This window comes from Mobula hypostoma, chromosome 1 (assembly GCF_963921235.1).
Source record: "Mobula hypostoma chromosome 1, sMobHyp1.1, whole genome shotgun sequence".
Lineage (NCBI taxonomy): Eukaryota > Metazoa > Chordata > Chondrichthyes > Myliobatiformes > Myliobatidae > Mobula > Mobula hypostoma.
The window spans coordinates 218,869,575-219,446,290 of NC_086097.1; the positions used below are offsets into that span (position 1 = coordinate 218,869,575).

General features: G+C 41.8%; 1 protein-coding gene and 1 pseudogene across 2 annotated transcripts; both read left to right on the forward strand.

Annotated features, from left to right (window-relative positions):
• Positions 1–2,290: 2,290 nt before the first annotated feature.
• Positions 2,291–358,609, forward strand: c1h8orf34 (chromosome 1 C8orf34 homolog). 2 transcript variants are annotated; one of them, XM_063042009.1, is made up of 14 exons: positions 2,291–2,592; positions 59,910–60,048; positions 62,069–62,197; positions 63,100–63,228; positions 69,888–69,916; positions 93,756–93,913; positions 97,980–98,146; positions 249,890–250,025; positions 270,836–270,927; positions 279,306–279,379; positions 304,750–304,870; positions 314,944–315,422; positions 333,003–333,096; positions 358,476–358,609. In XM_063042009.1, the coding sequence occupies exons 1-14, from the start codon at positions 2,527–2,529 to the stop codon at positions 358,481–358,483; spliced, it is 1,821 nt and encodes a 606-aa protein (XP_062898079.1). In that variant the 5' UTR covers positions 2,291–2,526; the 3' UTR covers positions 358,484–358,609. The 2 variants fall into 2 exon arrangements, with proteins under 2 accessions (XP_062898079.1, XP_062898080.1); XM_063042010.1 differs by having other exon boundaries at positions 249,890–250,016.
• On the forward strand, positions 218,125–218,528 carry LOC134343304 (sin3 histone deacetylase corepressor complex component SDS3-like; annotated as a pseudogene).
• Positions 358,610–576,716: the final 218,107 nt, after the last annotated feature.

Here is a 576,716-nt window from a genome sequence, read left to right on the forward strand (position 1 = left end):
TTTGTCCCACCCTTTCCTTGATCTTGAATCCACAGCCTTCATCATCATCTGTGTGCAAGCTCGTGAAGTAACACCTTGTCTTTTGAAACACAAAAAAAACACTCCTCTCTCTACAAACATTACTATTACTCAATGTTTTCATCACTATTTTGCTGTATGTGTGAACTTGTTCTGAACATTGACTGCTACTATTCTCTCATGATAACAATGTAGAAAGTCATTAATTGGCTTGAAAGTGCTTTCTGCTGTCCCGAGGTCATTCAAAACGTAATACAAATGCAATTTTGGTTTTGGTATTTCACAGCTATTTGCCATAAAATGGATTTCAGTCAACGCAGACTCCATTTTCCTCTGGCAATTATTGATGAAGTGTAGTATGATTTGTTCTCATTCGGCTCTGGTCGCTGAAAATTGAAATTTGTCTTCGGACTGCTAATGCCATTTTCCTGGTACAAAGTCATGCTGCTCCAAACTATATGTGCCACAGGCCAGCCTGTAACAGAAAATGCCCTCCCCACCAGTGAGTACATCTACAAGAGCATGGATGCAGGAAAGCAGCATCCATCATTAAGGGCTCCTGTCATCCAGGCCCTGCCGTCTTCTCACTGGAAGAGATCTCCTTCATGAAGAAGAGGATATGAGTGCCTGAGGTCCAACACCACTAGGTTCAGGAGCAGTTACTACCCTTCAACTATCAGGCTCCAGCGTTCGATAGCTTCACTCAGTTCAGCACTGAACTACTTCCACAAACTATGGAGTCACATTCAAGGACTCCACAACTAATGATCTTGATATATATATATACACACACACACACACACACACACACACATGTATTTCTTTGTTCTATGGTAAATGCCTGCAAGAAAATGAATCTCAGTGTATGGTGACATTTATTGTACATAATTTAATAATACATTTACTTTGAATTTTGAAATAAAGATGGATATTCCTGTTTTCATGTTTGATAGAGTGTTATACCCATGTGCAATAACGAAGCAGTAAAAAACATTTGATACACAAAAAAATGTTAATATTGAGGTGTGATCCACCTGTGTTGCTATCCATCTACACAAATATAACATAATGCTAACTCTTAAGGGAGTTTATTTTATTTTAGAGATGCAGTGGCAAAACAGGCCCTACCGGCCCACTGAGCCACGCCGCCCAGCAAACCACCGATTTAACCCTAGCCTAATCACAACCTTCTAATCTAAACCGTCCCTTTTAATCGTTACGTTTTTGGACTGTGGGAAGAAATTGGAGCAGAAGATGCCAGAATTGAACTCTGACGGCCCGAGCATAAAAGCGTCGTGCTCAGCGCTAAGTTGCTCTGGCCCTGTGTATGATATATCTTCAGTGTTCTGCAACTTTAATGAAAAAAGTTCTTATATTCCATGGACTATTTTAGGAGTCAGCTCAAAACATGCTTAGTTGTGGGAAACACACGCGACTGCAAATGTTGAAACCAGGCAAAAAACACAGAATTCTGGAGCAAGTCGAGCAGCATCGGGGTGTGGAGGTGACGGGAGACGGAATAATCAACCACCTGCTCGTCTCCCTTCCCCTCCCGATTCATTCCGTCCATCGTCTCTCACCCGTCCTCTGCCGCCTATCATCCAGCGGCCCCTGCCTCATGGCGCGTCCTCTCTTGGCACTAGTCATCTTCCCTCTCCACTCTCAGTCCTGAGGCAGGGTCTCGACAATTCCTTCCCCCTCCCCACCACCACCAGCGATGCTATTCAACCTGCTGAGTTGTTCCAGCAGATTGATTTTTTTATTGATACTCAGTTGTTTTAAAATACATCAACCTGTTAAAACCACACTACAGTCAACGTCAGAAATCTTCAGAGAGTCCTCTGGTTCCTCAACTTTATATTAATGTCTTAAATCATATCCACTGAAATAAATGCCCTCGATGATCTATAGACGGGCAACGCATCGTAATTAAACTATATGATTCATTTAATTCCCTTTCGACCAATTTACATCAACAACTCTAAAAAGTAAGGAAGCTGCATTGGCCCGCGACCGGGGCGAGAACTGAGCAATTTGCATTGCAGTACGGAGGCGGAGCCTTGATGCTGGTGGATCTCTCCCGGTTTGGGAGGGAGGCAACGAGGAGGGGTCGGCTCTTCAAGCGCCATTGAGACAGCCGGCCGATGGACAAAGCGGGCGGCCAATGGGCGAGCCGATCCGAATTCCACACTGGAATAACCCAACGTCGCTAGGGAGCAACCTGGAGACGCAACGCTTTGTGTTGACCGGGAAACAGCGAGCAACAATTTGAGCCTGGGTGCCAGTGCAGCTCCCTCCGGCTTCCACAACTTCAGCACGGCGATGCTATCAGAAAAAGTGCATTATCGGCAAGTTACACGCGGGAAACACTAGACTTTTCATTTTTATTTATTTTTTTTAAAGAAGTTGCCGATCTCAATTATTTTCAAACAATTTTGAATGTTGTAACATCAACAAAACAATTTCCCATCTCGGTGTTTGTTGCTCGAAGACAGGAGGATATTCTTGATGGCGTCTCAGCAGTCTAGAATTCAATCCTACCTGGAAAAGAACAGGATTGGCCCCCTGTTTGAGGTAATGTAAAAATAACGATAAAATATTTAACGGTGGGTGTAAAACGACAGCACACGGGGATCGGAAGAAAGTGGTCGTCGAAAACTAGAGTTAACCGTGATGTCATCAATGTATACTATGCATAAAACTATTGAGCATAACATTTCTAGTTGCTGTAGACAAGTGAATATTTATAACGCGAGACACTTGATAATCTATAATTAAGTCAGAAAAGGTCCAGTCGCTCACCGAAAGCGGCTCCAACTCCACACCACTAAATACGGTATGGGGGGGGGGGGGTAGTGGTGGTGAGGGATGCCTGTTTCAGAAATCTTACAGTGCATCTTGGTCATAGCTCTTTGCAGATTCGGCAATATTTACATGGTGTTGCCCGGAGGAAGGTGTAGTAGTCTAGTTCATTATTTCTGTCCAGCATAAGTTGCCATATAGAGCTCCTTAGGGTAGCAGAGGAAATTAAAACAAAATTACATCTTACTGCCGAGGCGTTGTAAATTGTCATTTTATCTAAGAAGCAGATACGTCAGTGCTCAGAAGAGATTCCGAAGACAATTATATACAAGAATTTTGCTTTTGTAAAGCAACGTAGAGAGCATATGAAAATAAATGCTCTCTTCGGCACTTTCACCGTGTGTTATCATTTGCATGTCGCTGTGTTCTTAGTTTGTGTTTTGATGTTTTCGATGGTTCAGAAGCCTTCTTGGTTACTGACAGTGTAACGCCCTCGGCAGCCTACAGCAAATTCTTTTTTTTTCATAAAAGGGAAATTTCTGAAGCAAGCGGATTGTGCACCTGAGTCCAGCATAAGTGGCGAAGTCCCTTCGGCTAAAAGGGAATCAGTTCTTTGCATGTGAGAGCGCGCAAGCGTGTTTCAGTAATAGCGATAATCAGGATTTGTGATTCATGAAACAATTCATTGATAAAGGAACACTGCCTTATGAAATCAACATGAATATTTTAGCTACGTTTGTACATTTAGAATTGATGATGTTCAGACATATCGTTAAGCATTGGCGCGCAAATCCAACCGGTGAAATGAGGACACCCCCTGATTCTCCTTTCCCAAACAAGAAAATAAACATTGTTAAGCATTTTTGAACGAAACCATTGTCCATTTATCTCAGTTTTTATTCGGTGGACATTCCAATTATCAGCTAATTGCAGTAAGTCGGTAGGCAATAATGCAAGAGTTAATGCTAAGTACGTGGTGTGTAATTAAACTCTATCTCAATTTTCAATTTCCACAATTAAAATACTGAGGCTAAAATATCACATACGGAAAACAATGCAGATTTAAAAAGATTAATTTTTCATGATGGTCATGGTCTCCCTTTCTCCCCCTAGGCTTTCCGAATTGTATCTTTTTAACAGCTGCCAATAGATGTACCCGTAAATACGAGCAATTAAAATTTTTTAGTACAAGTGTCCCGCGATAAATTTCCATCTCTTGGACCTCCAAAAGAACAGAATGGGACAATTTTGCCACTGGATCCTTTTTTTTTCATTATTCAAGGGGATGCAAGTTTAATCTGAAAAATATGATTTATTTTGTCCACATTGTTTAATGCTTTTTGATTAAAAAATAAACTATCGATTTTCCTTTAAAGAAAAATAATTTTATTTGCAGAACTTCATGTATGATCGTTAAGCATAAATTTGTTTCATAACTTAATTCCAGAAAGGCCGAGATTTTTTTTTACCATGTGCCCCTCTTCTATCTACTCTGAATGTATCCTGGTCATTTAAAAAAATATATTGTACTCACTTTTCCCACTCATCTCTCCCATCAATATAGAATCATAGAAATGCGTAGTCCAGAAGTGAGCCCTTGCAATCTATGCTGGCTGTGGTGCTTATCTAGGCTAATTCCATTTGTCCATATTAGGCCAATATCCCTCAGTGCCTTTCCTATCTACATACCTGTCTTTTAAACACCTTTTAAACATTGTAATTCATCTGTCATTTCTTTCTCCATAAACTGTACCCTTCCTGCAACTTGCCATCCTGCCTATCTTTGCAAACAACAGGAATTCTGCAGATGCTGGAAATTCAAGCAACATACATCAAAGTTGCTGGTGAACGCAGCAGGCCAAGCAGCATCTATAGGAAGAGGTGCAGTCGACGTTTCAGGCCGAGACCCTTCGTCAGGACTAACTGCTTCAGTTAGTCCTGACGAAGGGTCTCGGCCTGAAACGTCGACTGCACCTCTTCCTATAGATGCTGCTTGGCCTGCTGCGTTCACCAGCAACTTTGATGTATGCTGCCTATCTTTGTGTCATCTGCTAATTCGGCCAATGCCCATTCATTTCCTTCCTTCTGGTTATCAATGTACACCATGAACAATTCCACTCCTAGCAGTGGTCTCTGTGATACTCACTGGTCATTGGTTGCCAGCCTGAAATGACCCCTTGTCTCTACATGTCAGAATTGAAGATGGTAATCTAGGTTCTCTAGAATTTGGTATAACTCTACCTTACATAAGAACATAAGAAATAGGAGCAGGAGTAGGCCATTTGGCTAGTTGAGCCTGCTCTGCCTTTCAATGGCTGATCTGACCATGGACTCATCTCCACCTACCTGCTATTCCCCTACTATGTAAAGATCTATCTAACATTGTCTTAAATATACTTACTGCGATAGCCTCCGTTGCTTCATTTGGCAGAAAATTCCGCAGATTCACCACCCTTTGGGAAAAGCCATCCTAAATTTACTTCCCTGAATTTCGAGGCTATGTCCCCTAGTTCTAGTCTCACCCACCAGTGGAAACAACTTTCCTGCCTCTATCTTTTCTATCCCTTTCATAATTTTATGTTTCTGTAAGATCTCCTCTCATTATTCTGAATTCCAGCGAGTAAGTCCCAGGCAACTCAATCTCTCCTCATAGTCCAACCCCGTCAACTCTGGAATCAACCTGGTGAACCTCCCCTGCATCACCTCCAAAGCCAGTGTATCCTTCCTCAAGTAAGGAGGCCAGAATTGCACGCAGTACTCCAGGTGCAGCCTCACCAGTACCCTGTACAATTGCAGCATAACTTCTCCGCTCTTAAATTCAATCGCTTTGGCAATGAAGGCCAACATTCCATTTGCCGTCTCGATAGCCTGCTGCACCTGCAAACCAACCTTTTGTGATTCATGCACAAGCACTCCTTCTGCACAGCTGCATGCTACAAGCTTTTACCATTTAAATAATAATCTGATCTTCCATTTTTCCCTCAAAGTGGATGACCTCACATTTACTAACATTATATTCCATCTGCCAGACACTTGCCCACTCACTTAACCTATCTGTATCTCTCTGGAGACCCTCTGCACGATTTATTTTTCCACTCAATTTAGTGTCATCAGCTACTTAGATACATTACACTTGATCCCCTCTTCCAGATCGTTAATGTAAATCATGAACAGTTGTGGGCCCAGCACCAGCTCCTGTTGCACACTGCTCACCACTGATTGCCAACCAGAGAAATAACCACCTTTTTCCCTGTTATTTTGTGTATTGGCCCTCTTGGTATTAAAGCTAGCATTCTGCATGGGAGTGTGAATTATTGAGGTCCTGACCTTGTTTGAAGGACAACATCAGCCACATCCTCCCAACTAAAGAATCTGTCTATTCCCTCATTCTGTGCTCTGTTGCTCTAATTTGTCTTCGATTCCAAGAATCTCAATTCTAGTTAAAAGTATCTTGTGAGAGATGTTATCAAACCTTCTTGGATTATATAAATAACATCTATTAGTTATTTCTCTATTTGGCCCATTAATCAGCTCTTCAAAGATTTCAATCAGTTTCATTAGGAATGACTGACTCTTTCCAATTCTAAGTTGACTCCCTCTAATCATCTGGTCACTCCATCTTTAATTGCATATTCTTGCAATTTCCTGAAAATATTGCAAATTTGGACTGCTAGACTGCTGCCATCAATATTTGTTTGTACTAATCAACAAGCTCAAAAACATGGGTTGCTGCACCTGCGTCCGCAACTGGATCTTTGACTTCCTTACTGCAAGACCACAGTCAAAGCAGATTGGAAAGAACATCTCCTTGCTGACAGTGAACACGGGTGCACCTCGAGGATGTTTGCTTAGCCCACTGTTTACAGCCATGACTGTGGCTAGCCACAGCTCAAATGGCAATGATGAATTTGATGATTTCATAACTATTGTTGGCGGAATTTCACATGATGATGGAGGAAGTGTACAGGAGTGAGATAGATCAGCTGGTTGAGTGGGGTCACAATAAAAACCTTGCACTCTATGTCGGTAAGATCAGGGAAATGATTGTGGACTGTAGGAAGGGGAAGTCAAGGAAACACACACTTGTTTTTATTGAGGGATCAACAGTGGACCAGCTGAGCAGTTTCAAGCTCCTGAGTGTCAACACCACTGAAAATCTATCCTCTGTCCAACATACTGATGCAATTACAAAGCAGGCATGACAGTGGCTATGTTTCATAAGAAGTTTGAAGACACTTGATATGTCACCCTGAAAGACTCCTGCCAGTTCCTACAGATGTTCTGTGGAGAGCATTTTAGCTGGTTGCATCACTGCCTGGTATGGATGGGCTACCTCACAGGGTCAGAAAAAGCTGCAGAAAGTTACTAACTCGGCCAGCTACATCGTGGGTACTAGCCTCCTTAACAATGAGGACATCTTCTAAAGGTGATGTCTCAATAAGGCAGTATCCATCAGTAAGGACCCCCATCACCCAGGACATGCCCTCTTCTCATTGCTACCATCAAAGAGGAGGTACAGGAGCCTGAAGACACACACTCAGCATTTTAGGAACAGCTTCTTCCCCCCCACCATCATGTACACTATCTCGTTATTTTTTGCTGTCTTTTTGCTCTACATATTTAGTTCTTTATTCTTGTGTATTGTACTGTTGCCACAAAAAATCGAATTTCACAACATGTTGCCAGTAATATTGAACCCGAATCTGATTCTTGTCTGAAAACTTCATTAAATCATTAACTTTAAATTTTGCTTAAACTTGTTTGTTACAGCTCAACTGAGTTCAATCTCACTGCTTTGATGTGGACATGTACTCCAGAGAAATGCATTCCAAACATTATACTCTTTTTGAAATGAAAGGCTCATTAGGACACCATCCTGTCCTCTGGTGGATCAGTCAGATTTGAAAGTCTTGTATCTCCTCTTATCTTCGATATTGAAAATTGAATATCTTGCTTTCTGACAGCCAGTTCATTCACTCTTAATTGTGCTTTTAGGAGGAAAATTCTAAAACACAAGAATATCTGCAGATGCTGGAAACCTAAGCAATACATGCAAAATTCTGGAGGAGCTTAGCAGGCCAGGCAGCATCCATTGTAAAAAGTAAACAGTCAACCTTCAGGGCCGAGACCCTTCATCAGGACTTCAGGACATCTAGTCCCGATGAAGGGTCTCGGCCCGAAACACCGACTGTTTACTCTTTTCCATAGATGCTGCCTGGCCTGCTGAATTCCTCCAGCATTTTGTGTGGTTTGCTATCATTCTGCTATAGCTACCTTTATTTATTGTTTCTATAAAACATAGGATACTACATTACCACCACACACTGTGTGATGGTCTGTCATAGCTCTATCTTTGCTAATATGCTGGAAGTTCTTCCATAACGTTACCTGAGTTTATACTCTCGGCACTTGTGCTCAATGTCGTGATGAATGCTGTAAGAGAATTTAGCAGCAGGGTGATCCGAAAGCCAACACTAACTTTATTAAACAGACTTGCTATCTGATGTCAGTGCTTACATTGGAATTCGTCATTGGGTGCCATATCCAGCACTGATATTAGTTGGTAGCAGAATCTCCCAACCCACTGCTGTGCTGCCAGCTGGCCTGTACTGCACCGGTTGACTATGTGCCAGCACAAAACTTGGCAAACTGTCCAGTTCTCAAGCTTGGAAAACTCTGCACTGAGTCTGCAGTAGATTAAACCTGGCACATAAACAGCAGGCATTTCCAAGCAAATAGGAGAAATCAGTTGCTTTGAAGATGGCAAGTGGAGTACTTTGGTTTATTTAAAAAAGTTAGCTTAAATATTTTAATTGGTTTTAAGTTAATATATTTATGATTTATTTTAATATAAACAACAATTCTACCATTTTAAGTTTTATTTTTAAGTAACTGGTTTTAAATGATAGTTACGGCAAAATGGTATTTAAACACCACACTGCCATAATTGACTGTCAATAATTAATAACTTGACAGTGGGTTATGTTAATATAGTATTTAAGTTACTGGAATGTAAACGGAATTTTCAGTAAGTCGGGCAGCATCTGCAGAGAGAGAAGAATAGAGTTAATGTTGTGGTGAATGAACTTTCAGACGAAAGGTCATTGATCTGAAATGTTAAGAGAAATTCTCTCTTCACAGGAGCTAGTCTATCTGCCTCATGCTTCCAGCATGGTCTCCTTCTATTTTAGAGTTTTTGCAGCTGTAGGATTCAGCTTTTTGTTTAAATTACTGAACCAGCAGACGGAGTTCTGGACCATTAATCCAGTGGTCCGTATTGGAATCCTGCCATTGTAGCTTTGGAGGTGAAATAATTACATAAATCAGGAACTATAAGACCAAAAGAAATAGGAGCAGAATTAAGCCATTTGGCCCATCGAGCCACGGCTGATTTATTATCCTCCTCAATCTCATTCTCCTGCCTTCTCCCTTTAATCTTTGACTCTCTGATTAATCAAGAACCTATCAACTTTTGTTTTAAATATACTCAATTACCTGGCCTTCACAGCCATCCATGGCAATGAATTCCACAGATTCACCACCTTCTGGCTAAAGAAATTCCTAGATTTGGTGACTGTAACAATGAAACTAACCATAGAGTATCACAGTGTCGTTGAGGGAATGGCATCATTACCCTGTCTAGCCTATATGTGACTTCAGATCTACCAGTGTGATTGACTCTTAACTGCTTCTGTGATTTTAAAAACAACAAATGCCAGCATAAGTAGCAATGACCCCATGTCATTTCTGTATATTAAATATTTCAGTAACATTTGAGTAATATTGTAGATATATTGTTTGATTAAGCATTGTTTGTTTACATAATTCAGTATGGGTTATGTGTAAAAGTATGTGAATGGCATACGTCATTATGCCACCACATCATATATGAGCACCTCACTAAAGTAAAATGAAGTAGACACATCTATCCCCGGCTCCTGTGTTTTTCTTTCATTTGGCTTTTGGAGAAAGGAAAGGTAACAGTGGCGACGATGAAGTTTTAAAACTAAATCAAGGCAATGACCTACCTATTGAAACGTAGGACATTTCTGTTTCTTCAGAAATGGAGAGAGATGGTTGAGTTAAAGAAAAGCGTAGCACGTTTCTTCAGAAGAAGAGAGAGACTGTCAAGTTTTTAAAAAGCCAGAAAATAGACAAAATTTATGGTTTCATAAACAGTGAATACTGGGTGATGATAATAATAACATTTTTAAAAAAGAGCAGAAATAGCTAGCTACATTGGAAAGAGATATGTGTTAACAGGTAACTGGATGATGTGGACTGAACACATTGAGCAGTATGTTGAAGCAAACGAAATAACCAATGCAAAGTGACTGCCAGTGTTACTGAGGGCGGTAGGTGGGAAAACATACAGTTTGCTTAGAAATTTACCATTTCCAATCAAGCCAGCTGAAATGAACTTTGCTGATATCGTAAATGTACTGCAGGAACATTTAGAACTGAAAACATTGTTGATTGCAGAATGCTTTAGGTTTCATAAGTGGAATTAAAACAAAGGGGAATCCATTTCAGCATACATGGCTACATTGAAGAGATTATCTGAGCTTTGTCAGTTCGGTGATAGGTTTAATGATGTGCTGAGAGATCGTTTAGTTTGTGGAATCTTACAAGAAAACATTCAAAACCAGCTCCTAACTAAAACAAAATTGCAATTTCTGAACAGAAATCTGCCTGGTTGAACAAATTGTGTTACCATTGTGGCAGGGGCTCACAGACCAATGCAGGGTTAAAGGAGCAACTTGCAGAAAGTGCAACAAAGAAGGACACAAGGAGCATGTTGGGCAGACAAAAATAAATGGACTGCACAGGAAAGAGAAAAAGATTAAAAAGTCAAGTTGCTGTTTCAAAAAGAGTGCTAATCTGAATAATCTGATAATGATGAGAGTGGTTCAGGACTAGGCAGCCTTGAGATTTACAATGTGTAAACTAACAATAGACAAGCAATAATAAACATGAGAAATTCTGCAGATGCTTGAAATCCAAAGCAACACATACGAAATGCCGGAGGAACTCAGCAGGCCAGGCAGTATCTGTAGAAATGAATAAACTGTCGACATTTCAGGCTAAGACCCTTCCTCAGGACTGAAAAGGAAGGAGGAAGATGCCAAAACAAGAAGATGGGGGTGGGGGGGGGGGCGGAATTGAAGGAGGCTAGCCAGAAGGTGATAGGAGAAGACAAGTAGGTGGGAAAGGTGATGAGCTGGAGAAGAAGGAATCTGATAGGAGAGATAAGAGGACCAAAGGAGAAAGGGAAAGAGGAGGGGACCCAGGTGGAAGTGATAGTCAGATATGAAGAGGTAAAAGGCTGACTGGGGAATACAAGAAGAGGGGAAGGGAAGGGAACATTTATTTTACTGGAAGGAGAAATCGATGTTCATGTCATAAGTTTGGAGACTACAAAGACAGAATGTGAAGTGATGCTCCTTCACCCTGAAGGTGGCCTTGTCTTTGCACAAGAGGAGGCCATGGACCAACATGTCAGAACAGGAATGGGTATTGGAATTAAAATGTTTGGCTACCAGGAAGTTCTGCTTTTGGTGGATAGAGCAGCGGTTCTTGATGAAGCAGTTCCTCAATTTATGATGGGTTTTGCCAATGTAGAGGTAGCCACATTGGGAGTACCAAACAAAATAGACGACCCCTGCAGATTAGCATGTGAAGTGTTGTTTGGGGGCTTGAGTGGAGACAAGGGAAGAGGTGAATGGACAGGTGTAGCACTTGGGTCGCTTGCAGGAATAAGTGCAGGGAGGGAATTTAGTGGGGTGGAACAAATGGACAAGGGAATTGTGGCGGGAGTGATCCCTGTGGAAAGTTGAGGGTGTTGGTAAAGATATGTTTAGTGGTAGGATCCCTTTGAAGATGGCGGAAGTTGAAGAGGATGATGTGTTGGATGTGGAGGCTCATGGGATAGTAGGTAAGGATAAGAGGACCTCTATCACTGTTAAGGTGGCAGGAAGATGGAGTGAGCGCAGATGTTTGGGAAATTGAGGAGATACTGGTGAGGGCAGCATCAATAATGGAGGAAGGGAAACCCCATTCTTTGAAGAACGGAGACACCTCTGATGTCGTGGACAGGAAAATCGCATCCTGAGAACAAAAAATAGATCAATATCTTCTGCCCAGGACAGAGGATATCTTTGTAAATCTTTCTGGAGAGAAACACTTCAACAAAGTAGACTTAGCTGCGGCCTGCCTACAGATGGAGATGAAAGAACAATCCGGAGTGTTTCTCACTATAAACACTGACAAAGGTGTTTATTGCTATCATTGGCTTATTTTTGGAGTAGCATCTGCCCCTGCACTCTGGCAGAAAGCTATGGACCAGGTGCTGCATGGCTGCCCACGCACTCGGTATTATTTGGGTGACATCATTGTTACCTGTAAAAATGACAAGGAACATCTCCAAAATCATAAGACAGTGTTAAAAAGATTAGAAGATTATGGTCTCAGAGTATGATACAACGTGTGAATTCTTCAAACTAAGCGTCACTCACTGTGGTCACACCATTGATCAAAAAATTTACATAAGTGTGCTGAGAAAATTGAAGCAGTGATGGATGCCCCAAGACTCAAAAGACGTGTCACAGTTGTGGTCCTTTTTAGTATTTGTCAATTACTATAACAGGTTTCAGCCAAACCTAGCCACTTGCTACATCCCTTGAACTCATTACTACAGATCAGGCAATGATCTGAAATGGCAATAAATAAAACAGTGTAGCTGACTTTCCAAAAAACAAAGGAAATGGTGATGTCAGACACAGTATTCATGCATTATGATCCACATCATCCCGTGAATCTTGCCTGTGACATCTCGCCTTATGGTATACTGTAGGTGCGGTCATATCACAAGTTATGGGTCATGGAAGTGAACGCCCCATAGCCTTTGCATCATGTTCCCTTGCCGCTGCAGAGCAAAATTGTGCACAGATTGACAGAAAGGCTTTGAGTCTGGTTTGAGATGTAAGACATATCAATCAATACCTGTCTGGGAGAGAGTTTACCCTCGGTACTGATCATCAACCCCTAGTGTCCATTTTAAATCCATAGAAGGGTGTTCCACTAACAGCAGCAGCACTAGTGCTGAGATGGGCTCTGTTTCTTGGAGGACACAATTAAAACATCGAATTCAAGAGGACAACTAATCATGGAAATGCTGATGGATTGCCCTCTTTACCCTTGGAAAAGGAAATACCTGAAAAATTTACAAAAGAGGACACTCTTCTTGACATATTTTCCCTAATGCAAGTTGAAAGTCCCAATGTTACGATGGAGGTGATCCAAAGGGAAACCAGAGAAGACCCAGAATGTCTCAGATCTACATGGTAACTTAAAATGGCTGGAATATGCAGCAGGAATTTGAATTCCCCCATTTTTATCAGTGTTGGGATGAACTTGACCTTGATGGAGGTTGCCTTATGTGGGGATTGAGAGTTGTTGTACCATTAAAGCTGAGAGTTAAAGCATTGGAGAAGCTACATGCTAGTCATCTGGGCATGGTCAAAATGAAAGTGTTGGCTTGAAGTCTGGTGGCCTGGGATAGATCAGCAGTTTGAGTAGATGCCAAGAGTATCACCTTCATGGGCACAAATTTCTCGGTAGTAGTGGATGAAGCTACAAAGTAGCCAAAAGTGTTCTCAATAGCCTCCACTACAGCCTCACACACTGTTGAATTATTGAGAAGGCTGTTCTCATGGACTGGTGTTCCAGAACACTTAGTCAGCAACAATGAACCATAGTTTGTTGTGGAAGTGTTTAAGGCATTCCTGAAAGTCAATGGAATAAGACATAGTACATCTGCACCATACCACCCAGCCTCAAATGGCTTGACAGAAACATTTGTCCAGAGTCTAAAGAAGGCACTGCAAACAATGCCAGCAGAACACATTAAACTGACACTGAATCAGAAGCTTGCCAATTTTCTGCTTGCATAATCGTAATGCAGCACACTCCACAACCACCAGCTCACCAGCTATTCTGTTCCTGTTTCATCCCTTGTGCTCGTGCTTGGATCTCCTCAAACCCAATTTCGGAAGAAATGTGCAGTGCAAACGGCTGAGACAGATTTAAGGCTTCTCAGGCAAAGAGGTTCAATGTTTCACTCTGCACAAGCAGTCCTGGTGAGGGTCTGCAGAGGTGATCAAAAGTGGTTTCTTGGAAAGATTAAGGATGTAACTGGACCACTATCCTACATAGTGGAGAATGCTTCTGAAGTCATCTGGGTGAGCTGAGGGCAGCAGAGCCAATTGTCAGAGAAGAAAGGTGTCCAGAGCTTTCTGAGGCACTTCCTGCAGTCCCAGAGTCAACTCCTTCAGCCACCACAGAGGAGGCACCAGAACTTGAGATTGTTTCACAGCCACAAATCTCTCCTGTCAAGCAAAATGAACCGCTTTGTCAGGAAAGAGTAAGAAATCCTCCACAGTGATTGAATATTTAGGCCTAAATGGAACAATTTAGAATTTGCTAGGCTGTAGATATCTATATAGTAGTTGCATTACATTGTGTACTGTGACTAGGGACATATTTAAGTTGAGGTACATTCTATATTTTGTTGGAATTTATATCTAAGCAGGGAAGAGTGTAGTGTGTTTAATGTTTTGGTAATATTTGAGTAATATTGTAAATATATTGCTGATGAAGTGTCCTTTGTTTACATAATTCATTATGGGTTACATGTAAAAGTATGTGAATGGTGTGCGTCATTATGCCATCATGTCATATATGAGCACCTCACTAAAATAAAATGAAATAGACGTGTTTATCCCCGGCTCCTGTGTTTTTCATTCGATTAGTTTTTGGAGGTACAAAACATAACAGTCATGCACAAATTAATTTCAAACAGCTAGAGAGTCAGAAGGTGTGTTCTCACCATCTGTCAGTGTCACCACTGTCCTATAAGTGCAGTTGGCTTTGGCACAGAGACACACATGTTGCTGTGTTCTGCCATGCCAATAGGTCGGGTGCAGGGTTCCCAGTGGAAGATTTTGTCTGAGCCATCATGGAAGATGGGCTATGACTCAAGGGAAGGTATCTTACCATCTCAGGATACTCTACCCCAATATATTTTCTTTTCAGAGGAGCTTTTGAAAAAGGCAGTTTGCTTGGTGGGTAGTATGTTATTATGTGTGCAAAGTAAAGAACTTGCGTACCTAGTGGTCAGTGTGAGGGGTTCACCTGGCACCAGATGCTACGATGGTGACCAGGTTTCATGTGCACAGGGTTGAGCAGCAGTTCAGTAATAACTGTACTCACTGGAATTCAGAAGGATGAGGGGGGATCTCACTGAAACTTTTCAAATGTTGAAAGGCCTAGACAGAGTAGATGTGGAAAGGGTGTTTCCCATGGTGGGAGAGTCTAGGTTGGTGAACTTGTGGAATTTGTTGCCATATGCAGCTGTGGAGGCCAGGTCGTTGGGTGTATTTAAGGCAGAGATTGATAGGTTCTTGACTGGACATGGCATCAAAGATTACAGGGAGAAGGCCAGGAACTGGCATTGAGGAGGAGAGAAAAAAAGAATCCGCCATGATTGAATGGAGGAGCAGACTTGATGGCCTGATTGTGCTCCTATGTCTTATGGTCTTATGGTAATTGGTAAAGATGCTTTGGACATCTATAACAGTTTTCAAATTGAAAAGACAGCTTTTATGTTGGACACTCTGATGACAAGATTTGAGGAATATTTTGTCCCAAGTGAAAAGATCACGTTTGAGAGATTTTTTTTCCCCTGTGACCAGATACAAGGAGTTAGCTTTGACATACTGAGTAAGTCCTGTGAAAATGGAGATTTGAGAAACTCACTAGTTAGAGATAGAATAGTTTGTGGAATTCAAGATAATGGGCTCGGAGAAAGACTGCAGTGTGAAAAAATTTGATGCTGGAAATGGATGTGAATATATGTAGGGCAGCAGAGACCACATGGGTACAAGCTAAGGAGCTGCACAGGGCAGACATAACAGTGCATGCTGTGAAAACAGAGGAGCAGTGTGCAAGATGTTGGCCCAAGCAAAGCAAAGAGAAAGGGTCAAACAGCAAATGTAGAGATAGTCATATTCCAAAGATGTGTCCTGCTTATGGAAAGTCCTGCAATAATTGTGGGAAGAAGAATCATTTTGCAAAGTGTTGCAAAGCTGGGGCTACCGAGAGAAAGGTGCACACAGTTGATGAGGAAATGGAGGAAGTGCTTGTGGATTCTCTACAGGTCACTGGTGCTGGTAAAATAAGATGGGTCATTCCAGTGACTGTGAATGAGACATAATTCCATTCAAGCTTGACACCAAAGCCCAGATGAATTTGTTACCCATGGGCGATTAAAAGATTCTCACAGTAAAGAGCAAGATTTACCAAGTGAAGTTAAACTTGACAAGCTACACTATTTCTACTTAAAGACGGACAAGGATAAGCAAGCGTGGAATGGATGAATGTCATACAGAAAACTGAAGAACCACCAGATTGGGTGAACTCACTGGTTATTGTGCAAAAAAAAAATGGAGCATTATGGACATGTCTAGACCCAAGAGATCTCAATATTGTCACCAAGAGAGAACATTACAAACTGTCAACACGGGAGCAGACCATGTCCTGGTTTGCAGCTGCCAAGTGGTTAAGCAAGCTCAACATGTCATCTGGGTTTTGGCAGATGAAGCTTGATGAAGCAAGTTCAAGTCTCTAATTTTAACACACCACAGGGAAGATATCACTTTCTCTGGCTACCGTATGGGATTCTGTCTGCACCAGAGGTCTTCCATTAAACCATCCACATGACCTTTGAGGTCATACCTGGTGTTGAGACCAGGGATGAACATAATGTGTGACTGAGACAAGTTCTTGATGTGACATGGAATGTCATTTTGAAATTAAGTAAAGAGAAATGTGAATTTGGTGTTAAGACAAAATCCTGACGAAGGATCTTGGCCTGAAACGTCGGCTGTACCTCTTCCTAGAGATGCTGCCTGGCCTGCTGCGTTCACCAGCAACTTTGATGTGTGTTGCTTGGTATTAAGACAATTATCTTCATAGGGGATGTCATATCTGAAGAGGGAGTGAAGATTGAACCAAGAAAGGAGTCAGCTATTGAAAACATGGAGAGGTCCGAAAACAAAGAACAAGTGAGATGTTTGGATTTGGTCTCACAAGTAAAAAAGGTGGTTCTAGATGCTGAAAAGAGTCTTAACTGAAGAGCCTGTGCTGAAGATTTATGATCTGGAGAATTGTACTAAGATTTTGGCTGATGCATTTTGGTATGGCCTTGGAGCAGTACTGCAGCAACATGATGACATGGCAACCTGTGGCCTATGCATCAAGGGTTTTAACAAGTGCAGAAGCCAACTATGTTCAGATAGTGAAAGAGCTTCTCGCTAGCACATAAACATGTAAAAGATTCCTCACTACGTATACGGACAAGCTTTTGAAGTCGAGACAGACCATACACCACTGGACTGAATGACTGTCCCATGAGGATACAGTGCATGTTGATAAGGCTGCAGAAATATGATGTGAAGATGGCCTACACACCGGGAAAATTTTTTTCATTCCTGATGCGCTGTTGAACAGTTGACGAGAAAGAAAAGATTGACTAAGAGATTGATGAAGATATACAAGCCTATGTAGACATTTTTGTCATCTCCCTTCCAGTAGCTCCTGATAGAACAGAGCAGATTAGGAAAGCAGCGGGGTCAGATGAAACAATGAAGGAACCCAAAGATGCAATGCAGAAAGGATGGCCAGCAGCTAAAAATAACTGTCCAATGTGTATTTGAGATTATTGGGCATGTAGAGCTGAACTGTCAGTAGTGAAAGATATGGTCTTCAAAAGAATGCAGGTTTGTGATCCCTGTGTTGCTACGCAAGGAAGTGCTCCAAAGATACACAAAGGGTATGTTGGTGAGGAAAAATATAAACATTGAGCTCATGAAGTGATGTACTGGCCAAGAATGAACCAAGACATCAGCCAGACCATTGCTTCATGTGAAATATGCCTGACCTACAAACCACAGTAGCAAGCAGAACTGCGTACACCACACCCTTTACCCAACAGGCCGTACTTCAGAATTGGGGTGGATTTGTTTGAACGTAATGGGAAGAGTCACATTGTTGAAACAGACTACTTTTCTAATTACCCAGAGGTTTCAACACTGCAATCAACATCCAGCAAAATGGTCATCATCTTCTTAAAAACTGTGTTTGCAAGGCATGGAGTTCCATGTGAGGTAGTATCAGACAATGGTCCACAATTTTCTAGTGGTGAATTTGAGTCCTTTGCCAGTGATTGGGAGTTTTGACATATAACTACAAGTCCACATCACCCAAAATCTAATCGCCTAGCAGCATTCAGTCAAAGTAACGAAGGGCCTCATGAAGAAAGTGCAAGATGGACAAGAGGATTTCTACAGACATCTAATGATTTACAGAAGTACACCACTGCAGAATGGCTTTTTACCAGCCCAAATACTGATGGATCGATGTATACGCGTTAACTTTCCAATAGGCAAAAACCTGTTGACACCTAAAGGAGCACACAAGGTCAAATCAGCTACAGTGAAAGGGAAAGAAAAACAGATGCAAGACTGCTAAAAGCCTACCAGTCCTAAAACCTGGAGATCAATTGTGAGTCCGGGATCACGAGTCCGGCAGATGGTCCATGCAAGGATATGTGCAAGAGGAAGTAGCTCCACATTCCTACCTGATCCAGGCAGAGTGAGGGCCACCTCAGAGAAGGATCTGTATGGATCTATGACCACACGCTCCAACCTATAGCTGTGATGTGTCACCTGTCAGTACATTGAAGGGGCCAGCATATGAAAGAAATGAACATATTGATCAGAATTCTCAGAAAGAAATCAATATTAACACAGCAAATGCAAGCAATACACCAGTAGAAACAATAGCAGGACATAACGTACCACTAAACCACCTCAGAGAGTGATTGACAGTTGATGAGTGGATAAGGGACTGTAATTGCTCATTACAATTGAAGTTGAAATGTTGAGTAGTTGAAAATTGGAGATGGACTACGGAATATAGATAATTTTGTTGGAAAGAATTATTGTTCCTTGCAGGTTTATGAGGACATACTATTGTGTGTTGTTTCTCTTCCAAGGGGTGAAGTTGTGTTAATATATGTCATTATTAAAGAACTTCAGTTTCCAGTGGTCAATGCAAGGGGTTCACCTGTAACTGAAAGCCATAATGTTGACCGGGTTGTGTAGTAGTAGAGTAATAAAATTGTTGCTGTTCCTTTTTGCTCCTTGTGGTGCATTGGGAAGAATTTTTTTTACCATTTCCTTAGTACTTATCTTTTTTATGAGGCCGAGCTGCTATCTCAGTACTCAACCTAGCATGGATGGGAAGTGTGGACAGAGCCGAGGGGATTCGAACCCGGGGCCATTGGCCTTGAAGTCCCCGATGATGCCACTACACCATCAGCCAGCTAATTCAGAAATAAACCCACGCCAAGTTTGTCTACATATCAGGTAGTATCTGGGATGATTTCCCCTACCTGCTTCTTTGTCCTGGACACACAGAAGTTTTCAGTGATGGTAGACAGTGACTTTTCAGCTGACCTGATATTTTGCTCTAGTTTTTGCATATTGTTAAAGGATGCTGCACCAAACCTGATAATAATGGCTGATGTGAGGATGCTGTCCATGATGGCTGTGTAGAATTGTACCAATATATTCTTGGGATGTTGGAGTTTTACCAATCGCCACAATTAATACATCCTTTGTTGAGCTTTTTTGTTAGTGAAGTAGATGCAGTTCTCTCACATGAGGTCTTGCAAAATAACGATGTCCAAGACGGGAAACAATCATTTGGGAAAATGTTGGTGTTGAGGATCAGCCATGGTGGAACAGACCCAATAGGCTGTAAAGGCTGATCCTCTAACAATTTCATTTGCTCTTTTCACATAACAATGTCAGGCAGAGACCATAAAAGGGATTTAGACAAACACGTGAACAGGCAGGAGATGGATCGCTATAGACCATATACAAACAGATGGGATGAATATAAATTGGTATTATGAGTAGCACAAACATCATGCACCTAAGGCCCTGTTTCTTTGCTGTAATGCTCTGTGTTCTATATCTATGTTTTTGTCATAGAAGATTGACATATTAAAGAACCCAAGTACTGATTTGAAAAATAGGCTTTTTTTTTCAGTCCCAATTCATTATTTGTGCTGACAAAATGCTGACATGCTTACATGCACTAACAAACAGTGAACACAAACAGAGTACTTACTTATTTTCACTGGCTCGGCATTACCAGGTAATATTATTTGGATACGCCAATGGCCCAGATCAGAATGTCTCACCAATCAGAGGGATATACAAAGTTAAGTTGTTTCAAGGGATTATTTCGCTTGATTTATTTTTACATGTAAATATCACAGAAATTGTTCCCTTACTGTGAAGAAATTAGAAAGATGAATAAACTGAAAGCCATAATGTTGGTTAACACACGTGGGACATATTGCTTCAGTTAAAACCAAATACAGAGCATTTTCATTATTAAGAAATGATTCTACTGTGCCTTTACTTTTCCCAGCTTTAAGCTCATAAGTGAACAATTACTTCCTTTAAATGATGTAGTGGGGGGATGGTTCTAATCAATGCTGGAGAGAACTCTGAAGCAATACAAAAAGCCATTAATAAATTTGGTTTGTAGTAGGAAATGAATTTTAAAGTAGATTTGAAGGAAATGTTACATTTTGTGGGTGGAATGAGGAGAGCACATAGACTCTGGAAACTAATTCTAGATTGATTAGAGGGTGAAAGCATCCAGGGAATTCAGAAACACAGGTGTCCCCCTCTTTTCGAATGTTCGCTTTACGAAACCTCACTGTTACGAAAGACCTACATTAGTACCCTGTTTTCGCTTTCAGGAAGGTGTTTTCACTGTTACGAAAAAAATTCAGCGCGCGATAAAAAGCAGCGCGCGCCCCGAGCAGCTGCTCTCCCCGGATTCGTAACGGCATTCTCGCCAGCATTGCTTTAACACGAGCCTGTGAGCAGTCGTTTGCAAGATGAGTTCTATGGTGTCAAAAAGCCTGAAAGAGCTCGTAAGGGTGTTACACTTAGCGTAGATCTAGACATAATTAAGCGTTTCGATCGTGGTGAGCGAAGCAAGGACAAAGTGAGTTTGGCTTGTGGAAGCTGACGAAGATGATGTTGAAGAAGTTTTGGCATCCTATGACCAAGAACTGATAGATGAAGAGCTGATGCAATTGGAAGAGGAAAGGATATCAATCGAAACTGAGTGAGTAATGATAAAGTACGACTTTAATTTTGAAAGGGAACGTAGATTTAAGGGATATTTGCAAGATTCTTTGAGTCCTTACAAAGAACTGTATGATAGAAAAATGCACGAGGCTCAGCAGTCAAGCAAGCCTTCCACATCAGCCACAGCAGACGATGAACCTCGACCTTCAACATCGAGGCAGGCAGTCATAGGAGAAGATGAAATGCCTGCTCTAATGGAAACAGACGACGAGATGACACCCCAGTGTCCCACCACCCCAACACCCAGGCCACAGACAGATACTGTACCGATTCGTGGAGAATGCAGCAGTAGCCGGGAGGCACACAGCACATCTTTAAGAAAAAAGCCGAAATAAACATGCTAATTAATTAGGTGCCGCCCCACACGTAATTGTCGGCCCAGATCAGAGGCGTATCGGTTGGTGGTCCGAAGGGTGGGGGCCACTGCACCACCCAACCTGCGATGACTCAGCCTAACACACCATCATCAGTGTGCTCTGTGCTGTCCCGATTCCGGTAAGTGATACTACACTGTACATACATTATTTCTACCTTATATCGGCTGTGTATTTTTACATGTTATTTGGTATGATTTGGCAGCTTCATAGCTTAAAGGTTACTGGAGAGCGCTTGCGCCGTGTTTTTGCCAGCAGCGCTTGCGTGAGATTTTCTGCCGACGGCACACGTGAGATTTTCGCTACGGAGGACAGTTCAGTAATGATTGTGGAAAAGTATTTCTACTTTATATAGGCTGTGTATTTATCATATCATTCCTGCTTTTACTATATGTTACTGTTATTTTAGGTTTTATGTGTTATTTGGCATGATTTGGTAGGTTATTCTTGGGTCTGGGAACGCTCACAAAATTTTCCCCTATAAATAAATGGTAATTGCTTCTTCGCTTTACGACATTTCGGCTTATGAACCGTTTCATAGGAACGCTCTACCTTCGGATGGCAGGGGAAACCTGTACAAGAGATTCTGCAGATGCTGGAAATACAGAGTAATACACCAGTTCTGACGAAAGGTCTCAACCCAAAAGGTCTCGACTGTTTGTTACTTTCCATGGATGCTGCCTGATCTGCTCAGTTCATTCAGCATTTTGTGTGTGTGACTCCAGGGAATTCAGATACACTTTGCATATCAAACCCGTAAAATTGCAAGAAAGCACTGAGTTCATTTGCCAGAAGAAAGTGAAAAGCAAAGAATTTATGTTAAGTTTGGTAAGACGACACTTTGAGCACAGGTTTCAGTTTCATCATTTTTTTATAAAATTTACTGGAGAAAGAGAAAAAATGATTCACAAGGTTGATTTCCAGCTGTTTGTGTTGTAAATTACATGTAAAATGTCAAGAAAGCACAAGATAAAATTTGTAGCAAAAAAAAACAGTGTGCGTCAGGCAGTATCTGTGGAAACAGAAAGGTGGTTGATTCTTTAGCTCAAGACCTTGCATCAGGACTGAAATGAGTTAGCCAATATAAAAAGATGATAGGGAGGGATAAAGAAGGCACTTGCAGGTGATAGGTTGAACCAGGTGAGGAGGGTGAAGGAGAGGTATGATTGGTAGATGGAGACAATTGGGAGAGGGGAAAATGAGCTTTGACCAGTGGACAATCCAGACATCAGAAATTTTGAGAGTAGGGGACTTCAATCAGTTCCACTGCCCGAGGATAAAAGGCAGCAGTGAAAAAGAGCTTTGACCAGCGACCAATCAGCATTTGGGATTGATTAGCAAGAGAATATTGAAGGAAGGTAGGAGCATGCAGCAGCCATTGTCGGAGCGTCTTCTGTCTGAGTGGATCTTGTGGCTTTAGCTCTTCAAGGCTTCAGTCAGAGAAAGCGAGGAAAAGTAAAGATCAAGTTTTTTTCATTCTCTTCCTTATATCTGCTCAGCTAGGAAAACAGGGATGACAAGCAAGATAGTTGAACGCTCCTCTTGTGGGATGTGGGAAGGCAGGGAGGCCTCCAGTGTCCCTGATGACTACAACTGTGAGAAGTGCATCCTGCTGCAGCTTCTAACAAACCACGTTAAGGATTTGGAGCTGGTACTGGATGAACTCCTGATTGTTTGGGACGCTGAAGGGGTGATAGATAGGACATATAGAGAGGTGGTTACACCCAAGGTGCAGGACACAGGAAACTGTGTGACAGTCAGGAAGAGGAAGGGGGTTAAGGAGCTGGTGCAGAGTACCCCTGTGGCCACCCCCCTCAACAACAGTTTGGATACTGTTGAGGGGGATAACCAAACAGAGGAAAGTTGTAATGGTCAAGTCTCTGGCACTGAGTCTGCCTCTGTGACTCAGAAGGGAAGGGAGAAGAAGAGACATGCTGTGGTGATAGGGGATTTGACAGGGGAATGGGCTGGAGGTTCTGTGGATGAGAACAAGATTCCTGAATGGTATGTTGCCTCCCGGATGCCAGAGTCTGAGATCCCGAGTATGGAGTCCTCAGTATTCTTAATTAGGAGGGTGAGCAGCCAGAAGACGTGGTCCATGTAGGTACGAAGCATATGGGTAGGACAAGTGAGAAGGTTCTGCACAGGGAGTTCAGGGAGTTAGGTGCTAAGTTAAAGGCCAGGACCTCCAGAGTTGTGATCTCAGGATTGCTACCCATGCCACGTGCTTGTGATGTGAGAACCAGGAAGATTATACAGTTTAATACGTGGCTAAAGAGTTAGCGTAGGAGGAAGTGCATAAAAATTTTGGATCATTGGGGTCTCTTCCAGGGAAGGTGGGGCGTGTACAGAAGGGACAGTTTGCACCTGAACTGGAAGGGGACTAATATCTTAGCAGAAGGTTTGTTAATGTTGCACGGTGGGGTTTAAACTAGAGTTGCAGGGGGATGGGAACCAGAGTGCCAGAACAGTTCGTGGAGAGGTGTGGAGGCAGATGCTGGTAAAACCTCATACAAAGTTTGGAATCAGAAGGTTGAATGTGGTGTGACTAGTGTCCTGAGCTGCCTATCTTTCAATGCAAGAAGTACGTAGGAAAGGTATGAAAGAATTGTGCTGAAGATGAGGTAGCTGGTTTACAAACAGAGGCAATGTGTAGTGAGGAGAGGCAGTTGATAGGGTAAAATTGGGGTCAACAGGATGAGTTGGAGTGTATTAGGTGGACAAAATTGTAAAGGTTACGTACAGAACTGAGGGTATTTTATTTGGATGCACGCAGTATATGGATTAAGGTAGATGAACTTGCAGCACAGTTGCGGATTGGAAGGTACAATGTTGTAGGCATCACTGAATCATGGCTGAAAAAAGATTATAGCTGGAAGCTTAATGTTCAAGGATACACATTGTATTGGAAGAACAGACAGCAAGGTGGGGGTAGCGTTGCTCTGCTGGTAAAAAATGAAATCAAATCATTAGAAAGAAGTGATATTAGGTCAGAAGGTGTTGAATCATTGTAAGGAATTGCAAAGGTAAAAAGACCATGATAGGAGATGTATACAGACCCCCAAACAGCAGTAAGGATGTGGCCTACAAATTGCAATGGGAAATGGAAAATGCATGCCCAAATGGGCAATATTGCAATAGTACAGGAGGATTTCAATGTGCAGGTAGATTGGAAAAATCAGGTTGGTGCTGGATTCCAAAAGCAGGAACTTCTAGAGTGCCTCTACGAGATGTCCTTTTAGAGCAGCTTGTGGTTGAGCCCACTAGAGGATCAGCTGTTCTGGATTGGAAGCTGTGCAATGAACCAGAATTGAATAGAGAGCTTAAGGAAAAAGAGCCCTTTGGGGAAAGTAGTCATAATATGATAGAATTCACCCTAAAATTTGAGAAGGAGAAGCTGAGGTCATATGTATCAGTATTACAAAGGTCTTATGGTCTGAAGGGAATTACAGAGGCATGAGACCATAAGACATAGGAGCAGAATTAGGCCATTTGGCTTATTGAATCTACTCTACCATTCAATCATGGCTGATCTCTTTTTCCTCTCCTCAGCCCCACTCCTAGGCCTTCTCCCCGTAATCTTTGATGCCATGTCCAATCACGAACCTATCATTCTCTGTCTTAAATATACCCAAAGACCTGGCCTTCACAGCTGCCTGTTGTAACAAATTTCACAAATTCACCACCCTCTGGCTAAAGAAATTTCTCTGCATTTATGTTTTAAATGGACACCCCTCTATCCTGAAGCTATGCCCTCTTGTCTTATGGGAAACATCCTTTCCACATCTACTCTGTCTAGGCCTTTCAACATTCAAAAGGTTTCAATGAGAATACCCCTCATCCTTCTAAACACCAGCGAGTACAGACCCAGAGCCATCAAACATTCCTCGTATGATAACTTTCCTTCCCAGAATCATCCTTGTGAACCTCCTCTCAACCCTCTCCAATGCCAGCACATCTTAGATGAAGAGCCTAAAATTGTTCACAATACTTAAGGTGAGGCCTCACCAGTGCCTTCAGCATTACATCCCTGCTCTTGTATTCTCGACCTCTTAATATGAATGCTAACATTGCATTTGCCTTCCTCACCACTGACTCAACCTGCAAATTAACCTTAATGGTGTTCTGCACAAGGACTCCCAAGTCCCTTTGCATCTCAGATCTTTGGATTTTCTCCCCATTTAGAAACTAGACTGCACATTTATTTCTTCTACCAAAGTGCATGACCATGTATTTTCCAACATTGTATTTCATTTGCCATTTTCTTGCCCATTCTCCTAATCTGGACATTCAGTTCCTAACTACAACCATCCTTCAGCCATGATACAGTGATGGCCACAACATCATACTTGACAATCTGTAATAGTGCAACAAGATCATTCACCTTATTTCTTTTATTCTGTGCATTGAGATATAACACTCTGAGTTCTGTATTTGCTACCCTTTTTGATTCTACATCCCTAATGTACTGATATTCAGACTGCTGGCTGCAATTTTGTCCAATCATCTGTCTGCCCTTCCTAACAATCTGACTGGAAGCTACCTTCACTTTTTCACTATCCATCCTATCCTGAGTCCCTTCACTCCAGTTCCCAAACCCCTGCTAAATTAGTTTAAACCCTCCCCTACAGCTGGAACAAACCAGCCCATGAGAATATTGGTCCCCCTTGGGTTAAGGTGCAATCTGCCACTTTTGTACAGGTCATATCTTCCCCAGGAGAGATCCCAATGATCAAAGAACATGAAGCCTTGCCCCCTGCACCAGCTTCTCAGCCATGCCTTCACTGGCACGTGGCACAAGTAATTATACAGAAATTATTACCCTGGAGCTCCTGCTTCTCAAGATTCTGCCCAGTTCTCTAAATTCTCTCTTCAGGACCTCTTTGCTTTTCCTTCCAATGTCATTGGTACCAATAAGTACCAAGACATCTGGCTGCTCTCCCTCCCCCCCAAATGCTGTGGACACAAACTGAGACGTCCCTTCCTGTGAGGTGACATACCATTCGGATGTCCTGTTCATGTCCACAGAACGTCTTGCCTGTTTTTCTGACTATTGAGTCCTCTATCACCACTACTCCCCTCTTTTCCTTCTTTCCCTTCTGCACCACGGACCTATGCTCAGTGCCAATAACCTGTTTTCCATGGTCAGTAACCTGGTCACAGTATCCAAAAGGGTATACTTATTATTGAGGAAAATGGCCACAGGGTGCTCTGCACTGACTACCTATCCACATTTCCATTTCTCTCGACAGTCACCCAGCTGCTCGTCTCACGCAACTTAGAGGTGACAACTTCTTTGTAACTCTGATTGATTATTGAGAGAGGAGCTGGCCAGAATTGATTGGAAAAGAACACTGGCAGGGATGACAGCAGAGCGGTATTGGTGGAATTTTGGGAAGCAATTCAGAAAGTACAGGATATATACATCTCAAAGAAGAAGAAGTATTCTAAAGGCAAGATGACACAACCATGGCTAACCAGAGGTGTGAAAGCCAACATAAAAGCCAGAGAGAGGGCATGTATTACAGCAAAAATTAGTGGTAAGTTAGAAGATTGGGAATCTTTTAAAAATCAACTGAAGGCAACTGAAAGGTCATTCAGAAGTTGAAGATCAAATACAAAAGTAAGCTAGCCAATAATATTAAAAAGGATATCAAAAAAAATTCTTCAGATACATGAAGTGTTAAAGAGAGGGGAGAGTGGATATTGGACTGTTGGAAAGCGATGCTGAAGAGGTAATATTTGGGGACAATGAAATGGTGGATGAACTGAATATGTTTTTTGCGTAAGTCTTCATGGTGGAAAACAGTAGCAGTATGGTGGAAGTTCCTGGTGTCATGGGTTATGAAGTGTGTGAGGTTACCATATCTAGAGAGAAGATTCTTGGGAAACAGAAAGGTTTAAAGGTAGATAAGTCACCTGGACCAGATGGTGTACACGACAGATTTCTGAAAGAGGTGGCTGAAGAGATCGTGGAGGCATTAGTAATGATCTTTCAAGAACCACTAAATTCTGAATGCTTCTGGAAGACTGGACAATTGCAAATGTCACTCCACTCTTCAATAAGGAGAGAGGCAGAAGAAAGGAAACTGTAGGCCAGTTAGTCTGACCTCAGTGGTTGGGAAGATGTTGGAGTCAATTATTAAGGATGAGGTCTCAGGGTACTTGGAGGCAAATTATAAAGCAGGCCGTTGTCAGCATGGTTTCCTCAAGGGAAAATCTTGCCTGACAAATATGTTGGAATTCTTTGAAGAAATAAGAAGCAGGATAGACAAAGGAGAATTGGTTGATGTTGTGTACTTGGATTTTCAGAAGGCCTTTGACAAGGTGGCCAAACATGAGGCTGCTTAAAAAGCCCATGGTATTATAGGAAACATTCTAGCATGGATAAAGCAATGGCTGATTGTAGGAGGAAACAAGTGGGAATAAAAAGAGTCTTTTCTGGCTGGCAGCCAGTAAATGGTGGTGTTCCATAAGGGGCTGTGAGGCGACTGATTATTTTTAAGTTATCTGTCAATGGTTTGGATGATGGAATTAATGGCTTTGTTCCAAACGTTACAGACAATATGAAGATAGGTGGAGGGACAGGTAGTTTTGAGGAATTAGGGAGGCTACAAAGGGACTGAATCGGATTAGGAGAATGGGCAAAGAAATTGCAGAGGGAATACAGTGTTGGGAAGTGTATGGTTATGCACTTTGATAGAAGAAGTGAAAGGGTTGACTATTTTCTAAATGGAGAGAAAATACAAAAAACGGAGGTGGGAGTCGTTGTGCAGGATTCTCTAAAGGTTAATTTGCAAGTTAATGTTCTGTTCTCCCTTCAGAGAAATGGGAGAGCATTTTGGAGATAGTGATCACAATTCTATCCCCTTTACCATAGCATTGAAGAGGGATAGGAACAGACAAGTTATGAAAGTGTTTAATTGTAGTAAAGGGAAGTATGAAGCTATCAGCCATAAATTGGGAACAAATGCTGTCAGGGAAATGTACGGCAGAAGTGTGGTAAATGTTAGATTAGATTATAAGGACACGCAGTCCTCTTTTATTGTCATTTAGTAATGCATGCATTAAGAAATGATACAATATTCCTCCGGTGTGATATCACAGAAACACAGGACAGACCAAGACTGAAAAACTAACAAAAACCACATAATTATAACATATAGTTATAACGGTGCAACAATACCATCACCTGATGAAGAACAGGCCATGGCACAGTAAAAAAAGTTCAAAATCTCTCAAAAGTCCCACATCTCACGCAGACGGGAGAAGGAAGAAAACTCTCCCTGCCATGCCCAACCACAGTCCGACTCTGAGTTGTCCGAAAACTTTGAGCTCTGATCAGCCCTCCAACACTGAGTACCGAGCGCCATCTCTGCCGAATGCTTCGACCTCAGCCTCGGTCGCCAGCAGCAGGCAAAGCCGGAGATTTTGCAGCCTTCCGTCCGGAGATGCTTGATCGCACAGCAGCGAACCGGGCATTTCAGAAATTTCTCCAGATGTTCGTCTGTGCCTTCTCACGTCTGTCTCCATCAAATCAGAATTGTGCACGGTACCCTATTTAACAAATATGATATCATTTCACTGGAGAGCTGCGTACGCTGCGTCACGCCCCCATCTTCTCCTCCCGCCAGTGTTGCTTGGTGTTCTGCATAGGTACATTCCAGTGAGACAGAGAAAGGATTGTTGAGTACAGGAACCGTAGTGTACAAAAGCTGTTGAAAGTATAGTCAAGAAGAAAAGAAAAGCTTACGAAAGGTTCAAAAAACTAGGTAACGAGATCTAGAAGATTATAAGACTAGCAGGAACAAGCTTAAGAATGAAATTAGGAGAGCCAGAAGGGGCCATGAGAAAGTCTTGGTGAGCAGGATTAAGGAAAATCTCAAGGCATTCTACAAGTATGTGAAAAGCAAGAGGTTAAGACGTGAGGGAATAGGACCAATCAAGGTGATAGTGGAAAAGTGTGTATAGAACCAGAGGAGATAGCAGAGATACTTAATGAATACTTTGCTTCAGTATTCACTACGGAAAAGGATCTTGGTGATCGTAGGGATGACTTACAGTGGATTGAAAAGCTTGAGCATATAGACATTAAGAAAGAGGATGTGCTGGAGCTTTTGGAAAGCATCAAGTTGGGTAAGTCTCGGGGACTAGATGAGATGTACCCCAGGCTACTGTGGGAGGCAAGGGAGGAGATTGCTGAGCCTCTGGCAATGATCTTTGCATTATAAATGGGGATGGGAGAAGTTCCGGAAGATTGGAGGGTTGCAGATGTTGTTCCCTTATTCAAGAAAGGGAGTAGAGATAGCCAGGAAATTATAGACCAGTGAGCCTTACGTCAGTGGTTGGTAAGTTGATGGAGAAGATCCTGAGAGGCAGAATTCATTAACATTTGGAGAGGCATAGTAGTCAACATGGCTTTGTCAAAGGCAGGTCGTGCCTTATGAGCCTGATTGAATTTTTTGAAGATGTGACTGAATACATTGATGAAGTAGATGTAGTGTATACGGATTTCAGCAACGCATTTGATCAGGTACCCTAAGCAAGGCTTATTGAGAAAGTAAGGAGGCATGGGATCCAAGGGGACAATGCTTTGTGGATCCAGAACTGGCTTGCTCACAGAAGGCAAAGAGTGGCTGTAAATGGGTCATATTCTGCATGGAGGTCGGTGACCAGTGGTGTGCCTCAGGGATCTATTCTAGGACCCCTTCTGTTCGTGTGAGGTGGTTCATTTTGGTAGGTCAAATATGATGACAGAATATGTATTAATGATAAGACTCTTGGCAGTGTAGATATTCAGAGGGATCTTGGGGTCAGAGTCCATAGGACACTCAAAGCTGCTGAAGAGGTTGACTCTGTGGTTAGGAAGGCATACAGTATATTGACCTTCATCAACCGTGAGTCTGAGTTTAAGAGCCGAGAGGTAATGTTACAGCTATATAGAACCCTGGTCAGACCCACTTGGAGTACTGTGCTCAGTTCTGGTCACCTCACTACAGGAAAGATGTGGAAACTATAGAAATGGTGCAGAGAAGATCTGCAAAGATATTGCCTGGATTGGGGAGCATGCCTTTGGAAATATGTTGAGTGAACTCAGCCTTTTCTCCTTGGAGCAACGGAGGATGAGAGGTGACCTGATGGAGGTGTATAAGATGATGAGAGGCATTGATCGTGTGGCTAGTCAGAGGCTTTTTCCCAGGGCTGAAATGGGTAACACGAGAGGGTACAGTTTTAAGGTGCTTGGAAGTAGGTACAGAGAAGATGTCAGGGGCAAGTTTTTTTTACGCAGAGGGTGGTGAGTGCATGGAATGGGCTGCCGGTGATTGTGGTGGAGGCAGATACAATAGGGTCTTTTGAGAGACTCCTGGATAGATACATGGAGCTTAGAAAAATAGAAGGCTATGGGTAACCTTAGGTAATTTCTAAGTAAGTACATGTTCAGCACAGCATTGTGGGCCGAAGGGCCTGTATTGCGCTGTAGGTTTTCTATGTTTCTGTTAAGACTGTGAGGCTGGCTGGTGGTGTAGTGGCATCAGTGCCGGACTTCGGAGCGAAGGCTCCCGAGTTTGAATCCAGCCAGCTCCCTTGCACGCTTTCCATCTGTGCTGGGTTGAGCGTCAAGCTCGCAACTCGGCCTCGTAAAAATAAGAAAGCCTGCTAAAAAAAAATGTCGTCACGACATCGTCCCGATGACTCCACATGGAGTTAAGGGCTTCCTAAGTAAAATGTTAAGACTATGGCGAGGAAGGCAAATGCAATGTTAGCATTCATTTGAAGAGCTGCCTAGCCTGCTGAGTTCCTCCAGCATTTTGTGAGTATTGCTTGGATTTCAAGCATCTGCAGATTTTCTTTTGTTTATTCATTTCAAGTGGACTACAATTGGCAAGGATATAATGTTCAGTGTTTATAAGGCACTGGTGAGGCCTCACTTGGAGTATTGTGACCAACTTTGGGCCCTTTATCGTAGAAAGGATGTGATGAAACTGGGGAGGGTTCAAAGGAGGTTCACCAAAATGATTCAGGGATTGAATGGCTTGTCATATGAAGAGCGGTTGATAGCCAGAATTCAAAAGAATGAGGGGTGACCTCATTGAAATCTATTAAATGGTAAAAGGCCTTGTTGAGTGAATGTGGGCAGGATGTTGTGGGGAGTCTAAGACCTGAGGGCACAGTCTCAGAATAGAGTGTGTCCTTTTAGAACAGAGGTGAGGAGGAATTTCTTTGACCAGAGGGTGGTCAATCTGTGGAGTTCTTTGCCAAATGTGGCCGTGGAGGCCAAGTGTTATGTATATTTAAGGAGGAGGATGATAGATTGTTGATTGGTTGGGGCATGAAAAGATACAGGGAGAAGGCAGGAGATTGTGACTGAGAGGACCATTGGATCAGCCATGATGAAATGGCAAAGTAGACATGATGGGCCAAATGGCCTAATTCTGCTCCTATATCTTATGGTCTAGTGGGAAGTGGTGGAGTTGGGAAACAGTTGTTGGTGGGTGAAGGCCATTGGTAGAAAGAGAAGAAACAAACAAGTAAATTGAGCCGGATTGTGAATGGAGTGGGTCACAGCAGAGGCAGAGGCTCATACGTGATAAGTGGAAGCTGAAGGCAGAGGAGAGAGGAATGACGGGCAAATGGAGTCAGTTGTGGTAGGGTATAGGAAACCAGTAGATCGTGTGTGGGTCATAGGTTGACAAAACTAGTTGGGGAATGGAAAAAATGGGATGATGAGGGCTGGAGGAGCAGGTCCATAGCGAGAACAGGGGAAGAGCAGAAGAAGAGAGAGAAAATACAGCAGGTAATTCAATATTCATAGCTTTGGGTTGTAGATTATCTGGGTTGGAATGTGGGGTGTTGTTCTAGCTTGTGTTTGGCTTTTACCTGACAGACTGAGCACAGGCCTTCTGCAAAACATTCACCCAGTCTGCAGTTGGCCTTACCAAAGTTAAGGAGGCCACATCAGGAACACTGAGTGCTGTAGATGAGGTTGGAGAAGGTCCGTGTGAACTTTTCCCTCAATTGGAAGGGCTATTTAGGGCCCTGGAGTATGGTGAGGAAGAAGAGTAGCGTAGGGGAACATATTCAAAAGTTGTTTCTGAGAGGCTGTTATACATGAATGGTGAAAAGTTGGAGAGCAAATCAGAAAATCTGAGAGAAATTTAATATCAGTACTTAATAAAATGCTGAAGCGTAAGGACACATACTTGCCTCATTTGTGTTCTGGATTATAAGAAAGCATATGAAGAAAAGAGAAGTTTGAAAGGACATTTTGCTTCAACATCATAATCAACTTGTTTCATCGATATCCAGGGTTCCTGGTACCTGTTGTCCTTAAAATATAATGGCACTGAACTCTTGTTATTTCATTTTTGAAAGTTTCCACTGTTAAGATGTAGACTTAAGGCCAACTTATACTTCTGCGTCAAATCTACGCCGTAGATATGGCGTCGCCGCGTACCCTATGCACGCCTGACGCACGCCTCCCCAAAAATGTAACTACGTGTCACAGCGACGCAGACCGCAACAACTGTGATTGGTCCACCTGGTAGCATCGCATTTCCTCCTACGTTGCAATAGCTTCCCATTGGCCGACTGAAGGGCAGGGAAGGAACCCTGGCTGCAATGCTTTCCGTAAAGCTTTACAGACCTCCGAAATTATGGAGGACCCTGTGCTTGATGCCAGTTTGTAGCTAGCTGCTATAGCCTGTTGACTTCCACCTGAAGCTAAAACTCGAATGGTGATTGCCGGTCTCTGAGTATACTGTGCGTACACTGATGCAAAATAAATGGTTGGAGACGATGAACCAAATCGTCAAATCCACCTGCCGACATCCGAAAATATTTGAAATGCATTTCCTCGTCCATGTCTCTCAGTGGCCAGACAAGCACAGAAAATTCACCCTCTTTCAGTTTCAGTCGCCATTGTTTGAAATTCAACACAGTGGCATAGAAACCCCACCGCCAACTAACGTTTTGGCAGTGAATTGCAGACCGACGCAGACACCAATACACAAGTATAAATACTCACAATGGCATAGGCCACTTGCGTAGGTTACGGCATAGGCTACTATGCAGAAGTATAAATCAGCCTTTACCTGCAAGTAGATGTTCCCACACTATCTTTGTCAGGTTCTATTTCACGGAAATAGTCTTGCCCCCAATTTAAGACCTTCATTCTTGGTCAATCCCATTTTTCTTTGCATTACCTCTTTGAAATATGCAGAATCTGCATCTCCAAAATACTCCCTCAATGATACTTCATCCATTTGACCCCTAAGACAAGGTCAAGTCATGCTCCTCCACTCATTGGATCATCAACATACTGTGTCAAAAAGCTCTCCAGGGATATACCTCAAAATATCCACCCCCTGAACCTTTAATGCATGCGTAATCCCAGTTATAACTTGGGAAATTGAGTTCCTTAGTGCTTTAATCTTGTTATTATACCTCTCTGCTACTTGCCAACATATATGTTGCTCTATCTCCTAACAGTCTACAATTTACCTCCAGCAAACAGATAACAGCCTTTTCGTTTCTAATCTCTACCCACATGGCCTCATTTGAGTCTTCTAGAACATATACCACACTGCACCCCTTACTGAAGTAATGCATTCTTTTACTAACAGTGCAATCCCACTTCTTCTTCTGCATTCCCTGCATTTTGTCTGAAAATTCTTAACATAAGATACCAAGTTGTCAGTCCTGCCTATCTTTGAACCACATTTCAGTGATGGTAACAATAATGTGTTAATTAAACCTTTGAGCTCATCTAGCTTACTAGTGAGATTCAGTATCTTAAAATAGATGCAGTTTAGCTTTGTGTTCTCCACATGTGCATTAACCCTTCTGATTGGTCTATTAGGCCTAATGGCCTTTTCTCATCGAGATGTATGCACCTCCCCATCTAAACCTCAACAATGAACCCCTTTTCCCCTGTCAATTCAGTTTAAACCTTCTCAATAGCACCAGAAAACTTCTCCACTGGATTGTTGATCTTGTTCTGATTTAGGTGCAACTCAATCCACTTGGACAGGTTCCACCTTCCACAGAAATGGTCCTGATGATTCAGGAACCTAAAGTTAGTCCTTTGCATCATTCCTTAGCCTTCTTCTGACATCCTCTTCTATCCCTATGCTTACCAGTTCATGGTAGCAAAAGCAATGCAGAAGTTAGTCCCTTTGAGGTCCTGATCTTTAAATGGCCAGTTAGCTGTCTAACCACATGTTGCAGAACCTCTTCCCTTCCCTTCCCTTCCCATTGCAATTAGTGTTAATGACAGTAAAATCTTTTGGTATGTCCTGTAGCCTCAGTGCGACATGCTTTATCCTGGGAGCAGGGAGGTTGTACTGTGTTGGGCCTCATTGTGATGGTGCAGGAGCCGTAGACAGGTTGGAGTGTGAACAGATGAGGAAATAAAATAGCAATCCAAAGTGTACAATCACTGCTGAGCTCTGAATGCAAGTTCTCTGTAAAGCATTAATCCAATTCTTCAATGTAGAAGAGACCACATTATTAACACTGAAAGCAGTATGCTTGGTTTGGTGGTTTCCAAGATGACTCATCAGGTGAAAAGTGGCTGAAATAGTGGGCTAGTGTGTAGTTTGTGATGTGTTGGTGTTCCACCTGCTTCTTCAGGCTTCCATGTACTCCCAATACATGGTCTCAAATGCTTTTCCACTTCCACTTTGAATGGTCATGGGATAGAGCTTTCCAGAAGTCAGTAGGAATGCTGCACTTCGTAAGAAAGCTTTGATCACATCCTTGATTCTTTTTCTCTGTTCACCCAGTAACTGTTGCCCCAGACTGAGCTTGGAATTGAGCATTTTAGGATTCTGGTGTTGGGCATGTGGACAATGTAGCCAGTGTTGTTCATGGCTAAGGATATTAATATTGGTCATTTTGGCAAATTTGGACAATTTTATAGAGATGGCATTGATGGAAAATTTCCAATGTTTGGAGATGCTTGCTGTAGGATAATCAATGAATCAGCAGTGTATAGGAGGGGAGGATTAGCCTTTAGAGATATGATTGCGTTGCTATATTCCCAAATATCTCCACTGCATATTTAACTAAATCCAAATCAGTAAGACCAGAAGACAGAGTAGCAGAATTAGGCCATTCAACCCAACGAGTCTGCTCCCCCATTCCATCATGGCTAATCCCGGATCTCGCTCAACCCCATACACCTGCCTTCTCACCATATCCTTTGATGCCCTGACTGACCAGGAAACTATCAACTTCTGCCTTAACTATACCCACAGACTTGGCTTCCGCCGCAGTCTGAGGCAGGGTATTCCACAGATTCACTACTCTCTGGCGAAAAGAAATTCCTCCTTACCTCTGTTCTAAAAGGTCGCCTTTTAATTTTGAGTTTGTGTCCTCTAGTTCTGGATACCCCCAACAGAGGAAACATCCTCTCCATATCCACCCTATCTGGTCCTTTCAACATTTGGTAGGTTTCAAAGAGATCCCCCTGCATTCTCTAAATTCCAGCGAGTATAGGCCCAAAGCTGCCAAACACTCCTATATGTTAACCCCTTCTTTCCCGGAATCATCCTTGTGAACCTCCTCTGTTCTCCCTCTAATGATAACACATCCTTCTAAGAGATGGGGCCCAAAACTGTTGACAATACACCAAGTGCAACCTGACTAGTGCCTTATAAAGTCTCAGCACTATCTCCTTGCTTTTATATTCTATTTGCCTTGAAATAAATGCCAACATTACATTTGCCTTCTTTACCACAGACTCACCTGTAAATAAACCTTCTGGCAGTCTTGCATGAAGACTCCTAAGTCCCTCTGCACCTCTTATGTTTGAACCTTCTCCCCATTTAGATAACACTTCTATTTTGTTCTTTTTACCAAAATGCGTTATTATACATTTCCCAGCACTGTATTCCATCTGCCACTTTATTGCCCATTCTTCCAATTTGTCTAAGTCCTGCTGCCATCGCATTGCTTCCTCAGCACTACCTACCCCTCCACTTATCTTTGTATCATCCGCAAACTTTGCCATGAAGCCATCAATTCTATTATGTAAATCATTGACAAACAATGTGAAAAATAGCGGTCCCAATACCATCCCCTGAGGAACACCACTAGTCACTGGCAGCCAACCAGAAAAGGGCCCTCTATTCCCACTCACTGCCTCTTGCCTGTCAGCCATTCCTCTATCTATGCCAGTATCTTTCCTGTGATGCCATAGGATTCTATCTTGTTAAGCAGCCTCATGTGGCACCTTATCAAATGCCTTCTGAAAATCCAAGGAAACGACATCTAGTGTCTTTCCTTTGTCCACCCTGCTTGTTACTTCCTTGAAGAACTCTAACAGATTTGTCAGGCAAGATTTTCCTCAACAGAAACCATATTGACTTTGACTTATTTTATCATTAGTCTCCAAGTACCCCGAAACCTTATTCTTAATAATAAACTCCAACACTCTCCCAACCGCTGAGGTTAGGCTAACTGGCCTATAATTTCCTTTCCTTTGTCTTCCTCCCTTCTTAAAGGGCGTAGTGACATTTACAATTTTCCAGTCCACCGGAACCATGCCAGAATCAAGTGATTCTTGAAAGATCATAGCTAATGCCTCTGCAATCTCTTCTTCAGAACTCTGGGATGTAGTCCATCTGGTTCAGGTGACTTAGCCACCTGCAGACCTTTCAGTCTGCCTAGCACTTTGTACTTTGTAATAGCAATGGCCCTCACTCCTGCTCCCTGACACTCATGGACCTCTGGCACACTGCTAGTGTCTTCCACAGTGAAGACTGATACAAAATACCCATTAAATTTATCTGCCGTTTCCTTCCCCTCCATTACTACCTCACCAGTATTATTTTCCAGTGGTCCAATAGCAACTCTCAACTCCTTTTACTCTTCATGTAACTGAAAAAAACTTTTAGTATCCCGCTTTATATTATTGGCTAGATTGCCCTCATATTTCATCTTTTCCCTTCTTATAGCTTTTTTAGTTGTCTTTTGTTGGATTTTAAAAGCTTCCTAATCATCCAACTTCCCACTCACTTTTGCTACCTTATATACCCTTTCCATAGCTTTTATGCAGTCCTTAACTTCCTTTGTCAGCCACAGTGGCCTACCCCTGCCATTTGAAAACAACTTCTTCTGTGGGACATATCTATCCTATTGAACTATTTCCAGAAACTTCAGCCATCTCTGCTCTGCCGTCATCCCCACCAGTATCCTCTTCCAATCCACCTGAGCAAGCTCCTCTCTCATGCCTGTGTAATTCTCTTTATTCCATTGCAATACTAATACACGTGACTTGTGCTTCTCCCTCTCAAATTGCAGTATGAATTCAGTCATATTATGATAACTGCCTCCTAAGGGTTCTTTTATATTAAGCTCCATAATAAGATCTGGGTTATTACACAATACCCAGTCTAAGATAACCTTTCCCTGTGTAGGCTCAAGCATAAGCTGCTCCAAAAATAAACCAAATCTTGGCATTCAACAAATTTCCTCTCTTGCAATCGGACACCAACTTGATTTTCCCAATACCCTCACATATTGAAGTCCCCTATTACAATTGTGACGTTACCCTTATTACAAGCCTTTTCCCTTTGGAATCTCAACCAGACATCCTGCAGCTCCAATTCTCTTACACGATGTCTAAGGTGCTGCATCTCGATGCACCTGGTGCAGATGTGGCCATTGGAGAGGCTGGTAGTTTCCCGGAAATCCCATATCTGATATCCAGAACAGAACACTGGCTCTGCAGACATACCCCCTAATATGGTGAATTTAGCAAGTTAATGAAAATAATCAATTCCAGGATGATCCTAAGAACTTTTAAAACTTCAAGTTGTTGCTATTATCTCATGTCTAATGGTAGTGTAGTGGTTAGCACAATGCTCTACAGTACGGGTGACCTGGGTTCAGTTCCTGCCGCTGCCTCGAAGGAATTGTACATTCTCCCTGTGTCTGTGTGGGTTTCCTCTGGGTGCTTTGGTTTCTTCCCACAGTGCAAAGATAGGTTGATTGGTCATTATAAATTGTCCCGTGATTAGGCTCGGTTTAAATCGAGGTTGGCTGGTTGGGCGCAGCTCGAAGGGCTGGAAAAGCTTGCTCCATACTGTATCTCAATAAATAAACAAAAACTTGGCTTATTAATAGTTCTTTGCTCATTTATGACCCATTAGGTGTATTGCAATTTGAAAAAGGTTTTTTTAAAAAAGTTATTGAGATTTCCTGTTCCTTTGAACAATGTTGTAGAAACCTTGAGATTAAATTTTGCTGCAATTTCCATAGTTTCTAAATCACATTGCTAATGGGGTAATGGCATAGAAGCCATCTCCCAGAATGAATGCTGGGAATAAAGTCACTTATCTTAGCACAGCAAATAATGGGTGGTTAAAACGTAAGAGATCAATTTTCATCATCAGATGTATAGAAAATCGGCAGGAGCTCAGTGGGATGGGATTACTGCAACTGAAGGTTTGAATTAGCCGAATAATTTCATGAGCTGTACCTTGGATTGACATTTCTGCATTACCAGTTACAACATAGGCTACTGTTGTCACATAATCTTGCATAGATAGTCACAAACACTGCTGGTGAAATAAAAGTTGAAAATACCGGAAACATTCAGCAGGTCAGATGGCCTAAGTGGAAAGCAAAATTAGCTGATGTTTTTAGTACAGGTCCCTTCATTAGAACTGCCTGTGAAGTTTTTTTGTGATTATTGAATAGTTCAGTGTTGTGATGATGAGGGTGTCGAGCAACATTTGACAGCATTATGGCCTATATTTTGTAAATCTTATACTCTCTTCAGTTTCCCAAGATATCTTTTGTGGAAGTTAGAGTGACTGGATTATAACTGATCAACTATATTTCTTTGTCAGGTTGGAATGAGCCAGAGGCAAAAAATTACATTGACCTTTCTTGCAGCAGGCAATTTGATGTTTGCTTAGCTTTGGGGGATTGCTCCAGTGTGTATCTCTCTTGGTGTCTCAGTGGAAGACTGAAGCCTCTACATACATTATTCTTTAATTCAGTACAGGACAATTGATCAGACTGTATGCTTGTTTGGAAGAATAGAAACTGAATTAACTGATTTCTTCATGGGCCACCAAAAATATTACTATTTCTCATCTCTTCAAAAATAACACCGTGGGATTGCTGGATAGACTCTGGAAGAGAAAGAGGCTCAGCTTTTTGGAAGTAACCCTGGTTGTCTGTTGAACAATTGGAAACCCCACTGAATTCCAACTTTATTGCATTCTGTTGACAACTCACTTGCTGAAGCTAACAATGAATTTAAACTCACTTCCAATGGTGGAACTTCTTGAATTCAACATTACCAGTTAATTGGCTTTGTGTTTTCTACTATCTGTTCATAAGTTGAGCAATTGTGGCATCAGAACGATTCTATCAATGTTACTTTCATGTTTTAAAAAGTAGTTTTATGCATCTGGATATATGTCCTCATAAGGGGCAATTTTTGACGTAAATTTTTTGAGCGTCCACTTAAACCAGCAGAAATAGTCTATACTGACAGCCATTCACAAACCACCAAAACAGGTCAATGGTGGATGCCACCTCCCTAGCCCTACACTCATCTCTGGAGCACCTGAATAGCAAAGATACCTCTACTTTACTACTGCTTAGTAACAACAGCTCAGTCTCCAATAGCATAATTAAAAGCAAACATATCTCCAAGTTCCTTGACGTGGAACTTCCTGAGCATCAGACCACAATCAGTATGGATAGACAGCAACACCTCCACCATGATTATTCTCAACACTGGTGCTTGATGAGGCTGCCTCCTCTACTCTTTATGTTACTGTACACTCATGATCGTGTGGCCAGATTCTGCTCTAACTCCATCTGCAAGTTTGCAAAGGTTGCCACTTCAATGGGCCTGATTTCAAATAATGATAAGATGGAATGCAGAAAGGAGATAGAGACCCTACTGGCATGGTGATAGGTCAACAGTTCTCTCAATGACTTCAAGAAGGGTGGTAGTGTTCATATGCCTGTTTACATCAACGGTGCGGAGGTGAGAGATTTGGGAGTTTCAAGCCCTGAGGAGTGAAGATCACTTGTCCTAGTCCAACCATGTAACCACATAGCCAAGGAAGCTCATCAGCACCTTTACTTTCTCAAGAGGCCTGCCACCGGTGACCCACACCGATGTTTATAGATGCAGCATAGAAATCATCCCACCCAGATACATCGTGGCTTGGTATGCCAACTGCTTTACTTGAGTGTAAAAAAAACTACCGAGAGTTGTGGACACCACTCAGCACATCGCAAAAAATAGCCCCTCCTCCACACTACTCATTGCCTCAGTAAGGCACCAACATCACCAAAGATACTCTGGACATTCTCTCATCTTCCTCCCTCCCATTGGGAAGAAAATACAACAACTGGAAGCTCGTATCATCAGGCTTAAGAACAGCTTCTATCCCACTATCATAATTCTATTAAATGGACTCCTTGCTTGATAAAGTAGAATAAGGTAGCTGCTGTCTTTTCTTTTTTAGCTGCCTCAATATGTCAATAGGTCCTCAGAGATCTTGACACCCAGAAACCTGATATTTCTCATTCTCTCCACTTTTGATCCCTTTGTGAGGATTGATTTGTGTTCCCGCATCTTATCCTCAGAAGTCCACAATCAGCTGTTAGGTCTTGCTGACGTTGAGTGCAAGGTTGTTGCTGCGACACCACTCAACTAACTGGTATACAGTATCTCATTCCTGTACGCCATTTTGTCACCATCTGAAATCCTGCCAGCAATGGTTGTATCATTAGCAGATTTATAGATGTTGTTTGAGCTATGCCTAGCCACATAGTCATGGGTATAGAGAGTAGAGTAGTGGGCTAAGCACAGTGGAGCACCAGTGTTAATTGTCAGCGAAGTAGGGATGTTATCTCTAATCCACACAAATTGTGGTCTTCTAGTTAGGAAGTTGAGGATCCAGTTGCAGAGGGATGTACAGAGGCCCAGGTTCTGTAGCTTTTTGATCATGACTGTAGGGATGATGATGTGAAATGCTGAGCTATTATTAAAATGCTGAGTTATCTCACTAGTCAGAAATAAAAAAAATGATTTTAATACATTTTTATTGAGTAGTTCAGTTGACATTAAGTTATAGCATCAGATACTTGAAGGAGCTGTTAGTTCGAAGTAAATTTATTATGAAAGTACATATACAATATTGAGATTCATTTCCTTGTGGGCAATCACAGTAAGTACACAAAACACAATAGAATCAATGGAAGACTGCATGCAACAAGATGGACAAGCAACCTATGTGTAAAAGGCAAACAGACTGCAAATACAAAATGAAAGAAAAAAGAAATAATAATAATAAATAACCAATCAATAAATACCAAGAACATGAGATGAAAAGTCCTTGAAACTCAGTTCATAGGTTATGGGAAAAGTTCAGTGATGGGACAAGTGAAGCTGAGTGAAGTGATCCCCTTTGATTCTGATCCTTTAACTCTTGATCCTGATGATTGAGGAATAATAACTGTTCCTGAACCTGGTTCCTGATGACAGCAGCGAGATGTCCTGTATGATGTGGGTCCTTGATGATGGATGCTGTTTTCCTGCGACGGCATTCCATGTAGATGTGCTCAGTGGTGGGAAGGGCTTCACCTGTGATGGACTGGGCTGTATCCACTACTTTTAGTAGGCTTTTCCATTCATTGGTCAATAAATGAAAAATTAATGTAATGGGCATAATTCATCAATATTTTAGAATTTTGGTGCCTGAATTTTCATAATTTACAATAGGTGAGTGAAGTATTTTCCATTAATTGTCATTTCTATTAATATATATGAATAATTAATTTTACTTCCAGCTTTCATTCCCACATCAATGCATTCACTTGAAAAACCTAATCCACTAATAAGGCATGGGAAGCAAGAATCAAATGTGGTTTACATGGTTGGACCAGGGTGGTCTATTGGTGATGGTATCTGACACTCTGCTTGTAACTGAGGTAAATGCAGTAATCCTCACCACATTTGAGCAGTGCTTGGATGTGTGGAGCAAAAAGAGAAAATGCTGGAAACACTTTGTAAGTGAAGAACCATCTATAGAAATCTCTTGCAACAGATGCTGGCTGACCTTCTGAGTGATTATAACATATTCTGTTTTTATTTCAATTCTCCAGCATCTGCAGGTTTTGTTTTTAATTTTTAGTCATTTGAGAGTTGTATTTTCAGTGCTGTGATCTACAAAGCTATAGGTCAATTGCTAGAAAATGAGGTTAGATTGCGTAGCTCCTTTTGAACTGGCAGAGACATGATGGGGCCAAATGATCTCTTTCTCTATCAGAGAGTTTCCTTGATTAACACTTAACTTTGTTTCCCCTTGTACTGTAACCAGAGGTGATCAATAAAAGGCTAACAATGGTAGAGACTTGAGTTGGTATGCCTTAAGGGCACTTCAAAGTTCAAAGAATATTTATTATCAAAGTGCATTTATATCACCATATACAACCCTGAGATTTGTTTTCTTGCAGGCATGCTCAGTAATCCAAGAAACGTAAGACCACACCCAACAGGACAAACAACCAATGTGCAAAAGACAACAACTGCAAATGCGAAGAGAAAAAGGAGAAAATAATAATAAATAGATAAGCAATAAATATTGAGAGCATGAGATGCAGGGTCCTTAAAAGTGATTCCATAGTTCAGTGATGGAGCGAGTGAAGTTATCACCACTGCTTCAACAGCCTGATGGTTGAGGGGTAATAACTGTTCCTGAACCTGGTGGTGAGGGTCCTGAGGCTCCTGTACCTTCTTCCTGATGGCAGTGAGAAGAGAGCATGGCCTGGGTGGTGGGAGTCCTTTTTGGTGAGTGCTGCTTTCTTGGAAGAGTGCTCCATGTAGATGTGCACAATGGTGGGGAGGGTTCTACCTGTGATGGACTGGGCTGATCCATTACTTTTTGTGGGATCTTCTGTTCTAGGGCATTGGTGTTGCCATTCCAGGCTGCAATGTAATCAGTCTATATACTCTCTACCACACATCTATAGAAATTCATCAAAGTTTTAGATGTCAGACTGAGCCTTTGCGAACTTTTAAAGAAGTAGAAGTACTGCTGTGCTTTTTTCATAATTCGACTTTCAGCCTGGGCCCAGGACAGCTCTTTTGAAATAATAACACTGGGGAATTTAAAGCTGCTGACCCTCTCCACCTCCGGTCCCCTGATGAGAACTGGTTCATGGATCTCCTGTTTCCTTCTCCTGAAATCAATAATCAGCTCCTTGCTCTTGCTGTCGTTGAGTCAGAAGCTTTTGTTATGGCACCACTCAGCCAGGTTTTCAATCTCTGTCCTATCTGCTGATTTGATTCAGTCCAAATTGCCACTCTTCTCTGAGCAATTTGCAGACTTTTTGCTTTATGACTCTGCCGGACAAGGAGTCACGTTTGGCTTCAGATGTGAATTTCTGTTAAACCAGTATATTTGTCAAGACTAGGTTTTGCTGCTGGGTCCTCTTTGCTTCCTGAAAAGAAGTACTTAATGTTGTTCTCTGATCATTTTCTCAAACATCCAAAGGCGTTTATAAAGGAAACTTTTGAGACTCCTTTCAGCACTCTCATGTGAAAATCCAGCTTCTGCACCACTCTGCTGATAACTAGTTTCAGCAAATTGTCTGAAAAATTTGTGTACCAAAGACAGCATCTTCTTTTAAGGAAGAATTATCAGGACCTGTCTAATGGTGTGTATGAGTGATTTCCTCAAGAAAAGAAAATGAATATGTTATGTAGGTCTATTCCAGCAAAATCAAGTCATTGAAAGTTAATGTTATAAAAAGACAGAAAACGGTGACTGATGTTCACACCACCTACTGCATTGCAGTAGCTTTTCTATAATCTGCCTAAAATACGGCAAAAAAATACAATTTTTAAGTTAATTTTCAAACAGTTTTGATCTCCATTTCCAGAGATACAGGAAGACTTATATTTCTGAAGCATTGCCGTGCAAAACAAAACGGAAAATCACCAGTGCTGAGGTGACCAACCCTAAAGCCCAGTAAAAGACTCGAACAAATTAACCCATTAGCATCCCTTCTGATCAACAGTCCCTCCAGGCGGTTCTCCCGCTGCAGTAGATTGTAAGTCAGAGAGAGAAACCGGTCTTCATGAGAAATCAAATTATTTGTAGCCTGCAGGCTGGAGATTCAGTGAATAGCTTTGGATTACCAAGACTGTTTCATACTCTATTTCTTTTATTGTCTCAGGATTTAATGGGTCTTATTTTTCCTCTCTCCTTTGTCATTTACAATGTGTTTTAATAAATGGTGTTTATATATATCCCATAAGCAAGCTACTTTTCAGGAGTGCTCAGGTATAGAAAATGATGCAACCGTCTGGGTTTTTCCATACATACATGCACACACACACACACACACACACACACACACACACACACACACACACACACACAAAGAGTGTGCAAGTGCATATTGATCTAACCAAACTGAATAGAGATTGAAAATGGTGAAGTTCAATGCCAACATATTGCACAGGACACTTTATCTGTATGAAAACTACATTGATTGGAGATTTGATATAGCATAATAAATCAATCATTGCTGTATTCAATCACATCATGTGACAACTTCAGTAGTAAACAGACTTTAAAATGCTCCTTTCCATGCTGGTGGCAAAGAAACATAATCCATAAAAATTACCAATTTATCAAACTGTCAAATATAGATGATGCATTTTCGCAGTTGGATTGTCTTCAAATATCGCATTGGTGAAGATAAATATATAAGTGTGTTGCATTCGGGGCAATAGAAATGTAGACCTGAGTTGCAGTGAGGTAACATTACTAATACATCAGTAAGCGTGTTGGTGAATATAAGACTGGTGTTATATTTGAATGCAAATAACGTACAGAGCAAAGTAGTCGAGCTTATTGCACAGTTAGAAATTAATGGGTACGACATTATGGTTGTCTCAGAGCTATGGCTGAAAGAAGTTCACTTCTGGGACCTAAATATCCAAAGATACACATCCTATTGAAAAGACTGATAGGTGGGCATAGGGTGGTTCTGTTGGTTAAAAAAAAAGGAAATCAAATCCTTAGTAAGAAGTGACATGGATCAGAAGATGTAGAATCCTTGTGGGTAGAGTTAGGAAACAGTCAGGGTAAAAAGACCCTGACGGGAGTTACATACAGGCCTCTGATCAGTGGCCAGGATATGGGATATAAATTACAATGGGAAATAGAAAAGGCATGTAAAAAGAGCAGTGTTACAATAATCATGGGGGATTTCAATATGCAGGGATATTGGGAAAATTAGGTTGGTGCTGGATCCCAAGAGAATTTGTAGAATGCCTATGAGATGGCTTTGTAGAGTAGATCGTGGTTGAACCCTGTTGGGTAAAGGCATTTCTGGATTTGGTCCTCCCACCACCCCACTAGGAATAGGGTTCCCCTGGTTCTCACCTACCACCCCACCAGCCTCCGGGTCCAACATACTATTCTCCGTAACTTCCGCCACCTCCAACGGGATCCCACCACTAAGCATATCTTTCCCTCCCCCCCTCTCTCTGCATTCCGCAGGGATCGCTCCCTACACAACTCCCTTGTCCATTCGTCCCCCCCATCCCTCCCCACTGATCTCCCTCCTGGCACTTATCCGTGTAAGCGGAACAAGTGCTACACATGCCCTTACACTTCCTCCCTTACCACCATTCAGGGCCCCAAACAGTCCTTCCAGGTGAGGCATCACTTCACCTGTGAGTCGACTGGGGTGATATACTGCGTCCGGTGCTCCCGATGTGGCCTTTTATATATTGGTGAGACCCGACGCAGACTGGGAGACCGCTTTGCTGAACATCTACGCTCTGTCCGCCAGAGAAAGCAGGATCTCCCAGTGGCCACACATTTTAATTCCACATCCCATTCCCATTCTGACATGTCTATCCACGGCCTCCTCTACTGTAAAGATGAAGCCACACTCAGGTTGGAGGAACAACACCTTATATTCCGTATGGGTAGCCTCCAACCTGATGGCATGAACATTGACTTCTCTAACTTCCGCTAGGCCCCACCTCCCCCTCGTACCCCATCTGTTACTCTTTTTTATGCACACATTCTTTCTCTCACTCTCCTTTTTCTCCCTCTGTCCCTCTGAATATACCTCTTGCCCATCCTCTGGGTCACCCCCCCCTCCGTCTTTCTTCCCGGACCTCCTGTCCCATGATCCTCTCGTATCCCCTTCTGCCTATCACCTGTCCAGCTCTCGGCTCCATCCCTCCCCCTCCTGTCTTCTCCTATCATTTTGCATCTCCCCCTCCCCCTCCAGCTTTCAAATCCCTTACTCACTCTTCCTTCAGTTAGTCCTGACGAAGGGTCTCGGCCTGAAACGTCGACTGCACCTCTTCCTAGAGATGCTGCCTGGCCTGTTGCGTTCACCAGCAACTTTGATGTGTGTTTCTGGATTTGGTGTTGGGATGTTCTGAAAGGGCCACAATAGTTACTGAATAGATACTTTTCTTTCTGAGATCATTGCCACTGTATAAATCTGTTACATATGATGTAATCTCACAGTCGGTAGTATATACCTTACGTTGCAGAAATACCAGGATTGGTGGTGGTTCTCAAAGATGAGAAATAACTTAATGATATGGTTGTAACACGCGCAAAATACTTGAGGAACCTCACAGGTCAGGCAGCATCTATGGAAAAGAGTAAACAGTCGACATTGCGGGTTGAGACCCTTCATTGGGACTGCTGCCTGACCTGCTGAGTCCCTCTAGCATTTTGTGTGAGTTGCTTAGATTTCCAACATCTGCAGATTTTCTCTTGTTTGATAATGATATGGTTATTGAGTTAGTGTAATAAGGTCAAGTAAACAGAGTAGATGGCATGTAATAATTTGTGGACCAACTGTTGTTTACTGATGTCACATATTGACATACAATACACACACTCACACTCACCCTCACACACTCACTCTTATTCCGCTATTAAAAAAGATCATGGCTAATATGATTCTAAGCTTTGTCAACTTTACACCCTTGCTTTTCAAGTATCTATTTCAGCTTCAGAATCACAATTGCAATAAAAATGGTAGAGGTATGTTCGTGGTCTTCTGCTGCTGTAGCCCGTCCATTTCAAGGTTCAATGTGTTGTTCAGAGATGCTCTTCTGCAACAGTGTGGTTACTTGAGTTACTATCACCTCCCAGCGTGGCCATTCTCCTCTGACCTCGCTCATTAACGAGATGTTTTCAGGCTCAGTACTGCCTCTCGCTGGATGCTTTTTGTTTTTCACATGACTCTCTATAAACCCTAGAGCAGCCTTTCTCAACCTTTTTGCCCTGGAGGAACCCTTGATATAATTTTCAGGTCTCAGGGAATCCCTGCATAAAAATTATTATATCTCCAGCTCACAGTACGTTAGCATGATCAGTAAAGTCTAGATATAATAATCAAAAATACAATTGTCAAGACTCTTTTGAGTAGAGAATGGATTTTTAGCAACCTTTCTTGAAAAAAAACATAGTTTAGCTTAGCTTACCTTTCTTGAAATTAATCTCTTTCTTTCCTCTTTCATAAATCTTTAAAAAGTCATTAGGCAAACATAATAAATTTCTGTTAAATAACTGGTTTAAGCCAAAATGGGATTTAATTTTTCTAAAGGTAGGCTCAGTAGATTTAATTTAAATGAATGTTGTCAATTGATTTTAATTGATGCTATTTACAACATGAACATGTATTGACAATGTTGAATTGTAAAGTTACTAAAAGCCATAAGCCAAAGCAAAATGAATAAAAATATAGCCTAAGACACAATTTTATACAAGAGTTTTGGAAAAAAAATTCTTACTGGTGACATGATCAGGTTCAATTATAGGCCTAGCATGTGAAACCTGTACTTGTTTATTTGCTGCACAAATACTCAATTCTGGGTCAAACTTGAGATAAGCAATCACAGATTTCAGTTTGAACTGAAATGAGATGATTTCTATCCTTGCTCTTAATGCTTGTTAAACAAGAAAAAGCTTGCTCACACATGTAAGAAGTTGAAAACTGCAGCAAAGTGTTCATTGCTTTCCTATGAGTGGCAGGATACTCTTCTTTTACAGAAATCCAGAACTTCTCCGGGGCAGGTCAGTAAATCTTATCTTGAGTGCACGATCAGACCGCAGCTCTTCACTCAAGGTCTAAGTTCTCAGGCTGAGCAGAAGATTCAGAGAAACGGTCCCTCACCCAGTCATACACTTGTGTTGAAAGGGAGGAAAAATACTGTTCAATTTTGTTCTGCAGTTCTTCCAGGTGGTTTCAATAAGACTCTGATATCCTTCCTCACTCTCAAGCCCAAGCAGCAGTGGAAACAGTTCAAGATTTCCTTTTGCAACATGATTTTTCCAAAGATTCAGTTTACTTTTAAATTCAAGAATCTTGTCACTTGAAGTGAAAGCATTTTCTCCAGGGCCTTGCAGGAGCTTGTTCAACTAGTACATACGATGAAAAATGCCTGCTAAGTAGGCTAGTTTCTGCAGCCTTTCTTCATCTTCAAAGCACTCAGCAAAGTTTGGCCGACTATTTTCCTGAAAGTACTCCTGCAATTCACCTTTCAGCTTAAACACTCTGTTGAGAACTCTTCCTCTGCTAAGCCACCAGATTTCTGTATGTAGCAGGCGATTGGTGTGTTCTTTGTCCAAGTTTTCACACATATTTTAAAACATTCTCGAGTGAACTGGTCATTGTTTAACAAAGTTAACTATTTTTGTAGCATCATCCAGAACATTTTTCATTTCATCTTCAAGAGTTTTTGACCTCAGCACCTCTCTGTGAAGAAAGCAGTGTGTTGTGACGTCAGGATTTGATTTTTTTACAAGAGAAACGAAACCTCTCGTGGAGCCAACGACTGATCGGGCACTGTCTGTACCAATGCCAACGCCGTTCCTCCAAGACAGACCTTTTATTTTCAGATATGAAGACAAAGTAATAAATATATCTTGCCCTTTGCTTGTTTCAGGCAGCACTCTGCAACAGAAAATACTTTCTTGAATTTCACTATCATTTACAAATCTTACAAATGCTACAACATGACATTTATTGGTGAAGTCTATTGACTCATCAATCTAGATAGGGAAGCTGATGTTTTTCAGTTTATCACACAAATCCTCTTCAGCATCATGTGACATGTCATCAATACTTTGACTTATCGTACTCTTTGAGAGTAAAACCTTTTCAGTTTGTCGTACTGCATCTTGTGGCATTATTAGGTTCTCACCAACTGTGTGACTTCTCTTTTTCTGGGTAATAAGTGCTGCTACTAAATAACTGAACTTCCTTTTACTGACTGTGACTTTACCAGCAAAAGCTTTACTCTGTTTTGAGATTCCAATAGCTGTTTAAAATAATTAGCACTTTTACGTGTCATATAGCTGTGATTTGTAGTTAAGTGTCTTTTTAGTTTTGCTGGAGCCATTGCTGCATTTGTAAGTTGTTTGCCACAGACTAGGCACAATGGAATAGGACAACTTGGATCACCAGTCCATTTAAAACCCATTGATAAGTAGCTTTCATTGTAAAGACGGACTTTTTTGTGTTCATTGTTGCACTAGTGCAGTGAAATGACTCAGAAGATTATAATTCTTCATCATTAACCTCATCAGAATTGTCTGTAGGCCTAGGCCTAGAATCTTCCCCTTCAAACATTGCCATATTGGACTTTCTGATATGTCTGTAAAACACAGGGATTAATAAAGTACCCGGTGTGTATTTTACACAGGGAGAGGCTGACGTCACAGACCAAGCTGGGTGAGTCCATTCAATGCTGGGAAAACACATTTCACACTCCTCATCTGCCTACCGTCCTCCCTTCAGACTCAACCAAATAAATACAGTTCTACTGTGCATTGCCACACTGGGCTGAGAGATCTCTAACAGTATTGCTAATGGCACTGCTCGGCCACTGCTCACCACTGTGAGTGCTAGCATCGCGAGTTGCACTAAGTTCAAAAGACGACGGTTTTTTTTAAAATCATGATCTTTCACGGAACCCCTAGTGACCTCTTGTGGAACCCTGGTTGAGAAACCCTGCTCTAGATACTGTTGTGAATGAAAACCTCAGGAGATCAGCAGCTTCTGAGATACACAGAGCACTCTGTCTGGCACTAACATTCATTCCACGGTTCAAGTCACTTAAATCAGATTTCTTCCCCATTCTGATGTTTGGTCTGAACCTCTTGACTGTACCTGCATGCTTTTATCCATGGAGGTGTACCTAATAAAGGGGTATAAATTTCTTGAAACACATCTTTAAAAGAGGATAGCTTACAAATTCGATCATGTAGTTCTGCTTTTTTCAATGTAGTAATATTGAAAATCAAGTTAATTATAACTATTTCCATGTTGTTTTGTGTTTCCTTGTCCAAATAGCATTGTCAAATGGTAGTATTCCCTGTTCAATGATCCCTTCTTTCAGATTTTAACATAATATACTTAGAAATTAATTTCCTCAAATCCAAGCCAAAAGGTGCTTCAAAGTTGAATATTGGTACAGGTGTCCCCTGCTTTTCAAATGTTCACTTTACGAAACTTCACTGTTACGAAAGACCTACATTAGTTACCTGTTTTCGCTAATGGGAGGTGTTTTCACTGTTACGATAAAAGGCAGTGCGTGCCCCGAGCAGCCAAGCTCCTCCCCCGGAACTGCATTCTAGCCGGCATTGCTTAAACACGTGCCTGTGAGCAGCCGTTAGCAAGATGAGTTCTAAGGTACCGGAAAAGCCTAAAAGAGCTCGTAAGGGTGTTACACTTAGCGTAAAACTAGATATAATTAAGCATTTCGATCGTGGTGAATGAAGTAAGGGCAAAGTGAGTTTGGGTTGTGGAAGTCGACGGAGATGATGTTGAAGAGGTTTTGGCATCCCATGACCAAGAACTGATAGATGAAGAGCTGATGCAATTGGAAGAGGAGAGGATAACAATGGAAACCGAATGCAGTAGCGAACGGTCCGAAAGTGAAGTCGTCCAGGAACTGAACGTGAAGCAGCTGTGTGAGATTTTCGCTGCAATGATTGCAGAAAAGTACGACTTTAATTTTGAAAGGGTACGTTGGCTTAGGGCATATTTGCAGGATGGTTTGAGTGCTTACAAAGAGCTGTATGATAGAAAAATGTGCGAGGCTAAGCAGTCGAGCATAGTGTCATTTTTCAAGCCTTCCACCTCAGCCACAGCAGACGACAAACCTCGATCTTCGACATCGAGGCAGGCAGACATAGAAGAAGATGGCCTGCCTGCCCTGATGGAAACAGATGACGATGAGATGACACCCCAGTGTCCCACCACTTCAACCTCCAGGCCGCAGACCGATACTGATCTGCGAAGCGTGCAGTGGTGCAGCGGTAGCTGGGACGCACCCAGCACATCTTTAAGAAAAAAGCTGAAATAAACAAGTAATTAATTAGGTGCCGCCCGGCACATAATTAATTAGCTTGTTTATTTCGGCTTTTTTCTTAAAGATGTGCTGGGTGCATCCCAGCTACCACTGCATTCTCCGCGGATCGGTATCGGTTCGCTGCTCGGAAGTTGGGGACCACTGCACCACCCCAACCTCTGACGACTCAGCCTAACACACGATCATCAGTGTGCTCGGCGCTGTCTTCCCGATTCCGGTAAGTGATACTGCACTGTACGTACATTATTTCTACTTTATATAGGCTGTGTATTTTTATGCGTTATTTGGTATGATTTGGCAGCTTCATAGCTTAAAGGTTACTGGAGAGAATGTTTCTGCCGAGAGCGCTTGCGTGAGATTTTTGTTACGGAGAACAGTGCGGCAATGATTGTAGAAAAGTGTTTCTACTTTATATAGGCTGTGTATTTATCATATCATTCCTGCTTTTACTATATGTTACTGTTATTTTAGGTCTTATGTGTTATTTGGCATGATTTGGTAGGTTATTTTTTGGGTCTGCGAACGCTCACAAATTTTTCCCATATAAATAAATGGTAATTGCTTCTTCACTTTACGAAATTCCGGCTTACGAACCATTTCATAGGAACGCTCTACCTTCGGATGGCGGGGGAAACCTGTATAATTCTGAGAGCACAGCAACATTGCACACATATCTGGGTGTTTTTATTACCCACTATGAAACTTGGTGTCTGAATTCTCAGTAAGAATTTTGTTTGTCTGAGCAAACCTGTTGTTCTGATATACTTTCTGATATTCCCAATCCTGAATGATGTCACCAGTAGCACAAAACTAAAAATACATTATCATGAGATTTTCAACCTCAATATTTTGAAAAGTCCTTAAGGCTCTTATAGCCAGGGGTTTAAAAGGAGCTTGTCCCCACTACCTATTAAATGATCCCAATGGCATGTGTCTCGAACAGCTTCTGACAACCAAGTCCAGTTCCTGACCTTCATGTGCAGCTTAGCTACTAAGCCTTGCAGAACCATTTCTACTGACAAAAGGTCAATTACTGGCTCCTTCAAACCAGTCGATCCGGGCAGATGGGGCTCATTGTTCATGGTTGACAGCTCATCTAGGAGAAGAAGAACTCTGATCACAAACCTCTGCTGCCCTGTGTCTATACCCACTCATGGGTAAAGATTCAGGTGTAAACCCCGAGGAAATATCCGGAGCTGGATCCCTCAGACAGTTCTATATTGAGTTCAACACCGGCTGGCAATTCCTGTGACACTGCTGATGCCAAACTGTATTGGTCTGTCCTGTTTTTTTTTTAGATTCATCAGCTGTGTGGAGAGGGGTAGCTACATTGGCAACAGTTTGCTGTCCATATCGTACTGCCCTGGCTTGCGTATCACTTAGACAGCTGGGACAAAACATTAATGGTTGACCCCAACCTATGGAAGTGGCTCAAGTTTGAAAAGTCACACATCTTATTTACTCATTGTAATGGGTTGGGTTGATCAGACACAAAACACCCAAACCAATTCGGGTGTCCAGGAAATGGGTATATGCGTACAATTACAACATAGTAACAAGCCTAATTTATTATTATAACACAGAAAGACCATAAGACATAGGTGCAGAATTAGACCATTTGGCCAGTCGAGTCTGTTCTGCCATTCAGTCATGGCTGATCTTTATTGTCCCTCCTCAGCCCCACTACCCAGCCTTCATCCCGTAACCTTTGATGCTGTGACCAATCAAGAACCTACCAATGTCCACCTGAAGTACACCTAACAACCTGGCCTCTACAGCTGTCTGCAGTAACAAATTCCACAAATTCACCATCTTCTGTCTTAAGAAATTTCTCCACATCTCTGTTTTAAATGGATGTCCCTTTCTCCTGAGGCTGTGCCCTCTTGTCCTGGACTTCCCCCACCACGGGAAACATCCTTTCCACATCTACTCTGTCTAGGCCTTGCAACATTCGAAATGTTTCGTTGTGATCCCCCCTCATCCTTATAAATTCCACACTAAATGCTACATAGTAAGTCAGAAAGATTTCCATAAGGATTTCAGGGCTCACAACTCTCAGCTGGCACTTGATTGTCGCTGTTGTCGGGTGAACTGCGAATTCCACCTCCACCCTGCGTCTGTTCTAGGTAACTGTCGATTGTGATCCTAGGTCTAGATGAAGTCCCAGGAACTGAGTGAGAGGTGCCTCAGTAAATAGTGCTTCCTTCCACAGGCATTGAGAGACGTGCAGAGACAGATACATTCTTTGGACTTTTGTTCTCATGCCACTAGTGCCTGAAGCTAAGAATCCAGAGGCCATTAACATACCTGTAGTGTAAAAATATAACCACTATTAATGAATATTTAACATATCTACAATGTTTAACGTGTACAGGTACCTAACATGCTACAGGCTCACAAAGAGATAGAGTGTCACTTACAATTGTTCAGACTTTAATATTTTGACAAAATTAATACACCACAACACTCACAGACAGCCAAGTTTTAAGTAACTCTGATTACCCTGAAACTATGTTGTTTAAAAAGCCAACACTAAATCCACTTGTGTCAGGATCATTCTCAGGTGCTACTGCTGATCTCTGTCACATCTCACAGTTTACTACTCATTGCTATATTAAGGAGATTTACTAAACTCAATACTTAAGGAGAGAATTCGTCTCATTTTCATTTTGTCCACAATAAGAAGCACAGCAGGCTGGATATTTGTTTGCATTCATTTCAGACATTTGTTCCATTGCCCAAATGTCTGAATAAAGATCTTTCTGGTTACCTCCTCCTGTGACCATTCCCATTTCAATTGGAAAAAGAATGTACTTCCTGCAAGTCCAATCACAAACAAAAGAAAATCTGCAGATGCTGGAAAATCGAGCAGCACACATAAAATGCTGGAGGAACTCAGCAGGCCAGGCAGCATCTGTGGAAAAGAGTACAGTTGATGTTTTGGGCCGAGACCGTTCATCAGTCCTGCTGGAGGGTCTCGGCCCGAAACGTCAACTGTCCACTCTTTTCTATAGATGCTGCCTGGCCTTCTGAGTTCCTCTAGCATTTTGTGTGTGTTGCTTGCCTCCTAGAAATACTATATTTCAGCAGCTTGTTGTGAATCCCAACACTCACTTGTTGCTGGCAAGTGTTGTACTGTTGGATCTTTAAAAAACTGACTGCAGAAATCATGCCTATGTGGATAAGTGCAAAATGTGCAAAATATTGATAAGAAGCATAGTGTTCTGTGGACAATATCATTTTAGCACAGTATTACGTTGGAAAACCATATTGCAGTGCGTGAACCTTGCAACTGAAGATCTCAATGATTTTGCAACTTTAATAAACAGCATTTGGCTGATAATGTTTTAATGTTTAAGGTGTAAGGTACTCCTTCCCTCCACTAGCCTGCAGGTCCCCCTTGGACAAGGTGTAGCACCTGTTTAGTCCCCTGAACAGGGTCACGAAAAGCCATGGGAGCAGGTGATGGATGGTCATATGAGCAGCTGGTGCATATCACAAGTCCTGGTTATGTGATCACTGACAGAAGGCAGACAATCTCTGAAGAGTATTGATAATGGCTGGGATCACCTGTCTTGCAAAGATACTGCCCAGAAGAAGGCAAAGATACTGCCCAGAAGAACAATCCTTGTCATGGATATACCATGATAGCCCACGTCATACGACACGTCACATAGTGAATGAACTTTGAACTAGGACCTCATTAAGAATGGCCTCACTGATTACTTTGCATCCCTCAGAATTCTCTTAACTAATCACACCACTCAAACCACTAATCACATTTGGGCTCAGACCCCAAATGCTGATGAACCTTTCTCATCTTCCCTTCCCCCACCCTGACACCTGATTACCATAGTGGCTCAAATCACTATAGGACATAGAAACAGAATTAGACCATTCAGCCCATCGAGTCTGCTCTGTCATTTCATCATGGCTGATCCTGGATCCCACTCAATCCCATACATCTGCCTTCTCACCATAACCTTTGATGTCGTGACCAATCAGGAAATGATCGATTTTCGCTTTAAATATACTATGGTCTTGGCTCTCAACATTTGGCAGGTTTCAAAGAGATCCCCTTGCATTCTTCAAAATCCCAGTGAAGACAGGCCCAAAGCTGTCAAGCACTCCTCATATGCTAACCCCTCCATTCCCAGAATCATCCTTGTGCACCTTCTCTGGATGCTCTCCAAAGACAACCCATTTAGACGGAGACGTAATGTGAAGATTTTTACTCGTCATGTATATGAAGGATATAAGTAATAAAGTCAATTTAATTCAATTCAATTCCTTTCTGAGATATGGGGCCCAAAACTGTTGACAATTCTCAAATGTGGCCTGACTAGTGTCTTATAAAGCCTCAGCGTTATCTCCTTGTTTTTATATTCTATTCCCCTTGAAATGAAAGCTGACATTGAATTTGCCTTCTTTACCACAAACTCAATCTGTGAATTACCCTTCTGCGAGTCCTGCACAAGGACTCCCAAGTCCCTTTGCATCTCTGATGTTTGAATTTTCTCTCCATTTAGCTAATAGTCTGCACTTTTGTTCCTTTACCCAAATGCGTTATCATACATTTCCCAACACTGTATTCCATCTGCCACTTTTTCGCCTATTCATTCAATTTGTCTAAATCCTTCGGCAATTGCATTGCTTCCTCAGCATCACCTACCCCTCCACCTATCCTCGTATGATCTGCAGACTTTGCAAATCATCAGTTCCGTTATCTAAATCATTAACAAACAATGTGAAAGCAGCGGTCCCAAAACTGACTCCTGAGGAACACCGCTAGTCATTGGCAGCCGACCAGAACAGGTTCCCTTTATTCCCACTCGCTGTCTCCTGCCTGTCAGCCATTCCTCTATCCATGCCAGTATCTTTCTTCTAATGCCATAGAATTTTATCTTGTTAAGCAGCCTCATGTATGGCACCTTATCAAATGATTTCTGAAAATCCAAGTAAATGACATTCACTGCTTCTCCTTTGTCCACCCTGCTTGTTACTTCCTTGAAGACTCTAACAGATTTGTCAGGCAAGATTTCCCTCAACAGAAACCATGCTGATTTATTTTATCATTCGTCTCCAAGTACCCGGAAACCATAATGATGGACTCCAGCACTTTCCCAACCACTGAGATTAGGCTAACAGGCCTATAATTTCCTTTCTTTTGCCTTCCTTTTTTCTAGTCTACTGGAACCATGCCAGAATCCAGTGATTCTTGAAAGATCATTAACAATGCCTCTGCTATCTCTTCACCAACCTCTTTCAGAACTCTGGGATATAGTCCATCTGGTCCAGCTGACTTATCCATCTTAAGACCTTTCAATTTGCCAAGCACTTTTTCCTTTGTGATACCACTAGCACTCTCTCCTTCTCCCTGACACTCATGGACCTCTGACTCACTGCTAGTGTCTTCTGCAATGGAGACAGGTGCAAAGTACTTATTAAGTTCGTCTGCTATTTCTTTGTCCCCCATAACAACCTCACCAGCATCATTTCCCATGGTCCAATATCAACTGTCACCTCCCTTTTACTCTTTGTATAACTGAAAAACTTTTAGTATCCTGCTTTATATTATTGGCTGGTTTACTCTCATATTTCATCTTCTCACTTCTTATAGATTTTTTATTTGCCTTTTGTTGGATTTTACCACTCTGACTCAGACCATTCTGATGACGACGGCTCCGCTAGATGGCAACTCTCTTTTACGGAGACTGGGTTTTTCAATCTCCACTCCAGACCTGCGCGGGAACGCTTTTACTGCATGCGTTCCACTGTCCAACCAAAGACACCTGCTGAAAACTGGCTGCTTTTTCAAGCTCCGTTCCAGACTTGCGTGGGAATGCTTCTACTGCGTCTGTGCCACTGTCCAGTCAGAAACCTCTCTTTCTGCCGGGTGCTAATCTCTGGCCACCCAATCTTTTGTTCTCAAGGCCACAATTAATCTCTGAAATGATCAGCAAAAACTTTTGTTTCTTTTGGATTTGTAGTGATTGGTGCATTAATCACTACATTAATCGCCACTCACCTGGGTGAGTGCAACTCCATCAACACTCAAGAAGCTTTACACCATCCAGTACAAGGCGGCACACTTGATTGGTATCCCTTCCACAAGCATCCAATCCCTCCACCATCAAAAAAGCAGCAGTGTGTACAATCTACAGGATGCACTGCGACAACACACCGAAGTTCCTAAGGTAGCACCTTCCAGTCCCATGACCACTACCATCTAGAAGGACGAGAACAGCAGATACCTGGGAACAGCACCACTGGGAAATCTCCCTCTAATTCACTCACCATCCTGACTTGGAAGCATATCGCTGTTCCTTCATTGTCGCTGGGTCATAATCATGGAATTCCCTCCCTAACAGCACTGTGGATGTAGCTATACCTCAGGGACTGCAGCGGTTCAAGAAGGCTGCTCATCACCACCTTCTCACTGGCATCTAGGGATGGGCAATAAATACTGGCATAGCTGGTAATGCCCACAACCCGTTAATTAATAATTTTAAAAATATATTAATTTTAATAGTTTTGAATATTTGTTCATGTTTATAAATGTCAAATTGTAAGTGTGCATTGCTGTTGTAGATCCTTGATTTCAATAGAAACATCCAGCTGACGTTTTCCAGAAGGGTTCACTTCTACTAAAGTTAGTAATCTTAAACAACCATGTTTCAATTGCCGATGATCTATAGTTGCGGAATTCACATGTATACGGCCATATTTGCATTTTGCTGTCTTCTCAAGTTCTTTTCAGTAAAGAATTTGCAGGTGAGCTCCATGATTAAATCTCTTAATGAGGTATTTTAGGGAGTTTCCTTTGGTAATTTGTCCCACCCAATAGGTAACTCTTAGTTTCCCTGAGACCTTCATTATTTTAATAATTATTAGCCATTAAGTTCCACCATGGGTTCTACTTTGAAAATATATGAAAGGCAGTTCTTTCTGGTATTTTATTTGGTAATTTTTTCTTCAATATTTTTTATGGCATTTTCCTTCTTAAGTCATTCTCCATGAGCTGTCTATTGCAGGTAAAAAAAGAACTTTAAAAATCACAGAGCCTCTTTTGCAGGTCGTGCACAGCCATATATAACTGTTACTGAGGATGTTTTATCCCTTAATTGTGATGTACCTTATTTGTTCTCTATAAAGTTGAATCATATTCTGGAATGGGGTTGTGGGGGGTGGGGGGCAATGCTACTGCACAGAATTGAATAGAGTGTAAAAAAAAAATGCATAGATTTGTTTTGCCTGTGTTCTCCTCCCCCACCCTCACTCCCCAACCTTCTCCCAATTGCTATAATGCAATAGAATCAGTACTGAATGTGAAAATTAGTTTTCCTTCCATTACTGGATTATGAGTACAGTTGAGAGAGAAGTGTGTGTGGGTGAGGGGTGTGGAGTTTTCTGGCAGGACGATGAGGTTTGAGTCAGGATGTTTGAGGTGAAAGTGGGAATGTTGCTGGATCAGGAGAGTTGGGGATTAAAGGCTACTGAGTACAAGTAAAAAAAATAAAAACATAGTCCCCACAAGTGCAGGACTCATGGTCATAGATCAATAAAGATTCTTCTGAAGGTTCACTTCTGTGTGAGTGGCTAAGCCACTCAGTGGACATTGGGGTTGGAATGACATGAAAACACAGATAGCGTGCTTCCTAGCAACAGGGAATTAACTCAATGACTGGCCTGATTCGGTCCATTTTAACATAATTCTAATACTGAAAATTAGTGATTCTGCTAGTCTTTTTGTTTGACTCTGTCTAATCCAAAGTGGATTTTCAGCTGTTCTGTTCACAAAAGTGTATAGCTTCCATGGTGGAATAAAATGATCCATGTCTCTTCATCCATAAGGCCATTGTAGCAACCTTGTGCTGGTGAAGCTTCCTGGATGTGAATGCTGCTGGGTTTTATAGAAGAGCAAACATTTGTATTTCATAAAATAGAAATGTACAGATCAAACAGTAATAAGACAGGATTTCTAATACTGTCTCTGTTTTTATTGCTTAGGAAATGATGACAAAACTAATAACGGAGACACCCGACAAGCCAATTCCATTTTTAATAAGCCACCTGCAAAATAAACAAGGAAGTCCCAACCAGCTCCAAAGAAGATTTTCAGGCTCAGCTGCACTCTGGGCTGAAACTGGTAATGACACAAACCGTTTTCTGTACATCCTTCAAACATTAACTGCTAGAATAGTACTGGATATTTTCCTTTCCGCAACTGCAAAATCTGTCAGGTTTATCCTTTACAACACGGGGGGTATTTTGTCAAATTATGTGAAATATTGTGAAATTCCAGACTAACAAGTACTGTTGAGTCCTGATGAAGGGTCTCGGCCTGAAACATTGACTGTTTACTCTTTTCAATAGATGCTGCCTGGCCTGGTGAATTCTTCCAGCATTACGTGTGTGTTACTTGGATTTCCATCATCTGCAGATTTTCTTGGCTTTGTACAAGTGCTGTTTGTACAGGCTAGTAACTTGAGATGGTTGGTCTTGAATGGTCTGTGCATTCTTTTAGTGCTTGTATAAAGTTCTAATGGGAGATAGAGACAATTATTTACTCTGGTCACCTTGCACATATCTATCAGGATAGAAAGAGATCCCAATGGTTCCATCTTCTGCCCTACCAACAGCTGCATGGAGCTGGTATACTGGATGAATTGTCTGACCATTAAGGCTGCACCTGATAACTGATAAGCACAAGAAATTCTACAGATGCTGGAAAGCCGAAGCAACACACATTAATGTTGGGGAACTCAGCAGGTCAGGCAAATGAACAAATAATCGATGTTTCAGGCTGAGACCGTTCTTCAGGACTGATTACTGATTAGTAGTTGATTTATTATTGACGAATAAACTCTTCTTGGGCTTCCAGCCTGGTACAGTTATCAATTTTAACCAAAGTTTTGATGACAAGCTCTGCCATCGTTGGTTGAAATCGACACCTGTACCTGGCTGGAAGCCCAAGAAGCGTTTGCTCGCTATATACGCCAGGAAAGCATTAGATCCTTTCTTCTTTTTGATTTACTATTCTTACATGTACTGAGATATAGTGAAAATCTTTGTGTTGCATGCTATTATAGAAAAAAAACATAAGTACAAAGGGAAAAGTAATAACAAAATGCAGAATGTAGGGTTACAGTTACAGAGAAGGTGCAGTGCAGGTAGATAATAAGGCTGATTTTGAATAACTAAGTGTAGGTAGAACATGGGACTGAAACATGGTGTACCATTTTTTGGGAAAGCTTTATAATCTTCATTATTTTTCTGTTTCTTTTTAAATGCTTTTTTTTATCTGTTACTTAAAGGGAAGCATTTAAAGAAGCAATGAATTTCTGAAGCTGGCAGCTGACAGACTAGCTTGTGGAGTGAGAATCCTAATAGGAATCGACATTACATACTTAATAGCTTTTGAACTTTGTAAATTGGTCAGGGTTAGGTCAATTTTAGATTAGATTAGATTATGAGGACAGGCAGTCCTCTTTTATTGTCATTTAGTAGTGCATGCATTAAGAAATGATACAATATTCCTCCAGTGTGATATCACAAAAACACAGGACAGACCAAGACTGAAAAACTAACAAAACCACATAATTATAACATATAGTTACAACAGTACAACAATACCATAACTTGATGAAGAACAGTCCATGGCACAGTAAAAAAGTTCAAAGTTTCTTGAAAGTCCCACATCTCACACAGACGGGAGAAGGAAGAAAACTCTCCCTGCCATGCCTGACCACAGTCCGACTCTGAGTCGTCCGAAAACTTCGAGCTCTGATCAGCCGTCCGGCACCAAGTACTGAGCACCATCTCTATCCGAATGCTTCACCCTCAGCCTCGGTCATCAGCAGCAGGCAAAGCCAGGGATTTTAGGGCCTACCCTCCAGAGATTCTCGATCGCACAGTAACAACAGCAGCAAATGGATGGTTACCACAAAAGGGAAAATCAAATGCTTTTTGAAATTACACAACTAAAGAAAGAAATTTTATTGTGACAGAAATGCAATTTCCCACAGTTTGGAGATCCTATCAGGTCTGTGAGCTATTTTAAGAATTACTCGGGTATTATGTGAATATTAAAAGATTTTTTATTTAATAAGAACATTTAATTTAGCTGGTTGTCAGTTTCTTCTTGCTAATTTAATGTTCTTTTTCAGGTAAAAAAGGGATGCAGCGAGATTGTAGAGGTTATGAAAAACCATGGCTTACAAATGCTAAAAAGCCAAAAAAGTCGAAAAGTGACCTTGTAATGTCCAACATATCACCATCACCAGAATCAAAATCCTGTAAGCAAGTTTTCACTTAATTGCTTTTCTTTGCAGTTAATTTCCAAGGTTACAGTGGTTAGTAGTGAGTTGCTGTTATTATCAAATTTATTTCACATGAATGCTCTATATTTTGTGATTATGACAGTTATGTACAGTACTGGAAAACAGAAAACAAATAAAGCTATATTTACTGAAATTTGGAGGGGAAAGAACAGGAATGCTGGAGGGAATCAGTCAGTCAAGCAGCATCTATGGAAAGAGGGACATGTCTATGTAGCTAACCTGAAACATTGACTGATTTCTCTTGCATAAATACTGTTCGGCTGGCTGACACCTTCCAGCAATTTGGTTCTTATTGAAAAATAGAACTGTCTTCTGAGTTCTTTTTTTAAGGGAAGTTCTTTACTTGCAGTATTCCATAATGATTTGAAGGTAGAATTAGCTTAAAATCACAGACGGTTCTGCTGATGATACTGATGGGGATCCAAATGTATCTTGTTGTTCAAACTCAAAATAGAATTATATAGTTGATGTTTGAAAACTAGGTCAAGTGACACATTAGTAAATTTTATAATAAATGATATTCCACAGGATAGTATTTCAAATGAAAAGAATAAATGCATGCAGAAAAGCAATGCACATATCCTTATAAATCAAATATTAGTTTAACTTTTAGACAATGTTCTTGGGACAAATATTTACAAGCTTTGTGCAACTGTGTACAACTAGATATAATTAAGTTGAAAATCTATCTTGCTATGCAGAGTTGTTGTTAGTGATCTTGCATTATTCTAATGAATTAGTTATTCCAATAATGTCATGCCAGGTTCTTCTATTAAGGAGAAAGTATAATAACTGTGAGGGAGAATCAGTGAGGGTAAACTGCTGACTTTTTCTCACAGTTTCCTTAATCCTTGCAGTACCAAGGTCAATGGAACATGCGGCTTGGGATTGGCAAAGAAAACCGGAAAGCCACAACTTTGATGAACTGAATCACATCCTTCAGGAAAGCAAGAAGCTGGGCAAAGCCTTGGAAAACCTCTCACGCAGTGGGTATTTCTTATTGGTAATTAACATAGCAATATAAACTTAATCCTTTTTAAGTGGAGATTGCAATTACCCTATTTTTGTCCTACAAGACTGCTGGATATAAAATACTTCTAAATTGAATTTGCATTTATTGTGGTGCACAGGTGTTAAATACTCATGGACTCATAGAGAGATACAACATGGAAATTGCTTTTTGACCTACTGAATCCAAGGGGACCCTCAACCACCCATTGTTGAGCCTAAATTGTTCCCATTTTGTATTCTCTCCTCACACCTGTCAGCTTCCCCCAGATTCTGTCTCACACCCACACACTAGAGGCAATTTGCAGTTGGCAATTAACCTTCCAGTCTGCATACTGAAACTTACTTTATTTCTATAGGTATGCATAAGTGGAAAGAAGTAAAGATGTGAAAATATGTTTACATGATCCTTGAATGGAGCACAGAACTCCAGGTTCAAATTAATCTGATACTATTCTAGAGAGGGATATCAAAGATATTTACTCAAGCACTTTTTACTTTTGCTCCCCTTCTCCATTTCACATGCTTTCCTTTAAGATACACCATTTTCCCCTCAGAAATGACAGTTCTTAATCTTGAAATTTAGGAAGCACAAGTCATCGTTGGCTAACAAACTATCCATTGTCCATCAGGAACTGGACAAGTGATTGCTATTTTTTGCATTAATTATGTTTAAATTTCTTCTAAATGTTAATTGCAGTCAGCTGCTATGTGGCTGTGTATGTTAAACTTAGAGCAGGTTGATACAGCTAAATAGAAAATAATTCAACTTTTACATAGGGCAAAAAATATCTCCATTATACCCAGAATGGTGTTAGAAGCCTTGGGTAAAAATCTGATCCTATATCCTGTTATTTCCAAGTACCAGCATCACAGCACACCTTCTGTCTTTGTCTCTATTTATGCCTTCGTTTTTTAAACCATTTTCGGATTTTTTCCCTAAGGGTCTGATCAACAGAGCATCAACTAGATCTTCTGAGTTTATTTTACTCTTGCTACTGATCACTAATCTCCTGAGAGATGTTAATTTTATACTTGTGTCCTGAAATTCTGCATCCACAGTTTTGCTAACCTGTTTAAGTCGGAAAATCAAGCAGATTGGCTATCCCAGCATGCACTGCTGCAGTGTTGCAGTAATTTGGATTGTATTTAATGGGCCAGATAAACTGGATCTTTTGTGTTTTCTTAGTTTAAAAATAGTATTGAGTTTGTTACTTACATCAAGCACTTGGAATATTGGTTCTCTTCCATATTTTTATGGCTTAATACTTCAACAATTACTTCAAGAATATATTTGACATACATACCAGTACAAACACTCGAGAAATCTCTTCAAATCACTAATGTCAGGGTAGTCAATATAATTGGCATTATATATTATTTCTAGCATAGTAGCGGAAAATCTTGATTATCTTTACCACGATGTTTATTTCAATAAAAACCTCCACTCAAAACGGCACTTTGAAGCTGCCAGCAGTGAGCTCTATCCCTTATGTCAAACCACTGGTGGATCGCAGTGCAGAAGTAATCATCTGGAATAAAAATACCAGAGTTTGAAAAGGTCAGAATGTAATGGGATCACAATTGATCACTTCATTAAAAACATTGTGTTTGACGGATAAACCATCTCACTTCTTCAATGATCACTTACTATTACTCCTGTAGATAGTTTAATTTACTCATTTTATAAATGCAAAACACATGCAGTAATTGCTAACTTGAGAGACATACAAAGGAGGTTACTGTGTTGTAGAGTTTTCACTGTCATGTCAGAGTACAAACAATGAACTGTTTCCAGTGTTGGTGGCATAAAGAACATTTGAATTAGGTCTCCAAACAATTACGAAAATTGCCAACAAATCTGTTTTTGCATCAATGTGCAGAGTTTAGAGATTTCTGAAGTTAGAAGTTAATTTTGGAGTATACAGTTCATCAGAGTTAAAACCCCTGTTGCAAGTTCACTTGTCAGGCACAGGATGTATTTCAATGACTTTAGCGCCAATGGGCTATCATATCATTGATTTTGTGATCTCATCTTCATCATTTTGGGGAAGGAAGTAAAGACCAAGTCTCTTTGCTGATTGGAAGAGATATTTATCTCAACTATGCAAATACAAGGAAATCTGCAGATGCTGGAAATTCAAGCAAAACACATCAAAGTTGCTGGTGAACGCAGCCAGGCAGCATCTCTAGGAAGAGGTACAGTCAACGTTTCGGGCCGAGACCCTTCGTCAGGACTAACTGAAAGAAGAGCTCGTAAGAGATTTGAAAGTGGGAGGGGGAGATCCAAAATGATAGGAGAAGACAGGAGGGGGAGGGATGGAGCCAAGAGCGGGACAGTTGACTTTTTGAACGTGTCCGATACAAGCTGTTGGTCTAGCCCTGTTTTGTTCTTAGTTCTTGGGGTTTTTTCTTCTACGTTCCAAGGAATAAAGTCCTAACCTATTTAATCTTTCCTTATAACTCAGGTGCTCCAGTCTCAGCAACATCTTTGTAAATTTTCTCAGCACTCTTTCCACCTTGTTTACATCTTTCCTGTAGTTAGATGACCAAGATTGCACAAAATGCTCCAAAATAGGCTTTACCAACATATTATTCAACTTCAACATAACATCCCTTCTCCTGTACTCAATACTTTGATTTACGAAGGCGAATGTGCCTTTGAATTTCTTAAATCTAATTGCAACTGGGGTCTCAGAACATATACAAAGAACACAAGAAAATAAGAACAGGATTAGGTGATTGGGTCCCTTGAGACTGTCCCACAATATGATGGATTGCCTCCAGTGTTACTATATCCATTTTTACATGAGTGTACCAAAATTGTGCCCAGTATTCCATGTGTGGCCTTCCGGATACCTTATACAACTTTAATAAAGCCTCCCTATTCTTAAGCTCTAACCCCTTTTCAATAGAGGCTAACATGCTGTTTGTATTATTTACTTGTTGGGCCTGCCTACAAACATTTTGTGATCCAAGCATGAGAACACCTAGGTCCTGATGAAGGGTCTCGGCCTGAAATGTTGTCTAGAGATCCCTTCCTAGAGATGTTGCCCGGCCTGCTGCGTTCACCAGCAACTTTTATGTGTGTTGCTTGAGGACCTAGGTCCCTCATTTGCAATCTTTCTTCATTTAGATTATACTCTACCTTTTGAATCCTTTCACTGAAGAGTTTGACCTCACTTTTCCCCACATTGTCAGATTTTCATCCATCACTTAGTCTATCTACATTTTGTTGCAGAATCACTATGCTGCATGCTGACATCACTACACAACCTTCTGTATTTTTTTTATATGTTATTGGCAAACTTGGAAATCTTATAGTTCATGGGGAAATTGCTTAGAAACCGGAATTGACTTAACAGTTACAGATATTAATTATCGTAAAGTGTATATGTTTGAATTAGTTACTCACACAATCAATCACGGTTCACAATAGAGGTGTTAAAGTCATTTGAAACTTCAAGCAGACAGCCAATGATATCTTGAAGTTAGTAAAGACAATAGAGCCCTAGATGTTAGGTATTGTTTCACATCTTTCTATTATCTCATCTGTCACCAGCATTCCCTATTGTGTAAAGGGAAGACCTTTTTGGAAAATGTCTCACTAGAAGAGACCTCAATATAGCGGTACAGCGCGGTACAGCACAGTACAGGTACTTTGGCCCACAATGTTGTGGCAACCTTTGAACCTGCACCAAGATCAATTGAATCCTTCCCTCCCACACAAATCTCCATTTTTCTTTCATTCATGTGTCTATCGAAGAGTCTCTTAAATGTCCCCTATGTATCTGCCTCTACCACCAGTTCTGGCAGGGTGTTCCACACACCTACAACTCTGTGTAGTTAAAAAAAAAACCTACCTCTGACATCCTCCCTATACTTCACTCAAAACACTTTGAAGCCAAGTCTCTTGTATTAGCCTTTTCCGCCCTGGGAAAAAATCTCTCTTTGTCCGCTTGACCTTTGTCTCTTATCACTTTGTGCACCTCTATCAAGTGACTTCACATCCTCTTCTCTCCCAAGAGAGAAGCCTGAGATTATACTTAGATATATCTAGACTTTCTGTTCAGTGGACTGATAGAATTTCTTAGGGTAAAGTGTGATGAACTCCCTTGCATGACTGACACATGCCACAGTGTATGATTGCATAGTCTTAAGTTGGTACAATCCAGTGAAGTTGTTAGAAAGAGGAAAGGTGGCCCTGCTACTTAAGTCACAATGTTCTGGTCTCCTCCTGATCTGATTTTGATTTTTGTTTTTGTTTTCTCATCTTCCTCGTTAACCATTGCCTTGTTGCCTCCCTGAGGTGTTAATACCTTCATGGTTGAATTTATTGACTATTTATCTATTAAGATAAAATTAGAAACCTAAACAAAGGTGTAAGTGTGTCTATTTATTTCTGAAGTTGAGCTTCTATTAATTTCAAAAATTTCACCAGACACAGTTGTTTTCTGCACACCAAAAAGCATTAATAACTCCTGAAATATCCACTTCACCAGGAAGATGGAAGATTTTCAGCCATAGCATCTCCATTACTTAGTTTGGATTATCCTCCTTTGTTTGATCTGCTCCTCGGACTTCTTGTACTCCCTCTTCATTGCTTTGTTGTAAACCCATCATAAGTATTTGTGGCTTTTTCTCTCTGTCTTCCAGCGATAAAGTTATAAACAGTAAGATGCAGTCATTTCTCCATGACTTTAGCAATAATATCATTGCAACATCTTCCATCATAAACAGGCATTACTACAGACTAAAATTTCTTTAATTTCATTAGTTATCACAGAAACCCTACTAAAACTTTGTAACAAACGATACACATTGGGATTTTTTTTAGCACTAATTTCAATTTAGATGGGTGAATGTCTACCACCCATCTAAATTGATACATCCATAATATCAATGAAGATGCTTGGCTGCTGCAGTTCCTGAACGTAACTCATTATCGTATTATGACAGAATTTTCTCTGCTTCATTTTCTTGATCTGAATTCAATCCAGTTATATTTGATACATACCATGTGAAAATTAACCTGCATAGAAAAATGAAACAAGTCTGACTTTATTAACAATGTATCTTACATGGTAATCTTTCAGATAAATGAATCCTATCACAGCAGTTTTAAAACCATTAAAGCATATTTAAAGTAGATTGAAGGAAAAATAAGTTCATTTGATTCCAGTTTTTTAAACTTTATTTCAACTGTTGCAACTCATTTAAAAAAATAAAGACTACATGCAAGTCCCTCAATCATTTAGAGTCTGCATTAGTTCTTTCTTGTAAGATTGAACTCCTTTGGAGCATTGTATTTGTAACAGTAGAATCCTGGAATCATAGAAGTGTGGGAGGGAGAGAAGCCAGAATATGTTGAAATGCAACATATCAATGTGTATGTCTCGTCCCTATTTTGAAAGTTCTTGCAGAATTACAATTAAATATAATTAGCTGATATTGTTAGTCACAACAGACTTAAAATGATAATAGTGGCTGTCAGTTCTGCCTGAAGGATTCGCAAGCTTCAAGACAAGTAGAAATCTTTCTCCCTTGATGAATCCCCAGAAGAACAGCAAAAATTCTCTTCTACATCTTTGGTAGGTTGTGGGATTACCTCACTTGTCCTGTTTTCCTGCTTGCACAGGTAATAACATCAATGCTATCCAAGTTCTCAAGGATTTGTTTAATATAAAGACAGAATTTTATAGATCCTTGCAAATGCAATGTAAACCTTTTGTCAAAGGGGTTGAATCAGCATACAGGAGGAAGACTGAAAACTTGGCTGAGTGATGTAATAACAACTTCTCACTCAATATCAATAAGACCAAAAAACTGATTGTAGACTTCAGGAGAGGGATAACAGAGGTCCATGAGCCAGTAATCATCAGAAGATCAGAGATGGAGAGGGTCAGTAACTTTACATTCCTGGGTCAGAGGACCTGACCTGGACTCATCATATAAATATTATTGCAAAGAAAGCACGACAGTGCCATGACTTCCTCAGGAGTCTGAGAAGTTTTGGCGTGCCATCGAAAACCTTGGCAAACTTCTATAGATGTGTGGTGGAAAGCTGACTGGCTGCAGTACTGCTTGGTTTGAGAACACCAATGCCTTTGAGCAGAAAATTCCTATAAAAGATAGTGGATTCAGCCCAGTACATCATGGGTAGAACCACTGAGCACATCTACATGAAATATTGCCGTAGAAAAGAAGCATCCATCGTCACCACCCAGGCCATGCTTTTTCCTCACTGCTGCCTTAGAAGGTACAGGAGGAGCCTCAGGACTTGCACCACCAGGTTCAAAAACAGTTACTACCCCTCAACCACCAGGCTCTTGAACAAAAGGGGATAGCGACACTCATTTAAGGACTCTTAAATTGTTATTTTATGCTCGTTATTTATTGCTATTTATTTTTATCTACATTTGCACAGTTTGTTTACAGTTAACAGTTCCTGATGTTTACAGTTTACAGTTACTGATCTGTGGATTTGCTAATTATGACTGTAGAAAAAGAAGCTCAGGGTTGTATGTGGTGACATGTATGTACTCTGATAATAAATTTTACTTTAAACTTTGAACCTTGAAAAGGTAAAACCTACAAAATTACTAGAATTCTAATTATTTTAATTTTTCCTGTCCAGGTATTGGTGCTCCGGATGAATTTGATCAGGTAAATCCTTTTCCCCTCTTCCTTTACTTACAGTATATATCATATTGTGTGTCTCCATGTGTGAAACTTTCCTGTTTTCGCTTATGTTATCTACACACATATGTGGCAGCAATTTTTAATAATAGTAACCAAATATTGTAATGAAATTCATGTTCAGTTCATGCTGTAGATGCTGCACTCTGCCTGAGAAACTCGTTGCTAATAAATATTGCGGAAGGCAACCAGTGCAAACTGCAGAATTGAATCTTTAACCTGGGAACAGTATCATGACTGAACGACCTGCACGTCTTTATGAAAAGATGGATTGTATTTGCAGAAGGAGCTGCAGGTGATACTTAATAGAATCTGACCTTGGAAACACTTATGAATGAAGCCGTGTGGAAGAAAGGGAGGTGCACCATTTTCTGAAACTCCTTTGGAGGCGTTGGTGGAAGAGGAAGTGATCTTCTATCTCAAGGAACTTGGGAATCCTTCAGCCAAATACTTCAAATACAATGATAGGAGACACTTGTTGCAGTGGAAGAGGAAGCCCTGAGGACCTAGATGCATTGCCAAAAGTTGGGTGGCCTTGTATGAATGGCAGGGTGAATATATCTTGAAATGCCATAATCAGTTGAGTGAACTACTAATTTTAGTCACTATTTCATGTACTTGAATCTTGTTATTTACCCATCTATCTCTATCAATCAGAATCTTTAAACATCCCTCATAGATTTACCTCAGACTTGCAGAGTCAGCATTTACTTCATGCCTGATAGATGTATTTGGCAGAGACTGCCACATATTCAACCACCACCCAGATCTTACTGTCTGACATGGACTGAATCATTTCCTACATTCTCCCAGGACATGTTGAATATAATTTGTGACGAGGACAATAAACCAGCAGGGGGCCAATATGGTAAGATAGCTCTGCGCACATGGAAGATGTGGTGTTTGTCAGTATTGCTTCAAGTTAAGGTATGTTCATCTTCTCCCACCTCAGTTACGATCATAAGAAATAAAAACAGAAGTAGATTATTTTGCCCATCAGTCTTGCTTTGCCTATATATGAGGATCAGATAAAATCAGAATCGACTTTGTTATCACTGTCTAATAAGATGTGAAATTATTATGGGTGACCTTCTCCCTCAAACATAATTTCTTTACTTTTGTCTCTTTATTATTCAGAAATCTATGGAACTCTTTTGAAGCTAATTTGTGACTGAGCCTCTACATCCCTTTGAAGTTGAGTCTTTTGAGTGAGGCATTTTTACTAAAAGTCTTGCCCCCTTATTTTGAGACGATGACCACCTCCCCCTCAGTTTGGACCCCCTCACTTCGGGAACCATGCTTCTGGTGTCTACTGTTTACAATTTTGTATGTTTCAGTGTCGACTCTCATTAGCCTGACATCGATGGTGGGGAAAATGCTAGAGTCAGTTATCAAAGATGCGATAACAGCACACTTGGAAAGCAGTGAAATCATCGGACAAAGTCAGCATGGATTTGTGAAAGGAAAATCATGTCTGACATACCTCAGAATTTTTTGAGGATGTAACTAGTAGAGTGGATAGGGGAGAACCAGTGGATGTGGTATATTTGGATTTTCAAAAGGCTTTTGACAAGGTCCCACACAGGAGATTAGTGTGCAAACTTAAAGCACACGGTATTGGGGGTATGGTATTGATGTGGATAGAGAATTGGTTGGCAGACAGGAAGCAAACAGTGGGAATAAACGGGACCTTTTCAGAATGGCAGGCAGTGACTAGTCGGGTACCGCAAGGCTCAGTGCTGGGACACCAGTTGTTTACAATATATATTAATGACTTAGACGAGGGAATTAAATACAGCACCTCCAAGTCTGCAGATGACACGAAGCTGGGTGGCAGTGTTAGCTGTGAGGAGGATGCTAAGAGGATGCAGGGTGACTTGGATAGGTTAGGTGAGTGGGCAAATTCATGGCAGATGCAATTTAATGTGGATAAATGTGAGGTTATCCACTTTGGTGGGAAAAGCAGGAAAACAGATTATTATCTGAATGGTGGCCGATTAGGAAAAGGGGAGGTGCAACGAGACCTGGGTGTCATTATATACCAGTCATTGAAAGTGGGCATGTAGGTACAGCAGGCGGTGAAAAAGGCAAATGGTATGCTGGCATTCATAGCAAGAGGATTCGAGTACAAGAGCAGGGAGGTACTACTGCAGTTGTACAAAGCCTTGGTGAGACCACACCTGGAGTATTGTGTGCAGTTTTGGTCCCCTAATCTGAGGAAATACATTCTTGCCATAGAGGGAGTACAAAGAAGGTTCACCAGATTGGTTCCTGGGATGGCAGGACTCATATGATGAAAGACTGGACCGACTAGGCTTATACTCTCTGGAATTTAGAAGATTGAGGGAGGATCTTATTGAAACGTATAAAATTCTAAAGGGATTGGACAGGCTAGATGCAGGAAGATTATTCCTGATGTTGCGGAAGTCCAGAATGAGGGGTCACAGTTTAAGGATAAAGGGGAAGCCTTTTAGGACCGAGATGAGGAAAAACTTCTTCACACAGAGAGTGGTGAATCTGTGGAATTCTCTGCCACAGGAAACAGTTGAAGCCAGTTCATTGGCTATATTTAAGAGGGAGTTAGATATGGCCCTTGTGGCTAAAGGGATCAGGGGGTATGGAGAGAAGGCAGGTACAGGGTTCTGAGTTGGATGATCAGCCATGATCATACTGAGTGGCAGTGCAGGCTCGAAGGGCTGAATGGCCTACTCCTGCACCTATTTTCTATGTTTCTATGTTTTTCCAAATTTTAGCAGCAGAGACCTGACCTCCTCAACCTCTCGTCAGTTGACAGATACATCATTTCCAAGCACCACTCTGATGATTTATTTCTGTTCTCTCTCATAGCAAGTACATCCTTTTTTTTGAGGTACGGGGACCAAATTTGTGTGCATTTCTTGCACCAAGGCTCTATGTAAGGCTGGTTTACTCTAATACTCAAATCCTTTAGCAATAAGAACTGACACATATTTGCCTCTGTTGCCTGTTGTAACTGCACATTAGTTTTCAGTATCTTGCATGCAAGATATCTAAGTCCATTTAAGCACTAGCATTTTTAATCTCTCGCCACTTAAAAAAAAAATCACAGCATTTCTTTTTCTTTGACTGAAGTGGGTTTCCTCACAAGTCATCAACAAATTTGGTCCCCTCTGCCAAATTGTCAGAATATATTGTGTCGTGTTGGTAGCTCATCAGCATTTTCTGAGATATCCCACTGGTCATAGTCACCAACTTGCATCATCTCCATCTTAGAGGCAACATCTCTCAACTGCATGCATCAAACTGCAGCACATGGAAAACACATGCATATACTCCAAGACTTCATTGACTGTTTCACTGAGGCATAGAGGATGACCTTTGCCCTTAACATCTGTAAAGAAAAGGCCTTTTACAAAACTGCTTCTTCTGTACAACGAGGCTTCCAGACAATAAAAGTCTATAATGATATCCTGGAAAATGTGAACCATATCTTGATACACCCCTCAGTGAGGCGACCAAGATGTTGAAGTTCACCAATGCCAGAACATTGAGGACGTTTGGCATCCTGTATTGGCTAATCCAGAATTTGAGGCCTGGAGTTTGAGTCCTCATCCAGTGACCTCAGTCATCATTGGCAGGTATTGGGTCGATACCCATGATTGAAGCCCAAAGGTTGATAGGAAGTCCAGATTGAAGCCCAGAGGTCAATTGGAAGTCCAGGAATCAAGGTCTGATAGCCTGAGCCCCAAGTCTGTGAATCTCTGCGAATCTACTAGGGAGGTCAGTGGCCCAATGTCTGCGAATCCACGAATCCACTGGAGGCCAGAGGCCGAAGAGAATGACCTACTCTGAGGTTAGAGGATGTGTATGTAGGGGGGTGGGAGGGAGGAATGGAACTTGTTTTGTTGTTATTGCTTTGTCACTTGGTACGTTCAGTTTTGTTGTGTTCTGTGTCATTCTGCCAGCTATGGTGGGGATGCTATATTGGTGCCAGAAAGTGTGGAGACACTTGCAGGCTGGCCCCAGCAAATTCTTGGATGTGTTGGGTGTTGACACAAATGACACATTTCACTGTATGTTTTAATATACATGTGATTAATAAACCTGAATCTGAATGGCCCCGGTGTGCCTGTACATCCTTCAGCTGTCAGAGGAACAGAAAGTAACAAAGATTGTTGTATAGGATCCCAGTATATGGACCTAAATAGAAGCTCTGTAAACAGTAGTATGTTTTGATAAAAAGGCTTGCCAGAATGTTGCAAGAAGTTTGTTTTTCCAGAGCCACCTCTCAATGAAGAAATTGATGAATCAGCTTCAGATTTTGCACGTCGGAGCCAAGGAATACTTTAAGAGCCATGCACAGAGTAAAGATAGATCTGAGTAAGAATCCAACTTTGCCTGTCCTGGTGAGGTTCCCCTTTCCTATTCCCAGATCCATGGAAGAATTCATCCGACCTCTTACATTTGTTCAGCAGAATAAATTACCACGGTATACAACAACTTCCCTGGGGAAGACAACCGGTTTCTGATATTCATTTATTTCATGCACACCTCCAACACATCATTTTGGCATTTGGTATTCATCAAGTACAAGTTATCCCCTCTTTTTCAATAGATTCAACCTCCTTTTTAATATTACATACTATCACTTATTTCATTTCCCCCAACAAATGAGTTAACTCTTGAGAACATGAGTAATGTCGGAGGCTCATCCTGGATATAATGTGGAAGAATCACATAAAGGGAGGATTCCTCCCAAAGAATTCATCAGGTAAGCAAAATGAACAGCTTGTATACCACCTCCCTAATATATGTAATATATTACCTAGTAATAACATTTTATTTACTCTGGAGGCATATGTTTTGTGCAGTATGACACTATAAGGGACTAATAAAATATTTATTGTTCTGAGATTGCTGTGACTCATTACACATCCACCAGCACACAGAGTTGTTGAGATTCATAGTCTTTTATTTTGCAATAAAATAATACCAATGTGGATTGAGCAGTACTTTGGTAAATTCTAATGTTTCTTATAGCAATATTTTCTTTGAATAAGAAACTCAGGACTAATAACACTAGTGACTACACTGAGTGCCCTCCTCTTCTCCCTATACACCCCTGACTGTGTTGCCACGCACAGCTCCAGTCTGTTGATCAAATTTGCAGATGACACAACATTGATAGGCCTTATTTGCAACAATGATAAGACAGCCTCCAAAGGAAAAGTCAGTGCCCTGACACAGTGGTGCCAGGAAAACAACCTCTCCCTCAATGCCAAAAAAACGAAGGAGTTGATCGTGGATTACAGGAGGAATGGAGACAGGCTGGCCCCTATGCTCTGTAGTTGAGAGGGTGAGTAGTTTCAAGTTCCTCGGTGTTCACATCACTGAGGATCTCAGCTGGACTGTAGGTACCAGCTGTATGGTGAAAAAAGCACAATAGCACCTCTTGCACCTCAGACAGCCAAAGATGTTTGGCATGAGAGCATCCTGATTGGCTGTGTCACCGCCTGGTATGGGAACTGTACTATCCTTAATTGCAGGGCATCGCAGAGAGTGGTGCAGACAGCCCAGTGCATCTGTGGATGTGAACTTTCCTCTGTTCAGGACATTTACAGCATCAGGTGCGTAAAAAGGGGCCTGGAGGGTCATCAGGGACTCCAGCCACCCTAACCGCAAACTGTTTCAGCTGCTTCCATCTGGCAAACAGTACCACAGCACTAGGCCTAGACCAACAGGCTATGGGAGAGATTCTTTCACCAGGCCATCAGATTTATCAATATATCATTGATCTGGTTGCATATCTGACTATACATTGTATCTGATTGTGTATCTGTCTGACGAAGGGTCTCGGCCTGAAACGTCGACTGCACCTCTTCCTACAGATGCTGCCTGGCCTGCTGCGTTCACCAGCAACTTTGATGTGTGTTGCTTGAATTTCCAGCATCTGCAGAATTCCTGTTGTTTATGTATACATTCTTAGTGTCTGGGCAATACCTTCCCACATTTCCCTTCCTTATTGTTGTATATAGCTTGCTGCTGCTGTAGACATGAGCTGTTTCATTCACTGAAAAATGCAGATGAAATTTAATTGTTAACAAACATCCTTCCCTCTGATGGAAATAACATCATCGACAAAGCAGATGAAAATGGATGTGAAGATGGTGTGAGGGAAATAAACATGAGGCACAAGTTCAGCCGTAATCTTATTTAATGGTGCCAACAACTCAAAGGGCTGGATGATCCAATTCTAGTGATTAATGGTAACACAAACTTTTAAAGAGATACAGACTCCTTTTCTGAAAGCCATTAGTAGCTGATTTTTCTAATCATTGTGATCTTTCTAAACATTCAAAATAGAAAATACAATTAATTTCATCTATGTGTTTCAGTAGTATTGGGTTAACACATCCTGGTGACACATAGGGAGATAGCATAGTCGACCACAATTACTCTCCCTCCCGCAACGCTGACAAAGCGCTCCTCCAGCTGCCATTTGGAAAGCCGGATCACTCCTCTGTCTTGCTGCTGCCAAAATACAGGCAGAAGCTGAAATAAGATGCGGCCATAGTTAAAACCGTCCTCTGTTGGTCCAACCAATCGATCTCCATGCTACAGGACTGCTTTGATGATGTCAATTGGAATGTTTTTCATAATGAGGATGTCTCCAAATTCACGGATGGGGTCATGAGTTTCATCAGGAAGTGCATCGAGGATGTTGTCTCCCAGAAATCGTTCAGGGACAATCCAAACCAGAAATGATGGATTAACAGTTCCGTGCGAGCAGCACTTATCATGAGACACAGAGCTTACGTTGCCGGTGACCTACAGGAACTCAAGGAATGCAGCTACAATCTGCACAAAGTCATCAAGGCAGTGAAATGACAATACAGGGATAAGATACAGACGCAACTCTCCACCGATTAACAGACACAGCTTATGGCAAGGTTGACACACCATCGCAGACTTCAAAGCCAAATGCAGTGAAGTTTCCAATATCACTGCCTCTCTCCCAGATGAGCTAAATCTTTTGTACACTGGATTTGATGTTTCCAACACAGAGCCCCTGAGGAGAGCCAGTGATGTGACCTCTGAGGCTGAAGTACACAGGTGTTTCCAATGACTGGACAGTTGCAAGGCTGCGGGACCGGACGGCATCCCAGGGCGAGTACTCAGGATGTACACAGCACAACTGGCAGGTGCGTTTACAGACATTTTTAATCTCTCCCTCTCACAGTGTAGAGTGCCCTCTTGCTTCAAAACATCCACCATTGTTCCTGTACCTAAAATGACCAAGGTAACATGTCTGAATGACTGGGATCCTGTCACACTCAGTTCAATAATAAGCAAATGCTTTGAGAGGCTGGTCAAGGATTACATCTGCAGCTTGCTCCCACCCACACTGGACCCCCTACAGATGACGCAACAGCCACTGCTCTACACACCGTCCTTACACATCTGGAGAAGAAGGATGCTTATGTGAGAATGCTGTTCTTGGACTACAATTCAGCATTCAACACCATAATTCCCTCCGGGCTCGACAAGAAGCTCAGAGACCTCAGCCTTCACCCTGCCTTGTAGAGCTGGATCCTGGACTTCCTGTCAGATTGGCAGCAGGAGGTAAGGGTGGGCTCCCTCACCTCTGCCCCTCTGATCCTCAACACAGATGCCCATCAGGGCTATGACCTAAGCCTCCTCCTTTACTTTCTGTGTACTCATGACTGTGTCGCCACCCACAGCTCCAATCTGCCAATTAAATTTGCTGATGACACTACACTGATTGGCCTAATCTCAAATAATAATGAGGCAGCCTACAGAGAAGAGGTCATCACCCTGACACGGCATTGTCAAGAAAACAACCTCTCCCTCATTGTCGCAAAAACAAAGGAGCTGATTGTGGACTACAGGAGGAATGGAGACAAGCTAGCCTCTATTGACATCAGTAGATCTGGGGTTGAGAGGATGAACTGCTTTAAGTTCCTCGGCATACACATCTCTGAGGATATTACGTGGTCTGTACGTACTGGCCGTGTGGTAAGAAAAACACAACAGTGCCTCTTTCACCTCAGTCGGTTGAAGAAGTTTGGTATTTTGTTCCCAAATTCTAAGGACTTTCTGCAGGGGCACAATTGAGAGCATCCTGATTGGCTGCATCACTGCCTGGTATGGAAACTGTACTTCCCTCAATCACAGGACTCTGCAGAGAGTGGTGTGGACAGCCCGGCGCATCTGTAGATATGAACTTTCCACTATTCAGGACATTTACAAGGACAAGTGTGTAAAAAGGGCCCAAAGGATAATTGAGTCACCCCAACCACAAACTGTTCAAGCTGCTACCATCCGGGAAACAGTACCGCAGCATAGAAGCCAGGATCAACAGGCTCTGGGACAGCTTCTTCCACCAGGCCATCATGCTGATACAACTATATTTCTATGTTAAATTGACTGTCCGGTTGTACATACTATTTATTATTAATTACTATAAAATGCACATTGTACATTTAGATGAGATGTAATGTAAAGATTTTTACTCCTCATGTATTTGAAGGATATAAGTAATAAAGTCAATTGAATTCAACTCATTGTTAGTACTGAAATATTTGCATGACTGACTTCTGGATAAACTCAACTTTCCTGGACCCCTTAACATCTGTTCCATAGTGCTTGCTGTTGCAGTGGTGGGCAGGTTCAAACAACACTCACCTCAGAACAAGTATGAAAAATATCAAAATTGAGCAACTGACTTGACACTACAGAACTGCCGAACACTCTGAATATATATGGCATCCACTCAGAAAATTTGCAAATCCATTACAGACTATTAAATCAACAAAACACATAAAATACAACCATTAAAAAATTAAAAATTCCCAAACACTCAAGCAATTAAAAAAAACCTAAAAATTTCTAATGTTTTGCCAAATTTCTTCACAGCAGGCCACCCCAATTTGAGGTAATGGTGAATTAGTCCTTACTCAGGTCCTTTATAGTGAATCCACAACAACGATGGACAAGTGCTAGTAAAAGTGATTGGTTCTTTATAGTTCATACAGGCACAGCAAATTGAACAGATTGTTTGCTTATTGTGTAATTCCGACTATAATGCTGACCTGTCCTGGACCCATCATATAAATATAATTGTAAAGAAAGCACGACAGCGCCTCTACTTCCTCAGGAGTCTGCGGAGATTCAGCATCTCATCAAAAACCTCGATGGACTTCTGTAGACGTTTAGTGGAAAATGTATTGACTGGCTGCATTACAGCCTAGTATGGAAACACCAATGCCTTTGAATGGAAAATTCTACAAAAGTTAATGAATTCAGCCCAGTACATCACAGGTAAAGCCCTCCAAACCAATGAGCACATCTACATGAAATGTTGCCTTAGAAAAGCAGCATCCATCATCAAACACCCTCACCACCGAGGCCATGCTCTTTTCTCACTGCTGCCATCAGGTAGAAGGTACAAGTGCCTCAGGACTCGCACCACCAGGTTCAAGAACAGTAACTACCCCTCAACCATCAGGCTCTTGAACAAAAGGGGATAACTACACTCATTCTATTTCTGGTGTTCCCACAACCAAATATCTCTCTTTAAGGACTCTTTATTTTGTTATTTCATGCTCTTTGTATTTATTATTATTTATTTATATTTGTAGTTGCACAGTTTTTTTGTTCATTGATCCTGTTTACAGTTGCTGTTCTATAGATTTGATGAGTAAGCCTGCAGGAAAAAAATTCTTGGGATTATATGTGGTGACACGTATGCACTCTGATAATACATTTTACTTTGAACTTTGTACTTCGATTCACTTGGTTAGAGAAAGGAAAATGTATTCTTTCTGGTGGTACCTACTAGTAGTGCCCAGATGGACTGGCGGAATGAGGTTAGGTGTCAGGTTGGTACCCTGGACAAAATAGCATTCATACATTTACGAACACTCTTCAGTGAAATTACACTTCTTCTCAAATGCAAAATGGCTATAATCAATGGGACAAACAATATCTTACATGACTGAGACCATGATGCACTGTAGATTTTCATCTGTGTGTTTATAGCTTTTGGCTTACTTGGCATATGTGACCACATAGTACTTTCCTGTGATGATTATGTCTTATTGGCCAGCTGTCACAGCCCTCCCTAACTTTGCAGGTATACTCTCTTCCCACCCCCCATCCAAAAGCCCCAAACCCAATCTTAGCGTCCCTCACCAGAGAAACCTCCCTTGAATCCGTTCACCACCATTGGATGCCACACCTTTTTTCCTATCTCTTATCTTCAACAGTAACCCAACAGAGTTCTTTTACACAGAGAACAGGAAAGCATAATACAGAAAAAGTATGAATCATGTGAACCAGGGCATTACACACATATGACTGGAGTACCACGTCTACTGAACACTCATCTGCCTCACTATGTCAGATTGCTGAACAGATGTCATTCCTAGATGAATCAAAGTTTCCTCCAGGTAAGCACTGAGAGAAACAAAGCCAGTGTCCTTGGCCCTGCTACAGCTTTTTCCTAGTTATCAATCCCGTTTTCCTTCCAGGCCATTGCCTTGGACAGGAATGGACTGTATACGACCGCAGCATCCAATTTGAAGTTGAGCTGAGCTTTGTTCTTGCATCCCCTGGACTAATGTGGTTGCCTGAAAATCCAGCTGTAACAGTTGTTGTCTCTGCTCTTGCCTCAGCTCATTGACTGCTGAGGTCCTTTGCTCCTTTCATTCTCAACCAGCACAATGTGCTCATCTTCCAGCCTTTCCATCTTCTAGTTTTATACTTTAAACCTTATCCAAAATGCTGCCATGTATCTTTTATGTAGAAATATTTCTTACTTGGCTATTATTCTGAACCACATTAACTCCAATCCATCAGTCCAATTAAAAAGAAAATCCATGTTTTTAGTTCAATGCATGAGTTGCTATTCTTTATTTCTGTAACCTTATTGATTCCTATGAGAATGACACTTTCTAGCAATACTGACCCCAGTGAGTTCTCCACTACTTTCTCCCGCTAGTCTATAAACTATAATATTTCCCTCTAAGCCTGTTTCTTTTTCTCTCCAGCTTTTAAGAGGTCTCTAATGGGCTGTTCATAAGTGTATTATCTTCCCTTGGTTTAGTGTCAGTTTTTGTTTGATTCACATTGTTGTGCTGTGCATTAGGACATTTGATCAGTTAAGTAGAAAGTATTAATACAAGATGCCATGATGTTGCTGCTCATAAAGTCAGTTCAGCTTTATAATGGTCTGATACTTCGTCATATCTTTAGAAGCTGAATAATCTAGAATATTCAATGAAATTTTGAATTGTGATGAAGCTAAATTCTGAAATACAAAGTAAAGATTAACTCGAAGGGATCATTGTGATTTTCTGAGGAGTCTATTTCCAATGGAGAATACTTCCTGTAGCGGCCAATTCTAACCAAAACAATTGCTGCTGCCTGTAATCCCACAGATTTGTTATACTTGCGTGACATACCCTCTGTTCCAATAATGATTGGTCCAAAGTCGAAGATATGTATTCGATCCTTTTTAGCAATTAGCAAATGTATAAACTTGAAGCGATGAAACTTAAGTGCAGCCAAGTGTAAATTAAGGCTACATCCACACTAGACTAGATAAATCCATAACTGAAGCTTTTTCTCTTCGTTTTGACCCTCCGTCCACACTGAAACGGCATTTTCCTCCCCCGAGAATGGAGATTTTCTAAAACGCCCTCCAGAGTGTGAAAATTTGAAAACGCTGATTGTGCAAAGCAGTGTGGATGGGGAAACGGATATTTTTAAAAACACTGTCATGACGTGCCGGAACAAATGGCGGCAACGCGGCATTTCATTGTTTTCTTGAACGCAACCCCCCACACAACCTAACAGAACAGATGGCAACGAGACTGAAGCCAGAAGAGTTAGAAATGTACTCACCAAATACTTTGACCCATAGTTACTGAATAAATAAGTATACTCACTTTGCCCTGTTTTCTGTCCTTGCTTGTATGAAGGTGGTTTACCTATTTATGCAAGTACTTCTCTGACAATAGATGTGTAACAGCCTAATGTAACATTGTATGGAAATACAAGATAACACTGATGCAGTCATGTTTTATACATTTAACAAGGTGCTTTATTAATGCAACAGAGTTAGTCAGTTTTTCAATGTTCGTCATCAGCTGGGTCATACTGTCCATGAACTCCCTGTCAGTTGCCTCCATATGCTCCAGTGTTTGTTTTTTTTTAGTTTTAAGTTCTCCTGCGCGAGAGCCAACAGCAATTCCTTTTAAGTTTTTCTAGTCTGTAACTGGACAAACGCGCACCAAGTATACCGTTTCCTCTTCGCTTGTTTTCTGTGTGTCCTGCGCATGCCCAGTAGGAGGAGATTCACTCAAATATCCGTCTAATATGGACAGAGATATTTTTAAAAATGCCTGGTGTGGACGCCTATCATTTTTACGCAAAACTGGCGTTTTTAAAATTATCCGGTCTAGTGTGGACGTAGCTTAAGTGTAATTGAGCGGTCAGCAAAAGATATCCGTAGGTCCCCAGCTCCAAACTGAAACTGCCTTGAATGAAGCATGAATACAGAACTTATTCCCTTCACTTTTACCACAGCCCTCACTCGTATGACTAGTTATGCGCAACACAGAATACACTGTAGATAGAGAACAGATGTATGGCTCCTACACGTCACAGTTAGAGTATAACATTGTGAGTGGATAAATACAATTCAAATTGCTGTTGATATTATCATCATAACTATAATGGTTACAATTTACTTAAATGTAATGGCTACAAATTACACGTAGTGGGTTAACTTCACAGACAAGCAACTCACACAAAATGCTGGAGGAACTCAGCAGGTCAGGCGGCATCTATGGAAAAAGGTACAGTCGATGTTTCGGGCTGAGATCTTCATCAGGACGGGGGATACTAGACCACAGATCTAGTTTTGAGTCTAGGTAGATAGTACTAATGATCTTATTGAAGGCTTAATTTACTGGTTTATTTTAAAATAGATGAATGGAACGTGTCAAGGATTTCAGGTAAATCATCATTGTAGTGTAATTATATGTTGTGTAATTTTCATCAATTTATGCTGTGCATGTGCTTTATTTTCTATCTAATATGATTGTTTGTTATAGAACAACTTCCCCTTGCCAATTTGCCACGTTGTTAGATCTGTCCTTAGGCTCTATGGATTTAATAATTAAATTATATCGATGGTTCAGCTCAGGATATGATAATAACTTCACATTGTGCGAAGGATTGCTTGTGTGAGTGTTACCCTGTATATAAATTATTGCTTTGTGAGAAAGTTCTCTTTGATTATTGATTGCTATTTTTATGTTCATTGTGCCCAATGGTATTCCAATAATCTCCATCAGCAGGAGCTGTGACCAGCGAAAGAAATAAGTTTGAACTTTAATTGTTTATAAATTACAACAAGATCTTTAGTAGCAACAGTCTCTGCAAAGTACTGTTAAAACTTGCACTTTTAGTGGCTATTTTTACAACCTTCAAAAGATTCCCTTGTTTTTTGGGAATAATCAGACAGCAACTAACTGAGCAACTAACCATTGCAGCTGAAGGATATGAAATATCTAGTTTGTAAACAAGATTCATAAAGCCATTTTGCTACTTGCCTCTTACTTGCCAGAAAAATCCTGGACAATACTAATGTTCCAGGACATTTATGACCCTTAATTCAGGTTGGATGAGGTCAAATTGGAACTGAAGGGGCTAATTTTCAAGGTTGGAGATGGGGTTAAGTGTATTGTTTAGGTGGTTAGGTGACTATCACTCACATGTTAAGCCATGTGACTGGGATCAGGCATAGAATGACTAATCTCCATATCAGCGTGGCAGGTGGTGGTGCTGATTTTGCTGCTGGAGTCTCATAGCTCCAGTTGTCCAGGTTCAATTCTGAGCTCGGGTACTCTCTAAATAAAAATTTCATGTTCTTCACTATAACTGTGTTGGTCGTCTCATGGTGCTGCAGTTCCCTCTCTGGTGTGAGGTAGATCCTGAGGGGGAGATTAAAATGGAATTGATGGTCAGTATAGAACTGGAGGCCTGCTTCTGTCCTCTAAGGAAGTATAGCTTGGTGAAGTAATGTGAAAGTGGGAGTTTGGAGATGGCTTCAGTAGCTGAGAGATAGGCAGGTGCTGCAGATGATTTAACAATCTAAGGGATCATGGAAGAATGATGTGGGGATTGTTATTTAAGTGCAACCCTTCAGAGAATTTGAATTTGAGATTTGTTTATTCAGCCTCAGAGAGGAAGGGAATGAGCACAACCCACAAAGTTGTTGATAAAAACCAGAGAAAATCTACTGGTGCTGGAAATCCAAGCAACACGCACGCAATGCTAGAGGAACTCAGCAGGCCAGGCGGCTTTGGAAAAGAGTACAGTCAACGTTTTGGGCTGAGACCCTTCATCAGGACTGGAGAAAAAAAGATGAGGAGTCAGAGTTGTCAGAGTTGTTGATAAAATCCACAGGATCACTCAGCAAGAAACTATAATGGCTAATGTAGGAGTAAAGGAATAATATATTTTTGTAGAATCACATTCTTTTCAGAGGTTGTTTTTAAGACAGAGTGTAGAATTGAGTAAAAAAAAAATTCTTGTGTCAAGAAGGCTAAAGTAACATTTTCTTTTATATTTTGGAAAGCCCTGAAAAATGGGAAAGCAGAGAGAGTTAGAATTCTATGCACATACATGCAGATAATTTTTAAATATGAGTTTACAAAAATTTCCTAGCATGATGGTCTTTAATATAAGAAAAGAAACAAAGGATGGTTATGGGAAAGTTTTCCTAAAGCCCAATTTGAAGAATGCATTCACTCCTCATTTCTCACTGCTCTACACTTGGCAACAGAGGGGACAGAAGACCAACATAAGTTAAATTATCTTCAGTTGTGTAGACCAGTCTTTCTCTCACTATTATTTTTATCATATTCAAGAATTCAGTCATTTAGATGAGGTGCTTCAATTGAAAAGAGAGACTGGATAGTTTGTTTTCGTGGAGCAGAGAATGCTGAGGGTAACTGGAGAGAGGTCTTTAAAATTGAGGAGTATAGACGGGGTAGATAGCAACATCTTTTTCCATAGTAGGAGTGTTTAGTCAAGAAGGGAATAGATTTAAGGTGACAGATGAAAAGTTTAGAGAGGATCTGAAGAGGTGATGGAGGCTGGTGCACCCAACATGTACGAAGCATTTACTTGTCAAGGCATAGAAGGTTGTAGACCTAATCTGGGTAAATAGAATTCATCCTGATAAGTGCAAGATGGGATGTAGGCATGGTGGACAGAAGGCCATGTTTCCGTACAATCTGACTGTAACAATCCAGAGAAGACCAACCGAGGGCTGATCTAATTAAGATGTTTGAAAAGTTTTAAATAATTTGAGGTGATAGAAAAATTTGATGTGATAGACAGAAAACATTTCCTCCAGTGGGAAGTCCAGAACCAGGGGATTCATCTTTAACTCTTGTTGGTCCTATTCTTTCTGAGTATTTTGACCAATATCCCTTTAAGAGTGTTTCACCAGGTAGTTTACACTGTTAAGGCAAACAAAAGGCATAGAGTCATAGAGTCTTAGAGAAGTACAGCACAGAAACAGGCTTTTCGGCCCATCTAGTCCATGCTTAAACCATTTAACCCACCTACTCTCTTTGACCTGCACTGAGACCATAGCCTTCCATATCCCTACTATCAATGAACCTGTCCAAACCTCTCTTAAACATTGAAATTGAGCTCACATGTACCACTTGTGCTGGCAGCTCATTCCATGCTCTCATGACCCTCTGAATGACAAAGTTTCCCTTCATGCTCTCCTTAAACTTCTCATCTTTCACCCTTAAGCCATGACTTCTGACTGTAGTCCCACCCAACCTCAGTGGAAGAAGCCTACTTACATTTACCTTATCTATACCCCTCATAATTTTGTATATCTCTATCAAATTTCCTCTCAATCTTCTACATTCTAAAGAATTTTAAGAACTCTGACCTATTCAATCTTTCCTTATAACTCAGGTCCTCCAGAATTGGCAACATCCTTGTAAACTTTCTCTGCACTCTTTCAACCTTGTTTGTATCTTTCCTGTAGGTAGGTAACCAAATACTCGATACCCCAAATTAGGCCTCACTAATGTCTTATATAACTTCAACATAACATCTCGTCTTCTGTACTCAATACATTGATTTATGAAGGCCATTGTGCCAAAAGCTTTCTTTATGACCAGTTGAGTAACTACTTTGGTTCTGTCTTCACTAAGGAGGAAATAAATAATCTTCCGGAAATAGTAGGGGACTGAGGGTCCAGTGAGATGGAGGAACTGAGGGAAATACATGTTAGTAGGGAAGTGGTGTTAGGTAAATTGAAGGGATTAAAGGCAGATAAATCCCCAGGGCCAGATGGTCTGCATCCCAGAGTGCTTAAGGAAGTAGCCCAAGAAATAGTGGATGCATTAGTGACAATTTTTCAAAACTCTTTAGATTCTGGACTAGTTCCTGAGGATTGGAGGGTGGTTAATGTAACCCTGCTTTTTAAAAAAGGAAGGAGAGAGAAACCAGGGAATTATAGACTGGTTAGCCTAACATCAGTGGTGGGGAAAATGCTAGAGTCAGTTATCAAATATGTGATAACAGCACATTTGGAAAGCAGTGAAATCATCGGACAAAGTCAGCATGGATTTGTGAAAGGAAAATCATGTCTGATGAATCTCATAGAATTTTTTGAGGATGTAACTAGTAGAGTGGATAGGGGAGAACCCGTGGATGTGGTATATTTGGATTTTCAAGAGGCTTTTGACAAGGTCCCACACAGGAGATTAGTGTGCAAACTTAAAGCACATGGTATTGGGGGTATAGTATTGATGTGGATAGAGAATTGGTTGGCAGACAGGAAGCAAAGAGTGGGAATAAACAGGACCTTTTCAGAATGGCAAGCAGTGACTAGTGGGGTACCGCAAGGCTCAGTTTTGGGACCCCAGTTGTTTACAATATATGTTAGTGACTTAAACAAGGGAATTAAATGCAGCAACTCCAAGTTTGCAGATGACACGAAGCTGGGTGGCAGTATTAGCTGTGAGGAGGATGCTAAGAGGATGCAGGGTGACTTGGATAGGTTAAGTGAGTGGGCAAATTCATGGCAGATGCAATTTAATGTGGATAAATGTGAGGTTATCCACCTTGGTGGGAAAAACAGGAAAACAGATTATTATCTGAATGGTGGCCGATTAGGAAAAGGGGAGGTGCAACGAGACCTGGGTGTCATTATATACCAGTCATTGAAAGTGGGCATGTAGGTACAGCAGGCGGTGAAAAAGGCGAATGGTATGCTGGCATTCATAGCAAGAGGATTCGAGTACAAGAGCAGGGAGGTACTACTGCAGTTGTACAAGGCCTTGGTGAGACCACACCTGGAGTACTGTGTGCAGTTTTGGTCCCCTAATCTGAGGAAAGACATTCTTGCCATAGAGGGAGTACAAAAAAGGTTCACCAGATTGATTCCTGGGATGGCAGGACTTTCATATGATGAAAGACTGGATCGACTAGGCTTATACTCGCTGGAATTTAGAAGATTGAGGGGGAATCATATTGAAACGTATAAAATCCTAAAGGGATTGGACAGGCTACATGCAGGAAGGTTGTTCCCAATGTTGGGGAAGTCCAGAACAAGGGGTCACATTTTAAGGATAAAGGGGAAGCCTTTTAGGACCAAGATGAGGAAAAACTTCTTCACACAGAGAGTGGTGAATCTGTGGAATTCTCTGCCACAGGAAACAGTTGAGGCTAGTTCACTGGCTATATTTAAGAGGGAGTTAGATATGGCCCTTGTGGCTGAAGGGATCAGGGGTTATGGAGAGAATGCAGGTACAGGGTTCTGAGTTGGATGATCAGCCATGATCATACCGAATAGTGGTGCAGGCTTGAACGGCTGAATGGCCTACCCCTGCACCTATTTTCCATGTTTCCATGTTTCTATGACCCTATCTACCTGTGACACCACTTTCAATGAATTATGGACCTGTATTCCCAGATCCCTTTGTTCAACCACACTCCACAGAGCCCTACCATTCACTGTATAAGACCTACACTGGTTGCACCTACCAAAGTGCAAAACCTTGCATTTGGCTGCATTGAATTACATCCATCTGCCAGTTTTTTAGCCCATTGTTCCAGCACAGCTGATGAAAATCCCTCTGAAAGCCATGATAGCCCACCTCGCTGTCCACTATACCCTCAATCTTGCTGTTATGCACCAATTTGCTGATCCAGTTAACCACTTTATCATCCAGATGATTGATATAGATGACAAACAACAATGGACCCAGCACCAAATCCTGCAGCACCACACTAGTCACAGGCCTACAGTCAGAAAGGCAACCGTCTGTCACACCCTCTGGCGTCTCCCACAAAGCCAGTGTCTAATCCAGTTTACTACCTCATCCTGAAGCAACTGAACCTTCTTGACCAGCCTCCTTTGGGGACCTTGTCAAATGCCTTGACTTCCATGTCCACAACAAACACTGTTTTGCCTTTGCAAACAACAGGAATTCTGCAGATGCTGGAAATTCAAGCAACACGCATCAAAGTTGCTGGTGAACGCAGCAGGCCAGGCAGCATTTCTAGGAAGAGGTACAGTCGACGTTTCAGGCCGAGACCCTTCGTCCTGACGAAGGGTCTTGGCCTGAAACGTCGATTGTACCTCTTCCTAGAGATGCTGCCTGGCCTGCTGCGTTCACCAGCAACTTTGATGTGTGTTACTGTTTTGCCTTCATCCACTTTCCTGGTAACTTTCTCAAAAAACTCTACAAAAACTTTATATATGATGGATCCCAATGCAAATGAGTTTTATTCAAACACCCATACAGAACTAAACACATCATACTGGACCATGAGACATAGGAGCAGAATTAGGCTATTTGGCCCATTGAGTCTGCTCTGCTGATCCTTTTTTACCCTCCTCAGCCCCCTCCCTGGCCTTCTCTTGGTAACCTTTGATGCCATGTCCAATCAAGAACCTATCAAGCTCTACTTTAAATACACCCAATGACCTGGCTTCCACAGATGCCTATGGTAATAAATTTCACAAAATCACCACCCTTTGGCTAAATAAATTTCTCTTCATCTCTGTTTTAAATGGATGCCCCTCTATCCCGAGGCTGTGCCCTCTTGTTCTAGACTCCTCCATCTTGGGAAACATCCTTTCCACATCTACTCTGTCTAAGCCTTTCAACATTCAAAAGATTTCAATGAAATCTCCCCTCATTCTTAGTTTAATCTTTTGTTCAAATCCACAAATTATCCATTACACTTACAGTAGGTGCTCACAGCTGTTTTCACTCTTCTCCTGCAGTCTCTCTCTCTCTGTCTTGTTTCACGGCGGTTGGCACCCAGCTTAATGGTGCATTACCGCCACCTTCTGCTCCGGAGTGTGCAATAGACTTACATTCCAAATTCCTTCACCCAATCACACACCTACACATACCCTAACCCGCACTTTATCCTCCTGTCTTTGGCCATCCTAGTACTCTATTCCTGTTTATCCATCATATCCTATAAAAAACCCCTGTAGCCCTTAAGAAAGCTAAAAATACCCTAACCTGTGCTCTCTCATCCATGCCCAGCAACCCTTTTAATGTGAATTCCTGCGCCCCCAATTCCCTTAGTTTAATTACCATCATCTGTCTCTGTTTCCCATACTTCCTGCAACTCAGAACTACATGTTCTACTGACTTGTCTTCCTGACATTCCTCACACAATCCTGTCTGGTGTTTCCCTATCATTTTCAATATTTTGTTTAATGCACAGTGCCCCAACCTTAACCTAGTCCACACAGTTTCCTCTCTTCTGTATCCACTACCTACCCTAGTACCGGCAACACTTCTTTGTATTTGATATAAATGCTTCCCTTTCCCCTCCCTGTCCCATCTTTCTAGCCACATTTAGTTGATTTTTTCCCAGATTATGCACTTAACCTCTGCTTTACTGATACTAATGTGCATTTCTATATTTTCTTTCTTTAATGCCCTCATCCACCCTCTCATTCCCCTTCACCCCTCCATGTGCTGGAACCCATAGAAGTTTTACCTGACTTTCCTCATTTGCAATTCTTGTGACTAACTGAAGGACTTCATAAAGTACATCTTGCCGACTGTTTGAGTGAAAAGACCTTAAACTTACTGGAACTGAGGATGAATCTGAGCATATCAACGCTTTGACTTTTCTAGCTTTCTCCACCCATTGCAATGCAACCAACACTGCCAGCATCTCCACTGTATACACCCCTAACTTGTTAGATGTTCTTCTGCTGATTCCAATTTCTTTTGCTGGTATAGCCACCCCAAACCCTGTCACTCCTGTTTCAGGTTCCTTAGCACCATCCGTATAAATCTGAGTATAATCACTATACTTTTCCATCACATGACAGTTAAATGCACTTACCAAATCAGTTTTATATTTTCCTTTCCTTTTTACCTCTAACAAATGCCAGTCTATGTCAGGCCATACAAGCTTCCATGGAGATACAACTACTGAAGGACTTATCCTTAGATCAAACACTCCACATTCTTTAGCGATATCATTCCCTATCTGACTAAAGTTATCCCTTCGAAACCTCCCATTTTCCCAGGACTCCTGCAACACTCCTGTAGCAGGGTGAGAATCACTGTGCCTCTGCAAATTAGCCCAGTATTTCGCCATCAATTACATCCTTCTTAGTTCGAAAGGCATTACTCCCATTTCTACCTGTAGGGCTGACACTACTTCTCCTGGAGTCAAGGGTTCTTGGCTCTTCATAAAGATTGGTCTCTTGCTTCAGTGCCATCTTCATTCACTTGGTTGGAGCTCTTACCTTTGCTGGCTGCTTCATTTTTGAAATTTTATTTCGAGATACTGCACTGAACAGGCCATTCCAGCTCTTCATACCATGGCACCCAGCAACCTGCCCATTTAACCCTAGCCTAATAATGGGACAATCTACAAGGACTAATTATTCTACTGACCGTATGTCTTTGGACAGTAGGAGGAAGCCAGAGCACCTGCCTGGAGGAAACCCATGCACAAATGGGAATGAACATACAAATTTGCTTTCAGAGTATGCCCAGTATTGAACTCTGAACTCGGATGCCCTGAGCTTCTATGCCAAGGTGGTGACCTTACTGGCTTTGCTGGCTGCTGTCAAGGCTCTGCATTCTTGCTCACAAGGCAGAGAGTTATCACTGCTCTGCCTCGCTGTTGAGGATTATTATACCCCTTTCTTGGTCTTCCATTAACTTGACCAAACGAATCAGAAGGTTGGAGGGCCACAGCTATTTTTAAGTCTGTTTCTCTGCGCTTCTCTTTTTGTGGACCTGGACCAATGCTGAATATTGAGTCAACAATCAATGAGTCTGCATGTGGTCAGAAAAAATATTCCCTCTCAGGTGCCCTCAAAGGAATTTAAACTGTACACAAAAGGTTGTCACCCTCTACCTCGTTGGCACATTAATTAGATTAGATTAGATTCAATTTTATTGTCATTGTGCCGAGTACAGATACGAAGCCAATGAAATGCAGTTAGCATCTGACCAGAAATGCAAAGAATAGTGTTATTTACAAAATAACTGCGAATAAAAAGTAAGTGCTACAGCACACAAATATAAAAGTACTGAGACAGTACAATATGGATGCAATACTATCTAGCGCTGTGATGTGAGGTTCAGCAGGGTCACAGCCTCAGGGAAGAAGCTCTTCCTGTGCCTGCTGGTACGGGAGCAGAGGCTCCTGTAGCACCTACCGGATGGGAGAAGAGTAAAAAGTCCATAGTTAGGGTGAGATGCATCCTTGATAATGCTTTTCGCCCTGCCCAGGCAGCGTTAATGGTAGATGTTCTCAATGGTGGGCAAGTGGGTGCCAACAAGCCACTAAGTATAACGCTAAAGTGAAATGTTAAGTACAGTATTTCAGGAATATACACAATTACATTTCCTTTTCCAGTTTTTGATGTGGACGGTGTTGACAATGTGGAGTTTGTGATGATATCTACAGATTTTAGAACTGGCTTATTTATGCTGTTTTTTTAAGATAAATTACTGATTCACTATATCAAATTCCAAAGAAACAAGGGGCATGAAGCAAAAATTAACTTCTAGATCATTTAAAGCGTAATGGCTTAATGAAACAGAAGAAACTACTACACCGAAAGCTCATGAGGTCAGGCATGTGCAGCTGTGAGAAATATTTATGTACAATACAGAAACTGGTGTTACCTACGTGTATTGTGATTCAGAAGTTGCTGGAGAATTTGCAAGTGGGAAGAAATGGAGTGATATTTGGAAACTTGACTTTTTAAAGCGTTATTTAGCAAGCAAATCACATACGGATGGTGTGCAAAAGCTCTGGTAAGAAATTCCTTCATTACCAGCTACAGGTCTGCTAGGTATGTTTTGTGAGAGTGCAGATGAACGAGAGCGAAAAAGATCAAAACCAGAGGAGATCAAAGTTCTTATTTTCAGTGTTTTGCTAGAAGTTAAAATGAATACCTCTATATATAAAATTCAGTGCACACATGTTGTTATCATTGGGCAAAAGATTGTTCAGCACAAGATTTTTGCGCACTCTGGTCATTACAAATTAGAGAGAATATTGGTCAGAAATTCCTGTTCTGGGCAGAGTATCAGCCAAGGTCTGGCCTGGCTAGTTTTGTAGATATGGATCTTCCATTAGTCCAGTCACAGCTTGGCCAAATTTTCCATGTTTCTCTGCTTCCTCAATTGAGGAGCTGGTTATGCAAACAACAGGAATTCTGCAGATGCTGGAAATTCAAGCAACATACATCAAAGTTGCTGGTGAACGCAGCAGGCCAGGCAGCATCTATAGGAAGAGGCGCAGTCGACGTTTCAGGCCGAGACCCTTCGTCAGGACTAACTGAAGGAAGAGTGAGTAAGGGATTTGAAAGCTGGAGGGGGGTTATGCACACTCTTTTCAGGGGTAAAGTCATAGAGCACCTCTTCCCATGAAAGTTGGAATTCTGCTTAATACTTCTTTATATGTTCTGAATTTCTTGTGTGCTCAAAAATGAATTCAACATTTCCAAGGTCAAAACATTACATAGTTTGGAAACAAAGTGGATAAAAGAGTTCATATATTTTAATTGAATATTTCCTTCTTAGGGATTTATCCCTTATACCTGTTGGAGTTCTAGGTAAATCCAGGATATATTACCAATAGACATATAGCTGATGTTGTTCCACTGACCAGCGATGTTAAGTTGTAAGCAGATAGGAATAGAAAGAGGACATTTATGTTAATACTGTTGTTGTTGCTAATAGATATCAGTGGTAAAAGAACAGTTTATATTAATTATCCTTGGTTCTAGAATTTCTATAAGGCACCCATTGGATAACTGAATCAAGTGTATGGATGTGATTAACATGGGCAGCAATGATTGGTTGATAGCATATGTCAAATTTTCTTTCATTGTCACTGTCAGATTTGAAGATAGCCTATTTGCATTGCCTACAATAACAAAACTTTCAAGATTTAATTGCTTTCTTAAAAACTTTCAAGATTTAATTGCTATAGGGTTTATCTGCTTCATTGGCAATCTTCTGTTGCCAAGAGTGTTCAAAGCACTTTCTGATGTAGGGACTATTATTTAGAGAGGTGGGTTCCAAGGACATTTATCAAGCAAACAGGGAAGTGATATGGTCTTGACAAGGAATTTGCTGTCTCTATTGGAATTTGGATCAGCATTTCTGATCAGGATTATCTCTCTGTGTTTAAATTAGATTACTTCTCTGTTCAATGATGGTGAACTTTTGTTTTGTGCTTCTTTAAGGATCTACGGGCTTATAATTCGTCCCTTGTCAGACCTCGAGTGGTTGGAGAATGGGTTGGTCGTGAGGAAACCGATGCTGATCCTTTAGCTGCAGAGATGCTCCAGCCTCCCATACCTAGAATTAAGGATGAAACTGAAGAGGCCCACAGCCCTGGAAGGTAAACTCCAAGATATTTGTGAGCAAGGGTCCCTGATCATTTCTCTTTCTTATCATTCTCATTAAGTCTTTAAACGATTGTACTGCTCTAAATTCAATAAACATCATTAATGTCATTAGCATCACTGTATAGTGTATTAGCTAAATCCTTTTCAGATAGAATCTTACATCTTTGCTATAATTTATTCAAGGCAAATGTTTTAGTGCAAAGAACACCATTCTGGTATGGGGTGGAGGTGACTGGCCGGGATCGAAAGAAGCTACAGAAAGTTTTAAAATTAGTCGTCTCTGTCTTGGGTACTATCCAAGACATCTCCGAGGAGCAGTGCCTCAGAAAGGCGGTGTCCATTGTTAAGGACCCTCATCACCCAGAACACGACTTTTTTCTCATCAGGAAGGAGGTGGACATACTCAGCGATTCAGGAACAGCTTCCTCCCCTCTACCAACTGATTCCTAAATGACCATTGAACCCATGAGCTATCTCACTTTTGTTTTATTATCTCTGTTTTTGCACTACTACTCTTAACGATTTAATATACATATATACTTACTGTAATTCATTCTTTTATATTGTATTGCATTGTACTGCTGCTGCTGAGTTAATAAATTTCACGACATATGCTGTATATATACATATATACTCACTGTAATTCATTCTTTTATATTATCATGTATTGCATTGTACTGCTGCTTCTAAGTTAATAAATTTCACGATATTAAACCTGATTTTGATTCTGATTCTGAACATTTTGTGCCGAGAAGGAAGTGTATGTTAAACTACGCCTTCTGGTATGAATTATATGGTTTTACACTGTGCCATTTGCTCCAATACAAGATGTTGTTATCAGACCTTCACCTGCTGTAAATTTATTTGAATTTTTTCCACAGTTCAAACTTAAATTTGTGCTTTTTTATCTATTTTTATTCATGATATAAATATGTTTAGAAAATTTTGGTTGGCTAATTACATAAAATGTGATTGGCATTAGAAAAGTGATGTAAATAAACATTGTGTAGCTGATTAATCCTTGCATTTAATTTACAAGTCAACATGTAAGTAATTTTCCATGGTTTTGTTAAACTCCAGAGCTGACCATTTCATTACCATCCTTGGTGATTACTTTGATTCTATTCCCTGAACACCATATTATCCCAAAACTCAGATGTCCATGTCCAATATTGTGTCAAGCCCCATTCAAATCATTGTGCAGCTCCACGTTTTCCCATATCAACTCTCAATTAAAATAAAACAACACCTTCATTGTAATTTTATCCTTGCTTACACATCACTGCAGAGCCTTGCCAGCTGTGCTTCTTTAGGTCTGCACTGCTCTGAGTACCAAGTGTGTTCCCTTCATCAAGGGTGGCTCTACCAGGACCCTAAGCTCTGGAATTTTCACCTTAACCTATTTCACTATCTCTCTTTCCTCCCATAAGATGCAACTTAAAATCTGTTTTTCTAATGGAGGATTTGATCAGCTTGCCTTCTATCTTCTTCCCAATTTGCCACGATTTTGTTTTACTTCTCAGAAGTGCTTTTCTGCTGAAACAAGATGTAAAAGTTGAAATTGTTGCCATTAAAATACGATCAAGACAATCACAAGCTTTTTACTTTACTTCCATTTGTTACTTTTTGTCTCATACGATAGAGTCTTTTAAGAGACTTTTGGATAGGTACATGGAGCTTTGAAAAGTAGAGGTCTATGGATAAGCCTAGTAATTTCTAAGGTAGGGACATGTTCGGCACAAATTTGTGGGCCGAAGGGCCTGTATTGTGCTGCAGATTTTCTATGTTTCTATGTTCCTCAAACTGTCATTCAAATTAGTCTGTAAAACTGAAATAACCTGTCATGGACCCTGTATCGCAATATGTATTTCCCGAGAATAAAACTCATGAGAATCTTAAAACTCCTGTTGCAGAAGCTGAGGTGTTGATTTTAATACAAAAAAATCAGGTGGATTTGAATTGTCTATTTTATAAAATTATAAATGTTTAAAAATTAGAAACCTGACCCAGATTGTCCACTTTAATGCAAATATGCATCAGTGTGACACTGCTGCTTCCTGGTCCCCGGAAGTCTGGTTTGACCTTGGCCTCTGGTGCAGACTCTGTAGTATCCGTGCTTTCTCCATGAACACCTGGGCTTCCAGAGCTGCCTCAGTTTCCTCCTGCATCTCAAAGACATACTGGCTGATTTACATGTTACTGTAAATTATACCTTAATGTAAGCATGTGGCAAGAGAACCAAACAGCAGTTGATGGGCAATTGAAAGAGAATGATTTATCACAGTAAGGGGAAACAAGGGTGGAGGGGGATGGTTCTGGTAGGACTACTCTGCTAGAAATTGGCACAACCCTATTGGGACAAATGTGGATACTGAAAAGGGATCATTCCTAGTAGCATCTTCTTCCTTCTGGTCACTTGTTTTGCTGCTCTAGGATCTGTCTCATGATTCTTGGGCTACAAAATTCCTAGATGTTTTTCTTCTAGGAGTGCTTACTGTGTACTGTTTGAAAGGATGTGCAGAGAAAACTGCATTCTTAAGCACACTCTATAGATCTTGGAAGATGTTTGAGCAGCACATTGTGTAACTGCCCACTTGAGTTCTCCCAAGTCATGGAGTGACCCTTTAAACCTCAAGAAAGGCAACAATGAGTGTAACAGTTTATTGTACTTAGACAGTTCCATGGTAGTTGTTGTGCAGAGCTTTCAGCTCCAATTTAATTGTTACAGGAGGAAATAGGAATTATGACACTACTGGCCGCACACATTCTTGGAAAAATCACATACCTTAAAATGAATCCTACACAAAAGTGCCTAGTCTAATTTTGCCTTGCTGTAGTCTTCCCTGGAAATTTTCACCAGTCCATTCTAGTCCAGGCAAAATCAAATTTTGTTCAGTTAGTAGCCAAAGAAACAAGGACAATGTAGTTCACTTTCTAATCATTAGATTTTCTCGGGGCTAAAACTTTAAAACATTCAGCCAATCTACTGGTTGAGTTCCCCTCTCTGAACTTAACATGACTATTCCCTCTCTGTCTTCAGTTCAGATGTATGCTTGCATGCCATAGAAGCACCATGATTCTCCAGAGGGGGTTCACGAGAATGATCCCGGAAATGAAAGAATTAATGTATGAGGAGCATTTGGTGGCTCTGGGCCTGTTCTCACTGGAGTTAGAAGAATGGGGGGGGAGGCGGTGGAATCTCATTGAAACTTATCAAATATTGAAATGCCTAGAGTGGACATGGAGGGGGTGTTTCCTATAGTGGAGGAGTATAGGACTAGAGGGCACAGCCTCAGAATACAAAGAAGTCTTTTTAGCACAGAGATGAGGATGAAGTTCTTTAGCCAGAGAGTGGTAAATCTGTGGAATTCATTGCAACAGACATTGGGTATACTTTAAGTGAAGGTTGATAGGTTCTTGATTATTAAGGGCGTCAAAGGTTATGGGAAGAAAGCGAGAGAATGAGGTTGAGAGGGATAATAAATCAGCCATGATGGAATGGCAGAGCAGACTCAATGGGCTGAATTCCCTAATTCTGCTTCTATGTCTTATGGTCCTATAAATGGACAACATATCAACCAAAACATTATTTCCAATTATAAGAATTGGGCAGGTTCAGGTATTGAGTTAGTAACAGATCTAGACAGAATGTCATGAACAAATGTTCAATATTTTTGCCATTAAGGTCTCCAGAATTTTGAAGTCTTCATTTCAAAGTGTTCCCATCATCTGCTTATTAGTATTGACTGTATCCATGACTGGAAATTTTCCATGGATAGTTGTCACAAAAGGGCGTTCCTTTCACTACCTTCATCAATCCAAATTTATCGGCAAGGAGTAGAGGACTCAACTTTTGCTGAAAAGATTCAAAAAGACAACATTTGCTATTCAGTTCAAATATTGAGTCAATGTTAACATTTTAAAAAGATAATGAAGCTTGTAGTGGTTTCATCAATTCAAGAAGTATTTTTCATGGCTTTTGCTTAATAAATGACTTTGGAATACATGTTGCAGGTATTTCCCGTTCAAAACTGACATTAATTCAATCTGCTCTTGCAGCGTGAAATTGGAGCAGAAGAGTAAAGGCTTGAGACAACAGCAGCAGCAGCACAAGAAGCTTTTAGCTGCAATGCTGTCCCAGGATTCCTTCGACTCTGTGCGTAGTGCAGCACCATCCATGACTGAGGAAGACATCGAGGCTGAGGATGATGCTATGGAATTACTGGGTAAGGCAGTCAGTGCAACTCAGTTGAGGGCACCATTCACAAATGTTACATTGCAGATTTTATTTTGCATAAACCAATTGTAGATAAGCACAGCTCAGATCTACATGTTTTACCTTTGTACTGGTTTACAAGAGGCTACCTTTAAATACAGCATTAGTCTGTGCAGCAAACCTTAGTTCAAGTCTTTTCTATATCATTTTGCCTGAAGTTATATTTGAACTTATGAAAAAAAATTGAATGTGCTGGAAGTATTATCACAAGTCTCAGAATCCCATCACGCTTTCAAGAAATGAGAAAATAGTTTGGATGGAAGTTTTCATTAGATGAGAGAAAGTAGAAACCTCTTTTAAAACTGGAAAAAAGCAAAGCAGAGGAAGGAAACCAGGTCAAGTTGACAAATGTAGCTGCTCTAATTGCAACATTGCTAACATTTGTAATTCATGTGCATGCCTCATATATATTCTTTCCCCAATGCTGGCAATGTGAGAAATTTAAATACAGCTTCCTGCATATTTAATTTCCCAGAGGAATCACAGTGTTAAAGGTACTTATGCTAATAATAAGTGTTCTGTGATCTGGGTTAATAGCAAGTCAGCATTTAAAGAGAAACTCACTTCAGTTTGAGGAGGATCTCCAGTTTGGGCAGTTTGCTTTAGTTTTGTGCCAAAAATTATTTTTATTGTTTTTCTTTTCTGGTCTATTGGTCCTTTGAGGTGTTTAAGCAGGAATTTAGCTGGAAATATTTCATTGTAGTTTACGCAGTCGTAATTTTAAAAGTTGTGTACCTCTTTTGAATTTTTGTGCTTGAAGATGATGTAAATAGGAAATAAAGCAGTGATATTGTCTGAAAGGTTCCAACAATACCAATTTGGAAAATTATGTCCTGTATAGATAGAAATGTAGTATGTGTGAAAGTTACATAAAAACACTTTGTATGGTGTTACTGACAGATTTAAGTTGTAACTAACCTCTTGATGTTTTTAAGCATTTGGATACTTTAATTTGAGACAAGATTACACAGATCTGTCGAAGTTAAAGTCAGGGTTGTGTTTAATGTCATATGCACAAGTACATATATGCACAGATGTAATGAAAAACTTAACTGCAGTAATATCACAGGCACAAAGAATGAAATGAGTAGAATTCACCAAAAAAACCAAAATGTTCCAGGAAAGAACACAAATGTAGTTCAAAGTGACCATAGCATTGCTGTTCTGAGGTGGTAATTAGGTTTGGCAGATTGGTTCAAGAAGTGAATAGTTGTGGAGATGTAGCTGTTCTTGAGCCTAATGGGTGTGGGAGTTCAGGCTCCCGTACCTCCTGTCCAATGGGAGCTTTGAGAAGATGCATGGCCCAGATGGTGGGAATCTTTGATGATAGATGTTGCTTTCTTAAGGCAGCACCTCATAGATACTACCAATGGACCAATGGTGAGGAGGGCTGTGCCCATGATGTATTGGATTGAGCCACTGCTCTCGGCAGCTTTTTATATTCCTGTTCATTTAAACCGTCATATCAGACCATGATGCAATCAGTCAGGATAGATTCCACAGTGCATCTGCAAAAGTTTGCTTGAGTGTACAGTGCCATGCTGAACTTCCTTGACCTCCTAAGAAAATAAAGATGTTTGTGCACTTTCCTTGTGACACAATTCCTCACAAGTTGAGGTCTGTCAATAAGGAAGTTGAGAATCCAGTTGAAGAAAGAGGTACAGAGGCTCAGGTCTAGAAGCTTGATAATGAATTTCATGGGACACCAAGCTGTTGTCAATGAACAGCAGCCTGTATATATGTTCCTCTTGTCTAGATAGTCCAAAGTACAGTGACATCACACCTTCTGTTGACATGTTGTGGCTGTAGGTACTATTTTTTTACCAGAGGAAAGAAATGTCCTCATTTGACCTTAAGGCAAGGATCACACATAATGAGTTTTTGCAAAGTCAATTGCAATCTTTAACGGATAGCTGTTTGGTAGCATTTTTCTAAGAGCCCTCATTGTCAGAGGTCACTTTTACTCATTGCTTAACATTTGCAAACTTGGCACATGACCATGATCTAAATCAGTGGGCCCCAACCTCTGGACTGCGGACCGATACAGGGCCGCGAAGCATGCAGGTGTGCAGCGGTAGCTGGGACGCACCCAGCACATCTTTACAAAAAAAGCGGAAATAAACAAGCTAATTAATTAGGTGCCGCCCAGCAAGTAAATGTCGGCCCAGATCAGAGGCGATTGCCGATTGCGTAGCCTCTGATCTGGGCCAACATCTACGTGCCGGGCGGCACCTAATTAATTAGCTTGTTTATTTTGTTTTTTTTCTTAAAGATATGCTGGGTGTGTCCCGGCTACTGCTGCACCCCTGCATGCTTTGCGGCCCGGTATCGTTCCGTGGCCCGGAGGCTGGGGACCAATGATCTACATAATTAAATGTGATTCAAAGTAGAATTGAATCTAAATTGTACTAAGCCTCATAATGGTTAGCTGGCTCATCAGCATGATCCAAAGGAATTTGTAGAATGGGAGAATGTTTCACTGAAGATTTGAAATGCATTTTCATTGTAGATGATCATCAGAACTTGTATACAATAATAAATGATGATTCAGCTTGCATTTACTTAAGAGCTTACTACTGTGAAAGAATGGTGTCAGACAGCTCTCAGTTCTTGAACATACAATGGGATATCTCAGAGATCTGTACATCTGTTAAAAGGAAGTGTAATAGATTACCCTCACTTCATTGTAAGTAATCGTTTGGTTTGTTTATTGTTAACTATCACAAAATTCCACTCTACTACAGAAGAGTTATTAAAGCAGAGTTCTTGAGTGTGTTTGCGCTTTATAAAGCTTAACTTGGGGGGGAGCATAAGGCACTATTTCCAGGAACAGGAAAGCAATTTCAACTGAGTGAGTATGTGAATGAATTATGTAGAATAGTCAGACCTGTGATCAAATGGAAGTCTAAGCAATGGAACATCAATGGAACATCAATTAAATTATCTGGAAAGGCATGTGTTGGAAAACATATGATAAATGCCCATGTAGATCAAATGATTGTAGTAAGAGTCATACAACGGGTAACAATTGATGATATGTATGTGTATATATATCTGATGTAGATATAGAGTCACTTTATATGTTTGAAAGTTACATAGTAATAGTAGCTCCGGTTAAGGATTGCAAGATCCTCAGTTCTAGGAATGAATACAGTGTTGGAGACAAGTACAGAACAAAGGGGCAAACCAATTTAAGAAGTCAATTTGAAACATAGAAACATTGAAAACTTACAGCACAATACAGGCCCCTCGGCCCACAAAGTTGTGCCAAACATGTTCCTACCTTAGAAATTACTAGGCTTACCCATAGCCCTCTATTTTTCTAAGCTCCATGTACCTATCCAAAAGTCTCTTAAAATACCCTATCATATCCGCCTCCACCACCGTTGCCGGCAGCCCATTCCACGCACTCACCACTCTCTGCATAAAAAAAACTTATCCCTGACATCTCCTCTGTACCTACTCCCCAGCACCTTAAATCTGTGCAACACACATCAAAGTTGCTGGTGAATGCAGCAGGCCAGGCAGCATCTCTAGGAAGAGGTACAGTTGATGTTTCGGGCCGAGACCCTTCGTCAGGACTAACTGATGGAAGAACTAGTAAGAGATTTGAAAGTGGGAGGGGGAGGGGGAGATCCAAAATGATAGAAGAAGACAGGAGGGGGAGGGATGAGCCAAGAGCTGGACAGGTGATTGGCAAAAGGGATATGAGAGGATCATGGGACAGGAGGCCCAGGGAGAAGGAAAAGGGGGAGGGGGGGAAACCCAGAGGATGGGCAAGGGGTATAGTCAGAGGTACAGAGGGAGAAAAAGGAGAGAGAGAGAAAGAATGTGTGTATATAAATAAATAACAGATGGGGTACGAGGGGGAGGTGGGGCATAGCGGAAGTTAGAGAAGTCAATGTTCATGCCATCAGGTTGGAGGCTACCCAGAGGGAATATTCCTCCAACCAGAGTGTGGCTTCATCTTTACAATAGAGGAGGCCGTGGATAGCCATATCAGAATGGGAATGGGATGTGGAATTAAAATGTGTGGCCACTGGGAGATCCTGCTTTCTCTGGCGGACAGAGCGTAAATCAAAAATCTCTGTCCTCTTGTGGCAACCATTTCAGCCCTGGGAAAAAGCTTCTGACTATCCACACGATCAATGCCTCTCATCATCTTATACACCTCTATCAGGTCACCTCTCATCCTCCGTCGCTCCAAGGAGAAAAGGCCAAGTTCACTCAACCTGTTTTCATAAGGCACGCTCCCCAATGCAGGCAACATCCTTGTAAATCTCCTCTGCACCATTTCTATGATTTCCAATGAGTCGGTGATGACTGTGTAGAACTATGAGAAGAGTTTACTCATGTTTTCTTCAGTAAGGATCATCACTGAGGTAGATTTATATACTGTTTTGTAATTAAATCATGGCCAGAGGATATATACTGTATATCATATAACTTGTGTTCCTTCTTGAATTAAATTAAGTAAACATCATTATTCAAAGCTCATGCATCCTGTAGCTGATACTGTAAATAGAACTTGTCAGAATTCTGTAATATCGAAGGTCCACTTTAAGATACATTATACTTAACATTAGTGTGTGCAGCAGCTACCTGATTTGTCTGAAACTCTGTAGGTGTCAAAGAATTCAAAGCACGTTTCTCAACTATAACAGCATGTTGCCAGAAATTGAGATCTTTTTCAACTCCTTCTGTACTTCACTTCTGATGACAATTGGTTATTGCAAGTTGCTTTGTCAGTACCCTCCAGCACACACTTTTGATTTTGCACTGGTCTATTCGATTCTGACATCTACTTGATCGTTTCCTCTTCTTCCTGAAGGTTAACTCATTTCATTAACTTTTGAACTGAGTAAAGTTAATGAAATATTTAACCCTCATGAACTTTAAACAATTGGAAAATACTGCTCATAAATGTTAAATCCATTCTTTATCTTCATGATCCATAAAGAACTGCGAACAATAAATGTTAGAACAGACACAGGGGTTAAGTGGTCTGTACCAGTTCCAATGTTCCCATATGCTGCTGTAGCCATTGGAGTAGATGCAGACAAGGGAAGGGTAGAATGTTTCAACTGGTGGATATTTTGTGAATTGTTTCCTTCGTGCTGAACTTGGTGCTGATGTACAAAAAGTGAAATCTGCTCTAAGAAGGAGATTACTGTACCTTTGCAGTGAGATACACACAATGGATGCTTTATTAGGTGAAGGGGAACCCAATGTGGTCTTCTGCTACTTTAGCCCATCCACTTCAAGGTTCAACATGTTGTGCATTCAATCAGAGATGCTGTTCTGCACAATACTGTTGTAACGTATAGTTATTTGAGTTACTGTCACCTCCTTGTCAGCTTGAACTAGCCTGGCCATTTTCCTCTGACCTCTCATCAACAAGGCTTTTTCACTAACTGGATGTCTTTTTGTTTTTCACACTATTCTCTGTAAATTTCAGAGACTGTTGTGCATGAAAATCCCAGGAGATCAGCAGTTTCTGAGATACTCAAACCACCCTGTCAGGTACATCAATCATTTCACAGTCAATGTCACTTAGATCACATTTCTTCCCCATTCTGATGTTTGGTCTGAACATCAACTGAACCTCTTGACCACGTCTGCACACTTTAATGCATTGTTGCTGCCACATGTTGGGTTGATTAGATATTTGTACTAATGAACAGATGTATCTAATAGAGTGGTCACTGAGTGTATATTTATGCAAATACTTCTTCTGTAATCGTTTTTAAGTAGGACCTGACATTGTTTATTTGAGATTATGCGACAAATCTTGAACCTAGTGAAACTATCTGTCAATTCTTCCCTTTGTAATTTCCATTCTCAATTATAAATTAAATGTGTAAACATTTTTGCCTGTTATTTCAACATCACACATTGAAAATTAACATTTCCCAGAGCAATAAACAATAGCGACCATTTCCAGGTCTGAGTTCTATATTAATTTGCATTGAAAACTTTTGCATTGACATGGTACATTGTAATTACATCCTACTGCATTCTCATTGGCAGGAGAATATAATGAGATAAGTCACGGCTTATAGATTGTAATAGGACACAAATACTGAGCTATGTAAACAATTGAGAAATATGGGACATCTTTCTCCAACTTCAGTGGGTTTTGAGGCAATTACTCTCTTACATCTTCCTTTACATGCTTCAAGGTGAACGAAAGAAAATACAGTAAGTATAACGTGTGGAAATGAGACCAGATGGTTGCTGAAATTGTAGTGCTTAGTTTGCATTGGCTGATTTCATTATTGGAACAAACATAGAAATCTATAATGGAAAAAGCTGAATAAAATTCAAGATGTAATGACTTGACTGTATTGTAGATGTTATGTGAAATAGTAAATATATTACTTTCAGTAGATGAATGTTTGATTTAAACATTGTAGTGCCACTATTCATTTTCTGCCCTATTTCTGTTCCTTATAAATAATTTTAGTGCTTTAACACCTTGTAGCAAATAAATATTGAACCTTCTCTTGTTCTCAGAAAAACATTAGATATAAGGTCCTTTATTCCAAGTTTAGAACGCCAATGGTTATACGAGAGTAGAAATTCATATCTTAGTTCTAATCACTTTGTGTTGTGATTAAAGAACCACTTAGGGATCAAAGCTATAGATGTAACAATCATTTATTCAATCAGCTTCATTACAAGCATTCATTCAGGGGAGATCAAGTGAAGAAATCTCCCTGAAAATCAAAACATGTCAAGTTTAATACATTTTGAATGAAACAATAATGCATGCGGATGGTTGAAAGCCCGTCAGATGTGGCTTTAAACATTTTTTGATGGCCAAGTTGCTCTTCAGGTATCTTCCCTGGCCCAGTGGTGATATAGAGGGCTTCCTTTGCTATCTATCTCGTATTAATTCCATACACTTTAATTCTAAGACACGTAGTATCCATGATGCTTTAGTCCATTCATGCTTAGACCGCTTCCTACAAAAGTTATTCTCATCCATATAATACATTCCACACTTCACTCTGAGATCTTAATCTACTGCTCTCTCTTAGCCTGATATCCATAAGGCCAAAAGGCAGACGAGCAGAATTAAGCTATTCAGCACATCAAGTCTGTGCCACCTTTGACCTTGTCTGTTCCGTTTCCCACTCAACCCCATCCTCCTGCCTTTTCCCTGTAACCTTTCACGCCCTGACTTATCAAGAACCAGTCATTTACCTTAAATACACCCAATGAGCTGGCATCCACAGATACCGGTGCAATGGACTCCACAGATTAACCACCCTCTGGTTAAAGAAATTCCTCCTCATTGCCTTTCTAAATGGATGCCCCACTGTTCTGAAGTTGTGCCCTCTGTTCCTGGACTCTCCCTCTATTGGAAACTTCCTTTCCACATCCACTATATCTAGGCGCTTCAATGTTTGTTAAGTTTCTATGAGATCCCCCCTCATTCTTCTAAATTCCAACAAGCACAGGCCCAGAGCCATCAAACGTTCCTCATATAATAGGCCTTTTATTCCTGAAATCATTTTTGTAAATCTCCTTTGAACCCTCTCCAATGACAGCACATCCTTTCTAAGATAAGGGGCCCATACCTGCTCATAATACTCCAGGTGAGGCCTCACCAGTGCTTTATAAAGTCACAACATTACATCCTTACTTTCATATTCTTGTCCTTTTGAAATGAATGCTAACATTGCATTTGCCTTTCTCACCACAGATTCAACCTGCAAATTAATCTTTAGGGAATCCTGCACAAAGACTCCCAAGTCCCTCTGAGCCTCAGTTTTTTAAAATTTTCTCTCCATTTAGAAAATAGTCAGCCCTTTCATTTATTCTACCAAAGTGCATGACCATACAATTCTCAACATTGTATTCAATCTGCCATTTCTTTGCCCCTTCTCCTAATCTATCTAAGTCCTTCTGAAGCCTCCCTGCTTCCTCAACACTACCTGACCCTTCACCTAGTTTCGTATTATCTGCAAACTTGACCACAAAGCCATTAATTCCATTATCCAAATCATTGACATATAACGTAAAAAGAAACGGTCCCAACACCAATCCCTGCAGAACACCACTAGTCACTGGCACCCAATTCGAAAAAGCCCCCTTTATTCCCACTCTTTACTTTCTGTCATCAGCCAATGTTTTAATAATGCCAGTCTGTTTCCTGAAATACCATGGGCTCTTATCTTGCTAAACAGCCCCATGTATGGCACCTTGTTCAAGGCCTTCTGAAAACCCAAGTACACAACATCCACCTATTCTCCTTTGTCTATCCTGTTTCCTATTTCCTCAAAGAATTCCAACAGATCTGTCAGGCAAAATTTTCTCTTAAGGAAACCATTTTACTGTGCCTCCTAGTACTCCAAAACCTCATCCTTTACTATTGGTTCTAACATCTTCCCAACCACTGAGGTCAGGCTAAATGGCCTATAACTTCCTTTCTTCTGCCTCTATCTCTTCTTGAAGAGTGGAGTGACATTTGGTATCACTGTGTTGTGACTTTTATCTTTGACATTTTATTCACAAATATTTTGTTATCTTTAAAATTATTCAATAGTTTTTTAAAAATGTACATAATTTGCATATTTTAAAAAATATCTGAATAACCTCATGGAGATTTAACGCTAGACATTTACAGCTGCCGAAGGTATAGAACTTTTATCATAGCTTTTCAGTGCAGTTTCAGGGCAAGAAGCACTACTGGAAGCCCAGACACCGTCTAGACAATGATGCTGGAGTCCTGTATGCGTAAGTCAAGCAGAATTGAATCTCATTGTCCAAAGGGAATAGGAACTGCCATAGATGGATCCTGATTATTGATTCTGGAGAGGGAATTGAGGCTGGCAGGAAATGTGATATCAAATTCAAAAGCACTAGGTATAACATTATAATTATAAGGCTGTGGTGGTCATATTGTGATTTGCTACATGAAGAACATGTGTAGTAAAATGGGAGCAATGTGTTATTTTATCATCTCATATGCACCCTTCTAACTGAAGCAAATTATTGCAAAATTACCCTATTGTTTTGTTAGTGATGGTCAGGAACAACAATAATAAGTAATGTTGAACAGCACAGTAACGTAGTGGTTAGCACAGTGCATTACAGCTGCAGCTCAGAATCAGAATCAGAATCACTGGCATGTGACGTGAAATTTGTTAACTTAGCAGCAGCAGTTCAATGCAATATATAATCTAGCAGAGAGAGAGAAAAAAACATAATAATAAATAAACAAGTAAATCAATTACGTATATTGAATAGATTATTAAAAAATGTGCAAAAACAGAAATACTGTATATTAGAAATAGTGAGGTAGTGCCCAAAGCTTCAAAGTCCATTTAGGAATCGGATGACAGAGGGGAAGAAGCTGTTCCTGAATCACTGAGTGTGTGCCTTCAGGCTTCTGTACCTCCTGCCTGATGGTAACAGTGAGAAAAGGGCATGCCCTGGGTGCTGGAGGTCTTTAATAATGGATGCTGCCTTTCCGAGACACTGCTCCCTAAAGATGTCCTGGGTACTTTGTAGGCCCAAGATGGAGCGGACTAAATTTACAACCTTCTGCAGCTTCTTTCAATCCTGTGCAGTAGCCCCTCCATACCAGACAGTGATGCAGCCTGTCAGAATGCTCTCCACGGTAAATCTATAGAAGTTTTTGAGTGTATTTGTTGACATGCCAAATCTCTTCAAACTCCTGATGAAGTATAGTCACTGCCTTGCCTTCTTTATAACTACGTCGATATGTTGGGACCAGGTTAGATCCTCAGAGATCTTGACACCCAGGAACTTGAAGCTGCTCACTCTTTCCACTTCTGTCATTCGGGGTTCAATTGCCACCATCATCTGTAAGGAGTTTGTACCTTCTCCCCATGATCGCATGGGTTTCCTGTGGGTGCTCTGGTTTCTTCACACGTTCCAAAGACTCATAGTTAGGGTTAGCAAGTTGTGGGCATGCTATGTTGGTGCTGGAAGTGTGGCAACAATTATGGGCTGCCCAGCATAATCCTCACTGCAACACACACAAAATGCTGGTGGAACACAGCAGGCCAGGCAGCATCTATATGACGAAGTACATTAGACGTTTCGGGCCAAGACCCTTCATCATGACTAACTGAAAGAAGAGATAGTAAGAGATCCTCACTGATTTGATTTGAGGAAAACAACACATTTCATTGTATGATTCAATGTACCTGTGGCAAATGAAGTTAATATTATTCTTAATCTTTCAGTGTTCTGTTAATCTTTCCTGTCATATATTCTTAGCAGTAAAAATGGTAAAAATGTCCTTCATACAAAGATGAAAGATGGATTGAATTTGGAAACTGGTTTAATCTGAATGTTAGTCCTGACGAAGGGTCTCGGCCTGAAACGTCGACTGCACCTCTTCCTAGAGATGCTGCTTGGCCTGCTGCGTTCACCAGCAACTTTGATGTATGTTGCTTGAATTTCCAGCATCTGCAGAATTCCTGTTGTTTTAATCTGAATGTAGCAACACACATCAAAGTTGCTGGTGATCGCAGCAGGCCAGGCAGCATCTCTAGGAAGAGGTACAGTCAACGTTTCAGGCCGAGATACCTTGTCAGGACTAACTGCAGGAAAAGCTAGTAAGAGATTTGAAAGTGGGAGGGGGAGGGGGAGATCCAAAATGATAGGAGAAGACAGGAGGGGGAGGGATGGAGCCAAGAGCTGGACAGGTGATTGGCAAAAGGGAATCTGAACGTATTTGCTTTGATCTAAAAAGTATTTCCTCCTATTTTGAAGTAAAATGCCAAAATAAAAGATGGCTTTCTTTAATTAATGGGACTGCCTAAGAAGGGGAAGAAATTAAGAACTTAAAAATCCTGTTCTTTTTATTTTAATTGGCTTAAATATACAAATATATGGATGATATTTTTAAGCTGTGGGTCTACCAATCTTCAGTTATTGTTGAAGAATGATATCCTGTAATCTTTATATGAAAGCAATACCAACATTGTCTGATATTTTAGATGTAGTAGTATTTTAAGTATCTGGTAAAAATGTCCTTCTTGCAAAGATGAAAAATGGATTGAATTTAGAAACCGGTTTAATCTGATTGTATTTGCTTTGATCTAAAAAGTATTCCTCCTATTTTGAAAGTTTGAAGATCAAAGCTTGAATTTCTTGCAAAACATATGTTCCATTTGGTATTGTGGAGAAAAGTTAGAGAAACTTTCAGTGGAAAATTGCATGGTTAAGAGCTGTTTGATTTTTTTTTCACTTCATAATGAAGTAAATTCCAATGCTTTTCCCAGATACCCATTTCAGAGGACTTTTTCTAATGAAGTGGCTTTTTAACACTTATTTATAATTTGATGCATGTTATTGAAGTGAAATGTACAATAAAATTGGGATTTATTTGCTCTGTTTGTGAGCTTGGTTTGAATATTTATTTTTATTATTTTTAGTGACATGGTTTTCCTCTAGCTTTACAGATAAATTTCTTTACACTTTGAAGGAAAATTTCTCTACACTTGTGAAGTAGAAAAATAAGCTGCAAGTATATATTACGCTCATTAACTGATTTTTTTCATCCATTTGACAGGTTGAAGATAGGTAGTCCAACAGGCAAATTTTCTTAATACATCTAATATTTTAATATATATTCTTGTATGAAATTACTGCACTGGATGTGAAACTCTACCTTATACTACATTGATTATAATGTTTTACTGTTTGCAGTGAAATTAACCTTGTATTGTGATGACAACTTTATACTTTCATCATTAAGCTATTTCCTTTATACATATTATTTAAAACATTACAAAATTATTGAACTCCAACAAATATGTTACAATTTTAAAGAAAACTAGACAATGGGGTGACCTGTTGGGGCACCCTTTGAGACAAGGGTAGTGCAGTCTGATGTGACCAGAATGAACATTAAATTTCCTGTTTGCTATTGCTATCTCTTTGTTTTGGAAATTAAAGAAGAAAAACTCAGCTTATTAAGAAAGAAAGGAGCATAGCAAGACAAATATGTGACCAAAATGAACATTAAGTATCCATGAAGTAAATTTGAAGGAGTCGGGCTTGCTGGGTCGGGTCTGGAATTAAATGTCCGATGTAATGATGGACTTGGGCTTGAATAATCACAGAAGGATTCCATCGATTCCTAGTTGAAATGACTTCTTTGGCACCAAAGAATGTCATTTGGAAGAGGCAGTTGTATTGTCTGATGTTTTTCCTGAACTCGTTTGCAATAGGTTCATCATTGCTGTACAAATTGAGGAGTTCATTAGGTAGAGGCTGCAATTGCCTATCCTGACCTTTCCCCTCATACAGCAGAAATGTGTGGTTTCTCCAGTGAATAGGAAGGCACGGCAGTGAGGGCATACTCTGGTCATCGAACCAACATCAGCAGAAATGTGACGGCATGTGAGTCGTGCATTTTACCTTGCTCTTTCTCTGTCGAGGTATTGTCGTCGAAAGCAGCCATTGTTGTCTTCAGCAACTCTCGCAATAATTACTCTGTGCCGCATATTCTCCAGTTGATCTTTCCTTTTCTCCTCTGTCTCTTCCTCTCTCCTTCTTCTCTGCCTGTTTTTGTCATTCTAGAGACACGCAGCCCTTTCATCCTTCGTCTCTTCATCTCTTCTACCATTTGTTCTTTCTCTCTGATCCTGGAGTTGTGCAGCCCTGGCCTGATCGGATTCTTGTTCTCTGCTCCGTCTGTGCCTATTGTTGTCATTCTGGAGATGCGTATGCCTCTCCTCCTCTGTCTCATCTTCTCTCATCTTTTTTGTCCTGACTCTTTGATCCTGGAGTCGTGCGGCCCTGGTCTCATCTGATTGTTCTTTCCCTCTCCTTGCCGCTTCCCGGCGACGTTCGGCATAATCTCTTGACCATAATGTCCCCCTTCTCTTTCCACGTGGCATAATTAGGCTATCCGTATATTTTTACCCTAATGCTTGATAGAAGATAGGAAGCAGTAACACCAAAGCCTCCAAGCTGCTGAGGCTGGCCGTGTCCATGCGTCATGGTGTCGCGTCGTGGTCTCCATGGAAGGTGGAAGCGGCTGTGTGAGCATGGTGAGGTGCTGCTGATGCTGGCCGTGTCCATGCGTCGTGGTGTCGCATCGCGGTCTCCACGGAAGGTGGAAGCGGCTGTGTGAGCATGGTGAGGTGCTGCTGAGGCTGGCCGTGTCCATGCGTCGTGGTGTCGCGTCGCGGTCTCCATGGAAGGTGGAAGCGGCTGTGTGAGCATGGTGAGGTGCTGCTGAGGCTGGCCGTGCACATGTGTCGGGCTGTGGCCTCCCGATTTCCATGATGGCCGATCGGGTCTCGGGTGAAAGGCAGCCTGTTGATTTTTGGCAAATGAGCAATTTTATACCAATATATAACCCTGAACTTTACCTGCATTCTGTAAGTTAGCGCATTTTAATTCGATTTAGCCAAAAAAAGTGCCGCTGTAATGCACCGTTTGGACTAATTGAAGATCACAAACAGACAAACAGACAGAGCATGAGAGTTTTAGTAGTATATAGATAGTTAGCTTGCTTCTTCTATTTGGTCTAAGCTAGTTCTCCGTTTCTGTTTCTATTTTTATAATTTGACTTGAAAAGTAGATCATATGATAATATCCTCTTTATTTGAACCTTGGATCCCTCAGATCTGTATTAGACTGGAATATGAATGTTGAAAGTTAGATTTTAAATTCCTCAAAATGAATCAGACTAATTTTGGCTGAGAGAGAGGACAAATTTTCACTGAGAGTACAAATCCCTCGGCTCCAAATCCACAAAGCATGAGGATTACTGGGCTATTTCTTGGATATATTGTAGCTGCTGTCTGATTGCCATCATGAGCTGCTGCGAATTCTGTGCCATCAGAAGTTTTCCCAGTGGAATATTCAACAGAGGCTTCATATAAAACAAGCGTACTGCTGGCTAGAATTATTGACTCACTGAGTATCACTTGAAAGACCTATCATCTCACTGTATATCTCATTATTGTTAGCCAGGTCTTGTTTCTGCAACTGAGCTCTTACAAGTGGCTGCAAAATGCTTTAGAACACTCTGTTAATAAGTGAGATCCCATACGAACAAAGTATTTTTATGGGCCTACAGTTCATAGAACTACAGGAGGTGTAAGTTCGCACAGCAACTGGAGAAAGTTCTAAGAAGGCCTTTTGTCAGCATTAGGGAAATTATTGGAGAAATTCTCATGGGAAAGAATTCATGTATATTTTGTAAGGTTGGGGCTAATAGTCATAATAGTCACAGTAATAGTCATATCCTATCTCAGTAATTTGATTGAATTTATTGAGAGGCTAACTAATAACATTAATGAAGGCTGGGTGGTAGATGTCTGTAGGGACTTTCGTAAGCCAGTTGACAGGGTTCCTCATGGTAGGCTGGTCTAGAAGTTAAATCACATGGGATCCAAGCAAATTGGATCCAAAATTGGCTTGGTGATGGGAGGCATTGGGTATGGGAGGATGGAGTGCCTACGTAGTGCTGGAAGGATATGGTTCTCATTGGAAGTCTGTGATCATTGGTTTCCCCAAGTATTGGTGCCTGGAACCTTGTTGTTTGTTAATGTATATTAGCAACATGGAGGTGAATGCAGAAGGTAGGTTTGTAGGTGATGTGAAAGTTGGTGATGTTATGAAGGGTGAGAGAAGTTGTTTAAGGCAAGAGCAGGATGCCAATCAGTTGGAAAGTTAGGCACAGCATTGGCAAATGGAATTTAATCCTGATAAGTGTGAGGGGTGTTGCATTTAGGGGTGGGATGTATATACTAAGTAGTAGAGAGCTAAAGAATATTGATGAACAGAGACACCTGGGGGTTTAAATCTATATTTTCCTGAAAGTGGCTGAACAGGTCGATAAGGTGGTAGCAAAGGCATATCATAGTCATAGTCATACTTTATTAATCCCGGGGGAAATTGGTTTTCGTTACAGTTGCTCCATAAATAATAAATAGTAATAGAACCATAAATAGTTAAATAGTAATATGTAAATTATGCCAGTAAATTCTGAAATAAGTCCAGGACCAGCCTATTGGCTCAGGATGTCTGACCCTCCAAGGGAGGAGTTGTAAAGTTTGATGGCCACAGGCAGGATTGACTTCCTATGACGCTCTGTGCTGCATCTTGGAGGAATGAGTCTCTGGCTGAATGTACTCCTGTGCCCACCCAGTACATTATGTAGTGGATGGGAGACATTGTCCAAGATGGCATGCAACTTAGACAGCATCCTCTTTTCAGACACCACCGTCAGAGAGTCCAGTTCCATCCCCACAACATCACTCGCCTTACGAATGAGTTTGTTGATTCTGTTGGTGTCTGCCACCCTCAGCCTGCTGTCCCAGCACACAACAGCAAACATGATGGCACTGGCCACCACAGACTCGTAGAACGTCCTCAGCATCATCCGGCAGATGTTCAAGGACCTCAGTCTCCTCAGGAAATAGAGACGACTCTGACCCTTCTTGTAGACAGCCTCAGTGTTCTTTGACCAGTCCAGTTTATTGTCAATTCGTATCCCCAGGTATTTGTAATCCTCCACCATGTCCACACTGACCCCCTGGATGGAAACAGGGGTCACCGGTACCTTAGCTCTCCTCAGGTCTACCACCAGCTCCTTAGTCTTTTTCACATTAAGCTGCAGATAATTCTGCTCACACCATGTGACAAAGTTTCCTACCGTAGCCCTGTACTCAGCCTCATCTCCCCTGCTGATGCATCCAACTATGGCAGAGTCATCCGAAAACTTCTGAAGATGACAAGTCTCTGTGCAGTAGTTGAAGTCCGAGGTGTAAATGGTGAAGAGAAAAGGAGACAAGACAGTCCCCTGTGGAGCTCCAGTGCTGCTGATCACTCTGTCGGACACACAGTGTTGCAAGCACACGTACTGTGATCTGCCAGTCAGGTAATCAAGAATCCATGATACCAGGGAAGCATCCACCTGCATCGCTGTCAGCTTCTCCCCCAGCAGAGCAGGGCGGATGGTGTTGAACGCACCGGAGAAGTGCAAAAACATGACCCTCACAGTGCTCGCTGGCTTGTCCAGGTGGGCGTGGACACGGTTCAGCAGGTAGACGATGGCATCCTCAAACATGGCATCTATGCCATGTTTGCTTTCCTAGGTTAGGGCAGACTATATAAATTTGGGATGTTATGTTGAAATTTGCAAAACTTCTAATTTGAAGTACTTTGGAGTACTGTGTGTATTTCTGATTGCCACATTATAAGAAGGATACATTTACCCAAGGAATAGGCACAAGAGATTCACTAAGGTGTGACCTGGATTAGAGGACTTCAGTTGGAAGCAGAGATTGGATAGTTTGGTTTGTCATGGAGTTAGACGTATATAAAATTACAAGAAGCATAAATAAGGTAGATTGTCAGAATCTTTTTTTTTCCATGGTAAGGGTACTGAAAACAAATTAAATGTAAGGCAAATGGAATTTGTGTAAAAGGGCAAATGAGGATGGCACACACACAGTGAGCTGATTGGCCTGTTGCTTTGCTCTTTGACTTGGTGACTGTATAACTCTGCAACAAGCTGTAAAGATTTGGTAATGCCAAGCGCAGGTGAGCTAAGTACTTGACTTAAGACATAATATTCCTCTGGATTTACTTGCCTTTATAATCATAAGAGAGCTTCCATCTCTGGCTCTCTGATAGGTCAGTTTTTCTACAGTTTCCACAACCGTAGATTGCATCACAGAACTGCAGAATGCACAGGAATTCAGACACCTGCAAATCTGACCTCTTGTTCCTCCACTGGACTGGCACTGAGTTTGGTGCAGACTCAGCAGACAAACAAGAGCCACAAACACATTTTATCCGGCCTGTCTCCTCCACTCCAATCACATCTGGCATGTGCAGCACAGGTCCATTCATTTAAATGGGGTCGTACTGAAGGGGCAGTCAAGATTGAGGATTTTAGTTAACACCATAAGCTCATGAGATACAGGAGCAGAATTGACCATTTGGCCCATTGAGTCTGCTCTGCCATTTCATCATGGCTGATCCAATTTTCCTCTTGGCCCCAATCTCCTGCCTTCTCCCCATATCCCTTCATGCCCTGACCGGTCAAAAATCTGTCAACCTCTGCATTAAATATAATTAAACACTTGGCCTCCATAGCTACCTGTGGCACTGAATTTCACAGAATCTCCTCGTCTCCGTAATAAAATGACGCACCTCTATTCTGAGGCTGTGTCCTCTGGTCTTAGACTCTCCCATCATAGGAAATATCCTCTCCACATCCTCTCTATCAAGGCCTTTCACCATTCAATATGTTTCAATGAGGAAAATTTATTTTTTCTTCATTTGGCTTTGTTTCTATTTTAGCTATTTTCATTTCAAGTTATATTTAATTATTTATCTTATAATCTCTATAAGATAATTAAGTAAGTTCCAACTTTTTCAAGAGTTCATTTGGTCTTGGGAAGTATGAGCTTCTATTCGAGTTGCTGCGTGGGGCATGGTGTGGAGATGCACTGTTCTACTTCATGGGGTAGCTGTAACTGAAGGGCCTCCAGGGCAGTCAAAAATGCAAAGCACTTTTGCAGGATGGGTGCAGGTGGTGGGGCATCACAAGTGTACGGTAGTTTAGTTTAACAGCAGCCATAGTTTGGTTTCAAATATTTGTGTTTTTTGATAAGAATTGTTATTTACTTCCCAATGCAGCTGTGGTACAACTTGAATCACCAGTAGCTCCTTAATTCTGCTTTTTGCACCAAAGAAGTAACCACTCTGCTCCGTCTAGCGGAATTAGTCCTTACTCTTAATAATTTCTCCTTTGGCTCCTCTCATTTCCTCCAAACTAAAGGTGTAGCCATGGGCACCCATATGGGTCCCAGCTATGCCTGCCTTTTTGATGGCTATGTGGAACAATCTATGTTCCAAACCTGTTCTGGTATCTGTCCCCACTTTTCTTTCGCTACATCGACGACTGCATTGGCGCTGCTTCCTGCACGCATGCTGAGCTCATTGACTTCATTAACTTTGCCTCCAACTTTCACCCTGCCCTCAAGTTTACCTGGTCCATTTCTGACACCTCCCTCCCCTTTCTTGATCTTTCTGTCTCTATCCTGGACATAGCTTATCTACTGATGTCTATTATAAGCCTATGGACTCTCACAGCTACCTGGACTATTCCTCCTCCCACCCTGTCTCTTGCAAAAATACCGTCCCTTTATTGCAATTCCTCCGTCTCTGCTGCATCTGCTCTCAGGATGAGGCTTTTCATTTCAGGACGAAGGAGCTTTTTTTTAAAGAAAGGGGCTTCCCTTCCTCCACCATCAACTCTGCTCTCAAACACATCTCTCCCATTTCACGCACATCTGCTCTCACCCCAACCTCCGACCACTCCACTAGGAATAGGGTTCCTCTTGTCCTCACCTACCACCCCACCAGCCTCCGGGTCCAACATATAATTCTCCGTAACTTCCGCCACCTCCAACGGGATCTCACCATCTTTCCCTCCCTCCCTCTCTCTGCTTTCCGCAGGGATCGCTCCCTACGCGACTCCCTTGTCCATTCATTCCCCCGCATCCCTTCCCACCGATCTCCCTCCCGGCACTTATCCCTGTAAGCAGAACAAGTGCTACACATGCCCTTACACTTCCTCCCTTACCACCATTCAGGGCCCCAGACAGTCCTTCCAGGTGAGGCGACACTTCACCTGTGAGCCGGCTGGAGTGATATACTGCGTCCGGTGCTCCCGATGTGGCCGTCTATATATTGGCGAGACCCAACGCAGGCTGGGTGACCATTTCGCTGAACACCTGTGCTCTGTCCGTCAGAGAAAGCAGGATCTCCCAGTGGCCACACATTTTAATTCCATGTCCCATTCCCATTCTGATATGTCTATCCACAGCCTCCTCTACTGTCAAGATGAAACCACACTCAGGTTGGAGGAACAACACCTTATATTCTGTCGGGGTAGCCTCCAACCTGATGGCATGAACATTGACTTCTCTAACTTCCGGTTAATGCCCCACCTCCCCTTCGTACTCCATCCGTTATTTATTTATTTATTTATTTATTTATCTATTTATTTATTATTATTATTAATTTTTTTTCTCTCTCTCCTTTTTCTCCCTCTGTCCCTCTCACTATACTCCTTGCCCATCCTCTGGGCTTCCCCCCTCCCCCTTTTTTTCTCCCCAGGCCTCCTGTCCCATGATCTTCTCCCTTCTCCAGCCTCATATCCCTTTTGCCATTCAACTTTCCAGCACTTAGCTCCATCCCTCCCCCTCCTGTCTTCTCCTATCATTTCAGATCGCCCCCCCCCCCCATTTTCAATCTCTTACTATCTCTTCTTTCAGTTAGTACTGACAAAAGGTCTTGGCCCGAAATGTCAACTGTGCCTCTTCCTATAGATGATGCCTGGCCTGCTGCATTCACCAGCAACTTTTATGTGTGTTGCTTGAAATTCCAGCATCTGCAAATTTCCTCGTGTTTGCAAACTTGACGGATTATTTCTTCCATTAATCGATAAAAGTGTAACATGAAAGAGGTGAATTTGAACCAGGATTATTGCATGGACCTGCTGAAATTGAGTTTTAAATGAAACTGCGAATAAGCTTGGCAAAGAAAATGCAACATTCAGAAGAAAGTTTGATTACTGGTGCAACACACCTAAAAGTTGCAATGGCTGTAATTATTTTCCAATTTTTTATCAAATGTTCCTTTAACATACATCTCATATCAAAAAAAGGTTGATAGCACTCTAAGCATTATACTTTGTGATCAATTAATCTGTGTTTATGCAAAATTGCTTGACATAGGTTTTGCCAGGCCTGTTTGTCTTTGGAGACCATAGAAAGCCCAAAGTAAGAAATTGCTTTCCCTGTCATTCTGGCTTCTTTCATTTATTGGTTAAGGTTTCCATTGTTTGAATTGCTGACAATTTTCCCGGTCATCTCAGAAAGAGAGTGATTGAGATAGTTCTGAGTATGAATCAATATTGGTGTTTACCAGAAGCTTGTTTATCTTTAGTCTATTGATGTGTTAATCATTACCATCCTGTTGTGGTTCAGCAGAGTCCAGACTAATCCTCGTGTTTGCACGGGATAAATAGGCATCAGCTTGTAGGAATCGTAAACACAAAATGCTGTGCAGATGCTGGGGTCAAAGCAACACTCACAACATGCTTGAGGAACTCAGCAGGTCGGGCAGCATCCCTGTAAGCGTAAGTGTACACCTGTCCTGACACCTCCTCTCTTGCCCCAAACAGTCCTTCCAGGTGAGGCAACACTTCACTTGTGAGTCTGTTGGGGTCGTCTATCGCATCCGGTGCTCCCAGTGCGGCCTCCTCTACATCAGTGAAACCCGACGCAGATTGGGGGACCGCTTCGTCTAGCACCTCTGCTCCGTCTGCCACAGCAGACAGGATCTCCCGGTTGCCACCCACTTCAACTCTGCTTCCCATTCCCATTCGGATATGTCCATACATGGCCTCCTCTACTGCCATGATGAGGCTAAACTTAGGCTGGAGGTCTCCAGCCCCTTGGTATGAACATAGAATTCTCCAACTTCTGGTAAATCCGTCCCCCTCCCTTCCTCTATCCCTGTTTCACTCTGCCCCCTCCCCAGCTGCCTATCACCTCCCTCATGGTTCCGCCTCCTTCTACTACCCATTGTGCTTTCCCCTTTTCGTTCTTCACCTTTCCTGCCTATCACCTCCCTGCCTCCCCTCCCCCACCCCTTTATCTTTCCCCTTACTGGTTTTTCACCTGGCACCTACCAGCCTTCTCCTTCCCACCCTCCCCCCACCTTCTTTATAGGGCCTCTGCCCCTTCCCTCTTCAATCCTGACTATGGGTTCTGGCCTGAAACATTGACTGATCATTTCCACGGATGCTGCCCGACCTGCTGAGTTCCTCCAGCGTGTTGTGAGTGTTGCATCAGCTTGTAGGATCTTTACAGTTCAGAAATGGCACATGTATGAAAGTCACAATTGAATACTGCCCTTCTGACGCAGAAAGTAACGTTTCGACCTTTCAGTATGAACAATGAGATCAGACAGCCTCTCCTTTTAAGCAAGGCTCATTTAAACATCTTACAGACTATTCTCTTCGCAGTCCAGAATTTAAAGGATTAGGCTAGAAATTAGTTCTCACCTAAAATTCATACTTGACACTTTTGTATAGACAACAAATGCTCATTCCTGACCTTTTTTCTCTTCTCCTTTGAAAATATCTCTGCCCCACCCCTCCACCACCATGTTTGTCAATCTTTTCCAGATTTTCCAATCCTTTTCTGTGAGTGAATCTGTACAATCACCATTCTGCAGCTTGATAGTACTGAACATGAGTCATTTATTTTTCATCCCTCCTAGCTGGAAAGGTTGCTTTGAAAACGCAGTTAAAATTCCTTCACCATCTGCATGCTGGTGGGACTGCAGCTGCCTCTTCTTACACTCACAAACCCAGTTGTAAACAAAAATTACCTTCATTCCCTCCCCCCCCCAACCAATAATTTACCCCTGGCCTTCTAATTCTCATCAACTTTGATATTACAAGTATGTTTAAGGAAACGGGGTTTTAAACTCCCTATACCAAATACCTTGCTGGCAAACGCGCAGTCTCTTGTGAATAAAATCGATGATCTCAGAGCCAGGGTGCTGAATCAGAGAGACATTAGGACTGCGTGTGTCCTTTGTTTCACAGAATCCTGGTTAACCCCTTTTGTATCGGATGCAGCAATCCGGATCGACGGGTTTACTGCACACCGTCAGGATAGATCTATAGAGCCTCTCAAAAGCAGAGGTGGAGGAGTATGCCTCATGATCAACTCTTCTTGGTGCAGGAATATATCAGTGCTGTCCCAATTCCGCTCACCAGACTTGGAATATTTAGCAGTAAAGTGCCGTCCTTTTTACCTACCACTGGGGTTCTCAGGGATCATTTTGGTAGCAGTTTACATTCCACTTCAGGCTTTAGATAATCTGAGTATTGGGATTAACATGCACAAAACAGTGCACCCTAATGCCTCCACCATTGTTTTGGGAGATTTTAACCAGGCCAGTCTGAAAAAAATCACTAAGCAACTACCATCAACAGATTACCTAAAATACCAGAGGAAACAACACACTGGACCATTGCTACACCACTATCAAGAATGCTTACCGTGTTTTTCCATGCTCTCACTTCGGGAAGTCTGATCACCTAGCTGTATTTCTACTCCCTGAGTATAGGCAGAGACTGAAGACTGCAACTCCAGCAGTGAGAACCGAGAAGGTTTGGACAAGGGAAGCACAGGAGCGCCTACAGGACTGCTTTGAATCGATGGACTGGACTGTATTTGGGGATTCATCTTCGAACCTGGATGAGTATGCTGCAGTTGTTACCAACTTCATTAAAGCCTGTGTGGATGAGTGTGTGCCCACAAAGATGTACTGTAGAGTCCCATGGATGAACCAGGAGGTGCTTTGTCTGCTTAAGGCTAGATCTGTGGCATTCAAGTCTGGCGACCCAGGCCTGTACCAGAAACCAGGTATAATTTGCAGAGGGCTATTTCAAGGATGAAGAGACAATTTTGAATGAGGTTGGAGGCAACATCAGATGCACGGCAACTCTGGCAGGGCTAGCAAGACATTACTTCCTACAAAGCGAAACCCAATAGCATGAATGGCAGCGATGCTTCACTACCAGATGAACTCAACGCCTTCTATGCACGCTTTGAAAGGGAGAACACAACTACAGCTGTGAAGATCCCTGCTGTACCTGATGACCCTGTGATCTCTGTTTCAGAGGCCGATGTTAGGATGCCTTTAAAGAGAGTGAACCCTTGCAAGGCAGAAGGCCCCGATGGAGTACCTGGTAAGGCTCTGAAAACCTGTGCCAACCAACTAGCAGGAGTATTCAAGAACATTTTCAACCTCTCACTGCTACGGGTGGAAATTCCCACTTGCTTCAAAATGGCAACAATTATACCAGTGCCTAAATAGAATAATGTGGGCTGCCTTAATGACTATCACCCGGTAGCACTCACATCAACAACGATGAAATGCTTTGAGAGGTTGATCATGACTAGACTGAACTCCTGCCTCAGCAAGGACCTGGACCCATTGCAGTTTGCCTATCGCCACAGTAGGTCAATGGCAGATGCAATACCACATGGTTTTAGACCACCTGGACAACACAAACACCTACATCAGGATGTTATTCATTGTCTATAGCTCAGCATTTAATACCATCATTCCCACAACCCTGATTGAGAAGTTGCAGAACCTGGGCCTCTGTATCTGCCTCTGCAACTGGATCCTTGACTTCCTAACCGGAAGACCACAGTCTGTGCAGATTGGTGATAACATATCCTCCTCGCTGGCGATCAACACTGGCGCACCTCAGGGGTGTGTGCTTGGCCCACTGCTCTGCTCTCTATATACACATGACTGTGTGGCTAGGCATAGCTCAAATACCATCTATAAATTTGTTGGTAGAATCTCAGGTGGTGACGAGAGGGCATACAGGAGTGAGATATGCCAACTAGTGGAATGGTGCTGCAGCAACAACCTGGCACTCAATGTCAGTAAGTCCAAAGAGCTGATTGTAGACTTCAGGAAGGGTAAGACAAAGGAACACATACCAATCCTCATAGAGGGATCAGAAGTGGAGAGAGTGAGCAGCTTCAAGTTCCTGGGTGTCAAGATCTCTGAGGATCTAACCTGGTCCCAACATATCGATGCAGTTATAAAGAAGGCAAGACAGCAGCTGTACTTTATTAGGAGTTTGAAGAGATTTGGCACATCAAAAATACACTCAAAAACTTCTATAGTTGTACTGTGGAGAGCATTCTGACAGGCTGCATCACTGTCTGGTATGGAGGGGCTACTGCACAGGACTGAAAGAAGCTGCAGAAGGTTGTAAATCTAGTCAGCTCCATCTTGGGCACTAGCCTACAAAGTACTCAGGATATCTTTAGGAAGCAGTGTCTCAGAAAGGTAGCGTCCATTATTAAAGACCTCCAGCACCCAAGACATGCTCTTTTCTTACCGTTACCATCAGGTAGGAGGTACAGAAGCTTGAAGGCACACACTCAGCTTGGTGGAATATTGTGTGCAGTTTTGGTCCCTTAATCTGAGGAAAGACATCCTTGCCATAGAGGGAGTACAAAGAAGGTTCACCAGATTGATTCCTGGGATGGCAGGACTTTCATATGATGAAAGACTGGATGAACTAGGCTTATACTCACTGGAATTTAGAAGATTGAGGGGGGATCTGATTGAAACGTATAAAATCCTAAAGGGATTGGACAGGCTAGATGCAGGAAGATTTTTCCCGATGTTGGGGAAGTCCAGAATGAGGGGTCACAGTTTGAGGATAAAGGGGAAGCCTTTTAGGACCGAGATGAGGAAAAACTTCTTCACACATTGGTGAGTCTGTGGAATTCTCTGCCACAGGAAACAGTTGAGGCCAGTTCATTGGCTATATTTAAGACAGAGTTAGATATGGCCCTTGTGGCTAAAGGGATCGGGGGTATGGAGGGAAGGCTGGTGCAGGGTTCTGAGTTGGATGATCAGCCATGATCGTACTGAATGGTGGTGCAGGCTGGAAGGGCCGAATGGCCTACTCCTGCACCTATTTTCTATGTTTCTTTGTTAATACCTCATATTCTGTCTGGGTGCCTTCAATATGATGGCATGAACATCAACTTCTCTCATTTCTGATAATCTCTCCCCCTCCCTCCTTCACTCTTTTTCCATGCCCCATTCTACCCTTTCTCCCCTTCTCTTCTCTTCCCCTGCCCGTCACCTCCCTCTGATTCCTCTCCCTTTCTTGCGTGCTCCACTGCCCTCTCCTACTCGATACCTTCTTCAGCCCTTTACTCTTCCACCCATGCCCTCACCTTCCCCCTCACCTGGTTTCACCTGTCACTTGCCAGCTTGTAATCCTTCCCCAACCCCCACCATCTTATTCTAGCTTCTGCCCCCATCCTTCTAGTCCTGATGAAAGGTCTCAGCCTGAAATATCAACTGTTTATTCCCCTCTATCAATGCTGCCTGACTTGCTGAATTCATCCAGCATCTTGTGTGTGTTGCTTAGGGTTTCCAGCATCTGCAGAACTTCTTGCATCAGAACCCATTTCTCCCTATTCTTTCTGTTCTCTACTGAGATAGTACCACATTGATACTCTACACACTTGTGCCCTCTCGTGCTAGCCATTCCAGCCCTGGGGAAAAGCCTCTGACTATCCACATGATCAATGCCTCTCATCATCTTACACACCTCTATCAGGTCACCTCTCATCTTCTGTCGCTCCAAGGAGAAAAGGCCGAGTTCACTCAATCTATTCTCATAAGGCATGCTCCCCAATCCAGGCAACACCCTTGTAAATCTCCTCTGCACCCTTCCTTTGGTTTCCACATCCTTCCCGTAGTGAGGTGTCCAGAAATGAGCACAGTACTCCAAGTGGGGTCTGACCAGGGTCCTATATAGCTCCAACATTACTTCTCGGCTCCTAAACTCAATCCCACGATTGATGAAATCTAATGCAATGTATACCTTCTTAACCACATAGTCAATCTGCACAGCAGCTTTGAGTGTCCTATGGACACGGACCCCAAGATCTCTCTGATCCTCCACACTGCCAAGAGTCTTACCATTAATACTATATTCTGTCATCATATTTGACCTACCAAAATGAACCACCTCATACTTATCTGGATTGAACTCCATCTGCCACTTCTCAGCCCAGTTTTGCATCCTATCAATGTCCTGCTGTAACCTCTGACAGCCCTCCACACTATCCACAACACCTCCAACCTTTGTGTCATCAGCAAATGTACTAACCCATCCCTCCACTTCTTCATCCAGGTCATTTATAAGATCTTTAAGAAGTTAAAGATGGAATATGGAAGTTATCTAGCCAATAATATTAAAGAGGATACCAAAAGTTTCTTCAGATACATGAAGTGTAAAAGAGAGATGAGAGTGGATGTTGGACTGCTGGAAAATGATGCTGGAGAGGTAGTAGTGGGGAACAATGAAATGGCAGATGAACTGAATAGGTATTTTGCATCATTCTTCACTGTGGAAGACACTAGCAATATGGTGGAAGTTCCAAGTGTCAGTGGGCATGAAGTTACCATAACAAGACAGAGGTTCTTGGGAAACTGAAAGGACTGAAGCTAGATAAGTCACCTGGACAAAATAGTGTACACTCCAGAGGTGAATGAAGAGATTGTGGAGGCGTTAGTAATCATTTTCAAGATTCACTAGATTCTGTAACGGTTCCCGAAGACTAGAAAATTGCAAATGTTGCTCTACTCTTTAAGAAGAGAGAGAGAGACAGAAGAAAGGAAACTATAGGCCAGTTAGTCTGACCTCAGTGGTTGGGCAGATTTTGGAGTTGATTATGAAATGTTGAAGGTTCAAAAGCTCAAAGGTGCGTTTATTATCAAAGTATACAACTGAAATTCTTCAATTCTCCAAGGAGCATGAAACCAACAAAAGAAAAGAAAGGCAGCACGATCATCAACTCCCAATTCCCATCTCCCCACCAAAAAAAACGAACAAAAATGGAACAGGCACATCTACCCCAAAATCCCCCCTCCTGCGCAAAAAAACAAGCAAAATAGATCAGGGGTATCAACCCGTAAATTCCATCTCCCACACAAAAAGTGAGCCAAACTGATCAGGCACATCAACCTCCCAGCCACTCCAACGGCACCAAAAAAAACAGAGCACACTTTCATTTCAAGAGGACGAGAAGATAAAAGCAAGGATGTAATGTTGAGACTTCTGTGGACAGGCTGCTGTGGAAGCCGTCAGTTTGTATATTTAAGGCAGAGGTTGATAGATTCTTGATTGGTCAGGGCATGAAGGGATACAGAAAGAAGGCAGGAGATTGGGACTGACAGGAAAATTAGATCAGCCATGATGAAATGGTGGAGTAGACGTGATGGGACAAATGGCTTAATTCTGCTCCTATATCTTATGATCTTATGGTTTACAATGAGCTCCTATTTTGTTATCACTCTTATATGGATAATACTGGGACTCTATGTGAATAACATATATTTGATATAGTCTTATGTAAAACATTATGCAAAAAGTCATTTTCATTCGACGCAACTTGCTGCTTACAAGCCATGGAAACTTTCTTTGATCAGCACACTTTGAAATGCATAGTCAGTTTAACCAAAGCTGTGAACAAATTCCTGCAAACTGATAATACACCCTGACTTTCTAAATATACACCATCTTTTGAGAGAATTGAGTATTATTGCCATGTTCCCAATCCATTGGGGTCAATTAAACATTTTTGCATTGTTTAAATTCTTTTATAGCAATATTTATTGGGAAGCTTTATTTTCATCTGAACTTACTTACAAGTTACAACAAATTAATTACTTACCGACTACGTGTTAAAAATAAAGTGATATTCTCTAACGATTATTTCATGTTTTATATTCATCTTAACTTGTTTGTAATTTAAGATTCAACCATTCAGCAAGAATTGTTAATTAAACAAATTGGAACGAATACTGAAAGTTATAAATAGAAATGATGCAACACCGCTAAAAATATTTAAAAGCAAGTGATTCTGCAGATGTTGGAAATCTAGAGCAACACCCACATAAATGCCGGAGGAACTTCTCTGCCATTCGATTTCTGAATGGGCATTGAACCCATCAACACTACCTCTTTACTTTGGAAATGAATATACAGCCAAGACCTTTGTTTAGGACTGGGAAGGCAGGCAACACATTCCAGATTTCAACCACTCTTTGTTTAAAAATACACTTTCCCCTCAGATCCTGTTTAAAACTCCTTCATTTGCATTCAGCCAAAGTCATGTTGTTCCTGATACACTTACTATGAGAAAGTGATTCTAACTATCTCCTCTGTGTTTCTTATAATGTTACATGAGTCTATCGGGTCACTCCCAGTTTATCCAATCTCTCCCCATAACTAAAGTGCTCCAGTCCAGGGAACATCCTGGTGAATCTCCTTTGCGTTCTCTCCAGTGAGCCATATCCTTTCTACAGTGCGATGACACAATACTTGACATGTGACTATGTGAAGTTGTAACACAACCTCCTGACATTTACATTCTCTGCCCCAAAGAGTGAAGATAAGCATGTCATATACCGTCATCATCATCCTCTCCAGTTACATTTTCAGGGAACTTTGGACTTGATCCCCATCACACAATTCTTGTTGCGCATGTCTTGTCCCTACTTAACTCCCCAAAATGCATCACTGTATACTTGTCAGGATTAAATTCTATCTTGCGAATGTTTCTTCTGGTCTATATCCTGGCCTTATGTTTTAGTTTTAGACAGACTTCTTCATTATCCACATCACCACCATCGTTACTGTCACCTTCAGATTTGTAAAGCATACCTCCTCTCTGAGACACCAATAATTATTACAAAGGGAAGTCTCAACACCCCTTCCTCTGCTTATTCAGTGATCATAGACGTCCAATTAGAAAAGCATCTTCAGCCTCCTATCACCAAGTCTATTTAGGATCAATTCTAGCCAGCTTTCCTTGGATTCCGTGTGCCTTGGCCAGTCTACAGTGCTTGTCAAATGCTTTACTCAAGTCCATTTTTGTAACTTATAGTGATTTTTATGTATTGTACTGTACTGTGCCACAAAACAACAAATTTTATGAAACATATAGTGACAATAAACCTGATTTTTTAAAGCTTTTATATCTTACATGTTAAAATACCTTAAAAGTGGAAATACTTTAAATTGTTTCATGAAAATACTTGAATGCACGGTATTACATTCTTTCCTGAATTCTCATGAACTTTAGTTTACTTAGTGGACTTAAAACAATTGCAATCACAAACAGAGTTAGTTGTTGACAAGGTTTGCATTTTTCTATCATTCACTCATGGAATGGACATACAGTATATTCCTAAAGGAGAATAATTTACAAGTTGGAGGGAAATTTGAGATTGCCATTGCAGTTTTTAAAGGAGTAGAAACTGTAGGTTTTAAAATTTTGGCAAGTTATTACAGTGAACCTTGTAAACTGTAAACTACGTAAAGCATGGTAGGCCAGTTGTGGAAGGAATATAGATTCAGATAAGGAGCAGGTGCATTGGGCTTCCAAGCCTATTCTACCATTTAATAAGATTAATCAATGTTGGAAAATGCATGGTCATCCACTTTCATAGAAGAAATAAATGTGCAGACTATTTTCTAAATGGGGAGAAAATCCAAAAATCTAAGATGCAAAGGGACTTGGGAGTCTTTGTGCAGAACACTCTGAAGGTTAACTTGCAGGTTGAGCCGGTGAAGAGGAAGGCAAATGCATTGTTAACATTCATTTCAAAATGTCTAAAATATAAAAGCAGAGATATGATGCTGAGGCTTTATAAGGCACTGGTGAGGCTTCACCTTGAGTATTGTGAACAGTTTTGGGCCCCTCATCTTAGAAAAGATGTGCTGGCATTGGAGAGGGCTCAGAGGAGGTTCACAAGGGTGATTCTGGATATGAAAGGGTTATCATACGTGGAAAGTTTGTTGGCTCTGTGCTGCGGAGGGATCAGGGACTAGGAACCAATCGGGGTGTGCATAGACCGGAAAAACTATCATTTGAGCTGAATGTGAAGGAGCTTACATGGCAGGAAATCCAGGACATCATCCAGAAAGCTAAAGCATCAGCTGCCCCAGGCCCAAGCGGTATAGTTTATAAGGTGTATAAGAAATACCCGAAACTTCTTCGGAGGCTGTGGAAAGTCATGAGAATGATCTGGGCCAAAGGAGCTTTATTCCAAAGGAAGAGGATTCTTCCACAATTGCCCAGTTTAGGACAATTTCTCTCTTGGATGTGGAATGTAAGATTTTCTTTTCTGTGCTCGCAAGAAGGCTGACTTCTTGCATGATGCAGAACCACTATATCAACTATACCAGAAAGGCGGTATTCCAGGCTTTACAGGGTGTCTGGAACACACCTCAATGATTAGCCATTTGATCCATGGGGCCAAGCAGAAAAGAGGCGACCTAACAGTTGTCTGGTTAGGCCTCATGAGCGCCTATGGGTCTATTCCACATGGCTTCATCCTAGAAGGACTTGACCACTAGTAGTCATAGTCATACTTTATTGATCCCGGGGGAAATTGGTTTTCGTTACAGTTGCAGCATAAAAATAATTAAATAGTAATAAAACCATAAATAATTAAATAGTAATATGTAAATTATGCCAGGAAATAAGTCCAGGACCAGCCTATTGGTTCAGGGTGTCTGACCCTCCAAGGGAGGAGTTCTAAAGTTTGATGGCCACAGGCAGGAATGACTTCCTATGACGCTCTGTGTTGCATCTGGGTGGAATGAGTCTCTGGCTGAATGTACTCCTGTGCCCAACCAATACATTATGTAGTGGATGGGAGACATTGTCCAAGATGGCATGCAACTTGGACACTACTACATCCCAGTGGCTATTCAAGACATGATCACCAGCTACCTAGGAGGATTCAAATTCAGATTTACATCAGCCCATTTTACAACTAGTTGGCAGGACCTCCAGAAGGGGATTCCAACAGGGTGCACCATCTCCCCCATCCTATTTATTATGGGAATGAACCTCCTAACATCAGCAGCAGAAGATGTAACCCGCAGCCCGACGCTGGAGTCAGGCATTGTTCAGCCGGCTCTGCGAGGATTCATGGACGACATCACTATAACAACTGTGTCGCATGTCCAAGCAAGATGGATATTGGAAACCCTGGACAATGTAGCCACTTAGGTGAGGATGTCCTTCAAGGCCAAGAAGTCCAGGTGCATGGTGATCAGAAAGGGCAAAGTTACTAGTAAGTTTAGCCTCCAAGTTCAGGGTGAGGTCATCCCTTCCATCGAAGATAACCCGATAAAATGCTTGGGGAAGTGGTTTAATGTGTCACTGACAGATGGGCCAATGTCACCAATGTTGGGAAGCAGACAGACAAATGGCTGAAGAGGATCGACACATCCGAACTTCCCAGTAAATTCAAGACCTGGCTGTACCAATACGGCATTCTGCCCAGGCTTCTCTGGCTCCTCACACTTTATGAGTTCCCCATGACTGCCGTAGAGGGCATCGAGAGGAAAACCAACAAGCACCTGCGGAGATGGTTGGGAGTTGCCCCAAGCTTCTCTTCAGTGGGCCTCTATATTCGATCTGGGCAACTGCAGCTTTCCTTGTCATCCGTTGTAGAGGAATTCAAAGTGGCAAAATGAAGAGCCTTACTAAGCTTGAGGGATTCCAATGACGTCTTGGTAAAGCAAGCAGGCGTTACAAGCAGATCTGGCTGCAAGTGGGCAGCCAACACAGCTGTGGATCAGGCAGTGTGTTCTCCGAAGCTGCGAGATATCATCATCGGCAACCCCTGTGTCAGGCGACAAGGCCTCGGCTCAGTTCAGTTCCAGCAGTGGGGAAACGCAAGCATAAGGAACAGGCGAGATATGCTGCGGGCAGAAGTACAGATCCCTGAGGAAGAGAAGTGGATTTCAAAGGCAGTGGAACAAGGGTCTCAGAGTGCCTGGACAAAATGGGATCTGCCCAAGCGCAAGATCTCATGGGCAGAGTTATGGAGACTGGAGCCTTTTCGTATTTCCTTCCTCTTGCAATCTGTGTATGACACCCTTCCTTCGCCATTACATCTCTACACATGGGGGATGAGAGAGGACCCGAGCTATAAGGTCTGTGGTCAAAAGGGGACACTGGCTCATATATTGTCTGGGTGTAAAACAGCTCTAACTCAAGGACGGTATAGGTGGCGCCATGATAAGGTGCTTATGGCTCTTGCTGACACACTAGAGTGGGAGAGATGCAAGAAGAGGACGGCTGGCACAGATTTGAGGAAGGCCATCACCTTCATCAAAGAGGGAACCAGGCCTTTCGTAACCACACAACCAAAGCCCAATCTGCTGCTAACGGCCAGGTCCTGGGAGATGAGGGTCAATGTAGGAAGGAAGTTGCAGTTCCCGGATGTGGTGCACACAACCCTACGCCCGGACATTGTACTGCAGTCAACTGAAGACAGAAAAATAATTCTGGTTGAGCTGACTGTGCCGTGGGAGGAGGGGAGGGAAGAGGCCCACGAGAGAAAGGCCTTGAAGTACCAGCCCTTAGTGCAGGAGTGTAAAGACAAGGGTTGGCAGGCATAGTTGTTCCCTGTGGAGATTGGCTGCAGAAGTTTCCCAGCCGAATCAGCATGGCAGTTGTTGTCAGCTCTGGGCCTGGACGAAAGGAGCAAAAAACAAGCAGCTCGTAGGATGGGGGAAGAGGCAGAACGAGCCTCTTGTTGGATTTGGAGTAGGAGGGAAGCTGGAAGCTAGGAGCAGATGGGCAGTGATTTGGCCACCACTGCCGGCCCACCAACTGGAGAGTGTTGTGGTTAAGGGTCGAAACACTGTGAAGGTTGGGAACCACCTGATGACAGCTGCTCCTGGCTGAAGTCTACAGTTACCTAAAAAGGTACCTGGGGAATGCACCTTGATAGATGTATGTAACAAGTAAACAAAATGAAATATGCTCACATTCTTAGATGATGACATTACATTTACTATATATGAATGGTGGTGTTGATCATGGTACATAATTTCTGTCCTTGTTGTATTGATGTGTTTGATTTACTTGGTTTGAATTCAAGGTTGTGGCATGCTTATATCATTCTTTAATTGTCATGTTTGTGTGTGGCAACATTGGTGCCATTGATTGATCAGTTAGTTTGTTATGGTATGGAATAAATTTATGCCTTTGACTTGTTTATGTTTGAAAGTGAAGTATTATTTGAATGTTGTTCATATGTATGGCATTGCTGTTTATTTTTGCCTTTCTTTTGCTTTCTGTAAGTGATTAGTTTACAATGTGTTTGCCTATGGTGATTTGCATGCTAATGCTTTTTGTTATCTTCTGTAAGTATGTTTAAAAGTAAATGTGAATGCTTTCTGAATGTCAGTGTATTGATTTATGCCTGTGCCCAATTCTACTCTGTTTGTTTATGCTGTTATCTGTATGTTTTCTGATAGGGCAGAACAATTGCACAGTAGATGGAGCATTTGGACTTCCGGAGAAATTCTCATTTGGGTGAATAGTGAACGTGGAGGTAGTAGTGATAAGAAGAGAAGGAAAACTACCATTCTGTGAAAAGCACCATAAATAGCAATGAACACACACAAAAGTGGCTGGTGAACGTAGCAGGCCAGGCAGCATCTCCAGGAAGAGGTACAGTCGACGTTTCAGGCCGAAACCCTTCGTCAGGACTAACTGAAGGAAGAGTTAGTAAGAGATTTGAAAGTTGGAGGGGGAGGGGAAGATCCAAAATGATAGGAGAAGACAGGAGGGGGAGGGATGGAGCCAAGAGCTGGACAGGTGATTGGCAAAAGGGATATGAGAGGATCATGGGACAGGAGGCCCAGGGAGAAAGAAAAGGGGGAGGGGGGAAGCCCAGAGGATGGGCAAGGGGTATAGTGAGAGGGACAGAGGGAGAAAAAGGAGAGCGAGAAAAAGAATGTGTGTATATAAAAAAAATAAATAACAGATGAGGTATGAGGGGGAGGTAGAGCATTAGCGGAAGTTTGAGAAGTCAATGTTCATGCCATCAGGTTGGAGGCTACCCAGACGGAATATAAGGTGTTGTTCCTCCAACCTGAGTGTGGCTTTATCTTATATTCCATCTGGGTAGCCTCCAACCTGATGGCATGAACATTGACTTCTCAAACTTCTGCTAATGTTCCACCTTCCCCTCGTTCCCCATCCGTTATTTATTTATATACACACATTCTTTTTCTCTCTCTCTCCTTTTTCTCCCTCTGTCCCTCTCACTATACCCCTTGCCCATCCTCTGGGCTTCCTCCCTCCTCCCTTTCTTTCCCCCTAGGCCTCCTGTCCCGTGATCCTCTCATATCCCTTTTGCCAATCAACTTTCCAGCTCTTGGCTCCATCCCTCCCCCTCCTGTCTTCTCCTATCATTTCAGATCTCCCCCCCGCCCCCACTTTCAAATCTCTCACTAGTTCTTCTTTCAGTTAGTCCCGATGAAGGGTCTCGGCCCGAAACGTCGACTGTACCTCTTCCTGGAGATGCTGCCTGGCCTGCTGCATTCACCAGCAAATTTTTTGTGTGTTGCTTGAAATTCCAGCATCTGCAGATTTCCTCATGTTTGCATAAATAGCAATGATGCGGGGGGAGGAAAGAAAATAAGTAAAAGCTAGGATAGGCAGTAATAGATTGAAAAAGGAATTGGAGTAAGGCAATACTGGGTTTTGACTTTTGGACAGCCATCTAGCAGATTCTGAACCTTTAACCAAGGAAATGAACTTGATCCAGGTTGAATTAATTACAATGGGCTGATGGCTATCAAACCCACTGAACCTCGATGGTTTAAGATTGAACTATGCACATCCACTTTAATATGTGTCATTATCTTGCAGTACCAGATATTTCTTTCTCAAGATTAGATTTTGTGTCACCATGTTTTATGACTGAATTTTTATGAAAACTGGAGACTTGCAGAGTCAACCATGATAATTTTGCATTCCGGTTTCCTCCCTGTCTGTTCTGTACGTATATGGTTAATGCACAGGGGGCCCAGATATATAAGTGACATCCAATACCTGAGTGACCCGGCGCCTTCTCCAGATGGTAGCAAGCCTCTACAGCATGAATGGGACCTGCTTCTGATTGGCTTAAAGCAAGTGGGATCTGACAGAATTTGGTGGGTGAAGTGACTTACTTGCCAGCTTCTATTTGAGTCCCGTCCACTTTTCACGTTGGCAAGCAGCAATTCCCACTTCCCTCCCAACCACTTCCCAAGCTTGCAACCTTGCCCGCAGTCCAGTTGGCTGAGCTGGCTTAGCTTCCCTCTCCGGCACTGAACGCCTGCTGCAGCCCCATCACCTGGCTCTCAGCTCTTGCCTGATCTGGTCTCTCCATCCAATGACTATTTCCTACCCTCGTCCCTTAGTGTCTCAACTGGTTCTTGCAGTCTCCCAAGTTACTGACTGACAGCTCCCCCCACCATTACCCCTCTCAGGCCACCAACACCTTATTCCTCACCAGTTCCTGGCAGACAATGCCTCCCCCAACCCTCCCCTCCCCACCCGGTCCTCACTGTGTACTGGTGCAGCTTATGAAGGAAGCCTGTTGATTGTGGAATGTGATTCCATTAGGTTCACGGCTAAGGAGTTTCCAGAGTGTTGCTGACTAGGATGGTCCATTAACCTTGCCCCCGTAGGTGCAGAAATTACAGCTTTTTCTTCCTTTAAAGCCATCACTTAAATGGAAAATTTCTTTGGATCTCCCTTCAGTACATTTTTGATTTTAAATTTGTCCCCTTTATAATCAAAGCATTTTCAGTCGGTCAAATCTCCTCTCACCCTTCCTTGCTGTTGTTGGAGATTTTCATTGCCAAGCTGTTCTGCGACAGGCTTGCTTAGGAAGTATGATTTTAATATGTAACTTTGACTCTGATTGCTGATTGTCGTGATGTGAATTTGTCTAGCACTAGTAAGCAGATAGAGATACAGAGAAAGTAGTCAAGCATGTTTTAGACTCCACTGTCTGAGTTTCCAAGTTGTAGTACATGTGGTTCCACTCAACCATGAATAGCAGGTGTGGAATGTGCTGAGTCTGCAGTATTTTCAGTAAAGTCAAGGACTGAGAGAGCCCTCCCAATGCACACACTCAGGATATTGGGCATGGGTTTGTAGGTCCTGGTGGAGAAGGAGGACCAGGTGAGCTGAGTAATCTGCACTGCACTGGAGTAGAAGTCCACCTGGGCCTTCTACCTTCCTTTCCTGCTGTAACCCATGTTCTCTACTTAATCTTAGGTCCTCCATTCATTCCTCCTGCAGATTAAAGAAGATGCTTCCCCCAACCCAGTTCTTGCCATTCCTGAGGAAGAACACCTTGCCCTAACATCAGTGCAGTTTTGATTCCTGGGATGCAGAATTTGTTGCAATGGGAATGACTTAAGATTAGGCTATTGAATAAGAGATGATTCATCGTGATGTGACACATTCTGAAAAGGAGGTGCAAAGGGGTTGATTCCTTGGTGTGGAAAGTCTGGAACTGAAAGAAATTCAGATTAAGATTCAGAATGAACAGCCATTTAGGAATAAGATGTAATACATTTCAAGTTAATTGTGAAAACTTGGCCTTTTTAGTTCCTATTGTTATTGAAGACCAATCAGCCAATTAAGTCCAAGGGAGCTCTCAGAGCAAATTCATTTCCCCACTTAAAGTGAGCTGGCTCTTTACTTAGAGAGTTGTAAATCCTTACTGAGTTCCTTTACTCAGGAAGATGCTGCATAGGATTGAGATCAATGGTTTTTATATAATCAAAGAATATAGGACCCTGATGGGAAGAGGGCGTAAGAAGAAATCATTGGCAGAACACGCGCAATCTGCGGCTTCATCTGCTATTTTCATTTCATAGGTCTATGGCAGACGCAAGTTCGGTGGCTCTTCAATAGCATTGGATCACTTGGACAATATAAATACAATACAATACTAATATCAATGTCAGGATACTGTTCGTTGACTATAGGTCAGTGTTTAACACCATCATTCCCAAAGTCCTGATCGATAAGCTACTGAACCTGGGCTTCTGTACCTCTCTCTGCAATTGGATCCTTAACTTCCTAACCGGAAGACCATAACCTGTGCAGATTGGTGATAATATCTTCGCCTCACTGATGGTTAACACTGGTGCTCCTCAGGGGTGTGTGTTTAGCCCACTTCTCTACTCCCTCTATACCCATGACTGTGTGGCTAGGTATTTCTCAAATAACATCTATAAATTTGCTGATGATACAACCATTGTTGGTAGAATCTCAGATGGAAATGAGGGGGTGTACAGGAGTGACATATACCAGCTGGTTGAGGGATGTCACAGTAACAACCTTGTACTCAATGGCAGCAAGACCAAAGAGCTGATTATGGACGTCAGGTAGAGTGATATGAGGGAACACAAACCAATCCTCATAGAGGGAACAGAAGAGGGGAGAGTGAGCACTTTCAAGTTCCTGGGTATCAAGATCTCTGAGGGTCTAACCTGGTCCCAACAAATTGATGCAGCTATAGGGAAGGCAAGACCAAGGCTATATTTCACTAGAGTTTGAAGAGATTTTGTTTGTCGTCTAAAGCACTTGAAAACTTCTATAGATGTACCCTGGAGAGTATACTGACTGGCTGCAATCACTGTCCGGTATGGAGGGGTGGGGTGGGGGTGGCTACTGCACAGGACTGAAAGAAGCTGCTGAAAGTTGTAAAATTAGCCAGCTCCATCCCATCTTGGGTACTAACCTCCATAGTATCCAAGACATCTTCAAGGAGCTGTGCCTCAGAAAGGTGATGTCCATTGCTAAGGACACTCCATCACCCAGGACATGCCTCTTCTCATTGTTACCATCAGGAAGGATGTACAGATGCCTGAAGACACACACTCAGCAATCCAGGAACAGTTTCTTCCCCTCTACAATACAATTCCTAAATGGACATTGAACCATGAATACTACCTCACTTTTTTAATATATACTACTTCTGTTTTTGCACTATTTTAATCTATTTAATATACATATATATATATATACTTATAATAATTGATTTACTTATTTTTTCTTTCTATGTTATCTTGTATTGCATTGTATTGCTGCTGCTAAATTAACAAATTTCACGATACATGCCGGTGATAATAAATCTGATTCTGATTGTCACTTTGTTCTGAAATGTCCAAACGGAAGTGTAGCATAATTTTTTTTCATTTTAGCTACATTTTAAAGAGGATTTAGTAAATAAATGTCAATAGAATATCAGTGAAGTCTTGCAAAATGGTACCAGAACAATCTCTAAATTCCAAATCTCCATCCATAAGGGAGCAGTAATTAAATAAGGTTTGGAATTGAACAGTGTATTTGCTTGCAATCAGTTGATCAGTGTTTAGGTTTTGCTAGCTATTAAAGTACTATGCAGTCTTAATGAGTACTTAGAGGCATTTTAAGTTGTGATGGGCTGTTTAACAAACCTCTAGATTGCCATTTATGGTTTGCAGTTTTGATGGTTATTTCAATCTGATGCTCTGGACTGATCTGTGCTAAACTGGCTTTTAAATTTAAGAACCCATCTTGGCTACATTAAGCGCTCTTATATGATTCATTTGTGTCCTTTGCCATTTATTCCATTTGGAAAATGTAAATTCTGTTTGAGAATTGGCAGGTCTTTTTCCTAGTTACATGGCTGAGGAAGTTAAATGTAGCCATAAAAATCAGATTGGTGAGTCAAACAGCAATAATTGTTTGTGTTTGGATGTGGTTAGGATTGCTTGCAGTTCATCATTCTCTAAACGACTGCAGCTCCACTTGTCCTGTGAATGCTCTTAACTGAAAATAACTGCAAATGTTGGAAACTTAACAAATGCTGGAAATCAGTAACATTCTAAAATAAAATGCTGGAAATATTTTGCAGGTCTGTCAGCACGTGTTGAGAGAGAAACAGGAGTTAATCACAATGCCTGTATCACCACCCACCAGTTTACTTGGTAGAACCAGCAGCGGGTCATTCCTGTTCAAACTTCCAGAGGTTTGGAAATTTGGAGGGGTAGGGAGATTGGCTAGAAGCTTCAAAAGTTATTGATTCCTAACAGCATTGAGAAACTTCACCCAGTGACATCCAAATCTTTTTTATCTAATGTAGAACAAGAGGTGGTCCAACTCCAAATAAATCTGTTCTTGTGAGTTGCAAGCAGCTGTTCGCGTGAGAGAAATGTCAATACTCTGACTGAAAGTGAGGAAATTCAAAAACAAATTAGATTTAGAAACAGAAATAACATTTCCTAATTTAAAAAGTGATAATGAATATTGAATATGTAAATTTCAACTGATAAATTATAATAAATAAATGTCACTTCCTGTTTAAATATTCCCAAATTATTTATGCTCCTGATGTTAGCACATTAACTTCTCAGATCTCTGACACACAACTTAAATTCTCACACTTTCTTGCTAATTTCTCGCTCAGCAGTACTCTGAAGCACATGGCTTACATTTCACCATTGGTCTTAACATTACTAACATCTCAGGAAGAACTTGTATAATCCAGGAACCAACACCCTGAATTCATCTTGCTAACTGCTTTTTATTTTAGTTAGAGGGATAATGTTGCTAACAGCTAAACTATCACCTCTCCTCACCTTCTTATTCTGGCTTCTTCCTCTTTCCTTTCTAGAACTGATACAGGCACTCAGCTTGAAACATTGACAGTTAATTCCACTCCATAGATGTTGCTTGACCTGCTGAGCTCCTTCAGCATTGTGTGCGTTTGTGTTAAACTGTAAATGTTATTGTATGAGCAGAGCACTGACTCTCTCTAGTGGTGGCAAGTGGAATGGCAGCATTGTTGAAAACTTAACATGCAACACTTGCAACACACAGTAAATGCTGGAGGAACTCAGCAGGCCAGGCAGCACCTATGGAAAAAAAATCAACAGGTGACGTTTCAGACCGAGACCCTGTAGCAGGACTGGAGAAAGAAATCTTTCTTTCTCAAGTCCTGCTGAAGGGTTTCGGGCCGAAATATCGACCAGACTCTTTTCCATAAATGCTGCCTGGCCTGCTGAGTTCCTCCAGCATTTACTGTGTGTTGCTTGGATCTCCTGCATCTGCAGATTTTCTCTTGTTTGTACATGCAAATACTTCATGTTCCTGTGTGCCTGATGTTAGAAAATTTTTGATCAGCAAATTGATACAGTTAAGGAGACACGATTGAGACATCGATAGGATGCAGAACTGAGCTGAGAAGTGGCAGATAGAGTTCAACCCAGATAAGCGTGAAGTGGTAGGTCAGATTTGAAGACAGAATATAATATTAATGGTAAAACTCTTGGCAGTGTGGAGGATCAGTGGAGTCCATGTCCATGGGACACTCAAAGCTGCCATGCAGGTTGACAGTGTTGTAAAGAAGGCATATGGTGTGTTGGCCTTCAACTGTGGGATTGAGTTCAAGAGCCTTGAGGTAACGTTACAGCTCTATAAGACCTTAGACTCCAGTTGGAGTACAGTGTTCAGTTCTGGTCACCTCACTACAGGAAGGATGTGGATACTATAGAGAGAGTGCAGAGGAGATTTACAAGGATGTTGCCTGGATTGGAAAGCGTGCTTTTGAGAATAGGTTGAGTGAACTTGGCCTTTTCTTCTTGGAGAGATGGAAGATGAGAGGTGACCTGATAGAGATGTATAAGATGATGAAAGGCATTAATTGTGTAGATATCCAGAGACTTTTTTCTAGGGCTGAAATGGCTAACATGAGGGGGCATAGTTTTAAGCTGCTTGCAAGTAGGTACAAGGGGGATGTCAGAGGTAAGTTTTTCACAGAGATTAGTGGGTGCATGGAATACACTGCCAGCAAAGGTGGTAGAGGTGGATACAATAGGGTCTTTTAAGAGCCTCTTAGATAGGTGTATGGAGCTTAGAAAAATAGAGGTAGGGCAATTCTAGGCAGTCTGTAGAGTAGGTTACATGGTTGGCACAACATTGTGGGCTGAAGAGCCTGTAATGTGCTGTAGTTTTCTATGTTTCAATGCTCCTTGTAGTAAGTGTCACCTTTACCTGCAGTATTCCAATACCTTGGTTTTTAGCTGGTACTGTTCAACCTCAGGTTTCCAAAACTGCTTAGGCTTCTCAGTTTTATTCGCACCCACCTTACACCAATCATTGAATATGAATGTGTTCTATGTGTTTGTTTGATAGTTTTCTTTGTGTGAAGTCTTACATTTTCCTTCTGTCAGTTTCAATTGAAATCATTTTGTCCACCTGTTAGATGACATCAATGCACTATTACTAAGTTATATCTTCCACTTTCCTTCTGTTTTACAAATTTGATCGTTTTGCTTCTGGAAGCCTCTGGAGTTTCTGGAATCAGTTTATTCACAGGCTTTTAAAGTAGTAGTTGTGCCAGCAGTAAGTTCTGAGATCAGTGGTACCAAACTTCAGATGCCAATTAAAAACAAAGAGAATATTTCAGGCCAATGAGCTGCAATCCATTCTGATGAATGGGTATTAATCTGAAATACCATAGAAATATTCCTGGATTACTGAATACTCACATCATTTTCTGTGTTTTCCTTGTTCTTGACTATTTGGTGCAACTAATAAAATGAATCTATGCTCGAATGCTCATTCTAACCCCCAAGCAAAGCAAAGTGTTTCCCTCCTTCTGACCTGGTGGCTTGTTACATGACTGATGCCATTCTTCTCTTTTTTTGCTTGGATTTACTTATATTAGGTTGTTCATGTTGTGTCATCGGTTTCCCAAAGGATCAACCACATTTGATACCTTAGGGTTCCTATCTTTTAAACTACAGGTGCCCCCCGCTTTTTGAACGTTCGCTTTATGAAACCTCACTGTTACGAAAGACCTACATTAGTACCTTGTTTTCGCTTTCAGAAGGTGTTTTCACTGTTACAAAGAAAGGCAGAGCGCGAAAAAAACTCAGCGTGCGAAAAAATCAGCACGCGATAAAAGGCAGCGCGCGCCCTGAGCAGCCGCTCTCCCCCGGATTCGGAACGGCATTGCTTATACACGTGCCTGTGAGCAGTCGTTAGCAAGATGAGTTCTAAGGTATCGGGAAAGCCTAAAAGAGCTCGTAAGGGTGTTACACTTAGCGTAAAACTAGACATAATTAAGCGTTTCGATCGTGGTGAACAAAGCAAGGACAAAGTGAGTTTGGCTTGTGGAAGCTGACGAAGATGATGTTGAAGAGGTTTTGGCATCCCATGACCAAGAACTGATAGATGAAGAGCTGATGCAATTGGAAGAGGAAAGGATAACAATCGAAACTGAATGCAGTAGCAAACTGAACGTGAAGCAGCTGCGTGAGATTTTCGCTGCAATGATAAAGTACGACTTTAATTTTGAAAGGGTACGTAGGTTTAGGGGATATTTGCAGGATGGTTTGAGTCCTTACAAACAACTGTATGATAGAAAAATGCTCGAGGTTCAGCAGTGAAGCAAGCCTTCCACATCAGCCACAGCAGATGACAAACCTCGACCTTCGACATCGAGGCAGGCAGTCATAAGAGAGGATGAGCTGCCTGCCCTGATTGACGATGAGATGACACCCTGTGTCCCACCACCCCAACCCCCGGGCCCCGGACAGATACTGTACCGATTCACGGAGAATGCAACGGTAGCCGGGAGGCACACAGCACATCTTTAAGAAAAAAGCCGAAATAAACAAGCTAATTAATTGGGTGCCGCTGACACGTAATTGTTGGCCCAGATCAGTGCCAATTTCCGATTGCATCACTTCTGATCTGGGCTGACAATTACGAGTCAACGGCACCTCATTAATTAGCATGTTTATTTTGGCTTTTTTCTTAAAGATGTGCTGGGTGCCTCCCGGCTACTGCTGCGTTCTTCACGGCAACGTATCGGGTCGGCGGCCTGGAGGGTGGAGGCCACTGCACCACCCAACCTGCGACGACCCAGTCTAACTCACCATCGTCAGTGTGCTCGGCGCTGTCTTCCCAATTCAGGCGAGTGATACTACACTGTACATACATTATTTCTACTTTGTATGGGCTGTGTATTTTTATGTGTTGTTTGGTAGATTTGGCAGCCTCATAGCTTAAAGGTTACTGGAGAGCGCGTTTATGCCAACAGCGCTTGCGTGAGATTTTTGCTACGGAGATCTGTGCAGGCAATCGTTGTAGAGAAGTATTTCTACTTTATATAGGCTGTGTATTTATCATATCATTCCTGCTTTTACTATATGGTACTGTTATTTTAGGTTTTATGTGTTATTTGCCATGATTTGGTAGGTTATTTTTGGGTCTGCGAACGCTCACAAAATTTTCCCATATAAATAAATGGTAATTGCTTCTTCGCTTTACGACATTTCGGCTTACGAACCGTTTCAAAGGAACGCTGTACCTTCGGATGGCGGGGGAAACCTGTACACCATCAGTATTTTTGACCTCTTTTTCTTATCACATCTCTATCAAAAATATGCTATTTGTTTTTAATCTTAAGCTGCTGCTGTGCTTTTCATAACTCTATCTTGCCATGAAGTCTCTTTTGCTGCAATAGTTTATAATGTTGGAATTTTTTTTCAGAATGCTTCTGGAGTTCTTTAATTGCATCTTGTTATCAATTTGTTCCTATTCATATTCCCCCCACAACATCAATGGTCTTACAAATGAGTTTGTTGATTCTGTTGGTGTCTGCTACTCTCAGCCTGCTGCCCCAGTACACAACAGCAAACATGATCGCACTGGCCACCACAGACTCGTAGAACATCCTCAGCATCGTCCGGCAGATGTTAAAGGACCTCAGTCTCCTCAGGAAATAGAGACGGCTCTGACCCTTCTTGTAGACAGCCTCAGTGTTCTTTGACCAGTCCAGTTTATTGTCAATTCGTATCCCCAGGTATTTGTAATCCTCCACCATGTCCACACTGACCCCCTGGATGGAAACAGGGGTCACCGGTACCTTAGCTCTCCTCAGGTCTACCACCAGCTCCTTAGTCTTTTTCACATTAAGCTGCAGATAATTCTGCTCACACCATGTGACAAAGTTTCCTACCGTAGCCCTGTACTCAGCCTCATCTCCCTTGCTGATGCATCCAACTAGGCAGGGTCATCCGAAAACTTCTGTAGATGACAAGACTCTGTGCGGTAGTTGAAGTCCGAGGTGTAAATGGTGAAGAGAAAGGGAGACAAGACAGTCCCCTGTGGAGCCCCAGTGCTGCTGATCACTCTGTCGGACGCACAGTGTTGCAAGCACACGTACTGTGGTCTGCCAGTCAGGTAATCAAGAATCCATAACACCAGGGAAGCAGACACCTGCATCACTGTCAGCTTCTCCCTCAGCAGAGCAGGGCGGATGGTGTTGAACACACTGGAGAAGTCAAAAAACATGGCCCCCACAGTGCTCGCTGGCTTATCCAGGTCGGCGTAGACACAGTTCAGCAGATGGACGATGGCATCCTCAACTCCTAGTCGGGGCTGGTGGGCGAACTGGAGGGGATGTAAGTGTGGCCTGACCATAGGCCGGAGCAGCTCCAGAATAAGTCTCTCCAGGGTCTTCATGATGTGGGAGGTCAATGCCACCGGTCTGTAGTCATTGAGGCCGCTGGGGCGCGGCGTCTTCGGCATAGGAACGAGGCAGGACGTCTTCCACAGTACAGAACCCTCCGGAGCCTCAGGCTCCAGTTGAATACATGGCGAAGTACTCCACATAGCTGAGGGTCACAGGCTTTGAGCACCCTGGTACTGACACCATCCGGTCCTGCAGCCCTGCTTGGGTTGAGACGTTGAGGTGATGTGGTGACCAGAATGAGGTGACGAGAAAGGGACACAATATTCTAAGTGTGCGTTCGCCAGAGTTTTATAGAGCTGCAGTATTACCTCATGGCTCTGCAACTCAATCGCCTGACTAATGAAGACTAACACATCACATGCCTTAACAACCCTAACGTGGCAACTTAGGGGGATCTATGGACGTGGACGCCAAAAGCTCTCTGTTCCTCCACACTGCCAAGAATCCTGCATTTAAGTCTGTATTCTACCTTCAAATTCAGGCTTCTGAAATGAATCACTTTGCAGTTCTCCAGGTTGAACTCCATCTACCACTTCTCAGCCCAGCTCCATATCCTGTCTATATCCCACTGCAACCTGCACTATCCACAACTCCACCAAGCTTCCTGTCATTTTGTCACCCCTCCGAAGTACAAAGTATTATCAAAGTATATATACTGTACACAACCTTGAGATTTGTCTCCTTATGGGTAGCCACAAAACAAAGAAACTCAATAGAACTCATTAAAAAAGAAAAACCATCATACATCCAATGTGCAAACAAAATGGCAGATCATGGAAAGAATAAAAAGTAAGCAAGTGATATTTAGAACTAAAGTTCACAAAAGTAAGTTCACAGTCACGAGACTCAGCACAGCCAATCCAGGAGCCTGTTAGTTGCAGGGCACAGACTCAGGCCACTTCTTCATCCCAGTAATTTATAAAAATCATAAAGAGTAGGGATCCCTATGGAACACCACGGTCACCAACCATTAGGCAAAATACTCCCCATTTACCACCACTCTCTGCCTTCTATCAGCAAGCCTGTTTTGTATCCACCCAGCCAAGTTTCACTGGATTCCATGCCTTATGAATTTCTGAAGGAACTTCATGGGAAACCAAATGCCTTACTAAAATCAATATACTGTACACCACATCCTTTGTTCTATATTCAGTGTTTTTCATCATATCCTCAAAGAATTCAATCAGTCTAGCAAAACTATCTTGACTATCTCCAATCAGACTATGCTTCTCCAAGTGTTTGTAAATCCTGTCTCCAAGAATCTTCTCCAATACTTTGCCCCACTACTGAAATAATACTCACTGGCCTATAATTCCCTGGGTTATGACTCCTCTTCTTGAATAAAGGAATAACACTTGCCACCTTTCAGTCATCTGGTACTCCTCCTGTGGTTAATGAGGACGCAAAGATCGTTCCCAAAGGTTGCCAGAAGCTAGGCTAATAACTAGCGCTGGAAGAATGTCATGACCCAAAGTTTATACTGTTTCTTAAAACTGGAGCAACAAATTTCCATGACTGTCAAACAGATCTTCTGATGAGCCGCAGACAATCTGCTGGAAGAGCTCAATGCACCTATGGAGGAATTGTCGATGTTTGGATCATAGAAACATAGAAAATAGGAGCAGGAGTAGGCCATTCGGCCCTTCGAGCCTGCACCACCATTCAGTATGATCATGGCTGATCATCCAACTCAGAACCCTATACCAGCCTTCCCTTCATACTCCCTGATCCCTTTAGCCACAAGGGCCATATCTAACTCCCTCTTAAATATAGCCAATGAACTGGCCTCAACTGTTTCCTGTGGCAGAGAATTCCACAGATTCACCACTCTCTGTGTGAAGAAGTTTTTCCTAATCTCGGTCCTAAAAGGCTTCCCCTTTATCCTCAAACTGTGACCTCTCGTTCTGGACTTCCCCAACATTGGGAACAGTCTTCCTGCATCTAGCCTGTCCAATCCCTTTAGGATTTTATACGTTTCAATAAGATCTCCCCTCAATCTTCTAAATTCCAACGAGTATAAGCCTAGTCGATCCAGTCTTTCTTCATATGAAAGTCCTGCCATCCCAGGAATCAATCTGGTGAACCTTCTTTGTACTCCCTCTATGGCAAGGATGTCTTTCCTTTATGGATCAAGTCTTGCTGAGTTCTTCCAGCCATATGTTCATCATTACAGATTCCAGCTTCTGCAGTCTCTTGTATCTCTTCTGATCAGCTCTCCATTTATTTTTCATCATTCCCTTGGTGTGGTGACTGATCAATTGTGTCTGAAAGTGATCTGCAAAATTTTATACAGATTAACGTTTTCCATATGAATGCTGCTTATATGATGCCATGTGCCTATGGTGCTCCTGCAAGTAAGATTTTCTTTGGACTTGTGCATATGACAGTGAACTCATATTTGACTTTGTTTGGGTGGCTTATTTGCCATTGGCTTTTGTAATTGCATTGGAGCAAATTTTTGTGCTTATTGGCAATGCAGATAGATAGACGTGTCCAATAGTCCAGCCAGAAAGGCTCCAACAGTCGTCTATTTCTTCAAATTCCTTGTCCGTGGTTTTGAGCTTTAAGTTGTGTTTCTGGAGGCTAATGCTAAACCTGTACATTGGCTGTGTTGTTCAGTACTTGGAGACCACCAAGATAATGGCAGTTACTACAGGGCTCAGCCAGAGCAAATGGGTGATTTCACCACACTGGTGATCTTCTTCTCAGCATTTCATATATTATCTGAGTTGCACTGGAGTGATGAGCCATGACAAAGGCATAGAATCCTCCTCAACCAAAGAGAAGCTTGTAATTTTCACAAAGTTGACTGTGGGCATGAATTTTCACAAAGCCATGTTCTCATTCCATCTGCTTGTCCCTGCCAATGATCTTCCGTTAGCAACATTAGACAGCAAAATGTGAGATGCAGTGAATATCTCTAGCCTTGAAGAAATGAAAAAAGATCACGTTTCCAGTCACCTTGAGAGTGACCTTGACAATGACAGGCATTGCAACACTTCTCTTGTATGTTCAAATTCAGGGAGGCCATGTTCACTAAAGCAGAAACAAATAGCATGATTTTCTTTGTTGAGACTTCGGTTTATGAATAGCTTCCTGGATGAACATGAAAATGCATACAATTGCATCTTTGTCCAGGAGCAAGTAGTTTTTGTAGTGTACTCGAAGTCACGAGATAAATCCTTCAACACCTGCCAGATTAATTTGTCCCAATGCTATCAACTTAACAGAACACTAGAAAGAAGTTAGCACTTGTTCAGCTTCACTAAGAAACTGAAGAAATCACCCAGTATTTGACTTGAACAGAAGGGATTCTGCAGATGCTGGAAATCCAGAGTAACACACACAAAATGTTGGATGACTCAGCAGGTCAGACAATATCTATAGAAAGGAATAAAAAGTCAACATTTTGGGTCAAGACTGTTAAGTTTTGTAACTCCAAAACATAAAACTATTTAAAAGCAAAAACACAGAGTGTAGATTGTGAGTCTAACTTTGTGTTTACTTTTAGGAGGGGCACATTTATCATGTGGTAGCGTCATGATGTATATAACTTACATTTTAATATAACCTGTGTAAACAATATATTTACAATATTACTGAAATATTAAATACACAGCAGAGACTCTTCATTGGTGCATGGACTTCAATTTGAAATTTGTTTATCTGTTTAACTAAAGCTGTGGAGTGGATCTACCTGCCATTAAATGTAGAGTGGTCTTGGCTACATGGTTGGCCTCAAATGCTAGACAGCATGTTGACTGATCAGCATTGCACTTTGAACAGTGTCACAATCTGCCAATATTGGATACATCAGTTGCATTTTACTGTTGCTGTGACCAAAATGGTTTGTGCCATAAATATAGATGTAGAATGAAAATGATACTGAGTGCCAATAATTTACAGTTTTTATTTTTCTACCAATTAACAATACTGTAAATATCTGAGTTTATACTGTACATCCACTGTCTGTCTACTTTAATAATTCACCTTTGGGACTGTACCTTTGTTTCATAAGCACCAAAAATTATGACACTGCACCATAATATATGTTATTTCACAGTCCATAAAGAATCGATCTTTAAACGCAAATTCCACATCCCATTCCCATTCTGACATGTCTATCCACGGCCTCCTCTACTGTAAAGATGAAGCCACACTCAGGTTGGAGGAACAACACCTTATATTCCGTCTGGGTAGCCTCCAACCTGATGGCATAAACATCGACTTCTCTAACTTCCGCTAAGGCCCCACCTCCCCCTTGTACCCCATCTGTTACTCATTTTTATGCACACATTCTTTCTCTCACTCTCCTTTTTCTCCCTCTGTCCCTCTGAATATACCTCTTGCCCATCCTCTGGGTCACCCCCCCCTTGTCTTTCTTCCCGGACCTCCTGTCCCATGATTCTCTCGTATCCCCTTTTGCCAATCACCTGTCCAGCTCTCGGCTCTATCCCTCCCCCTCCTGTCTTCTCCTATCATTTTGGATCTCCCCCTCCCCCTCCAACTTTCAAATCCCTTACTCACTCTTCCTTCAGTTAGTCCTGACGAAGGGTCTCGGCCTGAAACGTCGACTGTACCTCTTCCTGCAGATGCTGCCTGGCCTGCTGCGTTCACCAGCAACTTTGATGTATGTTGTTCAAAGAATCGATCTGACTATTTTATGATATTTCTGTTACAGAACCTTAACAAAAATAAATTCTGGACTGTTGCACTATTTTTTTGTTGATTGGGCATGTAAAATAATGTCTAGCCTTCTGGTAGTTGTTTTCAGAAGGTAAAATATTCAGTCAAAAAAAGTCGAATGCTCATCAGATAATTTTAAAGTAGGACCTACTTATTGTATTGACTTTTTTGAATATTTAATTCTCTTTGAGGTCACCTTAGAAATTGCACCTTGATTCTCAGTTATTACCCATTATCAACCATTAGTCTCCTGAACCAGTGGAGATACGGAAACTTCACTCAAATTAACTCACTCAAACAATGAATTGTTCCCACAAACTCTGGACTCACTTTCAAGAGCTCTTCATCTTATGGTCTCTATATTTATTGCTTATTTCTTATCATTATTTTGTTTTTTTTTCTTTCTGCATTTGCAGTTTTGTTGTCTTTTTTATATTGGTTGTCCATCTTCTTGTATGCAATTTTTCACTGATTCTATTGTGTTTCTTTGTATTTACTGTGAATGCCCACAATAAAATAAATCTCAGAGTAGTATATGATGACATATATGCACTTTCATAATAAAATTACTTTGAATTTTAGGAGTCAGAATTAAAGTTTTCGATTAAGAATTTTTAATAAAAATATGAATAATCAATTGTCAGAAAATAAAATATTCAGACTAGCTGAATCAGAGAGGTAGCATTTTTATCTACAGCATAGCTGAAAGAATTGGCATAATGTATTTAGTTATAATTGAAGATCAAAATTGTATGATTACATTCAATGCTAAAACTGAATATCACCACCAGAGGGGGCACCAGAATTAAGATACAGGTACTTCATCTGTTCTCCTTGAGTCAATGGAATGATAGGAGTCTTCCAGATGCAACCAGTCCAGAGTGTGCATGTTGCTAAGAGACACATCTGGCATAGTATTGGTGACAATGATAATTGAGGACATTCTTGATTAAAAGAGTAGGAAACACAAGGAAAGAAAATAATTATTTTTGATGAGTTTTCTTCTACCGGGTATTTTTAATTGTGACTTTATTTTAGTTCATTTCAGTAGCTTTTATTCCTTACTACTTTAAATCAAGGACATGTAAAATTACAGGCGTTCATAGGCAAGGCCAGCTTTGTTCTCAGTCAAAGCATTGTTGGGGCATTTTAGGGACGGGGTCTCAGAGAAAACCCCTGGAGGGCTCTTTATCACTGCTATCTCATCACTTGACTGGAAGGCTAATAAAATTAGCCATAAGCATCCAGAATAGAGTGAGTGTGTTCAGGGATTTCTGAGAGCAAATTGAGGAGATTAGCTAGCAGTGTAAGGGTCCAGAAAGTTATGAAGCAAGTTTGCAGATTGATGGATAATTCTGTAAATGGGACAAAGGATTTACTATTAAAGGTGGGAGGTCCCAACTATTGATACAAGCTTGAAGGCAAAGGGTGTGGAAGTGTTTAGTATCTTGCTGAGTGTGACACACACACACACACACACACACACACACACACACACACACAAACACACACACACACACACACACACACACACACACACACACACACACACACACACACACCCTTGTCATTCTGCTGTTGTTACCGGGTATATTCTACCAATGGGTCCGAAAAGGTTAGCTTTATGGTGCCTTCCCACCTTACACAGCAAAATATTCCATTCCTTTAGTAATGAGGAGGTGTAAGTGCGTATATAATGTTTGTAAGTTAATTTTGTGGATAATTGAAGATGATATGTTCTGGTGCCTAATAAACAGAGCTTATCACTCTCAGCGAGTTGGAGAGATAGGTGCTGCTAGGAGTTCATAGAAACATAGGAAACCTACAGCACAATACAGGCCCTTCGGCCCAAAATGCTGTACCGAACATGTACTTACTTTAGAAATTATCTAGGGTTACCCATAGCCTTCTATTTTTCTAAGCTCCATGTACCTATCTAAGAGTCTCTTAAAAGACCCTATTGTATCCGCTCCCATCACTGTAGCTGGCAGCGCAATCCACGCACGCACCACTCGTTGCGTTAAAAAAACTTACCTCTGACATCTCCTCTGTACCTACTTCCAAGCACTTTAAAACTGTGCCCTCTCGTGCTAGCCATTTCAACCTTGGGAAAAAGCCTCTGACTATCCATGCAATCAATGCCTCTCATCATCTTATACACCTCTATCAGGTCACCTCTCATCCTCCATCACTCCAAGGAGAAAAGGCCATGTTCACTCAACTTATTCTCATAAGGCATGCTCCCCAGTCGAGGCAGCGTCCTTGTAAATCTCCTCTGCACCCTTTCTATGGTTTCCACATCCTTCCTGTAGTGAGAAGACCAGAACCGAGCACAGTATTCCAAGTGGGGTCTGACCAGAGTCCTGGATAGCTGTAACAGTACCTCTCGGCTCTTGAACTCAATCCCACAGCTGATGAAGGCCAATATATCATTTTTTTCTTGACTACACAGTCAACCTGTGCAGCAGCTTTGAGTATCCTATGCAGTTGAACACCAAGATCCCTCTGATCCTCCACACAGCCAAGAGTCTTACTATTAATACAATATTCTGCCATCATATTTGACCTACCAAAATGAACCACTTCACACTTATCTGGGTTGAACTCCATCTGCCACTTCTCAGCCCAGTTTTGCATCCTATCAATGTCCCGCTGTAACCTCTGACAGCCCTCCACACTATTCACAGCATCCCCAACCTTTGTGTCATCAGCAAATTTACTAACCCATCCCTCCACTTCCTCATCCAGGTCATTTATAAAAATGACAAAGGAAAGGGGCCCCAGAACAGAACCCTGAGGCACACCACTGGTCACTGACCTCCATGCAGAATATGACCTGTCTACAACCACTCTCTGCCTTCTGTGGGCAAGCCAATTCTGGATCCACAAAGCAATGTCTCCTTGGATCCCAAGCTTCCTTACTACCTCAATAAGCCTTACATGGGGTACCTTATCAAATGCCATGCTGAAATCCATATACACTACATCTACTACTCTACCTTCATCAATGTGTTTAGTCACATCCTCAAAAAAATCAATCAGGCTCGTAAGGCACAACCTGCCTTTGACAAAGCCATGCTGACTATTCCTAATCATATTATGCCGCTCCAAATGTTCCTAAATCCTGCCTCTCAGGATCTTCCCCATCAATTTACCAACCACTGAAGTAAGACTCACTGGTCTATAATTTCCTGGGCTATCTCTACACCCTTTCCTTAATGAAGGAGCAACATCTGCAACCCTCCAATCCTCTGGAACCACTCCCATCCCCATTGATGAACACTTCCAGAGGCTCAGCAATCTTCTCCCTTGCCTCCCACAGTAGCCTGGGGTACATCTCATCTGGTCCCGATGACTTATTCAACTTGATGCTTTCCAAAAGCTCCAGCACATTGTCTTTCTTAATGTCCATATGTTCAAGCTTTTCAATCTGCTGTAAGTCATCCCTACAATCGCCAAGGCCCTTTTCCGTAGTGAATACTGAAGCAAAGTATTCATTAAGTACCTCCGCTGTCTGCTCCGGATCCATCCACACTGTCACACTTGATTGGTCCTATTCTCTCACATCTTATCCTCTTGCTTTTCACATACTTGTAGAATGCCTTGGGATTTTCCTTAATCTCGCTCACCAAAGCCTTCTCATGGCCCCTTCTGGCTCTCCTAATTTCATTCTTAAGCTCCTTCCTGCTAGCATTATAATTTTCTAGATCTATATCATTACCTAGTGTTTTGAACCTTTCGTAAGCTCCTTTTCTTCTTGACTAGATTTTCAACAGCCTTTGTACACCATTGTTCCTGTACCCTACCATCCTTTCCTGTCTTATTGGAATGCACCTATGCAGAACACCATGCAAATATCCCCTGAACATTTGCCAAATTTCTGCTGTACATTTCCCTGAGAACATTTGCTTCTCATTTATGCTTCCAAGTTCCTGATTGATAGCTTCATATTTCCCCTTACTCCAATTAAACGTTTTCCTAACTTGTCTGCTCCTATCCCTCTCCAATGCTATGGTAAACAAGATAGAAATGTGATCACTATCTCCAAAATACTCTCACACTGAGAGACCTGACACCTGACCAGTTTCATTTCCCAATACCAGATCAAGTACAGCCTCTACTCTTGCAGGCTTATCTACATATTGTGTCAAGTAACCTTCCTGAACACACCTAACAAATGTCATCCCATCTAAACCCCTTGCTCTCGGGAGATGCCAATCAATATTGGGGGACTTAAAATCTTCCATTTCAACAACCCTGTTATTATTGCACTGTTCCAGAATTTATCTCCCTATCTGCTCCTTGATATCCCTGTTACTATTTGGTGGTCTATAAAAAAACACCCAATAGAGTTATTGACCCCTTCCTGATTCCAACTTCCACTCACAAAGACTCCGTAGACAATCCCTGCATGACTTCCTCCTTTTCTGCAGCCGTGACACTATCTCTGATCAGCAGTGCCACACCCCCACCTCTTTTGCTTCCCTCCCTGTCTTTTCTGAAACATCTAAAGCCTGGCACTCTAAATAGCCACTCATGCCCTGAGCCATCCAAGTCTCTGTAATGGTCACAACATCATAGCTCCAAGTGCTGATCCACGCTCTAAGCTCATCCGCTTTTTTCATGATACTCCTTGCATTAATGTAAACACATCTCTAACCATCAGTCTGTGCGCATCCCTTCTCTATCACCAGCCTATCCTCCCTCTCACACTACCTGCAAGCTTTCTCTGTTTGTGAGCCAACAGCCCCTTCCTCCGTCTCTTCAGTTCGGTTCCCACCCCACAGCAATTCTAGTTTAAATCCTCCCCAATAGCCTAAGCAAACGTCCCTGCCAGGATATTGTTCCCCTCGGATTCAAGTGCAACCCATTCTATTGTACAGGTCATGCCTGCCCCAAAAGAGGTCCCAATGATCCAGAAATTTGAATCCCTGCCCCCTGCTCCAATCCCTCAGCCACGTACTTATCCTCCACCTCATTCTATTCCTATACTCACTGTCACTTGCACAGGCAGTAATCCTGAGATTACTACCTTTGAGGTCCTGCTTCTCAGCTTCTTTCCTAACTCCCTGTAGTCTTTTTTCAGGACCTCCTCCCTTTTCCTACCTATGTCGTTGGTACCAAAATGTACCACAACCTCTGGCTGTTCTCCTTCCCACTTCAAGATATCGTGGACGCGATCAGAAACATCCCAGACCCTGGCATCTGGGAGGCAAACTACCATCCACGTTTCTTTCCTGCATCCACAGAATCGCCTATCTGACCCCTTAATTATAGAGTCCCCTATCACTGCTGCCATCCTCTTCCTTTCCCTACCCTTCTGAGCCACAGGGCCAGACTCTGTGCCAGAGGCGCAGCCACTGTTGCTTCCCCCAGGTACGCTGTCCCCCACCAACAGTACTCAAACAGGAGTACTTATTGTTAAGGGGACAGCCACAGGGGTACTCTCTAGGATCTGACTCTTTCCCTTCCCTCTCCTGACTGTTACCCACTTATCTGTCTCCTGAGGCCCTGGTGTGATCACTTGCCTATGGCTTCTATATATCACCTCCTCACTTTCCCTGACCAGACAAAGGTCATTGAGCTGCATCTCCAATTCACTAACACGGTCAGTAAGGAGCTGCAGCTCGACGCACCGGGCGCAGATGTGGCTGTCGGGAGGTTGGGAGTCAATCGGATTTCCTACATCTGACACCCAGTGCAGAACACCGGCCTCACAGACATACTTCCTATTCCTCACAAGTCGCTTACCTCGCCTCGACCCGTTATTGCTGAAGCCCCGTTGAACCAAAGCCCTCCTACTCTGACTCCCTTTACCTTTGGGCCCGCTCTATAAAGTTGTCTTCTTTTTAAATTCTTCCTGCTGGTCTAACTCACTGACGTCCAAGCACCTGTGCAGTCGTGTGTCTGTCAAACTGCTAAAGAAAAAATGCTCTCCTTTTAAATTCTTCCCGCCGCTCTATAACTCACTGACATCCACATGCCTGCACAGTCGTGCCTTAATCAAACTGGACACAAATAATATGATGCTATTATTGTGTTTTCTGGTACATATCTTTTTGTCAATATTGGCAATTTTATTTTCACTAGTTTTGGTAACTTTTCTAAGTTTTTAACTTTTGGCACACCTAATAAACACGCTTGCAGTGTTAAGTGACTCCAGCCTTTTTCTCCTCGGTCATAACCCATGTAGCTAACATATGATGGCAGCGGTGGGATGGCTAGTTGCAAAAAAGAGTGTTTAGCTCGGAGAAGAGCGGACTCGATGGGCCAACTTGCCTAATTCCGCTCCTAAATTTTATGGTCTAAGAGTGGGATTGTGGTTTCAAGTCAGGAAACCCTGGGGGTGAGAAATGAAGCAGATGCCTGGGAAACAGTAGAGACCTCAGAGGAGGAAAAATTTCAGTCCGGGGCCAAACTCAAGCCAGGAGCAGAAGGGCCTTCAAGTTATACCACCTCCAATCCCTCCCTGGAAAATCCGTTCAGAGGCTTTTTGATTGCCCAGCAGAGGAGAGATTATGCTTTTAGTAAGGAACTCCAAAACCTGCACAATGGTCCCAAGCTGCCTTCTTACCAACAAGGTGACAATATTACAAACTACCTCCTCAGGTTTGAGAGGATGGCCTAGATATCGCAATGGCCAGAGGAGGAGTGGGCCTGCCAGCTAGTGCCACTACTGACAGGTAAAGCTCTCGAAGCCTACACTACAATGTAATGAACTGACCTGAAGGATATTCCAACAACTATCCTGACCTGAAGGATATTCTGCTGGCTAAATCTGATATCTCGGCAGAACCCTATTGTCCATGCTTCTGTTGCAGTACTCTACCACCAGGGGAGTCGACCACATATCTTGCCTGAAGGGTCTCTACTGGTGCTGAGTTTGACTAGAACAGAAGTCCAAGGAGGAGATTGGTGAGGCCATTGTTCTGGAGCAGCTGCTGCAGAATCTTCCTCCAGATACCAGAACGTTGTTCCGGGAGCACGAGCCAGCAGAGAAACTCACTATGGCCCAACCTGCCCTGCAGTACCTCAGTGGACACAAGGGGGCGCCATCATAGCTATTATACCAAAGCAAAAGAGACTCTAACCCACCAAGGGACTCCTAGGATAACTCTGGAGAATTGGGAAGTGGGAGAAAATAGGGCAAAGAATCTTTGGTAGTTGCTTCTAAGTCTTTTATTTTCTACCATTGTCAGCGGCCTGGTCATAAGTCCTCTGTCTGTCCTCTCAAGAAGCCCAAATGGTCAGGTACATGTTATGTACCACGAGAGGGTGTAAATGATGATGATGATGGCTGTAATGACTATGAGTATGGTAACAGAAAACAAGTAGGATGGGGAGAAAGAGCCCATGTTTAATAGTCCAATTAGATGAGCCTTTAAAGTTCTTTTAGATTCTGGTAGCTCACTGTCATTAATTAAAAAAAACGTATGTCCTTGCTTTTGGTGTCACCAAACACCTACTCAATGTGTCTATGTGACCCAAAAGATGAAGGTCAAGTGGAGAATGTCAGGATTTATTGAGAGTTATAAGATTTTTTTTTTGGTATCACCCTTGATCCATCCTTCTGAGGGATAAACAACAGGAATTCTGCAGATGCTGGAAATTCAAGCAACACACATCAAAGTTGCTGGCGAATGCAGCAGGCCAGGCAGCATCTCTAGGAAGAGGTACAGTCGACGTTTTGGGCCGAGACCTTTTGTCAGGACTAACTGAAAGAAGAGTTAGTAAGAGATTTGTAAGTGGGAGGGGGAGGGGGAGATCCAAAATGATAGGAGAAGACAGGAGGGGGAGGGATGGACCCAAGAGCCGGACAGGTGATTGGCAAAGGGGATATGAGAGGATCATGGGACAGGAGGCCCAGGGAGAAAGACAAAGGGGGGGGAACCCAGAGGATGGGCAAGGGGTATAGTCAGAGGGACAGAGGGAGAAAAAGGAGAGTGAGAGAAAGAATGTCCTTACTCTTAGTCCTTACTCTTAATAATTTCTCCTTTGGCTCCTCCTACTTCCTCCAAACTAAAGGTGTAGCTATGGGCACCCGTATGGGTCCTAGCTATGCCTGCCTTTTTGTTGGCTTTGTGGAACAATCTATGTTCCGTGCCTATTCTGGTATCTGTCCCCCACTTTTCCTTCGCTACATCGACAACTGCATTGGCGCTGCTTCCTGCACGCATGGTGAGCTCGTTGACTTTATTAACTTTGCCTCCAACTTTCACCCTGCCCTCAAGTTTACCTGGTCCATTTCCGACACCTCCCTCCCCTTTCTAGATCTTTCTGTCTCTGTCTCTGGAGACAGCTTATCCACTGATGTCCACTATAAGCCTACTGACTCTCACAGCTATCGGGACTATTCCTCTTCTCACCCTGTCTCTTGCAAAAATTCCATCCCCTTCTCGCAATTCCTCCGTCTCTGCCGCATCTGTTCTCAGGATGAGGCTTTTCATTCCAGGATGAGGGAGATGTCCTCCTTTTTTAAAGAAAGGGGCTTCCCTTCCTCCACTACCAACTCTGCTCTCAAACGCATCTCCCCCATTTCACGTACATCTGCTCTCACTCCATCCTCCCGCCACCCCACTAAGAATAGGGTTCCCCTGGTCCTCACCTACCACCCCACCAGCCTCCGGGTCCAACATATTATTCTCCGTAACTTCCACCACTTCCAACGGGATCCCACCACTAAGCACATCTTTCCCTCCCCCCATCTCTCTGCTTTCCGCAGGGATCGCTCCCTACGCGACTCCCTTGTCCATTCGTCCCCCCCCATCCCTCCCCACTGATCTCCCTCCTGGCACTTACCCTTGTAAGCGGAGCAAGTGCTACACACGCCCTTACACTTCCTCCCTTACCACCATTCAGGGCCCCAAACAGTCCTTCCAGGTGAGGCGACACTTCACCTGTGAGTCGGCTGGGGTGATATACTGCGTCCGGTGCTCTCAATGTGGCCTTCTATATATTGGCGAGACCCGACGCAGACTGGGAGACCGCTTTGCTGAACACCTACGCTCTGTTCGTCAGAGAAAGCAGGATCTCCCAGTGGCCACACATTTTAATTCCACATCCCATTCCCATTCTGACATGTCTATCCACAGCCTCCTCTACTGTAGAGATGAAGCCACACTCAGGTTGGAGGAACAACACCTTATATTCCGTCTGGGTAGCCTCCAACCTGATGGCATGAACATTGACGACTTTAACTTCCGCTAATGCCCCACCTCCCCCTCGTACCCCATCCGTTATTTATTTTTATACACACATTCTTTCTCTCACTCTCCTTTTTCTCCCTCTGTCCCTCTGACTATACCCCTTGCCCATCCTCTGGGTTCCCCCCCCCTTCGTCTTTCTCCCTGGGCCTCCTGTCCCATGATCCTCTCATATCCCCTTTGCCAATCACCTGTCCAGCTCTTGGCTCCATCCCTCCCCCTCCTGTCTTCTCTTATCATTTTGGATCTCCCCCTCCCCCTCCCACTTTCAAATCTCTTACTAACTCTTCCTTCAGTTAGTCCTGACGAAGGGTCTCGGCCTGAAACGTCAACTGTATCTCTTCCTAGAGATGCTGCCTGGCCTGCTGCGTTCACCAGCTACTTTGATGTGTGTTTCTGAGGGATATCTGTCTTTAGTGTTCTTTAGTGTACTTCAGATATCTAATTAATTACTTAAAATGATCGAAAATGATCTATTTCCTGCTTTAGTATTACATTTCACATTGAGGTTTATAAAATCGTAAGATATAGAGCAGGATTAGGCCATTTGGCCCATCGGGTCTACTGCACTATTTCTTCATGGCTGATCCAATTTTCCTCTCAGTCCCAATCTCTTCCCTTCTCCCTGTATCCCTTCATGCCCTAACCAATCAAGAGTCTATCAACCTCTGCCCTAAATATACAGAAAGACTTGTCCTCCACACCTGCCTGTGGCAAAGAATTCCACAGATTCACCTCTCTCTGGCTAAAGAAATTCTTTCTCATTTCCACTCTAAAAGGACACCCCTCTATTCTGAGGCTGTGGCCTCTGATCTTAGACTCTCCTACCATAGGAAACATCCTTTCCACATCCTCGCTATAAAAGTCTCTCACCATTGGATAGGATTCAACGAGGTTGCTCCCCATTCTTCTGAATTACAGAGAATACAGGCCCGAAGCCATCAAGCGCTCTTCATGTGACAAGCTATTCAATCCTGGACTCATTTTCGTGACCCTCCTTTGAACCCTCCCCAGTTTCAACACATCCTTTCTAAGATAAAGGGCCCAAACCTGCTCATAATACTCCAAGTGAGGCCTCACCAGTGCTTTATAAACTCTCAACATTACATCCTTGCTTTTATATTCTAGCCCTCTTGAAATGAATGCTAACATTGCATTTGCCTTCCTCACCACTGACTCAACCTGCAAATTAACTATTAGGAAATCCTGCGCGATGACTCCAAAATCCCTTAGTGCCTCAGTTTTTAAAATATTTTCTCTCTTTTCGAAAATAGTCAACCCTTAATTTTTTCTACCAAATTACATTACTATACAGTTCCTGACACTCAATTCCATCTGCCACTTCTTTGCCCCTTCTCCTAATCTGTCTACGCCTCTCTATTTCCTCAAAATCACTTGCCCTCTACCTTTCTGCATATTGTCTGCAAACTTTGCAATAAAGCCATCTGTTCCATCATCCAAATCATTGACATATAATGTAAAAGAAATCAGTCTCAACACAGACCCCTATGGAACACCACTAGTCACCAGCAGCCAGGCAGAAAAGTCTGCCTTCATTCCCACTCTTGCTTCCTGCCAATCAGCCACTGCTTTATCCATGCAAGAATCTTTCCTGTAATACCATGGGCTCTTAGCTTGTTAAGCAGCCTTGTCAAAGGCCTTCAGAAAATCCAAGTATACAATATCAACCAATTCTCCTTTGTCTATCCTGCTTGTTATTTCTTCAAAGAATTCCAACAGATTTGTCCGGCATGACTTTCCCCTGAGGAAACCAAGCTGACTACGGCCCATTTTATCACATGCCACCCTGAGACCTCATCCTGAATAATCTTCCCAACCACTGAGGTCGGACTAATTGGCCTATAGTTTCATATAGAACATAGAACATAGAATAGTACAGCACAGTACAGGCCCTTCGGCCCACAATGTTGTGCCAACCCTTAAACCCTGCCTCCCATATAACCCACCACCTTAAATTCCTCCATATACCTGTCTAGTAGTCTCTTAAACTTCACTAGTGTATCTGCCTCCACCACCGACGCAGGCAGTGTATTCCCCGCACCAACCACTCTCTGAGTAAAAAACCTTCCTCTAATATCCCCTTTGAACTTCCCACCCTTTACCTTAAAGCCATATTCTCTTGTACTGAGCAGTGGTGCCCTGGGGAAGAGGCATGTGTGTTTGCATGAATGTATTAAATTACAATAGCTATAAATTTTTGTGCCAAATAAAACACAAGTAAAAGACAGTTAACCCTGTCTTTGAAGTCTCTGCCCCCAGCTACCTCTACGTCAGCACTGATCTGCATTAAAACAAGAGCTGTGCCTGTCATTTCATCAAACCTCCATCCCACAATTGCAACTTTAACAGTACTTAAAAGGTCAATTAACAATTCATCTGGAGTATGAATATCTACCCCACTGGTTCAATGCTTAGGGTAATCACACAGCATCCAAAGAAATCAATCCCGGATGAGCCCCCACAATGGTAACTCTCGGTTCGGCTAGCGACTAATGTAGGGTAAGACAGCATCCGGCTCGGCCAAACTTAAGAAATCTTGTTTGGGTGGGTGCTGCGTGAAGTGTCACAAGTCAGTACCACAAAATAACAAACTGTATACAATATGCGATTAAATGATTGAGCTTTATAATTCTTAATTTGGCTATATGGTTAGTAAAGAAATTTAAAAAAGGGCCCATTCTTTTGAAACAATCTAATGCATAACATTGGAGCTCACAGTTCTGTTCATGTGTTCCCCATTTACCTCCTCCGAGCAAAGCCGACCCTCGGACACTCGCTCCAAGTCCACTCTGCCCAGCGGTCTACCAACTCTCTCCATTCGCGTCTTCTCTCTTCATCTCTCCCCGGCAAAAGACTGTGAAATCCCTGCTCCCAGACCCACAAGAAAGAACACCCCTCTTATTGGATAGCCCACATTCCAAAGCCCCGTTATCTTTAGATATAACCCAAACATTGCCGCTACAGAAAAACCATTACATTAGCAGTGAAACATTACAGAGAGGCCATTACATTAGCAGTGAAAGAGAGGCCATTACATTAACAGTGAAACCTTACAGTGCATTACATATGTTTCTAAAAGATCTCCTCTCATCCTTCTGAATTCCAGCGAGTACAGTCCCTGGTGACTCAATCTCTCCTCATGGTCTAAACCCCTCATCTCTGGAATCAACCTGGTGAACTTCCTCTGCACCACCTCCATAGCCAGTATATCCTTCCTCTCATAAGGAGACCAGAACTGCGTACAGTCGTCCAGATGTGGTCTCACCAGTACACTGTACAGTTGCAGCATAACCTCCCTGCTCTTAAATTCAATCCCTCTTGCAATAAAGGCCAACATTCCATTTGCTTTCTTGATAGCCAGCTGCACCTGCAAACCAACCTTTTGCGATTCATGCACAAGCACTCCGATCTTCCATTTTTCCCTCCAAAGTGGATGACCTCACATTTACCAACATTGTACTCTATCTGCCAGACCCTTGCCCACTCACTTAACCTATTTACATCTCTCTGCAGACTCTCCATATCCTCTGCACAATCTGCTTTTCTACTCAATTTAGTAAATTTAGATACACCACACTCGGTTCCAGATCGTCAATGTATATCATGAACAGTTGCGGGGACACGACTCACCACTGATTGCCAACCAGAGAAGCACCCATGTATCCTCACTCTTTGCTTTCTATTGGTTAACCGATTCTCTATCCATGCTAATACATCACCCCCAACTCTATGCATCTTTATATTATGGATAAGTCCTTTAGTTGGTATCTTAGTGAACGCCTTCTGGAAATCCAAGTAAATAACACCCATCTATTCCCCTCTATCCACTGCACTTGTTATATCCTCAAAGAACTCCAGTAAGTTTGTCAAACAGGATCTGTCTTTGCTGAATCCCTGGTGCATCTACCTGATGTATACATTTCTTTCCAGATGCTTCGCTGTTTCTTCTTTAATGATAGCTTAAAGCATTTTCCCAACTACAGATGTTAAACTAACTGGCCTATAGTTGTCTGCCTTTTGCCTACATCCTATTTTGAATAGTGATGTGACATTCGCCTTCTTCCAATCCACCAAGACCTGCCCAGAGTCCAGAGAATTTTGTTAAATTATCACGAAAGCTTCAACTATAACCTCTTCAGCCATTTCTTTCAGTACCCTGTGATGCATTCAATCAGGACCAGGGGACTTGTCTATCTTCAGCCCCACAATTTTCTCAGCACTACCTCTTTAGTGATAGCTATTGTATTGAGGTCCTCACCTTCCATTGCATCCATAACATCTCTCTCTGATATGGCAGACATGTCCTCCACCATGACCGATACAAAATAGTCATTCAAAGCCTCGGCCATTTCCTCATTACCCAATATCAATCCCCCTTCTCATCCTCCAAGGGACCTACATTCACTTTGGCCACCCTTTTCCGCTTTATATAATTATAAAAACTTTTACTATCCATTTTTATATTTTGTGCTAGTTTATTTTTGTAATCTTTCTTCGCTTTCTTTATTGCTTGCTTAGTGGTTCTTTGATGCTTTTTAAAGTTTTTCCAAACTTCCACTTTCCTACTACTCTTGGCAACTTTGTATGCACAAGCTTTTAGCTTGATGCCTTCCTTTATTTCCTTAGTTATCTATGGCTGGTTCTCCCCACATTTACTGTCGTTGCTTTTAACTGGAATATACTTCTGTTGAGAATAGTGAAAAATCTCTTTGAAAGTCTTCCACTGTTCCTCAACCATCCCACCATATAACCTGTGTTCCCTGTCTACCCTATCCAACTCCTCCCTCATCCCGTTGTAGTCTCCCTTGTTTCGGCATAATATACTGGTTTTAGATTGAACTATTGCACCCTCCATTTGTAAGAGATCCAGTGATTCTTGACAGATCATTAATAATGCCTCCACAATCTCTTCAGCTACCTCTTTCAGAACCCTGGGGTGTGCACCATCTGGTTCTGGTGACTTGTCTAACTTCAAGTCTTTCAGTTTCCCAAGAATCTTCTATCTAGTTATGGTAACTTCACACAATTCATGACCATTGACACCTGGAACTTCCACCATAGTGCTTGTGTCTTCCACAGTGAAGACTGATGCAAATAACTTACTCAGTTTGTCCGCCATTTTCTTTCTAGCATTGTTTTCCAGCAATCCAACATCCAGTCTCGCCTCTCTTTTAAACTTTATGTATCTGATGAAACTTCTGGTCTCCTCTTTAGTATTATTGACTAGCTTGCTTTCATATTCCATCTTTACTTTCTTAATGACTTTTAAGTTGCCTTCTGTTGATTTTTAAAAGCTTCTCAATCCTTCTAATTTCCCTCTAATCTTTGCTCTATTATATGCCCTCTCTTTAGTTTTTATAGAAACATAGAAAACCTACAGCACAATACAGGCCCTTGCGCCCACAAAGTTGTGCGGAACATACCCTTACTTGAGAAATTACCTAGTGTTACCCATAGCCCTCTATTTTTCTGAGCTCCATATACCTGTCCAGGAGTCTCTTAAAAGACCCTATCGTATCTGCCTCCACCATCGTCTCCGGCAGCTCATTCCACGCACTCACCACTCTCCGCATAAAAGGACTTACCCCTGATATCCCCTCTGTACCTGCTTCCAAGCACCTTAAAACTGTGCCCTCTCGTGCTAGCCATTTGAGCCCTGGGAAAAAGCCTCCAACTATCTGACGGTCGATGCCTCTCCTCATCTTATACACCTCTATCAGGTCACCTCTCATCCTCCGTCGGTCCAAGGAAAAAAGGCCGAGTTCACTCAACCTGTTTTCATAAGGCATGCTCCCCAATCCAGGCAACATCCTTGTAATTCTTCTCTGCACCCTTTCTATGGTTTCCACATCCTTTCTATAGTGACGCGACCAGAACTGAGCATAGTACTTCAAGTGGGGTCTGACCAGGGTCCTATATAGCTGCAACATTACCTTTCGGCTCCTAAACTCAATCCCATGATTGATGAAGGCCAATGCACCGTATGCTTTCTTAACCACAGAGTCAACCTGCGCAGTAGCTTTGAGTGTCCTATGGACTCGGACCCCAAGATCGCTCTGATCCTCCACACTGCCAGGAGTCTTATCATTAATACTATATTCTGTCATCATATTTGACCTACCAAAATGAACCACCACAAACCCATCTGGGTTGGACTCCATCTGCCACTCCTCAGCCCAGTTTTGCATCCTATCAATGTCCCACTGTAACCTCTGACAGCCCTCCAGACTATCCACAACACCTCCAACCTTTGCGTCATCAGCAAATTTACTAACCCATCCCTCCACTTCCTCATCCAGGTCATTTATAAAAAGTCACGAAGAGAAGGGATTCCAGAATAGATCCCTGAGGCACACCACTGGTCACTGACCTCCATGCAGAATATGACCTGTCTACAACCACTCTTTGCCTTCTGTGGCAAGGTAGTTTTGGAACCACAAAGCAATTTCCCCTTGGATCCCATGCCTCCCTACTTTCTCAATAAGCCTTGCATGTGGTACCTTGTCAAATGCCTTTCTGAAATCCATATATTTACATCTACTGCTCTATCTTCATCAATGTGTTTAGTCACATCCTCAAAAAATTCAATCAGGCTCGTAAGGCACAACCTGCCTTTGACAAAGCCATGCTGACTATTCCTAATCATATTATGCCTCTCCAAATGTTCATAAATCCTGCCTCTCAGGGTCTTCTCCATCAACTTACCAACCACTGAAGTAAGACTCACTGGTCTATAATTTCCTGGGCTATCTCTACTCCCTTTCCTGAATAATGGAACAACACCTGCAACCCTCCAATCCTCTAGAACCTCTCCCGGCCCCATTGATGATGCAACGATCAACACCTGAGGCTCAGCAATCTCCTCCCTCACCTCCCACAGTAGCCTAAGCTACATCTCATCCTGTCCCAGTGACTTATCCAACTTGATGCTTTCCAAAAGCTCCTGCACATCCTCTCTCTTAATATCTACATGCTCAAGCTTTTCAGTCCGCTGTAAGTATGACTTTAACCTCTCCTTCTCAAATTTCATGGTGAATTTGATCATATTATGATCACTTTCCCCCAAGGGTTGTTTTATACCTTAAGCTCTCTAATCAATTCTGGTTCATTGCATAACACCCAATTCAGAATCTCTGATCCACTAGTATAGTATCTACCTACATATTGAAATCCCCCTTGTCTATTAGCATGCATTCTCTATCTCCTGTTGTAATTTGTGGGCTACATCCATACTCCTATTTGGGGGTGTGTATACAACTCCTATCAGGGTCTTTTTACCCTCACAGTTCCTTCGTTCTATCCACAATGACTCAACACCTTCCGACCCTATGTCACCTCTTTCTAATGATATTATTTCACTTTTTTACCAAAAGAGCAACACGCCCCCCAACTGCCTTCCTGCCTATCCTTTTGATATAATGTGTATCCTTGGACATTAAACTCCCAACTATAATCTTCTTTCAGCCATGATTCTACAACATCATACATGCCAATCTGAAGCTGTGCTGCAAACTCAACTACCTTATTCCCTATACTGTGCACCTTTAGTGCTGTATTCGCCCTTTTTGATTTTGTCTGCATTTTACATTGCAACTCATCCTGTTGACTGCAATTTTGCCCTATCAACTGCCTCTCCTCACTATACATTGCCTCTGTTTGCAAACCAGCTACCTCATCTTCAGCACTGTCATCCACCTTTTATCTTCTGATTGACCTCCGTATCAAGATTTTTAAAAAAATATTTAATGAAGGATCCAGCACAGTATACTTTATCAGGGATCCTTAATAATATTTTGTGAAATATCTCCTATTTTTCATTATGAGCAGTGTCACCAGTGCCATCTAGATCATAGAACAGAGATCTCACATGCTCTCTGACAGATCTAATAGATTTTAGAAACCATAGAAACCATTACAGCACAGAAACAGGCCTTTTGGCCCTTCTTGGCTGTGCGGAACCATTTTTCTGCCTAGTCCCACTGACCTGCACCTGGACTATATCCCTCCATACATTTTCTGCCACAGCTTCTCCCCTCAGCAATTCAAATGCATCCCGTCAACTACCTCAGCTTTGCCTTCCTTTGGCTCATGTCTTATTATGATGTTTCCAGTAGAGGTGATGAAATCAACTTTAGCTTTCTCAATGGCACTTGCCAATAGAATTATTTATAACTAGTTTTAGGTCTCTATTTGATTGCCAACCTGCAGAGGAATTTGTAAACTCTTAATATTTTGTTTTCACAACACATCCAAATTACCCTGAAAATAATGGTTACTTGGCACAAAAATTTATAGCTATTGTAATTTAATACATTCATGCAAACACACAGACGAGGTTACAACCTGAAATGGTTCCAGGAATCTGGATTATACATAATGAAGGTTAAGGTGGTTGTTGCACATTTGGGTTTTCTTTAATTTCACACATCATTATGAAATAATATCCACAGCCAGAATTCAATGGAAATTTGAGAAAAAGAATAGTGGATTTTCACGCCAATTTTAGACTTATGAAAAATGATGTGTATCAGCTTCTTTTTTCATCCAATGGTGGGAAATCTGAATGATCAATAAGGTCCATAATGACACCTGGAGATGACCAAAAATTATGGGAAAAACTAAAACATCATTCTGTTGCCTTATTACAAATCCCATCCTGTAGCAGATTTAACAGAAACTCTCCTGGTGTGATTTCTCAGAAATGATTGTCTGCCTGACTTGAGTAAATTGACATTTAAAAAATGTATGCAAGTTTTTTTTGTGGGGAGAACAACTGGGAAATGCTTTGAACAATTTTAAAGGTGAAGAGAAGTTAATACAATCTACAATAGCATGCACGTTACTACAGTGGGTTATCTTTGTTTCGCGGGGTCCAGCTGGGATAATTTTCTTTCATGTCTCTTGAGCAGTAACCGAGGGGATTGGGTTTAATTAAATTCAATGAAACGATAGCTGAACATATTTAACAAAGAAGTGGTGATATGCTGCGCTTGGTTATTGTCCAAGGGTGAAAGTTTAGAATTACCTTGCGATCAAGCAGGAAGTTGGACAGTTAATGTATTTTATTCTGATAGAGGCTCTGAAATTCCAGGATAATGGGGCACCAGGTAAAATGTCAGTGGGAATATAACCATATAACCATATAACAATTACAGCACAGAAACAGGCCATCTTGGCCCTTCTAGTCCATGCTGAACGCTTACTCTCACCTAGTCCCACCGAGCTGAACTCAGCCCGTAACCCTCCATTCCTTTCCTGTCCATATAGCTATCCAATTTTACTTTAAATGACAATATCGAACCTGCCTCTACCACTTCTGCTGGAAGCTCGTTCCACACAGCTACCACTCTCTTAGTAAAGAAGTTCCCCCTCATATTACCCCTAAACTTTTGCCCCCTAACTCTCAACTCATGTCCTCTTGTTTGGATCTCCCCTACTCTCAATGGGAAAACGCCTATCCACGTCAACTCTATCTATCCCCCTCATAATTTTAAATACCTTTATCAAGTCCCCCCTCAACCTTCTACACTCCAAAGAATAAAGACTCAACTTGTTCAACCTTTCTCTGTGACTTAGGTGCTGAAATCCAGGTAACATTCTAGTAAATCTTCTCTGTACTCTCTCTATTTTGTTGACATCTTCAAATCGCTGAAGTAACTTTATGCAGAAATCGATGTTAATTCTATACAAATGCTTTATCTTTATTATACGATCTTCCTAACTTCAGCGTTTATTAAGGCCATTATTGCTTTTATGAAAGATGTCAACCTCAGTCCATATTTCTACTTAAAATCAACGGTGTATTATTGGTATATCGGGTTTACACAAGGGAACAAAAAAAAGCAATTGGAGCATGAGTAGGACACCAGAATTTATAGGACTGCTTTAAATCAATGTATTAAAGCATATTTAGGAATTCATTTTCAGATCTGAATAAATCTACCATGACCATCATTGACTTTATCAAGACCTGACCCTTTGAGAATATATAGAGTCTTCTCAAACCAGGAGCCATGCATGAACCAGGAGATTCACAGTCAGCAGAAAGCTAGATCTGTGGCAATCAAGATGGATGATCCAGAAGCCTACAAGCAAATAATTGGAGAAGAATTTTGGAGACAGGATATATGAGCATTTCGTAAAGCGTAGTCTGATTTGGGATAGTCAGTATTGCTTTGTGAGGGACAGGTCATGCCTCGCAAGTCTGATTGAATTATTTGAGAATGTGACAAAACATATTGATGGAAGTAGAGCAATGGATGTGATATATATGGATTTTAGCAAAGCACTTGATAAGGTTCCCATAGTAGGCTCATTCATAAAGTCTGGAGGCATTGGATACTGGGAAACCTGACGGTGTGGATTCAGGATTGTCTTCAGAATCAGGTTTAATAGAACTGGCATATGTCATGAAATTTGTTGTTTGACAACAGAGGTACATAACAATGCATAATACATAATAATAAAAGTTATGAATTACAATAAGAAGCATATAAAAATGAAATGCTAAATTAAATTAAATAAACATTGCAAAAAGAGGAGGAAACATTGAGTAGTGTTCATGGGTTCAATGTCCATTTAGAAATCTGATGGTGGAGAGGAAGAAGCGGTTCCTGAACCATTGGGGGTGTGTTTTCAGGGTTTAATGGTAGCAATGAGACGAGGGCATGTTCTGGGTGATGGGGGTCCCTAATGATGGATGCTGCCTTTTTGAGGCATGGGCATTTGAAGGTGTCCTGGATGCTGGGGAGGCCAGTGCCCATGATGGAGCTGGCAGAGTTTACAACTTCCTGTAGCTTTCTCTGATCCTGTGCAGTGGCCCCTCCATATCCGACAGTGATGCAACCAGTTAGAATGCTTCCTGAGGTACATCTGTAGAAATTTGGAATGTTTTTCATGACATGCTAATTCTCCTCAAGCTCCCAATGAAGTAAAGCCACTGTCAAATTACATCAATATATTGTGCCCAGGATAGATCCTCAGAGATGTTAAAACTCAGGAACTTGAAACTGCTCACCCTTTCTACTTCTGAATACTCAATGATGACTGGTGTGTGTTCCCTCGGTTTCCCCTTCCTGAGGTCCACAATCAATTCCTTGGTCTTACAGGGATTGAAAGCAAGGTTGTTGCTGAGACACCACTCAACCAGCTGATCTATCCTGCTCCTGTACACCACCTCGTTACCATCTGAAATACTGCCAGCAATAGTTGTGTCGTTGGCAAATTAGTCGATGGTGTTCGAGCTGTGCCTTAGCTACACAATCATGGGTGTAGAGAGAGGTGCTAAGCAAGCATCCTTGAGTTACGCCAGTGTTGGTTGTCAGTGAGGAGGAGATGTTACTTCTGATCCGTACCGACTGTGGTCTCCCAGTGAGAAAGTCAAGGATCCAGTTGCCGAGGCAGGTACAGAAGCTCTTGCTTTGGAGCTTGCTGATTAGAACTGAGGGTATGATGGTGTTGAAGGCTGAGCTGTAATCAATAAACAGCAGCCTGACATACGAATTACTATTGTTCAGATGATCCAAGGCAGAGTGAGATTGCCAATGAGATTGCATCCACTGTAGTCCAATGTGGGGATAGGAAAATTGCAGCAAGTTCAGATCCATGCTCAGGCTGGAGTTGATTCTAGCCATGACCGACCTCTCAAAGCACTTCGTCACAGTAGATGTATGTGCCAATGGGCGATAGTCATTGAGGCAGCTCACCCTGCTCTTCTTGAGCACTGGTATGATGGTCTTCCTTTTGAAGCCGGTGAGAGATTGAAGATGTCCCTGAACACTCCCGTCAGTTGGTTGGCACAAGTTTTCATAGCCCCACTAGGTACATCATCGGGTCCTGATGCCTTGCGAGAGTTTACCCTCTTGAAACATGTTCTGATGACAGCCTCCTAAACAGAGATCACAGGGTTACCAAATGTTGCAGGGATTTGCACGGGTGCAGTTTTATTCTCCCTTTCAAAGTATGCATGAAAGGCGTTGAGCTCTTCTGGGAGTGAAGCATCACAGCCATTTGTGATGTTTGATTTTGCTTTGTAGGAATTAGTGGCCCTTAAACCCTGCCAGAGCTGATGTGTATCCAATTCCATCTCCAACCTCAATCAGAATTGCTTCTCCACCCTTAAAATATCCTTACATATGTTGTATCTGAACTTCTTGGATTATTGGTCTTAAATACCACAGGTCCAGCCCTCAGGAGGCTACAAATCTCCTGGTTCATCCATGCAGTAACACTCTCATCCATGCAGGTGTTGATGACATTAGTGACAACTGTGGCATATTCATTCAGACTCGAAGATGAATCCCTGAATATTGTCCGGTCCACCATCTTAAAGCAGTCATGAAAGCACTCCTCCACTTCCCTTGACCATAACTTCTTGGTCCTTACCACTGATGCTACAAACTTTAGTCTCTGCTTATACGCTGGGAGTAGAAGTACGGCCAGATAAATGGACTTACCAAAGTGTGCTCATGGGACGGCATGGTAAGCATTCTTGATGGTGGTCAAGTGTGTTGGCTGCTCTGCTTCAACAGTGATATGTTGGTGGTAGTTGTTCAGAGACTTCTTCAAGCTGGCCTCAGATTCTCCCAAAGTGATAGGGAAGGCATCAGGATGCTGCTTGAATTAGAGGGCATGTCTTATGAGGATAGGTTGAGCACTACGGCTTTTCTCTTGTAGCAAGAGAGAATGAGAGGTGCACAAGATGATAAAAGATATAGATTGAGTAGATAGGCAGAGTCTTTTTTACTCAGGGCAGAAATGGCAATATGAAAGGGAATAATTTAAGGTAATTGGAGGAAAATATAGGGGGGATGTTAAAGGTAAGTTCTTTACACAGAAGTGGTGGGAATGCCCTGCCAGTGGTGACAGTAGTGGCAGATACATTAGGGGCATTTAAGAAACTTGTAGATAGGCACATGGAGAATAGAAAAATGGAAGGCAAACTAGGAGGGAATGGTTAGGTTGATCATTGAGTAGGTTAAAATGTGGGCACAACATTGTGGGCCGGAGGGCCTGTACTGTACTGTATGTTCTGTATTCTAAGCAGTCCAGATACAATGTATAGAAGCCCTTTGTGAGTGTGAGAAGACAATTCCATGTGAAGTTAGAGACAGTGCACAGCAAATGCACAGCAGCTGTGACAGTGTGTGCATGCCATTACTTCCTATAAGGCAAAACCAAATGGCATAAATGGCAAAGATGCTTCACTCTCAGGAGAGCTCAATGTCCTTCATGCATGCTTTGAAAGAGAGAATAAGACTACACCTGTCAAAACCCCACAGCATCTGGCGACACAGTGATGTCTGTCTCGGAGCCCGATATCACAACATCCTTTAAGAGGGTGAACCTTAGCCAAGGGTCAGGTCCCAATGGTGTACCTGGCAATCCGTGTAGACCAACTGGCTGGAATGTTGAAGAACAGGTTCAAGCTCTCACTGCTACAGTAAGAGGTGCTTCAAAAAGGCATAAAGGAGAGCCGGGTGAGCTCTCCAGAAGCATTCACATCTACTGTGATGAAGTGCTTTGAGAGGAAGTTCATGGCTATGGAAAACACTACAGAAAGTGGTAGCACAACTCAGTTTATCACAGCAAAATCCTCCCCATCATTGAATATATGTATATGGAGCACTGCCACAAGGAAGCAGCATCCATCCTCAAAGACTTCCACCATCCAGGCCATGTTCTCTTTTCACTACTACCATTGAACAGCAGGTACAGAAGCCCTAGGTCGCACACCTCCAGGTTTAGGAACAGTTATTACCCTTCAATTATCAGGCTCCTAAACCGGCTTGGATAACTTAAATCACCACTACTCAGAACTGGTTCTATGACCTACAGACACACTTTTAAGGACTCTGTACAACTAATTTTCTTGGTATTATTCTTTATTTGCACAGGTTTTCCTCTTTTGCACATTGATTATTTGTTAGTTTTTGTTTATATATAGTTTTTTTTTGTAAATTCTATTGCTTTTCTTTCCTTCCTGTAAATGCCTGCAAGATAATTAATCTCAAGGTAGTGTATGGTAACATACCTACTTTGATAATAAATTTACTTTGAATTTTAGTAGAATTAGCTCCTACCTGCACAAGGACCTGGACCTGCTGCAGTTCCCCCACTGCCGCAACAGGTCTTCAGTAGACACAATCTCATTGGCTCTCCACTCTACTTAGGTACACCTAGACAACAGCAAAACGTGTGTCACACTACTGTCAAGATGAAGCCACACTCAGGTTGGAGGAACAACACCTTATATTCTGTCTGGGTAGCCTCCAACCTGATGGCATGAACATTGACTTCCCTAACTTCTGTTAATGCCCCACCCTCCCTTCATACCCCATCTGTTGTTTATTTATTATTATTATTAATTTTTTTCTCATTTTCTTCTTTTTCTCCCTCTCTCCCTGTCACTACACTCCTTGCCCATCCTTTGGGCTTCCCCCCTCCCCCTTCCTTTCTCCATAGGCCTCCTGGTCCCATGATCCTCTCCCTTCTCCAGCCTCATATCCCTTTTGCCAATCAATTTTCCAGCTGTTAGCTCCATCTGTCCCCCTCCTGTCTTCTCCTATCATTTCGGATCTCCCTCTCCCCCTCCCACTTTCAAATCTCTTACTATCTCTTCTTTCAGTTAGTCTTGACGAAGGGTCTCGGCCCGAAATGTCGACTGTACCTCTTCCTATAGATGCTGCCTGGTCTGCTGCGTTCCACCAGCATTTTGTGTGTGTGTGTTGCTTGAAATTCCAGCATCTGCAGATTTCCTCGTGGTCACATTATTGTTTATTGATTACAGCTCAGTGTTCAACACCATCATCCTATTGGTAATTATCAACAAGCTTCAAAACCTGGGCCTTTGTTCCTCCCTCTGCAACTGGATCCTTGACTTCTTTATTGGCGCACCATAGTTGAGTGCAGTGTGGATCAGTAATAACATCTCCTCCTCCTGACAATCAATGCCACCGCACCTCAAGGATGCGTGCATAGCCCACTGCTCTACTCTCTCTGCACTCATGACGGTATGGCTAGGCACAACTTCAAATCAACTATAAATTCGCCGATGATAGCACTATTGTTGTCAGGATCTCAGATAGAGAAGAGGAGGTGACAGGAGTGAGACAGATTGGCTGGTTGAATGGTGTCACAAAAACACAAGAGATACTGTAATTTGGAGCAACTAACAAGGTGCTGGAACATAAAAACATAAGAAATGTCTGGCCTGTTGAGCCTGCTCCGCCATCTGATAAGATCGTGGCTGATCTGGCCATGACTCATCTCCACCTACCTGCCTTTCCCTTAATTCCCCTACTATGCAAAAATCTATCTAACGTTGGAGGAGGTCAAACAGGTCAGGCAGCATCTGTGGAGGGAAATGGACAGTTGATATTTCGCATCAGGGCCTGTCACCTGGACTGAGAGAGACAGGGATGAGGCAAAATCTAACAAATGACAAGTAAACTCAAGTGGGGGGGGGGGTGGTGATAGGCGGATGGAGAAAAGAAGAGTGGAAATAGTGACAGAGAGTGGGAGCTGTTAGGTGGAGGTGACAAAGGGTTGCAGACAATAGAACCTGATAGGAAAGCCAGGTGGATGTGGGGGGGACGGCACTTGAGGACAATAGTGGAGACACTCTGGACAGAGTGTTAGGGTGATGGGCAGATGGAGGAGGTGGGTGGAGAAGGGAAAAGAACAACCTTTTGGCATGTACATTCCAATTTCTGGTAAACTGCTGCCCCTCGCCTCCTTTCTCACTCCGTTATTAACCAATCAGAATTCCTATCAGATTTCATCACCTTGCTTGCCTGGATACATTTGTCACTTAAAGATAAAGGTCTAAACTATTAGCTTTATTTGTCACATGTACATCGAAACATACAATGAAATATGTCATTTGTCCAACACAGACCAATACAGTCTGAGGCTTTTGCTGGAGGCAGCACACTTGCTAGATCTTGCTCCACGCCTCCCCTTCCTTTCTTAATACTGATTGTGTTCCCTTTATCTTTCAGTCCAGGTGAAGGGCTTTGACCCAAAAGTTCATTAGCCATTTCCCTCCACAGACGCTGCCTGACCCACTGACTTCCTCAAGCATTGTGCCTGCAGCACCGTTGGAAAGATAAGCACCGTTAATAATGATAGTCAGTCTTTTTCAGGTTGGTAGGATATACAAGTGGTGTGCCACAGGGATTAGTGGTGAGATCCCAACTAATGGTCATTTATATAAATGACTTGGCTGAAGTCATGGAGGTTTTAGTGCTCAAAGTGGTAACTGGCCCAGCACTGCAAATATAACTTTTTACCATTTAATAAATTCCTCTATCAGCATAGATATAGATGTAATCAGGTTGACAGAAAGCCCTGAGAATGAAAATAACATTGAGTTTTATACTTTTTAGTTTAAATGATAACACTTGACAAGAGCTTGACCCTCAACAAGTATGATCATGATGGTTTCTAGAAAGTTACTTGGTTGGATCTGATACTTCCTATCATTCTTTCTGGAGCACGTTGATATTAAGGGAGAGGAGGTGTTGGAGTTGTTAAAATACATTAGGACGGATAAGTCCCCGGGTCCTGATGGAATATTCCCCAGGCTGCTCCACGAGGCGAGGGAAGAGATTGCTGAGCCTCTGGCTAGGATCTTTATGTCCTCGTTGTCCACGGGAATGGTACCGGAGGATTGGAGGGAGGCGAATGTTGTCCCCTTGTTCAAAAAAGTTAGTAGGGATAGTCCGGGTAATTATAGACCAGTGAGCCTTACGTCTGTGGTGGAAAAGCTGTTGGAAGAGATTCTTAGAGATGGGATCTCTGGGCATTTAGAGAATCATGGTCTGATCAGGGACAGTCAGCATGGATTTGTGAAGGGCAGATCATGTCTAACAAGCCTGATAGAGTTCTTTGAGGAGGTGACCAGGCATATAGATGAGGGTAGTGCAGTGGATGTGATCTATATGGAATTTAGTAAGGCATTTGACAATGTTCCACACGGTAGGCTTATTCAGAAAGTCAGAAGGCTTGGGATCCAGGGAAGTTTGGCCAGGTGGATTCAGAATTGGCTTGCCTGCAGAAGGCAGAGGGTGGTGGTGGAGGGAGTACATTCAGATTGGAGGATTGTGCCTAGTGGTGTCCCACAAGGATCTGTTCTGGGACCTCTACTTTTCGTGATTTTTATTAACGATGTGGATGTTAGGGTAGAAGGGTGGTTTGGCAAGTTTGCAGATGACACAAAAGTTGGTGGTGTTGTAGATAGTGTAGAGGATTGTCAAAGATTGCAGAGAGACATTGATAGGATGCAGAACTGTGCTGAGAAGTGGCAGATGGAGTTCAACACAGAGAAGTGTGAGGTGGTACACTTTGGAAGGACAAACTCCAAGGCAGAGTACAAAGTAAATGGCAGGATACTTGGTAGTGTGGAGGAGCAGAGTGTTCTGGGGGTACATGTCCACAGATCCTTGAAAGTTGCCTCACAGGTGGATAGGGTAGTTAAGAAAGCTTATGGGGTGTTAGCTTTCATAAGTCGAGGGATAGAGTTTTAAGAGTCGTGATGTAATGATGCAGCTCTATAAAGCTCTGGTTAGGCCACACTTGGAGTACTGTGTCCAGTTCTGGTCACCTCACTATAGGAAAGATGTGGAAGCATTGGAAAGGGTACAGAGGAGATTTACCAGGATGCTGCCTGGTTTAGAGAGTATGCATTATGATCAGAGATTAAGGGAGCTAGGGCTTTACTCTTTGGAGAGAAGGAGGATGAGAGGAGACATGATAGAGGTGTACAAGATAATAAGAGGACTAGATAGAGTGGATAGCCAGCGCCTCTTCCCCAGGGCACCACTGCTCAATACAAGAGGACATGGCTTTAAGTTAAGGGGTGGAAAGTTCAAGGGGGATATTAGAGCAAGGGTTTTTACTCAGAGAGTGGTTGGTGCGTGGAATGCACTGCCTGAGTCAGTGGTGGAGGCGGATACACTAGTGAAGTTTAAGAGACCACTAGACAGGTATATGGAGGAATTTAAGATGGGGGCTTATATGGGAGGCAGGGTTTGAGGGTCGGCACAATATTGTGGGCCGAAGGGCCTGTACTGTGCTGTATATTCTATGTTCTATGTTCTATCATAAGTTTCAGAAGGTATTTGTGCTTTAGTGTTGCCAAATACCTTAAATCTAAAACATCTGATGTTTCTCAAGCCTGGCTTACTTCACTAATTTTCCTTTCTATTACTGACTGCTGTTAGCCACCAGGTCTCTATACCTATTATTTTCCCACTAGCCTGGTCCCATCAGATATGTCATGGATTGGAGTTCCGCTGTGTCTCTCAAGTGAGGTTGATTGGAATCCAATTAACACAGCCTCTTTGTCTCATCTATCTCAATGTGGCCCATTCTCTTCCCCGTACATTTGGCCAACATCCCAGAATGCCTCATGGCCATGTCACATTTGGTCTTTCTCAATACTGAGCAAATATCTCTAAATACATGTACTCATTGAGGAACCAGGCATTGTCTATATACATATGGTAGTCAGTTTTCAGCCAATTGTGTCAAATGGCCATCTGCTGTGTAATATCACAGCTGCAGTTCTATGGGAGAGCAATCGTTATTTATTCAGCTGCATCTTGTGATTCTAAAATCAATCTCTCCTTCGACAGTTCAGTAAAAATAGTCTGAAGCTTGAATCTTACTTATTATTGTCTATTCTTAAATATTGTCAATGACTCTGTACTCCCTAGCAAAAGATTTGGTTGCTAACTTTACTGGTATTACAAAGAAAGTTGTGAAGAGGACAGTGAGAAGCTATGAATTGAAAAAAGTCATGTTTTAATTCATGAAGGGGCAAATAACAGGAAGAAATGGGATTACAAGTGAAAATGTGACATTGCCAGATTTAGAGTGAAATTTATTATCACTGATGTATATGAAGTGAAAACTATTGTTTCGCAATAGCAGTGCGGTGCAAAGACATCAAGTTAATTTAAGTAACAAAAATAAATTAAAATAAATAGTGCTAAAAAAGGAATTATAACCATAAGTTCATGGACCATTCAGGAATCTGATATATGAAGGGAAGAAACTGGTCCTTGGTTGTGGAGTGTGGGTCCGCAGACTCCTGTACATCCTTCCCAATATTAGTAATGAGAAGAGGGCATATTCTGGATGGTGAGGGAAGTTAGTGATGGATGTTGCCTTCTTGAAGATGCCCTTGTCGATGGGGAGAGTCCTACCCATGATGGAGTTAGCTGAGTCTATAATCTCCTGCAGTCTTGTGCAACCCAGTGTATTGGAGCCTCCATACCAGGCCATGATGCAGCCAGTCAGGCTGTTCTCCACCAGGCCTCTATGGAAATTTGTAAGGGTCCTCAACATACCGAGTCCTCAAATTCCTAATGAAGTAAAACCACTGGCTTGCCGCCTTTATAATTACGTCAATGTGTTGGGCCCAGGAGAGATCCTCTGAGATATTTATGCCTAGGAGATTGAAGATGCTCATCCTTTCCACCGTTCACTCCTCAATGAGGACTGGTGTGTGTTTTCGTAACTTTCCCTTCCTGAAGTCCATAATTAATTCCTTGGTCTTGCTAGCTTTGGGTGTGAGGTTATTGTTTGTGAAAGCACTCAACCAACTGATCTATCTCATTCCAGTGCATCCCCTGGTTGCCATCTGCTGATCTAATCAGTAAATTCGTAGATGCTGTTTGAGCTATCCTTAGCGATATAATTGTGAGTGTAACAGGAGTAGGCAGTGGGCTAAGCATGCATCTTTGAATTATGCCCGTTTTGATTGTCAGCAAGGATGAGATCTTACTACTGATCTGCATTGTCTGCGGTCTCCAAACATGGAAATTGAGGATATAGTTGGAGAGGGAGGTACAGTTTGGCTGGGAAAAAAATAAGCATATTATCAAAATGGTGAAAGATTGCAGAACTCTGAGATACAAGAGAATCTGGGTGTTCTGTTGTTTGATTCGCAAAAAGCTGTTATCCAGATAGAGCAGGTAGTTATGCAAGGTAGAATGCCAAGCTTTATTGCTAATGGAATTGGTTGCAAAAGTAAGGGGGTGGTAAGCTTTAATTTTAAGCACTGATTAGACCATATCTGGAGTACTATATGCCGTATCACTCTCTTTATTTTAGAAAATAATTAGTTCAAAGCGGAGAAAATTTGGATGGTAGGGATATGGAGGGCTATGATCCCGGTGCAGGTTGATGGGAGTAGGCAGTTTAAATGTTTTGGCATGGACTAGATGGGCCAAAGGGTCTGTTTCTGTGCTGTACTTCTCTATGACACTAAATTACTAGACTAATGCCTGGAAAAGACAAGATGTGCTATGAAAATGCCAAGCTGTCTTTGTATTAACTGTAGACTGGTGGAGTGAAAGGTGGCTTGATTGAAACATTTCAGATATCAAGGAGTCTTGACAAGGTAGATTTAATGAAGAATTTTCCCATTACGTGGGAATTCTCTACATACTGACAGAAGAATGTTTCACTGAATCCCTGTCTTAAATGAACATCCCTTTATTTTCACAGAGAGATTAGGTGAAATCTTCTTCAACGTTGGAGAATCGTTGGAGCTTTGTTTCTTAATGGGTAGTAGAAACAATGTCTGGGGATAGTTTTAAAGCAGGAGAAGATGATTCTATATCGGCTGTTTTGGAGGAACAGATGGAGATAGAGTTCCATGAGTGGCAGATGGAGTTGAACAGAGCGAAGTATGAAGTGATTCACTTTGGAAGGTCTAATTTGAAGGCAGAATATAGGGTTAATGACAAGATTCTCAGCAGTGTGGTGGAGCACAAGGATTCTGGAGTCCATGTCTATAAACCCCTCAAAGTTGCCATGGAAAAGTGGTAGGGTTGTTAAGAAAGTATAGGGTGTGTTCGTCTTCCTTAGCCAGGGGATTGAGTGCAAGAGCTGTGAGGTGATGTTGCAATTCTATAAAATCCTGGTTAGATCCCATTTGGAATATTGTGTTCGGTTCTGGTTGCCTCATTATAGGAAGGTTCTGGAAGAGACGATGAAGAGGAGATTTACCAGGAAGCTGACTGGATTGGAAAACATGCCCTATGAGGATTGATTGAGTGAGTTAGGGCTTTTTTTTCTTTGGAGCAACTGAGAATGAGAAGTGACTTGATAGAGGTGTTCAAGATGATAAGAGGCAAACATTAAGTGGGTAGCCATAGAATTTTTTTTCCACAGAAATGGCTAATAGAAGGGGACATCATTTTAAGGTGATTGGAGGATAGTAAAGGGAGGGTGGAATGTCAGAGCTAAGTTTTTACACAGAAAAGTTGTGGGTGTATTGAATCCCCTGACGGGTGGTGATGGAGGCAGATACATTAGGGTCAATGAAAAGACTCTTAAATGAAGACATGGATGATAGAAAAATGGAAGGAAGAGGTAGATTGCTTTTAGAGTAGGTTAAAAGATTGGCACAACATCTTGGCTGGAAGGGCCTGTACTGTGCTATAATATTTTATATTCTATAAGCTCAGGTGTGAAAAGCTATCATGGGTGTTTGAGAATACCAAGTTGTAATTACAATCAGAATCATCATGATTTTATTAAATGGGGGAGCAACTTTGTTGGGCTTAGTGGCCAATTCATCTCCTAATATACATGTGCAAATAAGGTGATGTTTAACTGGAAAAAAACTGCAGCTTATTGAGCTTGGAATAGATGAATCAATACGCATTGGTGTGAGCAGAGATTTCAGTGTTTTCAAGTTTATAGAAGGCAAGAGATAGAGGCTGTTTAAGGGTGCACTGGGGTGGTATGTGTGGACATAAGGAGCATAGACTGAAGATTTCAGCAAAGGATGAACAGCACAGACAGAGATGGTCTATGTTACTATGGTGGAAATAGGCAATTTTAATAAAGTTGTGGATACGTGATTGGTGGGTCATTTCGGGATTGAGAATAGTATCAATCAGCTCACATTCTAATTTTATCTCAAAGACAGTTGCTAGGGAGAGAGATGGAGTCAGTGGCAAGGGAATTTCTGGTGTGAAAGTGATTTTTTTTGTCTCCCTGATATTTAGTTAGAAGAAACTTCTGTGTCTGCTCTGGATGTTGAACAAACAGACGGATGATTTACAGACGGTGAATGTAACAGACTTCATTAATCCATATATTTGGCATCAATATATAATTCATCAGCTGACAAGACTTGAGATCTGCTTTCAGCTCCACTAATCTGTATGGAGATTCTGAACCATCAGTCAATTGCATGTTTGTATAAGAGGAAATAGTCCTTTCCGAATGTCTTAATTACACTTTGGTTCTTCTTTGAGTTTAGTCTTGGGGGAGAATTTTCTTACCCTTTCTCTAATCGATTTACAGTAAGATGATAAGCTTGCTCCAGGTAATCATTTGTTCACCTGTGTAAATATGTCTCTTGGTTTTACTGTTTGTCCAACTTTAATTACTGTCTTCCAACAATTCCCCATCCACCCATTTCCTCTTGTTTGGGCTAATCCTTCCGTACTTTGAAATTTGCCATTTTATCTAAAAAAAATGATATAACCTTTATGAATTAGTTATCTTGTCCCAACTTCTGTTTAATAACAGTGGTCATTTTTTGGCTTCCCTCTTATCTTTTGCTTTGTTCCTGTAATGTTTTTGATTTCCTTGTGCCACAGTAATATTAGATCTGTGAATTTCTGAGAACAATGAGAATGGATGTGGCTACTTAGCCTTCCTTGCCTGTTCAATCATTTAGTGATCATGACTAATCCCTGCCCTCTCTTCAAAACTCTGTTTACCACAAATCCTTCAATAATTTTCATTAATAGACCTTTGGACATTTTTTCTCCAGATAGTTTATCAGTTCCTCTTAAATTTTGAAGGCACTGGCTAAGTCGTCCTGTATCCATTTGTAATGCTCTGTAAGATTTCACTGCTAATGTAATGTCCTCTCTGTAATGTTTCACTGCTATGGAAATGGTTTCTCTGTAGCAGCAATGTTTAGGTTATGATTAGAGATAACAGAGGCTTTGGAATATGTGCTATCCAATGAGAGGCATGTTGTTCTTTCTTGTGGGGCTGGGAGCAGGGATTTTGCGGTCTTTTGTTGGCGAGACGTGAAGAGAGAAGGCGCGAATGGAAAGAGTTGGTAGACTGGCAGATGGAGTGGATGGAACGAGGGTCCGACGGTCAGCGACACTCGGAGGAAGTCGATGGGGAACGAATAGATGAACCCGTGAGCTCCAACGTGCACATTAGACTCTTTCATTAAAATGGGCCCGTTTTCTTTTTATTTTCTTTACGAACCCTATAGTCAGATTAGGATTTATAAAGTTCAGTCGTTTAATTGCATATGGTGTACTGTCTGATATTTTGCGGTTCGGATTTGTAACCAGGCAACACATCACACAGCATCCACATAGACGAGATCTCTCAGTTTGTCTGGGCCAGAGGCTGTCTTCCCCTCGACAAATGCATGCAGACCGAACCTGAGGGTTACACATTAAGTTCCTGGAATGTGTCCTGATGTATTTAAACACTAGTGTGGCTGGAGAGTTGGAATTCTGATGCAGTGAATGTTGACTACTTTCCTTTTTTTTGTACCTTCATCCATCTTAGTTCGCACGTTGGAGTTGTTCATAATGTATGTATTTAAATATTCTTCAGTTAAAACATTTAGGAAAAAGGTTGCAACTCAGACTGAGTTGGAGACAGTTTAAATTAATTTCACTTCAGATCCTATGGCCATCATTGAGGGTGGAGGCATTCATCTCATCAGTCTGATCAAACCCAATTGCAAGTAGTGAATGGGTAGTTTTTAAATCCAGACTGTGAATCAGTGGCTTCATATAAAGAAAGACTTTAGTAGTGTACTGTCACTTCAGAGTGAAAGTATATCATACAGTGGGCTAGGAGATAGTTTCCCGTTTCACTCTATCTTCACCCTGGAGAAAGCATTATTATTGTGATGGAACGCAAAGTGATGCCAAGTAGGCTCCTTTGTGACTTTCCACACAACTGAGTACCAGTAATTTGTTTCCTTTGAAAATCTGTCAGCCTGGCATATTCTGAAGAAGCCTGCTAACAAATGCTAGCTGAATTTTCTTCTGTAGTTGACAGATCTGTACTCCCTCATAATGCTTCTCTTTGTTTCACCGATAATATTTCTCTTTTTTACTAATTTCCGTAGTCAGTGAGCTTGAATTAAGTTTCAGCAAATCTTTAAAACATTAATTAGGATTGATGTTCTTAAGTGGTTGCGCAGAGATGCCTCCCAAGAGCATTCCAGGGGGCTGTTTAGCAAATGAATTTATAAGCTCTCACAGGATAACTAAATAAAACATTATGTAAAAATTAATATTCATATGTTAATGCTATGTTTTTCAGATGTTCTAGGCCAATTTTAGGTGTCAGCATGTTTTAGTAGAAGAAATACACACAACCGTACTAGCAAGTGAAGGGATTGGGGGTAGGATGAGAGAGGCTTGGGAGGTTATTGCTATTGGATGGATAATCAGTAGACACTTTATTAGGTCCCTCCTATACCTAATAAAGTGGTCACTGAGTTTATGTTTGTAGTCTTCTGCTATAGCCCTTCCATTTCAATATTTGACGTGTTGTGCTTTCAGAGATGCTGTTGTTGTGGCTATTGCTCATTTCTACATGGAGGACTTTGAGGACAGGGTGCTGAGCTCATCACCCTTACACCCCTTCAGGTACATCGATGACACCTTCGTTGTGTGTCCTCATTGACTTCAGGCAAACATTCAATTTACGATGAAGATGGAGAAGAATGGTTGTCTCACATTCCTGAACATTTTAATACGACGGAAACTGAATGGTAGCCTCGGGCATGATGTCCTATCAGAAACTCACTCACGCAGACTTATACCTCAACACTAACAGCTGCCATCACACCTCCCAATGTAGAGTGGTTCTTTCTGCTCTGATTAACCATGAGAAAACTATTTTGGACCCAGGGAGTCTCTCCGAGAAAATAAGACCATTGCGCATATTGTTTCTACAGAATGGCTACAAAGTAAAGGATATCAGTCGGGCCCTTAAAAGGGCCACGGAAAATCCAGGAAAATTAACAACGAGGAGGAACCTGTCATTACCGCCTGTCTCCCCTATATTTCTACCGTTTCTGGAAGGATCACCAGAACCCTGAAGAAATACTGGATTAATCCAAGAAACTGTAAGAAAGCTCAAATGGGTCAGGACAGCTTGCATTTACAGGATTCCCTGTGAATGCGGAACAACGCATATCAGCCAGATGGGACGCATGGTGGAAACCAGCATCTAGGAACACGGGAGGTGTATCCATTTGGATTACCTGGAGAATTTGGCATTCACAATGGCCATAGGATTGACTTTGATGGCACAAAGCTACTATATCATGCCAGTGGTTTTTGGGACACCCTGGCGAAGGAAGCTATTGAAATAAAACTAGGGAATAAGAATTTTAGCAAAGGCGGAAGGTCTCGCTCTAAGTAAGAACTGGAATTCAATTGTAAACAAGGTGGGACAGAGGAAACCTGATTACATGAGGACTAATTAATCCATAGTGATGTAGGATGGGGGTATATGTACCACCAGACTATGCATACCTAGGCGTCATCCTTGATGAAGAGGGCAGAGTTTGTCATCTAAACATCGGTTAAAATTGATACCTGTACCTGGCTGGAAGTTCAAGAAGAGTTTATTTGTCATATACGCCAGGAAAGCACTAGATCCTTTTCAGAATCAGGTTTAATATCACTGCATATGTCATGAAATTTGGTGCTTTTGTAGCAGCAGTGCATAGTCATAAAAACTATAAATTACAATAAGTATATAAAAAATTAAATAAGTATTGGAAAAAGAGAGGGAAAAATGCCTTCTTCGCTGCCGCTGCTACTGTGTGATCTAGAATCTCCGGAGGGAAAGGCCCCGAGTCCTCGGCTTTGCTTGTTGCTTGGTGGCAGGGGTGGGGTCGAAGCACTCGGCAGGAGGGGCTGGTCGGAGGCTCGAAGTTTTCGGGCAGACTCAGAGTCGGCTGTGGTCGGGTGCTTCCAATGCATCGGTAGTTGTCGGCGCCTGGAGGTTTATGGCATGGAGAGTTTCTCCCTTTTGCCACCCGCTATCGGGACCATCAGGAGTTGATCGGAACTTTGAGACTTTTTTTTACCGTGCCCATGGTCTGCTCTTTATCAAATTATGGTATTGCTTTACACTGCTGTAACTATATGTTATAATTATGTGGTCTTGTCAGTGTTAGTCTTTGGTTTGTCCTGTTTTTTTTGTGATATCACTCTGGAGGAACATTGTATCATTTCTTAATGCATGCATGCATTTCTAAATGACAATAAACGAGGACTGAGTGCCCTCATAATCTAATCTAATCTAAAATATTGAGGAAGTGTTCATGGGTTCATTGTCCATTCAGAAATTTGATGGCAGGGGGGATGAAGCTGTTCCTGAGGCACAGAGTTTGTGTCTTTCGGTTCCTGTACCTCCTACTTGATGGTAGCAATGAAAATTACAGTTGCCTTCTTGTCAGCTTGAACCAGTCTGGCCATTCTCCACTGATCTCTCACGTTGACAAGGCATTTTCACCTATAGGGCTGTCACTAACTTTTTTTTTGGATATTTGCTCCATTCTTTGTAAAACTCTAGAGGCTCCATCTGTGAAAATCTCAGGAGATGAGCAGTTTCTAAGATACTCAAGCCACACTGACTGGCACTAACAATCATTCCATGGTCAAAATCACTTAGATCATATTTCTTCCCCATTCTGATGTTTCATCTGAGCAACAACTGAAGCTCTTGGCCATGTCAGCATGCTTTTATGCATTGAGTTGCTGCCACATGATTGGGTGATTAGATATTTGTATTAATGAGCAGGTGTACAGGTGTACCTAATAAAGTGGCCACTGAGTGCATATCTATCAGGATAAAAGCAACATTAAAGATCTTCTTACACAATGTTTCCAAGCCTCCTTTCAAGATACTTTTAGGGTGCTATGGTAACGCAGCAGTTAGTGTGTCGCTATTGCAGCTTGGGGCATTGGAGTTCAGAGTTCAATTCTGACATTGTCTGTAAGGAGTTTGTACATTCTCCCTGTGAATATGTGGCTTTCCTCCAAGTGCTCTGGTTTCCTCCCACATTCCAAAGATGTTCTGGTTAGTAGGTTAATTGGTGATTGTGAATTGTCATGTGATTAGACTAATGTTAAATTGCTGGGTTGCTGGGCAGTGCAACTCAATGGGCCAGAAGGACCTGTTCTATCTCTAAATCAATCAATCAATCTATCAATCACTAATCCAATTAAAGAATATCTATAGTATACCGCTGTTTGAAGAACATTGTTACTTTATCTGTACTACGAAATGTTTGCTTTGATGACTGAAGCCATCACAAATGATATGGCTACGCTTGCAGACAATACAAAGATAGGTGGAGGGGCAGGTAGTGTCAAAGAAGCAGGGAGTGTGTAGAAGGACTTAGATAGATTAGGAGAATGATCAAAGAAATGGCAGATGAAATACAGCACAGGAAAATGTATGTTCTTGCTCTTTGGAAGAAGGAATAAAGGTATAAACTATTTTTTTTATAAAGGGAGAGAATTCAGAAATCGGAAGTGCAAAGGAACTTGAGTGTCCTAGTGCAGAATTCCCTAAAGGCTAACTTTGCAGGTTGAGTCAGTAGTAAAGAGGCAAATGCAATGTTAGCATTCATTTCGAGAGGATTAGAGTATAAACGCAAGGATGTAATGCCGAGGATTTATAAGGCATTGATCAAACTGCACTTGGAACATTTGGGAGCCTTATCTAAAAGAAAATGTGCTGGCTTTGGAGATATCCGGAGAAGGTTCATGTGAATATTCCTGGAAAAGAAAGGGTTAATGTATGCGGAGCTTTTGATGGTCTGAGCCTATTGAATCTCATTAGGTGGATACAGAAAGGATGTTTCCATTAGTGAGGGAGTCTCAGACCAGAGGGCACAGCTTCAGGGCATGCTTATAGAACAGAGGTGGGGAGAAATTTATTTAGCCCAAGGGTGTGAATCTGTGGAAATGAATTTAAAGTAGTAATTTGATATGTTCTGGATTAGTCAAGGTTATGGGGAGAAGGCAGGAGATTGGGTTTTAGAATGATAAATGGGCTGAATGGCCTAATTACGATAAAATGTATTATGGTATTGATATATTTATTTTAGTAATAGCTATTATTGTCCTGCACAACTCTGCTTCATCAAGGGGGAAAGCAGCAAGCAGTGATCAGGTTAATTCAGAGTACACTGCTAGTGCCATATTGGGACTCCTTCCCTATGAGGAATAGTTCAGCTATCATCCTCATATGCTCAACAGTCGTCTTGATATGTGAATGAGCGTCTTTCAGAAATTGGATAAATCAGTACCTATTTTAACATGCAATAATCTGTCTACTCTGCTGTAGAAAGCATTATTGATCTTTTCTGGCTGAAATCTCCCCAGCTGGAAAATTAGACCAACACTTTTCTGCATGATCCTTGTTAATAGCTGATATTCTTTTGGCATTAAATGCACAAATAATGAAATCGATATTAATCTTGTTCCCATTTTTGTCATTCTCAACAAATGAACTTTAATTTAAGACATAACAGAGCAGTCTTGGTCCAGTCGGGAGAACAAATCAGGGTAGAACTTACACGGTGAATGGTAGGGCACTGAGGAGTGAGGTAGAACCAAGGAATCTGTAATTCCTTGATGGCGGTGCCGCAGGTAGAAATGGTCATAAAGAAAGCTTTTGGCACTTTGGCCTTCATAAATCTAAGTATTCAGTCCAGGAATTGGGATGTTATGTTGATGTTGTTTAAGACGTCGGTGAGGTCTAATTTGGAGTATCGTGTGCAGTTTTAGTCACCCACAGTACCTACAGAAAAGATATCAACAAGATTGAAATTTGCAGTGAATATTTATATGGATGTTGCCGGGATTTGCGAACCTTAGTTACAGGAAAAGGTGGAAAAGGTTAGGACTTTGTTCCCTAAAACATAGAAGAGTGATAGGAGATTTGATAGAGGTATACAAAATTAAGAGGGGTATAGATAGGGTAAATGCAAGCAGGCTTTTTCCACTGAGGTTGGGTAAGAGCAAAACTAGAAATCATGGGTTAAGGGTGAAAGGTGAAATGTTTAAGGGGAACATGAGGGAGAATTTCACTCAGAGGGTGGTGAGTTCCCAGCAGAAGTGGTGAATGCAGGTTCGATTTCAATATTTAAAGCGTAATTTGGATCGGTCATGATGGGAGTGGTATAGAGGGCTATAGTTCATGAACAGGTTGATGGGGCTAGGCAGATGAATTGGACTAGATGGGCCAAAGGATCTGTTTCTGTGTTGTAGTGTTCTGTGATTATGAACTTGGAGTAAATTGTGCTAGGATCTTTTGCATTACTTGGAACTCAGAAGGGATATACTGTAGCTAAAATGGAAGCTGACTGTCCCCTTCAGACTACAGGCTACATTGTCATTATCCAAGTCAATCTGTGCACAAGCGCAGCAATAAACTCCAGAGCCAAAGGACCATGACACAGAGCATGAAGATCAGCAGGAAGTGGAGAGATGTTTCTCATAATGAGTCAACAAAATAATAGTGTTCAAAGTACCTTTGTCTGCATTCCAGTGGATACTGAAAACATGCTCAAATACCCAGTAGGAAAAGCCCCAGTGATAATAGTTCCTTATAAGCTGCTTTGCACGTCATCCTACACTAATCATAAGGCTTCATTGAATGAATCCTGAACCCAGTCATAGGCTACAACAGAAATAAAATCATACAGCTTGGAAAAAAATGCCTTTGGCTCAATGAGTCCTTGCTCTCTCATCAATACTCCCTCATGATTCCACCCCCCCATAGTGAGAAGCACAACAATAGACAAGCAATGATCTACAAATCAGAATGGACCAGCAAAAGCTCAATACAGTACTAATACTCTATTTCTATTTCTATTGCTTTCTTATCAACTACTAACCCTTCCCTCCCAATCCAAGACTCCATCTCTTACTTGCACATTAGGTACAACTTGCAACAGCAAATGAACCTACATATCTATAAACGTATCTCTGTGATGGGGGAGGAAAGCAAAACGCCGGAACAAAGCTGGCACGGAGAACATGCAAGCTCCATACTGATGACACCAGGGATCGGGATTGAAATCCAGTCACTGGAGCTGTAATGCAGCAGCTCTAATAGCTATCCAAAAAAAAGATACTGATTCTGTTGAAAGTGAGATAGTTAAATAATATCATTGGGCTTTGTACTTCTCTCAGGGTGCTTGAGTATTATTTGAAGCTTCTACCAATTTTGGCTGCCATATTGAGTCTCTTTCACAAAGAGGTGATTCTGGGATGAGGAGCTGTGGATAGCATATTAGTTATATAACAGTGGCCCTTCTTTCTGTCACACTGGACTGTTTTATTGAGCACCACATGTTGGGCAGAATGTTTCACAGATATGTTGTCTCAGTGGCTTCGTAAATTGGAACAGGACACATCTAAAGTACTTACAGGTAATGATTAATTCCAGTGAACACTGAAAATTATCAAAGGGCTACCTTAAATATATTCTTTTGCTACAGCTGAATAGATATTGGTGGATTGACTGAGAGACGGGAGTGACTAGAGATCGGAGAAAAGCAAATAACTGCAGTGGATGGAAATCAGAAATTGAAGACAAGAAATGTTAGAAAAACTGAATATTTCAGGTAGAATCACTGAGTAGAGAATTTCCAAAACCTTATGTTTAGCACATGGATATCTGTAGGCTTTGGAATGATCAGGCCGTCGAAGCTCTGGTGAATATTGTCAGGTGTCTCAGGCCTTGGAGGCATGGCTGCTCACAGTTCCTAATCTTTGATTTCTTTCAGTTGGGGAATGAGTCCTTCATTTCTTTCTTGCTAGTTGATATCCACTTGAAGAGGATGGAAATGTTGCCTCTTGAATTGGATAAAGAATTCTGAAATCAGGATCATGACTTTCCCAGGGAGCTAATTTCTGACAGTGTTCCAAATCTCAGGTCAGCTTTGTTCACTCTGTCACTCAAATGAATTATGAACATTGCTTGACATCTCCAAACCATCGAACATTTTTTAGGATTGGTATGGACATGTCAAGCTGTGTTCATAATTTCACAACTTTGAACTGCAGACGAGGCTTCATTAAAAACAAAAACAACAGGAATTCTGCAGATGCTGGAATTTCAAGCAACATACATCAAAGTTGCTGGTGAACGCAGCAGGCCAAGCAGCATCTGTAGGAAGAGGTGCAGTCGACGTTTCAGGCCGAGACCCTTCGTCAGGACTAACTGAAGGAAGAGTGAGTAAGGGATTTGAAAGTTGGAGGGGGAGGGGGAGATCCAAAATGATAGGAGAAGACAGGAGGGGGAGGGATAGAGCCGAGAGCTGGACAGGTGATAGGCAAAAGGGGATACGAGAGAATCATGGGACAGGAGGTCCGGGAAGAAAGACAAGGGGGGGGGGTGACCCAGAGGATGGGCAAGAGGTATATTCAGAGGGACAGAGGGAGAAAAAGGAGAGTGAGAGAAAGAATGTGTGCATAAAAATGAGTAACAGTTGGGGTACGAGGGGGAGGTGGGGCCTTAGCGGAAGTTAGAGAAGTCATTGTTCATGCCATCAGGTTGGAGGCTACCCAGACGGAATATACCTGTTGTTCCTCCAACCTGAGTGTGGCTTCATCTTTACAGTAGAGGAGGCCGTGGATAGACATGTCAGAATGGGAGTGGGATGTGGAATTAAAATGTGTGGCCACTGGGAGATCCTGCTTTCTCTGGCAGACAGAGCGTAGATGTTCAGCAAAGCGGTCTCCCAGTCTGCGTCGGGTCACGCCAATATATAAAAGGCCACATCGGGAGCACCGGACGCAGTATATCACCCCAGTCGACTCACAGGTGAAGTGATGCCTCACCTGGAAGGACTGTTTGGGGCCCTGAATGGTGGTAAGGGAGGAAGTGTAAGGGCATGTGTAGCACTTGTTCCGCTTACACGGATAAGTGCCAGGAGGGAGATCAGTGGGGAGGGATGGGGGGGACGAATGGACAAGGGAGTTGTGTAGGGAGCGATCCCTGCGGAATGCAGAGAGAGGGGGGGGAGGGAAAGATGTGCTTCGTGGTGGGATCCCGTTGGAGGTGGCGGAAGTTACGGAGAATAATATGTCAGACCCGGAGGCTGGTGGGGTGGTAGGTGAGGACCAGGGGAACCCTATTCCTAGTGAGGTGGTGGGAGGATGGAGTGAGAGCAGATGTACGTGAAATGGGGGAGATGCGTTTAAGAGCAGAGTTGATAGTGGAGGAAGGGAAGCCCCTTTTTTTAAAAAAGGAAGACATCTCCCTCGTCCTAGAATGAAAAGCCTCATCCTGAGAGCAGATGCGGCGGAGACGGAGGAATTGCGAGAAGGGGATGGCGTTTTTGCAAGGGACAGGGTGAGAAGAGGAATAGTCCAGATAGCTGTGAGAGTCAGTAGGGTTATAGTAGATATCAGTGGATAAGCTGTCTCCAGAGACAGAGACAGAAAGATCTAGAAAGGGGTGGGAGGTGCCGGAAATGGACCAGGTAAACTTGAGGGCAGGGTGAAAGTTGGAGGCAAAGTTAATAAAGTCAACGAGTTCTGCATGCGTGCAGGAAGCAGTGCCAATGCAGTCGTCGATGTAGCGAAGGAAAAGTGGGGGACAGATACCAGAATAGGCACGGAACATAGATTGTTCCACAAACCCAACAAAAAGGCAGGCATAGCTAGGACCCATACGGGTGCCCATAGCTACACCTTTAGTTTGGAGGAAGTGGGAGGAGCCGAAGGAGAAATTATTAAGAGTAAGGACTAATTCCGCTAGACAGAGCAGAGTGGTGGTGGAGGGAAACTGATTAGGTCTGGAATCCAAAAAGAAGCGTAGAGCTTTGAGACCTTCCTGATGGGGGATGGAAGTATATAAGGACCGGACATCTATGGTGAAAATAAAGCGGTGGGGGCCAGGGAACTTAAAATCATCGAAAAGTTTAAGAGCGTGAGAAGGGTCACGAACATAGGTCGGAAGGGATTGAACAAGGGGCGATAAAACCGTGTCGAGGAATGCAGAAATGAGTTCGGTGGGGCAGGAGCAAGCTGAGACAATAGGTCGGCCAGGACAGGCAGGTTTCTGGATCTTGGGTAGGAGGTAGAAACGGGAAGTGCGTGGTGTGGGAACTATAAGGTTGGTAGCAGTGGATGGGAGATCCCCTGAGCTGATAAAGTCGGTGATGGTGTGGGAGACAATGGCCTGGTGCTCCTTAGTGGGGTCATGATCGAGGGGTAAATAAGAGGAGGTATCTGCGAGTTGACGCTGTGCCTCGGCAAGGTAGAGGTCAGTACGCCAGACTACAACAGCACCCCCCTTATCGGCGGGTTTAATAATAAGGTTAGGATTAGTGCGGAGGGAGTGGAGAGCAGAGCGTTCCGAAGGAGTGAGGTTGGAATGGGGACAAGGTGCGGTGAAGTCGAGATGGTTGATGTCCCGTCGGCAGTTAGCAATAAAGAGATCCAAAGCAGGCAGCAGACCAAAGCGGGGTGTCCATGAAGAAGAGGAGAGTTGAAGATGGGAGAAAGGGTCATCGGTGGGGGTGGTGGGAGAGTCCTTGCCGAAGAAGTAGGCTCGGAGACGGAGACGGCAGAAGAAAAGTTCCGCATCGTGGCAAACACGGAACTCGCTGAGGTGTGGGTGAAGGGGGACAAACGTGAGGCCCTTACTGAGAACAGAGCGTTCTGCCTCCGACAGCTGAAGGTCGGAGGGGATGGTAAAGACCCGGCACGGATGAGAGCTGGGATCAGAGGGGGGAGGGGGGAGGCTGGGGGTGTCAATGGAGAGGGGAGGGTTGGGGTGAGAGGAAGATGGGGCCTCTGAGGGCCCAGGAGTTGACGGTGGGATCGGAGGAAGACAGGGTTGCAGAGTGGGGTGGGGGAAGGGGAGACGGGAGTCACAATAGCAGCACATAAAGACCCGGCCTGGAGTTCAAGGCTGGAGTCGCAGTTGGTGGTTGCGCAATCACTTCGAATGTGTCCATGGTCGTTGCTGGAGTCCGGGTTTTGAATATGCCCTGAGGTGTTGGAGCCGCCGAGATCAATGGCAGGGGCCGCAATCTGAAGTTCATGCCTGCTAGCGCCGGGGCCGGCAGGCTCTGGAGTCCGTAGATGTAGGATCTTGCGATCTTTGCCTAACATGACAAAGTCAAGAAAACGGCGATTGCAGGCGTGAATCCGACGGAGGATGAAATAACGGGTAGGACCATTACAGACGGCGAAAAAAGTGTCCCGAAGGTGTGGAAGGGTCTGGGATAGGGACACCAAGTACCTCCTCATGGCGGAGAGCGTCGCCTTCAGAGCTTGACGGGAGAAGCGGCGAGAGGCAGAGTCAATAAAATGTGAGTACCTGGGATCCTCAGAAGGTCCAAATTGAGAGGCTTGGAAATGAATCCTAAAGCCAACTGGAGTAAGTTGGCGACGGAGGCACGTTCCAAGAAAGGATATATGGCTGTGATAGCGAGTCTGAGTCAAAGTGTGGTCGAAAAGTTGAAGAGCCGAAGAAATTATAGACGAGGCTTCATTATCCTGGTATCACTGGCAGGATATGAGTCAGATGGATTAGGGAACCTAAATTCCAATGGATGATACAGCAGGAGAATGTGATCCTCCAGGAATGGACACCATAGGGTCTTTAAATGCATCTTTGCAATTTAGGTGATCTCGAGGTCGTAAAATCAAATATATTGATTGAATATAGAAATTGTTGGGTTGATAATGGCGTGTACAGTGCATATTCACTCTATTATACAAATTTATGTGCATACATTTGATGGTTTGAGTGGCTTTACTTTCTTAAAAGAAATTATATGTAGAATAAGGATTTCTTTGTGAACTTGGTCTACATTGTGTATGACTTTGCTACATATTAAGCTGAGAATTTACTGAATTGAACAAAGGACGTTCTGTTAGGCTTAGAAAGACTTTTTTGGCAATACTTCTTAAAACAACATCCTCCACGGTTTGTAGGACCTGGGCAATAAGTTCATGAGAAAACTGTCACTTCCGGGTTGCCTTCCAAGTCACATAGCCACCTAACCTTGACAAATATTGTTGTTTCCTCATTGCTGAGTTAAATTCCTGGAATGCTCTATCCAGTGACATTTGGGAGTTCCATCAGAACACAGGCTTTTTCTAGCATGGATTCTGGAAAAAGCTTCATCATCAATTTCTCGAAAGTGACAAGGAATCAATGATAAATATCCCATTTGCCCAAATTATATTTTTGGAGAAATGATTACAGTGAAGGTATTGGCATACTTTTTAATTGATGAGGCCTTGAAGTCAGACTGCTATCTGTTTGGAAAACAAACAGATAGCAGTCTGTTTGTACTCCAAACAGGCTGCACAGCTGTGTACCCAATAAAAGCCAGATTGCCAAATGTGTCTGATACTTAAATGCTTATTGTAGTGGCAAAACCAAATCAAAACCAAAACAGTTGCCGCTGCCAGTGGCCCTACAAGTTTGTTATACTTGCGTGATGTGCAACTCATCCCTGTAGTAATTGCTCCAAAAGTTGAGGATATGTATTCAAAGTTCAAAGTACATTTACTACCGAAGTATGTATACTTTATACAACCTTGAGATTTGTTTTCTTACAGGCAACTCCAAAATGAAGAAACCCAATGGGACCCATTAAGAAAGATGGTCAAGCACCCAAATGTGCAGGAAAAAACAGAAAACGTTCAGACAATAAAAATAAGCAAATAGCATTCAGAACTGAAGTTCACAGAAGTGAGTCCACACTGTGAGGCTTGCAGGCCACAGCCGCAGTTCAGTGCAGAAATGAATAAGCCTTGTGGGGCAATGAGCTGGTGCAGAGTTGAGTAAAACTCGAGGAGCAGTGATTGAACCAGCCCATCTCTCGCCTCAAGCCCGGACACCCTGCCCTTTTTCAATCTAGCCTGGCGCTTCAATTGTTCAAACCTCAGGTCATATCCTTGCTCTTGGACCTGGGCACTGCCACTTCGATACACCCTCGGGCTGGTGCCCCACCACCTGAATTCGGCCCATACCCAACTTCTCCAGTTTGGCTCGCTGCTTAAATCAATCCAACCTCGGATCCTTCCTCCGTCTCAGGTCCTAGTCCGGATGCCACCGTCTTGACTCTGCATTGTCTCCGCTCTCCTTGCCTCTGTTCTGCGGAATTGAATTTCCTCCAAGTCCCCTCCAGCTCTCCACTCTCCAGCCAGGAGGCCACGTCTCAATTCAGCCCGTACACATCTCGTCACAACTGCTCTGCACTTCTGTGAGTTCAGTTCCTACAAAAATGCCATACAGGCAGTTCAAAAGCCCAACTCCAACAGGCAAGTTATAGTCTATTGTTTGCAGTTATCGTTTGCAAGAAAAGGTGTGATTAATAAAGTATTTAATTGTTTTCTTTGTTTTATTTGCCACCAGTAAGTAATCGCTGACCCTCACCAGTGTCATCTTAAACTGGTTTTTAAGAAAAATAAGTTTTTTAATAAAATCCTTTATTAGCAATTAGCAAATGTACAATCTTGAAGTGATGAAACTTAAGCATATCCAAGTGTCAGCTATACAAGATCCATCGGCCCCTAGCTGCTACGAATTGCAATGAATGAAACATGAAGATGTAACTTATTCCCTTTGCTTTTACCACACCCCCACTTATATGACTAATATGCATAATAAGCATAATAAACCTCGTAACACAGAATACAATACAAACTGCTCAAAATGGAGAATGTGCATTCAGATTAGGTTTGGAAAACTCAAATCCATGCTTCAGGAGCATGCAGAGATCTGGCATAAGAGACAGAAGGAGAAATCACCTCATGCACTACCCGCCTGTCATACCTATTCAGAGTCTCATGCACAAAACGCTGGAGGGATTCAGCAGGCCATGCAGCATCTATGGAGGGAAATATCAAATCTCCTGTCCCATCTGTGGAAAAGTCCATGGTTTTGATCTCAGAAGGCTAAAAACCTAAGTGGAAGTGAGTCATCTTTCATCATGCGAGATTATTTATGGTGAAGAAGATGATCTTGAGTAAATGAATGTAAGATGGAAAACATACAAACAATTCTTGAGTTGTTTTACACTTCACGGACAATTGGTTGAGATGGTGTTCAATAGAGTAGGTGCCATGTCGGCTCTGGCTGAGCACTTGGTTGTTCAGCCTGTCACTCTTCGTGCACTCTGCATCATCTTTTCATGCACCGAATGGCTGCATTACAGCTTCAATGCTTTCTTCCTACTGAACAACATTAATTAAGAACTATATTTTGACTCTGATATAAAGTCTTCAAGGCTCCTTTCACCAAATTCATCCAGCAACCATTTTCTGAAATTTATGGGAGATCTATAGTAATTAACTGTATTCTGAATTTCTTTCTCCTGGCTCCTGAAAAATAGGGGAGTCACAAGCATGCTTCACTGAAAAATTAACGAAAGCTGACAACAGCTTCACAGAGCTCTAGGAAAGCTAATAATTTAGAACTAGTTTTAAATATAGACAAGTAATGAAAGTCACTTATTTATTCTGAATAAAGAAGGCAGATTCCATCTTTATTACATTTCCCAAAATCTATGGATATTTTAGAATTTGTAACACCTCTATCTATGCTATTTTTCTGTGAAAAGTAAAACTTAATGGTGTTTCCTGTGATTTAAGAGTTTTGATGTAGTGGAGTATGGTTTTGTAATGCAAGCTGCAGAATTGTTTAACACCCCGAATTGAACAGATAGAGTGTTAAACCACTGTACTTTGCATAGATTTCCGGTTTGATTCCTCTCCACCTAGCTCCCTCCTCATCCAGTAAATCACTCATTAATAGCTGGAAAATTGTGGACAATGTGTTCTCTTGGCAATACAGACCCATAACATTATCTCTGTGGGGATAGTTCGGAGGACTGTGTAAACTTTTCATTTCGATTGATGTTAGCAACAGATGTGGCAGTGTATGCAGCTTCTCAGACTGACTGAAAGCTTAAAAATAATGGTTGGATGTCTAATGAATGGTTGCCTATTGTCTTAGAATTGCTGTTGGTGTCCCTGACACTTGTACTATGGCACAGCCTGGCATTTTGTCCATGTGAGGGTGAAAGAAAAGGCTGTAAGATATTAACAACCACTGAGCAGGACCTGAGCACAATAATTTCTGGCTGCTTGCCCAAGCCATGTGCAGACAGGTCGATCAGCAGAATCAAAAGTGGCTAAATGGAAAAGAGTAAATCTGCAGATGCTGGAAATACGAGCAACACACACAAAATGCTGGAGGAACTCAACTGCCGAAGGGATTCGGCCCGAAACGTTGACTATACTCTTTTCCTAGATGCTGCCTGGCCTGCTGAGTTCCTCCAGCATTTGTGTGTGTTGGTTGAAATGAAACAGAGTGATTCTTTTTTCATGGGGCACTGGGACCAAATGAACAGGAAAGAGCCGTGCTGATAGAATTGGCTTCAACTAGTCAGGAGGCAACCAGGGTCCAAGTGGGAGTTGTCAATAGGTTGAAGGCAAGGGTAGGGTAGTGAGGGTTGTATATGTGACACAAAGAGCCAAAACATAAGGTGGGGGGGAGGGGTAAGAGCACAAGAAAGTGTAAAATAAGAGCGAATATTGATGGTAGAGAGCAAATAGTTATAAACCTCTTAAAAGCTGGTTGGTTATAAAATGAAGAAAGTCAGTCTGTCTGCTCAGCTACGCACACAGTCTATAATAACACAGGGGAGCTGAAGAAGAGCCAGACATGCTGTGGAACACTGAGATGCAACTACATAGAATTATGGGACATGCACACTGCAGGATTTAACATATTTAGAAAGAATAGACATGAACTGGCAGGTGAAGCTGCGATATTTACTAGGGATATAGAAAAAAGTGACTAGTCTATAAGGTGGACAAATATAGAGCACGTGGATAGAAATAAAATCATCAAAGATCAATTATACTAATAAGCATAGTCTACTGACTACTTAATAATGTTAGGGTGGGGCAGAGGAAGAAATATGCAGACTAATTAGGGAAAAGAGTGAAAAAAGAATAATAATCATGAGCAATTTCAATTACTGTCTGCATCAGTTGGACAGAATGAGAGATAATCGGGGAAATGGAATGAATTTACAACATAAACAGGATTTCTTTCCAATCAAACTTGAGAATGCTAACAGCAGAGGATTAGCTGCTCTATCTAGTAATGTGGAATGAAGCAAAGGAAGGGAAATGGAGGACACTCCGAGCAGTACTGTCCATAATATAGTAAGATGAATGAAAAAGTATTATGAGAACCAGGACAATTTATTGGAGAAAACCTGATCTTGAAGAACTGAATATAGAACTTGGACCACAACACTGACAGAATATAGAATATAGAACATAGAACATAGAATAGTACAGCACAGTACAGGCCCTTCGGTCCACAATGTTGTGCCGACCCTCAAACCCTGCCTCCCATATAAGCCTCCACCTTAAATTCCTCCATATACCTGTCTAGTAGTCTCTTAAACTTCACTAGTGTATCTGCCTCCACCACTGATTCAGGCAGTGCATTCCACGCACCAACCACTCTCTGAGTAAAAAACCTTCCTCTAATATCCCCCTTGAACTTCCCACCCCTTACCTTAAAGCCATGTCCTCTTGTATTGAGCAGTGGTGCCCTGGGGAAGAGGCGCTGGCTATCCACTCTATCTATTCCTCTTATTATCTTGTACACCTCTATCATGTCTCCTCTCATCCTCCTTCTCTCCAAAGAGTAAAGCCCTAGCTCCCTTAATCTCTGATCATAATCCATACTTTCTAAACCAGGCAGCATCCTGGTAAATCACCTCTGTACCCTTTCCAATGCTTCCACATCCTTCCTATAGTGAGGTGACCAGAACTGGACACAATACTCCAAGTGTGGCCTAACCAGAGTTTTATAGAGCTGCATCGTATATCGTGACTCTTAAACTCTATCCCTCGACTTATGATAACACCCCATAAGCTTTCTTAACTACCCTATCCACCTGTGAGGCAACTTTCAGGGATCTGTGGACATGTACCCCGAGATCCCTCTGCTCCTCCACACTACCAAGTATCCTGCCATTTACTTTGAACTCTGCCTTGGAGTTTGTCCTTCCAAAGTGTACCACCTCACACTTCTCCGGGTTGAACTCCATCTGCCACTTCTCAGCCCACTTCTGCATCCTATCAATGTCTCTCTGCAATCTTTGACAATCCTCTACACTATCTACAACACCACCAACCTTTGTGTCGTCTGCAAACTTGACAACCCACCCTTCTACCCCAACATCCACGTCGTTAATAAAAATCACGAAAAGTAGAGGTCCCAGAACAGATCCTTGTGGGACACCACTAGGCACAATCCTCCAATCTGAATATACTCCCTCCACCACCACCCTCTGCCTTCTGCAGGCAAGCCAATTCTGAATCCACCTGGCCAAACTTCCCTGGATCCCATGCCTTCTAACTTTCTGAATAAGCCTACCGTGTGGAACCTTGTCAAATGCCTTACTAAAATCCATATAGATCACATCCACTGCACTACCCTCATCTATATGCCTGGTCACCTCCTCAAAGAACTCTATCAGGCTTGTTGGACACGATCTGCCCTTCACAAAGCCATGCTGACTGTCCCTGATCAGACCATGATTCTCTAAATGCCCATAGATCCTATCTCTAAGAATCTTTTCCAACAGCTTTCCCACCACAGACGTAAGGCTCACTGGTCTATAATTACCCGGATCATCCCTACTACCTTTTTTGAACAAGGGAACAACATTTGCCTCCCTCTAATCCTCCGGTACCATTCCTGTGGATGTAGGACAACACGGGGAAACATTTAAAATGATGTTTTATAGTTTCTAGAGAAAATAGCTTGGCTAAAATGAAAGTAAAACAACAATAAATTCTTGTGGAATTCAGTAAATCAGAAGGCAGTAATTGAAGGCACATAGCAAGTCATGGTCATAGAGAAGTACAGCACAGAAACAAGCCCTTTGGCCCATCTAGTCCATTCTGAAACCACTTAAACAGCCTACTTCCATCAACCTGCACTGGCACCACAGCTACTGTCCCTGTACCTATCCAAACTTATCTTAAACTTTGAATCGGCAGCTCATTTCACACTCTCACAATCCTCCGAGTGAAGAAGTTTCCCTTCATGTTCCCCTTAAACTTTTCACCTTTCACCTTTAAGCCATGAGGTTGTAGTCCCACCCAACCTCAGTGGAAAAAAACCTGCTTGCGTTTACCACATCTATACTTCTCATAATTTTGTATAACCCTTTCAAATCTCCTCTCAATATTCTATGTTCTAAATAGTAAAGTCCTAACCTATTCATATTTCCTTATAACTCGGGCTCTCCAGACCCGGCGCATGTTTGTAAATTTTAACTGCACTCGCTCAACCTTGTTTTCATCTTTCCTGGACATAAATGTGCTAAATGGCACACAATACTCCAGTTTAGACCTCACCAATGTCTTATACAACGTCAATATAACATCGTATCTTCTGTACTCAATACTTTGATTTATGAAGGCCAATGTGCCTAAAGCTTTTTTACAACCCTATCTACCTGTGATACCATTTTTAGTGAATTATGGAACTGTAGTCTCAGATCCCTTTGTTCTACCGCACTCCTCAGTGCCCTACTGTTCACTGTGTAAGACCTAGCATGGTTGGTCCTATCAAAGTGCAAAATCTCGCACTTCTCTGTATTAAATTCCATCTGCCACTTTTCAGCTCATTTTTACAGCTGTTACAGATCCCTCAGCAAGCCATGATAGTCTTACTCGCTGTCCACTACACCCCCAATCTTGGTGTCATCTGCAAATTTTGTGCGTGGTAGGTCATGTCTAACCAATCTTATAGAGGTTTTCGAGGAAGTTACCAGGAAAGAGGATGAAGCAAGGCAGTGGATGGTGTCCACATGGACTTTAGCAAGACATTTGACAAGGTCCCGCATGCAAAGCTGGTCAAAAAGTTTTATTTGCTCAGCATTCAGGATGAGGTATTAAATTGGATTGGATATTGATTTTGTGGGAGAAGACAGAGAGTGGTCGTAGAGGGTTGCCTCTCTGACTGGAGGCCTGTCTATCCTTAATCAGTCCATGTCTATCCAAATACTTATATATCCAGTCCCTTAGAATACCTACCAATAACTTTCCCACAACTGATGTCAGACTCATGGGCCTATAATTTCCTGGTTTCTGTTTAGAGCCTTTTTTAAGTCACTGGAACAACATTGCCTATCCTCTAATCCTCTTGTACCTCTCCTGTTGCTTAGGATGTTTCAGTTATCTCTGCTAGATCCCCAACAATTTCTGCACTTGCCTCCTGTAGGGTCTGAGGGACCACCTTGTCAGGCCCTGGGGATTTATCCACCCTGATTTCCCTCAGGATAGCAAACACTTCCCCCTCTGTAATTTGTACAGGGTCCATAAAATTGATACTATTTTGCCTCACTTCTATAGACTCTGTATCCATCTCCCAAGTAAATTCAGATGCAAAGAATGTATTTGAGTTCACCTCCATCTGTTTCGGTTCCACGCATGGATTAGCATTCTGGTCTTCCAGAGGACCAATTTTGTCCCTAGCAATCCTTTTGCTCTTAACATACCTGTAGAATCCCTTGGGATTCTCCTTCACCTTGTCTGCTAGAGCAACTTCATGCTTTCTTTTAGCTTTCCTAATTGCTTTCTTAAGTGTTCTCTTGCATTTCTTATACTCCATAAGCACCTCATTTGTTCCCACTTGCCTATACCTGCTATGCTCCAGCGTTTTTCTCTTAATTAGGGCCTCAATGTCTCTTGAAAACCAAGGTTGCCTACACCTGTTATCTTTACCTTTCATTCTGACGGCATGTCCCAGGGGCATATGTTGGGCACATTGTCAGCAGTAGACAGTATAATCAAAGAAAATGTAAATGATTTAGAGGGGAATTAGGGCTGCATGAAATTAAATTATCAAATAATATAAACAAGTAAAATATTTCACAGATACATCAATTAAGAAAACAAGGAATGGAACCATTAAAGAACATACAGGACAAAATCAGAGGTATTGACATGGATGTGGCACAAATATTAAATCAATTTATTGTTTCATTATTTGCAAGGGAAATACTGCAGATTGACATATCATTGGACAAGGACAGGAGAAAGTCATTTAATAAAATACATACTCAATTAATTAATTTCAAAGAAGGTAATTTCCTTGGTCTGGATGGATTTTTATCTCAATATTTCAAAACAATCTTGAGAAGAGATGATGGAAGCTTTGTTATTTATATTTTATAGTTTATTAGAAAATGACCTAATCCCAGACAACTGGAAGATGCCTAATGTAATAACTATAATTTCACAACTAGGGTATGAAGTATGCAAGGAATTAGAGACCACCAGCTGAGGACTGGTAGAATGCCTACTAAAGGAAAGAATAGAATGCTCTGTTTTATTGTGTTCTGTGTTGTTCTGCAGACTATGGTGGGAATACTTTGTTGGTGCCAGAATGTGTAGCTACATTTGTGGGCTGCCCTGAACATATCCTTGCGTATGTTAATTGTTAATGCAAATTATGCATTTCAATGTACTGTATGTTTAGATTTACATATAATAAATAAATCTGGGTTTGGATTGGAAGAAAATCCAGAAACAGGAAATATTTTAAATAAGTCATTTTTTTTCTGGCCAACTGTATTGAATCTTTTGAAGAGGTAACAGCGAGTAGATAATAGTAATGAAGTGTATGTAATCTAGGTTTCTAAAAGGCTTTTGGTAAAGATACCCCATATTAAAGAAGATTGCAGAATCCAGAGCCAATGGACAAGGTGCAGAATGTACAGCAAGCTGACTTCAAAATCAAAAATAAAGTCCGAGTCAAATTAGCTATTTGAAGTGGATGAAGCTGAGTAGTGGATCAGTATCTGAAATAGTGCTATAAATAATTTACATTATGGATTTAAACTCGAATCAAAAACAAATTTCTAAATTTCCAGATGATACTAATGTAGGAGTCAGAGAGGAAGGAATATTGTGTGGGGGAAGGGGGAGGATTGCATACGGAAATTGACAAACAGAATTGAGGAAGGCATAGATAAAATTCCAGAATGGGTAAATAATTGGCAAATGAAGTTCACCACAAATGGATATGAAAGAGTACATTTTGGAAAGAAGTAGTTTTCTAAAAACTTGGAAGCTGTAAGTATTGATGGAGTACAGGAAGAGAAGGAACTCAAAATTCAAATACACCAGTTAATAAGAGTTGTACCACAGATTAGGCATACTTAAAAAAAAACAAACTAAGCATTCGACTTTATTTCCAGGGAGACAGAATTTTACATATTTGGGAGGTGACCCAATGGAGGTTTTTGAAATTAAAGAAAATTTTGATAGAATGATTACAGAAAGAATGCTTCAGTTTTTGAGGCTATCAATGATTATAACCTCAACTCTGCATTGTCATCTGGTCTACATTTTCTTCTCACTCCTTCACTTTTCAAGAGCTATCAAGCTCTGCTTCAGAAATATAAACAAACTGCTTTCACTGACCTCAGTAGAGAACTCAAAAGGGAGAAAAGAGGGGGAAGGAGTAACCTTATCTCTGTCAGATCTCTCTTTCAGCGGTGAACCTTAATTTCAGATTCTCCTACAAGAGGATCATTCTCTCCAAATCTACCCTATCAAGACTCCTCAGGATCTTGCGTGTTTCAAACATTTATCTAAGCTCAAGTTGATACAGCCTACCCTAGCAAACCCAATCTTTCTATGTAAATCAATCCAGCCATTCCTGAGTAGTTGTCTAGTAAATCTTAACTAAACTGCTTCCAACACATTAACATACTTCAAAAATGGAGGCCTGCACACAAACACATATATTGTCTCCCCAATACCCTAAGTAATGGAAACATAAACCCCATGCTTCTGTACTCAATATCCTAGCAATGAATTACAACATTTTTAACTTTTCTAATTACTTGCTTTTCTGTGTACTCACATTTTGATAATGCACTAAAGTCACAAGTTCCCTCTGCATCTTTGTGTCTGCAATATCAGAATGGTTGTTCTTTGATTTTCTTGAAAATGGAGAATTTTACAATTTTCTATGTTACTCTCCATGTATCACTGACCCTACCTTTATCATTTTGCAACTTCCTTATTTCCTCTTCACAACTTTGCCTTAATACCTCGAAATTCTCCAAGTATGCTGCTCCAGTGACTTCATTAGTAACTTAGAAATCATCGAGCCAGCCTACTGGTTTCTGGTAGAGAAGCTAAGTTCACTAAAATCAATTCTTCCTCCATCCTTGCTGTTAATCCCTCATTATGAGTGTTCAAGAATGAATTTATTATCCAATCTGGAATTTGGATCAAGACCCTGAGATCTCTCTGACATATCTCTACGCAGCTTATCCACATAAGCACAGTATATTTGAATTTCATCATCTTCTTTCTCTTTCAACTCAGAGAGGCTCGGAAATTGGAAAAGATCACAATGGCCAAAGTTGCTCTTAAATAGGTTTAATTTGGACAGATGTGTGGAGCATACTGATTTTGATAAAAATTCGATATCATTTCCTTGCAATTGAAGATTGAATTCATTAAACTTCATGAATCCTTCTGACAAATAAGCCATGTCATATCTAATATTCTTGAGTTAGTTACTGAAAGAAGCATTTGAGTCTTCAAAATATTTTATCATTGTTTCAAAGATTGCATAAAAGCATCTCAGGCAGTTTCCTTTTGAGAGACATCTGTCTTCTGTGTCCTGAAGAAAGTTCTCTACCCAAAACGTCAACTGTTTATTCAGTTCCATCGATGCTGTCTGGCCTGCTGAATTCCTCCATCATCCACAGACTTTCTTGTGTTTATCAGTTCTTCTCCAATTGTATGGGGCTTTCCAGATTTAGCAATGAGCAATGAAATGTTGTATGAATCACACACACAAACCATCACTGTTTTGTTATGAAGTGCTGGCAGACATGTTTGAATTGTTTTCCATTTCTGAAAGTTTTCACGAAGTGACTGAAAATAAATTAAGTTCTTGTGTGCTTTATCAGAGTGCATTCCCTTGAAAGTTCAAGGAACCTGGATGGTTTCATTGCCTCATTTGAAAAAACTTTTTCATACAATAGACACTTTGGTTTCTGTTGGCTGCTCAGTGCTAGGACAAATCCATATTTTAGATACTCGACACTATACCTGTCTATACTTCTCTTTCGTCTGGTCTGCCTCTGCCATTTTCATTACAGAGTAACAAGCACTGTCAATTGGCTATTGTTTAAGTCCAAACTCAAATACTGCAATCAATAAAGGAGAAAGTTGTGATGTCATCATAGCTCAGACAAAACCAGACTGTCTGCCTAAAGGTACATAAAGTGGGTCAGGGACAACTCACTTGGGCCATGGGCTAGAGAGATACGCATTCGTTGTTCAATTTCTGAATCTTGTCAAGACTTTCAAACATTGTGGGGACTCTTTCTGAATTATTTTCAAAACTTTCAAAACCCGCAATTCGTTGTTTAAATTTAGATGTTGGCTATTATTAATTTTTATTTTATGAGAAGGTATTTTACCTTTTTTCCTCCTTAATAAACAGATTTTTTGTTTTGTAATGAATTAGTGTATTTCAATATAACTGACTAACCTACATGAATACGGGGTAATGAGATTGCTATTTTGAATAGATATAATGTAATTAGTAGTTGTTTTTTTCGACCTTTATATATACTTTACTGTACTCTGTATTCTTTTATGTAGAAACTAATAAAAATATTGAAAGAGAGAGATGCAGTCAAGATGATTCAAAGGGGCAGATTCTGAACTTTACCCCATTGAACCCCATACCCTAATTCATAGGAATTGCATCACTGCGTGATTAGAGTACGGGAATCACAAAAGGTTACACTGTATTACAATAGTGAATGGCAATGGTACGCAGGCTGAGCACGGCTTTGCTTTTCAACAATTATAACGTGCTTCGAGCAAAGTCTTAACAGAATGATAGGTTAGCAAGAGATGAGATGGTTAAAAAGTTCAAAGTTCAAAGTAAAATGTATTATCAGAGTGCGCACAAGTCACCGCATACAACCCTGAGGTTCTTTTTCCTGCAGGCATACCCAGCAAATCTATAGAACAGTAACTGTAAACAGGATCAATGAACAACAAACAGTGCAAATGCAAATATAAATAATTAGCAATAAATAATGCGCATGAAATAACAAGATAAAGAGTCCTTAAAATGAGATCACTGGTTGTGGGAATAATGAAATAGAATTAGTGTAGTTACCCGCTTTTGTTCAAGAGCCTGATGGTTGAAGGGTAGGAACTGTTCTTGAACCTGGTGGTGTATGTGCTGAGGCAACTCTACCTTCTACCTGATGGTAGCAGTGAGAAAAGAGCATGGCCTGGGTGATGAGGATCTTTGATGATGAATGCTGCTTTTCTGTGGCAACGTTTCATGAAGATGTGCTCATTGGTTGGGAGGGTTTTACCCGTGATGTACTGAGCTGAACCCACCACCTTTCCACTCAAAGGCATTTGCGTTCCCATACCAGGCCGTAATGCAACCAGTCAGCACGCTTCCCACTACACGTCTACGGAAGTTTTCCAAGAATTTTGATGACATGCCGAACCTCCACAAACTCCTGAGGAAGTAGAGGCGCCGTTGCACTTAATTTGAAATTATATATATATATGATGGGTCCAGGACAGGACTTCTGAGATAGTTACACCCAGGAGTTTAAAGTTACTGTATTGACCCTCTCCATCTCTGATCCTCCAATGAGTACTGGCTCAGGTACCTCTGGTTTCCCTCTCCTGAAATCTACAATCAGTTCTGTGGCCTAATTAACATCGAGTGAGAGGTTGTTGTTATGACACCACTCAGCTAGGTTTTCAATCTCCCTCCTGTATGCTGATTCATCACCATCTTTGATATGGCCCACAATAGTGGTGTCGTCAGCAAACTTGTATATGGTGTTGGAGCTGTGCTTGGCCACACATTTATAGGTATAAAGCGTGGCCAAGTGGTTAAGGCGTTCGTCTAGTGATTTGAAGGCCGCTAGTTCAAGCCTTGGCTGAGGCAGCGTGTGTGTCCTTGAGCAAGGCACTTAATCACACAGTGCTCTGCGACAACACTGGTGCCAAGCTGTATGGGTCCTAATGTCCCTTGGACAACATCAGTGGCGTGGAGAGGGGAGACTTGCAGCATGGGCAGCTGCTGGTCCTTGCCCAGGCCTGCGCCCTGGAAACCTTGCAAGGCGCAAATCCATCGTCTCATGAGACTAACGGATGCCTGTATAAAAAAAAAGCAAATAGAGCAGAGGGCTGAGCACATACCCCTGTGCAATTCTGTGCTGATGGAGATTGGAGAGGAGATGTTTTTGCCAATCTGAATTGACTCGTCAGCTTGAACTGATTGGTTATGTGAACATTGTGAACAATTATGAGGCATGAGGATCAAATGTTTCTGTGAAGTATTATAAGGCTCATGCCCCCTTTATTCTTATCACCCCCTCAGATACTCCCATCACCCTCAGGAGGTGATATTGCTCACTTGGGAACCCCTGCACTAGCTGCTACTCTATCAAGCCACCCATGCTATGTTACTGAGCTGCACATTTCTTATTATTCTAACTCTTAGATGTTTGGTTTGTTTTTACTTGTAATTCAGTTACTTGAATCATCATTATGCCTAATTTTACACTTCAGAACTAAAAGCAAAGTTTTCCTGAGAACATTATTGTGGTTTTGTCATTGGGTATATCCTAAATGTTGCTTTAAGAATGACTGCATATGTCACTGAATCTTTTGCAACAACCATCCCTTGGACCTAGAAGGTTATAATTACTACCATGTTTTTTTTAATGAACGTTTTTCCAGAATTCAGCAGAAGACATTTCAATCAAGATTTGAATAGATCAGCAGAAAGCCGTTGATTAGACAATTAAGATTGAATAGCTCAGACTCAGCAGAAAGCAGCTGATTGGGCAATTGAAGTCAAGTGACCAAGCATTTTGAAAAGCTCAAACAGATAAATAGAGGGATAGCTCAAACGAAGCGGCCTGTGGAAAGCGGCCAGTGAGTGAGTGGGCCAGTGAAGGAGTGGAGCTTTGTGGCTTTGACTCGAGAGGCTTCGACGAGAAGAGGTGGAGGACAAGCTAGCTCGCAGTTAGTTTTTACAATGTCTCCTGAGATGGTGATGTGCCTCTCATGTGAGATGTGGCAGTCTTGGGGGAACTCCCCTCTCCCGCAGAGTCACATCTGCCAGAAGTGCATACGGCTGGGTGACCTGGAAGACCATGTAAGGAATCTGGAGCAGCAGCTGGATGACCTTCGACCCATGAGGGAGAATGAGGCAGTCATAGATGAGAGTTACAGGAAGGTAGTCACACCTAGGCTGTCGGAAGCAGGTCATTGGGTGACAGTCAGAGGGGGGAAAGTGAAGGTGAGCAGACAGGTAGTGCAGAGCACCCCTGTAGCCATTCCCCTGAATAATAAGTTTACCGTCCTGGATACTGTCGGCGGGAACGACCGACCAGGTGTGAGCCATGGTGATAGGGCCTCTGGCACTGAGTCTGACCCGGTGGTGCAGAAGCATGGGGCGGAGAAGAGGAGAGCTGTTGTCATTGGAGACTCTACAGTCAGGGGAGCAGACAGGAGATTTTGTGGACGTGAGGACACTCGCATGGTTTGTTGCCTCCCGGGTGCCAGGGTCCGGGATGTCTCTGACCGGGTGCACGACATCCTGGTACGAGAGGGAAAGCAACCAGAAGTCGTGATACATGTTAGGACCAATGACATAGGCAGAAAGAGGGATGAGGTCCTGAAGTGTGAGTTTCGGGAACTAGGCTGAAGGCTGAAGAACAGGACCTCAGGGGTGGCGTTCTCAGGATTGCTGCCAGTGCTACGTGACAGTGATGGTAAGAATTGGAGGAGATGGCAGTTGAATGCGTGGCTGAGGAGTTGGTGCAGGGAGCAGGGTTTTAGATTTTTAGATCATTGGGATCTCTTTTGGGGAAGGTGGGACCTGTACAGATTGGATGAGTTGCACCTGAACTCGAGGGGGAGCAATATCCTTGCAAGTTGGTTCGCTGGCATGGTTCAGGAGGGTTTAAACTAATTTGCAAGGGGGATGGGACCCAGAGCGATAGAGCAGTGAAAGAAGTGCATGGAGTAAAGCCAGATCTAACATATTGAGAGGCTTTGAGGAAAGAGAAGCAGAATAAATGGTGTAAAGACAGTAAGGTAGAAGGGCTGAAATGTGTGTACCTCAATGCAAAATGCATCAGGAACAAAGGTGAGGAACTGAGAGCTTGGATACATATGTGGAATTATGATGTAGTGGCTATTACAGAGACTTGGCTGGCACCAGGGCAAGAATGGATTCTCAATATTCCTGGATTTCAGTGCTTTAAAAGGGATAGAGAGGGCGGAAAAAGGGGAGGAAGGGTGGCATTACTGGTCAGGAATACTATTACAGCTACAGAAAGGGTGGGAAATGTAGCAGGATCCTCTTTTGAGTCAATATGGGTGGAAGTCAGGAACAGGAAGGGAGCAGTTACTCTATTGGGGGTATTCTATAGGCCCCCTGGTAGCAGCAGAGATACAGAGGAGCAGATTGGGAGGCAGATTTTGGAAAGGTGCAAAAATAACAGGGTTGTTATCATGGGTGACTTTAACTTCCCTAATATTGATTGGCACCTGATTAATTCCAAGGGTTTAGATGGGGCAGAGTTTGTTAAGTGTGCCCAGGACGGATTCCTGTCACAGCATGTGGACAGGCTGACCAAGGGGAATGCCGTACCAGATCTAGTACTTGGTAATGAACCGGGTCAGGTCACAGATCTCTCAGTGGGTGAGCATCTGTGGGACAGTGACCACTGCTCCCTGGCCTTTAGCATTATCATGGAAAAGGATAGAATCAGAGAGAACAGGAAAATTTTTAATTGGGGAAGGGCAAATTATGAGGCTATAAGGCTAGAACTTGCGGGTGTGAATTGGGATGATGTTTTTGCAGGGAAATGTACTATGGACATGTGGTCGATGTTTAGAGATCTCTTGCAGGATGTTAAGGATAAATTTGTTCCGGTGAGGAAGATAAAGAATGGTAGGGTGAAGGAACCATGGGTGACAAGTGAGGTGGAAAATCTAGTCAGGTGGAAGAAGGAAGCATACATGAGGTTTAGGAAGCAAGGATCAGATGGGTCTATTGAGGAATATAGGGAAGCAAGAAAGGAGCTTGAGAAGGGGCTGAGAAGAGCAAGAAGGGGGCATGAGAAGGCCTTGGCGAGTAGGGTAAAGGAAAACCCCAAGGCATTCTTCAATTATGTGAAGAAAAAAGGATGACAGGAGTGAAGGTAGGACTGATTAGAGATAAAGGTGGGAAGATGTGCCTGGAGGCTGTGGAAGTGAGCGAGGTCCTCAATGAATACTTCTCTTCGGTATTCACCAATGAGAGGGAACTTGATGATGGTGAGGACAATATGAGTGAGATTGATGTTCTGGAGCATGTTGATATTAAGGGAGAGGAGGTGTTGGAGTTGTTAAAATACATTAGGACGGATAAGTCCCTGGGGCCTGACAGAATATTCCCCAGGCTGCTCCACGAGTCGAGGGAAGAGATTGCTGAGCCTCTGGATAGGATCTTTATGTCCTCGTTGTCCATGGGAATGGTACCGGAGGATTGGAGGGAGGCAAATGTTGTCCCCTTGTTCAAAAAATGCAGCAGGGATAGTCCGGGTAATTATAGACCAGTGAACCTTACGTCTGTGGTGGGAATGCTGTTGAATAAGATTCTTAGAGATAGGATCTCTGGGCATTTAGAGAATCATGGTCTGATCAGGGACAGTCAGCATGGCTTTGTGAAGGGCAGATCGTGTCTAACAAGCCTGATAGAGTTCTTTGAGGAGGTGACCAGGCATATAGATGATGGTAGTGCAGTGGATGTGATCTATATGGATTTTAGTAAGGCATTTGACAAGGTTCCACACGGTAGGCTTATTCAGAAAGTCAGAAGGCATGGGATCCAGGGAAGTTTGGCCAGGTGGATTCAGAATTGGCTTGCCTGCAGAAGGCAGAGGGTGGTGGTGGAGGGATTACATTCAGATTGGAGGATTGTGACTAGTGGTGTCCCACAAGGATCTGTTCTGGGACATCTACTTTTTGTGATTTTTATTAACGACGTGGATGTTGGGGTAGAAGGGTGGGTTGGCAAGTTTGCAGACAACACAAAGGTTGGTGGTGTGGTGGTGTTATAGATAGTGTAGAGGATTGTCAAAGGTTGCAGAGAGACATTGATAGGATGCAGAAGTGGGCTGAGAAGTGGCAGATGGAGTTCAACCCGGAGAAGTGTGAGGTGGTACACTTTGGAAGGAAAAACTCCAAGGCAGAGTACAAGGTAAATGGCAGGATACTTGGTAGTGTGGAGTAGCAGAGGGATTTGGGGGTACATGTCCACAGATCCCTGAAAGTTGCCTCACATGTGGATAGGGTAGTTAAGAAAGCTTATGGGGTGTTAGCTTTCATAAGTCGAGGGATAGAGTTTAAGAGTCGCGATGTAATGATGCAGCTCTATAAAACTCTGGTTAGGCCACACTTGGAGTACCGTGTCCAGTTCTGGTCGCCTCACTATAGGAAGGATGTGGAAGCATTGGAAAGGGTACAGAGGATATTTACCAGGGTGCTGCCTGGTTTAGCGAGTATGCATTATGATCAGAGATTAAGGGAGCTAGGGCTTTACTCTTTGGAGAGAAGGAGGATGAGAGGAGATATGATAGAGGTGTACAAGATAATAAGAGGATTAGATAGAATGGATAGCCAACGCCTCTTCCCCAGGGCACCACTGCTCAATACAAGAGGACATGGCTTTAAGGTAAGGGGTGGGAAATTCAAGGGGGATATTCGAGGAAGGTTTTTTACTCAGAGTGGTTGGTGTGTGGAATGCACTGCCTGAGTCAGTGGTGGAGGCAGATACACTAGTGAAGTTTAAGAGACTACTAGACAGGTATATGGAGGAATTTAAGGTGGGGGCTTATAGGGAGGCAGGGTTTGAGGGTTGGCACAACATTGTGGGCTGAAGGGCCTGTACTGTGCTGTACTATTGTCTGTTCTATGTTCTTTCTACCTCTTTTTTCATCTTTCTTAGGCAGTCTCTTAGGTCTGAGGATGACTTAGAGTCATAGAGAAGTACAGCACAGAAACAATTCCTTGGGCGTAGAATGTTATAACTACTGCCATGGTCTTTTATTTTAATTATAAATGCAAAAGTAAAACATGTTGTGCTGTGAGCTACATTATCAGAAGCTCAAGGACTGAGCTGTTCCTCATTCTGAAGAAGATTTAAAAAAAATCAATTTTCCAAACAATGCATTTTCCTGGAATTCAGCAGAAGACTCTTCTTCTTTCTATCTCTTTTTCCTCTTTCTTTGGCAGTCTCCTAAGTCATAGAGTCATAAAGTACAGCATAGAAACAGGCCCTGCAGCCCATCTAGTCGATGCCAAAACCAATTAAACTGACTACTCCCATCAACCTGCACCAGGACAATAGCCCTCCATATCCCTACCGTTTGCTTCTACTCCAGTTCTGCAGGATCTGCAGTGACTATTGAAGAGAATGTGAGCCTTGCAGAATGGCTATCTGGTAGAGTAAGCATTGCTTAGACTGCAATTTGGGAAATCTGATCACTGCTAAATACTCCTTATTTTGTTCAGTCATGGGCTAGAAAATCCCACTCAGTGGGGGCATTACAAGGAAGCTTTGAAAATATCATTAGGTCATTTCCTCTTTTAAGAGAATAGAATATTTCAGAAGTGTGGGTTTAGGTCTGTGTGATGCAGCCTACTCTCGGGAACTGACTGAGTCACAGTATAGGGGATGTTAACCTGGTAGAGGAGGTTGGCCATGGAGTTACTTTTTTGACAGTGGAGATGGAGAGGGTTAGAGACAACATTGATAGTACTCTCAGGTCATTCAAAGTGATTGCTATTGATAATCTCGTTCATTACATGGTTAAAGAATGGTAGGGATTACTACTGCCCAATGGGTCATATTGTTTTGTGCCAGGTTTGTGGCATTTGTAGTGTTTGTTAATTTCAATGCTGATGTCTGCTGTTGCTAAGTAATATGTTAGAAGAACTGAGGTGTCTTCCATGTTTTTCAGGGTCCCACTCTGGCCTCAGTTGCTGGGACTTTGGTTTTGACTTTTGTATTCTGGAGTTAGTGATTTACCCCATAGCAAAGAGCAAGGGGGCCCCCTTTAATTACCACATTTGAAGTTATTTCCTTTCTTCAGGATGGTCATGATTATGAGACCCTGAAGTTATTTGGCACACCACCTGTATCCTAGATATTGGAGATGAGTTTGTAAATTTATGGCCGATTTGCAACTCCACCAAAGATTAGAACTTGAGGTATACCATTGGCCCGGAGGCCTTGCTATTTTCAATTTGGCATAAACTTTTTAGTAAGAGGTTGCAAGAATGCCAGATAATATTTGTGCAACATGAACTTTTACAGGATGAGTCAACTTTGTATGATTCTACTTGTCAAGAGGATATGAACATAAAAGATTGTTTATGAAATAGAGCAAACGTTATATATCAGGTAATGTGAGAGAGAAATCTCCAGTGAGAGGTTTGCAATATAAACCCAGGTCTGAAATTCCGACTCCAACCATAATGAAGCTAAGCCATATGATGCTGCATATAAGATTTAGCAGATATATTCAATGAGGGTTTCACAATAAAACATGATTTCTTTTCCAACACTGAGGAACTTACTAAAAATGTTTTCTATTACTGAAGAACCTTGAGTACATTTTAAGTTTGAGACATATTTATGCATGTAATATTTTATAACCCATGCTTTAAATGAATAAAATGGTGTTTAGTCATTTCTTTTATGATTAATTTTTCTTACTCCCAGCTCCTATGCTTCATATAATATAATAATTGTCATAGCTAATTTTCCTGAACATGATACACCAGATATGATTATCATTTATAATTCTGCAGCTGGGGCTTACTGAAAATGGTTATTGTTCAAGAAGAACAGTTTCCTTGGCCTTACTGAAAACTGTTTACGTTCCACGAAGTTGGCAAACTCCATATTAAATGGGTTGACGCCAACCCATATTGCAAACCCAGAAAATATCTCTGTTTCCATGAGGATTGTCCAAATAAAATTTGTCTTATTCATCTGGCCTCTGAGTCTTGGACAAGGCAAATCTAAATAATCCTCAAAACTGATGTCTGAAAGAACATTGTTGAAGTAACAGGAATTAATCATTGGAGTATATACCAAGTGAAGAAAAATTCCTTCACTGAGCACCGTGAGTCATTTTGTGTTCTTTCCTGTTTATCTAACAAGGTGAAGGAATGACTGTAACTGTGGAGATTCAATTATGTCAACTAGTTGGTTGAAATAGGGTTTGCCAGTGATGAATTTGGACAGCTGAAATGGAAAGATCTTTGTTCTAGGATCATGCCAAAGTATTAATAAGAAGCATATGGAAGAAGTGTCTTACAGTTCTACACCTGCTTGGCTTTGTTATGATATGATGCCTATCACTTTTTGGGAAGTGTATGCAGCAAAAGATTTTGAGATTCTACCAAAAATAATATTTATCAACAAAAGAAACTGGTGTGTGTCCTCAATACATAAATGCTTCACAGCAGAATATGATGTTTTGCTTGCTCCTCTGGGGCAACCTGAAGTGGTTTCAAATACAATTTTAGAAAAATAATGTATTTAGACTCCATTTCTGCTTCATTAGTTCTCATTGGATACTGCAGTATTAAACTACTCCAGACTATAGATTGCATTAACTCTTCACAGCATCTGCAAAGCAAGAAAATAATTTGGCTATTGTTGTCTCATTCTGCTAGAAATTTTATTCCCATGATACATGTGAGCTGTGCCACTACAACCTTCAAGAGGTTAGATTTTATTTTTAAAGCAAACCTACAATCATTTGAGTATTTTAAGACACAACTTTATCTTAGAGAACTTAGCATTAAGTGTACAAGCCTAGAACTGGAAAAGCTTTGTAAAACATAAAGCTTTTCATTAAATTCCAAAAGACAGAGAATGTTTACCACGTCATAGTGCGATGGACCATTAAGTGCTACAGAAGTATTTAGCATTATCTTCCTTCCAGGACCTAAAATGCAGATTTCCATTGTTGTAGATTAATGTACAAAGCAATAGAGATGACAAAATTAAGCAAAGATTAAATTTTGGAATACAGTCACACAAATTCATGCAATAAACTTTGCCAGACTTGATGATGTCAGCACTAATGGAAACAAGTTAATTTAAAAATTAGTGAACAGAATAATGAATTAAAATGTTTGTAATAATCTATCTGTGTTGAAACCAATATTCCAAAGCCTTCATCTGTTCAATGGGTTGAATTGCTTCAGTTGCCATTATTTATAATTTTTTAAATTTTATCTCTGCAACTTGATGCTTCAGAAGTTTACCTGAGTGTTTTCTATAAATGAATGCCCAGTGAATAGACTGTGCAACAAACAGAAAAGCTGACCCTAGAACACACTTTCCCCATAACTAATCTGTTTTTGCTGGTACTGGTTGAGGATGTTTGCTCATCATCAAATATGACCGAACTTCCAGTTCAGCAACTCCTGCTAAGTGAAAGCAACTCCCAAAAACTACATGACTATTAAAATTTATAGTCATTTTATTCAGAAATTTAGATTTAACTGCTTAAGCAAGTGGAATGAATGGGAGGAAATATAAGGCAGCTGAATAAAATCTGTAGTACCTCGAGACAGACAAGATGGCGGATGCTGGAATCACCAATTAGCTGTTATCTTTATCCATTCCCCCTCCTGACTCTATTTAGCTAAATTACTTGCTTTTCTTTCCTTTTGCTTCCTACCTATCACTTCCCAGTGTCAGGAATTGTAGAGGCGGCTTGACCCAAAAGCAGAGCAGTGGAGTGGTTTAGCAGCAAACAATAATTTTAATAATAGATCACACAATAACAAGCCGCAAGAGGCCACAAGCTAGAGAGAACGTAAACTAATCACAACAGGCCGCAAGTAAATATAGGCAGGGAGAGTGGAAGTCAGGAGCATCTTGTTGAGGCCAGTTGGTTCAATGAGTGAACAAGGGCAGGTCAACATGGTGCCAATGAACAACGATTCTTCGGGGAACATCTTCCAGATAATCAATCATTTCAGTTTTTCTACATTTTCAACTTATTCTTTTTATCTTAATTTTGTTTTTGAAACTGTTGGAACCTGTGACTTAACAGTCTGTGGTTTGATTGAGTGAGCTAGCACCCTGCTGTCCCTGAGAAGATTCCAGGAGAGAAATGAGCTGCCATGAGGAGAAGCTTAGAGACGAAATGAGGGGCCACGATTAAAGCATTGAGGAAGATTGAAATATCGAGGCAAATGCGGAGGAGAGTGAACGGTTCTCAGAGAGGCCACCGGGTTCAAGTCATTGTCCTCAGAGGAGCCGCAGATTTGAGTCACCATCCCTGGAGGAGCCGTCAGCTCGTGTCACCACCTCAGAGGGGCCACTGGTTCAAATTGCTGCCCTCGCAGGAGCTGCTGGCTCGTGTCACCACCCTCGGAGGGGCCGCTAGTTTGAATCGCTGATCTCGTAAGGGCAACTGGTTCATGTTGCTGCCCTTGGAAGGGCCGCTGGGTCAAGTCGCTTCTCTCGGGGAAGTCAATGGCTTGTGTCGCTGGACTGTTGTTCAAGCTAACTGTTGTTCATATTGGCCACTTACAGTTCTATCTTTTTTTATGGTGTTCTCGCTCATCCTTTCTTGTTGCTGATTGGCAGGCTGGGGTTTTGGGATCTGATGTCCTTGCTGCTGTTTCTCTATCTGGGTGATCTCTTAGTTTTTGTGTGAGGGAGGGTTTGGCGGAGGGGGTGGGGTTTGCAAGTTTTTGTTTCTTTTTCCTTTCATGGGGGGGATTGATGTCTTTCTTTCAACTATTTCTATGGTTTTCCGCACTTTATGGCTATCTGCAGGAGACAAATCTCAGAGTTGTATTCTATATACTGTACGTACTTTGATAATAAAATGAACCTTTGGTATTAAAAAGGCAGAAGTTGATGATTCTGGAAACAAGAGGCAGGTGAATGCTGTTAGCGGGGTAGAGACTGGGAGGTGCCTGAATATCTAGACTGGAAGGTGTCAGTGGGAGAAGGCCTAATAAGAAGCCTCTGTCTCACCTGGCTCCATCTGCCTGTCGACCATCTCTAGAGGAGCTCTTTGGCCAATGGGAGGAGGAGGTTGTTGAGGACCTTTGTAATAACTTTTCCTGAAGGTAGACCATTATAAAGAATACACTGGGTGTTCCTATCATAATTTTCATACAACTGCCAATCATCTAAATTATTTACTACAATTATTTCCAATCTACATCAAAACACTTTAAGTAATATTTAGTTAGTACTCTGCTCTTTTATCCTTTGCCTGATGCATTTACTTTCTATAGATGTATCTTCTGTGGTCTACCTATAAAGAGGGTTATGTGTGTTTCCTTCTGATCTTTTTTTCCCCGTTCCATGAATAATTAAATTATATTTTATGAAAAGAATGCTACCTCAATGAATAGGAAACACAAGAAATCTTTATCCTTCCAACACACACAAAATCTTTATCCTTGTAGTATTTTATTTTAGTTACATCCTATCAAAGGAGAAGGCTCAGAGCTTGTACAGAAATAGAAAATATACTTGTTCCATTTTTTAAAAAGTCAGTGTAAAGTTACGCTCTGGACAAGGCTATTGCTCACTGTGACAGTTGTATTGCCTCTGTGCTGGGATGGAAAATGATTCACTCACTGTGTATAATCACCATGGCAGTGGCCTTGTTTGCAGAACAAAGAACTCTAACAGGAGTTACACAGCGTTCACTTTTGGATACCTTTATGCAGAAATTATTCTGAGTAATGCCAAAGTTATCTTACACAGATGCACTCTGTTTAAATGACTTGGTATTAGAGTCCATGGTATATAGGAAAGATACGAGCATGGTTAGAAGTTTGGCTGACTGGCAGGAGGCAAAGAGTGGGAAAAAAAGAGGCTGTTTCTGATTTGCTGCCAGTGACTAGTTGTGTTCCTCAGGGGCCATTGTTGGGACAGCTTCTTTTCACATTATATCTCAATAAATTGGTTGACAGAATTGATTGCTTTATGGGTAATTTTATAGATGATACAAAGATAGGGAGTAGTGTTAAGGAAGCAGGGAGTCTGCAGAAGGTCTTAGACACAGACATCCCACCCTGCCAAAACTCATTTCAGGGAGGTAGCACCATCAATTTGCGGGAGACTCCCAGGAGAGGTGGGATGTCTGCAACAGAGTAGCTCCTCAGCAGCTGGTCAGCTAGTTTAAATAACGTTAGCTATGCTAATGAACGAATGACACCTGTTAAATTCACCTCAACATGCCTTTTACAGTCTTAACCCTCCATGGGCCATAGAAAAGTCACTGTTGTAAACAGTGCAGTGAGCAACACTGTCATTATTTTTAACCCCTGTTAAGCAGGGGTACACTTCAGTGTAGTCTGGGGTGATGTACGTTTTATATTTTCTTTTTTTTAGAGCACTCTGCCATGGTGCATGCTTGCGCGCTCTCTCTCTCTCTCTCTCTCTCTCGTGGTCGCTCGTGCACTCTCTCGCGCTCTCTCTGTCTCTCGCTCGCGTGCTCTGGCTTGCTTTCTCTCTCGCTCTCTCGCTTGCTTGCTCTCAAGCTCTTTCTCGCTTGCTTTCTCTCTCGCGCTCTCTCTCGCTCTCTGGCTTGCTTGCTCTCGCTTGCTTTCTCTCTCGCGCTCTCTCGCTTGCTCTCGCTTGCTTTCTCTCTCGCGCTCTCTCACTCTCTCTCGCTTGCTTTCTGTCTCGCGCTCTCTCACTCTCTCTCACGCTCTCTCTCGCTCTCTGGCTTGCTTGCTCTCACTTGCTTTCTCTCTCGCGCTCTCTCTCGCTCTCTGGCTTGCTCTCGCTCACTGGCTTGCTTGCTCTCGCTATCGCGCTCTCTCGCTCTCTCACTTGCTCTCGCTCACTGGCTTGCTTGCTCTCGCTTGCTTTCTCTTTCGCGCTCTCGCTTACTTGCTCTTGCGCTCTCTTGCTCGCGTGCTCCCTCGCTCTATCACTTGCTTTCGCTCGCTCGTTCTCAAAAGAATTGATTTCCGTGATATTGTATATAATTTGCAGGCATCAGGGAGCCACTATTCAAATGTGGGAGGCTCCCGGAACTTCCGGGAGAGGTGGGATGTCTGTAGACAGGCTGGGAGAATTGGCAGATGAAGTATAGTGTAAGGAAGCATATGGTCATGCACTTTGGTAGAAGGAATAAGGCATAGACTATTTTCTAAACAGAGAACAAATTCAGAAATTAGAGGTGCAAAGGAACTTGGAAGTCCTTGTGCAGGATTCGCTAAAGATTAACTTGCAGCTGGTAAGAGAAGAAATGTTAGTATTCATTTGGAGGAATGCAATATAAAAGAAAGGATGTCATGCTGAGGTTTTATAAGGAATTGGTCAGACAGCACCCGAGAGTGTTGTGAGCAGTTTTGGGCACCTTATATATGAAAGGGTGCGATGGCATTGGAGAGGGGCCTGAGGGGGTTCACAAGAATGATCCCAGGAATGAAAGGGTTAACGCCTGAGGTTCTGGATCAATAAGGGTGTCAAAGGTTACAGGGAGAAGGCAGGAGAATGGGGTTGACAGGGATAATAAACCAGCCGATATGGAATTATGGCCTAATTCTGACCCTGTGCCTTATGGTCATATGGACTTGAAAAATAAGATTACGTCACTGTCTTTTAAATTGAGTTTACTGGGAAACACGGACTGTTGCAGATGTGATGATAAGTATAGTAACATCAAGCAGTGGATAGTATTTCAGTGCATCATTCCAGAAGCTGTTTACAGCAGTGTCTAACTAGCATATCTCTCTGTATCAGGGAGAGGTGAAGTGATTGATTACTTTCATGGAGTTTTCATTCAGGTTCAGTGCTCTGTAGAAATAAAATTCCATCTCTCAACATTTTTTGTTCTGCCTTAGCATGTTTTTGGTACTTTCACTGCATAAAGACTATGTACATTTTTTTGAAAGAATGTGTTTTAACATTTCATGATACTATATGTTGCAATATGACAGTGAACTATTACTTTGTACACTTTTTAATCTTGTGGATATGGGCATCGTGAGTAATGCAAAGATTTGCTGCCTGGATCCAGTTCTTGTCAAGTCAGTTGTGAGTTATCTTCTTGACCAAAGAGTTCCTAAATATTTTACACAGTGACAATGAGGAGCACTGTACTGTATAGCCTACATTATAATAAAGGACTACTTTATGTTTTAGTAACACGTCGTTGCATGCGCTATTAGGTGCATATTATGCATGCGCTGTTAGGTGTGTATTGATCTGTACGTGTGTGTCGAGTTCGGATTTCTGCCAGAAAAGATCCATGAAACTTCCGGCGGAGTTTGCAAAGCTAGTAACCAGCAGAAAAAGAACAAAATACAGAGGAACAAGAAACCCCAGAAAGGAAAACACAACAATGTACACAAAATGGAAGAAAGCAGTTCTGATGAAAATGACTCAGACAAAAGTGAATAGTCTTGTCTACAACTTCACAGTGTGAAAGAGACAGATGATCGAAGAGTAATAAGGATCACTCCACAAGTGGCAGGCGTGAGACTGAAAATGGATTTGGACACAGGCTCAGCTTTAACAGTGATCTCTGTACACGACTACAAACGACTGTTTTCTCACATACCTCAGAAATGAACTAAACTACTGCTAAAGACTTACACAGCACAGAAAGTGTAAAATTAAAGTGACAGTGACCTACAGAGACAAAACACAGCAGCTGAACCTGTGTGTACTGAAAAATGGAGGACCACCATTGTTGGGACGTGAATGGCTCAAGAAAATCCGGTTGGATTGGCACACCATCAAGGCACTAGATGTGTCAACAAAAGAGGGCAGCTCGGTGGGGAAGATGTCCGCAGCTCTCCTCTCACCCATTGTCCACTGTTACAACGATGAGGAGGAGCTAGACAGTGTTGACGAGGATGAACGCAGTATCCGTGGCCGTGACTTGGATGAAGATACGGAGGATGCAAATGAGACAGATATTGCCAATAAGCAGGATGATGAAGACTATCTGGAAGTAAAAGAGCAGATGTACCAGGAGAAATTGACTTCTCTCAAAAGGCAGCTACAGCAGTTACAGGAAGGCACTTTGCAGGAGTATCAGAAAAGGATGAAGAAACTAGATCAACAATACAAGGAAAGAATACAAAATGCAGAGCTTTTCTGCAACTGGAGACAGAACAAGTGGAAAGGAATTATATTAAAGAGAAGAAAGCAGCAGTGAATGAATTTGAAGATAAAAAGATTTGAGTTAGAAGAAAAGAAAAAGATGATTGAGAATGAGAGGTTAGCAATGGAAATCACAGGAGATTCTACTGAGGTAAAGCCAATAATGACTAGGAAACTGAGGAGACCTAATGACCCTGCTCCGATTACAGACAAAAGATGAAAACCTACATCTGTGCAGTTAAATTACTTGTTAACAGATGAACAGATAATGGAAGATCTGCAAACTCTCAATAAGCTTAAATCTCCAAAAAAACCAGCATCTCTGTCTTCTCCTGAGCATCTTCTCAGCACTCCTGCTGAATCACCAGCACAAAGATATGAAGCACGAATAGAAGATGGAAAGTTATATTACGAAAAGAGATGGTATCATGAAGGTCAGGCCATCTATTTGGAATCTAAGGAGAATAAGAAGATTAGCTGTGTAATTAGCTCAGTTGGAACAAATGAGATATGGGTAAGGAAGACAAGTGATAGCACAAAGATGCATATATATCTAGGACAGCTGCACAGAGGAGTCTTCATTATATGGAGGCGATCTGCTGTCTAGAACTCTTAGCAAGTTGGAGGTGCACATCTTCTTAACTCCCTGTGCGCGGAGGTCAACTGTTCATGACTTTTATATGGAAATCTGTATTAAAACAAACAAGTTTATTGACAGACTGAAGAACACACTATTTGAAGATACTTTCCAATGCCATCTCAGTTTTGATGATTGTAATATTTTTAAGAATAACATTCACCTTTACACGGATTTCACTTTGCTTTTGTCATCTTTGCAAGATGCAGGTGACTACTGTCTATGGCTGGAACCTGCCAATTTGTGGATTGTTTAATTTATTCCAGACAATAGAGTGAAGACCGATTTGCTTCAGTGCCAGACAATCTAGAGAAGACCACCCCCCAGGGACTTGTGCTATAAATGGGTTTTAGACCAACAGTAAAAAAAAGCTTATTATAATTTGATATTATTAAGTTGCTAGGTAAACAAAGGGTAGGTGTTTGTATGTTAAGGGTAAACATATTTGTTTAGCATAATGCCCCAGTAAAAAAAACAGTTGATACACTATTAAAATAAAAGGGGAGGAGTGTACTGTATAGCCTACATTATAATAAGGGACTGCTTTATATTTTAGTAACACATTGTTGCATGCGCTATTACGCGCGTATTGATCTGAACATGTGTGTCGAGTTTGGATTTCTGCCAGTAAAGATCCATGAAACTTAGCTCCCATCTCCAGCATTTTTATTAATAGCATTGTTGTATAACCAAGCCACATACACAACAAGCACACACTTTATTTCAAAGTCAGGGTGATGTGTGAATTAGAAAAGAATTTGGAGGAGCCAGTTTTCCCTGATATCCTGCTGCTTCTTGTTGGGAGAGGTTGAGAGGACTGAGAAATAAAGTGAAAGTAGCATATATGAATATCGTCGCCATTTGCAACCCGGAGATTCATTTACTTGTGGACAATTATATAGGAGAAACACAATAGAATGAAAGAAAGGTCTCACCCAACAGGTTGGACAATAACCCATGTATATAAAAAAAAACAATGAACTGTGGAAATACAATAGAAAAAAATAAGCAATAAATAACAAAATAATAAATAACAAAAACATGAGATGAAGGATCCATAGTTTGTGGGAACAGTTCAGTGATGGGGCAAGTGAAATTGAGTGAGGTTATCCCCTCTGGTTCAATAGCCTGATATTTGTTCCTCAACCTGGTGCAGTGGGTCTTGAAGCTTCTGTACCTTTTTTCCGATGACAGCAATGAGGAAAGAACATGGCCTGGATGGTGGGAGGTTCTTGATGATGCTTTCCTGCAGCAGTGCTCCGCATTTTGTAAATGGTGCAATTTAGTCACTATGCTACTTCTGGGGTAGTGATTGGGACGGTGGATGTGGTATCAATTGTGGGCTTCTTCGTCAAGGATAATATAAAGCTTCCTAAGTCTAGCTGGTGTTCTGCTCTTCTAGGTTGGCTGATCATGATTCTGTCAATAAAAAGGCTTTCAATATTGAGAGTTTTTGCTCTCAGATCTGTTCTTTGTTGTGCTCCTTGGCGTAATAAATATCCAGACTTTTGCAGTTCACACATATGTTACAGTTGCATGCTCCATCGGCCTGGTTAGTCGTAGAGGACCATGTTTTAACAAATAGAGAGATTTTTTACTTCTTGATTTCTACAGCAAATTGAGGTTAGCACAATTGTAATATCCCACATAAAATATTATATCATAATATCAGTTTGTGAATTAAAGATCAGACATTTTCAGTTAATACAGTATAAAAAAACATCAAATATTGCAGGGATAAATTTTGATCTTTCCCACTCAAGCTCATGGGGATAGCATTTGAATTGCATTCTTTTCCACAGTAAGAAACTTTCTAGAAGGAAAAGCAGGCAAAGTAGCTTCTTTAGGCAGATAAATAAAGAACTAATTGGTAAGAATAATAGTGGTACATTTACTCAGCATGACAGTTTAAGGCTGTTTATATTACCCGCTATTCAATGAACCCCTGTTATACTTACTGCAAAAGTACATCTTGATTTACTGCTACCATTCATTTGATCTTCTGCTGTTAAAATTAAGTGGCACCAATAACTTCCCCTTTTATAGTGTCTGTAATGTTCAAGAGAAGGTCCCAAGGCTCTTAGAATTGTTAAAGCTCCATCTCTTGAAATACCTGGCTTTATAGGATAATCATGTTGTCCAAGATGCATCTATAAAGCCAGGAATCTGTGACTGCACTGCGTTTTGATTCAACAACAGCCTGGCAAACGTTTTGTTCAGCTTTGGGATGCATACTGTATACAAACAGGAAAAAAACACTTTTAATTTCAGAGTGATTTTACTGACTTGTCCTAGAGAATGTGAAACATTGTTTGAAAAGCATAGTTGCCAAAACTGTTAGTTAAAGGAAGAATGCCCCTAGATAATCCTTGAGACTTTTGACTTTATCTTGGGGTGCAGATATTGCAAAGTAGATAATTGCTCTGATTTTTTGAAAGCATTTTCCTGTGTTCTGCATTACCCTTGGGGTCAAGTCTGCTAAACTTGGACAGCTGCCTGAACACACTGCCTCCTGTCTCTCCCCACCCAGATGCATTTTTGCTGTATGAACTAACCTCACGAACCCCACTGAGATGGCCGTCAGACATACAGTATAATTAGAAAAGATAATAATTTTTGTAAGTGATTTAAAACAATAAAAAGCAAATATTTAAAAACTTTAAAATTATGTAAAGCAGAACAAAACAAATCAAACATTTGTTCCACGTGGTCAGCGACCCATTCAAATGGGTGTCCACTGCATTGAAGGAAAAGGAAAGATGCCAAGAGTCAGGAAAGGTAGAGATGGCTTGCCCCTAAAGCAGAGCAGTTGAGATGATTCAGCAATAAATGACAATTTTAGTAACAGACTGCAAAAATAACATGTCACAAGAGGCCACAAGAGAGAGAAGAACTTAGCACAACAGGCAACAACAAAGTAACAAGGCTAGGAGCAAATGGTTCACGTTGGCTGGTTCAATGGGTGAACAAGAACCATGGATGAAAGCTGGGTTTAAATAGGCTGCAGGTGATGAGTTAGAAATGAGTGGCAGTGACTCCTGTTAGCTGGGTGCTGACTGGGAGGTGCCTGCCTGCAGAAGCCAGACAGGACCCCCTCCTATGGCTAGCACCTGACCGTCCAGGACAATCTGGATGTGTACAGTGGACGACCTGAACGAGGGATGGGTCCTAGATGAAACTGAATGGCACTCAAGACTTCTCTTCTGGGCCATACCCTTCCCAGTCAGCCAGGTACCACACACCCTGTTCACAACAATGTGAATCCATCAGCTAGTGAATCGTGTATGCTGAACCACCTTATGCAATTCTAGGTTCTGGAAGTATAGGCTCAGGTAGGTTGAGTAGTCCATGGACAACGGGCTTGAGGCGGGACAATTGGAAGGTAAGTGAGATCCTGAGAGATGATGGCAACCAGAGATGCTAAGTGACTGGATTGATATGATGGGTGATCTTGAAGGGACCAGTGAACCCGGTCAAGAGCTTATGGGAGTCAGTGTGCAGGGGCAGATCTCGGGTGGAGAGACACAGTTCCCAGGCCATAGTAGTCTGGCTGGGCACCACTGGTGATTAGCCTGGCAGCGGTAGGTGTGGTTGACAGCTAGGATGGCCCTCTGTGCCCTCTTCCAAGCATTCGGTAGTGCTGAAACAGCATCCTAGTGGATGGGTCCTCCACCGTTGGTTACTCTGTGGGGAACAATGGGGGTTGGTAGCCATGAAGCACCACAAAGGGTGACATACCTGTGGCAGAGGAGATGTGTAGAATGTGGGAACAGGTCAGCCCTGAGTAAATACCTCTTCCATATGGAGGGGTTAGAGGCTGTGAAGCTTTGAAGAAACTTCTCCACTTGCTGATTGGCTCTTTCTGATTGACCATTGGTCTGTGGATGATAGCCAGAGAAAAGACTTGGTGAGGTGGAGCAGAAGCCTCGCCACAAGTGGGAGAAGAATGGTGGGCCCCTGTCTGACACAAGGTCTTGAGGGAAGCCGTGGAGATAAACTACACGCTGGAGAACCAGGTCTGCCATTTCGGAGGCTGATGGAAGTTTGAGGAGGGCAATGAAGTGGGCCTCCTTGGTGAACCATCCACCAGTCTCATGATCACCATGGCCCCCTGGGCATCGAGGGAATGGTAAAATCCAGGGTCTGTCGTGGGCCTGGATGGCTGAAGCGGGGTGAGGAATGGGCCCACTGGAGTGCTTCAGAGCACATGGCTGCTGCCGTGTGCATGTGGTTATCCGGTATGTCAGCCAGAGCAGGCAAGTGCTGTAGGGCCTGGTTCTCAAGGTCCCAGACTATCAGGGTGAGGATCTGAGAAGATAGCATGATAGGCTGAGAGTCCATATCCTTTTCCACCAGCTTGAACTGTCGTGACAGGGCATCTGTGTTAGTGTTCTTGGAACTGGGTCAATAGGAGCTAAAAAGTTGAATTGCTGAAAGAGGATCACCTAGCAAGCCCAATGTGGTTTGACTTGGTGGGTTTGTTGATTGGATACGAGGTTCTGGTGGTCAGTCCAGATCAGGAAGGGTCTCTATTCCTCCCAAGGCCCATTTAATGGCAAGTAGCTCCCTATCTCCTGCTCCATAATGCTGCTGTGTAGAATTGAACTTGCATGAAAAGAAGGCACAAGGTAGTGTCTTCATCTCTGGTCATTGCTGGCACCCATGTCAGATGTGTCCACCTCAACTGCAAAAGGTCTGGAAGGATTCAGATGGCAGAGAATGGGAGTGATGGTGAACTATCCCCTGAGCTTCTTGAAAGCGTGGTCTGTGGCAGCAAACCAGGTTATCTGTGAGAAAGCTGATTTGGTGAAGGATGCAACAGAAGCAGCAATTGGACTGTAGTTTCAGATGAAATAGCGGTAGAAGTTGGAGAAACCCAAGAAACAGTACAGCAGTTTGGTTATGCCTTAGGATGAGAAGATGTAACCCAGGAAACAAATGACTGGGATGGTATTTTTCTAACTTGCAATACAGTTGGCTGTCGAGGAGACGCTAAAGCACTGAACAGAAGTGACAGACGTGGTCTTGAAGTTCCTTGGAGAAAATGAGAAAAAGAAGGTAGTCAAACACATATCTGTGTAGCATGTCTCAGAGGATCTTGTTAAAATGCCTTGGAATCAGCTGGACTGTTGGAAAATCCAAAAAGTATCATGAAGTATTTGTAGTGGTCAATGGGTGTTATGAAGGCTCTTTTCCGCTCATCCCCCTGGTGGATGTGAATCAGGGGTTGTATGCACTCTGTAGAACAAATTTGGTGAAGGTCTGAGTCCCACAGAGTGTTTTGAATGTGCGATCCATCAATGGGAGAGGGTAGCTGTTCTTAATGGTGATGTTGTTGATTCCATGGTAGTCGATGCAGGGTCAGTGACTCCAATCCTTCTTTTTAACAAAGAAGAATCCTACACCGGCTGGGGATTGGGATGGTTGAATGAAATCATGCTGTAGCACTTCGGCAGAGTAGACATTCACGGCTAGGGTCTCGGGGGAAAGGGAGAACACACGACATTGTGGAGAGATGGTGATCGGGAGGAGGTTGATCGTGCAGTTGTGTGGTCTGTGAGGCGGCAGGGTGATGACTTCCCTTTTAGTCAGGGTGACTGCTAAGCTGTGGCACTCCTGTGAAGTCATGGGTTTCCTCCGACTCCACAGATTTATGGGATGAAATCAACTGAGGCTGCAAGTAGGTGGTCTCGCAGGTGGGCCCCCAACTCAGCGGTGAAACAGATGACCAGGCAAAGTGAGGGTCATGAATGGAGAGCCAGGGGTAACCCAAGGTGGTAAGCAGGCAGGGCTCAGAGGAATATGGGCCAAATGCAGGAAATTAGAACTAGCTGGATTGACACCATGGGTCAGGATGGGCGGTTTGGGCTGAAGGGTCAGTATCAGTGATTTAATGCTCTGTGACTCTTTGTGATGAGGTATTATTGCTCCATTCATTTAACAGCAATCGAATAAGGTAATATACTAGTAAATAAAGATATATTTACAAATAAAATTAACTTGCTCCTAGAGTTGTAGGAGTTTAACTCATACCGTGTCTTTGCTAGGGTAATCTAAATTATACAGTTCAATTGTGGGCCTAAGTGTTTGACAAAAAAAAGCTTCTGTTAATTCATATTGTAATATATTTGAAACTATAGGATTTATTATGTTGCACAATTTTGATAGAAATGTGAACCCCCTTATTATATGAAGATGAATGAATTCCGTTCTCTAATTGTCCAGCTCATTTCCAGTGATGATCATATGGGAATTCACCAGGTACTGAGAACCTGGCCCATTCTTTCATTTGAAATCTATTTAAGAGGCATGAGCCAGGAAGTTTTCTGGATGGTGAGACATAACCACTATTCTCAAGGTTCAATCATATCTGTCAACTGGACGAACAGCCTTTTAAATCACAAGCTGTACTGGAAGGAGTGCTGTGAAAATATTGTTTTCTATGAATGGCAAATGATGTTTGAAAATGATGTCAGAAAAATATCACCTGCCTTCAATCAATGAGCAGAGCATGGTGGATATCTGCACTCTGTGCCGTACAACATGTCAAATGTCAGGTGTGTGCCAGTGCATTTTCATGTCATATTTCCCAAACTAAATAAATCTTGCAGAATGATGGCATTTTTACAGTTTACTCTCCAAAGTATTGAAATTCAATCAAGAAAAGTTAGAAAGCATAGCAATCCTGTCTCTAGATAATAAAATTCATAAGGAGGTCGTCTGGGTGGGAGGATGCTTTCTCTGCCTGGGAAGTCTAATTCCAGGAATCAAAGTCTCCGAATGAGGGAAGTCTTATAATTCACCATTTAGGACTAAAATGGAGAGAAATTAAAGCATAGAGCATGAAATAGTACAGCACAGGAACAGGCCTTTTCATCCATCTTGTCTCTGCTGACAATGATGCCCATCTGCCTGAACATGGTCTATGTTCCTTCACCCTTGATCGTGTGTCTGTCCTACCTTACGGGTTACTGTCATATTTGCTTCCACTTCTGGCGGCACAGTTCAGGCACCGACTACTTACAATGTAAAAGAAAAACTTGATTTCGTAAACATTAGCGTCCTTGCCTTGTAAAATTATTTTCCTTGGAGCTTTGTAAATCTTTGGATGATCAGTTGCTAAGTTCAAAAAAACAGACAGTTTGATATTTAAGGTGGATGAAGAGTAAATTGTGGAATATGGCAATGTAATGGAAAGTGGTATTGAAATCAATAATTACTTGTGATATTGAATAGGAGAGCAAGCCTAAAAGGTTGATTAATCTATTCCTGGTCCTGTATCTCACATTACTGTTACTCGAGCCTAAAATTAATTACTTTTAGTTAACTGAGTCTTCAGTCTACTGGTCATAGTTCATATGCAGCCTAGAAACAGCCCAGTTAGTCTAAATTGATCATCAAACACACATTTATATACTAATCTGACATAATCTCATTGTATTCTCTGCACATTCTCGTCGATTTTTTTCCTGATTCGATCACTCATCTACACCAATATTTCAACATACAGTGGTCATTTAACCTACCTAGTTCCATGTCTTTGGGATGTTGAAGGAAACTAGAGCACTGTGGGAAGTCCACATGATCACAGGGTGAATGTGTAAACTGCACACGGGCGGCATTGGTGGTCAGGAATGAACCCAGCTCACTGAAGTTTTAAGGCAGCATTGTCTCCTTACCCACCTCAGAACTCATAGAACTAAACTGGAAGCAAGCCATCCTTGATCTCAGGGATTTGCAAAGAAGAAGAGCCTAATTCGACACTGCAGAGACAGGTGGATTTGCAGACACCTCGCTGGTTTACCGCATGTCTTAGAAAACACTGAAAGAAATCCAAAGGCATAAGAAATTACAAGATGTAGGAACCTGGAGCAACACACAGTTTGCTGGAGGAACTTAGCAAATTGAGCAGCATCTATGTGGGGAAGGGAATTGCCAATGTTTTGGGTTATGACTCTGCAGTGGAGAGGGAAAATATTCAGTATAAAGAGGGGAGGTACGTTGGGGGGGGGGGGAGATAAGGGACAGTGGGTGATTGTGGACCAAGGAGGGGTGGATTATGATGGGAAGATGGAGCTTGGTGGGAACAGGAAGTGAGGAATTGGGAGGGAGAGAAAATGGATGATAGATGGAAGAAGGCAAAGGAGAAACAAATAGCAATTGCAGCCAGGTGGGGGGAGTGATGTGAAGGTAGTGTTAACTTCAGGGCTGATAATCAGAAACACAAAGGCTTCCCTTACTGGGACCTGATAAGTAAGGAAGGTGATAACGGAAACTATTAAGAGAGAGGTTAAGGACAGATGGAGTCATATGGGGGCAGGGGATCCAGAGGGTGAAATGTGTGAGTGAGAGGTGGATGGAGCAGGAGGGGAAGAGGGACAAAAATGAGTGATGGGAGCTGGAGGGGTGTTATGAGAAAGGGAACAAAAATGGGAGGACCAGAGGTGGATTGGAAGGGTTGGGAAACCATAGGAGGTAATGGTCACCTGTAAAAGGAAAAGATGTTGATGGATTCTGATAATAAGCAGAGCACTGTAACACTACAAAATCAAAATGGTACAGGAGCAGGTACCAAATAAAATGCATTATGAACGCAGATTGATAAATTATTCATTGTAGCGAGAAAGGTTTTGTAAACTGAAGAAGCATACTGGAAGCATCAACGCCTTTCATAAAGTGAATATTAATAAATCAGGAAATTACTGCATACAATGACCTTGAGGAGTTCAGGACTAAAAGACAAGTTACAAGATGATGTTGGTGATATACAGGGATGTTTAGCGGGCAGTTCACAAAACTACTAGATACTCTACTAGATATAATTCTTTTGAACGATGATTACTGCAATCCACAATATACTATTGAATCATCTAAACGAACTAGACAATCTCATGAAGGATTTGTCGAGTTTGACTCTTGGGAATGCAGGTATGGCCATCGCCAGGATCAAACGCAGAAAACAGACCTGTGCTCAGTTCCATTGCTCCGTGCCAATTAAAGCGATGAGCCAGGTTAAACTGTCAAGGCCCAAAAGTGGAAAATGAACCGGCGTGCAGCGACGTTTGCCTGCGTTTGACCTGTCTCCCTCTCTTCTTGTTACTACCATCGTGCAGGGGTCTTGCATCCTCCAGTACCAGCTTCAAGAGCAGCCGTTTCCCTGGACCGGCCTCACTTGCTTCAGCATTGAACTGACTTCTCAGCTGTGGACTCAGTTTTGGGATCGCTGTAGCTCATGTTCTATGTATTATTTACCTTCCTTTACAATTTGTACAATTTATGTATTAAGTTTATTATGCATTACTGTATGGGTGCCATGATAATATAGCAGTTAGCATGACGCTATTACAGCTCGGCATTAGATTTCAGGGTTCAGTCCCAGCATCCTCTGTAAGGAGTTAGTACATCCTCTCCTTGAAAGGCACGGTTTTCTCCAGGTGCTCCAGTTTCCTCCCACCATCCAAAGTTAGTAGGTCAATTGGTCATTGTAAATTGTCCCATGATTAGGTTAGGGTTTAATTGGGGGGTTGTTGGACAGCACGGCTCAAAGGGCTGGAAGAGCCTAGTCCGTGCTGTATCTCTGAGTAAATAAATTTGTCCTCTTTTACACATTGGATGTTCGTTGGCCTTGGTTGCGTATTATTTCTATGAATTCTATCGTGTTTCTTTGTTTTCTGGCTGCCTGCAAGAAGTTGATTCTCAGGATAGTAAATGGTATACATAAATTTGAACGCTGCACTTTGAAAGCTTGAAGATACGAATGTTAGCATGCATGTCAACAGTCTGGGCTGGCTGAGAGAAATGTGTCAACAAATGCACTGGCGTGGTTTAGGGCTGGGATCACAGATGTCATTTTAAGAGAGCACAGTAGATTTGGGCACTGCTTGAAACCCAGGATGATGCTTCACTAATCTCAGTAGTTTTTATTTATATGCGCAGGTTGCCAGAGTACTGTATTGCCCTCCAGATTTCATTAATGATGAGGCTCAAGCTGCTGCAACAGTCGGATATCAAGTGCCTGTGTGCACCAGTGGAACCGTAGATATGAAGCACTTGTCTTGCCCAATGTGGTTGCTGCATTCTGTTTGGGCCCCTAGCTGGACCTTGGAATTGTCCACCAAGTATCTCAGTTTCCCAAAGGACTGGTCCCAGGTGTGGAGAATGTCAGGATCACCAGGAAGTGGAAACAAGAGGTTAAATGTTGGAATCAGCATCTCGGAGGAGCAAGTAAACAACACCACGGGGTAACTTATCCTCTCCGACCGAAGTGAGAATACCAACAGGGCCCCAGAGGAGTGACATCACAAGAATTCATTCTCTTCGACATAATGACCAACCTCTGGTACCAACTGAGAGTCCTCTTTAAATAATCACAGAATGCTGGAAGCATGTGACCACCTCAATGAACTTGACAAGATTAACTGAAAACTCAAGGGCTTAACCACTTCAGTCAAGGCCTTGATTAGTAAATTCAGATGCTTATTAACCCAAGAAGTTCAATGTTCTCTGGTAAGCTGCTGGGTTCATAACGACAAGCTCTGTGCCGAGATGTTTGCAACTTGATGCTGGATGATTCCATGGATTACAAACAGATTTTCTAGCAAGCCTACCAATGAACCAACTTTTTGTAAACATACCAATTGTCCTTCTGTGACAGCGATGAAACATGCTGCATTTCCCAGCTCTGAAGAAAGGTCATTGACCCATTTCTTCCTCTACAGACAGTGACCAGCCTGCTGAGGTTTTCAGCTGTTTATGATTTTTAGCGTCTATAATTCTTTGCTTTTCCAAGCCGGTACAGTGTGTTGTACTGGATGTGTATAATCAGGCATCGCAGTCTCTTCATTGTCTGCTGCCAATCAATGTGATAGTTATTAATCCTTTGAAAAGGCAAAAACACAAGGTCATGGTAAGTGAGAAATGGGGGAAAATAAGTTGTAAGAGGTTGCGTAGTGATAGTAGGAGATGGTGGTAGACTTCATGGGCCAAATGGACTAGTTATGCTCCTACATCTTATGGTCTTATTTTTACATGGTCACTGCAGTGTAACAGAGTACAAACCTCACAATTACTGACCCCACCTTATTCTAGCTCAATGCACTGTGTAATGATTTGATCTGTATAAACAGTATGCGAGACAAACTTTTCACTGTATCTTGGTACATCTGACAATAATAAACCAATCCAATCAAATCTAATCCACTCATTAGAAGCACTGTTTCCTGCCAAGGGATGAAGTAATATAGCCAAGTCTAAGGACAACTTGTAGCTTTATTAATGTGGATGTGTAAGTTTCTGAGTGGGAGTCTGTACTTCCTAGCCATACCCTTTCACGACAGTGGCAGAATTACTAGGAATTGTTGATGGTTCTGCACTAGGCAGGCGGAACAGTACATTACAGGCCCTACAGCTCACAATGTGGTGCTGACCTTTTAACCTACTCCAAGATCAATTTAGCTCTCCTTCCCACATAGCCTTCTACTTTTCTTTCATCTATGTGCCTACCTAAGAGTTTCTGAAATGTTCCTGATATACGTGCCTATATCTCCATCCCTGACAGTGTGTTCCATGCACTTACCACTTTGTGTAAAAGTAAATAAGTAAATCTCCCTCTGGTACCTCTGCTCTTCATTGCTCTAATCACCTTAAGATTATGCCCTCTCGTTGCCACTTTGGGTAGTAAAGTGGCTGTCCGCTGTCTATGCCTCTTATCATCTTTTCTTTGCTCCAAAGAGCAAAGCCCTAGCTCATTCAACATTTCCTCGTAAGATATGCTCTCCAATCCAGACAGATGAATGTCACTCTTAGGAAATTATAGTGCAGTGGTCTTCAAACAGTATAGAACATAGAACAGTACAGCAATGGAAAGAAGGTGTGAAGACAGAAACATAATATATTGATTCCACTGAAATAAACATGCCTCAGTTTTCTCCCATTCTTCAGAAACCTTATAAAACTGGGACTTTTACTTAAACTTTTCAGTGTGATAATTAATATTTCATAACAATAATCTTTTTTATTTTTGTCTGTTTCTCTTATTTCACAAAAAATCTTAACTCCTTTGTGATTTTTCTGTAAGAAGAAAGAAACATCATTACCTGGAAATATAAGACCTCCAATAATAATGTGTCACCAGCTGGAATTTGCAAATAATTCTGTTTAATCTTGCAGAGTAATGTAGAAGTGATGGTATGATATTTTTATACTTTGGTCTATTGTAGTACATATGTCAGAGAATTTTTTTCATAAAAGATATTAGTTTTATTGTATGGCCAGCTCAAATCATGCATGAAAGGCAATGAAATGAAGCAAGGTCAATTCAGAGTTCAAAATTAAAAAGTCTGCAGGTAGGTTTTAAAATTTTTCAGGTCCTTTCAAGTAATAATTACTAATTTTACTTTTGCTGTTTAATCCGAAGTCTAGTTTTCCCGAAATATTTTACTGCTTTACTTTATCAGCAGGAGTTTGTTATAGAATAATGCAAACAGAAAAGCTGATGTGATAGTAGTTTAGAATCATAATCCCCTTCAAATCTGGCTGGAGGTCAGAAAGTAATGACTTGTGTGGGAAAATGCATTTTGAGGAATAACAGCTGCAGGAGATAAAAGTTCTCGCTGTTCAACCACTTTAACCTTAATCCTCCTGATCACTTACAGCTGTTGGAACTGAAAATAAGTTTTCCACACCTGTTCTGCGCTAATTTATTGGTGCATTTATTCAAATTCTCCTCCATATTTCTAGCATGTACAGTTTATATGTCCTTTGCATCCAGTGGGTGGTCTCATAATATTATTCAAATATGTTACATTCTGTCTACATTATTGGAAATGTAGAAGTTTGCTACTGTTGCTGGAAATTATAACTACACACAATAGTCCAGAATGTGAAAGTCGAATATGAGCTGAACATGGGTTGCCTGAATCCCAGTTCCTGTTACAGCTTTGCTTTGGCAGAAGCTCTTTCATGGAAGGCATTGAGAAAGCTTACATTTCTAATAACGACTGAAGTCTCAGCTCTGAATGAAGACCTGTGACCAACCCCTCAGCTTTATTGCTCAATATTTAGTATTTCTACTATTTTGGGATCATGTATCATGTTGGAAATGAGAACAAGCTGTGAACTGTAAGTGCAATAGAGCATATACAGAAATATACTCAGTTGTTTATGGAAGGATCATGTCTATGGAGAAATGTATTCAGCTGTTTATGGCAGGTTCATGTCTATACAGAAATGTATTCAGCTGTTTATAGAAACTTCATCTCCTGGAGCCAATTATCCTCTTCCCAAGAACTCATGCTCTCTGAAGCTCTTAAACATTCTAAAATTCTCTGGCAGTTTGGCATGAAAATCAAAAATAATCCATAGTGCACCACTTACATAGAAGATATTAATTAGAAAGTATAGGTGTCTGCTGTTTTGTCTGTAATAAAACCAAGGAATGTGTGAAAGCATCTGTACTTCTCTAACATAAATGCTCAAGCTTCGATACAGTACAAGGGGATCTACTGACCATCAATGCAAAGCTTCACTTTCTACCTTGTATAAAAGTTAAATTAAATAAATAATACAAAAACAGAACTAAAAAGTATTGAGGTACTTACTATCCAAGGGTTCAACGTGCATTCAGAAATCTGATGGCAGAGGGGAAAAAGCTACTCTTGAACCGTTGAGTATGTGTTGAGGCTCATGGACCTCCATCCTGATGACAGCAATGAGAAGAAGGCATGTCCTTCATGATGGGGGTGCTTAATGATGGATGCTGCCTTTCTGAGGCACCGCTCATTGATGTCCTGGATGCTGGGGAGGCTGGTGCCTATGGTGGAGCTGACTAGGTTCACAACTTTCTGCAGCTTCTCCTAATTTTGTGCAGTACCCCCGCCCCCCCCCCAATACCAGATGGTGATGCAACCAGTTCGAATGCTCTCCGTGGTACATCTGTAGAAATTTGCTAGTGGCTTTGGTGACATACGAAATCTCCTCAAACTCCTAATGAAATATAGCCACTGTTGTGCCTTCTTTGTAACTGCATCGATATGTTGGGCCCAGGATAGATCCTTAGAGAAGGTATCACCCAAGAACTTAATACCATAAGACCTGAAGATATAGGAACAGAATTAGCTCATTCGGTCGATCGAGTATGCTCTGTCATTCCATCATCACTGACGGGTTATCCCCTCTCAACCTCTGCTTTAAATATACTCAATAACTTGGCCACTACAGCCGCTACCACTGTGGCAATGAATTCCACAAATTCACTGCCATCAGGCTGAAGAAATTCTTCCTCATCTCTGTTTTAAATAGATGCCCCTCTAGTCTGAGGCTATGCCCTCTGCCCCTAGGCACATCCACTATAGGAAACATCCTCCCTACATCCAGTCTATCCAAATGGTTCAGTATTTGAAAAGTTTTAATGAGATTCCCACCCCTTCATTCTTCTAAACTCCAGAGGCATTGAACACGCTTCGTACCTTAATCCCTTCACAACGAAATTTATTGTTGTGAACCTCCTGGGCCGTCTCCAATTCCAGAATATTCTTTCTTAGATAAGGGGCTCAAAGCTGCTCACAGTGCCCCAAGTGTAATCTGAAAAATGCTTATAAAGCCTCAGCTTTACATCCTTGCTCTTATATTCTAGTCCTCTTGAAATGAAAACTCATTGCAGTTGCTTTCCCTACCATTGTCTCAATCTGCAAGTTAATGTTTAGGGAATTCTGAACTCTGAGGTTTGAATTTTCTCTGTATTTAGAAACTAGTCTACACCTTTATTCCTTCTACAAAAGTGCATGACTATACATTCTCCAAATTTGTCTAAGTCATTCTGCAGACTCCCTGCTTCCTCAATACTACTTGCCCATCCACCTACCTTCGTATCATCTGCAAACGTGGCACCTGGGAGGCAATGTACCATCCAATTGTCTTCATCATGTCCACAGAATCTTGTGTCTTCTCCCCAACTATGGAATCCTCTATCACTTCTACTCCCTTCCCCTCTGAGCCACAGCGCCAGACTCAGTGCCACAGACTTGCTTGTTGTGGCTTTTCCCTGGTCGGTCGATTCACCCCCCCCCCCCCAACAATTCAAAGTGGTATACTTATTATTGAGGGGAACAGCTACAGGGGTACACTGCACTGGCTGCCTATTCTCTTTCCCTCACCTGACAGTCACCCAGGTACCTACATCCTGCAACTTAGGGGTGACCACCTCCCTGTGGCTCCCATCTATCACCCCCTCATTCTCCCATGTGAGCTGAAGGTCATCGAGCTGTAGCTCGAGTTCCTTAACACAGACTCCAAGGTGCAGCCGCTTAACGTGCTTTGTGCAGGCGTAGTTATCAGGAAGACTGGAAGTCTCCCAAAGTTCCCACATCTCACACAAGGAGCATACCACTAATCCTGGGCCCATTCATAGTGCACTAGCTATGTACTTTCAGAAATAAAACTGACTAGAAACTTACCTAGAACCTCTGCCTGTGCCTGCTGAAGCCTGTTGAGCCAAAGTGACACTCTAACACTGCCCCACTCCAACAACTGCTGCTCTTCTTACACCTCCTTTCTTTTTATTAACTCAAACAAGACTCACTCCCGATGAGACTTGCAGTTTTCTAAAGCTTCCTGCCCAGCAAGATGTTGCTCTCTCACTCACTAATTCAAATGATGACTCATTCTCGATGACATTTGCAGTTTTCAAAAGGGTCACACCCTAGAGCAGTGGTCCCCAACCTCCGGGCCGCAAAGCATGCAGGGATACAGTGGTAGCCGGAGCGCACCCAGCACATCTTTAAGAAAAACGCCGAAATAAACAAGCTAATACATTAGGTGCTGCCCAGAAGCCAGTCTTCATTAGAGGAACTGAGGTGGAGAGGGTCAATAACTTTAAATTCTTCAGCATTAAGGATTGACATTTCTCTCTCTGAAAAGTGTCAGAGGATTTGTCCTGGGACCAGCACGTAACTGTCATTACAAAGAAAGTACGGCAGCGCCTGTACTTTATTAGAAGTTTGTGTAGATTCAACATGACACCTCGATCCTGTCTTTTCAGCCTGTCTGGGCTGGTGTTTAAATTGACCAAACAATGGAACAGCTAAAGGCTCCAGCGCCCTGGAAAGAGGAGTAATCATCACGTACAGCAAGTGAAATCAGCAATCGCCTCTGATCTGGGCCAACATTTACGTTCCGGGTGGCACCTAATTAATTAGCTTGTTTAGTTTGGATTTTTTCTTAAAGATGTGCTGGGTACGCTCCAGCTACCGCTGCACCCCTGCACGCTTGGCGGCCCGGTATCAATCCGCAGTCCGAAGGTTGGGGCCACTGCCGTAGAGGATATCACACTCTCACTCTCAAACAATTTACTGTCTGCACTTCTCCAAGTAAAGAATTTATTTCCGATAATCTCTTTAAAAATAATTTCATAGCATTAGCAAGGACTTTATGTACAAGTACATGTCTGTTCAATAAATTACAGTAAATCTATATTTTCTAGAGTTATCCACACCTTGAAGAGAATGTTGCAGTGACTGGAGAAGCATGTACATGGCAGTGGAAGGAAGATGCTGTGCACTCAGCACAATTTATTGTATTAATTATCACAAAATATTGTATTTATATATTTTTTCTGTACTAGTAATTACTGCATGATTTAAAGTATATTCATTCTTAGCCTTTAATGAAATAACATCATTTTCAAGATTCAAGATGTTTAATGTCATTTCCATTTGACAAGTGTAAAGGTGAACAAAATAATTGTTCCGATCCGAGGCAGCGCAAAAAACAGTAAGATAAATAGCACAAGCAGAAACACAATGAATATAAATATGTAATTTCGCTTATACTCACAGATTGATTATATGTATATAAAGTGACCTAGGTCTCTATACATAAGGTGACAAAAATTCATAAAGTAATGGGGGTGTGTGTGTGGGGAGGGGCAGTAGTGGGTGGAGATGTGGAGGTGTTGATCAGCCTTACTGCTTGGGGGAAGTGTTTTTGAGTTGGTGGTCCTGGTGTAGACTTCTTCCTGATGGGAATTGGACAGTCCAAGAGTAGGATGGGTGGGATCCTTTATAATATTGTTGGCCTTTTTCCAGCACCTTTCTGTACATAGGCCCTTGATGGCAGGTAGGCTGGTGCTGGTGATGCACCGGATAGTTTTGACTACCTACCCATTGCAGAGCCTTCCTGCCTGCCACATTGCAGTTTCCATACCAATGCAGTGGTGCAGCATGTAAGGATGCTCTCTACTGCACGACTGTAGAAGGTCATGAGTATTGATGTGCATAATCCAGTTCTCTTCAGAAAATAGGGGTGTGAATGAGTTTTCTGAATTGTGCAGGATGTGTTCTGTGTTCGTGAGAGCTTGTGTGAGGTGTGCACTCCCAGCAGTTTGAAACTACTTGCAGAGAGGTGTGAGTGGCGTGAGTTCTCCTGAAGATGATAACTATCTCATTGTTGACATTGAGGAAGAAGTCATTTGTTGGGTACCAAGCTTCAAGCTCATCCAACCCCTTGCTGTAGATTGTCTCGTTGTTGTTGCTGATGAGACCCACCACAGTTGTGTCATTGACGAACTTGACAATGTGATTACTCGAGTGCTTGGCCGTGCAGTCATGTGTGGGCAGAGTTTACAGCAATGGGCTCAGCACAAAGCCCCTGCTGGGGGAGATGAGGAGGGAGGGAATGGTTGTGCATCCTGACTTCCTAAGTCTGTTGGCTAGGAAGTCCAACACCCAGTTGCACAGTGATTTATTTAGATAGAGGAGTGGGAATAGTTCACCAGTGTTTGTGGGACGATATTGTTGAATGCCAAGCTAAAACCCTAAGCAGCACTCAGACATGTGTCCTTGTTTTCTAGGTGTTTCTAGGTGTGTCAGGGCCAGATGCTATGGCATCTGTCATAGAGCGGTTCTGCCAGGAAGCATAGTGTGGCAGGACTGGAGTTTATGATCTAAGTCATTATCAGCCATTCAAAGCACTTCATGATGATTGGCATCGGTGCCACCAGAAGTTTGTCAGTTAGTTCCAAAAGTGTAGAGTTGATTGGTACAGGGATAATGGTGGGTGACTTGAAGCATATGGGTACAGCAGCCTGGATGACTGAAGTGTTGAAGATGTCTGGAAACATCAGTGAGCTGGTGTGCACACTCTCTGAGCACTCGACCTGCGATGTTGTTTGAGCTGGCAGCCTTATGGGAGCTGAATCTCTGCAGAGTCCTTCTCATGTCCACTGTTTTCACACAGTGGCTGCTTGCCAAGAGGGGGGTTAGTTTTCATGGCTGGTATTGTGTTGCTTGCCTCGAGGCATTCATTAAAGTTGTTGAGAATGTCGGGGGGGAGTGGCACTGGTAGAGTTGACACTTTTTTCCTTGAGTCAGTAATGCCCCTGATGCCCAGTCACATACGTTGGGATCGTTCTCGTACAGGTGTTTCTGAATTTTTTGTGTGTGGGCAGTCTTTACTCTCTTGATGCCAAAGATGAGGATTTTCCTGGCTGCTCTGAGAGCTGGTCTGTCTCCAGACCTGGAGGCAGAGTCCCTTGCTTTTAGTAGAGGGCGCACCTCTGCGATCAGCCCGTCTATCTGGTTGGGCTGTGACATGAGCCGTTCCTGAGGTAGCGACGTCAGCTACACACTGACAGGTTTCATTTGATGTCTTAAGTTTACGCATTTCACATGAGAAAGTTTCTACCAAAAACAGAAATAGAAATAGAAAGTCTTGTTTCAATAATTATCAATGATCTGTAGTGGACATCAAGTTTGTGGATAAAAATACTGTAAGCTCATGCCATCGTTTAGAGGCAGGGTTGCCATTTGTCTCCAGCTAGGTATCCACATCCAATCTGTGCATTTGAGCCACATCAAAATTAGTATGGCTTTCTACCTGTTCAGGATGTTTACATATGAGTGTAGTACATCTCCTACTTATCCAAAGGCAGTTAGATAACTTCCTGTGTACAGCTCTGACCCTGTCAATGTCCTGTATAACTGATTCTCACAACAAAGATGCAGCTAAGGTGTGTTACTTTAAGTTACAAACAAGTGGGCCTTTTTCTTCCTGCTGTATCAATGTGTTTGAATGTCTCAATGTGTACTCTAAATATGTGTGTGACATGGACCTTGTCACAGTTTGCTTGATTTAATACCTCATTTCTATCCTGTTGCTGATAAATAAATAAACACATGGAAATTTTTATGCCTTATACTCGATAGAAATTATTAGTAAGGATATATGGTCAAGTATTCATGGTTTTCTGTCGGGTTATATCAGACCGTCAAACACAAAACCTAGAAGGATAAGCTGAGAAGTTCCGATGGCAGAGCAAGCGGACAGGTTGATTGGGAAGTCAGTCAGCAAGTGTTAAATACAACCGTTTCTCCTTGTACCGACGGAAGATGAGAGGTGACCTGATAGAGGTGCATAAGATGATGAGAGGCATTGATCGTGTAGATAGTCAGAGGCTCTTTCCCAGGGCTAAAATGGCTAACACAAGAGGGCACAGTTTAAGGTGCTTGGAAGCAGGTACAGGGGAGATGTCAGTGGTAAGTTTTTTAAGCAAAGAGTGGTGAATGCATGGAATGGGGTGCCGGCAATGGTGGTGGAGGTGGATAGGGTAGGGTCGTGTAAAAGACTCTTGGATTGGTACATGGAGCTCAGTAAAATAGAGGGCTATGGGTAACCCTAGGTAATTTCTAAAGTAAGTACCTGTTTGGCACAGCATTGTGGGCCAAATGGCCTGTATTGTGCTGTAGGTTTTCTATGTTTCTATGTTCTAACCCTAAAGGATTGTTTTAAGGTCAGCCATAAGATGCTAAGCAGCATTTTTTATTGTTCATTGAGTGTTAGAGAAAAGTCTCATATTCTTTTCTCAAGCACTTCCACATCCCCTGCCCACCCTCACTGCCACCACAACGTCACCATCTAGCATGCATTGAAGATTGACCCTGTGGGTCTTTTACTCAGGAAATTATCATGACACACCCCTTACTCAGGGAGATTAATCTTCATTTCCCGGAGATTATCAGGAAGGTTTCCTTGGGATATTGTAATAATTCATGGTGGTAATATAACAGAACATGTCATTTTCTCTAACACCACCAATTTCTGGTTGTCATACAATCAACAATGTGTCCAGGTAAATAAGGTGAATAAATATGGTGTATGAGAACAATGTTTTCACCTCCATGTTATGGAGAAGATGTTATTGCAAAAGAGAAGTTCTGTGAATGATTTAGAAATATTTGGGATTGTCAATTAATCTGCAGCGACACAAATTAAACTAGTAAATTCTTTTACCTTGTTTATCTATGTCAGGAGTTCCCAGCCATTTTTATACCATGAGCCCTTACCATTAACTGAGAGGTCTGTGGACCCCAGATTGGAAACCCCTGATCTGGAAGTTGATTTATACCTGTTTTTGATCCACTAAAATGTTGTTGAATTTAGTCAGGTACCTTTCAAAAAATTGAGAAGTTGGTCAACAATGACACTTGAAGCATTGTTCGGGCACTTACACTTGGAAAGAAGCTCTAAAATAATTCTAACTTTAAATAATTCACGACAGGACCAGGTTCAATGCAGTAGAACTGTTGGAATTTTTCTGTACAGCATTCAGGAAAAAGCATTGGCCCTTAATGCCATATTCCTCATAGGGGGAGGGTGTAGGCACCACCAATACAATTATGGCTGCTTTAAAGGAGAGGAGAGAGGATGCAGGAAGAAGGGGAAAGAACTCCATAATTTACAAAAGAAACATGGAATTCCTGGTGCATGTACAAAATGTTTGGAGATGGGGCCCCAGTATCAGTGGTAGAAGAGCCTGGTAGAAAGTGGATAGAGTTCCTTTTCCAATAGTGAGAATACCCATACTGTGGAATAAGGTTAAAACAATGCCATGATCTCACAGAAGCATCTCAGTGAGCTGCAGACCACAATAAAAAGCTTCCTTGCATAGGCACAATTACTCAGAAACTCTCTAATCACACACCCACATGCACACACAGAGGGACACTTTATTCTAGTCCTGACGAAGGGTCTTGGCCTGAAGCGTCGACTGCACCTCTTCCTAGAGATGCTGCCTGGCCTGCTGCATTCACCAGCAACTTTTATGTGTGTTGAGACACTTTATTTTACAAGATTCTTATGAACATTATCTTCGTTTTATGAAGTCCCTTCTATATATATAAAAAAAAATTAGTGGCTGCATTGTCTGTGCTGCTGGGAGATTTGGCTTTGGTCTTTCCACAGAATATTCTACTGACAACAACCTCGAAAAACCCAAGCCAAAATTTCATTTTACACCAGGATGAAATGGGCTGGTTGCAATATCTCTGAAGAATCAGAATCAGGTTTAAGACTCTCTGGGACTGTACCCCTAGTGCCACTTGAACCAAAGTACCTGACCCTTTTCATGTGGCCAATCCTGCACATGCTGATGCCGCCAGCACTGAAGTGTTGTCAAAATGTTTCTTCTAAGATTCCTTTAAATGTGTGTCTTTGCAGCCAAATACTGAAAAGAACTGTTCACTGTTTGTTGTAGCAAGCTCTGCAGACTTTGAAAGGTGTCTGAGTAGTTGTGTCACCAGATTCCTATCCTTAGCATCATTATTTAGGCAGGCAGTTATCAGTTATTAAAATCTTCAGTGAGATTACCTTATCTCAGCAGAATGTTCCTTTAACTAGACAAAGGCAAGAAACTGTCACAATTTGTTCCTAGTTATACTCTAGACTGTTCCATGATAGTTGGAGTGTTTAGCTTTAACTTACGTTGCTCAGGGGAAAAATGAGTGTTGCTTGAAAATTGATATTCTTAAGTATACATTGGATTCTTGGGAAAGGTCAGATATGGTAATGAATATTATGACTGGAAATAACTGTTTCAACTTTGTGACCCTGAATAAAAATCGCCTCCAGTTTGAATTAAAGTTAGATTACACAGTCTTGAAATAACTGGTGTTGTGCAATCAAACCTGTAGGCTGTTAATTCTGTGCAATAATATAAAATCAGTGTAAAATAGAAAAATAAATGTTCTAGATACTAAATTTGTAATGGATGGAAGAGAATGCTCTTTCATCAACACAAGTTTAATATCTAAATATTGTGGATTTGGTTTCATTGTGTTTCACTGCACAAAAAGCTAATTTTTACATTCCATTTCTCTCGTAATAAAGGCCATTCAGCCCAGCAAATCTATGCTAGCTCTCAGATGAATCATATTAATTGCATTCCCCTATTATTTCCCAGAAATTTCTCACATGTCCATCAACTCCTCCCCAGTTATTCCTACCATCACACATGCTGCAGTTGGAATTGGTTTATTATTGTTGCCTGTACTGAGATACAATGAAAAGCTTGGCTTGCATACTGTTCATACAAATCAGATGATTACACTGAGGTAGAATAAGGTAAAACCATAACCATGCACAATAAAGTGCAACAGTACAGAGGGAATGCAGTGCAGGTAAACAATAATGGGTAAGGTCATGATGAGGTAGATTGTGACATCAAGGGTCCAACTTACCACATTGTAACAGTGGGGTAGAAGCTATCACTGACTGTGCCATAGCTGCTTTCAGTCTTTTGCATCTTCTGCCCGATGGAAGAGGGAAGAAAAGAGAATGTCTAGAGTGAGTGGGATCTTTGATTACATTGGCTGCTCTACTGAGCCTAGAGGAAGTATAGACAGAGTCCACAGAGGGTTGGCTTGTTCCCATAATGTGCTGAGCTGTGTATATAACTCTCCCCGGTTTCTTGTGGTCACACGCAGAGCAATTGCCATACCAGGGCACGGTGGTTCCAGATAGGATGCTTTCTATGGTGCATTGATAAAAATTGGTTAGGGTCAATGGGGACACGCTAAATTTCTTTAGCCTCCTGAGGAAGCAGAGGTGTCGCCGAACTTTCTTGGCCTTGATGTCTATGTGGTTGTCCCAGGGCAGGCTGTTGATGAACTTGAAGCTCTCAATCCTCTCTACCTCAAAACCATTAATATAGACAGGAGCATGTGTACCACCCTCCTTCACGCATCTGATGATTAGCTTTCTTTTGCTGACATTGAGGGAAAAGTTGTTGTTATAACGCTATGCCACTAAGTTCTATATCTCCTTTCTGTACTCCTATGTTTCAGTATTTGAAATACGGCCCATTACAGTGGTATCGTCTGCAAACTTGGAGATGGAGTTATAGCAGGGTCCGGCCATGCAGTCATGAGTGTACAGGAAGTAGAGCAAAGTGCTGAGGGTGCAGCCTTGTGGGGAACCAGAGTTTAGAATAATCATGGTGGAGATGTTGCTGTCTATTCTTGCTGATCAGGAAGTCTTTTGGTCAGGAAGTCAAGAATCAGGTTACAGAGGGAGGTGTCGACTCCCAGGATTTGGGGTTCTGCATGAGTTCCTTGGAGTTAGAAAGAAACCATAGAAACCATAGAAAAACTACAGCACAGGAACAGGCCTTTTGGCCCTTCTTGGCTGTGCTGAACCATTTTCTGCCTAGTCCCACTGACCTGCACACGGACCATATCCCTCCATACACCTCCCATCCATGTATCTGTCCAATTTATTCTTAAATGTTAAAAAAAAGAACCTGCATTTACCAGCTTGTCTGGCAACTCATTCCACACTCCCACTACTCTCTGTGTGAAGAAGCCCCCCCACTAATGTTCCCTTTAAACTTCCCCCCCCTCACCCCTAACCCATGTCCTCTGGTTTTTTTTCTCCCCTTGCCTCAGTGGAAAAAGCCTGCTTGCATTCACTCTATCTATACCCATCATAATTGTATATACCTCTATCAAATCTCCCCTCATTCTTCTACGCTCCAGGGAATAAAGTCCTAACCTATTCAACCTTTCTCTGTAACTGAGTTGTCAAGTCCCGGCAACATCCTTATAAACCTTCTCTGCACTCTTTCAACCTTATTTATATCCTTCCTGTAATTTGGTGACCAAAACTGAACACAATACTCCAGATTTGGCCTCACCAATGCCTTATACAACCTCATCATAACATTCCAGCTCTTATACTCAATACTTTGATTAATAAAGGCCAATGTACCAAAAGCTCTCTTTATGACCCTATCTACCTGTGACGCCACTTTTAGGGAATTTTGTATCTGTATTCCCAATTCCCTCTGTTCTACTGCACTCCTCAGTGCCTTACCATTAACCCTGTACGTTCTACCTTGGTTTGTCCTTCCAACATGCAATACCTCACACTTGTCTGTGTTAAACTCCATCTGTCATTTTTCAGCCCATTTTTCCAGCTGGTCCAAGTCCCTCTGCAGGCTCTGAAAACCTTCCTCACTGTCCACTACACCTCCAATCTTTGTATCATCAGCAAGTTTGCTGATCCAATTTACCACATTATCATCCAGATCATTGATATAGATGACAAATAACAATGGACCCAGCACTGATCCCTGTGGCACACCACTAGTCACAGGCCTCCACTTTGAGAAGCAATCCTCTACTACCACTCTTTGGCTTCTTCCATTGAGGCAATGTCTAATCCAATTTACCACCTCTCCATGTATACCTAGCGACTGAATTTTCCTAACTAACCTCCTATGCGGGACCTTGTCAAAGGACCCTGTAAAGTTGTGCAAAGTTACAGTATTGAAGGTGGAGCTGTAGTCAATTTATTGTCCTTTGGTATGTAGAATGAAATTGGGGCCAACAGAAGATGCCCAGATAATTAAAGGGAGAGAGTGTGTGAAATTTCCACACATTGGATGAAAATTGAATCTGTCTCTCTGAAGCTACATGGCAGCAGTGATGACCTGTGCACTGCTATGCTGCCATCAATGGAGAAGGCAAAAAAACATTGCAGTTAATTTTCTGGACAAAAATAGAGTGATTCATGTCTTTTTAACCTGTCCTGGTACATTCAAAGATTTGTTCTCAGATAGCTCTAGCTCCATCATCGCAACCTTTCAAAATTGTGCAACTTAGAATAAGAAAAAACACAAGTAATCTGCCAAAGAATATCAGTTTACACTTTTGTGCACCAAACCTTATCTTCAGTGCTCCCATCCAGACCCCCATTCTTTGTCCTCCCATATCTATTATTATCTTCCACATTAATTAGCACACTTTTATGTTGTTAAAATAGTTATTAACATTAGTCCAGTAGCCACAATACAAATACTTTCCATCTTGATTAGTGAACATGCTGTATCTCCCCAGAAGTTGTTATGCTACATTTTCATGACATGAGTATTGAGGTCAACCTTACGGTGTTTGTTAACATGGTCCTATGAACCTACTACTACTACTATTACTACGTCGACTCAGGCCTAGGGGGCCGGCATCAGGCACGATGACGGACTCCCCACTTCTCCCTCTCCCTCATCAGTGTGTTCAGTTCATCTACATTAGCCGTGCCGCTGTCTTCTAGGAGCGTGTTGACCATAGTCTTGTGAGGGCGCCCGTATGATGACTATGCTGGCCGGTAGCTTGAGGTGGCGTAGACAGTGCCCCGTTAGTTGCAGTCTTCTCACCTCGATTTTAGTGGAGAGCATCGGGAGGTTGGTATAGAGCTCAACATCCGTCATGTGCTGTTGCCAAGTCACGTCAAGAGCCATCCGGAGCATTCGTGTATAGCAACCATCTAGAGACTTTCGCATCGTCTTAGTGAGTGTCCACGTCTCGCATCCGTACGTGAAAATGGACTCTATGACTGCAATGAAAATCCTGTCTTGGGTCAGGTTGTCAGCGACTCAACCGGCACACCCCCTGGTGCACTTCGGTTAAACAGGGAGGAGGGTGTGTAGGCACCCAGCAGGACTAAAAACAAAACCTGTCAAAGGGCGGATGAACTCTTTGTGAGTCAACAGCCACCTACTGTCTGTGTGAGGAGTGCGCCCCACACAGTCTTTCATTTCGCGCCTTGTAAGGCATTATGATGACAGACCTATGAACATGGTAGTCATAAAATATGCAAATTTACATGTTGGCTTTATCGGATTTTAACCCTACGGGTTACAGGGGAGTATACTTAATTAATGGATGCTTGAGTGATGAAGCTGGGTTTGAAAGAGTTTCATGCAGGTGAAGAAGAGATCTGGAAAGGCTGATGTTTCTCAAGGAAGTACTGGTGGTATTCCTTTTTTCAAGGGGGTGTTGGAAATTCCCTGGATGTACAGTCAGGCGCTCTGAGCTAGATGGTGCCAGAGCAGCATCAGTAATGAGTAAAATCACATGAGTGCAGGTTATGAATTCCTATACTTTCTGGAAGCCTGCATTGCAGGCAAATTCCTATATTTGGAGTAACACACACAAAATTCTGGTGGAACTGACCTGCTGTGTTCCTCCAGAATTTTGTGTGTGTTGCTCCGGATTCCAGCATCTGCAGAATCTTTTGTGTTAAAATCCCTGTACTTGGTCTGTCTGTATCTATAGGCTAAAGGAAACAAAGCAGTTTCTCTTTAGGAATATTAAGTTACAGTGAGGTCTAATTCAGCAGTGAAGTGAGCAGTAAACTGTGGGACACACATCAAAGTTGCTGGTGAACGCAGCAGGCCAGGCAGCATCTCTAGGAGGAGGTCCTGTCGACGTTTCAGGCCGAGACCTTGACAACAGGGTCTCGGCCTGAAACGTCGACAGGACCTCCTCCTAGAGATGCTGCCTGGCCTGCTGCATTCACCAGCAACTTTGATGTGTGTTGCTTGAATTTCTAGCATCTGCAGAATTCCTCGTGTTTGAGTAAACTGTGGGCTTTGGCAGCCTGGAATGATCCCGAGGCAAGGAAACTCAGAAGAATCTTGATTCTCACTTCCACAAGCAAAGCATTTCGAGAATATCTGAGGGGTTGCATTAGAGATTGTGGGAAATCCCAGATGTTAGTGAGTATGATGAATAAAGCATGCTTTCTGGCAATATCTAATGCAATTTTAAGAAGAAATGGAATTAGTAGAACTTCACTCTTTGAGTAAATAAAAAAAATTCACATCAGTGGTGCTGGGACTCTCACTGTGGACAGGTTTCGTGAGTTGAATGCTATTGATATCATTTGGGAATATTAAGCTAGAATGAAACAAAAATCTCTTCAAGAAATGTGGAGACAAATAACTCAAATCTCATTAAGATACCAAGAAATGTGTTTGTTTTCGTACTCCAATTTAACCTAATTTCCAAGTGCGATATTAATTATTGGAATATTGTGGATGTATTTCTAGGCTAACCAGTTTACCATTTTTATTTGGAATTATAGAAAGAAGAGGCTATAATATCTGCCTGTATCATCAAATGGTCAAAAATATTACTATAACACACCTATTGTAACAGGTCCTGCTGAAGGGTCTTGACCTAAACGTCGACTGTACGCTTTTCCATGGATGCTGCCTAGCCTGCTGAGTTCCTCCAGCATTTGGTGTGTGTTGCTCCGATTTCCAGCATCTGCAGATTTCTTCTTGCTTGCAAAAATATTACTGTGTTACCTAAAGAGGCTTTAGATGCTTGCATTTGTTTATCATACCTAACGTAGCTAAGCATTTAAAAAAGCTTTGTAGAGTAGTCAGCAATTAGAACACAAAGAAAGATACCGTATGTGTAAAAAAAAAGGTTTAATGGGAGAAAGAGAAAATCATGGATGCCAGTGGGGAAGAAAAATAAATTATATATATATGTATATAGTCAGATCACCGTGTTTTAAGTGATGTTGGCTGAGAGGGAACCATTTGTAACCACATGGAGAGCAACCTTGTCTTTTTGGAATCTTTTAATGGAATAATGAAATCTTTTAGATTTGCCTAATTAAAGGCTTGATTGAAAGAAAGCATACTCACTCAGTACATTATGATGTGCTTGGTCCTAGTTGAATTTGAAGCATACTCTCCTACTTGTGCAGCTGTCACCCATGACTCCATGAACTCAACAAAATTAACTAGTTTAACCAAATTTTTGGTGAATCTATCTAGTTCTGTGAATGTTTGTTCCATTCCATTTATTTGGATGCAGACCAAAATGGGATGAAAACTCTAATTATCAGATATTTCGCCAGTAGAGGGAAGCACGGTGACATTTTGTAATATTCACTTACACACTAACTTTGTTTTCTTCAGCAAAACTCTTCTAAATTTAATTTACTCTTAACACATGAAACTAATGATCTTTCTGTGTGACAGTAGTCCAAATTTGTTCATTTATTTTGGCATCTCTTAACTTCCTCTTAGGTTTTTGAACAACTTTTGAGATCAAACTGGAAATTTTCCAGGTTAGCATTGATGCTACTTGAATATTTTTCTGAATTATTAATTCAATTGATGACATTCACCATATATAATATTGTATATATCATACATAATACATGTATTTAAATGCAGGGCAAATTAGAACACTATCAATACTACTACAATACCGTAAAATAGTGTATTAGTTACTAATTGTTATCAATGGGGGAATTCATTCAGTGTACCTGTATGCTGCCGTGTTCTTTTGATTTCCTTTGTAACATTCCAGACGATTGTCAATATCTTTGCAGTTTCGAACTTGTTGAAGTTGTGAAATCATTGCATTTTCACTCCCAGCCGTTTCTTGCATCTTCAAGCCTGAATGCTTGAAACCGCAGTGAGCAAAACAGTTTTGAATGGTCACACTGCTTATTTTACACAAACTATCAGTCAAAAATTTCACTGCTTTTTGAACACAAGCACGTGCAACTAATGCTGTTTAAAACTGTTTGCTCCAAGCACGGTGTAGTGTCTAACAGCCACACAAATGCACTCTTCTGATGCTAGCTCGAAGCTGTGCGGCAATAGTCCCCCGCCCATTTAAGCAGCAATAATGTCCCAAACGAAGGGAATCTTGGCTATTTCCTCAAAGAGTTGGCTCAGTAAGTGGCCCTAATTGACCTGATTACCTGATGTCCCAATTAACCGGAATCCACTATATTTAGGAAAACCTCAGTTAAAGATATAGTGTGCATCCCACAAGTGCTTTTGCATGTTATAAGATAGTAAATTTAAAGATATCCAAAAGTAAAATAAGTATTTTTCAAGGATTTCAAGATGTGAGGATTCTTCACCTACTACTGATTTAACTCTGCACAACACATATTTAATTGAGTAGGTAAGCATTTAAAAATTCTGATCCACTTTTGAAAAACTTATTTTTGGTGAATTGGGTAGCACTGTCAAACACTATCATCATTCCCCTCAAAGCCTTGCTTAGCTATTTTAGAGAATAAAATATATTTGATGTGAATTTGGAGTCACAGATTGTTATGGTACTAAAAGGCATTAAAGCACCATATGTGTTGCAGCATTCCAGTAATTTCAGAGCTGCCACTGCTAATAATTTATTTAATTCCAGATCCATTTAATTAACTGAAGTTTAGGTTCCTCTTCTACTATGATGGGATTTTAATGAATGTTTGCAGATTATTATTAAGGGTGATTTTTAACACATTATTTGTCCTCCATTAGATATCTCATTGTGATCTTTGCAGTTCAGTAAACATATAATCTGTAATTTAATATGAAGAACTTGAACAGCTTTTCTGCACACATTATTCTCACTGTAAAATCCACAATTGAAATTGTTCAGTGTTGCTGAGTGAGAGTAAAAGAATTTTTAAAACATACAACTGAACAAACTCTGATTCTGAAAGCGCTATTTTATGTGTGCTTAGCCTGCATGATGATACTACTGTTCCTGAATGCCACAGACACCCCAGCTTCCATTAAAAGAATACAAATCAGATTAACTGGTGAAAACTGACAATGCCCTGGCCAGAAATTCCTTTTGGGTAGCTATACTGAGGCTAGAAGTGAGCATTGTGCCTTCTCTGCCAACTATAAAACCCGGGGCAATATGTTCTTAATATCTTTGCATCATTTCAATCTTTTTTGAGTGATTTCCAAAAAGGTTTGTACTGTAATCTGTTCATAATAAATCTAAAGCAGGTTGTTTAAGTCTTATTATGGTATTTGAAAATCAGGTGACTATTGACGGCAGGGAAGAGATTCAAAAACAGCTCTGCCAGCTTAGATTATCAGATTTGGTCAGGGAAGTTATAATTAGTTAGTAATTGATTGCGACAAATTGTATGCACTCCTCTAAAAATAGTTCTTAGTATAGCATTTTTAGTGAACCCTCCTCCACACCTCCATCTTTGATATCTGCACATGAAATGTTCTCTTTTTTCTGAAGATGTGTGTAAGTCATGTTATTGTGATGGTAGTTAGTTGGGCAGAGTAGACTAACAATATTGGCAATGGGGGGGGAAGGAGAAGAGGACGTTTGAGAGATAATGTAGTGCTGTAGATTAATGGAAAAATAATCTGCTACACCTCCCCACCCACCCTAGCTGCATAGAAAATGTCTTCTTTTCTTGAAGACGGAGAACTCTGAAGGAACTGAGAGGAGCTGACCCAAACTCTGCTCTACTCATTACCAGCCACAATTTTCCACAGGAAATTTTCCAAAAGGGATTTGTAATAAACCCCTGAAATAATGTCTGCCCTTGCTGAATAATGAAATATGTGATCGAGAGAGTTAACAATGTTACAATCTGTGCCAACATTGGGTGCTGGCTGTTCATTTGGCAAAATAATCTTTCTGTCAATTTTATTCTCTCATAAAGGTGCAGTAAGGTTGAATTTCCTGTTTTCTCATAAATTTTCTGCTATAAAGAGTAAATATGTTTAAAGTACAGTGTCTTAAATTTCCATATGTGAATCTAAATATAGTCATCATTAAAAGAAGTTATATTATTTGCAAATGTTACTGTTTAATAACTAATTTCCAAATCACATGCTTCCTACTTGTTGCATTTTCATAGATTTAACTTTCAAACAAATTGATAGGTACTCTTGAAATTTCAGAGGACCTGGATGATTTGAGGATGGAGGGCATTACTGATCACGTGCCGTCTGGTAACAGGTTTAGCCAAGGTCGAAGCCTATACTCTGCAGAGCCTCAAGCCAAAGTTACACTCAACATCTGCTCGAGGTGTGCCAGGTATTGTAGCACCCGTTTTGTATCCTTACTGTCGACGTATTGTTACTTGTAAAGTCACCATCTTTGATTCTCAAATATTGACATGATTATTCATTCCCTTTGGAGCAACTTTTAAGCTGCATCCAAATTTTCAGGTTTAATTTTAGCAACAAAATGCCACCTGCATATTGGCAATACACTTCAATAAAATGCCCAGCCCACCAGTTGCTTCCTCAAAACTCATCTGTAAACTTATTAGCCCAAAATCTCCTTGCAGTTTGTAAATCTACTAGGTGCAAAATCCATACATTTTGCGTGGTAAATTTCTAAATGAAATCAACTGCAGCGTTTTAGACCTTTCTAGTTGTGAATAATATCACATGACAGAACATTTACAAGCTCCACTCATAGAAATTCTTTGTCAGCCAGTCAAGCCATGCTCTCAAATTTTAACCAGGTGTCAAATCTTGCAGGCATTCAAAAATAATTAATTTTAATTACACCATATTTATTTTTTAATATTATCTAATACAATAATACAATAAAATATTGGGAAATGTGGAAACAATTAAATAGATTTCTGTTAACTAATTCAACAAAAATCTCAAGAATCTTGAAGCATTCCTTCCCTTGTCAATACTCGTTTTTGAAATGAATGCAGGTACAGAACCTATGGCAGATTTTATGGCAAACAGATTTCCTGGCATAACTACTTGGGAAATGATGGGAGTTCTTGTCCTGCTGCTGGACTCCAGGAGAAATACATTGTCCGAGCACAACTAGGAATTAGCTGGGAAGTATCGGTCAGGAACTTCGGGAATAGTGTGTGCATATACAGGAATACTGAGCTTCCTGACAATTGAAACAAATATCCAGTCTAATATTTCTTTTGTCCAGTATTGCTAGATATCTCAGCAGTGGTAATGTCAGATCCCACAATGAAACAGACACTAAACGGTTCCAAAGACTAAAGTATGCTAATATTTAGTTCTCGGTGTCTTGACATTTTGGTTAAACTTAATCTTTCAAAAGTTCTTTGTTGACCTCCTTTTCAAATTTATTCTTTAAGGTATGGAGTATCATCAGCAATACAGTACTTGATGTGTTCTCCCAAAAATGTCTGGGAACATTATCTAGGTCCTCTATATTCAGTACAAATGCAACCTCTTTAAATCCTCTTCCATACTCAGAATTCCTCCTCATTCTGTATTGTCAACAAAACTGGAAATATGACCTTTGGTCCTTTCAAACAAATTGTTGACATAATTTGTGAAAAGATGGTGCCCCGGCTTGTTTTCTCTGATACCCCACTACCAATCTAAGTACGATTCATTTATTTCCAGTCTATGCCTTCAGTCCTTGAACCACTTCATAATCCATGTCAGCGTATAATCTTTCTCTCATGAATTCTAACTTGCCGATCACCCTCCTCTCTGGGATGTTATGGAATACCTTCTGAAAGTACAAAAACACTGCATCCACTGATATTCTGTATTCTAGTTTTTTAGGCACATCATCACAGAGTTCTGGTTAATTAGTCTAAAATGATTTTCCTTTTACAAATTCATGCTGATTCTGATCAACCCTTTTATTCTTTTCAAAATATTCTGTTATTCAATCCTTCATTACAGATTCCAGCATTTCACGGGCCATTGACTTCAGACTGATAAGTAAATAGTTCCGTTTTCTTTCTTACTTCTTTCTTGAATAATGGGATTACATTTTCAATCTTCCATTCTGCAGGCAAAATTCCAATATCTTTCAAACTTTGGGAACTGATAAGCAGAGCATCCACTATTTCTAAAGCCACCTCTTAAAGGGATGTTTGATCATCAGGTTTCTGGATTTATCAGCTTTCATGCTCACCTATTTGTCTCATGCTACTTAAGGACTAAAACTTCACTACTTTGTTTCTTCCTCCTCTCATGATTTTTTTGTATGTTCAGCTGATTTTATATGTGTAACTCTCAGTTCGGCTAGCGACTTAATATAGGGGATGATAGCCCCCCCTTGGCCTGGCCAAACTTAAGAAATCTTGTTTGGGTGGATGCTGCACGATGTGTCCCCTGTTACAAATCAGTACCATGAAATAACAAACAGTACACAATATGCGATTAAACAATTGAGTTTTATAGTTCTTATATGGTTAGTAAAAAAAAAGAAAAAGAAAAAGAGCCCATTCTCATGAAACAATGCAATATTGCAGCTCTCTGATAGGGCCGCTCGTCCACCATCGACCTCCTCTGATTGCCGCTGACCCTTGGACCCTTGCTCCAAGTCCACTCCATCCGGCGGTCTACCAACTCTCTCCATTCGCGTCTTCTCTCTTCATCTCTCCCCGGCAAAAGACCACGAATTCCCTGCCCCCAGTCACAGAAGAAAGAACGATATCCCACTCATTGGCTAACATGCCCTGTTATCTCTAGTCATAACCCAAACATTGCTGCTACAGAGAAACCATTACCTTAGCAGTGGAACATTACAGAGAAGCCATTTCATTAGCAGTGAAACCTTACGTGCGTTACATATGTCTTCTACTATGAAAACGCATACAAAGTAATTCTTTAATTCCTCTGCTGTTCCTTTGTCTCTTCTCCTGGTCTTAAAGTTTCTACTATTAGTTTTAATGTTTCTTGCCTGTTTTCTCTCAGATACTGTCTTGCATTTCTTCATCAATTTTTTGCTCCTTGCTTGTGAAAACTCCCAATTGTCAGGCCTCCAGGAATTTCTGACAAATTTACAGGCCTCTTCCTTGGCCTTTGGTTTCTATTGTCAACCACTGGTTGAATTTCTTCTTCTATTGGTGGAGAAAGTTAAAAATAACTATTATTAATATACATGTCACCATATACAACCCTGAGATTCATTTTCTTGTGGTTGCATACTCAATAATCTTAATTGAATCAATGAATGACTGCATCAACAGGGTGGACAACCAGTGCAATGTGCAAAAGACAACAAACTGCAAGTGTAAAAAGAAGGAAAAAATGAGGAATAATAATAATAAATAAATAAACAATAAATATTGAGTACATGAGACGAAGAGTCCATAGGTTTTGGGAACAATTCAGTGATGGGGCAAGTGAAGTTGAGTGAAGTTATCCCTTCTGGTTCTAGAGACTGATGGCTGAGGGATAATAACTGCTCCTAAACCTGGTGGTGTGAATCCTGAGGCTACTGTACCTTCTTCCTGATGTCAGTAGCAAGAGGAGAGCATGACCTGGGTGGTGGGGGTCCCTGATGATGGATGCTGCTTTCCTGTGACAACACCCCATGCAGATGTGCTCAATGGTGGGAAGGGTTCTCTCCATGATGGACTGGGCCATATCCACTACTTTTTATTTTTTTGAAATTTAAACAAATTCTTTCCACAGTCCTACCTTTCAATGTATTCTCCCAGTCGAGCATAACCAACACTCCTCTCATGCCCTCATAGTTTCCTTTGTTTAAATTTAGGATCACAGGTTTGCACTGAACCACGTCACTTTCAAACTCAGAGTTGATTTCTATCAGATTATCAGTGGCATCACAAGTAGAGCTGCTGCTACATAGATCAAATGACGTGGGTTGATTCCTGACCTTTGTGGAGTTTGTGTGTGTTGTGACTGATCAAACTAAGCCATGCAGAAGCTGTAACTCAGATATATATTAAACAAATATTCAAAACAGCAGATAATATGGAGAGAATCTGGTTCTCCCATTCTCACACAATACTTCATACTTTAAAACACAAAGACAGCAATAATTCATTAACTACAGTGGCTATAATCACGATTTCATGTATAGAAAAGTAACTTTGCTAAATGATATACAGTGGATTTCAGTTAATTGGGACACATTAGAACCAGTACATTTTAGTCCAATTAAGTAACTGCTCCAATTTGCCAAAGTTTCATTGAAGTAGATTTAACTGAATAACAAGTTATATATTTAAATGAAATACTGAACAAATTAGAACACTATCAAAACTACTATAGTACTATAAAACAATGCATTAGTTATTGACAAAGGAATTAATCCATAGTACACTGCTGTGTTCTTTTGATTGATTGTAAGTAAACAAAATCAATGCCTTCAAATTCAGTACTTGCTGAAGTAGTGAAAATGCTTCATTTTCACTCCCGGCCATTTCTGACATTTCGAAGTCTGAATACCTGAAACCGCAGTGAGCAAAACATTTCTGAGTTGTCTTACTGCTTATTACTCACCAACTCTCAGTCACAAAATCACAGATTTTTGAACACAAACACACGCAAGTGACGCTATTTAACAACTTTCCTCCTTAAGCACAGTGCAGTGTCTCACAACGTGCACTCAACTGGCTTTAGTTAAAAACTGTTCAGCAACAGCCTCCTGTCCTGGTTAAGTGGCATAGTGTTGCAAATAAACAAAGGGATTCCCAGCAACACACATCAAAGTTGCCGGTGAACGCAGCAGGCCAGGCAGCATCTCTAGGAAGAGGTACAGTCGACGTTTCGGGCCGAGACCCTTCATCAAAGGCATTCCCAGCTTATTTTCTTAGTTTATTTTTGTTCTTTAAGAGTTGTCCCAAATACAAGGGGTGATTGTTAAGTTTGTGGCCTAAGGTAGAAGGAGATGAGTTATTAACTTCAAACTTTCTGCATAATCACTCAAAGAGTTGACCTGCATGTGCATGTAACGAGAGCTGTATAACTCATCTCCTTCTAACTTAGGCCACAAACTTATCAATCACCCCTGCTGTGGACACTTTCAGGAGGGCCAAGATCCGTATGTTCCACGACTGCTAGACTAAGTGTGTAAATATTAAGTTAAAGTTAAAGTCTGTCCAGAGCCTTGTGGCCCATCAGGCCGGTGCTTATGCCGGTTTCTGTGGTGTGAAGCGAGTACCCATTTTCAGCTGGGTGGACTGGAGCAGTGTGTGATTAAATGCCTTGCTCAAAGATACAGCATGCTGCCTTGGCCGAGACTCGAACCCATGGCCTTCAGGTCGTGAGCCCAATGCCCTAACTACTTGGCCATGCGCCACACGTGTGTAAATGTAGGAGGGGACTATGTTGAAAAATAAATGTGCTAGTTTATTTAAAATTGACTCCTTCTACCTTAGGCCACGAACTTATCATCACCCCTCACAAGCAGCAGCAACTTAATTGGAATCCATTGTATTTACAATGGTCACACACCCCAACTAACAGAACTCCTTTGACTATTCAATATTGATGGCTGGTCTGACAGAGTATAAGCACAAACTCCGAGACATCCAAAGTATACTGTACCTCTTCTGTCACAGTGTTGAGGGATGAGTCCCTGATTATGCAACTAGCCAGAATATTATGTGACAAAACAAACCTGTCTGAACTGTGTTTTAAGTGACAGGAATATGCTTGTAATGATGCATTAATACAGGAAAACACCATGCTCTGTCATGCTTCCCTATTCTCATTCTGCTTATTTACTGTCTTTCCCTGCATGACTTCAATGGTACAGAATCAGAATGTGCCATACCTAAAAGCCTTAAAGCATCAATTGAAATTAAATTGCCAACAGGTTCTATTTCCTGAAGACTGGTTCTCATTTTAGTTAATCCATGGTTATGAGGGAGTAACTTTATTACTCCAGAATAATTCCCAATTTTGTGTTCTACCTGTGACTGCATGGTTTTTCTCAAGAGTGCCCCAATTTTCTCCCACATCCCAAGGAATTGCAAGTTGATTGGTTAATTGGCTACAGAAAGTCACGTCTAACATCTAGGTAAGTGATAGAATCTGGGGCAGCTGATAGAAATCTGGGGAAAATAAAATGAGATTAGTGTAAGTGGGTGGCTGGTGGTTGGTGTGGACCTTGCGGGAGAAAGGACTGGTTTCCGTGCTGAATGAATCTAGTAACGTCACTCTTACTTAAAGGACGTGAGTGCAGTGTGGAAGAATGATCTTGTCTTGAGACATTATGATATAGAACCGGAATAAATTTCCATTTAGTTGAAGCACAGCTAATGGTGGAAAATATAGACCAGTGAATAATGGTTGTAATATTGGGAATGGCACAACCCAGGAAATTAGAGATATATGTAAATGAACACTATAGCTATAACGAGGAAAGTTAACCTACATAGAGACTGGGCAAAACAAACTTGTCAAAGTAGGGTTGAAGATGAACCCATGGAATGTACACAAGATCAATATTTTGAATATAGAAAATAGAACAGTACAGTACAGTAAAGCATTATGGCATATGATGTCTATGTCAAGTTAATCCAATTTCCCTGCACATAGTCAATATCCCTCTATTCCCAGACTGTTCATGTGCTTGGTCTAAATGCCTCTGTCATATCTGCTTCTACCACCTCTCGTGGCAGCTTATTACAAGCATTTACCACTCTGCCAGAAAAAACAGCCTCATAAACCTATTTTAACATTTCATCTCTGACTTTAGACCATAAGACACAGGAGCAGAATTAGGCCATTTGACCCATCGAGTCTGCTCCACCATTCAATCCTAGCTAATCCCTCTTTTCTACCTCTTCAACCCCAGTTCCTGTCCTTCTCCCCGTAACCTTTGATGCCATGTCCAATCGAGAACCTATCAATCTCTGTCTTAAATACACCCAAGCACCGACTCATCCTGCAAGTTAACCTTCAGGGTGTTCTGCACAAGGACACCCAAGTCCCTCTGCATCTCAGATTCCTAGATTTTCCCCTGTTTAGAAATGGCCCGCACATTTATTTCTACTACCAAGTGCATGACCGTGTATTTTCCAACGTTGTATTTCATTTGCCACTTTCTTGACCATTCTCCTAATCTGTCTAAGTCCTATGCATCCTACCTGTTTCCTCAACACTGCCTGCCCCTCCACCAACCCTCGTAAAATCTGCAAACTTGGCAACAAAGCCATCTATTCCATCATCTAAATCATTAATATACAGCATTAAAAGAAACGGTCCCAACACCAACCCCTGCGGAACACCACTAGTTACTGGCCGACAACCAGGAAAGGATCCTTTTATTCCCACTCGCTGCCTCCTACCAATCAGCCAATACTCTAACCATGTTAGTAACTTCCTTGTAATACCATGGGCTCTTAACTTAGTAGGCACTCGTGTGTGGCACCTTGTCAAAGGCCTTCTGAAAATCCAAATATACAACATCCACTGCATCCCCTTTATCTCTCCCACTTCTAATTTCCTCAAAGAATTCCAACAGGTTCATCAGGCAGTATCTTCCCTGATGGAAAACCATGCTGACTTTGTACTATCTTGTCCTATGTCACCAAGTCCTCCATCACCTCATCCTTAACAATTGACTCAAGCATCTTCCCAACCACTGAGGTCAGGCTAACGGTTCTATAACTTCCTTTCTGCTGCCTTTCTCCTTTCTTAAATAGTGGACAATAGACAATAGGTGCAGGAGTAGGCCATTTGGCCCTTTGAGCCAGCACCGCCATTCACTGTGATCATGGCTGATCATCCACAATCAGTATCCAGTTCCTGCCTTATCCCCATTACCTTTGATTCCGCTATCTTTAAGAGCTCTATCCATCTCTTTCTTGAAAGCATCCAGAGACTTGGCCTCCACAACCTTCTGGGGCAGAGTATTCCATATATCCACCACTCTCTGGATGAAAAACTTTTTCCTCAACTCCATTCTAAATGGCCTACCCCTTATTCTTAAACTGTGGCCTCTGGTTCTGGACTCACCCATCAGCAGGAGCATGCTTCCTGCCTGCAGCGTGTCCAATCCCTTAATAATCTTATATGTTTCAATAAGATCCCTTCTCAGCCTTCTAAATTCCAGAGTATACAAGCCCAGTCACTTCAATCTTTTGACATATGACAGTCCTGCCATCCCAGGAACTAACCTTGTGAACCTACGCTGCACTCCCTCAATAGCAAGAATGTCCTTCCTCAAATTTGGAGACTAAAACTGCACACAGTACTCCAGGTGTGGTCTCACCAGGGCCCTGTACAGCTGCGGAACGACCTCTTTGCTCTTATACTCAATTCCCCTTGTTATGAAGGCCCAACATGCCATTAGCTTCCTTCACTGCCTGCTGTACTTGCATGCTTGCTTTCAGTGACTGATGTACAAGAACACCTAGATCTCCTTGTGCTTCCCCTTTTCCTAACTTGACTCCATTTAGATAATAACCTGCCTTCCCGTTCTTACCACCAAAGTGGATAACCTCACATTTATCCACATTAAACTGCATCTGCCATGCATCTGCCCACTCACCCAGCCTGTCCAAGTCAACCTGCATTCTCATAACATCCTCCTCACATTACACGCTGCCACCCAGCTTTGTGTTATCGGCAAATTTGCTAATGTTACTTTTAATTCCCTCATCTAAATCATTAATATATATTGTAAACAGCTGTAGTCCCAGCACTGAACCCTGCGGTACCCCACTGGTCACCGCCTGCCATTCCAAAAGGGACCCGTTAATTGTTACTCTTTGTTTTCTGTCAGCCAGCCAATTTTCAGTCCATGTCAGTACTCTGCCCCCAATACCATGTGCCCTAATTTTGCCCACTAATCTCTATGTGGGACTTTATCAAAGGCTTTCTGAAAGTCCAGGTACACTACATCCACTGGCTCTCCCCTGTCCATTTTCATAGTTATATCCTCAAAAAATTCCAGAAGATTAGTCAAGCATGATTTCCCCTTCGTAAATCCATGCTGACTCAGACCAATCCTGTTACTGCTATCCAGATGTGTTGTAATTTCATCTTTTATAGTCATAGTCATAGTCATACTTTATTGATCCCGGGGGAAATTGGTTTTCGTTACAGTTGCACCATAAATAATTAAATAGTAATAAAACCATAAATAGTTAAATAGTAATATGTAAATTAAGCCAGTAAATTCTGAAATAAGTCCAGGACCAGCCTATTGGCTCAGGGTGTCTGACCCTCCAAGGGAGGAGTTGTAAAGTTTGATGGCCACAGGCGGGAATGACTTCCTATGACGCTCTGTGTTGCATCTCGGTGGAATGAGTCTCTGGCTGAACGTACTCCTGTGCCCAACCAGTACATTATGTAGTGGATGGGAGACATTGTCCAAGATGGCATGCAACTTGGACAGCATCCTCTTTTCAGACACCACCATCAGAGAGTCCAGTTCCATCCCCACAACATCACTGACCTTACAAATGAGTTTGTTGATTCTGTTGGTGTCTGCTACCCTCAGCCTGCTGCCCTAGCACACAACAGCAAACATGATCGCACTGGCCACCACAGACTGGTAGAACATCCTCAGCATCGTCCGGCAGATGTTAAAGGACCTCAGTCTCCTCAGGAAATAGAGACGGCTCTGACCCTTCTTGTAGACAGCCTCAGTGTTCTTTGACCAGTCTAGTTTATTGTCAATTTGTATCCCCAGGTATTTGTAATCCTCCACCATGTCCACACTGACCCCCTGGATGGAAACAGGGGTCACCGGTACCTTAGCTCTCCTCAGGTCTACCACCAGCTCCTTAGTCTTTTTCACATTAAGCTGCAGATAATTCTGCTCACACCATGTGATAAAGTTTCCTACCATAGCCCTGTACTCAGCTTCATCTCCCTTGCTGATGCATCCAACAATGGCAGAATCATCAGAAAACTTCTGAAGATGACAAGACTCTGTGCAGTAGTTGAAGTCTGAGGTGTAAATGGTGAAGAGAAAGGGAGAAAAGACAATCCTCTGTGGAGCCCCAGTGCTGCTGATCACTCTGTCGGACACACAGTGTTGCAGGCAACACATACTGTGGTCTGCCAGTCAGGTAATCAAGAATCCATGACACCAGGAAAGCATCCACCTGCATCGCTGTCAGCTTCTCCCCCAGCAGGGCAGGGCGGAATGTATTGTACGCACTGGAGAAGTCAAAAAACATGACCCTCACATAATTGACTCCAGCATCTTTCCCACCACCAACGTCAGGCTAACTGGTCTATATTTCCCTGTTTTCTCTTTTCCTCCCTTCTTGAAGAGAGGGACAACATTAGCCACCCTCCAATCCACAGGAACTGATCCTGAATCTATAGAACATTGGAAAATGATTACCAATGCGTCCACAATTTCTAAAGCAACCTCCTTAAGTACCCTGGGATGCAGACCATCAGGTCCCGGGGACTTATCAGCCTTCAGACCCAACAGCCTCTCCAACACCATTTCGTGCCTAATATAAATTTCCTTCAATTCATCCATTACCCTAGGTCCTTTGGCCACTATTACATCTGGGAGATTATTTGTGTCTTCCCTAGTGAAGACAGATCCAAAGTACCTGTTCAACTCGTCTGCCATTTCCTTGTTCCCCATATTAAATTCACCCGCTTCTGTCTTCAAGGGCCCAATTTTGGTCTTAACTATTTTTTTTCCTTTTCACATACCTAAAGAAGCTTTTACTATCCTCCTTTATATTCTTGGCTAGTTTACCTTCGTACCTCATTTTTTCTCCATGTATTGACTTTTTAGTTACCTTCTGTTGCTCTTTTAAAAGTTTCCCAATCCTCTGGCTTCCCACTCGTCTTTGCTATGTTATACTTCTTCTCTTTTATTTTTATACTGTCCATTACTTCCTTTGTCAGCCACGGCCTTCATGGAGTAACATTTGCATTTTCCAGTCCTCTGGCACCATGCCAAAATCCAATGATTTTTGAAGGAGCATTTCTAATGCAACCACAATCTCTAACGCTACCTCCTTCAGAACCCTAGGGTGCAGTTCCTCTGGTCCGGGTGACTTATGTAATTTTAGGTCTTTTATCTTTTGAGCAACTTCTATCTTGTAACAGTAACTGCATCCACTTCTCTTCCTTCACACACTACAACATCAGGCATATTGCTAATGTCTTCTACAGTGAAGACTGACATAAAATATTTAGTTCATCAGCCATCTCCTTGCCCTCCGTTATTATTTCTCCTGCCTCATTTTCTCGCAGTCATATATCCACTCTCATTTCTCTTTCAGACTCTTGAAAAAACTTTTTCTATCCACTTTGATATTATTTGCTTGCTTGCTTTTATGTTTCATCTTTTCCCTTCTAATGATTCTTTTAGTTGCTCTCTGTAGGTTTTTAAAAGCTTCCCAATCCTGTCTTCCCACTAATTTTTGCTTTGTCGTATGCCCTTTCTTTTGCTTTAGCGATAGCTTTGACTTCCCTCGTCAGCCACGGTTGTACTATTTTGCCACTTGAGTATTTCTTCATTTTTGGAATACGCATGTCCTGTGCCTTCCTCATTTTTCCCAGAAACGCACGCCATTGCTGCTCTGCTGACATCCCTGCCAGCAGCTCCTTCCAATTTATTTTGGCCAACTCTCTCTCATACCACTGTGATTGCTTACTCCACTGAAATACTGCTACATCATACTTTACTTTTTTCCTATCAATTTTTTTTCCCAAATCTCCCATGAATACCATAACATTGCCTTTTTGACTCGCCTTTTCTATTTACTGTTGTAACCTGTGGCAATGGCATCAGCACTGGACTCCGGAGCGAAGGCTCCCGAGTTCGAATCTAAATCGGTCCACCCCCCCCCCCGAGCACACTTTCCTTCCGTGCCGGGTTGAGCATTGAGCTAACCACTCGGCCTCGTAAAAAAAAGGATCGAGTCAGGAACGTTCATATCGTGACCCGGTTAATACGAAAGGAGTCCAATCCTGACACCATGTGCCAGACAAGAATGGCTGACTGTCTGGTGCGACACGCTAAAATAAAACCTGTGGTCCACCTCCCAGCCACTGTTGGGAGGCATGTAGATAACTGCCATCAACGTCCTTTTACCCTTGCAGTTTCTTAACTCAACGCACAAGGATTCAACATCTTCCGATCCTATGTCACATCTTTCTACTGATTTGATGCCATTGTTTACCAGTAGAGCCACACCACCCTCCCTGCCTGCCTTCCTATCCCTCTGATATAATGTGTAACCTTGGACATTCGGCTCCCAACTACAACCATCCTTCAGCCATGATTCAGTGATGGCCTTAACATCATACCTGGCAATCTGTAATAATCTGTAATATTGCAAAAAGATCATCCACCTTATTTCTTTAAAGCTATTCCCTTTGGTATTTGACATTTCTACCCTGAATAAAAACACTCTGATGATTGTACCCTATCTATGCAACTCATGATTTTATATACTTGATCCACAGCCTCTGATGTTGTTGAGAATGCAATCCAAGTTTGTCCAACCTCTTGTTTGAACTAATACTTTCTAATCCAGGAAACGTTCAACTAAACTTCTTGCTTTTCCCCTATCTTTATAAGTTTTTGGTGTCTAAGCTTCAAGGTTCCCTTCCTTAGACAATCTTGTCTGAGTCCTTTGTAGCTAATTTTCAATTGTTAGTTCAGGGAAAATAATTTTGTGGATATTTTATCACCGATTTTAGAATGATACTTCATGAGTAAATATTTTGTACTCAAGAATAATAATTCAAGGTATCAGCAATGTAAAATAATGCTTGACAACATTAGCAAAACCCTTGTTGAGTTTTAACTATAACTGACAGTTAACTATGTTGTTATTTTATTAATCTCCTCAGTCAGCCAATCAAACCTTTTTCCAATAACTGCACTATATTGTGGCATACCAGTATGATAAAATAATATTGATCCAAATATTCTGAAACAACTGTACAGATTTTCCAGATACAGACTTGTTTATCTTTTCTATTTAGAAACAAGTATGAAAAAAGATGCAAAATCTCAACTTCACATTAACTTCAACTGAGAATAATATACTACTTGCACAGATGTGTGACATTAAAATATTGTTTATGATAAACTGGACAGAAGATTAAATCACATGGGATCGCAATGAGTCATAAATTGGATCCAAACTTGGTTTGTTCATAGGAGATAAGAATGTAGAAATAGAGGTGTGTTTTTCTAACTGGAGGTCTATGACCAGGTATGTTTGGTAACAATCAGTGCGATGGCCTCTGTTGTTTTTAATATACGTTAATAATTTTGTTTAAAAAAAAATTGAAGATCTGATTTGCATATTTGCAGATGACATGTTGGAGTTGTGAAAAGTGGGAAGGATGCAACAGGATATATGCCATTTGGAAGTTTGGGATGTAAAATTGCAGACAGAAAGTGAAATATAAGTATACAGTAATTGGCAAGCACCCTTAGGAGAATTGATGTATAGAGGGATCTAAAGGTGAATGTCTATTGGTCCTTGAAGGTAGCAACACAAACGCAAAGGTAGTAAACATGCTTGCCTTCATTGATTAGGGATTGGAATATAAAGAAGGGAAATAATGTGTCAGCTGTATATATCTTTGGTTATGCCACTTTAGGAGTATTTTGTGTATTCTGGTTGCCACATTACAAGAAGGATTTGGTGGCTTTGGAAGGCGTATAGAGGTAATTTACAGGAATGGATTTGGAGAGCATTATTGGCCTGGATAAGAGAGTGCTCATTATAATAACAAGTTGGACAAAGGGATGCTCTAAAAATAAACAGGGAAATTATAGGCCAGTGAGCCTGACATCAGTCGGTAAGTTCTTGGAAGATATTCTAAGGAACTGGATATACAGTATATGACTATTTGGATAGACAGTGATTGATTAGGCATAGTCAACATGGCTTTGTGCGTGGTAGGTAAATCTTATAGAGCTTTTTGACACAGTTACAGGAAATTTGATGAAGGTAAGGCAGTGGATGTTCTCTACGTAAACTTCAGCAAGGCCTTTGACAAGGTCCCTCACAGGAGGTTGGTCAAGATGGTTCAGTCGCTTGGCATTCAAGATGAGGTAGTAACTTGGGTTAGACATTGGCTTTGTGGGAGAAACCAGAGAGTGGTAGTAGAGGGTTGCCTTCTTGACTGGAGGCTTGAGACTAGTGCTGTGCCACAGGGATTAATCCTGGGCCCATTGATGTTTGACATCCAGATCAACAATCTAGCTGATAATCTTGTAATCTGGATCAGCAAATTTGCAGATGATACCAAGTTTGGGGGTGTAGTGGACAGTGAGAAAGATTACCAAAGTTTGCAGTGGGATCTGGACCGGGTGTAAAAATGGGCTGAAAAATGGCAGATCTGATGTTGGGTGAGACTAGAACTAGAGGTCATGAGTTAAGGGTGTAAAGGTAGAATGTTTAAGGGGACGTGAGGGGAAACTTCTTCACTCAGAGAGTGCTGAGAATGTGGAACAAGCTCCCAGCAGAAGTGGTGGATGTGGGTTCCATTTCAACATTTAAAATAAATTTGGACAGTACATGGATCAGGGGGGTATGGAAGGCTAGGGTCCTGGTGCAGGTTGATAGGACTAGGCAGATTAATTGTTCGACACAGACTAGATGGGCCAAAGGGCCTGCTTCTGTGTGGTAGTGTTGACTGACTGTCTAAACTAGTATGATCTATACTAAACTGAAGTAAATTAATTTTTATAAAGTAACATATCTTCTTCATTCTTGAATCTTTGTGAAAATGAATAGGGCCTATGTTCCTTTGTCATATCTGACTGGACACAGGATTGGAGAGGCAGATTGTCATGTGGAATGATAAATTATGGTGGTAATTGTCATTAAGTCCAAGGCTCCAATTGTGTACAGTTCTGGTCACTGAATTATAGGAAAGATATCAATAAAATTGAGAGAGTACAGAGGAGATTTACTAAAATGTTGCCTGGGTTTCATCTCCTAAATTACAGAGAAAGGTTGAACAAGTTAGGTCTTTATTCTTTGGAGTGTAGAAGGTTGAGGGGGGACTTGATAGAGGTATTTAAAGTTATGAGGGAGATAGAGAGGGTTGACGTGGATAGGCTTTTTCCATTGAGAGTGGGGGAGATTCAAACAAGAGGACATGAGTTGAGAGTTAAAGGGCAGAAGTTTAGGGGTAACATGAGGGGGAACTTCTTTACTCAGAGAGTGGTGGCTGTGTGGAACGAACTTCCAGCAGAAGTGGTTGAGGCAGGTTCGATGTTGTTGTTTAAAGTTAAATTGGATAGATATATGGACAGGAAAGGAATGGAGGGTTATGGGTTGAATGCAGGTCGGTGGGACTAGGTGAGAGTAAGAGTTCGACAAAGACTAGAAGGGCCAAGATAGCCTGTTTCCGTGCTGTAATTGTTATATGGTTATATGGCTTGCAATGCATCTCTGTTTAGGACTGACCTGACTGAAATGGCTTCTGAACTCCTCTCAGAAAGGAAGATTCAGCAACAATGTTCATAAAGTCAGATGACATAAAAAATGCAGGAGGTATTTCTTAATCTTGTCTGTGCCAGTGGTGTAGTGGGATCCACACCAGACTTCAGAGCAAGAGGTCCCAGGTTCAAATCTGGCTAGCTTCTTGCACGAATTTTACTCACGCTGAGTTGAGTGTTGAGTTAGCAATTTGACCCCGTAAAACAGACAAAATGCTATAGAAATGGCAGGGTTGCCACCCACTGGGAGGAACAATTTCTTAATTTTACTGTCACCTGATATCTGATAAGATTAAAATTTGAACTCATTTATACATTGCAAATATTCCCTTTATCTTGTAATTAATGGCCGTGTAAAAATCATTTGTCCTGCCAAATTCAGAACATTTGCAACATTGTATTCTGAACTTCCTCTGATCCACCCATGCGAATCTATTGCAAAATAATTTTTGTTGTTCATATTCTATGCAAGATTTTTTTCCTCTTATCTCTATCAGTGATCCTTGGTTGACTGGTTGTTCTTCCTGCTTCATACAGTAGCAAGCTGATTTAAATTTTGATTTAATATGTTGTTTAGTTTTTTCAGTTCATGCTCTGCTGAACACTGATGCCAAAGAATGATAATTGGTGCTGGGGAGACAGGTCACTTGTAAGCAGCCAGCCAGATTCCCTGAACTTCATTAATCAGACAATTGAAAACATTTGGCCTGATTGGTGTAAGACATTCAAATTTATTTTCAAAGAGCAGAAATGAATGATAAACCAGTTCATATGGTGTTTTACAGTGTTAATTTTTAAGGGAACTCTGTGTATTCAGGCAGTCACCTTCGTGAGGATGCTGTAGTTCACTTGTGATTGTGCTAACCACTATGCAACCATTCATTAATCCCACTGACCAAAAACTGTCTTGTCACATTCCTATCCCAACTCCTCCAGGTTCCAGTCAGTTCAAGTTTTGCCATTCCACAGTAAGCAAGATAAATTGATAAGGTGATTTGGGCTTAGCAACAAAAGATACAAAATGCCATAATAAAAGGTGGTGTTAAGGGTACATTTCATACGGTGTCTTCCTACTAAACACTCCACTATTGAAGTCTTGGTTGGATTGCTCTTTGTCTGGAACTTCTCCCTTAGTCTTACCACCATGGGCGACCCTACCAGGAGCTATGCACCAAATAACTAAACTCCAGACGGCATCACTTTCAGGATCGCAGGGCATCATAAGCCTCTTCACCACGATGGGGTGGTGATCCTCAGAGATGCCATCCAAGACATCAATAGTAGAACTGGTGGAAAATGGTGACCCCTGGCAACTGCAATGAAGGTAGAAGAATGCTGCAACAGTGAAGGGTCCCCAGTTGTCCTGAACATCGTGCCACTGGACCCTGACCCCTGACCCCGATCTGTTAAGGACCGTGTGGTGGCTGCCCATGCATCAGCCTCCCCACGGTAAACAACATCATAAATAGGCCTTCTCCGCTTTAACATCCCACTCACTCAAGTGACTGCACTACTACAGAACACTGAATATCCAACATAGCAATTTCAATTAGACTTTTTGCTATAGTGACACTTTATTCATCCTTTCTCTATTAATTTTTGAGGTGTAACCTCCAAGGTTAAGCAGAGTTTGAATCATAATGCTCATACCTTTTCCTGATCGCTGCGATGCATTTCAGGTACGTGCTCTGTACACCCAGACTCAAGCAAGTGCTACCAGTGACTACACTACCTGTACATCTGCACCATTTCAGTGATGAGAGAACATGAGAGCTGTTAACTAAGTGGGGTGGGATTCAGGGGGCAAGGAGAGGGAGTACCTTGAGCAGAATTCCTGTTTCATGCCCTCTTTCACCATCATGAGCCAATCACAGTTCACTCCCAGCATGCCGCAGAGCAGTGGCATGGTCTGTGCCAAGTGTGTGGCATCCAAAGTCCGAACAGCAGTGTGACTATTGTCAATGTTGGTCTACGAAAATGGCCAATTTATGCCTGTTAAAAGGGAAATGGCCCACAGCATAAGCTTCCATTGGAGCTAGACTCTAATTTTCTCTGCATTCGTTGATTGGGTGAGTGGATGTCCTGCTAGTACCCATGACTAATAATCCTTTTGATGAGTTCCTGAGAACGATACCATCAAAGCAAAGTTGTCTGCCGCTTTTCTGACCCTGCCTGGTAGGGTCACCTGTGGCGATAAGGTCAAGGAGGAGGTTCCAGACAAAGAACGATCTAACCAAGACTTGGTGGATGATGACGACACATCACCACGGCAATGAAGGTGGAGGAAGGCTGCAGCAGCAGAGCGTCCTTAGTCCTCTTACATTCCGTGCCACTGGACCCTGACCTTGATTTGTCAAGGGCATTGTGGTGGCTGCCCTTGAATCAACTTCCCCATGTTAAACAGGGTCACTCACAGGCATTCTTGATTAAGGAAATCCACCCTAAGACAACCACTTAGGAGGGCATCATATTCGGCTGGAGTGATTGCACTGCAACTACAGCTGATGAGAGATTGAAGGTGGCTGGGACTTGAGATGGGCCATCCACTATTTCCCTGTGATTATCAACTGCTCATTTGGTGTGAGCTATGAATCAGCATTTGACTTTCTTCCTACGTGGACCCACCAAATTGCGGATATCAGAATCAGAATCCCGTTTATTATCCCTGATAGATGCCGTAAACTTTGTTGATTTGTGGCAACAGTACATCAAAATATATTAAAAAATAATCTAAGTTACAATAACAATTTTTATATATAAAAATAAATAAATAGTGCAAAATAGCGAGATAGTGTTCATCGGTTCTTGGACCGTTCAGAAATCTGATGGCCGAAGGGAAGAAGCTGTTCCTAAACCATTGAGTTTGGGTCTTCAGGCTCCTGTACCTCCTCCCTGTTGGTAGTAATGAAAAGAGGGCATATCTTGGATGTTGAGGGTCTTTAATAATAGATGCTGCTTCTTTATGGGTCTTCCCAGGACATATTGTGTTTTGGGGGGGGGCGGAGGGGGGTCTGTCTACTACTGTGCAAATGAGTACTGTGGTGAGGAGGGGAAAATGTGGCAGAATTAGAATGTTGCAACTTAATGTCATAATAAGGATTTTATTTCATGTTGCAACTGAATGTCATAATATGTATGGGGTGACAGGGAGGGGTAGCACCTCTGGTGGGGGAACATCGCGCATCCTTTTCAAGGCGGTTAATCCACCTTTGGTCCCCACCTGGCACTCAGCTCTCACCTGTGGCTCCCTGTAGCTGTTTGCATGCGACAGTGGCCACACACCGGGCAACGGCTTCAACAAGCCGACTAAACCAGGTGAGGGTAGCTGACGGGTCTCAAACCCTCGGTTAGGTAGGGAGATGTCTATTCCAGCATGTGAAGACAGACTCCGGCAGATTGAGCGGACAAGACCAATGGAATGAGTCCAACGGTCAAGAAGGCGGTCTCTGCAAGCGTCGTGCAACGTGTAGAGCAGGACAAGACACAGAAGACGTCCTGGTCATCCATTGTGTCTAGTCCCATCTCCAGCCGTCTCGACCCCGTCTTGCCACTGGATCCAGATGGGAATTGGGAAGAGAGAGTGAGGCTGACACTGCGCAACTCTCCCTCACTTAAATCCAAATCATGTGCTAGTCTCGACACCATCGATGGTGTCGAGGTCTTTGTCGACGACGACGACGATGGATGAATAACAATGATCTTATTTCATTTATTGCTTAATTCAAGTCAGTATGTCTGAGTTTGTGAAAATACATATGGCTGAAATAGAAGAATGGCACGAAGGCTACCCTGATCTCTGTGGTAATTAGGACTGTCACGATTTTGAGCACTTTCTTTGCAGTTGTCTTAAATATCTTCACTAATTTCAATTTATTCCTTCTTCGTAATACTCTGCACTCTCCCTGCACATTTGAGAAAGCAGACTTATGAGTAAAGGTCTGGGGTGGTGAGGGGCAAATAGCATGGCTGCAGCCATCAATGTGACCTTTGCCCTGAGGTGCCCATAATCAGATCTACTGGATCTTGGGGATCAGGTATAGTTGACTGTAGACAATGTTAGTTCTGTTTTCCTTCCAGTGCATTTTGCCCATGGATGCTGAACCAGAAACAGGATTTCACTTGCACCTTCATGTGGATTTTCAATATTTTTGCTCTAATTGTGGTGAAACAGTAAAATATAGTGGATTCCAATTAATTGGGACAAATTGAGACCAATGCATTTTAGTCCAATTAAGCGGCTGCCCCAATTAGCCAAAGTTTCATGGAAATAGTTAAAAGGTATAAAAAAGACAAACTACTGTTTAAGTAAGTAATAATTTATGTATTTAAATGAAATACGGAACAAATCAGAACACTATCAATACCTCTACAGTATTATAAAACTTTATTAGTTCCTTATAGTTATCAAATGAGGAATTCATCTGCCAAGTTCTTTTGATTGAATGAACAAAATCAGTGTAGGCACCTGGTGCTGATAATGGATTGCCTGTATACAATGCTTCAGATGATTGCATCCTCCAAATCTTCATTTTCATTGCAACATTGAAGATGATTAACTTGTTGAAGTAGTGAAATCATTTCATTTTCACTCCCAGCTGTTTCTGACATCTCCAAGCCTGAATGGTTGAAACTGTGGTGAGCAAAACAGTTCTGAATTGTCTTGCTGTTTATTTCTCGCCAACTGTCAGTGACGAAAATCACTGCTTTTTGAACACAATCACACGCATTTGATGTTATTTAAAAATTGGTCACTCTAAGCATGGTGTAGTGTCTATCGACCATGCAAGTGCACATGACTGATGCTAATTAGAAACTGTTTGGCAACAGTCTTCTGCTCCAGTTAAGAGGTATGGTGTCCCAAATAAATGAAGGGAATCCCAGCTATATTCTCGAATAAATTTTTGTTCCTTAGGAGTTGTCCCGAGTAAATGGCTGTCCTGATTAACTGATGGGCCAATAAACCAAAATCCTATGTACAATATATCTACTTTTAGATATAGTTCAGTAATAATTATTCTTTAGACTGAGATGAAAATAATACTTTTAATACCAATTAATTGACCAACTAATTCAACATCAACTACTCTCTGGAAAATTTTGCATTCTATCAATGAAAAACTTATGTAGTTTTGGTTTGAAGGTCTTATTTGTCACTCTGCTGTTCTACGAAATACTCTGACATAAAAGAATTTTCAATATGACCCATACTTGTGATTACAATAAAATCAATACCATTCTTTGTCATTTCAAAATGAAACTGAGAGGGACTTTGGGATTTCTATGAAAGCACAGTTTAACAAGAATCGAAGAAATCTTTTGAATTGTTAAGAACTTAACTGTTTCAAACAGGATCACAGTAAGCTGGTGTTAAGGTTCTGTTGAAAAACCTAGTGTATAGTTCACGTGTATGAAAATTATTGCATGTAAATTTTCTCTGATTTTATATTACTATATAGAGATGATGAGTTAGGCCATGTGTATGATTTAATTTCTTGTTAGTATTTTACATGAATTTACTAACTTAATTGAATATGTTGGAAAGGTACATATGCTTATAATGGATGAAATCACTTTTATTCACTCTGCACGACCTGCGGTATTTCTTAAAGTCAGCTCTTTAAGGTACAGTAGTATTGATGAACATAAACACTGATAATTTTCTAAAGCATTGCAAATCGCAGGACAAAATTAGTAAATAGTTGTACTGTTTTGTCTAGATTCCAGGGAGATAGTTTAATGGAAGAATCTGATGATGGAACACAGATGTCGCATTCCCCTGAACAAGCAGTCCCTAACCCCTGTACAGCTTGTAAGTAAGAACATTTAAATATTTGCAAAAAAATATTAAATGTGAAGCATGGCAGTGGCCTTGTCCAATAAATAACAAAATCTGAACAAGAATACAATATTAACTCAATATATTGAGTGGGAAATTTCAGCGTGTTTCAAGTTGCAAGATTAAAAACTAAATGTTGAAGTAGGATCATAAAATTATGAGGCATAGGAGCAGAATTAGACCATTTAGCCTATTGAATACTGCATCATTCCATCGTGGCTGATTTATTTTTCCTTTCAACCCCATTCTACTACCTTCTCCCCATGACCTTTGACACCCTAACTAATCAAGAACCTATCAACCTCTGCTTTAAACTGATAAAACAGTGTGAGGCGCCCCGGAGTTTGGAGTTCAATTCCGGCGCTGTTCTTTAAGGAGTTTCCGTACATCCTCCCCATGGAATGTGTGGGTTTTCTCCGGATCCTCTGGTTTCTTTCCACAGACCAAAGATGTACCAGATAGTTTAATTGGTCATTGTAATTGTCCTGTGATTAGGTTAGAGTTAATCAGGTTCGTCGGGGGGTTGCTAGGGCTGTGTGACTCGAAGGGCTGGAAGGGCCTAAATATACCCAATGACATGGTCACCACAGCTATATGTGGCAATGAATTCCACAGTTTCACCACCCTCTGGCTAAAGAAATTCCTCCACATATGGCAGGTCAAGTTAGTTTTGTTCACGTTAGAATCGTGAGTATATAGAATGATGGATTTCATAGATCTTGAAATGTGAGATAGTGGGCGTGAATGAATGTATCATCAAAATCAACTCAATACCAGAAAATCCATTACTTCTTCAAAATTTGCATCCACTAAGATCACAATGTTTAAATATGTGTGCATGAGGTAACCCCTCCAGAAGTTGTGTCCAAGTAAATTGCCTGAAAGCAGAGCCAGGATTGATAATTGGATTTGTGCACTTCTGAAGGTAAAAAGCCTAGAAAGATGATTGCAATCCGCACTCTTTCAACAATGCAGTGGACTGTCAGCTTAGATTATACCTTCAGTCTGTGGAGTTGGATTTAAGTCCATTACCACCTGGCTCGGAGGCAAAATTGATAAATTACAAGGTTGCACAACAAGCATTGAAACTAATTAAATAATGTATCTGAGGAAGTATTTTAATAAGTTTTTTGATTTATGCTCCAGCCTGCTGAAATGTTCAATGTGACAATGTAATTGCTATCTTTTATGTTCAATGAGAAGTATCAACATGCATTTGCTAGAAAAACACTGCTGATCTTGATGCTCAGTCATGTTGAACTGAACATTCAACTGGATCATCTACAGTGAAAATCGGTGACTTGTGTTAGCACCTGGGATCAGAAAGTCAGGAATTGCAACAAAGGAGTAGACCTAATTAAAAAGTGGCTTGAAAATGTACAAGTGGAATCCCTTCACCATTTATCCTTCAGTTAAGCTAAATTTAGGAGTATCAGAGAAAATAATAAAAGTTTTCTTATGATATCATGCAGCATTCTTCACCTTAAAAATGTCTTATTATGCATCTACCTTTTTTTGCATTTTCTTCATTGCCTCTATATCCTTATACTGAAATATTGAAGCCAGATTGTTCATAACGTTCTAAATATCCATCAAACCAAGTTTTTGTACATTTGTTATAGTTTTCGCGTTTTTGAGTTAGGAGTGACTTGTAATATTATTTTTAAGGAGTTATGTATTTCCTCATTGCTTCCAATGAGTAATTGCCTCCATATTTTCCCAAAAAAAAGTGTGCATCTCATAACCTTTCATGCTATTGAAATCCATTTGCCGTTAATGTTCTGCAAGCATAATTTTATCTTGTAACTGAATTTGTAATTTGAAGTTAATTCCCTTACTATTGACCATGAGCCCATAAATTAAAACAAATATTGGATTTCTCTTTCTGATTCTCAAGTACATGATGAATGGTTACTTCCATATGTAACCTGCTGTTGAATGGGACAGTTCATGGAGGATGCTCTGACAAATATTATGGTGCACGCGCTTAGTGCAATCCCTTCCCTTGACGCCATCAATTATCAACCAAAGAGAACAATGTTTGAACAACTTCCATTCCTGTAATGCTAAAGCTTAATGCTCTTGAGGCAGCTTAGTTTCAATTATCATTAAAATCCAGAAATACATCAGGTTAACACGAGGAAATCTGCAGATGCCGGAATTTCAAGCAACACACATAAAAGTTGCTGGTGAACGCAGCAGGCCAGGCAGCATCTCCAGTAAGAGGTATAGTCGACGTTTCGGGCCGAGACCCTTCGTCAGGACTAACTGAAAGAAGAGATAGTAAGAGATTTGAAAGTGGGAGGGGGAGGGGGAGATCCGAAACGATAGGAGTGGGAGGGATGGAGCCAAGAGCTGGACAGTTGATTGGCAAAAGCGATATGAGAGGATCATGGGACAGGAGGCCTAGGGAGAAAGAAAAGGGGGAGGGGGGAAAAAGCCCAGAGGATGGGCAAGGGGTATAGTGAGAGGGACAGAGGGAGAAAAAGGAGAGAGAGCAAAAGAATGTGTGTATATAAATAAATAACAGATGGAGTACGAGGGGGAGGTGGGGCATTAGCGGAAGTTTGAGAAGTCAATGTTCAAGTCAGGTTAATTTCCCTGCACATCTTCAGCCTTGGAGCTATCTCATTGCGTACGTCCAGAAACAGGCCATGTTTTACTAGGAAGGCTCGCCCAAGTTACCCAGCTAGCAATGAAATGGTAACCAAGGGGCTCCCATTACCATCTCCTTGTCCACTCTGTGAGCTTAAGTTCGAGTTTAATTGTCACTCAACCATAGACACGAACACAGGCAAATGAAATGGTATTTCTCTGGAGCCAGGGTGTAAAACACAATATCAGCAGTCACATACAGCTCAAGGCGCATATAGCACAGACAATCACGATAACAGTAAAACAGAAAGTCACAAAAAATATGTATAATCCAAGTCCCTGAGTGTTATGGCTTGTAGATTGACAATGCACGGGATGTTGTCCTGAAACCACGTTCTCTGCAAAAAAAAAACAAGCTGCAGTTCCTCATCTCACACGTGAGCAGCTGCAGATGAATGCAGTCCAGCTTGTCTTCCACCAAGTGAGCACTGGAGGGCAGTGCTGACGAGAAGGGAGAGCCCCCAATCAAACATGGATGCCTGCTGCTCCATACTGTCTCCTCCCCTGCGGCACGAGGGCCTAGTCTGTGCCACTACCCAAGCCACGTAGCTCCCTGCTGTCAGTCTCTCCAATGAATCAGTGTATTGCACTTGCGATACTCTACTTACCAATGTCCAACAGATCTGGCGATTACGAGAAAAACGGACTGTCTCTGCTGCTGTCAGCCGTAGGGAGCTAGGCACCTGTTGGGGGCCAGACTGGATAACCAGCATGACCATGGGCCATGTAAACAGCAATCTGACACATCATCTTAAAGGAGCAGTATTGCTGTATATTATAGTCATTAACCACAAGCTCAACAGCATTAATACTTTACCCATTCATTTTGGAAGGCTATTAGTGTTTGAGAAATCAAACGGTACAGGTTACTTAGATGCTTTAATTTTAACCATTCCTTTAAGAACGTTAGATTTAAAGAGTGTTACAAAATTAAAAATATTGGAAATTTGAATTGCAGACAGAAAATGCTGGGAACATTTAGTAGGTTAGGCAGTTGTCTGACATGCTGAATATTTCTGGTAATTTTTGTATTTGTATGTTATAAATAGTGTATGTTATTAATATTATTATTGCCATATGTTCTGAGGTACAGCAGGAGACTTGCCTTGCATACTGTCGAAAGAGATTGTTTCGTTACAACAGTGCATTGAGGTTGTACGACTAAGAACAGTAACAGAATGTGGAATTAACTCTTAGAGTTACAGAGAAAAACATGAGGTGTAAGGTCATAATGAGGTCGTTGTGAGGTCAAGGGTCTATTTTACCATGCAATGAGAATGTTCAATAGACTCACAGCAACAGGGTGGAAGCTGACATGGAGGGAAAGGTTGTTGTCATGACACCATGTCAATAGGCTCTCTATTTCCAACTGTTTATTATTTGAGATATAGCCCAGTACAGTGGGATTGTCTGCAATCAACAGTTGAACTGAATCGAATTGACTTTATTTCTTACATCCTTCACATACATGAGTAAAATCTTTACATTACATCTCCATTTGAATGTGCAATGTGCAATACGTAGTAATTTGTAATAAATAGTATGGACAGTCAACATAGCATAGAGATACAATTTTGTATCAGCGTAAATTAATCAGTCTGATGGCCTGGTGGAAGAAACTATCCCGGAGCCCATTGATCCTGGCTTTAATGCTGTGGTACTGTTTCCCAGATGGTAGCATGTGGAACAGTTTGTGGTTGGGGTGACTCGGGTCCCCAGTAATCCTTCAGGTCCTTTTTATGCACCTGTCTCTGTAAATGTCCCAAATAGTGAGAAGTTCACATCTACAGATGCGCTGGGCTGTCTGCACCACTCTCTGAAGAGTCCTGCGATTGAGGGAAGTACAGTTCCCATAGCAAGTAGTGATGCAGCCAGTCAAGATGCTCTCAATTGTGCCCCTATAGAAAGTCCTTAGGATCTGAGAACTCATGCCATGTCTCTTTGGAAAATGGGTAAAAAAAAACCTCAGATATAAAGTTGACTCTGATTTCTATTTTTACATTAACTGGTACTAATCAATATCACTAATTATTACTCAACTCCTAAAATAGAAATAGTAAGTTTTATGTATTGGGAAGATTAACTTTTATATTGGATGTTCAATTGTATTGAGGTTAATCCATAAAAAAATAGGATTATTATGAATGCATTGTATGAAGGATTATCTCGGTAAATTAGATCTAATAGGGTTGATCTTCATGTTCTGGAATGAATCAGTTCTAATTAAGTATCCAAACAAAATAGAAAAGCAATAATAGAAATGCTTTGAGAGGCTGGTTATGGCTAGAATCAACTTCTACCTCAGCAAGGACCTGGACCCACTGCAAATTGATTATTGCCACAATAGGTCTATGGCAGACGCAATCTCACTGGCTCTCCACCCAGCCCATCTATAAATTTGCTGACGATTGTTGGCAGAATCTCAGATGGTGACGAGAAGGCGTACAGCAGCGAGATATACCAGCTTGTTGAGGGCTGTCACAGCAACAACCTTGCACTCAACGTCGATAAAACCAAAGAACTGATTGTGGACTTCAGAAAGGGTAAGATGAGGGGCCATGAACCAATCCTCATATCTGGATCAGAAGTGGAGAGAATTTGAAATTTCAAGTTTCTGGATGTCAATATCTCTGAAGACTTAACCTGGACCCAATATGGGATGCAGTTATAAAGAAGGCAATACCACAGCTATATTTTATTAGGGGGTTGAGGAGATTTGGTATGTCGCCAAAAACCTTCGCAAGTTTATACAGATGTACTATGAAGAGCATTTGAACTGGTTGCATCACTGTCTGGTATGGGCGGGAGGGGCTACGGCACAGGATTGAAGTAAGCTGTAGAGATTTGTGATATTAGCCAGCTCCATCATGTGTACTAGCCTCCAATGTATCTATGTCATCTTCAAGGAGAGATGCCTCAGAAAGTCAGTGTTCATCATTGGGGACCTCCATCCCCATTAGGATATGCCCTCTTGTCATTGCTACTATCAGGAAGGAGGTACAGAAGCCTCAAGGCACACACTCAGCAATACAGGAACAGCTTCTTCCCCTCTGCCACCCTAAATGGACATTGGATCCAGAACACTACCTCAGTATTTCTTTTTATTTCCTATTTTTTGCATTGCATTTAATTTAACTATTTAATATTTATATATTTAAAGCAAGGACCTGGACCCACTGCAATTTACCTATTGCCACAATAGGTCAATGGCAGACGCAATCTCAATGGCTCTTCATGTGGCCTTAGTCCACCCGGACAATACAAACACCTATTTCAGGATGCTGTTCATCAACTATAGCTCAGCATTTAACACCATCATTCCCAATACTGATTGATAAGATACAGAACCTGGGCCTCTGTACCTCCCTCTGCAATTGGATCCTTGACTTCCTAACAGGAAGACCACAATCTGTGCGAATTGGTGATAATATCTCCTCCTCGCTGATTATCTTTCTTTCTTTCTTTTTAAATCTTTTTATTGAGTAAGTATACAAAAAAGGTAAGCCATATAAACATTAATACAATGTTAAAGTACAATAAAATTCCAAAAGATAACAATACCAAAAAGAAAATACTACAAACAATGTAATTTAAGCATAAGAAACCAAGATAACATAATAGTATACTAGATTTTATATATATCAATGGAAAAAAAAAAGAAAAAAAAACCCCCCAAAAAAATCCCACCGTGCAACTACCTAAAAGCAAAGCAAAGCAATGGGCTAACTTGAAACCAAACAGAGTTAAACTTAAAATCACGTCCTCAATCCCGACCTCCATTAAAACAGTGAAAAAAAAACAAGAAGGGTAAATATTACATTAAATGAAAATATCGAATAAAAGGTCCCCAAAGCTGATTATCAACACTGGTGCATCTCAGGGGTGTGTGCTTGGCCCACTGCTCTACTCTCTCTAAACCCATGACTGTGTGGCTCGGCATAGCTCAAAAACCACCTATAAATTTGCTGATGATACAACCATTGTTGGTAGAATCTCAGATAGAGATGAGAGGGCGTACAGGAGCGAGGTATGCCAACTAGTGGAATGGTGTCACAACAACAACCTTGCACTCAGTGTCAGTAAGACAAAAGAGCCAATTGTGGACTTCAGGAAGGATAAGATGAAGAAACACATACCAATCTTCACAGAGGGATCAGAAGTGGAGAGAGTGAGCAGTTTCAAGTTCCTGGGTGTCAAGATCTCTGAAGGCCTAACCTGGTCCCAACATATCAATGCAGCTATAAAGAAGGCAAGACAGTGACTATACTTCATCAGGAGTTTGAAGAGATTTGGCATGTTGACAAAAACACTCAAAAACTCCTATAGTTGTACCGTGGAGAGCATTCTGACAGGCTGCATCACTGTCTGGTATCGGGGGGTGGGGGGCTCCTGCACAGGATCGAAAGAAGCTGCAGAGGGTTGTAAATTTAGTCAGCTCCAGCTTGGGTACTAGCCTACAAAGTACCCAGAACATCTTCAAAGAGCAGTGTCTCAGAAAGGCAGCATCCATTATTGAGGACCTCCAGCACACAGGGCATGCCCTTTTCTCACTGTTACCATCAGGCAGGAGGTACAGAAGCCTGAAGGCACACACTCAGCAATTCAGGAACAGCTTCTTCACCTCTGCCATCCTATTCCTAAATGGACATTGAACCCGTGAACACTACCTCACTTCTCTAATATATATTTTTTCTGTTTTTTGCATGATCTTTAATCTATTCAATATACATATACTGCAATGTATTTATTTATTTTTCCTTCTGTATCATGTATTGCATTGAACTGCTGCTGCTATGTTAACAAATTTCATGACACTTGCCGGTGGGAATAAACCTGATTCTGTATCTGATTCTAATTCACAGCTTTCTTTTTCCTTCTGTGATCATGGTACCGCTGCTGCAAAATTAACACATTTCACTACTTATGCCAGTGATATTAAACCTGATTCTGAATTCTCCCACATCAGTACATTAACAATTTTGCTAAATGATTTAATAATGAACCTGAATCTGATGTGTTGGCAGTAATCTATATGGATCATTGAGGTTGTTACTGGCCTTGGTATACTGTGAATGGGTAGTTCCAATGAGGCATGCGCTATATTATCAGGCAAAAATTTTTTCGACATATGCCAGTGATGTTACAACTGATTCTGATTCCGATTCTGGCCTTCCCATCTCACAACTGTGCCACAGGTTTGCATTTGCAATCACTTTTGGTTAAAGGGCTGTCTGAGGCACTTAGTATTTACCAGAGAAGAGAACCACATGGACAATTGGAAGGTGGCACAAGCAGTACTGGAAAAAAAGGAAGATAGTCCTTTATTTTCACTCAGTATTTGTCACTTGCCCCAATATTAATTATTCCACAATTAATTCCTACTTTTTATGGCTATCTTTAGCATGAGTCACAATTTTAACATTATATGAATGTCATTAAAGATTCCCGATCAAATAGCTCTGGGATGAAGAATAACACTTATCGACCAATGTGAAACACAATTCAATTTTTTCCCTTTTGCAGATTTTCTGTGCTCTTTTATGTAGCATCAAGTACTAAAGTCAACTGTGAAATGTTTTTTACAGAATGTGCTTGGGTCTTATTTATTTTAACATAATATTTATGGCCATACTTTATGAGAGTAATTATTGTTCAAAGTGACTTCTGGAAATGAGTTATGTATTCTCTTGGAACAGCTCCATTGCTGGGGGTGGAAAGAGTGATGCAAGATGAAGAAGAATTTGAGAGTGCTTCTCAAGTGTCAGGGACTGTAAGTAGATTTAATTACAGACAGCTTGTCTGTTGCAATTGATGATCTGTTGTGATAAACCTTTTTAGAAAATCTATTCCCAGTCTAAAGCTTTGTTTGAATATTTGGTTCAATTTTATTGCAGTATTATGCAAGCTGAAAGAGGACAAAACGATAAAATCAGTAATATCTGCAGACTACTTTTTGAAAATGTCTTACTTACAGGAAACTGATAAGGAAGTTCCCAAACCTTTTGAAGACTGATTATCTTTTGTCATATTTTTCACTGACTAAGTGTTTTTTAAAAGTTTAGATATATAGTTAATGGAAATGTGTAGCAATTTTCACCAACATATTTTGTACCATTCATAATTAAATTTCTTGCATTATTTTGTGTTAGCATAACTTGTGTAACTTCTGTTTTGTTTAAAAAATAAACAGTAGAGTATTGTGTTGCATCTAGAAAACAGGTTTCATATTCTCAGAGCATTCTGAAACAGTTGATAGTCAATATTTTTAAGACCAGTTACTTCCCCTACTCATAATGTTAACAAACATAGAAATCAATTTGTAAATGGCAGCCTAATACAAATAATTTATATAATTGATAACATAATCTATTTTAATATAGCAGGGACAAATTTTGATCAGCAAAACAAGTTTCTAAAGGACCTCTATATAAGGGCATGATTTTTTTTAATGAAATTGTCGTCCAATCTGTGTTTCATTTGAGTTCAATCACTTGGAGTGTTATATTATCAAGTTACACTTACTTTCTGCACTTCTGAGCATTTTACCTTCAAAAGGCTTCTGGCACATTTAAAAGAGATCCAAGAAAGCAATAAAAATGGTTTCAAGATGTTGCTTTACAAGTTGTGTGGAGAGAGAGAGGGAGATGCAGAATTAAGTTTGTTTTCACCAAAGAAGTTTGAGAGAGGGGCATGGTGCAATGAGGAGCCTAAATGATTGGATGAATATAGGCTATTCAAAAATAGTCATAGCTTTTATAGAGTCATGGAAAGATACAAGGCATTTGATCAATTATAAACTCTTGCTAGTTGAAAGAGCTATTCGATCAGTATTGCTTTTCTGCACTTCCTGCTATAGCTCTGTATTTGTTTACACATTAGTTAATTATCCATGTGCCATCTTAATTAGCATTGAGTCAGGCCAAATTGAAGATCATGACAAGTTTCTACATGCACGTTTATGCCACCTCTGGTCCTTTTGCCTATTACTTCAAACCCGCACCCATTGTTTATTAACATTTTGCTTCTGGAAACAACAAGGCAGTAATCAGTTTTTGATCTATGATTGTTAGAGCATGTGAGTGTGGTGGTTGTTTGTATTTATGCCTGCACAACAGATTCCACATTGGAACCAAGTCATTGAGATAACTACAAAGATAGCTGATGCCCTCACGCTGATTTAATATTAGCCACCAGAAACATGCATTACTTCATTATTTTATGTGTGCAGTCAGAAAGTTGATTTTGAGGGATAAATATTATGCATAACCTCTTCACGGGCTTACAGCTGGGTACAGTGTAAATTTTAATCGACATTTTGATGACGAAGTTCACCATCTTCATCAGGGATGATACCTAGGCACATCTAGTCTAGCAGTAGGTATACTCAATTCCCGCCGTCCGTGCCTTCTGATTGGTTAGACCTCAACCAATCAGGTTTCTGCTGTGCCATCTTGTTTAAAATCATATTCAGCTCGTACTAAGAACAAGACCTTTGCCTTTGTTGAAATTCTTACTTGCTAGTCTTCATTTCAATGGCTACCTTCAACATGCACTCCCAAAAGCCATTGGCATGGCACAGTAGTTTTGTGCTGTCGAAGTCAATCCAGTGGTCATTGCACTGCTGATTTCTCTGGTTAACCTAAACGGATACACCTCCTGTGCTCCTTGATGCGCCTTTCCACCATGCGTCCCGTCTGGCCGATGTATGCTGCTCTGCATTCAATTGGAATCCTGTAAACACCGGCTGAGCTGAGTCCCAGGTCAACTTTGACCTGCACAAGCTGTGCTTTGAGCTTCCTTACGGGTTTGTGGATGGTATTAATCCTGTATTTCTTCAGGATCCTGATAATCCTTCCTGAAACTGTGGAAGTATAGGGAAGAGAGGCAGTAGCTACTGGTTCTTCCTCATTAGTATACAAGGGGTGATTGATAAGTTCGTGGCCTAAGGTAGAAGGAGTCAATTTTAGAAAACCTAGGACATTTATTTTTCAATGTAGTCCCCTCCTACATTTACAGACTTAGTCCAGCGGTCGTGGAGCATATGGATCTTGGACCTCCAGAAGGTGCCCACAGCAGGGGTGATTAATAAATTTGTGGCCTAAGGTAGAAGGAGTCAATTTTAGAAAACCTAGGACATTTAGTTTTCAATGTAGTCCCCTCCCACATTTACAGACTTAGTCCAGCGGTCGTGGAGCATATGGATCTTGGACCTCCAGAAGGTGCCCACAGCAGGGGTGATTAATAAGTTTGTGGCCTAAGGTAGAAGGAGATGTGTTATACAGTTCTAGTTACATGCACATGCAGTTCAACTCTTTGAGTCATTATGCAGAAAGTTTGAGGTTAATAACTCATCAGGGGTGGTTGATAAGTTTGTGGCCTAAGGTAGACAGAGATGAGTTATTAACCTCAAACTTTCTGCATAATCACTCAAAGAGTTGAACTGCATATGCATGTAACGAGAGCTGTATAACTCATCTCCTTCTGCCTTAGGCCACAAACTTATCAATCACCCCTGCTGTGGACACTTTCTGGAGGTCCAAGATCCATATGCTCCACGACAGCTGGACTAAGTGTGTAAATGTAGGAGGGGACTACGTTGAAAAATAAATGTGCTAGGTTTTCTAAAATTGACTCCTTCTATCTTAGGCCACGAACTTATCAATCACTCCTCATATTATATTTCCAAGGGGGATAACTCACCTACTCTCCTTTTAAATATTGTCATGGGAATTTCTGTGTTGACCTGAGCAGATAGGCAGTGCAGTACTAACTCATGTCAACTGAATCTTGAGCAGATTTTCACAAACTTCTGATTTGGGGGTAATATTGGTGATAGCCAAATCACACTTAACATTGTTATCTCTTCCTTTGCACTCTCGTTTTTTTTTTGATTTTTTTTAACTTCAACTCTGTCTTCTTGTCTTCAGTTTTGTTTTCTGCTGAACCAGGAACCTTAATTTTATCTTAGCCCATTTTTTTTCTCTGTTTCATTTGAGCTTTCAAATTTTCCATCATCCCTGAACTTCATCCTTTCCCCCTCTCTGAAATATGTTTGCTCTGCACCGGAACTGTTTCCTCTTCAGAGGCCATCCATTGTTTATTTACAGTTTTACCTGTAAATGTTTGATACCATCTGTGAGAGATCTCTTTATAACTCTCTGAAATTAGCTGTCATCCAATATAAAAATGACAAATGATAGTACAGACAAAAATGATCAATATGCTAGTTTCTGTGGCGCTTCGAGCATGAATGTGTCATCTGTGAAAATTAACAAACTAGAGATAAATAAATGAGATTTAAGAGAAGGTAAATATTCTGGAATTTCGCTCTAAGCTATCAAAAATTCAGTTCACTAAATTGCCCCTCAGGCAATTGTGTTTACCAGCTGGAATCTATGTGAAGAATTCATCATGAATAACTATTGTTTTGAAATTAATAAATAGTCCCTCAAGTTTTAACTTTTGAAAGTGAGGTTCACTGCATTGTAAAGTTAACCGCTGTAGTTGATGATATCCCTAAGGTAGTGATGACAGTTGGTCAGAGAGGATCTTCCCATTCTGAATACAGCCCACTGGCTATTAACCAGATTCCTATTGCACAATTGATCCTCTTGCCGTTAATATTTCATCTCTAAGTGAAGATTGTTAACTGGTGAGCAGTATGCTAAACAGGGAATTCCCAAAGCTAAATCATTCTCAACTAAAAATGCACCAGGTTCATTTTCAAGATAACTTGTGTGAAAACAAAATACATGATCTGAGTATCCATGGCAGGATGCAGGTAGACTTTATTAGTGTTTGCAAAAAAAATGTTTATAAAATCCACTGACCAATTGGCTAATGGAAAGCTGTTTGTTAGTTATTAATGCATAAATCCCTGGTACAGCAACTTTAAAATTGTAATTTGGATAAAACAGAGTAGCAGTACTGGATGAATTAATGACTACCACCCTGTGTCTTGTTCCTATATTTTATTTGTACATTGTTTTCTTTTCCTCGGTATTTTTCTTTCAGATGCTCATTTTGTAGTGGATCTCAGAAGGTACCATGGAATTCTGTTGCTAATTCAGACAGGAAACAGAAAATGCTGGATGAAGTCAGCATTCAAACAGTGTGTGTAGTGAGAGAAACCAGTTAACCTTTCAGTGCAGGGTCTCCTCTCGGTTCCTGAATCCTACTCAGTTCTGGAGAAGATTCCCTGATGTGTAAGTTTGATTGGTTTCTCTTTAACACAGATGCTGCTTGAGAGGCTGAGTTCCTCCATCATTTTAGTTTTTTGTTTCAAATTCCAACATCTGCAGTTTTGTTTATTTTTTTAAATTGAGGTATCAAAGGTTAACAGAGAAGGTTGATGCATAAAGTAAACTTACCTATCATTTTGGGGGTGGTTTAGGACAAGAATTTTATTTTGGACATTAGTTTTAGTTGAAGAGCTGTTGCCAAATATAATGGATGAAAATCAAATTTATTTTTGGGACGTTTGTGATAATGGTAGGAATGTCTCTTTATTACTCATTCCTAACTTCCCTTGAGAAGGTGACAGCAAATTAACTTCTTGTCCTGTGCAAAGAATCGATGGATTTATTGTTTAACATTGCAGGAGGAATGCTAGACAAGTAGACTGTTCATTCAGTCACTGTGAGTCACTCAATGCACAGCCTTTGACCTGCCCTTGTCTGTAATTAAAATTGCTCGAAGAGCTCCAAATAAAGCTGAACACTCTACAATTATCAGCCAACAGTTTTTTGCTAATGCAGTGACTTCACTTGGCATGCTGACCATTAAATGCTGAGGTGGGGGGAGAGGAAGAACAGTGATGGGTGGTGGATGGAGTGAATGATGTGAAATCCCGGGTGCTAACAGACTGTATTATAAATACAAATACATCTTGTGTACAGTTTTGGAGTTATTTCACACCTTATTCATAAGCACAGTGACGCTACAGGTAAAGCATCAATGAGATAGTTTCTGTTTTGAACTCAAGTGCAGGCTGTGTAGAATTTGCACAACCTCCATGTGACCACATTGTTTTCCCCAGTGCGCTCCTGTTTCCATCCACAATCCAATAACTGCTGGTTGTTAGATTAATTGGATGGATAACTTGCCCCCCCACCAGTATTATTATGTGGTAGGAGAATCTAAAGCGTGTCAATGTGCATGTGCGAGAGAATGCGTTGCAGGTAAGTAAGTGGAGGAGTTGGAGAGATGGAATTGCTTTGACAGTTGGCTCATATTTGATATGATAAATGGTCTATATTGGAATTAAGTGAAAATATGAAATAGCAAACGTAATAAAATATGTGTGCACTCAGGCTATAAGATTACCTCAGTAGTTGTTACTGTCTTTAATCCAGACTCCCTGAGTATGCAATTCAATCTATTTTTCCAAATTGGAGTTATATTTTTGGATTGCCAAGCTCAGTGCTCCACCGTTTTATTGGATGGGAACCAACAATCACCAACTTCAAGGACACCTATGAACCTAATACATTGAGACCTGGCCCATGCTGAGATATGCAATACATCTGTTATCTTGAACTCTACAAGGGATATAAAATCACAATACAAGAAATTAATGCAATTATGGAAGTTGGCGAAACAAAGACAAAACATTTGTTGGGGCACAGCAAGAAATGGAGAAATTCCCCTGGAATCTATGGGTCAATGGGGTCGACTGTACCTCTTCCTAGAAACTGTCCAGCTCTTGGCTCCATCCCTCCCCCTCCTGTCTTCTCCTATAAGTTTGGATCTCCCCCTCCCCCTTCCACTTTCAAATCTCTTACTAACTCTTCCTTCAGTTAGTCGTGACGAAGGGTCTCGGCCCAAAACGTCGACTGCACCTCTTCCTACAGATGCTGCCTGACCTGCTGCGTTCACCAGCAACTTTGATGTGAGTTGCTTGAATTTCCAGCATCTGCAGAATTCCTCGTGTTTGAATTATTCCAGGCTTATTTTTTCTTTATTTGTATGGTCTGGCTTTCTGGGCACGTGTGCCATTAGAAATAAAGAAACAAATTCTGTTCTTGATTAATCTTTAACTGCTACATTAGGGTTCTGTTCCTGAAATGTTAGCTGTTTCTTTTTCCACACTAGCTGCCTGACCTGCTGGTGTTTTCATTTTTATTGAGTGATTTTCAGTTGAAGTTGAATGGTACATAAGAAAAATAGGTTTCAAGGAAATAAGACATGACTCTATTAAAACCATAAAGACTAAACAGAACACATAAACAGAAAATACTAGAATACTCAATAGATTAGGCAGTATCTGTGAAGCGAACACTGAACTGATGTTTCAGAATGAATTAACTAATCTTTCATCGAAAAGGCCAAAGTGAGCTGATGAATTTCATTATTTTGATGGTACACATTGAAGCCACAATGTGCTGATGGTAGATGCTGTTTAAGGCAGAGAATGAAGTGCCAAATAAGCAGATGTTGAGTTGCTTCAGTGACTTTTCAACTGCTTTCAACAAGACAAGTGGAAACTATACCAGAATACTTCTGAATTGCATCTTCTGGAGTTGACTGAGATCTTGTTCTTCAGACATATGCTGAGAGGAATTCAGAAATGATAGTTTTGGAAGTCACTGTTTGGAGGGATAGTCCAAGACTGGTGACGCAATTCAGATAAAAATTGAACAAATGAGTTATCAAAGATACTGACTGCGTTCTTCAAGTTGGCATATCTTGCCAACAGGCATTAGCTTCATCTTGGGTTCCATTCATTTTAACAATATTACTCTCAACAATCTTATCAATCAGAACACAGCCTTTCAAACCCTAACCTCGCTGTCTTATAGTTAGAAGTGTTGCCAACCTCACACGTAACCCAGCTCAGACAGAATGAGAACTATCCAATCATGCAATAACATCATCTAAACCTATCATAGATATTCTCTAACATCATCTTTGTTGCAGGGGATGGTGGCATGTAGAGAGGGCGCATCAAAGATTTATCTGGATGTTACCTGAAATGTAGTTCTAAGGAGGGATTGAGTAGTCTGGGTTTATTCTCAGTAGAACAAAAGAGCTGAGAGGTGATTTATAAAATTGTCGGGGACCTAGATAAAACAGATAGTGAGAATATTTTTTTCCAGGGTGAGGGAATCTCGAATTAGAGGGCATGGTTTAAGGTGAGAAGGAAGAAATTTGTGGACATCTGAGGTTTAGGCTTTTCATACAGAGGGTCGCGAATATCTGGAATGAGCTGCCAGAGAAGGTGATGGAGGCAGATACATTTATAATCTTTAAAAGGCATTTGGTCAGATACTTTGATAGGAAAGGCATAGCGGGATATGGGCCCTAATGTGGGCAAATGAGACGAGATCATTGTCATAGTCAGCATGGATCAGATGGCCCAAAGGGGTCATTTCTGTGATGTACGTTCCTACAGTTCAATAAGAGTAGGAGGTGGTGGAAAGACCAGAGGAAGAAGAGCATGTTGGTTGATTTTCATTAGATGGAGCAAATCCTCATGGGACAGGGCACTGTGGTTATTGCAGGATGGCTAGAGTCAAAGTTCAAAGTAAATTAATTACCAAAGTACATATATGTCACCATATACAACCGTGAGACTCATTTTCTTGTGGGCATATACAGTAAATCTATAATAGAATAATAACCGTAATAGAATCAATGAAAGACCGCACCAACTTGGGTGTTCAACTGGTGTACAAAAGACAACAGAATGTGCAAATACAAAAAGAAAGAAATAATAATAAATAAATAAGCAATAAACATAAAGAAGATGAGATGAAGAGTCCTTGAACGTGAGTCCATATGTTGTGGGAACATTTCAATGATGGGACAAGTTAAGTTGAATGGAGTTTCCCATTTGGTTCGAGAACATGGTGGTTGAGGTGTACTAACTGTTCCTGAACCTGGTGAGGTGAGTCCTGAGGTTCCTGTACCACCTTCCTGAGAGCAGCAGTCATAGAGGGCATAGCCTGGGTGATGGGGGTCCTTTTTTGTAGGATTTTCCTTTCAAGGGCATTGGCGTATCGGTACCAGACTGTGTTGCAGCCAGTCTATTCTCCACTACTCCATAGAAGTTTGTCAAAGTTTCAGACTCTTAAGGAAGTAGAGGTATTGTCATGCTTTTCTTCATAATTGCGTTTACATGCTGGACCCAGGACAGGTCCTCGGAAATGATGGAAATAGTAGAAAATTATGATAATACAATCATACTAATCACAGGACAGGGATACATGCAGAGTGGTGCCATCATTACTGAGAATACCACTGTTCAAAGTTACTTCCAGGTGATCATAGCAGTCCATCAATCTGATCTTCAGTGTTCTAATGAGACTTCAGCCTTACAGAGGAACAATACTCCCATGCATCTGTTTCACTCTGTTGCTTCAGCCGAGTTGGCTTGGGTTGAATCTAGGGCCAGAGTTACACAAGGTCCTTCTCCTTGGCCACCTGCAGTTTCCTCAATGGAAAGTCAGCCGCCAGAGGAAAAGAGGGTAAAGGTAACCAGATTGCATTGGAGGGAGTGGAGTGTATTCCAGTTAATTGGGACACATCGGGACTAGTACATTCTGGTCCAATTAAACCGCTGCTTCAGTTTGCTGAAGTTGCATGGAAGTAATTAAAAAGATATAAAAAAGACAAACTATCATTTAACTGAGTAACAAGTTATGTATTTAAATGAAATACAGAACTAATTAATCAGAATCTACTGTATTTAAATATCTAAAATTGAAATAAAATGTGAATTTTCATCTGTTCATCCTATTTATCTGAAGTGTGGAAAGAGGAGGATGGATAATCAGTGGAAGGGGAAGTGAGGATAAAATTTTCCATAATTTTTTGAATTCTTTAGAATTATTATGTGCTCTCTACATTATAACCCCTTCCCCTAGTTTTCACTTCCACTGCATTTTCATCCTCCCCTCATACCAGTCATGAGTAGATAAGCATTGTTATATAGTATTCAGCCTTTGACTTGCCCAGATAGTTCAAATACAAGTGGAACAGAGGACCAAGGAGTGATAACAACCAGCAGAATGAAGGAGAGAAGCAAAAATTGTGTTCACTAGTGACCATTGCACATAAAAACTGCTTCCCAGGATAGATCACACTAGCAATCACTTTAAGGAGAAATTACACTCATCACTCAATTCATCTGCACAACTCAAATTAGCATGGCTAATCTTTCAGAGAATCAGGTGACATCACAAGTTGCAAACCACACATCATTTCCATTACCAAAATAAATTGGAGTTTCTTGCTGTAACTGGTGATTTTGTTGAACATTCAGAGAAAAATCTGATTGTCCCATTACCACTCACCACATTTTTATGCAAGGCACATCCCAGCTGCTTGCAGTGATCCCTGCCTCTGTAATTGTCCCACATGTTCTGGTGATATTGAGCTACTCATGGCATTGGGACATTGCATGCACTGTATAAACACAGAGGAATTGTCATGTCCTCCCTCCCTCATATTTTGCCTTACCTCTGTAACAGTGCTCTGGAGACCTGTTCTGTGGCATCCAGGGGAAAAGTTCCTTCAAGCTCAGATCTCAATGTAGCTGTATCAGTTGGCCAATTTCAGTTATAATCTCTTTTCCGTGCACCGCTGATCAACCTTGATCCTTTCCAAAAATGAATTAAGGAAAATGTCCCTGGAGGCCGTGGACCAACATGCTGTCCTGCTGTTTGGCTTCTCCTTGTGGTTTGCTGGAAGGTTGCTTTCCTTCCCTTCTATGGTTTCTTTTGACTTGTTCAATCACTAATTCCCAGAGGAAATTCTATCAGGCCACACACAGACCTGGTAACTTTTCTCAGTGCAGGTTTTTAATGTTGCCAAGAGAACAGAATGTGCTTCCACACCAGTGACCATTCCCTGTCAGATGGTCAGATTTTCGGCAGATCCAAGAAGACTCCAACATTATGGACAATTGCATCGGCAGTCACAAGAAATAACCCAGCTGCAAACTCATTTGTGGTTCATATTTCCTTTTAAGTACTGTTGGTGGAAGCTGACATTATGGAGACACAAGAGACTGCAGATGCTGGGATCTGGAGCAACTTTCAATCTGCTGGAGGAACCCAGTGGATTGAGCTGTTGCGTTCCTTCAGGAGGTTGACTTTGTGTTCAGAATTATGAAATAAATGCGTCAAGTGGAGTGGTGTGTGAAAAGAGCAGAACCAAGATCAAATTTCATTGATTAACACCTTGATCTTCACAGTCCTTATGTCATTTGCAGTTATCAGGTATACGTGAATGCTCCCCTAACCATTACAGCAGCCTGAACATTACTGATTGATAGCAACACACAGAAAATGGTGGAGGAACTCAGCAGGTCAGGCAGCATCTGTGGAAAAGAGTAAACAGTCAAAGTTTTGGGCTGAGACCCTTCTTCAGGACTGAGAAGGAAGGGTGAAGATGCCAGAATAAAAAGGTGGGGGATTGAAGGGAAAGAGTCTAGCTGGAAGATGATAGGTGAAGCTAGGTAGGTGGGAATGATCAAGGGCTGGAGAAGAAAGAACTAATTGGAGAGGAGAGTGGACCATGGGAGAAAAGGAAGGAGGAGGGGTCCCAGAGCGAAGTGATAGAAAAAGTAAAAGGTCAGAGTGGGGAATAGAGGAGGTAAGGGTGAATTTGTTTACAGGAAAGAGAAATTGATATTCATGCCATCAGGTTGGAGAGGACACAGATGGAATATAAGGTGTTGCTCCACCACCCTGATATTTGTATATATCTGGCAGCTAAACAATGGATACTACACTGCCTATTTAACCACCTTCCCCCTTAGCTATGAGGGAAACTACTGGAAGAATGGAAAAGCATTGCATTTATCGAATGTATTTTGTAACCTTAGAAATTTTCAACAAATCATTGAATGCATTCCATGCAATTTTCTCCGGTCCCAGTAGAAGTTCTTCGAACTACCTGTCCTTGATGACCTGTTTGATTTGTGGACCAACAAAAATGCCTTCCTTAATTTTGGCATCATTAGTCTGGCTTGAATTATGAATTGAAATAACAAATGTAGGCAATTTTAAACAAGGGTGTGTGATAGGGAAATTTTGTAGTGATTTTCACAATCAGCTGCCCAAAATCTATAAGATAAACACAGACAAATTTAGGAATCGAAAGGTTGAGCGTAGTGTGACAAAATTGAAAAGGATGAATACAGGACTGAAGGTATTGTATCTGAATGCATGCAGTATATGGAATAAGGTAGAGGAACTTGCAGCACAGATATAGATTGGCAGGCATGATGTTGTAGGCTGAATCATGGCTGAAAGAAGATTATACCTGGGAGCTTAATGTCCATGGATACACATTGTATTGAAAGGACAGGCAAGAAGGCAGAGGGGGTGCTGTTACTCTGTTGGTAAAAAATTGAATCAAATCATTAGAAAGAGGTGATATAGGGCCAGAAGGTATTGAATCATGGTAAATTGAGCTAAGGAACTGCAAGGGTAAATACACCCTGATGGGAGTTGCAAACAGACCCCCGAAGTGTAGTAAGGAAATAGAAAATGCATGCCAAAAGGCCAATGTTTAAATAGTCATGGGGAGTTGCAATATGCAGGTAGATTGGGAAGATTATGTTGGTGCTAGATTACAGGAGGTGTAATTTTTATAGAGCCTATGAGATGGTTTTTTAGAGCAGTTCATGGCTGAGTCCACTAGAACATCAGCTATTCCAGGTTGGGTGTTGTACAATGAACCAGAATTGATTAGAGAGCTTAAGGTAAAAGATCACTTAGGGGAAAGTGATCAAAATACGATTGAATTCACCCTGAAATTTGAGAAGGAGAAGCAAAAGTTAGATGTATCCGTATTACACTGAAGAAAAGGAAATGATAGAAGGATGAGAGAGGAGTTGGCCAGAATTGATTGGAAAAGAAGACTGGCAGGACTGACAGCAGAGCAGCAATGGCTGGAACTTCTGGAAGCAATTGAAAAGGCACAGGATATATAAATCCCAAAAATGAATAAGTATTCTAAAGGCAAGATGATATAACTGAGGCTAACAAGAGAAGTGAAATCCAACATAAAAGCCAAAAAGAAGGCATATAATACAGCAAAAATTAGTGAGAAGTTTTGGATTGGGAAGCTTTTAAAAACCAACAGAAGGAAACTACAAAAGTCTTTAAGAAGTTAAAGATGGAATATGACTGTAAGCTAGCCAATAATATTAAAGAAGATAGCAGAAGTTTCTTTAGACACATAAAGTGTAAAAGAGAGGTGAGGGTGGATATCAGACCACTGGAAAATGATGCTGGAGATGATGATGGGACAACAAAATGGCAGATGAACTGAATCAGTACGCTTCATCAGTCTTCACTCTGGAAGACACAGGCTGTATGGTGGATGTTCCAGGTGTCAAGGAGCAAAACGTGTGTGAAGTTACCATAACTAGAGAGAAGCTTCTTGGGAAACTGAAAAGTTTGAAGGTTGATAAGTCACCTGGACCAAATGGTGTACACCCCAGGGTTCTGAAAGAGGTGCCTGAAGAGATTGTGGAGGCATTAGTAATGATCTTTCAAGAATTACTAGATTCTGGAATGATTCCAGAAGACAGGAAAATTGTAACTGGCTCTCCACTCTTTAAGAAGGGAGAGAGGCAGAAGAAGGGAAGCTATAGGCCAATTAGTCTGATCTCAGTGGTTGGGGAGATGTTAAAGTTGATTATGAAGGATGAAGTCTCAGGGTCATGATAAAACAGGCCATAGTCAGCCTGGTTTCCTGAAGGGAAAATCTTGTCTGACAAACCTATTGGATGTCTTTGAAGAAATAACGAGCAGGATAGACAAAAGAGAATCGATTGATGTTGTATACTTTGATTTTCAGAAGGCCTTTGACAAGGTGCCACACATGAGGCTGCTTAACAAGCTACAAGCCCAGGGTATTACGGGAAAGACTGTAGCAGTGGCTGATTGGCAGGAGGCAAAGAGTGGAAATGAAGGGAGCGTTTTCTACTCGGCTACCACAGGGGTCTATGTTGGGAACAATTCTTTTTATGTTATATGTCAATGATTTGAATGATGGAACAGATGGCTTTGTTGCAAAGTTTGCAGACAATATGAAAATAGGTGGAGGGATAGGTAGTTTTGAGGAAGTAGAGAGGCTTCAGAAGAACAGACAGATTAGGAGACTGGGCAGAGAAATGGGAGATGAGTGTCAGGAAGTGTATGTCATGCATATTGACAGAAGAAATGAAGGGGTTGACTATTTTCTAAATGGAAAGAAAATACAAAAAACTGGGGTGCAAAGGGACTTGGGAGCCCTTGTGCAGGATTCCCTAAAGGTTAATTTGCAGTTTGAGTCTGTTGTGAGGAAGGCAAATGCAATGTGAACATTCATTTCAAGAGGATTAGAATATAAAAGCAAGGGAGTAATGTTGAAACTTTAAAAAACACAAGTGAAGCCTTACTTGAAGTATTGTGAGCAGGTCTGGGCCTCTTATCTTAGAAAGGATGTGCTGAAATTGGAGAGCATTCAAAGGAGGTTAAGGAAGATGATTCCAGAGATTGAATGGCTTGTCATATGAAGAGTGTGTGATGGCTCTGTGCCTGTATTCACTAGAATTCAGAGGAATGGAGGATGACCTCATTGAAACCTATTGAATGGCAAAAGGCCTTGATAGAGTTGATGTGCAGAGGATGTTTCCTATGGTGGGAGAGTCAGCCTCAGAATAGAAGCATCCTTTTCAGATGGAGATGAGGAGTAACTTCTTTAGCCAGAGAATGGTGAATCTGTGAAATTCTTTGCCACAGGCAGCTGTGGAGGTCATTTTTAATGTATATTTAAGGAAGAGGTTGATAGATTCTTGATCGATCAGGGCATGAGGGGATATGGGGAAAAGGCAGGAGATTGGGGCTGAGAGGAAAAGTGGATCAGCCATGATGAAATGGCAGAGCAGATGTGATGGGCCAAATAGCTTAATTCTGCTCCTATATCATTTGGTCTTATGGTCTTATAAACTCAAAAATATTCAGGAAGCAAATCTTTGTTGTCCAGTGTGATCAAAGATACTGACTGCATTCTTCAAATTGGTATACCTTGGAGGTGATTACAGTCAACGAACTACTTTTGAAGAATAGTCACAGTTTTAATGGAAGAAATACAGTGTTTACTTCTGTACATGGGCAACTCTTAGATGCAGCACGATAATAATGACAGTCAAAATTTTAAAAAACTGTTGATGCTGGCAGTCTAACGTGAAAACAGAAAATACTGGAAGTGCTCAGTGGGTCAAGTGGCATCTGTTGGGAGGAAAACAGAAAGCCCTTCACAACTGGGAAGGAGACAAAAGAAGCTTCTGCAGGGAGAGTAGGGGAGGGGAGATGTCTCGGATAAAATCATCTGTTGCTCTAGGGTAACCTATTGCCAGATTATCTGTTTAACTAACGTTAATTAAGGGATTGAGGGGAACTTAACTTCTGATTTTATATTAATTCTTTAGCCTAAAAGAGTTTGTTAATTGGAGGCAGTTTGTATAAAACATAAACACTGATTGGGCCAGTAAATGCTATGTAAAAAGAACTGTGATCAATGTAATCTGGTATCACTTGGCAGATTGCCTCTAATCACTGAATACAGACCAGTAGATCAGTGCATACTGGTGCCTCCAGGTAGATGCAAAATCTCTGTCTGTACGCACACTTGATTCTTTTGATTGCATTTTTTTTTAAAAGATCAATTACAGGAAGCATTTGGTTTCAAGATTGCAATCTTTTAAGAAGCCTACAAGCAGATTCAGCAAGGTCTCCTAATCAAGTAAACAGTCTGTGTCAGGTCAAGGTTTCTGTTTAGTTCACTATGAGTTTATGACCTCAGTATTGCACAATATGCACAATTCTCACATGTATTCAACCCTCTGGTATTGCCCTTGCCCGCTGATAGAAATAAGTCAGTTGAATAATAGAAAATCAGCAGCTCGCTCACCCTGAACTTCTGTTGAGCAGTCAAAACACCGCTCAAAGGCTTAAAAACAAATGAAATGCAAACAAAAAATGGAACAGAGGGAAGGTTGCTAAAAACATGGGTGTGGAAGTGAAGCTTGATGTAAGTGAGATCTTGGATTATGGAACTCTGGCTCCGTTCTGATGAGATGAATGCAAACCGATCATCAGGCACATGTGGAGTCTACAAACTATCCGAACGTGTGATAAGTGAGTTAGACAGCACTGACTCCATTGCCCTTCTGTGGCTCAACATTGCTCTGCTGTTCAATTTTCTGCAGGTAAATTTGAAGACAATGACAGTCGACAGCAGTGCCTATCTAGTTGAATGGTCTCCATGTGAGACATCAACTGTCCATTTCACTCCACAGATGCTGCCTGGCCCTCTGATTTCTTCTAGCAATTGTTTCTTTTTTGCTTCACAATCCAGGAATAATGGTAGCAACAAGGCTTGGAAAGGAAGAACTGGAGGTACCGGTCATTTATCAATGCTACTGAAGACATTATGTGTGCCTTGAGAAGAACTCTTATGGTGTAACTTTCACTGGTTATTTTGTGCTGATTGGTGGCACCTCTGAAACAGAGTGGCACACGATCTGCTGCTTGCTCGCTCTCAAGACCTGTGTGCAATCCCAACCTTAGGCGCCGTCTGTACAGAGTTTGCATATTTTTCCTGCGACCAAGTGGGTTACCTCCAGGTGCTCCTGTTTCCACTTACCTCAAAAAGCAGGTGGGTTGGTGGCAGAATTGCCTAGCATGGGCAGTTCTCACATTCCCACACAGGAGAAGAAGAAAAAGTGGTGGGTAAATTGATGGGGATCCAAGAGCAGAAGTTGGATTAGCATGGCTGGATGCTTGATTGTGAGTGCGGGCGTGGTGGGCCTAAAATTTGTTTTTGTGCTGAATGATTCAATGGCCAGTGAGTTGCAGGGAGGTCAGTAGATGTCCCTCTCTCATCATATACGTAAAATCCTGTTAAAGTGCACTCTGTAAGGAACTTCAGACTGAGGTCTAGTAACCTGTAATATTTGCAAAACTAATAGAAGCAAAAGCCTTACTTTTTTTTTGATTTGGGAGTCACATTAGTCCTCAAAAATCTCTGGGAAATAAAAAAACAACAAATAATTAAAATGCCTGGAATAATGGCACACCACGTTTTTAAACAGAATATACAGTAAAAAAAAACAAGACCTGACAAAGGGCGGATGAGCTCCTTGTGAGCCAACAGCCATCTTCCGTGGAAGAGGTTAAAGCCTCACCACATATCTACGAATTGTATGCTATGCACCTAGTTAGAAGAGACTGATGAACTTGGGCGCTGCACCGTGTGCCTGGACCTGCCCAAGGCCTCCGCCTAAGGAAGGGCCGAGCTCGAAGAAGCGGCCACGGCTGGAGGCCAACATGGCCTTGGGCTCGAGTTCAGCGGGGTTGCGACGGGCAGTGCCAAGGTGGCCAGCGAGAACGAACTGGAGGAGAGGCTGTACTCGGTGCTGTCGCAAGATCGAAGATGATGGAGGTGCATAGCCGCCAACCTTGGATTCGGGACGGCACCCACTGACTGACTGACTGACAGTAAAGCACAAAACAGAGTATATATGCTTGTCAGAGTTTATGACATCTCAAAGTCTAAACAATGCCTGGTTTCTACCTGCTCAATCAAATGGGCGTCTTTATTTCTGTTCTGCTTTAAGATGGCATTCCCTTTATCCGTGATTTTAACTCTATCCGATAGGTTGAGCAACCTGATATTTTTTGCTTGTCTTTATTTGAATTCATTACCATCTCGGGTGACTTCAACCATGTTACCATGGCTAGAACACTGCCCAACTTCATGCAGTATGTGAGCTGTACAACCAGAGGGGAGAGGACTCTGGATTTGATGTACGCTAACGTTAAGGATGCATACAGCTCCTCTCCCCTCCCCCCATTGGGAAGGTCAGATCACAACCTGGTGTATCTCAAACCCTGCTACGTGCCTCTGGTAAAGAGTAAACCTGCAACCTCGAGGACAGTGAGGAAATGGTCGGAGGAGGCTTATGAGGCGCTCCAGGGTTGTTTTGAGGTGACAGACTGGCAGGCACTCTGTGAGCCACATGGAGAGGATATTGATGGGCTCACAGAGTGCATCACTGGTTACATCAACTTCTGTGTGGTCTGCAATGTTCCAACAAGAACTGTCCTTTGTTATTCAAATAACAAGCCATGGGTAACGAAAGACATTAAGGACATCCTGAACGCTAAAAAGAGGGTGTTTAGTGATGGAAATAGGGAGGAGCTGAAGGCAATACAGAGGGACCTGAAAACCAGGATCAGGGAGGCTAAAGACAGGTATAGGAGGAAGCTTGAGTGGAAACTCCAGGCAGAACAACATGAGAGAGGTCTGGAGGGGGATGAGGACCATCACTGGGTTCTGGCAAACTGGCAACAGAGGAGCTGAAGGCAGTGTGGACAGGGCCAACGAACTTAACCTGTTCTTTAACAGATTTGACATCGTGGCCCCTGCCCATCCCCACATGAGCCATCTGCTGTCGGCCCCCAAACAACACATATTCCACTCTCCCATCCTACCCCTCCTCACAGTCCTCCACCCTGCTCTCATGACTATACCCCTTCCCCACACGAAACCACCACAGTGAGCTTCACGGCTGAACATGTGAGAAGACAGCTGAAACGTCTCAACCCAAGCAAGGCTGCAGGCCCGGGTGGTGTCAGTATCAGGGTGCTCAAAGCCTGTGCCCCTCAGCTATGTGGAGTACTTCACCATGTATTCAACCTGAGCCTGAGGCTCCGGAGGGTTCCTGTGCTGTGGAAGATGTCCTGCCTCGTCCCTGTGCCGAAGACACCGCGCCCCAGCAGCCTCAATGACTACAGACCGGTGGCATTGACCTCCCACATCATGAAGACCCTGGAGAGACTTTTTCTGGAGCTGCTCCGGCCTATGGTCAGGCCACACTTAGATCCCCTCCAGTTCGCCTACCAGCCCCAACTAGGAGTTGAGGATGCCAACGTCTACCTGCTGAACTGTGTCTACGCCCACCTGGACAAGCAGGCGAGCACTGTGAGGGTCATGTTTTTTGTCTTCTCCAGTGCATTCAACACCATCCACCCTGCTCTGCTGGGGGAGAAGCTGACAGCGATGCAGGTGGGTGCTTTCCTGGTGTCATGAATTATTGATTACCTGACTGGCAGACCACAGTACGTGTGCTTGCAACACTGTGTGTCCGACAGAGTGATCAGCAGCACTGGGGCTCCACAGGGGACTGTCTTGTCTCCCTTTCTCTTCACCATTTACACCTTGGACTTCAACTACTGCAGAGTCTTGCCATCTTCAGAAGTTCTCTGATGACTCTGCCATAGTTGGATGCATCAGCAAGGGAGATGAGGCTGAGTACAGGGCTCCGGTAGGAAACTTTGTCACATGGTGTGAGCAGAATTATCTGCAGCTTAATGTGAAAAAGACTAAGGAGCTGGTGGTAGACCTGAGGAGAGCAAAGGTACCAGTGACCCCTGTTTCCATCCAGGGGGTCAGTGTGGACATGGTGGAGGATTACAAATCCCTGGGGATACGAATTGACAATAAACTGGACTGGTCAAAGAACACTGAGGCTGTCTACAAGAAGGGTCAGAGCCGCCTCTATTTCCTGAGGAGATAGAGGTCCTTTAACATCTTTCGGACGATGCTGAGGATGTTCTACGAGTCTGTGGTGGCCAGTGCTGTCATGTTTGCTGTTGTGTGCTAGGGCAGCAGGCTGAGGGTAGCAGACACCAACAGAATCAACAAACTCATTCGTAAGGCCAGTGATGTTGTGGGGATGGAACTGGACTCTCTGATGGTGGTGTCTGAAAAGAGGATGCTGTCCAAGTTGCATACCATCTTGGACAAAATGTCTCCCATCTACTACATAATGTACCGGGTGGGCACAGGAGTACATTCAGCCAGAGACTCATTCCACTGAGATGCAACACAGAGCGTCACAGGAAGTCATTCCTGACCGTGGCCATCAAACTTTACAACTCCTCCCTTGGAGGGTCAGACACCCTGAGCCAATAGGCTGGTCCTGGACTTATTTCATAATTTACTGGCATAATTTACATATTATTATTTAATTATTTATGGTTTTATATTGCTCTATTTATACTCTACTCTTGGTTGGGGCCGCTGTAACAAAAATCAATTTCCCTCGGGATCAATAAAGTATGACTATGACTATGACTATGCATTTATCTTCCTTTTTAAACTCCTTTTGGCCAAAGGGTGGTGAATCTGTAGGTATGTTTAAAAATGAAGGTTGATAGGCTTTGATTAGTATGAATGCCAAAAGTTATGGGGAACAGGCATGGGAATGGGGTTGAGAGGGATAATAGATCAGCAATGATGGAATGGTGGAGCAGACTCGATGGGCTGAATGGCCTAATTCGGTTCCTGCGTCTTATAGTCTTTTGGCCACCATTTTCTTTAGCTGCTACCTGCCTGTGGCAGTGAGTTACAGATTTTCATTGCTGCCTGGGTGAAGAGCTTTTGCTTTGATGCTCACTACCACTTGATAACAGTAAATGTAATTTGTTCCATTAATTTCCAACAAAACAAAATTTGAGAAGCAGTGTAGAACACACGGTCGCAGCAGTTCAGCAAATCTATCACTGCTGACTTTGATGATTACCAATGGGCTTACTGTGCAATACTAAAAATTATCTCCATTATGTCACTCTTGTGCTGCCATTTTCGCAGTTAAAAGGCTCCCAGCCTGATCATCTTTTCCTAACAGCTACAACCTTGTATACTTGCTACCATCCTTGTAAAATTATTTTTTGTATCCTCTCCGGGTGTCTCTATACAATTTTTTTATAGTGTAGTAGAGAACTGCAAGTGATATTTCAACTGTGGTCTAACCAAGGTTCAGTACAAGTTCAGCATAACATGCTTACTTTTCTGTTCTAAAAGAAACAAATCCCAGTGCTTGATATATTCGTTATTGCCATATTTATCTGTATTTAATCTTTCTGATATTTAAGTAACGAAGTGAGAAATTTATGATGCTTAAGTTCGTTAAATCGCTTTGATTGTATTGGGTAATCAAACAATCAGATCACTTTGGTCTTACTTAGCACATGGGATCTTATTTTTCACACTGGCATGCAATTTCTCAGTTATCTAGATTGTAATCAGTTCATCAATTGTATAGCCATTCCTTGTTTATTAATATGTTGTTATAATGTCCAATAATCCTTTACAGTACTGATTACACAAAATTATCCCTATACAGAAAGGTGTTTGGTGTTTTCAACAAACTTAGAAAATATGACTTTGATTTCAAAGTTAATATTACTAATATAAATGATATTTAGGGATTGGTCAGCATTGATAATTAAGGGAACTGATTTTTCCAATTTTAGCCAAATGATGTCGTATTTACCACTACTCCATTTTCTGATATTCAGGCACCCATTCTGTTACTTGACTCTTGATGCCACTGACACTGACCTTTCTAAATTGTTCATTACGTAATAAATTATCAAAGTTCTTTTGAAAATCTACATTTATTACATCCACCACAATAGCCTTAACTATTCTTGCTATTGCCTGCAGTGAATTTGGTGGTTAGTCAAGCAAGACCCTGGCATGAAGTAAATCATTGAAAATAAGAATCATTTTAAATATGTTGGGAAATTAAAGTGGATTGAACACAAACTTCAGTGAATTTTCTCATTTTCTCTGCATTTAAGTATTTTGTGAACTGAGTTAATTTACTGTTTTCTGCTATTATCATTGTACATGTTTTTAATAATACAGACTTTAACAAGTTAATTAAGAATAAAGAGGAATCCAGACATGTGGGATGGACTTTTTATCTTCTCAATTTTGTTTTGAAATTGTAAGCAAGTGGAAATAAATTACAGCTCCTTTTTTCAACTCCACACTGATTTACTGCTTTACATTCCCTCCCTCCCAGGAAGTAAGCTTATTCTGGAGAAAAGTGTTGAAGAATGTTCAATCTTTTCGAATAATTATAACCTGTCAGTTCTGGTAACAACCCTGTAAATCTTTATTGCAATTTCTCTGTGTTCTTTGTATATAAGAGATACCTGAACTTTAGATTGCAAGCTAATTGTGTTCTTACCAAAATTATGTGCAAGTTTAACATAACAGCTCTGCTTTTCAACTGTATTCTTCGAGAATTAGATACCTCTGCTTTGCATTCACTTTTTTTAATAGCCTGATTAACTTGCTACTTTTAATGAATTGTAAATATTTGTCTTTGGTTCCCCTTGCTCCTCTACATAATTTAGATTATTGTTTTTTAAAGGATTAATTCTTATACTGCCAAATTGCTTATCATCATATTAGAGATTGTTCAACTCTGGTCAAGGCCTTTCAGCCTATCACCAACATGCTGGTCAGAATAAAGTTATTGAGATTACTCCCCTTTCCCTCATAGAATTTTTTGAGGATGTAACTAGTGGAGTGGAGAGGGGAGAACCAGTGGATGTGGTATATTTGGATTTTCAAAAGGCTTTTGACAAGGTCCCACACAGGAGATTAGTGTGCAAACTTAAAGCACACAGTATTGGGGGTAAGGTATTGATGTGGATAGAGAATTGATTGGCAGACAGGAAGCAAAGAGTGGGAATAAACGGGACCTTTTCAGAATGGCAGGCAGTGACTAGTGGGGTACCGCAAGGCTCAGTGCTGGGACCCCAGTTGTTTACAATATATATTAATGACTTGGATGAGGGAACTAAATGCAGCATCTCCAAGTTTGCGGATGACACGAAGCTGGGCGGCAGTGTTAGCTGTGAGGAGGATGCTAAGAGGATACAGGATGACTTGGATAGGTTGGGTGAGTGGCAAATTCATGGCAGATGCAATTTAATGTGGATAAATGTGAAGTTATCCACTTTGGTGGCAAAAATAGGAAAACAGATTATTATCTGAATGGTGGCCGATTAGGAAAAGGGCAGGTGCAACGAGACCTGGGTGTCATTATACACCAGTCATTGAAAGTGGGCATGCAGGTACAGCAGGCGGTGAAAAAGGCAAATGGTATGCTGGCATTTATAGCGAGAGGATTCGAGTACAGGAGCAGGGAGGTACTACTGCAGTTGTACAAGGCCTTGGTGAGACCACACCTGGAGTATTGTGTGCAGTTTTGGTCTCCTAATCTGAGGAAAGACATCCTTGCCATAGAGGGAGTACAAAGAAGGTTCACCAGATTGATTCCTGGGATGGCAGGACTTTCATATGAAGAAAGACTGGATGAACTAGGCTTGTACTTGTTGGAATTTAGAAGATTGAGGGGGGATCTGATTGAAACGTATAAAATCCTAAAGGGATTGGACAGGCTAGATGCAGGAAGATTGTTCCCGATGTTGGGGAAGTCCAGAACGAGGGGTCACAGTTTGAGGATAAAGGGGAAGCCTTTTAGGACCGAGATTAGGAAAAACTTCTTCACACAGAGAGTGGTGAATCTGTGGAATTCTCTGCCACAGGAAACAGTTGAGGCCAGTTCATTGGCTATATTTAAGAGGGAGTTAGATATGGCCCTTGTGGCTACGGGGATCAGGGGGTATGGAGGGAAGATTGGTGCAGGGTTCTGAGTTGGATGATCAGCCATGATCATAATAAATGGCAGTGCAGGCTTGAAGGGCCTAATGGCCTACTCCTGCACCTATTTTCTATGTTGTCTTGCAGGTTGTGGCTCTTCAAATGCTCACTGAGATATCTTTGAAATGTGAGGAGTTTGCTCTCCACCATTCTCTTAGGCAGAGAGTTCCAGACTAGCATTGCTCTGTGGCTGGGCCTGTAGTCTCTTGAATATTGCACTTTATGAAGGCAAACACTATGGGTGGAAATATCATCCAAAACTCTTTTGTTGAATGTAGTAAATTCTCGACCAACAGTGGTAGCAGGCAGACCGGAAAGCAGCTCTGCCTTAAAAATCATATTACATGGCATCTTTAGTTATCAAAAGTACTGTCATTTCTGTTGAAGGTATTTTCCTCAATACCCCTCTAATTCTACAAATTACCTGTCCTTAGTTAACAACCGCCTTGCCATGGGAAATAATTGGTAATAATTGATCAAGACAACACATAAGCACTTGAGTGTAAATTTATTATTGTTTTTGTATTACAATTTATCTTCCATTGACACAAATGCAGAAGAGTTATGAATTTTTTTTGTATTTGCCTCAGTGTTCCACAGCATTCACATAATACTTCCTGTGCAATGCATGGATGATTAGCTTGGCCATGTTATCAGAAACTTGTAACAACTTGAAGCAAGAAACAAGGCACTAAGATAATGAATATTCCTTCTAAACATTTTTACATGGGACATATAGAGAATTGAGAACACATTGTAAGGATAATTCTCTGCAACACAAGCCCATCAATTGGGTTTCTACACACAGTTTGAAATTGTTCTTCTGAGACTAGAGTCCAATTTTTTTGTGCAAAATTGGTGAGCACAATGACCCCAGCAACAGTCACCTTCAAATGCCTCTTCTGACATGCTGTATGTATAAGTAGAAGTTAATTCTACTGTTCAGCTTCATTTGTATTGTGACAACTTTTTCTCTGATTGGTGAAGATTATGAAGACTGTTAGAAAATTTCCATATTGCAGGTTGAAATGGAAACAGTATCAAATTTTTTTTAAGTTAAGGACATGGAGGTAATTTGAGGCAAGACTGAGGAAGTAAATTCAACCCACCCTTTTTCATTTGTTTACCAACTTATAAATGCCTGTTTTTCTAAAGGAGCTTGTATCCTTGCATTCTGGCAATGTGTTACAGTAGTCTATCTGATTTTTCTTTAATTACTTAATTTCAGGTACTGAAAGTGATATGTCACTCAGTATACCTGTAAATACACCATTATATTTATAATGCATATTTTTTTGGCCAATATCCTGAAAAGTAAATAGGGAAATTCCATGATTTATACCATTTGGTTACATAATGAATTAACATACAACCTCACATTTTTCTTTACTACAAACTTTGCACTATCCAATTTCATTGTAATTATGTTTTGCTGCATATTTAGCAGTGTTAGTAGCACCAAATCTAAACATTCAGAGCTCTGCTTCTTCGAGATAAACCAGAATTGTAAAGATTTATTATGATCACTGCCACAAGAGAAGTGGAACAAAAACTTTGCTTTCATTAACGTATTCAATTATTTTCTCTGAAATTTGTTAGTAACATTCTACTTGGGATTTGGGAGGAGGAAGAAAGAGATCTGGTCTTTTGATGAGGAAGTATAAATTTATTGCTACAGAAAATTTGCCAGGTCCCTGGATTTGTCTGCAGGTAGACTGGAGGAGGTGGATACAATAGAATCTTTTAAGGGATTCTTAAATACGTACATGGAGCTTAGAAAAATAGAGGTCTATGTGATAGGGAAATTCTAGACAGTTTTGAGAGTAGGCTACATGGTCAGCACAACGTTGTGGGCTGAAGGACCTGTAATGTGCTGTAGATTACTAACTGCTTTAACCCCACCAAGAGGGCAGTGGGTCAACTAGTAGTAGCAAAAGATCTCTGTTGGAAACTGTACATGATTAAGGATTATATGAAGAAAGGACAGCATAGAGCTCTGATAATATGCATGGTGAAACAGCCCTCTGGTTTTCCAAGCCTAAAATTACACAGTTCTGCTTATTTTGTCTACTTTATTTGATTTCTGTGGGAGTATCACAAGTCCATTGTGAGATATCATAGATGATGTTAACATCTGTGTGGAATTTCAATGCTGCAAGGTCTAGATTAATGTACTGGCAAGATAATATGGAGTAGCTGGTGTACATTATGGCCTGGTATGGTTTAACTGCCTCAGTACTTGCACCACAAAGCTCACAAACAGTTCCTACCCCTCAATAGAACAAAAGGGGATAACTACAGTCACTTAAGGATTCTGTTACATTGATATTTCATGCTCATTATTTATTGCTATTAATTTGTATCTGAATTTGCAGAGTTTGTTGTCCATTGAACCTGTTTACAGTTACTGTTCTATAGATTTGCTAAGAATGCCTACAGGAAAATTATCTCAAGATTGTATATGATGACATGTATGTACTCTGATAATAAATTTTACTTTGAACTTTTGAACCGTGATGTATAGATTTTATTTCCAAGGTAAATCCATTCAATTATGAATTGCAAAATTCTTTCAAAAACATTTTCTATATTTTTTCACAAATGTAGCGCCAACCATTCTGGGAATCCTGTATGTTGTCAAACCAAAGTGGAGCTTCCTTGAATCAAAAGCAGTCAAAAGATTTCTCAGCCTCAAAGAAACTGTTAGCAGTGGAGAAGCAGCTCAATGGTAAGATTCCCTCTATTTAGTTCTTATTTGAGTGTTAGTCGTCATCTGTGATCTTCACTACAAAATGACATTGCATTATGATTTCTGGGTATCTGCACAAAAATAGGAGGATTTTGGAGCGATGCAAATAGTAATAATGTTGAAGAACAGGAGTTGGTGTCCCTTCTGGGATATTGGAATCAGTTTACTAACATACAATGCCATAATAATTCAGACACTAGTTGAGTGTTAGCTCCCTATGTGGGTGGAGTTGGCATATATTTCTCTAATATGGGTGCAGTATATAATACTCAGTGAGAGAAATTAACAATTCTTTAGTCTCTCCTATGTTCCCTGTAAGCTGTGCGCATGTGCGTGCACACACATTTTTCAACCAGCACACAAAGGAAATTAATGTGCACACAAAACGTTAGTTACCTAAAATAATGTCGTAATCAATAATTATACTTATTGAAAATAATCTTTTAGCTAAATGTTTCTGTTATCTAGTTAGTCAGTTTTTCAAATACCACAATGCATGTCACTAATTTATGTCACCTCACCTTTCCTGTTCCGGTTTGTACAGCTGCATCACGGTGGCAGCCATCTTTGGTGGGCAGTGTTCATATCGTAAAGTTTACAAAGATCTGTTTCAAATCCTGTAGATAGTTTACTAAGTTTTTATCCAAAAAGATCAGTCAAATGACCCTGTGGCTAGATACTGTCACAAGAAATTGATAAACATCACATACAAAGTAGCTTTACAGGTTTTAAGTGATTTCTTTGATGAACTGGCTGCACGGTGCAAGATTCTGCAAAAGAGTAGCCTGACACTGATTGATTCACTTCATCTTGCGCGAGGCGAAATTAACAAGATAAGAAAGCAGTATCTGGGAGACAATGTTTCATGGAGTGACAAAGTTAAAGTTTTGCTAAGCCAACAACGTGAAGAAAACGTCACAGTAGATACAAATTCGCTGTTGACTTTTATAAATAGTCTTTGTGTTCATTTAGAAGAAAGATTTCCTGAAGATGAGGTACAAGAATGATCAGCTTTTGATTTCTCCGCAATTGCAGATTGTGACTTCACAATTGACAATGAACAAGTTAATGCCTTATGTCTAAAATATCATGATTTTCTAGCTGAAAATACTGTGATGGTTAGACAGTTTAATGATTTCAAATTTTCAGTGTAAGAAAAAATTAAATCCAAACTAATTTCAAACTTTGCTCAAATGGTGGCATTTGTACTTCAAAATGAACAGTTTTGCGACCTTGCACTGTTGATGGACATTGGGGGAACCTTTCTTGCTTCTAGTGCGGACTGTGAGCGAGGTTTTAGCCTAATGAATCAACTCAAAAACAAGCTGAGAAACCGTTTAGGTGAATGTCATTTGGATATGTTAATGAGAATCAAAAACTATCAAATGGATGGACGTTCTATTAGTCTAGATAGAATTTTTAAAAAATGGGTAAATGCCAAAGACAGGAGAGAGAAAAAATAACTGAGTGATTTAAATATGTGTGTTATTTTGTTATTATTCTGTGCAGTTTTATGTCAAATTTTTATGTAAACCTACATAAACTGTGCCATGTGTGCATTCAGTGCGCACATACTTTTGTCACAGGAAAAAAATTTGCACAACATAAGATTTTTGTGCACACTGACTACTAAGAATTAGAGGGAACATTGAGGAATGTATACAGTATATGACCTGAAATTCATAGTCTTTGCAAACATCCACGATAAACTAGCAGAACCCCAAAAGAATGAATGACAGTAAAACGATAGAACCCAAAAGCCCCCTCTCCTCTCTCTTTCCCCCACCCACTTCGGCAAAGAGCATCAGTGTCCACCGTCCACCAAGCAAGCAATAGCAAAACGCCCAAAGAGAGACCATGATCTGCAGTCAACAAAAACTATTGTTTACCTGACGGTTTGACATGCCAGAGGCTCTATCCTTTTCACTAACAAGGGAGAGAGAGGTGTCACCCATTCCACAACGAAAGGGGAGACCATCAACAGCCACTGTTACGATCTTACAGTCTGCCACGTCGCTTTTTATTCTGTGATTCCCTGACTAGAGAATCAGTGGCAAACTCCCCCCACCATCAAGAGAAAGAGAGAGGGTGAGCGATCATTCGAGTAGCGAGACCTCCATATGCGGCATCTGCCACTGCGAAAGCCGTGTGTTCTTTCTTCCACAACACCTCAGTTGGTGGCACTCAAATTGCACGCCAGCAGCTTCCATGCCACGCCTGCAGGATGTTGGAAAATGACCGGTTAGTCAGTGAGCTCCAAAAATGGGAACTCATCATCGTGAAAAAACGAAACAATAAATCTTTGCAATTCTGTTCTTTGGTTTCATTTATTACAAATAAGTGTTAATACTGAAGTGACTATGAAATAAAGTGCAGGCAGTGGAAATCTAAAATATCGACAGAAAATGGCAGAAATACTCAGTGGGTCAGGTCACAAATGGAAAGAGAAACATTTCAGGTCAAAGGCTCTTTATTAGATCTGGGACGGAGACTAAAGAAGTGTGTAACTGCAGGGAGGAGGAGTGGGGTTGGTGTCATTAATCAGGTAAAATGGGGTGATCATAAGACCATAAGACCATAAGACAAAGGAGCAGAAATCGGCCATTCGGCCCATCGAGTCTGCTCCACCATTTTATCATGAGCTGATCCATTCTCCCATTTAGTCCCATTCCCCGCCTTCTCACCATAACCCTTAATGCCCTGGCTACTCAGATACCTATCAATCTCTGCCTTAAATACACCCAATGGCCTCCACTGCTGGCCGTGGCAACAAATTCCATAGATTCACCACCCTCTAACTAAAATAATTTCTTCGCATTTCTGTTCTGAATGGGCACCCTTCAATCCTTAAGTCATGACCTCCCCCATCATGGGAAACAATTTTGCCACGTCCACTCTGCCCATGCCTTTCAACATTCGAAATGTTTCTATGAGGTCTCCCCTCATTCTTCTAAACTCCAAGGAATACAGTCCAAGAGCGGACAAATGTTCCTCATATGTTAACCCTCTGATTCCCGGAATCATTCTAGTGAATCTTCTCAGTACCCTCTCCAACGTCAGCACATCCTTTCTTAAATAAGGAGACCAAAACTGCCCGCAGTACTCCAAGTGAGGTCTCACCAGCGCCTTATAGAGCCTCAACATCACATCCCTGCTCCTATACTCTATTCCTCCCAAAATGAATGCCAACATTGCATTCGCCTTCTTCATCACCGACTCAACCTGGAGGTTAACCTTAAGGGTATCCTGTACGAGGACTCCCAAGTCCCGTTGCATCTCAGAACTTTGAATTCTTTCCCCATTTAAATAATAGTCTGTCCATTTATTTCTTCTGCCAAAGTGCCAAACCATACACTTTCCAACATTGTATTTCATTTGCTACTTCTTTGCCCATTCTTCCAATCTATCCAAGTCTCTCCGCAGACTCTCCGTTTCCTCAGCACTACCGGCCCCTCCACCTATCTTCGTATCGTCAGCAAACTTAGCCACAAAGCCATCTATTCCATAATCCAAATCATTGATGTACAATGTAAAAAGAAGCGGCCCCTGTGGAACACCACTAGTAACTGGCAGCCAACAAGAATAGGATCCCTTTATTCCCACTCTCTGTTTCCTGCCAATCAGCCAATGCTCTATCCACGTATGTAACTTTCCCATAATTCCATGGGCTCTTATCTTGTTAAGTAGCCTCATGTGTGGCACCTTGTCAAAGGCCTTCTGAAAATCCAAATATACAACATCCACTGCATCTCCCTTGTCTAGCCTACTTGTAATTTCCTCAAAAAATTGTAATAGGTTTGTCAGGCAGGATCTTCCTTTAAGGAATCCATGCTGAGTTCTGCCTATCTTGTCATATGCCTCCAGGTACTCCGTAACCTCATTCTTGACAATCGACTCCAGCAACTTCCCAACCATCGATGTCAAGCTAACAGGTCTAGAATTTCCTTTTTGCTTCCTTGCCCCCTTCTTAAATAGCAGAGTGACATTTGCAATCTTCCAGTCCTCCGGAACCATGCCAGAATCTGTCGACTTTCGAAAGATCATCGCTAATGCCTCCGCAATCTCCACAGCTACTTCCTTCAGAACACGAGTGTGAAGATAAGCTGTAAAAAAGGTTATCTTAGGCAGTAGTCAACATAGTTTCCTCAAGGGAAAATCTTGCCTGACAAATTTGTTGGAATTCTTTGAAGAAATAACAAGCAGGATAGATAAAGGAGAATCGGATGATGTTGTGTACTTGGATTTCTAGAAAGCCTTTGACAAGCTGCCACACATTGTGCTGCTTAACAAGTGAAGAGCCAATGGTATCACAGGAAAGATACTAGCATGCATAAAGCAGTTCCTGATTCCAGGAGGCAGAGAGTAGGAATAAAGGGAGCCTTTTCTGGTTGGCTGCCGGAGACTAGTGGTGTTCCATAGGGGTCTGTATTGGGTCTGGTTGTTTATATGTTATATGTCAATGACTGGATGACAGAATTGAATACTGTGTTGCAAAGTTTGTAGTTAGTATGAAGATAGGTGGAGGGGCAGGTAATATTGAGGAAGTAGAGAGACTACAGAAGGACTTGGGTAGATTAGGAGAATGGGCAAAGAAGTGGCAGATGTTGGGAAGTGTATGGTCATGAACTTTGGTAGAAGAAAAAGGCTTGTCTATCTTCTAAATGCAGAGAAAATTCAAACATCTGAGGTGCAAAGGGAGTTGGGAGTCCTTGAGCAGGATTCCATAAAGGTTCATTTGCACATTGAATCAGTGGTGAGGTAGGCAAATGTGATGTCAGCATTCATCTCAAGAGGACTAGAATATAAAAACAAGGATGTAAGCAGTTTTGGGCCCCTTATCTTAGAAAGGATGTGCTGACACTGGAGAGGGTGCAAAGGAGGTCCACAAAAATGCTTCCAGGATTGCACGGTTTGTCATATGAAGAGAACCTGATGGCTCTGGGCCTATATTCACTAGAATTCAGAAGAATGAGAGGTCACTGAATTGAAACCTCTCAAATGTTGAAAGGCTTTGATAGAGTGGATGTGGGGAGGATGTTTACTTTGGTGGGAGAGTCTAAGACCAGAGGAGACAGCCTCAGAATCGAGCAGTGTCCTTTTAGAATGGAGATAAGGAGGGATTTCTTGAGCCATAGAGTGGTGAATCTGTGGAATTCGTTGCACAGGCAGCTGCGAAGGCCAAGTCTAGCTATATTTAAGGCAGAAGTTGATAGATTCTTGATTAGTCAAGGCATGAAGGGATATGGAGAGGAGGCAGGAGACTGGGGCTGAGGAGCAGCATGATGAAATGGCGAAGCTGACTCCATGGACCAAATTGTCTAATTCTGCTCTTATATCTTAAAGTCTTGTGGTCTTATCTAGCTATTGTGTGACTGGGGACAGTTAGAGAGAGGGAACATAGACAAAATAGTGTCATAATAGCAAAAAGCAGAGCAGGTTAGGCTGGGTTCTGCTCCAAGGGGGGAAGAGAAAAGATATATATATATTGAGCCAACATCACAGATAAACAACTGATACAGGCACAGAAGTTAAGATCATATTGAGTCCAGAATGCTGACACAATGGAGATACTGTTCCTCCAGCTTGCTTTGTAACCATGGAAGAACCTACGGACCAATAGGCCAGAGTGATACTGAAACGGAGAATTAAAGTGTAGACAACAGAAAGTTCAGGGTTACTTACTCCTGCTGGCTGAATGAAAGTGCTCTGTCAAAGTTGTCACGCAATTTTGATTTTTCTAATGTAGGGGAGGAGTGACCCATGGTATGAACTTGGAAAGCTGGATTGGACAAAATGCAGACAACAGGAATTCTGCAGATGCTGGAAATTCAAGCAACATACATCAAAGTTGCTGGTGAACGCAGCAGGCCAAGCAGCATCTATAGGAAGAGGCGCAATCGACGTTTCAGGCCGAGACCCTTCGCCAGGTCCTGACGAAGGGTCTCGGCCTGAAACGTCGACTGCGCCTCTTCCTATAGATGCTGCTTGGCCTGCTGCGTTCACCAGCAACTTTGGTGTATGTTGCTTGGACAAAATGCAGCTTCACTTGGAAAGTATGTTTGGTTCTGTGGATAGTGAGAAGGGAAGAAGTGAAAGAACAAGTATTGTATAGCTTTAGGTTGCAAGGAAAGTGTTCTAAAAAGAGATTGGTTGGTGGAAACAGAAGAGCTCAATGCCGAAGTAATCTCTACATTCCTTTTCTTATTTCACCCACCAACTTTTTCACTCTATGGAGCAGGGGTTCCCACCTTTTTTTATGCCATGGAGTCTTACCATTAACCTAGAGTCTGTGGACTCCAAGTTGGGAACCCCTGGTATAGAGTGGCGCACACAAAATGCAATCCGGCAGCATCTATGGAGGGGAATGAACAGTCAACGTTTTGGCTTGAGACCCTTCATTAGGACTGCTTATAAACAAGTGTTTAGGAAATAGATTATAAACAGTTTACAGGAACAGAACTATACCGTAACCTGTAAACACGTCTAATTAGTGTGAATTAAATGGCTGCCAGTTGTATATCATGCATAGATTTCAAGCCAATAGTTGGTCATTTTGTTCAGTAGCTTCAACTGAAACTCAAGTTACCAAATAAATTCTGCAAAGCTCATTACATTACTGATGGACAGTAGATTTAGTTGATTTGAAATCTATAATTCTTGGTGATGAACGATAATTGTTATTTGCCACTGACACAAAAGTCAGTGGGAGGGCATGTTGCGTTGAGGATATTATGTTTGTGCAGCTGGGTATAGACAGGTTGAGGACAGACAAAATGACTTTAATGTGGGAAAGTGTGAGATCATGAACTTTGGTAAGACAAGTCTAAAGGAATGAAATGAAAAACTAATAGAAATGAACAAAATGCAGAGGAACTTTGGTCTTGTGCAGAAATTGCAAAGTGTTAGCATGCAGGTTTAGTAAGTGGTCAGGAAGACAAATGTCATAAGGGACAAGAGGGATGGGGTTTAGTAGTTATAATTGTAGTGTGATCACAGCTGGAGTATTGTGTCTAGTGCTGGTCCCCATAATTTAAAAAAAAGATGTACTTGCAACAAAGACATTCAAATGAGATTCACTAAGCTAATTCATAGTATGAGTGGGGTGTCCTATCACAAGCCACTGTAGCAATCAGAACTCTGTTCTTTGTAGCTCAGCAGAATGAGTAGTAATGTTATTGAAACATAAAAGTCCTTAAAGGGTAGATCTTCACTCATTTTCACCTATCACTGAATCTCAAATGATGGACATAATTGCAAAATTACAGGGCGGTCATTTAAAAGGTCTGTACCAACTTCTCCTTTAAGAGTGGAGTGAGATGGAAATTAGATTATTGGTAGTATTCAAAAAAGAAGCAGACAAACTTCTGGAAACTTCAGGAAATCCAGGCTGTGCAGACCTTGCATAGAAGTGGAGTTGAAGCTTGGTGCAGAGCAATCATGATTGTATAGAATGACAGGGCAAGCTTGAAGAGCCGAGAGGTAACTCCAGGTCCTTTTTTCTTATGTACTGTACACCCTGCATTGGATTTCATTAAGAAACTACTGAATATGTACAGTTTACAATTGGTCTGGAATTTCAATCCTTCATTACAGCTCCTCAATCTTTGCTAAATATAGTGAGATACTCATTACACAACAATATTAGTGATATGTATGTCATTATTGCTCAACATATATCAACAGTTCAAAGTGTTGTAGATTTTAACCATTCTTAGCATCAGCATTGAGGATAACCTCTGAGGAAAATAGTTGTATATAGAGTTCAGGAAGTGGAGTGATGCTGTAGCAAAATAGTTAAGTAAAAGATCAGGAATTAATTCATAGATGCAAGCCTGCAAAGTAGCATGAGAGGATAAATGTTGTGACACCCAGGATTATTTTTAAGGTATGCAGCCATGATGAAAGTCAAAGATTTGAAAACGAACTCATCTCATGCCAGGTAAGTCAAAGACTATGCATAATGTGCTTCAGAAATTTCCTCACAGTTAGGGGACCCTCAGTGGCAAGTCTTCTGCTTCGCACTGAGCAAGATCATTAAGTCCATGTTTGCAGCAGAACCTCCCCTTCTGGATTACCCATGGCCCTCACACTCCTGTTCGGTCTTCCTCGGGCATAGATCATGCAACAGATTACAGAAAGTGCAAGAGATGACTACAAACTATGCATATCTTTTGGAGACTTCAATACAGTACATCCCAGATGAATAAATTTTATTTAGTTAGTTATTTACAGTGCGGAACAGGTTCTTCCAGTCCAACCAGCCACACTGCCCAGCAACACCAGGACTACTTACAATGATCAATTACCCACTACGTCTTTGGACTGTGAGAGGAAACAGGAACATCCGGAGGAATCCCACTCTCTCACGGGGAGAAAGTACAAACTCCGTTACAGACGGCGCCAGAATTGAACTCTGAACTCCGGAACAGCCTGAGCTGTAATAGCATTGTGTGAACTGCTACTCTACTGTGGCGCACTCATCTCCATCTGATTTGTAGGGAGCTGATGGCTTGCAGATTTAAGAGCAGGCTTTATGGTGATTGAAGGTTGTTCCTCAGAATGGAGGCCAGTGACTAGTGGTGTGCTGCTGGGCTTTGTGTTGGAACTCTTGTTCTTTGATATGTATATTATGATATTCAATATTTATATAAGTGATTTGGGTGCCTATACGCAATGCTTGATCAGTAGCTTTGCAGATCACATGAAATTAGGAGGTGTTGTTGGTAGTGAATAAAATTATCGTGGGTTACATAGGGATCTTGATCAGTTTGAGTAGTGGGTCGAGGAGTGGCAATGGATTTTTGGACAGATAAGTGCAAAGTGATGCATTTTAGAAAGTCAAACCAGCTTAGGAATTATATATAAGCTTGCTAGTGCACTAGGGATTGTAATGGAACAGTGAGGCTTAAGAGTGCATGTTCACTGCTCATTGAAAGCACCCATCACAGCTAGACAGCATAGTGAAAAAGGCATTTAGCATGCTAGCCTTCAATGTGTCAGGGCAATGAGTCTAGGAGTTTTGACATTATGTTGCAGTTGTATAAGTCATTGGACGTGGCTTAAGAGGGATACAGGCCTAACACAGGAAATTCCCTTGTCAACTTGTGCCTTCCCACTAAGCTTCCTCCTGGCACGTATCCCTACAAACATCAGAAATGCTATACTTGCCCATTTACCTACTTGCCCATTTACCTTCTTGTTACCTCCATTCAGGTCCCCAACAGTCCTTCCAGGTGAATACTTCACCTGCGAATCTTTTGGGGGTCATCTATTGTATCCAGTGTTCCCATTGCTGCCTCCTCTCCATTGGTGAGACCCGACATAAATTGGGGGCCACTTGTCGAGCACCAAGTCTCCATGTGCTAAAAGTGGAACTTCATTAGTTGAAGTGCAATTATGCCAATCCACCATTCTTAAAATTTTCTCAAGATAGTCTTACCGCAATAAAAAATGTTGTGTTCAATATTAAAAACGCAAACACAAGGAAATCTGCAGATGTTGGAAATTCAAGCAACACATATCAAAGTTGCTGGTGAACGCAGCAGGCCAGGCAGCATCTCTAGGAAGAGCTACACTATCTCTTCTTTCAGTTAGTCCTGACGAAGGGTCTCAGCCCGAAACGTCAACTGTACCTCTTCCTAGAGATGCTGCCTGGCCTGCTGCATTCACCAGTAACTTTTGATGTTGTGTTCAATATTAATTGTTTTTCTTATTAAAAAGAAGTAAACTGCAAAACTTAATGCAGTAGAATCAGTGAAATGTAGGTTAGATATATTCCTTAAACCTGTTCATTTAATGCTATATTTTTGTGGACTTGACTAATAATGAAGTTTTCTGAGGCATTATCCCTCGGTATGCAGGATATCATATTTTTAGTAAACACTGGTTAATCATTTCTAGTATTTTTAGATTTCTTTTTTTTATAATTACTTTTTTTTTAGTTCATCTTTATCGCAGTTAATTTGATTTTTTTTTTAATTTTACATTTGAGAATCTCATTTACTTTGTTAGTGTCTGGAACCAAGACTAAATTAAACCTATTCTTATTACAGAACTTGACAAGGATCTTGCTGCAAAAGCACTAACAATTGAATCTGAAATGCAACGGAGTTCCAGTATTCAAAGTAGAATAAGTATGTCAAATTACCATGGAAGTCTGTCGCAAACATTATTGGGCCAAAGTTCTAGACCTCAAATACCATCAGGTCCTATTGGGAAAGATTTTCCACTGATCCAAGGAAGCAAACTATTGCAGAGTTCCAGTAACCAAAGCAGCAGGCCAGAGACTCCAAATGGCCAGCATACCAGATCTCGAACATCATCAGCACAAGCAAGCAGGCCTGCAACGCTGAACAGTCAATTATTTCAAAGTCCGCTTTCTAGCCAACCAGTGACTAAAGAAGAAGCATTCAGTAATCCAAAGAACAAACTGACAACATTTACAACTCAAGCTGGGAGATCCCTTGGTTCTCCAATTAGTCAGGCTGGAGTTACAGCTGGGAATATTTCACAAAGGAGCTATTTTTCAGAGGTGAGAAGAAATAGATTAATATGATGGCTGGTTACAAGTAATTAAAGGGGTGCAGAATGTAGTAGAGCTCATTTGGAAATTAAACTTCATTCCTCTGCAAATTAACTAATGAAAATGTTGCCAAAAATTACTGTACGTGTGAAAAAGATTTTTATAAGGGCTTCAATATGTAGTTTTGTTGTGAGAATTGGAGTTAAAAACAATCAAAGATTACATGATCAAGGAGAAATATTCCTGTCCCACAATTTTATTAAAGAAATATTGGTGCAAACACGACTTTAAAAAATGCAATCTGCATGTTGAATTTCATTTGGGCCATGAAAAGTATAAATGGATCTTTATGTTTCTAGTTTTACCCATAGTTCATAAGTCCACCATATTAGTATTGGTATTAGTTAAATCTAATGCCCACATCATCAGCATTGTTCAGTTTGTCTCTCAAAGGAGGTGGCATGGTATTCTTTTGCTTCACAAAATTAAGTATTAATTTTGAATGATGAAAACCATTCAGCCCACTTTGTTAGATGTCTTAATGAAAGCATCCTGAGTTCTAGACCTAAGAACACATAATTTAAACTGATGTCGCCTTCTCGTACTGAAACATAACATCTTAAAATTGCAATGTTAAGTTGTTACTACGGATAATTTATGATGGGGGGAGATAAGATCCCTTGCAATCTTTGAAAATGTGCAAGGGAATTTTCTCAATGTTCTGGTCCGTGTTTGTTCTTCTATCAATAATGGATGTTTTCATTGCCTTATGTTTGCAGAGCTTTGCCTAACACAATTTGCCTGTTGTATTTTGTGATACAGGACAATCCAAAGTTAAGTATGTTGAATCTATAAACACTCCCTACATTTGAATGAGCTCCCATAATATTATTAAAATAGAAAGTCTGACACAGGTAAAAATGTATGTTTCTAGGAAGTGTGGTACTATTTTCCTCTATCGCTGCACGTTTTGTAGTTGTCCTTTGCACTTTTGATTCCATTCTTTGTAACAATGTGGTCGTATGGTTGCCATATTGAGTACTTCCTGTGTGTTTTTTGATTTGGACAGAAGTAACTTACAGTTGTCTAAAAAATGGAACCTATTCATTACCTGGGGACAACCTGTATAAGTTTGATACCTCAGAAAGTATTCATTAGCTTTAAAGGAAGATTGAAGCATGAAGTGGCATGAAACATGCATTTTTTATCCTTTCCTTAGCACATATGCCCTACACCAACCACATTGTAGCAGCCAGTTTCTTTTACATTTTCAAGTTATTTACCTCTACTTCTCTGCCATTCTGTGAAAACAAATCTTTTTCGTATTTATTGTAAATTTGCCATCATAAATGTGTCTTAAAGTGATTTTCCAGTTTTACCTTTCCTGTACTCTTAATCAACCTTGTATATCTCTCAGTCACCTCCTTCTGAGACTGAAAATTCCATGTTTCTCCAAACTTCACTGCTCAAGCCTTGGAGAGTTGAAATTACTTTTGAGACAAAGCACATTATGCTTAATGTCTTCCTTTTCTGTCTTTATCTTAGCTTTTTTCAAAACCATTCATAGAGAATACAGGTGACACATAATGTTTCAATGTGGAACACTTTACACTTAACAGAATTCAGTTTTAGCTAGGAATGTTTTTATCAGCTCTTTACAACTCATCATAGATTTGCATTCATTTTTGTCTGAACACAGTTCCAGAATGGGTTTGAGATGTATTTTGACATTAAGTGCGCTTTATGTATATGAGTCGTGGATTACTGCAATTCATGGCTAGTTCGCTGTAATTTTGCCTCTTTAGTGTTGCAAGTCTTTGTGGCGTCTGGGCTTGGATTGATACAAGATTAAAACAACGTGCTATCGCTTCCCTTGCAAAGGGGTTCAAGGGATGCAGGATAGTCTCCAAATTTTTAATTTGTAGTGTATTTCTGCCATAGTGTGTGGGCAGACACCTGCTCCAGATGTGCTCTGAGTGGCCTGAATATTTGTCAGGCTTCAATGAAGGATGGTCGTCTTGGCCTCACCGATGTCAACAGCATTGGTGCCAGAGTTTCTTAATAACTATATCCTATTGTACTTGCTTATGTTTAGCCCCTGTGATTTTCAGTTTATTAGCAAATTAATATTCATTCATTTCAAATGGAACCTCCTGTTTATTTTCCCCAAATCCTCAATTCCTGTAGTTAAGTGATTCAAGTTTGATGCCAGCCAGGAACTTTCTCTATGAAACAAAAGCACCTTAATGTGAACCATTGCATGTTTGCAGTAAGATTGCAGAGGAAATAAATCTGCTTTTTTGTTTCACTTTCAAAAAGAATGCAGATGTGCAAAGCCCTTTAAGAATGCATGTCAGATAATCAATAATTATCCCCAGTCAGCAGTTGTGGCCCAAATTAGATTTAATAAGAAACAGGCATGTAACGTCAAGTTTTAAGAATTTACATTTATCTTAAATCAAACCAATAACCACTTGTGGATACAAATGCATTAAAGATCATTGTATGTTTATGAATATATGTTTCACAAAACATGATTATTTATTATGTAGAAGGTCATAGAAGTAAGTCCATTGCAATCATAACCTTCTCTTCCTTGTGCGGTATTTGATAATTCTCTTTTCTCCCAGGTAAGATTGCATGTGCTGATCCAGTTTCAACTCATGCATTGTATAGGTTGGACCCTTGATTTCAATTTTAGCGGTGGGCTGCTCTTTACGTATTTCTAATTTTAAAGGGATCAGAGCCAACTCAGCCATCTATTCTATGTGTTATTGCTTCCAGCAGGGCCTCAACTTGCATTCACAAGTGACCTTCTCACACAATATTTGATGTGGGCTATACTTTGAGTATTTGTTTAAAACAGAAACGTATGTGCTGATTTGTACGGAGAAAAGCATTCTGATGTTGATATCCTCTGAAAGGTTTGTGCCGTATCAGTGCCTGTTTTTAATTACATTGGGAGACATTTTGGTGCTTAACCCTGTAAGAGCAGCACTGAAACCCTTGCACCTTGATCACGTAGTAGTTTGGCAGGTGAGTTTGGATAAACAATATAATATGAATTAATCTCAAATGGACAGTGTAATAAGTATAATTTCTATTGGCACCTTATTATCATCAAAAATATTTCTCATCCAACTGAAATCTTGGAATGTATGCCCCAATATTACAATAAGAAAGATATGGTACAAGTAAGAAATTTAGAAGACATTCAGGATCTTTCACCATCCACCTAACATACTAAGCCGGCCAGTGGTGTAGTGGCATCCACGCTGGACTTCGAGATGAATGGTTCAGAGTTCAAATCCAGCTGGCCTCTTGCACGCTTTCCATCCGTGCTGGGCTGAGCATTGACCTAGCAACTCGGCCTTGTAAAAAAACAGTCAAATGCCTTAGAAATGGCAAGGTTGTGCCATTGTGCCACAAGGCGCGGAGAGGTGCAGCAACAAATTAATATACTTTAGAATGCATGGCAAATCAGAAAATCCTTGAAATATCCTGCAGACTGGACAGCATTAGCAAGGAGTAAAGAACTGAGTTAATGTTACAACTTGATGAACTTCAATTGGGAATAGAAAATTCTGAGGTAAATTAGATATTCCTTTTCTTCATCTGTCTCCATCACCCCCACCTCCTCCCCCCACTATCACCACCCTTCTCTGCAACTTAAAGCATAATTGTTTTCTAATTTTCCAATGAAGATTAAATATGTTTCTCTCAAATACTGCTAGGCCTGTTGAGTATTTGATGCACGGAGAGATGTGTCAGCAAGGAAGGTCCCCCCTGCCCCCGAGGAGCAGACACTCTGACTGGACGCAGCTTGTGTTAGGAAGACCCTAGGCAGGGCAACCCACATAAAGCTGCTAGGTCTGATAACGTACCTGGTCAGGTGCTGAGGGGCTGTGCAGCCCAGGTAACATCTTCAGCATCTCTCTGGAACAGTCCACTGTCCCTGTAGGGTTCAAGGAAAGCAACAGTAACCTACCTTAATGACCACCATCCAGTGGCACTGACCTCAACAATCACATTCAGTCCCATCCTCCTGCTACATTGGACCCTCTCCAGTTCACTTATCACTCAAATCAGTCCACTGGTGATGACATTGCTTCTGCCCTCCTGTCCTTCCTGTCCCACCTGGAAAATGGTGTCTCATATGCACGATGCTGTTTATTGACCAGCTCAGTATCTAATTCAATCATCCCTCAGAAGGTGACAGGTAAACTGTCCTCGCTGGGCCTCAACAGCTCCCTCTGTAACTGGATTTTGGACTTCGTGACAGAAAGACCACAGTGGGTCCATGACAGCATCAACATCTCTAGCTCCCTCACAATTAGCACCGATGTCCCCAGGGCTGCGTCCTCAGCCCGCTACAGTTCACGCTACTGACGCATGACTCTGCTGCTATATCCAGTTCAAGCCGAATCACCAACTTCGCTGACGACACGGCTGTGGTTAGTCTCATCAACAATGACAACCAGATGGCATACAGGGAGGAGGTAGAGCCGCTGGTAGAATGGCCCCTCCGTGGTGAGGGGTAGGAGCACTCTGTTTCTGGGAGCTCACATAATGGATCACCCAGTCCGTCAACACCACCTCTCCACTTCCTGAGGAGATTGAGGTGAGGGAGCCTCCCCGCCCCCCAACCCACCCACATTCTACCAATTCTTACAGGAGCACCATCAAGAATCACTGTTTGGCATGGAAATTTCAAGGCACCTAATTTCAAGACCCTACAAAGGGTTTTGAATCTGTGCTCTCTGGTTCTGGATACCTGCACCATAGGAAACAGCCTCTCCAGATCCACCCTATCTACTCTTTCAACATTTGGTAGGTTTCAATGAGATCCCCACACATTCTTCTAAATTCCAGTGAACACAGGCCCAAAGCTGCCAAATGCTCCACATATGTTAACGCCTTCATTCCCAGAACTATCCTCGTGAACCTCCTCTGGAATGTCTCCAATGACTACACATCCTTTCTGAGATATGGGGCCCAAAGCTGTTAACAATATTCCAAGGGCACGTTGCAGAGATTGAGATGGTCATTGGGACTCTTTTCCACCCATCTAGATATTGATCTGGAGCGCTGCCTACATAACACCCTTAGCATTGTCATGATCCCTCCCATCTGTCCAATAATCTTTTTGACCCCCTACCATCAGGCAGGAGGTACCAAAGCATTATGACAGGGACTGTTAAGATGGAAAACAGCCACTTCCCCCAAACAACTGAACTCCCTGCCACCACCCAGGTCTTCATACCACACACATATGAAGTTCCAGTAGCGTTGTACTGTTGACTTTTTAATTTGTGTTGTAAATGCACCTTATTATTTGTTAATATATTTGTAGTAATATTACTTTGTGTTTTGTGTGAGTTATATGTACAGTATTGTGCACCTTTGTCCACAGGAACATTGTTTTATTTGGTGCTATACATGTCTAAGGGTGAAATAAAAATAAACTTGAACTTGATTTCCAGTATTTTCTGGATTTACTTCAGACTTCCTGTATCTGCAGTTCTTTACATTTTAGTCACTGATCTCCACCTCTGCCTCAGCCCAGCAGCTACCAAAGCCTTTTTTATATAACTTTGCTACCTTCAAACTCAGTATTAAATCTCCCAAGCTGCCATCTGTCCAGACTCTTTGGTAATCCAAAACACTATTTCCCACATGCCATTGCTGAACCACAGGGACTCCCAGATTAACCAAGCCTCAGTTTTAAAATTCCCTTCTTATAATGGGTGCAATGTTTCAGCTTGTCTTTGTAGCTCCTCTCAGCTCCTCAATTCTGAGATTGTTGGTCAGGCAGTATCTGCGGAAAAGGAGTAAGAAATAAATTTCAGGATAGTGGGAAGGGGTGGAGAGAACAGAGAGCTGCCCATGAATGAATGGAGACTAATTGTCAAGGTCATGGTAGTCATGACCTTCTGTGGATTAGACCAGCTCATCAGGGTGCATTTCTACTAGGTGAGTCACATCAACTTGGCTGCTCCTTTGAAATCCTCATCTAAATCCAACAGTACAGAATCTCTGTGTGATCTTGAAAAGCTGGCAACTAGTTGCTACATTCCCCTCTCTGATCATGAACTATTTATGCCTGATGACGTACCACATTCAAATTCTCCCATTACTTTATATGAAGTATCTGAATTTCTGTTAGGGTAGGGTTGTGGTGAGAGGGAGAGCAGAGGAAAGAGCTACACACTTAAGTCATCTACAGCTTGTAAATTACAAGAGATTGTAGATGTCAGAAGGACAATTACATACGGCCTATTTACTTAGTATTACAAGTGAATAGGTTTGATTGTTTCTGCATATGAAGTCATTGAACTTGCTCCAACACTGCATTATTCTCTAAGGCTTGATCTCCAGGATTGACCACCAATGCCTTCAAATTGTGTGATCTCCTGGCTCCTGTAGACACAGGACATCCCTCTTTCCCCTTATTTCCAAGAAGGCCTTTTCTGCAATATCAAATGATCAGGGAGCTCCTATGTGATGCAGTGTGTCTCCTTGATAGTTGTACAGGTTGGCTTTAAGCCATTCTTTGCAATATCAACTGAATGGACAATCCCTAAACTGGGCTTCATAGTTATTTCTGAGCACTAACTTCCGTCATTTGATTTGCAACTTTATTACTAGATTTCAAAAATACAACAACTAATGTACAATGTTCAAATACACTTTGCAGCTGCTTCTTAAACCTCCATTCTTCAGTCTTGGTTCTGCTGTAAAATCACTGATACTGTTTCATTTGATATATTTGTTCAGATGTTGTTTGCTTTTCATGCGAATGTTGAGTGATGAAAACTGAATACTGCTGACTGTTATTATGAAACTGACCCTGCAATGAAAGTGGCAGCTTTGCCTCAGAGACTGCATTCTCATTTCTTGAGTTTGTGGTTTATGGGTTTAGAATCTCAAGCCTGAGCCTGATGTTTGAATGTAATATGGAGGATATGAAACTTCTCAGATTAGATGTTATAGCTGGGGTCATGATCTGCCCTCTTAGCTAAGAGATGCCAAGACAACTTTTTAATGCCCTGCCAGCAGGACTCTGAGTGATGCAATAACATCTGAGAAATATGTAATGAAATTATACTCAATAGAAGTGAGGCAAATAAAGCGTTGAAACAGATTATCTGAATCTTCAAGATCTGCCTCCACGTTGTTGGTCGTGTACATGGAGTGATTCTGAGCTGCTTGTTGCCTAAGGCAAAAGCAAACTCCAGGAAAGGTGACTTAAATTTACCTCACCAAAGGGTCCAGAATATCTAGCCCTTTTTAGCAGCTTTCTATCAATTTTAACCAACATCACAGTGAGAATAGAGTGCACTGCTCAGGAGACAGCTTATGTTGCACTGAGTCGACAGGACTAATAGGATTCATGAGGTTCCCATTTAATTCAGGTGGGTATCGCAATACCTTCCCCAAACCTCCATCCCAAATAAAATAACCATTAAGATAGCTGAAAGATAGAAATGACTCAAGTCCAGCAATGAACTTTTAACACTTGTTTTGCCCATTTTTCTTCATGCACAAAAAGTTAAAGATTCCCTCTTTCTGTTTCAGAGGGATGCAGCTGATAGAAATAAAAGCACAGTACCTGTCCCATGATCCTCTCGTATCCCCTTTTGCCTATCACCTGTCCAGCTCTTGGCTCTATCCCTCCCCCTCCTGTCTTCTCCTATCATTTTGGATCTCCCCCTCCCCCTCCAACTTTCAAATCCCTTACTCACTCTTCCTTCAGTTAGTCCTGACGAAGGGTCTCGGCCTGAAACGTCGGCTGCACCTCTTCCTACAGATGCTGCCTGGCCTGCTGCATTCACCAGCAACTTTGATGTGTGTTGCTTGAATTTCCAGCATCTGCAGAATTCCTGTTGTTCACAGTACCAAGGACTGACAGTTGAAAACAATTTTGATTCCTCTGTCATTTTATTCTTTTATATACCTGGCTACTTAACCTTTTCAGTTTTCCCTCACATTTATTTAAATTTAGCCATGCTGCAGCCTATATACCATATATTATATGCCAACCAGTCAATCACACAAGAATACACAGTCCACATCATCTTTTGCACAATACTGCTTAAATTTTCTGCTAGCCTAGGGCCATTTTTGAAGCCATCAGTCCTGACCGCTAGCAAATCTGTGTCACAACAATAGTTATAAATTTGTTGTTTCTTACGAGTTTCCAGCTATGCTGATACTGTGTCCTTTTCTGACTCAGACCTGACAACATACTTTACTTTATACTTTATTGTCACCAAACAATTAGTACTAGAACGTACAATCATCACAGCGATATTTGAATCTGCGCTTCACATCTGAGAGATATTAAGAATTAAATTATTATCTGTAAGACTGAGGCAAATGCATTTCCATGCCTTCATCCAGAGCAGCATAAATGGTTCAGAATGAGGTCTCATTTTCCATTTAAAGTGAGTGAATCTCAATATATTAGAAATGAAAAGACTGAATATGAATTAGCTGATTTAATTTGCTGCATCACAGGGACTGTTAAATATTCATGCTATGTTATCATTTGTTATCATTTCCAGTAGAATTAGTCTACTGGATAAAAGAGCATGTTAAAACCGCAGCAATGTATTTTTTTCAGACATCTGATCATGTTAACAAGGCCTTGAATTTATACCACAGGGTGCTGGTAGAATAACCACTATCATTGACTAAAGACATTGAAGAGTTTAGTTTAAATGATTTACCATCTCCAGTAAAATGGCAAAATGAAGAATTTTGCACGCCTTATAAGGAATATGCATGTCAGCAGTGTGTAGTGTACTGAGTAGAGTTTAACCCAGGAGGCGCATTTACAGCGGCATCTTTGTAATATGCATTTACTGTTTAAACAGCAGCGTCTTGCTTTATTGTACTATTTGTTTTGTTTTCATAGACGAGGAAAGACCTTTTGTGGCGTAGAGTTCAGTTATACCATTTTCAACAACTCACTGAAGATTTTATCCAAATTTACATCTACTCGTACAGTTATTTCTGTCAGCTAATGTCGTATCGGGTGTTTATTTACATCTAATGCAGAATTTCTAAAAGTCAACACTCTCAAGTAAACATTAATCTCAGCCATGTCAGTCCATTCAATATGATTCTGTGCAACAACTGTGCGGATCAGAACAAGAATCAGGTTTAATATCACAGAGGTATGTCATGAAATTTGTTAACTTTGAATGACAAATAAATATAGAGAAAAAAAATTGAATTACAGTAAGTATATATATGGTGGCAGAGTTTGGATGTTAGAATCCCAATGGGATGTGCAATTTCACCCATCCTTTTTATGTTAGCCATGGAGGTGATTGTGAGGGCTGTAGAATCAATGGGACCAGGTCTCGCACTTGATGGCGGAGTGGAGTTACCACCAATATGAGCGTTCATGGATGATCTTACCCTTTTGGGTTCCAGCATGGAGGCAATGGAAAAGGTACTATCTAGACTCGAGGAGCTACTGGATTGGGGAAGAATGAAGTTCAAGACCAAGAAGTCAAGGTGCCTTGTTCTTAGGAGAGGAAAGCTGGTTGACTTTCATTTCACCCTTTGTGGAGAAGAGATTCCATCCATTCAGGACTAACCAGTTAAGAGCCTTGGGCGATGGTACACAGAGGAGCTGAGAGACAACAAGAGGGTTCAAGAGACAGGAGAACAGATCAGCAGAGGTCTGATGTCTGTTGACAAGTGTGGCTTGCCTGGCAAGTTGAAGTTGTGGTGCTTGCAGTATGGACTGATGCCACGGATAATGTGGCCACTAACTGTCTATGAAGTGGCAATGTCCCATGTTGAGGCAATGGAACAGAAGATCAACAAGTATGTGAAGAAGTGGCTTGGAGTACTGAGCAGCCTCACCAATGTTGCAATCCACAGTAGCCAGACAAAGCTTACAATCCCAGTGCAATCCCTTGTTGTGGAGGTCAAGGTAGCCAAGGTAAGATCACTCTTGATGTTTTGAGACTCAAAAGACCCTGTCATCAAGAACACCCAACCGGATGTGAGATCAGGCAGGAAGTGGTCAGCCCGTGTAGCAGTTGATGAGGCAGAGTCTAGATTGAAGCACAAGGAGATGGTTGGGGCTATCCAGCTAGGTCGCCAGGGACTTGGATGGACAACCCACAAGTGGTGGTCATCTTCTACAGGTAAGGAGCGCTGTGAGCTTGTAACACAAGAAATACGAGAGGTAGAAGAGGAGAAGAGGTTAGCTAAAACAGCTGGCCTAGCCAAACAAGAGGTTTGGACCTGGTGGGAAAGTGTTGAACAACGACATCTATCTTGGAATTTTCTGTGGCAGATGGAACCGCTCCGCATTTCTTTTCTATGTAGAGCAGCGTACGATCTGCTCTCAACACCTGCCAACCTCAGCACCTGTTATGAAGATAAGACAGACAGGTGTGCTGCTTGTGGTGATAAGGGAACACTTCAACATATTTTGAGTGCATGCAGAGTCAATCTTTCCAGTGGCACATACACTTGGAGAAATAACAACGTTCTCAAAGTTGTAACAGAAGCGGTAGAGCAGAGAGTACTGCAGCACAACTTATCTCATGCCCCATGCTGCACAGAACATCACATATCATTTGTCAAAGAAGGCTCCAAGTCAAGGGTGTACAGCACAAGCCCACGATCAAGCATACTTTCTTCAGCCAATGATTGGTGCGTCAAGGCTGATCTGGATGGGAAAGGCAGTTTCCCGGAGCAAATAGCTTTCACCACATTGCGTCCAGATATGATCGTATGGTCTGACACCAGTAGAGAAGCAGTTATTGGTGAACTCACAGTCCCCTGGGAAGACAACATCGATGAAGCACATGAGCGCAAGTTAACCAAGTATGCAGAGTTAAGAACAGAGTGCAGAGACAGAGGGTGGAAGGTCTCATGCTATCCATTCGAAGTAGGTTGCAGTGGGTTTATTGCGTTCATTTTCCAGAAGTGGCTGCATGACCTTGGCTTCACTAGAAGAGAGATCAAGTCAACCAGCAGGGCTGTAGCTGAGGCAGCAGAGAAAGGATCAGCATGGGTGTGGACCAAGTATGTCCAGAGGGGCAGATAGTCAGACAGTGTATACATATCTTGCAAACCCTTCAGTAGTTGCATAGACACCTGAAGAGCAGACTATCTGTAGGATGGAAGTGACCAACAACTTTGACAGAGGCAGATGCCAAGTTTTTAAGCTCACCAGTGGGAGGTGGTGCTTTAGCACTGCTGGCCCACCACCTCGAGGGAGTCTTGATCATAAGTGGGCCAAAACTCCTGAAGACAGGTGGCAGATCAACTGATGATCCCACTGGTGATAGCACAGGACAGTTAACATCTTAGTCCACATTTATTTTTAACTCTGTCTAGTACAGGGGTCCCCAAACTTTTTTGCATGGTGGCCCGGTTTAATATTGTCAATATTCTTGCGGACCGGCCGACTGGGTGGGGGGGGGGTGTTAATCATGACCGGAATATAGGTGAAACTTTAAGTCACTTATAAGTGGCTAATAATACACTCACAATTTCATTTCTAAAAGGGTTTATCTAACGAATTTAATATTAAACACACAGCGCATATTTTCCTCCCATGAATATAGTGATAAGTCAATTATAAGGCACTTATGACTCAATAGCATCATAACATTTTAAGTAATGTTTGGATATTAAACACACAGTGCATATTTTCCTCGTATGAACATATAAAATGATTGCAACACACCAATATCGCTGAGTCAGTCGGAGCCCTGGGCTTGTTTTCCTGCAACAAGACGGTCCCATCGAGGGGTGATGGGAGACAGCGATACTCAAACGGGGTTCCTTATGTCCAGTCTATTCCGCAATTTACTTTTCATTGCATTCGTTGCAGAAAATCCCGCTTTGCAGAGGTATGATGTTAGAAATGGAAGCAACGTTTTCAGAGCTTTTGTGGCTATCTCAGGATATTCAGCCTTGACTTTGATCCAGAATGCCGGTAGAGATGTTATGTCAAACATACTTTTCAGCCCACCGTCATTTGCAAGCTCAAGTAGTTGATCTTCTTCCCGCGCTGACATGGATAATTCACCGGGGACATTCACAAATGGGTCATGGACCCATTCCTTTGCATGTCTTGGGTCATTTGCGGTTGGGAAGTAACGCTCGACTTCTGTCAACAGGCAAGTTAGGTGATTGCGCACCAGTTGTGAGAAAGACGGTGCAGCCTCAGTCTCTCCCAAAATCCCAGCTAATGTTGGGAACATGTCAAGTATGCCCCTGTCCACTCACCGTCCCCACAGTTCCAGTTTGGCTGTGAGAGCAGACACTTTATCTGTCAACTTGAAGACAGTTGTCATTCTCCCCTGAAGTGACAAATTGAGTTTATTGAGCAGGTTGAAGATGTCATACAGATAAGCGAGTTTTGCTATCCACTCCTCGTCACTGAAGTGTGCTGCCAGTGGTGACTTTTTTCCTGAAAGAAATCTCCGTAGCGATTAGACAGCTTGTCTCCACATATCACACACAGGGGACTTGGAGGGTGTGAGTCACCGGTCGCAATAAAGCCATATTTTATGACGCGTCGTCATAGTTTCTGTTGAAGGAAGCTTTTTTTTTGCAGTCTCTGCCTCAGCTGCCTCTGTGTTATCATCATCGTTAGGCCTTTTATGTCCTCTTCCACCTCTTCCAAAAAAAACTCTCAAGCGACGTTTGTTTTTTACTCATACCGACTGATGACCTCGCATGGGTAATGACCTCACGTGCGTAATGACCTCACGTGCGCTCAAGCTCAACAGTGGGCGTGACAGGGAATGAGGAGAGAGGTGCAGCTGACCCTTATCGCCAAATCATATCATTTCCTTGCAGCCCGGTACCGGTCCGTGGCCCGGTGGTTGGGGACCGCTGGTTTAGTAAATGATTAAGTTAAAATAAGCAGTACAAAAAAAAATAAATAAAAATTAGTGAGGTAGTGTTCATGGGTTCAATGTCAATTTAGGACTCAGATGGCAGAGGGGAAGAAGCTGTTCCTGAATTGCTGAGGATGTGCCTTCAGGCTTCTGTACCTCCTACCAATGAGAAGAGGGAATGCCCTGGCTGGTGGAAAAGGATCAGCATTCCTTTTCAGTTCACTGTTTTACAATCAATGTTCATTTTTACTTTTTTAAACATGAAATTTGGAGAGTCTTACCAATGTTTTACATGCTAAATGTCTTTCCAGTTACAATTGTTCAATGCTGTTTCGTGAGTGGATACCAAATTCCATTCATATTACATGATTAGAGATTTTCTGGGATTTCTCAGTGGATTTCAGAATTGTTTTCTGGAGAGGGCAGTAATTCAATAGTTACAAGTAGCCTTGTACGATTGCTTGAGGGACCCGGGTTCAATCCTGACTTTGGCTTCTCTCCTTGTGAAATTTGTACATCCTTCCATAATTAAATGGATTTCCTCTAGATGCTCTGATCTTTCAAAGACACAGTGGCATGTGTGTCTTAGCCACTGTATATTACCCCTTATTGTGAATTAAAGGGGTGTTGATGGGCATGTGCAAGGGACAAACTACAGGGCTGTAGGAAAATAGAAAGGGGGGGCATGACTGATAGGATTGCTCTGCTGGGAGCTATCATGTGCCTGATGATATGAATGATCTAATTGTATAATACATAAGTTAAAAGCCAACATGAAGAAATGTAACATTGACATCAACATTGGGAAACCAATGCCAAGGACAGGAAACTCTGGCGAGCCATCATCCGAGAAGGAACAGCAACTTTCAAAGCCAACTGATGTGCAGAATTAGAAGGAGAGAGAAGAAAATGGACAGAGAGGCAGCAACAGCCAAAGCCTGATCTGCCATCTGGAACTACCTGTCCTGAATGCGGAAGAATTTTCAAAGTCAAGATTGGACTCATAAGCCACTTGAGAGCCCATAAATAGATCAACAGAATGAAGACCATCATCCTCGACCTCGAGGGATAGCCACGACGACCACATAAGATATTACATGCATTATTTTTCAAAACCTGCAGAACTCATTAGTCCACCCTTAATTATCTGTCTTTCTCCCTAATATTGTAGAATATCCTCTATCCTTAACTATCTTTTGCAGTTTGTGCACCAACTAAATATAAAACAGTAATGGAAAGATAAAAGGAAAAAGGCTTTAAACAAATGGGACAAAAGGTGGGATCCAAAAAGACAAAGTGCAGATTGACATATGAAGGGAAATAGGCTTAAAGTCAGTAAGTGAGATCAATGCAGATATGCTTACAGCTGGCATTGATGAGGTAAGGTCCTTCCCTGTATTATTATGTTTCGATGATTCATTCCCATATTGGAAGGCTTCCTGTAGGTAATAACTTTAATGATCAGATAATAGTTATAAATGTTTTTTAAATTTGTCTACCCATTGCAATTACTCATTGCAGTGAGGTAAAACAAGTAGAGACATAACAAACTGAACAGATAACCTACCTTATTGGAACTGTAGTTTACATAAATGCAGTTTATCAATATCATTTCTATTATAAGCATAAAGTATATAATCTCTATAATATAGATAGTTTAGGTTAGCGCGATAGAAAACAGTAATAGGATGTAATGCCACTTTCTTTTACAACTTACAGCTCAATGACTCCACTCGAATTATAAAAGGGTTTGGGGATATTATGTGCTTCTAAAATTATAGACTCAGTGGCCACCTTATCAGGAGCACCTGTACATCAGCGCTTGTTAATGCAAATATCTGATCAGCCAATCATGTGGCAGAGACTCAGTGCATTAAAACATGCAGACATCATCAAGAAGTTTAGTTGTTGTTCAGACCAAACATCAGAATGGAGAAAAAATGTGGGCTAAATAACTTTGACAGTGGAAGGATTGTTGGTGCCAGACGGGGTGGTTTGAGTATCTCAGAAACTGGTTATCTCCTGGGATTTTCACACGTGACAGTTTGTAGAGTTTACAGAGAGTGGTACAAAACAAACAAAAAAAAAAATCAAATGAGTGACAGTTCTATGGGCAAAAATTCTTTTTTAAGGAGAGGTCAAAGAAGAACGGCCAGACAGGTTCAGGCTGACAGGAAGGCGACAGTAACTCTGATAAATACAACGATGGTGTGCAGAAGAGCATCTCATGGACAACATGTCGAACCTTGAAGTAGGTGAGCTAAAGCAGCAAAAACCACAAACATTTTATTAGGTGCAGGAAGTGCCTAACAAAGTGGCCTCCAAGTGTACATGTGAACTTGAGACTTCAGTAAGCACATCTTGAAGCTTTTATCAATTTTTTCATTTTCAAACACCTTGCTTTTTTTAAGCGTACATTTTTCCTATTATCAGTAAATTTATTATTTCCCTTGTAGAGAATCCTCAACCGAAAATTTCAGTTTGGAGTCCTTTGTTTAGTTAGATAATGAAAGTAATCACTATTAAATGAGAAATGGGGTGTCACCCCTGTGTCAGTATCTCAGTGGAGGGAAAGATTCCTGCAAGGTCTCCACCTACATATTAATCAGTCTTCAAATGCTGAATGTGCGACTGCAGAAGTTGCAGCATTTGTAGAACCCAATTCATATATCTATTCTATGTCTCTTAATCTGATACATTTCCAGAAATATTTTGTCATTTTGTTATGGAGAAAAACAAAAATGAGAAAAAAAGCAGAGCGATGAGGTAATCAAGTTACCTGAGAACCTACAGAGGCGATTGCAGCTCAAACACTCATGCTGTTTGCAAAGAAATCTTTCACAAATTATGTTATAACTAAATCTAAAACCTGCCATCATTGCAGTGGTTTTCAAAGATTCTATCTACCTTAGACTCTCTGCAGTGAAATCAGGTAGCGATTTCACACCATGAGAGTTTTTTTTGTGAAAGGAATATTTTCAGGTGTAAAGTGCATTCTGCTATACTCTGGTATTGATGATAATCTACAGTACTTAAGCACTTAGTCATAGTGTGACAGAGGGGTCATTGTCTGAGGCTTCGATGGGAATAGAATGAGTACACTGTAAAATGGTCTGTCAAGTGACTCCAAGTCTGTTTTGTACAACTGGCAAAGATCAGTTTCACTTCTTCCTCCCCCACCGCCCCCCCCACTCCAGCGCTCCCACCCAGCATGCCCAAGGGTTTCCTCCAATTTAACTGCTGCAACCTATATTAAGACATTACAATAATGGCAGCTGAGTAAACTTGAGGGCAATAAACTATAAAAGCTGGCAGTTCACTAGATGCATGATGTATATCATTGTATTGTTCATTTGAATGCTTCCCTCTGCTGTGACAGGAATTCCAAAGGAGTACTTATTATATTTTGAACACTCCTATTTATTAATTTGAATATTTATTTAAATGTGTTTGTTGAACTTAATGCTGACTGTAATACTGAATAGTCAGATATTGCTCATTTTCCTTTCTCAGCATCAACAAGAATCAAGTCAGCCTAATTTGGAATAAAGCTCTCACTTTTCAAACCTCTGAAGTTTTAGAAATTCTGTTCTAATGTAGCCAGCATTTTACAGTAGCTCTTCTTTCTGCTAATGCAGGCAATTTTAGAAATTCATTATTGAATTAACATTTATTAATAAAGATCTGTGTGTTCTTGGAGCTATTGAAGGGAAAGGTATGAGGACAATCTTACAGTACTTTTACATTCATCAGAAAATTAGACAGCCTTTGGCCAAATGACTTTTTTTTTAGCCTAAATCGCAGTACTAAATCTAACTGTCCAGATACGAATCCACAGTGCTATTAAATCTCTATTAAATACAATACAACATAAATGAACGGAAAAGCTATTCTCCTTTTATTTCATTATATTTGACTTTTGGTTTATAACATTGTTAATCACAGCTATTTCTTAATTCAAATTATCTGAGGCAAATAACTAGATAAAACTTATAAGAAATCAAATCAACAAACTTTCTCCCATGTAATAGTGAGCACATATGCAACCATAAGAAAATACAAGACAAAATGTTTTAGTCTCTTAAAATTGAGAAACAGCTTTTTAAAGTGGACTATCACATAGGTGATCACTATGTTCCTTCAAAGATTTATAAATCTAGTACTGTCATGATGTTGCTGCAAAATCAATGTCAGCTCGCTTGTTGTGAAGTTGTAAGCTTAATTTCAGAACTTAACTATATAATAGGAATAGTTAAATAATTGCAGTGCTGAAGTACTGCATTGTCAGAAGGACTGTCTTTCAGAGGTTAAGCTAATGTCCCATGTTCACTGTGAAGTGGATGAAGACAATATGTATATGATACAACTTAAGGAACAGAGAATTTTCTTCAGAAACATATATTTCTCAATAAAAATGTTAATAAAATGTGAATCAATATTCATTGCCTTGCTATTGTGGGATCTTTGCAAGAAAAGGCCATAAAGCATAGGTGAAGAATTAAATAAGTTGAATATTTGTAGGATGGATATTATAGATAATTCTTTTGTTAATGCATTTGTTCTACCGTTTTAAATTTGTCAGAACATCTTCTATGGATAGATACATTCTATACAATTAAAGTGAAATGCCATTATTAAGATGTTACAAGAGTTTGTTATTAATTAATCCATAGGTTCTAAGATGTACTTTACCTTTCCTTAGGATGAATCTTTTCCACAGTCGTTAGCTACTCGCCAACCATGGACTTTACCCAGTAATACAGATAATGAAGGTGCGGATCCTGGTCAGGACAAGTGTGAGTATGTATGATGTGGATTACAAGTCAATGTACCCTATATGTTTGTTAATTTTGCCACCGATGCTAGTTCCAGCTTTGATGGTATCACAATCAGCATGTATCTAAACATGCCCTCTTGAAAATCATCAGTATTACCTTCACTGAATTCCCATCAATTGGATGCCATAATCCCATCCCCTCTTGAAAATCATCACTAAACAAGTACTTCACATCGGTATTCACCAAGGAGAGGAACCCGGAAGTCAGTGAGATCAGGGAGACATATGCTGATATTCTGAGGCCTATAGATATGAGGGAGGAGGAGATGTTGGCTGTCTTGAAGAACTTAAAGATGAGCAAGTCCCCAGTGTCTGATAGGACCTATCCTAGGTTATCATGTGAAGCAAGAGAGGGGTTTGTTACAGCCTTGAAAAAAAAATTTTTGTATTCTCTTTAGTCACAGATGAGGTCCAAGAGGACTGTGGAAAAGCCAATGCTATGCTCTGATTAAGAAATGCAATAAAGAAGAAGCTAGAATTTGAAAGTCTGCGAGTCTTACATCAGTGGCACTCACATCTGGAAAAGCATAACATTAGGGATAGTCAGCATTCTTTTAGCAGGGAAAGTCATGTCTTACAAACAAGTGAGTTTTTTCAGGAGGTAGTGAAGACATTTGGTAAGGGTAGGGCAATGGATGTTGTGATCATGGACTTCAGTAAAGCTTTCGACAAGGTCCCTCAAGTCCTTCTTCTCTGACCCAGAAGAGTGAAGCTTAAGGGACCCATGGAGACTTGGTAGGTTGGATTCCAGTTTGGCTATTGAAGAGACTGTTGTCTCAGGAAACAGGTTGTTTTGTAGATATTTAATGTAATGCTCATTCTTTCCTGTGCTTCACTAAATGAGTCACAAATGACTTACAGCAGAGTCTCCAAACATGTACATATGCAACAGTCAATTGTGTGGTGCTGTTTGCTGACGGAGGTTGAAGTAACCATGGCTTCAGAATGTCAGTGATGTAGGTCTCCCAGTTTCCTATTTGTCCAGTAGATTATCTCCAATCTGGTGAAAAATTTGTTTCCAACAGCAGCATTGAATTTACTCTGGAGGATCAAATTGTCTCCCCCAGGAAATGGACAAAGTCTTTTAAAGTTAACAGTAGAAATATTTCTTGATCTCATTTGTAGCTTCTGAAGAAAAGGGCTAAAACACTGATGTATGCTGGTTCTGTGTTAGAGTGAGTCAAAGTGGTTTACTTATTCCGTCGGGGCAGTTGCTGACACACTGGATTAGCTCTTTTACGAAGGAAAAGTGAACCACACTTAAATTGGGTTCCTTTTCCCGTTTGCTATCCCAGAAGAAGTGGTGTGCCTTGTACTTTGAGCTGGCAATTTCAATTGGCATCCACTGAGCTCCAGTGATCTCTTTCCTTCAGCGTGCCTTTGGTGATATCCGTAATTAAGACCATAAGACATAGGAGCAGAATTAGGCCATTTGGCTTATTGGGTCTGCTCCAACATTCATTCATGGCTGATCCTTTTTTTACCCTCCGCAACCCCATTCTCCGGCCTTCTCCCAGAAGCCATGTCCAATCAAGAAACTACTTGTCTCTACCTTAAATACATGCAACAACCTGGCCTCCACAGCTGCATGTGGCGACAAGTTCCACAAATTCACCACCCTCCGGCTAAAGAAATTTCTCTACATTTCTGTTTTAGGTGGCCACTTCTCTATCCTGAGGCTGTGCCCTCATGTCCTAGACTCCCCATGAGAAATGTCTTTTCCGCATCTACTGTGTCTAGTCTTTCAACATTTGAAAGGTTTCAGTGAGATCTCCCCCCATCCTTCTAAATTCCAGTGAATACAGACTCAGAGCCATCAAGCGTTCCTCATATGATAACCCCTTCATTCCCAGAATCATCCTTGTGAACCTCCTCTGGACCCTCTCCAATGCCAGCACATCTTTTCTAAGATGAGAGGCTCAAAACTGTTCACAATACTCAAGGTGAGGCCTCACCAGTGCCTTAGAAAGTCTCCGCATCACATCCTCGCTGATCCAGATGTTGGTTATTCCATCATTTGCCTATTGAAGTTTACATACTTCCAGACCCACCAACAATATGCTTCCCACATGCATATAACGTTACCATTGGAACTGTGTAAAACTGTACAGTTATATTTCATTTTATAATATTCTGACAAGATTCATTGCAGTGCTTGACTAACCTGACTTGCATAAAGATGAGAAAATTAACCCTACTTTTATGCCATGTAACAAGAACAAAAGAAAACAGCAGAATTATTGCAGAGTAAGTCTGCTACCTATTACAGCCAATTATCATGGCAGCTCTCATATACAGTGCAGTAAAATTCAAGTACTTTTGCAGCAAGATATTAAGTACTGTTATTGTTTATTTTAACTGGATTATTTGGAGGAGGCATAAAGCTTCCCCAATCAGTGGAAGGAAATTAGAGGTAAAGTCACCTTGACCCATGTTTACCTCAACGTACCATGGTACTATTTATTCTGAAAGAACTTGGGAGAATTGCTCCATTGACCCTGCTGTTATTCACAGAGCCAGCTCATTAGCACATTCAGTAACGTGCCAGGAATGCTGCTTCTCGGCAACAAGTGCTTAGATTTGTGGCCGTTGTGGAATTGGTAAAAGAAATATCTTGCTGCAAAGACTTTCAGCCAAGAAATCTAGAGAGAGTAAATGAAAACTTGGAGCAAGTGTCTCGAGGAGCTGAATACATTTTTTGCTTCCCATCAAGATTCTGGAAATGGCTTTCTTTGGACCCCTAGGAAATGGACTCCAATCTCAGGGAGTCTGCAGTGGAAATAATTATGTTGAATGAGCAGCACACCTTCATGAGTCCGTGACTTCTTTCCCAACCCAAGCTTTACAATGGTTATGGATAAGGGAGCTTCCCCTATAATGCAGCAATTTTGTGGAGAAGTTTTTCCAGCTGAAAGACAACTGGGATACTTGGAAGTCAATGGCTGGGTGCATGTCACACCTGCACTCCGCTTTGTTCCACTTGGGTATGACACATTCATTTCAGGCAGGCCTATGCCAGTGGTGCTGCAGGCCATGAAACGTAGGAACATAAAAAAACCTACAGCACAATACAGGCCCTTCGGCCCACAAAGCTGTGCCGAGCATGTCCTTACCTGAGAACGACCTAGGCTTACCTATAGCCCTCTATTCTTCTGTGCTCCATGTATCCATCCCAGAGTCTCCTAAAAGACCCTATCGTTTCTGCCACCACCGCCGCCGCTGGCAGCCCATTCCACACACTCACCACTCTCTGCGTAATAAAATTTACCCCTGACATCTCCTCTGTACCTTTCCAGACACTGTAATCAGCCACAGCTTGGCCGAAGCATATGCGCTGCACCTGTCTCATGGCTTACAAGAGGGAGCCAGGGAAATGCATGCCATGATGTTATGGGGAATGTATAGAGTCATGGAAATGTACAGCACAGAAACAGGCCTTTCAGCCCATTCAGTCCATGCTGAAACCATTTAAACTGCCTACTTCCATTGACCTGAAGTGGGGCCGTAGCCCTACCATCCATGTACCTATCCAAACTTCACTTAAAGGCTGACATCGAGCTCGCATGCATGCACCACTTTTGCTGGCGGCTCATTCCACACTCTCATGACCCTCTGAGTGAAGAAGTATGAGTTCTTGTAGTTCCCAAAAAAAAGTATAGGAGAGGAAGTATATGGAATAATTAGCATTTCAAAGAGTTAGCCAGGAATTTGCTAGATCTGTCGCAGATATCATCTTACCTAGGAGATGAAAGAAGAAAAGCACTGCAATGGTTAATGATGCCGTACAATGTGACTAGTTGCTGCCACCCAGATACCACAACCTTCCCACCACACTAATTAACAATAACATATTACTTGGGAAGAGTACAGATGAGTATGGTCTCAGCATCCAAGCTGTGAGTGTATTGCAAGGCTACTTTCTGCCCTCATGAGGTAGAACAAGTGGCAGGAATGGTGCTTCCACTGCCCACTAGACCACCTTGTTTAGAGACCAAATAAACTTCAATATGGTGAACCAACTGTAAAAATAAAGCCCTATCAAACACAAGAGAAGATCTGCAGATGCTGGAAATCCAAACAACACACACACACACAAAGTGCTGGAGGAGCTCAGCAGGCCAGGCAGCATCTGTGGAAAAGAAAACAGTCGATGTTCTGGGCCGAGGCCCTTCATCATTTTGTGTGTGTTGTAGAAATAGCATTTGCAGCTAAATCTGTATTAGGTTGAGTGGGTGGGTGCTGGAGATGGCAATATTGCAGAATAATCTCGAGCCATTCAATTAAGGAATATAGCTAGATCACTCAGTGTTGAGTATTTGTGAGAGCCCATCCAGAATGGCTGAGGTTGTGGCAGACAGTGAAAGGACAGGAGAGAGGAATCTACTTTGCCACATCCTTGTCAATCTAAAGTTCACAGAGACATCTGTACTTGTCAGTATCAGAAGAAGGGACATACATCAGGGGTCCCCAACCTTTTTTGCACTGCGGACCGGTTTAATATTGACAATATTCTTGCAGACTGGCCGACTGGTGGGGGGGTAGGGGGGGTGCTAGGGTTGCCAACAGACAAGAGTAGCAGTCAAATACATTGTGTTTACCCCTAGAAAGACTACAATGACCATGAAGCCTTGCGCGGGCACTTGTGTGCGCATGTGTGTACGTGCCGATTTTTTTTCTACAGATCGTTTCTGGCGATTCTGTTCGGGGGGGGGGAGTGTTATAATCATGACCGGAATACAGGTGATAAGTGGCTAATAAACCCTTTTAGAAACGAAAATGAGTGTATCTAACGAATTTAATATTAAACGCACAGCGCATATTTTCCTCGCATGAATATAGTGATAAGTCAGTTATCAGGGGAGGACAGGAGAGCTTGAGGTTAAGTGTTGAACGAACTTCCAGAAGAAGTGGTAGAGGCAGGTTCGATATTATCACTTAAAGAAAAATTTAATAGGTATATGGACAGGAAAGGAATGGAGGGTTATGGGCTGAGTGCAGGTCGGTGGGACTAGGTGAGAGTAGCGTTCGGCACGGACTAGAAGGGCAGAGATCGCCTGTTTCCGTGCTGTAATTGTTATATGGTTATATAGGTCACTTATAAGTCAATAGCATCATAACGTTTTAAGTAACGTTTGGATATTAAACACACAGCACATACTTTCCCCATATGAACATATAAAATCATTGCAACACACCAATATCGCTGAATCAGTGGGAGCCGTGGGCTTGTTTCCCTGCAACAAGACGGTCCTATCGAGGGGTGATGGGAGACAGCGATACTCGAAGGGGGTTCCTTATGTTCAGTCTATTCCGCAATTTAGTTTTCGTTGCATTCATTGCAGAGATATGTTGGAAATAGAAACAACGTTTTCAGTGCTTTCATGGCTATCTCAAGATATTTAGCATTGACTTTGATCCAGAATGCCGGCGCCAGCAGAGACGTTATGTCAAACATACTTTTCAGCCTGCCGTCATTTGCAAGCTCGGGGAGTTAATCTCCTTCCCGCACTGACATGGATGAAACATGCATAATGACCTCGCATGCGTAATGGCTCAACAGTGGCCGTGACAGGGAATGAGGAAAGGTTTCCTCGCAGCCTGGTAGCTCATGCTTTGCAGCCCGGTGGTTGGGGACTGCTGACTTACATAATCATTCTGAAAGTACAGTCTTTACACTGAAAATATCCATGTTGTGCAGCTCTAATAAGCAGGGTAGATTCAAAATTATTCTAAATGCTCGAACTTGAGCATACCTGAGGTGCACTGCGGCATCTATGATTGGATGCTCAGTTTACCATGACTAATAAGTTAGGAGAATCAGTCTGCTTTCATGCTGAGTAGAAAAGCATTTTAAAAATGGGGAAGGGCAATCTGATGAGATGGCAATACAGTGTGTAGATGCCAAACAACATTAACAACTAACTAAGTCCAAAGCCAATTGATCTCCTGAACAGAAGAGATTCTTCAGGTGCTGGAAATTTTGAGCAACACACACACATACACACACAATGCTATAGGAACTCAGCAAGTCAGGCATCAATGAAAGAGTCAACATCTTGGGCCGAGTCCCTTTTCAGCCAATACATCAACTGTTTCTTCCCTTCCATAGATGCTGCCTGACTTGCTGAGTTCCTCCAGCATTTTGTGTGTGTTGATATACAGAACAAAACTGTGCAGATTTGCTTCATCCAGTAGTGAATGGGAGTGTAAAATTACACACTGAAGGAAAAGACTGTATGAACATTGACATCCTCAATGATTATGGAATCCATCTAGGAAATAAATGTAAAATGACTGTATTTATCGGAATTGTTAGCCGGAAGTCCTGGATTGATGACCTGCCTAATGCTACAAATCCCAGCATCAGACCAGAAACTTAACTGGATCATCCGTAAAGATACTCCACTGCAAGAGCTGACCAGTGGGTGTTTATTCTGTGACAAATGACTCGCCTTCTGATTCCACTAATCGTTTTCAGGATTTGTGATTCAAAATTCAGGTCTGCAATAGAATACTTATTTAAGGTGGTGAATACAACCATGTAACAATTACAGCATGGAAACAGGCCATCTCGGCCCTTCTAGTCCGTGCCGAATGCTTACTCTCACCTAGTCCCACCAACTTGCACACAGCCCATAACCCTCCATTCCTTTCCTGTCCATATAGCTATCCAATTTTACTTTAAATGACAATATCGAACCTACCTCTACCACTTCTGCTGGAAGCTCATTCCACACAGCTACCACTCTCTGAGTAAAGAAGTTCCCCCTCATGTTACCCCTAAACTTTTGCCCTTTAACTCTCAACTCATGTCCTCTTGTTTGAATCTCCCCCACTCTCAATGGAAAAAGCCTATCCACGTCAACTCTATCTATCCCCCTCATAATTTTAAATACCTCTATCAAATCCCCCTTAACCTTCAATGCTTGAAAGAATAAAGACACAACTTGTTCAACCTTTCTCTGTAATTTAGGAGATGAAACCCAGGTAACATTCTAGTAAATCTTCTCCGTACTCTCTCAATTTTGTTGACATCTTTCCTATAATTCAGTGACCAAAACTGTACACAATACTCCAAATTTGGCCTTACCAATGCCTTGTACAATTTCAACATTACATCCCAACTCCTATACTCAATGCTCTGATTTATAAAGGCCAGCATACCAAAAGCTTTCTTCACCACTCTATCCACATGAGATTCCACCTTCAGGGAACTATGCACCATTATTCCTAGATCACTCTGTTCTACTGCATTCTTCAATGCCCTAACATTTACCATGTATATCCTATTTTGATTAGTCCTACCAAAATGTAGCACTTCACATTTATCAGCATTAAACTCCATCTGCCATCTTTCAGCCCACTCTTCTAAGTGGTCTAAATCTCTCTGCAAGCTTTGAAAACCTACTTCATTATCCACAACGCCACCTACCTTAGTATCATCTGCATACTTACTAATCCAATTTACCACCCCATCATCCAGATCATTAATGTATATGACAAACAACATTGGACCCAGTACAGATCCCTGAGGCACACCACTAGTCACTGGCCTCCAATCTGACACACAGTTATCCACCACTACTCTCTGCCGTCTCCCATCCAGCCACTGCTGAATCTACTTTACTACTTCAATATTAATACCTAACGATTGAACCTTCCTAACTAACCTTCCGTGTGGAACCTTGTCAAAAGCCTTACAGAAGTCTATATAGACAACATCCACCGCTTTACCCTCATCAACTTTCCTAGTAACCTCTTCAAAAAATTCAATAAGATTTGTCAAACATGACCTTCCACGTACAAATCTATGGTGAATGTTCCTAATCAGACCCTGTCTATCCAGATAATTATATATACCATCTCTAAGAATACTTTCCATCAACTTACCCACCACTGACGTCAAACTCACAGGCCGATAATTGCTAGGTTCACTCTTAGAACCGTTTTTAAACAATGGAACAACATGAGCAATACGCCAATCCTCCGGCACCATCCCCGTTTCTAATGAAATTTGAAATATTTCTGTCAGAGCCCCTGCTATTTCTACACTAACTTCCCTCAAAGTGCTAGGGAATATCCTGTCAGGACCTGGAGACTTACCCACTTTTATATTCCTTGAAAGCGCCAGTACTTCCTCTTCTTTAATCATCGTAGTTTCCATAACTACCCTACTTGTTTCCCTTACTTTACACAATTCAATATCCTTCTCCTTAGTGAAAACCGAAGAAAAGAAATTGTTCCAAATCTCCCCCATCTTTTTTGGCTCTGCACATAGCCATCCACTCTGATTCTCTAAGGAACCAATTTTATCCCTCACTATCCTTTTGCTATTAATATAACTGTAGAAACCCTTTGGATTTATTTTCACCTTACTTGCCAAAGCAACCTCATATCTCCTTTTAGCTTTTCTATTTTCTTTCTTAAGATTCTTTTTACATTCTTTATATTCCTCGACCACCTCATTTACTCCATGCTGCCTATATTTATTGTAGATATGTCTCTTTTTCCGAGCAAGTTTCCAATATCCCTTGAAAACCATGGATCTCTCAAAGTTTTAACCTTTCCTTTCAACCTAACAGGAAGATAAAGATACTGTACCCTCAAAATTTCACCTTTAAATGACCTCCATTTCTCTATTACATCCTTCCCATAAAACAATTTATCCCAATCCACTCCTTCTAAGTCTTTTCACATCTCCTCAAAGTTAGCCTTTCTCCAATCAAAAATCTCAACCCTGGGTCCAGACCTACCCTTCTCCATAATTATATTGAAACTAATGGCATTGTGATCACTGGACCCACAGTGCTCCCCAACATATACCTCCATCACCTGCCCTATCTCATTCCCTAACAGGAGATCCAACACTGCCCCTTCTCTAGTTGGTAACTCTATGAATTGCTGCAAAAAACTATCCTGTACACATTTTACAAACTCCAAACGATCCAGCCCTTTTACAGTATGGGCTTCCCAGTCTATGTGTGGAAAATTAAAATCTCTCTCAATCACAACTTTGTGCTTGCTACAAATATCTGCAGTCTCCTTACAAATTTTCTCCTCCAATTCTTCCCCCCCCCATTAGGTGGTCTACAATACACCCCTATAAGTGTTACTACACCTTTCCCATTCCTCAATTCCACCCAAATAGCTTCTCTAGATGAGCCCTCTAATCTATACTGCCAGAGCACCACCATAATATTTTCTCTGACAAGCAATGCAACACCTCCCCTTCTTGTCCCTCCAATTCTATCATACCTGAAGCAATGAAATCCAGGAATATTTAGTTGCCAATTGCACCCCTTCTGCAACCATGTTTCAGTAATAGCTACCACATCATAGTTCCAGGTATCAATCCGTGCTTTAACATGTAAGATATAAAAGCTTAAAAAAAATCAGGTTTTATTGTCACTACATTTCGTGAAATTTGTTTATTTGTGGCACAGTACAGTGCAATCCATAAAAATTACTATAAGTTACAAAAAAGTTAGAAAAATGGACTTGAGTAAAGCATTTGACAAGCTCCTGCACTGTAGACTGGCCAAGGCACACGGAATCCAAGGAAAGCTGGCTAAAATTGATCCTAAATAGTCTTGGTGATAGAAGGCTGAAGCTGCTTTTCTAATTGGACATCTATGATCACTGAATAAGCAGAGGAAGGGGTGCTGAGACTTCCCTTTGTAATAATTATTGGTGTCTCGGGGAGGAGGTATGCTTAGCAAGTCTAACGGTGACAATAAGGATGGTGGTGATGTGGATAATGAAGAAGTCTGTCTAAAACTAAAACATAAGCCCAGGATATAGATCAGAAGAAACATTTGTAAGATAGAATTTAATCCTGACAAGTATACAGTGATGCATTTAGGGACAAGATATGCAAAACAAGTATTGTGTGATGGGGGTCAAGTTCAAAGTTCCCTGAAAATGTGACTGGAGAGGATGATGATAAAGGTATATGACATGCTTACCTTCACTCTTTGGGACAGAGAATATAAATGTTCACATAGTCACACGTCAAGTATTGTGTCATCGCACTGCAGAAAGGATATGGCTCACTGGAGAGGACGCAAAGGAGATTCACCAGGATGTTCTCTGGACTGGAGCACTTTAGTTATGGGGAGAGATTGGATAAACTGGGAGTGACCCGACAGAGTCATATAACATTATAAGAAACACAGAGGAGATAGTTAGAATCACTTTCTCAAAGTAAGTGTATCAGGAACAACATGACTTTGGCTGAATGGAAATGAAGGAGTTTTAAAGGGGATCTGAGGGGAAAGTTTATTTTTAAACAGAGAGTGGTTGAAATCTGGAATGTGTTGCCAGAGACTGTGATGGAATCGAATACAACCAGATTTATTAACACTTAGACAGGCACTTGAAGAGGGAAGACAGTGAAATATATGGATTGAATGTGGACAAGTGTGATTACTGTGAATTGGCAACAAAAACAGCGGTGTGAATGTGGAGAACGAAAGGACTTATTACACTCAATTCTGTGCCTTAAGACCCTGACGCCAATTTGTTATTTGTGCTACAAAATCCTGATGCAACTCAATAATCATTTTTATTCCATTTCATTCCTTAGAACATTAAAAAGATGCAATATAATTTGTATTTGGTGAAGCTCATAATTTACAGCTACTAGTTCCAGTTTTGGTTTGATACCACAAAGAGATGCATTTAATTTAGACTGACACTTTGAATGAAATAGCAAAAAGCCTGAATACAATTTGTGCTCCAGTGATCTCATTTTGGTCTCAGGAAGTGAGTCAATTCATTTAACATTCATATGTTAGAATACAGTTATGTTTTGTGATCATAAATTAATTTATTTTTGAAGAATTCTGTGCACATCTGTTCGTGTTTTAAGAGGGGGTGGGTCTTTAGTTGAAATATAATACTGAAAGTGAATACTGTAGTGCACAGATTTAAACACCAAGTGAAACCTTAGTATTGACTTTAGTTCTGAGTTCTTGTCTATATTTGTTTTTATATTGCTGTCCAAACATTGTTAGAAAAAGTAAAAATTCTCAGACAATAAGACCATAAGATATAGGAGCAGAATTAGGCTATTTAGAGGCATAGAGTCATAGAACACGATAAAGCACAGAAACAGGCCTTTGGCCCATCCCGTCCATGCTGAACCATTAATCTGCCTCGTCTCATTGACCTACGCCCAGACCATAGCCTTCCATACCCTTTCCATCCATGTACCAAAACAAATTTCTCTTCAATGTTGAAATTGAACCCCCATCCACCATTTGCACTAGCAGCTCATTCCACACTCTCACTACCCTCTGAGTGAAGAAGTTCCCGCTCATATTCCATTTAAATATTTCACCTTTCACCCTTAACCCATGACCTCTAATTGTAGTCTCATCCAACCTCAGTGGAAAAGCCTTTCTGCACTTGCCCAATCTATACATCCGATAATTTTGTATACCTGTATCAAATCTCCACTCAATCTTCAATCTTCTAGTCCTACCTATTCAACCTTTCCATTTAAATCAGGTTCTCATGTCTCAGCAACATCCTTGTCAATATTCTCCTTATAAATTTTACATCCTTCTAAAATTTGACCCATTAAATCTGCTCCACCATTCGATCATAACTGATTTATTATCTCTTTCAACCCCATTCTGCTGCCTTCTCCACATAATCTTTGACATCCTTTCTGATCACAAGCCTATCAGCTTTATCAAACCCCACTTTAAATATACCCAGTTGGCAATGAATACCACAGATTCACCACCCTCCAGCAAAAGAAATTCCTCCTCATCTCTGTTCCAATGGGACATCCTGGTATTCTGAGGCTGTAACCTCTGGTCCTAGACTCTCAACTATTAGAAAAATCTCCTCTGCATCCACTTTATTTAGGCCTTTCAATATTCAAAAGGGTTTCAATGTGATACCCCCTCATAGAAACATAGAATAACCTACAGCATAATACAGGCCCTTTGGCCCACAATGCTGTACCGAACATGTACTTACTTTAGAAATTACCTAGGGTTACCCATAGCCCTCTATTGTTCTAAGCTCCATGTACCTATCCATGGACCTTAAAAACCCTATTGTATCCACCTCCACTACCATCACCAGCAGCCGATTCCGCACACTCACCACTCTCTGCATAAAAAACTTACCCCTGACATCTCCTCTGTACCTACTTCCAAGCACCTTAAAACTGTCCCCTCTCGTGTTAGCCATTTCAGCCCTGGGAAAAAGCCTCTGACTATCAACACGATCAGTGCCTCTCATCATCTATACACCTCTATCAGGTCTCCTCTCATCCTCTGTCACTCCAAGAAGAAAAGGCCGCATTCACTCAACCTTTTCTCCTAAGGCATGCTCCCAATCCAGGTAACATCCTTATAAATCTCCTCTGCACCCTTTCTATAGTTTCCACATCCTTCCTGTAGTGAGGTGATCAGAATTGATCACAGTACTCCATGTGGGGTCTGACTAGGGTTCTATATAACTGTAATATTACCTCTTGGCTCTTGAACTCAATCCCACGGTTGATGAAGGCCAATACGCTGTATGCCTTCTTAACCACTCAATCAACTTGCGCAGCAGCTGTGAGTGTCCAATGGACTTGGGCCCCAAGATCCCTCTGATCCTCCACACTGCCAAGAGATATCATTAATTCTGTATTCTGCCATCATATTTGACCTACCAAAATGAACCACCTCATATTTATCTGGGTTGAACTCCACCTGTCACTTCTCAGCCCCGTTTTGCATCCTATCAATGTTCCGTTGTAACCTCTGACAGCCCTCCACACTATCCACAACACCCACAATCTTTATGTCATCAGCAAATTTACTGACCCACCCCCCCACTTCCTCATCCAGGTGATTTATAAAAATCACAAAGAGAAAGGGTCCCAGAAGAGATCCCTGAGGCACACCACTGGTCACCGACCTCCATGCTGAATGAGGGAGGCTATTTGGGTGGAATTGAGGAATAGCAAAGGTGTAGTGATGCTTATGGGGGTGTATTATAGACCACTTAATGGGGAGCGAGAATTGGAGGAGCAAATTTGTAAGGAGATAGCAGATATTTGTAGTAAGCACAAGGTTGTGATTGTGGGAGATTTTAATCTTCCACACATAGACTGGGAAACCCATTCTGTAAAAGGGCTAGATGGTTTGAAGTTTGTCAAATGTGTGCAAGATAGTTTTTTTGCAGCAATACATAGAGGAACCAACAGAGAAGGGGCAGTGTTGGATCTCCTGTTAGAGAATGAGATAGGTCAGGTGACGGAGGTATGTGTTGGGGAGCACTTCAGGTCCAGTGATCACAATACCATTAGTTTCAATATAATTATGGAGAAGGATAGGACTGGACCCAGGGTTGAGATTTTTGGTTGGAGAAAGGCTAACTTTGAGGAGATGTGAAAGGATTCAGAAGGAGTGGATTGGGACAATTCGTTTTATGGGAAGGATGTAATAGAGAAATGGGAGTCATTTAAAGGTGAAATTTTGAGGGTACAGGATCTTTATGTTCCTGTTAGGTTGAAAGGAAAGGTTAAAAGTTTGAGACAGCATGGTTTTCAAGGGATATAGAAAACTTGGTTCAGATAAAGAGAGGGATTTACAATAAATATAGGCAGCTTGCAGTTAATAAGGTGCTCAAGGAATATAAAGAATGTAAAAAGAATCTTAAGAAAGAAATTACAAAAGCTAAAAGATACGAGGCAGCTTCAGCAAGTAAGGTGAAAAAAAGAGGGTTTCTACAGTTATATAAATAGCAAAAGGATAGTGAGGGATAAAATTGGTCCCTTAGAGAATCAGAGTGGATGGCTATGTGCGGAGCCAAAAGAGATGGGGGAGATTTGGAACAATTTCTTTTCTTCGGTATTCACTAAGGAGAAGGATATTGAATTGTATAAGGTAAAGGAAACAAGAAGGGTAGTTATGGAAAGTATGATGATTAAAGAAGAGGAAGTACTGGTGCTTTTAAGGAATATAAAAGTGGATAAGTCTCCGGGTCCGGACAAGATATTCCCTAGGACCTTGAGGGAAGTTAGTGTGGAAATAGCAGGGGCTCTAACAGAAATATTTCAAATTTCGTCAGAAACGGGGATGGTGCCGGAGGATTGGCGTATTGCTCATGTGGTTCCATTGTTTAAAAAGGGTTCTAAGAGTAAACCTAGCAATTATCGGCCTGTGAGTTTGATGTCAGTGGTGGGTAAATTGATAGAAAGTATTCTTAGAGATGGTATACATAATTATCTGGATAGACAGGGTCTGATTAGGAGCAGTCAACATGGATTTGTGCGTGGAAGGTCATGCTTGACAAATCTTACTGAATTTTTTGAAGAGGCTACTAGGAAAGTTGCCGAGGGTAAAGCGGTGGATGTTGTCTATATGGACTTCAGTAAGGCCTTTGACAAGGTTCCATACGGAAGGTTAGTTAGGAAGGTTCAATCGTTAGGCATTAATATTGAAGTAGTAAAGTGGATTCAGCAGTGGCTGGATGGGAGACGCCAGAGATTAGTGGTGGATAACTGTGTGTCAGATTGGAGGACGGTGTGTAGCAGTGTGCCTCAGGGATCAGTACTCGGTTCAATGTTGTTTGTCATATATATTAATGATCTGGATGATGGGGTGGTAAATTGGATTAGTAAGTATACAGCTGATACTAAGATAGGTGGTGTTGTGGATAATGAAGTAGGTTTTCAAAGCTTGCGGAGCGATTTAGGCCAGTTAGAAGAGTGGGCTGAAAGATGGTAGATGGAGTTTAATGCTGAAAAATGTGAGGTGCTACATTTTGGTAGGACTAATCAAAATAGGATATACATGGTAAATGTTAGGGCATTGAAGAATGCAGTAGAACAGAGTGATCTAGGAATAATGGTGCATAGTTCCCTGAAGGTGGAATGTCATGTGGATAGAGTGGTGAAGAAAGCTTTTGGTATGCTGGCCTTTATAAATCAGAGCATTGAGTATAGGAGTTGGGATGTAATGTAGAAATTGTATAAGGCATTGGTAAGGCTAAATTTGGTGTATTGTGTACAGTTCTGGTCATTGAATTATAGGAAAGATGTCAATAAAATTGAGAGAGTACAGAGGAGGTTTACTAAAATGTTGCCTGGGTTTCATCTCCTAAGTTACAGAGAAAGGTTGAACAAGTTAGGTTTTTATTCTTTGGAGCGTAGAAGGTTGAGAGGGGACTTGATAGAGGTGTTTAAAATTATGAGGGGTATTGATAGAGTTGATGTGGATAGGCTTTTTCCATTGAGAGTGGGGGAGATTCAAACAAGAGGACATGAGTTGAGAGTTAGGGGGCAAAAGTTTAGGGGTAACATGAGGGGGAACTTCTTTACTGAGAGAGTGGTGGCTGTGTGGAACGAGCTTCCAGCAGAAGTGGTTGAGGCAGATTTGATATTGTTGTTTAAAGTTAATCTGGATAGATATATGGAGCGGAAGGGAAAGGAGGGTTATGGACCGAGTGCAGGTTGGTGAGACTAGGTGAGAGTAGGAGTTCAGCATGGACTAGAAGGGCTGAGATAGCCTGTTTCTGTGCTGTAATTGTTATATGGTTATATGGAGACCTGTCTACAACCACTCTTTGCCTTCTGTGAGCAAGCCAGTTCTGGATCCACAAACCAATGTCCCCTTGGATCCCATGCCTCCTTACTTTCTCAATAAGCCTTGCATGGAGTACCTTATCAAATGCCTTGCTGAAATCCATATACACTACATCTATTGCTCTACCTTCATCAATGTGTTTAGTCACATCCTCAAAATTTCACACATGCTGTAAGGCACGACCTGCCTTTGAGAAAGCCATGCTAACTATTCTTAATCATATTATGCCTTTCCAAATGTTCATAAATCCTGTCTGTCAGGATCTTCTCCATCAACTTACCAACCACTGAAGTAAGACTCACTGGTCTATAATTTCCTGGACTATCTCTGCTCCCTTTTTAAATAGGGAGAAAACATCAGCAACCCTCCAATCCTCTGGAACCTCTCCCATCCCCATTAATGATGCAAAGATCGTTGCCAAAGGCTCAGCAATCTGCTCCCTCACCTCCCACAGTAGCCTTTCAAGTGCTTTTCTTCTAGACTAGATTTACAACAGCCTTTGTACACCTTGGTTCCTGTACCCTACTATCCTTTCCCTGTCTCATTGGAACGTACCTATGCAGAACACCATGCAAATATCCCCTGAACATTTGCCACATTTCTGCCGTACATTTTCCTGAGAACATCTGCTCTCAATTTATACTTCCAAGTTCCTGCCTGATAGCTTCATATTACCCTTTACTCCAATTAAATTATTTCCTAACTTGACTGCTCCTATTCCTCTCCAATGCTATGGCAAAGGAGATAGAATTATGATCACTATCTCCAAAATGCTCTCCCACTGAGAGACCTGACACCTGACCAGGTTCATTTCCCAATACCATATCAAGTACAGCCTCTCCTCTTGTAGGCTTATCTACATATTGTGTCAGGAAACCTTCCTCAACAGACTTAACAAACTCCACCCCATCCAAACCCCTTGCTCTAGGGAAATGCCAATCAAGATTGGGGAAATTAAAATCTCCCATCACAAGAACCCTGTTGTTATTGCACCATTCCAGAATCTTTCTCCCATCTGCTCCTCGGTGTCCCTGTTACTATTGGATGGTCTATAAAAAACAACCAGTAGAGTTATTGACCCCTTACTGTTTCTAACTTCCTCCCACAGAGACTCAGTAGACAATTCCTCCATGACTTCCTCCTCTTCTGCAGCCATGATCTATCTCTGATCAGCAGTGCCACGCCCCCACCTCTTGGCCCCCCTCCGTGTCCTTTCTGAAACATCTAATGCCTGCCATTCTAAGTAGCCATTCCTGCCCCTGAGCCATCCAGGTCTCTGTAATGGCCACAACATCATAGCTCCAAGTACTGATCCACGCTCAAAGCTCATCTGCTTTGTTCATGATATTCCTTGCATTCTTCTACATTCTAGGGAATACAGGCCCAAAGCATTCAAATACTCCTCATATGTTAACCCTTTCATTCCCAGAATCCCTCACATGAACCTACTCTGGACCATCTCCAATGCCAGCACAAGCTTTCTTGGATAGGAGCCCAAAATATACAGTACTCCAAGGATGATCTAATAACAGTTTTCATCAAGTGTAGTTCTAATGCAGTTTCCGTGATCAATGACAGTCAGGGCATAAATTTCAAATTGCTTGTATCTAATATGGAAAAGACCCTTAATAACATCCAATGGTGTTATGGCGAATGACATTGCCAATATCGTTGTTGGAATTCGTTAATGTTGTGTAGTCTACAAGGTTAAGATCTATGGAGCATCCTAAATACAAATGTTCTGTGCTTTCCAATTACAGAGATTAAATGAATAACGTAATTCCTTTATCTTCATTCATTGGATTTGGTTACTGATGGCCTGACCAACACTTTCTATCCATGTGTAATGAACCTTGAGAAAAGTGTTGCGATGCTGCTTTCTGAGTGCATTGTAATTCATGGAAATATGATACTTCCATAGTACTGCCAAAAGGAGTTCCAGAATTGTAATTCAGTAAAGTCCAAATAAATCTTTTTTATCAGAGTACATATTGTTTCTGTCGCCGCATACAAAGCTGAGAGCATACTCAGCAAATCTATAGAATAGTAACTATAACAGGATCAACCAGAGTGCAGAAGACAACATACTGTGCAAATACAATTAAAAATAAATAGCAATAAATAACAAGAACTGGAACTAACAAGACTGAGAGTCCTTAAAGTGAGATCATCTCAATGGATGGGCAAGTGAGTGTCGTCACCCCCTTTTGTTCAAGAGCCTGATAATTGTGGGATGAAGGGTGGCAGTATTTGTCCGAGTTAGAAAGGTGCATGATTGGCGGGGCACTTGAAGGCAGAATTGTGCCCATGTGTTCCTGAGCTTTTTGTTCAAGATTGTTGAGCTCATTAGTCAAAGAGTTGTTGCCACAAAAGCCTTGACATACCCTGTAGTGAGCTGCACAATATTGTTACAGTTGAAGAAGGATTACTTAAAGTGGTGATTGGATGGTATTGTGTTTCTTGAGAGGTGTTAGATCTGCATCAATCCAGGAATGTATTCCATCACATTCTTGATTTCACTTTGTCAATGACGGACGGCTGCAGGAGGCAGAATGTAGAACCCTGGCTGCCAAGGCATTTTTGTAAGCGGTGGATTACTTCTAGTAAGCCTCAGGGTACTTGTATTATTTTTAGCAAGGTTGTGTGCCTAGTCTGCTGGATCAACATGTGCAAAATACTGGATGTTGTTTTTTATGGGGGGGAATTGCTAACTGGCCCCGTGATGAGGAGAATTCCGAGGCCAGTCAAGTCAAAGACATAGGACCAGAGAGTTTTGTTTTTTTCTACCTATTGTATTAGAACATTGTGAGAAGGATCAGCGTAGACATGTTTCATAATATATCCACATGACATCACAGGTAGACAGGGTGGTGAAGAAGGGGTACGGCATGTTGGCAATTACCATTGGGAGTAGAAGACATTGAATATATGATTTGGGACATTACATTGCGATTGTACAAGCTATCGGTAAGGCTGCCACTGAAGTATTGCGTACGGTTTTGATTACCCTGTTATAGGAAGCATGTATTAAGCTGGAAAGTGTGTAAAGAAGATTCAGAAAAAAGTTACTAAAACTTGGAGGCTTGAGTTATTGAAAGAGGATGAACAGACTAGGAGTTTATTCATTTGGAGCGTAGGAGACTGATGTGTGACCTATAGAAGTGTATAAAATTATGAAGGGCGTACATAACATGAAGGGAAAGGGGATCAAAATAGTGGATTCTGGTTAATTGGGACACATCGGGACCAGTACATTTTGGCCCATTTAAGTGGCTGCCCCAATTAGCCAAAATTGACATTTTGATCTATCTAGGTCAACCAACATAAACTTTACCAAAATTGATTCAATCCTTTGAACAATATGGCCAATTATCAGGAACAAGATCAACATAGATAAAACCCAACTACTTTCATATAACTATAGCCCACCAAGAGAAATTGAAAGTAGATATCCTTGGGTATGGCAAACAGAGTCTGTCAAATATTTGGGCATCATTATGCCAAATGATTTGGCAAAATTATCAGAATGCAATTATCAGCCTATATATATAAAAAATTAAGGAAGATGTAACAAGATGGAACCTAATTCATTTTCTTGGTCTCAGTTCAAGGATTAAATCTATTAAAATGAATATACTGCCCAGACTACCATATCTCTTTCAGACTCTACCAATAGAGATTAACCAAAATCAATTCAATGAACGGAACAAGATGCTATCAAGATATATATGGCAAGGTAAAAGGCCTAGAATTCATCTCAAAACTTTGCGATTAGCCAAGGAAAAGGGGGGATGGGGCCTACCTTCTCTTAGAGATTACTATTTTACAGTACAGTTGAGAGCTGTGATATGCTGGTGCAATCCATCATATGTCGTTCAATGGAAAAACATTGAGGAGGGGATACTTTCCATCCCCATACAGGCAATTTTGGCTGATAACAACCTACAAAGTTACATAAATACTATTGATAACCCATGGGTGAAATAGACTCTTAAAATATGGAAAACTATTATAAAAGAATATAAACTAGAGAGAGACATTGCAATTCTTAAATGATGTGCACATGACGCGGATTTTCCGCTGAACAAACTGGACGCTAGATTTAAGGACTGGACAGCTAAAGGAATAACAGCTATTTGCAATATAATGAAAGAAGGAACGCTGTTCAGTTTTGAAATGCTCAAAGAGAAACACTTATTAGAAAAACATTTATCGATATTTCCAGATGTGACAGTATGTTAATAGGATGGTTAAAAATGTAACCAAGGCAAGTACTCTCCATGTTTGATAGAGCTATTTAGAAAAGCATATAATTCAGACAACGGTAGTAGAATAATTTCAAGCACGTATAAGGGTTTGTCAAATCTTAAAACACATTCGACTTCATACATTAAAACAAAATGGGAGAAGAAAGGAGGGATAATAATATCTGAGGAAGAATGGACAATAATATAGAGGTATCAATGGAAGTGTACCAGATCACAGAAATGGAGGGAGTTTGGATGGAAAAACTTGATAAGATATTTTATTACACCCTCTCAGAAATCACATTATGATAGTAACCTCCCTGTTTGCTGGAGAAATTGTGGAAATCAAAATACAAGCCATTATCATATTTTCTGGGAATGACCCGTTATCAAAGACTACGGGTCTTTCAAAGATACACAATGCCCTACAAGATATCTTTAAATGTGAAATATCCTTAGAAAGTATTCTGGTTTTATACCTCAAGAATGGTTGAAAAGAGATAAATATTTAATGAATATACTGCTGGTGGTTGGTAAAAAGACCCTTACCAGGTAATGGTTATCACAGGAGAGCCCAACTTTAAATGTATGGATGGAAATTACAATGGACATTTACAAAATGGAGAAGATAACAGCATCTGTTAATCATAAGTTGGAACAATTTGATTCATACTGGGAAAAATGGTTTAACTATATAACACCTCATAGGCCTGATTTTATTCTCACAAGTCAATGAATACGTTGTAAAAAAATCACTCCCTACTGTGTACATAGTTTTCTTCCTTTGATTGTTCTTTCTTTCCTCTCCTTTCTATAAGTGTATACCTGAGATAAATATTATGTGGAGATTTGTGACAAATATGACTATATGATATATATGTACAGTATCTGAAATACATCTTATGGAAAGTTTTGTTTGATGATGAACTTCAATAAAAAATAAATTACAAAAAAAAACAATGCAAATACTGGAAATCTGAAATAAAAACATAAAATATTGAAAATAGTTTAAAAAGTATAAAAAAGACAAACTACTGTTTAACTGAGTAAGAAATTAAATACAGAACAGATTAGAACACTGCCAAAATTGTGTATTAATTCCTAATAGTTATCGATGGAGGAATTCATTCAGTGTACGCTGACGTGTTCTTTCAATTGACTGCAAATGAACAAATCAGCACAAACAGTGGACTGCATTCAATGTCACCCTGATGGAGGCATTGGGAGCAAGGGTGGACCCAAATGCAAGACACATCTTGTGAGGTTACTTAGATTTAGTTTATTGTTGGATACCAGGAGAGCAAGGCAGGAGCAGGAGTAGCAAACTGGACAAGGACTCAGGACTACGACTAGGCTGGGACCAAGGGTCTGGGCTTGAACTCAGAATCAGCTCCCAGAACTAGAGGAGACATGAAGAGGCTAGGGTATGGACTCCGAGCCCGAGACTGGGCAAGGACCCAGTACCTGGGTCTTGCCTCGGGCTCGGACCCCAGAACCAGGCATGGACATAACATGGGCTAGGGAGAGGAGGAACATGGAAACACAGAGCCTCGGTCTCGGGGAGCAGGTACATGGAACCATGGAACATACACAGAACACAGAGTCGGGACCCCTCCTTGGGTACAGGACATAGGGCCGGGACTCACACACAGACCAGAGGGCCGGGACTCGCACACAGCACACAGAGTCGGGACCCCTCCTTGGGTACAGGACATAAGGCCGAGACTCATGACCCTCCGCGCGGCAACGGCAAGACAGCCTGACATACCCTACGGAGGCGAGGACAAGACAGGACGGAACATGACCCCCCGCGGGGCAACGGCAAGAGGGTCTGACCTACCCCACGGAGGCGAGGACAAGACATGACTCCCTGCAGGGCAACAGCAAGACGGCCAGACTTATCCCACGGAGGTGAGGACAAGACAAGACAAGACCAACACGAATGTACACCAGACAGTACCTATCTAGCTCCAGTGATGGAACTAGACCGAAGTGCAGGCGGGGGCTGCAGATGAGGGCTAGAGGCAAGAGGGGCAGAGAAGGAATTCAGACAAGGGGGTAGGACAGGAATCACAGACCGCCAGGGCCAGGACTTGACTCAGAAACTGGAAACCACCAGGGCCCGGACTTGACTTGGTTCTTGAATGCCGCCAGGGCCAGGACTTGACTTGGTGCTAGAATGCCGCCAGGACCAGGACTTGACTTGGTGCTAGAATGCCGCTGGGGACAGGACTTGACTTGGTATTAGAATGCTGCCAGGGAAGGGACCTGACTTGGTGCTAGAATGCCGCCAGAGCCAGGATTGACTTGGAGCCTCCGGGTAGTGGTAAGCTCTTGACTTGGCCCGGGAACAGTAGACAGCAGTTCTTGATTCACTCTGGCGGGTTAACTGACGGACCCACCTTGGTGAGGAAACTTTGCAGGCTTGCTTTGGCGAGATAACTGGACAGGGTTGCTCCGGTGCGGAAAAGGTGAATTACCGGCACTCGCTTCGGCAGAGGCTAGGCTTGCCCCGGCCAGATGACATCGGCACACCGTACCTTAGATGACTTTGCAGACGCTCCTGCCCCGAACGGCTGAAAGCCGGAGACTATAAACTACCGGTTCAGCTGAGTGTTAATTGCCTCTAATCACCAAAGTCGAGGGACACGGGAAAACAGGGAATCAACGGTACGGATCGTAACATAAACAAGCTAAATTTAAAGGGATCCCGATCCGGTCCATGACAGTCCCCCCATCCCAATGGGAGCCTCCAGGCAACCAACAGACTTGCCTGTATTATCGATGACCTGGGTGGGTGGGTGGGGATTTGGCCAGCGGGCACAAAAACAGAACAACACCTTGACTTTCAGGCTGACAAGAGTTTGGAAAAACAGTTTGTGTCTGCTGGGGTCATGTTTGGCAAGAGCGTTCTGTCACACTGACGGGGGCATTGGGAGCAAGGGTGGACCCAAATCCAAGACACATCTTGTGAGGTTACTGAGATTTAGTTTATTGTTGGATACCAGGAGAGCAAGGCAGGAGCAGGAGTAGCAAACTGGACAAGGACTCAGGACTACGACTAGGCTGGGCCCAAGGGTCTGGGCTTGGACTCGGAATTGGCTCCCAAAACTAGGGGAGACATGAAGAGGCTAGGGTATGGACTCCAAGCCCGAGACTGGGCAAGGACCCAGTACCTGGGTCTTGCCTCAGGCTCGGACCCCAGAACCAGGCATGGACATGACATGGGCTAGGGAGAGGAGGAACATGGAAACACAGAGCCTCGGTCTCGGGGAGCAGGTACATGGAACCATGGACACATACACAGAACACAGAGTCGGGACCCCTCCTTGGGTACAGGACATAGGGCCGGGACTCATGACCCTCTGCGGGGCAACGGCAAGACAGCCTGACTTACCCCATGGAGGCGAGGACAAGACAGGACGGAACATCACCCCCCGCGGGGCAACAGCAAGATGGCCTGACTTACCCCACGGAGGCAAGGAAAAGACAAGACAAGACAAGACCGACACAAATAAACACTAGACAGTACCTATCTAGCTCCGGTGATGGAACTAGACCGAAGTGCAGGCGGGGGCTGCAGACGGGGGCTAGAGGCGAGAGGGGCAAAGAAAGGATTCAGACAAGGGGGTAGGACAGGAATCACAGACCGCCAGGGCCAGGACTTGACCCAGAACTGGGAAGCCGCCAGGGCCAGAACTTGACTTGGTGCTTGAATGCCGCCAGGGCCAGGACTTGGTGCTTGAATGCTGCCAGGAACAGGACTTGACTTGGTGCTAGAATGCCGCCGGAGCCAGGACTTGTCTTGGAGCCTCCGGGTAGTGGTGAGCTCTCGACTCAGCCCGGGAACAGTAGACAGTGGTTCTTGATTCCCTCCGGCGGGTTAACTGACGGACCTACCTCGGTGAGGAAACTTTGCAGGCTTGCTTTGGCGAAAACTGGACAGGGTTGCTCCGGTGTGGAAAAGGCGAATTACCGGCACTTGCTTCGGCAGAGACTAGGCTTGCTCCGGCCAGATGACATCGGCACACCGTACTTTAGATGACTTTGCAGACGCTCCCGCTCCGAACAGCTGAAAGCTGGAGGCTATAAACTACCAGTTCAGCCAAGTGTTAATTGCCTCTAATCACCAAAGTCGAGGGACACAGGAAAACAGGGAATCAATGGTCCAGATCGTAACATAAACAAGCTAAATTTAAAGGGACCCTGATCCGGACCATGACATTCAAACAGTGCTTTTGACAATTACATCCTCCAAATCTTCATTTTTATTGTAATGTTCAAGCAGATTGTTGATAGCTTCAAATTATTCATAATTCCTAACTTGCTGAAGTAGTGAGATTGTCTCATTTTCACTCTTGACCATTTCTTGTATCTCAAAGTCTGAATGCTTGAAACCGCAATGAGCAAAATAATCCTGAATTGTCTTGCTGTTTATTATTTGCCAACTGTCAGTGACAAAAATCTCTGCAAGTAGTACTATTTTAAAACAGTTTGTTCTAAGCACAGAGTAGTGTCTACTGGCCACACGGCGTGCATGACTCACGCTAGTTAGAAAATGTTCAGCAACGGATGCCTGCCCTAATTAAGTGGCATATTGTCCCAAATAGGTGGCTGCCCGGTTTAACCGATGGCCCAATTAATCGGAATCCACTGTATTTAGAAGAATTTGGGGTCACCTACTTCAGCAGATGGTTATGCATCCATGGAAGGAACTGCCAGAGAAAGTGATTGAGGCAAGCCCATTAACACATTTAAAAGTCACTTGGACTGGTACATAGATTGGAAAAGTTTCGAGGGCCAAACGCAGGCAAATTTGGCTGGCTTAGTTGGGGATCTTAGTTGGTATGAACGAGTTGGTCAATAAGCCTATTTCTGTTCTGAGTGACTCTATAGTCCTATGACATGAAAGGAAACCATTCACCCCATTAAGTTCATCCTGGCTCTCAACACAATCCCATTCCTCACTAATTTTGTCCAGCATTCACATCAACTCCGCTCTCCCCACCATTGCACTCATGATTCTACCCAACACCCTCCCCCCTCCTCAACACCAGGGACACTTCAGAGTGCCTGATATCTTATCAATATGCATTTTTGGGAGGAAATTGGAGCACTTGGAAGAAGACCATGAAACTACAGTGAGGACTACAAGTTTTTTACAGATGACTTATTATGTTTGCCAATGTGCTGGTATTTTGGGGTGGGCTGGAGAGGTGAAGTGCACTTCTGTGCTCTTGAAAATGGATGTTGATAGAACTCAGTTCTGTTGTTTGATTTATGTAGGAATATTCAACAGTATACTACAAACAATATCCCAAAACTTGCAAATAAAGTGTACTTTGACACTCCACTAGGGTCACTTCTGCAGATCACACAGTGCTGTAATCCTATTGTGCTTCTGATTGGGTTGATGTACCTATCAATTCAACATTTCTTGCCAGAGTTCCATGCTTAGTACAATACAAATAATTTGTGCTTTCTGCTTCTTCCAGGTTTATGACCTGACAAAGTGATTTCCAGAGAGATTTATAACATGTTACTCAGTAGAAGACAAATGAAAAGCTTGAATATCTTCTGTGCATTGAAGTAAAACTACACAATTTTTATATTTTTATAAGGACAACCAGTTAAAATGAGAAATTATACAATTGATATAATAGAGTATTGCATTGCACCACTAATTATCATAGCCTGTTTGTAATAAATCATTTTAAATAAATATAACAAGAAATTAATTTGTGTTATGAATGCCATGTATGTTTCATTGGGAGTATTATATTTTCAGTGTATTTTTATAAAACATTTATTGGGGAATCAAGTGAATGTTGCTCTTTTATCTTATGTAAGTCTTTAGTTTCAAATGCGTGAACACTTATTAAATGAAGTACAAGGATCCTTGCTTTAGAGAGCTTACAACACAATCCACCAACAGACCACTCCACTAGATTTTACTGCAACTTTCTGATTAATGTGATGGGATCTTTGATCTTGGGTCACGAATAAAAAATGATTTTTTCTTAATTAAAAATTATATCATTGGGAAAATATTACATTTTTATTTCATATTAAATTCAAAGAAACAAAATAAACTGAAACATGAAGGCACTGAATGCATTAGCTCTCATTGCCAAGGATAATATGATGAAAATTAAATTCTTAAGATTAAAGATACAAACAATTATTATTGTATTTTCCATTCTAGTCACAAATCTTCAAACCTAATACTATCTATTCTTATCTTATTTTCTCATTTATTATGAAATAGCTCCATATTGTTATTGAAGCTTCTGATAAGGTGGCAGCATACTTGGACACAATGGCTTCTGTGGGGCCACCAAAGGTGGTATTTTCTTTTCTAAAATTCCTTGTTTCGATTGTAAGACGCTGCTGAACATTAAAAAATTCAAGTACTGCAGGTCTATCCATCAGCAAGTTGCTTGTCGGTGGACGTGCTGGACTTGGTGTGGACCTGCTGCAAGGAGGTGTCGGAATCGTTACGCAAAGGCGGTTTGCAGTCTAACAGCGAACGATTTTCTTGGGCATTTTTCTTGTGATTGCAAGACCCTTTTGGATATTGTTAATGTGGAACGGCTGCAAGTCTGGTTCACTGGCTTATCGAAAGGATTGGCAGCAGGAGAGCTGTGTTGCCTTGGTTACAGCACGGACTGTGCCTCAAGCCACGGTGTTGCCTGTTTTCTGCCGCCCCAGAAAGAGGCATTGGGGTTGGTCTGATGTGGTCTTCATGCTGACATCAGTGCTGCCCTCCAGTATTAGGTAGGAAACCAGCTGGATTGCGTTCGTCTGCAGACTGCTGCAGGCTTGCTTTTGTCTTTAACATTCATGGACTCAGGGATTTGGGCTAATATATTTTTTGTGTGACTGTATGTTTACTGCCATCTTATATGTGCTATATGTGTCTTGTGCTCTGTATGACCGTTGGTGCTGTTTTGCACCGTAGCCCTAGAGGAATGTTGTCTCGTGTGGCTGTGTTCACGGGTATTCATGTATAGTTGAATGACAATTAAATTTGAGCTTGAGCTTGACACCCTAAAGTTGTAAGTACTTCTTCTCTGCATTGGGGAGTAAGGCAAACAAACAACCATCTCCAGGAAGTTGGTTTGGGTGCTCATTTAAATGTTAAGTAAGACTGAGTGCATCAAGTATAATCTTAGTTCTAAGTTTAATATTGGCCAAACTGTTTCCTACATCTCTTTGTGCATTTTGTTTAACTGCACAATCCAGCTAATGAAACTCCCCCCTTGCCCTCTGCCCACATTCAGAAACCACTCAAAAAATGCTTCTGATCTACCCCTGAAACTTTGATCTCCTCTAGGTTTTTTAAACTCTCCTGTAACCTTTCAGGTCACTTGTAACCTTCCTACTTCCCATTAACATTCCAGTAAACACCTGACTATCCATCTTCCCCCATTGAACATTATGGTCCTAAAGAATTCCTGCTTACCTGGCCTGGAATATCTAATGGTGAAGTGTCGCCTATACTACCTGCCATGGGCATTCACTTTAGCATCCCTGACAGCATACATTACAGCCTGCACTCAAAGAACTATACTCCGTGATCAACAGCTCTGAAATAGGATACCCTGAGGCACTCTTCATCATAGCTAGTGACTTCAAACAGGCCAGCATCTCAAGTGTGTTACCGAAATACTACCAGCATGTCTCCTAACCCAGCAGCAGCCCAAACACCTTGGACCATTGCTACACAGGTGCTAAAATGTGTATTGAACTACACCACCCCTCACAACCCAGACGTCGGTAAATCAGACCACCAGGCTGAGCTCTTTCTCTCAGTGTACAAACAGAAAATGGAACAAAAAGATCAGGTACAGAGGAATAGATCATCTTCTTATCGTGTCCACAGACAGTCTATGAAATAAGAAGAAGATCTATTCCTCTGTACCTGATCTCTTTGTTCCATTTTTTGTTTGTACACTGGGAGAAAGAGCACAGCCTGGTGGTCTGATAATAGATGAACTTCCATGATTCTTCCTGAGATTCCTTGACTCCATTTTAACATAAGAACATAAGATATAGGAGCAGGAGTAGGCCATCTGGTGTAGCCTGCTCTGCCATTCAATAAGATCAAGGCTGATCTGGCCATGGACTCATCTCCACCTACCTGCATTTTCCCCATAACCCTTAATTCCCCTACTGTGCAAAAAATCTATCCAACCTTGTCTTAAATATATTTACTGAGGTAGCCTCCAGTGCTTCATTGGGCAGAGAATTCCACATATTCACTACTCTCTGGGAAAAGCAGTTCCTCCTCATCTCCATCCTAAATCTACTCCCCCAAATCTTGAGACTATATCCCCTAGTTCTAGTCTCACCTACCAGTGGAAACAACTTTCCTGCCTCTATCCTATCTATTCCTTTCATAATTTTATATGTTTCTACAAGATCCCCTCTCATTCTTCTGAACTTCAGAGAGTACAGTCCCAGGCGACTCGATTTCTCCTCATAGTCTAACCCCCTAATCTCTGGAATCAACCTGGTGAACCTCCACCGCACCGCCTCCAAAGTCAATATGTCCTTCCTCAAGTAAGGAGACCAGAACTGCACGCAGTACTCCAGGTGCTGCCTCACCAGTACCCTGTACAGTTGCAGCGAAACCTCACTTCTCTTAAATTCAATCCCTCCAACAATGAAGGCCAACATTCCATTTGCCATCTTGACAGCCTGTTCACCTGCAAAACAACCTTTTGTGATTCATGCACAAGTACTCCAAGTCCCTCTTCACAGCAGCATGCTGTAATTCTTAGCCATTTAAATAATAAACTGCTTTCATTTTTCCTTCCGAAGTGGAACACCTTGCATTTACTGGACCATTTTGCCAGACCTTTGCCCACTCACTTAACCTAGCTCTATCTCTCTGCGGACTCTGTATCTTCTGCACAATTTGCTTTTCCACTCAATTTAGTATCATCAACAAACTTGGATACACTACACTCGGTCCCCTCCTCCAGATCATTAATACATATCGTGAATAGCTGTGGACCCAGCACCAACCCCTGTGGCACACCGCTTACCACTGATTGCCAACCAGAGTAACACCCATGTATCCCAACTCTCTGCTTTCTATTAGTTAACCAATCCTCTATCCATGCTGATTCATCATCCCCAACTCTATGCATCCTTATCTTATGGATGTCTTTTATGTGGCACCTTATCAAACACCTTCTGGAAATCCAAGTAAATAACATTTATTCTGTTCCCCTCTATCTTCTGCACTCGTTATATCCTCAAAGAACTCGAGTAAGTTTGTCAAACAAGACCTGCCTTTGCTGAATCCATGCTGCATCTGCCTGATGGATACATTTCTTTCCAGAAGCCTCGCTATTTCTTCTTTAATGATAGCTCAAGCATTTTCCCAAATACAGATGTTAAATTAACTGGCCTATAGTTACCTTCCTTTTGCCTACATCCTTTTTTGAACAGCGGCGTGACATTCGCCGTCTTCCAATCCCCCGGGACCTCTTCAGAGTCCAGAGAATTTTGGTAAATCATCACCAAGGCCTCTTCAAAACTTCTGCCATTTCTTTCAGTACCCAGGGATGCATTCCCTCAGGACCAGGGGAATTATCTATCTTCATCCCCACAAGTTTGGTCAGCTCAGCACTACCTCTTTAGTGATAGCTATTGTATCGAGGTCCTCTCCTCTCATCGCATCCATAACATCTCTCTTTGGCATGTTAGATGTGTCCTCCACCATGAAGACCGACACAAAATAGTCATTACCTCATTACCCAGTAACAGTTCTCCCTTCTCATCCTCCAAGGGACCTACATTCACTTTAACCATCCTTTTCCATTTTATATAATTATAAAAAATTTTACTATGTTTTTATATTTTGTGCTAGTTTATTTTCATAATCTAGCTTCCCCTTTTTTTTATTGCTCTCTTAGTGCTACTTTGTTGCTTTTTAAAGTTTTCCCACTCTTCCAGTTTCCCACTACTCTTGGTGACTTTGTATGCTCGAGCTTTTAGTTTGATGCCTTTTATTCCCTTAGTATCCAAGGCTACCTCTCCCCACGCTTACTGTCCTTATCCCCCTTTTTATACAGCTTGATTCAGTCCCACCTACCTCTGTGACACTTCACACGCTCTCAATCTCCTCAACCAATTTCGGGCCTAATCACCTCATTTTCATCACAGATGTTCGGTCCCGATACACTTTGATTCCCCAGCAAGAAGGCCTTAAAGTTCTCTGTTTTTTTCCTTGAAAACAGACCTGAACAGTACCCCTCCACCACCACCTGTCTGGCAAAACTGGTCCCCACACTCAACAACTTCTCTTTTGGCTCCTTCCATTTTCTTCAAATTAAGGTGTAGCTATGGGCACCTTCACTGGGCCCGACTATGCCTGTCTTTTCACTGACTACGTGGAGCAGTCTATGTTCCAAGCCATCCCTGGTAATGCTGCTCAATTCTGTTCAAGATGGCACTGCTGAACCAGGGTGACATGTTGTGGGCTGCTTACAAAACTTCTAGATCTACCTCTTTTGAATTAAACTCACTGCAATCTGCAGCATGTAATTTCCCTTTGAGCAGCGTACTTTTGAAACATCTTAGTGAACTAGTGATTTCATGATCTTCTGAGGGATTCAGTGGACTTAGCTGTCAAGCGTGCACTTAAGACACCTTTAAGCAGAAAAAATGTACATCGCCAAGGCTGGAAGGAGGAGCAGACTCCAAGCCAGGCTGAATCGTAGGGGAATGATACCTCCTGTACCCAGCATCTTGCTAGGAAATGTACAGTTGCTGGAGAACAAGATTGAGAACCTAAGGGCAAGATTTCTGTATCAGAAGGAAATGAGGAATTGCTGTGTTCTGTGTTTCACAGAGATATGGCTCACTCTAGACACTCTGGAAACACTGGCAAGCCCTGAAGATTTCTTGATACACAGGAGGACCGAACTGCTGATTTGGAGAAGGCTAGAGAAGGTGGTGTGTGTTTCATGATATGGCCTGTCCATCACGGGAAAAGCCCTCCCCACCATTAAGTACATTTTACATGGAGTGCTGTTGCCGGAAAACTGCATCTATCATCAAGGCTCAGCAGCCCTCACACCATGCTCTCTTCTCACTGCTATCGTCAGGAAGAAGCTACAGGAGCCTCAGAACACACACCACCAGGACAACGGATAGTTATTACCCCTCAACCATCAGGCTAGTGAACCAGTAGGGTAACTTAACTCAACTTCACTTGCTCCATCACTGAACTGTTCCCACAACCTGTGGACTCATTTCCAAGGACTCTTCATCTCATTCTCTCAATATTTATTGTTTGTTTTTTTTTTCCTTTTGTATTTGCCCAGTTGTCTTTTGCACATTGATTGATTGACATGTTGGATGCGGTTTTTTATTGATTTTGTTATGTTTCTTAGATTTACTGCATACTGTATTGCAAGAAAGCAAATCTCGGGGTTGTATATGTATTTTGATAATAAATGGATTTTGAACTTTGAACTCTTTCTGTGTTGTATTGACAACTGCATTGGTGCTGTTCCAATCATCCATGTTGAACTCGTCAATTTTATCAACTCTACCTCCAACTTCCACCCTTCCCTTAAACTCATGGTTCATTTCTGACAGGTCTCCCCTTTCTCAATCTCTCTGTCTCCATCTCGGGAGAAAAGCTGTCTACTGATACCTTTTCCAAACCAACCTTTTCCTATGGCTATCTTGACTCTATCTCTTCTCACCCTGTCACCTGTAAAAATGCCATTCCCATTTTCTCAGTTCCTTTGTCTCTGCCACATCTGCTCCCAAGATGAGGCTTTCCTTTCAAGGACATCACAGATATATTCTGTGACAGGAATACACATAGATTAAGATGTAGCTGTCCTGTGCTGGCACCGGTGGGATCAGCAGTTGGTCTGCCACCTGTCTTCAGGACAGAGAGAGAGATAAGGAAAACAATGGAGCAGCATTCGGAGATGTGTAATGAAGGGGAAGGAGAGCTGTCAAGAGCAGCTCCCCCTTTGAACCCTGAACTGTTTGAAGTGATGGACAGGCGATACCCCAGCAAGGGGATAAAAAGGGACAGGTTCGCTAAGGCAGACACACACGACACCCGAGGTAACGAGACCCTGGAAGTGGTGCACCTCTCACAAGTCGGTGGTAAGCTTTTGCATGGCTGATCGCGGGATCAAGCCATAGACGCTCAGGGTGGAAAGGCACGATCGGCGGGAACCTGGTGTGTGTCCACCCTTGCCTGGGTGCCAGGTTCACCGCAGTGAAACGATTCGTATCTGGAAACGGAGGGGTCACGGTCGGTGACCTCAGATGACATCACAAAGGACTCACCCGAAAGCTGACTGCGAAGGTCTGTGTGGAAGCTGTGTTGAATATTCATTCGTTTTGCTCTCTCTCCCCCCCCCCCCGCGCCCCACTGTTCATCGCCACGGCAGCGATTACTGCAAACTGAACTGAACTAAATTGAACTGAACTTTGCGTCACTTTGAAACTGGTCATTTACCCCTAGACAACGATAGAGCTTGATTAATCCTGTTATCTTAATTCTGTGTACATGTGTGTTTATCATTGCTGAACTGTTGTATTTATTAACCTTTTTGATTAGAGTACTGTGTTGCTTGTTTCTTTAATAAAACTTTCTTAGTTCTAGTAATCCAGACTCCAACTGAGTGATCCATTTCTGCTGGTTTGGCAACCCAGTTACGGGGTACGTAACAATTCCTTCTTCAAAGAGTGGGCTTTCCTTTCCTCCACTATTGATGCCGCCCTCACCTGCATCTCCTCTATATCCCGAACATCCATCTTCACTCCGTTTTCCCTGGTCGTAATGAGGGTGGAGTTCCTCTTATCTAACCACCCCATGAGCCCCTGCACCCAGCACGTCATTCTCCACAACTTCTGCCACCTTCAGAGCCCACCACCAGGCACGTCTTTACCTACCCCCGTACTCTCCATTTTCCACAGGTATTGCTCCCTCCATGATTCTCTTGTCCATTCATCTCTCCCAACTAATCACCTTTCTGGCGCTTATCCCTGTGAGTGGAAAAAGTGCTACACTTCCCCATTCACCCACATTCAGGGCCCCAAATGGTCCTTCCAGGTGAGGAAATACTTAACCTGTGAAGCTGTTGGGGTTGTATACCATTTCAAGTGCTCTCGATGCAGCCTCCTTTGTATTGGTGAAACCCAACTTATTGTAGATTGGGGGTCTGCTTTGTCGAGCACCTTTGCTCTATCCACATGACAATTTTGAGTTGGTGGAATGATCCATATTCAAAGACTCGGCAGCCAGCCCAGATAAGTATGTTACCACTGTCAGCAAGTGAGCAGTAAACAGCATACTAAAGAGTTCAATCCAGATGTTCTCAAACAGGAAACCATGGATGTACCAGGACACCCACTCTTTACTGAATTGCAGCATTCAAATCAAACGTCCCTGACCTATACAAGAAGTTGAGGTACGACCTCCGTAAATCTTTCTGGGATGCCAAGAGACAATACCTGTCCAAAACGGATCACAGAGCAGCTGTCAGTTATAGCAGAGCTTGCATGCTATAGCAGGCTTCAAAACAAAGACACTAATCATCTCTGACAACAGCCCATCCCTTCCTGAAGGGCTCAACACATTATCTACGTATTTTGAACAGAAAGGGAATGGAATGTCACTATCTGCCCTGACAGTCCCAATGCTCCTGAAACTACAGCCACCACTGCACATGGTAGATCATTCTTGCAGACAGTGAACCCAGAGAAAGCTCTGTGGGTTCCTGGTTGTGATCTCAGATCCTCTGCAGGTTAACTGGCAGGGGTATTTGCAGACTTTTTAACCTCTCCTGGCTGTGGTTCCCTCCTGCTTTAAGAAGATCATTGTCATCAAGGTAGCTAAGAAAAATAATGTAATATTCCTTAATGAACACCACCAGAGTCATTGACATTCACCATCATGAAGTGGTTTGAGACACTGGCCATGGCGCACATCAATTCCAACAGCACAGCTAACCACGAGCAATTGCAATTCTCCTTCGTTGTAGATAACTGAAACTTGCTCTGAGTTTCAATCTTGTCAGTTGCACACATTTAAATGTGCAATAACCAGCTAAATATGAGGTTAGAGGTAAATCACCCTATTTAACACCAGCTCTTTCCCGTTCCATAAGGAGACAATTTTGGATTGCTGTCAGCCCCCAAGGCAAGAGAGTCCATTGCTTGTTACTCTTTACTCTCCCCTCAAATGCAGTGATGTAATATGGTTATATCAGCTATGTATGACCCCTGTTAATTAGAAACGTTTATCATTAACCTGTCTTTGGAGTTCAGATAGCTCCTGAGGCTTGGTCCTCCAAGTGATGTACGCGCCTCAGAATTTGAAGCTTTCAGTAGTCTTGACCTCAACTCCCTCGATGCAAACAAGAATATCTGCATGCCCCCCCCCCACTTCATGATTTCAACGCCCAGTTTTTTTGTTTTGCCAACATCGAGGGAAAGGTTGTCATCACACCGTGTCATTACTATTCTCCATCTCCTTCCTGTATATCATTAATTGAGTGCTTGCCCAGCTACAATGGTATCATCTGCAAACAGATGTAGATAGAGCTGGAGTACAATCTACTGGTTGGCTTCATCTTGTTTAGTTTATTTGCTACTTAAGTTTGTATCAGCTCAACTTCAGTTGCATGTGAAGGTTTGGCCTCACTCTGCACCCTCTCCTTTCCCTGTTTAGAGCTGGAAGAGCAGGTATATCTGCCTCAAAAGCAAAAACAAATCCACCATAAGCATCAGGAACAAGACCCTTGCCATTTGCATTAAATAAAAGGGTTTTAAGAGAACACATATCTGCTTGGGAAGTGTTTAGATCCAGTAGATCCATATATTAAATGGAGACCAAATATAAATTGGCTTAATGTATACTCCCTACGCAAGTTGGTGGGAATAAAACTGAAGGCTGCAAATAAATACAAATGTGCTGGACTCTTGGCTTGCGATGCTATGTCTATGACTTTGTATGAGATGAAGCCTTTTCCCAGACCAGACACCGCCAATGTGTCAGAAAGGAGCATAGCTTAGGATGAGAGAATCAGGCATAAAGAGAATGTCAACTGGAAAACGTTTTCCTGGACCCGCCATGTTTTCAATGAGGGGGCATATCTAATCGTTCTCTAAAGAAGTTGTTTCCTGCCTAGAGTTTCAAAGTTTGAACCTGCTATTCAGGTGTGCTACGTGAATTTTCTGCATTGTGATTTAAATGTCCAAAGGTGCTGAGCTCACAAAACACAACAGAAAATCCTGAGATAAGACGAAGAACTTCAAATCATCAGAGCATACTGACCTGTTTTATTCAATTGGAGTTTAGGAATTCCATCAATGTATTGTTGTTTCTGTAAGACCATAAGATATAGGATCAGAATTAGGACATTTGGCCCATCGGGTCTGCTCTGCCATTTCATCATGTTTGATCCAATTTTCCTCTCAGCCCCAATCTCCTGCCTTCTCACCATATCCCTCCATACCCTGTCCAATCAAGAATCTATCAACACCTGCCTTAAATATGCATAAAGACTCGGCCTCCACAGTTGCTTGTGGTAAAGCATTCCACAGATTCAACACTCTTTGGCTAAAGAAATTCCTCCTCATCTCCATTCTAAAAGGACACCCCTCTATTCTGAGGCTGTGTCCTCAGGACTTAGACTCTCCCCCCAATGGAAACATCTTCTTCAAATCCATTCTATCAAGGCCTTTCACCATTCAATCGTCTTCAGTTTCAGCATAACCTTTCTAAGATAAGAGGCCCTAAACTGCTCACAATACTCCGACTAAACCAGGAAATTAACCTTTTGGGGAATCCTGCACAAGGTCTCCCAAGTCCCTTTGCACCTCAATTTTTTTAAATTTTCTCTCCATTTAGAAAATAGTCAACCCTTCAGTTTCTTCTGCCAAAGTGCATGACCATACACTTCTTGACACTATATTCCATTATCCATTTTCTGCCCATTCTCCCAAACTGTCTTAGTCCTTCAGTAGCCTCTCTACTTCCTCAAAACTACCTGCCCCTCCACCTGTCTTCAGACCCTCCGCAAAATTTGCAACAAAGCCATCAATTTCATCATTCAGAGAATTAAAATATTCAAAGTACATTTATTATCGAAGAAAGTATAAATTATACAACCTTGAGATTTGTTTGCTTACAGGCAGTCACAAAGCAAGGAACCCGAAAGAACCCAAATAAAAAAAGACCAACCCCAATGCGCACAGAGAAAGAAAGAAAGAGAGAAAAAAAAACAAAACGTGCAAACAAAAGAAGTAAGCAACGACATTCCGAACCAGACTGAGTCTTTAGATCCAAATCCCTGGAGCAGCCCAGAGTAGGCCCAAAACCGCAGTATTTAGTAACTATATTAGTGGGTCAAATCGCTGCAAAGATCGCAGACAAGAAGCACAGCAGCTGGGGGCAGTCTCACAGCTTTAATGTTGCAGAGAGAGGTGCCCCCAGTTTATCTGGGCCAGCGTTTAAATTGACCAAACAGCTGATCATATCTTGCATTAGGACCCAGACCCCGCTGCAGCGAATCGTTCCAGGATTAGATTTTGCTGCTGGAGAAGCCAGCAGCAAATACAATTCATTCTTTTCTATGTATTGGACCATGCCTGGTTCACTGGCACAGTGCTGGAGAATATGCTCAAGTACTGGGCAGCTGAGGGAAGTTTCCTGAACAGGTGGCTGTATTATGTGTTATGACTGTATCAGGGCTCTCGGATGTATTCAACATGTTTCCTTCAGTACTATATTAGACACTTAATAAAATAATACATCAAAAGGTACTGTTTTTAGTTTGTAAAAGGAAATCTTCTTCCTTAGTTTGACTGCTGGAATTTCACTCTGGATTCAAATCTAATGAAAATGAAAAGTGGTCAATTTTGGTTCTACTTAAGTCAAACACCTTACAGGACCAAATATTTTTGGGTTGAAAGATGAGGGAAAAGTCATATTATAAAAGGTTGGCTTTAGGATTCCATAAGACCGTAAGATATAGGAGTAGAATTAGGCCATTTGGCCCATCGAGTCTGCTCTGCGATTTCGTCATGGCAGCCCCAATCTCCTGCCTTCTTCCCATATCCCTTCATGCCCTAACCAATCAAGAATCTATCAACCACTGCCTTAAATATACATAAAGACTTGGCTCCACAGCTGCTTGTGGCAAAGAATTCCACAGATTCACCACCCTCTGGCTAAAGAAGTTCTTCCTAATCTCCATTACCAAAGGATGCCACTCTATTCTGAGGCTGTGTTCTCTGGTCTTAGGCTCTCCCACTATACGAAACATCCTCTCCACATCAACTCTATTAAGGTCTTTCACCTTTGAATAGGTTTCAATGAGCTCACCCCTTATTCTTCTGACTTCGAATGAATACAGGCCCAGACCCATCAGATGCTCTTCGTATGACAAGCCATTCAATCCTGGAATCAATTTCATGAACCTCCTAGTCCTCTTGAAATGAATGCTAACTTTGCACCTGCCTTCCTCACCTCAGATTCCTTGCTCTAGCAAAATCATAGCCATTAAGTTTGAATTTCAGGGCTTTGTTTGAGTTATTTATTGACTTGCTATTTCAGTTTACTATATGGAACTGATTTTCATCCAAAACACTTTGTGGTGAGAGGAACCAGCCAAGAACATTCTGTACTTGATGAAAGATTCAAAGTTAGAACAACTTTGATTTATCCACCGGCAGTTCCAAACTCTTAGCCACACTGATAGTTTCTGAGGTAAAATCACTTTCCTGATGACTGTCCCTCAACTAAAAAAGCATTTTAAAGATGGGAGTTGTATTTCTGTGATGCCACTCAAACTTTATGGATCAGGAGGGGAACATTTAAAACACTAGAGCCTTGCTCCAGAACTATTAATCTTTGTGCGATGCATTCCATCAATGACGACACTTGAGAATGATTTCTTTGGTTGCAAATTATTTTATTTTTATTTTTGTTTAGAGATACATTGTGGAACAGGCCCATAAACCCACCTGTCTAACCCTAGCCTAATCACAGGACAGTTTACCATGACCAAATTACCTACAAACTCATATGTCTTTGAGCTAAGCAAGAAAACCGGAGCACTTGGGGGAAACCAAAAAACTGGCAACAAGTTTTGGACTATTGAGTCTTGATGATTGACATAGACTAAATATTTGTCATAGAACTGACGAGGAAGCTCTGGTGTTTGACACAAAAGTGCTGAGAGGGCTGAGCTGCATGCTGATTTGAGCCCAGGCACTCACTTGTGAACCATTTAAAGGGGAAATTAATAGATTATTCTAAAATAACACTTTTCCAGCAATTAAGCTAGAACTGAATGGCATATGTAGCTGTGCTTAAGTTTAAAGGCTGGTGGTAACATCTTCATCTATTCCATTTTGAGTTATGTGTTCAATACATTAAATAAGAGAAGTTCCCAGTGGTGACTCAGTAAAGCCTGTAAGTGCTCGGACTTGCTTCATGATTCAATAGCCACTCTCATTTTGGCTGGAATGTACATTTTCACCTCTGATTAAGTTTCTGGCGCAGGCTCCACTTTAAAACATAACATAGCCTGTGCTTCCAAGTCTTCTTCAGTCCACCAATGATTCTTTAGCTGCCTTAACCTGTGGTGGATATTTGCCTTGGCTCTCAAGTTAGTGCCTGTGACCGATGGTGACATTTTGTGGACAGCACACTAAACTACTAAATACTCTTGTAAGTAAACTTCTGAACTATGAACCTGTAATGCAACCTGTAATTTAACTTTTAAGGATGTTGTTTGGAACTGAAAAAGGACCTAGTGCTAGTGCCTTCCCATTGTATATGACAAATAAACTCTTCTTGGGCTTCCATCCGGGTACAGGTATCGATTTTAACTGACATTTCAATGACAAATTCTGCCATCTTCATTAGGGATGATGCCTGGGCATCTCTAGTCCGGTGGTATTTATACCCCCCATTGTCTGTCCGTCTCCCTGATGGGTTAGCCCTCATCCCATCAGGTTTCCACTCTCTCACCTTGTTTACAATTGGATTCCAGTTCTTACTTAGAGTGAGACCTTTGTCTTTGTTAAAATTCTTTTCCTCTGGTTTTATTTAAATGGTTTCCTTCACCAGGCAGTGTCAACATTAAGCAAAGTTCTTGCACGTATCCTCATCAACTGACTCCTTCCGTCATCTGAAGGAGCACTCCCTGAATCACAGTGTGTTTCCACCAATTACAGGAAAATTGCCGTGAACAAAGGCAACTCTTGTACTTGGCTGTCATAGATTTGGCAAAGGCATTTGATACAGTTGACCACCAAGATCCCTGGTGTATACTGTCCAGACATGGCTGTTCTGACAAGTACTTACAAATACTGAGGCTATTGCATGATGGCATGTCAACCGCCGTACTTAGCAATAGTGGCACTAGATCAGAACCCTTCACTGCCAAGACAAGAGTCAAGCATTGCACCCACCCTATTTCCATCTTTATTATTGCCATCCTTCACCTCACTGGCCAAGCCCTGCTACAGGGAATCCCATTCGTGTATAGAATGGACAACAGGCTTTTCACCCTCAGCAGGTTCAAGGGCAAGAACAGCACTGGCACCACCTCATCGGGCTTCAGTATGCGGATAGCAACACCATCACAGCACACTCTGAAGAAGACCTCCAATGAATCCTAAATGCCTTTGCCAAGGCACATAAAGCCCTAGGTCTTGTTCTGAATATATTAAAAAAACACAGATCCTATATGACAAAATGCTGGAGGAACTCAGCAGGCCAGGCAGCATCTATGGAGCGTGCAGTCGACGTTTCAGGCCGAGACCCTTCATCAGGACTGGTAAAAAGAGGATGAGTAGTCGATTTAGAAGGTGGGGGAGCAGAGAGAGAAAAACACAAGGTGATAGGTGAAACTGGGGGTGGGGGGGAGGGGAGGGGTGAAGTAAAGAGCTGGGAAGTTGATTGGTGAAAGAGATACTGGGTTGGAGAAGGGGGGATCTAATAGGAGAGGACAGAAGGCCATGGAAGAAAAAGGGGGGAGGAGCACCAGTGGGAGGCAATGGGCAGGCAAGGAGATAAGGTGAGAGAGGGAAAAGGGAATGGGGAATGGTGAAGGGGGGGGCATTACAGGAAGTTGGAGAAATTGATGTTCATGCCATCAGGTTGGAGGCTACCCAGACAGAATACAAGGCATTGTTCCTCCAACCTGAGTATGGCTTCATCGCAACAGTAGAGGAGGCCATGGGTTGACTTATCGGAATGGGAATAGGAAGTGGGATTAAAATGGGTGGCTATTGGGAGACCCAATGTAGATTGGGAGAGTGTTTCACCAAGCATCTACACTCTGTCCACCTGAAGAAGCAGGATCTCCCAGTGAACCAGGACCCTGGTGGATGGGACCTCCAGCATTGGCTGCTTTGTGGGGAACAATGAGGGTTTGTAGCCATGAAGCGTTTCAAAGGATGACATACATGGAGGAGATGTGCAGATTGCGGGACAGCTCAGCCCAGAGCAGACACTTTTTCTAGGTGGAAGGGTTAGAGGCGGTGAAGCCTCTCCACTTGCTGGTTAGCTCTTTCTGATTGACTGTTGATCTGCAGATGATAGCCAGAAGCCAAATCCACTGAAGTTGAGAGAAAGGAGCAGAAGGCTTGCCAGAAGCAGGAGACAAATTATGGGCCCCAGTCCGACAAAATATTCTGAGGGAAACCATGGAGACAAACTACATGTTGGAGAACCAGGTCTACTGACTCAGCAACTGACAGGAGTTTGGGGAGGGAAATAAAGTGGGCCACCTTGGAGAATCTGTCCACCATCATCATGATCCCCATGGCCCTATAGGAAGGTGGCAAAGCTGTGATGAAATCCATGGCGATATGGGGCCACAGTCGTTGGAGGACTAGTAGGTGCTGCAGAAGCCCTGGGGGCCATTGGTTGGGAGAAATGGGCTGGGCACATTGAGGGCAGGCAGCGATGAACTGATGTACATCTGTGATCATGGCAGGCTAACAGAACCGGTGTTGCAGGAAATGCAGAGCCCATTGTGCACCTAGGTGGCTGGAGATGGTTGAGGAGTAGGCCCACTGGAGTTCCTCAGATTATCAGCTGGAGCAGACTTGTGCTGGAAGATCTGGCAGATCTGGTTCTCAAGATCTTAGATGATTAGGGTGAGGATCTATGAGGGTGGAATGATGGGCTGAGGGTCGACCTCCATTTCAGCTAGGTTGAACTGTCATGACAGAGCATTTGCCTTCGTCTTTAGGTCGGTAGGAGATGGTGAAGTTGAATTGCTTGAAGAAGAGGACCCAAGAAGCTTGAAATGGTTTGAATTGGTGGGTCTGTTGCATGGATATGAAGTTCTGGTGGTCAGTCTATATCAGAAAGGGCTCAGTGTTTCCCATCAACCAATGTCTCTATTTCTCTAAGGCCCATTTAATGGTGAGTAGCTCTCTGTCTCCTACTCCATAAAGACACTGTGTAGATTTAAACCTGCATGAGAAGAAGGCATGTGGGTGTGTCTTCCCATTCAGTCCTCACTGGAGAGGATGGTCCCAGCACCCACATCAGGTCCGTCCACCTCTACCACAAAAGGTCTGGAGGGGTCCAATAGCAGAGAATGGGAGCGGTAATGAAACGTCTCTGGAGTTCCTCAAAAGGGTGATCTATGGCAGCGGACCAAATTATCCATGAGGTAGCTGATTTGGTGAATAAGTGAGAGGAGCAGTGATTTGGCTGTAGTTCGTCATAAAATGGCGGTGGAAGTTGGAGAAGCTCAAGAAGTGCTGTAACTGTTAGAGGGAGTGTGGAAACAGTGAATTCCTCATATTTATTGCAAATGGTGACTTTATTGCCCCAGTTAGTGGCAGCTCAAGTCAGAGCTCACCCAGTCAGGATAGAGATGATGAAGGCAATCCTGGTTGGTCCGTAGAATACAGAGATGGCTGGAGCTCAAAGTGTAAGGTGCACTGGGGCAGGAAGTTCTGGCGTCATTTTGTGGATCCCTGAAGCATTTGGCTACTGGAATCTGGGACTCCAAGGGAGGAGTTTGACTGGTGCGGCTTGACCGGAGACGGACAGTTGGTTGAAAGTGGCAAACAGATGGTCAATGTTTTCCTGCTGCTTCAGGATCATCTGCTGCTGCTGACCAACCGACTTCCTTTAGGTGATCATACTCTGCTGGGACAATCGTTGGCTAATCTTGACATCTCATCAAGAAATCTAGAGGATGCTTGACCCAAAAGCAGATCAGCAGTGAGTGATCACTTTAATAATAAACTGCAAAATAACAACCCACAAGGGGACATGAAATGAGAGAGAACAGATACTTAACTTGACAAGGCAACAAGGTAACTGAAGGCTAGGAGCACTTGGTTGAGGCTGGCTGGTTCAATGGGTGAACAAAGGACAGTAGCTGAGAGAAGGGTTTAAATAGGCTGCAGGTGATGAATTGGAAATGAGTGGCAGGTGAGTCCTGTTAGCTGAGTTGTAGAATGGGAGGTGCCTGCAAGTCTGATACTTTTTTTTAATTTCAAATAATAAATGTGTTTTTTCTCTCCAAAAGGAAAGTAAATAAGGAAATTGCCTGCTGGGGTTCTAGAAGGCACTCATGAGACCACACTTGGAGTTTTGTGTGCAGTTTTGGGCTCCTTAGTTTAGAAAGGATATACTGACATTGGAGATGGTTCAGAGAAGATTCATGAGGATGATTCTAGGAATGAAAGGGTTACCGTATGAGGACTGTCTGGCAGCTCTTGGGCTGTATTCCCAGGAGTTCCGGGGAATGAAGGGGGATCTCATAGAAACATTCCAAATGTTAAAAGGCCTGAACAGATTAGATATGGTCAAGTTATCTCCCATGGTAGGGAGTCTAGGACAAGAGGGCACGACTTCAGGATTGAAGGACATCCATTCAGAACAGAGATGTGGAGAAATTACTTTAGTCAGAGGGCTGTAAATCTGTGGAATTTGTTGCCACGAGCGGCTGTGGAGGCCAAGTCATTGGGTGCATTTAAAGCAGAGATAGATAGGTTCTTGATTAGCCAGGGCATCAAAGCATATGGGGAAAAGGCAGGGGACTGGAAGAATTGGATCAGCCTGTGATTGAATGGCGGAGCAGACTTGATGGGATGAATGGCCTACTTCTGCTCCTGTATCTTATGGTCTTATTATATTATTGTAAAATCACATGAAAAATGGATACAAATATATGCTTTTTGTTTCTGGTTTGTAGGTTCCTTATCTAATGCCTAAAATAAGCACTCCATTTGCTGGATAATAGATTAATTAAGGCAATACCTTCATAAGGAAGGATGAACAGTTGTTAGAATTTAATCATCCCAGCCCCAAGACAACAAGTCTGAAGCTCAAACTTCTTTGCTGCTTAAACAATGATCCTACTTCTATCAGAGAGTCAAAAGTAGAAATGTTTGCCGATAATTGCATCATGTTCAACTCCATTCCAAATCCATGGCAAATGAATCAATGCCCATCTGCATCCAGCAAAGCTGGAGTCTGAGTTGGTAACTGGTAGGTGGCATAAGCATCATAAAAAATGCTTCCTCCAATAAATGGAAATCTGGCCACCCCACCTTGACATCAAATGACATTAACATTGGCGGATCCCTTGCGATTTACATCTGGGGGTAATCACATCAGAAAATCAACTTGGCTACACACTAATGGTACAAGAGCAGAGGCTGCTTACTTTCTGGCACTCCAAAACCTACCCACCATTTGCAAGGCACAATTCAGTGTGCTATGAAATTGACTTTGGTTCCTTAGATCTAACACTACTCAAGAATCTCATCAGCAGACAGACCAGAACAACTTATTTGACTGAGAAAAGTACTGCAATGCTGCAAATTGAAACATGGAAAGAGCTGGAATCCCTCAAAGGTTATGGGGATAAGGCAGGAACTGGATACTGATTGTAGATGATCAGCCATGATCACAGTGAATGGCAGTGATGGCTCGAAGGGCCGAATGGCCTACTCCTGCACCTATTGTCTATTGTCTATTGTCTATTGTCTATTGTCTTCCCTAACCAGAAGCCCTGGATGAACCAAGAGATCTGCAATTTGAAGATCCGTGACATTCAGGTTTGCTCACTAAGTAAAATACAAGAGGTCCAGGTATGATCCCCAGAAAGCCATCTTACATGTGAAATAGCGATTCTGGACCAAACTTGAATCACTGAAGGATGCCTGACAGGTGTGGCAGAGCTTGAATGCTGTCACCTCCCACAAAGTGAAACCAAGCGACATCGTCCCATGTTTCAGAGTTTGGAAGTGAATTTGCTTGGAATTATAGTATTGAAGGCGGAGCTGTAGTCAATAAACAATAGTCTAACATAGGTGTCTGTACTGTCCCGATGGGACAGGGAACTAGCGTCTACTGTAAACCTGTTTCAGTGGTAGGAGATTTACAGTGGATCGAGGTTGTCTGGGAAACTGGAGTTGATCTGTGCCATGACTGGCCTCTCAAAGCATTTCATGATGGTAAATATGGGTGGTAGTCATTAAGGCATGTTATGAGAGAATCTGCAGATCCTGCCGTCTCCAACGCTAGCAGGCGTGAACTTCAGACCGCGACCCCCGCCGTTAATCTCAGCGGCTCTACTGACCTACAGCAAATTCAAAACCCGGACTCCACCACCATCCATGCGGGATCCAGCGACCACGGACACCTTCAAAGCGATTGCACAGCCTCCAACTCAACCCTCCACACTAATCCTAACCTTACCATAAAGCCCGCTGATAAGGGGGGTGCTGTAGTAGTCTGGCGTACTGGCCTCCACCTTGCTGAGACACAGCGACAACTCACTGATCCCTCCTCTTACCTACCCCTCGAACATGACCCCACTAAGGAGCACCAGGCCATTGTCTCCCACACCATCGCTGACCTTATCAGCTCTGGGGATCTCCCATCCACTGCCACGAACCTCATAGTTCCCACCCCCTACACATCCTGTTTCTACCTCCTACCCAAGATCCACAAACCTGCCTGTCCAGGTAGACCCATTGTCTCATCTTGCTCCTGCCCCACCGAACTCATTTCTGCATACCTCGACACTGTTTTATCCCCCCTTCTTCAATTCCTTCCCACTTATGTTCGTAACACTTCTCACGCTCTGGATTTTTTTAATGACTTCAAGTTCTCTGGCCCCCATCGTCTTACTTTCACCATGGATGTCCAGTCCCTATATACTTCCACCCCACATCAGGAAGGTCTCAAAGCTCTCCGTTTCTTTTTGGATTCCAGACCCAACCGGTTCCCCTCTAACACCACTCTGCTCCGTCTAGCGGCATTAGTCCTTACTCTTAATAATTTCTCCTTTGGCTCCTCCCACTTCCTTCAAACTAAAGGTGTAGCCATGGGCACCCGTATGGGTCCCAGGTATGCCTGCCTTTTTGTTGGCTATGTGGAACAGTCCATGTTCCAAGCATATACTGGTATCCGTCCCCCACTTTTCCTTCGCTACATCGAGGACTGCATTGGCGCTGCGTCCTGCACGCATGCTGAGCTCGTTGACTTCATCAACTTTGCCTCCAACTTCCACCCTGCCCTCAAATTTACCTGGTCCATTTCCGACACTTCCTCCCCTTCCTTGATCTTTCTGTCTCTATCTCTGGAGACAGCTTATCTACTGATGTCTACCATAAGCCCACGGACTCTCACAGCTACCTGGACTATTTCTCTTCCCACCCTACTACTTGTAAAAATGCCATCCCCTTCTCTCAATTCCTTTGTCTCCACCGCATCTGCTCTCAGGATGAGGCATTTCATTCCAGGACGAAGGAGATGTCTTCCTTTTTTAAAGGAAGGGGCTTCCCTTCCTCCACCATCAGCTCTGCTCTCAAATGCATCTCTCCCATTTCATGCACATCTGCTCTCACTCCATCCTCCCACCACCCCACTAGGAATAGGGTTTCCCTTGTCCTCGCCTACCACCCCACTAGCCTCCGGGTCCAACATATTATTCTCTGTAACTTCCGCCACCTCCAACGGGATCCCACCACCAAGCACATATTTCCCTCCCTCTCTCTCTCTCTGCTTTCTGCAGGGATCGCTCCCTACGCAACTCCCTTGTCCATTCGTCCCCCCCATCCCTCCCCACCAATCTCCCTCCTGGCACTTATCCTTGTAAGCGGAACAAGTGTTACACCTGCCCTTACACTTCCTCCGACACCTCCATTCAGGGCCCCAGACAGTCCTTCCAGGTGAGGTGACACTTCACCTGTGAGTCGGCTGGTGTGATATACTGTGCTCGGTGCTCCTGGTGTGGCCTTCTATATATTGGTGAGACCCGACGCAGACTGGGAGACTGCTTCGCTAAACACCTATGCTCTGTCCGCCAGAGAAAGCAGGATCTCCCAGTGGCCACCCATTTTAATTCCACGCCCCATTCCCATTCTGATATGTCAATCCATAGCCTCCTCTACTGTCGAGATGAAGCCACACTCAGGCTGGAGGAACAACACCTCATATTCCTTCTGGGTAGCCTCCAACCTGATGGCATGAACATTGATTTCTCTAAATTCCATCAATGCCCCTCCTCCCCTTCTTACCCCATCTCTAATTTTTATATATTTTTTTTCTTTCTTTTCCTCTCACAATAACTCCTTGCCTGTTCTCCACCTTCCTCTTGTGCTCCCCTCCCCCTTTCTTTCTTCCAAGGCCTTCCGTCCTATGATAACTCCCCCCTCTCCAGCCTTATCCTTTTTGCCAATCAACTTCCCAGCTCTTGGCTTCACCCCTCCCTTTCCTGTCTTCTCCTATCATTTCGGGTCTCCCACTCCCACTTTCAAATCTCTTACTATCTCTTTTTTCCATTAGTCCTGACAAAGGGTCTTGACCCGAAACGTTGACTGTACTTCTTTCTATAGATGCTGCCCAGCCTGCTGCTTTCCACCAGCATTTTGAAGGCATGTTACCTTGTTTTTTTCAGATACTTGAATGACAGTAAACTTAAAGCAAGTGGGAACCTCAGAATGAAGAGGCCAAAAGTGTCTGCAAATATTTCTGTCAGCTATTCTGCACAAAATCCAAACACACAGCCAGGGACACCATCCATGCCAGATGCTTCCACATGTTGACAGAAGACTGAAATTCTGTCCACAATAGCATTGGGTCTTTGAGAACAGGTGCTGACATCCCAGTCTCCTTCTGTTCAAAACGTGCTCGGAATGCATTAAGCTCATCAGGAAGGGATGCACCTTTGTTGACTATGCTGTCGACTTCGTTATGCAGCCCGTTATCATATGTAAGCCATGCCACAACTGACAGCAGGTTTGGGATTGATATTGTCTTTTTGGTAAGTTGTATCTCAAATTTTGTATAGGTCAGGGTCACCTGATTTGAATACCATAGTCCTAGACTTCAGTAGGGAGTGTATCTTTTGCTTCATCTGGTTTTCAGTTTGGGAACACCCAGCCAGCCGTGTTTAGTACACAGTCCTCAGCACGTGCTGATTAATTTTGTGATGGTGGTAACATCCTTATCTAGGGAATTCGACCAAGTGCTTCCATGTTCTATTCAGTGTAATAGATTTGATTTTTTTTCAGTAATCAGACATTCGTTTAGTGACATCAAGATATGAGCAACACACATTTACTCCCTTATATAAATTAGAGCTGAAGGGTGCAACCTATAAGTATTGTGCATCGGTCTCATCATAGCTAAGAGCATATTGTGTTTTTATTTCCTGTATTATTATATAAATTAATATTGCTGATTGACAGGTTGATTACCTACACTTCATGTTCTTGCTCTTGAGGTGATTTGAGGCTCAATATTCCTTCTTCCAATTAACTGCGGCTTATGCTGTCTCCTCTGGAGTGACAGGCATGCTCCTCCCATGCCCGTGGTAGCAATACCCTCCAACTCCTTTTTACTTTTGCCTGAATAGAGGTCATGAGCGACCTTCCATTGTTGCACCTTTGGTCAATGAACCACTGCATGGGTGGTGGAAGAGATGGAATGTCACTGGTGGGATGAAGATGAACACTCATGGGGATAGAACCATAAGACCAAAAGACAGAGGAGCAGAATTTGACACCCTGACTAATGAAGAACCTAACAACCTTTGCTTTAAATATACTCAATGATTTATCCTCCACAGCCTTCTGTGGAAATGAATCCCACAGATTCACCACTCTCTGGCTAAAGAAATTTTTCCTCATCTCTATTCTAATAGATGTCCCTCAATTCTGAGGCTGTGCCCTCTGATCCTAGATTCCCCCGCTATGGGAAGCATCCTCTCATCATCCACTCTATCTAGGCCTTACAATATTCAAAAGGTTTCAGTGAGATCCCCCTCATTCTTCTAAACTCCAGCAAGTACAGGACCAGGGCCATCGAATGCTTCTCACATATTAAACCTTTCATTCCTGGAAACATTCTCATGAACCTCCTCTGGATTCTCGCCAATGCCAGCACATATTTTATTTGATAAGGGGCCCAAAACTGCTCAGAATATTTCAAGTATGGTCTGACAAATGCCTTATAAAACCTCAGCATTATATCCTTGTTCTTATATTCTAGTCCTCTTGAAATGTATGCTCATATTGCATTTGTCTTCCTTACCATCGACTCAACCTGGAAGTTAACCTTTAGGGGATCTTGCACAAGGGTTCCCAAGTCCCATTGCACCTCTGATTTTTGAGTTTTCTCGAGGGAGGGAGGGGAGGGAGGGGAGGAGGAGGAAACGTTGACCCAGACCATGAGGGGCCTGCGTCGGGCATTTTCATGCCTTACAAGGCACAGATTGGAAGTCTGTGTGGGGTGCCACTCCTCGCACAGACTAGAGCAATGTGTGATTAAGTGCCTTGCTCAGGGGCACAAACACACTGCCACAGCTGAGGCTCGAACTAGCAACCTTGATGTAACTAGACGAATGCCTTAACCAGTTGGCCACGTGCCATTTCCCCATTTGGAAAATAGTCTCTGCATTTATTCCTTCTACCATACACTTCCCTACACTATATTGTTTGTATCTCTTCATTGCCCATTCTCCTGATCTGTTTAAGTCCTTCTACAAACTCCCTGCTACTTCAACTCTACCTGCCCCTCCAACTATCTTCATACCTTCTGCAAACTTGGCTACAAACCCATCAATTCTGTAATCCAAATCATTGATATATTTAGTGAAATAGCAGTCCCAATATTTACCTCTGCAGAATACCACTAGTCACTGGCAGCCAAACAGAAAAGATCCCCCCTTCTTCACACTATTTGCTTCCTACCAGTGAGCCAATCTTCTATCCATATTTTCTGTAATATCATGGGCTTTTATCTTGTTAAGCAGCCTCATGCACAACAACTTGTCAAAGGGCTTCTGAAAATCCAAGTACACAACATCCACCAACTCTCCTTTGTCAATCCTGCCTCAAAGAATTCCAGCAGATTTGTCAGGCAAGATTTCTCCCAAAGGAAACCATGTTGATTTTGGCCTACCTTATCATCTGCCACCATGTACCCAAAACTCCATCTTTAATGATGGACTCCAACATCTTCCCAATCACTGAAGTCAGCCTAACTAGCCTAAAATTTCCATTTTTCCTGCCTCCCTCTTGAACCAAAGGGGTAACTGCATTTCAATTCACTTGCCCCATCACTGAAATGTTCCCACAACCTATAGTCTCACTCTCAAGGACTCTTCATCTCATGTTCTTGATATTTATAGTTTATTTATTTATCATTACTATTTATTTAGTTTTGTATTTGCACAGATTATTGTTTTTCACCCGGCTGGTAAGGTGTTTCATTGATTTTATTATGGTCATAATTCTATTAAGGCTTTATTGAGTATGCCCACAAGAAAATTAATCTTAGGGTTGTATATGGTGACATATATGTACTTTGATAATAAATTTACTTTGACCTCTAAGATCCCTCTTAAGGAGTGGAGGTAAATTTGCAATTTTCCAGTCCTCCAGAGCTATTCCAGAAAGATCACTATTAATGCCTCCACAATCTCCTCAGCCACCTCTTTCAGAACCCTGGGGTGTAGTCCATCTGGTGAAGGTGATATATCTAACTTCAGACCTTTCAGCTTCCCAAGCACCTTCTCCTTATTAATAGCAACTACACTCACTTCAGGCCCTTGACACGCTCACATTTTTGGCATACTGCTAGTGTCCTCCACAGTGAAGACTGATGCAAAAAACTTATTAAGATAATCTGCTATTTTTTGTTTCCCATTACTGCCTCTCCAGTGCTATTTTCCAGCTATCCAATATCCACTCTTGCCTCTCTTACTTGTTATATATCTGAAAAAAAGATTGTATCCTCTTTTATATTATTGGATAGCTTGCCTTCATATTTCATCTTTTCTCTCCTAATGGCTATTTTAGTTGCTTTCTGTTGCATTTTAAAAGCTTCCCAATCTTGTAGCTTCTCACTAATTTTTTGCTGTATTATATTCTTTCTCTTTTCCATTATATTGTCTTTAACTTCTCTTGATAACCACAGCTGTGTCATCCTCCCTTCAGAGTATTCCTTTATCTTTAGGATATATCTTTCCTGCACCTTCTGAATTGCCCCCAGAAACACCAGCCATTGCTGTTCTGCCATTATCTCTGCTAGTGTTCCCTTGCAATCAACTTTGGCCAGCTCCTCTCTCATGCTTCTGTAATTCTCTTTACATTCATGTGTAACACGCATATATAACAAGTAAGAGAGGCAAGAGTGGATAGAGCTCCCAGATTCCTTCAGGAGGTAGTACTTCAGGCCATATTACCCTGAATGGTATGCTGCATACTGTCAGAGCCTGCATCGTAATGCATGCCCACTCTGTCGGAGAACACATATGTTTCACTTCAGCATTTATTTCCAAGTGTATACCATCAGCTTGTACTTTTGACCAATTTTGCAGTGTTGCTCTATACACATTTTTTAGCCCGTCAGTTAAATTTTATCCTTATCTGTTGCACTGAACAGCCATTATATTTGGCATTGATGCCCATTCTGGTGCCCAGTGATGGAGCAGGACTTTTGGTTTGAAGCCAACAGAAGAGTCTTAAGTTTCCTAGCTGGGTGGGTTTTTGTTACTTCTGGCCACAGGATGAGGTACAGCCTTCTGATCCAGTGGAGTGTTGGCCCTGGGACATATGGGCTCCGTCGATGGACTCCTCATGGTATCTGACAAGGCCGCACAGACTAACTCAGATTTTACAGCTTTCCGCTGTGAAATCTGCCTTCTGAATCTGGCGCAAATCCAGCAACCCCACTGAAATGAGTGGGAAGAAACAGCTGTAGGGAGAACAGTAAACAGTCTCTTCCACTTGATTTAATTCAGTTAATTTACCTTTACTTAATGCTTCTTAAACATTTGTGTGTGTTCTAGTGTTTGAATTTGCAATAATTTAACCTTTTAAAATATTATATTTTGCCATTGGTCCTGCTATGTTTTTGAATGTTTGCAAATTTCAAACACGAGTACCAATATCTATTCTTGGTGTCAGATTTGAAAACTGGTGACCCCTAGGGTCAAGATCCCCACTGGCTGACACAGGCATTCTGGAAGTACTGCTGGCCTTAAGAACTAGGAGAAGCACTGTGCTGGACCTCGCTGATCAGTAAGAGTGACCTCCCAGCAGAAAGCTGCACTCAGGGCCATGTTGAAAAAACCAATGTGGTTAAGAAGCTGATTTACCAGTCAACCAAATACCCAATACCTTGTCTGGGGTTTGAAGAGCACTGATTTCTGTGTTGTACGTGCTATATTGTGGAACAGTCCTGACAAATTTAAATTAATCAGAATCAGGGTTAATATCACTAGAATACGTTGTGAGTTTTGTTGTCTTTGTGGCAGCAGTACATGATAATAGGAAAATTTGTTAATTAAAATAAATATATATATAGCCACACAGTCATGGCGTAGAGAGAGTAAAGCAGAGAGACTAAGCACACATCCCTGAGGTATGAAAAGTTTGATTGCCAGCGAGGTGGAGATGCTATTAACAATCTGCACAGATTGTGGTCTTCCTGTTAGGAAGTCGAGGATCCAGTTGCAGAGGGAATAATGGCCTGCAAACCCTGTCAGAGTTGATGTGCATCCAACTCTGCCTCCAACCTCGTCTGCTGTAATTTTTTAAGCAAAAATGGGAAGTCTATTGCTATAAAGAGATTAAATAAGTCTCATTGTGTAACTGCATATGTGTATGTGAAATGATATGCCAAAACTTTCAGGGGCTATTTGGAAGACTTCAGCTTTTTAAACTCAGAACATAGAACTTAGAATAGTACAACACAGTATGTCCCTTTGGCCACGAAGTTCTGCTGAGCCATTATAAACATACTCCATGATCAATCCAACCCTTCCTTCTTGCACAGCCTATAATCCCCTAATTTTATTACATCCATGTACTCATCTAAGAGGCTTTAAATATCTATATTGTACCCCTAGCAGAGCATTCCATGCACCTGCCACTCACTGCGTTAAAAAACCTACCTCTGACATCTCCCCTAAACTTTCCTCCGCTCACCTTAAGTAAATGCTCTCTGGTATTGGCCATTGCTGCCCTAGGAAAAAGGTGCTGGTGGTCCACTCTATTTGTGCCTCCCATAATCTTTATTTATTTATTGAGATTCAGCATGAAGTAGCCCCTTCCAGCCCTTTGAGCCATGCTTCTCAGCAGTACCCCAATTTAATCCTATCCTAAAAATGGGACGATTTACGATAACCAATTACCAACCGGAGGAAGCCCAGGCAGTAGCAGGGTGAACCTACAAACTCCTTACAGGCAGCGATGGGAATTGAACCCAGGTCGCCTTTACTGTAAAGTGTTGTGCTAATCACTGCACTACTGTGCCGCCCCCTCATCCACTTCGATGAAATTGTCTCTCATCTTCCCAAATCCAAAGAAAGACGCTTTAGCTTGCTCAACCTTTCAAATTTGTTTTGTGTTAGTATTCCTCAAAAGAGAAACATAATTTATACGCACAAACTCAGTATGTAAAGCACAAGTATTGCTTTTCGGCAATATGCTCATCCCATAATTTCAGACTGTCACAAATCAAAAGTGCTGGATACACATTTAAGACACTCTGTCTATTTTGAATTTAGTATTAAATTTCTTTTAAAAACATCTGAAAGTCTCCAAGGGACTGCAACAATATTTCTTGTGTCAGCCACGTACATTGACTATGTCAACTGTGCTGTCTGAGGAATAGACAGATGGTTTTCTTCTTCTTGCTGCTGACTAACAGCTTAAATCTCTTTTGGTTATATTGCATAAAATCATATATATGCTATTAACCTGCATAGCACTAACATATTTATGAAAATTCTTTTATCTGCAGTTAATCCATTTTTAAACAATCCTTTATTAAAATGATGCACAGAGAAATGCATCTGAATATTTTACACCTTGCATGATTTTAAGTCTTATTTACTTTTCTTCTGATTATTTAGAAATTCCTTCCCTCAACTCCAGAAAATTAATTGAAAACCAGCTTAACACAAAACAATTATTTCAGGATCACACTCTCAGTTTCCTCACCTGAAGAACATTTCAGTCTGCTGTTGCTGATACTTCTCGTTCTGTTATCTCCCCTCCACTGATAGCAGGATAATTTATGCTGTAACAACACTCCCCTATTGAATGTACTGTGGTTCGCCCCTCTAAACGAGCACCAGTGAGAGGCCAGTTCTACTTTAAAGCCATTAAATTGTAGCATGACATTATGTCTACAGGATTCTAAGTTAAGGTCAGTTAACTGCAATAATTCCCTCTGCAGAAGAAGATGCTGCATAATTGCAAGAAATGGTGTGCCAAGTTTACAAGTCATGTGAAGAGGGAACTCTGTCACTTGATGAAGGGGCAATGGAAATTGAGAAGATGTTGACGTTGCATTACACAATATACTCGTAAGTAGTCAAATGGATCATTTCTTTTATATTGTGTCTGCATATTTTTCAGTTTTTAATAACTTTCCTCTTAAAAGATCGCAAATTATTGATTTTAATTGAGATGTTGCATGCATTTTCTCCCCGTCAACTGTTGAATTTTGCCTATAGAGCCTGCAGGAGTGGTAACAACCAAGAAGAATGTCGATGGTGAAGTTCTTTGTAGCTCTGCTAATTTTGGTGATTACTCGATAACATTCACCTTTGCTCTTACCTTTCCTATTGTAGAGACAAGTCCAAGTAGTGTGGATGACATGTAGAGTAAGACACTGTGTCACAAGTCAGAAAATACAGGTGAGAACGTAAAGCTTGGTGTGGACAAGTGTAAGATACAAGAACAGGCATTGAATTGCTTGGGTTCTTAACCTGACTTGAAGCAGTGGAACATAAAGTGTACAAGGAACAAATTGCTCAGTATTCTCCCAATATGCGTGCCAGACGATGGTTATACGTTATGTCCACTAACTTGCCAAGGGCTGATACCCAAGCAGTTGATATTCCCTCACTTGCACAATGTTATATTCTCAAGGTAAAAGTGTCAAATTAGCCTATAGGACCATGGATCAAGGAAAGTGGCAGCTTCAGTCTTATCCACCAATCTTCCCCTGCATCAAGACAATTCTTGGTGAGTAAATTAAAGAATACTTATATCAGTAATAATACTTTCTATGCCTTCTCAAATCTCACTACACCCAGCAAAGTACTTTTGAGATATTGCCATCATTACAATGTAGGGAAGGAGACATCAGATTTCACCATTTTGCAGCAATCTGACAATGATCAGAATTGAGTTGACTGAGTGAAAGACAAATATCAGCCTGGAATCTGAGGGAAGCTCCTCTACTCTTTCTCAATAAAATACCACAGATTTAGCATTCACTTGAGAGAGAAAGCAAGTCAATTCACCTTCTCATCTGACAGGCAGCAAGGCTCATAGTATCCTCTCTTTAGGAAGCATCAGGCCACATTTTTGTGTGTCCACTAGTGAGATTTGAACTCACGACCTTCAGACCAAGAGCAAGAATGCTACTAATCATGTCAAGGACAAATGCCTCTGGAAGCAAGAAACAGAGAAGGAAGACAATTGGATTACAATTCATATACATTATTGCAGTAGGACAAAAAGCACATTGTGTTAACAATTTATTTGGTTTTGTGAGATTAAATCTACCCAGGATGTCCCATACCAGGATCTTGCCCAGATTTTTTAAAATCATAATTGCAGTATCACCTGACCCACATTCCAGCTCTGATGCTTTTACCCTAAGGATATAACATGGCGTGAGTAATGTTGAGGTGCAGGCAATTTACACAGCATAACCGTGTCATGGAAAACAGTGCCTATAAAGGTATATTTTACTCAGAGAGAATTTCACTTTGATGGGGAAAATAAGCCTCCTGATGCTGACACAGCCCCAAAGATGGTCACGAGTAAGATTAAGACTGTCTAGCACATTGACAAAAAAAAAAGAGCAGGGTAAGATCAGGGTAATTTTCATCTATATCTGCTTAGTGTTAATCAGGATCAGAATCAGGTTTAATACCAATGGTATATGTTGTGATATTTGTTAACTTTTCGGCAGTAATACAATGCAATACATAATAAATAGTTTTAAATGAATTACAGTAAGTATATACATATATGAAATAGTTAAAATAAGTAGTGTAAAAACGGAAAAAAATTTAAAGAAGGAGTGAGGTAGTGTCCATGGGTTCAATGTCCATTTCGGAATTGTATGGCAGAGGGGAAGAAGCTATTCCTGAATCGCTGAGTGCGTGCCTTCAGACTTCTGTACCTCCTTCCCGACGGTAACAATGAGAAGATGGCATGTCCTGGGCGTTAATATATAGCTAGTTAATATATATTTACTTACTGCAATTCACATTTTTTTCTATTGTTATGTATTGCATTGTACTGCTGCCGCAGAGAAAACAAATTTCATGACATGGTGGCAGGGATGGCCACTGGCACCAGGACAGGAAATGCCAGAGGCATATCAAGCTGTGCAGGTACACCAGAACCTCCAGAAAAATGGTGCGGGAGGAGATGGGAAATTGCTGATGGTTGTAGGCAGTGCCTGGGGGCCTTCAAACAATTTCTGATTAACTACTGACAGTTATGACAGTTACTGTCAGTGGGTGTTTGGAAGATCTGGCCCACAGTGAGCTCTGTAATAGGCACATTTTTAATGGCAGGATACCTCAGCGGAGACACAAGAGACTACAGATGCTTGAGTCTGGAGCAACAAACAATCTGCTGGAGAAACTCAATGAGCCAAGCAGCACCTGTGAAAGGAAAGGCAGCCTTTGTTCTGAAACACTGACTATCACTTTCAACTCTACAACTCATCTTCTCAGTATAATTTAAAATCTTGATGGCACAATTTGTCTTCTTTTGGACATAGGTTTTTTAGCCGTCTGTTTATGCACTGTGTGGTTTTCATAAATTCTATTGTGTTTCTTCATTTTCCTGTAAATGACTGGAAGAGAAAAAATCTCAAGGTGGAATATGGTAACATATACATACTTTGATAATAAACTTATTTTGACTTTGACCTTGAATCCCTTTCCTCCCACAAATTCTTTCAACCCATTGAGTTCTTCTAGTAGATCGTCTGTTGCTAACTAGTATAAGTTTTTCACTGTACACAAATATTAAACACAAAGATGCTTGATCAAGAGAAATCTGTGCTCTCCTGTGTTGCCCCTCAGCATGTAATCCCTAATCCTTCTGATTAAGTTATCTGCCAGCACTCACCCCCTGGTTTGGGCTCATGTAAAACCCATAGAACAGCGTGGCAAGGTAAAATTCCAACCAGGTTAGAAGAAAAGAAATGTATAAAACTCTCTCTTTAACGTAAGCTGCCAGTGAAGTTTGATTTCATATGTGCACGGTTAAGACATGAAACATTTGCTGGTGAGCTCGATCTGTTATTATGGTTTGCACAAATTTACAGTAGATTTCAATCTAAGAAAAACATCAATGAATATGAATGCTTTGGAGTTAAATTCTTACAGAAAAGCCTACATACTTATTAAGAACATTGAAGGAGATTATCAAAGTACAGAATAATGCCACCTAAGTGATAGATCTGAGAGGAATTCTCAGCACATAAGACATTGTAAAGCTGAAGTAGACGAAATTGCTGCTAAATTTAGGGAGCAACGTTCTTAACAAAGTCACTAGCCTAACTTGCTGTATTAGCACTGCAAATTCTTTAAATGCAGTAATACATCAGGGAATACAATTATTGTAGAGTTTGAGTTTCTAGCCTTAATGTTTTTACTATATTTATCTCAGAGACTTCAGTAAGAATTAGCACCAAATTTGATACAAAATGATTTTGTATCTTTTTTTCTGTATTTTTGTATCCTTTTTGTATTTTGTGTCCTTTTGAATTAGTCTAGACATTTCAAATTAAATAAAGGTTCTGTATAAGTGGAAGTTCTATGCATTCAAAATGAGGCCTCTTCTGTGTGTGAATGTGGTAGTTTTGACAAAGATGAATAATTTTGTTGTTCAGGCAAAGTAAGCATCTTTTCACTGTGGGCACTTACTAATGTGACAACGATTGCTTTTCGTCATGTCAGGGTTGTCTCCATGGATAGAAGGGCTCTGACTTCCAGCAACAACTCTTTACCCTCTGGTGAAAAACAAATAGCAGTTGGTTTGTAAGGATTTTCTGTAGACTTCAGATCCTAGGAAACAGTTTTCCTCTCTATAAACCATTCTTCTTCTGTTCAATAGTATGACATTGCTACGGAGATGAAAATATTGGTTAGAAAGTTCTTAAAGTGCCCCATCCTTGACTTTGGTCAGGTGCTAAGAGTGGTACAATAAGCACAGGTAAAAGCTGTACATTTTTTCTTCTTAAGGGGAAATAATAAATTCTTTGTTTTTAACAAAAGATCTCTCAGCTGAGTTGGGGCATGATTTTTGTTATTTTTTAAATGGTGAGTCCGGCAGTCTTTGAGGATCATTATTAAGTGTTACCATGATTTGCGGTTTATGCCTTGGAGATCTTTATCAAGGGAAGACAGAAATCTGTACTATTTCTGTTTTAATTGACTTTAGAACTGAACCTAGTTTGAGAATGTTGATCCTGTAGGGAGTTTATGCAGCTGGTGTTCACAGATATATTAAAACAACCCCTTTCTGTTTTTATTTTTCTCAAAGGACCAATTCTGAAAGGATTGAGTTGCGACAAGAGCCATCACTCATAAAGTAAATGCTAAAGGAAAGTCATGTAAAAAAAAAATGACCTCCAGAACACCTGCTGCTCTCAGTGATTTCAAACACAGAGCAGTAGCAGATGGAGCTGGCTGTAGATGCCCGAATCCCAAAATGAGGGAAAATTCCTGGAGGACAGAGTTCCCACCTGTAACAGGCAGGAGCCTCATGAGTGTTTGCAAGCCTGGTTATATGATGTCATTATAGCTCTGATGCAATTACCCAAATTTACCACCAGACTATAAGCACTTCTTTCTCTATTCCAGAAAATATGATTGATGGGAATCTAAGTTTATCATCTCAAAACTGATTTATAGGGATCCAAAGCAGTTCTTGCGTAAAATTAAAGAAGATTTATATATCTTTGTATTGATTGGCATTTCAATGAAGAAGTGATTATTGATGGCTCTGATTGTTATGGGACCTTTATGTGGCAAAAGCATTTTCGCTAGGTTTTCTCTATGAATAAAATGGAAACTGATGGAAATATCCTACTCTCCCACAGCTTCCTTCACATTATAATCTATACATAAAGCTTCAGGAATAAACTGTCCAATAATCATGAAAAATCTCTGGATTTGAGTTCATTGAAGGAGACAGCAAAAAGGTGATGAAATTACAACTGTATAATCTAATGCAATGTTGAAAATAACCAATTTTCTGCCAGCATTTGGAAAAAGCGTTGTTAGTCTTACTGACTACAGAAGATTTCTGATGCAGTACATTTATATAATAGGAAATCCTATAAAGCTGTTTACTGGAAACATGTGGACAGATGATCGAAAGACATGTGCCCATCTTTTCTAACAGGAGTAAGACAGATAGACAGGCAGGAAAGGACCACATGATTCATCAAATCTGAATTCATATTAATGTACTGAACACTAAGCTCACTGCTAGCCTGGTGAATGAACAGGGTCAATGAAGGAAAATACTATGGAAAATTCGTTTTCTGGTCTGCCAGACAAGCTAAACCCGCCCAGAACCAGAGAAACACTGAAAATAGTAGCAGGAGCATGTCACATTGTCCTTTGAACCCACTCTGTAATGGTTTATGGTTAATCACAGTTAATCCTTTATCTCTAAACAATACTACAGCTCTCTCCCAAAACCCCTCAGATCTTTTGTCTTGCGAAATCTAGTTACTTCCGTCTTAAACAGATTAATAATCTCCACTGCCTTCTGTGGTAGCAAATTTCAAAGGCTCACCATTTATTTGGTGAATCAATTTCTCCTCACCTCAGACCCTAAATGCCTTACCTTCAGATAGCTTGCTCATTATAGACCCCTTCAGCCAGGGAAACTTTCTCCCTGCATCAAGACTATCTCCCCCTGTCAAAATTTTGTACATTTAACTGTGATCTCTGGTGAATTCAAGCCTAGTCCATAAGACCATAAGACATGAGCAGAAGTAGGTCTTTTGGCCCATGGAGTCTGCTCCACCATTTCATCATACCTGATTTATTTTCCCTCTCAGCCCAATCTCCTGCCTTCTCTCCATATCACTTCATGTCCTGACCAATCAAGAATCTATCAACCTCTGCCTTAAATATGCATACAGACTTGAGCCTCCACAGCTGCTTGTGGCAACAAATTCCACAGATTCACCACTCAGTGGTTAAAGAAATTCCTCCTTATCTCTGTTCTAAAAGGATGTCTCTCTATTCTGAGACTGTGTCCTCTGGTCTTAGACTCTCCCACCATAGGAAATACCCTCTCCACATCCACTCTATCAAGACTGTTCACCATTCGATAGGTTTCAATGAGGTCACCCCTCATTCTTCTGAATTCCAGTGAATACAGGCCCAATCTCTCCTCATTCAAAACACCTGCTATGCCAGGAATCAGTCTGGTGAAAACTTTCTTCACTCCAACTCTGGCTAATATGTCTTTTTTAGGTAAGGAGGAGAAAACTGCAAACAAAACTTCAGGAAAACATATGGATAAAACGTAACCTCTATATATGCCTAACTCACTGTATGATATAGTTCCTACCAGAGACAAGAGCTGGTCCTTCAGATACAACTAGCTACAGGGATACATTTTTGATACTTCACTGGAAAAAGACTTGCCTAGTAAGCAGTCTATGTCCAATCTTACATAATATATATTTCAATTTGCCAGTGATATCTTGTGCGATTTTAGAAATGATCTGAAGGAAATGTAAGCAAGGACCCTCATCCCCAGCAGTGTATACAATGAATATTTGCCGGGTCCACAGTGGAAATTGAGTTATTTACACAGGCCAGTTGGTGGGACCAACAGCTTTGTTATTTTCCTGTTAATGGCATACTATAAATACATGAAAGTCTGAAATCCTGGAGGTATCTCTCAAGTTCCCTTTAGAGGGTTTTTTTTACCTGCAGGGAACACATGCTGGTTTGTTAAATGACAGAGAGTCTTTTGACTCTAACCTAAACTGAACTGCGTGTTCTTAATAATTGGCACACATCTAAAGAGGAGACACCAAAATATTTTGATGTTCTGAGTTTGAATTTGTTCATCTTTGAGATAGTGGCTTTACCAAGCAAAGCTCTCCGTTTATAACGTACATTAAGAGGGAGAGAAAACAACAATAAGTGCTATGAGTACAAATTAAGCAGAGCTGGCAATGCTTGAACTATGTTCATCTTAGACCTGCAGGTTGGATTCCGCAATGGATCATTCTATAAAGACTGTAATTCACTTGGACTGTTCAAAGTGCAGGAAAGAGAGTTGGATCCTTGCTTCTCTCCAACCCCACTGAAGGTATACCATAGATAAACAGAACCATTCCAGAAATATGGTCAGGATTTTGGCAGTCTTAATGAACTGTGGAGGGAGTCCTGCATCAACCTTTGTTCATTAACCAAGGCATTTCCAATTCCTGGCCATTGCTTCAGCACATCTTTCATCAATCCAGTGCTACGTGCCAACACCAATATTTAATTAGGACATGTCTTTTTTCAGCAGTGAATTTGAGGTGTTTGCTTTGAGTGTAGATGAAATTCGGATGTTTTTTTAATGGTAGGTGGGATACCCACCCAAGTGAGCAACTTCCTCCATATAACAGTTCCACTTGGCCCTCTAATCCTTGTGGCTGGTGCTCCTTTCAACATACCATGACACTCTGGTTGTAAACCAAGTTATGGTCAAGCAGACCAACTAATACTTTAAGGGATAATACTAATCTTTCACTTAGGCACTTTATAGCCTTCAGTACTAAAGAGCTCCATATCTTTAAACAGCAACTGTTGTTAACAATTCTTTTATCCTATATAATTATCCCCTTTCGTCATTAACTCTTCTCTGCCCTCCATTCTCTCCGACAATTTCTCTTGTGACTCTACTTTGCCCTTTCTCTAACTTAAATGTTGTTTATAAACCATCCCATCTGTAAGAGTTTCCAGCTGTAATGAAAGTTTTTTAACCGGAGTCCATAATTCTGTATCTCTCTCCATAGATACTGCCTGACATGATGAGTATTTGTCACATTTGCTATTACTATCTTAACTAATATTTACATTTCATTTCCCATGAATAATCTAACAGAGCAGAACTCATTTCATGTTCATTTGGATCAGGCTATCTCTGTCTGATGCTTGAATTCAAGAGCTTGGACTAAGATTGTCACTTTTCTCTGCCTTAACAGTAAATCCTTTCATACTTGTGACCCTTTCATACAGGGTCCGTGGAGGATGGTTTCAGTTCAGTCCTGTGGGTGGAGGATTGAATTTCTCCTCTGGGTGCATTCAACCATTTGTTTAAAAAGTCTGCCCCACGTGGCAATTGACTCTAAAAGAAGTTTTTATCCCCCTGAGATTGCTCTGAATCACATAAGCAAACATAAAACTTACAGTAAACATGACTCTGTTCACATTTTTAAAACATCTTTAAGAAAGATTCTTTGATATATTGAAATGATGATTTTATAGTGTTTAGGACTGAAAATACTTATGAATAAAAAGATACTTATGGCAGTATTAACCTATAATAAAACAAAATTTGAGGAACTTAATTTTAAATTACTGAAAAATAATTTAAAATATATATGAAACTCTCTTCTGGTTATATAGGAGTGAAGTAACATGATTGTTAGAACATATTAAATAATACAGTGGATTCTGATTAATTGGGACACATCGGGACCAGTACATTTTGGCCCAATTGGGCGGCTTCCCCAATTAGCCAAAGTTTCATGGAAATAATTAAAAGGTATAAAAAAAAGAACAACCATTTAACTGAGTAAAAATTTATGTATTCAAATGAAACACAGAACAAATCAGAAAACTACCAAAACCTCAAAATAGTGTAAAGCTGTGTATTAGTTCATAATAGTTATCAACAGAGGAATTCCTCTGCAGTGTTCTTTTGATGGACTGTCAATGAACAAGATCAGCGTAGGCACCTACTGTAGATAATGGACTACCTTCATACAATGCTTTAGACGATTGTAACCTCTAAGTCTTCTCTTTCATTGTAACTTTCAAGATGATTGTGATACCTTTGTAATTCCTGACTTGTTGAAGTAGTGATAACGTTTCATTTTCACTACCAGCCATTTCGGGCATCTCCAAACAAGAATGTTTGAAACTGCGGTGAGAAAAATTCTCTCACTGCTCATTTCTCGCCAACTATCAGTGACAAAAATCATTGGTTTTTAAATAGCAACTGACAATGCTTAAAAACCGATCTTTCTAACCACAGCACAGTGTCTAATGGCCATGCATGTGCATGCGATTGACGTTAGTTAGAAACAGTTTGATAACAATCTGAGTAGATTGGAAATAACATCTTCACTTTGGTGGTGTTGCCGGGACTTGAGAAACTCAGTTACAGAGAAAAGTTGAATAGGTTAGGACTTTATTCCCTGGAGCGTAGAAGAATGAGGGGAGATTTGATAGAGGTATATAAAATTATGATGGGTATAGATAGAGTGAATGCAAGCAGGCTTTTTCCACTGAGGCAAGGGGTGAAAAAAAACAGAGGACATGGGTTAAGGGTGAGGGGGGAAAAGTTTAAAGGGAACATTAGGGGGGGCTTCTTCACACAGAGAGTGGTGGGAGTATGGAATGAGCTGCCAGACGAGGTGGTAAATGCGGGTTCTTTTTTAACATTTAAGAATAAATTGGACAGATACATGGATGGGAGGTGTATGGAGGGATATGGTCTGTGTGCAGTTCAGTGGGACTAGGCAGAAAATGGTTCAGCACAGCCAAGAAGGGCCAAAGGGCCTGTTTCTGTGCTGTAGTTTCTATGGTTCTATGGTTCTAATAAAAATAAATAAATAAGCCATGAATATTGAGGACGTGAGTTGTAGAATCCTTGAAAGTGAGACCATAGGAAAGTGAGTCATCAGGACTGGAAAGAAAAGGGGAAGAAACCAGAATAAGAAGTTGGGGGAAGAGAAGGTGTACAAGAGGGCAGGTGATGGGTGAAGCCACTTGTGTGAAAAGGTGAGTGGATGTGGGGAGGGGGCAGATGAAGTGAGAAGCTGGGAGGTGATAAAAGGAAAAGTTAAAGGGCTGAAGATAAAGGAATCTGATAGAAGAGGAGAGTGAATCACGGGAGAAAGGGAGGGAGGAGGGGAACCAAAGGGTGGTGATGGTCAGGTGAAGAGAAGAGAATGGGTAAGAAGAAAGCCAGATTGGGGAATAGAGAAAGAGAGAAGGAGAATTGAACACCTCCAAAAGGACCGATGATATTCTGATCATCTAGGAGTGTGGTTAGATTCAAACACAGGGTTATTTTTTATTTTAATCACTTTTAAATTAGTGCAAAAGATTCATTCCCCTTGCAGTCTCCTCTGAATGATGCTTCCACACTCTCCAAAGTGTTCTGCTTGGGGGTTCACCTCTCGCATGTTGTTGAATCAGTAGCAAGTGGACATCTCCGTGATACTCACTTGATCCACTAGGTACAAAGGACAATTTTCCATTACTTGCACATTAGTTTGGTTCAATCAGATTTTTCCCTCAAAGTTGTACCTCTAAGATTAATGTTCCATGCCTCAATCAACCTTTATGCAGAAATTGAACGTCAAAGGTATTTTGTTCCATGTTAGTGAACACTTCTGGGTTGATGAAAAACCATTAGGAGCCTGGCCCAGGAGTGCCCTATACAGTTCCCCTCCTTACCCCATTTTTGCATTTACTGATAGTTATTAGCTGATAAAGGCCTGTACCTACAAATGACATGAAAACAGAGGGCAACCCCATGATAGAGTTGTAAGAAGATGTGACGTGAATGGTTGCTATCATTCTGTTGATGTACTGATCTCTGCCTTTGTCAGCCTCCAAATCATTGTGTTACCAATCTGGGAAGCTTGCTTCCAACTTTCTCATGTCCTTAGTATACTCTCTAGACAAATGACAATGATTTACCTCAGGATAAGAATGTAACATGCATTTCTGTCATGGTTATTACTTCTAGAGATCTTTTCATTGCAGATGTCATTGATTCTGCTCTTCCTCCAATTATTTCAGGCATATGTGTGGTAAACCATATATATATGTTGTAACTGGGTTACCTGTCTGGACATGCCCCTCTGCTGACTGCCCCTGTGGCTCCTCCCACAGACGCCTGAATAAAGGCGATTGGGCCTTGGCTCCTCCTCTCAGTCCAGGGGCAGACACTCAGCATGCTGGAGGTCACATTTTACTGCGAATAAAAGCCTTTCAGTATTTACTGTACTTCCAGTCTTTTGGAGTTATTGATGGTGCATCAATATGTTCATCTCTCATCTTCGTTCTTTGGCTCTTAAAGCAATGAAGCCTTTTAAACACCGCAGTGGCATTAAATTTTCCTCATGGTCTGAGCGTCAGTGAGGTTGTCAGAACCAGGAATGGTTATGAAAACTCATCTGCATATCAAATGAGGCCCATTGGGGGAAATGCAGTGGATGTCTTTCTTGTCAGAATCAGAATCAGAATCAAATTTATTACCACTGATACATGTCATGACATTTTTTGTTCTGCAGCACAAGTACAGTGCAAGACATAACAAAAATTAGTTCAGGTTACAAAATAAGTAATGCAAAAGACAAATAATGAGGCAACATTCATGGGTTCATGGTCTGTTCAGAATTCTGATGGGGGTGATGGAAGAAACTTTTCTTAGAACTTTGAGTGTGGGTGTCCAGGCTCCTGTATCTCCTCCCTGATAGCAGTAGTACGTAGAGGGCATGTTCCGGATAGTGAGGGTTCTTAATGATAGATACCACCTTCTTAAGGCACCACCTCCTGAAGATGTCCTTGATGGAAGGTAGGGTTGTGCCTCCGATGGAACAGGCTGAGTTTACAACCCTTTGCAGGCTCTTTCACTCCTGTGCATTGGAGCTTCCATACCAGGATGTGATGCAACCAGTCAGAATGCTCTCCATTGTAATCCGTAAACGTTTTTCAAGTATTTGGTGACATACCAAACCACCTCAGTGTTCTAATGAAATAGAACTTGTGTTTGCATGCCCTCTTGGTGATTGCGTCAAAGTGTTGGATCAAGGACAGATCCTCTGAGATGCTGACACCCAGGAACTTGAAGCTGTTCACCCTTTCCACCACTGACACCTCGACTTTTTTCTTGTGTTCCTTTCTTTCTTTCTTGTATTTACTTTCTTATGTTGCAAGGAGAAAAGGAAAACATGCAGTCATTATTTGGCATGTCAAAGGGAAATCCAGCTGTGCATTTGGAGTTGATCTTTATTTGCCATACTGTTAGTCGATTAGCATCAGCTTAATATTACATAATATTTTTAATTCAGCAGAATGTCATGAAGTATTTAAATACTTCATGCAAGTGTGAAAAGCAGGAACTGAGCAGAATCAATGAGATAATGAAGAGCTGTTGGATATTTTCCAGAGTACAGCGAACAGACTCAAAGTGCAAAGTAGTGTGCAATGTTCTAATGTAATTTCATTTGGAGATGAATCAATAGCTGATGGCTTTAAAATTTTATAGCTTTTTGTGGCTTATATTTCTTATGTCACATAATAATATACAACATTTCCGTCCAACAGCAGCACCAACAACATTGTACACCTGAGGCAGCAAACATCTCCAGGTAGATTAAAAAGCATGAAAAAACCAAAATCAGATGCTTCAAAAAATATATATATTGATACCAAAACCATGGTTGAAGAAGTAAGTCTGAGGTGTGACTTAAATAGAAGAAAATATAGAGAGCAGGAATGTTTGTAGAAAAGTTTTGAAGAACTTAGAACCTTAGTGGATGAACATATATTAGAGGTTTTTGGGCTGGAGAAGTTTGCAAAATGGGGTTCAGTGGAATGTTACGACGACGAGATTGTAAAAAAGTTGTGCATTTTAAAATGGTGCTAGTTAACTGGTAACCGATGTATCAGCAATCACAGGTTGATACGTGATTAACCTATCATGATACAATAATTTGATCTACTTTAGCTTGCAATATATTTTATTTTTCATTAGTTCCATCTAAGTCATCTTTATAATAAGATATAAACAAATGCTCAGAAAATCAGGTAACATCCATGGAGAGAAAAACAGAAATAAGTTTATTAGTGACTGGAAAGAGGAGGGAATAGATGCCTCCACAGATACTGCCTAACTTGTTGAGTTTCTCTGGTTAGTGAAATTCTCATGTCTGGTAGGTTTTACAGTGCCCAGTCAGAAGATGAAATGCTGTTCCTCAAGTTTACATTGAATCTGCTGGTATCATATAGTGATAGAGTTACACAGCACAGAAACAGGCCCTTCAGCACATCTTGTCTATGCTGACCAAGGTGTCTACCTGAGTTAGTCCCATTTGCCCCATATCACTTTAAACCTTTCCTGTCAAAATAAACAGATTTTCCACTGTAAATGTATTTTAAATATTATAAAGCTACAATTCCTCTCGTGGTTTGTTCCATATACTCACAACCTTCTATTTGAAAATCTTGTCCCTCAGCTCTCCATTACCTCATTGCCCCCTCACCATAAGCCTATACATTCTATAGATTTCTCTATCATGAACAGAAGACTGTGATCATTCACCTTATCTAAGCCCCTCTTAATTTTATATACATCTATACAGCCACCCCCTGAACCTCCCACACTATAGTAAAACGCAGATATACTGTGTAGGTCCTGCCCTATTTTAACTTCCCAAAATGCAATACTCTGCATTTATCTGACCTAGATTACTGTACATCTGCCATTCCTTGACCCAGTATCTAGTAAATCCTGCTGTAATCTTAAATATATTTGTTCTCAGTTCACTATTCCATTAATTTTGCTGTCATCCATAAATGTATTATACATGTTACCCATGTTCTCATCCAAATCATTAACATAGATGATAAAGAATGGATGCCCCAGCACCAACCCCTTCAGCATGTTACTGGTCATAGGCCACCAACCTGAATAATGACCCTCCATAGCTATTCACCTAGCAGTAAGCTAATTTTATATCCACTTGGCTACCGCACTCTGGATCCATGCGACTAACCTTCTGGGCTAGCCTACATGTGGGATCTTGTAAAAGGCCTTGCTTACATATAATATCTATTACCTGGTTTTGTCAATTCTCTTCAGAAAACTCAAATCAAGTCCTGTGGTACAATTTCCCACACAGAAAACCATGCCGTCTATCTCTAATTAGTCCTTGCCTGTCCAAATTCAAATATATCCTGTCTCTCAGAATCCCCTCTAGTAATTTTCCTACCACTGGTGTTAGGCTCACTGGCCTGTAATTTACTGATTATCCTTGTGGCCTTTTTAAATAAGAGGCTAAGGATAGAGTAGTTGGAAAGGGGAGGCCAAATGTAGATCTGATGACTGTTTTGCTAAGTACCTTCATTGATCATTGATCAGTAAATGATCAGAAACTCAGAATCGTGCTTGTGGATTGGATAAAGGTATTTAGCAAAACAGTCGTCAGATCTACAATTAGCCTCTCCATCATGACACAGCACTTAATGAGCAACAAGTGCAACCAAAAATAAGCACAATGGGATCATCTTTTCCCTGAAAGGAACATTAGGAATGGAGGAGTTAAAGGGGCACATTTTCTATCTTCTATTCTTGAATTTGAATGTGCCTTGGAAGCTGGGTCGAGGTTAATTATGAGAAGGCCAGGGTGTGGGGAGTGGAATGGTATTTTCAGAGTGAAGTGTCTACAACGGGACATTCTTCTGCACCCTGATGAGTGTATCCTAACAACCTGTCACACTGCCTTTTCTTAAGCTTATCCTATGAGGAGCATTTGATGGCTCTGGGCTGTACTCTCCGGATTTCAGAAGAATGAGGGGGTATCTCTTTGAAACCTATTGAATGTTGAAAGTCCTCAATAGAGTGGATGTGGAGAGATGGTTTCCTATGGTGGTGGAATCTAAGACTGAATGGCACAGCCTCAGAATAGAGGGCCATTTAGAACAAAGATGAGGAAGAATTTCTTTAGCCAGGGAGTGGTGAATCGGTGGAATTCGTTGCCACAGGCAGCTGTGGGGAGCAAGTCATTGGGTATATTTAAGGCAAAGGTCGACAGATTCTTGATTAGTCAAGGCAGGAAGGGATATGGAGAGAAGGCAAGAGACTGGGGCTGAAAGGGAAATGGATCAGACATGATGAAATGGTGGTACAGACTCAAGTGACTTAATTCTGCTCCTGTATCTCATGGTCTTAAGGTCTTCTCAAATCTTTTCTAGCACCAAGTTGTCTCAGAGGAATATTTCACCTCTCTGTCAATGACCTTGCCTGCAAGCACAACTTCTCAAATTTATGTATGATATTCTGCTGCATCATAGTCACCATTAAGAAATGCTCTCCATCCATCGACCTATTCATTAAGCATATTACGCTAGCCTACATTGAAGGCCTTAAAAGTGCTCAGACAAGATAAATTCACATACTTAGGAGCATAAGATATAAAGGACTACAGTCAGGTAAGTGACTCAGAAAGAGGGTTTTTGAAATTCACTTATATTCTCTTTGAACTGATTGAAAATTTACATTGAGTGGTGCACAAATCATACACCTCTAGTTTCTGTAATGTAAGCTGTAATGTTGGAGCAAAGACTTCCTACCGAAACCATTCATTTTGATGTACCTCTCTCGCTGACTATCTTTTTCCCTGCGAGAAACAGAAAACTAAGTTCAGATCTATTTGTTCGCTGGTAGAAACTGTTCCGCTTCTAGCTTCTAGTTCACATCAACGAAGAAAGATAAACATATCGCTCCTCAGTGTATTATTTCCAAATATAAGATGTGGCAAGTGCTTGCAAAGAGTTCAGAGCAGAAAATAGTACAGGCAACATGGTAGTGTAATTTACAATGCCGGTGACCTGGGTTCATTTCCTGCCACGGCCTGTAAGGAGTTCATATGTTCTTGCAACCGTGTGGGTTTCCTCTGGGTGCTCCGGTTTCCTCCCACAGTCCAAAGACGTACTGCATTGTAGGTTAATTGGTCACTGCAAATTGTGTCATGAGCAGGCTAGGTTTAAATCGGTAGATGCTGAGTGGAGTGGCTCGAAGTGCTGGAAGGGCCTACACTGTGCTGATCTCCATTCCACACTCAGAGTGAGAGCAGTTACTATTACAAGGGAGAAGGTGCTCAAAAAGCTGAAAGGCCTAAGGGCACGTAAGATGAACAGCACCCAAGGGTTCTGAAAGAGGAAGTGGTAGAGATTATGGAGGCATTAGTAATGAGCTTTCAAAAATCATTGGACTCTGACATGGTGCCAGAGGACTGGAAAACTGCAAATGTCACTTCACTCTTTAAGAAAGGAGGAAGGCAGCAGAAAGGAAATTATAGACAAGTTAGCCTGACCTCAGTGTTGGGAAGATGTTGGAGTCAATTGTTAAGGATGAGGTTATGGAATACTTGGTGGCACAGGACAAGATAGGACAAAGTCAGCATGGTTTCCTTAAGGGAATATATTGCCTGACAAACTGTTTGGAATTCTTTGAGGAGATTACAAGTAGGATGGATAAAGGGGATGCAGTAGATGTTGTATATTTGGAATTTCAGAAGGCCTTTGACAAAGTGCCACACATGAGGTTGTTTGCCAAGTTAAGAGCCCATGGTATTACAGGAAAGTTGCTAACATGGTTAGAGCATTGGCTGATTTGTGGGAGGCAGTCAGTGGGAATAAAAGGATCCTTTTCTGGTTGGCTGGCAGTAAATAGTAGTGTTCCGCAGTGGTCAGTGTTGGGACCACTTCATTTTATGCTGTATTTAGATGATGGAAAAGATGGCTTTGTTGCCAAGTCTGCAGATGATATGAAGACTGGTAGAGGGGTAGGTAGTGTTGAGGAAACAGGTAGGCTGCATAAGGACTTAGACAGATTAGGAGAACGGGCAAAAAAGTGGCAAATGAAACACAATGTTGGAAAATGCATGGTCATGCACTTCAGTAGAAAAAATAGATGTTCAGATTATTTTCGAAATATGGAAAAAATGCGAAAATCTGAGATGCAAAGGGACTTGGGAGTCCTTGTGCAGAACACCCTAAAGGTTAACTTGCAGGTAAAGTCAGTGGTGAGGAAGAGAAATGGAATGTTAACATTTATTTCAAGAAATCTTGAATACAAAAGCAGAGATGTGATACTGAGGTATTATAAGATACTGGTGAGGCCTCACTTTGAGTATTGTGAAAAGTTTTGGGCTTCTCATCTAAGAAAAGATATGCTAGCATTGGAGAGGGTCCAGAGGAGGTTCACAAGGATGATTCTGGGAATGAAAGGGTTATCATATAATGAACGTTTGATGGCTCTGGGTCTCTACTCATTGGAATATAGAAGGATGAGGGGGTGATCATCTCTCTTTCAATATTTGATGTGGAAATGAGGTTTCCTATGTTGGGGGAGTATAGGACAAGAGGGCACAACCTCAGGACAGAGGGGCATCCATTTAAAACGGAGACACAGAGAAACTTATTCCACCAGAGGGTGGTGAATTTGTGGAATTTATTACCACAGGCAACTGTGGAGGCCAGGTCATTGGGCATATTTAAGGCAGAGCTTGTTAGGTTCTTATTGGACATAGCAATGAAGGTTACAGGGAGAAGGCCAGGGAGTGGGGCTGAGGAGGGCTAAAAAGGATCAGCCATGATTAAATGGCAGAGCAGACTCGATGGGCCAAATGGCCTAATTCTGCTCCTATGTCTTATGGTCTAAAATCAGATAAATATCAATGTTTACGAGCAAAATGGGAGTTCAGAATTGAGGAGAATGTGAAATGGTAACAAAAGAGAAAGATTGGACAGTGCCTCTGAGGAAGATAAAGCTAAGATTGGACAGGATTTGTCACTTGTTACCTCAGATTTTTGTGAGAAATGCAAATAGTTTTGAAAAGAATTATTGGCATTCCCATCTCAGGAGCAATCAGGAAAGTTTGGAACCCCATTGCAAGATTTTGCATGGACAGAAGATACAAACTTGTAACAGGGTCTTGTTGAGATTTCTTGAATGTGCTTTAAAGTCTGATCCTTCATGAAGTCTAGCAATGGAGTTTCAGTGTCTGTAATCTTTCAGCAGTTATCGTGGTGCAGGTTTATCAACTCCATTCATTTCAACAGATTTAATTCTTTTAAGTGTTTTTGGCTGTCTTTAGGTATTAGTTTTAAGAAAGAGTTCTCATAACTCTGAACATTTTAGTGTGGTGTTGAATTTTTAATAGCTTTCAAGGGTGAATACTTTTGAATCTTAGAAATATTTATCAACATGCAGATTGTTTGGCAGCTTTGATGGTCTTGCAAGCCTGGGGCCATAGCTGCCTGCCAAAGGATTTCTGTAGGAGTGGATGCCCTGGTTAAAACTCCACCACATAATGCCATTAACAACTAATAAACCATAGATTACAAGGCCTCCCCACATCATTTGTGGGTTTGCTCAGGACTTCACCATTTGTACACACAGACCTTTTAGGTAAGGCAACAGTGAATGCAGGTAGCTCACTATGGCCAGGAAATTCCAGACTAATATTTTCAGGATATATAGAAAGTTGGAAAAGTACGTGGCACAATATGTTTGTGAATAATTTTTTCTCAAAGCTAGATCATGCTGTACTAGATGATGGTATTAAAACAGAAAACATACCAATAGTTGTAATAAACAGGAGGGGAAAGTGTACAATTCCGCATCAGTATTTTTGGTGTCCAAACAGTGAAGAAAACACAGGTGAAGAGATCTGCAGGCATTTGAGAAATAAACTTAATTAGAGCGTACTGGATGATAATATCCATGTCAGTGTTAGCTAAAATTGAGGCTGGTATTGGTCCAGTGTGAGATGAGGACTGCTCCATGCTTGTTCTTGCAGAAACATGGCTCCAGGACAACATCCCATGCATCATCAATCTATTACTTTTTTGTGACTATACAGTATGTGCTATTGTGCTGTGTGTTGTGTGACTGTATGTACTGTGCTTTGCACCTTGGCCTCGTTTAGCTGTATACATGTATATGGTTGAATGACAATTAAACTTGAACTTGATATGCAATCAGGTGGTGGGGCATCCTTTTTATGGCATTTCCAATCATGCTTCTGATTTAAGCACCTCTCAACTGAGACTTTGTGAATAATTTTTTTTAATGCAGAGGTGGAAATTCTGACACAAAATCAGAAAATGTCTGAAAAATCCAGCAGATCAGGTTACAAATTTACTAAAGAAAGCTGATGCTTGTTCAATATAGATCTATCTTAGAATTTATTTGCTAATTCTCAAAAACTTTGAAAGATTTGAACAATAATTTTCTTTCTTGGTTTTAAAGCCACAAAATATCATGCAGCAGTCCACTAGCTCAGTATGAAACTAATTTTATTTTGCACAGTTTATAATTAATTATAGAAGGAATTACTGTTTCTGATTTGATTGGAACAATTAGATTTTTAACATGTTATATCTTTGACCTTAAAAATGACAGCCATAGGAAGGCATTAGCAACAGTTTTACTTTCCTGCTGGTTCTATGGTAGAATTTGCTTTAACCTTTTGCAAGGGTGAAGTGTCATCTGAAATAATGGTGTTTGCTTCTCGAAACTGCTGACTTGCCTTTGTGCTGATCCATTAGGTTCCTCATTTGAAACACTGAGTGCACTGTGATGAGAAACACCCATCTTGCCCCCACTTAAAAGTTCATAAAACAACAATGATTTGTTTATTATTCATGTTACAGAGAAGAATCATCAAAAGGAAGGAAATGGAGGGGATTTCTCATGGTTGACACTTAGCGTCCTTTTAGACCCATCTATTGAGATATGTTAACGTAGTATTGCTGCAACTTTCAAATGGGCTTGGATTGTCTCCTTCATATTATAGTTGAAATCCACTATGTGTGTGACCTCAGCAGTTGCACTGAAATTTTGGGTCAGCAAGGTTACCATTTTACCAGGCAGTCATGTTTTCCTGTGGACATGCAGAACTTGCTTAGTTTGACTGAAGACGCTACCTTTCAGTTTTGTTATAAAGCTGCATAAAAGATGAATTGCCGGTTTAAAATGGAAGCAACGTCTGAAAATATCCTCCACATTCTTTTCGCAGCTTACTTGAGACAGAAAGCTGCACACAGTGCAGATGTGGGCCAGTCTTCACTACATAAGCTCTCTTGAGGCATTTTGTCACCAATTACAAAGTCTGTGCCAAGCATTAAAGTGTACAAAGAGCCTTATGTTGTACAAGATACTTCAGCTGCTGTTGAGAAGCTTAGTTTTTGCCTTTTAATGGAGCAGAAAATTAATTTTGAAGGTTTATCCATTTTAATTAATTCTGATTAAATAATGTGCCTACTTACCCTGTCTGGTATGTAAATTAACTGCGGGCTGTTAGTAAAACATGACTATGCTATGGCAATATTGAACAGAGCCGACAATAATTCAGTCACTGCCTTGTACAACTGCATTCTGGAAATCAAAACTTTAGTTGCAGTAATTACAGTATTATTTGACAGATGCCAGAGCAGAGAAATTTCAGATCATTGTTTTCTTAGTTGTAGAATCAATACTGGGAGGAGAATGACTCAGGTTACAAGTTTCCATGCCTGATCTCCCTGGAAATGCTTGGGAACCATTTTGAAATTGACGGCATTCAGCCTTCTTAAATTAAAGGTTATTATTCCCACACAAGGATCCTTTTGTTGAGTTGGGCATGGGAATGCCCAATTCACCTATTCTTTGCTTTGTTCAGTAGTTATCAACAGGTTGCATCAGTGACATTTAAAAAATGCTCAGACCTTGGAGAAGTCTTCAGTTCGTCACTGTTCCTTGCCTTTTTTGGGTTTATATAAAGGTTTTAAGTCTTTTAGAATTTTCTGTTGTAATACTTAGTGTGGGATCTTGAGTTTTTTATTAGTGATGAATGGGTCCATGAGAGGTCTGCTGTGTGAAGATGTGGATACAGATTTCTGCAGTTGCTGCTACAAGAGAGAAAGGGAGAAGGGTATAGGAGATCTTGCACCATTCATGGTGGTCATCTTCTGCATCTGTGCCCTGTGGCACAGAAGTTAGCAACGTGTGAGAGACCAGAAGCCATCAGATGTCCATCTGCTGTGAACCTACCTGAGTCCTACAGCAGTTCTATTTCTTTTTGAATGTCAGAAAAATTTAAAAGCAGTGTTAAGTGCCTTTCAACATGTCAACCTGCCAAAGGCCATCATGGTTGTGCTGGAACAGGGCCTTAAGTCTAGTTGCTGCTAGTTCCTAGTCTACCTCATGAAAGAGCCATTGGTGTGGAAACTTTCAGGTGGCTCATCCTACAAAATACTGCAACATGGCAACATCGGACTAAAGATTGGCTTGAGCACTGAGTTCAGGTAATGGGTTGCATTAAGCACAACTGAACCTAACTAATGTGCCTGGCTTTTCTAGGGTCGCTACCACGGAGCTAAGCTTCATGAACTGCATTTGAGTTCCTGGTCTATTTGTACATAAAGGTCATGCTTTTTGTGAGGAATCCAGGGTGCAACCAATATCATAACCAACACGGGCCTTTTGTTCTGCATCTGCTACATGAAAAAATATTGTCAAGTTCTCCCTGGTAGCCTCCTCCCAGAGTCTATGAAGATGCTTACCAAATTGCAGTGTGGCTAGTCCATCTGGAGACACAGTAGACATGATCTTCATCATGACTTATCTCAATGAGAAATAAAAGGAGCAGCAACAACCACTGTACATAGCTTTTTGACCTCACTACATATCTGACTGCTTCTTTTGCTGTACACCAGGCAGAATCTCTGGATTCAAGATTCAAGGCTCAAGTTGATTTGTCACGTGTACATCAAAACATACAGTGAAATGTGCTATTTGCATGAACAATCAACAAACCTAAGGGGGCAGGTGTATTGGTTAGGGGCAGCCTCTGCGTGTTGCTACACATATGGCACTAATAAAGCATTCCTACGATGCTTGGCAGAACAACACAGAACAAGTAACAACAGCAAAACAAGCCCCCATTCCTGCCTCCCACCAATGGATGTACACAGTCCTCTGACCCACAAGACAGTCTATATTGGTGATGATCTGCACTGTTTATCTCGACACCTTGAGAGAGATTGGACACAAAACCCAGACAGGGCTTGGCCTGGAAATCAAAAAGAAATTCAGATCGCTTTCTATGGATGTACTGTTGAAAGTATTTGGACTGTTCGCATCATTGCCGGGTACGGCAATTTGAATCTACAGGAATGAAAGAATCCACAGATACTAGTGGACTCAGCTCAAAACATCACGGGTACAGCACTCTTGTCTATCAGTAATATCTACAGGAGATGTTGCCTCAAGCAGGCAAAATCTATCATCAAAGATTCCCACCATCCAAGCCATAACATATTCTTGTAGCTACCATTGGGCAGGAGGTACTGAATCCTTAAGTCCCACACTACCATATTAAAGGAGAACTACTTCCCTTCAACCACTTGGTTCTTAAACAAATTTGCCCAACCTTAACCACTACAGTTTAGCAGCGTTGTGACTACTTTGATCACGTTTCACTAAAATAGACATTTGTTGTCCTAATTGTGATTTTAATGAAGATTTTGTATAATTGGAATTGGCATTGGAATTAGAACTGATTTATTATTGTCATACAGTAGGTACCAAGATACAGTAAAAGATTATTCCCACATACAGATCAGACATTGCACAGTACATTAAGGTAAAAGCTTTAAGTCAAGGTAAAAAAAAACAGCAATGTCTAATAAGTGTAACAGCTGCAGAGAAAGTGCAGTGTAGGTAGACAAGAAGGAATAAGATCATAACGAGGTAGATTTTGACATCAGGAGTTGAACTTATCATACTAGCGAACTATTTAATAGTCTTATAACGGTGGATTAAAGCTGTCCTTGAGCCTCGTGATATGTGCTTTCAGGGTTTTGTATCTTTTGCCTGATGGAAGAGGAGACAAGAGAGAACGTTTAGGATGGGTGGAGTCTTTAATTATCTTGGCTGCTTTCTCAATGTAGTAAGAATTATTGACAGACTCTATAGAGAGGATTTATGTTTCAATTTTTCTTGTGAATGCAGCTGTCACGCTATGTGTTTTTGATGCTGTTGCAAATTTTTCATTGAACATAAACTTAAACATAAACAATAAAGTCAACTTTCACTTTGACTTAGATGCTAGACACCTCAAATGTAAACAGAAAATATGAGAAATCTCAGCAGATCAGGCTGCATCAATGAAAAGAGGCCTTTCATCATAATTGGCAAAGAGAGAAAAAGAGTCAGCTTTCAGAAACAGGAAAGATGGAGGTGGAATGGATAGATCAAGATAATATCTCTGATGGGCTGAATCCCACTGAGTATAAGAAACATATAAATGATAAAAGAAACATAATGCAATTCTGTTTCTTATGGAAATCCTGTGGGGTGGGTCCAGTAATCTTGATGGTACTAAAAGAGAGAACAAAATTGATCCAAAATCACTAATGAATGACTAGCTAGTCCTGATACTAACAGAAAGCTGGAGAATTCATACTAACTCAAAAGGAAGATGAGGTGTTCCTCAAGCTTGCATGCACATTCATTGGAACTATGGAGGAGGCCAAAGACAGATATTGGGATGGGGAATTGTAGGCAACTGAAAGCTTGGGATCCCTTCTCTGAGTGCAGGTGTTCCTCAAAACAATCACCAAATTGGAGAAGACTGAGTCATATAAATCAATATTTCAATCTCTGGGGCTTCAGTAGCATCAAAAACAAGATGGTCAGATTGTTACTCAGCTTTCGGAACCCATGTGGATTTCTATGTGGCCTGCACTATGAAGACCTGCATTCGGAAAGTTTGCCCATTTGAACACAAAGCCAAATGCGTGGTCCTGAGTGTTGGGGAGAAACCCTCTGATCAAAGATAGAAACAGAAATTCATCAAAATATATAAGTTGCCATGGAAATTGTTAGCAATGTTACTGAAATTTAAAAAAGAATACAGAAAAGGGTTTATCAAGATATGGCCAGGACTTGAGAGACTGAGATATAGGGAGTGATTGCCGATATTAGGTCTTTAAACCTTGGCATGTAGGATGTTGAGTCATGATCTTATACAGCCGTAAGAAATCACGAGGAGCATGGATAGGGTGAATGCATTAGCCTTTTTTTCCAAAATTAAGTGAGAAAGGAAAGATTTAATAGGGAACTTTTTTACCAAGGATGCCATGTATGTGGAATGAGCTGCCAGAGGAGGTGGCTATGGCAGGTAGAATAACAACTTTTAAAAGGGAGTTGGACAGGACTATGGATAAGAAAGGTTTAGAAGGTTATGTCAAATGCACCCATATGAGACTACCTTAAATGGACATCTTGGTCTGCATGGATCAGTTGGGCTGAGGGCCTGTTTTCCTATTGTTTGATTCTAGGATTCCACGCATCTTTCTATATAGGTGGTCACTGATCACCTCAGTAATTCCAGCATTTTCTATTTTAATTTCAGATTTCTATTACTTTTACACTTTTTCACTTTTTTTGCTTTTCTCTTTATTAGAGCCCGTATCCCAATCAACTTCATGCTTCCAGTGGTTCTCCCAGACTTCTTTGCCAGAAATGACACAAGATACAGAACAGTGGGTTCTGAGATCTAAGCCTAGTCTACCATAAATCCTATATAAGGATGGATTCATTTTTCTCTAAGGAAGGGTGTAGTTGGAAGTGAAGAAAGTTGTAGATCTAGGGAGTCAGAGACAATGGGGTGAGTTGAAATTTGAACTTGTCAGGCTGTGAGGAAACACTCTACTCCTTGTGGACCACAAGCAAACCCTCCTTCTTCATGGATCCTGCCTTTCCAGCCTCTATTTCCCTTCTGGGGATCCCACTTTCTAGAAATCTTGGTGTCCTTGAGATAAAAATGAAAACCCAAATAAAGTTGTTGCCTACTCGCTGAAGTGTCTTCATTACAACCAGCTTACAGGTGGTTTGAGATTTAAAACGGTCAGTGAAAACCATCATCTACCCCTAACCTTAGAGTCTAAATGCTTGCTCTAACCCCAACCCCTATATTCCATTGAAGTATGTTATTCCAAATAACATTACAATGACTAGTGTCTTATAAAGGCTCAGCATTACCTCTTTCCTTTTATATTCTATTCCCCATCTCTCTGAAGGCACTGGCACCCTGTTTGGTGGGAATGAATGGGATAATGAACTTCCCCTCATACGTTTCTGATTGGCAGGAATACTGTGCACATTTCCCCCTTAGAAACCTGTTCCTCAGCTCCAGCTCTCTATGTGATAGAAAAGCAGAAAGGGACCCAATGAGGGCTATGATTGTAATGCTGCCCACCAAGGTTCAATGTACGAGCTAATTTTAGCTACCTCCATTTTGTTGGCCTATACTTTGGAAGCTCATGAGAACATTTGCTTGCATCTTAAGATCAGGCATTAAACCAATTTGGATTCTTGGATTGATCAACACTTGAATGTCACATCTAATGAGCGTCAGGCAAAGCAGAAGCGGCCAGCATGTGCATGAATGCTGAATGGCATCTTTCTGTGCTGCAAATGTCTAAGATTCTATCAATGCTGCAAGGTGAGATGGTTTGCCCTATGTGGCTGAGCGAATGATTTTGTGATGCAATCCTGCACCTGTTGAGGACATAGAGATTGTTTCTTTTATGTACACTGATGTGAAAATTTTTTAAAAAATGAATCCACACAGACGATAAGGCCCGTGGGTAAAAGTGTGCAAGCCACAGACCATGTTTGGTGCAATACTGATCAAAGCATACTTTAAAAATTGGGATTAATGACATTTTTAGATGCCAGCCATGAAACAATGAACTTGTTTTCTGTAAGCAGCTACACCAAAGGCATATTGAAGAAAAATCAATGACTGATTATTTCTTTTCAATGAATTCATTGTGAATGTTCATGTTTTTTTCTTCAAGGCTCTTTATAAAGCATTATACTGTCAGTTCCAAAATTAAATATTGAAACCAGACAGTCAGTACATTCAAGAAAGAACTGTTAATTTTTACTTGGCTTCGTAATTTTTATCAGCTTCTGAAAAGCCGCAGCAAGGTACGATGGTCTTTGATAGAATCGGCATAATCTTCTCGTATCTGATTTCAGTTTTTGGAAAATGGGTCAGAATCAAATTGTATTCCTTCTGAAGTATATATACACTGCCAGCTATCAAATTGATTATTGTTTTGGTCATAACTTGGAACCTATTTACCACCTGGGTGAAATTTAGACTTCCTGCATGGTAGAAATTGTTAACAGCAAGACTTCCAAATTATAGAATTTATCTTAAAGCTTTTGTGCACAATATAACTCATCATGAATAACATACACTGTTTTTAAGCAATCCAAGTGGAGCCATGCACCACCACATCAAAGACACCGATTGATTTACATCCTTATCAGGGTTTTAAGAATTTGAGAAAATGTTCTCTATTTCCATTGATTCTGCACAATCCATTCTAAGGAGGACTCCAATGTCTGCTACAAGAAATGAAACTGAGCTTCCAAAGCATAGACCAAAAAAAGGGAGGCAGCTAAAATTAAGCTTGCCATTCTTGTATTCAATGCCCTAACCAGGGCCTGTGTAGTTTATATCTTCTTAAATGTGTCATCTACTTCCACTGCCACCTTCAAGGATCTTTGAACATGAATGCTGAAATCTGTTTCTCAACATTCTTGGGGACCTTATCATTTGTGATGTATATCCTAGTCTTATTAATACTCCAAAAACATTTTACTTCACATTTAATGAATTAAGTTCGATCTGCCATTTTTCTCAGTCCATTTCGCCAACACATCAATATCAGCCAGGTGCCTAAGACAAACATGTACACTGTCAAGAACTCCACCTTCTTCATATCATTCATGAACTTAGGGATAATGCCTCCTTCATTCACATTCCCTTTCATGCTGTATTCATTTACAAGCAACAAATATCCTAGCATTGATCCACAGCCAGCCAATCACAAAGGCTGTATTAGAAACATAGAAACATAGAAAATAGGTGCAGGAGTAGGCCATTCGGCCCTTCGAGCCTGCACCGCCATTTATTATGATCATGGCTGATCATCCAACTCAGAACCCAGCCTTCCCTCCATACCCCCTGACCCCTGTAGCCACAAGGGCCATATCTAACTTCCTTTTAAACATAGCTAATGAACTGGCCTCAACAGTTTGCTGTGGCAGAGAATTCCACAGATTCACCACTCTCTGTGTGAAGAAGTTTTTCCTAACCTCGGTCCTAAAAGGCTTCCCCTCTATCCTCAAACTGTGACCCCTCGTTCTAGACCTCCCCAACATCGGGAACAATCTTCCTGCATCTAGCCTGTCCAATCCCTTTAGGATCTTATACGTTTCAATCAGATCCCCCCTCAATCTTCTAAATTCCAACGAGTACAAGCCCAGTTCATCCAGTCTTTCTTCATATGAAAGACCTGCCATCCCAGGAATCAATCTGGTGAACCTTCTTTGTACTCCCTCTATGGCAAAGATGTCTTTCCTCAGATTAGGGGACCAAAACTGCACACAATACTCCAGGTGTGGTCTCACCAAGGCCTTGTACAACTGCAGTAGTACCTCCCTGCTCCTGTACTCGAATCCTCTCGCTATAAATGCCAGCATACCGTTCGCCTTTTTCACCGCCTGCTGTACCTGCATGCCCACTTTCAATGACTGGTGTATAATGACACCCAGGTCTCGTTGCACCTCCCCTTTTCCTAATCGGCCACCATTCAGATAATAATCTGTTTTCCTATTTTTGCCACCAAAGTGGATAACTTCACATTTATCCACATTAAATTGCATCTGCCATGAGTTTGCCCACTCACCCAACCTATCCAAGTCACCCTGCATCCTCTTAGCATCCTCCTCACTGCTAACACTGCCACCCAGCTTCGTGTCATCCGCAAACTTGGAGATGCTGCATTTAATTCCCTCATCCAAGTCATTAATATATATTGTAAACAACTGGGGTCCCAGCACTGAGCCTTGCGGTACCCCACTAGTCACCGCATTCTGTCATTACACTCTGATCCTAATTTAATTTTGAATCCATTCTGTCTTGCATCCTACAGTCGCTAAACTGTTGTACAAGTCTTCAGGTTGGAACTTCATGGAAGGCCCTAATGGAGCCCATGTAGACTATTTCTCTCCTATCCCTTCCATTTGTTACAACATCCAAATGACTAGAAGCTTGAGGTACAGCTCACATGATTTCTTGTTATGCACTTCAATAAATAAAGCTTCAGACTGGGTGCAAAAAATTAGAAAAATTCCCTTTGATTTCAGTAGGGTGAAGATACTTGATTTCAAAGATCAAAGTTCAAAGTAAATTTATTATCAAACTGTATATCTGTTACCATATACATTTGAGATTCGTTTTCTTGCAGGCATTTACAGGAAAGTAGAAAAATACAATAGAATTTAAGAACAACTATGTGTAGACTGACAAACAACCAATGTGACAAAGGACAGACTGTGAAAATAAAAAAAATACTGAGAATTTAAGTTATAAAGAGTCCCTGAGAGTGAGTCTGTAGGCCATAGAAACAGTTTCTTAGTTATGGTGAATGAAGTTATCCACACTGGTTCAGGAGCCTGATGGTTGTAGAGTAATAACTGTTCCTGAACCTAGTGGTGTGGGACCTCAGGTTTCTACACCTCCTGCTCTATGTAAATGTACTCAATGGGGGCTGGGGTGGGGAAAGGCTTTTCCTGTAATAGACTGGGCCACCACTTTTGGTAGTCTTTTCCATTCCTACTTATTGGTGTTTCTATACCAGGCTGGAACGCAATCCAATTAGGATACACTCCACTGTGCATCTATAGAAGTTTGGTGACATGCCAAATCTACATAAACTTCTGAGAAAATAGATGCCTTGTCATGCCTTCTTTGCAATGGTATTTACATGGTAGTCCCAGAACAGAGCCTCTAATATGCTAATGTTAAGGAATTTAAAGTTACTGACACTCTCCACCTCTGATCTCCGAATGAGAACTGGCTTATGGACCTCCTGTAGCAGATAATCATTTCTTTAGTCTTACTCACATTGAGTGAGAGAGAGGTTGTTGCTGTGGCACCACTCAAGCAGATTTTCAGTCTCCCTCCTATACGCCAATTCATTATTATCTCTGATTTGGCCACCAAAAGCATCGTCGTCTGCAAATTTAAATGGTGCATTAGGGCTATGCTTAGCTATTCAATTATTGGTGTAAAGTGAGTAAAGCAGGGGTAAGCACAAGGCCTTGTGTCACACCTGTGTAATGGTGAGTACACTGGAGATGGTTCCCAATCCATATTAGCTGGCGTCTGCCAGAGAATATATAAAAACCTACAGAATGGTGAAAGGCCTTGATAGAGTGGATGTGGAGAGGATGTTTCCTATAGTGGGAGAATCTAGGACCAGAGGACATTGCCTCAGAATAGAGGGGCATCCTTTTAGAATGGAGATGAGGAGAAATTTCTTTAGCCAGAGAGTGGTGAATCTGTGGAATTCATTGGCAAAGGCATCTGTGGAGACCAAGTCCTTATGTAAATATAATGCAAAGGTTGATAGATCCTTGATTAGTCAGGGCATGAAGAGAAGGTGCAGGTGAAGGTAGACGACTGGGGCTGAGAAGAAAAATGGATCAGCCGTGGTGAAATGGTGCAGCAGACTTGATGAGCCAAATGGCCTAATGCTTCTCAAATGTCTTATGGTCTTATGATTTAATGAAGAAATCAATAATCCTGTTGCACACAGAGGTATTGAAGTCCAGGTCTTGGAGCTTAGAGATGAGATTTAAGGGGCTGATAGTGTTAAATGTTGAGCCATAGTCAATGACGAGCATCCTGATTTATGTACCTTCATTCCAATATATGATTTAGCCAATCATACAGTGGAATGCAGAAGCTACTGAAATTGTTGTTAAAATGTCAACTAAATAAATTTCTCCTTTAACTTTCTAAGCTAGGCAATTGGTCACGCACACATTTCTCTGCTTTAAAATATTATCTGGACCAATTTTGTTACACACAATGTGACAATAACACATTTCTGTGCAATGTCTGAAAATTGTTAGCATTAAAATGAATGACAGATGATAGTAATCATGAAACCGAGCAGCAAAAACAATTTCAAAATTATATTTCATTTTTCTATTAAATCATGTAACAAACAGTAAATGATGTAAAAATAAAATGACATTTTCTGTCTGGCAAAATGTTGAAGGTTGTATTTCACAATTGTAGATCACCATCTATGTTATGCAGTGTCCTTTAACATAACATAGTGATAATGAATAACAGAGAGTACCATCGAGCCTATATGTGAAAGTAGAGCCTATGCATCATGAAGTAAAATCTTAGAGGTTAGAATTCTACTGAGTTGGAAATCTGGTGCATGTTAAAGTGAGGAGAAGATGGGAGCATATTTATTGAGAACAATGTTATCTAAGATCTGGAGGCAAACTACCTATTTGTTCTTCATGGGCATTAAGGACACAGAAGGAAGAGAAAAAATGAGGAGAAGAAAACAGAAATTAAGTATGCAAACACGAGGAAATCTGCAGATGCTGGAAATTCAAGCAAAACACACAAAATGCTGGTGGAATGCAACAGGCCAGACAGCATCCATAGGAAGAAGCACAGTCGACGTTTCAGGCCAAGACACTTCGTCAGGACTAACTGAAGGAAGATATAGTAATTAAGAACAGTAGAATGACTTTTGGTTAAAATTGGAGGAACATTACTATTTGTGCTTGATATGTTAGCCTGGGTTTGGGCCATATGATAGTGTAGCAGTTAGTGCAGCACTTTACAGTGCCAGATGTAAGTTTGACATTAGATACCACAGCTGTCTGTAAGAAGTTTGTACGTTCTCCCCATGACCACATGGGTTTCCTGCGGGTTCTCCGATTTCCTTCCACATTTCAAAGACACATGGATGTGGTTAGTGAGTCATGAGCACACTGTGTTGGTGCTAGAAGTGTTATAATTGGGAAGAGCACTGGGGACACTTTCAAAGGCAGACACAGCTTTGCTGCATAAATGGATGCTGATCAGGAGAAATGGGACTGAGGTAGAGATGTGTTCAATTTCAACATTTAAGAGAAATTTGGTTAAGAACATTCTATGTTGGGAGGGGTGTGGAAGGCTATAGTCTGGGTGCAGGACCATGGGACTCGGCAGAAAAATTGTTTGGTAGGATCTAGATAGGGTGAAGAGCCTGTATCTGAACTGTAGTGTTCTATAACTCAATGATCGGTGATTTTTAGTGAGCATCTCCTGCCTGATTATCTGACATGTTTGAAGCTTGCATTGTGAGTGACTACATGCCATTGAGAGGAATGGAACAATCGAAGGATAGAATTCACAGTACACAGATCTAATACGAATTGTACAAAGAGATCAAAACTATGCAAAGTCCGATGTAAATTCAGGTATCCATTGAGTACTGATGGGACAGAGGCTATGAGCAAAGCCAATGCAGGTCATAGGGTGGCACAGTAGCACAGTGATTAGCACGATGCTTTACAGCACCAGCAACCCCGGTTCAATTCCCACCACTGCCTGTAAGGAGTTTGTATGTTCTCCCTGTGACCACATGGGTTTCCTTCGGGTGCTCCGGTTCCCTCCCACAGTCCAAAGACCTACTGGTTGGTAGGTTAATTTATCATTGTGAATTGTCCTGTGACTAGGCTAGGGTTACATCAGGGGTTGTTGGGGTCAAAAGGCTGGAAGGGCCTACTCCATGCTGTATATCAATTAATTAATTAATCAACATAATTGAGAGTTAAGGGCCAAAAGTTTAGGGGTAACATGAGGGGGAACTTCTTTACTCAGAGAGAGGTAGCTGTGTGGAACGAGCTTTCAGCAGAAGTGGTTGAGGCAGGTTCGATATTGTCGTTTAAAGTTAAATTGGATAGATATATGGACAGGAAAGGAATGGAGGTTTATGGGCTGAGTTCAGGTCGATGGGACTAGGTGTGAGTAAGAGTTCGGCATGGACTAGAAGGGCCGAGATGGCCTGTTTCCGTGCTGTAATTGTTATATGGTTATATAGTTATAATTTAATTGACATTCTATTGCTAATGAGTGCCTGAATAACTCCTATTTATTATTTTTTTTCTGAGTGTTCTTAAGTTGCATTTGTAAGCTCCAATTTTGCTAACTAGAGAAGTATAAAATAATTTGGTGGGTTACTAGTTCTGAAAAATGCCTGCCACTCTGTGGTGTCTGGGCTAATTGTCTAATAATGGGAAATTCACCCTGAAATGATCACGAGTCCAAATTGACATGAGTAATTTTGTTTTTTCAATTTCTTCTTTTGCTGTGAATTTGTTGAAAAATAATTAATGATTAGGGATCATCCAAATAAATTCTAACACCAGGATTTTCAAATACCCTGGCACAATGTAATGTGGCATTCTTGACAGTGAGTTGCTGCAGATTAGTTGTGTTGTAAATTTTCTTTTAGGATCTCTGCAGAGTCGTTTGTACCGTTTATCATTTTGCTCTGCGAACTCTGCTCAGACTAATATTTTTGGATTATTTTTTCATTTCACTTTGATGCTTTATTGTTTACTTCTGGCTTTGCTGCTGCTTTGTGTTTGCTTTTATGAAGTCACATAACATATTTAAAATTATTTGAGACAAACTACTCATTTGTTCTTTGTGGGCATTAAGGACACTGAAGGAAGAGAAAAGAAATGAAGAAGAGAAAAACTCAGAAATTAAGAACAGTAGAATGAGGTTAAATTATGATCTTTGGCAAAAATTGCAGGACCAATACCATTTGTACTTGATATGTTACCGTGAATTTGGGCCATAGGATAGTGTAGCAGTTAGTGCAGCACTTTACAGTGTCAGATGTAAGTTCAGGGTTAAATTTCCGCTGCTGTCTGTAAGAAATTTGTATGCTTTCCCTGTGACCATGTGGCTTTCCTGCGGGTCCTCCAATTTCATCCCGCATTCCAAAGACATATAGTTGGGGTTAGTGAGTTGTGGGCATACTATGTTGACGCTAGAAATGTTGCCACAGTTTTGCGGGCTGCACAGCACATCTCCTGCTGATTTGATTTGATGCAAATGATGCATTTCACTGTATGTTTCAATGTACGTGTAACAAATATAGTCTTTTTTGAGACTTTTTCTTTCAATTGTCTCTTTAATGTTAGCAACTCCCCTGTAGCTTTCAATATAGTGGGTTGGAAATTTGTAGAAAATTTTATATTATTCATCCCAAGTATTTCAAGGAATAGAAACATCAGTGTTAGGGAATTTCTGAAAGCTGGGGGCACAATGAAGTGCTGACGAAGTCTTTAGTTACCAGCATTATTTTGAGTGAATCCCTATCATCATTCATGCTGGATGCACTTTCCTGGAAATTGGATTTCACTGTTTTAGATGTGCTGAATATGTGCCCTGTAGGCAGCCAACAACCAATCAGATCCCCCACAAAAATGTGTTTAGCTGAAAGAAACTTGTGAAAGCACTCTTGCAGTTTGCAAACAGACTCTTCAACTGGAATGTGTCTGCTCTGTTGTCATAAGGAGTTGTGTGAATATATCGTAACCTTTTCCTCCTGGCCAGGCTTATCACCAGGAAGAGCATTATGGACACTTTCAAAGATTGCATAAATGGATATCGATCCGGAGAGATGAGATGGAGATGGGGATGTAGGTTCAATTTCAACATTAAAGAGAAATTTGGATAAGTACATAGATGGGAGGGGTATGGAGGGCTATGGGCTGGGTGCAGGACCATGGGACTAGTCTGAAAAATAGTTTGGCAGGAACTAGGTGGGCCAAAGAGCTTGTATCTGTGCTGTACTGTTCTATGTCTCTACGATAGGTGATTTGTAGTGGGCATGGTTATCTGATCTGTTTATGGCTTGCATTGTGAGTGGGTGAATGCCATAGGGAGGAATGGAACAATCAAAGGATAGAGATCACAGCACACAGATCTAATACGAATTGTACAAAGAGATCAAAACTATGCAAAGTCCGATGTAAATTCAGGTATCCATTGAGTACTGATGGGACAGAGGCTATGAGCAAAGCCAATGCAGGTCATAGGGTGGCACAGTAGCACAGTGGTTAGCACAATGCTTTACAGCACCAGCAACCCCGGTTCAATTCCCACCACTGCCTGTAAGGAGTTTGTATGTTCTCCCTGTGACCACATGGGTTTCCTCCGGGTGCTCCGGTTTCCTCCCACAGTCCAAAGACCTTCTGGTTGGTCGGTTAATTTATCATTGTGAATTGTCCTGTGATTAGGCTAGGGTTACAACAGGGGTTGTTGGGCCCAAAGGGCCGGAAGGGCCTACTCCATGCTGTATATCAATTAATTAATTAATCAACATAATTTAATTGACATTCTGTTGCTAATGAGTGCCTCAATATACTCCTATTTATTATTATTATTTTTTCTAAGCATTCTTAAGTTGCATTTGCAAGCTCCAACTTATGCTGACAAGAGAAGTATAAAATTATTTGGTTGGAGACTAGTTCTGAAAAATGCCTGCCACTCTATGATGTCTGGCTAATTTCCTAATGACTGAAAATTCACCCTAAAATGATCACCAGTCCAATTTGACATGGGTAATTTTGTTCTTGCAATTTGTACGTGGCCTATCAGCGGCGTCAACAGAGCTTTACCAAGAGGGACTACTCGCAGGTCGGCGGTAGTTATTTAAAAAGGGAGCTTTGAGAGTGTTTGTCCATTGTACGTGGCCTATCAGCGGCTATAACCAGAGCACCAATCATGAGTTAGATAGCAGGGAAGGTTCAGGCAAAAAAGGCAGACACTGACTAGTGGAGCGGTCATCAACGGAGTGATCTGAGGCAGAGTGGTAGCGCTTTGGCTCATTCGGACTTCGGCGCTAACGGATTGAGGCGAGGTAAGTTAACTGTGAGGAATAGAAACAGGAAGTGTGTCTGTGAGGCCGGTGTTCTGTGCTCGGTGTCAGATGTGGCAAGTCTGGGAGACACCCAGCCTCCCGGACGGCCACGTCTGTGCCAGGTGCGTTGAGCTACTGCTCCTTAGGGATGGCGTTAGGGAGCTGGAGATGCAGCTCGATGACCTTCGTCTGGTCAGGGAGAACAAGGAGGTGATAGAGAGGAGCTATAGCCAGGTAGTCACACCAGGGCCTCGGGAGACAGTCAGGAGAGGGAAGGGCAAGAGTCAGATACTAGAGAGTATCTCTGTGGCTGTCCCTGTTAACAAGAATTGAAAATGCACTTGGACTACGATGTCAACTGTTCTGTGCTATCACCAGTGGGATCATCAGTTGATCTGCCACCTGTCTTCAGGAGTTTCGGCCCACTTATGATCAAGGCTCCCTCGAGGTAGTGGGCCAGCAGTGCTAAAGCACCACCTTCCAATGGTGAGCTTAAAAACTTGGCATCTGCCTCTATCAGAGTTGTTGGTCACTTCCATCCTACAGATAGTCTGCTCTTCAGGTGTCTATGCAACTACTGAAGAGTTTGCAAGATATGTATACACTGTCTGACTATCTGCCCCTCTGGACATACTTGGTCCACACCCATGCTGATCCTTTCTCTGCTGCCTCAGCTACAGCCCTGCTGGTTGACTTGATCTCTCTTCTAGTGAAGCCAAGGTCATGCCACCACTTCTGGAAAGTGAACGCAATAAACCCACGGCAGCCTACTTCGAATGGATAACATGAGACCTTCCACCCTCTGTCTCTGCACTCTGATCTTAATTCTGCATACTTGGTTAACTTGCGCTGATTGGCTTCATCGATGTTGTCTTCCCAGGGGACTGTGAGTTCACCAATAACCACTTCTCTACTGGTGTCAGGCCATATGATTATACCTGGACGCAATGTGGTGAAAGCTATTTGCTCTGGGAAACTGCCTTTCCCATCCAGGTCGGCCTTGACATTGGCTGAAGAAAGTATGCTTGATCGTGGGATTGTGCTGTACACCCTTGACTTGGAGCCTTCTTTGACAAATGGTATGCGATGTTCTGTGCAGCATGGGGCATGAGATAAGTTGTGCTGCAGTACTCTCTGCTCTACCGCTTCTGTTACAACTTTGAGAATGTTGTTATGTCTCCAAGTGTACATGCCGCTGGAAAGATTGACTCTGCATGAACTCAAGATATGTTGAAGTGTTCCCTTCTCGCCACAAGCAGCACACCTGTCTGTCTTATCTTCATAACAGGTGTTGAGGTTGGCAGGTGTTGGGAGCAGGTTGTATGCTGCTCTGCATAGAAAAGAAATGCAGAGCGGTTCCATCTGCCACAGAACATTCCAAGATAGATGTCGTTGTTCAACATTTTCCCACCAGGTCCCCAAGCCCCTTGTCTGGCCAGGCCAGCTGTTTTAGCTAACCTCTTCTCCTCTTCTACCTCTCGTATTTCTTGTGTTACAAGCTCACGGCGCTCCTTACCTGTAGAAGATGACCACCACTTGTGGGTTGTCCATCCAAGTCCCTGGAGGCCTAGCTGGATAGCCCCAACCGTCTCCTTGTGCTTCAATCTAGACTCTGCCTCATCAACTGCTACACAGGCTGACCACCTCCTGCCTGATCCCACATCCGGTTGGGTGTTCTTCATGACAGGGTCTTTTGAGTCTCAAAACATCAAGAATGATCTTACCTTGGCTACCTTGACCTCTTCAACAAGGGATTGCACTGGGATGGTAAGATTTGTCTGGCTACTGTGGAATGTAACATTGGTGAGGCTGCTCGGTACTCCAAGCCACTTCTTCATATACTTGTTGATCTTCTGTTCCATTGCCTCAACATGGGACATTGCCACTTCATAGACAGTTAGTGGCCACATTATCCGTGGCATCAGTCCATACTGCAAGCACCACAACTTCAACTTGCCAGGCAAGCCACACTTGTCAACAGACATCAGACCTCTGCTGATCTGTTCTCCTGTCTCTTGAACCCTCTTGGTGTCTCTCAGCTCCTCTGTGTACCATTGCCTGAGGCTCTTAACTGGTTGGTCCTGAAAGGATGGAATCTCCTCTCCACAAAGGGTGAAATGAAAGTCAACCAAGAACAAGGCACCTTGACTTCTTGGTCTTGAACTTTATTCTTCCCCAGTCCATTAGCTCCTTGAATCTAGATAGTACACTTTCCACTGCCTCCGTGCTAGGACCCAAAAGGGTGAGATCGTCCATAAATGCTTGTATTGGTGGTAACTCCCCTCAGCCATCAAGTGCAACATCTGGTCCCACTGATTCTGCAGCCCTCACAATGACCTCCATGGCTAACACAAAAAGGATGGGTGAAATCACACATCCCATTGGGATTCCAACATCCAAGCGCTGCCACCTAGTTGTAAACTGCTGAGTGGAAAACCTCATCCGGAAATCGTAGTACTGCATAACAAAGTTCCTCACCTTAGCAAGAATCCATAGGAATGCCATCACAAACTCAATCAGGGCATGGGGAACAGAACCATACGCATTTGCAAGATCAAGCCAAAGCACAGCCAGATTTCTTCTCAACCTTTTCTACTCCTGGATGATGTGCGATATCATACTAGTATGTTCAAGGCATCCCGGGAAGCCTGGTATTCCTGCCTTCTGCACAGATGTATTTACCAATCCATTCTCTATCACAAATAAAGATATTCTTTCTGCTAGAATGCCAAACATAATCTTCCCCTCTACATTCAGGAGTGAAATTGGTTGGAACTGATTCAATGTAGTAGAATTCTCTTCCTTCAGGATGTATACTCCTTCAGCCTCACTCCATGACAAAGGAACAACACCTTGTCTCCACACCACCTTAAACAATCTCCACAAGTATTTAGCAAACACGAGGAATTCTACAGGTGCTGGAAATTCAAGCAACACACATCAAAGTTGCTGGTGAACGTGCAGATGCTGGAAATTCAAGCAACACACAGCAGATGCTGGAAATTCAAGCAACACACTGTCCTGACGAAGGGTCTTGGCCTGAAACGTCGACTGTACTTCTTCCTAGAGATGCTGCCTGGCCTGCTGCATTCACCAGCAACTTTGATGTGCTCCACAAGTATTTCCTCAGCTCTTCATACTTCTTGAATACCTTATACAGCACTCCATTAGGTCCCGGCAATGAACCTGACCTTGTCTTTCTGATGAACCGTTCAACTTTGGCCAGTTTGGGTTCTGAGAGATCGAACTTCACTCCTGGCTTGGTAGGCTTCACAAGCCCTGAAATGTCAAGCAAAGGAGCCTCCCACTGTTTGTTAGAGTAAGTGCTTGCCAGGTGATCCTTAAGTTCTTGTTGAGAGATGTTAAGCTGCCCACTCTTACTTTGTTCAAACAATTTCTTTGTGAACTGGTGAGGGTTCTCAAACAACGACTTTCTTGCCTTCTCTCTCTTCTTTCTTTTTTTACGTTGTGACTCTGCACGACGGAGTGGTGCTAACTTTAACTGAAAATGCTCTCGGAGACCAGCAAGCCCTGGCTTGTCACCCTCACTTGCTACCTTCCACCTCTGTCTCAATGATCTAAGCTCTCTCCTCAACCTATTAATCTTCTTCTGGTGCCTGCTTGGTGTCAGTGTAGGCTTTGCTTTCTTCAACTCAACCAAATCAAACTGGTACTTTCCAACATCATATCACCCATCACTTCCAACTTTCTGTTTGATGTTCCCCTGAGAGTGTTTTCCAACATCATACTGATATCCTCATCAAACGCACACCAAGCCTTCTCATCTGCCACTGCTGGCCACTCGACCTTCCTCTTCTTCTCTACCTCCTCACCACCACCATCATGCAAAGGATCTAGCTGGGTACTGTGGTCTGAAATCTGACCTGGGTTACCTCTCGTCTGACCTGGAGTATGATGACTCTCTCCAGAGCAAATAGCTGTGGCTTGTGAATCAGTGGTTGAGAAGACCACGTCATCTGTGCTTGCTGAAGTAACTTCATTTTCATTCACTGGGATGGAATAGCACTTCAACTTTGCTTGGTGGACTCGTAAACCTTTAATGCTGGAAAACGCTCTCCTACACCAACACATTGGACACTCAGAGCCTCTTATCCTAGCTCTTGGTCGTAGTCGTTCCCTGTAATTAACTGTATCCATCCGATTGGATCCATCATTCTCCCTCCCTCTCTGAGGACCCCAAGGGTATGCTTCTCCGTGTAAACTAGAAACTTCAAGGGGTGGGTGCTCCTCTGAGCTGGTGCCCGGACTGACAATCCCGACACAATAAGTACTCCTGCTTGAGTACTGTTGGGGGGACGACATACCTGGGGGAAGCAACAGTGGCAGTGCCTCTGGCACAGAGTCTGGCCCTGTGGCTCAGATGGGCAGGGGAAGGAAGAAGGCAGCAGTGATAGGGGACTCTATAGTTAGGGGGTCAGACAGACGGTTCTGTGGATACAGAAAAGAAATACAGATGGCAGTTTGCCTCCCAGGTGCCAGGGTCCGGGATGGTTCTGATCACGTCCATGATATCCTGAAGTGGGAAGGTGAACAGCCAGAGGTCGTGGTACATATTGGTACCAGTGACATAGGTAAGAAAAGGGAGGAGGTCCTGAATACAGACTACAGGGAGTTAAGAAGGAAGTTGAGAAGCAGGACCTCAAAGGTAGTAATCTCGGGAGTGCAAGAGGGAGGATAGGCAGGTGAAGGGATGTGCTCAGACCATTGGTTTGAGATGTGTCTATTTTAATGGAAGGAGTATTATGAACAAAGCAGATGAGCTTAGAGTATAGATCAGTACTTGGAGCTGTGATGTTGTAGCCGTTACAGAGACTTGGATGGCTCAGGGGCAGGTATAGTTACTTCAAGTGTCAGGCTTTAGATATTTCAGAAAGGACAGGGAGGGAAGCAAAAGAGGTGGGGGCATGGCACTGTTGATCAGAGATAGAGCCACGGCTGTAGAAAAGGAGGAAGACATGGAGGGATTGTTTACAAGGTCTCTGTGGGTGGAAGTTAGGAACAGGAAGGGGTCAATAACTCTCTTTTATAGACCACCCAATAGTAACAGGGACATCAAGGAGCAGATAGGGAGACAGATTCTGGAAAGGTGTAATAATAACAGGGCTGTTGTGGTGGGAGATTTTAATTTCCCAAATATCGATTGGCATCTCCCTAGGCGAGGGGTTTAGATGGGATGGAGTTTGTTGGGTGTGTTCAGGAAGGCTTCTTGACACAATATGTAGGTAAGTCTACAAGAGGAGAGGCTGTACTTGATCTGCTATTGGGAAATGAACCTGGTGTCAGATCTCTCAATGGGTGAGCATTTTGGACATAGTGATCACAACTTTATCTCTATTACCATAGCATTGGAGAGGGATAGAACAGCAAGTTAGGAAAGCATTTAATTGAAGTAAGGGGAAATGTGAGACTATCAGGCAGGAACTTGGAAGCATAAATTGGGAACAGATGTTCTCAGGGAAATGTACAGAAGAATTGTGGCAAATATTCAGGGGATATTTGTGTGAAATTCTGCATAGGTACATTCCAATGAGACAGGGAAAGGATGATAGTGTACAGAAACCGTGGTGACAAAGGGTGTTGTAAATCTAGTCAAAAAGAAAAGAGCTTATGAAAGGTTCAAATAACTAGGCAATGACAGAGCTCTAGGAGATTATAAGGCTAGCGGGAAGGAGCTTAAGAAAGAAATTAGGAGAGCCAGAAGGAGCCATGAGAAAGCCTTGGCCGATAGGATTAAGGAAGACCCCAAGGCATTCTGCAAGTATGTGAAGAGCACAAGGATAAGACGTGAGAGAATAGGACCAATCAATTGCAACAGTAGAAAAGTGTGTAGGGAGAAGATAGTAGAGGTACTTAATGAGTACTTTGCTTCACTATTCACTGCGGAAAAGGATCTCTGCGATTGTAGGGATGACTTACCGTGGACTGAAAAGCTTGAATATTTAGATATTAAGAAAGAGGATGTGCTGGAGCTTTTGGAAAGCATCAAGTTGGATAAGTCACTGGGACCAGACAAGATGTACCCCTGGCTACAGTGGGAAGCGAGGGAGGAGATTGCTGGGCCTATAGCAATGAACTTTGCATTATCAATGGGGACGGGAGAGGTTCCGGAGGATTGGAGGGTTGCTGATGTTGTTCCTTTATTCAAGAAAGGGAGTAGAGATAGCCCAGGAAATTATAGACCAGTGAGTTTTACTTCAGTGGTTGGTAAGTTGAGGAGAAGATCCAGAGAGGCAAGATTTATGAACATTTGGAGAGGTATAATATGATTAGGAATAATCAGCATGGTTTTATGAAAGGCAGGTTGTGCCTTACGAGCCTGATTGAATTTTTTGAGGATGTGACTAAACACATTGCAGAAGGTAGAGCAGTAGATGTAGTGAATATGGATTTCAGCAAGGCATTTGGCAAGGTACCCCATGCAAGGTTTATTGAGAAAGTAAGGAGGCATGGGATCCAAGGAGATATTGCTTTGTGGATCCAGAACTGGCTTGTCCACTGAAGGCAAAGAGTGGTTGTAGACAGGTCATATTCTGCATGGATGTCAGTCACCAGTGGTGTGCCTCAGGGATCTGTGTTTGGTAGTCTTTCTCTTTGTGATATTTATAAATGACCTGGATGAGGAAGTGGAGGGATGGATTAGTAAATCTGGTGACGACACAAAGGTTGAGGGTGTTGTGGATAGTGGGGAGGGCTGTCAGTGGGAAATTGATAGAATGCAAAACTGGGCTGAGAAGTGGCAGGTGGAGTTCAACACAGATAAGTGTGAGGTGATTCATTTTGGTAGGTCAAATATGATGACAAAATAATGGTAAGATGCTTGGCAGTGTGGAGGATCAGAGGGATCTTGGGGTCCGAGTCCATAGGACACTCAAAGCTGCTGAGCAGGTTGACTGTGTCGTTAAGAAGGCATACGGTGTATTGGCCTTCATCAACTGTGGGAATGAGTTCAGTGTCGAGAGGTAATGTTACAGCTATATAGGACCCTGATCAGATCCCACTTGGAGTACTGTGCTCAGTTCTAGTCACCTCACTACAGGAAGGATGTAGAAACTATAGAAAGGGTGCAGATGAGATTTACAAGGATGTCGCCTGGATTGGGGAGCATGCCTTATGAGAATAGGTTGGGTGAACTTGGCCTTTTCTCCTTGGAGTGACGGAGGATGAGAGGTGACCTGACAGAGGTGTATAAGATGTGTGGATAGTCAGGGGCTTTTTCTCAGGGCTGAAATAGTTAACACAAGAGGGCGTAGTTTTAAGGTGTTTGGAAATAGGTACAGAGAAGATGTCAAGGGTAAATTTTTTACACAGAGTGGTGAGTGCGTGGAATGGGCTTCCGGCTACGGTGGTGGAGGTGGATATGATAGGGTCTTTTAAAGAGACTGCTGGATAAGTATATGGAGATAGAAAAATAGAGGGCTATTGGTAACCTTAGGTAATCTCGGCACAGTATTGCCGGCACAGTAGTTGGGCACAGTATTGTGGGCCGAAGTGCCTGTATTGTGCTGTAGGTTTTCTATGTTTGTATGCTTCTACGTTTTTTCTGCTGTGAATTTGTTGAGAAATAATTAATGATCAGGAATCATCCTAATGAATTCAAACCCCAGGGTTTTCAAATACCCTGGACAATGTAATGTGGCATTCTTGACAGTGAGTTGTTGCAGATCAGTTGTGTTGTAAATTTTCTTTTAGGATCTCTGCAAAGTCGTTTGTACCATTTATCATTTTACTCTGCAAACTCTGCTCAGACTGATATTTTTGGATTATTTTCTCATTTCATTTTGATGCTTTATTATTTACTTTTGGTTTTGCTGCTGCTTTGTGTTTGCTTTCATAAAGTCACATAATATATTTAAAAATGTTGGCTAGCAAGCTGGGCATAATAACAAGAGAGCTCCATTGTACTGCCACTTCAGTCCTCACAGTTAATCATTCCCCCAGGAGAATTTGGCTCCTAGAAATAACATTACAGGAGCCAAGTTTATATAAAAATATTTTCGAGGTAAGCCATGTGGAATGCCACAGGCTGCTGTGAGTGAAGTAAACTGTGGAAATTTTTAGGTACATTAACAACAAAATAATTCCTCTCCTTCAGCTTCAAGTCAGTGTTGTAAATTCAGTTCACCTTCCAGTGCTTTTTTATCAACTGTCGGTAAAGTACAAACTACTAAGTTTTTTTGGAATGAGCAAAAATATCAAAATATATGAACTCACTTTACAGTGAAATTTTGAAATTATTTTAAAAACATGATTGTGGAGCTGAATTTCATTTATTTCACAACTGTGGACACTTTGAACTGGAATATTTCTTCAGCTTTCTCATCAGAGGTAGATAGTTCCTGAAGTGTTTAATGACTGGAACATCAATCCAACTGTACATCTCTGTCCTCCAAAGCCAAATTATTTTCAACTCCCAAATCTGTGTCCATTTTCCTGCAACTACATGTTGATTGTCTTCAATCAGTTTCCCGTCACAAATAGTCTTCATCACAATCTCAGGTGAGATCTTTGGTGACTGCGACTGTGGTAAAATGTCCATCCTCAAACTGGCCTCGGCCTATAAAATCGTCCTCTAAAATCTCATCTCGATTACCCCGTGCTATTTACATTTCTATCTACTCTCAAGAATCACCTGGAATTTCTTTTAATTGCCTTTGGTTGCATTGCCACCTTAGAGTTTATCAACGATTTATCCTCGGTCAAAACAAAAGCAGTAAATAATGGGAATGCTCAGCAGGACAGTCAGCGCCTCTGGAAAGAGAAATTAATTTTATGTTTGAAGACTCTCTGATACAACAAATATTCCTGATTTTAGACCATAAGACGTAGGAGCAGATTTAGGGCATGCGGCCCATCGATTCTATCAAGGCTGATCTATTATCCCTCTCAACCCCATTCTCCCATCTTCTTCCTGTGACCTTTGACACTCTCACTAATCAACAATCTCTCAGCTTCCACTTTAAATAGACTCAATAACATGGCCTCCATGCAATGAATCCCACAAATAGACCACCCTCAGGTTAAACAAACTCCGCACCTCTGTTCTCAAGGAACACCCTTCTGAGTGTTTTCAACAACTTTTGCTTTTGTTTCAGACTTCCAGCAACTGCAGTATTTATACATTTTTATCTATTTGTGGCCCCTTTCTATACCAAATGAATGAAAGATGATCCACATTCCCAACACTATCATATCTGAATCCCTCTGAAGTATCAACTTGCTTATTTGGTATTCACTCCTGACTAAGTAAAAATTTCCTCCAGCGGAAGATTGAAGACCACTGTCTTCAATCCCTGCTGCTCATGCTGCTCCCTCATCATTCAGTCTTCACTCAATCTCTGGTAGACTTCTTGCAAGCAACATGTGATATATTTCAATCTAATACCAATATTGCCAGCAGCTACTCAAATCCTCATCCATCTCTTTATTATGTTACATACCTCAAGGAGATCTTGTGACTTTCTTGTGAGAATGATGTAATGGTCTTTTGGAGGTCACCTGATGTAATTTTCCTACCGATGTGAGGTCACATGATGACATGTTCAAAACGGGTATAAAAGGGGAAGACCCCTAATGACGCAGTTAGTTTTCCAGTGAGAGCGTCAATGAGATACTCTGCTCCGCTGTATATTTGCAGTATGATGCAGTTTTGATTTTAAATGGAGTTTTATGTCCTAATGTAAGGTACAGAAGTCTGGACCGGCAGTTTGACAATCGCTGCCTGGTTTGTTAATCTATCTTTTCAGTAACATTGGAGAGTGAAGACGGGACCCTGAAGGAGACGTTCGACAGGTTTGGAAAGGATCGACCATTACTGAATTTGTTCAAGAAAGAGTGATCTGCATGAGATAGCCTCTGCTAAAAGTGGCAGAAAGGCTGTGCAAGATTATTCTACAGAGGAGGAAGGTCAGTGCCTTTAAAACTGTTTTATTTCCGTCGTCGTGAATCCTGTGGAAAAGGTAGGATCCGACTGGGAGTGGCAGTGACGTCGTGTTTTCGAGGAATTCATTACTTCATGAAAGTCTCTCCTAATTGACTATATAAAATCTCTTGGACTTTAAAAGTTCCCATTCGAAGAACTGTGTTTGAATTTATCGCTTTAAGAACTGGTTTCGCATTATTGCTTTAAGAAATAGTACTGAGTAGTGGTTTACCGAATGGCCGCATAGCCGTTTACTTCCGGTTAGGGTTTTCGTTTTTTTTCATTGTTTATCAGGGTCTAATAAATGTTTGTAGGTTTATAAATCCTGATTCAATATATTCACTGTTGCCGATCACGTGACATTTATCTCTAGGTTGAATTATTCTCATACATTTGTTTAATTATTTGATATACATATATATTTACTTACTGTAATTCATTTAATTATTTTTTTCAATATTTATCATGTATTGCATTGCACTGCTGCATGTGTCATGAAATTTGTGATATTGCACTGGCAGCGGTACAATGAAATACATGATAAATGTAGAAAAAATAAATGATGGACAGGAAGTAAATATATACATGCATAAGTACTTTGGTAATAAATTTTCGTTGTACTTTGAGCAGCCATTATTTCAGAAGCCTTGGTTTTCAGTGTTGGAATTTCCTTCCTTATTCTATTCACATTCCTTCTTTACACTCACTCTCCTGCTGTCATTTCTTTAAGTATGCCAAGTACTTTTCAGATTTTTATATTTTTTCTATGACATACTGATCAGTTACTAGTTCTGCAACAGCCACCCATAGATCTGACAGTTGAAGGTTTTCATTTCCCAGAATGTGCATGCCCTCAAATCCTTTCGTTCCCCAGACCTGGAGTACCTGGTGCTGTTGTGCAGACCCTGCTGGCTGACTGGGGAGTTCACAACGGTGTACATTCCACCACAGGCTGATACTGACCTGGCCCTCAAGAAACTGTACGAGACCTTCATCATGCTGGAGACTGCACACCCAGAGGCTGCCTTCATCGTCGCTGGCGACTTTCATAGAGTGTTGCTGGTGAAAGTCTCTCTGAAGTTTTGTCAGCACATTCAGGTGAGCACTCATAGAAATAACACACTTGACCACTGTTACACTCCCTTCTTCAATGCTTACAAAGCTCTCCTTCGTCCTGCTTTTGGAAAATCAGACCACTCTTCGATCCTGCTCTTGCTGATATACAGACAGAAATTGAAACAAGAGGCGGCCATAGTTAAAACCGTCCACTGTTGGTCCAACCAATCGGCCTCCACGCTGCAGGTCCGCTTTGATGACGTTGACTGGAATGTCTTCCATGGTGAGGATGTCTCCTAGTTCACGGATGCAGTCATGTGCTTCATCTGGAAGTACATCAACGATGTTGTCCCCCAGAAATCGGTCAGGGTTTTCCCGAACCAGAAACACTGGATCAAAAGTTCCGTGCGAGCATCACTTACTGTGCAACATAGCCCTTACATTGCCGGCAATCGGCAGGAACTCAAGAAAAGCAGCTATGATCTGCGCAAAGCTATCAAGGCCATGAAACAACAAAACAAGGACAAGATTGAGTCAAGATTCAGAACAAATAGCACACGTGACTTGTGGCGAGGGCTGCATACCATCGCAGACTTCAGAACCAAACGTAATGGTGCCGCCAACATCACAGCCTGTCTCCCAGATGTGCTCAATCGCTTTTACACTAGGTTCGATGTTGCTAACTCTGAGCCTCCGAGGAAAGCCACCGCTACAACCTGCAAACTGGTCACCTCTGAGGCTGAGGTACAAAGATGTTTCCAACGAGTAGACAGTCGCAAGGCTGCGGGACCGGACAGCATCCCAGGGTGAGTACTCAGGATGTGCGCAGCACATCTGGCAGGTGTGTTTACTGACATTTTTAATCTCTCCCTCTCACAGGGTAGAGTGCCCTCCATTGTCCCTGTACCAAAAAAGACCAAGGTAACATGCCTGAGCATCTGGTGTCCTGTCACACTCACCTCAATAATAAGCAAATGCTTTGAGAGGCTGGTCAAGGATTACATCTGCAGTGTGCTACCGCCCAGACTGGACTCCCTACAATTCCCCTACCGACACAACTGATCGACAAACGACGCAACAGCCACTGCTCTACATACCGTCCTTACACATCTGGAGAAGAAGGATGCTTATGTGAGAATGCTGTTCTTGGACTACAGGTCAGCATTCAACACCATAATTCCCTCCGGGCTCGACAAGAAGCTCAGAGACCTCAGCCTTCACCCTGCCTTATAGAGCTGGATTCTGGACTTCCTGTCAGATTGGCAGCAGGAGGTAAGGGTGGGCTCCCTCACCTCTGCCCCTCTGACCCTCAACACAGATGCCCATCAGGGCTATGACCTAAGCCTCCTCCTTTACTTTCTGTGTACTCATGACTGTGTCGCCACCCACAGCTCCAATCTGCCAATTAAATTTGCTGATGACACTACAGTGATTAGCCTAATCTCAAACAATAACAAGATGGCCTACAGAGAAGTCATCGCCCTGACACAGTGGTGCCAAGAAAACAACCTCTCCCTCAATGTCACAAAAACAAAGGAGTTGGTTGTGGATTACAGGAGGAATGGAGATGGGCTAACCCCTATTGACGTCAATGGATCTGGGGTTGAGAAGGTAAACAGCTTTAAGTTCCTCAGCATCCACATCACCAAGGATCTCATGTGGTCTGTACACACCAGTTGTGAGGTGGAAAAGGCACAACAGCACCTCTTTCACCTCAGATAGTTGAGGAAGTTTGGTATGGGACCCCAAATCCTGAAAACTTTCTACAGGGACACAATTGAGAGCATCCTGACTGGCTGCATCACTGCCTGGTATGGAAACTGTACCTCTCTTAATCGCATCTGTAGTTGTGAACTTCCCATGATTCAGGACATTTACAAACACGGGTGTGAGAAAAGGGCCCGAAGGATCATTGGGGACCTGAATCACCCCAGCCACAATCTATTCCAGCTACTACCATCTGGGAAATGGTACCGCAGCATAAAAGCCAGGACCAACAGGCTCCAGGACAGCTTCTTCCACCAGGCCATCAGACTGATTAGAGGGACACATAACGTAAAGATTTTTACTCCTCATGTATGTGAAGCATGTAAGAAATAAAGTCAATTCAATTCAAAGATACATTTCAACAGCCTGTAGATCCAAGGCTAAGACAAGCAGTAAGGGTAATGCCAATGCCAGTTTGAAAGAACCACAGAAAGGAGGATTGCACATTTGGAAGTTGTTTAAAAATATCTATTTCACAATCTGTAATGGCAACAAATAGTTCAACCATACACATATATACAGCTAAATGAAACAACGTATCTCAGGGACCAAGGTGCAAAACCCAGTACATATGATCACATACAGCACATAAAATAGTATTAACACAATAATAGTAACAAAATAAAATAGTACTCTGTAGATGTACAAGTTAATACAAAGGGCATATATGACAAATAGCTAAATATACAACAGTATATTTAACTGCTAATAGTTTATTCTGGGTGGTAGCAGGTTGTTCAGAAGACTCACAGCGCGGGAGAAGAAGCCGTTACCCAGCCTAACAATCCTTGTTCTTGCATTACAGCACCTCCTGCCTGATGGTAGAAGGTCAAAGAGAGTGTGGGGTGGATGGGAGAGGTCCTTGACAATGCCAAGGTTCTGCAAACACAGCACTTCTGATGTGTGTTCTGGATGGGAGTGGAGAGAAAAGAGACCCCAGTGTTTCTCTCAGGAGTCCACACAATCCACTGTAGGGTCTGATTGCCAAATGCCTTGCAATTCTCAGACCAGACACTCGACGGTGCTCCAGTGGTCTGTAGGGAGTTTCGCTCGCCCTAGTTTCTCAGGAAGTGGATGTGCCTGTATACTTTTTTGACTAAAGAGGTTCTGTTGAGGGAGCAGGTGAGATAGTCCATGATGTGTACTGCACAGAGGAGCTGTTGATGTGCAGCAGGGAGTGGTCAGCCTGTACTTTCTGAAGCCCATAATCATCTCTTTAGTCTTGTCCACATTGAGACTCAGGATGTTGTGTTTGCACCAGTCCACAAGCAGCTCTACCTCCTGTTCTTTCATCATCACTGTTGATGTGTCATCAGTGAACATCATGATGTCCTATAGTTAAAGCTGGATCTAGCAGTATGGTCATGTGTCAGCAGCGTGGACAGCAGTGGGGGGCAGCGATGCTCTGCGTGATGAAGCGAGAGATGTTGCTACCAACATAGACTGCCTGAGGTCTCTCTGCCAAGACATCCAAGATGCATTTACAGAGGGAGGTGTTAAGACCCAACGACAGTTTACCCACCAGCATCTGAGGAATGATTGCAGTGAATACCAAAATGAAGTTGATGAACAGCACTCGGACACAGGAGACACCAGTCTCCAGGTTGACCAGGACTGAGTAGGAGGCAGAGGCTTTTGAATCACCAGTTAACCATTTCAGACGATATGCAAACTGATTGGGGTCCAATGTAGTGAGAAGACAGAACTGAATTGAATCCATAACCAGCTGCTCAAAGCACTTCATTATTATTGAAGTCAGTGCCACTGAACAGTTGTCTTTAAGGCAGATTACCATCAGTCTCTTGAACACTAAGATGATGGTTGCAACTTCGAAGCCTGCAGGAACATATGTATGTATGTTTCAGAGAGAAGTTAAAAATTTCTGTGAGAACATGTGCTAGCTGGGCCACACAGTCTCTCACCACCTGGCCAGGTATGTTGTCAATACTCAGACGTTTGGGTATAATTGTTCATTAATAAATTAAGGCATGGACGTGTTAATTAATATTTTGAAAGACAATTTGATTCAGGTTCAATGTTCAAGTTCAGTTCAAAGTAAATTTATTATCAAAGTACATCTCTGTAATCCTGTATTATTCTGAGGACCATTTTCTTGCAGGCATTCAAAGTAGATATTAAAAAAAATAGAATCAATGAAAAACTACATACTACCACAGATGAACAAGCAACCATAGTGCAAAAGATGACAAATTGTGCAAATACAAGAAAAACAAAATATTAATAATAAATAAACAAACAAACAAACAAATAAATATAAACAACAGGAATTCTGCAGATGCTGGAAATTCAAGCAACATACATCAAAGTTGCTGGTGAACGCAGCAGGCCAAGCAGCATCTATAGGAAGAGGTGCAGTCGACGTTTCAGGCCGAGACCCTTCGTCCTGACGAAGGGTCTCGGCCTGAAACAAATAAATAAATAGATAGATAGATAGATAAATAAATAGAAAGATAAATAAATAACAATTAATACTAGGAACACCAGTTGTAGAGCCCTTGAAAGTGAGCCCCTAGGTTCGATGATGGGGTGAGTAAAATTATCAGATTCAGATTTATTTATCACATGTACATTGAAACATACAGTGAAATACATCATTTCCATTAACAACCAACACACCCAAAGATACGCTGAGGACAGACCCAAGTGTTGCCATATAATCCGCCAATTTAACATACCCACCATGTTTAGCAGAACAGCTCAGAGCACAACAAGCAACAGAATGACAATAGTGAAACAAGCCCCTTTCCTCCCTCCAACCCACCCATCCACACACATGCTTCGTCCTTTGCTCCCAGGACAGGCTGTCTTCAGCCTGCAGCGGACTCGTGGATTTGCAGGCATTTATCCTTCAACTTCACAGAGATTCGTACACCCATTGACTTTAATGATAATTTGATGGTAAGACAAGAACCCTACTCTACACAGTTCAGACAGTTGCCATTGACCAGACACACAACCATTTCTAGAAAATGATCTTTAAAGCTAGGCCTCTTTTCATAATGAACTGTTAAATTGTTATTATTGATTCCTTGTTCCATCACACAAAGCCTGGCTCAGAATTTACTTCACAAGACTTGTCAACTGGATGAGTCAGATCAGAGAATTTACAACATTGAACTGCTCTGAAATTCAGACACAAAAGAATGTTGACAAGGTTGATCAGGAATACCCGACCATAAAGGTGAAAAAGGACTTTATTCATTCACAAGACTACGAGTCCAATCTTTATCCAAGACTTCTGGGGTGAGGATAAATAAAATTATGATTTGATCACTTGCTGTGGAGCCAAGATGAACTGTTGTTTGGCAGGAATATCAAAAAAGAAAACCTTCTAAGAGATTACATGAGCATGGTGTGAAGTTGAAGAAAAGAAAATGTGTGACCATTTCAGATGATATGCAAACTGGTTGGGGTCCAATGTAGTGAGAAGACAGAACTGAACTGTAATGAGAAGCAATGTACCTTAGTTTGAAAAATGAAGTCAGTGCTTACAACCAGTGAAGGAAAAGACAGAGGCCCTTACTGGTTAGCCAAAGACTGAAACACAGCAGATCTAAGGTTGCTCCTGGGTTCATGTAGTATCCCTTCAGGTCTTTCCTTGCAACTCATATTGTAACAGAATGTGAAATGGATGTGGAGCAAGGAACAATGTAATGAGTTTGATAAATGCAAGAGGAGCTTGTTAAGTGGAACTCCCCATATTCATGCAAAGCGATATCTGCTTTGAGTTAGGCACGTGAAGGATCATGTTATGGAGTAATTGCAGTGGTATACCACATGATGGATGGTGGGCAAGAGAAACTCATCACTTTCACTTCTTGAATTCTTATAAGAAACAGGTGTAATTACCCACAAATCAGGAAAGAAGCATTAGAAACATGGTTTGGTCGGAAATTCCATTCGATTTTACGAGACTTATCCTATACATTAGTAACAAATCATAAGCAATTACTGGAGTTGTTAAGTCCCAAAAGTACCTATTATGGCAGCATCAAAGGATCGAATATGGGCAATCTTTCTATGGTGGACATTGACACTACCTTTTCTTATGTTATTACAGAGAAGGAGACTAAGCTATTTGCTGTTCAGGTAGGCACAACCTGTTTTAGTTTAATTCTCCTAATTCATTTTGCTAATAAGCCAACACTGTAGCAACCCAAGGCAGATAAACACAATGAATTACTTAAGAAGCTATTCCTTTACATTAAACTTTCCTGGACAAGAACATACAGACTGGAACTGCTCATAGGCACAGAGCATAACAGTTATTGACCTTAGGCTGACATAATGTCAAACATCAGAACAAGTTTAAGACATTATTCTGCACTCATTTAGAACTTGTTATCATCTAAGAAAACACAGTTCAGTCTTAAATTCTAGTCTTCCTTGCACATACAGTTGCCATATTGGGTGTCTTTCTTTGGGAATATTAGATTCATACAAGATCAGACATCCGTTAACATGAGGAAAAGGCTGTACTTCAGTGTTGTAAGCAGGAATAAAGACTTCTACATCTCTGTTTTCATCTACTTGGTGGGGGGGTGCGCACAATGGTACAGCTCGTAGAGATGCTGCCTCACACCACCAATGATCTGGGTTCAATCATAAACTCTGGTGCTGTCTCTGTGAAGTTTGCAAGTTCTCCCTGTGACCATATGCATTTCTTTCAGGCGCTCCAGTTGATCCTACATCCCTAAGGCTGATGTGTTGCTAGACCAGTAGGTGGGTGGAGGGACCAGACGAGGGTTGCCAGCAGTGTAGGGAGAACAGGTGGTCAGATATTCTGTTACTGTAGGTGTTATAACCAAGATTTCATCCATGAAGAACCCTACGTGGTCTAGCAAATGCAAAATTTGTTCCATGGTATGCTGCTGGAGAGTTGCTGGTGTAACTCCACAGCCTAGATGATGCTATCTGTATAGACCTTTTTGTTGTCAGGGCTGAGGTAAACTTCCAACTCTGGACCCAACCCCAACTGCTGGCACACAAAGTAGAAAGAGATGTCTGCTCAACACACAAAAAAAGCTGGAGGAACTCAGCAGGCCAGGTAGCATCTTTGGAAAAAAGTACAGTTGATGTTTCAGGCTGAATTTTTGCATGTGTTTCCCAGATTTCCAGCATCTGCAAATTTTCTCTTGTTTAAGAAATGTCTGCTGTCAAGGTAGCAATAAATCCTTTACATTATGCTTCACTTCCATACAGCAATTTACCATGACTTTGTAGTTGCTAAATAGCCTTACTTACTGTCTTGTTTTTTATAGTAATACCCACTCAGTGGCCACTTTATCAGGTGCACATGTACACCTTCTCATTAATGTAAATATCTAATCAGCCAATCATGTGGCAGAAACTCAATGCGTAAAAGCTTACAGATGTTCAAGGAGTTCAGTTGTTATTCAAACCAAACATCAGAATGGGGAAGAAATGTGTTCCAGGTGACTTTGACTGTGAAACAATTGTTGGTGCCAGATGGGCGATTTGAGTATCTCAGAAACTGCTGATCTCCTGGTATTTTCATGCACAGCAGTCTCTGGAGTTTACAGAGAATAGTGTATAAAACAAGAAACATCCAGTGACTGGCAATTCTTTGGTAAAAAAATATCTTGTTAATGAGAGAGGTCAGAGAAGAATAGCAAGACTGGTTCAAGCTAACAAGAAAGCATCAGTAATTCAAATAACCACGTGTTGTCCAGAAGGGCATCTCTGAATGCATAGCACGTTGAACCTTAAAGTGGATGGGTTACAGCAGCAGAAAACCATGAACATACAGAGATACATTCAGTGGCCACTTTATCAGGTACCCACTGTACCTAATACGTGGCTACCTGGTGTAATTGAAATTGCCAGTGACTCCTCTCTAATTCTGGCACAAGCCATGTCTCACTAGGTGATTCATTTCATTCTTGCCAGCTACCTTCAGGGTACAGGGCACAGGTTGAAGTTTATGGAATATGAGAGTGGCTTCTGCACCTATGTGAGTCTTTGCTTTGTAATCTGTTTATAATCACATTTCCTTCCCCACGCCCCCAAAAAAAGATAAAACCATTTCTATCCAGCATTTCCTACAGGTAGAGAGGTTTGACAAACACGGATTGTTTTTTTTTCTGGAGCTTTGGAGACTTCTGGGCAACCTGGCAGCAGTGTATAAAATTATGAGAGATGTAAATTGAGTAGATAGTCTGAGCCTTTTTCCCAGGGTGGAAATATAAATATGAGAAGACATAGATTTAAGATGAGATGAGTAAAGTTTAAAGGAGATGTTCATGACAAGTTTTTTTACACAGACTGTGGTTGAGAAATGTTAACTGGTAGTATCAGATAACAATGTTTAAGAGGCAGCTAAACAGACACAGGACAGGCAGAGAAAAGCAGGATACATTCCAGCTGCAGGCAGATATGATCAGTACAGATTGGCATTGTGGCCGACGTACACATGCAGTGAAGGCCTGTTCCTGTGATATACTGTTCTATGTTCTATATCCTCCAAGCAGAGTTTTCTAGAAGTTAGTCAGAACAGTTAAAGAGGTAAATAGTGAGGAGATTCTCAAAACTCAGCACAGATATCACTTGGTAAGTGAATCTCACTCAAGATGGAAGTACAGACTATAATAAAGTTTGTAGAACCAAAAGATTGTTGGTTGAAATTAGCTACAAAATCCGAAAATGATCACTACTAGAAATGAACCAATTCTGGGCGAGGTTGTGGCTAAATTAGATCCAGTGAAGGCTTCAGGAAGTAAAATGTATATCCACGCAAGTATGAGAAAGGATCTTCTTTGAATTCAAATGAAGATCCAAACAGCCTAAGAGTCAATTCAAAATCTAAACCTGTAAAATTTGAAAAACCAATTACTGCCATAGATCTGTATCATTTCATTAAATTTGAACTTTGATATTACTTGTATTTCACAATTACTTTATCAGAAAATGGAGAAAAGTGTTGTGTGCTTTTGCATAGGAGAATGCCGTTATCTATGCTTCCATGAGTGCATTTCATAATGTAATCCTGATTGGACCGCAGGGCTATGTGAGGTGCCTGCTTTGCAATAAGATAATAATTATCACAGTCAGACCACGTTTACATCAACACTGTAAAGTCTGCACCTGCAAACAATTAACAAAGCAAATATATCATTGCTTCCTATATATGTACTGTGTATGTTTCTTTGCTTTCAAAATGACTTTGCATGGTCTTTATAAATGCCATCACAACACCATCTGACTCTCAACAGGAACGGCTGACAGCACTGTGGTTGAGCAAGACCTCTGTGCAGTAATAAGTACAAGGTGGCAGGCACAAAATAGTTTGTGGCAAAAAAAAATGGAGTCAAGGGTCAGAAAACAGAAATATTGCAATAAAACAGGTGAATAGCCATGGTTGCATTGAATAGTAGGACCCATGGGAAATGATCTTAGGATAGCGAAGGTCCAGATCCACGAAACCAGCCAGCCAGCCATTCAGTCGAACATCACAGGTAGTGGGAATAAGGCAAGAACGGGTGCTGGTGAACACAATACACTTATGGATTCATGATTGAATATTTAATCATCTCAGTGGATTCCGGTTAATTGGAACACATTTTGGCCCAGTTAGGTGGCTGCCCCAAATAGCCAGAGTTTTGTAGAAATAGCTAAAAAGGTGTCATAAAAAGACAAACTACTGTTTAACTGAATAACAAATTATGTACTTAAAATGAAATACAGAACAAATTAGAACACTGTCAATACTACTACAGTTCTATAAAACTGTATATTAGTTGCTAATAGTTATTAATGGTGCAATTCATCCAGGGTATTCTGTGTGTTCTTTTGATTGACTGTAAATGAACAAAATCAGTGCAAACACCTAGTGCTAATAATGGACTGCCTTCAAACAATGCTTTCGAGAATTGCATTGTCATTGTAGCATTCAAGATGACTGTTGATACCTTCAAATTCCTCATCGTTTCTAACTTACTGAAGTAGTGCAATTAATTTATTTTCTCTCCTGCCTGTTTCTGGCATCTCCAAGCCTGAATGTTTGAACCTGCAATGAGCAAAACAATTCTGAATTATCTTGCTGCTTATTTCTCACCAACTATCAGTGACATAAATCATTATTTTTTGAACACAAACATGCAACTTAATCTATTCAGTATAAGTATACTGCAATTGATTTACTTATTTATTTGTTTATTTTTTTTCTTCTTCTATGTTATGCATTGCATTGAACTGCTGCTGCTAAGTTAACAAATTTCACGACACAGGTCAGTGATAATAAGCCTGATTCTGATTCTGTGTGCTCTAAACTCAGTGTAGCATTTAATGGCCACACAAATGCATGCATCTGACGTGTGTTAGAAATTGCTCAGCATCAGTCTACTGCCCTAATTCAGCAGTAGAGTGTCCCAAATAAACAAAGGGAATTCCGACTATTTTATTGATTAATTTTTGTTCTTCAAGAGTTATCCCAAATAAGTGGCTACCCCAATTAACCGATGGCCCAGTTAACCAGGTCCATTGTATTGTCCAGGGAAAGAGGAACAATAGGAAAACAGACTAAATGGATCTTACATTTCCACACCTACTTCAGATTTAGGTTGCATTCAAAGTTTTCTCCAAACTCATATCCTTTGAAATGACCACATCACCAACCAATTGGTCAAGCTGAGAGAAGTTTCTAGAATGACATCAGTAAGGGATAACTTCTACCTGGTGCCAGCTGTGAAGCAGCTTGACCACAGCCAGTGAAACTGGCAAGGACCACACCCAGTAAAGATCTACCGTGAGGGCTCCACCAAAGGAACGAAGATGTCATTGACACAGTCTGAGACGGGAGACTAATCTTCATAAAGAACAGAGAATCCTAGATTCCAGGAGCTCAGCAAAGACAACTGTGATTGGCTCCAAGCATAAAAAGATAGTGCTTGGGACTCACTCAGTTGATCAGCACAGGTCTTTAGTTTTATCTGGAGTAGATCACTCTAATAATAATAATTTCTGAATGAAATTAGACCAGGCAATTCCTGCTGACTTATATGACCTTTAATCAGTATTTGGACCATTCATAATGTTATCATCACTAATTCTGTGCCCATTTATGACCTTCCTGACATAAACTAGGTCTTAAATGTGCATCTACAACTTCCAAGGGGCAATTCTTGTAAAGTACTTTACGACATCTTTGAACGCACTGTATACCTGTATATAGCAAAGGTGCCTAAGACTTTTGCATGGTACTTTATTTGCCAGCGTGGAGTGGAGAGCCAGTTTATAAATTTGGCGGGAGCAGAAGATTTTGAGAATGTTGAGGGTGGACCACTGTGGGGGGGCGATGGGAGAGCCGGCAGAGAAAGAGAGACAGGAAGGCGGTTGGCACGAGAACAGACACACCCAGCCCTGAGACACCAGGCAAGGTCACTTGATTCCAAACAATTGGTTTAGTAATCACTACAGAATGTCTCTCAGGTGCTCCAAGCTTCCTCCCTTCTCCCCTTTTCCCAACCACTCTTCCTGCCCCCTTTCCACTCTCAGTCCACAATACAGAGCCATATCAGAATCAGGTTTGTCATCACTCAAAATATCATGATTTTTTTTTACAACAGCAGTACAACACAGTATTTAAAATTACTACAGTACTGTACAAACATCTTAAGCACCCTAGCTATATATAGGTGCACAGTTCATGTACAGCTGGATAGCGTTATGCTAATCTGTTGTTTTTTACGATTTAGAGTGATCTTGTGCAGGCATCAGTAGGTCAGACTGAGAAGCTTCAGCATCACTGCCCACTCATTATTCGCCTGCCAAAGCTTACGGATTTCTTCAACATTTAGCTGCTAAGATAGTTATTCCAGAGGCTCATCAGTGACCACACTAGCGGCAGAGGTTTATTACTGAAGTCATTATTGCCATGACTGGCATCTCAGAGGGAGCTGGGAAATTGGCGGAGACACATGTGGATCCTTCTCTCAGACAGCTTTCAGAGGCTTCAGACTTCAACCTGGCCCTCCCCACCAGACAACAGGCTCAGTTTTTTCCAGGTTATCTTCAGCTGTGCTATTATGACATAACTGCTCTTGCCATGAAGGTCCAGATCACCTTGACACTCAACACTCTTGTCAGAGGAGCTTTATGAGCAGATTCTTCGGATCACTGCCAGGTTTTCTGATCTCTTGCTTACGCAGGCATTCTAAAATAAAAAACTGAAAATGCAGGAAATATGCGGTAGGTCAGGCCACATCGAAAGAAAGCGGAATGGAGTTAATGTTTCAGGTCAAAGGCATTTTGTCAGAACTGGGAAAGAGAAAAGAAGCTTGTTAAACTGCAGGAGAGTGGGGAAGGGGGGAATGTTTCTGACAAGAAATGTTTCCTTTATTTATTAAAGTCTCTCCTTACTTAATAGGGAAAAATGCGCCTTTTCTCATGATGTGTTTTTTAGAGTATCAAAAGGGTAAAATATTTACTTTAAAATGAAAACAGAAATCTTAAACAAAAGTTATAGATTTCTACTGCAGTAAAATCCATTTTAGCAGGTCATTTTTACCTGTTCTAAATGTTGGTGCTCCACATAGTTGCTTCCTGAGCTCCCCACTCTATTCCCTGTATGCACATGACTGCAAGACCATATTCTGCTCTGACTCCATCTACAAGTTTGCACTGGCCTTGCAATGAGTTGGAGTACGGGTAGGAGATTGAGAGCTTAGTGACATGGTATCATGACAACGACATTTCCATGAATGTTAACAAAACAGAAACGCTTGTCATTGACTTGGGGAAGCGGGGTGGTGCACATGCAGCTGTCTACATCATGGTGTTGAGGTTGAGAGGGTTAAGAGTTTTAAGCTCCTAGGTGTGAGCATCGTCAATACATGTCCTGGTCTAATAACCACACTGATGTCATGGCCAAAAAGACCTCACTAATTCCAGAAATCCAGCATGTTCCCAATGACTCATACCATTTTTTTATTGATACATTCTATCTGGATGCAGAACAGCTTAGTATGACAACTGCTCTGAACATGTCTGCGGGAATCTGCAGAGTTGTGGACACAGCTCGACACATCATGGAAACCAGTCTCCCCTCTATGGACTCTGCCTATACATCTTCTTGCCTCAGGAAAGCAGCCAACACAATCAAAGACACCACTTACCCTGGACATTCTCCCCTCTCTCCTCTCCCATAGCACAGAAGATACAAAAGCCTGAAAGCCACTAGGCTCAATGACCGCTTCTATTCCATTGTTAGCAGGGTCTTGAGCAAACCTCTTGTACTGGGCTTCATAGTCTACCTTGTTATGATCTTGCACTTACCTGCACTGTACTTTTTCTGTATTGTTATAGCTTTACCTTATTCCACCTCAATGCACTGTGTAACTATTTGATGTGCATAAACAGCATGCAAAACAAGCTATTCAATGTATCTTGGTACATGTGACAATAACAAACTAGTACCGATATCACAGTAGGAGAAGAAAGCTAATCTTGCACATTGACATTGAGACACTGGGAGCATTGCAAATTAAGGAAAAATTGGATAATTATGTCAGCATTAATTCAGTTTTTGGCTTCCTCTCCAACTGGTATATTTCATTATCATGTCATTGTATCAGAGGAACATTTGATTTTCATAAAATAATCTCAAATCCTACAACCTCATATAACCATATTTTCCAATAATTGGCAGAAACCATTGATAAATCTGTCTGTTGGTGTGGGTTCTTTTCCTAGTAAGTTGATCAAATTCCAGCTTCTTGCTGGAATATGCAAAAAATATTTGAGATAAAATATACTTGGAGCAAAAATGAACTGCTGGACAAATTCAACAGATTAAGCAGTGTTTGTAGAGAAAAAAAAAATCTCCTGCAGGATCTCCATCAGCACAAGGGCACCACAGGGATGTGTGCTTAGTTCCCTGGTCTACTCACTGTACACCTATGACTGTACGGCTAAGTACAGCTCCAACACCATATACAAGTTTGCTGATGACACCACTGTTGTGAGCTGTATCAAAGGGGGTGATGAATCAGCATACGAGAGGGAGATTGAACACTTGGCTGAGCGGTGTAATGACAAAAACCCCTCACTAAAGTCAAGAAGACCAAGGAACTGATTGTAGACCTCAGGAAAGGGAAACCAGAGGGTCTATGACCAGTAATCCTCAGAGGATCAGAGGCAGAGAGGGTCAGTAACTTTACGTTCCTGGGTGTCACAATCTCAGAGGAGCCATCATATAAATAAGATTGCAAAGAAAGCATGACAGCGCCTCTTCTTCCTCAGCAATCTGCAGAGGTTCGGCATGCCATCAAAAACCTTGGTAAACTTCCACAGATGTGTGGTGGAAAGTGTACTGACTGATGGCCTGGTATGGGAACACCAACGCCTTTGAGCGGAAAATCCTACAAAAGGTAGTGGATTCGGCCCAGTACATCATGGGTAAAACCCTCCCAACCATTGAGCACGTCTACATGAAAGGTTGCTGCAGAAAAGCAGCATCCATTATCAAAGATGCTCACCACCCAGGCCATGCTCTTTTCTCGCTGCTGCCATCAGGTGGAAGGTACAGGGGCCTCAGGACTCGCACCACCTGGTCTAGAACAGTTATTACCCTTCAACCATCAGGCTCTTGAACAAAAGGGGATAGCTACCATCATTCTACTTCTGGTGGTTCCCACAACCGGTGGGCTCACTTTAAAGACTCTATATCTTGTTATTTCATGCTCTCGTTATTTATTTATATTTGCATTTGCACAGTTTGTTGTTCATTGATCCTGTTTACAGTTACAGTTCTATAGATTTGCTAAGTATACCCGCAGAAGAAGAATCTCAGGGTTGCATGTGGTGACATGTATGTACTCTGATAATAAGTTTTAATTTGAACTTTGATGGTTGGTGTTTCAGGACACCCTGCTACAGGTCTGAGAGTACAGGAAGATAGACAGAATCCACCTATCGCTGTCAGAGGTTACAGCAGGACATTGATAGGATGCAAAACTAGGCTGAGAAATGATAGTTGGAGTTCAATCCAGATAAGTGTGAGGTGGTACATTTTGGTAGGTCAAATATGATGGCAGAATATTGATGGTAAGACTCTTGGCAGTGTGGAGGATCAGAGGGATCTTGAGGTCCGAGTCCATAGGACACTCAAAGCTGCTGTGCATGCCACAAAGAAGGCATACAGTGCATTGGCCTTTATCAACCATAGGATTGAGTTCAAAAGCTGAGAGGTAATGTTACAGCTATATAGGACCCTGGTCAGACCCCACTTGGAGTACTGTGCTCAGTTCTGGTTGCCTCACTTCAAGAAGGATGTGGAAACCATAAATAGGATGCAGAGGAGATTTACAAGGATGTTGCCTGGATTGGGGAGCATGCGTTATGAGAATAGGTTGAGTGAACTCGACCTTTTCTCCTTGGAGCGACGGAGGATGAGAGGTGACCTGATAGAGATGTACAAGATAATGAGAGGCATTGATTGTGTGGATAGTGAGAGGCTTTTTCCCAGGGCTGAAATGGTTGCCACAAGAAGATGTAGGTTTAAGGTGCTGGGCAGTAGGTACAGAGGTGATGTCAGGGGTAAGATTTTTATGCAGAGAGTGGTGAGTGCATGGAATGGCGGCAACGGTGGTGGAGGTGGGTACAATTGGGTCTTCTAAGAGACTTTTGGTTAGGTACATGGAGCTTAGAAAAATAGAGGGCTATGGGTAAGACTAGTAATTTCTAAGGTAGGGACATTTTTGGCACAACTTTGTGGGCAGAAGGGCCTGTATTGTGCTGTAGGTTTTCTATGTTTCTAACTACTGACTGCACTGCAGGATCTGCACTCCCTCGCAGGTGGAATACGGAATAAGAAGCAATCATGCTGGTGAGTGTGCACGTTGCAGCCTTATAGCGTTTCAGTGTGGTGGTATTTAACTCCCTTTTTCTCATTTCAGTCTTGACCAAAAACGTTCCCTGCTTACTGGTATCCTTGTTCTGGGAAAAGAAGGATACCATAAAGGATGAAGCTATTTATTTTGTATTAAGCTACTACTGCCAAGCTGCTGTATTGGTGTTAGTTTTAGTTTGAAAGTTCTAGCTAATGGCCCCATTGACCTAGCATTTATTGCTTTTCCCTTACTTCTGCACCATTCCTATTAAAAGTCACTGAACTGTTGATCTACTTCAGTCTCTCTCTTGGCACCTGGGCCATCAGTGCACGTCCTTGTCACAGGATGAAGCATGTGTTCCTAAGGTTATGCTTTGTAAATTCAAAACATTGAACTAATTCAAAGAAGCTCAAGGGAGTCTGAAAATACGAGTGTAGTTCAAGTTCACATTAAACGAAGCACGCGCGTATCACGTGGTAGCGTGATGATGTATGCAATTCACGTAATTTTACATATAACCTGTAATGAATCATTTAAACAGATAGGGAAACTTAATGAACCAATATATATCATTGTAGTAACACACATCAAAGTTGCTGGTGAACGCAGCAGGCCAGGCAGCATCTCTAGGAAGAGGTGCAGTCGACGTTTCAAGCCGAGACCCTTCGTCAGGACTAACTGAAGGAAGAGTGAGTAAGGGATTTGAAAGTTGGAGGGGGAGGGGGAGATCCAAAATGATAGGAGAAGACAGGAGGGGGAGGGATGGAGCCAGGAGCTGGACAGGTGATAGGTAAAAGGGGATACGAGAGGATCATGGGACAGGAGGTCCGGGAAGAAAGACGGGGGGGGGAAGCCAGAGGATGGGCAAGGGGTATATTCAGAGGGACAGAGGGAGAAAAAGGAGAGTGAGAGAAAGAATGTGTGTATAAAAGTAAGTAACAGATATTGAATCCCTCCCCCTCCTGTCTTCTCCTATCATTTTGAATCCCCCCCCCTCCTGTCTTCTCCTATCATTTTGCTCCCTCCCCCTCCTGTCTTCTCCTATCATTTTGGATCTCCCCCTCCCCCTCCAATTTTCAAATCTCTTACTCACTCTTCCTTCAGTTAGTCCTGACGAAGGAGCTCGGCCTGAAACGTCGACTGCACCTCTTCCTAGAGATGCTGCCTGGCCTGCTGCGTTCACCAGCAACTTTGATGTGTGTTGCTTGAATTTCCAGCATCTGAAGAATTCCTGTTGTTTGCATATCATAGTAGTATTTCATTACATTACAAGGGAGGAGTAAGACAGAGGCTAGGAATAGAACCAGATGGCGATAATGGGCGGATGGAACGAAGTGGGAGAGGAGGAGGTTTAGTATTGATGTAGACATTGTTTGGTGATAGGTGATAACTTAAGGAAAGAAAAAAATAAGAGGCAAATAGAATCGGGTGAGAAAGGGGAGGGGGAAGGTACAGTATGGGCCAAGGGTGGCATGTGATAGGTGGATCCAGGTAAGGAAGAAATGATGGACAGATGGATCCATGAAGGGTGTGTAATGAGGGATGGGTTAGGTGAACAAAGGGAGAGACCTTATGTGGACTGATGGGAGAGGTAAATGAACACAGGGGAGTTGTTTGCATAAAATTGCAAAATTCCTGGTTCATACCAGAGGGCTGTAATCTACCATTGTGTAACATGAGATACTGTTCTAGATTGGGTTTGACCTTACCGTAGCAGTGGAAGGGCCAAGAACAGACAGATCGACGTGGGGATAGGAAGGAGAGCTGATATGACAGATAAGCAGAAGCTTAGGATAGGCAATGCAGACAGAACCCAAATGTGGTGCAAACAAGTTTCATCGATGTAGAAGGGCCACATTTCAAGCACAGAATGCAATAGGCCATGTTGGGGGAGGTGCTTGTGAGTCTCTGCCTAACCCGGAAAGGAAATATGGGTTGCTGGATGGTGATGAGAAATGAGGTCTACGGGTAGGTGGACTCCTGTAGTTGCAGGAGAAGTGCCACAGGATATGGATGGATGGATGGGTAGGGACAAGTAAACCAGAGAGTCACGAAGAGGGTCATTCTTGCAGAAAGGGGTGGAGCAAATTGGAAGATGTGGCTGGTGGTGAAATCACGTTGGAGCTGACGGAGGTGGCAGAAGATGCTGTGTTTGATGCACAGGCTAGTGGGGTGAAAAGAAAGGAGTGGGGTATTTTATCTTTGTTTTGTCTGGGTAGAGGGAGGGAGGTGAGAGCTTAACTGGAGGAAATGGCTTAACTCAAGCAAGAAAGAACCATTGCTGCGGGGGATAGTGTCTAGGAGATGTTAGACCAGCAAATAACACTTAAAGTAAAATCAACCGAGGGAGATATGGACACTCTATCTACAGTGTTAGAGACTGGACTCATGAATCCTGAGGTTGTGTGGCCCTCCCCCGAACTCTTCCTAAGAACATCCCCCCGCCCAAAATGACATATATGGCTATTTTAGAAACCCCGCAGAAATTCTGCACAAGAGAGGACATTGTAGCAATCTCTATCTTCAATAGATTTAAAAGTGACTTGACTTGACAAATTCAAGTTAACAATGACCAAATCTATCTCTGATCAAACTAAGAGCAGTGAGAAACAGTCATTTCAGAAAAGATCACTGATCTTCAGTCAGATTAATCTATATTCATTATGCCATGGTGATGCAGCAGTCAGTGTTGTTGCTGCCGCAGTTCCAGCGTTTGATGCTGCCGATGAATTTTCCACACTTCCAGACATTGAAAGCTGTAGCTGGCAGATGGAGAGTGCAACATGTCAATGTCACAGTGCAGGCCCATCTCCTCGCTGCCTCATTTCTAAATCTTGCTCGCCATGCTTCTAGCTTTGCTGTGAGCGAATACCAAAAGTTATAAGTCACCACCAGAAGTTCTAGTTTCTTCCAGCACTGGAAGGGAAGTGTGCTGTGTGTCTGGGACATTATTGGTGCATGTCCATTGGGGTAAAGGCCTCGGCAGCAATAGGGTGAGCGGTGAATGCAAGAGCCGAGACTAATTTCCCAATGGACAGATTCACCCAGGAATAATACTGGCCTGAACCATTGTCTGGAGTTCCCTCCTTCACGCACCCCCCCACCCCGGTGAAACCTCTCCTATGTATGATTTGTGAATAGAAACGTACAAATTGATCTAACATCTGGAGAATTTTAACAATGTAATGGTGAGAACATGGATTCATAATTGACCAAGGGGTAAAGGGTACAGAAGAGCAACAAATGGATGAATGAGTCCCTAGCGACTGGTATGCTGACCATTAGTTTTTCCTTGAATGGCCATGGGGATTGCAGATTCAGCACCTTTTCCTAGGGTTGGGGAAACAAGAACTAGAGGTGATGGTGGAAAGATTTAATAGGGAATTGAGGGGCAACTTTTTTACACAGAAGGTAGTATATATGCAGAATGAGCAAGTGGCTGAGGTGAGTAGAATAACAACTTTTAAAAGACAGCTAGGCAGGTACAGGGACAGGACAGGCTTTAATGTTGGTACGAATGTTGACAACATTTATGCTTGAAATAAGTTGATGGCTCAGTAATTAAAATTGTCCAGAATACGTTCCGTTGCAGGCAGACAGCACATTTAATTCACCCAGGCAATTTCTAGCTAAAAACTTTTGAAAAAATAAAGCCACAATCACCTCCAGAACAAATTGCATTTCTATAAAATACTTGTAGACACTTTCCGTGGGGTGGCTGAAGAATTAATCATTTTCAATGAAGGGAGAGTGAATCAGTGAGAGGTTTACAACCTTGTAGCACAATAATCTCTTCACATTTCACTCTATCCTAGGAGTGCTGAATTTACCAAATAGTTCCTTACCTGGTATCTACCTCAGAGATAACTAACTGAGCTACAGGGAAAGTTTAAATAGTTTAGGACCTTATTCCCTGGAGCAGAAGAGAATGATTGGAGATTTGACAGAGGTACACAAAATTATGAGGGAAGTAGATAGGGTAAATGAAAATAGGTTGTTTTCCACTGTTTAGGTAAGACTACAACTAGAGATTGTAAGTTATTTGAATGGAATTGACTTCATTTCTTACATCCTTCACATACATGAGGAGTAAAAATCTTTACGTTATGTCTCCATCTAAATGTGCAATGTGCAATCATAGTAATTTATAATAATTTATAATAAATAGAACATTCAATGTAATATAGAGTACACGCAAGACAGCGTGAGTTCATCAGAAGGCCTGGTGGAATAAGCTGTTCCGGAGCCTGTTGGTTCTGGCTTTTATGCTGTGGTGCCACTTCCCAGATGGTAGCAGCTGGAATAGATTGTGGTTGGGATGGCTTGGGTCCCCAGTGATCCTACGGGCCCTTTACACACCCGTCCTTGAAAATGTCCTGAATCATGGGAAGTTCACAACTACAGATGCGTTGGGCTGTCCGCACCACTCTCTACAGAATCCTGCAATTAAGTGAGGTACGGTTCCCATACCAGGCAGTGATGCAGCCAGTCAGGATGCTCTCAATTGTGCCCCTGAAGAAAGTTCTTAGGATTTGGGGGCCCACACCAAACTTCCTCAACCATCTGAGGTGAAAGAGACGCTGCTGTGCCTTTTCTCACCGCACAGCTGGTGTATACAGACCATGTGAGGTCCTCGATGATGTGGATGCTGAGGAACTTGAAGTTAAGAGTGAAACTTGACATGTTTAAGGGGAAGATAAGGTTGAACTTCTTCACTCAGAGAGTAGTGAGAGTGTGGAATGCGCTGCCATTGGAAGTGGGTTCGATTTCAGCAATTAAGATTAATTTGGATAAGTGCACAGATGGGAGGGGTATGAGGGCTCTGGTCAATGGTCTATTGTCTATGGTTGCCACAGGTGGCTGTGGAGGCCAGGTACGTTCTTGATTACTCAGGACGTTTAAGGTTACAGGGAGAAGGCAGGAGAATGTGGTCAAGAGGGAAAATGGATCAGCCATGACGAAATGGTGGACGAGATTTGATGGGTCAAATGGCCTCATTCTGTTCCTATCTCTTATGGTCGTATGGTCCTACAAAATGGAGTCCAAGTCAATGGGACCAGGCAGAATATCAGTTCAGCATGAACTAGATGGGCCAAAGGGCCTGTTTCTGTGCTGTAGTACTCAGTGACTATCAGATAAATTGACAATATAGGTTTTTCACGCAATGATTTTCTGAATGAATGCTTTGACTAGAAATCACAAAAAATTCACAGCCTGCTGGCTGTAATTAAAATGAACAGATGGTAAATAAAGGCTAATACAATTCTTATTAAATTGGTGCATTCATAATATTCCAGTACTATTTTGTAATACTTCAAGAGATGATGCTGCAATGAAAATTCAGTTTCTTCTCTTCCTTTGAACAGTAATTAAAGATACAAATTTACAGTTAAAGTACTATTGTGTCTGCTCTATTACCTTTAATAATCCCACTTTGAAGCAGATAAAAATATTTTGGCTGGAATTCATGTTTTTCTTGTAATTAATAGGTTCATTAGACAGGGTGGAAAAAAAGTTGGGGCACTAGATTCCGTATTAGCACTTGACAATGAGATCATTTGGCATGCAGATATTGCAGCTCTTTCTTTGGAACTCTTGAATCATGTCACTATCAGTTCCATTCAGATTTAAATTTTAATGAAAAGAATGATAATGAACAGAAACAGATATCCAGGAGAAATTTCTAGTCTGCTATTAATTATTGACAGCTATAACATTGTTTAATTGCATCAAGAGTAGCCTGAATGTAATAGTTTTGATGGTGACATGGTTTAGGTGATTAGGATGTTAGTTACTTACTTACTGCCCTTTACGCTGCTGTCATTTAGTGCAGCACTGAAGGTCCTCCATCTCTGGAAGTGTTCAGGGCTTAGGGATGTTAACATCACCATTTCTTAATTCCATAAGATATAGGAGCAGAATTTGGCCATTTGGCCCATTGGCTCTGTTCCACCGTTACATCATGGCTGATCCATTTTCTCTTTCAGCCCCAATCTCCTGCCTTCACCCTTTATCCCTTCGTGCCCTGACTGATGAAGAACCTCTCAACCTCTGCCTTAAATATACCCAAATGACTTAGCCTCCACAGCTGTTTATCGCAATGATTTCCACAGATTCACCACTCTCTGGCTAATGAAATTCTTTTAATCAGTATTTCATTATTCCAGGATCCCTCTATTTACGAAATACTTTTTCTAACTGAACTATTCATATTACGTAATTCTTCTAGTTATTTCACTTAAAGGGTTTCAATGCATTCGATTTGGTTTCTATGCAATTTGATTTACATAAATCAAATGAACGTATTCATGACAAAATACATTTTAAGAAATAACTAAGCTTTCTAAAAGTTAAGAATTAAGACCTGTATCAAAAATTTTCTTCTGTTGACTATCACAAGAACATTGGAGCTAAATATAGATCAAGGCTGTTACAATATCTTGTAGTTTAAAACAAAGTTCTGAACAAATTTTAAATATGAATAGTAATAAAAATCTGCAGCTTTATGAGATTTCTCCTTTTTAGATAATATACAACCAGGGAAAGTAACCGTCAATGCTTCCTACACAATAAATAACAAGAACATAAAGTGCCTTACTGACTATTCACTGATATTGGTCTCTTCCAAAAATAACCCCAGCTTCTTTTCAGACCCTTGATGGTCAATGATCAGCAACAGTCTTCATGAACCAATGCTCCTAATTTCCAGTGAATTGATGCTCACTGCAGATTCAAGTGATTATGAAGCATTATTTACCTGACTCTGGCCTTGTTGAAATAGAAGTATTATCACAGCAATTATGATGATTGTGATATTCTTTAAAGAATTGTTGGGATGTATCTCGGCCATTTGAACTGTGTGTACCCTTCATCACACCATGATTTCACATTCAGAAGTGCCTGCCCTGGAGAACTCAAGTTACATTTGGAATTGCATTATGCAGCTGTAAGACTTCAGGGAATCATCAATAACAATAATATTATTAAAAATTGTTATAGATAAACTGCCATATATTCATAAAGCAATTGCAGCACCAAATTAATGTTGAATCGATTGAGCACATCTATATGGAGCACTGTCACAGGAAAGCAGCATCCATCGTCAAGGGCCCCACCATCCAGGCCATGCTCTCTTCTCGCTGCTGCCATCAGGAAGAAGGTACAGGAGCCTCAGGATCCACATCACCAGGTTCGAAGGTTCAAAGGTACAATTTAATATCAGAGAAATGTGTACAATATACATCCTGAAATGCTTTTTCTTTGCAACCATCCACAAAAACAGAGGAGTGCCCCAAAGAATGAATGACAGTTAAATGTTAGAACCCCAAAGTCCCTTCCCCAGCTCCCCTCCCTCGCGTGCATAAGCGGCAGAGAGCAACAATCCCCCTCCCACACCGTCAAAAATAAAGCACATCCGCTACCAGCACTCAAGCGTGAGCAAAGCAATAGCAGTTACCCCAAAGACTACATTGTTCACCCAATAACTCAATATGCTGCAGGCTTTCTCTCTCCTAATAAGGGAGAAAGAGGTGACTCCATTTCCCAATGAGCAGGAAACATAACAAACAACTCGCTAGATTACTATGTTAAAAGTCCATTATGTCACTTTTTCCAAGATCTGAGCCTGGAGATCGCAAGGATCCCGGGTCCCCAGGCACACAGCAGATATTCCAACTCCCCCAACGATACAAGGGTCTCCTGTGGCGACACCGACCCTTGATTCGCCCATCTCCAGTTACTCGAGATCCTAGGCTTCTGAAACCGTGCTGAAATCTTAGGCCGGGACTTTGGCATGCCGAATAGTGGCTGATTGTGCAACCCCAAGAGCGGATCCCATTCCCGCAAAGAACCGTAGTCAGTGTGTAACTCCAGGTCAAGGTCTTCAAAAGAACCCTGAAAGGGAAAAACAGAGATATTAAAGGTGGAAATAGGACTGTTTTTCTAGAAGTAGAACAGTTATTGCCCGTGAACCATCAGGTTCTTGAACCAGAGGGGATTACTTCACTCAACTACACTCACCCTAACACTGACCTGTTCGCATAAGCTATGGACTCATTTTAAATGACTCTTCATCACATATTCTTGATATTTATTTCTGATTGCTTATTATGATTATTATTATTAAAATAATTTGTTTCCTTAAGGTCCTTATAGCTGGAGGGTGGTAGTGGGGATAAGACCATAAGACGATAAGACATAGGAGCAGAATTAAGTCATTTGTCCCATTGAGTCTGCTCCACCATTTCATCATGGCAGATCGAATTTTCCTCTCAGCCCTAGTCTCCTGCCTTCTCCCCATATCTTTTCATGCCGTGACCAATCAAGAATCAACTTCTGCCTTAATTATACATAAAAACTTCCCCTCCACAGCAGTCTGTAGTAAAGAATTCCACAGATGCAGCACCCTCTGGCTAAAGAAATTCCTCCTCATCTCCGTTCTTCCTCAACTATTTCATTGTCCCCCCATTACTACCTTCCATGATCTATAAACTGCTGCCAATGGGTATGTCTCAAATAGCCTCCGACAACCAAGTCCAGCTCCTGGCTTCATGTGTGGCTTAGCTAGTAGGCCCGGAAACAGAATCAGGTTTATTATCACCAGCATAGAAACATAGAAACATAGAAAATAGGTGCAGGAGTAGGCCATTCGGCCCTTCGAGCCTGCACCGCCATTTATTATGATCATGGCTGATCATCCAACTCAGAACCCCGCCCCAGCCTTCCCTCCATACCCCCTGACCCCCGTAGCCACAAGGGCCATATCTAACTCCCTCTTAAATATAGCCAATGAACTGGCCTCAACTGTTTCCTGTGGCAGAGAATTCCACAGATTCGCCACTCTCTGTGTGAAGAAGTTTTTCCTAATCTCGGTCCTAAAAGGCTTCCCCCTTATCCTCAAACTGTGGCCCCTCGTTCTGGACTTCCCCAACATCGGGAACAATCTTCCTGCATCTAGCCTGTCCAATCCCTTTAGGATTTTATACGTTTCAATCAGATCCCCCCTCAATCTTCTAAAGTCCAACGAGTACAAGCCCAGTTCATCCAGTCTTTCTTCATATGAAAGTCCTGCCATCCCAGGAATCAATCTGGTGAACCTTCTTTGTACTCCCTCTATGGCAAAGATGTCTTTCCTCAGATTAGGGGACCAAAACTGCACACAATACTCCAGGTGTGGTCTCACCAAGGCCTTGTACAACTGCAGTAGTACCTCCCTGCTCCTGTACTCGAATCCTCTCGCTATAAATGCCAGCATACCATTCGCCTTTTTCACCGCCTGCTGTACCTGCATGCCCACTTTCAATGACTGGTGTATAATGACACCCAGGTCTCGTTGCACCTCCCCTTTTCCTAATCGGCCACCATTCAGATAATAATCTGTTTTCCTATTTTTGCCACCAAAGTGGATAACTTCACATTTATCCACATTAAATTGCATCTGCCATGAATTTGCCCACTCACCCAACCTATCCAAGTCACCCTGCATCCTCTTAGCATCCTCCTCACTGCTAACACTGCCACCCAGCTTCGTGTCATCCGCAAACTTGGAGATGCTGCATTTAATTCCCTCATCCAAGTCATTAATATATATTGTAAACAACTGGGGTCCCAGCACTGAGCCTTGCGGTACCCCACGAGTCACCGCCTGCCATTCTGAAAAGGTCCCGTTTATTCCCACTCTTTGCTTCCTGTCTGCTAACCAATTCTCCACCCACACCAATACCTTACCCCCAATACCGTGTGCTTTAAGTTTGCACACTAATCTCCTGTGTGGGACCTTGTCAAAAGCCTTTTGAAAATCCAAATATACCACATCCACTGGTTCTCCCCTATCCACTCTACTAGTTACATCCTCAAAAAATTCTATGAGATTCATCAGACATGATTTTCCTTTCACAAATCCATGCTGACTTTGTCCGATCATTTCACCACTTTCCAAATGTGCTGTTATCACATCCTTGATAACTGACTCCAGCAGTTTCCCCACCACCGACGTTAGGCTAACCGGTCTATAATTCCCCGGTTTCTCTCTCCCTCCTTTTTTAAAAAGTGGGGTTACATTAGCCACCCTCCAATCCTCAGGAACTAGGCCATAATCTAACGAGTTTTGAAAAATTATCACTAATGCATCCACTATTTCTTGGGCTACTTCCTTAAGCACTCTAGGATGCAGACCATCTGGCCCTGGGGATTTATCTGCCTTCAATCCCTTCAATTTACCTAATACCACTTCCCTACTAACATGTATATAGCATGTGTCACGAAATTTGTTAACCGAGCAGCAGCAGTTCAATGTAATGCATAATATAGAAGAAGAAAAAGAAAATAAATAAATAAATAGATTCCTGTATATGTATTTTGAATAGATTAAAAATCATGCAAAGACAGAAATAATATATATTAAAAAAGTGAAGTAGTGTTCAAGGGTTTAATGTCCATTTAGGAATGGGATGGCAGAAGGGAAGAAGCTGTTCCTGAATCGCTGAGTGTGTGCCTTCAGGCTTCTGTACCTCCTTCCTGATGGTAACAGTGAGAAAAGGGCATGCCCTGGATGCTGGATGTCCTTAATGATGGACACTGACTTTCTGCGACACCACTCCTTGAAGATATCCTGGGTACTTCATAGGCTAGTACCCAAGATGTAGCTGACTAAATTTACAACCCTCTGCAGCTTCTTTCAGTCCTGTGCAGTAGGGCAGTCCTGTGTTGAGTTGAATGCAGACTGGCTATTGCTGTGATGCTGCCAGTGCCAAACTGTATCTATTCCTTTGAATTCATCAGCTGCATGGAGAAGGGTAGCCTGCCACATGGGCCACAGCTTTCTCCCCAGAAAATACTGCCCTGGCTCGAGTACTCATGTATCACATAAACAGCTGGGACTCAATATGTATGGGTGACCCCAACCAACAGACGACCTAAAGAATTATTATTATTTCTTTTCTTTCTGAAAGAAGAAAAACAGAGTGTTGTCTTTTACATATTGATTGTTTGTTCCATCCTGTTGGGGGCAGTCTTTCATTGATTCTATTGTGTTTCTTGTATTTACTGTGAACACGTTCAAGAAACTGAATCTCTGGGTTGTATATGGTGACATATATGTACTTTGATAATGAATTTAGAATCAGCATCAGAAACAGGTTCAATATCACCCACATATGTTGTGAAATTTGTTTTTGCAGTGGCAGTATACTGCAATACATTGTCATAAAAACTAAATCACAATAAGAAGTGTATAAAAAATAAATTAAATATTGCCAAAAAAGGGTAAAATCTGAGGAAGTGCTCATGCGTTCATTGTCCTTTCAGAAATCTAATGGCAGAGGGGAAGGAGCTGCTGCTGAAATGTGGAGTGTGTGTCTTCAGGCTCCTGTACCTCCTCATTGATGGCAGCAGTGAGAAGAGGGCATGTCCTGGGTGATGGGAGTCCTTACAATGCTTTTAGAGGCATTGCACTTTGAAGGTCTCCTGGATGCTGTGGAGGCTAGTGCCCATGATGCAGTTGCCTGAGTTGACAACTTCCTGCAGCTTTTTCTGATCGTGAGCAGTGACTCTCCATGGTATATCTGCAGAAAGTTGTAAGTGGCTTTGGTGACATACCAGTCCTCCTCAAACTCCTAATGAAACATAGCTGCAGTCAAGACGTCTTTGAAATTGTGACTTGCTTTGAACTTTAAAATAATACAGAAGTTACAATCCAGTTAATGAGCGCATTAAATAAAAAGACAGTCAAATTAAATTCATATGTATATTTTGCATATCTTTTAAATAAGCAGTAGTTTTCTCAGTAAATGAATAGTTGTTATTTGCTGGTTTCCAGATGTTATGGATGTCTTCCAATGAAGCCTCCCAAATACTAGGGCCAAGTCAAAATTCAAACTAAACGTAGTAGCAGAAGTTCTCTTTCATGTACCCTTAAAATCCTTTGCAAAGTGATTTTACCAGAAGGAATATGCATCATGATGTTGTAACGCACAGTACTCCAATGGAGTTGTGCAGCTGCATGTTATTATCACCACTAAATATTTCTCAGCGTGTCTGTAGTATTCTTCATCTTGCAGAATATAAGAGCAATGATGGGAACAAATTGCCAAAAGTGGTTTCTAAACATTTCAACACGTTAATCACTTTTAAAGATGTTGTGAAAATTTCCAGGAAAACACTAGGGGAATGTGGAGTCAATAAAGCAAGGGCCTTCTATGCTCATAAATAATACAGGTTTACAATGTGCAAATCAAATCTTTAGAAGGACAGTATATTGGATCAGAAGATGTTGAATCTTTGAGGGCAGAGTTAAGAAATTGCAAGGGTAAGAAGATCCTGATGGGTGTTATTTACAGGCATCTGAAAAGTAGGCAGGATGTGGCCCACAAATTGCAGCGGGAGATTGAAAAAGCCTGTCAGAAGGTAATGTTATGTTGGTCATGTGGATTTCAATATGCAGATAGATTGGGAAAATCAAATTGATGATGGATCCCAAGAGAGAGCAATTGTACCATGCATCTGAGATGGCTTTTTGAAGCAGCTTGTGATTGACCCCACAAGGGAATCAGCAATTCTGGAATGGGTGTTGTGTAAGGAACTGGACATGATTTGGGAGCTTAAGGTAGTGGAACCATTAGGAAACACTGATCTTAATATAATAGAATTCACCTTGCAATTTGCGAGGCAGAAGCTAAAGTCGAATGTATTGATACTACATTGGAGTAAAAGGAATTACAGAGGCATGAGAGAGGAGCTGGACAAAATTGACTGGATGAGAACACTAGCAGGGATGGCATCAGAGCAGCAGTTGCTGTAGTTTCTGGAAGTGTATGGTCATGCACTTTGGTAGAAGAAATAAAAGTTTTGACTGTTTTCTAAACGGGGAGAAAATTCAAAAACCCGAGGTACAAAAGGGTTTGGGAGTCCTCGAGCGGGCTGCCCTAAAGGTTAATTTGCAGGTTCAATCAGTGGTGAAGAAGGCAAATGCAATGTTAGCATTCATTTCAACAGGACTGGAATATAAAAGCGAGCTATGCCAAGTAGTGGAATGGCGCCACAGCAACAACCTGGCACTCAATGTCAGTAAGACGAAAGAGCTGATTGAGGACTTCAGGAAGGATAAACCGAAGAAACGCATACCAATCTTCATAGAGGGATCAGAAGTGGAGAGAGTGAGCAGCTTCAAGTTACTGGATGCCAAGATCTCTGAGGATCTAACCTGGTCCCAACATATCGATGTAGTTATAAAGAAGGCAAGACAGTGGCTATCCCTCATTAGGAGTTTGAAGAGATTTGACATGTTAACAACTGCTCAAAAACTTCTATAGTTGTGCCGTGGAGAACGTTCTGACAGGCTGCATCACTGTCTGGTATAGAGGGGCTACTGTACAGAACTGAAAGAAGCTGCAGAGGGTTGTAAATCTAGTCAGCTCCATCCTGGGTACTAGCCTCCGAAGTACCCAGGACATCTTCAGGGAGTGGTGTCTCAGAAAGGCAGCGTCCATTATTAAGGACCTCCAGCATGCCCTTTTCTCACTGTTACCATCAGGTAGGAAGTACAGAAGCCTGAAGGCACACACTGAGTGATTCAGGAACAGCTTCTTACCCTCTGCTATCTGATTCCTAAGTGGATATTGAACAGTTGGAAGCTACCTTTACTTTTTTTAATCTACAGTATTTCTGGTTTTTGCTCAATTTTTAATATATGCAATATACATATACTGTAATTGATTTACTTATTTATTATTATTATTATTTTATTCATTATTTTTTTCTCTTCTCTGCTAGGTTATGTATTGTATTGAACTGCTGCTGCTAAGTTAACAAATTTCACGTCCCATGCCGGTGATAATAAACCGGATTCTGAAGATGTAATACTGAAGTTGTATAAGGTACTGATGAGGCCTCACTTGGAGTACTGAGAGCGGTTTTGGGCCCCTTACTTAAGAAAGAATTTGCTGATATTGGAGAAGGTTCAGAAGAGGTTCACAAGAATGATTCCAGGAATGAAAGAATTATCATATGAGCAGCGATTGAAGGCTATGGACCTGTATTCGCCGGAATGAAGGGGGATCTCATTGAAATCTACCTGGTCTGCATTTAATATTTAAGTAATATTTGAGTAATCTTGTCAATATGTTGTTGATTAAGCATTCTTCTTCTTTTTAAATAAATCATTACATGTTATATGTATAAACATGTGACTACATACATCACCATGCCTCCACCTGATACGTGAGCATCTCACAAAGTAAACACGAACTTGGGCATGCATTTTGGACTCCCATGTCTTCATTTGAATTAGTTTAATGTTTTGAAGTTACAAAATGTAACACTATCAACCGTTAAAAGGCCTAGATAGAGTGGATGTGAAGAGGAGGTTTCCTTTAGTGGGGGAGGGGGTCTAGAAATAAAGGGCACAAATTCAAAATGGAGGGACGTCCTCCAGATAGAACAGAGATGAGGAGGAATTTCTGTAGCGAGAAGGCAGTGGATCTGTGGTACTGGTTATCACAGGCAGCTGTGGAGGCCAAGTCTCTGGGTGTATTCAAAACAGAGGTTGATAGGTTCTTGATTAGTCAGTGCATGCAAGATTAGACCATGAGACCGTAAGATATAGGAGCAGAATTAAACTATTTGGCCCATCGAGGCTGCTCTGCCATTTCATCATGGCTGATTCAATTTTCCTCTCAGCATGAAGGGATACAGGGAGAAGGCAGGGGACTGAGGCTGAGAGGAAAATTGGATCAGCCATGATGAAATGGCAGAGCATCCTCGATGGACCAAATAGTTTAATTCTGCTCCTATATCTTATTTAGAAAATAATCAATCCTTTAATTTCTTCTACCAAAGTGCATGATCGTACATTCCCAGCACCGTATTCCATCTGCTGTTACTTTACGCATTCTCATAATCTGTTTAAGTCCTTCTGTAGTCTCTCTACTTTTGCAAAACTACCTGCTTCTCAACCCATCTTCATATCCTCTGCAAACTTTGCAGCAAAGCCATCAATTCATTCATCCAATCATTGACACTCTTGCTAGTCATCGGCAGCCAACTCAGAAACATTCTCTTTATTCCCAGTGTTTGCCTCCTGCCAATCAAGTATCTATCAACCTCTGTCTTAAATGTACATAAAGACTTGGCCTCCACAGCTGCTTCTGGCAAGGAATTTCACAGATTCACCACTCTCTGGCTAAAGAAATTACTCCTCATCTCTCTTCTAAAAGGACACCTCTCTATTCTAAGGCTATGTCTCCTGGTTCTAGACTCTCTCACCGTAGGAAACATCCTCTCCACATTTACTCTATCAAGGCCTTTCACCGTTTGATAGATTTCAATGAGGTCACCCCTCATTCTTCTGAATTCTAGTGAATAGAGGCCCAGACCATGAAATGCTCTTCATATGACAAGCCTGTGATCATTTTCGAGCACTTCCTTTGCACCCTCTTCAGTTTCAGCACATCCTTGCTTTTATATTCTAGCCCTCCTGAAATGAATGCTAACATTGCATTTGCCTTCCTCAGCACAGACTCAACCTGCAAATTAATCTTCAGGGAATCCTGCACAAGGACTCCCAAATCCCTTCGTGCATCACTATTTTCTCTCCATTTAGAAAATAGTCAATCCTTTCATTTCTTTTACCGAAGTGCATGATCATACATTTCCCAGCACCGTTTTCCATCTGCTGTTACTTTAAGCATTTTCATAATCTGTTTAAGTCCTTCTGTAGTCTCTCTACTTTTGCAAAACTATCTGCCTCTCTACCCATCTTCATATCCTCTGCAAACTTTGCAGCAAACCCATCAATTCAATCATCCAATCATTGACACTCTTGCTAGTCATCAGCAGCCAACTCGGAAACGCTCTCTTTATTCCCACCATTTGCCTCCTACCAATCAGATACTGATTGGCCCCACGCTAGGATCTTTCCTGTAATACCGTGGGCTCACAACTTGTTAAGCAGCCTCATGTGTGGCACCTTGTCAAAGGCCTTCTGAAAATCCAAATACACAACATCAATCGATTTTCCTTTGTCTATCCTGCTTGTTATTTCTTCAAAGAATTCTAACAGATTTGTCAGGCAAGATTTTCCCTCGTGGAAACCATGCTGACTATGGCCTATTTTATCATGTACCTCCAAGTACCCTTACATCCCATCATTAAAAATCGACTCCAGCATCTTCCCAACCACTGAAGTCAGACCAACATGCCTGCAGTTTCCTTTCTTCTGTCTCTCTCCCTTCTTGAAGAGTGGAGTGATATTTGTAATTTTCCAGTCTTCTAGAACCATTCCAGTTTCTAGTAATTCTTGAAAGATCATTACTAATGCATCCACAATCTCTTCAGCCACGTTTTCAGAACCCAGGGGTGTCCAACATCTGGTCCAGGTGACTTATCTAACTTCAAACCTTTCAGTTTGCCAAAATCTTTCTCTCTGTTTATGGTAACTTCACACACTTCATGAGCCGTGACACCTGGAACTTCAACCATACCACTAATGTCTTCCACAGTGAAGAATGACACAAAATACTTATTTGTCTGTGATTTTGTTGTCCCCCATTACTACCTCTCCAGTATTGTTTTCCAACGGTCAGATACCCATTCTTACCTCTCTTGTATATTTTAAGCGTTTGAAGAAACTTTTGGTAACCTCTTCAATATTATTAGCTAGCTTACTTTCATATTCCATCTTTACCTTCTTAATGACTTTTAAGTTGCCTTCTGTTGGTTTTTAAATGCTTCCCAATCCTTCCCACTATATTTTGCTCTATTACATGCCCTCTATTTGGCTTTTAAGTTGGCTTTGACTTCTCTTAATAGACATGGTTGTGTTGTCTTTCCCTTAGAATACTTCTTCCACTTTGGGATGTATATATCCTCTGCCTTCCAAATTGCTTCCAGAAATTTCAGCCATTGCTGCTCTGATGTCATCCCTGCCAGTGTTATTTTCCAATCAATTCTGGGCAACTCCTCTCTCACGCCTCTGTAATTCCCTTTACTCCACTATAATACTGATACATCTGACTTTAGCTTCTCTGTCTCATATTTCAGGGTGAATTCAATTATATTATGATCAAGTACAAACTGTCCCTTCTGTACAGGTCCAACCTTCCCTGGAAAACGTCCCAGTGATCCAAAAATCTTATGTCTTCCCTCCGACACCAACTCCTTAGCCACATATTAAACTGTGTATTCTTCCTAATTCTGGCCTCATTAGCACGTGGTAGCAATCCTGAGATCACAACCCTGGAGGTCCTGCCCTTTAACCTATCACCTAACTCCCTAAAATCCCTGTGCAGAACCTCATCACTCGTCCTATCCATGTTATTGGTACCTACATGGACTGTTCACCTTCCCACCTAAGAATGCTGAGGACTCGATCAAGGTATCCCAGACTCTGGCACCCGGGAGGCAACATATCATCTGGGAATCTTGTTCTCACCCACAGAACCTCCTGTAAGTTCCCCTAACTAATGAATCCCCAATCACTCCAACCAGCCTCTTCTCCCCTCTTTCCTTCTAAATCACAGAGGCAGGCCATATGCTTGTTGTTGAGGGGGTTGGCCACAGAGCTACCCTGCTCTGGCTCCTTAATCCCCTTCCCTTTCCTGACTGTCACCCAGTTTCCTGTGTCCTGCACCTAGTGTGTAACTACCTCTCTATATGTCCTATCTATTATCCCTTCAGCCTCCCGAACAATCAGGAGTTCATCCAGTTCCAGTTCCAACTTGTTAACATGGATTGTTAGAAGCTGCAGCTGGATGCACTTCTCACAGTCATAGTCATCAGGGAAACTGTCTTCCCACATCCCACAAGAGGGGCATTCAAGTCTCCTGCCTGGCATCTCTATTACCCTAGCTGAGCAGATATAAAGAAGGGAAGGGGAAAAAACTTAACCTGGAGCTTTTCTCTCAAAGCGCCAAAACCTCAAGAATGCCACTTTGATTACTCAAATGATGGTCGTTGTGCTTGCCCCAGCTTCTTTTAATTTGCTTCTGCTAATCAATCCCAAATACCAATTGGTTTCTGGTCAAAGCTCTTTATTGCTGTAGTGACCTGCTGCTGCCTTTTGTAGTCGGGCAGTGGACCTGATTGAAGTCCCCTCCTCTCAACGCTTCCGATGTCCGGATTGACTGCTGGTCAAAGCTCTTACGGGGAAAACGCAGGAGAATCGGGTTGAGAGGGAAGTGGATCAGCCAAAATGAAATACAGAGCAGACTCAATGAGCGAATGACCTAATTCTGTTCCTATGTCTCACGGTCTTGTATCAAACATTAGTAACATTGCAGACAGTATTATTATTTACAAATGATGTTTGAAACTGATGAGACAGTGGATTAACATTTTATTAGACAAAGAAAGAAAACTGCTTTTGCTTGCTTTCAAATTTCAACACTTTATCTATGTGTTCATCATTTTCCCCTGGTTATCAGTATGGCCACTCCCCTGCAGAGGATGCAGAAAGTGAAGGATATTCAAGGTGAGTACATTGGGTGGAGCTAAATTGTCTTGTGCCAAAACAGAAGCTGTATCAGCAAAACAGTGGATGTGTGAATAGACAAAATATCTCTGTCACAACATGTATTGAATTGAAATTAATGAGCTTCCTATTTCTGATTTCTGATTGTTTTCATACAGGAGCACGACATGGACGCATTAGCAGAAATCCCAGACAGGGATGTCTGTTAAATTATTAGCCATCTTGTCACTCTACCCAAATCTACACGATAGATTTCTCCAGCAGATTTTGAGTTTTGATGACTTTGTAAATCCAAGCCTAAGTATCACAGGGACACCAACCCACCACCACCTTTTTATCTCATTGGGCAACCTGCTAACAGACCTTTTTTCTCTCCTAAATAACCTTTATACCCCTCTCTCTCTTCATTAATTCTGCCTGACCTGTGGAGTTCATCTAGGGCTTTTCGTGCTGCTCCAGATTCCAACATCTGCAGTCTCTTATGTACCCTCCTTTGCTCCTCCTCTCCAGTCTAAGGACAGATGTCTCAGGGTACAGCATGACCACACGCTTCACCTGTTAGACACCTCTCTGATGTGCCACATTTTGGGGAGCTCAGTAGCCACGGTTAACTCCTTAAAGTAATCCCTCCAGTTTTACTCTGCTTCCACAAAGACACCACAAATTGAGCATCCTCTTTCTCTCAAGGACCCCAGTCAATGAATCCCACCACTTTCCCCGATGTCTCCACTTCCTAAGGTCTTCCAAATCCATGAGCCTTGAGCCAGAGAGATACCTTGGTGATGAAGAGTACAGCAGTGTTGCCCTCTGAGATATCTGTTCACAAATCCTTGGACTGGAGAGGGTGTGGTAAAGGAGGGACTTATCTGTGACTACCAGCTCAATTGACGTGGGAACATCCCATCCAAACTTTATTGTCCCACAGTATTAGATTATGAGGACACGCAGTCCTCTTTTATTGTCATTTAGTAATGCATGCATTAAGAAATGATACAATGTTTCTCCAGAATGTTATCACAGAAACACATGACAAATTGACTGAAAAACTGACAAAAACCATGTAATTATAACATATAGTTACAAAAGTGCAAAGCAATGCCATAACTTGATAATAAAAAAAAAACCATGGGCATGGTAAAAAGTCTCAAAATCTCTCGAAAGTCCCATCATCTCACGCAGACGGTGAACATCCAGCACCGCAAACTTGCCGATGCAGCATCCTGGAAGCATCCGACCACAGTCTGACTCCGGGTCCGTCCGAAAACTTCAAGCCTCCAACCAGCTCTCCGACACCAAGCACTGAGCACCATCTCTGCCGAGCGCTTCGACCCCGCCCCGGCAACAGGCAATAGGCAAAACTGAGGATATGGGGCCTTCCCTCCGGAGATTCTCGATCGCACAGTAGCAGCAGCAGCGAAGTGGGCATTTCAGAAGTTTCTCCAGATGTTCCTCCATGCTTCTCACGGCTGTCTCCATCAAATCAAGATTGTGCACGACCCCTAGTTAACACATACGATATCATTCAGAACGGCCGCGTGCACTGCGCTGTGCCGCCATCTTCTCCTCCCCCTCATCCAGTATTAAGTAACTAAGAAAAAAAATTGACATGATTTATTTTCTCTTTCACACAAGCCTATTCCATTTGTGTGCTGATACTTAAGATTCAGTCTCCAGAGTTTTCCTTTGATTATCATCTTCCACCCAGGTTCTCCCAATAAATCTAAATGAAAGTTCTGTGTCGTGCAGTAAAACTCTGAATTTTGGCAGTCTGAGATAGTTCGGCATCTGGTTCAGTGAGTGCTGATTCCTGCTATCCCTTCACACGCAAGGATGTTGTTCCCACGCCCTTCTTAACACCTTCAGTTCCTGCACTCTCCTGAAAATCACCATGTGCTCTATTGCACACTCGTTTGAAACTCACCAGAGCCCAGTTCTCATGCTCCCTGTAATCCACTCAGACCTCATTTAAACTCACCTGGATCTGTTTCCCACACCACTTTGAAACACATAAGGACCCCATTTCCACACTTCCTTGAAGATCACCCAGTTCTGTTTCATGCACTGCTTTTAAATTTACTAGGTTTACCAGGAAAATGTATTACTCTACTGTGTAACATCTAACATGTGCAAACTAAGGGTGTGTTAGAATAAAAACATCTGATAGTCTTGAAAATCAGCCAGTGCCAAATGTCCTGATTGACGGAACCTTACTCTATTATGTCATTTTTATTTATTAACTTCAAAGCTAAACTTAAAAGCTGGCTAAGTATATATATTTGTGCATGTTATTTCACATGATACCAAGCAAGTGGATATACACTGTTCACAACCCACCCTCCAAGTTGTCATCTCTTTCAACCACTGAGTGAGTTCACACTGAACGTTAGGAATCCAGAAAATTGCCTGCATTTGGGTGGGTAAGAGACTACCAGCATATTCACAAAGCATAACTCTTTGCCTTTATGGAATAATGCTAGGCTTGCTCCACTGTTGTCAATGACTCTGTGGGCCATAGAGCTATTACTACTACTAATACATCGACTCAGGCCTAGGGGGCCGGCTTCGGGCACGATGACGGGCTCTCCACTTCTCCCTCTCCCTCATCAGTGTGTTCAGTTCATCCACATTAGCCGTGCCGCTGTCTTCTAGCAGCGTGTTGACCATAATCTTGGGAGGGCACCCAGGGTTCATCCTCCCATGCTTGGGCTCCCGTATGATGACTAGGCTGGCAGGTAGCTCGGGGTGACATAGACAGTGCCCCGCTAGTTGCAGTCTTCTCACCTCGATTTTAGTGGTGAGCATTGGTAGGTCGTCATAGAGCTCGACGTTCGTCATGTGCTGTTGCCAACTCACGTCAAGAGCCATCTGGAGCATTCGTGTATAGCAACCATCTAGAGACTTTCGCATAGTCTTGGTGAGTGTCCACGTCTCGCATCCGTATGTGAGAATGAACTCTATAACTGCTATGAAAATCCTCTTTTTAAGCCCTCTGGTCAGGTTCAGCTTCCAGATTTCCTTCATGTCATTTTATAATAATTAGTCATTAGTCATTATATAATAATATATTAAGGACCTTCTCATAGCTTTTAAAATTCTTTACCAATCCCCCACATTATGAAAGAGATCAGTGCAACAGCTACACTGAACTTATCATAAAACCTGGAGCTTGACGTTTGTCAGAGCATAGAAGGTATCAGTCAGTTAACATTTAATTAGTACTCACAATGGCAGCTTAAATAATCAATTTTTAAATCAGCCTGATTGAAGTTAACAACTATTTGCTTTGACTACTGAAGGCTCAGATGTCATTGACTTTCTAAGGTCAAAATATCCTATTGAGAGGTTATAATAACAGAGTCTGCAACTTAGCTCCACTCTCATCTTAGTGGAGTGTGTATCATAAAACAGTAAATGCTTTGATGCAGACTATTTTATACAGGTTGCAAAAGAGATAAATAAAATATAGAATTAGAAGGTGGTGAAAGTGAAAAAGACAGAATTGGAAGAGACTGCAAAATAAAGCTAAGTCTTTTATGATAATTTAAAGTACTACTGTGGATACTGTAGAGAGAGTGCAAAGGAGATTTACAAGGATGTTGCCTAGATTGGAGGGCATACCTTATGAGAATCCGTTGAGTGCCTTTTCTCCTTGGAGCGACGAAGGATGAGAAGTGACCTGATAGATCTCCCAAAATCCATACTCTAGGATCAAATGTAATTTCGTTTTTTATAATATCTGAGGTTATTTTAACAACGTATTTCCAAAAGTCTTCCAAATAAGTGCAATTACAAAGCATATAAAGTAAGTACATTTACTACAAAACTGGAAATCTGAATTTCCTCCCTCACTCAGGCAGTGGCTAAATGAGTTAACATCCTGTAGTAAACCTGAAATGATCTTGTATAGTGTGAAGAGGAAACCAGCAACATATGAAAAAATATGGGGCTCCTTTTTGGCCTTATTACCATCATTACACCTCCTCAGTTACTGAATTAGTATGGATACCCGTCTTCCCGTGCTTCTACTATCTGTTAGTGTAGTAATATATACTTCATTAATACACATTAGGACCTCATACCTACTTTTTGCTATTTATCAGTTGTGAATGAGGAAGAAATTTTTACCATACCAGGGTTGTGGGTGGGGAGGGGGTGGGAGGGAGTATTTTGTCTGTTTCTTGTTTTTTTTTCTTATGTGTATCTGTTTATAAAATAAGCTTCCCCGTGGATTGTCACCTTGTCGTGGTGGAGAAGGTTGTGTGGTCCTGTGATCCCGAGAGAAATGCCGTCTGCAGCTATGCTCCTGGTAGGGTCACCCATAGCGGTAAGGTCGAGGGTGAGGTCCCTGACAAAGAACAATCCAACCAAGACCTCAAGGGTGGAACAGGCGGATGAAGTTACTTCGAACTCAACGGCTGTGAAGGCGGATGAAGGGGGCAACAGATCCATCAGCTGCAATGGTCGTGGCTTCCATGCCATTGGAATCAGTTGGTTGATTTGTGAAGTATCGTGTGCTTCTTGGAGTGCGACATCAAGTACATGTTAAACAAATACAGACACAGGTGTCTTCGCTCTGTGGGCCACTTGATCAACAGAACGAAGACCATCATCCTCAACCTCGAGGGATAGCCACGACGATGATGACGATAAAATATGATTTTTTTTTGCTTCAATAAAAATGTCTAGAAAAAAAAGAGGTGACCTGATAGAGGTGTATAAGATGATGAGGGGCATTGATCATGTGGTTAGCCAGAGGCTTTTTGTAGGGCCGAAATGGCTAACATGAGGGGGCTTAGTTTTAAGGTGCTTGGAAATAAGGATGTCGGGGGTAAGTTTTTCACACAGAGAGTGGTGGTTGCATGGAATGCACAGCCGGTGGTAGTGATGGAAGCGCATACAATAGGGTCTTCTAAGAGCCTCTCAGATAGGTACATGGAGCTTAGAAAAATTAGAGGGCTAAGTGCTGGGGAAATTCTAGGCAGTTTCTAGAGTAGGCTACATGGTCGACACAACATTGCAGGTTGAAGGGCCTGTAATGTGCTGTAGATTCTTATGTTCTATCTTCTATGTAGACCATAAGACCATAAGACAATAGAGCAGAAGTCGGCCATTCGGCCCATCTAGTCTGCTCCGCCATTTTATCATGAGCTGATCCATTCTCCCATTTAGTCCCACTCCCCTGCCTTTTCACCATAACTTTTGATGCCCTGGCTACTCAGATACCTATTAATCTCTGCCTTAAATACACCCAATGACTTGGCCTCCACTGCTGCCCGTGGCAACAAATTCCATAGATTCACCACTAAAAAAAATTCTTCGCATTTCTGTTCTGAGTGGGCGCCCTTCAATCCTTAAGTCAAGCCCTCTCATACTAGACTCCCCCATCATGGGAAACAACTTTGCCACATCCACTCTGTCCATGTCTTTCAACATTCAAAATGTTTCTATGAGGTCTCCCCTCATTCTTCTAAACTCCAAGGAATACAGTCCAAGAGCAGACAAACGTTCCTCATATGTTAACCCTCTCATTCCCGGAATCATTCTAGTGAATCTTCTCAGTACCCTCTCCAGCGTTAGCACATCCTTTCTTAAATAAGGAGCCCAAAACTGCCCACAGTACTCCAAGTGAGGTCTCACCAGCGCCTTATAGAGCCTCAACATCACATCCCTGCTCCTATACTCTATTCCTCTAGAAATGAATGCCAACATTGCATTCGCCTTCTTCACCACCGACTCAACCTGGAGGTTAACCTCAAATCCCGTTGCATCTCAGAACTTTGAATTCTTTCCCCATTTAAATAATAGTCTGCCCGTTTATTTCTTCTGCCAAAGTGCATAACCATACTCTTTCCAACATTGTATTTCATTTGCCACTTCTTTGCCCATTCTTCCAATCAATCCAAGTCTCTCTGGAGACTCTCCGTTATGCAGAAAGTTAGAATTGTGTGATTGTCCATGGCCAGGTTTTCATCTGATAAGATGTAGAAATTAAGGCATTGAAAACTTACACAAGGGTACCCTATTCATTGCATGCTAGATTTTACTGGGCAGACATAAAAGATCCTAAGGCAGGATGCAAAGAGTAAAGGAGGCCTTTCAAGTTCACAGGCCAATATTTAACCCTCACAGAAGAATATACCAGACAGTTTATTTCAGTGCTGGTTGAACCTTGTACAAATTAGCTGACAGATCCTCCTGGGCCCTGACCAATACTTTTTTCTCTCAGCACCATAACAAAGAAGCTATTTGTTCATTCACCTCGCTCTGCCTGCCTGTTTGCCGATGGGCAGCTTGGCTGCCACATCTCATATATATCACAACAGTTTGATTTCAAAAATATTGGCTATAAAGATCAAGATTCTAAATTGTTTACTGTTATTCTTCAGTAAACGATTGCAAAGAAGAATGGATTGACTGTTTGTCTGGATCCAATGCAGCATCAGAACACAAAAAGCATGAAGAACATTGGGGGTGGAGTGGGCAGCGAGGAAGGCTATCATGGCTTGCAGCAGGATCTGGACCAGCTGGAAGAATGGGCTGAAGAATGGCAGATGGAAATTAATGCAGACAAGTGCCAGATGTTGTACTTCACTCGGACCAACTATGGTAGGTCTTAACACAGTGAACGGTAGGGCAATAGGAGTGCAGTAGAACAAAGGGATCCGGGAATGCAAGTCCATTAATTCATTGAAAGTAGTGTCAAATATACAGTCATAAAGAAAACTTTTGCACATTGGCCTGCATAAATCAAAGTATTGAGTACAGGAAATGTGATGTAATGTTGAAGTTGTATAAGACACAGGTGAGGACTAATTTGGAGTTTTGCATTCAAATCACTAACGAGAAAATCTGTAGATACAGAAAATCCAAGCAGCACATGCAAACTGCTGGAAGAACTCAGCAGGCCAGGCAGCATCAATGGAAAAAGTGCAGCCGGTGAAGGGTCTCTGCCCGAAACGTCGAATGTACTTTTTTCCAGCTGAGTTCCCCCAGCATTTTGTGTGTGCTGCTTGGAATATGCGGTGTAGTTTTGCTCACCTCCCAACAGGAAAGATGTAAATAAGGTTGAAAGAGTACAGAGAAAGTTAACAAGGATATTGCCGGGTCTGGAGAACCTGAGTTATAAGGAAAGATTGAATAGATTGAATAGGTGCAATAATAACAGGGTTTTCATGATAAGAGACTTTAATTTTCCCAATACTGATTGGCATCTCCCTAGATGGGGTGGAGCTTGAAGGTGTTCTGAAACAATATGTAGGTAAGCCTACAAGAAGAGAGGCTATACCTGATCTGCTATTGGGAAATGAACCTGGTCAGGTGTCAGGTCTCTCAGTAGGAGAGCATTTTGGAGATAGCAATAACAATTCTATCTCCTTTACCATAGCATTGGAGAGGGATAGGAGCAGATCATTCAGGAAAACATTTAATTGGAGTAAGGAAAAATATGAATCTATCAGTTAGGAACTTGGAAGCATAAACTGGGAGCAGATGTTTTCAGGAAAATGTACGGCAGAAATGTGGCAAATGTTCAGGCGTTCTGCATAGGTACGTTCCAATGAGACAGGGAAAGGATAGTAGGGTACAGGAACCATGGTGTACAAAGGCTGTAGAAAATCTAGTCAAGAAGAAAAGAAAAGCTTACGAAAGGTTCAAAAAACTACGTAATGATAGAGATCTAGAAGATTATAAGGCTAACAGGAAGGAGCTTGAGAATGAAATTAGGAGAGCCAGAAGGGGCCATGAGAAGGCCTTGGCAGATAGGACTAAGGGAAACCCCAAGGCATTCTACAAGTATGTGAAGAGCAAGAGGATAAGAAGTGAGAGAACAGGACTAATCAAGTGTGACAGTGGAAAAGTGTGTATGGAACCAGAGGAGACAGCAGAGATACTTACTGAATACTATGCTTCCGTATTCACTACGGAAAGGGATCTTGGCAATTGTCGGGATGATTTACAGTGGATTGAAAAGCTTGAGCATATAGACATTAAGAAAGAGGATGTGCTGGAGCTTTTGGAAAGCATCAAGTTGAATAAGTCACTGGGACTGGGCAAGACATACCCCAGGCTACTGTGGGGGGCGAGGGAGGAAATTGCTGAACCTCTGGCAATGATCTTTGCATCATCAATGGGGACGGGAGATGTTCTGGAGGATTGGAGGGTTGCAGATATTGTTCCCTTTTTCAAGAAAGGGAGGAGAGATAGCCCAGGAAATTATAGACCAGTAAGTCTTACTTCAGTGGTTGGTAAGTTGATGGAGAATGTCCTGAGAGGCAAGATTTATGAACATTTACAAACATTTGGAGAGGCATAATATGATTAAGAATAGTCAGCATGGCTTTGTCAAACACAGGTCATGCCTTACAATCCTGAATGAATTTTTTGAGGATGTAACTAAACATGTTGATGAAGGTAGAGCCGTAGATGTAGTGTATATGGATTTCAGCAAGATATTTGATAAGGTATCCCATGCAAGGCTTATTGAGAAAGTAAGGAGGCATGGGATCCAAGGAAAGAGTGGTTGCAGATGGGTCATATTCTGCATGGAGATCGGTGACCAGTGGTATGCCTCAGGGTTCTGTTCTGGGACCCCTTCTCTTCATGATTTTTATAGATGACCTGGATGAGGAAGTGAAGGGATGGGTTAGTAAATTTGCTGATGACACAAAGGTTGGGCATCTTGTGGATAGCGCGGAGGGCTGTCAGAGATTACATCGGGACATTGATAGGATGCAAAACTCGGCTGAGAAGTGATAGATGGAGTTCAACCCAGATAAGTGTGAGGTGGTTCATTTTGGTAGGTCAAATATGATGGCAGAATATAGTATTAATGGTAAGACTCTTGGCAGTGTGGAGGATCAGAGGGATCTTGGGGTCCGAGTCCATAAGACACTCAAAGCTGCTGCACAGGTTGACTCTGTGGTTAAGAAGGCATATGGTGCATTGGCCTTCAGCAGTCGTGGGATTGAGTTTAGGATCTGAGAGGTAATGTTACAGCTATACAGGACCCTGGTCAGACTCCACTTGGAGTACTATGATCATTTCTGGTCACCTCACTACAGGAAGGATGTAGAAACTATAGAAAGGGTGCAGAGAAGATTTACAAGGACGTTGCCTGGATTGGGGAGCATGCTGAATGAGAATAGGTTGAGTGAACTTGGTCTTTTTCTCCTTGGAGTGACGGAGGATGAGAGGTGACTTGGTCGGGGTGTATAAGATGATGAGTGGCATTGATCGTGTGGATAGTCAGAGGCTTTTTCCCAGGGCTGAATTGGCTATCACGAGAGGGAACAGTTTTAAGATGCTTGGAAGTAGGTACAGGAGATGTCAGGGTAAGTTGTTTACGCAGAGAGTGGTGAGTGTGTGGAATGGGCTGCCAGTGACAGTGGTGGAGGCGGATATGATAGGGTCTTTTAAGAGACTCTTAGATAGGTACATGGAGCTTAGAAAAGTAGAGGGCTATGGGGAACCCTAGGTAATTTCTAAAGTAAGTACATGTTCGGCACAGCATTGTGGTCCAAAGGGCCTGTATGGTGCTGTAGGTTTTCTATGTTTCTAGGTTTCAACTTTATTTCTTGGAACATAGAAAATTGAGAGGGGATTTGACAGCAGTAGACAAAATTATGAGGGGCTTTGATAAGGTAAATACAAGCAGGCTTTTGCAATTGAGTTTGGGTGGAACTACAACTGGAGGTCACAGATTAAGGGTAAAAGTTGAAAAGTTTGATGGGAATGTAAGGGGAAACTTCTTCACTCAGACGGTCGTGAGAGCTGGCAGCACAAGTGGTGCATGCAAGTTCAATTTCTACATTTAAGAGAATTTTGGGTGGGCACATGGATGGTAGCGGCAAGGAGGGCTATGGCCCTGGTGCAGGTCATTGGGAGTCGGCAGATTAAATGGTTCGGCACAAACTAAATGAGCTGAAGGGCCTGTTTCTGTGCTGTATTTTTCTTAGATTCTATGACCCACAATAAAAATGCTTTGGGTTGCTTTCGAGAATAGAAGCTGATGTTCATTCTTTCTTTACATTGAACATAGTACAGTACAGCACAGAATGGGCTCTTTGGCTCAGGGTGTTGCACCAAATTATTCTCAATGCTATTTATTAACCAAGATTCTCCGTCAGGGATGAGCTTTGGAAGTTCCTTTAATTAGATGAGGTGTCACGTCAACTTTTGATCCGGCTCTTCTTTGACCAATACTGCAGAGTTCACAGAAATGAATCAGACATCAGGGATGATTTCATCCTTTCCACCTTTATCCTGAAGCCCTGAGACCTGCAGTAGTATCCTGCCATTCTATTTGTATCTACTAATTTGATAAACCCAGAATCACCTGATCTCCACATCTAAGCACAAGGTCATGTGGTTTATTCATCTCCTTGTCATTGTTGTTGCCCCTTTGAGATACAGTTTTCCAGTGAAATACAGGAGCAACGTATATCTGGAAGTGTTAGCATTGTAGCTTCTCTTCCTGTGGCAAAAGTGCTAGTAGTTAACATATGGCTCTCCTGTTCAATTTTCTACACAGATCATTCCATAAACTTTGAAGAAGAACATTTGCGGCAAATGTTGTCATAATTTAACCTGCCAACTGGCTATACATTTAATTATATATAAACTTTCTGTTTTCATAATCATTGACACAAGTGTTTGGATTCAAGCACTCCCTCTCCTAGGCGCCATTCTAAGCTTTCAGAACTTTTTTCCAATCCCCTGACAGATGTGTAATTATTAGACAAACAACTTTGGTTGCAATCTAAACAAAATGAACCACCATGGCAAACACGCATATTTCAACCCAATTCAACTCTGTTAGTTAAATCTATGAATGCAACCTGCACACTAATCTATTGACAATACGGCTCTATTTGAAGTACTTAATTTTTTTCAGTCAAAATTTTCTTAGACCACCAATGGAATATATTCACTGTTGAGTGGAAAAGTAAATTAGGGCATGTATGTTCTACTTTGAACATAATGTAAAAAGTTAAGCAGTGTTATGCAGCGGAATGAAGGCTAATGAGCAACAACTCATTATACATTATGCCAGTATCCAAAGACCAGTCTGCTTCTATATCTCTGTTTCAAGGAAATTCTCACTGGAAACTCTCAATTTGCTACCTGTGTCTTCTCAGTCAGGATTGCAGGTCCCTCATTGCCTTTTCGATCAGTAGCCGGTTCTATGTTCTTACCTACCTCGTACTCCACACAATCCACCATCTCCATCACCTTGGCAATCACTCATGTCCATGCCCATTTTTACTGCTCACCCTGAGGACTGAATGCTGCGGAAGATCCGGTTCTAAAAGTCAAATCATAGTTCATGGACTATAACATTAAGGCCCATGTCTGCTGTATGCTCTGCCCTTTTATATAAAATGGCTGAACTTAGGAGACCATAGTGAAAAAACTCTGCTGATAAGAGAGTAAGAATAGGTCAGTTCACTGTCCTATTTTCTCAATTAACAATAATAAGCCAGAAATAAGATCTAGCTTCTTCATTGCAGAAATATTTGGGTACCAGAGGCAAATAAATAAGACATGGAACGTACTGTTGACATGTATTTATGAGACGCTGTGTAAAATCTCATGCTGCTCAGGGTGGCCTTGGAGCTGGAGCTGTAGCCGCTGAGCATTGCTGCTAACCACAATGTCTGAACTTGGACTCCAGCCTAAGTTCACATTTGTGCTGAATGGGAAGGTTTTGCCTGGTCTTTTGGGTAAAACTCGGGGTTTCTGTCAATTGCCACATCTCCCAAGAGAGGAAGACACACGGGCATTATTTATCCCACAGGAGCATAAATCACACTGTTTGACCATTAAGCACCATTAACAAGTTTAACAGAGCTCAGAACCCAGCACTGCTACTTAACAGAGTTAATGAAGAAATAATTTGTTTGATTTAAAATATATTATTACTAAATATGTACAACAAAGTAATTTCAAAACACTGTTGAATTCTCAAAATAATTAGTTTCTAGAACATTAGTCTACAACTCCATCACTTTGGATTGTGCAAGCTTATTTGCATAAAGGCAAGTCTTCACTTAGTATTTTTTAAATTAACATATTGTAGTTTGTAAGCTATAAATGGCAGTTATGTTCTTAAAATGAGGCACTTAAACAATCACCTCCTGATGCTGGATTGCAACCAGTTCCAAAGCAAACAGGCTTGAATCAACTCAGCATAAATAGTCTGATTTAAATCCCTGTTGGTTTCCTGTTCTTCCCGGCATGCCGGTGCTTATGGGTAACTCGATAGTGTCCAGCATAACTCCAAATAGAGGGCAGAGAGAAGTGTAAACTTTGGAGAGATAGAATTCAGCCTAGCTAAACAGAGCACTGTGTTCCTGGGGTAACAGTCACCAAACAGAAATGCATTAGTGGCAAGATCTGTTTAGTTTTGAGAGGGCAGAAAGGACTGTTGACACTGGCTGTCAATTACTTTGCAGCACTGAGAGAAATCCTAATCTCTTTATTCAACTGGAGATGAGGGTAAGTTTCATCTTCCAGATCACATATTATGTCTGAAGTCAGTTGCTAGGCTTTCTTTGAGATTATTTTCCATGTGCCTCCCATCATTTGAATGCTTGAATTCTGAGAGCTGGATTGTTTTTAGCAGACATGCACAACCATTCTTTCCCTCTGTTTGAAGAGTCCTGGCAACCATGGTGGAAGTAGGTTGGTTATGAAGTGGATTAAATCGGCGACACTGCAAAACTGTGATTGTCAGTAGTAATATCTAAGCTGTGACAATTATAACTTGATATATGTTAGCTGGCTGAAGTTCATAAAAGTCTGGAAAACACAACAACTGATTGGTCAATTTAGCTCTCCATATTTCTTAAAGTAACTGAAAATTATCATTAATTAAGAGTATCCATTTGAACCCCCTTATTCACAGTACTACGATTAACATCTGACAATATACACAAGATACGCTTTGATGCAACCATACAGCTGCAATGTTGCCATGATGTATTCGTCCTCGGTGAAATGGAACTACCTTTGATAAAGTTTTCCGTTTGCCTTCTGTACCTTGTCGTAAAACTTTGACACTTGTGCACAGGTTTAAGTGAATCACAGAAAACCTCTGGCATGGTCTTTTTTGAAATATGGTGAAGAAAGTAAGTTTGTCAATCTTGATATTTCTATATATTTATTAAGGATTAAAAAGTTACGATCAGGTTTAGTGAATCATAAGACCTAAGGGATTGGTGTATGCCCTGTATAGAGGGCAATGTTCATTCGGCCTCCAAAGTGGCAAAAGCAAAGAGTTCATGTAAATGGATGAGAAGAAATCAAAATCGTGATTTAACTCTAAATTACCTATATGTGCTTAATGCAGATTAAGCCGACTTTTGCTTTCAATATACTGTACAATAAAGACTTGCCCCATCTCAAGATTTGCATATCAATGTGATCTTTATCGTTACTACAAAGTGTTCATAGAACATAGAGCAGTACAGCACAGTACAATCCCTTTGGCCAATGATGTTGTTCCAGCATTTTAACTTACTCTGAATTCGATCTAACCCTTTCTTCCCACATAGCGATCCATCCATGTGCCTATATAAGAGTTTTATAAATATCTCTAATCTATCTGCCCCTACCAACAACCCTGTAAGGGTGTTATACATACCCACCATTCTCTATGGAAAAAAAACTTACCTCTGACATTCTCCCTATACTTTCCTCCAATTACCTTAACATTATGGGCCCTCGTACCTCCTTCGTCCAGGAAAGAAGTCTCTGGCTCTCCATTCAATCTATACCTCTTATCGTCTTGTACGCCTCTATCGAGTCACCTCTTATTCCCCTTTGCTCCAAAAAGCCCTAGCTCACTCGCGCTAACCTCATAACCTCATAATACAATTTAGAGTGTTCATGTCCTGTTCTAAATCTCTCCCATTTAGCACCATCGTAATGCTACGCAACACAAAAGAGCATGTCCTCAGTATGAAATCGGGGCTTTGTTCCATTCTGTGAACATTCTACCAGTGCTGTCAATGACAGATGTGTCTGCCATAGATAAATTGGCACGTGTGAGGTCAAGCAATTGTTCATCATTACCAGCCACTCACCCAGACTGGCAAATCCATCAATGAGCACTTAGTCAGCATTAAGGCTATCGAATTAGCATTGATGTCCAGCATGCAGTACATCATGAAGAACTGGATTTAAATCTCTGGCCTTACTTATATCCTGAACTGAGGGTCAAGCTGTTTATGTGGCTGCATATAACGTGCTGGAGGAACTCAATGCAGCAACTGAGGGAGGATAGAAATTTCTGATGCATGATTCCAGGTAGACTCTCTATCTTCCTCCGGTACTCTGACATTATTGGAGATACAGCCCACTGTGGTGGTATCATCTGCAAACTTGCAGTTCAAGCAGAATCTGACCACACAATCGGGAGTGTATAGGGAGTATAGTAAAGGTCTGAAGATGCAGCCTGGTGGGGCAACAGTGTTGAGAATAATAGTGGCAAAGGCGTTGGCCAGATCCAATTGGAAAAGGAAGTGTTGAGTCACAGATCTAGGAGTTTAGAGACTGTAGGACTAAATACAGAGCTGTAAGCAATATTCAAACCTAAGTGTCTCCAGATGAAATGCTCTAGACAGGAACGTTCTGCCAGTGAGATGGCATCCTCCATAAACCTGTTCCAGTGGTAGGCTAATTGCAGTAGGTTGAGGCTGTCTGAGAGGTTGGAGTTAAGGTGTGACATGACCAGTCTCTCAAAGTATTTAATGATGACGGATGCCAGAGCTACCAGTCGGTGATTATAGTGATCTTCTTAAAGCAGGTGAGCCCTCAGATAGAAGCAGAGTGAGGTTAGAAATGTCTGCAAGTATCCCCACCATCTGTTCTACAAAGGATCTAAGGCAACAGCCTTGGACGTCGTCCAGGCCTGATGCTTAAATTAATGGTTTTATCATGAGGTCCTTTCAGGCAGCTAGTGTAAAGTAATTTATCAGGTTAGTCACAATATATTCCACATAAGGAAAGTAACTGGATTTAAAATTTGCTTCCAGTAGCCTGCTATTTTGATTTACCAACCGATTCCCATTCTGGCCTTTCTGTCTGTTGCCTCCTACAAGACCCAACATGAGCTGAAGGAACAGCACCTCACCTTCCGTCAGAAAATTTTGCAGTTTGATGACTTTAGGTAACTCTCTCTTTCATTCTCCTTGACAAGAAGTGGCCGTTTTTGCCAGTTATTATTTTGGCTCATTCACTCCGTTGTTTTGTTGTACAGTCTGGCCTAGTGGATATTCAAGATTGAAGATTGTTTATTGTCATTTCCAGTACACAAGTGTAAAGGAGAAAAAAGTAATTTTTACTCTGACTTTGATACAGCACAAAAAAAACCCAAAATAAGATAAAGAACATAGTGAAAACAATAAATGTAGATATATAAATTGATTGTATTCCCACAAAATGGCACTCAGCTGTATGTAAGGTGACTGACTGGAAATAATAAAGTAGTGGTAGAGTTAGTGGAGGTGTTGATCAGCCTTACTGCTTGTGAAAAGTAACTGGTTTTGAGTCTGGTGTTCCTAGCATGGATGCTACATGATCTCCTCCCTGATGGGAGTGGAACAAGCAGTCCATGACCAGGGTGAATGGGACCCTTCATGATGTTACTGGCCCTTCTCTGCCACCTTTCTGTATATATGAACCTGATGGTGAGTAGGTTGGTGGCAGTGATTCGCTGGGCAGTTTTGACTACACGTTGTAGAGGATTCCTGCCTGCCGTGATATCGTATCCGTACAAAGCAGTGATGCAGCTTGGTAAGGTGCTCCCTACTGTGCATCTGTAAAATGACTTGAGTATAGATGTGCAAAGTCCTGCTTTCTTCAGCCTCCCAAGAAAGTAGAGGTGTTTCACAGCCCCATGTCTCACATTAACACAGACAAAAGGCATAATCTCTTATTAATTGTTCAGTATCTGCTGCAAAGGTCAACCAGTGTCACTCTATGAGAGAAGTTTGCTTTGTTCCACCCGTACTTCTCCACTCTCCCACGTTCTCTGTTACGTAAATTAATTTCTTTCTCTCTTTCCCATTTCTGATGGAGGATCATAGAGCTCAAATATTAGCTGCTTCTCTTTCTACCAGTGCTGCTCGAGTGTTGCCAGTAGTTTCTGTTTGCTACTTTTTATCTTTGCTTTTTACAAGATACTTAAGGGTATTTTGAAGTCCAAAATCACAATAGGTCGCTTATTTGTGGAAGAAAAAGACATTTCATCCAGCTGGGCCCAGCTACCAGGCAGCTGCTTGGTAGAGCCACCTAGCTTCACATAGCTTCGCAGGTCGTACTACAGGTAGCATTGGGAAATCTTCCAGAAATCAATAAAAAGGCTGGCTGAAATGACAGTTATTAGCCAAGACACTGGTGCCACAGTTAACATTGCTGCTTCATAGCTCTAGATGCATGGGTTTGATCCTGACCTCAAGTGCTATCTAAATGAAATTTGTATGGTCTCCCTGAGATTCTGCAGATATCCCCCATGGTTTCCTCCTGAATCCCAAAGACAAGTAGGTGGAAGGACAGTAGATTACTGTGTATTGTCCTCTTGTGACTTGGTGGCCAGAGAATCTGGGGAAGTTGATGCAGATGTGAGAGAAAATAGAAAAGAGTTAGAGTTGATGGGCACTTTATGCTCAGCACGAATATAGTGGGCTCTGATTCTTCAGAGTATGGTCCCTTTAAAGATTCTGGGCCACTCCACTAATTGGCAGCCATGTTTTGGTGACAAGATTTGGATACTTAAAGAGCACTTGAACGCAGGTTTGGTGTTCAATCTTTACCTCAACTTTGCTTCAGTCTGTCAGTGGATTTAGGATTTCTGTCTCACTTGGATTATCGTTTTGTCTTGTCCTGTTCTTGTCTCAGTCTCAAAATTGTGCCTCAGTTCTAGTCTGAGATACTCCAGCACTTGGGTCATTACCATCCATGCCTAGGCCTCTTGTCACAGAAGTAACCAGAAAGCTCTTGGGCAACTCTTCTTAGACTTGTGGGACAAGCACCACAGTGATGGAGATGATACCACAAATGAAGAGTTTCAATTGAGAGAATATTAAGGGGTTAAGCACGTGACTTCACTACCTCAAGAAATCCAAAGGTTCTCAGCAAAATTATCCTTTGCATGTAACCTATCAAGTATAATTTCCTCTTCATGCTTTCCAGACTAAGAAGGATTAATTTGCGAATTTCTATGGGAAGTGGCCCCCATTTACTTTTGAATATAAAATGAAGCATCATGAAGACTATGGATCAATGGACTCCTTGGACATTGCTCTCGGGAACATCAGAGCTCAGTGTTCAATGAAAAAGTCTCACTTCTGTAATAGTTGATAGTGCTCTGGCACCCACAATAAACAAGCTTCCATGGTTTTCCATAAGAGATGGCTGCGGACTATAGACACTGTTGAATCTAGTTTGATAAATTTGCTTATCAGTTCAGGGAAAAATTAAATAGCAGCAATAACATTGTGAGCATTCTGAGCTGTGGAATTAAGACAACATGGCTAAGCCTCCTTCCTTAGTACAATAATCTTTATTTCATTCTACAGCACTGATAATGTACCTAAATTAAAGTTTTATCCTTTTCACTGAAGACACAAAAGGGAGCCTTGGTGACTGACATCTTAAATTCTGCAGCAAGCAATTATCTAATCACAGTTGTCTGAGTATCTGAAGAAGAATTCACTGCAGACAGAATTAATGTTTGTTGTAATTAAAGTTGTAGAATAGGTGCATATTGAAGCGTATCGAGTTTCAGAAATGTTTTTAAATAGATCTGCACCTTGAAATATTGAATGCATTCTACTTGTAAGGTATTCAATGCTTTAAGCATATTTTAACTGTAGGGTATATTTAAAAAATTGATTTAGTGACAGATCGCATGTTAATCGTTACCTATTCCTGTGAATGATCGTTGGGGGTGTCAGATCTAGCCTCTAAATTTCTACTAGTAACAACAATACCATATTGATCAGTTAATAGTTGAATATTTAAGAATCGCTAAGAAACGCCGATTGAAGCTGTTCATCATCATCAAGCTCCCCTATTCCCACCACTTCCCCAATGAAATAAACCTGCTGTCTGTCATTTTGTTTTGTCATTCTGTCTCCAAGTGACGGTTAGGAGAGAGACCAATGCACGAACATATGCTCAGCTGAGTTGACCATCTTACGTATTTTATTTTAACATAACTTCATTTACAATTATTATATTTTGTTTATCTAAAAACATTACATCCATGGGAATGTTTTAAATTCCTGGATCGTAACATATTGAATGACCTGTCCTGGGCCCAGTACATAGATGCAATCACAAGGAGAAATGTCAGCATCTTTACATAGAAGGTTAAGGAAATCTGACATTTTACCAAATTCTCTTACAAACTGTAGGAAGTATCCTGACTGGTTGCATCAAGGTCTGATACAGTAATATGAAAGCAGAGGAATTTAAGAATCTGTAAAGTGTAGCAAATTCAACGCAATACATTAGTGGCACATCCCTCCTTAATATTATCTACATGAGGTGCTGCCTCAAAAAGGCAACACCTTTGGCAAAAGGTCCCCACTATCTGGGTCATGCCATCTTCCTGTTACTATCATTGAGCTGGAGATACAGAAGCCTGAGATCACACCCCACCAGGTTCAAGAACAGCTCATTGGATCTTGAACCAACCTTTTCAACCCAACCTCTATATAGCAACACTATAACTACTTTGACCAGTTTACACTTCAGTAGGCCTACATTCTAATTGTGTTCTTCCTTGTAAAATTTTGTATCATTTGTGTCTACTTTGTTTTCCTCATGAATGCTGTGTCTCTAATGTTGTTGCTTGTGAGGTCACTATAAGTTGATTGCACCTGTGCGTACATGTACTTGTGCATGTTTCAGTAAGCTAGGTTTTGACTTTGAATGTGTTAAAAAGTATTTCAATTAGTGTTTGCATGACTGCATCACAATTCTTGCTATGGCATTTAACTCATCCTTCAACACATTTACTTTAAATGGATTAATGATTACAGGGTGAATTGGATAGGTTAGGTGAGTGGGCAAATTCATGGCAGATGCAATTTAATGTGGATAAATGTGAAGTTATCCACTTTGGTGGCAAAAACAGGAAAACAGATTATTATCTGAATGGTGGCTGATTAGGAAAAGGGGAGGTGCAACGAGACCTGGGTGTCATTATACACCAGTCATTGAAAGTGGGCATGCAGGTACAGCAGGCGGTGAAAAAGGCGAATGGTATGCTGGCATTTATAGCGAGAGGATTCGAGTACAGGAGCAGGGAGGTACTACTGCAGTTGTACAAGGCCTTGGTGAGACCACACCTGGAGTATTGTGTGCAGTTTTGGTCCCCTAATCTGAGGAAAGACATCCTTGCCATAGAGGGAGTACAAAGAAGGTTCACCAGATTGATTCCTGGGATGGCAGGACTTTCATATGATGAAAGACTGGATGAACTAGGCTTATACTCGTTGGAATTTAGAAGATTGAGGGGGGATCTGATTGAAATGTATAAAATCCTAAAGGAATTGGACAGGCTAGATGCAGGAAGATTGTTCCCGATGTTGGGGAAGTCCAGAACGAGGGTTCACAGTTTGAGGATAAAGGGGAAGCCTTTCAGGACCGAGATTAGGAAAAACTTCTTCACACAGAGAGTGGTGAATCTGTGGAATTCTCTGCCACAGGAAACTGTTGAGGCCAGTTCATTGGCTATATTTAAGAGGGAGTTAGATATGGCCCTTGTGGCTAAAGGGATCAGGGGGTATGGAGGGAAGGCTGGCACAGGGTTCTGAGTTGGATGATCAGCCATGATCATACTAAATGGCTGTGCAGGCTTGAAGGGCCGAATGGCCTACTCCTGCACCTATTTTCTATGTTTCTATTTTCTATGTGTCTATTAAAGTGGTGCATAGAACAATTTCTAAAATGCAAGAAATAAATGCAGCCATAACTAATTGCAGTCTGAAGAAGGCTCTTGTCCCAAAATGTCGACTATTTATGAATTTCCATTGATGCTGCCTGACCTGCTGAGTTTCTTCAGCATTTTGTGTGTGTTGCTTTGGATTTCCAGCATCTGCAGAATTTCTTATAGATGTAACCCATGGTCTTGAAGATCTATAATGAATATAACATAGACCTGCAGAAATACAAGGTTACCCAAAACTCTGCTACCTGTATCCAAAGTTTCATTGTGTCCTATATATAGCTCCAGTCACTCTGCATGTGTTGGCATGCATGGTGTCTAAGTTAAGCAATGTCTTCATTTGAAAGTTCTCACCTTACTTTTCAAATCCTGCTGTGGTTTTGTACCTCCCTATCCCTGCAGTTTCTCTCAGCCCCTATAAAAATCATCTGCAAATATCATCTATAAATCATCAATAAATATCTGTTTTTCATCCAATTCTTAGCACTGATCATTCCTCAGATTAAACTTCTTCTTCTTCTTCCTTTCCTTTTCATAGTGATGGAGGGTGATGTGCTTCCACTCTGGGTCCAGGAATTCAAAGGTGATTGACGAGATCAATATAGGAACTACAGTCTCTGTCACAGACGGCACAGGAGTTGACAAATGGAGTAGAGAGATGACTTTGTTATTTTGTGATTGTGTGTACTCCATCTGCTTCTGCATGCTATTGATACATGGACTGCAAGGGTTTTACAGCTACCCTGAATGTTCCTTCTCTGGATTGAGTCATTGTGAGCCAAGTATTCCCAGGAATCAATGGGAATGTTGACTTTTCTCATGGAAGCTTTGCTTTCATCTTTGGAGAGTTTGACAATGGACAACGCTGCCTTTACTTGTCTCTGGAATTCATTTTCTTTTCTATTGGAATGAGAATTAAAATTCCAAAGGAAAATAAGGAATACGCTATAAAATTAAGTTATTTGACCAAGTTTTTGGTAATCAACTCAAATGTGCCTGAATACAGCTCAATGTTACACCAAGTGCAATTTATTATTATTTTAAAAGCACCAGAATTGTACAGAATTAAACAATAACCAAAAGAAATAACCTAACAACCAGCAGGCAAGTAGTGCATCATCCTTTTAAATAATGCTGCCTCCTTCCCTGGAACTCCTCTTTAGTGTGTGGGTTTAAGAGAGGGCATGGGTTGGAAAAGGTATTGAAACTGGTGTCTGATCAAGATTAGCATCTGCTGCTGTAAGTGCTTCTGATGACTGCTAGCTGTGCTTAGGCAAACCTTTCTTTCATGTACGTGATCAGGTATTCCCCCCCTCAGAAACAATTTTCCTCCAAATTAACAATTTTCCTCACCAGTCAGTTTGGATTGGCAACATCTCCTCCACAATCTCCATCAGCACAGCTGCATCACAAAGCTGTGTGCTTACCCTCCTGCTCAGATTACTTTACATTTATGACCATGTGACTATGCACAGCTCCAATGCCATATTCAAGTTTGCTGACAACATCACAGCCATAGGTTGAATCCAAGGTGGTGACGAATCGACATATAGGAGGGAGATTGAAAATCTGGCTGAATGGTGCCACAACTACAACCTCTTACTCAATGTCAGCAAGAGTAAGGAGCTGATTTTTTGACTTCAGGAGGAGGAAACCAGAGGTTCGTGAGCCAGTCCTCATCAGGAAGGATCAGAATTGGAGTACTTTAAATTCCTTTGTGTTAGCATTTCAGGGGACCTGTCGGGGTCGAGCACATAAGAGCAATTATGAAGAAAGCATAACAGCATCTCTATTTCTTAGGAATTTGTGAAGACTCAGCATAGTATCTAAAATTTGACAGACTTCTATAGAAGTAAATTGACTGGCTGCAGCACAAGGATTGGAAACATTAAAGTCCTTGAACAGAAAATCCTACAAATAATAGTAGATATTCCATCACAGCTAAAACCCTCCTCACCATTGAGCACATCCGTTGTCGCAGGAAAGCAGCATCCATCATCAGGGAGCCCCACCACCCAGGTCATGCTCTCTTCTCAATACTGTCATCAGGAAGAAGGTACAGGAGCCTCAGGACTCACACCATCAGGTTCAGCAACAGTTGTTACCCCTCAATCATCAGGCTCCTGAACCAGAGGAGATAACTTCACTCAACTTCAATTGCCCAGTCACTGAACTGTTCCCACAACAAATGGAGTCACTTTCAAGGACTCTTCATCTCATGTTCTTCATAGTTATTGCTTATTTTTATTTTATTATTATTGTTATTCCTTTTTGTATTTGCACATACTATTGTCTTCTGCACATTGGCTGCATGCTCAGTTGGTGGGGTGTTTCATTAATTCTATTATGGTTATTGGATTTATTGAGTATGCCCACAAGAAGAACAATCTCGGGCTGGTATATAGCGACATATATGTACTTTGAGAATAAATTTGCTTCGAAGTTTGAACTCACAACAATAATAAATTAAGTGCTGAATGATTCAGTTTCAACCCACTGTCTTTAAATATGGCTTGAAGGGGCTTTTTCTTGATTATATAGCTAGATAGTTAGATCCCAAAGGAAATTACAGTGTCACGATAGCACTACAAGAGCACAGATATACAAATATACAAATATTAGAAGAGAAGTAAGAAAGAATAAAAGAGTAATTTACCTCAAACTGTCCAACAGGAGGGGGTCATCACTTCCCCAGCTATAGGTTGACTCTTTATAGAGTCTAACGGCCAAGGGCAAGAATGACAAACAAGAGAGATTCTGCAGATGCTGGAAATCCTAGCAACACACACAAAATGCTGGAGGATCTCAGCAGGCCAGGCAGCAGCTATGGAAAAAAGTACAGTTGATGTTTCAGGCTGAGACACTTGGGCAGGACTTATGTCTCTGCCCGAAACATCGACTGTACTTTTTTCCATAGATGCTGCCTGGCCTGCTGAGTTCCTCCAGCACTTTGTGTGTATTGCAAGCATAAGAATGACCTCATATAGCACTCTTTAGAGCAGCGCAGTTGTCTTATTCTATGCCTAAAATTGCTCCTCTGTTCAGCCAAGGTGGCATGCAGAGGGTGAGAAACATTGTCCAGAACTGCCAGGATTTTCTGTAGGGCCCTTTGTTCTACCACAGCCTCCAGTGTAACCGGTTTGACTCCTATGACAGAGCCAGCCTTTCTAATCAGTTTATTGAGCCTGTTGGTATCACTTATGTTGATGCCATTGCCTGAGCATGCCAGTAGATTATACTGGCAACAACAAGCTGGTAGAACATGAGAAGGAGAGGCCATCAGGAAGAAGAGGAGACTCTGGTCCTTCTTGTACACAGCCTCTGTGATGGTGCTCCAATGAAGTCTGTCATAAACTTTGAAATCCAATAATTTCCTATAGTTTTGATCTTTATGGTTGAATCTAAATTCCTACACATATACAGTAGCTTGAGTTTGAACTTGCCAATAATACAATAAATGGTAAGTGATTTACTTGGTCATTACGATAACCTTATATTCTGCAGTAACACAGTGAAAAATGCAATCTATTCCTATAAATGGAGGCAATTATCTGAGCTAACACAAGGAGAAAGGGCTTCATGACATTTACTTAATGAAGTGTCTCAATCAGTCCTGAACCATACTTGAATCCAATCAGTCCTTCAATTTTGCATTTGAATATCATCTGATCAAGGGTACTTCAAGAGAAGATGATACCAGGTCTGAATATTAATAAATTGCAGATGCTGGCCATCTGAAATTAAAAAAAAGAGGAAGTGCTGAAAATACTCAGTTAGTCAGGCAACATTAGTAGAAAGTGAACATGAAGCTTTAGGTTGTAAACCCTTTGTTAGAACTGAGAAGATGGAGGAACTTTATGACGTTGGGAGGGAGTAATGAATAAGGCAATTGGAATATCCCCAAATATCAATGGTTGCCATGGATTACAAGTTGTGGATGAAGTTATCTGGTTGATAGGTTAATAAGTACAGGAAGAGAGAAAGAACACGAAGAAAGGAAGATAAAAGCTGTGAAATGAGGGCAGTAAGAGAGAGGAAAATAAAAGCTGGGAAATGTAGAATTCACAGTAACTTTATTATCAAAGTATGTATATGTTACTATATATTAACTTGAGATTCATTTTTGCAGGCATTTACAGGAAAATAAAGAAATACAATAGATTTTATGAAAATCCATACATTAACAAGAACTGACAAATAACCAATGTGCTAAAGAAGACAAATAAAAATAATACTGAGAGCTTGAGTTGTAAAAAGCCTTTTAAAAATAGGTCATAGAAACATTTCAGAGTTGTGGTGAATGAAATTATCCATGCTGGTAAAGGAGCATGACGATCAAGAAAATAACTCTTCTAGAACCTGGAGTTGTGGGACTTAAGGCTTCACTACCTCTTGCCAGGGATGGTAAGAGTGAGAGGAGAACATGGCCTGGATGGTGGAGATCCTTGATGATGGACAGTACAACTGGATGACCTGCAGCAAAACTGGCAAGTCTGACACAAAGAGAGCTACAAGATGGAGAAGTTGAGACTGAGGTTTACTTTGGGCTTTGTTACAATGGTCCAATAGAAAACGGGCACATCAGACACACGTGTTTATTGTGATGCAGGTGTTAAAACCAGGGTTATACTCCCTGGGACAAAGAGGTGAAAAGGCAGAGATGCAATGCAAGTGCAAGTTTGGAAGACTTTAAGGAATCAAACAACAAAGATTACATTCATAGCAGCAAGGAAGCATAACCTCAGAACTGATAGAAGAAATATAGAGGAGAAAAATAGAATTATTCCCCTCTGAAAAGATTATTCAGATACAAAATCCATTATTATAGTTGTCTGTTGGAGACAGATTGATCACGTACTTTGACTGAATTGAATCTGAATTTGATGTGATTTCCAGCTGGGGTTTTCCATTTTTCCACAAAATACACACCGACATTTGTTTTTCCAAGTAATCATGATTCTTCCCCTAAAGTTATTGCAAATATTCAAGAGAAACCCCTGGGGAATTTTACCATTAAAAGAGAAACAATATTAAAAACGATATACAGCTAGTGCAGGAAACTGATGAGAGGAAATCGATCTGACTAGGGGGTGAAACTGGTGCAATGGGCCAATGACTTTCTGCATTGAAATTCCTCTTACTCTGTGATCTTGCATTCTAAGCAATATGCTCTATATTCCACTTTGGGAAGACACAGGCATTGCTATCATGAATATTTTAAAAAACAATTTCAAGTGTGTGATGAATCTTATGAATGAACTTTAGTTCTTTAACAAGTGTTTGCACTGTCAGAAGGTAAAGTACTTAAACTTCATTGCAGATCACCTCAATCAGTAGAAAAAACAAAATGGCTGTGGCAGTCAGCAGGGCTCTTACAACATTTTGAATGCTATTGGTTCTGTAGTACCATTCCTGCCATTATGTCAGATGCATTGATGAAGAAAGCCCCAGCACACAGAGGTCCAAGTACTGGTTCTAAATACTTGGTTGATGTTCTTTAGTTGATGGGTCTTCTCTGCTTGGTTTGAAGTCTTCTTTGCTTCGTTGCAGCTGACTTCAGTGAGCACCTGGGCCAAAGTTACAAAATCACATGCAAAGCCAACTCAGCTGCTTCCCCCGTAAGCCCATTAAGAATCTTTATCATGAGAGTTGAGTTAGGAGAATTATCTCAGGGGACAACATAGAATCAGAATCAGTTCAGGGTTATTGTCACTGTCATACATTGTAAAATATGTTGTTTTGCAGCAGCAGCGCAGTGCAAGACAAAATATCACTATAATTAAATAAATAGTGCCAAACAAGAATAATGAGGTCATGTTCATGGGTTCATGGATCGCTCAGAAATCTGGTGGTGAAGACTATAAGACCATAAGACATAGGTCCACAATTAGGCCATTCAGCTCATCAGAAGAAGCTGTTCCTATAGGTCTTCGTGCTCATGCATCTCATTCCCAGCAGTAATAATGAGAAGAGGGCACGTCCCGGATAGTGAGAGTCCTTAATGATAGAAACCACCTTCTTGAAGCACTGCCTCTTGAAGATGTTCTCACTGGCAGAAAGGGCTGTACCCATGATGGAACCGAATGAGTCTATAACCCTCTGCAGCCCCTTGGGATTCTGTGTATTGGAGGCTCCATACGAGGCTGTGATGCAACCAGTCAGAGTGATCTCCACTGATGACAAACCAGTTAAATGCTTCACTTTGCACTGGAAATGGGCAGCTAGTATTCAGGATTATACTTATCGTGTTCCCACTACTTATAAAGTGCTCCAAATGACGTGCATCTCCAACAGCCTCTGACAACCAAGTCCAACTCTTGGCCTTCACATAAACACAAAATACTCTGAAGATGCTGGGGTCAAAGCAACACTCAGAACACCCTGGAGGAACTCAGTAGGTCGGGCAGCATCCGTGGAAACGATCAGTCAACGTTTCGGGCCGGAACCCTTCGTCAGGATTGTAGAGGGAAGGGGCAGAGGCCCTATAAAGCAGGTGGGGGGAGGGTGGGAAGGAGAAGGCTGGTAGGTTCCAGGTGAAAAACCAGTAAGAGGAAAGATAAAGGGGTGGAGAAGGGAGGCAGGGAGGTGATAGGCAGGAAAGGTGAAGAAGGAATAGGGGAAAACACAATGGGTAGTAAAAGGAGGCGGAACCATGAGGGAGGTAGTAGGCAGCCGGGTGAAGGGGTAGAGTGAAATAAGGGTAGGGGAAGGGAGGGGGAGGGAATTACCGGAAGTTGGAGAATTCTATGTTCATACCAAGGGGCTGGAGACTACCTAGACAATATATGAGGAGTTGCTCCTCCAACCTGAGTTTAGCCTCATTATGGCAGTAGAGGAGGCCATGTATGGACATATCCGATGGGATATCTGAAACCTGATGCAGTTTGGGGGACCACTTCGTCGAGCACCTACGCTCCATCCTCCACAACAGACAGGATCTCCCGGTTGCTACCCACTTCAACTCTGCTTCATGTTCCCATTCGGATATGTCCACACATGGCCTCCTCTACTGCCATGATGAGGCTAAACTCAGGCTGGAGGAGCAACACCTCATATACCGTCGAGGTAGTCTCCAGCCCCTTGGTATGAACATAGAATTCTCCAACTTCTGGTAATTCCCTCCCCCTCCCTTCCCCTATCCCTACTTCACTCTGCCCCCTCCCCAGCTACCTATCAACTCCCTCATGGTTCCGCCTCCTTCTACTACCCATTGTGTTTTCCCCTATTCCTTCTTCATCTTTCCTGCCTATCACCTCCCTGTCTCCCCTCCCCCACCCCTTTATCTTTCCCCTTACTGGTTTTTCACCTGGAACCTACCAGCCTTCTCCTTCCCACCCTCCCCCCACCCTCTTTATAGGGCCTCTGCCCCTTCCCTCTACAGTCCTGACGAAGGGTTCTGGCCCGATACATTGACTGATCATTTCCACAGATGCTGCCCGACCTGCTGAGTTCCTGCAGCGTGTTGTCAGTGTTGCCTTGGCCTTCACATGTGGCTTAGCTACTAGACCTGGTGGTACTATTTCTACTGACTAGAAGGGGCAAAAGCAGATCACTGGCGCCTCAAAACCAGTCACTTCGGACAGATAGGGCTCGTCAGCCTTGGACACCAGCCCACCTAGGAGAAGGAAAACTCTGATTTTAAACCTTCGCTGCTTTGTGGCCTTACCCATGGGAAAGGCTTTGGGAGTAAACCCTGAGGAAGAAATCTGGAGCCGGGGTCTGTAAGACAGTTTGATATTGTTTACAGCTTCACTCTGGCAACCTCTGCGACGACACTGGTGCCAAGCTGTATTGGCGCTTGCCTTTCTCTTGGACTATATCAGTGACGTGGAGAGGGGGAACCCGCTGCGTGGGCAACAGTTGGTTCTTCAAATCTTCCCACCCAGGCATGCGCTCTAGAGAGGACACAGTCCACCAGAGGCGCAAAGCCATGATCCCCCGGGATCGATGGCAGCCTACCAGTTATTGTGTTACAAATGGAATTAATTCAATGGTCAATTATTCTTCAATACAAGGTTTTTCCACATCACTCAAGATACTCTGAGAAGACGACTCATACTTCATTCAAATTTTGTAGTATGCACTGATCCCCAAGTACTCTTTCAAAGCACTACATGATGTGTGTGACCAACACTCCTTTTCATTATGATATGTAGGACAGACCTGCAGTTCTTTGTCTCTGTCTAGGATTATGTTATCACTCATAAAAATAATTCTCCATTAGTGTACTTTTACTAGAGACATTTAGATAATGATAGAATGCTTTATTTGTCAAAGAAAGACATCAAAAAATTCCATGGTAATTCCGTATTCCATCAGAGAAAGCAGAGCATACATTTTTCAAATGTATTTTCATTCTTCAACCAAAATCAGTTAGGCAACGTAAGCACTTTTTCTGTTTTTTTGACCTGGCTGTGAATAAATTGTTGCAATGTTTAGTCAAGCCAGAACAATAAATGCCAAATAAGTTTTATTGGCTGTGAAACACTTTGAGCTACACTGTGCATTTTAAAGGTACGGTGTAATTTGCTTCTTCAAGATTTAACACTGTGCCAACACATATCATTAAAAATTTCCTTGTGCTATATGGCCAATGCCCAAACATGGACAAGTCTACATAAAATGAGAAACAGCCCAGTCCGTCACAGGCAAAGGACTTCCCAGCATAAACACATCTCCAAGGAGTGCTGACGCAAGAAAGCAGCATCCATCATCGAGGACCTTGTCACCCAGAGCACGCTCCCTTCTCACAGCTGCCATCAGGAAGGACGTGCAGGAGCCTTAGGTCCCACGCCACCAGGTTCAGGAACAATTATTACCCTTCAACCATCAAGCTCCTGAAACAGCATGGACAACTTCTCTCATCTCAACTCTGAACTGATTCCAAACCTACCGCAGACACAAACGCTTCACAAACCCTGTGGGATCACTTTCAAGGACTCTACAACTCATATTCTTAGTATAATTTATTTACTTGTTAAAATTTGCAGTTTGTCTTTACACATTAGTTGTGTGTCAGTTTTTGTGTGTGGTTGTTTGTTGATTCTGTTAATTTCATTATTTACTCTGAATGCATGCAAGAAAATGAATCGCATGGTGACATACTGTATATGTACTTTGATAACAAATTTCCGCCCATCATTGAACTTTGAGTGTGCTTGTTAGGAAAGGGAAGGTAGCCAGAGTGGTGATGTATCAATATTTCTGATACATTTTTAATGAATACAGTCTGATTGATTATTTTACAGTACACAGAACTCAAGAGTTAATCAAAAACACTTCATTATTTTCTCTCTGTGTGTTGACCGTTGTTGGAGGAAATCAGAAACAAAAGAGTGAATGAAAAAGATAGGAAAATATTATTTGTATAAAAAATTAAATACAAGGTATTTAGTCATATTCATAGTCATACTTTATTGATCCCGGTGGAAATTGGTTTTCGTTACAGTTGCACCATAAATAATTAAATAGTAATAAAACCATAAATAATTAAATAGTAATATGTAAATTATGCCAGGAAATAAGTCCAGGACCAGCCTATTGGCTCAGGGTGTCTGACCCTCCAAGGGAGGAGTTGTAAAGTTTGATGGCCACAGGCAGGAATGACTTCCTATGACGCTCTGTGTTGCATCTCCGTGGAATGAGTCTCTGGCTGAATGTACTCCTGTGCCCGACCAATACATTATGTAATGGATGGGAGACATTGTCCAAGATGGCATGCAACTTGGACAGCATCCTCTTTTCAGACACCACCATCAGAGACTCCAGTTCCATCCCTACAACATCACTGGCCTTACGAATGAGTTTGTTGATTCTGTTAGTGTCTGCTACCCTCAGCCTGCTGCCCCAGCACACAATGGCAAACATGATCGCACTGGCCACCGCAGACTCGTAGAGCATCGTCAGCATCGTCCGGCAGATGTTAAAGGACCTCAGTCTGCTCAGGAAATAGAGACGGTTCTGACCCTTCTTGTAGACAGCCTCAGTGTTCTTTGACCAGTCCAGTTTATTGTCAATTCGTATCCCTAGGTATTTGTAATCCTCCACCATGTCCACACTGACCCCCTTGATGGAAACAGGGGTCACCGGTAGCTTAGCTCTCCTCAGGTCTACCACCAGCTCCTTAGTCTTTTTCACATTAAGCTGCAGATAATTCTGCTCACACCATGTGACAAAGTTTTCTACCGTAGCCCTGTACTTAGCCTCATCTCCCTTGCAGATGCATCCAACTATGGCACAGTCATCAGAAAACTTCTGAAGATGACAAGACTCTGTGCAGTAGTTGAAGTCCGAGGTGTAAATGGTGAAGAGAAAGGGAGACAAGACAGTCCCCTGTGGAGCCCCAGTGCTGCTGATCACTCTGTCGGACACACAGTGTTGCAAGCACACGTACTGTGGTCTGCCAGTCAGGTAGTCAAGAATCTATGACACCAGGAAAGCATCCACCTGCATCACTGTCAGCTTCTCCCTCAGCAGAGCAGGGCGGATGGTGTTGAACGCACTGGAGAAGTCAAAAAACATGACCCTCACAGTGCTCACGGGCTTATCCAGGTGGGCGTAGACACGGTTCAGCAGGTAGACGATGGCATCCTCAACTCCTAGTTGGGGCTGGTAGGCGAACTGGAGGGGATCTAAGTGTGGCCTGATCATAGGCCGGAGCAGCTCCAGAACAAGTCTCTCCAGGGTCTTTATGATGTGGGAGGCCAATGTCACCGATCTGTAGTCATTGAGGCCACTGGGGCTCGGCGTCTTCGGCACAAGGACAAGGCAGGATGTCTTCCACAGCACAGGAACCCTCTGCAGCCTCAGGCTCAGATTGAAGACATGGCGAAGTACTCCACATAGCTGAGGGTCACAGGCTTTGAGCACACTGGTACTGACACCATCCGGTTCTGCAGCCTTGCCTGGGTTGAGACGTTTCAGCTGACTTCTCACCTGTTCAGCTGTGAAGCCCACCATGGTGGTTTTGTGTGGGGAAGGGGTATAGTCATGAGAGCAGGGTGGGGGACTGTGAGGAGGGGTAGGATGGGAGAGTGGAATATTTGTTGGTTGGGGGCCGACAACAGATGGCTCATGTGGGGGATGGGCAGGGGCCACAATGTCAAATCTGTTAAAGAACAGGTTAAGTTCGTTGGCCCTGTCCACACTGCCTTCAGCTCCTCTGTTGCTAGTTTGCTGGAAGCCAGTGATGGTCCTCATCCCACTCCAGACCTCTCTCATGTTGTTCTGCTGGAGTTTCCACTCAAGCTTCCTCCTGTACCTGTCTTTAGCCTCCCTGATCCTGGCTTTCAGGTCCCTCTGTATTGCCCTCAGCTCCTCCCTATTTCCATCCCTAAACACCCTCTTTTTAGTGTTCAGGATGTTCTTAATGTCCTTTGTTACCCATTTAAATGAGTTAATTGTTTGTGCAAACAGGTTTTGAATCTCTTATACATCAGAAACTACACTTGAAATATCATCCTAGAAATCCTCTGAGTTCTAAATATGCAAATTTAAAAGATGGTCAACAAATGTTTTGCTCAGAAGCAAGCAGATTCAAAATGTTATTGCTCAAAAGACCCACACAATCATGAACATTGGACAAGGCTTGTAGGCTTAACAGGCCCAGACTTTCTAGACAGGGAAAACAGCGAGATCACGGATTCATATTGCGTGCGGAAAGCGTAAGGAATAGTGCTGAAGGATACGAAGGGTGGGGGTTTTGTTTGCCTGTCACATTGAGGAGTGAGATGTTCAGAAGTAAATAAGGATGTCAGGATTTGACATAGTGAAAGAAAGCTTGGGAATATGAGGGTTACAAACAGATGATGGGAATGGATTCCAGTTGGAAATTGACTGTTGCTGCCAGGTTCAGCCAGAATGATCTTTATTTACCCAATGGGTGAACAATGCTACCGGTTTAAATAGGACGCTGTAGAAATGGACAAGACATGTCCTAGGTCATTGATACTTACGGCCAGCATACGGGCCAAAGAAGGAGAAGCCGGTGGTCGGCAGGGAGAAAGAGAAGCTGGCAGATGGGCCGGAGAAACTTTGGACCTTCTGCAGACTGTCCACAGTGGCACATAGGGAGAGTTAGGAGCACCATCAGAGAATTAGGAGCGCGCTTAATGGGGGATCTTACCTGGTCCCTCGATACCACTTCTTTAGTCAAGAAAGCACATCAGTGCCTCCACTTCCTGAGGAATTTTTACAGGAGCACCATTAGAGTATCCTGACCAGCTGCATCCCTGTCTGGCATGGGAATTGCAAGGTATCTGACTGCAAGACCCTATAAAGGATTGCGAGGACTGCTGAGAGATCGTCAGGGTTTCTCTCCCAACCATCCAAGATATTTATCAGGAGAGCTGGGTATGCATGGTCCTTAGCATTGTCAAGAAACCCTGGCATCGTCCAACAATATCTTTGACCACCTCTACCATCAGGCAGGAGGTACCATAGCATTAGGGTAAGGACAGATAGGATGGGAAACAGCTTCTTCCTCAAGGTCGTGAGAGTATTGAACTCTCTGCTACCAACCAGCTCTCATCATGTATGAAACTCCAGTAGTATTATATATACTGTCCTGACGAAGGGTCTCGGCCTGAAACGTCGACTGTACCTCTTCCTAGAGATGCTGCCTGGCCTGCTGCGTTCACCAGCAGCTTTGATGTGTGTTGCTTGAATTTCCAGCATCTGCAGATTTCTTGTTGTGTGTATTATATAGTTTATATTTTAGCATGTGTCATGTTTGCACCTTATGCTGAATATCAATCTTCTGGACTATATGTTATTATTTGTTAATTTATTTGCGGTAATATTACTTTATGTGTTGTATGTAAGTTGTACTGTGTTGTTCAACTTGGTCTGGAGAAATGTTGCTTCATTTGACTGTATACATGTCTACAGTTAAATGACAATAAACTTGAACTTGAATATAGCTGTCAGGTCAATCTGGGCATGTCCTCTACTCCCACAGAATTATAATTTCTTCTTTTTTTCTATCAGAGTGAAGGACATGTTCAGATGAACCTGTCAGGTATGTCATCCTGCTCCATATTTTGCAATTGTTACCTTATTTTGTTTATCCTCTTTTATCTGTGTTCCCACTCTCTAACAGCTCCCATTACTCATTGACCAAATAACTTTGTCTAGACTTTATCCCATGGTCACCCTGGTTTTACCCCAGCAGTGACATTAAAATAAGCTCTATGTATTATTTGCAGCCACTAAACTTACCCAAAGATCCGTGTGCATATGACATGCCGTACACATTAGGATCCATGCCTGGTGTAAGGTAGTGTGATACCATCTAAGTAGTTGTGTTTTTGGTAACAGCCAATTCCATTCAAGACAAAACCATTGCACTGTGCAGAAGGTTTTCCTAATAAGACATTTTCAACTGTGCAGTGACAAAAATCAGACTTGCTGTGAAACTGAAGTGCAAGAATCTTGCCAGATTGGCTTAAGATATCAGAGTTAAATTTCAATGGTTTTCACTGTGGATAGTCACTCCCCGCTCATTATCCTGCACATCCCAGTAAGGAGCCAACCTGGAGTCACCTGCAGGGGAAGTAACCCTCAGTTATCCTGACCAGAGTAATAGAGCTATGTATCTGTGTACTCTTCTTCCTCAGCATCAGGGTACCAATTAAACATAACTAGAAAATATTTGCTACTGCCATTAAAATTAAAGCAAAGACGTCTCCATCATCAACAGCCTGGGAGCCTTCCAAATTTCACTTCGCATCGGATGCCATTACAGAGAATGTGAGAGCATTCTCTGCTGATAATCCCACCCCACTGCCTGAATCTGGTTTGTAGGGATTTCACATGCTACAAATCTAAACGTGTTTTTGTAAGCCTTGATCAGAAGTATAGTCAACATATGCAAGCGCTGAGAAAGTCACAGCAGGGCAAATTGAAAATTGATTTGTCGGCCAAATGCTATTTTCTCAAAGCTTATCTTTTTCAAAGAGGAGATCATATCACTGTTTAGTTGGAAAATATAGCACCAGGGAAAATATGCGTTCATTGTATTCAATAATACTAATTCACTCATTCCACATTATTTTGCACTTATGGGTTACTGCCTGCCCCATTGATAAGTATAACAATGATCTGAGCATCATTTGTGGTTATTTGCTTTTCCAAATTCTGATAAGATAAAGACCAGGCATTAAAAGCCTCTCCATTGCTGAAAGAATTGTATTTGGAAGGCATTAGCAACAAGCAAATGCTCTGCTTGGAGATTTTTAAATCTGTGTGCATTTATCCATAATGGCAGTTACCATCGCAGAAGTGCTGAGTATTTTTGCAGCCCGATGTCCCCAGCCGCCCTGTTCACTGCCCTTTTCCACTTCTCAAAATATTTTTCTTTATGGATTTGCCAGTGGCAACATGTGAAAGGAAGGAACTCTGGCATCCACCACGTTCATTTGTAAGCCATCTTCTGATCACAAATCATTTTCATGCCAATTCCAATTTTACATATAGAAATTAAAGTATTACGCATAGACTTGTCACATGTCTAAAATCCTGATCTAACACAAGAAAATTTCAAACCTGCAAATTTATGCAGAGACTAATAATGATAAGGGTTTTTGACTCAATCCACCATCATTGTTTGTAGAGATTCAGAATGACAAATCTAACAAACCTTTATACAGAAGGTAAAAATTATTGCTTTAGAATTTTGCAATGAACACAATCGTTATCATAAACATTACAGGAGTATTGTCAATTAATCAGTTAGGCTTTGTTGTAAATATAGTCAGTTGGACCAGACCGCTAACAACAGAACATTTTTTACTGAAGAAAGCTATTTTAAAGTAACTTATCCTCTGATATCTCTATCTTCTGTTTCAATTTCAGGAACAAGGTTAGCAATCAACATCCATTACAAACCTACAGTCTCCCACAATTATCTTGACTGCACCTTCCCCCCAATATATCATATCATTCCTTTCTACCACTTACTCTGGCTTCACTGTATCTGTTCCAATGATGATACCTTTCACACCAGTGCTTCAAAGATGTTTTCCTTCATTTAACATGGCTTCCCTTCACTTAGTTGACAGGGTTCTTAAGAATATATTTCATTTCTCACACTTCCACTCCCATCAGCTCTCCTCTCAGCCAGAGCCAGGATATGGTTTCCTATGAACACACATAAAAGTTGCTGGTGAATGCAGCAGGCCAGGCAGCATCTCTAGGAAGAGGTGCATTCGACGTTTCAGGCCGAGGCCCTTCAGGCCTGACGAAGGGTCTCGGCCTGAAACGTCGACTGCACCTCTTCCTAGAGATGCTGCCTGACCTGCTGCGTTCACCAGCAACTTTTATGTGTGTTGCTTGAATTTCCAGCATCTGCAGAATTCCTGTTGTTATGGTTTCCTATGACCTTCTATAGCATGATTGCTGTTAATGTGATTCCACTTAACCTTCCTTCCCCTTCAGCATTCAAAGAGGATCTTCCCTTCTGAGACTCCTGGTTCATTCTTCTATCTTCATTAAATATTGTCCCTTTTCCACTGTGCTTTAATCTCTGCTCTTCCTACTATCAAAGCACTATGGTACTCCTTCCAGGTGAAGCAGTGATTCACAGTATTTCATCCAATTTATTGCTGTACATTTGGTGTTCATGCTATCGTGCCTTCAACGATGAAGAAATCAGATTACATGACTGCTTTGCAGAACAGTGCGGTCACTCGAGTCGAGTCTGATGTTCTCCTCAGGGGTTGCTATCAGGGAAGTTAGGGTGGATTCCCTCAATGGAGAGCAACTGTGTGTGACTTTGTTTAATGTGGGGAGGCTGATTCATAGGCAGCCATCAAACAGTCAGTGACCTCAGGGTCAGGGTTCAGCAGCATAGAATGCAAGACGACTGGGGACACGGCACTGCTGCAGTCTTCCTCTGCCCTCACTGGCATTGTGATGTTTCATCATCTTCCACCAGCTGTACTGTTAAGGTTTTGGTTGGACCACTCTTGCTCTGGAACGTGTCCCTCGACGTTACTCCCATGGGTGACCCTACCAGGAGCTAACCTCCAGACGGCTAGACACCAGACAATATTGGTTTTGGGATCTCAGGAACTCACAATCCTCTCGGTCATGACAAGGAGAGATGCTTGGAGATTTGCAGAATACATTCAATTAGTCTGCAAGGATAACCCTGACTTTCCAGTTTAATTCTCCAACTCTCGTGCACTGAAATATTTATCGCTGACCTCTTAAGTTGCTCCAATAAGTACATAAGAACACAAGAAATAGGAGCAGGAGTAGGCCATCCATCCCATAAAGCCTGCCCTGCCATTTAATAAGATCATGGCTGATCTGTCCATAAACTCAGCTCCATCTACCTGCCTTTTCCCTATAACCCTTAATTCTCCTACTATCTAAAAACCTATGTAACTGTTTCTTAAATATATTTAGTGAGGTAGCCTCAATTGCTTCCCTGGGCAGAGAATTCCACAGATTCACCACTCTCTGGGGAAAAACAGTTTCTCCTCATCTCCATCCTAAATCTTCTCCCGTGAATCTTGAGGCAATGTCCCCTAGTTCCAGTCTCACCCACCAATGGAAATAACCTTCCCACCTCTATCCTATCTATCTCTTTCAAAATTTTGTATGTCTCTATAAGATCCCCTCTCATTCCTCTGAACTCCGGAGAGTACAGTCCCAGGCGACTCAATCTCTCCTCATAGGTTAACTCCTTCATCCCTGGAATTAACCTGGTGAACCTCCTCTGCACTGCCTCCAAAGCCAGTACAGTATATCCTTCCTCAAGTATGGAGACCAGAACTGCACACAGTACTCCAGGTGCGGCCTCACCAGTACCCTGTATAGTTGCAGCATGACCTCCCTGCTCTTGAATTCAATCCCTCTTGCAATGAAGGCCAACATTCCGTTTGCCTTCTTAATAACCTGTTGTACCTGCAAGCCAACTTTTTGTGAATCGTGAGCAAGCACGCCCAAGTCCCTCTGCACAATAGCATACTGCAGTCTTTCACTACTTAAATAATAATCTGCTCTTCTATTATTCTTCCAAAGTAACAATAAAACCCAGGTTAAGCTAGAAGAACACTACCATCTGGCCAGCTCTGATAAAAATTGGTTACCAATTAGTAACATTATCACTGAATGATCAGCCATGATCACAGTTTATGGCGATGCTGGCTCGAAGGGCCGAATGGCCTACTCCTGCACCTATTGTCTATTGTCACTGATTTCTCTCCATAGGATCTGCCTGACCTGATGGGTGCAGCATTCTCTTTTACTTCAGATTATCAACAATTGTCAGAATCACAAACAGGTTTAATATCATCAGCATAAGTCATGAAATTTGTTAACTTTGCAGCAGCAGTACAATGCAATACATGATAATATAAAAAAACTGTGGATTACATTAAGTATATATATATATATATATATAGTGTGTGTGTGTGTGTGTATTAATTAGTTAAAATAAATAGTGCAAAAACAGAAATAAAAAGGCAGTGAAATAGTGTTATGGGTTCAATGTCCATTTAGGAATCAGATGGCAGAGAGGGAGGAGCTGTTCCTGAATCGCTGGGTGTGTGCCTTCAGGCTTCTGTACCTCCTTCCTGATGGTAACAGTGAGAAAAGGGCATGCCCTGGATGCTGGGAATCCGTAGTGATGGACACCCCCTTTTTGAGGCAGGGCTCCTTGAAGAAGTCCTGGATACTACGGAGCCCGTACCCGTGATGGAGCTGACTGATTTTACAACTCTCTGCAGCTTACTTCGATCCTGTGCCGTGGACCCCGTCCCCCCCTCCACCATACATACGGTGAATCAGCCAGTTAGAATGCTCTCCGCAGTATTTCTGTGGAAATTTGCAAATGTTTTAAGTGAGTGGTTTGTGCTTTGTTTCTTAGAAGACCAACATTGTGCAATCTTCTCCTACTTCAGTTTTCATTCATTTTCCTCCATCTCCTCTTGACAGAATATTTGCAATTAACAGGCATTCACCATCATTTTTCACCTGGCACCAGTGCCACCCGAGCACAGACATTTCCCCTAGTCTATCCATCTTTCCCATTCTCTGCTTGATTTCTAACCTTTTCTAGATATCTTGAAATGCCATTGGCATTAGACGTTAACTCTGCTTCTCTCTGCTAAACCCACTGAACATTTCTAGCATTCTCTGGTATAATCAAACCTAGCTACAACAGGCACTTTCATTTCTGGCTGTATTGGTATGTTTCAAGGCCCGCGTATCGTATCATGGTTAAATCCACGATACCTACTAAAATTGGGGTGGCAGGGTGGAGATACGACTCTACCAAAGGGGGTGTAAGATGCTCCTTTCCTCTGCTGGCGTGCAGGTCACCCTTGGGCAAGGTGTAGCACTTGCTTAGCCCTTAATCAGAGTCACATTAAGCTATAGGAGCAGGTGGTAGATGGTGGTATAAGCAGCTGGTGTATATCACAATTCCTGGTTATGTGACCACTGACGCCAGGCAGACAATCTCTGAAGAGTATTGATAGTGGGATGGGGTAAAGACCATGCCCAGAGGAAGGCCACTTCTGTAAAGAAAACTAACTAAGAACAATCATGGTCATAAGACCATGATTGCCTACATCATATGACACAGCACATATGATGACCCAGTGAAATATATCAACATAATTTAAGATGATGGATTTTGAAGGGTTAGAAATACATTTACTCCTGTAAACGTGCTGAAGGATAACTGAACTGAGAGTCCATATTGATTTGTTCCAGTAGCATTGGAGGAAGATTTATGTGGTTGCTCCATGGCTTTAACAATTTCAGTACCAGAACTTACCATCATATTTTCTGTTGTGCACATTCACATCACATTATTCCATGAGGTGCATGAAACCACTGTGAAAGAACACATGTTGTTCAACATAATAGCTGCATTCCTTAAAGCAGTGGTTTATCCCTTTCCTTCTGCATCAAGTAGGTTCTAGGTTTTGCCAGAACATTGTCTTGGGTGTTGCTCAAAAATAAGCAGGAAACTGGATCTCGCTTCTTTTATTGTTATTGTGTTGTTATCCTCTCAAAAGTGCCAAACTTTGTCAAGCAGAAGTCTGCTGCATCACTCAGACAGTGACTTGTGTCACCGTCCTATTAAAGAACTAATAACGGCGGGGAAAAGACACTCACATCAAGGCGATGACAAGAGGTACCCATCCAGTTCCCCAGTGGGTAGGATGTCAGTAGAAAGTGGTTGAAACACTTTGTAATAGGTGCAAAATATTTTCTTTGCAAAACATTTTCATTAAAAAAATCAGGGCCTGCTTGGAACCAATTTCTAGGCAGCTGTTTCTTTATAACAAATGTTCAAACTGATGTCTTAGCACTGGTGGTAATTGTGCTTTGCATGACAATTGATGTCTAACTGCCTGATGTACCTTAGACAAATATGCAGAAGGTGAAGATATACATGCTTTAAATTATGGAGAGTGTTTAGCAATTTTGTAACACTGTTTAGGTTAGTTTTTTTTGGGGGGGGATATTATTCTTTTCCTTTTTCATGATATTTTTATGTTTTTTTTGTTTTATATTGCTCATCTGTATCCTGTATGATTGGGAGGTTTAACGCTCATGTGTCAACAATGTTAATTACAACAATGTATTCCCAATAACTTTGTGTCAATATTATGGTATGTTTGTTAGTATGAAACTAATAAAAAGATTGAAAAAGAAAAGAGAGTGTTTAGCCATTTTTAATGTAACATTTCAGTGATTCAACACTCAAAGAAAGCATGTATTATAAAATCTAACTTTCAAGGCTAATGTGTTTTCTTGGTCACGTTCATCGAGTTAACAAACAGAGTAACATATCTGGTCCCTCAAGATCCTGAGAAAACAGTAAGTTTGCCCAGTATATTGCCAGAGTTCAATCCTTTTCCTAGGTTTTGTCTAGGTTGCGCGTCATGAATGTGCAGCCAGACAGCGATGTCAAAAATGTCATCACTCATTTTCTGGCAAATATCCCAGGATTCTGCCACAATGTATTTATTTCACCTCAATTGTCACTTTGCAAACACTTTCAGACAAGATAACAGCCTGAAGGGCTGTTGGTGGATAAGCATTCAGCCCTCTCTTTCATGGATAAGATTGGTCTGTCATGGTATGAATTGTAGACTGTGGATTCTGCAGGTGATGATGGCTCAGTGAAAACCAGCTGCTGACCCAGCTCAAGTTGAGCAAAACCTTAAAGGAAAAATACATAATTTTACTCAAAAACAAATCCGCAATCACAATGCACTTCTATCAAGAGAATTTGGACCTCTTTGCCCACATTTCTTCTGCATAAAATCAGTCTTACACATTAGGCTCCTTTAGTGATCATTTCGAAGTTGATTAAAGGCCACCTCAAATTTGGGTGATGACTTGCAGACACGACTCACCTGAATGCAGCTGCCTGGAGTCAGTTCGTAGAGTCCTAGAGAAATACAGCACAGAAACAGGCCCTCCAGCCCACCTAGTCCACACAAAATCATTCAAACTGCCTACTTCCAATGACCTGCACCTGGACCATAGCCGTCCATATCCCTACTATCCATATACCTGTCCAAACTTCTCTTAAACATTGAAATCAAGCTTGCATGCACCACTTGTACTGGCAGCTCATTCCACTCTCTCACAACCCTCTGAGTAAAGAAGTTTCCTCTTGTGTTCTCATTAAACTTTACATGTTTCACCCTCAGCCCATGACCCTTGGTTGTAGTCCCGCCCAACCTCAGCAGAAAAAGCCTGCTTGCAGTTTCCCTATCTACACCCCTCATAATTTTGTATACCTTTATCAAATCTCCTCTAAACCTTCTACGTTCTAAAGAAAACAGTCCTAACCTATTCAATCTTTACTTCTAACTCAAGTCCTCCAGATCCGGTAACATCCTTGTAAATTTTCTCTGTACTCTTTCAACCTTATTTACATCTTTCCTATAGGGAGATAACCAAAACTGTACACAATACTCCAAATTAGGCCTCACCAACATCATTTACAATCTTAACCTAACATCCCATCTTCTGTACTCAATGCATTGATTTAATGTGCCAAAAGCTTTCTTCATGACCCTGTCTAGCCGTGACACCACTTTAAATGAAACATGGACCTGTATTCCCAGATCCTTTTGTTCTACCACGCTCCCCAATGCCCTACCGCTCACTGTGTAAGATCTACCCTGGTTGGTCCTACCAAAGTGCATTTCCTCAGCTAGTCATACATTGGCATGTTTGCTTCACTGGGGGGGGAGGCTAGCTTTTTTGTTGTTAATTCGTAAAGTAACAAGAAATACATTGAGTAAGGTTTCACAAATGAGGTAGTAATTAAAGAGTTTGCACTTTGATATCTTGCGCATAGCATCTGGCAGTGTCACTTCCCGAAGGTCAGTTTAATGTGAGATGATTCACTGAGCTTCCTTCACTGACTGCAGCTTGGGCGAACTGATCATTAGTGAACTGTACATCATGATCTCTGGAGCCTCGTTCAGCCTGCACTTCACCTTGGCTTGGGATCACTCATGGCACGGAAGTCAATCAGATCAGATAGCTATGTAGTGGGTCCTCAGGGACACAGGAGAGCATGTTGTCCCCTGTACTCCATGGCAGCCTGTTCCACTGCTGTGGCCTCGGAGCAATAGGTGAGTAAAGCACGGACTCACTTCCCAGTGATCAGCATGGCGACAATGCAGCAGCTGCAAGCTCTTCGTGCAGCTTCCAAAGGGAACCCAACAGGTTCTGTTTTAGCACAGTACTTATTGTGCAAAAATACGTACTTCAAGCACACTAAGCTCCACTCTCCAGCAATGAATACTTAGGGTCATCTATGTCCCATGGTCGTATCTTGAACAGGAAATAATTGAGAATTCAGTGTGTTTTGTATTGTCGCTTTGCAACAGTTCGATGATCTGTTGTGTTTCAAACACCACCTTCCCCTTTAGAACACTGATGGAACAGAGTTATAAAAATGTCATTACCAGCCCAGCTTCATATTCCAGCCGCATCTGCACAAATTTGCTCCTCGGCCACACACACATCAGACCTTCATTAATCCAACAGCAATCTTGCAGAATGATACCTTCAGAGTTGGTGGAAAAAAATGACGACTGAATCATTCCTTATGTTTTCCTCTGAACCATGGCCTTCCTTCTCAGGAACTTATTGTCATCACAGAACCAAGAGCCAACCTCCAGTAAGCAGCTGTGGTGAGGTTTTAGCCCTGACTCATGGAATTCTTTTGTATCTCCATTCATGGAGCGGATGTGGGCAAATGCCTTTCTGGACTTCTTGGCACCCGTGCAGGTGAGCTTTGCACCCTTGTGACTCCACTCTATCCACATTTCAGTTTACTGTGCAACCGAGGAAAATAATACTTCAAAGAATTATGATTTGTGAAGGTAAATTGAGAACAGCCGAGGTTTATTTTCTCAACGAAGCAAAATATCCTGTCTGCTTGATTTCAACATGATTTATTTTGCCTCAGTGTGGTCCTGGCTCACACTACCCACTATCTGCCCTCCCCTTCACCAGTGTTCCGTAATCATGGCTCCAGCTTCCAGACCTCATTGGTTCCTTTCACTCAAATCTAGCCAATTAGCACCTTCAGTGGAACTCCGAAAATTAACAGAGAGAAACTAATTAGAGATTGACAGTCCACCTAAACAACAAAGCTGTCAATACAACCCCACCCTAACATGGTGCAGCAGGCTATCAAAAAAGCAAATGGAATGTTGGCCTTTCGAATGAGGTTGGAGGCAACTCTGGCAGGGTTTGCAAGACTTTACTTCCGACAAAGCAAAACCCAATAGCATGATTGGCAGCATTGCTTCACTACCAGATGAACTCAGCTATGCTGCTTTGAAAGGGAGAACACAATTACAGCTGTGAAGATCCCTGCTGTACCTGATGACCCTGTGATCTCTGTCACAGAGGCCGGTGTTAGGCTGTTTTTAAAGAGAGTGAACCCTTGCAAGGCGGAAGGTCCAGACGGAGTACCTGGTAAGGCTCTGAAAACCTGTGCCAACAAACCAGCGGGAGTATTCAAGGACATTTTCAACCTCTCACTGCTATGCGTGGAAGTTCCAACTTGCTTCAAAAAGGCAACAATTATACCAGTGCCTAAGAAGAATAATGTGGGCTGCCTTAATGACTATCACCCAGTAGCACTCACATCGACAGTGCTGAAATGCTTTGAGATGTTGGTCATGACTAGACTGAACTCCTGCCTCAGCAAGGACCTGGACCCATTGCAATTTGCCTAACATCACAATAGGTCAATGGCATACGCAATATCAATGGCTCTCCACACGGCTTTAGACCACCTGGACGACACGAACACTTATGTCAGGATGCTGTTCATCGACTATAGCTCAGCATTTAATACCATCATTCCCACAACCCTGATTGAGAAGTTGCAGAACTTGGGCCTCTGTACCTCCCTCTGCAATGGATCCTCAACTTCCTAACGGGAAGACCCCAATCTGGTGATTGGTGATAACATATCCTCCTCAATGATGATCAACATTAGCACAACTCAGGGGTGTGTGCTTAGCCCACTGCTCTACTCTCTATATACACATGACTGTGTGGCTAGGCATAGCTCAAATGCCATCTATACATTTGCTGATGGTACAACTATTGTTGGTGACGAGAGGGCGTACAGGAGTGAGATATACCAACTAGTGCAGTGGTGCTGCAGCAACAACCTGGCACTCAGCGTCAGTAAGACGAAAGAGCTGATTGTGGAAGGGTAAGATGAAGGAACACATACCAATCCTCACAGGGGGATCAGAAGTGGAGAGAGCAAGCAGTTTCAAGTTCCTGGGTGTCAAGATCTCTGAGGATCTAACCGGGTCCCAAAGTATCGATGTAGTTATAAAGAAGGCAAGACAGCGGCTATACTTCATTAGGAGTTTGAAGAGATTTATCATGTCAACAAATACACTCAAAAACTTCTATAGATGTACCATGGAGAGCATTCTGACAGGCTGCTTCACTGTCTGGTATGGGGGTGCTACGGCACAGAACCGAAAGAAGCTGCAGAGAGTTGTAAATCTTGTCAGCTGCATCTTGAGTACTAGCCAACAAAGTACCGAGAACATCTTCAGAGAGCAGTGTGTCAGAAAGACAGCGTCTATCATTAAGGGCCTCTAGCACCCAGGGCATGCCCTTTTCTCACTGTTACCATCAGTTAGGAGGTACAGAAGCCTGAAGGCACACACTCAGTGATTCAGGAACAGCTTCTTCACCTCTGCCATTCTATTCCTAAATGGACATTGAACCCTTGGACACTACCTCATTTTTTTTAATATGCAGTATTTCTGTTTTTTCACGTTTTTAATCTATTCAATATACATATACTGTAATTGATTTACTTATTTATTTATTATTTTTATTTTTTTTCTCTTCTATATTATGTATTGCTTTGAACTGCTGCTGCTAAGTTAACAAATTTTGCGTCATATGTCAGTAATACTAAACCTGATTCTGAATCTGATTCTGAAATTATAAAAGGGTTAGCCAACATAGAGGTGGGGAAGTTGTTTCCACTGGTAGGTGCGACCAGAACTAGCGACATAGCCTCAAGATTCGGGGCAGTAGATTTAGGACAGAGATGAGGATGAACTGCTTTTCGCAGAGAGTGGTGAATCTGTGGAATTCTCTGCCCAATGAAGCAGTGGAGGCTACCTCAGTAAATATATTTAAGACAAGGTTGGACAGATTTTTGCATAGCAGGGGAATTAAGGGTTTTGGGGAAAAGGCAGGTGGGTGGAGATGAGTCCATGGCCAGATCAGCCAGGATTTTATTGAATGGTGGAGCAGGCTGAACGGGCCAGATGACCTACTCCTGCTCTTATTTCTTATGTTCTTATGTTTTGCCAGTCATACTTTCAACATAGTGCTGATGCTATCCTTCGCAGAAAATTCCGGAAATGTTGGTGGGAGGATGAAAGCCAATGAATTGATTCCACTTCCATTTCCCTTCCCCTGCCCACCCAGTTAAAGACAAGCTTGCTGAAGTTACAAAGGTGGAAGTTTGACCTTTGGATACATAGTTTATTTTATTTAGAGGTGCGGCAGGATAACCCACACAGGCACAAGGAGAGTGTGGAAGCATCTTCGAGCTAGTGGCAGGAACTGAATCTGGGTTGCTGGCACTGTATAGAGTTAAACCAACTGCTCTGCTGCCGCATCAGCCGCGATCACCAATGTCAGCAAGCAATAGAATAAAATGAAATTATACTGATTCAGTAAGTTCAGTTCAGTGACCCTATAACATAATAGTCCTGATATTACAGAAATGTGACCTAAAGTTTTCCAACATAAGGTACTTACATGTGCACCAGGGTCTGTTGTATGGTGCCAATTAATGGGGTTAATTATGAAACCTGTACATAAGACATAGAAGGGTACAGACCAAGTGTCGGTAAATGGAATTAGTGTAGACAAGTAATTAATAGTTGTGCAGAGATACAAAATCATGAGAAAATAGGAGCAAGACTTGGCCTGGCCCCTCAACTCCACTCATCATTAAATATAGCCATGGCTATTCTTCACTGACCTGAACTCCTCTTTAGGACCAGTTCCTCAAAACACTCAATACTCTGATCTTTCAAAAATTTTGTCTACCTGTACCTTAAATACTTTTGTTTTTTTATGCAGAATGGCTCTACAACTTATTAATATACAGAATGGAACAATTGACTTGTCCTTTACATGCCCTCTATTTCTGTTGTCTAGAGGGAAGAGTTAATCATGATGGTTTGGTTGGAACAAGTCCTAAAAAGTGAAAGGGAAAGATTTTATACAAAAATATCTCAGCAAAAGATGTCCATAACAGGACAGAAAACAAAGAAATTCGTACTGATTTTGTAGTGAAATGTTAACTGGCAATAGAAGAGAGGCTATTATTAATTAAGGAATTAGATTATAGTTCTGTCATATTTGTTGAACATCTGATTGCCAAATCATTCTCATTCCATAAATTTCCTTTTAGTCTTAAATTCAAAAGTAAAAATCCAAAGTTGCAACATGAATTTGGTATAAAAGTGATTCATTCTAGGGACTGATGTCAGATTCTAAATATGCCCCAGTCTCACAGAAGTGTCTGGTTTATAATTCATAAAGGCCTCACTCTGCAGGAGCCAGGCAGCGGGGGCATGTGAACACCACACACAGGTTTCCCTCCAAGCTCTACACGTGATATGAAAAATCATTGTCCTCTCCTTAATCATCACTGTTATAAAACCCTGGAAGTCTCTTCCCAATAACATCACTGGAGCGTTTTCACCAGAAGAACTGCAGGGGTTTAAATTCCTAGCTCACCAGCTCCATTCTCAGTGACAACTAAGATTAGGCGATGAATGATGATCTTACCAGCAATGTGTAGGGCTTGGAAATTAATTTTTTCAAGTTCAAGTTCAGTCTATTGTCATTCAACCATACATATATGTATGCCATCAAATGAAACAATGTTCCTCCAGACCAAGGTGCACAACACAGTACATGCAATATAGTACATACACTACACATAAAGCATTATTACCACAAATAAATTAACAAATAATCAGGTGCATTTATGACACAAGTTAGAAAGTAAACAATATAACACTACTGGCAGTTCGTACGTGATGAGACCTAGGTGATGGCAGGGAGTCAAGTAACCCTACAGCCTTGGGGAAGAAGCTGTTCCCCACCCAAAGAGTTCTTGTCTTAATGTTATGGTGTCTCCTGCCTGATGGTAGGGGATCAAAGAGATTTGTGGCTGAATGGGAGGAATTATTGACAATGATAAGGGCCCTATGTATGTAGAGCTCCTGATAAATAACTCTGATGGGTGGAAGAGAGACCCCAGTGACCCTCACAGCAGTACTTGTAGGGACTTGCAGTCAGGTACCTTGCAATTCCCACACCTGTAAAAATTGGTTAGGACGGGTTGGTAGCCTTGCTTGGTAGAGACACTACTGTGCTTTCTTGACCAAAGAGCTGCTGCTGAGGGATCAGATGAGATCGTCTGTTAAGTGCACTCCCAGAAACTTGTTGCTCCTAACTCTGTCCATGACAGAGCCATTTATGTTCAGTGAAGAGTGGTCAACCCGCACCTTCCTAAGGTCCACAATCATATATTTGGCACCCTTGAGTTGGTGACCTGCTTTTAATTAGTGTTAACAACCTTTACTGTGGCTATGTTCGGGTTTATTTTGCTCATTTGTAATATCACATGTCCAAATTACATAATGAATTTTTTATGATGACGTTCATAGAATCCAAAAGGACTAGAATGGAAATGACTGGCGCCAACTGCCTTCTACTCTTGAATTCCCACTGCCCCCTTCTCTGCAGTAAAATTTCTTGCATCATTTTGTTCTGTCCCTAGCTGATAACATTCAGGCATGGGCTATGCCAAGCACAGACCAACTCCAACCAGAGTGAGACTAATCAATGTCATTATTATAATTGAGTCCTCCAACCTCAATACCATCATAATTGACCAGAAATACAAATGGACCAGCCATATAAACTACCAGCACACGTCAGCAGCTCAGAATCCTGCATTTATCGGCGGATTTCATGACACCTTACATGTTAAGGATGTACTGGGATACTGAACACTTATCTGCATGAGTGCAGCAACAGAAACACTTCATATATGTTGGTGCTCAGTGTCAGATGTGGGAAGTCCTGGGGACTCCCAGCCTCCTAGACAGCCACACCTGCGCCAGGTGTGTCGAGCTGCTCCTTAGGGACCGCGTTAAGGAACTGGAGATGCAGCTCGATGACTTTTGTCTGGTCAGGGAGAGTGAGGACATGATAGAGAGGAGCTATAGGCAGGTAGTAACACTGGGGCCTTGCGAGACAGATAAGTAGGTAACAGTCAGGAGAGGGAAGGTCAGGAGTCAGAGGCTAGAGAGCACCCCTATGACTGTACTCCTTGACAATAAGCACTCCTGCTTGAGTACTGTTGGGGGAGGACGGCCTACCTGGGGGAAGCAACAGTGGCTGTGCCTCTGGCACAGAGTCTGGTCCTGTGGTTCAGAAGGGTAGGGAAAGGAAGAGGATGGCAGCGGTGATAGGGGACTCTATAGTTAGGGGGTCAGACAGGTGATTCTGTGGACGCAGGAAAGAAACACAGATGGTAGTTTGCTTATAATCGCGTCCATGGTATCCTGAAGTGGGAAAGAGAACAGCCCGATGTCGTGGTACGTATTGGTACCAATGACATAGGTAGGAAAAAGGAGGAGGTCCTGAAAGCAGACTACAGTGAGTTAGGAAGGAAGTTGAGAAGCAGGACTTCAAAGGTAGTAATCTTGGGATTAGTATAGGAATAGAGTGAGGTGGAGAATAAATGCGTGGCTGAGGGATTGGAGCAGGAGCAGGGATTCAGATTTCTGGATCATTGGGACCTCCTTTGGGGCAGGCGTGACCTGTACAAAAAGGACGGGTTGCACTTGAGTCCCAGGGAGACCAATATCCTGGCTGAGAGGTTTGCTAAGGCTATTGGGGAGAGTTTAAACTAGAATTTCTGGGGGGTGGGAACCGAACTGAAGAGACAGAGGAAGAGGCGGTTGGTTCATAAATAGAGAAAGCTTGGAGTCAGTGCGAGAACGAGGATAGGCAGGTGATAGAGAAGGGATATGCTCAGACTGATGCTTTGAGATATGTCTATTTTAATGCAGGGAGTATTATGAACAAAGCGGATGAGCTTAGAACATGGATCAGCACTTGGAGCTATGATGTTGTGGCCATTACAGAGACTTAGATGGCTCAGGAGCAGGAATGGTTACTTTGAGTGCTGGATTTTAGATTTTTCGGAAAGGATAGGGAGGGAGGCAAAAGAGGTGAGGACATGGCACTGTTGATCAGAGATGGTGTCACAGCTGCAGAAAAGGAGGAAGACATGGAGGGATTGTCTACAGAGTCTCTGTGGGTGGAAGTTCTGAACAGGAAGGGGTTAATAACTCTACTGGGTGTTTTTTATAGACCACCCAATAGTAACAGGGAAATTGAGGAGCAAATAGGGAGACAGATTCTGGAAAGGTGTAATGATAACAGGGTTGTCATGGTGGGAGATTTTAATTTCCCAAATATCGATTGGCATATTCCGAGAGCGAGGGGTTTAGATTGGGTGGAGTTTGTTAGGTGTGTTCAGGAAGGTTTCTTAACACAACACAAGAGGAGAGGCCTACAAGAGGAGAGACTGTACTTGATCTGGTATTAGGAAATTAACCCGGTCAGGTGTCAGATCTCTCAGTGGGAGAGCATTTTGGAGCTAGTGATCACAATTTTAACTCCTTTACCATAGCGTTGGAGGGATAGGAACTGACAATTTAGAAAAGTGTTTAATTGGAGTAAGGGGAAATATGAAGCTATCAGGCAGGGACTTGGAAGCATAAATTGGAAACAGATGTTCTCAGAGAAAGTCACGGAAGAAATATGGCAAATGTTCAGTGGATATTTGCGTGGAGTTCTGCATAGATACGTTCCAATGAGACAGGGAAAGGATGGTAGGGTACAGGAACCGTGGTGTACAAAGGCTGTTGTAAATCTAGTCAAGAAGAAAAGAAGAGCTTACAAAAGGTTCAAAAAACTAGGTAATGATAGAGATCTGGAAGGTTATAAGGCTAGCAGGAAGGAGCTTAAGAATGAAATTAGAAGAGCCAGTAGGGGCCATGAGAAGGCCTTGGTGGACAGGATTAAGGAAAACCTCAAGGCATTCTACAAGTATGTGAAGAGCAAGAGGATAAGACATGAGAGAATAAAATCAATCAAATGTGACAGTGGAAAAGTATGTATGGAACTGGTGGTAGCAGAGATACTTAATGAATACTTTGCTTCAGTATTCACTACGGAAAAGGATCTTGGCGATTATAGGGATGACTTACAGCAGACTGAAAAAATTGAGCATTCAGGAAGAGGATGTGCTGGAGCTTTTGGAAAGCATCAACTTGGATAAGTCACCGGAGCCTCTGGCGTTGATCTTTGAATCTTCAATGGGTCAGGAGAGGTTCCAGAGGATTAGAGTGTTGTGGATGTTTTTCTCTTATTCAAGAACGGAAGTAGAGATAGCCCAGGAAATTATAGACCAGTGAGTCTTACTTCAGTGGTTGGTAAGATGATGGAGAACATCCTGAAAGGCAGGATTTATGATCATTTGTAGAGGCAAAATATGATTAGGAATAGTCAGCAAGGATTTGTCAAAGGCAGGTCATGCCTTACGAGCCTGATTGAATTTTTTGAGGATGTGACTAAACACATTGATGATGGTAGAGCAGTAGATGTAGTGTATATGGATTTCAGCAAGGCATTTGATAAGGTACCCCATATAAGCTAATTGAGAAAGTGAGGAGGTATGGGATCCAAGGAGACATTACTTTGTGGATCCAGAACTGGATTGCTCACAGAAGGCAAAGTGTAGTTGTAGATGGGTCATATTCTGCATGGAGGTCAGTGACCAACGGTGTGCCTCAGGAATCTGTTCTGGGACCTCTACTCTTTGTGATTTTTATAAATGACCTGGATGAGGAAGTGGAGGAATGGGTTAGTAAATTTGTCGATGACACAAAGGTTGGGGGTGTTGTGGATAGTGTGGAGATCTGTCAGCGGTTACAGCAGGACATTGATAGGATATAAAACTGGGCTGAGAAGTAGCAGATGGGGTTCAACCCAGATAAGTGTGAGGTGGTTCATTTTGGTAGGACAAGTATGATGGCAGAATATAGTATTAATGGTAAGACTCTTGGCAGTGTGGAGGATCAGAGGGATCTTGGGGTCCGAGTCCATAAGCCACTCAAAACTGCTGCGCAGGTTGACTGTGTGGTTAAGAAGGCCTATGGTGCATTGGCCTTCATCGATCGTGGGATTGAGTTTAGGAGCCAAGAGGTAATGTTGCAGCTATATAGGACCCTGGTCAGACCCCACTTGGAGTATTATGCTCAGTTCTGGTCACCTCACTACAGGAAGGATGTGGAGACCATAGAAAGGGTGCAGAGGAGATTTACAAGGATGTTGCCTGGATTGGGGACCATGCCTTATGAGAATAGGTTGAGTGAACTCGCCCTTTTCTCCTTGGAGCGACGGAGTATGAGAGGTGACCTCATAGAGGTGTATAAGATAATGAGAGGCATTGATCGTGTGGATAGTCAGAGGCTTTTTCCCTGGGCTGAAATGGCTAGTACGAGAGAGCATAGTGCCAGGGGTAAGTTTTTTATGCAAATAGTGGTGAGTGCGTGGAATAGGCTGTCAACGACGGTGGTGGAGGTGGATGCAATAGGGTCGTGTCAGAGACTCTTGGATAGGCACATGGAGCTTAGAAAAATGGAGGGCTATGGGTAATCCTAGGTAATTTCTAAGGTAAGGAATTGTTCAGCACAGCTTTGTGGGCCGAAGGGCATGTATTGTGCTGTAGGTTTTCTATGTTTCTATGTAAGTCAAGGGAGAACAACCCATCTGCACTCAGAGTGATGAAGGACTATCTCTGTTCAGGTCTCCACTCCATGCTTGATGGCCAATGATGTGGTCAGATGATGCAGGATTTTGGCCTGTCCCAGTTCGGTGGAACCCAGGATTGGATGTCAATGCAAGCAGAAGGCACGTGAAGTACTAGGGCTGATGAATCAGTGTGGCCAGAGTTTGAGCTTGGATGTCGAGCTCCCATCATCAGCTAGTCTGGGGATTGATATCAAATATCGAAGCCAAGACACCAACTAGAAGTCTGGAAGTCAAAGCACAATGCTGAACACTGGAGGCCTGGAGGACTGTCCATCTGTGTGGTTGGGTGGAAGAGAGAAATGAGAAACTGGACTCTCTGACGGTGGTGTCTGAAAAGAAGATGCTGTCTAAGTTGCATGCCATCTTGGACAATGTCTCCCGTCCACTACATAATGTACTGGGTGGGCACAGAAGTACATTCAGCCAGAGACTCATTTCACTGAGATGCAACACAGAGCGCCATAGGAAGTCATTCCTGCCTGTGGCTATCAAACTTTACAACTCCTCCCTTGGAGGGTCGGACAACCTGAGCCAATAGGCTGGTCCTGGACTTATTTCCCGGCATAATTTACATATTACTATTTAACTATTTATGGTTTTATTACTATTTATTATTTATGGTGCAATTGTAACGAAAACCAATTTCCCCCGGGATCAATAAAGTATGACTATGACTATGGCTATGAGAGAGTTTTGCTGTTGCTACTTTGTTGCTTGTTGTATTCAGTGTTGCTCTGATCATTGTGGGTGTGCTATGTTGGTGCCAGAATGTGTGGTGCACTTGTGGGCAACCTCCAGCACGTCCTTGGTTGCTAAAGCAAATGATGCATTTCACTGTATGCTCACTTGTACATGTGATAAATAAATCTGATCTGAATTTGATTTGCATTTTCAATAACCATTCTCTTCACCACTAGTGCATTGCTGTTGTGGTGTTTACCAGCTTCAGTCACTCACCTGGTTTACCCTGACAGCTTCTCCAGATACCCCTTCAAATTGCACACTGTCCTCTTTTGGGAGTCCATCACTGGCTCTTCATCATCGTTGAGCATAAGTCCCAAGGTAATGATATTGAGGAAGTACATTTGCTGATTGAAGAAAATGCCCAAACATCATCACAAAGGTAATTAGAGTTGGGAAATAAATGATGGTCTTGACAACAATGCACAGATTCTGAAAAATAAATAAAATAAAAAGAAACATGGCACATGGGTGATAGAAAAATAGATGGTTATGTAGGAGGGAATGGTTAAGTTGATATCAGAGTAGGTGGAACAGTCAGCTGAAAGACCTGTACTATGTTCTAAGTTCTAAGTATGGAAGGGGTACTTTGGTTCACGAAGGATATGTTGGTGTGTTGAATCAGTGGAGTGAAAATTGACAAAAGTAATTCAAAAGTTAAGGAGATATTCTTTAAAGGATGATTGAGCATGTTTGGTTTATATTCTCTCGAGATTCTTTCACTGTAGCATACCAGATGCTCGGAGAAATTGATAAGTAAATGCAGGTAAATGCAGTGAACCTATTTTGTTTAGCTGAAGGTTTTGGAATTAAATGATACAATCTCAGAATAGGGAGCTGACCATTGGTGGCTGAGGAGGAAATTTTTGTTTATACAGTAAGCTGTAAATCTTTGGAATTATCTTCTGTAGTAGGCTGCACATATAAAACCTTATTTATACTTCTGCGTCAAATGTGCGCTGTAGGTACAGTGTACCCTACGCCGTAGGGTGACGTGCTCCTTCCCAAAAATGTAACTCACGCGTCGCGGCGACGCAGACTGCAACAACTGTGCTTGGTCCGCTTGGTAGCATCGCATTCCCTCATATGCATTTCTGGTTCCTTTTCTCCGCCATGTCTGTACACTGATGCGAAATAAATGGTTGGAGACGATGAACCAAATCGTCACATCTACCTGCCGACATCCGAAAATATTTGAAATGCATTTCCTCGTCCATGTCTCTCATGAAAAAGCTCAACACAGTGGCATAGAAACCTCACCGCCAACTAGCGTTCTGGTGGTGAATTGCAGAGCGACGCAGACACAACTATGCAAGCTCGCTATGGCGTAGGGCTACGCGAAAGTATAAATCAGGCCTACGGCGTAGCCCATGCACACAAGTATAAATCAGCCTTTAGTCACTGACCATATTCAAGACAGTGACTGGTATTTTGTCAGGGGACTAGTTATATGCTGTTTGGCCTAGGTCTTATTTCTTCATGAACTGCAAAATCAATGATTAATAAAGGCAACTCGAGTGCAACTAAAGATATAATAAAAATGACCTTAACAGCAAGCCCCATCTTTAGTTCTAGACATTCTACTTGTTCTATACACTGGATCTGAGCAAACAAAGATAACACGAAAGTAAATACTATGATATTAATTCTGCAGAATCTAAGATATACTCTATGAGGTCTAGGAATCCACTTATTTTCTTCAATGGTTCTCCCAATACTTGTATGTGACTGATCAAAGCATAATTGAATACACAGGCAGGGGTGGGGGCAACCGTGTTGGATGTTCATGATATTACAAACTGCATTGTGTTGGCTAGTTTGAGAAAGCTGGGAGTGAAACGTATTGGCGTCATCGCAAACTGCTCATTATTTCAGTTCTTCCAAGATGGATATACCCCCCACAACCAAGGTTAGCTCATCCAACAATTGTATTTTAAGACAGGGTTTTTGAGATCTGAGTCCAGGAGCTAGGCACTACCTTACATATGCAGAGCACCAGGTCCTTGCTGTTGAATCACACATGTGGTCAGGCACACCTATAAGGAGACTGTTTGGTAGGATCAGGGGAATGGGCACTGACATTGGCAGTCTTCTGACAAGATGGTGCTGGCAACCAACGGTGACATTTTTCAGGCAGCTCATAAAACTACCAGGTACTCCAGTAGATATAGTTCTGAACTGCAATCACTGCAATCTGTAGCCTGTAGTTTACCTTTTAAGGACGTACTTCTGAATCATCTAAATGATCTGGTGCTTTTAAAATCCTCCTGGGGGTGTTCGGCGAACTAGACTCTCAAGAGTGCAAGTATGGCCATTGCTGTTGAGTTGAGGCCTGATAGTGGGAGATAAACCCGAGCTTGGCTCCATTTCTTCACACCGATTAAAGCATCAAGCAAGATTAAAATCGTCGAGTCTGATAGCTGAAAACAGACAGGTGTTCAACGTCATCTGCCTGCATTTGACTGGTCTCTCTCTCTCTTTTGTCACTACTACAACCAGCTGGGAGGTACAGGAGCCTTGGGCCCAAACCGCCAGGTTCAGAAACAGTTGTTACCTTGGGACCATCGGGTTCTTGGACCAACGTCACTCACCTCCGTGCGAAACTGGCTCCGGAGCTATGGACTCACTTTAGGGGACACTGAAGTTACTTGTTTACTTTTTTACTATTTGCACGATTTGTCCTCTTTTGTACATTGGATATGTGGCAGTCTTTGTTGTGTGTGGTTTTTCATTAATTCTATTGTGTTTCTTTGTTTTGTGAGTGCTTCGAAGAAGATGAATCTCAAGGTTGTACATGATATACATACAGTACTTTGATAATAAATTTGAACTTTGAACTCTGTCTTGGCATGATTATTAAACTAGTTCTCTAACCATCAAATAGACAGGATTGTCTGCCCTTGCTCCCACCTTTGACTATCACTTTCTAGGTGGGAATCTCAGTGCCAAGCAGACCATCCCTCCTGCTCAGCGTAATGGATAATTGGTAGCCTAAAACATGCCGCTCATTTCTTTGATTTGCCTTGAGTGATTGCAGCAAATCAGGAAATCCTTTAAATACATGAGAGCTCAGCCCAGAGCTATCACCCTTCCCTTTGATTTCAAAAATGCACAAAATTACATTCAATGTTAATCAAGGCTGTCAATCAAATTGGATTTCAAAGGGATTACAATGAATCATACATCTTTGAGACACAGAAAAACTATCGTAATGAATATAGTTCTTGGTCATAATGTATAATGATTAGAGAGGCCTTAGTAATGACTGCTGCAATAGACAATTATGATAGTTGGTTAGCAATGTTAATTAATTTCTTCATCAAGTAGATTTTCTGTCTACTTATTTAACAGGTGAGTCATCGTCCTTTGAAATCAATGTTTATGCAAGTGAGATTTAGCAAGCAGTGTATTCTCTCAGACAGCTGTCATGAAGATTTTATAAACATTTTGCCATAAGGACGTAGCTTTTAACATAAGGGAAAGATTGCCATAAAATCTATGAAATGAAATGATCTTAAATTGGAACAGGAGGTATCTTCATTTTCATTCCAAAAAAGAACAGCTAGATAGGTACAGTAGTTTCAGTTTATGCCATTGATCTAGTGACTTGTATGCTCACACCCCCTGTAAACCGAAGTGTTAAATGTTATTAACAATAAAATACCACAAAATTAGTCCCTTTCCTTCCCCAATCTGGCTTTGCTCTTACCCCTTTCTCCCATGGTCCACTCTCCTCTCCTATCAGATTATTTCTTCCTCAGCCCTTCACCTTTTCCACCTATCACCTCCCAGCTTCTCACTTTATCTCCCCTCCCCCACCCACCTGGCTTTAACTATCACCTTCTATCTTGCACTCCTACCCCTCCCCGCCCCCCCACCTTCTCATTCTCGCTTCTAGCTTTCCCTTTTCAGACCTGATGAAGAGTCTTGGTCCGAAATGTCAACTGTTTCTGCCTGGCCTGCTGAGCTTCACCAGCATTTTGTGTGTGTTGCTCTGGATTTCCAGCATCTGCAGAATCTCTTGTGGTTATCATTAACAATAACTCTGTATTTTCTGGCCCAATAGAAGAAAAATTGAAACAAGATGTGTTGGATTATAAACCCAATCTGTTCAAAACGTACTTCAGAAACAGGAATCTGCAGTCCTCTCCCACTCTAGTCTATGTCTGACTCAATTCCATATTATGGAGTCAACTCTTCTTTCCCCCCGAGCTATGTTTATGATACCTGTGAAGAACTGACAATTTTACACTTAATATGTTATAGTTTGTGCTTCTTCTCTTCTGTTTATAACTGGCTTCTCCGCTAAATATCTACTCAATCATTCCATGTTTATTGAAAATTGCTGTATATCATTGTTAAATCATTACTAAGATGTATGTGGATCATAAAGTTAGGTCTCTACATTGGAAAGACAAAAACAGTTTTGTTGCAGAACAATTTTATTGCAAAACAGTTTTATTTATTCATGCTTTTTATTTCCACAATTTATATTTTATTTCACAAGGATGATCCTTAGAAATGCTAGTATTCCAGACATTTTGCATTTTGGTAAAAATTATATTCTAAGTACTATTTGACTTTCCTTATTGATGAGAGGGATGTAGTTTCTGGAACAAGTTATCCAAATGCAGCCAGGAAATTTGGCCAATTAATTTGAAACATCTAACCCATATCTGTTTGAATTGGAACATTCTGCAGTCTGATATTTACCAATTTACTCCATTTGACATTCCAATCCACCAATGACTTTACTCCTCTGCTCCAGATAAAACATATCACTTTCCAGCTCAGGTGGCTCAGAACCACGGAACTGTTTACTGGAGGCTGGAGAATAGAAGGGAAATGAAATGTAGCACTTACCAAGTACACTGGAACAATAAGAAACTGAAAGAATCTGCTGTTAGTAAAAGTTGTATAATTATTAAAACTGGTCTGTTACTCATCTCGGACAACAATTAATCTAGTTGTTTCCCTCAGTTAATGTCTTCAGATTCTCAGAGTTGGCACGGTAGTGGCATTTTTATGACTGCATTTAATCCATTCCAGAACTGAGCATATAATCTGTACTGCCACTTCAGTGCAGAATAGATTGAATGCTGTTATGTCATATGTACCTTATAGTCTACATTATAATAAGGGACTACTTTATATTGTAGGAACACGTCATTGTATGCACTATTAGGCGCGTATTGATCTGTACGTGTGTGCCGAGTTTGGATTCTGCCAGTAAAGAACATAGATATAGAATAGTACTGCACAGTACAGGCCCTTCAGCCCACAATGCTGTGCCAACCCTCAAACCCTGCCTCCCATATAAGCCCCCACCTTAAATTCCTCCATATACCTGTCTAGTAGTCTCTTAAACTTCACTAGTATATCTGCCTCCACCACTGACTAAAGCAGTGCATTCCATGCACCAACCACTCTCTGAATAAAAATCCTTCCTCTAATATCCACCTTGAACTTCCCACACCTTACCTTAAAGCCATGTCCTCTTGTATTGAGCAGTGGTGCCCTGGGGAAGAGGCACTGGCTATCCACTCTATCTATTCCTCTTATTATCTTGTACACCTCTATCATGTCTCCTCTCATCCTCCTTCTCTCCAAAGAGTAAAGCCCTAGCTCCCTTAATCTCTGATCATAATACATACTCTCTACACCAGGCAGCATTCTGGTAAATCTCCTCTGTACCCTTTCCAATGCTTCCACATCTTTCCTACAGTGAGGCGACCAGAACTGGACCCAATACTCCAAGTGTGGCCTAACCAGAGTTTTATAGAGCTGCATCATTACATCGCGACTCTTAAACACTATCCCTCGACTTATGAAAGCTAACGCCCCATAAGCTTTCTTAACTACCCTATCCACCTGTGAGGCAACTTTCAGGGATCTGTGGACATGTACCCCCAGATCCCTTTGCTCCTCCACACTACCAAGTATCCTGCCATTTACTTTGTACTCTGCCTTGGAGTTTGTCCTTCCAAAGTGTACCACCTCACTCTTCTCCAGGTTGAACTCCATCTGCCACTTCTCAGCCCACTTCTGTATCCTATCAATGTCTCTCTGCAATCTTTGACAATCCTCTACACTATCTACAACACCACCAACCTTTGTGTCATCTGCAAACTTGCCAACCCTCCCTTCTACCCCCACATCCAGGTCATTAATAAAAATCACGAAAAGTAGAGGTCCCAGAACAGATCCTTGTGGGACACCACTAGTCACAATCCTCCAATCTGAATGTAATCCCTCCACCACAACCCTCTGCCTTCTGCAGGCAAGCCAATTCTAAATCCACCTGGCCAAACTTCCCTGGATCCCATGCCTTCTGACTTTCTGAATAAGCCTACCATGTGGAACCTTGTCAAATGCATTACTAAAATCCATATAGATCACATCCACTGCACTACCCTCATCTATATGCCTGGTCACCTCCTCAAAGAACTCTATCAGGCTTGTTAGACACAATCTGCTCTTCACAAAGCCATGCTGACTGTCCCTGATCAGTCCATGATTCTCTAAATGCCCATAGATCCTATCTCTAAGAATCTTTTCCAACAGCGTTCCCACCACAGACGTAAGGCTCACTGGTCTATAATTACCCGGACTATCCCTCCTACCTTTTTTGAACAAGGGGACAACATTCGCCTCCCTCCAATCCTCTGGTACCATTCCCGTGGACAACGAGGACATAAAGATCCTAGCCAGAGGCTCAACAATCTCTTCCCTCGCCTCGTGGAGCAGCCTGGGGAATATTCCGTCAGGCCCCGGGGACTTATTCGTCTTAATGTATTTTAACAACTCTAACACCTCCTCTCCCTTAATATCAACATGCTCCAGAACATCAACCTCACTCATATTGTCCTCATCATCTTGGTGAATACCGAACAGAAGTATTCATTGAGGACCTCGCTCACTTCCACAGCCTCCAGGCACATCTTCCCACCTTTATCTCTAATCGGTCCTACCTTCATTCCTGTCATCCTTTTTTTCTTCACATAATTGAAGAATGCCTTGGGGTTTTCCTTTACCCTACTCGCCAAGGCCTTCTCATGCCCCCTTCTTGCTCTTCTCAGCCCCTTCTTAAGCTCCTTTCTTGCTTCCCTATATTCCTCAATAGACCCATCTGATCCTTGTTTCCTGAACCTCATGTATGCTGCCTTCAGCCATGATCATACAGAATGGAGGTGCGGGCTCGAAGGGCCGAATGGCCTACTCCTGCACTTATTTTCTATGTTTCTATGTTTCTTCCACCTGACTAGATTTTCCACCTCACTTGTCACCCATGGTTCCTTCACCCTACCATTCTTTATCTTCCTCACCGGGACAAATTTATCCCTAACATTCTTCAAGAGATCTCTAAACATCAACCACATGTCCATAGTAAATTTCCCTGCAAAAACATCATCCCAATTCACAACCTCAAGTTCTAACCTTATAGCCTCATAATTTGCCCTTCCCCAATTAAAAATTTTCCTGTCCTCTCTGATTCTATCATTTTCCATGATAATGCTAAAGGCCAGGGAGCAGTGGTCACTGTTCCCCAGAAGCTCACACACTGAGAGATCTGTGACCTGAACCGGTTTATTAACTAGTACTAGATCTAGTATGGCATTCCCCCTAGTCGGCCTGTCCACATACTGTGACAGGAATCCGTCCTGGACACACTTAACAAACTCTGCCCTATCTAAACCCTTGGAATTAATCAGGTGTCAATCAACATTAGGGAAGTTAAAGTCACCCATGATAACAACCCTGTTATTTTTGCACCTTTCCAAAATCTGCCTCTCAATCTGCTCCTCTGTATCTCTGCTGCTACCAGGGGGCATATAGAATACCCCCAGTAGAGTAACTGCTCCCTTCCTGTTCCTGGCTTCCACCCATATTGACTCAAAAGAGGATCCTGCTACATTACCCACTTGTGACTCTGTGAGAGAGGGGAGTTCCCCCAAGACTGCTACATCTCACATGAGAGGCACATCACCGTCTCAGGAGACATTGTAAAAACTATCTGCGAGCAAGCTTGTCCTCCGCCTCTTCTCGTCGAAGCCTCTCGAGTCAAAGCCTCAAAGCTCCACTCCTTCACTGGCCCACTCACTCTCTGGCCCACACCGTGAAACCATGAAAGAACCATAAAACTTAGCTCCCATCTCCAGCGTTTTTATTAATAGCATTGTTGTGTAACCAGGCCACATACACAACATCATACATGCCAGTTTTAGATAAGATATTAAACTGAGGCTATGTCTATCCACTTTCGTTGATCCAAAGGTTCCATGGTGAAATTCTTAATTCTCTAATGAAGATAATTTGCCATTTGGAACTTACTGCGTTGTTTTGGGGACTTTTTTTTCTGTTAAAAGTGGTATGTTGCATGTCTCAGTTCTCTCTACATTTTTACCATAGTCACAATATTGCCATGGGGCAATACAGCATGGAGACAGGCCCTTTGTTTCAACAAGTCCATGCTGACCATGGTGCCCACTCAGCTAGTCCCAATTCTTGCACTCAGTCCATATCCCTCTAGGCTCCATCCTTCCATGTAACTTTCCAAGTGCATCTGAAATGATGTTGTTGTTCCTATCTCAGTCACTTTTTCTGGCAGCTCATTCCATATACTCACCACCCTCTGTGAAGAAGTTGCACCTCAGGTCCCTTTTAAATCCTCCTCCCTCTCACTCTAAACTTACACTCCCGCGCAACACACACAAAATGCTGGAAGAACCCAGGTCAGGCAACATCTATGGGAAAGAGTAAGCAGTCGACATTTCGGGCCGAGACCGTCATCAGGATTGGAAACGAAGAGGAGAAGTTGGAATAAGAAGGTGGGGAAGGGGAGGAAGAAGTACAAGGTAGTAGGTGATAGGTGATAGGTGAAACTGCATGAAGTAAAGAGCTTGGAAGTTGATTGATGAAAGAGATAAAGGGCTGGAGAAGGGGGAATCTGATAGAAGAGGGCAGAAGTCATTGGAAGAAAGGGAGGTGGGAGGAGCACCAGAGTCAGGTGACAGGCAGGTAAGAAGAAAAGGTGAGAGAGGGAAACAGGAATGGGGAGTGATGAAGAAGAAGGGAAAGGGGCAATTACCAGAAGTTGAAGAAATCGATGTTCATGTCATCAGGTTGAAGCGGACACAGACGGAATATAAGCTGTTGCTCATCCATGCTGACCGTGACCTCATTACAGCAATAGAAGAGGAGCCCATGTCAGAATGAGAATGTGAAGTAGAATTGAAATGTGTGGCCTCCGGGAGATCCCACTTTTTGTGGTGGATGGAGCATAGTAGCTCGGCAAGGCCATCTCCCAATCAACATCAGGTCTCACCGATATACAGAAGGTCACACCGGGAGCACCTGATAGAGTAGACGACCCCAACAGCCTCGCAGGTGAAGCGTTGCCTCACCTGGGAGGACTGTTTGGGGCACTGAATGGTAGTGAGGGAGGAGGTGTAGCACTTAAGCCATTTGCAAGGATAAGTGCTAGGAGGGAGATCAGTAATAAGGGACGAATAGACATAGGAGTCACGTAAGGAGTGATCCCTGCGGGAAGTGGAAAGTGGCGGGGGGGAGGGAAAGATGTGCTTGGTGGTGAGATCCTGTTGGAGATGGCGGAAGTTACAGGGAATTATGTGCTGGATCCCTGGATCCGGAGGCTAGTGGAATGGTAGGCGAGTACAAGAGGAACCCTATCCTTGTTGAAGAGGCAAGAGGGTGGAATGAGGAAAGATGTGAGCAAAATGGAAGAGATGTGGATGAGGGCAGTATTGATGGTGGGGGAAGGGAAGCCCCTTTCTTTGAAGGAGACATCTCCGTAGTTCAGGAATTAAAAGCTCCACCCTGAGGGCAGATGTGGCAGAAATGGAGGAATTGGGAGAAGGGAATGGCATTTTTACAAGTGACAGAGTGCAAAGAAGTATTGGCAAGGTAGCTGTGAGAGTCAGTGGGTTTATAAAAGATATCAGTAGGTAGACTGTCTCCAGAGATGGAGACAGAAATATCTAGAAAGGGGAGGGAGGTGTTGGAAATGGACCAAGTAACGTTGAGGGCAGGGTGGAAGTTGGAGGTAAAGTTGATGAAGTCGAGGAGCTCAGCATGGATGCAGGAAGCAGCACCAATGAAGTCGTCAGTATAGCGTAGGAAAAGTTGGAGAACGATGCCAGTGCAGATTTGAAAAATAGACTGTTCCAATTGGCTGACAAAAAGGTAGGCATAGTTGGGAACCATGGTGACACCTTTGGTTTGAAGGAAGTGGAAGGAGCTGAAGGAGAAATCATTTAGGGCGAGGACTGTGCTATAATGTGTGTAGAACTTCAGTTCCCAGTGTGCAATGAGGGTGGTTCGACCAGAATCGAAAGTGATGAGGGTAAGCTGGTTGCATGGTGAAGCTGAAGCCTTTACTGGAGTGTCCCCTGCTCCGCTATTTCATCATAGCTGATCCAATTTTCCTCTCAATCCCAATCTCATGCCTTCTCCCTGTATCCCTTCATACCCTGACCAATCAAGAGTCTGTCAACTTCTGCCTTAAATATACATAAAGACTTGGCCTCCACAGCGTCCTGTGGCAAAGAATTCCAAAGATTCACAACTCTCTGGCTTAAGAAATTCCTCATCTCCATTCTGAAAGGACACCCTCTATTCTGAGGCAGTGTCCTCTGGAGCTAGACTCTCCCACTATTGGAAACATCCTCTCCACATTCATTCTATCAAGGCCTTTCACCATTCGATGAGGTCGCCCCTCATTCTTCTGAATTCTAGTGAATACAGGCCCAGAGCCATCAAATGCTTTTCATTTGACAAGCCGTTCAATCGTGGAATCACGTTCAGGAATCTCCTTTGAACCCTCTCCAGTTTTGGCATATCCTTTCTACGATAAGGGCCCAGAACTGCTCACAAAACTCCAACTGTGGCCTCAACAGTGCTTTAAAGACTCAACATTACATTCTTGCGTTTATATTTTAGTATTCTTGAAATGAATGCGAACTTTGCATTTGCCTTCCTCACCACAGACTCAACCAGCAAATTAACCTTTAAGGAATCCTGCACAAGGACTCCCAAGTCCCTTTGCACCTCAGTTTTTTGTATTTTCTATTCATTTTCATTTCTCCTACCAAACTGCAGGACCATACACTTTCCTACACTGTATTCCGTCTGCCATTCATGCTAACTGTGGCCTATTTTATCATAAGCCTCCAAGTACCCTGAGACCTCATCCTTAATTATGGACGCCAACATCTTTCCAACATCTGAGGTCAGACTAATTGGTCTATAATTTCCTTTTTACTGCCTTGTACCCCCTTGAAGAGTGGAGTGACATTTGCAATTTTCCAGTCTTCTGGAAGCATTCTAGAATCTAGTGATTCTTGAAAGATCCATGATCTCCTCACCCTCCTCTTTCAGAACTCTGGTGTGTACACCATCCAGTCCAGGTGACTTATCTACCTTCAGACCTTTCAGTTTCCCAAGAACCTACTCTCTAGTTATGGTAACTTCACACACTTCATGCCTACTGACACCTGGAATTTCCACCATACTACTAGTATCTTCCACGGTGAAGACTGATGCAAAATACCTATTCAGTTCATCTGCCATTTCTTATCCCTATTACTACAGTATCTCCCCAGTGTTGTTTTTGAACAGCCTGATATTCATTCTCGCCTCTCTTTTACACTCTATGTATCTGAAGAAACTTTTTGTATCCTCTTTAATATTATTGGCTGGCTTACTCTTGTATTCCATCTTTACCTTCTTAATGACTTTTTTAATTGCCCTCCGTTGATTTTTAAAAGTTTTCCAATTCTCTAACTTCTCACTAATTTTTGATCTATTATATGCCCTCTCTTTGGCTTTTATGCTGGCTTTGACTTCTCTTGTTAGCCATGGTTGTGTCATCTTGTCTTTAGAATACCTATTGCTCTTTGGAGTGTATATATCCTGTGCCTTCTGAATTGGTTTCAGAATTTCCAGCGATTGCTTATGTACCATCATCCCTGCCAGTGTCCTTTTCCAATCAATTCTGGCCAGCTCCTCTTTCAAGCCTCTGTAATTCCCTTTACTCCACTGTAATCTTGATACATGCGACTTTAGCTTCTCCTTCTCAAATTTCAGAGTGAATTTGATCATATTATGATCACTTGCCCCAAAGGGTTCCTTTACCTTAACCTCTCTAACCAATTCTTCTTAATTGCACAGCACCCAATCCAGAATAGCTGATCCTCCAGTGGGCTCAACCATGAGCTGCACTAAAAAGCAATCTGATACACACTCTAGAAACTCCCCCTTGTGGAATCCAGCACTAACCTGATTTTCCCAATCTATCTGCAGATTGAAGTCCCCCATGACTATTGTAACATTGCTCTTTTGACATGTATTTTCTATCTCCCATTGTAATTTGTAGGCCCCATCCTTACTACCGTTTGGGGGTCTGTATACAACTCCCATCAGGGTCTTTTTACCCTTGCAGTTCCTTTGCTCCATCCACAATGATTCAACACCTTCTGACCCTAGGTCACCTCTTTCTAATGATTTGCTTTCATTTTTTTACCGCCCCTTTGCCTTCCTGCCTGTCCTTTTGATTCAATGTGTACCCTTGGACATTAAGCTCCCCGAAACTCTGCTAGCTGGGCTGCACAGTCTCTCAACACTTCACCAGGTATATTGTCAATAGTCAGACTTTTAAATATGATTGTTTATTAATAAATTAGTGCATTTATTAATGCACTACATTGTATTAATTGTGGACATATGTATTAATATTCTGAAAGACTATTTGAATCAGGCTCAAAGTTCAACGTTAAAAGTAAATGTATTATCAAAATATATATATGCCATCATCTACTACTCTGAGAATCATTTCCTTGCAGGCATTCAAAGTAGATTGAAAGAAACACAATAGGATCAATGAAAAACTATGCTACCACAGATGGACAAGCAGCCATAGTGCAAAAGACGACAAATTATACAAATAGGCTCCCAGCTATCATCTTCTTTCAGCTATGATTCAGTGATGCCTATAATATCATATCTGTCATTCTGCAACAGGGTGCTGCAAGTTCATCGATCTTATTCCATATACCATGTGCATTCAAATACAAAACCTTCAGTTCTGTATTCACCCATTTCAATTTTGTCTGCAACTCATCTTATCGACAGCCTCTCCTCACAACACTTTGCTTCTGTTTGTAAACCAGCTACCTCATCTTCAGCACTGTTATCCATTTTTACTGTGATACTTTTTGCACTGAAATAAATATCGTCAGCTCAGAACACTATTGCACTATGCCCAACCTTTTGATTCCTAACTTTGTCTGAAGTCTTACCAATATCTGCCTCCACAACCACTCCCTTAACTGTTCTGGCAATCTGGTTCCCATCCCCCTGTAACTCTAGTTTAAACCCCATCATGCAGCATTAACAAACCTTCCCACTAGGATATTATGCCCCTCCAGTTCAGGTGCAAACTATCCCGTCTGTACTGGTCCCAACTTCCCTAGAAGAGAGCCCAATGATCCAAAAAACTTATGCCCTCCTTCCTACACCAACTCCTTAGTCATGTATTAAACTGTATAATCTTCCTAGATCTTCCTAAATGTGAATAAACCCCAGTTGTTTACAATATATATTAATGACTTGGATGAGGGAATTAAATGCAGCATCTCCAAGTTTGCGGATGACACGAAGCTGGGTGGCAGTGTTAGCAGTGAGGAGGATGCTAAGAGGATGCAGGGTGACTTGGATAGGTTGGGTGAGTGGGCAAACTCATGGCAGATGCAATTTAATGTGGATAAATGTGAAGTTATCCACTTTGGTGGCAAAAATAGGAAAACAGATTATTATCTGAATGGTGGCCGATTAGGAAAAGGGGAGGTGCAACGAGACCTGGGTGTCATTATACACCAGTCATTGAAAGTGGGCATGCAGGTACAGCAGGCGGTGAAAAAGGCGAACGGTATGCTGGCATTTATAGCGAGAGGATTCGAGTACAGGAGCAGGGAGGTACTACTGCAGTTGTACAAGGCCTTGGTGAGACCACACCTGGAGTATTGTGTGCAGTTTTGGTCCCCTAATCTGAGGAAAGACATCTTTGCTATAGAGGGAGTACAAAGAAGGTTCACCAGATTGATTCCTGGGATGGCAGGTCTTTCATATGAAGAAAGACTGGATGAACTGGGCTTGTACTCGTTGGAATTTAGAAGATTGAGGGGGGATCTGATTGAAACGTATAAGATCCTAAAGGGATTGGACAGGCTAGATGCAGGAAGATTGTTCCCGATGTTGGGGAGGTCTAGAACGAGGGGTCACAGTTTGAGGATAGAGGGGAAGCCTTTTAGGACCGAGGTTAGGAAAAACTTCTTCACACAGAGAGTGGTGAATCTGTGGAATTCTCTGCCACAGCAAACTGTTGAGGCCAGTTCATTAGCTATGTTTAAAAGGAAGTTAGATATGGCCCTTGTGGCTACAGGGGTCAGGGGGTATGGAGGGAAGGCTGGGTTCTGAGTTGGATGATCAGCCATGATCATAATAAATGGCGGTGCAGGCTCGAAGGGCCGAATGGCCTACTCCTGCACCTATTTTCTATGTTTCTATGTTTCTATTAGGAGAGATAAATATGAGAGGACATAGCTTTAGGGTGAAAGGGGAAAGGTTTAGGGGGAACTTCTTCACTTAGAGAGTGGTGGGAGTGTGGAACGAGCTGCCATCTGACATGGTAAATGCGGGCTCACTCTTAAATTTTACAAATAACTTGGATAGGTACGTGGATGGGAGAGGTCTGGAGGGTTATGGACTGGATGCAGGTCAATAGGACTAGCGGAATAATGTTTTGGTACAGACTAGAAGGGCCGAATGGCCTGTTTTCTGTGCTGTAGTATTCCATGGTTCTATGGTTCTATGGTTCTGGCCTCACTAGCACATGGCATGGGTAGCAATCCTGAGATCACAGCCCTAGAGGTCCCTGTACTCCCTATGTAGAACCTCGTCCCTCATCCTACTCATGTCATTGGTACCTATGTGGACCGTGACTTCTGGCTGTTCACCCTCCCACTTAAGAATGCCAAAGTCTTGATCCGATATATTCCGGACTCTGGAACACTGGGGACAACATGCCATCCGGGAATCTTGTTCTTACCCACAGTGCCTCCTGTCCATTCCCCTAAATAACGAATCCCCTATCACCACTGCATGCCTCTTCTTCCTTCTTCACTTCTGAGTCACTGAGGCAGACTGGGTGCCAGAGACCTGACCACTGTAACTTTTCTCTCTTAGGTCATCCCACCCCCCCCCCCACCCCCGCAAGAGTATCCAGAATGATACACTTGTCGTTGAGGAAGATGGCCACTGGGGAATCTGCACTGGCTCCTTAACCCCTTTCCCCTTCCTGATTGTCAACCCGTTTCCTGTGTCCTGCACCTTGGGTGTAACTAGCTCTCTATATGTCCTATCTATCACCCTTCAGCCTCCTGAATGATCTGGAGTTCATCCAGTCCCAGCCCCAACTCCTCAACGCCTTTTTTTAGAAGCTGCAGCTGGATACACTTCTTGCAGTTGTAGACGTCAGGGACACTGGAGCTCTCCCTGCCCTCTCAGCCCAAAACGTCAACGGTTTACTCTTTCCCATAGATGCTGCTTGGCCTTCTGAGTTCCTCCAGCATTTTGTGTGTGGTGCTTGGATTTCCAGCATCTGCGGATTTTCTCTCCTTTGTTATGTTCCCTTGTTTTGGATTCAGCTACCCTGGAGTAAAGACTGTTCCCATCCGCCTTACCTGTGCCTCTCATAATTTAAAATATTTCTGTAAGGTCGCCCCTCACTCTCTTGTGTTCCAAATAATAAAGATGTAGCTGGGGCAATCCCTCCCTATAACCAGGCTCTCTAGTCCATCAACATATTTGTAAATCTTTTCTACACTTTTTCCAGCTTAATCACGTCTTTTTTGTAACAGAATGACCAAAACTGAACACAGTACTCAAAGTGTAGCCTCATCAACAAATTATTCAGCTACAAAATGGTATCCCAGTTCCTGATGGCCAGCATGTTAGATACCTTTGTCTAGCATGTCTACCTCCGGATCCCACTTTCAACAAACAATGGACTTCAGAATCAGGTTTAATATCACCGGCGTGTGACGTGAAATTTGTTAACTTAGCAGCAGCAGTTCAATGCAATACATAATCTAGCAGAGAAAAAAAAATAATAAATAAAATAAAAAATAATAATAATAAATAAACAAGTAAATCAATTACGTATATTGAATAGATTTTAAAAACCGTGCAAAAACAGAAATACTGTATATTTAAAAAAGGGTGAGAGAGCATCCAAGGATCCAATATCCATTTAGGAATCGGATGGAAGAGGGGAAGAAGCTGTTCCTGAATCACTGAGTGTGTGCCTTCAGGCTTCTGTATCTCCTACCTGATGGTAACAGTGAGAAAAGGGCATGCCCTGGGTGCTGGAGGTCCTTAATAATGGACTCCTAAGTCCCTCTGTTCCATTACTCTCCTTGATGCTTTATCAATCATTGTATAAATCCTACACTGGTTTAATTTTGCAAAATACATCACCTGACACTTATCTATTTTGAAATCTATTTGCTGCCCTTTGGCCCGCTTCCCTAACTGAACAAGATTCACCTGTAACACTGGGCAATACATTTTTTTGAACTGTTGCTTCCTCAGAATTTTTTTTGTTCATGATAGACTGCTTGAAGCTGAGCACAAATAAACTTTCAGACTATTTGTACCATACCGGAATTTGGAGAAAAAAGGAATTAACTTTTATTGAATGAATGAGGTCTCCATTCGTCAGGGTTGGCCATGGATGTTGTATCCTGGCTGTCTAGATACGCACGCCTGAGTAGTGTGATATGGAGAGCAAGCTGTAGCCCACATAGCAAATTCCCCTATCCACACATCTGATGAACCCAAAGGGACGGCAGAGACCGATACAGTTTGCTCCCAGCAGCATCACAGGAGTGCGTCAGTCAGCAATGAACTCAATGCAAGACTGCCTTAGGGCTTCCAGCTCTGTTTTTTTCCCCTCAGGGTTTACTCCCAAAGCCTTCCACTTGAGTGAGTATACCTGCAAGGCAGTGTAAGTTTGAGATCAGAGTTTTCCTTCTCCTAGTTGAGCAGCCAACCATAACTGATGAGATCCATCTGCCAGATGCAAATTGGTTTTAAGGCGCCAGTAACCCACCTTTGCCCCTTCTCCTGTCAGTAGAAACAGTTTCACCGAGCTAGGAGCTGGACTTGGTTGCCAGAGGCTATTTGAGGCACATACCATTGGGAGTATTTAATAGGTAGTGGGACCTTGTCCCCATTACAACCCCTGACTATAAGAACCTTAAAGAACCATTTAATGAATATAACACATTTAATTCCACAACAGTGCTGAGACTTTGCTATAGTTCAACTAAGCTATAAATGTTTTGTTGATGATTTTCATTTGTACTCAGTTTATGAGGCTTCTCACTTAAGTCTCCAACAATAATCAGCCTACATTGATGGATTCCAGTTGCCCTGGTACCGTTTTTCCATGACCTCATTCTCCTGTGAAACCATTCACCATGCTCGTCACTGACAATGCCAAGATTTGCAGGGAAGAAGTCTAAATGGGAATGCAGAAAATGAATCTTTAGTGACATGTTGCACTTCATGGTTTTGTATGCTTGAAGCAGGTTGTCAACGAGGTGCATGTAGTTTGGTGCTCTGTAGTTGCCAAGAAAATTTTCAACAACATCCTTGAAAGCCTTCATGCAATTTTCTCCAGTCCCATTCAAAGTTCTTCAAATTGCCTGTCATTAATGATCTGGTTGATTTCTGGACCAACAAAAATGCCTTCCTTAATCTTGGCATCGGTAATTCTGAGTGTGAATTATGAAATATGAAATAACAAATACAGGCGATTTCAAAAGGATAGTGTGTGATGGGGAAATTTCATGGTGATTTTCATGATCAGCAGTCCAAAGTCCATTTAATAAACCCAATGTAATCTATCATAACTTTCTTCACTATGAACAGCACTTACCAATTCTATATCATTCACAAGTTTATCGATCAAGCCATATGCATTTGCATCCAAATCATTTCTATAAATAATGAGTAACAAGGGTTCCAACTTTGACCCCTTTGGTACACCACTAGTCACCAGCCTGCGAGAGAGAGAGAGAGAGAGGCAATACTATGCAGTTCTAAGCATGACAGCTCACCTTTATCAGACTCCGTGTCGTCTGTTTCACATTCACTCACTTCATGCATTTGCCACATGAGGGGATTTGCCACTTCGGTAACATTATTGACTTCTTGCACCATTCAGGGACATTTTGTGCAATTCACATTCTAACCTCTTTCTATCATTCTGCTGCATCCTTTGCTGCAGTCTGTAACAATTTTGCAATGGTCAATGCCCATTCTAAGGTTAGGTCTCTTTCTGACATAGCCTCTTTTGAGTGCTTTGGCTATGCATGCCACATACAAGTCAGACCCTCAATGCATCTCTAAAGTCACAATACTAGGAAAGTTTGTACAGCTCTGTATTCAGAAATGATTTCATCCTTTGATTTGTTCCTTTTGTAAAATCTAAATCTCTCAGCTATTACCAATGGTTTTGGGCTCAAGCGATTTTGCAAAATTGTAACAATTTCATCAAACATCTTGCTTCCTGGCTTTTCAGGGGCTACTAGGTTGCATACGAGACCGTACATTCTAGCACCCATTAAGCTATGAAGCCTGAGGGCTTTCTTTGCACAACCACATCACACTCCTTACTATACAGTCCAACCCTCTCTGTATAAGACTCCCAGCCTTCATTGGCACTATCAAGTTCTTGAACCTTTCTGACTGAAATCATTGCCATGTTATTTTCACTTTAAGTTTGCTGGAGTCCTGCTGAAGGGTCTCAGCCTGAAACATCGACTGTACTTTTTCCATAGATGCTGCCTGGCCTGCTGAGTTCCTCCAGCGTTTTGTGTGTGTTGCTGGGAGATGACTTTAACTGGTCTATTCACATTGCAGCGAGGGAGGGAGAGAGAGAGAGAAAGAGAGAGAGAGAGGGAGAGAGAGAGAGGGGGAGAGAGAGACGGAGGGAGAGAGAGAGAGGGAGGGAGAGAGAGAGAGAGAGAGAGGGAGAGAGAGAGGGGGAGAGAGAGACGGAGGGAGAGAGAGAGAGAGGGAGGGAGAGAGAGAGAGAGAGGGGAGAGAGAGAGGGAGGGAGAGAGAGAGAGAGAGAGAGAGGGGGAGAGAGAGAGGGGGAGAGAGACGGAGGGAGAGAGCAATGTGCATGTGGAGACAACAGATCAAAACACATGTGTAAACAGATCATATGTAGTGCTCTAAAAGAAATACATCCAAACATCACAATAAGGATGCCTGAAAAAGGTTGAAAGAATGAGACACACCATAGAAACAAGAACTCCTAAAATCAAGGAGTTAATGTGGATATCATTAAGTGGAGTTGCCTATGAAAGTCCAAATACTTTTTCTGATTGGATGTAGAATTGAGGCCATGTTGTCCTCCAATTCTCCTGGGCACCTGTGCTCACTACCTGCACTGTTCACACAACTGCATTTTCTTTTTGTTACCTCCGCCCCCCCACCCCCTCACCCAACAAATCCGACTGGCCTTGGGATCTGGCTGATGCCATTCTCCGGTGCGCAAGAGTAACCCGGCAGGCTGCATATTCTGAGTGCTTTTCTCTGAATTGTCCTGATGTCTTTTGGCTGCCCCTCATCTCGATTTTTGAGTAGTTTTTAAAAACGTCCAATGATCAGACATTTAAGAACATTTCAGAGGATTTAAATATATTTTCCAACGATTAAAAAAGTATAAAATGATGAAAAATAGAAACAGAAAATGCTGGTGACACTTAGCAGGCAGACCAAGCAGAGCCCGCAGGCAGAAAAAAATCAAGAGTTCATTTTTTCAGGTCAAAGATCCTTCGTCAGGTTTCCAGCATTTCCAGTTTATTTGATTTTCATTTAAGAGCTAGAAGTTACTTAACAACATTTAGATTCAATAATAGAAAGGATCCCTGCTAGATTAATTTCCTGTTTTTGGTTTCCCAATCCTTTAGCTCAGCGTGCTTATGCTCTGCCCTTCAGCATGGTGCACAGTAGGAGGTCAGATGTGCTGGCAAACTGTAGAGACAGAAGCTCCACAGCAGATGACCCTCCCCACACACACACACGCCCCAGCTCATTGTCAATTCTTGATCAAATTGCTAAGGAACATAGAAACATAGAAAACCTACAGCACAATACAGTCCCTTCGGCCCACAATGCTGTGCCGAACACCTACTTACTTTAGAAATTACCTAGGCTTACCCATATCCCTGTGTTTTTCTAAGCTCCATGTACCTATCCAGGAGTCTCTTAAAAGGCCCTATTGTATCCACCTCCACCACCATCGCGGCAGCCTGTTCCATGCACTCACCACTCTCTGTGTAAAAAACTTACCCCTGACATCTCCTCTGTACCTGCTTCCAAGCACCTTAAAACTGTGCCCTCTCGTGTTAGCCATTTCAGCCCTGGGAAAATGCATGCTGGTACTTACTTACACTTTTTGTCTGGATGGTATTACTAGCAATCGATTTGAAATTGCTGATACTCATTTCATCAAGTATGAAGAGTGCTTCCTCTCTTTACCACCTAAAGGCAACTCTTGTGTTATAGGGTGTCAGAAATTCATCCTTCCAACATTCACAAGTCATTACACATAACATGTTGCAAGATGGAATAAAATTCACTTTCATTAAATAAATCAATGCACTTTTTTCTGCGTGTATTTCTTGACTCCTTTGCAAATATAGTGGTTTCACTTTATGGAAAATGGTGATAAGCTCTGTTTTCTAATAATGCAATCACCCAATAACACGGGAATCACCTATATTCACTGAGGCTACATAATTGTATTCTGTATTATTTTATTCATTACTCATAATTTTAAAACTTGAAAAAAACTTAAAACCTGAAGCTACTGACAGGAATGATAAGGTTGAAAGAATACAGGGAAAATTTACAAGGATGTTGCTGGATCTGGTGGATCTGAGTTATAAGGAAAATTGAATAGGTTAGGACTTTATTCCTTGGAATGTAGAAGATTAAGAGGAGATTTGAAAGAGTTATACAAAATTATGAGGGGTATAGATAGGGTAAATGCAAGCAGGCTTTTTCCACTGAGGTTGAGTGGGACTACAACCAGAGGTCATGGGTTAAGGGTGAAAGGTGAGCTGTTTAAGGGGAACATGAGGGGAAACCTTTTAACTCATAGGGTCATGAGAGTGTGAAACAAGCTGCCAGCTCAAGGGGTGCTTGCAAGCTTTATTTCAAAGTTCAAGAGAAGTTTGGATAGGTACGTGAATGGTAGGGGTATGGAGGGCTCTGGTCCAGATGCAGTTCAATGGAAGTAGGCAGTTTAAGTAATTCGGCATGGACAATGGCCTGTTTCTGTGCTGTACTTTTCTATGACTCTATGAAATGAATCAAAGGACTAAAAAATGACCCTGGAAACTGAAAAACAGTTACACTTATAATGCATTTCAATCAATTCTTTTATACAAGCAAATACTAGAAATTTAATCCCTTCAGTTTAAACAATTTATTTTTCCACCAGAAAAATCTCAAAAGAATGTGGCAGGATTGTGTCTTTTTCTGGACCTAATCATTCAAACTGTGTAGGAGTTGATGAAATATGTTTTCCTTTCTGGGTTGAATATTTATCTTGCAGATAACTATCAGTTAATCTCCCACTACCTACTGACTGATTAACCTGCTCAGGGATTAAAAACCACAGACACCACTCATGAAGTGTCTCAATGCATGATAGAACCATCCCTATCTAAACTCTACGTGACAAGCTGCTCAATAATTCCTTACTGCTTGTGTTTGAACCTGTTGATCGACAGTTTTTCTGCTATTCAACTTTTGCTAATACTTGGGCCGTGCCCTCACATTCCAGAAAAGTCAGATAATAGTCTGTATTCCCAGGTCAACATTACTCTGACTGCCACTCTGCTAACTGCATAGATGGAGGCATCAAAGTAGAAATGGTGGAACCACTCTCGCAGGATATTGAAGAGGCACACAGTTTTCTCTTGGACAAGGTGTAACACCTGCTTAGACCCCTGAACAGGGTCATGGAAACCATGGGAGCAGGAGGTGGATGGTCGTATGAGCAGCTGGTGCATATCACAAGTCCTGGTTATGTGAATACTGACACCAGGTAGACTATCTTTGAAGAGAGTTGATAATGGCTGGGATCATCTGTCTTGTAAAGACACCGCCCAGAAGAAGGCAATGGCAAACCACTTCTGAAGAAAGATTTTTTCAGGGACATCGTGGACAAAGATCATGATCACCCATGGCATATGACACAGCACACAATGATGATAATGAATGTTTGGTACAACAAAATCTGTCTTAATCTTGTGGACAATTCTGGCCCCACACCAACTGCCATTGGGACATCAACCATCTTGACTTCAATACATCTCTCTCCAATTCCGACCTCAGTTCTTCTGAATGCTCTGCTCTCCACTCCCTCCACACTAATCCTAACCTCACCATCAAACCCACACATAAGGGGGGTGCTGTAGTAGTCTGGCGTGCTGACTTTTACTTTGCTGAGGCCCAGCGACAACTGTCAGACATCTCCTCTTACTTACCCCTCGAACAGGACCCCACCAAGGAGCACCAGGCCATTGTCACCCACACCAACCTAATTAACTTTGGGGATCTCCCATCCACTACCACCAACCTCATAGTCCCCGCGTTCCGCACTTTCTATTTCTAAGACCTACCCAAGATCCACAAATCTGCTTGTGCAGGTAGACCCATTGTTTCTGCTTGTTCCTGCCCCACTGAACACATACCTGCATATCTTGACTCTGTTTTATCCCCCCCTAGTTCAGTCCATTCCTACCTACATCCGTGACATCTCACACACTCTGGATCTTTTCAATGATTTCAAGTTTCCTGGCCTCCATCCCTTATTTTCACTATGGGTGTCCAGTCCCTATGCACCTCCTTTCCCCACCATGAAGGCCTCAAAGCTCTCCATTTCTTTTTGAATACCAGACCCAACCAGCTCCCCTCCACTACCACTCTTCTCCATCTAACAGAACTGGTCTCACTCTTGATAATTTCTCCTTTGGCTCCTCCCATTTCCTTCAAACAAAAGGTGTAGACATGGGTACTCGCATGGGTCCCAGCTACGCCTGTCTTTTTGTTGGCTAAGTTGAACAGTCTATGTACCAAGCCTACACTGGTGTCCATCCCCCAGTTTTCCTACGCTACATTGATGACTGCATTTGTGCTACTTCCTGCACCCATGTGGAGCTCAGTGACTTCATCAACTTTGCCTCCAACTTCCACCCTGCCCTCAAATTTACCTGGTCCATTTCCAACATCTCCCTACCTATTCTCGATCTCTCTGTCTCTGTTTGGAGAGAGCTTATCTACTGATGTCCATTATAAACCCATGGACTCTCACAGCTACCTAGACTATACCTCTTCCCACCCTGTTACTTGTAAAAACACCATCCTCTTCTCTCAATTCCTTTGTCTCCATTGCATCTGCTCTCAGGATGAAGCTTTTCATTCCAGAATTAAGGAAATGTCCTCCTTTTTCAAAGAAAGGGGCTTCCCTTCCTCCACCATCAACAATGCTCTCTAACACATCTCTTCAATTTTACGCACGTCTGCTCTCTCCCCATCCTCCCACCACCCTACCAGGAATAGTGTTCCTCTTGTCCTCAACTATCACTCCACCAGCCTCAGCGCCCAGCACATAATTCTGCGGAACTTCTGCCATCTCCAACGGGATCCCCACCACCAAGCACATCTTCCCCTCCCCACACCTCCCCACTTTCTGCTTTCTGCAACGATCGTTCCTATGCAACTCCCTTGTCCAATCATCCCTCTCCACTGATCTCCCTCCTGGCCCTTATCATTCAGGGCCCCAAACAGTCCTTCCAGGTGAGGCAACACTTCACCTGTGAATCTGTTAGGGTCATATACTGTGTCCAATGCTCCCGGTGTGGCCTCCTGTATATCAGTGAGACCCAATGTAGATTGGGACACTGCTTCGCCAAGCACCTATGTTCTGTCTGCCAGAAAAAGCGGGATCTTCCAGTGGCAACCCATTTTAATTCCACTTCCCATTCCCATTCCAACCTGTCAGTCCATGGCTTTGTCTACTGTCACAAAGAGGCCACACTCATGTTGAGGGACTATCACTTTATATTCCGTCAGAGCAATCAACAACCTCATGGCATGAACATCGATTTCTCGAACTTCCAGTAATGCCCCTCCCACCTTTCACCTTTCCCCATCTCTTTTTCCCTCTCTCACCTTACCTTCACCTCCCTCTGGTGCTTTAACCCCTCTTTTCTTTCTTCCACAGCCTTCTGCCCTCTCCTATTTGATTCTTCCTTCTCTGGCCCTGTATCTCTTTCACTAATCAATTTTCCAGTTCTTTACTTCATCCTTCCCCCTCCCGGTTTCACCTAACACTTTGTATTTCTCCCTTCACTCCCCACCTCTTAAATCTACTCCTCATCTTTTTTTTTTCTCCAGTCCTGCTGGAGGGTCTTGGCCTGAAACATCGACTGTACTCTTTTCCATAGATGCTGCCTGACCTGCTGAGTTCTTCCAGCATTTTGTGTGTGTTGCTTGGTCCACTCTTGTCACCCATCAGATTCCTTCTTAGAAACACACATAAAAGTTGCAGGTTAACGCAGCAGGCCAGGCAGCATCTCTAGGAAGAGGTACAGTTGACGTTTTGGGCCGAAACCCTTCATCAGGACTAACTGAAAGAAGAGCTTGTATCTCTTACTAGCTCTTCTTTCAGTTAGTTCTGACGAAAGGTCTCGGCCCGAAATGCCGACTGTACCTCTTCCTAGAGATGCTGCCTCGCCTGCTGCGTTCACCAGCAACTTTTATGTGTGTTGCTTGAAATTCCAGCATTTGCAGATTTCCTCGTGTTTGCGAGATTCCTTCTTAGTGCTGCCCTTCTGTGTTCACTCAGTGCTGCCCTCCAATGGTCACTCAGTGGAAGTGCAAGCTGAACATTCAGGGACATGGACTATATATGTTTATCCATGTGTATGTTTTTCCAAAATCATAACCATATGTGCTGTTTGTGTAATGTGCTATGTGCAGTGTGTTGTGTGCTGCTGGTAATGTGTTTTGCACCCTGGCCTTGGAGAAATACTCTTTTGTTTTTTTATATTCATGTATGGCTGAATGATAATTAAACTTGAACTTGGTGATGGGTGTTCAGTGGTCTTCTAGCCTGGGAGAAGAAGCTGTTTTCCATCCTACCAATTCTCGTCATAAAGCTGTGGTACCTCCTGCCTAATGGTAGTGATTAATGAGATTATTGAAAGGATGGGAGGGATCATTGACAATGCTAAGGGCCCTGTGTATGCAATGCTTCTGGTAAGTATCTCAGATGGGTGGAAGAGAGATCCTGATTATCCTTTTAGCAGTCTGCGCAATTCCTTATAGGAACTCATGGTCAGATGCCTTGCAATTCATCACAAAGGTGGACAAAGGAGAGGCAGGGATTGTCATTTACTTAGATTTTCAGAAGGCATTTGATAAGGTGCCTCACATGAGGCTGCTTAACAGGATAAAATCCTATGGCGTTACAGGGAATATACTGGCATAGATAGAGGAATGGCTAACAGCCATGAGGCAGCAAGTAGGAATAAAGGGGGCCTTTTCTGGTTGGCTGCCAATGACCAGTGGTGTTCCTTAGTGGTCAGTATTGGGACCACTATTTTTCACATTGTCTGCCAATGATTTAGAAAATGGAATTGGTGGCTTTGATACGAAGATAGGTGGAGGGGTAGGTAGTGCTGAGAAAGCAATGCAATTGCAACAGGACTTTGACAAATTGGAAGAATGGGCAAAAAAGTGGCAGGTGGAATACAGTGTTGGGAAATGTATGATAATGCATTTTGGTAAAAGGAACAATAGTGCGGACTATTATCTAAATGGGGAGAAGATTCAAACATCAGAGGTGCAGAGGAACTTAGAAGTCCTCATGCAAGACTCTCAGAAGGTTAATATACAGGTTGAGTCTGTGGTAAAGAAGGCAAATGCAATGTTGGCATTTATTTCAAGGGGAATAGAATATAAAAGCAAGGAGATAATGCTGACACTATATAAGGCACTAGCTGGGCTGCACTTGGAGCATTTTCAACAGTTTTGGGCCCGATATCTCAGAAAGGATGTGTTGTCATTGGAGAGAGTCCAAAGGAGGTTTACGAGGATGATTCCAGGAATGAAAGGGTTAACATATGAGGAGGGTTTGGTAGCTTTGGGCCTGTAGTCACTAGGATTTCAAAGAATGCATGGGGATCTCATTGAAATCTACCAGCTGTTGAAAGGACTAGATAGGGTGGATGTGGAGAAGATGTTTCCTGTGGTGGGGTATCCAGAATAGAAAAGAAGGAAGCCCTTAACTCTGAGTGGAGTCATCAGGATGCTGTCATGATGATGTTTTTTTAGCAGGCTTTCTTATTTTGACAAGGCCGAGTTGCTAGCTTGATGCTCAACCCAGCACAGATGGAAAGCGTGCAAGGGAGCCAGGTGGATTCGAACTCGAGAGCCTTCACCCCGAAATTCGGCACCGATGTCACTAAGCCACCAGCCAGCTATCCAGAGTAGAAGTAAGGAGGAATTCTTTTAGCCTGAGAGTAGTGAATCCGTGGAATGCTCTGCCACAGACTGCGGTGGAGGCCAAGTCCGTGGGAATACTTAAGGCGGAAGTTGATAGCTTCCTGTTCGGTCAGAGCATCAAAGGATATGGCAAGTAGGCAGGAGTATGAGGTTGAGTGGGATATGGGATCAACCATGACGGAATGGCGGAGCAGATTCAATGGGCTGAATGGACTATTCTGCTGCTATGCCTTATGGTCTTGTGGTCTAATTCCCTTAGCAGATGCAACTTGTCAGGACACTCAGCATGGTGCTCCAGTAAAAATTGGTTAGGTTTTGGTGAGGGGGGTGTGGTTCTGGGGGAAGCCTTACTCACCTCAATCTCTTTGCAAGGTATATGGTTTCAGTGGCAAGTACAGACAGCAAGTACCTCTCAGGATTTTCAGGTCTTTGTACCCCTGGATGCACAACTGTCTGAGGCCGTGGATGAATTAATTACCTGTGCACCTTCAGGGCAATTCTTAAACTTAACTCTTTTGTGAGTAGAAGGGCATTCACAGACTTGCTTTTAGAACTTTTTAAGTGTCACCTTTTTAACAAATGCTTATAAGTAGTAAATAAATCCACATTCATTTTTAAAACTCATTTTCAATTATTTAAAAATAGAAGTGGTGAATGAAACATACTGATTAAAAATACATTATTGATTCTAGTTTTATTAATGAAGCAACAGCAAATGACCATATAACTCTTTAATGCAAAAATACGTTTTATTAAAAAACATAATTTCACTGCTTATAGCAGATCTAGTTGTAGTTTAATGGGAGTGAGTGAAAATTTAGAGGGAGGAATGTCCAAAGGCTTAGTTGGTTTTGAGCTCAGTTTGGACCTGGATTTCCAGTTGCGCCCAAAATGAAAAGCCTGGAACAGAACGTTCGTCGTAAGTATCCAAGGAGCAATGCAGATTAATGATGTTTGTGGGTAAATCTCAGTGTTATTACTGCTGAATTAGTATAATTGCATGTTAACCTTCCGTTGTCTACTTTCTGCCGAGAACCACCATTTAAGCATTCTCAGCATAGTATTTGTACCAAACGAGCTTTTACACCTATACCAACCAGAATTCGTCCTTTAATCTTTGTAAAAACATGTATATTCTGTACTTTGAACTTCTTTTAGTTTTTAAAAATACCAATTTTCTACAATTTTCAACACAATTACAAAAAGAGAATGTAACGCAATTCTACCAATCATTCCCAGAAGGCATTAAGAACTAATACTATGTTACAGGTTTACTGCTCTGCTTGCCCACATAGTTCATTGATATGACTGATTCTAAGGTCATAATCAGAGCTGACACAGGAAGTTTGAGACATAACTGGTTTAGGGTCAAAGACATTCATCAGGCTTGAACCCCAGCAAGGATCGAATGAGGAAAACATAAGGCTGGAGTGACATATTTTATCTTAAGTATAACTTTATACATCAGAAAATGAAATTTAACATCCTAGTCTTTTGCTACAAGCTGAGTGCAGCATTTTGCATAGAAAATGTAAGCTGAACCAAACTCTCATTGCCTCAGAGTGTATTCTAAATGATTTATATTAACAGATCAAGTTCTATGTTTTCTAGTAATTGCCTATTATAGACCACCAGAAACAAAACAAATACAACTTTCTTTTCTCGCTCTCTCTGATAAAGTTAACTAATCTGCGGATTCTAATCGGCTTTTGGAACAGTTGGAAGGTCATAATGTAGCCATAACCATTTTTATCTCATACAAACAAAAACTTTGTCAATATAAACCTAATAAGTTTCTGGGAAAGTTTTATGTACAAACGAGTGAAGATGAACTTTGGTAAGGAAGGCAAAGGCAATGAAAGCATTCAATGTGAGAGGTCTAGAATATACAAGCAAGGATGTAATGCTGATGCTTTGTAAGGCATTGATTAGACCACATTTGTAGTATTGTAAACAGTTTTGGTCCCCATATGTGCTGGCATTGGAGAGGGTCCAGAGGAGGTTTATGAGAATGATTCCCTGAATGAAAGAGTTAGCATATGAGGAGTCTTTGATGGCTCTGGGCCTGTGCCCTCTGGAGTTCAGAGGAATGAGGGGTGACCGCTTTGAAACCTATCAAATATTAAAAGATAGATAGGGTGGATGTGTAGAGGATAGGGTGGATGTGTAGAGGATGTTTCCTATAGTGGGGGAGTCAAGGACCAGAGGGCCTAGCCTCAGAATAGAGGAGCATCCCTTTAGAACAGAGATGAGGAGGAATTTCTTTAGCCAGAGGGTAAATTCCACAGCATCTGTGGAAATTTTTTGCCACAGATGGCTATGGAGGCCAAGTCATTGGGTACATTTAAAGCAGAGGCTGATGGGTGCTTTATTGGTAAGGATGTCAAAGGTTATGGGAAGAAGGCAAGAGAATCGTGCTGAGAAGGATGGTAAACCAGCCATGATGGAATAGCGGATCAGACTCAATGGGCCGAATTGTCTAATCTTGCTTCTATGTCTTATGGACTATGATCAAATGGTGGAGCAGACAAGATGGCCCAAATAGCCTAATTCTGTTCCTACTTCTTATGGTTTATGACTTATGTCTTTATAGATTTGGTGTGGTTTTCCTGCTTAATTCCTATATCCTCTTAGTTATAAAGAATAACTGCATTGCCCACTTTCAACTCAGCCTCTCCTTATCTGTTGATGACATTTGTGTTCATAACTTGGTCATCCAGACTTAACTGCAATATTAACTGCTTCAATATTCAAAAGGCAGAACAATTCTGATGCTGGTAATCTGAATAAATACATAAAATACTGGATAAATAAAAGCCAAAAATACAGGAACTATTCAGTAGGTCAGGAAGCATCCATGGAGAGCAACAAAGCTAATATTTTAATGTAAATAACCTTGTTTCAAAAACCTACACTGCTATGACATACCCCAACATCCCTTTCTCCTGCCACTACTCCTACTCCCAGCAAACCAAAGTCTCCCAACACCCCATAAATCTTTCCTCTAGTTCTGAAATTCTCACAGTAAACTACTCTGACTTTCTACCTGTAGTTCTTTCTTCAAGACGCTGCTTAAACTCCCTGACAACACTCTTAGACCACAAGACTGTAAGATATATGAGCAGAATTGGCTATTTGGCCCATCGAGCCTGTTCCACCATTTCATTCTAGGTGATCCAATTTTCTTCACAGCCCCAATCTTCTGCCTTCTCTTCACATCCCTTCATGTCCTGAGGAAATTCCTCTTCATCTCTGCTTTAAAAGGATGCCCCTCATTTCATCCATTTCAGAGGCTGTGTTCTCTGGACTCTCCCCCATAGGAAACATCCTCTGCACATCCACTCTATCAAGGCCTTTCACTTCTGAATTCCTGTCAATACAGGCTGAGAACCATCAAACACTCCTCAATCCTGGAATCATTTTTGTGAACCTCCTTCGAACCCTCTCCAGTTTCAGCTCATCCTTTCTAAGATAAGGGACCCAAACCTGCTCACAATACTCCAAGTGAGGCCTCACCAGTGCTTTATAAAGCCACAACATTACATCCTTGCTTTTATATCCTAGTCCTCTTGAAATGAATTCTAACATTGCATTCGCCTGCTTCACTATGAATTCAACCTGCAAGTTAACCTTTAGGAAACCCTGCACAGGGAGTCCCAAGTCCATTCGCACCTCAGTTTTTTGTATTTTCTCCCCATTTAGTAGTTGTCAACCCTTTCATTTCTTCTACCAAAGTGCATGACCATACACTTCTTGACACTGGATTCCATCTGCCATTTCTCTGCCCATTCTCCAGATCTGTCTAAGACCTTCTGTAGCCTCTCTACTTCCTCAAAACTACCTGCCCTGCCACCTATTTCATATCCTCTTCAAATTTTGCAACAATGTCATGAAGCCCATCATCCAAATCATTGACATATAATGTAAAAAAGAACTGGTCCCAACAGGAACCCCTGTGGAACACCACAAATCATCAGCAGCCAGCCAGAAAAGACTCCCTTTATTCCCACTCTTCCTCCTACCAATCAGCTAGTGCTTTATCCATGGTAGAATCCTCCTGTAAAACCATGGGCTTGTAGCTTGTTAAACAGCTTCATATATGGCTTATTTATCATGTGCCTCCAAATTATTCAGAGACCTCATCCTTAATTATCGATTCCAACATCTTCCCAAGCACTGAGGTCAGACTAACAGGCCTATAGTTTCCTTTCTTCTGCCTCTCTCCCTTCTTGGAGAGTGGAGTGACATTTACAATTTTCTATTCTTCTAGAACCATTCCAGAATCTAGTGATTCTAGAAAGATCATTACTAATGCCTCCACAATCTCTTCATCCACCTCTTTCAGAACTCTGGTGTCTACACCATCTGGTCCAGGTGACTTATCTACCTTCAGACCTTTCAGTTTCCCAAGAACTTTCTCTCTAGTTATGATAACTTCACACACTTCATGCCCCCTGACACCTGGATCTTCCACCACTCTGCTAGTGTCTTCCACAGTGAAGATTGATGCAAATACTTATTTAGTTCATCTGCTATTTTGTTGTTCCCCCATTGCTACCTCTCCAGCATCGTTTTCCAGTGGTCCAAAATCCACTCTCACCTCTCTCTTACACTTTATGTATCAGAAGCAACTTTTGGTATCCTCTTTAATATTATTGGCTAGCTTACATTCATATTCAATCTTTACATTCTTAATGACTTTTTTAATTGCCTTCTGGTGGTGTTTAAAAGCTTCCAAATCCTCTAATATCCCACTAATTTTTGCTCTATTATATGCCTTCTCTTTGACTTTTATGTTGGCTTTGACTTCTCTTGTTAGCCATGGTTGTGTCATCTTGCCTTTAGAATAGTTCTTCCTCTTTGTATATGTGTATATCCTGTGCCTTCCAAATTGCTTCCAGAAATTCCAGCCATTTCTGCTCTGCCGTCTTCCCTGCCAGTGTTCTTTTCAAATCAATTCTGGCCAAATCCTCTCTCATGCCTCTGTAATTCCCTTTACTCCACTGTAATACTGATACATCTGACTTTAGCATCTCCTTCTCAAATTTCAGGGTGAATTTGATCACATTATGATCATTTGATCCTGAGGGTTCTTTTACCTTAAGCTCTCTAATCAATTCTGGTAAATTGCACAACACCCAGTCCAGAATATCTGATCCCCTAGAGCGGTCAACCACAACCTGCTCTAAAAAGCCATCTTGTAGGAACACTAGAAATTCCCCCTCCTTTAATCTGACACGAACCTAACTTTCCCAATCTATCTGCATATTGAAGTCCCCCACAACTATTGTGACATTGCCCTTTTGGCATGCATTTTCCATCTCCTATTGTTACTTATAGACCACATACTTACTACTGTTTGGGAGTCTGCATACAACTTTTGTTAGGAATGGTTGTGACATTGCCACTAATCCTGATATCCCTTTGTTTAACACTGCCATTTTTAATGTGCTTAATCTGCTGTGGAAGTTCTTGATCTGGAAGGCCATATTATTGATAGATATTAATGAAGTGGCAAACAGTATATAAAGGACAAACGTAGATGGAAAAAATGGGCCTTCAGTACCATTCAATGTGTTCTTTGTTCATAAATTAATACTACGGATTTCCTGTCACCAAATCCCTCAATCCTTTCTTTAACTTGAAATCTATCGAATAATATTTTAACACAAGTTTTTCTGTCTCTATGACCTTTTCAAATATGTGTTACAGGTATTATGCTTTTAGTCTTCCTTAAAGCAAATTGTTTTAATCTGTATTGAACTGAACAAGAACAAAGTCCTCCCTTCTGATGTAAAGAATATTGTGTTAAGAATGTTGACCAGACAATTTAGGAGGACACAGTCAAATAATATCCAGCAGTTTTAATACAAAAAGTTGAAATGAAGGTAGTAGAGAATTCTGGGCCATCTTCTGTACATCTATAAAATAAGCATTGATGAATAAAATGACATGCTATCTGCATGAGAGTGTACATGGGATAGAGATGCCCCAAACAAGGCAGCACTATATCAATCAATTTTCATAGAACGGAGGTGATAGGAAAGCAAGGAATGGTGGATCAAAAACAAACCTACAATAGATGAGTTATAACTGGCAAAAACATGAAGCCCAACGTTGTCAATGACTTTTTACACAATCATTAGATCATGAATGAGCATGTTTGCTGATGTGGAAGAAAATTGCAAAGTTAAGATCAATTTGAGTTAAATGTTGTTGTCAAGTTTGTCTAGCTAGATATTGCTTCGGAGCTGGGTCATGAGGGCAACAGGATATGCTGCCTTGCTTGCGCAAGCTAACAATAGTCAGGCATCGATCATGTCAGCAATGAGGTATTGTTAAGAATGTAAGAACATAAGAATCTGGCCCATCAAGCATGCTCCACCATTCAATAAGATCATGGCTGATCTGGCCATGGACTCATCTCCACCTAGCTGCCTTTTCTCCATAACCCTTAATTCCCCTGTGTGGCATGTGACCATGTGGTTAGGGTATTGGGCTCATGATCTGAAGGTCGTGGATTTGAGTCTCGGCTAAGGCAGCGTGTTGTGTCTTTGAGCAAGGCACTTAACCACACACTGCTCCAGTCCACCCAGCTGAAAATGGGTACCAGCAAATGCTGGGGGTTAACCTCACTATAGACTGGCATCCCATCCGGGGGTGGTGGTGGGGGAGTCTCGTACTCTCAGTCGCTTCACGCCACAGAAACTGACATAAGCACCGACCTGATGGGCCACAAGGCTCGGGACAGACTTTAACTTTAACTTAATTCCCCTACTATGCAAAAATCTAACCAACCTTGTCTAAAATATCAGCAACATGCATCAAAGTTGCTGGTGAACGCAGCAGGCCAAGCAGCATCTATAGGAAGAGGCGCAGTCGACGTTTCAGGCTGAGACCCTTCGTCAGGACTAACTGAAGGAAGAGTGAGTAAGGGATTTGAAAGCTGGAGGCTTTCAAATCCCTTACTCACTCTTCCTTCAGTTAGTCCTGACGAAGGGTCTCAGCCTGAAACGTCGACTGCGCCTCTTCCTATAGATGCTGCTTGGCCTGCTGCGTTCACCAGCAACTTTGATGTATGTTGCTTGAATTTCCAGCATCTGCAGAATTCCTGTTGTTTTTGTCTAAAATATATTTACTGAGGTAGCCTCCACTGCTTCGTTAGGCAGAGAATTCCACAGGTTCTCCACTCTCTGCGAAAAGGAGTTCCTTCTCATCTCCATCCTAAATCTACTCCCCCAAATCCTGAGGCTATGTTCTCTAGCTCTAGTCTCACCTACCAGTGGAAACAGCTTTCCTGCCTCTGTCTTATCTATCCCTTTCATAATTTTATGTGCTTCTATAAAATCTCCTCTAACTTTTTGTGAGATTGTCTAGCAAGTACCAAGTAGAGGAACTAACTACAAACATGTATTTCTAATTTTGTGCAATGCTCAGGAATGTTAGTAATCTTGCTGATACCTAACAAGTGCTTTGGAAATCGCTGACCCATTATGTTTAGATGTTGGCTATTGTCCAAAATTTACAGTATAAATCTAAGATATAACCTGACATTGTGGGAGTCATAAGACAACGGCTTCCCGTGATCATATAATAAAAGGGTTAACTGTATACCGAGGTGTGCATCTTTATTTCTGTTCCCTAACAGAGTAAAATCTCTCACAGTGATTGGCGGCATAATTCTTTTATGGTAAATCAGAGTAAATTCTTCTGCAGCTGATAATTTGATAGTGCTCGCCATTTTCAAATTCTGTGATATTGAAACAGTCGATGCCTGCAAGCAGTAACATGCTGGGCAACAGCCCAATCTTAGGCTAAAATGCGCCAGACATATTTGTGGTACATAGGTAGCAGCCAAAGTCATCTTTGAAAGCAAAGTTCAATTACCAGCATCGCTGTAATCCCTTGTTGTGGAATCATTAATCAAATTTCACATATTCAAGTGGAATACATGTCTTGTCTTCCAACATTTGAATTAAATGGATGTTTGCTTTCTTTGAAATAAATGGTGAGAGATTTTCATGTAAATATATCTCAAAGATTCAAAGTACACCTATTATCAAAGTATGTGTATAGAATACAAATCTGAGATTCATCTTCCCACAGGCAGTCATGAAACAAAAAACACCATGGAACCTGTTCAGGAAAACATCGAACACCCAACAGGCGAGAGAAGAACAAATTGCGCAAACAGCAAAAAGCAATGGACAATGTATAGAACAACAAACATCATACCAGGAGTCCAGTAGTATTCAGTTTAGCACCATACCATTAGCCCACTTCAGGCCGCAGAGCCAGTGTTCGCCAAAGAGCCCCAGCCCACATCGATTGCCCCGATCAAAACACTCGAAGGCGACAAAAAAGAGTAAACAGAATCCAGAAACACATGCAACCTGAACTTCACAGTCCCCCAAAATAATTCCATGGCCTTGCTGATCAATCTTTACAATGTGGACCCCAAGACTCCTGCACTTTCCTCCAAAAACAGCTAGCAAGAGAGAGAGGAAGACAGGTCAAACACAGGCAGACTGCACCAAACACCTGCCTGTCCTCTGCACACATCCTCGTTGACTTCACACTTGCTCAATACCTCAATTGGAGGGAAGCAATGGAGTAGATCATGGACTCGCACCCTGTCTCCAGGCTGTCAGACGTTCCGCTCCAAACATCGCTGACCTCCTTTGGAGTCAGTGAAGCACCAGATCGCTCAACAGCCCCAAAACACACCATTAAAAAGCAAATCACAGGCTCCAATCACATGTAGCTTAGAAATAGAGTCATATTTGAAAGAAGAAAAGAAATTATAAGACGTAAAGCAAGTAGTTTTGTGACACAAGAGGTTTTTCAGATGCTGGAGATCTAGAGCAATACATACAATGTGCTGGAGGAGTTCGGCAGGTCATGCAGCATCTATGGATGAAAAACCAGTTGACATTCCAGGCCGAGGCCCTTCATCGGGTAGTTTCTGAACTGTCTGCAGGACATCCTGCATAAGGATTGAGAAGCAGACTTCCCACCTCTCCCGGAAGTTCCGGGAGTCTCTGGCATATTAATAGTGGCTCCCTGATGCCCGCAAATTATATACGCTATCACTGAAATCAATTTTTTTGAAAGCGAGCGAGCGGGAGAAAGCAAGAGAGAGCGTGAGAGCGACCACGAGAGAGCAAGAGCAAGCAAGCAAGAGCACGCGAGCGAGAAAGTGAGAGAGAAAGCAAGTGAGAGCGCGAGAGAGAGCGAGAGAGCACGCGAGTGCCCATGAGAGAGAGAGAGAGCACGAGCGAGAGAGCGCGCGAGTGCCCATGAGAGAGAGAGAGAGCACGAGCGAGAGAACGTGCGAGTGCCCATGTGAGAGAGAGAGAGAGCACGAGCGAGAGAGAGTAAGAGAGTGCGCGAGTGCCCATGAGAGAGAGAGAGAGAGCACGAGCGAGAGTGCCCATGAGAGAGAGAGAGAGCACAAGCGAGAGAGAGAGCGAGAGTGCCCATGAGAGAGAGAGAGCACAAGCGAGAGAGAGAGCGAGTGTGCCCATGAGAGAGAGAGAGAGCACGAGCGAGAGAGAGAGCGAGAGTGCCCATGAGAGAGAGAGAGAGAGTGCCCATGAGAGAGAGAGAGAGCACGAGCGAGAGTGCCCATGAGAGAGAGAGAGAGCACAAGCGAGAGAGAGAGCGAGAGTGCCCATGAGAGAGAGAGAGCACAAGCGAGAGAGAGAGCGAGTGTGCCCATGAGAGAGAGAGCGAGAGTGCCCATGAGAGAGAGAGAGAGAGAGTGCCCATGAGAGAGAGAGAGAGCACGAGCGAGAGAGAGCGCGCGAGTGCCCATGAGAGAGAGAGAGAGCGAGAGTGCCCATGAGAGAGAGAGAGAGCACGGGCGAGAGAGAGAGCGAGAGTGCCCATGAGAGAGAGAGAGAGCACGAGCGAGAGAGGGAGCGAGAGCGCGCCATGGCAAAAAAAGAAAATATAAAACATACGTCACCCCAGACTACACTAAAGTGTACCCCTGCCTAATAGGGGTCAAAATAATGACAGTGTTGCTCACCGCACTGTTTGCAACAGTGACTTTTCTATGGCCCATGGTGGGTTAAGACTGTAAAAGACATGTTGAGGTGAGTTTAACAGGTGTCATTCGTTCATTAGCATAGCTAACGTTATTTAAACTAGCTGGCTAGCTGCTAAGGAGCTACTCTATTGCAGACATCCCACCTCTCCCGGAAGTTCCAGTAGTCTCCCGCAGATTGATGGCGCTACCTCCCTGAAATGAGTTTTTGCAGGGTGGGATGTCTGGAGAAGGATTGTTGATTTTTGCATTCACTATGTAGGCAAAATGGAATATGTTCTGGAAATAATAAATAACATCTGTTAATTTGCAAGCGAAGGTCTTTTAAACTCTCATGTTGTTGACTAATGAATATTTTCTGAACATCATAGATGCACAGATTTCCGTGCTTTATTGTAGTCTGTACTTAAGTTCAACTACCCCATGCATACTTACAAATCTTCTCCATTTTGACAAGATGTATTAATTTAGCTCAATAATAAAGTTGATAAAGGAAAACCAGCACAACAATGTGTGCCCTTGTAACAGGTACTACAAGGGCACACATTGAGACATCATATTTTACCAAATATAAAACTTCAATTATAAAGCAAAAAATAAACCGTGAAGTAATTTTTGGAACCATTTTTTAAAATATCCAATTTTTTCAAGTAATATCTATGGTGTGTTCATAGATTTAGGACTGCTGACATAATGTAGCTTTTGGCTAGTTGACACTAACTTTCTTTTTATCTCTGTGAAAGTTACAGCAATGTAATAAGTTTTGCATGATCACCCATACGACATAGAATTCACTGTAAAACATCATGCAGTAGCAATTTAGCAATAGGCCTCCCACTGAGATTTTTGAAAGGTTTTCTTTAAAAAATTATTACCTATCTGTCATCATTCCATCAACTATATTTCTGTCCTTGTGCCAACAGTAACATAAGTTACTCCATAATATTTATTTTGTAATTTTAGCGTAAATCTCAAAGAGCAACATCAGAAAATGAGCTGGCTACTAAATTTAACTGAATAGCTATGAACAGTCACAACTATGGCAAATGCATGCAAAGTACTACTATGGTTGAGGCCCTGTTATTCTATGAATTTCTGGAAATGTGTCCCAAGTCAGCAGAACTAAGCTCTCCGTAATGTAACAGTTTTACGTTTTATTCCTGTTCTTGGCTGTGACTGCGGCCTACATTGATAAAGTTCATGTGCATACAGTATTTTAATATGCAAGATAACAAAGTGCCAAATACAATCATAGGATAACCATAGCAATTAAAGTAAAGTGGCAATAATTGACTTTGCTCCTATACCAAATCGATGTTTATTCTGAGAGATATTTTAGCTCAGAAATGAATTAAATAAATGCATTGACTCCTATGGTAAAGGAGCACACAGTGCAATGTTATATGAACACATTGACCCCTTATCCAGCAATATCACTGGCCTTCATTTAAAGGCTTAATTAATTTTGCCATTTGAAAATGTGTTTTCCAAATTTTTGACAAGATTCTATACTGAACCTGTTTTTTTTATTCTGAAAATTGAAAATTGAGAACAAATTAACATTCTCAAGAATTGGTTCAGCAAAAAAAAATCATCTTGCGTGTCTTGTTTCCACTTTAGAATTCGAGTTTCCAGAAATTTCAAAAGGAGTTTGTATGAGTAACTAGTAACAATAGCATGTTGTGCTTTGGAGACCCAAATTCAATTCAATTAGTATTACAAAAAAAATAGAGCTATGTGGAAAGAACAGTAAAATTGGATTAATTGGGTAGCTCCTTCACAAAGCACAATGGACTGAATGTCTTCCTGTGTGCTTCTATGATTTATGTAAACAGGGCATTAAATTAGGCTCTGAATGCAGAACTAGTGAATATGTGAATAAGCCTGCACGAGACTGCAAAAGATCTTTTTCCCAATGGTTGCCGAAAACGATAAAGGGAATAACAAATTTGAAATCAAATTGGAGATTAAAGAAGAAAATGGGCAGGAATGATCACCCACTGAGGTTTATTTTGGATGAATTGCAAGAGAACTTCAGCAGAAAGTACGTGGGACAAGATGTGGCTTCGGATAGATGTTGTGAGATAGATGTTGAAACTGTATCAATTTCACTCAGCGCATTAAAAAATACAGTTCATAAAACGGAATAATTTCTGAAGGATTGCTGGATTTACATGTTGTGAAATAAAATTCACTATGACCTTGTTAAGTCAGATGGGGACCTGACTCCAGGGTCACTCTGTCACATTTGCAATGAATCAGGAACTCCCTCAAAAAATGACAGTCATACTGAGCTCTTTAGACCGGAACAAACCCTCCTTTCAACTTCTTCAGCAGAAAGACTCATATGAAAAAGCTGGAACAATATTTCAGAGGCAGATGATTCAGATGAAATATTTCAGAGGCAAATTTGTTATTGGACTGTTTATGATCTTTTCAAATAGCCAATTATACAAACTATTTTCTCTTTCCAGATTAACATGATAGGTAGTAATTCTGATCTCACTGACGTTACTTGTGGCCTCACAAAGTAAGCATTTTTTTAATATAAATACCAATTTTCAATTCACAATAAGGTTCAAACTTGGGATCTAAGGACAACCCCAGTTAAAATAAATGGAATGGTATCTTTGTAACTGGTATGCACGATAACCATCTGATGCTTGTCCTCAAATGTCAAAGTTTGCAATAATGCAGTACGGGATCCAACCCCTTGTAACATTCATGTTGAAATCTTGGATAGGTTGGGTGAGTGGGCAAACTCATGGCAGATGCAATTTAATGTGGATAAATGTGAAGTTATCCACTTTGGTGGCAAAAATAGGAAAACAGATTATTATCTGAATGGTGGCCGATTAGGAAAAGGGGCTGTGCAATGAGACCTGGGTGTCATTATACACCAGTCATTGAAAGTGGGCATGCAGGTACAGCAGGCGGTGAAAAAGGCGAATGGTATGCTGGCATTTATAGCGAGAGGATTCGAGTACAGGAGCAGGGAGGTACTACTGCAGTTGTACAAGGCCTTGGTGAGACCACACCTGGAGTATTGTGTGCAGTTTTGGTCCCCTAATCTGAGGAAAGACATCTTTGCCATAGAGGGAGTACAAAGAAGGTTCACCAGATTGATTCCTGGGATGGCAGGACTTTCATATGAAGAAAGACTGGATGAACTGGGCTTGTACTCGTTGGAATTTAGAAGATTGAGGGGGGATCTGATTGAAACATATAAGATCCTAAAGGGATTGGACAGGCTAGATGCAGGAAGATTGTTCCCGATGTTGGGGAAGTCCAGAACGAGGGGTCACAGTTTGAGGATAGAGGGGAAGCCTTTTAGGACCGAGATTAGGAAAAACTTCTTCACACAGAGAGTGGTGAATCTGTGGAATTCTCTGCCACAGGAAACTGTTGAGGCCAGTTCATTGGCTATGTTTAAGAGGGAGTTAGATATGGCCCTTGTGGCTACAGGGGTCAGGGGGTATGGAGGGAAGGCTGGGGCGGGGTTCTGAGTTGGATGATCAGCCATGATCATAATAAATGGCGGTGCAGGCTCGAAGGGCCGAATGGCCTACTCCTGCACCTATTTTCTATGTTTCTATGTTTCTATGAAACTTAAGATGCGTACCAGATCCAAATGTAGGTGATAAATGTTATTAGGAATCATAGAACTATTATAAAATAGAAGAAGAGCAGTCAGATCCATGAGTCCATGCAGTTAACTAATATGTTCTAGTAACCAGGTTTCAGGCCTCATTTTTTCCCCTAGAATTTAATTTGTAAGTTGAAGATGGGCATATTCGATGCTAAATTACATTTTAGCTCAGAGACTTTTTGTCTGACAAAGTGTCAGTGATTTGAAACATTAGGGAAAATTTAAGAGACTCTTAGATTGATCTTAAAGTAGATAAAAGGTTGGCATAATATCATAGCCTGAAGGGCATGTTCTGTGCTCTGTGGTTCTATGTTCTATGTTGTGTCAACATTTGCCGACTGTCCAGCTGAGTATTTCTAACACTTCCTATTTTTTATTTCAAATTTCTGTTATTTGCATTTTCTATTATTTCCAATTTATTCTACGTGGATTTTAATTGAAATTCCACCCACTGCAGTTTGGATTTATCCCTGATTGCAAGTATCTACAAGATGTTCGATGCTTCCTTGACCACCCTTAGCATTTAATCCTCCTCCTGAGCTCATTGTCTGCTGTCTTCACCCTCACAATATTTCCCTTTGACAGGGATCTTCACCACAAGTAGTGGACTCATTCTGGGTTTCAAAATTCACAATCAACCCACAACCCTCCCCCTACCACTTATCCCTACTTTTTAATTCTAAACTCCTGGTGTGACACTCACCTTCTCAATTTTTCCAATCCAGCAACTCTGTCTTTTATTCTTTCTTTTGCCCATTCTTTCTTGTTGCCTCTGACACAATCTGTTTGTTTGGGCCTTTTGTGCGGGGTGTGGTTTGGTTTTGGAGGCTTGATGTTCTTGTTGCTGCATGCGAGATTTGTTTGGTTTTTTTGCATGGGTTTAGATGTTCTTGTTGCTGCCAGCACGGTTTTCTCTTTTAAATGGAGGCGGTTGATGTTCTTGTTTGAACAGCTTCCATTTTTTTAATTTCGCGGCTATCGGGAGAAAACGAATCTCAAGTTGTTAACTGCATACATACTTTTGATAGTAAATGTACCTTGAAGCATGAACTCTCTAACCTCTGAACTTGCAGCATTTCATGCACCAGATGTCAATATCATGATTAAACTGGCTGACAAGGGAAGTGCCATTGTTTGATGTTCCAATCATTACGTTACAATGACTAAATATCAGCACTCTGAGACCTCTTTGTAAATCTCTCTCAACCATGACCCAGGGCAGAATACCAGCCCACTATTTTCCAGGTAGCTCCTGACCTCATTTCCTCTGGAGATCCTCTTGGGCTTTCAACCACTCACAATCCACCTCTACCTCCTCCCCATGATCCACAAGGAAAGCTGTCCTCAGTTGCCCATTGTTTTGGGCTGTTTATGTCCTACAGAATTCATTTTGTTCCATCATAACTTTATTCTTTCTGTCCATCCATTCTTTTTTCCACCACATCCACAGCTAATTGCTTTACAGAACACCGCTTTTTGTTGCAAGGATAGCCCAGATTTTCTCCTTACCTGACAATTTATTTCTCAATTCCAATCCTTCCTTGGGCTTCCTTCCTTCTGAATCCAAACTTATTCTCACAAATGCAAAGTCAAGGAGAATGACCTCATTTTACAGTCTCTTGACTTAGTGCTGATTTCAGCAGTTTAAGAATATCATCGGCCTTACCTTTGTATCACTCATTTGCAGCATTAATTTAGTTTTTCTCGTTCTTTCTTCCCTTTTATGCTGGTAATTTCAAATATTTGTTTGCCTTCTTCAGTTTTCACTTGTTCCGGATCAGCCATTACTACATTATCATTGCTGTTGTCCTGCCTTCCATTCAGAAACAGACATTTCCCTTTTATTATTTCCTCCGCTCTTTCTTTCCCTACAACTTGAAAGAGGTTTAACCTCCGACTTTCCCCAGACATGAAGAAAGACCATCAGAATCAGAATCTGGCATGTGTCGTGAAATTTGTCAACTTGAAACATTAACTCTGTTCATTTCTGTTCAGATGCTGTCTGACATGCTGACTCTTTCCAGCACCCTCTGCTTTATCATAGTCAGTGTCAAGCCCGTCTTCCATTCTTTCCTGCTGATCTGCTGTTTCCTCATGCATTATCTTTCATTATTTCTCACTGCATTCCCTTTTATTTAACATGCAGTCACTTGCCTATAAGTCATTCATTATTTTAATTTTGAACTCTTTAAGTTTAACTGCCTGCTGCTCTAGGAATTGACCTTATGCAACTCACTGAGCATTTTTAATTGGAAACACTGAATCCATGCTTGGATCACTAAAGATAATCTTCATCAATGTGTTTCCAACTTCAATACATGATGTTAGTTAGAATCATTTCCCTGTGTGGATGTATCAAGCTTATTTACCATTTCAATTGTTTATGGACACTCTTAATGGGATGGGGAGTTCAATGTTAATATGTTGAAACGTTGGTATTCTTCATTGTATACTGGTGTTATGGTAGTGTAGTAGTTAGTGCAATTGCTATATAACACATGGTACAAAAGTGTCAGGTCTCACACTACCAAGTTCAACCATCAGGCTCTTGAATAAAAGGGGATAACTGCTCTCAACTTCACTTACCCCATCATTGAAATGTTCCCACAAGCAATGATCTCACTTTCAATGGCTCTTTATTTTATTATCTCATGCTCTCGTTATTTATTGCTACTACCTACATTCGCAGCTGCACAGTTTGTTGTCTCAGCACTCTGGGTGATCTTTTACTGATCCTGTTATAGTTACTGTTCTAAAGATTTGCTGAGTATGCCCACAAGAAAATGAATATCAGGGTTGTATATGGTTAATATATGTACTTTGATAACAAATTTACTTTACTTTCATCCCCAGCTGGGGTTTGATTCCCGTCATTGTCTGTAAGGAATTTGAACATTCTTCCCGTGGTTTTCCTCCGGGTGCTCTGGTTTCCTCCCACATTCTTAAAATTCTTTGGAGCGCAGAAGGTTGAGGGGGGACTTGATAGAGGTATTTAAAATTATGAGGGGGATAGATAGAGTTGATGTGGATAAGCTAATTTTCCATTGAGGGTAGTGGAGATTCAAATAAGAGGACATGAGTTGAGAGGGGGCAAAAGTTTAGGGGTAACACGAGGGGGAAATTTACTCAGAGAGTGGTAGCTGTGTGGAACGAGCTTCCAGTAGAAGTAGTAGAGGCAGGTTCGATATTGTCATTTAAAGTAAAATTGGATAGGTATAGGGACAGGAAAGGAATGGAGGGTTATGGACTGAGTGCAGGTCGGTGGGCTAGGTGAGAGTATGCATTCGGCACAGACTGGAAGGGCCGAGATGGCCTGTTTCCATGCTGTAATTGTTATATGATTATATATGATTTACGGGTTATGGCTAGTAAATTTAGGGCAAACTATGTTGGCGCAAGAAGTGTGGCAATACTTGCACAATCTTCAGTAATTCGCAGCATTTCACTGTACGTTTCAATGTTTTGATGTACGTGTGACAAGTAGAGCGTATCTTTATATTTTTACTAACTGCAAGATTCCTCAAAAGATGCTGAGGGTCAATTGAGTTTTAAATGATCACGTACCCTTGATGCAAGATTGCTTCAATTTAACAACAATTGGAATTAAATTAGCATTAACACAGGATCTAGTGCTGGTGGCAAAAATGCAAGTGTTGCAGTGGTTCAGTTGAGGCTCATGATCAATATAATCAATACCGCATCAGATCCTGATGTGCTCACTGCTGACATCAAAGTTAATATGTGCTTACATTTTCCTTCCTGCTGGAGCAACATAACAATATGTAAAAATTCACCACCTTACATAAAATTGATTAGTAAGTACCTTGTAAGGTATTATGTTGTAGTCAATCATTAGTCTCGGATTAATGCCAATGACCAAAAACCATTTCACCGTGCTGATTAGGTGATTAGGACATTAAAACTAATATATCAAGAGACTGCTGCCTAGAATTCACATCTCTTTGGGGTGTTTTTCTTCATTGCTACGTGAACAATAATTGATCTTATTAGGAGTAATCACATTTACAGTTATTTCCACATGAAATTCTGCTAATTGAAAATTCTTCTGAGCACTTTTGGCTGTGAGCCACGTTGCATACCTGGCATTCTCTAGTGTCGGCTGCCAATCACTGTGTTTCCGAATCAGGTTTATTATCATTATATAAAATCTGGAAATTTGTTGTTTTGCCACAGCATTACAGTGTAATAGAGAGTTTTCAGATCATACCAATATAAATTAAAGCTCAAAGGCCTAACCAGTGAATGTTCTGAAACAGCCTAAAACTATACTGTAGCTTTGTTTGTAGTTTAGCGGGCTATTAGAATTTCACAGGGCACAAATATTGATTGCAAACTTCTCAAACACCTCCTTAAGTCCGTACAGTAAACTGAAGTACCTAGTAGCATTTAGAGAGCGTCAGGGACAATGGGAGAAGAGGCAGGAGGAATAGAAATGTCAATCTGTGAAGTGTGCATGTAAAGGGAGCCTTCAGAGACTCCACACTGTACCTGGATACATCTTTACAGGCATAGTTTCTGAAGTTTTAAGAGGGAAATGTGGCACTGTGTGGGTGATCTTCGACTACACTCATAAGCCTAGACAACTGCCTTGTGGAGGTAGTGGTGATGATCTCAATGAGTCGCAGTTTCCCCACAGCTGCTGCTGATCTCTGTCTTCTTTCCTGGTCTCTTGCATACTGCGCCCTCAGAGAAGTGACCGAGGTTCTGTATTCGTGGAAAGTTGAAATCAGTTTTTGATGTTGGCGATGGAAAACTGACTGCTGAGATAATATTTGCAAATATTTCTGGCTTCTTTCAAATGCAGACAGCCAAGTCTTTACCAAAAACCCAATTCTTCACTTAAACAGGAGGCCTTTTCAATCCTGAAACTCGAGGGCAATGCTAACAATGGGAATATTATGATAGTCAGTTGCATCACCAGCAGCTTTGTCTTCTGACTGACTGAAGGAGGGAAGCAAAGTCAGTACAGACAATAAGGGATTCTTCAATAGGTCTGAGGTTCTCCAAATCATGCTGGGGAATTGTCATATCCAAGTGGCCATCTCTACATTCCATTCATTATCACCAGCACAATAAACAGCCAAGAACCACCTAATACACCATATTCCTTCATAAGCTGCTTTCCAAGTACAATGGCACAAAGTACTACACATCAATGAATTACTTAAATGAATTATTTAAATTTCTAATTATTTGAATAGATTGGTATAGTTTCTGACAAGTGACATCCCACTTAAAAAAACTCTTGATCTCAAGTGGGAGAGCAAATGGTTCATAGGTACATGAGCAGCTAGCTGCTTTCATAGACACGGAACACACAATGACCCATCTCACAGGGAGGTACAAATCCACGGGAGAAAGGAGCCACTGGGAAAGACTATTGTCTGCCATAAATTCCCTCCGTCTATTGATTGCAGCTAGCTGCTTTTGTGAAGAATCTGCTTAGGCCTGAAGAATGGTATTTTGTTCATAAGTAAGGATCCCAGCAAGATGCAAAAATCTGTCAGAAACACAGCTATCTTCTTCCTTGATTCCCATGGTAGACTGAATGGATTTCAATCTCAAAATATTCTACAGGTACGGTTGGTCTAAAATGGGTCTCTTCTGGTGCCAGGGATTTGCCGACCCTTGTGTGTTCTATGCCATTTACACCTTCCTCTGAATGCAGACATGCTGTAGACTATCAGTGTACTTCTCATTGAACTCAGTATCTTCCATGCCCTTCTCCTTGGTGAATACAGGTTGCAAGTATTCATCAAATCACCTGGTTCTATCCATATATTAACCATTTGGACCCCAAGGGGTGGCTCACTCTTTCCTTCCCACCCACTTGTTCCTGATATATTTATAGAAAGCCTTGAGATTCTCGCAAACACGAGGAACTCTGCAGATGCTGGAAGTTCAAGCAACACACGTCAAAGTTGCTGGTGAATGCAGCAGGCCAGGCAGCATCTCTAGAAAGAGGTGCAGTCGACGTTTCGAGCCGAGACCCTTCGTCAGGACTAACTGAAAGAAGAGATGGGTCTCGGCCCGAAACGTCGACTGTACCTCTTCCTAGAGATGCTGCCTGGCCTGTTGCGTTCACCAGCAACTTTGATGTGTGCCTTGAGATTCTGCTTGATTTTACTTGCCAAGGATATTTTATGTCCACCTTTGCCACCCTAATTTCTTCTTTCAATTCTGTCCTGCACCCATAAATATTTCTCAGTTACTCATTCAATCCCAGTTGCCCCTATTTTCCATGTGCGTCCCGTTTTTTTTTCCTGTCCGACATTCTAAATCTTTTGTCAACCATTTTTGAATTTTACCATTACTGGAACAGACTAGCCCTGAATTCTTAATAACTCTCTTTTAATTGACTCTCACTTATCATATGTTGATTTACCAGCAAACATTTGTTCCCACCCTCCTTCAGCCAAGTCCTCTCTTGCACTCTGAAATTAGCCTTCCCCCCCACCCCCCATCCCCATTTAGGACTTGAGGACCAACATTATCACTTTGCACAAACTCCTTGAAATTTAGACAATTATGACCACTTTTCTCAAAGTGTTTCCCCACTGATATTTCCACCAGCTGTCCAGTTTAATTTCCTAGTATAAGGTTAAATGCTTCCTTGGACATACTCTTTCAAAAACTATCTCGGTCACAGTTATATTCCACCCATGTAAGCCCCTCACACTGTGGAAATCCCAGTCACCATCGGGAAAAATAAAATCCACCACTATTTTAATCCATTGCTCATACACCTTTCTGTAATTTGTTTACATAACAGTTCCTCAAATTCCTATTAAGTATAGTATAACCCCAGCTAAGTGATGGTCCCTCGCTTAATATTAAATTTTACCCATATGGCTTCATTGAATAATCCATCCAGGTTATTCTCTCTAACTATTGCCACGAATTCCTCATTAATCAGTAATGTGACTATCCAGCTCCACATATCCCCACCCCACCCTTTGTGTGTGCGTGACTGTATAGGTGTATATATGTGCCTGTGTGTTTGTGTGCATGCCTATCTGTCTGTCTGCCTGTCTGTGTTTACAGTAGGTTTGTTTTTTTATGTGTGGATTAGAGTGTCTAATTCCATGAGAAACAATATTTGTCGTGGTGTGTGGCTCGTATTGATGTATGTTGTGGAGTCATAAAATTTCTTGAGGAGCTTCTCTACTGTCTGAATGTCCTAACTTTTACTAACCTACCGAGCAGCGCTTCTGTGACAATCTCTGATTATCGTAGATTTGTCCAATCTCTCTCTCGCTCTCCAAGTGTGATGCTGTGATATGACTGCCATGAGGGTGTACCATAAAGTATTGAAACCCTTTGAACATTAGTCAGCCTCGTTGGATTAATTGCACTCATGTTAGGAGCTGTGCAGGTCCTACTTTAACACTGACTTCTGTATGTAAAATATCCTAACACTATTGCAGACCTGTTTTTGAACAAATAATTTGAAAGGCACCTGTTTTGGTGCTTGTTCTAAACACAATATATTAATGCATCAAAATATGGACAATTCAATGTCTAAGCACTCAATCTTCAGGTTAAAAGCAAGCAGTAAGAAGTAATAATTATAACAATCTGTTGTCTAATTCTTCCTGCAAATATTTGAAATAATTATTTTTAAAGTAGTTATGATAAATTTAGATGGAGTGACAGGATGAAAACAGAACAAATGTAGGTACCCAATGTATTTCATTTGATTTTTGTGGTCAGAATATTTCATATTTTCCAAATATGTAAATGAATAGTCTAGGACAAATGCCTGTTGTCAGTAGGATGAAATGGTGCCTGCCATTGCTAATTCAAGCCATTTTATATATTAAATTTCAAACAATTTTATATTTTATTGATAAAGCTCTGTGGCTTTTATATTGTGAACTAAAATTTAACATTATTGTGTCCTTTTGGAAATATTACAGAAATATTACTGTGCTGTAGTACTGTGCTATAGTTCTATGTTGTATTACCGTGTTGCATGCCCCTCAAGATTTGCTTGGGTAGTTTAATTAAATTGCTTCTTGTGCCTGGCAGAACAGATCAGGATTTGTTACTGCAGATCAATGTGTTTCTGATATTTCTGGAACCTGTCTTGACAATTTATATTGACACAATTTTACTAAGATTTGGTCTTCGCAAATATAAAACACCAGTTGAAGCAAACCGAAATCAGACATTGACAAAAGTTACCAGTTTAGAATACTAAATTAGCAGGTTAATCCAAGCTGTGAAAAGACCGAGCTGAAACACTCTTCCTGCATGGGGTCATTTTAGTGAAAGTAACACTGATTTGAAATGTGTCAATAAATTAAAGGTGCCAAATGCCATAATTACATTGGCTTTCTGTCAAGAATGATGCAAGGCTTTAGACAAACTAAGGGAGGACAGGTTTTCATGCCTGTATTTTACCAGTATCCCAGAGCTGTAATAACCAGATGCTCATGTCATTGGGCAGAAAAATAGCAGTGAAATGCACACAGATAAAGTTTGAGTAGAAGATTTATAGGCATGTGAACACATTTTCTAACACTGCAGCTGTTTTACCTCAATACTTTTGGCAGGTTATAAATGTTCGATAATGGCTCTGTTTTCAAGAGAAATGTAGTAAAATTTTTGATATATAACGTAAATGGTGAACAGGCAGTATTTTACAAAATGGTCGATATGGGGTGTATTCTCATGAACGATGGTCTGAAGGCTGATGATGGATAACAGAGAACAAGATATACCAGACATATGAAATTGTGAGGGCATATTGACATAGGTCAACAACACAGAAATAAGCTATTTGATTCAATAGGTTTTTGCTTGCATTTATGCTCTATAAAGCCGTTTTTCTATCCTACTTCATAAAATACAGTATAGTTAGGTAACATAATGCTCCTTCCATGTTTGTGTACTATCTACTTGTCCTTAAGCACTTGTTTCCTCTACACCACAAAATATCCATGTGATAATTGTACAAAAAAAACATCTTTTCCATGAAATGTGTGATTAAGATATGGAATAAACTGCCTAATCATGCAAGGGATATATATTCAATAGTAGCCTCCTAAGTGGAAATGAACCAATACATAAAGGTGAAAACATTGCATGGAGATGACATAGGAACTAAGTAGATTGTTCTACAGAAGAATTAAATCCAACTCAATGTTTCAATACCCAGAGTAATTTCAAAGGTACAATTTAATGTCAGCAAAATGTATACAATATACATCCTGAAATGCTTTTTCTTCACAACCATCCACGACAACAGAGGAGTGTCCCAAGAATGAACGACAGTTCAATGTTAGAACCCCAAAGTCCCCCCCAGCTCCCCTCCCCCCCTTGTGTAAGCAGCAGCGAGAAGCAATCTCCCCCCACCCCATCGGCAAAAAAGCATTCCCGCTACCAGCACTCAAGCGCGAGCAAGGCAATAGCAAAGACACAGATGTGCAGTTACTCCCAAAGACCACATTGTTCGCCCAGTAATTCAACATGCTGCAGGCTCTACCTCTTTAACAAGGGAGAAAGAGATGACTCCATTTTCCAGCGGGCCGGAGAGACATAACAAACAACTCACTGGTTTACGATGTTAAAATCTGTTATGCGGCTTGTTTAATATAACTTTACCTTATAATAACTTTTACCTTTTATTACCCTCTCACTGAAGATATGCAGATTTCTGAAGTTCAAAGATCAAAGTACAAAGCAGTTTTTTGAATCAAAGTACATATATGTCACCATAGATAACCCTGAGATTCATTTTCTTCCGGGCATACTCGTTAAATCCAAGAACCATAACAGAATCAATGAAAGACCACACCCAGCAGAGACAGACAAACAACCAGTGTGCAAAGACCACAAACTGTGCAAATGAAAATAGAAATAATAATAATTTACACAACAGTCAGGTAAAACTTCTAAGAATATACTTTCATTAATGGAAACAGGATTCCGCATTCCAAGTGAGTATATTTTGATAAGAAGTACATACACCTAAACTTAAATGAAAGCACAACCCAGAAAAGTGAAGAAATTATCACAAACAGAAGAAAAGGTTAGCCAATGGAAAAGCATGGCCCTCTATGGAAAATATCCCCATGATCTGTGTAGACTAGATGTTGACAAGGAAGCATCGAACACCAGGTTCAGAGTTGGAAGCCTCTTTCCAAAAAACAGAGGGGTTCTTTGTGGCAATACAGTGCCAGGTGGTTTCACAAAAAAAAAATTATCAAAAATACATTATAAAAGACCAACAAATTCAAGATGATAAATGCAAAAAAATGCCAAGAGAAACCAGAAATAGTTCAACATATGACAGGATCCTGCAGTAGTTTAACTCAATATGATTACTTACACAGGTAATCAATCAAGTGACATAGAACATAGAAATCTACAGCACATTACAGGCCCTTTGGGCCACTATGTTGTGCCAACCAAGTAACCTGCTCTAGAAATGCCTAGAATTTCCCTAGCACATAGCCCTCTATTTTTCTAAGCTCCATGTGCTCTAAGTGGCTCTTAAAAGACCCTATTGTATCCGCCTCTACTACTTTCGCTGGCAGTGCATTCCACCACTCTCCATGTGAAAAACTTATCCCCCTTGTACCTACTTCCAAGCACCTTAAAACTATGCCCCCTTGTGTTAGCCATTTCAGCCCTGGGAAAACCTCTGACTATCCACATGACCAAAACCTCTCATCATCTTATACACCTCTATCAGGTCATCTCTCATCCTCCATCACACCAAGGAGAAAAGGCCAAGTTCACTCAACCTATTCTCATAAGCTATGTTCTCCAATCCAGGCAACATCCTTGTAAATCTCCTCTACACTCTTTCTATCATATCCACATCCTTGCATAGTGAGGTGACCGAACTGAACACAATTCTCCAGGTGGGGTCTAACTAAGGTCTTCTATAGCTGTAACATTAGAACATAGATCATAGAACATAGAATAGTACAGCACAGTACAGGCCCTTCGGCCCACAATGTTATACCGACCCTCAAACCCTGCATCCCATATAAGCCCCCACCTTAAATTCCTCCATATACCTGTCCAGTAGTCTCTTAAACGTCACTAGTGTATCTGCCTCCACCACTGACTCAGGCAGTGCATTCCATGCACCAACCACTTTTTGAGTAACAAACCTTCCTCTAATATCCCCCTTGAACTTCCCACCCCTTACCTTAAAGCCATGTCCTCTTGTATTGAGCAGTGGTGCTCTGGGGAAGAGGCGCTGGCTATCCACTCTATCTATTCCTCTTATTATCTTGTACACCTCTATCATGTCTCCTCTCATCCTCCTTCTCTCCAAAGAGTAAAGCCCTAGCTCCCTTAATCTCTGATCATAATGCATACTTTCTAAACCAGGCAGCATCCTGGTAAATCTCCTCTGTACCCTTTCCAATGCTTCCACATCCTTCCTATAGTGAAGTGACCAGAACTGGACACAGTACTCCAAGTCTGGCCTAACCAGAGTTTTATAGAGCTGCATCATTACATCACGACTCTTAAACTCTATCCCTTGACTTATGAAAGCTAACACCCCATAAGCTTTCTTAACAACCCTATCCACCTGTGAGGCAACTTTCAGGGATCTGTGGACATGTACCCCGAGATCCCTCTGCTCCTCCACACTACCAAGTATCCTACCATTTACTTTGTACTCTGCCTTGGAGTTTGTCCTTCCAAAGTGTACCACCTCACACTTCTCCGGGTTGAACTCCATCTGCCACTTCTCAGCCCACTTCTGCATCCTATCAATGTCTCTCTGCAATCTTTGACAATCCTCTACACTATCTACAACAACACCAACCTTTGTGTCGTCTGCAAACTTGCCAACCCACCCTTCTACCCCGACATCCAGATCGTTAATAAAAATCACGAAAAGTAGAGGTCCCAGAACAGATCCTTGTGGGACACCACTAGTCACAATCCTCCAATCTATGTACTCCCTCCACCACCACCCTCTGCCTTCTGCAGGCAAGCCAACTCTGAATCCACCTGGCCAAACTTCCCTGGATCCCATGCTTCTAACTTTCTGAATAAGCCTACCATGTGGAAACTTGTCAAATACCGTACTAAAATCCATATAAATCACATCCACTGCACTACCCTCATCTATATGCCTGGTCACCTCCTCAAAGAACTCTCTCAGGCTTGTTAGACACAATCTGCCCTTCACAAAGCCATGCTGACCGTCCCTGATCAGACCATGATTCTCTAAATGCCTATAGATCCTATCTCTAAGAATCTTTTCCAACAGCTTTCCCACCACAGACGTAAGGCTCACTGGTCTATAATTACCCGGACTATCCCTACTACCTTTTTTGAACAAGGGGACAACATTTGCCTCCCTCCAATCCTCCGGTACCATTCCCGTGGACAATGAGAACATAAAGAAGACTTACCGTCGTAATGTATTTTAACAACTTCAACACCTCCTCTCCCTTAATATCAACATGCTCCAGAACATCAACCTCACTCATATTGTCCTCACCATCATCAAGTTCCTTCTCATTGGTGAATACCGAAGAGAAGTATTCATTGAGGACCTCGCTCACTTTCACAGCCTCCAGGCACATCTACCCACCTTTATCTCTAATCGGTCCCACCTTCACTCCTGTCATCCTTTTTTTCTTCACGTAATTGAAGAAAGCCTTGGAGTTTTCCTTTACCCTACTCACCAAGGCCTTCTCATGTCCCCTTCTTGCTCTTCTCAGCCCCTTCTTAAGCTCCTTTCTTGCTTCCCTATATTCCTCAGTAGACCCATCTGATCCTTGCTTCCTAAACCTCATGTATGCTGCCTTCTTCCACCTGACTAGATTTTCCACCTCACTTGTCACCCATGGTTCCTTCACCCTACCATTCTTTATCTTCCTCACTGGGACAAATTTATCCCTAACAGCCCATAAGAGATCTCTAAACATCGACCACATGTCCATAGTACATTTCCCTGCAAAAACATCATCCCAATTCACCCCGCAAGTTCTAGCCTTATAGCCTCATAATTTGCCTTTCCCCAATTAAAAATTTTCCTGCCCTCTCTGATTCTATCCTTTTCCATGATAATGCTAAAGGCCAGGGAGCGGTGGTCACTGTCCCCCAGATGCTCACCCACTAAGAGATCTGTGACCTGACCCGGTTCATTACCTAGTACTAGTATGGCATTCCCCGTGGTCGGCCTGTCCACATACTGTGAGAGGAATCTGTCCTGGACACACTTAACAAACTCTGCCCCATCTAAACCCTTGGAACTAATCAGGTGCAAATCAATATTAGGGAAGTTAAAGTCACCCATGATAACAACCTTGTTATTTTTGCACCTTTCCAAAATCAGCCTCCCAATCTGCTCCTCTGTATCTCTGCTGCTACCAGGGGGCCTATAGAATACCCCCAACAGAGTAACTGCTCCCTTCCTGTTCCTGACTTCCACCCATATTGACTCAAAAGAGGATCCTGCTACGTTACCCACCCTTTCTGTAGCTGTAATAGTATCCCTGACCAGTAATGCCACATCTCCTCCTCTTTTCCTGCCCTCTCTATCCCTTTTAAAGCACTGAAATCCAGGAATATTGAGAATCCATTCCTGCCCTGGTGCCAGCCAAGTCTCTGTAAGGGCCACTACATCATAATTCCATGTATGTATCCAAGCTTTCAGTTCATCACCTTTGTTCCTGATGCTTCTTGCATTGAGGTACACACATTTCAGCCCTTCTACCTTACTGTCTTTACACCGTTTATTCTGCTTCTCTTTCCTCAAAGCCTCTCTGTATGTTAGATCTGGCTTTACTCCATGCACTTCTTTCACTGCTCTATCGCTCTGGGTCCCATCCCCCTCGCAAATTAGTTTAAACCCTCCCGAACCATGCTAGCAAACCTACCTGCAAGGATATTGCTCCCCCTCGAGTTTAGGTGCAACCCATCCAATCTGTACAGGTCCCACCTTACCCAAAAGAGATCCCAATGATCTAAAAATCTAAAACCCTGCTCCCTGCACCAACTCCTCAGCCACGCATTCAACTGCCATCTCCTCCAATTCTTACCATCACTGTCACGTAGCACTGGCAGCAATCCTGAGAACGCCACCCTTGAGGTCCTGTTCTTCAGCCTTCTGCCTGGTTCCCGAAACTCACACTTCAGGACCTCATCCCTTTTCCTGTCTATGTCGTTGGTCCCAACATGTATCACGACTTCTGGTTGCTTTCCCTCTCGTGCACCCGAGCAGAGACATCCCGGACCCTGGCACTCGGGAGGCAACAAACCATGCGGGTGTCCTTGTCACGTCCACAAAATCTCCTGTCTGCTCCCCTGACTATAGAGTCTCCAATGACGACAGCTATCCTCTTCTCCGTTCCTCCCTTCTGCACCACAGGGTCAGACTCAGTGCTGGAGGCCCTGCCACCGTGGCTCACACCTGGTCGGTCGTCCCCGCCAACAGTATCCAGGATGGTAAACTTATTATTCAGGGAAATGGCTACAGGGGTGCTCTGCTCTACCTGTCTGCTCACCTTCGCTTTCCCCCTTCTGACTGTCACCCAATGACCTGCTTCCGACAGCCTAGGTGTGACTACCTCCCAGCAGCTCTCATCTTATGACTGCCTCATTCTCCCTTATGAGGCGAAGGTCATCCAGCTGCTGCTCCAGATTCCTTACACGGTCTTCCAGATCACCCAGCCGTATGCACTTCTGGCAGATGTGACTCTGCGGGAGAGGGGAGTTCCCCCAAGACTGCCACATCTCACATGAGAGGCACATCACCGTCTCAGGAGACATTGTAAAAACTAACTGCGAGCTAGCTTGTCCTCCGCCTCTTCTCGTCGAAGCCTCTCGAGTCAAAGCCTCAAAGCTCCACTCCTTCACTGGCCCACTCTCTCCTGGCCGCTTTGCTTGAACTATCCATCCATTGATCTGTTTGAGCTTTTCAAAATGTTTGGTCACCTGACCTCGACTGCCCAATCAGCTGCTTTCTGCTGAGTCTGAGCTATTCAAATCTCGATTGTCTAATCAACAGCTTTCTGCTGATCTATTCAAATCTTGATTGACTTGATTGCACAGACCAACTGCCAAAATTGCCAGAATCTCTCGAGTCAAAGCCTCAAAGCTCCACTCCTTCACTGGCCCACTCACTCACTGGCCACTTTCCACTGGCCTGGCTGCTTTCCACTGGCTTACTTTATGGCTTCTGAACTCAATCCCATAGTTGATGAATGCCAACACACCATACACCGCCTGAATAACACAGTCAACCTGAGCAGCAGCTTTGAATGTCCTATGGACCCAGACCCCAAGATCCCTCTGATCCTCCACACTGCCAAGAATCTTGCTATTAATACTATATTCTGTCATCGTATTTGACCTACGAAAATGAACTACTTCACACTTATCTGGGTTGAACTCCACGTGCCATTTCTCAACACAGTTCTGCATCCTGTTGATGTCCCTTTGTAGCCTCTGACAACCCTCCACACTATCCACAACACCCTCAACCTTTGTGTCATCAGCAGACTTTCGAACCCACCCTCATACTTCTTCAACCAAGTGATTTATAAGAATCTCAAAGAGGAGAGGTCTCAGAACAGATCCTTGTGAAACATCTCTGCAGACCTCCATGCAGAATACAAACCATCTACAAACATCCCTTGCCTTCTGTGGGCAAGCCAATTCTGGGTCTGCAAAGTGAGGCCTCCTTACTTTCTGAATGAACCTTACATGGGGAACCTTATCAAATGCCATACTGAAATCCATATACACTACATCCACTGCTCTACCTTCATCAGTGTGTTTTGTTACAAACATCATTCACCAAAAACTTACCTTAAAATACAAATTTACAAATGACCTTGTATACATACAAGCCTGATCCAGTTTTAGAGTCGGAGTCCTACAAATTATATTATAGAAACATAGAAACATAGAAAACCTACAGCACAATACAGACCCTTTGTCCCACAAAATTGTGCCATACATGTCCCTACCTTAGAAATGACTAGGCTTACCCATAGCCCTCTATTTTTCTAAGTTCCATGTACCTATCCAAAAGTCTCTTAAAAGACCTTATTGTATCTGCCTCCACCACCATTGCTGGCAGCCCATTCCATGCACTCACCACTCTCTGCATAAAAAACTTACTCCTGGCATCTCCTCTGTACCTACTCCCCAGCACCTTAAACTTGTGTCCTCTTGTGGCAACCATTTCAGCTCTGGGAAAAAGCATCTGACTATCTCTAGATAGGGGTCGAGATGGTTTAGAGTTTGTAAAATGTGTTCAGGAAAGTTTTCTAAATCAGTATATAGAGGGACCAACTAGAGGGGATGCAATATTGGATCTCCTGTTAGGAAACGAATTAGGGCAAGTGACAGAAGTCTGTGTAGGGGAGCACTTTGGTTCCAGTGATGATATCACCATTAGTTTCAATTGGATCATGGACAAGGCTAGATCTGGTCCTAGGGTTGAGGTTCTGAACTGGAAGAAGGCCAAATTTGAAGAAATGAGAAAGGATCTAAAAAGCGTGGATTGGGACAGGTTGTTCTCTGGCAAAGATGTGATTAGAGTAGGTGGGAAGCCTTCAAAGGGGAAATTTTGAGAGGGCAGAGTTTGTATGTTCCTGTCAGGATTAAAGGCAAATTGAATAGGAATAAGGAACCTTGGTTCTCAAGGGATATTGCAACTCTGATAAAGAAGAAGAGGGAGTTGTATGAAATGTATAGGAAACGGGGTAAATCAGGTGCTTGAGGAGTATAAGAAGTGCAAGAAAATACTTAAGAAAGAAATCAGGAGGGCAAAAAGAAGACATGAGGTTGCCTTGGCAGTCAAAGTGAAGGATAATCCAAAGAGCTTTTACAAGTATATCAAGAGCAAAAGGATTGTAAGGGATAAAATTGGTCCTCTTGAAGATCAGAGTGGTTGGCTTTGTGCGGAACCAAAGGAAATGGGGGAGATCTTAAATAGTTTTTTTGCGAATGTATTTACTAAGGAAGCTGTCATGAAATCTATGGAATTGAGGGAATCAAGTAGTGAGACCATGGAAACTGTACAGATTGAAAAGGAGGAGGTGCTTGCTGTCTTGAGAAAAATTAAAGTGGATAAATCCCCGGGACCTGACAGAGTGTTCCCTCGGACCTTGAAGGAGACTAGTGTTGAAATTGCGGGGGCCCTGGCAGAGATATTTAAAATGTCTCTGTCTACGGGTGAAGTGCCGGAGGATTGGAGAGTAGCTCATCTTGTTCCGTTGTTTAAAAAAGGATCGAAAAGTAATCCGGGAAATTATAGGCCGGTGAGTTTAACGTCAGTAGTAGGTAAGTTATTGGAGGGTGTACGAAGAGACAGAATCTACAAGCATTTGGATAGACAGGGGCTTATTAGGGAGAGTCAACATGGCTTTGTGCATGGTAGGTCATGTTTGACCAATCTGTTGGAGTTTTTTGAGGAGGTTACCAGGAAAGTGGATGAAGGGAAGGCAGTGGATATTGTCTACATGGACTTCAGTAAGGCCTTTGACAAGGTCCCGCATGGGAGGTTAGTTAGGAAAATTCAGTCGCTAGGTATACATGGAGAGGTGGTAAATTGGATTAAACATTGGCTCGATGGAAGAAGCCAGAGAGTGGTGGTAGAGAATTGCTTCTCTGAGTGGAGGCCTGTGACTAGTGGTGTGCCACAGGGATCAGTGCTGGGTCCATTGTTATTTGTC

Excerpts from the sequence above, each read along its gene's own strand:
- c1h8orf34 (XM_063042009.1), top strand. The coding sequence starts at position 2,527 with ATGGCGTCTCAGCAGTCTAGAATTCAATCCTACCTGGAAAAGAACAGG. Across the intron at positions 60,049-62,068 it reads TGCACTCTGGGCTGAAACTG|GTAAAAAAGGGATGCAGCGA; the intron begins GTAATGACACAA and ends GTTCTTTTTCAG. Across the intron at positions 304,871-314,943 it reads AGTGGAGAAGCAGCTCAATG|AACTTGACAAGGATCTTGCT; the intron begins GTAAGATTCCCT and ends TTCTTATTACAG.